Here is a 576716-nt window from a genome sequence, read left to right on the forward strand (position 1 = left end):
CAATGGACTCTTTCCTGAATGGTTCTGACGGCTGCTCTCTGAAAAGCAAGGATGATTTTTGTGAGAATGGCCACAAGAGTTGTCTCCTAAATCTAAAATGGTGGGTACAGATACATGCAGGAGGTACACAGCCCTGAGCTCCCAAGAGCTGCTGGCTCGAATGTTACGTCGAGGGTGACAAGGTTTTTAGGGGCACGTCATGTTTGTTCTTATATTTGCCAAATGACATGCATAAAGTCAAGTATTTTACAAATAATGGCAGCAATATAGATCTAGTGATGCCAGATTTCTCTTCCGAATAGCAAGCCTACAAGATAAGGTGTTGGCTGTTACTTTGTCCAGAGGGGGAGGCAGAGTAAAAATGTCAATAAATCATTGAATTTTGCTCAGGGTGGGAACGCTGGAGATAGCTCAGGAAAAAAAACACATAGCAGTTTTGTACTTAGCTTCGCCCTCAGCTGTGTCTACTCTTTCAATGTTTCCTATTATGTCACCTTTAAAAAAAAAAAAGACATTTTATTAAGATGATATTACTGCTGATTACAATGACACCATTCCCCCGAGGCAGATTTCTATCAGACACAGAGAACATGTCATACTGTAGATCATTTTATGCATCACCACACAATGCCTTTTGAACAATAGTGTGTGTGGGTGTGTGTTTTGGAGGGGGAGTTTGGTAGATAAAAGTCATATACTTCTATGGGCATTCCTGCTATAATATCACACACACACATAAATTAAATAAATAAATCACACGCACCTTCCATACACAGTGTGTTTAGTCCCATGGCTCTGACACAAGAAAGACAAGTGGTGTGCAAACAGTTTCAAAGATTCAATAATAGAAGAAGATAATATCTTGCTGTTGGTTTAACAACTCAAATTTCTTTTCCCTGAGATCAATAAATCACTGCCAGCAAACAACTTACATTTAAATAGTGGGGAATGCCTTTCAAGTGATTCATTTGCATTTCCATTGAATGTTTTTGTTTTCTCAAGCATTCTCCTGCTCCTTTCTGGAAAGGTCAATGGGAAACAGTTGGTGTCTATTTTATCTGCCTGAGCCAACTCTCAAGTTCAGCCAAGTAAGAAATAAGATTATCTTTATAGAAGGCAGTGTGAGAAGCTGGCCTTTGAATCTTATTCGGTAGAGTATTAATGTCTTAGTGGGTAGAATCAGCCAAAACTGCTATTAAAATAACTGAAGTCTTGAGCCGGATGTTTTTCAATTCGCCGAGCTCCTCATGTTTAATGGAAATTGAGTGTCTCACCTTTTTCATCAGTTGATCTTAACATTTAATAGATTCTTTTAAGGATATCAATCTTTTCCATTATATCTTTGTCGTGGATAAGACTGAGGCACATTTCTCTCAGGCGAAACAACTCATTAACTTCCCAGACACAAACCTTTCTACACCTGAAGTGTGCGATATGAAAAAATGAAGGTGAAAAGCAGAATAAAAAGCTAACACAGTGCACACCTTGCTCTTTTATTTTTTAATTTTTTAAAGCCTTCATGCAAATGGCTTTTTCCTCCATTATTTCCCAAGTCCGACTGACATTTACTGAGTGCTACTTGCTCTGTTATTTGATCCCACCATTGAGTCAAATGTCACTGCATGCACATTATGAAATTTTAAAATTAACAAAGAAAACTACAGTATTGCAGTGTCAGGGGAAAAAATAGACCCGGCGCATAGACATTTCAACATAAGTAGCCATTCTTTTAGGCCAAACTGCTGATGACAGTCTCCAGAGAGAGCAGATGCTGTTGCCTTCTGGCTCCTCGCTTCACCACTCCATTCCAGCAACTATCTCTGCGCCTCCTGAGATTTGCTACAGTAAAAACGGATCTCTCTCGTGGCATCCAGGTGAAGAAAAATATCAATAGGTGCCTTTTTTATTCCCATCTTTATAAATGTCATCAGCAGTCGTTTTTATCTGGGTTAAGTGCACAGGACTGTGTTAATAATTGACATTAAATGTATACTGTATGCCAACTGTCATGTGCTTTTTTTTTTTCATTTGCTGTCTTAAAGATTATAGACTCAGATATGACAATGTTAAACATAGAGATTACATTATCTTTAAGGCATTTTGAAAGGGAAAGAAATCTTGTGGGAAGACATTTTTCTCCCCAAAGTCACATTCAATCAATTTCATTGCCTTTATTGTGCCTGCCCCAGTTCATATGGTTGACATGGCACAATGTATTTGTGCTGGCTCCATCATATCACATGACAACCCCAAAATTGCTGTTGCTCGCGTAATTGAACTCACCAGTCCTCTTCTGATGCCTGTATTCATCTCGTGAGACGAAGCCACGTTTGCCCTTCAAATGTTTACATTAACACCTGAAAAGCATGAACATAATCATTCAGTCATGTTTCCCCATTGGTTATTTGTTACACACCAGAGATGCCCAAACTAGATAACGTCTCTGAACAAGCTGGTGCTGCTGAAAGATGCTGAAAAGCATTTTTTTTTTTTTGCAAGCTATCTACTGGTAGTCACAAAGCTCGTATAATCCAGTCAAATTCAATCCTTTCAAAACTGTCATGCATACAAGGACAGAAAATTCATGCATTATTTCTTGTGGTATCAGGTGACTGTTAAAACAAGTTAAAGATACATAATTCAAGAAGAAATCAGTGAGAGCTTTGTCACATTGCTGCTGGTCTCTTCTGCAGTCAGAAAGGGATTCTGTGAAATCTCCTTCTAACCCCCTTGACAAGGTCAGAGAGTCTCATGCAACCTTTTGTGGAAAGCACTCAGCACAACAAATAGACCCTAAACTGTTTGATACCTGCTGTTTGCACTCTAAAGGCAGCCCACTAGAGTTGATTATGGATACCCACCCCGGCCCTCTCCATCCCAGACTATTTTGTTCTGGGCCAATGCTTACTGAATATGACTTGAACAGCTGGAAGAACCTTACCAGCAGCAGTCGGAAAAATAACAACCTTTTTTTGTAAAGATAATATGATGCTACCTTGCCCAAGCAAGGTAAATCTATATATTTATCACGAGTTCTTGTTTTGACAAGACTTATTTTGTACTTGTGTTACTCAAGTTATTATTTATAAGAAAAAAAAATCAAATACATTTTTCTCGTAAAATATCCTGCAGCAAAAATCTTATTTCTCACCAAACGTTCTTTGAATGATGAACTCATGGTAGGTTTAGGATTTATACAATATAATTTTGTCTGCTATTTGACTTAATTTCAACAATACCCTTCACTCTAAACTGTTACTACAAAGACAAAGCAGGGGGGAAGACCAAAATGCTCCACTGACTTTATATTGCCTGTCACTTGTGTTTGCTATAAATATGTGTTTGTGGTTCTAGTCCTGCCAAAAGTCACAAGCACAATAACAAAAGCTGACAAGAAAATCATTTTAATTTTGTCTGCTCAGTTATTTACCGTTACTCACACTATATAAGTCGTTGCAGAAACAGAATGCAACTTAGCGGTATCTGCTACAGGATGCATGCCCTCCAATCTGAGAAGCCAACCACCTGCGTAGCAAGCAGATATCTGGGTAAAGACTCCCATTTATAACTCCTGGACATTGTTTGCAGAATAATCCATAATAATTAACAAGAAAATAAACTTATATACTGCCAAACTGTCAGATGATAGTCCATATCATCATAGCAGTTTTTGGTCCTTGTGCCTTTTAGTTAATTGCTGTCACACAGGCTATTTACAAGCGTGCATTTAGAACCTGAAGAACTGAACAGAGAACTGAAATTTTATATGTGGCAGTGAACACTTGTATTTTTTTTTTTTTTTTTTTTTGCCTGTCCCATTTAGTTCTTTAGCCATCAGATTTGTTGTCTGAAGACCAACAAGGATACCCAATGGATTTACTTTGCCGAATGGATCATCACGGCCTTGCCATATTGGTCCATTTGATCGAGCTTTGTTGTTATTGTTTATTTTATTTTATTTCCAGTTGTTACAGACGGGACAGACATGACTGGGGGATAGGCAAGGGAGAAAGAAAGATGAAGGAAAAGAAAGACAGAAGGGGAGAGGGACAGTGAGAAAGGGCACTTAAAAAGAGAAAGAAGAAAAAAAATTCTCCTGGATCACCTGTTGAGAGAAAAAGAAGAGAAAACAGGCAACAACAAAAAAACAGAGCAACATACTAAACACAACACCATCGCATTAATCTAGCGGCAGTGAACACTTGTAAAGATGAAACTGTAATACTACTTTGCATCGTTTTATCAAAAGGTAAATTCATATTTGTGTAAGTTAATTTACAGTTATAATTTGGATAACAATGGGATATTTACAAATCAGAGAACTACACAGAATGTTATAATGTGACTTTGCTATCTATAGTAGCTCACTAACACAAAGCAAGTGCTTTTCAGCCATCTTGCCCTATTATTCTTGTTTGTATCTATATCCTGCTACCTTCTGTATCTGGCTCTACGGGTATTTTTGGTAGGGTTTCATATGCTATAGATAAAAGATAGATGAAGACCATTCCCACTGGTTTGCACACTGCCATAATTAAATCCTCAAGTTCAACATTTCGATCATTGCTCTCTTAGTAAAATCAAATGTGACAACCAGTGTTGGTCAAGTTACTTGAAAAAAGTAATCAGTAACTAATTACCGATTACTCCCCCCAAAAAGTAATCCCGTTACTTTACTGATTACTTATTTTCAAAAGTAATTAATTATTTAGTTACTTAGTTACTTTTTAAAAACACGATTTACAACCTGAATAGGTGATAAAGCGATAGATCTTTCAACCCAATTCTACTTTTTCTACATAATCCATCATACAAAATGTAATCAAATGGAAAAGTCTCTTTTTTTAACTTGTTTTATTAGTTTTAATCTTTTAACTTTATGCATCAAGCAAAAATTTTATTATATGCAACATTCTCTGACTGGAAGAAATTTGTTTAACATTTAAACTTATTTTCTGCACATTCCAGCACATAAAATATATATTTTTTGTGTGTTTACACTCACTCTTTCAAATAGATGCAAGTAAAACACAGCAGAAAATAAATAACATCAAAGACTAGCGGTCCTGTTGCTCTATTTTCACCTGTAAAGCAGGAGTAGGGTAGGCGGAGGTTTACCCTGGTGCAGGTGTGCCGCAGCGGTCAGTGGAAGAATCCACGAGTTTCTCTGTGAGTTTCCCATTACGTGGTAGCGCACTCCCGGTGCTTGCATGGAAGTTTAGGGGGGTTTTTTTTCGCTTTAAAAGAAGTTTTCTTCCCACACACAACGGACACAAATGTTTTTGTCACTTTTTATGGAATCAAACTCAAAGTAAGGTCAGTACTTCCACGCTTTAAACGCTGCACGCTCATACTCTCTCCCGCAGTCAATATATGATGCACTGTTGATCTGCACACAGCTGTTGTCACGAATGGCGCACTCGCTTACGTCACTCTCATGAGACATTCTCGCAAAAAAATCACGGTTTTAGTAACGCAGTAACGCAGCGTTCCTACGGGAAAGTAACGGTAATCTAATTACCATTTTTGCAATAGTAATCCCTTACTTTACTCGTTACCTGAAAAAAGTAATCAGATTACACAACCATGGAGTGGATCTGACTGACACCCAAGGGCAAAATCCATGTCCTCTAGCATACTCTCTTTTATTATCAGGGCTCCAAATGTTGAATACTATGTCTCTCATATTTCAATGGTAAATATAAACCGACAGCCCACAGCTGGTTAGCTTACTAGAATACTGGAAACCTTGTGAAACAGCTGGGCTCCATCTGACACATATGATGCGTTCATATGAAAGTTTCATTTCTTTATATTTTGCTAAGAGATGGGAAATAACCTGCTGTTTTCAGGGGGTGCTCCGCTGTGTGTGACTCAGGTCGCTTAACTCAGTGTTGGTTGATCTGTTCCTTGACACCCAACAGTGTGATAAACTTTTATAGACTGGAGGTTGTGTGAGTTTGATTGTGTGAGAAGGTTGTGTGGGTAAGTTGCAGATGAACTGCCTTTTCTTAGGATTAATAAAATTATTTGAATCTCAATCTGAAATAGGTGCAATGCGTGAAAGATGCAAACACACGTTTAAATAAAGTATATAATAAAGTATAGAAGGCAAAAAACCGTGTCTGGCTTGACTTTATTTTTTATCCAGATATGCTTTTAGTTATTTGGCAGTGAGTCATACTGTAAAATGAAGCTGTTGCAAATCAGTATTTCACGGGTGGATCAAAATATTCTGGGAAGTAGCTAGCCGGTCGTCACGGCAAAGCTACGAGAGCGTCTCTCAGCATGGGCCCGAAAAAAGTTCTGTCAGCCGAGGAAGGAGACGATATTAAGAAGTCGCTGGAGTTTATGACAGAGGAGATTTCTACTGTCAAACTGCAGCAGAAAGCCATCCTGGACCTGGTCGAGGAAGTTAAGGCTCTCCGCATCCAGAACGCCGAGAAGGATCGGCGGCTGGCGTACCTGGAGAACAGAGTGGCGGATTTGGAGCAGTACACCCGGATGAACGATGTTATCATCACGGGGCTTCGCATCAAACCCCGGTCATACGCCCGGGCGGTCGCCACTGACAATGTAGGAGGGCCAGGAGAGGAAGATGTCAACTCCACGGAGCATCAAGTGGTTACCTTTCTACGGTCCAAAGGTGTGGAAGTGGATTATAACAACATTGAGGCTTGCCACCCTCTACCCCGAAAAAATGACAGTAACAAACCAGCCATCATTGTGAGATTTGCAATCAGAAAACAGAAAACAGCACTGTTAAAACAAGGAAGGAAACTGAAAGGATCCGATGTCTTCATGAACGAACATCTGATAAAAAGAAATGCGGACATTGCCAGGGAAGCACGTTACTTGAAGAAACAGGGAAAAATTCAAAATACATGGACCACCAACTGCAAAGTATTCATTAAACTCAATGGAACACCGGAACAAGCCAAAGTGTTGGTCATCAGAAATATGGAAGAGCTGGACAAATACTGAGGTCAACTTACTCTGGAGGTATGAATACACATGTGACGTGACACACAACACAACACATGGCACAGTCCAAAAGAACTTCATCTGCATCCGGCAACAATATTAACATGACTCATTGGAATTCTCTTTATGATAATCTGGAACTGAGAACATTTCGATACACAGACCATAATGTTCTAGACTTAGAAAAGGATATAGACCCGGAAAATAATTTCTTCTACAACATCAGCTGTAACTGCTGCTACTTCACTGATGAACAGTTTAAGCACACCATCAACACGGAAAATAAATTATCAATAATCCATTTTAATAGCAGAAGTCTGTATGCCAACTTCAACAATATAAAGGAATATCTAAATGAGTTGACAAATCCATTTGGAATTATTGCCATTTCTGAAACATGGATCAATGCGGAGAAAGGAATGGACTTTGGACTGGAGGGATATGAAGTGAATTTTGTAAATAGAAGGAACAAGAGTGGAGGGGGAGTAGCTGTGTATGTGGATAAAAACCTAAACTACAAGGTGGTAGAAAGTATGACAACTGTAATTGATAATTTACTAGAATGTATAACAATTGAAATTTATAAGGAAAAAGAAAAAAATGTAATAATTAGCTGTATATATAGAACACCTGGCTCTAGTATTCAAGTATTTAATGACTTCATAGAGGAAATATTCTCTAAAACAAATCAAAAAGTTATGTTTATCTGTGGTGATTTTAATATTGACCTGTTGAATCCAAAAAAGCATAAAATGACCGACGAATTCCTAAACACTATGTACAGTTTGAGTTTACATCCTAAAATAACCAGGCCTAGCAAAATTACACCACATTGTGCCACCTTACTTGACAATATTTTCACTAACAATATGGAAAACAACATTGTGAGCGGAATATTAATTAATGACATCAGTGATCACCTACCAGTTTTTGCAGTTTATGACACTAATTATAAGAAAAATCAGCATGAAGAACAACTGAGATACAGACGTGTAAGGACGGAAGAAACGATGACTGCATTTAAGAACGATCTATTAAATCAGGACTGGGACAAGGTGTACAAAGAAGCTGATATTGATATTGCATATGGCATATTTTTAAGAATATTCATGGAGTTGTACGATAAAAACTGTCCAACAATAAAATACAACAGAAAGCACAAATATTCAGATAGACCATGGCTCACTAAGGGTTTACAAAATGCATGTAAAAAGAAAAATACACTCTATAGGGAATACCTAAAACAAAGAACAAAAGAAGCTGAAAATAAATATAAAAAATACAAAAATAAGTTGACCAATATTATACGTGTATGTAGAAAGGAGTATTATAGTAAAATATTGAACAACAATAAACATAATATGAAAGGAATATGGGATGTTTTAAACGGTATCATTAAAAATAATTCTGGACAACAAAGTTATCCACAATACTTTATCGATAATGGCAATCTTATGGAAAACACTGCTGATAAGGTCAACAGCTTTAATCATTATTTTGTAAATATTGGACCAAAACTGGCAGAACAAATTCCTGAGTCACTGCCATCAGTAGAATGTAGTGAAAACCTGATTGATAGGAACCCTAACTCAATGTTCCTCACATCAGTGGAGGAAAAAGAAATAATTGACATTGTACACATGTGTAAATATAAAACATCCACTGATTGTAATGATATTGACATGAAAATCGTCAAGAAGGTGATTGAAGGAATTGTAGGACCTCTAACATATATTTGCAACTTATCATTTCAGACGGGAAAAGTGCCAAACAAAATGAAAATAGCTAAAGTTGTGCCGCTGTATAAAACCGGGGATAGACGCCACTTCACAAATTACAGGCCTGTTTCTTTACTACCACAATTCTCCAAAATCCTAGAAAACCTGTTTAATAAACGATTAGACAAATTCTTAGATAAATATAAATTACTCTCTGACAGTCAATATGGATTCAGATCAAAAAGATCAACATCTCTGGCATTAATCAAATCAATTGAGGAGATTACGAATGCTATAGATCAGAAACAGTATGCAGCTGGAGTATTTCTGGATCTCAAGAAAGCATTTGACACAATCAATCATGACATATTAATTAATAAACTGGAACGGTATGGGATTAGGGGGGTTGTACTGCAATGGGTGAAAAATTATTTAAGTGACCGGAAACAATTTGTGAAGCTGGGTGTCCATTCCTCATCATGCTTGGACATTGCTTGTGGTGTTCCACAAGGCTCTGTACTGGGTCCAAAATTATTTATTATTTATATAAATGATATTTGTAAGGCATCTGATATATTAAAATTAGTATTATTTGCAGATGACACAAATATTTTTTGTTCTGGGGGGAATCTAAAGGAGCTGCTGGATACAATTACTTCAGAAATGTGCAAAATTAAAAAATGGTTTAACAGGAACAAACTATCGCTAAATCTAAGTAAAACTAAAATTATCTTATTTGGGAATTCCCTTAGAAATGCACAAGTGCAGATTCATGTAGATGGTGTGGAAATTGAAAGAGTACTTGAACATAAGTTTCTTGGTGTGATTATAGATGATAAATTAAACTGGAAGTCTCATATAAATCATATACATAACAAAATTTCAAGAAGTGTCTCAATCTTGAGTAAAGTAAAACACATTCTGGACCACAAATCACTCCACATTCTCTATTGTTCCCTGATTGCACCGTATTTGAATTACTGTGCAGAGGTTTGGGGCAATACTTACAAATGTTCGCTATCATCAATCTTTATATTACAAAAAAGGGCCATAAGGATAATCCATAAAACTGGTTACAGAGATCATACAAATCCACTATTCTTAAAATCAAAAATTCTAAAATTCACAGATCTGGTTCATTTTCTCACAGCACAAATTATATATAAAGCAATAAATAACCTGCTTCCTGACAATATTCTAAAAATGTTTTCTAAAAGGGAACGGGGATACAATTTGAGGGGGGAATTAAATTTAAAACATCCTCGTATCCGTACAACATTAAAAAGTTTTTGCATCTCTGTGTGTGGAGTGAAGCTGTGGAACAGACTAAGTAAAGATATGAAGCAATGTCCAAGCATGGCGCAGTTTAAAAAGCGGTTTAAGGATATGGTTTTTACAGGGTACAGGGAAAAGGTAGAGATTTGATAGGGTGTTCTTGTCTAATATTTTCATGTGTGTGCGCATGCACGGGTTTGTTGGTATGGGTATATATGTATGTGTATATGTATGTATATGTATGTATGTATGTATGTGTATATATATATATGTGTATATGTATATATGTATATGTATATATATGTATATATATATATGTGTATGTGTGTGTATGTATGTGTGTATATATATATATATATATATATATATATATATATATATATATATAATAAATATATATAAAATTGTAGGTTGTGTATCCTTCAGGTGTTAATAGGGTTATTGAAAATGTGTATATGTGCGTATGTGTGTATATACGTAGGTATGGATAGATAGAAACATATATGTGTATATATTAAAAAAAAAAAAAAAAAAAAAAATTACACATAACATATAATGTAATTAAAAGGAGGTATTTCTGTAGTCTATTGATACTAGATAGTGGAAAAGGGGTGGGATTAAATAAGCTTATGCTTCTTCCTGCTCCTTTTTGAACATGGATGTTATTTGGAGTTGTGGTTGCTCGTTTTCCTTTTGTTTGCTTTGTTCATTTGTCGCTTTTAATTCTATTTTTTTTTTATACTTTTTCAACATGTTCAAAATAAAGATTCAATCAATCAATCAATCAATATAGTGGTTTTTTTTGCATTTATAATTCAATCGCTTTTGTGAAGAACCCTTACACCACTGGCTGAAATGCAGTCCAAAACCATGACAGAGCCCCCACCTTGTTTTACAGATGGATGTAGACACTCTGTTGTACCTCTCTGCTAACCTCATCTCTATATACACTGACATATTTGAACCAAAACTTTTAAATTTGGATTCCTCACTCCTTAAAACCAGTTATGATTGATTTTCAGCTTGTTTCCTGTGTAATATGACACCCCGGCCCACGAGTTGAGGCTTGGGTGTTAAGTTTAGGGTTTTCAAGGTTTTTATCGTTAACTCGTTTTCCCTGGGTCTTTTCCTGTGTCTTATTTTGAAAGACATATTTATGCATTACCATAGCAATAAGAGAGCATTAAGGGACAAAGAGGAGGATGTTACTCTCAGTGTTGTTGGCACATACAGGAGGACGCTGTTAATAAACAACAATTACACCCTTAATTCACTTTTATTATTATATTTACAAAATACCACCATTTTTGTCTTGGGGATAGCGTTTTATTTTGTTGTATTTAACTGTGACACCTAAAGGCCGGTCTGTGAAAATATTGTTTGACATTAAATCTAATATGGCATGCTTCAGCATTCTCTCCCTGTTTCTCTTCCTTAGTTGTGGTTTCTTGACTGATTCTGATGAGGTGTCAACAAACAGTAGATGGATCAACTGAACAGTCTGATGCATCTCAGGTCCTGTGTCAGGTCTTTGCTGGATTTTTTTTTTTCTTAAGGACTTTTAGATATTGTTAATCTGTTTTTTTAGGTCTGCCACTCTTCTCAGGCTGCTAGTAACAATTTAAAATATTTTTTCTGCTAAGAACCAGTGTTGTGTAGACACATAAGGTTTTGGGGGGTTTATTTTAACATTTTTTATGTTTGAATGATTCATACATCAGCGGCTTACCAAAGTACGACAACAACAAACAATAAAAAAAAGAACATTCTTCTGAAACTGGTCAGGTACAAGGACTGGACTGAAAGTGAGTGAAAAACGTCCAACATCTAAATAAAAACGTTCATAGCAATTTTTTTGTTACAAAGAAGGCCCAGCCTTGGCATATCTTTCTTTATCGTCCTTTTTGAGTCTCTTTGAGTCTCACTGGGATCATAGCTATGCTATTAAATAAGAAGTGGAACTAGCAACTGAAAGCAAAAACTCATAAGGAAATGTGGGGGCACAGATTAAGTGAGCAGCACAATCATCTCCCCACACTCTTTACGATCAAACTCCCTTTTGCAGACAAAGGAGTGACCCTGTGCTGGACATTAGAAAGAATTAAAGCTGAAGGCACTTCCTCATTGTCTTCACGACATCCATTTTTTAAAAAATTTACAGTGTTTGTTCTAAAACCACAAACATTCATTTTTTACCAGTTTTACTTGTTTTTTAAAATTAATATTGTATATTCTACATTTATTAGTTGACCCAAAGAACTTCTACTTTATTTTCCAAAAATTTGAAGCTCACCTGGCAATAGATGATATGGACATCCTAATTTGAATTCCAGTATTTTGATTCCCAAGCAAAAAAACTAAGATTTTAAATTATAATGAAAGAAACATGATAAAATATTTTGGGGTTTTTTTACTACACAGCAGGCTGCATAACAGGATTCGAAGATGACTGAAGTAAAAGAATTACCAGAAATCATTTCTGAATACCTTTCCAAGCTGTTCAGCTGAACTTCATTTCACCATTGCTCACCATTTCTCCCCACCTCCACAGGCATAATAGGAAAATAGCTCATATAAAAACTGAAATTGTATTCTTTCCTCTGTAAAGAGAGATGATTGCATATCAAGTTGGCTGGTTGAAGTACCTCCTGTGTATGACTCCTGTGTGGTGGGAGAGGAAGCATTTTTCTTCCCACCAATGGAAGAGTGAGTCAGGTTTATGACTATGGGGAGCAGAGGGTGGCCTTTATTTCCCTGAGAAGAGTCATTATTATTGCCCTGCAAATTTATGGCTTGCTTCTGGAGAGAACCTACCAGCAGAGTGCCTGTCATTTCTCTCACTATCTTATGCATTATTGATAAGTCTATGGTCCTATCATCCATTGTGTGCTATTGCCATAACTCAACAGCAAAAAAACAACATATACAGTATATTGTAGATGTGTAGTGCAAGTCTTTCTTTTGTTCTCTCCACTATATTTTACACCACTATTTTATGAGGAATTTCATCTGTTAACCAGAAGTTATGAGAATACCTATAATGTCAACTTAACAACATAATAACACTGACCACACTTAAAGAAAATAAATATTACCACTTCTGTCTTAATAAAAATGTTGTCCAAAATTCATGACTGGAGGGAGAATGTATTGCACAACCACTTTTTCCTGCATAATTCTCATTTGTAAAAACAGACGAGTCAAATCAAACAGTGTGTTGTGAACCAGTTCACATGGGTTTGTGCATGGAGACAAAGAGAGTGGCTTCAGAGAGAACAGATATACAGTTTAATGATTGTGCTAATACGCTGAAGAAACTGGCTCAGGCACAAGGAACAAGAGCCGTTGCTTGTTTTCTAAAAAGAAGGTGAACCTCCATTACATATAATCTGCTCAAAAATAATTTAAAGGGATACTAATGTTACATATTTAAGTGTAATAAATCCTGACAATTATGTGGTTACACTACTTTGGAAGAAAACAGCTGTTTTATTAGGCTATGCGAGAGTAATTTGTCACATGACAGCTGATTAATTGTGGTAGTCGTCTTTTGTTAATGAGTCATGATAGATGCTTGCTATTAGCTATACACTTGGCAGTTACAAGAAGAGGTAATTAGATCATCATATTGTTAAAGGCTAATAAGGTTCGGCCATAACAAATAGATACTCTCCCTTGACCCAGTCCTTCACCTGGCTGTGATGCAGCTGCTGCTCAGAGAAAAGGTGAGAACAAAGAGCATCTGTGCCCAGACATCTTTCATTAGCTTTTGTTAAAAGTCCAAGTAAATGTGCCAATTTTAGATGCGGGAATTCACACAAATTGCAGTTTGTATACTGCAAGCATACATACACCACAATCACTGCGCAGCACTGAACAAGTTAATCAGTGATGTTTTATTTGGCACCTCCCACATATGCTACCTCTTTCTCTGTCTCTTTTCTCCAAAGCTCCTCTCACTGAAGGACCCTTCAGGCCAGCAGCAATCATCCTATTTAGACAGCTAAGAGGGCTGCTTTTTGAAACATGCTATTGTATAATGCTGCCAGTGCTTGCAATCATGCTCTTCACTCTGTGATGATGAGGTTAATTTGGGGTCTTTTGTGTATATTTTGCTGATTTTGTTGTTTACATAAGCTGTTTAATTTAGCTGCAAAACAAGCACATGTTCTTAATGTCCTTAATTGTGAACTATCAGCTTCCAATATCTTATATTTTTGGAAATTATGAATTAATTGGACTGGTCTTAGTTTCTCATTCAGATTTCAGTTCCTTTTGTTGCTTATGTGTGTTGTAAGAATTGACCTCTAAAGTATTTTTGCACACCATACATCCACTGTTAAGATTTTGTTTTTATTATTCTTTATAAAATTGTAAAAAAAAAAAAAAATGTCCAAGTGACAGAGTTTAAACTGTACATGTGGTGATGCATCCAGACCTACAATGGTAGAAGATTAATACTTAACAAGTTTGTTTATTAGCAAACCCCTTTAAGCTCAGCAAATCCATCACCATTGAACGACCTTATGAATACATTACAATACATTAATGCCGACTGTCAGCACACGGCTCACTTTGTGAGTTATGTTGTTTCTAATTCTGTTGCATTTGCACCCTCAGGTGACAGTACATACTCATCTTCATTATAAAGAAAAGGATCTCTAGTTTGTATTGATATTTTTCTAGATAGAATTAATAAACTAAATACTAATACAATTAGCATTTTAAAATTGAGCATTCATTTTTCTTGCCAATAGGGCTAAAGGGTTTTATCCACTTGTATCATTAAATGGTATATGATAAGCTTGTTATTGCTGCAGATTCTTTGCATCATTTTGTGACATGTAGTCTTTAAAATGCTAAAACATACCCAAACTTTTTCATGTGTCATTTAACTTTGAAAAATGACACACAAAAGGCATAAAGTGTGTCGACATGACAGGCAGTTGGTGCTTCTGCTTGTTTATACATAAACCCATTATGCCATATCTGATCTTATTTGACGACAGCAGATGAGTAACATAGTTTCACACATTGTGCAGTCATAGACTACTCATAAATTACTATCACGTATAATGTAAATCTTTAGAAATCCAGTGTGTCACTGAATACAGACATTGAAAGTGCTACATTCTCCTAAAATGTGATATTTTGACACCAGTTGCACAGTACAAGGGGAATAACATGTCAACCAAACTGTAATTATGAGGAATGATTTTAGGTAAGTGTTATTAGAAATAGCAAATAAAGCAGTGGCATGTTTGAAAAGAATACATTAATATGCATTAGTTTGTATTAGCAAGCTGAGTTTTCACTGTTAATATGTCATATCTGGTACATTGTGAAAAGTGCATTTGGGAAATGCTTTAATGACAACCTGCAGTGAGAACCTTTAATTTTCTGTTTTCAATTCTGATATTAAAAAAAATAGCTGATATTGTTTTCATTTGGGTTTTTTTTTTCCCAAAACATTTTTGAGTTGTTAATTGGCAGCTACATTATAGTAAGTCTTTGTCTGTAAGAGCCTCCCAGATCTGCTGAAGCCCAGGTTGTGTGTAAGTTGTTGAATGGGTTATTTTTGCTCCTCTTTAGAAACAAAACATCATCATTTCAGTAATTTGTTTTTAGTTCAGCAAATTAGACTGCCCTACAAATCAAACTGTAATTTGATTTTATAAACTGTACTAGTAGATGACAACAGATTTCCCAGGTACCCCTGTGGGCAATTTAAAATCACCAATTAACCTAACCCCATGCATGTCTTTGGACTGTGGGAGGACGTCAGAGAAAACATGAACTCCACACAGAAAGGCCCTAGGCTCGATTCAAACCCAAAGTCTTCTTGCTGTGCGACAATAGTGCCTGCCACCACACCACAGCAGTATCTAACACTCACACACACACTTCGACACACTCAGCATCTTGCCCAAGGACACCTCTACACATGGACAGGAGGAGCCAGGGACTGAGCCACCAACCTTCTCATTTGGACGCGACCCACGCTACCACCTGTAGTATTTGTTTAACAGAGCTGCTCTAAATTAGCACTACTGATAATTACCAAAATATTTTTTCTCTAATAGCTAATCGCCAGCAGTAGAATGTAGATTGCAGATTGCTCTGTAATATAAATTATACTTTTAATGTTAAAGGTATATGTATATTATTTGCATTCCTCAAAAGAAAAAATTGTTAATTTGTTACTTCTCAGAGAATTCCAGCGTACCCACCTCAAACTGGGGTATTAAAACTTAAATCCAGTTTGTTATTTCATGATAATAGAATTTTTAGTTTTGAACAAGTTTTTTTTATTGTTTATATCATCGTCTTTTAATAAATAATTTATCTATAATTTTATATCTTTAATTTACATATTCTGTGAGGTCTTAAATAATTAGTGAATCATTACTCATTTATTACTGGCAGGCAAGAGATTGAAGAAAATCTGAGGACTTTAGCACTTGGAAAACATGACTCAATGGGGTAGTTTGGTGCGCTACTAGATATTTGCAATACTAGATTAGTTGAGAGTGACTCAAGATAAACTACCACTACATTTTACTTTGTGTTTTGTCCTGCCTGCCTGTGCTCTCTTTTTCTTTTCTCTCCACTTTCTTCTTTTCTCTTTGCCCTCAGCCTCAAACTGGTCACAGCAGATGGCTGCCCCTCCCTGACCCTGGTTTTGCTGGAGGTTTCTTCCTGTTAAAAGGGAGTTTTATCTTCCCACCATTGCAAAGTGCTTAGCCCTAAGGGGTTGCTTGACTGTTGTTTTTTTCTGCAGAATACTGCAGGGTCTTTGCGTTATAGTATAAAGCCACTTTATCCAACTGTTGCTGTGACATGGTGCCATGTTAAAAAAAAAAAAAAAACTCAATTGAAATGATTGAAATGATTGAATTTTAATTTTACCAACAAAATGCAAAGCTGTGCTAAAAAAAAAGAAAAAAAAGAAAAAAAAGATTAATAGGATCAATTAACTGCTTGTTTCAGTAACTTATTGGAATAAAATTCAAACAATAATAAACTACTAATTATACTGAACAGATTGTGTTGCCCAGTGTTTCCTATTGCAACCAACCTCAGCTCTCTGTAGCAGCATTAAAAAGTCCATATTATTTTTAATAATATGGCAAAACCGTATACATTGGTTGTTTAATGGTTTCAGCTGGTTCTTCGAAATAACATAAAAAGAAAAAGAATGGATTCTTCAACCTGCAAAGCAGAAAATTAGGTTGACTTTCCACCTGTGCAGCTATTGACAGCTCCTTTAAAACTGTTGCTCAACTACATGAAAGGGGAAAAAAATCCCTCTGTGTTCATACATACTGTGTGCTGCACACAAAGACATCCTTTTTCTATTGTAATTTCCTTCTGAGAGAACCTATAAGGTCTGCTTTAAAGACATTTTATTGACTTGTCCATGTGGTTTATAGGTTTCTAAATGGCTCCACTTCTCTTTAGAAAAAGAATGGGAATTTAATCACACACCTTTGGCGGGCTTAGTGAGGCAGCTGTGACAGTCAACAACCTCATCATGTCAGGCAGAGACTCAGGAGAGACTGTCCTTGAAACACAAAGAACCTCGGAGGACATTGATTCACTTCAGCCACTGTAGCGCTCATTCACAGTTACAAAGGCCAGTGTTCACCAAACCTTTCAGCACCAACAAGAGACAATAAAACAACATAAATCAATGTGGGTATCAAAATAAGTTAGTCATTAATGCCTCCCACATTTCCAGAGAAAGCTGCTGTCACTACAGCTCCCTGCTCATGGACAATTTCAGTTCAGGGTAATGATACACTTAATTATTCTGGGTCCTGGCCAGAAATGTTCAAATGGCACAATTTGGTAACAGAATTCCAGTAATATGAGGTTCTTGGTGTGTAATTACACAGATGTTATGAGTGAATCAGGTACTGTATATGGGCTTGCAGTTGATTTGTGTCATCATGTTTCATCCTGCTTTTCATTTTGAGGCAAGGACAAGCCGATACGCCTCAGTTGCTCTCATAATTATTTCTGCTCCTCTCCCTTTTTCCATGCCTAGTGTTTCTGTCTTGCTCTCAGTCTTGGCCCAGGCCTGGGTGTCGATCCCTGAGGATATGATGCTGGAATGCCTATCACAAGCGTCTCCAGATGGGTATTGGGAACCATCTTAGATTCGATAAAATTTTACAAATCAAGACTGAGGAATTAAATGAAATCTTACAATGTTATCTCTCGGGTCGAATTGGTCACTGAAGTGTGCTGCCTTGATAGACCGATAATGCAAGCCACTTGCTTTTTATCATCCACATGTCATAGATTCCACCTGAGTGCTTATGTGCACAATGTGTGAATGTTAAAGTCCTTGCAGGCAGTTTATGTCATCCTTCCATTCTTCAGTTCTTCAATCAAATTTGTTTATATAGCAGTGTGGTATTCAGTGGATAGATTATAATCCGCAGGACAATCCTTGTATTCTCCCTGTAATATGCATAAAACAGCAGCACCTTCCCCAGACGCACAAGCTTTCGTCGTTGGCTGCATTCAACAGATAAAGAGGAACAATGGTTCTAATAGGCTGCACAGAGTCTCCGCAACCAGTGTTTCGGCAATGCACATTTGTTCTCACAAAGGCTAAATGTATTTTGAGTGGCAGATTAAGGATATTGGTCAGAGGCTCTGCATTGTCAACTCTGAAAAGTGGGGTAAATGTGTGCTTGGATGATAATTCACACATTCTTAAGCTTGACGGCGAACAAAAAAGCAGCTCTGTTCTTGGTTTTGGGAAATGTGTTTCACAGATTGTTAATTATGGGTAGCATAATCTCATTAAGTCCTTTTGCTTTGCGACTCAATTTCTTTTACAAGCATTAGTCATGATTGAGTAGTTTAGAGGTTTAAGTTCCTCTTTTGTCTGAGTTCAAAAAATGTCCGTCTTCATAAGAGCTGTTTTTTTGGCCCATTTGTATTCCACAAGGAAACCTGATGTCCACAGCACCAGTAGCACAGTTTGCCTGCTTGAGTGTCTGTAATATTAAACTGTCTTGGCTTATAAAAAACATAAACATTCAATGTTGCGATTCTACCAAAAAATAAGGGAATGTAAGATTTACTGCTACCATCTGACTGTAGAATACAATATACCAGCAACCTCTTATACAACCTCTTTTCACCAGTGATGTTTACTTCGTCACGTAACAAATGACACTGTGAAAACAATATGACAATGTGAGAGGGTCACTCGTAGTGAAAAACCTATAGAGAATTGTCCCCTGAATCTGCAGCTTCCCTCTGCTTTACAGAATTTTAGAGTTTTAACTTTTTGTTTTGCTGCCTGGCCTGTAACTTTGTTTTGTTCAACTTTTTTTTTGGTTCACCCTTTCTGTGAAGTTTTAGAAAACCTCAGTTAGTGTTTAGCTGATAAAAAAAAGTGCTTCAAAAGAAACATGGACAGATGCTTCCCTTAAGACATGGTATAGATCAAAAACAACTAAAAGGAGAGTGAATGTTGAACGTATTCTCTTGTGGAGTCCCCCAAGGCGCTGTATTAGGACCACTGTCATATAAAATTTATGAACTGAACAGTTAAGCACTGAGCTAAAACTGGCTCCATAAAGCTAAAGAGCTGCAGATAATGATTTGCTATGGATTTAGAGTAGTAGTCGCTTTTTTATTCTTACACTGTATACATATTCTCATATGATACACTGGTAGAGAGACAGCGTAATGAATGACAAAGAAATTGCTCTGCTTTAGTATTGTTGGGTCACAGTAAAGCCTTTGATGCACCAGACGCAGGCAACGTGTCAGTATTTCTGGGTCAGTTGCTGTTTTTTTTCTACTTCTTAATACAGGTATTTTTCAGATACTGTTCTTAATTCTACCACCTCATCTATCTATCTATCTATCTATCTATCTATCTATCTATCTATCTATCTATCTATCTATCTATCTATCTATCTATCTATCTATCTATCTATCTATCTATCTATCTATCTATCTATCTATCTATCTATATTCTTTTTTCATTTTTCTTTCTTTCTTTCTTTAGCCTTTTAACTGGAAGATAACTACTGTAGCTAGATGCATGTAACAGTATTAGATATATTCAAGGAAAGTACAGATACCTCACATTTTTACCAGTGTAATGTACTTGAGCAAATTCACTCTGTTATATTCCATCACTGCTAACAGCTTACTGCTCATATGTCTGTGAACAGTCCTTTAAAGATGAACCAGTATAATCAGCCATGAGTGTTTCGTAGAACAGATAAACTTTCATCTGATTCAGGTTGCCCTCTTTGGGTTTTTGAGGGTGAAGTAATATCTAGATTCCCACCATGTTACCCTCTTTATATTCAGATGTTTACTGCTTTTGCAGGAGAAAATCTATTTTTCTAAACATTTGTGATGTGCGTATGATTTTGATCTACATATATGTAAATCAGGGTGATTATGGCCTAAAACAAGGCAGTATTCTTTCAAAGTGTTTGATTTTGAGAGTAGAGTACTGCCTTATCTTTGATGATCTGATATATCTAGTCTCGGTTGGATATAATCCTTGGGGACTCCTTGGACAGGCTGATGTAGCAAGTGGTCCTCTCTCTGCAAGAACATGTCAACGCATCTAATATATCTATGCATAGCCAGATCTGGCTATCGATGTTTATTTTTGACCAGTGATGTCTTGTTAGCAGCTTCATCCACAGGGCTGATGAATAAACTCTTAAGTCTCTGGTATATGCACGATGTTGCCCTCCCTCAGAGTGTAAACAATGTGCAGACAGATTAGTTCTGCTGCTGTGGGTGAAGCAGATTAGCAGAGATTATTAACAAACATGTTGAATTAAACAGACAGTATCACTTATTTCTTTGCAAACATCCCAGCTGTGTGGTTAAGGGTGCAAGTGCTTAAACCAGCATGGTAAAAACACCATGTCTCCCCACGGGAGCAGTCATCACCTTGATTGGACACAGAGCTGCCTGGATTCAATCTTCTTGGTCCCAATTACGGTCAGATTTACTGACATCAGTCACAGTTCATCACAGTGATTATGCTCAAGCTGTTCAGTGAGGAGATGATACAGAGCTTATGGGAACCACCACTAATTGGTGGTCTTCACTCTCTCACGTTCTGTCTACTCATATCTATTCCACTGGGATACATACAGATTTGTCATATCTACACTGCATAATCCTTTTGGGTTACAACAATTTTATAATAATGTATTCGAGTTTTCCTTTATGTACTCTCCCAACTGTCTGAAAGCCTCCACTATCATTCTCATCCCCAAAAAGACTAGTATAAACAGGCTCAATGACTACAGACCTATAGTCCTCACAGCATATAATGTTAAAGTACATGAGAGATTGTCTATCCCCCTCCCTTGACCCCCACCAGTTTGCTTGCAGAACTAATCGGTCCACGGAGGATGCCATCACCATCACCCTTCACAGAGCGCTGAGCCATCTGGAGAACAGGAAGAGCCACGTGAGGATGCTCTTCTGGGACTACTGCTCAGTGTTTAACACCATAATACCAGACATCCTCACCAAACTGGACCACCGTCAGATACCCCCTGCCACCTGCTACTGGATCAAAAACTTCCTCACCAACCGACCTCAGTCAGTCCAACTCAGCCCCCCGTCACTCAGCACCAGATCTCGCTGGGCTGCATTCTCCGCCCTCCTACTGCACACCAATGCATCCAACCAACGTTATCGTCAAGTATGCCGGTGACACCGGTGACGGTGGTTGGGTTTATCTCTAATGGAGATAATACAGTGTACAGGGCAGCGGTAGAGAACTTGTCCTGCTGCTGCTCAGAAAATAACCTGAAGCTGAACGTCCTTAAAACAAAATAACTCATAACTCATTCCCCACTCATTCTAAACAGAGGACGGGTAGAATTCGTGTCTACCTTCAGGTTTCTGGGCACCCACATCTCAGCTGAGCTCATCTGGACCCACAACATCAACACCCTGGTGAAAGCCTCCTGTCTCAGAAGAACGCCTTGCACCCCACCCACCACCTGTTTGATCAGCTGTCCTCTGGTCAGCACCTCAGGTCAATCAGGTCCCACACCTCTAGACTCACAAACAGCTTCTTCCCTCTGCCATTTGGAGTGTCAATAAACACTATCCCCCCCACACCACATCCCTGTCCACCCACTGCACTAATCTGAGCCATGGTCTGAGTAACCCCCATCATTCAGGTCACTCACACACAGACTCTATTCAGATCAAGTCTTGTCTTTGCACTACTTCCAAGCACTTTTCAAATTGTATGTACCTCTACAATGACATGGGGCTATTCTATTCTGTTCTATGCTATTCTATTCTACTGATACTCCACTGGTACCATCATTTTCTCCATGGTTTGGCTTCAAATTGTATTTACTCCAGTTTTTGTAGATGTACATGACTGTTAATAATATGCTCTTTCCCCTTTTAATGTCATGTTCAGAGTAGTGGAAATTATTCATGTTCAGTATTAAGAAGAAATGTGTCGCTTTGTGAAATATTGTCTTCTTTACTTAGCAGCAAGATAGAGTCATTCTTTACTTTTTAAACTTATGAACAAAAACACGACTTAAAATGACAAAAACTGGACTAAAGTTACAGAAATAATTTTGGACTTGGAGTATTAGTCAGGTAAATGAGGACAACTGAAAATGTCTCTTTGAGGTCTGGGTAATTGTGATGAAAATGTATTCCTGGTTATCTTCCATTTTACAAACCACAAAATGAATGTGCTGGTGAGAAAATAACAGACAGAGATAGAATGATAATGATCATGTTACTGATAAAAAATATAAATTCATTAAAAAAAAACAGAAAATAAATAATAACCCTTAAAAACAAACTCCTCAACAACGATCAAATTTGTAATTAATTCACGAGAAATCAAAACATATGTAAACCAGAGTATAATATATTTTTAGACATATGGAAATTAAAGCAATTTTGTGGTCGTATTCGAGTGATCTTATTCAGCTGTCTAATGAGTGAGTCATCGCTTGCTATGGTATAATCAGCATAAGGCACCAACTGAAGAGGAGCAAATGGAAGCAAATCGAAACAAGCCTTTGTTACACAATCATGACCACTTGCTCTTGTCAAACAGAAAGACTTAGAAAGAAAACCCTGTCTCTGATGCAAGCCTGGCTCAGATATAGTGCTGTTGCTTTCTGCAGTTGAGATAAATAAATGTCCTGCCACTGAGAAAATGCAGTATATACAGTGGATACATGGATACATGCTTTTGAGACTTTTCATTTTCAATACTTCTCTACAATTAATAATCTTACCAGTTTGGCTCATTTGTAATTCTACTGTAGAAAAAAAATCTTTAGGTCAGATTAGATTCTCATACCATTAAAACTGGATCAAAACAACCCAAAGTCAATCAGACTTTCATTGTTGCTACTTTTGCCCAAACTGGATCTGATCAAATGATGCCTAGTTGACTGAAATTGGACTAAAATCCAAAAAGAAGTTCATTCAGCCATAACAAAGGGATTTACACTGTTTATCTGATTTTTAAGTAACATTACTTTACACTATACATTAAAGTATTGATTCACTCACAAGAGCAATTTTTGTTCATCCAGAAAGGGAGTCAATATGCACCTTACGGGCACATGATGAGGATGGATCATTTAAGCATACATCTGTAATAATAGCATTGTTCATTTTTTATGGCTTGCACATGAATCTTGTATTGCATTAGTGCTTGAGGATGAATTCTAAGGGTTTAAAATCATGATGTGTGTGCAGAGAAAGGTTGACCTATGGAGAGACGGGCTGACCTGTCTTGATTGTCCATATGACAGCAATGTATATGTTCATTGCAGATTCACATTCACATATCTAAAGGTCTGACCTACAGCTTAAATGTGTTATATGCACAATACATTTTTTTCTATGTCTGTGAGGATAAGTAAAGCGTTTCATTTCCTCAGCCACACCTGCAAATCCAATCTTATTAAATGCACATTGGGTTCACCACACTTATTTAAAAGTTAATTCTCAAATATTTCCATAACTTCATACTGAATTTTTATGACTTCACTGAAGCTATGCTGCAGTGAAACAACTTTTACAGATCCCCATGACATTCAAAATGTGTTTTACTGTAGACTAGAACATAAAGAATGAATCTTCCTTTCGCCTTTTTAGAGTGAGAAGGATTTCAGGGAAGCTATTTAAGTCAGAAACTGCAGTCTTCACAACAGACACCTAAATTTTGTTTTTACTGTTGCAAATGTTGTAAACTATTCAAAATAGCTATCTTCCCATTGGGCCGGGGGTCATGACCCAGATTATGGAAAGCGATGCTGTAGAGAACTGAGCCCGAGGCATGAGGATGCCTGTTGTTTAATTGAAGTTTAATGGAAAAGATGTGTGTGGCTTCAGTTTTCATGTGATAGGGTTCAGTGCCATCTAGTGGTAATAAGTAACACAGTTTAGTAACACTAAACTGTGACTGCATGTGGGTTTGGACTTCTTTTCTTACATTATTCAGAAATAAGAGTCAGAAGATTTATTATTATTTAATTGATGAAGAAACCAAATGAACTGCTTAAGTTTATAAAGCCATAAGGATTGCATTAGAAGGAACATAGTTAGTTCCTGGAGATTTATTAACAAATCCATGAGAGTTACATATGCCACACACTGTAATAATAATAATATACGTAATATGAGCATTTACAAAATAACAAATGTGAATGAGCAAATATGTAAAAGTCTAACTACTCTAACTAAGTCATTTAAGGTACAAAATACATTTACATACTGCATAAAAAGTCTTTGTAGTGTCATTTTGTATGCATCCACTGAAATAAAGTCATAGTCAGCAAGTTCATTCATCTGTTTCATTCATCGTTCTATCAGCCTGGTTCATTTTTAGTTGTACTGCCTCGTCAGAATTCCTTGTCTCCATTGCTTTGCTCTTTCCGCGCTCCTCATCCAGTTTTTTATAGTTGTAGTAATGCATAACGAAGAAAAATATGCCAGAAACCAGCATGAATACACCGCATGCATAATATATGTATTTGTAATCACCAAAATAATCAACCAAAGCTCCTGAAAGAGAACACACATAATCTGTTAGTAACTCCATCTTGGAAATTTCTATACTTTGCTTATGTGTATAATCAAAATCACAATTCAATGGAAAAAAAGAGAAGAAAAAAAAAACACCACAAACCTGCCATTGGAGGTCCCAGAAGCACTGGCCCACACTCAATAATGGTGACAAGTCCAACAGCAGTGGAGAAACGAGGAGCTCCAACAAGGTCCATTAGAACTTCAAAAAGGAGTGCAGAAAGCATCCCAAATGCCAAACCAAAGAAGACAGCATATACAACTAGGCCCGTATAGCCAGACGCCAGTGGGCACATTAGGTGACATACGCCATTGTATGAAACAGCAAAACTGAAAAAATACTGTATTCTCGGCCTGATCCACTTGGTGTTGCCAACTAAGCCAGTTGTCGGTCTAATGAACATGTCCGCCAGAGCAAAAATGGAGAGCAAGAAAGCTGCTGAATATTCATCAATCCCTTGATGTTTGGCATATGGAGCCATGAAAACCACAGGTGCAAAAAAGCCAAAAAACAAGACCACATTACCAATTAGATAAATGAGGAAGCCCCTGTGTCTGAAAAGTGAGAGATCTATGAATTTCTGCACAAAGCTGTGACCCTTGCTCTCACTTTGATCTTCAGTCTGAAGGTTATCGGAGTGGGTAGTGGTGTCTTCAGCAGCAGCGTGTTCCTGAGCTTCGCTTTCACACTTTGATGACTCATCTATTGTTTTCCGTGGTATGCTTTTGTTGACTGGTCTCATCAAAGCACCAGCTACACAGCAGTTCAAAACAATGGATCCCAGGATGAGGAAGCTTCCCCTCCAACCAAAGGAATCAAACAGAAACTGATTGAGAGGCGCCAGAGTGGAGAGAATAACCGGACTTCCAGTCATAGCGAGTCCATTGGCCATGGGCCTTTTGACCTGGAAGTAAGTGCCTATGATCGTCAGGGAGGGCTGCAAGTTGAAGGCGAGACCAAAACCTGTTAAAAATAAGGTTAAAATTACACACAGTAATTTATGAATTATTCCCTTTAGAATATTTTGAATAAAGTGCCTAAAGTATCAGTTTAAAAAGTACTTTTAGACAGTTGAATGCACCTCTTATTATTATCTGTGACATTAGTTTTATATCGGTGATGATTTGTTTACAGAAAAAAAAATATAACTAGTCCCATGGTTTGGGCATTTCTTTTCTGTACGTCTCTGACTGGTGCAGTGCTACTAGATTAAAGATTAGGTTTAAAGTCTGAGAGGTTTGTTTGCTCTCAGTTAGTAAAATGATCGTGTGGTTTTGCCTGCACATGTGCATGTGTGGATGTTCCAAATGCACCTGAATTAACAGGACAAAAAAGGTTTTACCCAAATCTAAACATTGCTTTGATGTTGTAAGAGGGGATTATAACTTATATTATATCATAAGGGTCATTGTACTCGCTGCACTGAACGACCAACTCTGCTTTACACAGGGACATAAACAATCCCTGTGGATTGATCCTGATAGTAAAAGACTGAATGAGAGTTACAACACAACCACTCCTTCCTTCAGTGTAGTCCAGTTACAACCAGGTATCATAAAGCAAACATTATAAAGGACAGAAACAGCTATACCAGAAAAATAACACAAAACTGAATTGAACATGTGCACTGTAAGAAAGTGAATCGTTTTAAAGGATAGTTTTTTAAATTGTTGGACTAGCCTATCTGACTGTTAACAAAAAAAGGAAACATAATTTACCTCCAATTACTCCAACACAGAGGTACAGATGTATTATATTAGTTCCAAAAGAAGCGAGAGCCATGCCAGTGCAAACCAGGACCCCGCCAACTATAACCACAGGTCTGCTGCCATAGCGATTGACCAGTATACTGCTGACAGGGCCTGCACACAGGAGAGAAATATCTTACATTTTTGGCAACGTTCTGAGGGACAAATTTTTCTTGACAAATCTGGTCATGGGATACGCTGCTTGGGAATGTGCCAATACTTGAAGTATGACGGCCACTAACCTCCTGCATACATAGAAGCAAGCATGACTGAGGACACCCAGGCAATCTCACTGTAGGAAACTGAAAAATATTCCTGAATCTCCTTGAAATAGATGGTGAGGGACTTAGGAAAGGCATACGAGAATCCTATGGAGATGAAAGCGCCGAAGACGACAGCCCAGCCCCAGCCTCCGTCTGGTGGGGTGTAGCCTAGATTGGTTGCTGCTGCGGGGGGCATGTTCAATTCTCCGGCTAGAAAGTGGGAACAGCAAAAATAAGTGAACAGAAAATAAACAAGTGCAACTTTTCAAAGAAAGAGTTAGATTCACATATTTTGCATCCATTATAAGTTTCACAAGACCTCACCTCGGCCCAGTCCTTGAAACTGTATCGCAAAGTCTATGAACTCAGTCCATGTGACACAGTCTTGCACTGGGACAGAGTTCACTCTGCTGTAAGCTCTTTGATCTCATCACGTGTGCTGTGATGCAAAATATGAGTGGCCATACAAAATAGAGCAATAGCCAAGCACTAGATATTGATGACAATAAATGCTTGTAGGAAGTGTAATTCAACTGCTAAAATATGTTTCTTTTAACATACGACCCTTTCATAGACATACATTGGTTTTACTGCCGAGGCCCTTTGAACTCATGTAAGCGGTGTTTGTCTACTCCTATGTGTTTGTGCACTGCAGGTGGGTTGGTCAAAATGACATGCTCTTTTGGGAAACCTTTAAAGCTGGGATTTATGTTTTGATGTCATGCCCCCAATACAATGGCACCCCCCGATGGCAGGGGGTCTCCCTCAGCAGGGCTAACTGAAAAAAAAAATGCTTGGAACTTCGTGCCAATCTAACTAGATCCCCAGAGCTGTTTTTTCAGTACATGTGGGAGGGACTTATACAATATTAGGAAGGCTTTCTTAATTTTATGGTTTGTCTGCACGCTTTGATTAAGTAAAAATTAATTAACTGAAAAACTGTGTTTTGTACATGTTGTGAAAAACAGCGCTGGCTACAAATTCAATGTCAGCAGTGTTGGGCCATGTGGTTGCTGAATGTGAATGCTGGAAATAATTGGTCTCTATTTTATTTTCTTAAAATTATGAGTTGTTTAAATTGATGTAGTCACTGGATATTCTTTCAGCTTAGCACAAAATCCCTAGTTTTTATGCAAATTAATCCGGTATGGATTATTGGTGTATCTTTTAGAGGTGCTGTGAGCTCTGTTTTTTTTCTTTCATGAGTTATTTAAAGATGTCTAGATGCTGAGCGATAATGTGCTCCAATTCAACCTCCTCATTAATCAGCTATTGAGACTGCAAACCGCATGTTTTGAAAGAAATACAACAAACACTACATAAAATTCAACTGAGAGAATAATAATTACAATTTATGGATTAGAATTTAAGGAAATTAAACAGCTGACATATCCTCACTAACCACTTCATTAGGTACGCCAGAGTTGGGCCACTTTTTTCTTTCCGAACTGCGTGCATAGATCATACAAAGGTGCTGGAAACATTCCTCTGAGATTTTAGTGTATAAAAGTATGTTAGCATCACACAGTTGCAGCAGATATGATGTTGCACAAACATGATGTGAATCTCCGGTTCTACCACATCCCAAATATGCTCTGTTGGCTTAAGATCTGGAAAGTGTGCCAGAGAAACCAGTCTGCTCAGTTGGTACTAAAGGTCTCAAAGTGTGTCAAGTTTGGTAAAGATGTTCAAACTGTAGCATCCCTTTCCTGTTCTTATCTTTCACAACCGGCACCAGGTGTGGTCATCTGCAGCTCTAACCCATCTGCTTCAATCTTTAACTTGTTGAGCATTTAGACATGCTCTTCTCCATGCCTTGGTTGTAATCAGTGGTTATTTGAAATGCTTCATTTTGGCTCAAAGCACCTCTGGCATCAACTTCATCAATCAAGTTTCCACTCGGAAAACTGGTGGTCACTGGATATTTCTCTTTTTTTTTGACCATTCTCTTTATGGTTGTGTGATCCAAGCAGTTTCAGACCAGCCATCTGGATACCTGCAAAGTCACTAAAATCTCCTTTTTCCCAGTTCTAAAGCCTGTTCAGTTGGCTAATTAGATGTGTGTAAAAATAAATAAAAAATCAAACTGAAAACTAAACGTACAAAAACATGGAATGTGGAAATGTAAATAAATACTCAGCATTTCTGTTTGTAGACGTAAGTCAGGGAACTTCTCGCACTCCAGTCCACTAGATGGCGATAATAAAACAAAGCCTAGATTGCCTCAAAGGGGGAAGAAGAAGTTATTCAAGAGTTATTCAAACGCTTGTATAATCTGGTTGTTAGTTGGGGAAAAGTCGGGTTGATTCCAGTGCAAGTTAGAGCTGTGTAGCCATTTGTAGCTTCAGATGTTTTCAAAAGTGAGAACATGTTTGACTTCGGGTTTAGCCAGATTGCCCAGTTGTGTAAATTCAAGAGTAACATCTGTGCTCTGCAAACATCAGCATCGCACCTTCAGTTCTGAGTCTGCTGGTGTCAGGGTGAGTTGCTCCCACTGTCTCTCTGTTTCTGCTAAACTTGTCTTTAAAATTTTAGTTAGCGGTCTGTAAAACGGGTAAACCGTTTTTAGGATAATATACTGGTTAATATGTAAACCCTGTAAAGTAAATGATTCCGCGTTACTGGTTGAAACGTCTCCAGTTTGGCAGTATAATATAAAATGATTTAAAACCACGCTTACGATTTCATAACGCTTATTTTACATGTGTAAGACTCATTTTTGACCTTGTCCTCACTGTGTGGTAGTATCTGTGCCAGCTGAGCAAAATGAAAGTTGCACTTTGAACGTTGTTAACTTAAGACAACGCTGTGGCAATACGCAACTCAATTTTTAGTTGATGGACGTTTTCCTGGGCCAAATTCAAATCATTCAGGATCTTTGATGTAATGACTATTAATGAGGTAATCTCATCAAGGTTAACATGCCTTTTTGAAAAAAGATTATGATCTCTCATGTCAGTCACATGTGTTCAGTGTGAACCTGCATTTATTTGTGAATGGGGTCCATCGGTGGACCTGCCAGTCCTGCTTTTCTTTGGTAAACTCAGTTGAGCTGCAAGGTCAGGCCCTCATGTCATGCACGTGGAGTCTGGTTCTTCTTACAGTTTGATCAAAAGCTGGCACAAGTAGGTCATTCTCAAGGGCTCTGTTCCTCCTCGAACAAAGGCGCAGTTATCTCTCCTGCTGCTGCGTTGATGCCCTTGTGCAACCCTGTCCAGCTCTTCTTGTGTAGCAGCCCGTCTCCTATATGTCCTCCACTCTCCTGTGCTGAGACTGAGACTGTAAACCATCTTGTGATGGCATATTAGTATATGGAACTACCTGTGCAACCTGAATGGGCTGCAAGTACCATCTAACGCTACCAGTAGAGACAAGGAAACTAGCAAAAAGGAAAGAGAAATATCAGTCAGGAGCGATATGGGGAGAGCAACAGTCTCACCATTTTGCTGCTTCTCCAATGCAACTGTTGTACTTTCATTTGAACCAAAGCAGGTTAAATGAATCCACAAGGGTTTATGCCTCCCAACAGGATTGATATCCTTCAAGTTTAACTGAATTTTGGAAAATTAGGGATAAAATATCAGACAATTCCTCATGTAAATGTCTGTTCTCCACTCTTTTCCAGGTTCTGTATGATGGGCTTTGTCCAATATGTGTGACTGAGATCCGTTTGCTCCAGTTTCTGCAGAGAAACCGGCCTGAGAAAGTACATTTCATTGATATCTCTCTGCCAGGTTATGATGGAACAAAATACAAGGCTATCACCTATGAGATGGCCATGAAGGAAATGCACGTGATTGATAAGAAAGACAAGGTGATTATTTAACCAAGATTTTAATGAACCTCACAATATGCAGTTTAACCTAAGTGTTGTATTATGCACCTTCATGCTGTGTGTTACCAGGTTCACAGCGGAGTCCCAGCGTTTGCAGTCATGTATAGCGCCGTAGGCCTCGGTTGGTTGGGTCGCTTTATGATGTGGTCACCTGTGAGACCATTGATGGACAAATCCTATGACATCTTTGCCAGGAACCGCTTAAAGTGGACCGGACGTGGAGAGGAGTGCACCACAGGACGCTGTGAAAAGAAAATACCCTGACGCTCCAGCACTGTTTTATAAGTACTGTAAATATATGAAGAACTGCATAAATATCATGCTGATAATCCTGTAAAAAATGATTATGTTGGTTATATAGTTCACCTAAAGTAATTTAAAATAACAACAATGATGCAGAGATAAAATTACAACTGTAAAATAGAGCTGAAGATGAATGTATTCAAAGAAATATTTCTGGATGTACAGGTTTCATTAAATGCAGTTTGAAAATCTGTTTTTGACTGATAACAGCATTTTGTCATGATTTTTATTCTTCCTCTGGTGTGTATTCGTATCAGCAGATTGGTCCAATCTTACTTCTAACAAAATCACTGGGGAGGTGGCAGTCAGACCCAAGATAGTGGCTATGGAAACAGATTTTTAAAAAAGAAAAAAGCTTTGCTGTACATGAAAAGAATCATTCTTGACAGAAAGGATTGTGTGTTCTGTAAAGGACTGTCATGTATTCATCATATACATGGTGCAGAGATAAGACTCAAAGTCACTGAAGCGGAATATGATCAATTTCCTGTCATGCACAGCGGTTCATTCAAAGCCGATTAAGAACCAAACTGTCAAGAATCTGCCACTAGATGTCATTGTAAGTCTGCGAGAGTGAAATCGTTCTTTAGAAATTGTGCTGAATTGTAGCAAACTGATCAGATCATAGCCAGAAGAACAAATACGAGCAGAAATGTCAAATTTAGTGGATTTGTTTAACAAAAAAAAAATCAAAACTACTGAAGCTCTCTGATTATTTATGTCTTTTTTATGACTATTGTTTTGAAAGTAACGTCAGTGTCTGTGTGCTGGAGAGAAACACGTGAGCCCCTCCTCTTATGTTTCACCAAAAATAAACAGCTGTGTAGAACGGCATGTGCTGGTGAAAGATTACATGAGATCCTGCAATAGGACAAAAGTGTTTATAAAACACTGTTGGTTACAGCGTAAATGTCAAATGGAATTTACTTGTGTGGCACTTTTTTCTTCTTACTTAATCAATTTGAGCATTCGAAGTGTTTTCTTGCTACAAGCTTCATTCACCCATTCAAACATGCCTAAGCAATTTGCATAAAATTCACAAACACACTCGTGGTCCACTGGGGGGAAATTTGGGGTTCAGTATTTTGCCCAAGGATACTTACACGGACACTTACAGACCTGGGAGACGATACTCCGAACATACACGCCAGGGATCGAACGCTCTAGGTAGGGGACTTGCTTCTGCCTCCTTGGGCACAGCTGCAAAGAAGGAACATGACACAAGGCCACATAAGCACATATTTAATTGTTTTTGCTGAATAACATTGGCCCATTTAAATCATACATCCAGGCTCTAATTTAAAACATGAGCACACTTCATAATATCCATTTACAACTGCAGACTTCCAGTTGTTTGCATCACATGTACCTTCCAGCTTGGGCACAGCTTCTAAGAATTGGAGTGCTGTTTGCGGTGATGAGTCACAGCTCTGTCTGTTTGGTGTGTGTGATGTGTGGTGATGTTTAAAGCACCCAACATGAGTTCACTGAGACCTTAAGCTGTCACCCCATCCCTAATTTTAGACTTGTGCTTGTCAGCAGTGACAACACATGACCTTAAGCCTGTGTGTCTTATTGAACACTGGCCGAGCCAGTTCGCACCCCCCATACACACCCCCAGCCCAGCCCAGCAAATGAGATTAAAGTCCTGCGTGTAGGAAGGATTGAATCAAGTGTCAAAACACAGCAGAAAAAAAAAGCGACTCTGACAGTCTGTCAAAACTGCTGTTCTGGATTTTAGAGAGCAGGCATCTGCACGAAGAGGAATTGTGAAGACAGGAAAACTTGGTGTTATGTTTCAGGTAAATCTTTAGTGTGTACGCTTTCAACACATATTCTGTCAAGGTTACATTTTCTGTCATTCGTGACCTCTCCTTGCTTAAGTGGAAGACTTTAACCTATGTCGATGTTTGATTATTGCATACCCGAGCTGTCTGCCTTTTAGTTTGTATAGCCACCTTAGTGCATGCACTTCATTTTACATGGTATTAACCATTCCACCATTATTGATAAGGATAAGCGATTAACTACAGGCAAAGCCGTGTGTGTGTGTTGTCAAAATGGAAATATGGAAGTACAGATACACCATAGAGAGTTATTTATAGGCCACGCTTTTTTCTGGAGGTTTCATGTTACATTCTTGTGGAGACAGCATAAGGAAAGAAAGGCACCAGGCTATTGTAAAACATGATGCCTGTAGTTTGATCAGTCAGAGTTGTTTATAGTTGTTTATGTGCATGTCATCAGCGCAGACAAGCTTTGGAAACATGAATGCAATAATTTTATAATTTTATGTAATATCCCTAGTATTAATATTTCATCTTTGACTCATAACTTTCCCATAATTAGATTTACAAGTAAAAATGACGAAACTATCATGAGCTGCACTTCTTTTTGTTATAATTAGCAAAGTTTCTGATCATGTATGACTACTAAAGCTCAACATGTCAATATCATGTGTCATGTAAGCATTTTGTTTAACACACTCCTGCAGCCACAGAGCGTCATTATTGTGTAGCGCTGACTTAGTTGTTGTTCAAATGTTTTGTTGACTTTTCCAGATTCCTGCTGAATATGCCACTGCAAGCTGACTCAGTGCTGAGTGATATTTAGGCTTTGACTGAGTGCCGCTCATCAAGACAACATGGGTCGTTACCTGAGCACAAAATTGTGTTCATGTTGTGTGAACAGGACATTGAAATTGTACAGCAAATATAAATACACAATGAACCTTCTCAGAAAGGACCATGGTCTGACTAAAGCACCACTCTGCCTTGACCTACATAGATATTTACAGCTGTCACCTCCTCAACCTTCCAGGTTTGCAACAAAAGCCACTTTTAAAAAAGTAAAGCACAGTGATACAACCTCTACCTTTTATAGCCTCCTTAGAGACCTTACAGAAAAGGCGAGACATCCTCAGGCTCTGCGTTTTTATTCATCTTCTAATAAGGATGTCTTCAAAGCCAAAGCTCCAGTTGGGATTTTTGACGAGGCTCAGAACAATTCTCTTTTAAGTTCGGTTGGAGGGTGTCTTGGTCAATCATTTAATCAATTGTCCAGACACATTAACATTTATTTCAAAAGAAAAGAAGTTTTAAGTCTGTCTGAAAATGCCAGTGTTGTCATGTCTACTCCAGAGTATGCTTGCAGGTCACAGAGGATTAGTCAAAGTCAGCAAGCAGCCACAGAGGAAAATATACCTGAAAGCAAAGACACAACACAGACCTTGAAATGTAAGGACAAACAGTGGGACTCTGTAACAAGTCATTCAACTCAAGAAACATCTGGACTGCAGTTATTTCACATCAGCTCTCTCACGACAAGATTTGGTGAGGGTTACAATTATGTTGCTCATCACATTAACACAGTTTTCTCTCAGGGTTTGGCAAAAGTTCAAAAGCAGGAGAATTTGGAGCCTCCTTCCAAAGAGACAAACAGAAGGGAGAAGAGACGAAAAATACAAATCAGAGGTAAACAGTCTCAAGTAAAGGCAGCACTGGAACCCGACAGTAACTCCAGTACCTGGGAGGAAGGATACCTTCACTTTGCAAGGCACATTAATAAATACTTTGGTGCCAAAGTAACAGATGAAGCTCAGAATACGAAAGAACAACCTCTCATAGAGAAGGATTGGACTTACAAGAAACACCTTTTAACACAATCCACCTCACAAACTCACAGTGCCAGTTTACAACTGAAGCAAGAAGAATCTATCACCCCAGGAGCTGCAGGCAGTTTCCACAGCAGCTGTAATACAACTAAAATCAGTGAGAACTATTTCCAAACATCCCAACACATCAATCAGTATTTCAAGGGTCAAAGTGGAGTGAATGAGGACACTGAATCCCAGAAGTCCCCCAAGAGACTGAAGAGTGTATCTCTTATGGATTACCTCTGCAACCCCACAAGTACCATTCCAGAACTGCTGGGTGTTTATCGAAAAAGCAACTCCAAAACTGCCATCTCTGCCCCGCAGGCAGTATTAAATAAAAAGGTGAGTTAAAGTAACATTTTCATTAATTCCCAGTTAATGCCCCGATGAACTAAGTAAGATAAAAATCTGCTCTCATTAGTAAGAGGCTAAAATACATAAAAATGAACTTTGATGCGATTCTGCTTGTTTGTCAGCTTGTCTTGAATAGGAAACAAGCAGATGAAATGACATGTGTGTTCGCTGATAGCCTGAGACTGGCTTCTACTCCAGAAGATCTGACTGACTGCGTAGAAGCACTCAATGAACACCTTATCCACTACCCCTCATGCAAAGCCTTAATCTGGAAGGTCTGTTGAGAATTAAACACAAATACTTATATTTAACAGTTGTTTTAACCTCATTAAATTTAAAACATGATTTTGTTTCCAGGAGAAAATTGCAGTTTCAATGCTGAGACAACGGAAGAACTATGAACATAACCAGGAACTTCAGGCTGCATTAAGAGAAACTTTGGCTCTTATCGGATATGCGGATCCAGTCAAAGGCCGTGGCATAAGAGTCCTCTCAATTGATGGTGGTGGAACGAGGTAAATGTAAGAAAAAATAGATCATTAAGCACTCAAAACAACTTTAACTACACATTCATGAAGCATTTTGTTTAGTACACATTAAGCACCATAACTAGCTAACATTCATGGTCAATTCAGAATTACCAGTTAACCTAGCATGTATATCTTTGGACTGTGGATCACAGGTATTACTTGTATGTGAAGTGGTAAAGTACCTCCTTGAACTCTATCATTCAAAACCACCCTTTTCTTTGATTTGATCCATGTCGGTTAGGCTAAAATCCATCTGAATACATATAGGTGAAATCTGACCTGGTACAGCCTCTGTGCAGAAAGATTTGAAGCACCTGTACAAACTACAAATATTTTTCATTTGCGTTTCTTTTGTATTTTGGGTCACTCCAGGAAAAATCAATTAAATACATTTATTGTGTTTTTACTGCTGTTAAATGTCAAAATGGGTTTAATTTGAGCCAAACAGTATATAAAGGTTAAGCTGTGCCTGATGGTATCCACTGGTTCTGTGTATGACTATGCTAATGTGTTCATATTTCTGGGGGTTTATGTTTTCCTTTTTCTTTGCATTTTTCAGAGGTGTTGTGCCTCTTCAGATATTAAAGCTGTTGGAGGATCAAACAGGCAAAAAGATTCACCAGCTGTTTGACTACATCTGTGGAGTGAGCACAGGTGACATATAGTAAACTGAGACTAACATTTTAATGCATGCCTGTCTGAATCTACAACTCTATTTAAAATGCATGTCTCCGCATCTGTTTGTTGAAGGTGCTGTCCTAGCCTTCATGTTGGGTTTGGCCCGTTTTTCTATAGAAGAGTGTGCTGACATGTATCGTCGTTTTGGTTCTGAAGTATTCCGGCAAAACCCGCTGGTTGGTACTGTGAAGATGGGCTGGAGCCATTCTTACTATAACACTGAGACCTGGGAGACGATACTCCGGTTTGCACATAAGAGACACATTAAATGTGCTTCAGTCCTTCAAAGGAGTAAATTTTTAACAAGTTAATAAGACACTGCTTGTTTTCATTCTCATTAGAGAGAAGCTAGGTGATAGAGTACTTATTAAAACAGCCAGAGATTTCTTCAGTCCCAAGGTAAGAATATTGCACTTTCACAGAACACCAATAAAAGGACTTCCAAGCTGCTGTATTGGAGCACCCCGCTGTGGTGAGATTCCATGTTTTGATTCCAGCTTAAAAACTGGAGCTTGCACAGCTTTAACAATTGGTTTTGTTGGTGTCTGCTCAGGTTTCTGCAGTCAGCACAGTGGTAAACTGGGGTACCAGCCCTAAGGCTTTTGTCTTCCGCAACTATAACCACAAACCAGGTTCTCTCAGCCGTTACGCAGGAGGCTCAGGCTACCAGATGTGGCAGGCAGTGAGGGCATCGTCAGCCGCCCCAGGATACTTCCAGGAGTTTACCTTAGAAAATGACATTCACCAGGTTGTTAATGACAGTTTCCAATGTTGACATGTCCTTGTTTTGTCTCAAACGTGAATAGGCGAAATAAACATGTGATTAACTGAAGGACTATGAAGGGGGTGAAGGTTAACCTTACTTTTTGCTTTAAGAAAAAAAAAACATTAATAAATAAAACGCCCCAATAACTAGTGGCAATTGTTAGCCATTAATCTTTTTTCTAATGACAGTCAATGAAGTGAACACAAAAATTGGTGAATTGCAGTGATGATGCAGGCACACACATAATAGATGTGTGTGCCTGCATCATCACTGCCTGCATCATCACTGCAATGATGCAGGCACACACATCATTGCAGTGATGTGTGTGCCTGCCCCAATCTTCAGTGTAAGAACGTAAGTGAAATAGCATTAATGGAGTTGGTTTACAAGACCTTATGTGCAAAAAAGCTCCAAACAAGTGTTAAACAGTATAAAAGCATCATTGTAGGAGCTTTTCAGTGATGTCAACACACTATGGTTATCCTTTATATACAGTCTTTGGTTGGATACAAATTCCATACAAAAACCCAATTCAACATATCGCATTCCGTTCAGGAAAAAAGAAAAATGCCAGTCGCTCCCTTTCCTATCACTCACACCTTAATACTTTTCTACAATTCTTAAATCAAAAATATAAGAACCTCTGTTGATATTGTATTTGTTTTACTTTAAAGGAGTTCTAATCATTCAGGCTTTTTTTCTTAAGCTTTTTTGTGCAGGTTTGATTTGAACAAAATGCTAATTTCTCGGCTTTATAGATTAATTTGTGTCTTATTAGGATGGTGGAATCACCCTGAACAATCCCTGTGCCGTGGCTGTCCATGAAAGCCATTTGCTGTGGCCAAACCAGGACTTCCAATGTGTGCTGTCCCTGGGCACAGGTCGCTATGACAGTGCTAAGAAGGGACCTGCTACCTCCACGAGCCTGAGGGCCAAAATCAGCAATCTGATCTGCAGTGCCACTGACACTGAAGGGGTTCACACCCTTTTAGATGACCTGCTGGCCCCAGATGTCTACTTCCGCTTCAACCCCATGCTGAGCTCTGATGTGTCGCTTGACGAGAACCGGCCGCAGGCCTTGGACCAGCTGCAGAGAGACACACAGAACTATCTGGAGAGAAACCAGCCAAAACTGGCCAGACTTTGTTTAGTGCTTTCAGCAGAACGCTCAGTTATTGGGAGAACTAAGGACTGGTTCAGTGAGAGGGCCTGGGAGATGAAACAGAGATTGATGTGAGTAGGTGAGGTAAAAGATGTCTACAAAGAGATGTATATCATATGCATAGAAGCACACATAACAGAAACACTTTAAAGGCAACATCCATGATATAAACGCTGTTTGACAAAATTTCGTTTTTTGGCTTGTGGTATATGTCATGATTTTGAGTTTATGTGAGGCAACCAAAAGCTCATCATCTGAGCTTTGCTAAGCAGTTCAAATGTGCAGAGGTTTTGTGTGTTTTTGTCTGATCTTTTGATATATTTTCTTTTGACTTTATGACCTAGACAGAACAAATACTCACAAGCACTTTGATGCACTCTTTAAAAAATGCCTAATGTATAAATATAATTCACTATAGGTCTTTCTGTCTTTGAAAATCAAAGAATATTTATTTAAGAGTCTATGTTTCATTAAACATATTAAATGCCACTCTTCAGGGTTTTATTTTTCAGATTACTGCAGTCTTTAAAAGTTTATAAGTGAAAAAGAAGTCCTCCAATCACTTGACTACAATGGGTTAAATCCCCCCCATGTGCCTGGAAGCCGTGCCCCCGTGTCCACAAAAAGCTGACTTTGTTTCAGACAGAAACGCTTTGTCTAAGAGAGAGTGTGTATTCGTGCCAGCCAGTGTGAAGATACAAGGTCAATGACCCACCCCCCATCTACCATCTATCTCAAAATCAGAATCAGCACAGACAAAAGAAAAAATATCACCTCTTACAAAGCTTTAAATTATTTTTAATAGATGCTGGCTGGATGCCCCCAAAACCTAATCTGGTGCATGATATAGCAGTTCTGTTTTAACTTCCCACCCATCACAATGAAGATGACGTTATATTTATGTGTGGATTTCACAATGGATTTATTATAACAAGCTCTCAGGGCCTGTTCGCCAAGCGTGTGACCCAGGCTAAGGACAGCCATCCGAATCAGACTCCCTTGCCAGGCTCTGTCACCTTTTTTAACATAATGGAATAAAAGAATTGTACTATACTCAGATGTTGCTGGAGAGGTAAGGCACAGTGTGGACATGTTGCTGTGACAGAAGATCGGGAAAAGGTAGGGATCTGCTTTCAGCTGAACACGAAGTGGAAGAAGCAACCAAAGACCAAAAAAGACTTAAAGGTAGGACACTACACATTTACCAACTGTAATTAGGACTACAGTATATGTGGTGTTATAAAGAACATTAGAAAACTTTCGATTAGCATCAAGTGTCTTGTTGGGCCAATGAGTGTGTTATTCCTTGCATCTGTCTTTCAAGGAAGTCTTAATGATGTCATAGTGTGAACTGAGATGTGGGGCTGGTCGACAAATGCATCAGCAGATTTATGTGAGAGTGAGCACTATGTTGTGCAGTTCCTGCGCCTGACATTTAGAGAACTGATATGCATTAGCATCATTTTTGGAGCGGTGATGTTATAACATGAGGTGGATTCGGTGTTCATGCATGATGTCCCAGGAACAAATCCATATGACTCATGTAATCCTTTGGCTTTTCCTCTAACACCACTATCAGGTCCATCTTTTGAAATATCTATGGAAATGTGCCACAATTTTCTAGATTAATTGACACACAGAGATTTTGTACAGATGGCCACTGACTTCTTCCCATGAAAGTGACATTTGTAGTTTAATTAGTAAAATTTATAACATCTATGCATACCCCCATGTACTTTGTATTCAGTGCAAAATGACAGCTAAGGTACAGTAGCTGATACCTTTTAAATATTAAAATATGTGTGCATAAGATGTTAAACATTTAGATCTCATGTATTTAAAATATGGTAACATGTGTAGTCATACAAATATAAAAAAAATACAGATATTATATTGTATTTCATTCAACTGAGCACTTCTTCGTAATAAAGTGTATGCATTTTTTCCACATGGACATTTTTGGGGGAGAAATGTTGTTACAGTTTGCGCTCATCAAACTATAAAATGAGTATTCAGCTCAGTGAGGCAGTATTGTTTTGGCTGCACAGTGGTGATGATGTAATTTCGCACTGTGTCCTGCTCAACAGAAGTTTCTTTCCATCCTATTCTTCTGCTCTCTCTGATGCAGTGACGTCAAAGCGCAAACGATAGGTGCTCTGACTCTGAACAAGCATCTTGTGTGGTTGAACACTCCCTCTCACATGCCATCTGCTCTTACCCGAGCCCTGGGCACTCGTGCCAAAGGGGACCTACGAGCATAGAGACCTTTTTGTCGTCACCGAGCTGGCCTCGTCTGCCTCAGTGCCATGCAATCTGGTGCATGGCACTGATCACGGCTCACTGTCAGGCCTGCTTCAGTCCAATCTATGGGGGGAAAATGCTTATTCTGAGAGCCAAAGGGCTTAACACACCCCTTGTGCTTTTGTGTCCTATGTGAGCCAAGTCAAGATGTGTTTCTGATGTTAATGGAGGATTGTAATGGTTTCCATTGTAGATGCACTGATATTCTCTCTTCTCTGAATTCTTTTTATTCAGTAAAAAAAAAGAAAGAAAAGAAATCTATTACCATGATAAAGCACTACTTAATCATAATATTTAGTTTTAAAGATTTGGAAATACAAATTTTGACTATACTTTTATTTTAATCCTTAGGTTGCAGTGCCACCTCATATTACCCCACCTCAACACCGAGCTATTGTTCTATCCAGTCGGTGCTGGTCTGTACATGCAGCATGTGAATGCCTGAAAGCCTACACAGGTCAGGACACTGTCAACAGCCGTGAGATGGCTTTTGTCTAACACAAATACAGCTTCTCCTGCATCTTTGGCACCTTCTAGAAAAGAAAACTGCTCTCCGCCTACCCCATAGGATTTTCTCAGATGAATGGTAATGACCTTTTCCTGCTTTCCAATGAGTGTGAATGACTGAGTGTAGAAAACTCTCTTTCACAAAAAGTCAATCAAATCATAATTGGTATTTTGAAAAACAAAAAAACAAAAACAAAAGATTAGTCTTGTTTCAATTGCCTTTGTCAGGATGTCATGTGATACGAGATGTGCCAGATGCAGTATTCATACACTGGAAACAGATATTGCTTTCATGCTCTGCTTCCCAGTTCTCTGCATTCAACAATAAAGCCCACATTTTGATGTCATCATAACCAGCAAGAATGCAAACTGTACAGAATCTGGGTTGTTCTCTGCTTTCATGTGGTCCAGCCTCATTTTTACTAAACAGATTTTGCTCACACCGGATCAAGCAAACATTTTTCAGCTGAAGAAAATACAGGTGCTGCCAAAATATGCTCAACCATGTGACAAGCCTCTCTTGATATACCGTAGTCATTTTTTAAAAGTTATTCTTTGAACTTCAATTTATTTATTGTGCAAAATTAGTTTTGTGACCACGTTGATGAAGTGTTCAGCATTATGACAGCCTGGTCAGAGCAGTGAAGTGGGTGAGGTGGAGGTGTTGTGTGGTGCTCATTCATTATTCATGAGATGGGTGGGCAGAGTGTAAGTGGCAGTGACGGACAGAAACTCAATTACTGATGTGTATGAACTCCTCTAGGGTTCTTGACCTGATATTTGAAGGGCTGGAGTATTAATTTCTACACTGCAAGAACAAGAATAATTTCCTGAAGTCATTGGATTATTGTTGCTGTGTGAAAGTAACAGAGATGGGGAGGAGAAAACCCTGATTTGGCACAAGTGAGGTAGGTTCGCATAACTTTTTTGTTTCGAAGTCCTGACACATTCCACAGTTCATTACATATTAATAGCAAACAGTTTTAAATATAGGCATCGAATGAATTGGTTTTTGTTCACACTGACAGATTAATTGTATTCGACCTTCAACATGAACTTAACCACAATTTATTCTTGTCAGGCATTCGGAGGATTCATTTACATATGTGGGAGGCAGTCACTTGTAGACAGCTTAATAACCACAGATTGTGTTGTTTGTGTAGTTTGCTCGCAGTTGTGAAAATATTCTGTTAGTAAATCTAACACAGCAGCAGCTTCTAAACAAGTGTTTCTAAGTACAAATACACATCACGTATACTGCAATTTTATGTCACTTCTTTTAGGTTTTCAATGGGAAATATTTTACTTACTACATCTACAAGATTTTTCCTTAAAAAGAAAACAGTTTAATGCTAATAGAGTTTTAATACTACATTGTTTTATAGTAAACCAGTTATTCCCACCCTATTATGCTTAGACTCAATTGTCACATGTTTCAGATATGTAATATCTGACTGTCAGATTATGCAGTATTTCACGCAAACAAGAAAAATACAAAACTGTGTAGCAAAAATTATGTTTGTCTTATTTCCATACTTTTTAAAAAATCTCATAACTGCACCTCAAGCGCCACTCATAATAACTACAATATACGGCTATCATTTGTCACAGGAAAATTTGAAAGTATATTTGCTTAGGTACAGTTTAGATTGTGAACTATGAGTAAAATGTTTTCTTCACTTTATAATTTGTTCAAGATGTAATGTCTTCTAGATGTCTTGTGTTACTTTTCGTTCAAACTAGGAGTAGAGAAATAGGTGACCACAATCAATTCTGGACTAAATGAAATATAAAGATGGGGACACTGGTCAAACCAGCGCTGCTGCTACTTTTATGGCAGAGTGTTGGGGCTTTGAACGTCCCTCTCGAAGGTAAGCGAATATCTTAAGACCATTGGCTAGTTGTAAATTTATGTCTATGAATTGTTTTTTCACATTACTTCTTAAACTGACTTTATTTCTCTGCCTGCAGTCAGACAACCCCCTACTATCATAAAGCAGTCAATGAAAGAGCACATTGTTGACCCCAAAGGGACCATGGTAATAGAGTGTGAAGCCAAAGGAAACCCTCATCCTATGTAAGACCTAAATAATCCACTGAACTGATTTTTTTTTTAAACTTAGATTGGCAAACCACTGATTTTTTTTTCCCGGCCTTTTTTCATTTGCTCATTTATGAAGTTTCTCATGGAGGCGTAATGGGAAGTATTTCAATGTGGCACGTGACTCTCAGGTGTCAATGCGCAGGCGCTCAGGGACTCTGGATATCTATGCCCGGAACAATCCAGAAAAGTATGAGGCAGAGTATCAATGCATTGCCTCCAACCAGTATGGATCTGCATACTCCCACAAGATCATACTACAATTATACAGTAAGTTTGTCTGAATCTAGCAGTGAAAAAGATATACAATGACTTCAGTGTATTGGTTAAAAATATCTGGGATGTATAAATAAATGACAACAAACTGTTTCCATCCCAAAAGGCTTTCATTGTTTAAAGAATAATTTGCTATGGTCTTTTCCATTTATTAAATTAAATTTAAACTTAAAATACAACTAGAAACACAGAAAACCAGAAGATCCAAGACCCAAAACAACAATATGTATATTAAATATTAGCAAGTATACCAGTAATTGGCATGGGGCCAAAACATCCAGCATCAGCCAGAATTTAATGAGCAGTGTCAAGCAAACTTTGCAGCTGAGAGGAGTTTGATTCTATTTGTGCAGGACCCCCTGTGTGGCCAAGAGAGATTGTGGAGCCTGTGGTGGTGAGTGCTGGCTTACCACTTGTCCTGTCCTGTGACCCTCCACCTGGCCCACTTAAACCTGAAACATACTGGATGTCCAGTTGTAAGTGTCTGATACCAAATGAAATGCTAGATCAAGTCTAGGGTCAAATGAGCAAAAACAGGAAGATTTTGATCATGTGGTATCTATGTTGGCCCTAAGAGGTCAAATGCACTGCAACCTAAGAAAACATCAGCAAAAAGAATAATGCTACAAAAGCACTTAAAACACAACAAAAGTGGAATAAAACATAATGAAAATAGAATAGAGGGAGATAATAGCATGATGTAACAGCTTCAGATTGCACTGATATGCACTGAGAAGAACTGCAGGATTGATCTATGTTGTGAGGGAAATGCAGATGCAAAGTTTTGTGTGTTCTAATCGCATGATTCATATAATACTGTAAATACATGCTTGCTATTATTTGTAACCAGTTCCATCTGTCACGGTGGGGTGTGCCGGTGTTTTAGAAACAGGACCCAAAAGCAGAAGCTGACAGAGGAATTGCAGGTTCTAACACAAAACGAGCCTTTATTTTGGCTGAAAAAACAGCAGCAAACAAGAAACTATTAGAAAAAAAAACTAAGAACACTATGAAAAAACTGTGAACAATATGACAGACTATGAAAACTGTGGAGAGAATAACAGACAACCTGACAATGAAACACAGAAAACAGAAGACTTAAATACACAGGAGCTGATCAGGGGAAGTGAGAACACATGGGGAAACAGCTGACTGAAATTAAGCATAATGACTCACAGGGACATGAAGCTAAACACAGTCACAAAAACACCGCAGACTCTTTCAGAATAAAACGGGAGACAGGGAAAAATACAATAATCCACGAAATAAAACTAAAATACACACACCACTGGGTCTCAGTACCATGACACCATCAGGCTACTGTCTCACCTAAATAACTTCTATTGTTTTATGAGCTTTTGTGGTGTTTTTCTACATCTGTTGTGTTGTATTGAGGCTTCCACCGTGACTTTTTTTCTACTTCTGTTGTATTTTGTGCACTTTTGATGCATTTGTCCATTTGATGGCATTTCCTTGGGTTGCGGTGCATTTTACTTTTCAGGGCCACCATTGGCATTACACTTCTAAAGCAATGTGAATAAGGAATTTTTAACTCTGTCCTTCATTTCAGGTTCATATGCGAGACCTTTCAACTGGCCCATTCAGACAGCTTTCCCCACCATGCAGCCTGTGCGGCAGGACCGCAGGGTTTCCATGGGAGTCAATGGAGATCTATATTTCTCTAATGTGTTGTTCAATGACTCTGTTGCTGATTACTGCTGTAATGCCCGATTCCCGTACAAAAATGTCATCCAGCAGAAGATGCCTGTAGTTGTGAAGGTGCTTACGAGTGAGTATAACTGTGTTCATAATTATTTCTAAATGTCCTACATCCTCAAGGCTTTTCAGTTTGGAGGTTCTGCACAATATCTAATCCTGAAATCAGCTGGAACCACTCTTCCAGTTTCCCTTTCACAGCACCTAATAGTCCTATTACATGGGTCTACTACTGGGACCCTTCTGGACTTTATCCTCCACATCTGCTCCTTTTAATATCTCAGCTCTTGGTACTTCTTAGTTCCATTGTGCTAATCCTTTAATGTGGCTGTTGGCTGGTATTAGTTTATCTATCAGAGCTGCTATCTTTGGGTTCTAGTCAACCACTAGTATTTCAGACTGGTTTGCCAGAAACTGTCTGGAAGCTGAACTTCTGTAGAACCTTACCCCTGTTTTTCTTAACCATCTTTAGAGGTGTCTCCCATCAGGACTGGAGATATTCAACTACATAATCATGATCACATGATACTGTATGCTGTCCAAGTTTGCATCGTACAGCCTGCTACTATGTGCTGGACATAGCATTTTTGCACTATCTGCAAACTGGATCCTGTATGGATCTGGTGCTTAGGCAGAGTCTCTGTGCTGTCCTTTAGACTGCCTGGTAGGATGTCAGCCACTTCTTCTGTCTGTTAGTAATACAGCCCATGGAGGGGGTGAGGTCTCCCACAATACTATTTTGCCCCGTGTCTTGTCATTTTGCTCTTATTCCAGATCACCTTTCTACCATTTGTCACTGTTTGAAGCCACTTTATAGGCACCCACCCAGCCCTTTACACATAACATGCAAATAGCACAGGTACATTTCAGACGTTGACCAAACATAGAGTACAGGCACAGCACATTAATAAATGCAGTAGACAAAAATTAATCAAATAACAAGTTGGGATGTTAGCATATGTTGTTTGAAACACAGGAAGATGCCACTAAATATAATCACTACCAGCACATGACAAATTAAAATCCTATTCCTTTTGGAGCTAGTTTAGCTCACTGGTTGAGTAGGTGCCCGTGTGCCACAAGGCTGAAATGTTAATTATTAATCTTTTATACTTGCTGTTTTGGATGAGGAGTGTGATGACTCAATGTTTGAGGTATTTGACGGGGATTTTCTGGTTATTTTTCTCCAAAGCTCATGCAGTGGTTGAGGCTGCTCCCACCTGGCTGTCTCCTACAGGCTCATCAAGCTCAATATTGGTCCTGCAGGGGGAGGAGCTGCTCCTGGAGTGCATTGCTGCAGGAATGTGAGTCTTCAATAAGGATCACACACACAAAAAAAATTCTAATTTCAAGTTTATGCTACAAATGATTATACAACAGTTTATTTTGTGTTTAGTGTAAGTATTTTCACCTTGAATTCATGAAAGTTATCCTGTGTAAAGCCTTGTTTGTGATTATTAAGGCCAACTCCTCACATTACCTGGGCCAAGGATGGAGAGGACTTGCAAGTGGCATCTCGCATGAAAGTGAAGAACTTCAACAAAATGATTCAAATCCCAAAAGCATCTTTTGAAGATGCAGGTGAATACACCTGCACTGCTAAAAATAGGTTAGGCTACGCTGAGCACACAATAACTGTCAGGGTCAAAGGTGAGTTCTTCAGAAACATAGAGTATTTTATGTTTGGACTGATCATTATAATCCAAACTAATAACATATTTTCTGTTTGACAGCGACTCCTTTCTGGTTGGAAAAACCCACCAACCTGATTTTGGCACCAGAGGAAAATGGACGGTTGGTGTGTCGCGCTGATGGGGCTCCTCGTCCCACAATCAGCTGGTTCATTAACGGAGAACCGATTGAAAGTATGTTTTAGGAGATCTTGTCTAAAAGGCATAAAAATGAATAAAAAAATATTGTGCCTAACTTTTATTTTTCCTTTTTGGTGGGGTTTTTTTCAGCTGCTACACCACTGCCTAACAGACAGGTTTCAGGAGAAACGCTAATCTTCCGCAGTGTAACAACTGAAAACACTGCTGTCTACCAATGCAATGCTTCAAATCAGTACGGCTACTTACTGGCCAATGCATTTATTAATGTGCTACGTAAGTTACCAGCCACTGTCATTCATAACATTAATTAAAACAGAGTTATTTTTAAAGAAAACGAATGTGTACACTTATGTCTGCATTTTTATTTTGTTAAATATGAACAAAATTATAGCAGAAGTGCTGCTACATATCTGGCCAGAAAGACCAGTACCAGTGTGTTAATTTGATAGTTCAATAAAAGGCTTCATTTGGTTAAGAGTGAGAAAAAAAAAATGAGTTCACGTTTGCAATTTTGTCTCGTTATACAATATTTTAAAAAACAAACAAAATGCTAGATTTTTGCAAATATTTATGGGTGTTTTCTTGTTTTTTTTCTGTGCTACTTGAACACTAAAGTGGCCCTCCAATGAGATGACAGTGCCAGCAGTGGCCCACAGCTCATTTAAGTTTGAGACCCCTGCTTTACACCGATTTATAATTACTCATTTGAAAAGTTACTCTTTAGGAGAGTGAAACTGTTTGTTAGCATTTTTTTTTTAACTTTCTTTACTCAAAACTACATTTGAAAATGTAATAGGTCAATTTATTAAGCACAATAGGCAGTCACAGTTCCATATTTTATATAGTAAATATTACATTTAAATAATAATCCTTTAATTTCGCTGCCGATTGTTTTGACGTAACATTGAGTTTTTATGTGTATCAGGTTTAAAGATTTGCAGTTCAGTATAGGCTTAGGATAATAAAGAGTAATAAAATCAACCATGCACATCTATCAACAATGGCAAAATACTTAACAAATTATGTAGTTCAGTTCTTACAGATGAGGGTTTAATTAAATAATCACATTTTGGACCGGTCATTCCCTATCTGAGGTAGAAATAACACGTTTTTCTACCGCTCGTGTCCTTGCCATGATGCATTGTTTAGGCCAAATTTGCTTTTTTTTATATCATGGGAGAGTATACTGGGTGCATATTGAAGTCAAATAATCACTGATGATGCTGCAGTTGCTCCCTTTTCCCATAGATGCAACGCCACGAATCCTTGGGGCAAGAAATGAATTCATCAAAGTGACTGAGGGTAGTCGTACCTTTTTAGATTGCCAGTACTTTGGTTCTCCAGTGCCTGAGTTGAGATGGTAAGATGGCGTGTGACACTGTTATGATTTATAAATCCACTCACAGTAAGTGTGTGTCTTAACATATGTCCATGCTTCTTCTTACACAGGTCCAAATATGGGCAAGGAAATCTTGAAGGAAATCGTTTTAAAACCCACAGCAATGGGACTCTGGAGATTAAACATATCAAGATAGAAGACCAAGGAACTTACGTGTGTGTAGTCAGCAACATTGCAGGGAGAGATGAGGATCAAGTCAGAGTAGAGGTCAAAGGTGAAGAGTCATTAAAATAAAAAATAATTGAATTGGCAATAAAATTTGACATAATTTTTTTTCATTGTACATTATTGTATTTATTTTGTTTGCAGAACCCATATTAATTGTCACAAGACCACAGAGTATGAAAGTCATGCGTGCAAGTGATGTCCGCCTGGAGTGTGGTGTAACAGCAGATGTCACGACTCCTATCACAACCACTTGGCTGAAAAACAAAAAGCATCTCACTCTTGGTTGGAGGTAGGATTATTGTGTATTATTTACTGTTAATTAAAGTACATTTATGCATATACAGCGGGGCAAAAAAGTATTTAGTCAGCCACCGATTGTGCAAGTTCCCCCACTTAAAATGATGACAGAGGTCAGTAATTTGCACCAGAGGTACACTTCAACTGTGAGAGACAGAATGTGAAAAAAAAATCCATGAATTCACATGGTAGGATTTGTAAAGAATTTATTGGTAAATCAGGGTGGAAAATAAGTATTTGGTCACCTCAAACAAGGAAAATCTCTGGCTCTCACAGACCTGTAACGTCTTCTGTAAGAAGCTTTTCTGTCCCCCACTCGTTACCTGTATGAATGGCACCTGTTTGAACTCATCATCTGTATAAAAGACACCTGTCCACAGCCTCAAACAGTCAGACTCCAAACTCCGCCATGGCCAAGACCAAAGAGCTTTCGAAGGACACCAGGAAAAGTATTGTAGACCTGCACCAGACTGGGAAGAGTGAATCTACAATAGGCAAGCAGCTTGATGTGAGAAAATCAACTGTGGGAGCAATCATCAGAAAATGGAAGACATACAAGACCACTGATAATCTCCCTCGATCTGGGGCTCCACGCAAGATCTCATCCCGTGGAGTCAAAATGATCATGAGAACGGTGAGCAAAGATCCCAGAACCACACGGGGGGACCTGGTGAATGACCTGCAGAGAGCTGGGACCAAAGTAACAAAGGTCACCATCAGTAACACACTACAACGGCAGGGAATCAAATCCCGCAGTGCCAGACGTGTTCCGCTGCTGAAGCCAGTGCATGTCCAGGCCCGTCTGAAGTTTGCCAGAGAGCACATGGATGATACAGCAGAGGATTGGGAGAATGTCATGTGGTCAGATGAAACCAAAGTAGAACTTTTTGGTATAAACTCAACTCGTCGTGTTTGGAGGAAGAAGAATACTGAGTTGCATCCCAAGAACACCATACCTACTGTGAAGCATGGGGGTGGAAACATCATGCTATGGGGCTGTTTTTCTGCCAAGGGGACAGGACGACTGATCCGTGTTAAGGACAGAATGAATGGGGCCATGTATCGTGAGATTTTGAGCCAAAACCTCCTTCCATCAGTGAGAACTTTGAAGATGAAACGAGGCTGGGTCTTCCAACATGACAATGATCCAAAACACACCGCCCGGGCAACAAAGGAGTGGCTCCGTAAGAAGCATTTGAAAGTCCTGGAGTGGCCTAGCCAGTCTCCAGACCTCAACCCCATAGAAAATCTGTGGCGGGAGTTGAAAGTCCGTGTTGCTCGGCGACAGCCCCAAAACATCACTGCTCTCGAGAAGATCTGCATGGAGGAATGGGCCGAAATACCAGCTACTGTGTGTGCAAACCTGGTAAAGACCTATAGTAAACGTTTGACCTCTGTTATTGCCAACAAAGGTTATGTTACAAAGTATTGAGTTGTATTTTTGTTATTGACCAAATACTTATTTTCCACCCTGATTTACGAATAAATTCTTTACAAATCCTACCATGTGGATTCATGGATTTTTTTTTCACATTCTGTCTCTCACAGTTGAAGTGTACCTCTGGTGCAAATTACTGACCTCTGTCATCATTTTAGGTGGGGGAACTTGCACAATCGGTGGCTGACTAAATACTTTTTTGCCCCACTGTATGAGTACATATATGAGGCCCGTTTGTGCAACTAAGTTCATATTATTAGTTTCAGTGTAATCAAATGAGCTTCTAGGTCTCACCAATTTTATTCAATTTCTCAGAATCTCAATGGATGAATCAAATCTAGTGATTACTAATGTAAACACAGGCGATGAGGGAAATTATACATGTGTCATCAAGAGTGAGCTTGAACAGAAATCTGCCTCAGCACACCTAATGGTGATGGGTATGAAACACTGAAACCAAAGATATTTTATCAACCATATGACATGCTGAAATGTCTTTTTAATTATTTCTGTATTTAATTTATTTATAGACCGTCCAAATCCTCCCACTAACTTGGAGTTATCTGATCCATATGAACGTACTGTAAGACTGAGCTGGGTTCCTGGAGATAGCAACCACAGCCCCATAACAGGTAAAAGATGAAAACTCAAAAAATTACAAAAGTAAACACTTTTTTAAACATTATTACCATTTTTGAGGACTCTTTTGCTGTATTGACTAGCATTTTGGTTGTTTTTGCATTCTTTGTTCTCTCGCAGAGTTCTTAGTGCAGTATGACGACGATGATTGGTTGCCTGGAAAGTGGAGAAATCTTTCAACGTACCCAGGGAACCTCAACTCTGTCATTTTGCATCTCATACCTTTTACGTACTATGAGTTCAGAGTCATCGCTATTAACGAAATTGGAGCTAGTCGCCCTAGTCGTCCATCTAAGCGTTTTCAGACCAGCGGTGCACGTGGGTGTCATTTGTTTTTGTTTGGGACAATAAATACTCAGAGTAAAGACTGGGATATATGACAATGTTGTGCAAAAGTTTTGAAGTACCTCTTATTTCTTTATATTTTGCTAGGAAAATTGTAAATGTGTGGAAATACAGTATATGAGGCAAAAACAAAGTTTTTATAAGTCTAATGAGCTTCAAAGTTAGTATTTGGTATGACCACCTTTATTATTTAACAAAGCCTGAACTCTCTTAGGCAAGCTTTAATGTAATTTCTATAGGAAATCTTCTAGAATAGTTCTCTTTTTGGATATTTGCAGTTTTTTATTTTTCTGTCAAGAAGATCCCTACAAGCTTCAATAATGTAGCTTTCCAGGCTCTGGGGAGGCCAATCCATGGTTGAAGTGTTCCATTGTGTGTTTTACTATCCAGGTATGCTTTTAGTGCACTGGTTGTGTGTTTGAGATCATTGGCGTTGCTGAATAATGAAGCCATTGCCAATCAAATGCTTTCCAGATTATACGGTAGCTCATCTGTCATTACATTTATGCTATCATAATTCCATCAATCATGACAAGATCTCCAACACTGCTGACTGAAATGCAGGACCAAACCATGACAGAGTCTCCACCATGTTTTACAGATTTGAATCATTACTCCACAAATCGCTACCTTATCGTGGTGGAGGGGTTTGTGTCCCAGGGATCCCAGGGGCTATGTTGTCTGGGGGCTTTTGCCCCCTAGTAGGGTCTCCCATGGCAAATTGGTCCTGGGTGAGGGACCAGACAAAAAGCAATTCAGAAGATCCCTATGAAAAGACCATCGAGGGAACAGTTCACCCTGCCCGGGATAGGGTCACAGGGGCCCCGCCCTTTAGCCAGGCCCGGGGAGGGTGCCCGAGGGCAAGCATCTGGCCTGGCCGGGCCCCATGGACTAAGGCCCGGCCAGGCACAGCCCAAAAAAGGGACATGGGCCCATCTTCCTGCAGGCCCACCACCCGCAGGAGCCACCGTAGGAGTCGGGTGCAATGTGAGCCGGGCAGGAGCCAGGAGCGGAGGTCCTGGCTACCAAGACTGGCAATTGGGACATGGAATGTCACCTCTCTGGTGGGGAAGGAGCCTGAGATAGTGTGTGACCTCACCTCAACGCATGGTCTGGGCTCTGGAACCAGCCTCCTGGAGAGGGGCTGGACTCTGTCTCAGTCTGGAGTTGCCCCTGGTGAGAGGCGGCGGGCTGGGGTGGGTATCGTGGTATCCCTTGGGCTTGGTATATTGGGGTTTCTCCCCAGTGGATGAGAGGGTTCGTTCCCTTCGCCTTCGGGTCAGGGAATGGGTCTTGACCGCCGTCGGCACTTATGCGCCGAGCAGCAGTTCAGAGTACCCAGCCTTCTTGGAGTCCCTGGGTGTGGCACTGGAGGGTGCTCCTCCTGGGGACTCCGTTGTCCTACTGGGAGACTTCAATGCTCACGTGGGCAATGACAGTGAGACTTGGAAGGGCGTGATTGGGAGGAACAGCCTCCTGGATCTGAACCCGAGCGGTGTTTTGTTATTGGACTTCTATGCAAACCACAGTTTGGCCATAATGAACACCATGTTCGAACATAAGAGTGTCCCTCAGTGCACGTGGCACCAGGACACTCTAGGCCACAGGTCGATGATCGATTTTGTAATCGTATCGCCAGACCTGAGGACATGTGTTTTGGACACTCGGGTAAAGGGAGGGGCTGAGCTGTCAACTGATCACCACCTGGTGGTGAGTTGGATCAGGTGGCGAGGGAGGACGCTGGACAGACCTGGCGTGCCTAAACATACAGTGAGGGTGTGCTGGGAACGTCTAGCAGAGGCCCCAGTCCACGAGATCTTCAATTCACACCTCCGGCAGAGCTTCAACAGCATTCCGACGGAGACTGAGGACATTGAGTCCGAATGGACCATGTTCAGCACCTCCATTGCCGAAGCCGCTGCACTGATCCACGGCGTCAAGGTACTTGGTGCCTGTTGTGGTGGTAATCCCCGAACCAAACGGTGGACCCCAGAGGTGAGGGGAGCCACCAAGCTGAAGAAGGAGTCCTATCGGGCTTGGTTAGCCTGTGGGACTCAACCAGTCTACATGTGTTTTGTGGACTTGGAGAAGGCATTCAACCGTGTCCCACGGGCTTGCTCCAGGAGTATGGGGTGTCTGGCCCATTGCTACGGGCCATTCAATCCTTATACAACCATTGCAAGAGCTTGGTCCGCATAGCCGGCAATATTCAGACTCGTTCCTAGTGGGTGAAGGGTTCGCCAGGCCTGCCATTTGTCACCAATTCTGTTCATAATTTTTATCGACAGATTTTCTAGGTGTAGCAAAGTGGCGGAAGGCTTTCACTTGGGTGGCCTCAGGATCTCCTCTCTGCTTTTTGCAGATGATGTGGTTCTGTTGGCTTCATCGGGTGATGGCCTCCAGCTTGCCTTGGAACGGTTCGCAGCACCTCCAAATCTGAGGCCATGGTCCTCAGCCGGAAAAGGGTGGAGTGCCCACTCCGGGTCAGGGACGAGTTCCTGCCCCAAGTGGAGGAGTTTATGTATCTCAGGGTCTTGTTCTCGAGTGATAAAAAAGATTTGTTACTTTTGCAGTTATTTTTCCTTTTGAGTAAATAAATGACAAGTAATAAGTTAATCACTAAAAGTCCCAGAAATAAGCTTTTAGATGTTTTGCAAAACCAGGCACCTCCCAACTCCCAACTTCTGATCTTTATGCTAAGCTAGGTTCCATTAGCTAGCTAGCTTATGTTTCAACTGTAGTAAATGTATCTCTCTGAATCACAAACAGTTTTTCAAAATTGTGTTCATTTTTTTTGCACAGCTCCAGATATAATCCCAAAGAATTTAAAAGGCGTTGGTACATGGAGAAATAACATGGAAATCAGCTGGGAGGTAATCAGAATTTACATAATCCTTTTATTTATCACTAATATCTTCACATATCTTCGCACAATAAAGCTTTCTAATTTTATAAAAACATGCTTTTAGCCTCTAACCTACAGAGAGTGGAATGGACCCCATCTAAAGTATCTGGTCTGGTGGAGAAGGAGAGATTCTCGAGAGGAGTGGAAGAATGCAACCACTAAGTGGCTAAAATATTACATCTATGATGCGGATACCTTTACTCCTTATGAGATCAAAGTCCAGGCAGTGAATGACTTTGGGCTGGGACCAGAGTCTTCTGTTGTCATTGGTTATTCTGGTGAAGGCCGTACGTACCTACATTTCTTTTATCATAACATAGTAAGGAGTAGGAATTTTGGAAGGAAATCAATACATGTTGGTGAACTTCATTGTACTTCGGTAGATTCTCTGCTTCACTACATTAGAGATTACAAACTGTTCTATAGATAGACTTTCTTTAATTTGGTATAAAGCACCATCTAAAGCCAGACTGTTCCCCTGATTAATTTTTTGCATTTAGTTTTTTGTCAGACTGGCTGTCAGCTGATATTCAATTTACAATAATGGTGGGTGTTCAGTATTAACATGGGCAGAATCTCAAATAATGAGGTCAGTTTACATCCAAGTATTCCTGGTGAGACAAAAGCAGGGAATCATGAATAATTTCGGAGGAAAACGGTTTTTGTCATTACATGTTTTATGCTCACTGATAGCAAAGACGAAATTCAGTGCCATCTCTGTTTTCCCCAAGGCCCAACAACAGCACCCCTGAACCTGAGAGTGTCCGACATCGAGAGCACTCAGGTGACTCTACACTGGGATCCAGTGACAAGTGACACAATTATGGGAGAACTGAAAGAATACAAGGTGAATTCAGCATTTGATAATGGACAGTAAATTTGCACTACATTTTTATTTATTGACATTCAAAACTAAGGGCATTTAATCATTTTAATTTAATGAAATGCAGCTGGTGATGAACGCAATCAAAAGACTAAAATATGCCAGGTTTCATTTGATATAATGGTGTCTAAAACATTAATACCAGCTGAGAAAGAAGTCTCAGAGTGTGCTCTGTGTGAAAAGTTATATACTATACATCTAAAAGAATCAAATGCAAAACAGTTTTTAAGCTAACCCAGTTAACCCATTCTGCATTTTCCATAATTGCCATTCAGTTAAATTACATTTTGAGCTGTTGCTTTATCATTTGATTTCTAAAATTTCATTTTTCACTGTATTATCAGTACACCGGGAGAGCAGCTTGCAGCAACCACATTATATATTAAATAGTGGGCCTGACCATCCAGTAATTAATCAGTTACACTATACATTAGATATTACTGAAATTCTGAATAATAATATAATTTTTTATGTATGAACTTATCTATCTTTTCAGCTAATTTCAAGGAAAAAAAAACCTTTACCCTCATGTAAAAGAAACTCTGGCTTAATTGGTCTGTCATTGTTTTATCTGCTTTTGCCATCTTAAGAGGAAATCAAGCTTAGGTTGATAAAATCATACAGTAGAAAGATTACTGAGTTTCATGTTGCTATGTAACGTGAATACTCGATTGCTTGTTTGGAGAGCAGAAGATCTAAAATGTGTGTTGTCTCTCGTCTCTCAGGTCTACTACTGGAGGGACAGCAGCCAGCTGAGGTGGCATTGGGTTGACAGAGGGATGAAGTCCAAAGAATTTCCTATCAATGGCCCAGACCCCTCTGGGGTCCTTGATGAGCTTATTCCCTACAGCAACTACAAAATGTACATAGTTGTGGCAAACAGTCGATACGAAGGGCCGCAAAGTAATAACATACATTTCTCAACACCTGAAGGAGGTAAAAGTGTTACCACTTTGTCAACAAAACAATAATTTTAGAGATTAGCCTCTATCAATCACAAGCAATTCACAAATTAATGTGTTTTTCCTCCCCCTGGTATGTTTATCATCTGCTGCTGTGTTCTCTCCTGTAGTACCATCTGCTCCTAGATCCTTCAGGATCCAACAGCGACATCTGGACAGTATTTATGTTGACTGGGGCCTGCCAGCAGAGCCCAATGGCATAATTACTGGGTATTCCCTCAAGTACCAGACAGGTATGAGCTGAAAACACTCTGAAAGAACAGGAATCTGATTATTCTAGTAAAGCTGGCAAAGGTCCTCATCTATGTAACTCAACAGTGCTCTTAAATAAGCACTCAAAGATCAGAATATGACTAAAGCACGTTCTTATGAACACTTGCATAGTCACTCTCTGAGTAGGGGAGGTAGTTAATAGCTCAGCACCAGTATCAACAGTTCTCCCTATAAAAGGAAATGCCCACTCTCTCCACAGTGAACGCCACCAGGGGAGAGGAGCTGCGAGTTGAAGAGCTTCCTCCTAATGTGACAAGCTTCTCAATCCGCCGATATGACCGATACACTCGATACAGATTTTCTGTGGCAGCACAAACTCGCCTAGGGATAGGCGAATGGCATACAGAGGAATCACCCCACTACACTACAGAGAGTAATTAAGTCCTTTCTTCAGCTAAAACTGCTTAAAGCTGCTCCATTGTCACAAGGGGTCACAGCAAGTAGCTCAGCACATGCCCAGCAAATGTGTAAATCACAACACTTTAGAGCCACCTACTCAGACAAATAAAATAAACACTAAATGACTATGTTCACGTTGGTTTACTTAATGATGTGTGCCCTTGCATGTCTCAGTTTATGCTCAGGATCAGGTGGATATCACCACTCAGGGCTGGTTCATTGGGATAATGTGCGCTGTGGCTCTCATCGTGCTAATCCTTCTCATCGTCTGTTTCATCAAGCGGAGCAGAGGAGGAAAATACCCAGGTAGGGTGGTGATGCCTAACTGTAGCTGTAGAAAAATTTTAAGGCCTTACATTTTGTAGTGTTGGTTGAATAGAATTTTAAAACATCTTGGGTGTTGTCATTTGGGATGTTTTACCAAATTTTAATACAGTATAAAACAAACAATTAATTTATTTTTTAAAAAGAAATACAAACTATCAAAAAAATTGTTAGTTATAGTCATATTCAGGCTCCATGGTGTTAATAAAGCTCATTGGTACTATTTCAGTACGGGATAAAAAGGACATTTCACTGGAGCCGGTGGATGACAAAGATCAGGAGGGATCATTTGATTATCGGTAAGTTTTACCTTCTCTGGAAAATGAATGAATTTTTAAATTCAGACACTAACAAAAACTTTTACTGCTTCTCCCTGAGGGAAGTTGTGATTTAACAACACCTCAAATCAGTAAATAATATTATCTTACCAAACTGCTTTACAAAGTATTCAATGTTTGCAATGTTTCTTAAGTCATGTAATTTATTTTGTAATTGCACAGTAATAATACTCGACAAGGAAGATGTGTATTATGTTTGTTATTGTTATACTGTAACACTGCACCACACTATCACTGTTGAAAACTATAACTAAAATTAAAACTTTGAAACCCTGAAAAATTAGATAAAAACAGCCTATTTGTTTACCTATTATCCATTTGCTCCTGTGCATTTTTCTCTTGGTTTCATAAATTAAAGCTGCCCAGTGGAACTGCTGTTCCCGTGTCCTTCATCATAAACACGTTACACTTAACATTTTATTTTGCTAGCACATTGCACCCTCCTTCTGCATGTATGTGATCAGTGGAACAGCAGGGAACTAAATACTTATATACCATTATTTCTTTATAACTTTAATGTTGATTTAAAACTCCATTGGGTATCTTTAATTTTGATTAGATTTTAGCATCACAATGCACAGGTTCAAATCTTATTTTCATTTGATTTATAATAACTCTTTGATCATAATTACATTAATCTGTGTTTTTCTTTTTTTTACTCTGCCTTTTCTATCTAAACCCTTCCCCTCCAAAACCTCAATCCTTTTCTTTTTCAAAGATCCCTTGAAAGGTATGAAAAAAAACAAATATTGACACTTTGATATTATACCTGTGCGATCCTGGAAAGATGCAAAAACTGTATTTGTACTTGCAATATGTAGTCAGTCCTCTGACACACTGAATTCTTTTCATATTTTAGAATAGCACGTGTGTCCACTCTCCCCTACCCTCGCAGGTATGATCATTTAGTACTGCAAATTCTTTACAACTACTTTATAATAAGATTGAATCATTTTATTTTTTTATCTTTTCCATAATATCTTGAGTTTTTATTTATTTTTTAATCATTCATTCCTTCATTGTTTTTTGTAGAGAAGAGGAACGAGGGCTTCAAAGAGGTCAGCCATCTATTGAGGCAATGATGAAGCGATCAGACAGCGATGACAGTCTGGTGGAATATGGAGAAGGGGGCGAGATACCATTCAATGAAGATGGCTCATTCATTGGCCAGTACACAGGAACCAGGAGAGACGTCAGGGAGTTGGACTTTGGTGGAAGTCTGGAGCTGCACTCACCAATAAATACCATCTACTCCCTGGCTTAACACTCAGATGTCAGACTGTGCTTCTGAAATACACAGAGCTATTTGTCATGTGGTTTCACTATCCCTGCATCCTCCACCTTCAATTTAGAACCTGGAGGAACTTTTATTTGTCAGCAGGACACAGCTTGAGAGTAAAGTGCTGTTTAAGCCCTCCCTATCCTTGCAGACAGCACAACTTTCAGGCATTTATGGAATAAAATGTAGAAAAGTTGGAATAATTTTTCTATAGAGATGTGATTTTCTTTTTAAACAAAGCTTTTATCTCTTTTGTAAAATACAAATATACATTGTTCAGTTATCCTATTAGGAAAGAGACACTTGCTGCGGATCACAGGAGATGGAAGTGGAACAGTTTATCATGTTGATAAAAATGGGTTACAAGGACTGATCTAGATTGGTTCTATCATTTTTTTTTCCTGCTAATTTCAAGAAATCTATTATTTTTGAATACTTGCAGTTTCATAGAAGGGAAGTATCCTACTTTCACCTGAAGGGGAACCATCTATCAATTCAATTTTTTTCTGCTTATCCAATTCACAGTCGCCAAGGGGGCTAAAGCCTATTCCAGCTGTCCTAGGGTGACAGGTGGGCTATACTCTGAACAGGTGCCCAATCTGTCACAAGGCTAAAATGCAGGACAGACAACTAGTCACATTCATACCTATGGGCAATTTAGATAATAAAATATCCTAACCTCATGCCTGTCTTAGGACTATGGGAGGAAGCCAGACTACCCAGAGATAACCCACACAGACATGGAGGTTATCGTGTCCGCAACTGTGCCACAAAAAGGGAACTACAAATAAAGGAAAATAAAATCTCTCCATGGACTAACAATTCATTTGTCAGTTTCAAATCTGATTCTGTATGAAACAAGATGTCAAACCATTTGAGGAATCAATTGTGAGCCATAAATCAACTATAAAATCAGAGGTCACACATGAACCGGTCTCCTAATTTCACTCACAGTAAAAATGATTAATATTTATGTAACAGCAGGTTTTTGTTTTTTTTTTTACTACTAATGCCACCTCTGTATTAAGACTGTTATATCTGATTTTAAATAAAGTGAAAGTATTTCTAGGATGTTTCATATGACTAAATATTGAAACCAGCTTCTGTATCTTGGAATTTTAAAGGGATACCCAAAACTTTCTTTTATTATCATTCTTAGAGTTAGCTTTTAACATCAATTTAGGGTTAACCACTGTAACACATGACCACAAAATAATGTTCAGTCATGTTATTGCAGAGTGGAAAGAACATGAGTAACGCACACATGTCCAGATGTTACAGTCACATGAGATAAGTATATATATATATATATAGATACTTATCTCATAGTGTAATCTATCATTCTAATTGTCCACAAGGATGTTTCACAAGTGGAAAACATTCATGACAGTTGGTGGTCTTCCCAGTCAGCTTAAACTTTGTCAAAATTGGGTCATGCAACAGGGCAATGACCTCAAGCACACCATGAAATTTACAACAGAATGACTGAAAAACAACAGAATGAACGTGTTGCAATGGTCCAAAGTCCAGCCTCCAGCTTAATCCAAATGCTATGACAAACAGGAAAGTGAACTGAACTTAAGCAACACTAAAAAAAAGAGTGGGTTAAAATTCCACCACAATGATGTGAGAGGCTGCATGACTGAAAGTCATACAGAAAAACATTAATATGTTATTGCTCCTAAAGGTGAATCTAGAATCTAATTAATCTTTCATACACTGCTTCTGCATTTTGGCTTGATTTTTGTTAAATAAATATTGACTTCATGTATTATATCATGTGTTCTTGTTCACTTGAGGTCGTTTTAAGGCTCAATGATGGTGTTAAAATTACAAAAAATCGAATTGAAAGAGACTGTTAATTACAAATTGCACTAAAAAGATAAAAACACTTTAATTCCCCTGAACCTTGGACAATTCACTACGATGTGGCAGGTTCACTGTAATCCATCATTACACCATTGGGGATTAACTTAAAGACAAAACGATATGTTATCTAAAATCTTTCTGGTTTATCTGCTATAGCTCTGAGTTATCTTTGTCATGCCCCTCCAATCAAGCATACCTAGGGGTTAGCTGGTAATGTTAAAGGGTTCAAGACTATGAGAGAGCTGAAAGAAAAACAATGTTAAATGAACTTCAAATTATCAAAGATGTTAGATTTGGATCAGAAGGTTCCAAAACTAGATAAAAATTAATCCTTTGGAGGTTTTTAATCATGTATCATATAATAACATTCACTGAGCTTATCAATTTACTTTAAGTTTTTTATTTAGAAAAATATATGTTGAGATTAAAGAAAAATAATAAGCTGTTTTTTTGTTTTTCTTTTGTTTTTCTGTGAGAGGAAAAACATCTAATAATATCCTGAAACTGTCTTTCTTGTTGTTCTTATCCTTCTGAAAATGTTCATCTTTAAGCTTGGGACTGATAAATGCCAACAACTGAACAACAACTGAATAACTACAACAATGATCCAAATCATTAATTAAACCTCTATTATCAATTATTTTATCAATTACATCTCATTTATAAAGGTGATTACGTGTTTATCATATAAAAATTACAGAAAAATGATCATCTTTGGGTTTCGGACTGATTATTTGTAATTGCAAATAAACACCAACAAACTATTTTTTATCGACCAAATGATCCAAATTATTAAATAAACCATCAATTATTTGATCAATTACTTCATAAAATAATCTCATCATTAATAATCTCATTGTTTACAAAAGTGATACAAAGCTGCAGCGCTAATTTATTTGAGGCATAACACGAAGCAACAGTGTGTAACTAAACGAAAGACCACTTTGAAGTTTGTTGTTAGCTGTTTATCAAGACATTTCTATGGAAACCAGTATGATCATGATGTTCTGTAAAATACGATGCATCGGCTCACAATGTTATCAATGTTTATCAGGTAATAAAAGCTATAAGCAGTCATCTAATGACTGATGCATTTATTACATTTTGTTGGCACACAGCCTTTGTCCCTGCCCTATCGGAACTATAAAAAGGACTCCCTAGAATATTTGTGTCAAACTACCTGTGAAAAGTTCATCATCAGCGCGAGAAGGTTTTCGTGACTTTAATATGCGTAGCAGCAGTTCACAGAAGAATTAGCTGTAGAACGCAGAGTTAGTTTGATTCTGTCAAAATCAGTCTTACAGTGATTCATGAAATTTTGAATAATTATCGTAAATAACTATTTGTTGGTGTTGCAGATCACATGTTGCAGATAGAAAAAGGATCAACTGATTCAACATGGCTCAAGTAACAATCTTGGCTGGTAAATAAATCATCATTATTTCAGTTACTAATTGATTCAAAAGTGTAAAATTCTGCAAAATAATAACTAATATATTTGTTTTTCCAGGTTTGTCCCTTTTGATTTGTCTTCAAGTTGGTATGTATTGATCATCTATATGTATTACTGACACGTGTTTCTGAATTACATGACTTAAAATGAGAAAAAAAAATTCTCCTCTTTGCAAAAGTGTCTTCAACCAAACTGGCATGCTACTTCACCAACTGGTCCCAATACAGACCGGGTGCTGGGAGATACATTCCTGAAAATGTAGACCCCAACCTGTGCACACACCTGATCTACGCCTTCTCTGTAATCAGCCCCTCAAATGAGATAACAATGTACGAGTGGAATGATGATGTTCTTTACAGATCCTTCAATGCCCTCAAGAACAGGTGCGTGGTTGAAATATTACTTTAACCGTGGCTTTGTTCTCAATCATTAATAACAAAAGTGTGCAAGGTTCAGCAGCTGTTCTGGCATGAACGGTGAAGTGGTATTCAAATAATTTTTAACCCTAAGCACTTAATTATTGACAGATTTGTTTTAATTTTACTAGTGCAGCCAAAATAAAGAGGAAAGAGTTACATGCAAAAATCTCAAAATAAAACAGATTTACAAGACAGTGGTCTTTAAATGAACACAGAACCTATCATTTATATATATATATATATATATATATATATATATAGTTTAGGAAAGTTTGGAGAAAAAAACCTTTTCTTAACTAGAGATGATGACACTGATGAATATTATGTAAATATTATGTAAAATTATTATGTAAAATTGCCCCTTGGGGATAAATAAAGTCTTTCTGATTCTGATTCTGATAATGTTCTACGAGTGTGCCACTGTTTTTATTGCATTCTTATCATGATTCTGATATCCTAAAAATCTTTATACGTATTAAGTGTTCTTATAGAAACTTATATTAGTTTCTGTTATATATTTGTATTTATACCAGGATAAGAAGCTTTTTTTATGAAACACACACCATTTCTCAAATGTAGCATTCTTGTGCTTCATTCGTTTTGCATCAAATTGGATAAATTTTAAACTGTGTTCATATATAAAAGACATGTCACATGTGAATGATTTGTGGAAACAAACTCAAGTTGAGCTTTTGGTAGTCAGCATTTTGCTTTTATTAAATGAGACATAACAAGAAAGGAGTGAATCTGACTAAAACAAAATAGGACACTGTATCCTCACATAACCTGTTTTAAGGGGTTCAAATTGACTCAGTACTGAGATACAAAATCCAGTTAGCAGTACTGTGGTTTTTTTCAGACCTATACAAAATTCAACCTGTTTATACAAACAGAAGAGTCATTCCCTGCTGACCAAAAACAACCCAGGTTAAAGACAACTTCTGCCACCTCGAACCACAAAGAATTATTAAAGGACTATCACTGATCATCACTCCTTACACAATTTTTGAAGTAAAGGGTTTCTATCCACTCTGCCATAGCTCGGCTACAGACTCAGCACCCGAGTGCCTTTATTGTGATCTCGGGTGACTTCAACCATGTATCACTGGACAATACACTACCAACATTCAAACAATATGTGGACTGTCCCACCAGGGGAGAGAAAACTTTAGACTTACTGTATGCTAACGTCAAGGATGCATACAGCTCCTCCTCCCTCCCCCCACTTGGTAGGTCAGATCATAACCTGATTCACCTCACCCCCCGCTATGTGCCAATTGTGAGGAGGGAACCTGTGACCACCAGGACTGTTAGGAGGTGGTCAGAGGAGGCAATAGCGGAACTACAGGGCTGTTTCGAGGTGACCGACTGGGAAACACTCTGTGAGCCTCACGCCGAGGACATCAATGGGCTTACTGAGTGTATCACAGACTACATAACTTTCTGCACCGACTCCATTGTTCCAGCTCAGACTGTTCATTGTTACCCAAATAACAAGCCGTGGGTGACTAAGGACATCAAAGCCCTCCTCAACAACAAGAAGAGGGCTTTCAGAGGGGGCAACAAAGAGGAGGTGAGGAAGGTCCAGGTGTTACTAAAGGACAAGATCAGAGAGGCTAAGGACAATTACAGGAGGAAGCTGGAGTGGAAACTCCAGCAGAACAGCATGAGAGAGGTGTGGAGGGGCATGAAGACCATCACTGGATTCAGGCCAACCAACAGCAGGGGAGCTGAGGGAGGTGAGAATAGAGCCGACGAGTTGAATCTGTTTTTCAATAGATTCGACACCACAGTGTCTGCTCCCACCCCCACAACCTCACCTGCAGTCAGCCTGGAATCCAGAGCCACACCACTGTGCCAGCCTCTCTCTTCACATGTTGCCTCCTGTGAGATTCCTGACACCCCTCCCCCACCCATCACCTTCACTCAATACCAGGTTGAGATGCAAATGAGGAGACTTCACTCAGGCAAGTCTGCTGGACCAGACGGAGTGAGTCCCCTTGTCCTCAAGGCCTGTGCCCCCCAGCTGTGTGGAGTCTTTCATAAACTGTTTATGCTGAGTCTGAGTCTGCAGAGGGTCCCGGTGATGTGGAAGACATCATGCCTCGTCCCTGTACCAAAGACGCCTCGTCCCAGTGGCCCCCAGGATTACAGGCCCGTGGCACTGACCTCCCACATCATGAAGACCCTGGAAAGGCTCATCCTGGACCAGCTGCGACCCATAGTAAGACCACATCTGGATCCCCTTCAGTTCGCTTATCAGCCTCGTCTCGGAACAGAGGACGCCATCATCTACCTGCTCAATCGTGTCTACACCCATCTGGACCAGCCGGCGAGCACTGTGAGGGTCATGTTTTTTGACTTTTCCAGTGCTTTCAACACCATCAGGCCGACCCTCCTGGGTGATAAGTTAGCAGCGATGCAGGTGGATGCTTCTCTGGTGTCCTGGATTGTTGATTACCTGACAGGAAGACCACAATATGTACGTCTCCCACAGTGTGTGTCTGACAAGGTGATTAGCAACACAGGGGCACCACAGGGGACTGTCCTCTCCCCCTTCCTCTTCACCCTCTACACCACAGATTTCAGCCACTGCACAGAGACCTGCCATCTTCAGAAGTTTTCTGATGACTCTGCGGTGGTTGGATGCATCAGCAGGGATGATGAGACAGAGTACCGGGCTGTGGTCGATTCCTTTGTCACGTGGTGTGAGCAGAATCATCTGCAGCTCAACGTGGCAAAGACCAAGGAACTGATCGTGGACTTCAGGAAGACCAGGAAACACTTGACCCCTGTTTCAATCCAGGGGGTCAGTGTTGACATTGTGGAGGACTATAAATACCTTGGAGTACACATTGACAATAAACTGGACTGGGCTAAAAACACCACAGCACTTTACAGGAAGGGCCAGAGTCGTCTCTATTTTTTGAGGCGACTGAGGTCCTTCAACATCTGCCAGAAAATGCTGAGGATTTTCTATGAGTCTGTTGTGGCCAGTGCGATCCTCTATGCTGTTGCATGCTGGGGGAGCAGGCTGAGGGTCGCAGATGCCAACAGACTTAATAAACTGATCCGTAAGGCCAGCAATGTTGTGGGGATGGAGCTGGACTCCCTCAAGGTGGTGTCGGAGAGGCGGATGCTGTCCAAGATAAAGACAATGTTGGATAACACCTCCCACCCACTCCATGACATGTTGGTCAGTCACAGGAGCTCGTTCAGTGAGAGACTGAGATTACCGAAAAGCACCACTGAACGACACAGGAAATCATTCCTGCCTGTGGCCATCTCCCTGTACAACGCATCCACTTAACACACTGTTTGCTGCTACAACTACACATGTTTCTTTTCCAAATATTTATTTATAAGTGACTTATGTATGTATGTATGTATGTATATATATGTATATATTGTACTATTCTTAGTTAGCGTATTGTCTGTCTTGTCTTAATGTTGGTTTAAAATGGAGCACTGTAACAAAAAATAATTTCCCCCAGGGATCAATAAAGTATTCTGATTCTGATTCTGATTCTGATTTCTAATGCAAAATTTTCATAGGAGTTATGTTAAATGAATAAAAAAATTGGTAAACAAATAAAAAGAGTTGGATGATTTTACATGACATGAGGAATGAGGACTTGCAAAATGTAGCATTCTTGTCAAGTCACATGGCTTAATTATAAATCTACCTGTTTTTCTACATCTCCATCACAGAAACCCCCAGCTGAAGACTCTGTTGGCTGTTGGTGGCTGGAACTTTGGCACTGCACAGTTAGTCTACATGACAACAGCATCACAAAGCTGTAGAATTACATTATTTCACATAACAACAACAAATTCATCATCACCTCAATATATCTATAAACTTTCCATCTCAATAGGTTTACCATCATGGCTTCAACTCCTGCCAGTCGCCAGACATTCATCCAGTCTTGCATCAGATTCTTGAGGCTGCACGGCTTTGATGGACTTGACCTGGACTGGGAGTATCCTGGAGCACGGGGAAGCCCACCAGAGGACAAGAAGAGATACACAGTGCTCTTACAGGTTAGTCTGGAAATCAATGTATACTTGTTAATACTATGCACATTATATTTTAGTATGTTATCGTTCCTTTTATATGTATTTTACATATAAAATATGCTTTCTTATTAAAATGAATGCACAATATCATCCTTGTCTACTGTATTCTTGCGTCTAGGAATTACTTGCTGCCTTTGAAAAAGAAGCTACTGAGACCAAACAACCACGGCTCTTGCTCACAGCTGCAGTGGCCGGTGGGAAGGGGAACATTGACAACGGCTACGAGATTGCCGATGTGTCAAAGTGAGTTTATTTGATAGGAAGTCACTAAAGTTCCAATCCTAAAGATTTCATCCCACTTTTCATTTTGCAGCACTGGAGATTACTTAAATAAATGCAAGTGTTAATTCATACTAAAACAGTGACGGTCCCAGATTTACAGGGACAGCAAATATTTGATCAGAAGAGCTACCTGTGGTTTTATTTACTATACACACATTGCTTAATGTGAAAGGCTTAGACAGCAAACCACAGTAATAACATGAAAAAATGATGTAGAGAGATAGTTACATAATGTGAATACACTGAATGATTTTTCTTGAATGATACATGCTGATAAAAAGTATTAAAGTTACAGTTTGAATACATGGGCATTTTTAAGGATTTTTACTTTAAATATGTTCAAGTTCTTAACTTATTTAACTTATTATTATTATTGATATTATTTTGTTACATTGTATTTAATGGCGATGTTTTACAGGTTTCTAGACTTTATAAATGTCATGACCTATGACTACCACGGAGCTTGGGACCCATTCACTGGTCATAACAGCCCTCTGTACCGCAGCTCCGTCGATCAGGGTGATAACATATATTACAATGTGGTGAGTGAAACTTTCATCAACATTCATATATATATATATATATATATATATATATATATATATATATATCACTATAAAATATCATTATAATAATATTATATAATATACTATTTTTTTCTCTCAAAGGATTTTTCTATGAAATATTGGAGGGACCAGGGAGCTCCTATGGAAAAGCTCTTAGTCGGTTTCCCCACATATGGACGCACATTCACCACATCAACAGCTGCTAATGGTCTTGGAGCTGCAGCCACAGGACCAGCGAGCGCTGGGCCTTACACCCGTGAAGCTGGGTTTTGGTCTTACTACGAGGTCAGCTAATATAAAGCAGCTTATGTTCAGATTTATTACACCACAATGTTTTCCATAAATCGCAAACTGTGTGAAGGGTGTTGAAGTATTATTTTCTTCTCTACAGATTTGCACATTCATCCAAACAGGCAGCATAAAGTGGATTGATGAGCAAAAGGTGCCCTATGCCATTAAGGGCAATGAGTGGGTTGGCTTTGATAACAGGCAGAGCTTTGAAATCAAGGTACCAATGCCAATTTATGTTTAAGGTGATAATACAAAACAAATCATAATGTTCTTATTAACTGGCAGCTATATCTTACTGCTCTTAAAGTAGTACAGACATCAGGTAAAGTTTGGTTACATTTGGTTACTTTTGGATTGTGCACTGGTGGAAATGTGGTAGTTTTAAATTGCAACTCACAGTTTATATTTCACAGGCACAGTATGTGAAAGACAACAGATTTGGAGGAGCATTTGTCTGGTCTCTGGATCTCGATGACTTTGCTGGACAGTTCTGTGGACAGGGACATTATCCTCTCATTAGTTATCTGCGCACTCTTTTGAATTCAGGTAAACTGAAAAAAGTATAAAGTATAAACATGGACATTTTAATATTCATCAGTGTCATCATCTCTAGTTAAGAAAAGGTTTTTTTCTCCAAAATTTCCTAAACTATATATATATATATATATATATATATATATATATATATATATATATATATATATGTACTTACTGTATTTACTAGATTCTCCACCACCTCCACCGGTAACCACACATCCACCACTCGTCTCTACGATCCCTCCTGGCCCAACAGCTACTACCACTACTACGGCTACTACTACCACTACTGCTACTACTGCCAAAACAACCTCAAGTCCTGTTTCTGGAAGTGGATTCTGCGCTGAAAAGCCAGATGGCCTGTATGTAAATGATGAGGATCCCCACACCTTTTATCAGTGTGTCCATGGACATGTCTACATCCAGACATGTCCAAATTATCTTGTTTACAGTGATGCATGCAAATGCTGTACCTAATTGACACTGAATAAAAGTTGTCTTGATCTAGCAAAAATGGTTTTTTATTCTTTTTATTTTTTATGAGAACCACACTGCCTGGACAGTCAATAAAGCCATAAATTCTAAAAACTGTATTAACCATTAAGCAAATGTACCCAGTACTCTGCAATACACATTATGTAATGCAGCTACTATAGCCTGAACTACATATAGGTCCATTTTAAAGCTAGGATGGGTTTGCCAAGATTTGCAGCTAGCTGCAGATTTTTTTCTTTAAAGGTTAGAATTAGATGAACAATATTGAATTTTTGGTCTCTGGATTGAAAATTGTACACCCAGTTAATGTACTTGAAACTGGAGCAGGTTTGGTTAAACTTTACATGAAGGTAACTAAAAGATTGTACAACTGTTGGGGGAAAACTCTGTAAAAAACCCAGGAGAAATAAAGACACAATGAGACAAAGTTACTTTCTTTATCAAACGTGTACACGGGTGAGCTGCCAAGAACAACTCACACCATGCACAGTGGCTTGGTAATTTTTATAGGCACAGAGCACAGAGACAGTGAGAACAGGATAACAAATAATAAACAGATAAAATAAAACAACTCCATATATGGTGCTAGTCTCGTCAGCAGAGAGCTAGGGAAGATAAAACAATCTAAAACAATATGTCCCAGAAGCAAGATGTCTTTGCTGGGAAAGTCTAAAAAGATAATTCTAAACTAATCTAACCATAGGCAAAGGGCAGACAAAAGGCATCTTTGTACATTTAAAAGAAGGTAAAGAAACATAGAATCATTTTTCCTGTAACAACAACAAATACAAATCTGGCCATGTTTCCTTTTTTTCTGTTTGTCTGGCATTTATCTGGCATTTTCTTTTCCTCGAAACCTGCTGTGGCTGTCCCTGTGCCAGCATTGTAACGGCTGGCTCAAACACAATAAAGGTCTCAACACCACGGTGAAAGGTTAAACCATTATTTGAATAGTTGAATTAATAAAGGAGAAGAGTGGCTGCTGCAGCACGGTAGAAAGAAAGAGTGAGTCAGAGCTTTACAAACAAACAGCTGACATAAATTGAGCCAACAAGTAAGCACATGCACTTTCCAGCCATCCGACCAAGCTGAAAATTAGGTTTTGTTTTGAGGAAACACCAAAATAAATTATGTGTCAGTATAATACTCGCTGCAATTCCACATCATTGGTACTCGAGCTTTTTCAATGCACAGCTCAATATAATATTTAACAATTGCTAACATTAAAAATGGCTTTGAGTTTTTTTTTTGCAAGGTTGAATTTTAGTAAAACAAATGTTGGTGCAAAAGCGTCAGTAAACTTTTGACTGTTGTGGTGCTGCACCACTGTTACCATCGTGGTGCTGCAGTAGAATGAAAACCCTTTCCTTTTGCTAAATATTGTTGCTTGACCCTGTTAGGATATCTAATAAAGCATAGGCAAATTATAGAAATTACATTTTGTGGGTCTTCTGCAATGTTCAGGTCCTGCTTTACTGTCATTTCAGTCTGTCACTGGGAAGCTGCCAGACAACATGATCAGACCATAATATATTCATTATAATATTCAACATTTGTGCATATAATTTGATTTTACTGTAATGAAATTAAGATGCTAAGTTTCTTTTATAGGTGTATAACTACTAAACTGCTGCTTGGTAGGGGGCTGCTAGGAAACACGATGACGTCATATTATCAGGTAAGATCCTTCAGGGGCCTAAGATGTACCCATGTGACGGTTTTGGTTCCTCAGCTCCTAACGGTGTAGGAGTAGTTCACAGACAAGCAGACAGGCGGGGAACATATGTAAAATAGTAAGACAGCTGTTTTTTGTATATCCGCGTAATTTTAACTTTCAGGTCCAGGTGTTTGCAAGCTATGTGATGAGCAATCTTAGGTTTTCTGCAAACGTTGTGGAGGCTTTCAAAACAATGTGTGTGTGTGTGTGTGTGTGTGTGTGTGTGTGTGTGTGTGTGTGTGTGTGTGTGTGTGTGTGTGTGAGTGAGTTCATGAATCAGTTACTATTTGACTTATGAAGCAATACCAGAATGTCCTTAAATTTAGGACATTTGGTTTACTTTGAGTTAATGATTATCATAGATTCTGCTTCTTTTTTTTTTCTTTACTGCACTGTTTTATTACATTACCAGTCTGACCTCAGCTATCATGCGCATCCTAATTGTGATCTCAGGTAAGGGAAATTGAAATACAGATTTTGCAAATGCAAATTTTATATTTAACTATTTGTATGTAACAAAAAAATGCAACTGTTAAGGTCTCTGTCTCGCCTTTGGCAGTCTGGGTGAGTTCATAAATTGTACCAACCCTTTTATATTGGACAGTCATATAATGTTTTAAAGAGATTGAAAAATGTTCTTTCATATTCAGTCTCATCCTCCAGACTTGTGTGTTACTTCACAAACTGGTCCCAATACAGACCTGGCAATGGGAGGTTTATGCCTTCAAATATTGATCCAAACCTTTGTACGCACCTAATCTATGCCTTTTCTGGTATTAATGAGGCAAATGAATTAGTGACCATAGAATGGAATGATGAGGAACTCTATAGATCCTTTAATGGACTCAAACAAAGGTTAGTCTATTTTCTCCTCATATCACTTACAAAATGTTGAGAAAAAATAATCTTTGCTGCTGTATCTTTACATTCCCACAGGAATCCAAATCTTAAAACCCTGCTGGCAGTTGGAGGCTGGAACTTCGGAACGCAAAAGTGTGACACTAAGCATAAAACAATAATGAATCATAAATTTTCTCTTTATACAGATCTTTTTAATTGTGCCTTTCTTTTGCCAATCGGTTTCATAGGTTCACTACTATGGTGTCAACACAAGCCAAAAGAAATACATTTATACAATCTTCTATCAAACTACTGAGAAAATTTGGTTTTGATGGACTAGACCTAGACTGGGAATACCCTGCAGCAAGAGGAAGCCCTCTGGAAGACAAGCAGAGATTCACAGTGTTATGCAAGGTCAGATTTGGAGTTACTGATGATTGGCATGAACCACGAAGTTACCTTTCTTTTCTGTGGTTTATAGGAGCTACTACAGGCCTTTGAGGCAGAGGGAACATCAACAGGACAGCCCAGGTTAATGATTTCTGCCGCTGTGTCTGCTGGTAAAGGAACCATTGATGCCGGTTATGAAGTCTCAGAGATGTCAAAGTAAGCTTATTAGTAATATCACATTGCATGCCCTGCAAAACCTGTTTTGCTGACCTTGACCTCTCATGCACTTTATCAGGTATGTCGATTTTATTAATGTGATGACATATGACTTTCATGGTACCTGGGAGAGTGTCACAGGACATAACAGCCCCTTATACAAAGGATCCCAAGATATTGGGGACCACGTTTACTTAAATACTGTGAGTAGATGGGTTCATTTTTCTCCCTGAAAAAGAGGGATTATGTAATCCATTCCGTTTGTTTCTTTGTCTGTTTGTTAGCGGTCTAGTGTTTCAAATTTTATGAAATGATAGATACCAACAAGCTGATCTAAGGTCATTTAATTTTCATGAAAATCAGGTCAATGTGAAAACTAGTAAAAACTTTACATACACAATTTTTTTATGGGTCATGTTCAGACTTCACAACAATATACTAGGTCTTGGGGAGCATGTGTACCTAGGTTGGCCAAACCTTTGGCCTTTATGAAATAAATTCAAACAACCATATTGAGTTATATATCATATAAAAGGGTATGGAGAGAGCTGCACAAGACACTACAACATCACTATGACACTATAATATTTCTCAAAATTACACAATGACTGAAAATATGTTAAAAATGTTCAAATCTCAAGCATGTAGATTTGCATGTAAATCACAAAGATTTCAGCTAATTCTGATCCAATCATATGAATAAAGATGAAAAATACACCCTTTTAGTATGTATTAGGAAAAAGCTTTCATTTTGATCAAATCATCTCCAAATTTTGAAGCAATATATTTGTCAAAGGGGAACATAAGCGCTTTCTTTTTCTGAGCTCTTTAGAAAAAATTTTGATATAACATTATATGACTTCACAATGACACAAAAATATTAATATAGTGCAGAAATGACTATGAAAACAATGCAGATATCATTATTGGGGATAACAATACCAGTGAAACATAAAACACCAAACTTTTAGTATAGCCCTTGCCCTTCAGGGACAGTTGTGCTCTCTGAGTGCTTTGTTTTAGACTGCAATTGCTCCCAGCCACGCTCCACTTTTCCACACAGTTCTCAACCAACTGTCGATGGATTGACATTGATTGTCACCATTTTTACACCCTTCTCTAATTCTAACACTTGAGAATTTAAATCACAAATTATTTATAAAGTCAATGAGTCACTGAACCTGATAATACTAGTATTAATGACAATATAACTTACATATGTTTACATTTTAGGATTTTGCTATGAGGTACTGGGCAGAAAAGGGAACACCTGTACAAAAGTTAAATATGGGCTTTGCTACATACGGACGCACGTTTCGTCTTTCTACTCAATCCAGTCAAGTTGGAGCCCCTGCCAGCAGCCCTGCTGCTGCTGGCACATTTACAAGGGAGCCCGGCATTTGGTCTTATTATGAGGTAAAAAGAAATCCCCACTCTCATATTAATATGTTCATTTTAAGTCAGTTTCTATGTCTTAGTAGCAGATCAATGTTAATATGTCAAGTTACCACACAGAATGCATTTTTTATCTGTTTTCAGATTTGCACCTTTCTTCAAGGGGCCAGTGTCCACTTGATTGAGGACCAGAAAGTCCCATATGCCACCAAACAAAACGAGTGGGTTGGATATGACAATAAAGAAAGTTTTATGACTAAGGTAGACATGTGCATCTGGATGTTGCTCAGTTTTTCTTTGCCAGATAACATTAGTACTAAAACAACATATCACATTAAAATGTGCATACTGTTATTAAGTTGTTTCGATTGTTACTGCTTCAGGTCCGTTACCTAAAAAACAACACTTTTGGAGGAGCCTTTGTCTGGGCTCTGGATCTAGACGACTTTAATGGACAGTTCTGTGGACAGGGACAATACCCCCTCATCGGTTCTCTTCGCTCTCTTTTGTTTCCAGGTAATAAAATTCCTACATTAGCATTTTATGTTTGTTTTGAGCTAGCCAGTTTTGGATTTGGGGAAACCTGCAGTCTGCTGAAACTGAAGAAGTCACTTGGATGAGTGACGAAACGTTTCTCCCACAAAACGCTACGTCCAGATGAACAGAATCAACTTTTGGACAGCTAGCCAGTTACTTATTAGTATGCATATTTTCCAATTAGTCAATATAAAGGCTGTTAATGCCTTATTTGGGATATCTGTATTCTATCATAGCTTCCTAATGTTTGTTAAATGAAATACGTAAGAAGGCTTCAGCACATCAGTGACAATCCTAACATTATTTGCTCTTTAGCAATAAAAGACTGGTCAATTTGTCATAAAAGCACTTGAGGATGATCTATTTTTATTAAATAAAACACAAAACAAGTGTTCAATGTATCCAGATGAATACTGGTTAAATCTTTGAACTCAGGATTTGAATTTTCACTCACAGCAAATGCTCGAAAGCTACTATTACACTGACACTTATTAACCCAGACAGGATCTATATAATATGAAACAGAGAGACACTGTTGAATAGCTTTCTGGCCTTTTGCAAACCGAAAGCTGGTCAGCTGAAATAAACAGAAAGTTTAAGGAGGAGATCTGTTCTAAACATTTAAAAAATAAAAATAAAGATAAGGAAAAAACATGTAAAAATATTTTAATACCATTTTAAAATGTCTTAAGTTGTCCATTAAAAAATATTCAAATAAAATGTGTGTATAACTCCAAATTTGATTAAGGTTTATTGAAACACCTGAGAAAAGGACATATAAATTGCAACAGGGAAGTGTAAAGAGGAAGAACTCGTACGGAGCCCATGTGCGCCAAGTGTCAAATTTCTGGTGACTTACACCTCACTTTAGAACAAGGAGCAAATGGAAGCACATTTTAAGAGACCATCATTTAATAGGAGGTTATCTGAACATTATTAACATTTGCAGTTCATAAGAAACAACTGCAGTTATTAGGGCTATCAAAGAGTATTGACTATAGGCCCCTACATCCATGTACAACACCTTGCTTACTAATTAGCAAGCAGTAATTACAAATGTTTTAGGAAAATTTCGTAATTTAGGAAAATTATTGGCCTAATTGTTAAAAAAAAAAAAGGTTTTGCGAAGAATTTTATTGTTGGCATTATTAACAACTTTGACTAATAAAGAGCTTGTATGCTACTAACATGCACACTAGCAAATGTTTAATTTATTAACTGACTATTAATTTGCGCACCCTAATATAGCCGTGGTTTTATGTAGGATATTTTTTTATATTATATTAACTAAAAGTTAACTTCTTTAATTTAATTTCACTTACTGATAAGTAATAATAATAATTTATGATGATAATAATAAGTATTATTATTATTATTGTTGTTAGTAGTAGTAGTAGTATAACTTTATAGCTATTGTTTCTACAGATCTTCCTCCACTTCCAACTGCTCACACAAACCTGAATCAGGAGACATCAACAAATAAGGATCACATTTTGCCTCATCCCAGACCATCAATCACTACTACAACCACTGACAACTTCTGTGCTACAAAAATTGGTGGGCTCTATGCCAAACCTGACGCTCCAGGTTCTTTTTACAGCTGTGCCAATGGCATCACGTGGATCCAAAACTGCCCAGCTAATTTAGTCTTTCGAGACAGTTGTAAGTGCTGTGACAGGCCGTAGAGACTCTGGACTATTTGTTCTGAGTTTTGGTTTTCAGCTTGTTTTTATTACCATTTGGGTCACTATAATGTCATGTCACATTTGGTCAGTTTTGATCATTTTAAACATAAATGCATGATCTTCATCTGAATTTTTTTCTTTTGAGGTTTGGCTTTCAGAGTCTAATCCTTATGTGAACCAGTCCAGGTTTTGCAACGTATGAAATAAAATATGATTATAATTACATTACATTATTCATCTGAGGATGAACGTTGGTCAGTTAATAAAGTTGTTCCACTTTACTTTTAAGTGTTGCTGGAGTTCCTACGTTGTTAGTTCCTTGTCCTCTTCATGCACCTTGGAAGTAGGTGAAGTTGCTGCTGAAAATCCTAGGTGACACAAGGCTTGGGTTGACAACACCCGATCAGCCTTTTAATACCTGAGCGGTTATTAAAAACTGTCAAATTGCTCATACTGTTGTGTTAAGAAAGCCTATCTAAAATTGTGAACAGATTCAATCACATTTACAAATCTGGAATCATTTTAATGAGTCAGCCAGTAAAACAGCATTCTTTGAACATGTAGTCCAGTGTTTGATTCAAGTTAAGCATCCCTGTAGGTAGTGCTGTCATTTGTACCATTCATTATGAGCGGTCCAAATCAAAAAAACATGTATCTTTATGACTGCACTACTATCAGTGTCCCACAATAAGACATATATAATAATTGGTTAATTGAATCATATCATACCACCATAGAGTTCAGAAAAAAATAGTACATCAGTCTGCATAGAGCACCAAAACTTAATCTTGAATGCAAAATTCTAGATAGCCAATTCACAGTGATTTTACTGCAGAAAGGTCAGTGCTCTATCTACTCACATATCACTGAAAAGAGTCAGTAGTCCACATAAAAGATAAAAGTACATCCCACTTTGAAATGAGCAAAATTGTAGTTTCTGATTCTATAATGCAAAAGTTATTTAGTGCAATATCAATGCATTTTGTATGCTATTCATGTGTTTATCTTATCACCAATGTTGTCAATTGCTTAGAGTTCATGGACAGAGCTGTGGGGCTCAGGGAGCTTCCTAATGTCACAGTTCTGGATCAAATTGAAGTAAAAAACAATCATCTCCTCGTAGTTCTTAGTGGAAATCCTTTCATTGATGCCATGGAATCTGAGAAACAAAGGAAAAAAAGGATTCATGGTACTTGGAACAAGAAAGTATTTTATATATTCCCCTCTTCTATTCATGCTGCATGATCTGTTTCTAGAGTTGAGAAATAATCACTGCACGTGGAATTCTTCTTACTGTATTTGTTCAATTTTAAATTGAGGTCTGCAGACATTTTTGGTGAAAATATATTTTGACAGTATTAAAAACTGCTGAATTCTCACCTCTCAAAGTCACCTGGCTTAAACCAAGCCGGGGAAAACCGATAAATATTTTTGGTCAGGTCGACGAAGTGTCGACTGTCTGTGTTTCCAATACAGATAGCTGCACATTTAAATATGATATTAAATTACTTATAATGTCCCGAAAGATGCTTTAAAATGCTTCCATACAAATCTGTATGAACCCTACCTGGAGCAACTGTAACTGTTGGAAACAAGTCCAGCACCGTTTTCTTAATAATTTGGAAGCCAAAGACCTTGTCATCAGCACCGCTGATGGGTAGAGGGTCAAATCCATTAACAAGTTCTACCTTCACTCGCTGGTCGCCCACCGTATCCTTGATGATGTCCAGTACCTAAAAAAGACAGCACACATCTCATATTCATGTCAAAGTGTACATAGTAAGGCATTCATTCTCAAAAAGGACTCTACCTCTTGTACCGACTGCGCTGAGTGAATTCGTAGATTTACATAAGCTTCAGCAAGGGAAGGAATAACATTTATCTGCAGAGGGAGGGAGATATTGAATTTTTACAAAGAAAAGTAACAGGCTTAAAATCTTACTTCTTGTGAATTACATTCAATTTAAAATAATCACTGCACCTTTACTCCTGCATTAAAAAAGGTGACTGCTGTGGTAGTCCTTACAAATGCATTAGATACTGGTTTTCTTTCAAGTATCCTGAAACATAAAAACTGGTCTATTTCACTGGAACCAATCACAAGAAAACATGACATTTGAATTTATATTTAAATGATATTTAGCAGTTATTACCTGCTAAGGAGCGGAGAGAAGAGCCACAAATTCGACATTATGAACTTTAGTGGTAAACTGAACTGAAGGCAAAGAATTAGTAGTTGGTAAAGAATGAGTACATGAGTATACTACTAGTAAAGAAGTATTTAGATTACCCTACCTTGTGGGCCAGATGCTCAAAGGTGTCACCTTCAGGACCATAACCAAATAACCTCGGCATTGGGTTGTCCTCTAGTCTGAGGAAACAGGATCACAGTTAAATCTTTTATACTAGCTTTTTAAACATGGGGTAGTAAAATTATGGAAGGCAGTGAAACATATGAACAGAGAAGCTAAACAGAACTCATTATAGTTTAAAAAACAATGTTCCTCTCACCTTTTGACTGCTGTGGCTAAGATCCCAATGCTAGTTTCCCTGGGAGGCATCGAGGAGTGACCAGGGGCCACAGACACACTAAGCTTTATAACGGCCTGGCCTTTTTCACTTAACCCGATTCTGCAAATCATAAATCGTACACATACACATAAGATGTGATCAACACAAGTGCACAACACATGTTCAGGCAGGTTCTTACAGAGCAGCAGGTCCTTCAATAGCAGGAATGATTCCATCAAGTATAGTCAGGCCCTCATCCATGACAAACAACAGCTGGACACCACGTTGCTTCAAAATACGCACTATGTTCATCGCTCCATTGAGACCACTGATCTTAAAAAAAGAGATTTTGAAGAGCACAGCCATTAAAATGTGATATTTCCAATCCCACTTAAGTTTGTAATGTCATAGTGAAACTGTTAACATACTTCTTCATCATGACCAAGACCGATGTAAAATCCCCTGCGTGGAGCATAGCCCTTTAACAGCAAGTACTCCAGCGCCTGAAGTATTCCCTAGAAGAAATAAATCAGCTGTTTAGCCAAATATACCTCAAGTCTGTTTAAAAGTAAGCTCACACAAAAGTAATGTTTTCACACCATTAGATTGTTTTTGTCATCTATGGTTCCTCTGCCGTAGATGAAGCCATCGATCTCCTTTGCAGAAAATGGTGGTGCTTCCCAACCATCTGACTCTGAAGCAGGTACTACATCAATGTGGGCCAGCAGCATGTATGGCACCAGTTCAGGCTGTGATCCTTTCACCCAAAACAAGTGGCTGTAGTTTGCCACCAATTCATGATGAACCAAGCTAGAAGAGAAAACTGTAGGGAAGGCTGACAAAAACAAAAAACTTAAAAACAAGCTGAAAGAGCAATTGTTATCTTAAATTCATCCTATCTTTCATGACTTATTTATGATAACTTTTTCATGATTATGACTTATTGATTTATTTATAGTAAAAATTCAACTACAAAAAGCATCTACTTGTTCCAGCTTCAAGCAAGTGGTGATCTATGGTAAATAAAATCACTATTGCACATTTTAGAAACTGTCGCAAGCTGTCATCTGCTAAAATTGAACTATAGAAAGTTTCATTTCACAAGTGAGATAAAACAACTGATAGAGGAGGCTATGAAAATTGCAGCAAATGCTTTACAAATGCAATCACTGGTTACTTTACTAGGTGCACCTGTTTAGCTAGTCATTAAAACAAATATCTAATCAGCTAATCACATGCAACCGAGTCAGTGCATTCAGGTATCTAGACATGGTCAAGATGGCCTCCTAAAGTTCAAAGTGAGCATTAAAATGGGGGAAATAAATGTGACTTTGAACCCAGATTTGTTATTGGTTTCCGATGGGTTGGTCTGCGTATTTCAGAAACTTGTGATTTACTAGCATTTTCCCACACAGAAAAATCTGGGATTTTTCCACTTAAACAAGTGAAGACCAAGCAGCAACATCTGCAATTCTTATAAGTAAGGACTTTTATTTGAAAATATTAGTTTTTTAATTGTTTTGGGGCAGAGTCAGCTTCTTTTCCTTACATGACTTGGCATCAAAATACACTATATTGCCAAAAGTAAAAAAAATCAACCATCCAAATCATTAAATTCAGGTCTTCCAATCAATTCCATGGCCACAGGTTTTATGCACCTGTGGCTATGGAATCAATCAAGCACCTAGACATGCAGATTTCTTCTACAAAGATTTGTGAAAGAATGAGTTGATCTCAAGACCTCAGTGAATTCCAGTGCAAGCTCAGTCGTGAAATGTCCTTGCTACTAAATATTCCACAGTCATGTGAACAGCAGACGCTGAGCCTCCAAAAGTTGAGTCTGTTCATCTGGACGTAGCGTTTTCATTGGGAGAAATGTTTCGTCACTCAGCTGACACTGAAGAAGTCACATGGATGACTGCAGGTTTCCCCCAATCTTATAAACTGTACATTTGCATAATGACTGAAACCAGCCCACGGAAGGAACAATCGGCTGGGAGGTCACCTTCATCATAATTATGCAAATTCTCATGACCATTGATCAACAACCACTGATCAAAGACCACTGATCAATGGCCATGAATACCATTCACAAAGAGTTGGGGAATGGCTGCAGTCACAGCATTGTAAGATGGTGAAAGGTGTACTCTTAAGCCCCCTCCGCGATTCAGAGATGGTCTTTCCCTTTTCACATAAATGGCTTCCTTGACTCCGCACTCAAACCAGCGTTCCTCCCTGTCTAGGATGTGTACATCCTCATCATTGAAAGAGTGTCCACTGGCCAGTAGGTGTAAATAGACTGCAGAGTCCTGGCCTGAAGAGGTGGCTCTTCTGTGTTGTGCCATCCGCTTCACCAGAGGTTGTTTGGTTTCCCTGATGTATAAATGCTGGCAATACTCCTGGCAGCGTACACTATGTTACTCTGTTTGTGTCGGGGGACCCGATCCTTGGGGTGGACCAATTTTTGGCACAGCGTGTTTTGGGGTTTAAAGCCACAGAGACGTGGTGTTTAGAAAAAATGTGTCTCAACTGTACTCCTTACACGTACGGGATCACTACAGGTTTTCGTTTAGGCAGCGCTTGCCCTTCTCTCCTGGATCAGCTGGTGCTTTCTTTAGGCGCCTTCCCAACTTTGACAAAAGTCAAGCTGGGATAACCACGGTTACTCAGAGCCTTCTTGATGTGATGTTGTTCTGCTTCCCTGGCTGCTGAATCTGTGGGGATGGTGTTCGCTCTGTGTTGTAGCGTTCTGATGACACCCAGTTTGTGCTCCAGTGGATGATGAGAGTCAAACATTAAATACTGATCCATATGTGTAGGTTTCCGGTACACATCAGCTTTTAGATGTTCCCCATTACTGATGGAAATTTCACAGTCTAAGAAGACTAACCTGCCACTTTTCATATCCTCCCTGGGGAATTTGATGTGTCGGAATCTGGCTTTGACAGTTGCCAGGAGAATGGTACTTGTCTCAGATTATTCACCCAGATTATAAAGAACAACAAAATAAACTACCACAGCTATGCAGATGACACACAAATATATATCACAATGTCACCAGGAGACCGAGGCCCTGTACAGGCTCTTGGTAAATGCATTGAGGAAATCAATGACTGGTTGTGCCACAATTTTCTCCAACTAAACAAAAACAAAACTGAAGTAATAGTCTTTGGCGCCAAAGAAAAACGATTACAGGTCACCAGAGAACTTCAATCTATACATCTAAAAACCACAAACCAGGCGAGAAATTTGGGTGTAGTGATGGATGCAGACCTAAACTTAGAAAAACACATTAAGACAATAACAAAGTCAGCTTACTATCACCTCAAGAATATATCAAGGATAAAAGATCTGATGTCTCAACAGGACCTGGAAAAACTAGTCCATGCATTCATCTTTAGTAGGCTTGATTACTGTAACAGCATCTTTACAGGTCTACCTGAAAAAATCAGTCAGACAACTACAGCTCATTCAGAACTCTGCTGCTCGAGTCCTCACTAAGACCAAAAAAGTGGACCACATCAGTCCAGCTCTGAGATCTTTACACTGGCTGCCTGTCCGTCAGAGGATAGACTTTAAAGTTCTGATGCTGGCCTATAAAGCTCTGAATGGTTTAGGACCAAAATACATCAGTGACCTCCTGACCCAGTATGAACCTTCCAGATCCCTCAGGTCATCTGGATCCGGTCTTTTATCAGTTCCCAGAGTCAGAACCAGACATGGAGAAGCTGCATTCAGCTTTTATGCTCTTTATATCTGGAACAAACTCCCAGAAAGCCTCAGATCAGCTGAAACACTCAGTTTATTTAAATCCAGGTTGAAGACTCACCTATTCTCAGCTGCATTTGAATAAAGCACCAAATCCACACTTTTAAGCTTAAATTTCAAAACTTACACTAACTACTGATCTTATCTATTTCTGATTTTATCTGTTTTGATTTTATATACTGTTTTGTTTGTTTGTTAAGCTTAAATTTCAAAACTGATTTTATCTACTGTTCTGATTTTATCTGTTTTGATTTTATATACTGTTTTGTTTGTTTGTTTGTTTGTTTGTTTGTTTGTTTGTTTGTTTGTTTGTTAAGTGGGTTTAGAGCTCTGGGTAGCTCCCCAGCTGGGTCTAGACTGGGTCTAGAGAGTATTTTAAATTCAGGGAATTTAAAATAGAAAGTAGCTCGTCCACAGAAGGACTGGTAGCTCCCCTTACGATAAGGGTTCAGATCGCGCGAACAAGTGTGGGATTAGAGCTCTGGGTAGCTCCCCAACTGGGTCTAGACTGGGTCTAGAGAGTATTTTAAATTCAGGGAATTTAAAATAGAAAGTAGCTCGTCCACAGAAGGACTGGTAGCTCCCCTTACGATAAGGGTTCAGATCGCGCGAACAGGTGTGGGATTAGAGCTCTGGGTAGCTCCCCAACTGGGTCTAGACTGGGTCTAGAGAGTATTTTAAATTCAGGGAATTTAAAATAGAAAGTAGCTCGTCCACAGAAGGACTGGTAGCTCCCCTTACGATAAGGGTTCAGATCGCGCGAACAGGTGTGAAATGTGTGTGTTTAGTTAGTTTGTTTGTTTGCTTGTTTTAATCAATTTTAAATCATGCTTTTTATTTGTTTTTGTTTCTAATGTCTCTGTAAAGCACTTTGAATCACCTTGTTGTTGAATTGTGCTATACAAATAAATTTGCCTTGCCTTGCCTTGTCTGACTGACACAAACCAAGAGTAAAGTTTGGTGGAGGGGGTATTATGGTTTGGAGCATTTTCAGGAGTTGGGCTCGGTCCCCTAGTTTAAGTGAAAGGAACACTTGTGCTCCCAACAGGGAGATGGCCCTTTCCTGTTTCAACATGACTGCACACCAGTGCACAAAGCAAGACCCATAAAGTCATGGATGAGCAAGTCCAAGATGGAAGACCTTCTTCCAACCAAATAGAACACCTTTGGGCAGGCCTGGACTGGGAAGAAAAATAAATAAAGTATCAGCCCTATACATTATTATACACGTCCTGCCAATTGTGAGATACCATTCTGAGATAATCAGCTGGCCAAAGGAGGAAATAGAAGCTACTGACATCAAGACAAGGAAGTTCCTTGCCATGGAGGGTTTCACCCAAAGTTCAGCAACCTCAGGCTAAGCTAAGTGGAAGGAAGGATGCCACGGACAAATGTGTGTCAGAACAACTATCCAGGATGAAACAACAACAATCCATGAGTACATCAGGAAGAGGTCCACTCTTGCTGCCCTTTTCTTGGCTTGTTCTAGCAATAGCCGCCTCTTGTGACTGCAAGGACTTTAGATTGGCTGCTGCTATAGTAAATGGCCTGCATTTGTAAAAAAAATCATTTGTATAAAAGCAACAAGTCCCTAAGGACTAAGTAAGTAAGTCCCTAAAGTGTACTGTAAAGCTCTATCAGTGCTGTAAAGCTCTATCAGTGCCCTGGGGAGCACTGACAGAGGCGAGGCTGCCAGACACTGGCGCCACCGGGCCCTCTGACCACCACCAGTAGGCAAACATGGGGTTAGTATCTTGCCCAAGGATATCTGGCATGCAGCCTGGGATCGAACCATCAACCTTCTGATTAGTGGCTGACCTGCTCTGCCACCTGAGCTACAGCCACCCCACACTAGTATTACTGTTGACACATTTTGCTGCATCTGTTTTCAAGTTCTTTTTCTTTTTCTCACTTAGCTTTTCAGTCCCACATTTTTATTTATTTTGGTTTGCCCATCTGTATCAACGCTTCTTCCACATTTAATTATGTTCTACAAGGTGGAATATTGTTGAGGGACTGCAGCCCTTCAAGATAGCCTGTAGCCTGTCTTATATTGACAAAGCAAAGGGTCTCACTGCAGCCACTGTGGAGCTCTGCAGTAACTGGAAACACATGACCTCAACAGTAACCTGAAACCCATGACTTCCACACTAGGTAGAAACACGTCCAACATATTGCAATACGGGACACAACACAAAAACAAAGGACGTTTCTCAATTCTAAAGTACGTGAGTCCAGACTTCTTAGGCGCACACGGGAGTCCGAACTTCCCAAAAATGCAAGAACGCAGCACGATCATTTTACAATAGACCCTGCGCACAAGAAAATGCTAACTTCCTGTTTTAAGACCGGATGTAGGGTTGTACATTTCTGGTAGCTTTATTTGGCAGTCAATTGCTACTGCAAAGGTGAACTCAAAAATCATGTCCAAAATACGAAAACGGAAAGATTACATTAAGTTACAAAGAGCAGAGGGTGGTAACACTCACCATTGCTGTGTCATAAAAAAAATCAAATGATCAATTTTGATGTTTGAAAAGCGTAGATCGATTGTTTGTTTACATCACTCAACCCAAGCAGAACTACATTACTGCATGCAGAAGACACATTGTCCACATTCAGAAGCACATCTCTCTATAGTGACAGTTCTTATGATTTAAACAGGCAAATGTCCAGCATTCAAACTACAGGTGAACAATAGTCAAAGCCAGATGTTTCCCCGTTATGTCGATATCAGTACACACCTACACAGGATGTCAACAAACCGTGAAAAAAAGCCACAGGATATAAAAAAAATACATGATTGATTGCAGGTAAGGGTCTGTATATATTAGTATTTACGAAGAGTATGTTGTGACTTATTACTTACAATTACAGTGGTCCCTCGCTATAACGCGGTTCACCTTTTGCAGCGTCGCTGTTTCGCGGATTCTTTTAGTGCAATTTTGCATGCTTTTTTTTTTTTAAAGCACATTGTGTTCTGCATCCCGATCACTTTTTTTTTTTTTTTTACGAAGGTTTGAGCTTTGAGAGTTTAAACAAGAGAGAAAAGTGTGAAACTGTTCATGCCTTTCTGAGAAAAGTGTATAAAGTGTGTAGTGATGGGTTTTACAGCCTTACATTTTAAAAAAATTGTAAAAAATAAAGCTGGCTACTTCGCAGATTTCACCTATCGCTGGTTATTTTTAGAACAACACCCACGATAAACGAGGGAATTCTATATACAAATACTGAGAAATTTCAATCCCTTCTCTCTTTTGCTCTGAGGCGCGAGGGAAAAATATAATAAGTCGATGAACATCATCTACAGATATATTCAGTAAATGCCCAAGACACCTTGAAAAATGTAAATCGCCGCTTGGCTTTTTTTGGAAAACCCGAACATAAATAAGATGCGAATATCACACCGGAAACGAAGTGCCCTACAGGAGTTTCCTCACCGGAAGTAGCATATGCTAAGGTGCACATAGTCTATTGGAACAGCAGCATACTTGATGACATCACCGTTCCGGAGTTTTTACTGCCATCCCCTCTTAATTTAACTGTGATTAATATTTACAATGGAAATTACACATTATGTTTTTGATCTTCTCTCTTTTTTTGTTTTTTAAAGATAATTTTCAAAAAGTATCTTAAGCACTCTGGCAAAATTCGCTTTTATGTATGATCTGTTCCATAATGTCTAAAGAGCTTCATGCAGTTAAGCACAATTACTGCATGTATGAAAACACAAGCTTAATCTCTCTATTAATAAAAATAGTATACATGTATGCCTGAATAATAAGAAAGAGGTGAGATGTTAGAACACTTTTATATTTATTTTAATAGACACTGGCCCTTACAATAGACAGCTGGGGTTTGGAAGAGAATTGAACAAATATTTAAAATATAATCGGATCATTTGGAGCAGCCGTCAGGATCTCCACGCATTAACATGTTGCTTTTGCTCTCAGTGAAAACGTTTCCTCTTGAATTTAAATATTTTTAATGTTATATTTAACTCAGAGTCAGCTGTTTAAAAAAAGAACAGAATATTTTACATCAGGCAGTATAACAGGTGAAATTTAAAGTACACTGACAGCTCTACAAGTAAGACTTCAGTATTAAATAAAACAGTCCAGTTATAAAGCTTAATCTGAGCCAAACTGATTTGCTCAGGAACAAATGAAACACTGAAAAAAAAAAAACAATAAAATTTTTAAATGATCTAATTGACTTGTATCATGTTTAACTTGAGTAGCGAAAGACCACAGGGGGGGGTTTGAAAATGATGTCCGCTATTGTCGCAGATCCACAGCTTGTTTTTTGTCCATAAACTTTGCAGATGAGAAGAAGAGGCAGAGTTCTTCGTGAAAAGTGAAAAAGAATGGCTTAGTTTTCAGAAATCGACATTTATGAATGAACCCATAATAATTATCACATTTAAGACATTTTCAAGTTTATTTTCTTTTCTTTGAGATTCAAAAATAATATCATTTTTAGAAAATTCAAGTAAGTTTGGAATCTTTGGGAAAAGCCAGTAGTGCACATCGTCCCACGGGGCTTTACAGTATATACATTCATAAAATAAAAGTTCTGTCGAATCAATATTCCCATTACAGAAAGAACAAGACTTATTATCAATAGGAAAACGATGTCTGAGAAATTCTTTGGAACGGTAAACGCCTGAGAGTATTTCATAATGGACCTCCTTAGCTTTTGGGGAATGGGAAGTTTTAGGTAATTTGCTCTGATTTCTTTCTTTTGATCGCAGGAGAACGGTTGTGAAATGGAATTTGGATTTGATCTATATGGGGGAAAGCATTAGTGAATAATTCCTTAATTTTAGAGTTTTTTTAGACTGTTAACTCCACAGTGGCTGCAGCCAGGTGCTCTTGGTCGACAAAGGGTCATGGGTCATGTGACTTGAGGGTTTTGAACCACGTGCATCTCGGTGTAGCGTTTCGACATACCTTGGCTCAGCAAGACGTGGAAAGGTTAATTCTGAATAAGGTGTACGGAACAAAGTACATCTGCACAGCAAACATTAACTTTATCCATTTATTAGCGCTATACAAGTTTGACATACAAAAACTACATTAACGTTTAGAGTTACAGCCATCAGCTAGTTCCACGTTGAGCACATTATATATAAAAGAAAGTTACTTTAAGCACGTTTTACTGGCAGGTTTACCTTTTCGGAGGAATCTGTCAAATTCATGCAGCGCAGTGGTGTTGCTTTCTGTATTTGAGAATGACACGGTGGGGATGCGGATTGCCTCTGGACAAATGGAGACAAATTGTTACCAAACAGAAGTGTCTCTGCCTCCATCTACATCCACTACAACACGACTCCGAATACCTTTAAAATTTGCTAGGAGCTCCTCTCTCTGATGGTGGTCAATGACGAGCGATTTGTTATTCGTCTTTTCCCAGTGTGCGAGTTGAAGTCCGGCGTTAACGTCCAGTGAAAGAGTCCTGATAGCCGCTATTGTAAATAACAGCAGGACTGTAATAAGCAAGCTGCTAATAATTATCTTTAAAAACTTAAATATTCTTAACTTTGAACCCGACTCAGTCATTGTAATGGTTGTTGTGTTTACAGCAGAACTCGTCGACTGTGACTGCAGGCTGAATTTGCATTAGAGCCACCTGCAGGCAGACAAGGACAGTCACGCCTACATTATGTAGAGAGCAGTTTTTTAAGAGCTTATTTCAGTTTTAGTTAAATCACCATCACCATTCGGGTGGAGAAAGAATATACAAAGCTTGTGTTCAATCTCCCTCACGACGTGCAGGTTTTTAGTAGTAAAATAATTGCCAAAATACAAAGCAAACACTTTATTGAAATACATTTTTCTCTGCGACCTGCTGGAGCGGGGGGGGGGGGGGCTAGGAGGAGGAGTTGGCTGTCCGACTGCGGTCTGGAGTGTGGGGCCTCCCTGCTGCTGCGGAGTCGGGGCGGTCTGCCTCCCCCCACCGCAGGGAAAAGGGTAACACCACCTGGGTCTGGGTGCAGTTCCCCCCCTCCAGGGGCAAGGGTACCTAGACCCGGGGCTTAGAGTACGCTTGGGGAGTGTGATCGTGTGTACAGCGTCTCTTTATGTCTGTCTCCACGTTGGTTGAGTGTGGAGTAAGTGTATATGAGAGCATGAGGGTGGGAATGGATGTTTGTATATGTGTGTGCCTGTATTTCTGTGTCTATATGTCAGGTTGGGTGTCAGGCGCCACCTCTCTGGGGACATCTTAGGCCCTCCAAGGTATGGAGGCCTATCTCCCCCTACCACCACTTCCCCTGCCAGTGGCGGACTCCCTCAGACATCGGTGCGTTGGTGGTTCTTTGTGTCCGGGGATGGGCGTCCAGGTACACACCGGCTCACTCCTTGGCGGCCGCTTATCGGGGCCTGGAGCCTGGGGCTCGCTCGGGCCCCCTCGGAGGTGGGGTGCCCCCGGCCTCTCGGCCTGGGGCTCGGTCACTCAGGCACGGCTGGCTGCCGGCGGAGCTCACGGGCGCGTCACTGCAACTCCCCCTGGCTTCTGCTCCGCGGCTGCTGAGTGAGCCCTCATCTGGGACTCTCCTCAGCTCTTTCTGGGACAGTGGCGCGGCTGCCCCTCTGTTGGTCTTCCTTGGTCTCTTGTGTTCTGCGGGCCTCTAGATGTCTGGAGTTTTGATCTCCTCCATACCTGCTTCATGCCCTGGAGGACGGGGCTGTGGCCCCCCTACACCCTCTAGCAGATCATTACATGAAGGAACCTTTTAAAAAACAAAAAAACAAACGCGTCCATGCTCACAGGTGTACACACGGGTGATCACACCCACAAACTACACCCTTTTTGGCTCCTACCTCAAAGCACACTGTGTTCTGTTGATCTTATGTGCTGCACAATAATGTTTAATATTTAGTATTTACTGTCATATTCCCATATATCATTGTGATGTTGTTTATTCTATTACTCTTGTTCTCTTCTGCTTGTTTTCTTTTTTCTTTCTCAGCAGGTGACCCAGGTGATCGATATATGCATTTTTTTTCTTTTTTTCTTCTTTTTTTTCTTTTTCTGCTCATTCTGTTGGTTTTTGTCTTTTGCCCTTCTCCCCCGTCCCTCTTCTCAGCTGTTTCTCTTTCCCTCTTTCTTTCTCCCCTTCTTTCCCCCAGTCAAGTCTGTCCCGTATTCAGCAAGTGAAAATAAAATAAACAATAAAAGGTGAGTCAAATGGACCATTACGGCAAGGCTGGGATGGTCAATTTGGTAAAGTAAATCCGTTGGGCATCTTTCTTTGCCTTTAGACAACAATTCTGATGGCAAAAGAGCCAAACGGGACAGGCAAAAAAAATAAAAAATAAAAAAAATACATTTTTAACATTTAAAAAAATGCATGTAAGTACGTGACAAATTCTTTGAAAAGGCAATATTACAATTAGGTTTAAGAAAATGGACAATTTTAAAATTAGTCCAGCATCACTTCTATAGTGACAAGACCACAATGGCAAAATAATCACATAGAAAACCACATTCTGTTTAACTAATAATAATGATTATTACTATTATTATTAGTAATATTATTGTTTCTACAGATCTTCCTCCACTTCCAACTGCTCACACAAACCTGAATCAGGAGACATCAACAAATAAGGATCACATTTTGCCTCATCCCAGACCATCAATCACTACTACAATTACTGACAACTTCTGTGCTACAGAAGTTGAATCAGAATCAGAAAGGGTTTTATTGCCAAATGTTGAGCAGGTTTACAACATTAGGAAATTGCTGCAGTGCTTCAGTGCAAACATACTGTCATAAATTACGCTTAACATCTGCCAGAAAATGCTGAGGATTTTCTATGAGTCTGTTGTGGCCAGTGCGATCCTCTATGCTGTTGCATGCTGGGGGAGCAGGCTGAGGGTCGCAGATGCCAACAGACTTAATAAACTGATCCGTAAGGCCAGCAATGTTGTGGGGATGGAGCTGGACTCCCTCAAGGTGGTGTCAGAGAGGCGGATGCTGTCCAAGATAAAGACAATGTTGGATAACACCTCCCACCCACTCCATGACATGCTGGTCAGTCACAGGAGCACGTTCAGTGAGAGACTGAGATTACCGAAAAGCACCACTGAACGACACAGGAAATCATTCCTGCCTGTGGCCATCTCCCTGTACAACGCATCCACTTAACACACTGTTTGCTGCTACAACTACACATGTTTCTTTTCCAAATATTTATTTATGAGTGACTTATGTATGTATGTATGTATATATATGTATATATTGTACTATTCTTAGTTAGTGTATTGTCTGTCTTGTCTTAATGTTGGTTTAAAATGGAGCACTGTAACAAAAAATAATTTCCCCCAGGGATCAATAAAGTATTCTGATTCTGATTCTGATGATTCTGATTAAATAGACATGAAAATAAAAATAAGAATAAGAATTAAAAGTGCTAAGTAGATAGATATATACATGAGTGCAGGTGGTGATCAGTGCCAAACATGGAATGATGCAGTGAACACAGCGTAGGGTCATGTGTTAGTGGTGGGAACAGTCATACGGTTATTGTTCATGTGTCCAACAGCAGAGGGGAAGAAACTGTTCTTATGGCGAGAGGTTCTGGTGCGAATGGACCGGAGCCTCCTGCCTGAGGGGAGCAGGTCAAACAGACTGTGTCCAGGGTGTGAAGGGTCAGCTGTGATCAGAGTGCACGCCCCAGTGTCCTGGAGGTGTACAGGTCCTGCAGAGATGGGAGTCTGATAGTGTAGAATTTATACTTGCAGTTTAAATTCATTCTTGTGATCTCCACATTGTATTTACTTACATTATTTATGAACATTACGCAACATCTAATCCAACTGGCATTACAATTATAACGGATCTGATTCTAAAAAGAATGTGCACATTTATAACATCCAGAAACATCTTTGTAATACATCATTTTCCATCACAAAGTACAGTTCTGTGCAACAGTTTAAGGCAGGTGAGAGAAAAAATGTTGTAAACAAAGAATGCTTTCAAAAATGGAAGTGTTAATCATTTATTTTCATCAATCAACAAAATGCAGTGAATGAACAAAAGAGAAATCTAAATCAAATCAAGATTTGGATTGACCCCCCTTTGCCTTCAAAGCAGCATCAATTCTTCTAGGTACACATGCACACAGTTTTTAAAGGAACTCAGCTGGTAGGTTGTTCCAAACAGCTTCGAGAACTAACCACAGATCTTCTGCGGATATAGGTTTCCTCACATCCTTCTGTCTCTTCATGTAATCCCAGACACATTGATGATGTTGAGATCAGGGCTCTGTGGGGGCCAAACCATCACATCCAGTACTTCTTGCTCTTCTTCATGCTGAAGATAGTTCTTAATGACTTTGGCTGTATATTTGGGGTTGTTGTCCTGCTGCAGAATACATTTGGGGCCAATAAACAATCATTTATATTTGTGAAAGCATTCTTTGTTTACAGCATTTTTTTTCTCACCTGCCTAAAACTTTTGGACAGCACTGTATTTAGGAAAAAAGGCTGTATAAAAGGAGACACAAATGAAATTTGCTAGTGACGGAATCAGTCAGTCAGACGGGGTTTCAGCTTGTTTTTATGGGTCAGTATAATGTTATGCCACATTTGGACATTTGTTTTGATCATTTAAGCACAAATTCATGTCCTTCATCTGAATTTTATTGTTTTGAGGTTTGGCCTTCGGAGTCTAACCCTTGTGTGACCTAATCCAGGTTTGGCAACATATGAAATAAAATATTATTAATTATAATTATTATAATTAGATTATTCATTTGAGGATGCTAACTATGAAGCAAGACCCACCGTTTCTGTGTAGAAAATATTAAAAAGTAATTGGTTTTGGTTGCTGGAAACGTGTATACCTTTGTAAAAATGAATGAAATTTTAATAAGATATGTGAAACACAAAGGAGTGACTTTGGGTTTCACTTTGGGTTGACTTTTAAGTCAGAACAAATATTTTAGTTGAACAGAATAAGAAAAACTACAACAGAGTACATTCTGTTGGCTCATCAATAAAACAAAATCAAAGCTTTTGAATGAAAAGTTGAAAAGCACTTAGTTTTGATGACCAAAATGACTTTGACATTTGTTATATGACTGGTTTTAGAAAAAGCTCATTACTTATTTTTTACAACTTAAAATATAAATTAAATAAAAATAAAATTTTCAAAATGAAAAATTCAGAATCTTTTTTTTTTAATTGAAGTGTCGATTGAGCAGTCTGACAAATGTTTTCAAAGTAATTAAATAAATGTAATTTGCATATAAGAGTTTTAATTTGCAACATCTTTTTTTTTATTAAAAATGTAAAAACTCATGTATCAAATAGGACACATTGGGCCTTGAGGGAATAACCATCACATCCGCTTTGAAATCTGCAAGTAAAAATCTGCAATTACTAATGACCTTCACTTTAAGCATCTTAAGATTTTATTTTAAGATTTCATGTTTTGGCTGCTGTGTTAATGCATTTTAATTTTTAAGGTCACTACGTTCCATCTGTGAAAGGTAATATGCAAATTTGTGCAAAACCACTTGTGTGTCATTTGCTTTAATTAATAACTCTTTTCTTGTCTTCTTTACTCTACATTAAAGCTATTTTTATTACAGATGGAAGATTGTTACCTGGATAAAACTGTCACATTTTCAGAAATGTTACTTATTCTAAACCTGTTGTAAAATTCCTCATATGTACTGTATAGAGCACAAGTGTAAAAAGGAATTTCATTTTGTGTTTCATCAGAAATAATTATGGGAAAATTCTGTTAGGTCAAAGTAACTGTGATTCAGACTCATCTGAGATTTTTAGTACATGCAAGTATGGAATCATTTTGAAAATCCTAGGTGGCACAACATTCAGGCTGATGACAACACTCGATCCTCCTTTGTTATGGCTGATGGGTAATTAAAAATAAAATTGTGCACAGATTCAATCACATTTACAAATCTGGAATCATTTTAATGAGTCAGCCAGTAAAACAGCATTCTTTGAACATTAAATCCAGTATTTTATTTAAATTAAGCATCCCTGTAGGTAGTGCTGTCATTAGTACTATTCATTATGAGCGGTCCAAATCAAAAAGCCATGAGATGTATCTTTATGACGGCACTACTATCAGTGTCCCACAATAAGACATATATAATAATTGGTTAATTGTATCATATCATACCACCATAGAGTTCAGAAAAAAATAGTACATCAGTCTGCATAGAGCACCAAAACTTAATCTTGAATGCAAAATTCTAGATAGCCAATTCACAGTGATTTTACTGCAGAAAGGTCAGTGCTCTATCTACTCACATATCACTGAAAAGAGTCAGTAGTCCACATAAAAGATAAAAGTACATCCCACTTTGAAATGAGCAAAATTGTAGTTTCTGATTCTATAATGCAAAAGTTATTTAGTGCAATATCAATGCATTTTGTATGCTATTCATGTGTTTATCTTATCACCAATGTTGTCAATTGCTTAGAGTTCATGGACAGAGCTGTGGGGCTCAGGGAGCTTCCTAATGTCACAGTTCTGGATCAAATTGAAGTAAAAAACAATCATCTCCTCGTAGTTCTTAGTGGAAATCCTTTCATTGATGCCATGGAATCTGAGAAACAAAGGAAAAAAAGGATTCATGGTACTTGGAACAACAAAGTATTTTATATATTCCCCTCTTCTATTCATGCTGCATGATCTGTTTCTAGAGTTGAGAAATAATCACTGCACGTGGAATTCACTTTTGTGTGAGAATCGCATCTGTAACCGGAAGGTCGCCGGTTCGATCCCTGGGCTCTCTGTCCTGGTCGTTGTGTCCCTGGGCAAGACACTTTACCCTACTTGCCTACTGGTGTTGGCCAGAGGGGCCGATGGCGCGATATGGCAGCCTCGCTTCTGTCAGTCTGCCCCAGGGCAGCTGTGGCTACAACTGTAGCTTGCCTCCACCAGTGAATGAATAATGGTATTGTAAAGCGCTTTGGGTGCCTTGAAAAGCGCTATATAAATCCAATCCATTATTAATTCTTCTTACTGTATTTATTCAATTTTAAATTGAGGTCTGCAGACATTTTTGGTGAAAATATATTTTGACAGTATTAAAAACTGCTGAATTCTCACCTCTCAGGGTCACCTGGCTTAAACCAAGCCGGGGAAAACCGATAAATATTTTTGGTCAGGTCGACGAAGTGTCGACTGTCTGTGTTTCCAATACAGATACCTGCACATTTAAATATGATATTAAATTACTTATAATGTCCCGAAAGATGCTTTAAAATGCTTCCAGCTAATTCATAAAAATGTCTACAAATCTGTATGAACTCTACCTGGAGCAACTGTAACTGTTGGAAACAAGTCCAGCACCGTTTTCTTAATAATTTGGAAGCCAAAGGCCTTGTCATCAGCACCGCTGATGGGTAGAGGGTCAAATCCATCAACAAGTTCTACCTTCACTCGCTGGTCGCCCACCGTATCCTTGATGATGTCCAGTACCTAAAAAAAGACAGCACACATCTCATATTCATGTCAAAGTGTACATAGTAAGGCATTCATTCTCAAAAAGGACTCCACCTCTTGTACCGACTGCGCTGAGTGAATTCGTAGATTTACATAAGCTTCAGCAAGGGAAGGAATAACATTTATCTGCAGAGGGAGGGAGATATTGAATTTTTACAAAGAAAAGTAACAGGCTTAAAATCTTACTTCTTGTGAATTACATTCAATTTAAAATAATCACTGCACCTTTACTCCTGCATTAAAAAAGGTGACTGCTGTGGTAGTCCTTACAAATGCATTAGATACTGGTTTTCTTTCAAGTATCCTGAAACATAAAAACTGGTCTATTTCACTGGAACCAATCACAAGAAAACATGACATTTGAATTTATATTTAAATGATATTTAGCAGTTATTACCTGCTAAGGAGCGGAGAGAAGAGCCACAAATTCGACATTATGAACTTTAGTGGTAAACTGAACTGAAGGCAAAGAATTAGTAGTTGGTAAAGAATGAGTACATGAGTATACTACTAGTAAAGAAGTATTTAGATTACCCTACCTTGTGGGCCAGATGCTCAAAGGTGTCACCTTCAGGACCATAACCAAATAACCTCGGCATTGGGTTGTCCTCTAGTCTGAGGAAACAGGATCACAGTTAAATCTTTTATACTAGCTTTTTAAACATGGGGTAGTAAAATTATGGAAGGCAGTGAAACATATGAACAGAGAAGCTAAACAGAACTCATTATAGTTTAAAAAACAATGTTCCTCTCACCTTTTGACTGCTGTGGCTAAGATCCCAATGCTAGTTTCCCTGGGAGGCATCGAGGAGTGACCAGGGGCCACAGACACACTAAGCTTTATAACGGCCTGGCCTTTTTCACTTAACCCAATTCTGCAAATCATAAATCGTACACATAAACATAAGATGTGATCAACACAAGTGCACAACACATGTTTAGATAGGTTCTTACAGAGCAGCAGGTCCTTCAAGACCAGGAATGATTCCATCAGATATAGTCAGGCCCTCATCCATGACAAACAACAGCTGGACACCACGTTGCTTCAGAATACGCACTATGTTCATCGCTCCATTGAGACCATTGATCTTAAAAAAGAGATTTTGAAGAGCACAGCCATTAAAATGTGATATTTCCAATCCCACTTAAGTTTGTAATGTCATAGTGAAACTGTTAACATACTTCTTCATCATGACCAAGACCGATGTAAAATCCCCTGCGTGGAGCATAGCCCTTTAACAGCAAGTACTCCAGCGCCTGAAGTATTCCCTAGAAGAAATAAATCAGCTGTTTAGCCAAATATACCTCAAGTCTGTTTAAAAGTAAGCTCACACAAAAGTAATATGTTTTCACACCATTACAGAGTTTTTGTCATCTATGGTTCCTCTGCCGTAGATGAAGCCATCGATCTCCTTTGCAGAAAATGGTGGCGCTTCCCAACCATCGGACTCTGAAGCAGGTACTACATCAATGTGGGCCAGCAGCATGTATGGCACCAGTTCAGGCTGTGATCCTTTCACCCAAAACAAGTGGCTGTAGTTTGCCACCAATTCATGATGAACCAAGCTAGAAGAGAAAACTGTAGGGAAGGCTGACAAAAAAAAACAAGCTGAAAGAGCAATTCTTTTCTTAAATTCATCATCTATCGCTTTAATTAATTGCAGCTCTGCAAGATCCCTCTGCTCCAGAAGGCACATGTGCAGGCCCGTCCTTAATTCACCAGCGAACATCTAAATGATTCAGAGGATTTGAAGAAAGTTCTATTGTCAGATGAAACCAAAGAACCCAAAGAACACCATCTCCATAGACAAGCATGGAAGTGGAAATATTATGCTTTGGGTCTGTTTTTTCTGCTAAGGATACCGGACAACTTTACCACATAGAGTGGCTAATGGACAGGGCCATGTAGCATAAAATCTGGGATAAGAACCTCCTCCCCTAACCCACAACACTGAAGATGGGTCATGGATAGGTTTTCCAGCATGACCTAAAACATACTGCAAGGCAACAAAAGAGGTAAATGGTTAAATAAAGAAGCACATTAAGCTTATGGAGTGCCATAGCCAGTCTCCAGATGTCAACCCTTTAGAAAGTCAGTGGAGGGAGCTGAAACTTCAAGTTGCCAAGTCAGAGTCAAGAAAACTAAAAGTTTTAGAGAATTTCTGCAAAGAGAAGTGGGCCAAAATCCCTCCTGAAATGTGTGTAAAACTGGTGATCAACTTCTGTCTCACTTACTTAAAATTAAACTTCCATACAAACTGGAGACTGTTCTTTTTTTTTTTAAGTGAGCAAGCTCACATTTTCAGCAGGGGATCAAATAATTATTTCTCTCACTGTACAAACAATAAATGTTTTTGAGAAGTCCCCATACACCAAAGCAAAGAAAACTCTGAGACAGTTAAAGACAACAAGCTGTGATTGTAATGAAGTGTTTCAGCAAATATAATTTTCCCCCTGTTAACATACATGAGGCTTTTTCAGTTGCTTAGTAACAATCCAATTTATAAAATAAAACATACTGAGAAATGGCTGCTATGTTTATTCTTATAACCGCAGTTAAATGTCTCCCACTTTGTCGGGGATGTTTGGAAAGAAGGGTGAATGTAATGTAATGCATGTATTATCCTTATTGTGAATGAAAATGAACAAGTGAAGATCAAGTAGCAATTTCTGCATTTGTTAAACATAAGGACTTTTATTTGTTTTCAATTGTTTTTAAGCAGAGTCAGCTTCTTTTCTTGAATTGGAAGAATCTGTTCTCATGGCACACCTGCAGCAGGTATACATAGGCATCATTTTACCAAAATACACTATATTGGCAAAGTCAGAAATCAACTGTCCAAATCATTGAATTCAGGTCTACACTAATGGAAAGAAGGACGCCTTGGACCACTGAGTGTCAGAACAACTATCCAGGATGAAACAACAACAAACAATCCATGAGTACATCAGGAAAAGGGCCACTCTTTTGTTGGGACTGCTCTGTCTCTTGCTGCACTTTTCCATGGCTGTGCTAGCAACAGCAGCCTCTTGTGACTGCAAGGACATTATACTAGTTGTTGCTAGTACAACTGTTGATGGTGCAACTGCTAACATGTTGACTAATTTGAAAAATTTTAGTGCACCTGTGTTTTTTTTAGTTACAAAGGGTAGGCCAGCATAATATTAAACTCTATGGCCAAGAATGGGATGTAACTCAGTTACTATTAGTGTGAAGGCAAACAAGCAAATACTTTTGGCAATATTGTGTATCAACGCACTGAAAGATACTGTTCCAAATAAATAGTAAAATATTAGATAAAACAGTGAATTGTGTGTCACTGACAAAGGCATCAATTAAGTATTTTACAGTGGAATTGAGGGTTACATTGTGGTTGCTGTGGGTTTCACTAACCAGCTGCCAAAAAAGTGCCATGAACTGCTGTGTAACTTGCTGCTTAATGATGATTATTATTGTTAACCTTTCTGGAAGTTTACCTGTCATCAGATTTGTTCTACACTTCCAATAAAGACTAGAGTAAGCAGGTAAAACGCACCAAAACCTCAGGTCATGTGACTTGATGTTTTGAACCACGTGCATCTCAATGTAGGTTTCGACATACCTGGGCTCGGCAAAACGTCGAAAGGTCAATTCTGAATAAGGTGTACGGAACAAAGTACATCTGCACAGCAAACACTAACTGCGTCTTTATCCATTTATTAGCGTTATACAAGTTTGACATACAAAAACTACATTAACGTTTAGAGTTTGCTACAACTGACCGATCAAATCATGCGTGCAAGCGTCGACAGCCATCAGCTAGTTCCAGTTGAGCATATTATATATAAACAGTGTTGGGGAGTAATGGAATACATGTACCGCCGTTACGTATTTAAAATACAAAAACTAAGCACGTTTTACTGGCAGGTTTACCTTTTCGGAGGAATCTGTCAAATTCATGCAGCGCAGTGGTGTTGCTTTCTGTATTTGAGAATGACACGGTGGGGATGCGGATTGCCTCTGGACAAATGGAGACAAATTGTTACTAAACAGAAGTGTCTCTGCCTCCATCTACATCCACTACAACACGACTCCGAATACCTTTAAAATTTGCTAGGAGCTCCTCTCTCTGATGGTGGTCAATGACGAGCGATTTGTTATTCGTCTTTTCCCAGTGTGCGAGTTGAAGTCCGGCGTTAACGTCCAGTGAAAGAGTCCTGATAGCCGCTATTGTAAATAACAGCAGGACTGTAATAAGCAAGCTGCTAATAATTATCTTTAAAAACTTAAATATTCTTAACTTTGAACCCGACTCAGTCATTGTAATGGTTGTTGTGTTTACCCCGGAACTCGTCGACTATAACTGTAGGCTGAATTTGCATTAGAGCCACCCGCTGCCAGACACAGACAGTCACGCCTACATTATGTAGAGAGCAGTTTTAAGAGCTTATTTCAGTTTTAGTTAAAGCACCATTCGGAGAAAGAATATACAAAGCTTGTGTGCAATAAAGGCTTGTTTTGCAGTATGAAAAGGCGCATAGAAATTTTATTGAAGTACATATCAAACATTTAAAAAAGAGAGAAAAAAAAAGGCATGCAAGTACCGTGACAAGTTCTGTGAAAAGGCAATATTACAATTAGGGTTAAGAAAATAGACAATTTTTAAAATTAGTTCGTTTCGGCATCACTTCTATAGTAACAAGAACAGTGACAATATTATAGAAAAAACAAAACAACAAAAAGAAAAGAAAAAAAAAAAAAACAAGTATAAAACTGGATTTTGTAGTTCGCTTCCACAAAAGGGGAAACAAAAATCTGTCGGTGTGAAAGTAACACTAAATTAAAGCAATGTTAATCCTGTGCATAGTCAACATCTGTGTCCTGTGACTCTGCCTGAACCAGAAGCCTGTCCTCACCTTATGACCAATAGCTTAGACTGTCCTCAACATTAACATAAATAAGGTACAGGACACATGCTACAATTATGAAAACTAAAATCTGTATGTGAATGGGTACAAGATAGCGCTCCACCTCCCGTCTCTGCTGGGTCATGGGACTCACAGGACTGTCAGGGTAGGAATACTGGACAGGTCTCTGTGCGGCACCCTTGATGGGTCTCCGTCGAGTGACGCTGAAAAACAATGGAATACACATCCTTATAATTGAGTCGGAGCACTTTCACCATGTGAAAGATGTTCATCTGCCAAACATTTTTTATTTATTTATTTTTTTAATCTTTTTATTTTATCTCTTATGCAGCAAGTAAGAGTTTCAACAGGGTTTGTGTGGTACTTACTAGATCCCCGTCGGAGTGGTCTTACTGTCTGGAAGGATGTCCTTGAAAGCATCTTTCACAGGTTCCTGGGGAGGCTAGAAAAGACGGTAAAAATGAGTGAAATCACACAAATGAAACCAGAAACAGTAAAGACAGGAGCCCTGCATTTCAAGTAGAAAGATGGTGACCGTAATGAAAACAAAGGTTCTGCTCCCAAGTTTGATGTACTGGGATGTTTGTTTTGTTTTTGTTTTTTTAAATTAAAAACAGTGGGTTGGGAAAGGAAAGACTAACCAGAATATTGACGATGCATGACATTGGTATATGATTTGCAGTTACTAGAGTTTGGTAAAACATTTAAGCAATTGTTAAAGTTAATGTGCCGATTGAATTTTATAGATTGATTTAAAATAAAAATGACATCAAAGAAAGTTCAATCAACACCCCATCAAACATTGAGTGCTTGTGTAGTAAGTGCATGTGCATCCCATCAAGTGATATGGATCAAAATCCAAATCTTAAGAGCCAGTAAGATGTATATGACACCATTCTCCATTAATGTGGAAAAAAAAAAAAAAAAAAAACCTCTGAAACAATTCAGCCGGCACCAAAGTTTGTGTGTAAAGTGTGACTGAACACCATAAGCTCTGACCCCGTCTGACTGTGCCCAGTTTTCCTGCACACTGGTCCCATTGAACTCGCACGCATTGTCTGTGACAGACCGTGAGCTCGAATTCTCCATCTATTTACAGCAAGAATGTAAACTGAGCAACAACTCCAGCAGAGATTATGTATAACAAAAATAAAGACTGAATATGGAGCTTTAAATGTGGATCAACTTTCCTCCTCAACCATTTGAGTGATGCTGAAGTATTGAGAAGAAAGTGATGAGTCATCAGTGGACTTTGATCTAGGTAGAACCTGCAAGGTATCATGTTAAAAGCAATAAAACATGATGCATCTCCATATGAATGGTAAATAAAAACCATCGAACTATGGTATGTTGAGAGGTTCACAAAGCAAAAAAAAAGACTAAGGAATGCAGAGAATTTAAAATTCATAGGGCGCCTACTAAGACCAGCCTACCGTTGATCCTAATCGTGTGTGGTGATCTGCAGCGGATGTGCTAATAATCTGTGAGCACTGAGATTGACTCCGCTCTGAAGACTTTAACGCATTCCGTGAATTCCAGTTGGAACGACATCTTGTGTTCCTAGGAGGACAAGGGCGCTTAAAAAGCCAAGCCCATGAAAGGGGGGGGGAGGGGGGGGAACAACTTTGTTATCACTTAACAATTCAGTTTGACAGAATGTTCTTGAAATGATATGAAATATCTGCAGTAATTACCAGCCTTGATGAGGGTAAAAAGCACTGTGGGTAAAAAATGTGATTCTGAAAAGTTAAAGAAAATAACATCAAAAGTTACAATTCAAATGCTTTGGCAAAAATCTGAATCCAGTATTAAAACTGCAATGAGTAACCATTAGGTGGCACTAGAGGGAAGTTTTGTGCTGTGATAGAACTGTTGAGTGGCAGTATGATACCCAGCAGATGGCAATAAGGCCAACTTACTTCCAGATTGTTAAAAAGAGAACGTTTTAAAAAAAAAAAAAAAAAAAAAAAAAAGTGACTTTCATCTAAAAGAACCAAAGTCTCTAAAATAATTCCTCACCTGGCTGCTCTCTTGTTGGGTTTGGTCTGAAGGGTCAGGTTGTTTTTCTGAACCTGTACAAGCCAGAGAAAAATACAACGTTGTGATACGAATAAAGCAAGATCTTATTCAAATAAACCCCCAAACATTTCTTGTCATACCCAAGTCTTCATCTTTCTCCTGCTGCTTTTCCTCCTCTTCAGAGTCAGAGTACAGTATGGCTTTGTCTGCTTCATTCAACCTTTCACATCTGTCAGACTGTAGCAGTTTATGGAGTTTTCTTTCATACAAGACCCTAGTGGAGGCTGGCATTGAAACACAGCATGAAACCAATTTCCTCTTAAGGTCTAGGTCTATATAGATCTAAAAACCATCTGAATGTTATGTATAAAGACTTTCTTTCAATGGGGAAAAAAAAAAATTAAAAGGTGCTTAAAAATCTTTTCATAACCCTCACCAGTTATAGGCCCAGGTTTAACACCATGTTTGCGTAATGTGGCCTTGAGGTCCTCATCAGTCAGACAACTTGGAACAGGCATCTCTGCATCCTCTGGATCTTTCTTGTCCTAACAAAGACAAGATTTGCTCGATTTAAAGTAATAACAGCTGTGAGTTAAATGCCAGGAAGATCCAGGTGTGAAGATAGAAATAAAAACAGCTGGAGGCTGTCATTTATGGATCCGTTCAGTCTTCTAATCATGTTGTAAGTCATTTGCATTCATGTTTAGATATGATAGAAAAAAAGATAGAAGTAAAAAAAAAAAAATTAAAAAGCTATAAAGATTTTAAATTTTATTCACACTAAAGCCAAATAAAGTTACTTTGTTGTACCCCACCAAACCAACTGAAAAATTAATATAATATATAAATAAATTTTTAAAAAAAATCTGATACATAATATAAAATACCAAATAAGAAAAAAAAAAAAAAAAAAAAAAAAAGAGAGAAAAAAAATGTATAAACTTAGGTTGCAACTCATAATTCACATTCAGGGGGAGACCAAGGAAACGTCACATATTTATTACCATTTCTCAGTTTAAACGCCTGTTCACTTTATCTTGCAGTTTCTAAAAGTGAAACTGACACAATGTTGTGCTTAGTTTTGATAGTTTACCCAAAACATGACAAGCGCCAGCGTTCCCCTTCATAACAGAGCTAGATGAGCGTGACAGGTGCGCACACGCCTGTAATGGTAGCCTCCATTACAGAAACATCTCATGTAACATATACCAACTGTACAGCAGGTGGTTTAAGTGCTTGAAGTCCTCAAGTGTGCAACAGCAAGAGGGCTGTTCGGAAGCAATGGTCCAGAGCTCCACACCTCCAAAGCACACAGCTGCTGAACTTGTGCTGCTGCGGTGTGAAAGAATTAGCATTGGCAACGTCTGGCATTATTGATACCAATTTAATGTATGGACATCAGTTGTGACAGCCGATACTAAAGAGCCGTTGCACAGAGCGAATACTTTGTCATTGTCACTCATTAAGTTCGTCCCTACTTCGAAAAAGTCTACAGTAGAAAAACCATGTAGCCACAAAATATGGACTCACATCTCCTGCACGGTCCTCCTCGTCGCTGGAGAAATCCGCCGCGTTTTTCTGATCAATGTGTTTGAGGTGCAGCTCCACATACACTGCCCTTTTGCTCGCTGCAGGTGGCAGCGCGACGTTATGAGCGACTAAATCCGACTTTAGACGAGATTTAGAGAGATGGGCGGGCTCCTCCACAAACGGCATTTCACAAGAAAACAACAGCAAAATGTGAGAAAACAATACTGTTCGGTGCCCTCGGTGGAACTGCGAAGAAAGCCTTCTGCTGTAATCAGACTAGATTGAGAACAGCTGCAGTCCAAGACTTGATTGGCAGCAAGAAACTCCGCGTTACATACAGGAGACCAGTATCCAAGCTCGTTGTGAATTTATATGTTTCAGCTGCATGTAATGTCTGTTTGTTAAACTAAGTAGAAAACTGAAAATGCAGTCCAGACTTTGCAGTACAACTTTGAGCTAGAATATTAGTCAGAAAGAAAAAGATTTTTATTGTAATTTTACTTTAAAGCTAAAACTATTCATTCCCAAAAATATTTCCATCTAAATGGAAGTCTATTTATTAAAATTAGAGCTGGTGGAGACATACTGCCATTAAAAAGGAAAAGCACAAGCGTTTTTAATTTGTATATTTTAAGTCCCCTATTGTGATGGATACAGCCATTGACATTTAGAGGTTTATGATCAGTTAATTTTTTTTTTCAGTGAGAAAAGACTGATTCTCATTATGAATTTAAAGATGTATACAGCAGTTTCAGTAAAATAATCACATACCTTTGACTTCCAGGTGTGACCCACACTTTGGTTGCTGCTGGCACCGTGATATATGCTGCTGCAGCAGCATTTTGACACGAGTGATGCATTCAGGCCGTTGAATTGGTGAGTTCTTATTTTCTGACACCTGTGAGCAGATGAAGAACAAAAGGAAAAACACTGGTTCAGGTGATTATCTGTTAAGCAGGGAATCTAATATGTCAGCAGACATTGTTTTCACTTGTTTTTAGTTACTTTTGTGACATTTACAATTAACCATCTCCCATATTGTACAATCTGACAATATATAACGGCTGCATCATATTTGCATGATCAGACCTGTTTCCAGCAGTTTAACAGTAATAATAATAATAATATATATATATATACACTTGCGCTATTTGCAATGTTGTCATAACCTTGAGGATTTTTCCACATAATGCAATTTACCAGCAAAGATAAATTCATTATCACTGTTGCATCAAGGCATGAGCTCATTGTCAAGGGTGCTAATCTCAATAATAGAGTTCACTTCACTGATTAATTCATATTTGATGTATTTCCATATTGTTGGGGTACAACAACAAGATGAAAACATCAACATATCCTCCCAGCGCTGAAGATAAAAATATTATCACTATGGTGATTATTCTGCAGGCTTGTCAGCATATTGGCATATCTATTCCCTACCACAAATTTTAATGTTTAGCTGCTGTTTAGGTGTAGTTCAGCTCACTCTGTGCTGACTTCTGACATAACAATCAGGTCTTGTTTAGCATACGACTGTGTTTTAAGCTCCTGTAACTTCTGATTTAGCTGAACTGGTTCTAAATTCAGCTAAGCTGGTCAAAAGCTGAAACTCAAACTGAGCTCTCAGATAGGATTAGTCTCTGTGTCCAGGATTCCTTGTCTTGCTTTCAACAAACCACTATAGATTACTAACCTGCTGAGTAATAAGAGAGATCGTTGCAAATGAATTTAATTCATTTGTTTCAGGTGCAATCAATTTTAAACAGCATCTCTATTGGAATGGAGTTCTTAAATATTCCTCTTCTTCTTTAGATGCATAGGATGTGTAAATACACTCATCGGCCACTTCATTTGGTGCACCTTGCAGATACTGGGTAGGACCTGCTTTTGCCTTCAAATTGCCCAAATTCTTAGATTCAACAAGATGCTAGGGGCCCAAAGTGCCAAGAAAATCCTCCACACCATTATGGCACCACTAGCCTGAACCATTGATACAAAGTAGGTTGGATCCATGTTTTCATGTTGTTTCTGACCCTATCATCTAGATGTTGCAGCAGAAATGGAGACTCATCAAACCAGGCAATATTCTTCCTAACTTCTATTACATATTTTATTGACCCCATGCAAGCTGTAGCCTTAGTTTCCTCTTCTTAACTGACAGGTGGTCTTGAGTTGCTGTAACTCATCTGCCTCAAGGTTTGATGTGTTGTGCATTTAGACGCACTCTTCTGCTTACCTTTGCAGTAACAAGTGAATATTTGAGTTACTGTTGCTTTCCCGTTAGATGGTAAATGGCCTGTATTTGTATAGCGTTTTACTAGTCCCTAAGGACCCCAAAGCGCTTTACACATCCAGTCATCCACCCATTCATACACACATTCACACACTGGTGATGGCAAGCGACATTGTAGCCACAGCCGCCCTGGGGCGCACTGACAGAGGTGAGGCTGCCGGACACTGGCGCCACCGGGCCCTCTGACCATCACCAGTAGGCAACGGGTGAAGTGTGTTGCCCAAGGACACAACGACCGAGGCAACCTTGCGATTACAAGGCGAACTCCCAACTCTTGAGCCATGATTGCCCCGCCGATCAAAGTTCAAAGATTCTGGCCATTCTCAAAAATCCTTTTTTCTTTTCTTTTCTTTTCTTTTTTTCTTTTTTAAAGAGGACTGCAGCACTGTGGATATTTTCATTTTTTCAGAACATTCTCTGTAAACCCAGGTGATGGTTGTTTGGGAAAATGCCAGCAGCTCAGCAGCTGAAATGGTGAAAGCCATCTGGCACCAACAACTATGACATGTTCAAAGTCTCTTACTGTAAATCACCTTTCTTCCCCCTTCTGATGCTCAGTTTGATCTTCAGTGGGTTTACTTGACCATGTCTACATGCCTAAATGCATTGAATTGGTTATATGTGATTAGCTGATTAGATATTTATTTAAACCAGGAGTTGAGCAGGTATACGTAATAAATTGGCTGGTGAAATGTATTAAGGAATTTATATACTCAGAAATTACATTGTCCTATTTGATATTGTTGCATATAGTGACATGCTGTTTGGCTAATAAGCTGGTATGTCTTAAAGTCTGACTTGAAATAAACTGAGTGTCAGAGCAACAAGATACATCGTGACCAGAATGCAATGTCATGCCCGTTAAAGTGTCCACGGATAAAGCAAAACCGATCACCTGAACAACACAAGCGTCATGTTAGCTCAAACACATGTAACTGCATAACTTCACTATATTGATCCGTGAATGCAAACATTACAGAAAATAACTGTTGAATTGTTGCTTATTGCCAATAATTTGCACCATTTTAGATCAGTTCAGTTAAAGTTATGAACCTGTATGCTGTTTTATGTCAATTCGCAGTGCTGCACTTGGCCAGTTGCTTTTGTGACTGACTCAGAGGAAACCGTAAAGGCCATTGTGTTAAAACTGGTGAAATGTTGCTATAGCAATCATCTCTGTTTGTCTTCAGAAGTCACTTAATTTTGTGGTTTTTAAATATCAAAGCCAAAGATTTTTTTTAATGTACACAAAGTCTTCAGATAAGATTCAAGAAGGCCAATTATGGATATATCAAAGTCACGAGATATTCATCAGGGAGTTATTGTGGTCAAATGCTTTTTGAATCCTTTTGAAAAATCTAGTTAAAACGAGACAGCAGGCAAACCACAGCAATTCACATGTGAAGCACTTGATAAACGTGCTGTGATTGTTCAGTTAGCTAAAGTGCAAACCATCTACTCGTGACATGAGTTTTGTCACTGATCATTGCCAGCTCCTCTAATTTATTTATTTATTTTAAAGTGATAATATTAAAACAATCGACCCTAGAACTAAATCGAGCCAAAGCCACTAAAACATTCAACATTCACAAATGTCATTTTATGCTACTTTTTGCTTTACTTTTAATCCAATTTGTTTTTATTTATTAATTACCCAATGACCACCACTGTTATTATTTCACTGGTCACTAGAAAACAATAGAAAACAAAGAACTAAGGAAACCTGGAAAGGAAATATTTCTTCTTTTTTTTAAAGTGACATAACATAAACCCAAACGCAAGCTCAGGAACTAAATCATTAGAAGACGGTACTTGGTTGGAAGAGCTGGAGGCAAAAGGTCCTTTTGGCTCAAAGGGCTCTGGGGACTCCCTGAGGGTAAATACCCACTGAAGGGCTGCCTTGTGAACTACACCCCTTTTTAAAGACTTTTGTTTTGTTTTTTTATGCATTCACATCAACAGCAGGCATGCTAAAGTGACTTTATAGTCAGTCAGCAGTTGGTATGAGTCAAAATATTTTTCGTTTCCTTCACTGTGTATTTTCTTTTTCATTTTTAAATGCCAGTTGTTGTTGCTGCATTCATGAATGCACTTCCAAGTCTTGACCAATCGCTGTTAAACCTATGTTACTACGTGTCCCTGAAGCAAGATCTAGTACATCTCCTCTTTCATCATTTCAAAAAACAGGGTGTTTCCTCCAAAAATTAAAAGAAATGCAAAAAAAGAGTCTATGCTGAGGCGAATAGGCTTACAAAGATCACAGAGTCCACTTTAAACGGGCAGCTGGTGCAGAACATTCCACATTACTGAATTAAACACATCTCTGTATGCAAAGAGTCGTGACTATGACAATAAACCTCCCACTGGAAAACAAAGCTCTTTGTGGATGTTTTGGAAAGGCTGGCAGCAGCAATAAAAGATTTGTTTCATTTCCTTAACCATCTGCTAAGTCGCACATTTTATGAAATCTAGTCAGTCATTTCCCAAAAAACATCCCTAGGAAAATATCTTATGTAAGCTGCAACTCAAACTGACTATATGTGCCCCCCAACTCCAAAAGTTTGATTGAAAAGAGCTTTGTGATCTCGATGCTCTAGGCTACAGCTTTGTTGATGTAATTACAAAAGATTTCAGAGGCAACAAATAGCTGGTCTAAATAAAATGCTACAAACCCAAAGTAACATAAATCATCCCGCATGCTGGGAATACTTTATTTGTAATTTATCATTCCCTAACTAGTTTGAACTGTATTTGGTTTTCCGGTTTGATTTGGGGGGGGTTTGTTGGGGGGGGGGGGTTGTATATATGAAAGGAAATCACAATAAAGACACCTGACAATTTTTTTTTTTTTTTTTTTTTCCAAAAAAAAAACCCCAAACCCAAAAATCTTCAAATAGAGTTCCTCAGTTGAAAGTCCACTGTGTATCCAATGGCTTTAAACCCTACATGACATGTTAGAAAGAACTCACATAGGAATAGAAAGCCATAAGACGCATGTGTGGTTTGATTTGGAAGGCAGTAATACACAAACAGTGACTCGGATGCATTGAGAGAACTCATGTATTTAAGGTCCAGAGCTCGAAAACAATAAGAGAGGAAAAACAAGGGTAGGTTTCAGACAGCATTCAGGATTTAAAACTCACATCCGCATGAATAATTAACTAAAGAAAGTGGAAGTATTCTTCTGAGGCCCAGGGGAGTAAAATGAGACTGTCTTGTGAGTCATTAGACAGTAGAAATTGTATTTTTCACAGCACAGACTCAAATAAATTGACCCCTTGCTGATGTTTGAATCTTACAGCAGTATTCTGCAAGGTCTTCAGTTCCTGAGGGGGTTTGGAGAATAATCTTTGATTAAAAATGCTGTTTTAAATCAATGTCTATAGAGAAAAGGTGCAGTGTTAATCAAAAGGATTTTGTTTCTGAATTCAAAACACATTACATAAACTATATTCTCTAGCAACCCTTGCCTGACTTCATTAAGCACAAATGAGATCATTTCCCCAGCACTGGGCACAAAGCTCTGCAATTTTTAAAAATGGCAGAGATTATTTTTCACAAAAATAAAGACAACATTTGCATCCATTTTGTCTAAAATAAAAGCCATGATACTGATAGGCTGAGCTTCATTCATTTGTTATATTTCTTTTGATATTCGTTCATACAGCCATGACTCTTGAATCCTAAACAAGTTCCAGAATTTCTGTATACTGAACCGACAGACAAGACTGTTCACCCCAATTTTAAGCACTGCTAACTATTGGAAGTGTTCTGGGCCATTTTCAACCCCTCAGTGAGTGGAGACTGAGTACTCAAGCTATGCAGGCCAAATCTGCTCACCCAGATGTCTTCTCAGATTATAGTAGCCTTTATAAAAACATGAAAAAATCTTGTGGACAGAAAGAAAAAGGGCCACTATGGAGGACAGAGGAGGCATTTGTTGACATTGTATCAAGTGTAACGCTGAGGTATTTGAGGCACAGAGAGGCCAGGTATTTGTCAGTCAGTTTTCCTTGTGCTTTTGCTGTCTCCAACTCAAACAACAAAAGCCCCATTGAGACAGCCTCCTCTTTTTTTTCCTCTAGACAAGCACACAAAGCTTCCTGTACTAGGCTGCAACTGTCCGGTACTGAGACAACCACTTTTAGTTGCCCTTTTATGCACCTGTTTTATGTTTTACAGTACTAGCAAGAGCATAAAATACTTTATAAGACATTGTGTCTCATGATTTTTCTGCGTTTGACTTTGCTTTTTATGTGTTCGTAAGGCCAAACTTCCATACAAGGCAACTTTATTCCACAGAGATAACAAAATGAAGCACAAGCCCAGCAGGATTTCTTGAGGTTCCAATCATCTGACTGTTTGCACACTTAGATCAATATCTCGCTGGTATTGCATATGCTGGATATTCACATGACCTCTGACAGAGAGCATTAGCTACTTATTGGAGGAAAGTGTTTACTCAATCAGCCATTTCCAGGTTCAAAAAAAGACCATTGGCACCGAGCTTCAGGGAGCCTGTGCTCGTGCATGTCTCAGCATAAATTAGTAAAGCCCCTGTGTCAGTCTCTGTCCAGACGGGAAGGTGAATCTCAGCCACAGGCAGGATTAGCTTTAATCCCTAAACATCGTACGTGGTCCTTCTCAGCTGGGAGCCAATTCAGGCAATCATCATTGTCCAGATGTTTTTAAAGGCTCTTGATTATGGCTATATTTTATCATTTTTAATGCATTTCCCTGTTTTGTAGCAGAGAGGTATGGGCAGTAAGCAAACTTTCTCCAAAATATACAGGTGCAAAGATACAAAAGCACAGCAAATGATTCATATTGAACGAATTGACATCTGGACACTGATTTTTACTCTTTATAAAAGCTGTGGAGGTATGTTATCCTATACTTAATTGTAATTAACCAAAAACACATGCATTTCACTGACAGACAAGACAGCCAAAACATGCTGAAGTACTGCATACAACATATGAAAGCGCTGGAACATTACTGAAGCTGCTTCTTTTCCTCACTGTCAGCCTTGATGAAAACAAACGTCTATTTTGGCCGGCACACTTCTTAAAGTGATGGTGACCTGCATTCATAGTGCCCGATGCATTCCTGCGCTATAAATCTGACTCTTACCTCCTTCTCTCTCTCCTGCGTCCCTCGCTGGACCAAGTATGGCATCCCGTCAGCCTAATACTGTATGGAGAGACAATGGGTAGTGGGGGGGAGGAGTTACTATGTGAGCAGGAGCTAAAGTGGGGAGACAGAGGGAGTAAAAGCAGAATGAAAACTGGGAGAGAGAGAGAGGGGGGGGCGCTCAGGAGGGAGATCGTTCGCTCACAATACTCTCAAAACACGAATGTGATGAAACGTTACATGAATGGCAATTCACCCCCCAAACCACCCGCTGCCTCCCACCGCCACCCCCTTCCCACCACTCCTCAAATACGTTAAAAACAGCAATCCAAAATCTGTCCTCATGTGGGAAATGTAAGGAAAAACAAGAGACCAAAAGAGAATGGGTCCTGATTTTAAACAAGTCCCTTTCTTTGGCTTTCTTTGAATGAGTTCTTAAGATTCGTAGTTGGCAGAGTGCCCATGGGTCCTGGATGGAAAAGGATAAAAGAGGGGCTGAGGTAGGGGGGCTGTCTATTGTGTTTGTTCCCTTCCTTTCAGTCTTGGCACTCCAGTTGATCTTTGCAGCCAGTTTGCTGAATATTCCACTCATTTATTCCTAGGTGGCATACAGAAGATTACATTTTTTCTTATTCACAATGCCCGTGTCTTCTCCCACTGATGACACAAACTTTGTCTTTTGTCGTTCTCCACGTACAGCGTTGACGGTCTGGGTTTAAAATTTTAAGGCTTTAAGCCAGTGCTGCTCTGAAGAGCCTGGTGTCTTTAGAGTTTGTCAAGCTTTGTTTGGGCCTCTTTTCTCCCTCCTTTGTCTTCCTTATAGTCTATCACTAGTAGAGGGAGACTGCTGTTTTGCCTCGTGAATCTGAGCTGAAGACAGCAGGTGCTGTTGCCCCTCTCTGAGCCACACTCAATCACAGCTTTCTCCCCCTTCATCCATTTCCTCTACTAATACCCCCCCCCCCCCCCCGCCCCACATCGACAGGGGGAGGAGTGGGGGGGGGGGGGGTTGGATAAGGAGAATGGGCTACTGTATAATGAAACACACCCTGTGAAAAGATGCAGTTTGCCGAAGGTTTTAATTGAGTGACGTCACATTAGTGTGGTTAGAATGGCTTTATGAGCCATGTGGCACAGAAGCGAAGGCGATCATGTAAACAGCGTAAAGGATTAATGCAACTGTATCGCTTGTCAGTCACCACTGCTGCTTGTGCTGCATCAGTGCCGCAAGAAAAGCCCTGTTTTCACTCAGTCTACACCCCCCACCCCTCTTCCTCCTTACCCACAAACCCTTCGCTCCCTCTCGCTGTCTTTCTCTCGCTTCCCCTCAAATAGACACACAGGCTTGGTTCATTACTATTCACCAGGTTTCACTAAGACACGCATCATTGCTCTGCTCTCTACAACTGTGTCGGGAGAGGCGCGGGGGGTGGGATAGGAGGACAGGGAGAAGAAGGGAAAAGCAAGAGATATCTTATGATAGAAAAGAATAAATCTCTATTGTTTTCTGTCCTTGGACATGTGTACAAACATATATTACCAGACAGCTGTATGTATGCATGAGTTGTTCTCTCCTCTGGCTGACAGAAAAATCTTCAGGGGGAATACAGCTGGGTTCAGTCCTCAGTGAAGAAATCTGTTATCCTTTGTGTGGTTTTGAATTCATCCCTTGCCTTTCATTGACTCTGCTGAGATCATACACTCTATCGCAGCATTCAAATTATTATCTGCGCTGATATACTGACAAATTATTTCATCCATGAAAATGGGCACAGTGCTTGATTTTCTTTCTGTGTGTTAGCTCAGTATAAGGCATCTATAGTCTAGAGCACTTCACTGTGAAACTAATCCTTTGTTATGCTGCTTTTAATTGCACTCTTTACTCAGCTGTTGTTGCTAGATTACAATTATTCACAGGGAAATGCAAAACCATAAGACAGGAGGAAGCTATGGAACAGTGTTAAGTGGATTTACTGTTAAGTGGCGCTGCAGGGACTAGTTAGTCCTCAAAAACAGGTATGACAATCACATGATTTGATGCTATGACCAGAAGTTCCCTGATATTAGCTTAACAACATTAGTATTTGAATAGTGTATCTTTACTGTTTATTGCTGAAATATTTGTGAACAGCCTTTTAAAAATGTAATAGGCATTTTTCTCATGAGCTGAGCGTCAGTGGCATCTGATGAGTAATATATTTAAAGATTAAATGTACTATTGCAAATTAGAGCCCATCAAAGATCGTAAAATTACTCTAAGAGGTTTTAATGTGGGGCAGCATGGTGCTTTACAGCAAGAAGTTCCATGGATTTAAATTCACCATCTGCCAAAGCCTTTCTGTAAGGAGTTTGCATGTTCTCTCCATGACTGTGTGGGGCTCCCCAGAGTTCATAGACATGCAGTTAGTAGGGTTTAGCTCATTTCTGATTCTAAATTGGTCCTATCTCTAAATGGCTGTCTGTCTCTCTGTGTTAGCCCTGCGACAGACAAACTGTCCTGGGTATACCCTGCCTCTTGCCCTATGGCAGCTGGGATGGCCTCCAGCTCTCCCATGACCCTGAATTGGATAAGTGGAAGAAAATGGATGGATGAGTGATTTTAATGCCAAAATTAAAGCATTAGATGAAAAAAAAATCAAAACAGAGAAAAACCTAAAAATAAATGTTTAAAAGTGAACGTGAATTAGAAATGTATTTTTCAAATGTTTTTGAATTATCTGTCAAAAACAGATGTCATACTAGAGCAAGAAGTGGCATAATTAGCTATTAAACAGCTATCAACAGAAGCAGCGCTGCTCTACTGATCTGAACTACACAAGCTCCAGATGTGGGATCAGCAGCTGTGCTTTGAGCTGTCCTTGGTGTGGAATCCTGACTGAAGTCTTTGGATAATCATCAATGGTCCACTGAACTTAAACATCAATTGACATATTATTAAAGCCTCAACTATTAGAGGAAAAGGGTATTACTCAGTCCAGTTCTTTACAAAACCCGAGTGACATCCTCAAAGACGATTTATACTCATTAGAACACAAGAAAAGCCTTTTTTAAAGATTCATGATAAACTCTGGAGCTACATTAAAACAAAACTCCCACAAGGCCAGGCCTTATTTCTCTTGCTTTCTTCTTTTTACTAATATGTATATACTACTTGTGCAACCCAAAATGTTTTGTTTGAAGTTTTTTTCTGTTTCTTTGTTATCATAATTAGAAAACTCTTTTAATTAGTATACCTGCTAAATGTTTACTGAGGATATATTTCATTAATTTCTTCTGCAATATACACAAGAAGCAACTAAAAAGAAATGTTTGTTTGTTTGTTTGTTTGTTTGTTTTTTACAGGATATGATTATCCATTTTAATTCAATTCAGTTCAATGAAATTTTATTTATATGGCACCAAATCACCAAAACTGTTGCCCCTCATTGGACAATAGCCAGTTATTGTTGCCATTAATGTTGCCATAATAGTTACTGTCAAGATCCCAAAAGGGATGTTATGCAGGGTGGGATAGAAAATACACAGAACTGCAATGATGTGTAAATATCTACCCCTAAATTCAGACTAATCTAGCTTTTCAAAATGTATTTTCTAATGTTATAGAGAGAGATCATTATTTTGTTTAATAGTTCACAAGTCATGTTTGATCACGACAGTCGTTTGTGTCACGGACCCGGTTCCGGGGACTCGGGGTTCGTGAATAGTGTGGACCTTTATTGTTATTAGTGTATTGGATGTATGTTTGCTGCACTGTGTTCTTGTGTTCAATGCTGGTGTGTGTATGTGTGTGAGGCTGGAGGATGAAGGACAGCCACCTGCAGGCCTGATGGGTGTGGCCCTGCCAGCTGCTGGTCACGCCTAGCTTACCACACACCTGCTTCTGATCAGGATCGTCGGGGGAGCTACTTAACAGAGCGATGGAGCTTCCTCCGGCGCAGGATCGTTGAGTTAGACTCCATGTCAGTGTTTGTAGTGCTGGTCAGTGTATGCCTGCTGGAGTTGGTGCCATAACGGCTGTGTCTGTGTTTTTTCCTCAGGAGAGTGGAACACAGGACTGCAAGACACACGGGGTGTGTGAAGGCACGGGGGCAGAGAGCACGGGATACCAGCACTTGGGAGAAGACACGTCATGGGAGTCGAGGGAGCACTTTTGGAGATTCAATGTGTGGTGTACATTTACCTCACTGTAAATAAACCCACTGTTCATTTCATTAAGTCCAGCGTTTGGGTCCTTTCTCCAACATCCCCCACGGTCTGCCCCCCAGACCGTGACAGTTTGACTCAACATAGTTACTTTTTTTACACTGGCAAATATTGGAATTTTCTTCCACAGGGAACACCATCTTGTACAGCTGTTTAGATGTTAATTGAGCTACACCTGAGATGACTTGAAGGCTGTGGAAATGCTATGTCAGAGTTCAAGACAGTTGTCTGTGTCACAAAAGTTGTTCTCACTTTACTTGATTAAATCACTGTGGTGAGTCATAATGAACACGACTTTGTTTGAAGCCAATTATGTTCAGAGTTTCAGTCTAAGATCAACTGAAAGTTCTAGTTTAAGTGCTGTATACGTTCTCTGCTGGGGGAATTATAGTTCTTTATACTATATTTTACACTGAATTCTTTGTAGATTTTGTAATTATGGTTCTATGCTATTGAGTGTTGGAATTTTCTTTGTGTATTGTGAATGTGAAAGCCCAACAGGGGTTGAAAATTAGCAACAGCTATAAACTCCATATGCTGCACATTAATTTCAGCCTCCATATTGGTATGTTAAACTATTTTGTCCCTTTTAAAATAAGTAAATAACAAATATATCATTAGCGTTACAGTGTTACATAATGGACAAGAAACTGCTACTGTAGCACCTTAATCACTACTGATACTTTGCTGCTAAAATATTTATACCCACACTTCTATATTTACTCCATACTGTTACTCAGGTTGTTACTCGGGTTGTTGCACTTCACTCATTTGTGTTACTCTATTACTTATCTGTATTATTTATTACTCATTTGTATTATTTTATTGCTATTTGGTACTATTTTATTACTTGTCATTCTGTTGTTTTTATGGAAAACAACCTGGCCTCATGTAAACATGCAGTGAGAATGACAGTAAAGCTTCATTGAATCCTTGAATCCTTTTTGACATTGATTTCTGGTGCATCAATCTATTGTCTCATTTGCAATACTTTTGCATTTAGGTTTTTTATGAGCATTTTGTCACCATCATTTGATAATAACTGATTGGAGCAGGCAGCGCTCAAATGTGTGAAGAAGAAGAGTCATACAATGCATGAAACACCCCTTTTTCATGAGTGCACAAAGATCCTGAAGCAGGGAAGCCTGTGGTAACAGAGACTGGTGATTAACATTGTTGTGATACCAGTTATCAGTGACTGGGGTTTTTAGGTTTTGTCATTCCAGCTAACACGAAGAAAACTTGGCTATGTTGAACTTCCTTTCTTCCTTAGTATAGCCCTCTTCGTAGTGCACCTCTCTGTAATGTAAAGTGTTAGTTAGTGTAAACCCTATAATCACTTTCAAATAACCTAATTTATTAAAGCATCATTTAAAGTCCTGTAAATAATTATAATTACACTAGATTGGTATATTCAAGCACAAAGGACGTTCACAAGGGGGCAAGATCTTAACTGCATCACCAAATGCTAGGTTGAAAACACAGAGCTTCAGAGAATGGCACTGTTTTGGCCTGCACTCATTTCTGTTTGCATACCACATTTCCCTGCCTCTATTTTGAGCCTGAGGAGATGTGAGGGGGTGCACTGCAGGGCATTTCCATCCAGGGCTACAGGGACTGTGGGAGAAATGTGGATAGGTGACCGATGTATTTCTTATTGCCTCAGAAGGAGCCTGTGTCATGGCTACTTTAGCTTATCACTTTAGCTGTGTTAATGCATGATTTATGTATGACTGCCTGAGTCGATAATTGTATACTATGTCATTGTGGCTTCTTTCTTATCATGCTCATTAAAGTAATAATTTTACGTGATTATTTTTAATGTGTTTGGAATTTTGAAGATGTATTTGAGAGTAGCATAGAATTAAAAGGGGTTTCTCTTCTATTACAAAACATTTGGTCCTTTGCTGAGCAGGCTTTTTGGATCCTAAATGAATGGTATATAGTATAAAGAAGCAAACACTAGAGGTGAGAGTGAGCAGAGAAGAAGGAAAACTAGCATTCATCTCATGATTCCTGTCACACTTTCCTGGCACTGTCTCTGGCCTCTGATTGAAGATTGGATAAATGTCAGCTTATGGAGATGAGAGAGAAGAGCAAGATAATGCTATTTTGGACCTTTATATAGCAGCCATCAGCAACTATGGTAAATGGTAAATGGCCTGTATTTATATAGCGCTTTACTAGTCCCTAAGGACCCCAAAGCGCTTTACATATCCAGTCATCCACCCATTCACACACACATTCACACACAAACTATGTACTCAACTAAAAAAAAATGCTGTTCTGGAAAGGTAGACAGTAAAACAGTAAATGGACTTCATAAATATATAGTGCTTTCTGAACACTCTCTGTTCTCTGCATTCCTTTACAAGTAAGGGGGAGAATAGAGAGGACAACCACTTAAAAGGTATCATTTTATACATTTAGTTATCTCTGAATTTGGTTCATCAACATATTTTTTTCATTCTAAAGAGTCAATTGAGTGTTTAAATTTTTTTCAGAGGCAAACCAAACGGAGTTTACCTTGAATGGGATGAAGGCAATGCTTTTACACCATCTAGTGTTGAAAGGTTGAAGAGAAGCCTGCTGTTCTTGAGTGACTTTGTTCTTTCACTGGAATGTTTGAGTTTCACTTTGCAGCATTTAAACCATCTGTTTAAGAGGGTTTCAGCAAGTGAAATTAAACCAAACAATGGTGGATTCTACTTTAGATTTTTATCTTTCATCTATTTTCTGCTGAAAATGTTCCTGTGTCATTTCTGAAATTTTTATATAGAGTCACGTGAAAATGAAAGTAGACCCTCTTTCGATTCATCTGGTAATTAGGTTGTATTTACTTCATTTTAAGACAAGCTAACACCACGTGTCACTTTTTATTAAACAAAACGAATCCTAAATTTGGAAGTAGTGTACACCCTTACTGCTTCCAAAGGAATAAAGAGGAGAAGTAGCAGATGGGTGATGGTAATCAAATGCACTTAAATAACTGATCATGTTTTGGCATTTTGTTCATTTGGTGCATTCAAATGGGTGATAACACAATGCCAAAGAGGAAAGATATCAGCAATGATCTTAAAAGAACTATTATTGCTGCCCATCTATCTAGGAAAGATTATAAGGTGATTTTCAAACAATTTAAAGTCTGTAACTCTACTGTGAGAATGATTATTTACAAGTGGGAAACATTCAAGACAATTGACAGTCTTCACATCAGGATCTGCAATGCTCAAAGAAATTGCAAAAACCCAAGGGTTATCTTAGGATACAGGCTTGAGTTGGCATGGACAGACACGACCAAAGTTGAGATATCTGGTCATAATGCACAGTGCAACAGCATAAAACACAGCATATCTGCACAAATGCCTCATACCAGCTGTCAAGCTTCAGTAATGGAAGGGTGATGATTTCAGCTTATTTTGCAGCCACAAGACCTGGGTAACTTGCAGTCAGATTTGAAAATGAAGTCCTCTAAACACCAAAGTATTCTACTGTCAAATGTGAGGCCATCTTTCCAAGAGGAAAAGTTGGCCCTAATTGGGTCATGCAACAGGACAAAGAATCCAAGTACAAATCTGCAACAGAATGGCTGAAAAAGAAAAAAAAAATCAAGGTGTTGCAATGAGCCGGTCAATGTCCAGACCGCAAGCGGCTTGAAAGGCTGTGCATAAACGAATCCCAGCAAACCTCAATGAACGGAAGCAACACTGTAAAGAAGACTGGGCCAAAATCCTTCCCCAATAATACAAGGGACTGAAAGTCATACAGAAGGCACTTGCTTCAAGTTATTGCTGTTAAAAATGGATGTACAAGCCATTCATGGGGTGTACTTAGTGTTTCACACACTGCTTCTACATGTTGTTAAATTAATATTAAACAAGTAATTTAAGTAATTTTAAAACCTGGCATAAAGCAGATGATTTTTTTTATTGACCCTACATGCAATGCAATACAAAAAAATAAAACAATATACGATTGAAATGAGCCATTCTGCACTGCTGATTCCTTTGCAAATAGTAATGAACTTTACATCTTTTTTAAATGTTGGCATTTCTTCTAGTACTTGTCTGAGATTTTTAATTAGAAGATCTGAGACCTTTTTTGCCACAGGCAATGTGAAAACTTGAAGGCTGCAGTCAAAATACACTCACAAGAGACTTTCAGTGAAGTGGGAGAGATCTTATGTTTGGCAGTCTAATGTTAATTAGATGGGATTAGGTTGCAGTTTAAAAGCTCATAAAAAGATATATTTTTGTGGTTAAAAAAAATGTATTAAAAGCAATTTTAAACTAAGAGAACGTGCATGTGAACCGGCTACACAAGTATACATTTTTAAGGCAATATAAAGGCAGATGAAGTATCTCTTCCTAAACTAACCAGGGTAAATAATAATTTAATTCAAAAGTAGATGTCCTGCTTCAGTAACCAGAAACTGCTGTTTATTTTTAACACTCCCTGACATGCCTCTAAGATAATGTTAGTTGACAATTACCAAAAGAAGCTGCTGTATCTCCAGAAGAGGAAATGGATGTTAATGAATGCCTGCACGTATTTCTAAAGTAACTGACCTTCATCTCCATGTCGAAGACAAATCAGTTACACATCTTACAGGGGTTAACTGTGAATCTTAAATACAACACTGTGCAGAAAGGTACAGCTACAGGAAAATGTGACTGTTTGTGAATGTTCTGTATAAGAGGTGCAAAGACAACAAACACAAAAAAAAAAGAATCAAGATTTTTTTTTTGAAGAAGAAGAAGAAGACATCTGAATAATGCATGCATCACAGTTTTGTGTTTATGGGGAAATGCAGTCACTATAGATGAAAATAAACATTCAAATGATATACCAGATGATGTGCTGATTACTGATTGAATAAAAGTGGACTAAAAAGTACTACAAATAAACAAACAAAAAAAAAAAGTTGCCAGTATGTGAATATATAGTTCAGTAAAACTCCTAGTATCTTTTACTGCACCAGTGCCTGTTATAAAACCCACGATTAAAGTTGAACAGAGTCAGTTTTAATGAAAAACCAGTGTTAAATTTGCCTCCACATTTTACAACCTTGCCAGAAGCCCATATTTGGTCACAACCAGTGGAGATTTGCTTCTTTTATGCAATCATTATAGGGATTAGCTATTAACTCCATTCATCCCTCCATTCATTTTCTTTCGCTTATCCAAATGTATTAAGTCCTTTATTTTATTCATACACCTCAAGGTTAAGTACTTCAACAGCTGACTCATCGCACTTCATTACTGAATTCAGATTGGGGGGTTTTTTAAATCCCAAAAAACTCTCCCAAAAATCGAAATCATGTTGGAGCCTTAAAGTGCAATTTGTCTGCTAGTTTCTCTGCAGGTTGACATTAGTTCTTGAAGTGGAGGCCAAGGTAAAGACTGCAGTTTGCTTTTCACACATTAACTATCCCCACTTGCCATCCTGAACTTTATACTGGACCGGCACTACTGCTAATATGTTAAAAGTGCTGCACAAAAAAGGGGCAATGATTAAATTAACAGTGAAAATATTTCATACTGGAATGAAAGAAAAAGTAAGTAAGCTTCAGCATCCTGTGACAATGAATGTCTGAAAAAATCCATCAGACTAGAAAAAGTGTGCCAGTGAACTAATAGTTATAGGCATATTTATATAATATTGCTATAGACTATATATATTGACTTTTTTTTTACTCGATTCTAAACAAAAATTATGTTTCTTAAAGATTTACAATACAATTTAGAAGCCTGAATGGATAGAGAGTGACATTGTCTTATTAATTATAGATACAGAGATTTTATAACCAACAAATACTATAGGCCTATTTGCAGTGGGCAAAAATGACAGTTGGCCGAAACACAATTTTTGTTTGTTATATCATATTGTGATGTTTTTATTACACAAACGTCTTTTGTAATGTGTCTGAGTTTTCCAGGTGTCAAAGAAAAGATAACTTGTCAATGAGACACACATGTATAATTGCTTCCTGAGTGACACATTTTCCACTGTATGATTCGATACTACTAGCTTGTAGTATTTTACCTCACAAACCGGTTTTCAATGCTAATCATTGACACAATTCAAGTGGGGATATTTTTTTCGGAAGAATCTCCACTTCATCCATTAACTCGAGAGGACATCCTTTCCTGTTAAGCAATACAAAGTGGTTAGGGCTTAAAGCTTTAAAAGGGATCAAGAAACTCATTATGTTGCAGCAAGTATCCACGAAAACTCTGTGAAGCTGCTTTCCCATAACGCGTATGCAAAAGTTGGTTCTAAAAGGAAAAAAAATATCTTCTTGAAAGTGTCACTGAGCTACATCAATTTTTATTGAGCCCAAGATGTTTCTGGATGAGCGGATTGTAACTCTGTTCAAAAGGAATGCCCATCACACACTCACTTACTGGAGTGTTTTCTTCAGCTTTGGACTCTGCATTGCTTTTCTTGGACCTACGATTTTAGACTTGCAATGTCAAACAAACTCAACACTTAGTCAGATCACCTGGGTGTTTTTTGCCCAACAGTTCTGCTTATTGATTGGCAGCTCTGTTGGTGGTATTTTCAAGAGAACGTAAGTATCACAATCTCGCAACTAGAGTCTGTGCTGTCATATTAAAGTCTTGAAGGCCTGCATAAATGACCTCTCGTTCTCTCTTTTCTTTTTTAAAGGTTGTTGACCGCTCTTGCGGCCTTATTTTTTTCTGCTCTTGTCATCTCTGTAATATTTGCCATCATCCCTCTGTGCAATAATGTCCTTGTTTTGGCCATTGCCATGGCTGTCTCTGGTTTGGCAATGGGTCTGATTGACACTATTGCTAACATCCAACTGGTGACCATATATCAGAAGGACTCTGCCGTTTTCCTACAGGTGAAAAAGTACCGACATGATCAAAATACTGAAATTCAATGAGCCGATTCAGATGTGTTTGCTTTGTCTGTCAAGTATTATCGAGATATTATATAGAGACAAAACGATGAGAATATTTGCAAAAGATTCTCAATAGGAGTGCACTGTGAAGTTAGGTGCTAGTAATATACTGTGTTCTTCAAAAACTGCAGTAAGTAATGTCCTTGGCCTTTCTACTTTTTTGCAGGCTCTTCATTTTTTCATTGGGTTCGGTGCCCTAGTGAGCCCACTGATTGCAGATCCTTTCCTCTCAGAGACAGGCTGTGGGAATCACACAGGGAATGAGACTGAGGTCATACATCATTTCAGAAGCATGCTGAGAAACAGTCCAATCGTAGAGCACAGCATACCTCTGAGCAACCTGTCCCATGGGGTAGAGAAAGAGGAGTCCAGTGTGCACTATGCTTTCTGGATCATGGCACTTATTAATGTAAGAAGCTGAACAGATGTACATTGAATGAGAGGAGCAGGGTTTTGTTTGTTTGTTTGTTATTGTATGATTATTGTTTCTTGAAATAAGAAAAAAAAAGTTGAATATTTGTTTACTTTCAGCTGCCTGTGCCCATTGCAGTCCTATATCTGATGTATCGAGAGCAGCTGATCCCATGTTGCCCCAATGGCACGCCACGTCTTTTGGACAAGGATGAACTAGCAATGGAGAGCCAGCAGGGGGCCGAGGGCCCAGCTGTGGAACAGAATGAACATGAAGCTGGGGGTAAGGATATAGACGGAGAGATTTTTGCACCGGGACTATTTTAAAATGGAAAAATACACAATTTTTATGATTTTCCAACCAGTTTGGATAAAAAACAAAGGAATGAATTGCACTTCGTGTACACCAATCTGTCATTTTGTGACTTTTTGCCCAGTTACAGGTCATGGGAGTATCTTTAGCTGCTGTCAGAATGATAACCTGCGCGGGCTGCCTTTATCCTTCTTTATGATTCATATTCTTGGTGGGATGGTGCTTTTTATGACTGATGGTATTGTGGTGAGTGAGGAGTGCAGATAAATGACATGGTGTTCATTTCACCTAATATTTTACACATAGTTTTATGTGTGCTTACAAAAATTGCTCCACATAAATCCCAGAAAGTAGAGCACATGAAAGAACGTCGATTTTCATTGCAGGGTGCATATGCCGGCTTTGTGTACACCTACGCTGTGGCACCACCGATGTCCTTGCCTCATAAGACGGCTGGTTACCTGGCCAGTATCTTTTGGGCAGCTATCACTGCTGGACGTTTGCTGTCCATACCACTCTCATATCGTTTCCAGCCTGTGAAACTACTCATATTCAACCTGGTAAGGCCAATAAAACATTTAGAGGTGATATATATCACTTGGTGATATATAAATGCTAAATGGAGCATATATCCTCTTCTTTGTTTTTTTATTTGTCTTTTACAGGCAGGAGCTATTGTTACTGTGTTGTTGCTGCTCATTTTCTACACCAGCAGCATCTTTCTGTTTGTCGGGACGTGTTTATGTGGCCTCTTTCTGAGCAGCATATTCCCTTGTATGCTTGCCTACACTGAAGACATCCTTGACTACCAAGGTAAGATGAAGTGTTATCTGCGCATTAAGAATAACTCAGCAGTAGAATGAGTGCAAGAGGTGAAGTAATAAACTATGCATGCATTTTTTTTACAGGTTGCGCAACCTCTGTCCTTGTGACAAGTGCAGGGATGGGAGAGATGGTAATGCAAGTTCTTGTTGGCTCAGTAAGTGTGATGACTATCTTCATTATTAAAGAGAGAATGTGCAGAAGTTGAAAAATGGGCTTTTAATTGCGAAGAAAAAAAACAAGCCCAGTCGAGATTTAAGATTCATGTTCAGGAGTTAAATTTTGCTGTCTCATCTGCAGATTATTCAGACTGAAGGCAGCTACAGCTTCCTGCTGTGTGGAATGATAATTGCCTGCATTGGTTTTATCCTCTTTATTGGTCTCCTGCTGTTCCATCGAATGCACAGAAATTACCTCACAGGTACAGCATCAGCCAGAATCCTCAGACACTCCTTTGAAATAAATAATTGTGGGTGTGCTGAAAGTTTGTTTGTTTGTTTTTCTTTGCTCATCAACCCCCTCTCCAACCCCCCTGCCATCCAAACAGGAACCTCAAAAAAGTCAGCCATGGTGGAGGAGCCAGCAACAGAGCAGAACGGGGAAGTCAAAACAGAACAGATAGACAACGAAGAGAATATTCAAGAGAGCCCGAACTGATGTGTATTTAACCGCCGACTGGTAGAGACTGAGTATTGCAGTACAAAAAGGTCATCAAACAGTGTGTGTGCAAGTGTATCTTTTTTTGTGTGTTTTTGCAAAGCAGTACTGTTTTAGATGACAGTCTGGTCTCTTAGATTGTTTTTATAAATTACAACCTGCATTCATCAAATTGTGTTTTATTCTGTTTTATATTGCATTTACAATACATGATCAACATCAGAAGAGCTTCCACCACTGGCTCCATTAGCTGTGTTCATTCTGGTTATTAGTGAAGGGGACTCGACTGGGGTCAACAGGCTGGAAAACTTCACAAATAAATAGTTATTGTTCGGATAGTTCTGCTTATGCCTCTGGATTTGTAGGGTGAGAGAGCGAGGAAAACCAAACCCAGCTTACACTTTAACAGAGCAAAGTACACCCTGCACAGATCAACACAAGTTCCTAAATGGATTCCGTAATATATTTTCTTCCACATTTGGGCTGTTTTTGAGGAGATTAATTGTTGCGTACTTTCCATAGCTATTAAAATTGAGTTATGGGGTTTGTAGTCATCCATAAAAGTAGTTCATACTATGGCATCTCCAAACTTGCTCTTTGTCAGCAAGTCAACCTTCAGGTGACCAGCAGGGAGCGATATAGACAGCATCATTATCATGATTAAAAACTTTATCTGGAAAATGTGAAATGAAATACAGCTAATCAAAAACATTTGTTCTTCCTTCCTATTGCAAAATGACCCTATTGCAAAATGGCCCTTCCTATTGCAAAATGGGAATCAGATTTATGAGTCAGCTTAGACCAAAACTTCCTGTTTCAAATATGCTTAAAAACCTTTAAATTGATTAGAAGTCCAGTCTACAATTAATACAAAACAAAATACTACATAGATTGCACTATACAGGTCAACGGATGTTCAAGATGGGCTTTACGTCTACCAGCAACTGCCCACACTGTCAAGGCAATACACTGGACAACTACATCCACGCTTTTTGGTTCTGTCCACCAGTTCAGAAGTTTTGGCACGGGATATGGGAAGACTTACTAAAGTGTCTGAAATGTAACATTCCAACCTCCCCTCTAGTGTGCTTGTTGGACAACTTGGATGATGTCACTACAGAAATGAATACAGCCTGCATGGTTTTCACTGCGGTATGCATTGCTAAGAAAATTAACTGGAAATGAACTTGAAAAATAAAAATAATATTAAGTCTGACCAATATAGAGACCATCTAATAGATCACATGAGTCTTGATATAGCCTCTGCCACCACATTAGATCAGTACCTCTGGGCTCCTTTGATCAGCTCCATCCCCTAGTAGGGGTGGGGGGTTGTAGTTTCATCCCGCCTTTGCTATTGTGGTTGATGTGGGGAGTAGGGACGGCCTTAGGGCGTCTGGGGATCCCCTAGGGACAATTCCCTGGCTTAACCCGGGGGCTGTGGTCACGACCTGGTTAGGGGCACTGGTGGCTCTTGGATGGTGTTTTTCTGGTGGCTGCATGCAGCAGGGCTGGGGGAGGGTCTGTGCTGGCGGACATAGGTTAATGGCCTGGTAGTGTGGCTGCCCCTAGGTGGGTCTTTGGCGGGCATGGGGCCTTTGGGGTTCTGGGGGTGCTCTGCCTCCGGTCTAGGGCTTTGGCTGGGTCTTGGGGGCTTGGGTCCTGGTTGTTGTGTCACCAAGGTTGTGGGCAGGTGCGTGCACGGGGGCTCAGCCCTGGCGCGGGGGGCCTCTGGTGCATCGGGCGAACTGGGGGCCTCTTCAACTGGCAGGGAGGTTATTACATCCTTGCAGGAGTTCTCTACTCTCCAGGAGTTCACCCTGCAGGTGGGGGAAAGATATAGGAGAGGTGGTCCTCCGTTGGTCCTCCTTGGGCTCTCGCGCTCTGAGGGCCTCTAGATCTTATCCATGCCTGCTTCATGCCCTGGGGGACGGCGCTGTGGCTCTCCACAACCTCTAGCATATCGTAACATGCAGAAACCTTTTAAATACAAGCACGCCTGTCCACACAGCTATGCACACAGGTGTCACAGACACAAACTGCACCTTTCTTGGCTGCTGCCTCAAAGCACATTGTGCGCTGTTGGTCTTGGGTGCTGCACAACAACATTCGAAATGTAGTATTTACTCTTACTTACATTTATTTAGGTTATTGCAGTGATGTTGTGTGTATTGTGTTGCTCTCTTTTTGGTTGTTTTCTCTTTTTTTTTCTCTCAACAGGTGATCCAGGTGATTTCTTTTCTTATTTTTTTTAAGTGCCGTCTCTCACTGTTCATCTTCTGCTCTGTTTTTCTTTCCCTCCCTCTCTTTCTTTCTCCCTTTACTACGCAAAAATTTCCCCGTTGTGGGATCAATAAAGTCTTATCTTATCTTATCTTATCTTATCTTATCTTATCTTATCTTATCTTATCTTATCTTATCTTATCTTATCTTATCTTATCTTATCTTACTATCCCCCAGTCATGTTTGTCCCATCTGTAATAACTTAAAATAAAATAAAACAAAATACAATAAATAAATAATATTAACAAAGGTCAATCAAATGGACCAATACAGCAAGGCCGTGATGATCCACTTGGTAAAGTGAATCTGTTGGGCATCTTTCTTGGCCTTCAGACAACAATTTTGATGGTGAAAGAACCAAACGGGACAGGCAAGAGAAAAAAATAAATGTTCTTTTCACCTTTCCTCCTATATGGCAAAGATAAATGCTTCACACTTAATATATGGATGTACTGAATACATATAGGTTATGGAGATTAGACCATTTTAACTTAGTTCAGTAACTCATCACAGCCAAAAACTGCCCTGACAAATGAAAAATAAGTATTCTCTGTGTGTCTGTACCCTTGATCTGGAAGTATGTGGCAGGGACTAAACACGATCACAGACTTTAGAGGGAAAACCAGCACACCGCAGACCACGGCCTCTCTGTGTGAGGATCTAAACGTATTCTACGCTAGATTCGACACAGCGAACACCATGAGACCGGACAGTGTGCGCACCGCGGATGACGTCAGTGCGCACACTGTGTCTGAGGAGGATGTGCGGAAGTGCTTCAGGAAGGTGAACGCACGCAAAGCTACTGGTCCGGACGGGATTCCCGGCCGCGTCCTCAGGTCATGCGCGGCTCAGCTGGCTGGAGTGTTCACGCACATCTTCAACCTTTCCCTCTCTCTGTCTGTAGTCCCAGCCTGCTTCAAAATGGCCACCATCGTCCCTGTACCCAAATCCTCCACCATCTCCTCATTGAACGACTGGCGACCTGTAGCCCTGACCCCCATCGTAAGCAAATGCTTCGAGAAGCTGGTCAGGGACTTCATCTGCTCTGCACTACCCGACTCACTGGACCCTCTACAGTTTGCATACCGCCACAACAGGTCCACTGATGATGCCATAGCCCTGACACTACACACTGCCCTGTCACACCTGGAGAAGAGAGACACGTATGTGAGGATGCTGTTTGTAGATTACAGCTCAGCATTCAATACCATCGTTCCCTCGAAGCTGGACAGGAAACTGCAGGATCTAGGACTGAGCAGCTCCCTCTGCAGCTGGATCCTTAGCTTCCTGTCTGACAGACGCCAGGTGGTCAGACTGGGCAGCATCACCTCATCCCCCATCACACTGAACACTGGTGCTCCACAGGGGTGTGTACTGAGCCCTCTCCTGTACTCACTCTACACCTACGACTGCACAGCCACTAACAGCTCCAACATCATTGTGAAGTTTGCGGACGACACTACAGTGGTGGGTCTTATCACCAACGGTGATGAGACGGCTTACAGGGAGGAGGTTAGCGCCCTGACCCACTGGTGTCAAGACAACCATCTCACCCTCAACGTCGCAAAGACAAAGGAGTTGATAGTGGACTTCCGGAGGTGCAGAGAAGTACACACCCCCATCACCATCAACGGCGCTGCTGTGGAGAGAGTGAGCAGCTTCCGGTTCCTTGGCGTACACCTGGCTGAGGATCTTACGTGGTCAGTACACACAAACAAAACAGTGAAGAAGGCGCAGCAGCGCCTCTTCTTTCTCAGGAGACTGAAAAGATTCGGCATGAGCCCCCGCATCCTCAGGACCTTCTATCGCTGTGCCATTGAGAGCATCCTCACTGGATGCATCACCACCTGGTACGGCAACAGCACTGCTTACAACCGCAAAGCTCTCCAGCGAGTAGTGCGGTGCTCTGAACGGATAATTGGAGGTGAGCTTCCCTCCCTCCAAGACATCTACAGGAAGCGGTGCCTGAGGAAAGCGGGGAGGATCATCAAGGACTCCAGTCACCCCAACCATAAACTGTTCAGACTGCTTCCATCAGGAAGGAGGTTCTGCAGCATCCGGTCCCGTACCAGCAGACTGAGAGACAGCTTTTTCCATCAGGCCATCAGACTGCTGAACACGTCATAGACACCTCAGCTTCACTACTGGAACTTCAACATTATGCACTCCACACTGTATATAAATGCCACTTGTTTTGCACATATTCAACTCTGTATATTTTATATATTTTATTATTATTATTATTATTTTATTTTATTTTTTTACTATTTAATTTGTAAAAATGTGTATACACACACACACACACACACACACACACGTAGGAAAATATTTAGTATACACGTCCAGAAATGCATACACTATTATATATTGTACATATATTTATTAGTTTCAGGTTGGCCATTCTTGTATTTTGCTCGTTTGTGTTGTTGTGTTTGCACATCTCTGTTGCTTGTGGGGCTCGCACACAAGAATTTCACTCGCATGTGCTGTGCCAGTGTGCCTGCACATGTGATGTGACAATAAAAAGTGATTTGATTTGATTTGATTTGATTTGATTCTTGATGATGTCATAGCCCATGGATATGCTGTGGTTTTCCTTTGTAGTCATATGGCAAATCCCGAGGCTGACTCCATAATTCAGTTACTTCATCTGTCAAAGACTCACAGATTCGTGCTGTCACAAAGCAGGGCATCAGTGACAGCATGAAATGTCATCAGTTATTTAATCAGGAGTGTGTCTTACTTTAAACAACCAACTTATTCTGAGGCCGTGCATGTGCTTTTGTATATATAACTGCAACTATATCTTACAGATGTAAACCTACAGAAACTGTGCGTGCGTGCGTGCGCTGTACAAAACACCCAATTTCAATGAAGATATTCGAATACTCACCACAGCTAAATAGCCACTCTTATCCTAGGAGCATTTGAAGTTACTGTACTCACAAACCATAAAATTCATATGTCATAATATTAATATCCAGGGCCTTAGTGGTGAAAAACAAAACCTTACAATGGCAACAGGTTTAGGTTAATTATTTCAGGGTCCAGGAGTTCATTTTTAGAGCCATTTCATTCAACTGCAATGCACTATAATGCTTCAAATGCATACTGGCCACGCTTGTCAATATGATAAGCAGAATCAATGGTCTCCTTTCCAGCCAACACAGCAGCAGACATAAGAAGACAAGCCTTGTTGCACTGCTTGGTCTCATTCTGAAAGTCAGGTTTCATCTCTTCCTCTGAATGTCAGCAGATATCAAATATTTAGTGCTGAACTTCAGATATCATGATTTTTAATATGTTCAGGTGGTGAGCTGGACACCCCGTGGGGTTTTATTGTGGCATTTTGTCACATTGCTATCAGGTACAGAATTATTTAAAGCTTACTGACACTAAAAGTACAAGTGGAGTAGAAGACTAGACACTCCAAATAAACAGATAAATAAATAATGTTATAATAACTCCAGGAAAACCTCAGGAGTCCTCAGGAGGGCATTGTCTGAATGCTGGCTAGTCTCAGTCAATGTCAAACGCATACTTCCTCAGGAATTAAATAATTGAATTAATGATGGTCTGATGGTTGGCAGAACTCATGCTGGGGTGGAGGTGGACGTCAAAGCAAGTGGCAGGCAGGCTAAAGAGAGCTGCCAATTAGTATCAGCTATTTGTGCATTTTCTTATCCTAGCCAAAATCTTATTCAGAGAGAAAAGACTTGCTTGCCGAGTTCTGCCAGTGAATCCAATACTTTGCACTGCAGTGACAACTAAACCACTCCCATACACCTAACTGTGTAAAATATTGTTCCTTAAATGAAATACCATATTTAAAAAAATTCCAAACAAATTATTTTATGTACTCCTTCATTCTTCTGGCCATTGATCTGACTTTAAAGCACCATGTTTTTTAAACTACCCCCAAAAAATAATAGCAAAGACATATAGAAGATAAGTTCAGGCTTAAGTGGGTGTCCACCTAAGTTAACGACTGGATGGTTATCTTGGAAAACTACTTAACTAGGGAGATGAAACACATATGTGAATCTTAATAATTACCAGGAGCACCTACTGGACTGAAACAACAAGATACTTTTACATACAACCACAATTCCCAGCCAGTACTTTGCAAATGAATATCTCCTACTAGGAGGTCAACAGGCTGACTCACTTTTATAGACACCTAATTTAACAAAACATTACAAAATGCTACATCTATGAAATGGGGTTATTTGCAGAAGATTTAACAAAAACATGTGACTGCTTATCAGGATTCCAGGCATAGTCTCTACAGGTATGCTTAGTCCTTGTGTGAAGGACTCTTCTATTCAAGGAAAACACAATTACAAAAGTAGTTCAGCAGCAAATAGCGAGCTGATATAAAATATTATACAAAAACCTCAAAAGACCATTGATAAATTTGTCAAACCTGTTTGTTTAGAATGCAAAACTACATTTAATACTCTCATCTAAGAGCTTTTTACTTTTTAAATTTCTATAGTGTGGAATAAATGACAAACCAATGCCAAGAGACAGACCAAAACAAGATGAAAGATGGATGTTTATGATTTTGCTAAAGTGCAGGGATTAATGATATGAAATATGCCTTTGTGTCATGCTGTAAATTTTATGTTACTGTTGAGCAGTGACATAGGACATTAAGAGTCAACTCACACAAACAACAGACAAAATTGCCTTTGAAAACCTATTTAGGTTGCAGATATGTGATGATAAATATGTTTGACAACTCTAATCACGCCTAAAGAAGGGTCATGATATGTCATAAAGAATGATTTGCATTCAATCCAGTGCATTCCCAGGGTAAATGGAGACCTTATCTAGTCATTTCAGCTTCTATTATAATAATCCTCTATATCTTTAACTGTTTATATCATTTTTAAAGAGCTGCTGTCAGTGGAAAGCACCTTGGCTGAAACAAGAGCCTCAAAGCAGAAGTAGTCCCACTTGAATTTCCAAAACAATTTGCTGATGTGGCTGCAAAAAGCCAAAGGTCAAATAAATGTCAAGCAGGCTGAGAGTAGGATGTTTCATTTATATACCGTACTGATTTTTTGGTTACAAGTGAAAAACAATCCAGTTTAAGCTGTCACTAAGGGCATTTTGTCAATTCAGAAGAGTTAATTCTTACCTTGGGGTATAAGTCAAAGACCAATTTGTCATATATTATACACATACATTATACATTTCTTCACAAAAATATAACTCAAATATCTTAAATATTCACAAACCTGAAATGAGTTTCTTTGTATCTGGTAGAAATGATTCTCTATGTGTTATACATGAAATTTATGTAGCTAAGGGTTTTCAGAAACAGATGTGCACATGGGTGTTGCAACCACATTGCTAATTTAGTCACAGGCACATGCATGCAATGGGATAGTTCTGTTTTTTGTAGGCTGACTATCTAAGTGTTAACACAAATTAGCATCATTAAAGGTTCCTCACAAAAAGTTTTGTATTAACAGTTTGGTTTTTTATTATGAGGCATAATATACAATGTGATATATCAGTTTTTAGCATGTTGTCCCATTTGTCTTATGTTGAGATCGGGGCTCTGAAGAAGTTTGTTTGTGTGAGCAAAGCTCTAAACTGAAAAAATAGCTCTGTTAATTTTTCATACCTTTAGATACTATTGAAAGGCAATTTGTTATTTGCTACACATAAAATACATAATAACAAATCAAAATATTAAAAATAATCTTCCCTTCAACATGAATAATCAAACTATCAAGTCCACTAAAGTTCTACAGTACAAATGTAATGGGTACATAAAATATTGAAACCCATAAAAGGAAACTAAGTGTGATTTTTTATTATAATACTGGCATCCGTTCCATCATTACTGAGCCATTAGAATGCATAATGGTACAAAATGGCAAAGAATCAAATTAGAGGAATAAAAGCCTGAGGAAAACCATACAAATGCAATATATGTGAAGCAATGGGAGAACTTTGTTTGTCCCACAGCTATTCATATCTTCAAAATAATTTTAAAGATTTGAGAAAGTCTGATGAGGCTATGCAGCAGACTGTTGTTAGAGACGAAGAAAACAACTGGATTGGGAAATCAGACTGTAAATTACGTGGTGTGGCAGGCTGATATTTAGTGCCACCTACTGTTGGAATAAATCAGCTTAAAGTACCCCTTCTGAATTTCTCAGAAAAAGGATGAAATGTTAGACAGTCATTCCAAAGAGATGACAACGAATAAAAGGCAGATTTCTGATGCTTTACATGAACATAAAAATCATTAAGAGCAAGACAGATGGATGGATAGATCTGGTCACTCCCAACAAAAAACTTAGCATTTTCATCTCTGCCACCTCTGACTCAGCCTCCTGTCTTTTTGTTAGTGCCAGCATCTCCAAATCGTCGGATAAATCGTATCAGATCTCACTGACATCTTTTAAACTTCCCTGTTTGTACTTGCTGCTATCCTTCTATTACAAATCACCCTTAATATTCGTTTCCACCCACTCCACCCTGCCTGCACTCTCTTGTTCAACCCTCTTGTGCTCTGTCCATTGCTTTGCATGGCTTATGCCAGGTCATTTAACTTACATATGGAAATAAAGTAACAGAAATTATACACAGCACTTTTATTTTAAATCAACAGAACGACCGAGTTTATATGCAGAGGGCACAGTTCTTCTCTTTTGTTCCCCTAAAGTATAAAGTCCCAGAAAACCGAATCTCACAAACAATTGAATTGTTTCCAGCACTCTGAAAACAGTTCACACTGTAAGCATCTAGATAAATTTATTTCTTTTTCTTTTAGTAGAAGGCTTTTGAGTTGGTGTATCTTTAAGTATTTCTTTTTGAAACAAGTACAAGTAGAAGAACATTTGGTTACTAAGCTGTTACTTCATATAAAAGAAGCTCAGTAAATTTTAAAAATGCTGGAGACAATAATGAGGAAAGCATTAATCTATCAAGGTGAGCTGTTTGGCCAAAAGAACCAGCTGAGTGTGTTCTAAAAAAACAAAACAAAAAAACACACATAAACCCCCCACAAAACATTGGAAAATGGTAAATAAGCTGGTAAACCATGGAGCACAAAATATTGGACAACTGAAATACGTTTTGATGGTGAAGGAAAAAAAACAACTTTTAACCACTTTTAAGAGACAAAAATTCTGATAAAACTGAGGTTATTGTACTTGGCCATAAAAATCTTAGAAATATTTATCCCAGAACAGTGTGATGAATCTTGGAGTCATTTTTGAAGAGGATATTTCCTTCAGTGCACATGTTAAAGACATATGTAGGACTTCTTTGTTCCATTTGTGCAATATCTCTACAATGAGTAACATCCTGTCTCGGAGTGACGCCAATAATTAGTTCATGCATTTATTACTTCAAGGCTGGACTACTGTAATTTGTTATTATCGGGATGTCCTAAAAACTCCCTGAAAAGCCTTCATTTGATCCAAAATGCTTACTAGATTCCCAATTTGAATTCAGGAGACAGACACCATCCCTACTTCTATGATTAACCTTAAAACTTTCCTTTTTGCTAAAGCATATAGGTAGGGCTGGATCACATGACCCTGAATCCTCCCTTAGTTACGCTGCAATAGGTGTAGACTCGGAGATTCCCATGATGCACTGAGTATTTTCTTCAGCCACCTTTTCCAGTTATAATGTGTTATACAGCTCTCTTCATTTAATCATTAGTTATTATTAATCTAGTCTAGTCTTGTCCTGTCTTCCTCCCCTCACCCCAACGGTCACAGCAGATGACCGCCCCTCCCTGAGCCTGGTTCTGCTGGAGTTTTTCCTTCCCACTTGCTCAATAGGGGTCATATGATTGCTGGGTTTTTCTCTGTTGTACTATTTTATTGTCTACCTTAGAATATACAGTGCATTGCAGTATAAATAAAACTAAATTGAATTGAATTGAAAATGATCAGGACAATGGAGAGGGTAAAAAAAAAAAAACACAAAATACCTCATGGCCCAAAGCATACTCTGTTATCTGTCAAACACGGTCGAGTTTCTGTTAGGGTTTGGCCATATGGCTGCCAATGTAGCTGGCCCCCACTGGCATTTATTGATGATCTCACTGCTGACAGAAGCAACAGGATGAATGCAGAATTATATGAGAGCAGTCTGTGTGCTCAGATTCAGCCAAACACATAAAGCATATTGGACAGCAGTTCATCATTCAGCAGGACAAGGATACTAAACAAACAACTACAGCAACCGAAGACTATACAACTACTTACTGGCAGGAGAGTACACAGCAGTGACAAAATCTTTCTTTACTTGACTGTCAAACAAAAATCTCTTCCTCATACATTGCAAAATGAAGGCTTTTCTCACTGTTACATTCTGTTGCCATGTTTTCTTATTTACTTGCCATGTCCTACAGCAGCTGTGACTCAGTAGTTAGAGCCTTCCAGCTACCAACCTGATGGTTGTTGGTTTGATCCTAAAAGTGTGAGTGTGTGCATGATAGATAGAGAGCCCTTAAAGGCATAGAGTAAAGCAGTGAATCAATGTGTAAGTCTCTAGAAATAAGGGTGCTATAAGAGGAACTATGGTACTGCATGACATTAGGATATTGAGACAACTATATGAGGACAGTATTAGGATGTGTGGTCAGAGTGACAGATGGGTTTAAAGCGGTGGTGCGATTACATTAGGAAACCATCAGGAAGCCCATTCATGTTTGTGAGGTTGCCAGATTAACAGATGAGGTTAGAGAGGAGTTTGTGGACTATAATGTTTGCAGATGACACTGTATTCATGGATGTAGTGAAGGAGGACATGCAGAGGGTTGGTGGTGTGACACAGGAAATTACTGGGGATTCGTATTATTGTATTATGTTTGTATTATTGTAGGGTCTCTACCCTACAATGCTAATATAAAGCACTTCAAGGCAACTCTTGTTGTGATTTGGCACTTTAGACATAACATTAAATTGAACTGAAAATTGAGATGGTGAGATGGAGTGAGATGGTAAATGGTAAATGGCCTGTATTTGTATAGTACTTTACTAGTCCCCAAGGACCCCAAAGCGCTTTACACGTTCAGTCATCCACCCATTCACACACTGGTGATGGCAAGCTACATTGTAGCTACAGCTGCCCTGAGGCGCACTGACAGAGGTGAGGCTGCCAGATACTGACGCTCTGACCACCACCAGTAGGCAACGGGTGAAGTGTCTCTCCCAACGACACAACGACCGAGACTGTCCAAGACAGGGCTCGAACCGCAGATCATCTGCTGTGGCCACTCCTAAAGGGAGCAGCCAGATGAAGAAGATCGAGAAGGTATATTCTTAATCTACCTTCTCGATCTACCTAAGATTCCTACCTAACCTAGCTAAGATTCCTAATTAAATTATCTATACTTAACAAAAAGTTATGTATTTTAAGTATATATGGCCCAAATGTTGATGACCCCTCATTCTTCCACGCTATTTTATTGAACACCTAGATTGCTCACTTGTTCTTGGGGGCCACCTCAACTTTGGACTAAATGAAGAAATGGACAGGCTCAATACAGCAGGAACTCAGCACAACTGGCTGTTCACAAATATAGCTAAACAGTACATGAGGCATTCCGGACTTTGCGACACATGGCGTTCCCTTCACCCCAGCCGTAAGGAATATATTTTCTCCTCATATGTCCATGACTCCTACTCTTGTCTGGATTATTTCCAAGTCAGCAGCTCACTGTTGAATGACACTTCAGACACTGAGATACACCCGATAGCTGTCAGTGATCATATTCCTGTATCTTTAATTCTAATACATAAGAAGATCATTCCGGCAAGTAAAAGCTGGAGATTTAATACATCATTGCTTAAAGATGAAGATTTTATTAAATATTTTAAAAAAGAGTGGGCTTTATATTTAGACTGTAGTGACCTGCCTGGAACATCAGCATCTGTTCTCTGGGAAGCAGGGAAAGCTGTGATGAGAGGTAAAATGATTTAATTCTCATCACATAAAAAGAGAAAACAAACATATTCAGAAATTATACGAAATCATCAAATCTTTAGAAGAAGCCTATGTGTCCTTCCAGGAACAGGAAATATTGAAGAAAATATGACAAACAAAACTAGAATTCAATGAAATTATTCATTAAACACACACACACACACACACACACACACACACACACACACACACAATTCTTAGTACACAGACCCAACTTACTTAATTTCATAGACCATTCATGTAGCAAAAACACTGGAAATTGTTATTTACAGCTTCCAAAAATTTGGTTTTGGAAAGTCTTTCCTAAACTCGTTAAAAGTATTATATAATTCTCCAACAGCATGTGTCAGGACAAATGACCAAACATCCTCCAGCTTCTGTCACCAGAAAGGCACAAGGCAGGGACGCCCATTCTCCCCTTCACTGTTTGCAGTTTTTAATCGAACCACTAGGAGCAGCAAATCAGGAGGAAATAGTGATTAAGGGCATAAAATGATCTGGCTAGATGGAAATCGGTACCCATATCACTCATGGGAAGGGTTGCTTCAATGAAAATGATGGTCTTGCAAAGAATCACTTATTCATTCTCAATGATCCTGAGTAAGCCACCACCAGACTGATTTGGATCTCTGGAATCTTCTATTTTTAAATTCCTTTGGAAAGATAAACCCCCACGCATCAGCTTAAAAACTCTACAAAGACCAAGGATGAAGGAGGACTAGATCTGCCTAACTTAAACAGTACTTCTTAGCCAACAGGCTACAAGTCATCTCAGGATGGTTAAAACATGCCCTGTCAGATGAGCCCTAGCTACACGTAGACAGGCACTATGCAATATTATAGAGATTTCTGACCTACAATTCATTAGTTCAAACATCAAACGACATATATGCTTTAAAAGTATCAATATCAGCTCCTCTCTGACAGTATGGTGGGCGTTTCTAAAAATGACTGGCTCTTCATTAATCACATCCAAACCTACACCCATTTGGAACAACCCTGACATACAACAGAACAATAATATGATTAACTTCCCAGATTGGAGTTGTAAAGGAATTAAATACTTGAAACATATATTTGAAGGAACAGACTTTATTCCATTTGACAGATTAATTATACAATATGGGATTAACAACCTTTCCTCCCCATCCTCAATTGAATCCCTCCTCCCACACCATCCCACCATCACACATGCAAGGTCTTTAGGTACAGGTGCATCACTGAGGGTCAGGGGAGGCATTCCTCCTTTGTCCCCTCCTGCCCCCCTGTACCTCAGTTTTATTCTACAACTTAGACACTCACATTGCTAAAACTCTCATACATATTTGGTATGGACACACTAAAAAGCATCTTCCAGCAGGATAAAAAATGTATTATAGGATGAAGGTGATTACTTTAATCAACTTTGACTTTTTCTTCAGTGACACTTCCATTTAAGGGACTAATACAGATGAAAACTTGCCCTTCATTCAAACATTCTTTCTTTTGCGTTGTTGCCTGTTGTTGCCTAGTCCTGTGTCTTTGTTTATCGTGATGTCAAGAATTTCCTGTCATTTGGCTGTGGTATTTTGAGCAATGGGAGAGTATGACACAGTATGACATTACTGCGCAAGACCAAAGGAGAAGTTGCCTAGCTGGTGTTTTCTTACCCTTTAACTTTTCATAACGACCATGAGGACCTCTGGAACATTTGTCTGCCTATTTAATGGTAATCTATCAAAAGTACTTGCCTTGCCATTTTTTTCTTCAATTGCACACTTATCTGATTAACATGTGATGTTAAATGGTTTGGGATTTTGCAGGTCCAGCTTTCTGTTTGTTGTTGTGGATAATACAGCATGCAGCGGAATCACTTCTGCTTTCAGCTCCAGAGGTGGTAAAAGCAACAAACAGAGGGTCTGTAAAGGTGCCTTGTCAGTATGACCTTCAGTACAAAGAAAACACAAAGTACTGGTGCAGAGGAAAGATATATGAGTTTTGCAGGATAGTGGTAAAGACACCAAAGAACCGTTCTACCAACAGAACCTTCATTGCTGATGATAAGGAAGTGGGAGTGTTCAGTGTGACTATGACATCTATCAGACAAAGTGATGAAGATAAGTACTGGTGTGTCATCGCGACTCCTGGAAGAAATATCTTTACTGGTGTCAGCCTCCTCGTCTCCCAAGCAGGTAAACTTCAGCTTCAGATACTTTATCATCAGATGTGCTATTGCTGATTCAGTAGTTTCTTTCTTTGATTACACAGAATAATCACCAAACTTTAAAGTTGTAAATGTAATCTATTACTACTCTAGAAAGGCCAGCTCGAGTGTTGTCTGAACCTTTTGGCTAAACTAGTTAAACAACACATTGTTTGCCTCACAATCATGTTGTTTGTCATCTGAACGACCAAGTACGTTTCTGAGTAAGATTCTTATAATTTTCAAATCTAGGTGACCATCTATATTCATCTGAGACACTGACAATTTATCAACATCTTAATCAAAGACTGATCATAATTGTGGTGGGGATTTTTTAATGTTGCTCCACCACAGCGAAATATAACCCAACCACAAGTTGTACCTTTGATTTGACCTTCTAACTATTAGCATATGAGTCTGAGAACACCTTTTAAATTACACTGCTTGTCATCTAGTAGGTAGTATGGAGCAGAAAATATATTGTATATAAAAGATGATTAAACTTTAACAAAAGCTATATTGTAAAAATGGTCATTTCTGATATTTGAATTTTTCCACTTTCAAATTTAATTGTTATTTCTCATTATTTCCATTAGCTTATAAGATATTATGTTATTATTAGATATCAGATTATTTCTTGTTCTCAACATCTGTTGAAAACACCTGATAACGCTCTGAACTGCTTTCTAATGCGATTATAAGGGGAAAGTCAGTATTAATATCAAGAATATCATTTACTGACTTTTAATGCAAAGTCTTCTTATCCACAGTGACAACCCCAACCACCAGCACACAAATTACTCCAATTCAAGATGAAAAAAGGTGAGAAGAGTCTAAGGCTATTAAACTGTTTACTATATCACCATCAACTCTTTATATGTAGTAGTAAACATTAGAATAATCATCTGTCCAGTACAAAAATAGTAACAGATAGTAGTACGTATAATTTATTTATTTATTTATTTATTTTAAATCTAGTTCGTGGGTGACTCTACGTTGGATTCTCTTTATTTTGATGCTGTGTTCTTTGGCATCAACACATATCGCTGAATGGAGAATAAAGACTGCAAGGAAAATATGACTATGACAACCATTTTACCCTCAGAACCTATACATTAATAGATTAAGTCTTACACTGTCATCATTTTCAAAAGGAAACATGGGTAAATTGGTATTAACAAAATCCTACTAAAACTATTCTTCCAGTGGATGTTCATTCAATGTGTGACCTGAGCTGAAAATAAACCAAATGAAAAAGAGGCTTTCAGACTCTTTTGTTTTTTCTAAGTATTTAAATGATTTAAATGTCATTCATTTTAATGTCAGTGCCTAAGATAACTTTAGGCTCAACTATTGAATATCCTATCAGCTTAAAATTAACAGCCTCAAATCCTAGAGGGCCCTTGGCTTTCACTTAATTTATTTGCAGATCTCATATGGGCGGGCACGATGATTGTTATTCTCTTTGCGATGAATCTCTGATATCTAAGATTTCTGTCAATATTGCATTCCAGAGATCTGAAAACCATGTGGAATAAAATTTTCTTCATATTCAAACACAGGGTGAACTATTGTGAGGAGCTCCTTCTAAAAGTCAAAACACTCACAATAAGTAGGTTGGATCATTAGGATCTCTCTAAAGTTATTTGAGGATTGCAATAATATAGTTTCACGCTTGCTTGACTTTTGCTTCTTGCCCTCAGTAATACATAATAGTCTAACAGGTTACCTGGAGCTGAAATGAGTTACTATCCAAGTTAATTTATGTAAACTTGTTAAAGTGATAATCAAAAGTGGATTACACTGAAATTCCTCAAAATTTTCCCATATTATGCACACAAAGAGAAGCAGTGATGATTAGTGATCATTGTCAAGCAGATTTGATTACCCTGGTAGTAATGGCTGTAAGACGTTGAACATCTATGACTGGTGTTCATTGCCATTACACCCCTATACAATCTAATTCAATAACCCTGCATTTAATCTTATTTTATAGAAAAATATAATGTTCGCTTTATCTCAGAGGCATTGAATCATTTATTCTCTCGCTGTGCTGCAATATGTGTTGCCTTTGATATTGTGTCCCTCGTGCAGGTGGGGGTGGACAACAACATCTCTGAAACCTTTTTAACTGCAGATATCAGGTATTTGTCACACGTTCCAGTAGCTATGTCAATGTAAAAGTAAGTCAGTATTCAAAATATCAGCACCATAGCACTAAAGCTGTCTGACTAATATCATTATTCACACCTGTGCTCTTCCAGCTGTTTGTGTAAAATAATTTCTGTCATGAGAGAAGAAAAAACACCATTCCCTTCATATGTAAAAACGGACTATAAGGTTTAGGTGAAACATTTCATTTTAGTCTTCTAGGTTGTATAACCCAGACCCAATAGCTATTTCAGTGTGCATGTGGGAATGTGAGTACAGTTTTGAGACAAGAAATACATTGTTTAATGCAGTGGTTCTCAAACTTTCACAATGAGTACCACCTTATAAAATATATGGCTCTTAAAGTACCACCCTTATGACCCACATTATAGTACAGTAGTATAGGCCTATTTAACACCATATACTGTTTACATGAGACAATTTTATTTCTTATATGAATGTTATTGTCATAAACAGGATGTGACAAGTGATAATAATAACAACTGTACTGCATTAAAACATTCACAGCAGGTGGGATATCCCGTCTTTAAGTGATGAGTTGACAAACCCCGCTTCCTGTTTTTAACATGTTTTAATGCTTTGTATCTTGTTCCATTTATTCTGAACAAGCCCCTAAAAAGTTAGCAATCACTGTCGGCCTCTCTCAGTTTTTATCACCACTATTCAATTAAAGCTCAGTTTTTAAAACCTTACGATGTAACTAACTGACTACTGCCCAGCCCATGCAGCAATATATTAATGACTAACCTCATATTGTAGTTTGATTATCTCAGTTTTTCTCTGACTGAAGTTTGGTCCGTTTACAGCATCCTGCCATGTGATTACATTTGTCCCTAACCATCGGGAACCATCGCGTTAACTTTATCAAGTGGAAAAACGTTAGCATTCATCCTCCAGCTTCACTCTGTTTATATTATGCTAACCACAGCTGTATAGTGAGCCACCACGTAGCACATCATTATATAACAGCTAGCCCAACTTCAGTAACCGTAAAAAACTGTTTCGTTTTCTGTCTTAATTTATGTCAGAAGTGATAGCAGAACTGTACATTTTAATTTTTCAGAAATCCCTCAATCAGAACATGGTATATTATTTAATCTTACAATTTTGGGAGAGACTTCTTGCGTACCACTAGAGGGAGCCCACGTACCACCAGTGGTACGCATACCATAGATTGAGAATTACTGGTTTAATACAACAGTTTTCAGCCACCCCTTGTTTCATTTTATTCAGTTTCCAAGGACCCATTTTCTCCTCTTTTTTTTTATTCCATGCTATTGCTTAAAGTCTTAACCAATAGCAAAGGTCAGGCTTTCCAAGAGTCTTTCAAAGTTCCAATTCAGAAATTAGCTGTTTTTTTCACTTATTTTCAGAGGAATCTTTTTTTGTTTGATAAGCCACTTAAACACTGACATATGGCTCATTCAAGAATAAAAAAGGCTTTGAACTCAAGGGCTGAACCAGTGTTGGGTCTACACATAACCAGAGGTGTGAAGCAACAAAGTACAAATACTTTGTTATTGCACTTAAGTAGAATTTTCAAGTATCTGTACATTACTTGAGTATTGATTTTACTAACAACTTTTTACTTTTATTCCCTACATTTTAAACAAATATTTGTACTTTGTTCTCTTAACATTTTCAAAACAGACTCGTTACTTTTAGTTTAACGCATTTGAGAGGAGTTGTTATTTTAAAACACTGCAAGCCTTCAAACTTCAAACTGATTTGAGTCTAAACAATAACATGTGAAAGGCAATTATGTTTGCATGTTAGTCACCAGGAGATGCGGCATAAAAAGAGATGAAAGATACAAAAGTCTGTGTGTGCCATAGTCCGGGGTTGAAGGGGGATGGTGTTTTTATTCATTTATTTTTTGGCACAACATCCCATAAACTGTAGCTGCAGTACCTCACCATAAGACAGGCGAGCATAAAGGCGGTAACATCTTTTAAGTGACAGAATCAGCAGTTCAACTCATACTGGAGTACTGTTAACACTAGCATCTGTACTTTTCCCACCTCTGCACATAACAGACAACATAGCAAAGAACCAATTTTAGGTTGCATTGCTAGATACTTAGTTACTAGTAACTAAAATAAATTACTTACTTACCAGTAGCCTGGTAAGTAAGTAATTTATTCAAATATCTTTGCTTTAAGATGATTCGTTTTAAAAGGCATAAAATTGTAACTTGGCAAATTTGTTAACTGTGTCTTAAAAACAAACAAAAACTTCCTCCGACCACAGGTACAACATGCCCAGGACCCACTACAGTTTGCATACAAGGCGGGTGTCGGAGTGGAGGATGCCATCCTGTACCTCCTACACAGAGCCCACTCACACCTGGATGGGGGAAAAGGCACGGTCAGGATACTGTTTCTTGACTTTTCCAGTGCCTTTAATACCATCCGGCCCTGTATGCTTCAGGAAAAACTGAACAGGATGGAGGTGGACCCCTGCCTGGTGGCTTGGATCTCCGACTACCTCACCGACAGACCACAGTACGTCAGGCTGAAGGACATCACGTCTGACACTGTGGTCAGCAGCACAGGAGCACCACAGGGAACTGTGCTGTCCCCTCTTCTCTTCACCCTGTACACCTCTGACTTCTGCTACAACTCTGAATTATGCCACATTCAGAAGTTTGCAGATGACACGGCCATCATGGGGTGTATCTGGGATGATCAGGAAGAGGAGTACAGAAGTCTGGTGAGGAACTTTGTCGCATGGAGTCACACAAACCACCTGCAACTCAACACCTCAAAGACTAAGGAACTGGTTGTGGACTTCGGGAGGTCCAGAGAAGGTCCACTGCCGGTTCAGATAGAGGTGGAGGAGGTGGTCAACAAGTACAAGTACCTCGGGCTGTGGGTGGACAATAAACTGGACTGGTCATGCAACACAGAGCACCTGTATAAAAAAGCCCAAAGCCGACTGTACTTCCTCAGGAGGCTGAGGTCTTTTAACATCTGCAGGAAGCTCCTGAGGATGTTTTACCAGTCGGTGGTTGCTGGAGTACTTTTCTATGCTGTGGTGTGCTGGGGGAGCAGCACAGCAAAGAGGGACTCATCCAGGCTGGAGAAACTGATCAGGAAGGCTAGCTCTGTGGTCGGCATGAAGCTGGACACTCTGGTGACAGTGGCAGAGAAAAGGACATTAAAGAAACTGATGGACATTATGAACAATGCTGGGCATCCTCTGCACACGGCCATAAACAATCAGAAGAGTCTGTTCAGTGACAGGTTGCTTCTCCCCAAGACAAGAACTAACAGACTTAAAAACTCCTTTGTCCCACACGCCATCAAACTGTTTAACTCCTCTCTGGAGGGGAGAGGGAGGGGAAACAGGAGGACAAAGGAGGGGGGAACAACTAAGCTGTAGTGCCTCTTCACCTCACTGTACAATACCTTGTGCAATACTTTTTGTAAATAGTCAATGGTGCAATAGACCTAAATACTTGAAATGTGCAATTCACTTGTATTTTTATTTTTTATTCCTATTTATTCTATTTATCCCCTTCATATATTTTATTTATATTTGTCTCTGTATTTATATATGTGTGTGTGTGTGTGTGTGTGTGTGTGTGTGTGTGTGTGTGTGTGTGTGTGTGTGTATATATATATATATATATATATATATATATATAACAATTCTGTAACTGTAACTTCGGTCGTTGCTGTGCTTTTTGGAAGTCGAATTTCCCAGAGGAACCCACCCGAGGGATTAATAAAGTTCTATCTTATCTTATCTTATCTTAAAAAAACAACAGCAGATGAACAGTATCTGAGATTATTTTTCTTACAAAATGAGAAAAAAGAAGAAAAAAAAACATTGCAAAAACTTGGTACAGGACCTGAGTAATGCATCTGGACTTTCAGCCTCATCCGAAATGTTCTCAGTGGAAGGGTTTGTGTCAAGAAGTCATTCTTGTGGAGGGGAAACTCAAAAAAAAAAAGGCTGAGGTCTAACGAACTGCACAAGAACTGGGCACCAAAGCATCTGATTGGCAACAGCCAACAAAAGGCAGCCAATATCCAAAGAATCCGAAGAAGAGCTTTATATGTCCTTCAACAAGCCTAGCCTCATGAAGGCTGGTTAAAGAAACTGCTTGCCTTAAAGAGTTGATGCTGTGTTGAATAATAAAGGTGGATATATCAAATATTGATTTTCAAGCTCACTGGTGTTGCAAAACCTCTGTTTTGCCATTATTTCTGTATTTTCATGTATGTTTCAAGACATTTCAATTAATCACTGCTCTGATTTCCAATTTTCGTAGCAAAATCGATGCTAAATAAATATAATAATCTTCTTATTCATACGCATATCACAATCACATGTAAATTTTATGAAGTCATTCGGATACTGTGTTAAGTTTACAATACCACCGGGAGGGGATACAAGGTGAGAGGAATTTAAGAAGATGACATCATAACTTCTGCAGCATGAACCTCGCGCTTAACCTCGTCTCAAGATACTACGTATCTTATAACAACGTGAGAGGAAGTCACCTTTCAGTCTAAAAGCACAGAAAGGAACGTTTGAAGCGTCATGCAAAAGAGTTCGTGCATCATATTAAACCTATATACAAAGAAAACGCCTTAGAATAAAAAATTTTACTTTCAGGTTTAGAGAACTAGCTTTTACAATGAATGGGTTTTGTAGCAACATGTAAATTTTTTACTTTGAAACTGTTGTCCGGTATTATTCCGTCTCGCTTGAAAGTCGTAGTGGAAGTCGCTACTCGCATACTGGCTGTACCAAGTTTTTGCTCGCTGGTGCCAACGCCCGGCGAAACAGACTGCTTACGTTAGCTAGCAGTGACACAAGAGGGACACGGGTACGTAGCTAAAACATGTAACTGGCATATTGGGAAGTTGTGCAGTCGTCCGATTTTGTTTGTGAACTACGCTTTTCTATATTGACCTCATAGAAACTAATGGAGCGTTTGTTTACACCCTTACGTTATCCGGCTGCTAAACTAGCTAACAAGTTAGCATTGCGTTAGCAGAGTTTGCTAAATGATGCGCAAACATGATTCAGTTGCCAGTAATTATTTAAGTAGTTATCGCCACATTTTGTGACTAATCTAAAAAAATGTTTACATACACTAAACGTGGGAAGGTAATTTAAATGAGTAAGCAAGTCATTAGCTAACGTTAGCCTTCAGACAATGTTGTTGATAGCTGGGTGTGACTCTTAGCTGTTTAATTCTAGAAAACTCCGCTGTTCTACTTGGGTTCCATCGTCTCATTAAGAAGTTATTCGCAGTGGATACGACAGAACATTTTAATAGCTTAATATTGTCTCTAGGTGTCTAAAATATTGAATATTGGCCTAACCTTCGTCAGTTGTCACCTCCTCCTTGCAGGTAACGTGATAAACGTGATTGCCAGCAGCTTCAGAAAGCACAGAGATGCAGACTATCAAGTGTGTGGTGGTGGGTGATGGAGCAGTGGGAAAAACCTGTCTGTTGATTTCATACACCACCAATAAATTCCCCTCAGAATATGTACCAACAGTAAGTTTTCACAAACAAAAAATAAATGTTTTCACTTCAATGTGCATCGTGGTTCAAAATATTCTGACATGTAACTTATTCTATCGCAGGTGTTTGACAACTATGCAGTAACTGTAATGATTGGGGGTGAACCATACACCCTTGGCTTATTTGACACTGCAGGTACAATTCATTTTAGTTCCACTTTTAGTTAAATGTGTTAGTTTTATTTAGTCTGTCTCTTGGTAAATTATTTATGTGTATGTGTGTGGTCTCTCCTTAGGTCAGGAGGATTATGACCGGTTACGACCTCTAAGCTACCCGCAGACTGATGTCTTCTTAGTGTGTTTCTCAGTTGTTTCACCTTCCTCGTTTGAGAATGTGAAAGAAAAGGTATATGATTTTATTCTAAATACAGAATTTTTTTGGTTATTGAAACCCCGTAACCTGAGAAATTCCAAAATGGTCAAAATAGTAAAGAACGTGAAATACTGATAATGAAGACAAAGACAACAAGCAGATCATGTTACCACAGATAATGGTCCTAATAAAAGAGGTTGGGGGGATTTTTTTTTTTTGTTTGTTTGTTTCAAGAACCAGACAACTCTTGCTGCTCCCTCCCATTTCTTTCTTTCTCTCTTTCTTTCTTTTCTCAGTTGCTGGATAATTTATACTTTGATCACTTTGGAACAGGTTTTGTGGGGAGAAATGCCAAGTCACTGATATGGATTCACCAACATCCCACTAGACCAATACCTCTAACCCTCATGTAGTGGCCTCCCACTATAGGATGTGAGGGCCGCCCAAAACAACTTTAACTGGTCTAGATAAGTAGAATTGTAAACAATATGCAATAACTTTAGAGATAAAAGAAAGATTTATTGCACACAGAGCAGAAACACTGCTTGACCCTTTCTGTGCCACCATGGCTACTTCTAATGAGGATCATCCTGAGCCATCCGTGGTGTCCAAGGTTATGACGAGCATAGTTTAGCAATAGTAGTGATGGTTCTAGTTTTATTATTGTAGCTTTTCCCCCCCTATCGCTCTATCCTGTAAAAATATCAATTTGGACTGAATAGAGCCTCACATTTCCACATAACCTCACAACACGTTCATACACATGCAGCTCAGTCACACGCACTAATTTTAATGAAATGTGAAATATGCAAATATATACCTAATGTATGCATGTTTTGTTTGTTTGTTTTTTCTCTCTGTGTGTTCCACATGTTCTCTTTCGTTTTTTTTTTTCTGTCAGTGAACTAGGTTACAATGTTGTGCTGTGATTTCAAGACTGTATTTTATTTATTTTTTTTATCTTTTACAATCTGTTGTAGTATGTAATTCAGCCATACATGTTATGTGAAAATTAAGATAACATGGTTTGGTTAACACATTCTCTACTGAAGACACAAAACCCGGCCTGTACTCTTACCGCTGGTTCTAAGCCTGGATAAATGGGACTTTAACAGCAGGTGTAAAATCTATGCTAAGTCAATTTTGGACCAAATTAAAATGTGACGACCCCTTGTAAAAATAATGGAGAAATTGAAAGTGCCTATTTTAATTTTAGGAATTGTAGAAATATCTGGTTAGTTTGTGGGTTTCTTTTTCTCTGTGGTCCTCCAATAATAGAAAAGTTTATGAAAATGCAGTGCATTTTCTGGCAGTCATGTAAAATAATCTGTAGATCCCTGTTTTTGATGAGTTTGTTTTGTTTTTTCCCCACCAGTGGGTTCCTGAGATAACTCACCACTGTCCCAAGACCCCTTTCCTGTTGGTAGGCACTCAGATTGACTTGCGTGATGACCCGTCTACAGTGGAGAAGTTAGCCAAGAACAAACAAAAGCCAATCACTCCTGAGACAGCAGAAAAGCTGGCTCGTGACCTTAAGGCAGTCAAATATGTTGAGTGCTCTGCTCTAACACAGGTAAGATCTCTCATTACACAATACACTAAAAACTGCTGTAACAAGCATGTTTCTGAATGCAATCTCTTAACATGGGTAGAAGTGCTTATGTTTTGCTAACACCACTTACCTAAAAACTCCCATCTAACACTGTGTACCTGTCTTTCTTCCTCCTTTTCCTCTTGCTGTAGCGGGGATTGAAGAACGTATTTGATGAGGCTATCCTAGCTGCTTTAGAGCCCCCCGAAACTCAGAGAAAGAGAAAATGCTGCTTGTTCTGATGTCTTCTTGAATCTTGCTTTGCCTCTCGATCGTATGCTGCTCATTCATTGTAAACAAATGTCTGTTACTAAAATAAGCCCCATGCTCTTTCAAACTTTAAACCTCTGTACCCATTAACCTTTTTCCTTTGTTTCATGTGTGCTTTCTTTTCAACTAATCTCAATAATTGTCCATGCTGCCTATTGACGATGGTGCCAATCTTTAGTTCTTCACCTTGCGGACGAGTCTGTGTAACCTGACATGTCTTTGAGGGGTGGTGGGTTGTTTTTGTTTTTGTTGGGGTTTTTTGTTGTTGTTTTTTTTTTTTTGTTAAGCAAACATTCCCTTACATTAGCATTGAGCTCATCCGTTGTACCCTATTTAAGCATCAGTGCTACTGTCTTTGACAGTAATATCTTTTTTTTTTTTTCTACTGCAGCATCAAAATTTTCACAGGCTTTTGTCTTTAAGACAACTTGATCACGAGGGGAGACTTGTATAATGTTATTTCAATAAATGAAAATTTTGATTGCCATGCTCCATTTTTACTCAGCTTTCTTTTGCGCTCGCATATTTCCAGAAAATGGCTCTGTTTTGAATATTAATGTTTTGTTTCCACAGAAAGGATTAAAGAATGTGTTTGATGAGGCAATACTGGCTGCCCTGGAGCCACCTGAACCTAAGAAAAGACGTAAATGTGTTCTGCTCTAAGTTTCGCAGCAGTCTTCACACCAGTTTCCAAATCTAGGTTAACAGTACTGAAGAGGTTTTCTGCACAAGCACATTCCACTATAAGTTGAGATATTTTTAAATATTAGCCTTCTCACATACTTAACCTTAAAACATACTTTGTGTAAGACTGATACACTTTGTCATAATTTGATGCCATTGAAATTTTGTACACAATGTGAACACTGAATGCTGACACTTAAGAAAATTCTAAGGAACACTTGGAAGTAATGTTTTGGTTTGGCCACGTTATCTTTGCAGAGGTTTCCTTGCAAAAGAAGTGATTATGCAAAGATATTTTTATAGAGCTCCTGTTTCAAGAGTCCTATAAAATAGAGCTTTAATAAATTCCCTTAAAGTTATAAATTTGCATTGATTTACTACTTAGGTGTCTGTAGTTGCAACATACTGTAAAGCCTGCTGTCATAAAATGCTTGTTTAGGGAAAGCTCCACTTAATCTTCTCAACATAGTCTTAAGGTAAATGTAAGAAACCTAAAGAAATATGGAACTTCTGGGTATGTTTTTATCGTCGGTCTGATAAAAGTGGAAAATCTATTTCACTGTTACTATGAGTTTGAGTACAACTATATCCAAGTCATTTGCTTTTTCTGACAAGCATCAAGGAGACGATGTATGTCCTCAGTGATCATCAACAGATGGTAAAGTTAAACTTTGTGGAAGTGTAACTACTCCTAATGTTTGGCCAGTGACCTATATTGTAAACTGCAGCACCATTAACAGGTTGAGATCCTGTAGAAGTTATTAAATTACTTAACTGATAATTATTGCCTTTGACTATCCCTTCCTAGATTGTGGGCTTGAATTTAATTTGTAAATATAGTGAAAGTAACTCGTAACTTATTGACTGAAAATTTGTATGTCACTAATGAAAGACTGAAAGAACCTTAGCTGAAATCACATTAACCAGAATATATTTCTCTCTTATTTTTTATTCAATTTCACAAAGTTGGGACTGTATTTTTGTTTGTAATAAAGGTTCACAATAAAGCAGTATTATGATTATTAAATCCTACTTTCAATATTTCATTTTGTCATGTTATTAGATGGTTCAAACTTGAGAACCTGCCTATAGTTACACATACATACGTTTGAACTACCAAAGACATCAAAACTGATTATTCAGTCATTTTTTGTTACAAATGTTTATTATCAATAAGGAACAACAGGTCAATGCAAACATAGTTCTATCGTTGGTGAGCCAAATAACACTTCTAAAGTATTACAATAGAATTCAGATAAACCCAGGATAATCTCATTATTGAGGCATTATTGCCTCAAATAATGAGATCAGCCACTGACGCCTTCATGCAACTACAAATATGTTCTCACCCAAGTTTTAAAGTATATGAAGGAAAGGTCAGACACAACGTTCAAAAAGCCTGAGAGCAAAGCTGTATTTTTTTTTTTCAGGAATTGCAATAGCTCTTTGGTATTTAACCAACCTCAGCACAAAAATATGGTGATGTTAGAGATCCCCCATTGTGGAGTTTGTAGTCACTGTGGCTACATTACATGAAGAATGTTTCAAATGTTTTCTACAAGCCTGTTTAGATTTATGCATGTGCACTGGTGGGGGAATAAAAGACATGGTACAAAGTAACTGTAAAGCACAACAATACACTTTCATGAATACAGTATATGGTTTAATGTGTTAACATTTAAGCTCACATTATCATTTCCAGTTCTCACACTACAAAATGGAAAGAACAAAAGGCAGGTATCTTTAAGGCAAATGCATAGGTTTGGTTTAGGGCTGTAGCAATAATGTAAACAAAGTCACACTGCCAGACAAGTAAGTCAAGGTACACATGAACCCTTTCACACATGAATTATGACAACCTCAATCATCATTTTTTCACAAGTATTTTTATTCATCTTTAGGCATGAAAAGATGAATAAAATACTTAAGAAAAAAATCCTGATTGAGGTTGTCATAATTCATGTGTGAAATAACAATAATTACAACGAAACATGTCATACAGGTATAGCAACATTAAACAGCCAGTGGGTGGCAGGGTATGGAGTGACACATCAGTGTCCAATGTAGTGGTTTATGTGCAAGTATAGAAACAACACTGACACAAATACAAGAAAACAGCCTTTGAATAGCTGCAGCGACCACTATACGTGAAAGGGTTAAATCACTGGATACTCAGTCATCTCATATCTGTAACGGAATACAAACATATCGTATAGAAATCATATTTGCACATTATTTGACAGAAACCTCATATAGCCAAAAGGACAGGTTTTGTCCCCAATAACTGTGTAGACAGTCTAAAGCAAACCAATCACTCGGTGGAAGTAACTGGCTCCTGGTTCAGTAAAACTCAGGTGCTTGTGTCTGAATTAGTAGATGTTTTTATAAATGCCTGAAAATTTCAGGTGTCCCATTACATCTGGCATAAAGGTAATACAGCATTTCCATAAAGAAACAACAAGAAATCACAACGGAAAAACAACGAGAAAATACAGTGGTGGTAGTTTAATGGTCTGGGGCTGTTTAGCTGCCTCAGGACCTGGAAGGCTTTGTGTGGTAAATGGAACAATGAATTTACCAAAACATCTATTTCCCAAAACATCCTGAAACAGAATCTCCTGCCATCCATTCATGACCTCAACCTAAAGCACACTTGGGTTCTGCAGCAGGACAACGATCCAAAATACACCAGCAAGTTCACCTCAGAATGGCTTAAAACAACAACAAAATGAACACTTTGGAGGGGCCTAGTAAAAGTATTGATTTCAATCCGATTGTGGCATAACCTTAAAAAGGTGGTTCATGCTCAATCAGGAAGGGGCAAACACTTTCTCAAACCAGGGTATACAGGTAATAGCTTTTCAGATCTACATTAAGTCATGCTTCTCATTGCACCATAACGTCTCAGGATGATATACACACACATATACAAAACTTCCTATTCCAAACCTTGTGCACATATATTAGTCATAGCTCCAGAAACATGAATGGATGATAAGTAAGATGTAAGAAGATAATGCGCAATTGTAGGCAAACTGTCAAAATATGATGCTAACTGTCAATATAAAACAGTCAAAAAACAGTTTTATCCATTTTGTTGGTTTAAGATGCAAAAACATCTAAATTAAAAGCAGGTTAAATAAGTTAAACATGATTAGTATAATTTCAGAGAAAGTTAGTAAGCACATGTTAGATGAATCCCACCGACTACATTTGTAGTCTATGTGTCCAGTGTTGGAAATAACTCAGAGCTGCCAGTAATGTGAATTCCAAAATGTCCTTTCCACCACCTTAAATCCCTCCCTCTACGTGTAAATCGAATGTATCCTACTCCTGGTCCATATTTATGAAACACATGGGTAATCTGAAAAACAAATAATCAGTCAGACAAAAGTTGTCCTTGGGTTTTCATGCAAGCGTTTTGTTGTCATACCTGTTTCCATTCTTCACGTCCTGTGCCACAGTAAATAGTCTCAAGTGAAAAGATCTCAATAAGCTGCTTCTTTTGATCTAGCAACTCTACCCGGATATCATAACTGCCGCCACAGTCGAAACGTGAAAGAATCCTAAATCAATAACACAATCCAATGAAAAAAAATCATTGGATTGGATACACAAACATGTATCAATAATCATTTCATCTTAGACTGAACTTTATGAGTACAAACTGTGCCTGGTGAGCCATATGTTTAATATTTAAACCTCAAAAACCTCTAATGACACAAAAACTGATAATTACATAGTACTTAGGTTGAGAAATAGATTTTTTTTGTAATTTTTTTTTTTTTACATTAGTGTTATTTTCATGTGCTTTTCATTTTTATCCAATGACATTTCCCATTTTATATGGAACATGGCCTTACTTGTGAACAGTTACACTCACTGGCCACTCAGAAATGCCTCAATTTTTCATGGCATAAATTCAACAAGGGACTGGAAACATTCCTCGCGGACTGTATTCAAATGTTCTCCACAGTCAATCATTTTGCTTACATCTACTTTTCTTTAATACGATTAGTTATTAATAAGCAGTCTGTTAAAGACCCCATGTTTATTCTCACCAATCAGATATTTTGATATCTGGTTGGGCATGATCCATAACAGATGGACTGTAACCTTCCTTCTCCAAGTCAATCAGCTGTGACTTTATGCACATTCTGTGGGGGAAAAAATGGTTTTCATGCTACATAATGTACACACACACATTAATAAAGCAGGACACTTGGTCTCTATATGGTGTCAAGACCAGGAAATAAAAAATATAAGAACAAAGTAACCGTAAAGCACAACAATACACTTTAATTTTTGTTTTCAAATTTCACATAGTGCTATATAGTATATGGCTTTCAAGTTTCCCTCTTAAGCATGTGTTAACATTTAAGCTTACATAATTATATCCAGTTCTCACATACTACAAAATGGAAAGTAAAGGCAAGTATGTGTAAGGCAAATATGGATTAAGTCACATGCTGGCTTCCGGACAAACAAGTCAAGGTGCACAATAAATCACTGAATACTCATTCATCCTACATCAACAACAGAATGCAAATATAAATCATACTTGCATATTATTTGTTCAATGAAACTGGAAGGGTTCTTATGTCTGAAGCAGTAGCTGTTCTCACAAATACCTGAAATTTTCCAGATAAAATAAAATAAAATAAAAAAATTACAGGAGAACACAAAATGTTTAATTTAATCAAATTATACAAATGCATCTTACAAATCATTACACAAAGTAAAATTTTCCAAACATTTTTTGTTTTAATGTTGATAAATATTGGCTCATGAAAAGTTGAGAGGAACCAAACCTGAAAAGTAGAGAGGAAGTGGAAGAGAATGGATGGATGGGCTCATGAAAATCTGAAATCCAGCTACAAGGTAGTGATCATTTTATTTTGAATTTGGGTAAACTTTTAGATGTATTTGTACATGAAATAGTACTTAGCCTGTCAAATTAAACAATACTCTGTAATCTTCAGTATTGACATCACAATGACAATCACAGAAAGCAAGTTTAAGGTGTTATTTAAGGTGTTCTGTGTGAAACATTAAAGAAAATAGCTTTTCACTGGAAAACTTGTGCACATACAGAGATTATAGCTCTGGAAACATGAATAGATGGTCAGTGAGATGTAAGAAGATAATGTGCAATTGCAGGCAAATGCAGGATGGAAGAACTGGACAAATTCCAACAAGCTACGTGTTCACTGCTGGACATATTTCAACACTGCTGTCTGTGACACGTATTCCATACCATCCAGCCCAGAACTGTGTGTCCTTGCCACCATGCCTAAAATGAATGTATCTCACTCCTGGTCCATAGTCCCGGAATACATGGATCATCTGAAAAATAAATATCAGTAAACCAAATATGCTGGTGGGTTCTGCACTGTTACTAAACTTTATTAAATTTCACTTTGTACATACCCGATTCCACTCCTGATCATTCCACTGATCAAAGAAAACAGTATCAGGAGCATAGGACTGGATAACCTTCTGCTTTGCATCCAGCAACTGCACAAGGATTGAATATTCACATCCACAATCCCATCGTGGTGCATACCTGTAACGAGGATGTATTTGTGCAAAGATTAGGGATCACCAATCATATCAAGCTACGTTTTTCTCTCTTATTATTCAAGCCTTAAAAGGGATATATTCCTATATGTCATCAGTAAGTTTTGTTTAGTTCCACGGTTTCAAAAACTAAAAAACCTTTTATTTTGGGCATGACCTAAAGGTTTTTGTTAAGTGCAAATTTTTTGCACAAAGTAGGGTTTTCAAACTTTATCTCAACACCATTTTCTATATCAACAGGAAAATTCTGACCCCATGCCACAACAACAGAACTATTTGCAAAGAAGTCATGTCCCAAAAAATGTAATTTAGCAAAGCAAGTTTAGAGATATTATTTGTTTTACAAACGATTTAGATAATTTCATTACAGATCGAGAAATATTTAAGAATGTATTAATAAACCAAAGGCCACAACAAACATGACAATACTTAACATCTAAATAATTTAATTATTGTATAGAAAACCTATATTGAAAATTTAAAAATGAACTTTTCTACTATTGCAAAAGTAGAAGTGCTTATTATCTTGTCCACATCTGCCTGCAGTCTCTCTCTCATTCAATGTTCACACAGCTCCGCTTACATCCTCAGTGCTGCTCTTCAAGCCCACACTTGTATGATTCGGCTGCTCTGCTCCAGGTTTCACTCTTTTTGCTCAGATTAGTTCTCCACACTCTGTGATCAGTTCAACTACAGTTTCCCCGCTCCTCTGCACAGACAGCAACCTGCCCGGTTCTCCATGTGTCCGTAATCCGCACTGTCACATCTCAATTTTCCATCCGCGACACATTCAGCCTGCAGTCATTTTTCATCTTTAATCTAACTACAGTCCGCTAGCAGCTAGGTTAATAATAACAGATGGCAAATATAGCTATCAGTTAATTGCTAATAGAGAAATGGTTAGTGTTAACGTATGCATTTATAATAACGGGAGCTTTACTAACCTCTCGAAATTCTTGAAAAGTTTTGTTCAGTGTTATGAGGATTTACTATTTCATCTAACAGCGAGAGGAGGAGCTATGTGCCTGACTGTCTGCATTGGTCCTGTTTAAAGTTGTGTGTCAGCTAGAGAAGGCCCAGATGGCTCTGTTGGTATCAATGCTGTTGCAAATGAATATTTTTTGTATTGATTAATATCAAAGTATGATTTTAACAACCCTAATGTACATTTTAAATGCTTTTAAAAAGTGTAATTAAATGCTTTTTGCAACTAACTAAGGAACTAACTAACAAACTGTTAGTATGTCATGTGTATTCATCTCACCAATCAGATATTTTGATGTGTGGTTGGAGGTTATCCATAAAGGCTGTGCTGTAGCCTTCCTTCTCCAAATCAATTAGCTGCTCCTTTGTGCACATTCTGCAAAAACAGACATGATTTTAAAACAGTTTAACATTTAATACTAGTACAGTGGTCCCTCGCTATATCGCAGTTCACTTTTCGCAGCCTCGCTGTTTCGCAGAGTTTTTTTGGTGCAATTTTACATGTTTTTTTTCTTTTTATCCTTCTTCTTTTCTTTTTTTTTTTACTGGCTGTAGACCATTTTCAATCAATCAATCAATCTCGTGGCGTGTCTCCTATACAGTACAGAATGCGTTCAGCTTGTCAAATTTACATAAATCTTTGCTAGCAGAAGACAACAAACACAAAACACAACAGTGTCGACGTCAAAGGATTATAAAACGCATTAATTGAAACCAAACAGTCAGATAAGTCAAACTTTACTCAACTCATTCTTCTTGCTTCCTCTACTTCCGTACCATTGATTCATTAATGTTGCATTCTCTCGCAGCTGCTCTATTCTCATGTTCTGGCCCTGAAAACAGGGTTTTGGTTTTATTCTACAATACTGGACTTATTTTTCTACGAAGGTTTGAACTTTGAGAGTGTTTAAACGAGAGAGAAACGTGTGAAAATGTTGATGCCTGTCTGAGAAAAGTGTATAAAGTGTGTAGTGAGGTGTTTTACAGCCTTAAAACATCTATAACAATTGTAAAATATACAGTTCACTACTTTGTAGATTTCACCCATCGCAGATTATCTTTAGAGCGTATAAACTGCGATAAACGAGGGAACACTGTACATCATTTGAACTAAGCATATAAAAATAATGGTCATTTATTTTTTGGAGGACCACTGGTAAATACTCACCCATAAGAGGTCACAAAGTTTTTCTTGACTACTTCATTTGGATGTGGCACTATAACGTCCTCTAGGTTCCACCCATCACCACCATTCTTTATTGTCCAACCTGCCATGTTTTCTAGGAAAGAAAGAAACACAGAAAAAGTTTGCATCTTATTTTAAACAAAAAAGGTTTTTCAAATCAGTTGTTGAGCTTCAAGGATTCTGACCTTCTCCTCTTGTATTCTTGAGGAGATTTCTTCTTTTCTTGCATAAGAAGTAAAATAACCTCCAGTCTTCAGGTGTTTTGGAAGAATCACAGAGGTTGTATCCTTCTCTTCTACATCTTACTCTCCATAAAGATTCACTGTCAGCCACTTCTTTCCACTGTGAGCACACCAACCGACAAACATGAACCACCTGGTCGGCCGGAACACATAGGAAGATTTCCTCCAGGATCTCCAGAGGAACAGGGAAGAACTAAACAAAAACAAAAAAAACAACAAAAAAAGCATTGATAAGGTGGAGCTTTGAAAAATTAGTTTAGTTTTCCATCACTGCACCTGGATCAATAGTCCCAGCTGTTTACATAATCTCACCATTTGAACTACATCAGCATTTTACAATATTATTGATTTCCACAGACAACACAAAAAAAAGAAAAAGAACAAAACAAAAGCTTTTAAAAAATTAACTTTTCAAGCACTTCATTCATGAACTTTCATTCACAGGGTGGCTATAAAGCACATTTGGATTCCTTCTAAATGAGGTTCCTTTGTATTGCACTGAAATAGTAACTATTTAAACTGTTTTAATCACAAAACCTAGAAACCAAAGATGTGTATGTCTTGCAGACAAAACCCTGCCTCTGAATGTATTTTTCTTTCTACATAAGGATTGTTGCTAGACTGGAATTATAAAAAAAAAAAAAAAAAAAAAAAAAAGAAATGTTCTGTTGTGCTATGATTGTTTTCTTTTTCTTCTGATGACAGGCAGCTACTGATGACTTAAGCATCAGAAAAGGTTCCCCAGATGGTAAAAAATGTCAAGTTGGCCATGTTGCTTGTTTAAGTGACACAAATCTCCCTTTATTTGTTATGATGCAAGTTCAACCATCCAGCTAACAACATCCTAGTTAATTCTCTTCATCTGGATGTATTGTTTTTTTATTGGGAACAATCATTTCATCACTCATCCAAGTGACTTTTTCCATTCTCCAAATCTGAAGATGTTTCTGAGTCAGTCATTATGTGATGATGATCACATCAGTGTGATGCATAATCCTCTCTGCAAAAGTTTTACATTTGTGCCAATAGACGCAAAACCTTTGCACCTCTTTACCCACAAGATTCCAAAACCATTTTAGCTTAAAACCTGCGATTGTTCAGGGAATATAAAAGATAAAATAAAAGACATCAAAGGATCCCATCTGACTCACTGGATGGGCCAGTTTCACCAATATTTCATTATATTTTGCATTCTTTCTCCTTAATGCAGATTTATGGTTCAGCAGGAATTATAGAAAAGGAATTGCAAACCCATTTGAAACTCTGTAACCTGGCGTTCACGTCTCTAGGGGGCAACCCCAAAACCCTGTGATTGGTCTGTTGAGTACCCTTGTTTCCTTCTCCAATACTGCTGCGTCTTTACCTGACAATATAAAGCGCAATGAGGCAACTATTTGTTGTAAACTGACACTATATAAACCTGAACTGAACTTTATCACTTTGCTCTTTTCCGTTGCTGGCTGATGGACAACAAACAGCACATGCATAGACAACGCTCATTCAGCAGTTACCTTGTGTTTAAAAGTCCAGTAAGGCACTCACCTCTTGAGCCGAGGACGAGGTTGCCTGCTGTGCTACAACGTAGCTTGTGCCAGACTTTGAACTCGCAGTACCATAGCTGTGACTTGCACCCATGACTTTCGTTTTCCTCTTCATGCCCTGCGACGAACCAAGGGCTGTAAAGTAGCCTGATGTTACTATACCCCCCTCGCTGTCTTCTCTAAAAACAAGTCTTTTCTAACGTCGTTGGTGCTGACCCACTTGTAGCCGACAACGCGGAAGTGCAGCTAGAGATAAGGTCCAACTGTTTTATAGATTAGAAGTCATAATGTTACAAGACTAAATTTAACCAACGACAAGTGACTCGTTTAATTTCTACAGTCAAAGTAATCACTTACGGGAATGCATGGTTTGTACTCTCATGTTACGTTGCCCTTCCTGTCAGTTGCGGTGGTATTTACCTCGAGACATTCGAGTCGCCCTTCATAGGCGGGGTTATGCTCTAAAATGCTACAAAGGTAGTTCGTCCACAACAGTCACTCCCACTGTGATTGCACTCTCTAGCACGCAGTAACTGAAGAACACAGACTGATTATGTTAATACCGTAAAACACCGGGGATACTCCGGAAAACATACCTAGCTAACACTCTTCTAAGCCTTCTTGACGGAGACTTCCGCTATGGGTCATCCGGGGATTTTCCCCCTTTTTTAAATGAACAATTTCGAACAGCAAATAGACACTATTCATCAAATCGTTTCTATCAAATAATTTACGCAGCTTATTTCATATATACTGTAAGAAAGTTTTAAGGTATTTCTTTTTCCAGCTTTCAAACAACTTGGAATATTTTTTAAATATAATTTTTAATGCTAGAAAAGTAAATAATGAATGATAAAAAAAAATAACAATTAATAATAATTAAAATGTTGTATTATACAAGTCTTGATGCATGCTCAAATATCCAGGTAAGGAAATTCCAGGATTTCACTTCACTGGGAGAGAAATCACTCATTCAAGTGACTTCTCTCCCACTGAAAAGCGCAACGTCCAGCTGAACAGATTCAACATTCTGGGTTATTATCCAACATTTCACATGTCTGCACTGCATAAAATCACGCAGAGATGAAATTTTCATTTTCATCTCTACGTCTATGGGTTTAGAGGATCAGTTACATTTGTATATCCGTTAGGGTTAAATACTCACTCAAAAGAGGTTGCAACATTTGTTTTGACTGCTTCATCTGGATGTGGTCTCCTAAGCAACCCACTGATCGCCACCATTTCTCAAGATCTCCCAGCCATTCAGTCCTTCTAGAAAATAAACAAATAAATAAATAATAGTAATAGTAATGGTGTTTTAAATGTTTTGGATTTATGTGAAAATGAATCATACTACTATGTTAAGTAAAGTTCATTTTATGGTTACTTACCTTCTCCATTTGGATTCTTGAGGAGATTTCTTTTCTGTTTGGACAAGAAATAAAACAACTTCCAGTCCTGTTTTTTTGAAAAACTACAGATGGGATACCCTTCTCTTCTGCACCTTTTTCTCCACAAAGATTCGCTGTCAATCACTTCCTTCCACTGATGGCATACTAATTGACAAACACAAACCACCTGACAGGCAGGGACATTTAGGAAGATCTCCTCCAGGACCTTAAAAAAAGAGAACAAAAACAGAAAGATAAAGAGAGCACACGGAGACAAGGACAAAATATAAACTGTTAGAAAGAAGTCAGTGATGTACACTAGTAAACGCATAAGGACTGAAATGTTAAGTGCATCATGTGCCGTTCCCAGCAGCCAGAGTTTATAACAAAACAACTAAGAATGTTTCAAGGTCACTGGATTCTGCCCTAACTGGGTTTTATTAAAAAGGACATTTTTAAACCTAATTTGAGGAGATGTCTGTAAATCAAATCGAAACTGGGAGCTGCTTACAAGGGAGAGAAGCTTGATAGCTGAATGCTCTGACTCACAATTTGCTTTTGGAAACTAGGAACCAAAAGCAAACCTAGAATAGAAAGACCTCCACTGGGATGATATATTATAATGAGGCCTGGTCCCAGTAAGTATTGCTGTTGTACAATTTTGGATTCAATGGAGGTCTTTCATGGAGCTTTTTGAACAGCCTAATAATATGGAATTACAACACAAAAAGACTACAGTAGTGCAGATTACTACTATTTACAAACCACGTTGGGTGTGACTGCTATCAGAACTGAAATCTGATATTGCAAAGAGAAGTCGAAGCGACAACAGTCTGACACATTTTAGACTCCTTAAAAACATGAATCATACGAATCTTGGTGCACTATATCTATTACTCCACCCAGCAAAGTGGGGGTGAGATATATCATAATTGTACCAATGTTCGCCTGTATAAAATATTATCCTGTTTATATTTAGTTAGAAACAAACTTTCTGGGGTCATTGGGGGGTTTGAGGCATTACTTTCCCAGCCAAAATACAGGAAAAGCATTTATTTCCAACTAAGAAGTTGTTTTTTTTTTATTAAGTGCATATTTTCCTTTTTAAAGAGTGGTGTCTTGGGCAAAATGTTTGGCATTTACATTCAACTGAATGTAAAACCACTAGGCGTGGTTGCATTACTCGTCCAGCCAGCAGCTGACTGTGACTGGGGCCTAAAAGTAAGTGCTGGTGAAAACACAATAGAAGTAATTAAGGTGCATATTTTTATTCTTCACTCTAACCTCAGTAGTGGGTCACTATAACAATGCGTTTACATCACTACAGAAAAAAAAACGTTTGTTTTCTGTAAATGAAAAATAACAAATTTTAAGATCATTCGAAATTTCGACCTAACTTTTTTAAGAAGCAAGCTTCGGCATGAGGCAGCCCCTTCGGTTTGACATAAATAACTGATGAGGGAAAAATGTTATTACTTGTGGACAAATATGGACTTTTTGTATCAAAATGTGCGAAACAGCAGAAATATTCTAAGTTGTAAGTTCTGAAACAAATAAAAATAAAAATGTTACAATTATGCACGATCGTAGTTCTTCTGTATCTACTGCATTGCTATGTTTTGTCTGTCCCTCCTTATGAGGATCGTCTTTTCGCCTTCATTGCGGTTTGATGAGAAGTTTTACTTTCCTACAGGAATTTAATATCCAAACGAGGCAGGTTGATGTCAGATTTTGTGTATTTGTGGATAAACTGCCATGATCGATTTCCGGTGTATTGGAGATTTTGCGACTGCGGTCAATTTTGCGCGAGGAGGATAAGGTGACTAAAAATGCAATTAACGCGGTTTTTGTTTCTGTTAACCTGATCGGTTCTATATTTCCAAGTAACTTTTAGGGACTCTTACATCTGCATTGAAAGATGAGGCTGACGCTGTTGCAGCTGCTGAAGACTTCTTAGGCGGACTTTGGTCCGGGTCGGAGCTGCTGCTTTCATCCATAGTGCTCCTCACGTCTTCGACAACCAGTCCAGTCCATTAAAATGCTCGGTCCTCTGCCGAAAGAGTCTTAAGTAAAGGGAAACTGAAGTGAAACAGACGCCTAGATTTCAATTAGTCAACTGACGTGGTTTCCAGTAAATTTCATCCCAGGCAATAATAGTTCAACAACATGAGAGATAGATTTTAATCATATGGCATTTAAACATAGGTGCATTCATGTCTTCAGTCACACAGGCACTGCAGTTTTTGTACAATACAGTACAGAGAACTCTGTTATAAATTACACCCAATACCAAAAATAAATGGATACCAAAGAGCCGAGGACACCGGGGAATTAAGATGGTAGCCATTGATTTTGGTGTCACATCAGAATTCTAAGCAGGCCGCGACCCAGTCCATAGACACAGATTAATCCAGTCTGTGATGATTTTATTCCTCTCTGCATATTTAAATGAATATAAACACAAAAAAGTAAATTCACAATTTCTGCGTAACAGAGACTTGAATCCATGTCGTATCTAAAACAGAGTTTTATCCATCTTCTGTTAAACAGTCAAGAGGTGAGTCTTTTTGGTCAGCGGGAGAGTGCTCCTATGTGTCTGCATCAATCCTGTGAGCTGTAAAGTAGAAATAACATCCACAAAGTCAGATCGGGCACGCCGAGATGGCAGATAGCCTAGCACGGTATATCTTAACAGACATTTTCAAATAAATAAAAAACAAATAAACAAACAAATAAAAATCTCATGTTTAACATATCAAAAAGACTTTTAGATTTGATGTAAATTTACCCTGCAGTCTAAAACATCTAAAACTAGGACGAGTAAGACAGAAAACAAAAGTATGAATCTGCAAGTATGTTAACTCTATAGAAATTGTGGAAATGCTGGTACTGTACTCACTTCCGGCCACTTCGTTTGGTACATCTTGCCAGTACTGGGCTGGACCCTATTTTGCCTTCTGAGCTGCCTCGATTCTTTGTTGCATAGATTCAATAAAGTCTGGAAACGCTGCTCAAAGATTTTGGTGCATACTGATGGCATTACATTTACATATTACAGGAAATACCTACAAGTTTATAAACTCAGCAACAGATTTGGACCAGAGTAAACAAACTATAGGTTTGAAAACATCCTAAAACTCTTTAGACCAGGCAAAGGTTTTCCAGTCTTCCTTTGTCCAATTTTGGGCTGGTCTGAATTGCAGCCTCAGTTCCCTGTTCTTAGTGGATAGGAGTGACACCCAGTGTGGTCTTTTGCTGCTGCTTCAAGTTTCAAAGAGCTGTGCATTCAGAGATACTCTTCTCCATACCTTGCTTGTAAGCAGTGCTCAATTTAAGTTGCCACTGCCTTCCTATCAGCTTGAATCAGCCTGACTATTCACGTCAACATGCCATTTTCACCTAGAGAACTCACTCTCACTTATCTTTTTTTAAACACCAGAGATGGCTGTGTGGGAAAATCCCAATGGATCAGCAGTTTCGGAAACACTCAGTTCAGTCAATTTGGCACAAATAAATATGCCACCTTTCTCCCTCCCATTCTCCTCAGCAGGTCATCGTGACCGTGTCTACATGTCCGAATGAGATGAATTCCTGATATGTGACTGACTGTTAAGATAATTTGCATTTAAAAATGACTGAAGAGGTGTACCTAAAAAAGTGGCCAGTGAGTGCATAAGCATACTGTCCAAAGGACTTACATTGCTTTGGTATCCTGAGTGACTCCGTGTCTCCTGACAGGACTTGATGCATGACCCCGCGGAATTGATAGAGCACCTTCAGGCTCTTCTCCTCCCCCACACAGGGGTCGTAGAAGCCAGGGAGTCCTGACTGGAAAGGGAACACAAAGTCATGCAGCACTGCCAAGAGACTAACGTAGCGAGCCGTGGATGTCAACTTGTGAGGCTACTCTATTTTTCTGCAGGAAAACACTTAATTCTTAAAAAATTATTGGAATAAACACTATACTTGTAAAACTGACTTTTCAAGTGTTACATTTTGAGTTTGAAAGTCTTGACTTATTACCTTGGTAGCCTCAGTGAGGATGAGTTTTGAGTCTTTCACCAGACACTGCAGTGGCACGGTCACATCAATGACCTTTGCCCTCTCGTGTTTTCTGCTGTTGTCTGTGACGAACTTGCCGTACCAAGCGTTGAGGATAATGAGACCTGTTTAAGTAAGCAGCATCAACATTAAAACCTTTCTTCTGCAATAAAACATCAATAAAACACCCGTTTAGTATTAAGAGTTCAGAAAACCAAGGTTGACTATTAAACACAAATCTCTATTTTCACAGTTTGAACGTTATGTGCCAGCAGTTGCAGCTAAAGAGTCTGTGAAGAGACCAGTGAACTTTTTTTTAGTCATTTGTAAAAGTAATTTTGCAAGTGCGCAATAAAAAGACATAAAAACACCATAATTAATTTTAATCACAGGCTGCATAAACAACACTGTAACCATTTATGAGTGCGGTCAATTAAATAGAAAAGAGCAGCTGCATGCCTGTCACTACACGCACACACACACTGTTATTAACTGTTACTTTATAGGCCTGAAGTCTAAAGGACCGCCGATGATACTAAAAATCAAACAATCTCAACTGTGACAGGTGTCATAAGGCAATTATCGCTCGTCAAACTCCCAAAGGTGAAAATTGTGCTGTCTGCTCAAAGCTTTTTGTTCCTCTGCTTATCAAAGACAAACTAACAAAGAAGACTAATTATCACCAGCGAAAAAGAAAGTAGCAGGGTCACAAAAATCCACTAAAAACTATAGTTCTTTATTAACTGTTTTAGCTTAATTTAAAAAGAAATTGGTGTGAACAATGCAAGTTACCTGATACTCAAAGGAAAGTCGGTTTTAGTGAACCTCTGAAGAAGATGATTACAGTGTTTTCTATGTTTTTTTAAGTGTGTGGTAGGAATTATCAACAAGTGAAAACAGAGATTTTTTTTCTTTTGCTAATAAAGGATTTTTTTCTTTTGATGTAGCCAAACGCTGCAATATGTGAGAATTTACACTTTGTACTGAGCAAAACTCAAGCCGACATCAATAGATTTCGCTCAAAATGTAAAAAACAGCTCTGAATCCAAAATAATTATATTTTTTCTTAACAATCGGCTAAAAATAACATTATTTTCAGGATACCGCTTTCTTCAAATATTACTAATCTTACCCATCCGAGCCTCCTCAGCTTCAATAATCCTGCGCACTGACTCCTGCATGAGCAAGACCTTTAGATATGAAAAGAGACACAAATAATGAGGTTTTACATTGTGTGGATTAAACTAATGAATTTGACTAATGCTCTGCATTTTATCTAATCCCATCTCTCTCTACTGGCAAGAATAATACTGCTTGACAGACACAACACCTGCATCCCTTATCTAACGTTGACAACAACGCAGGATTGGCACTGCAGCTTGTAAAATACTCACAGCAGCTTCTGCCTCCTGTTTCTTTTTGGCTATATCAGAGGCCGAGCTCTCCCTTTGCTTCTCCAAATCTCTGTTGAGTTCAAAGATAAATGGAGAAATAAAATGAGCTCATAAAATCTGCCCATAATAATACATGTGGCGCTACTTCCAATAACACCGCTTGCGTGAAACAACTAAGGTAAAGAAAGTTTCTTACTGTTCCTTCTGGGCCCGCACATATGGCCGAATAATAAGCTGCTGCATGGCGAGGTAGAATACCAGTGGTCCCACTGTGGCGTAAAATACAGCACTAGGCAGGAGTTGGTCAGTCAGGTGAATAGGGAAGAAATACGTCTGGCTGGCTCTGTTAAGTCTGTGGATACAGAGTTGGTTTTAATATTTCTATCTATAGTCATATGCCTGAGGTTGAAAACACAGCAAAGTGAAAACACTGCAGAACTCCAGGTCAAGTGGGAGAGTGAGCTGTGCGCTGTTTCTCAGATGATTAATTTATGTGATATGCTCTCCTTAAGTCTGTCTGTGTCTAAAAATAAAATGTAAGCTGTACATACACTTGCTTTTAAATCATACCCCAGGAACACCTAACATCATATTGTATTGAATCCTGTGTTAACATGTGCAGATACACACTCCCAATTTGTGAAAAAAAGGAGAAATGGCAACAAGAAATTGAGGGAAACTTGGGAAACTCCAATGAATGGGAAATTGGAACAACGAGTTACACTTACTTAATCTTGAGGGAGACACCTTGGGGCACTCCCACGCTGACTGTGGCCCCCAGGACACTGTGTCGACTGATCTTCCTCTCGGCACCGTATTCTACCACAGTCCCAAAAAACCCTGATCTGCACCAAAAGCGCAAAGTTACAACCACTCTACCCATCATTTACTTTAACAGGCCAGTTCCCTGCACAACAATTATCCCACCCAAACTTCATTTAATAGAAACATTAATCACTCTAGAGTTTTACACCAGAAAAGCAACGTTAATATGACCTACAACAGGGGTTCCATTATGAACACATATTGCTCGTTAACAACATACTTTACTGAGCCCTTAATCTTCGTCTGGTCTTCATCCTGAAACTTGTACTGGTAGCTCATCATCATAAAAGTGTGAGGAATGCCAAGCTGCAGAGATAAAATGTGAGCGTTAATCTTGGTGATACTGTGATAAACGGCTGTGATTTTCAGTTAAATATCACTCCTGGCTCCTGACCTGCATTGCGAAGGTGAAATGGCTGCTCTTAGTGTCCCTCACTATGCTGGTGTTCATAGAAGACTGGATCCCCCAGCGCCACTGCAGGTACCCCATAGTGTTCTTGTCTAGGTGACGGGCCAGCACCGTGGTGAACCCAGGACGCACGCCTCGAGATGAAAACTGGAGCCCGCACTGAGCAGTCACAAAGCTGAGAAAACACGCAAAATAAAGAAATCGGTGAAATTGTTCACGTTGTTGCAAAAATATCGAGGATTGACTTGTTTTTCTCTAGCACTTCTAAGCATACAATCGAGGCGTCAAGTTGCGGAATATCTTCATTCCGAGGAAAGGTCCGTGAGTGTCTCCGGCTCCCAACTCTACCTGTTTAAACACAGACAGCAAAAACGTCTCACATCTTAAAATGTCATAGCGTGTTATTAAAAACCCACACACGCCTGTTTTGTGACAAATCCCAGCAATTTACAGTACTAGGGAGTGTGCAATGCCCACTGAAAACACAGCATACCTCTCCCCACCCCTTAGCTGATGTGACTCTTCTCAAAGCCAGGTTAATAGAGCCGCCTCCGTTTCCATTGTGGGTTGACAAGGACCCAGACAGAATGGCTGTGTCTTTTGTAGTGAGAGGAGCCTGCAGTAGAATACATAAAACTGTGAGTCCTGTTATTAGCATCAAGTCAAGCATCTTTCCCAAAAGCCATCACAGACTCATTGGCATCTCTTAATCCAATATATAGAAGAGCAAGAATCCTGGGGCAACCAGTTACCTCTATAGATTGTGATATGTGCATTTTGTTGATTTCCACATGTGGGACTCCACCTCCAACCATATCTTCATAGTCCTCTTCATACCGGTCAAAAAGGTCTGTGGCGTCAATACCCACACTAATCGTTCCCTGTGAAATTATCACGAATCGATACAGTGTTTATTGAAAATTCATAAAAAATGCACACCATTCCTGGGTTTTATTCACTTCAATGCGAGGTTTCTTATCTTCCCTCAAACATACCTTTGGGTTGGTCCTTTGCTGAAGTCTTCTCTCCTCTCGCTCTTTCTGAAGACGCTCATACTCTTCTCGAATCTCTGCAGGGGTTCTTTTCCTTTCCACCACCTGCAGGCAGAAGATATGTTATTTGAATGTAAACCGAGCAGAACTGACTGGTTGCAGATACAGGTTTACACTTGGAAACATAAATAAATAAAAATAAATATATAAATCACTCTCCCATATATTCTTCCTCTGTAAATATTTGTTCTTTCTGCATCATACTTTGTACAGTCCAGCATTATTAGATGAAGGCAAAGGTAGAACAGTTTCACACAAAGGCACCAACGCTACATTTTTTAAGGATGTTATTTTTTAATGCGTGCCTCTTGATGTTTCCATCAGCTTTCTCAAGATGTCGATATCCAGCTAAGAGATATTTGAACACTAACAAAGACAGGAGGCTTTTTCTTTTTGAATTTCTCAATATTGTTTTGCCAACTTGCAATGAATATGGTCAGAAGTTACAAGGTACTTTTGACTGCTCCCTTATTTCCCATGGGGTTACCACTGCAGACGGATCCACATATTTGATTTGGAACAGATAAGACTGGCACTGGAATTACACTAGCTTGTGAACCCCTGAAGACTGAGTTTGTGTTTTGGACCATGCATCTTTTCTATGAAAGACACAGACAAACCACAACACCACAGAGTTCTGAAAATTTAATTACAAAATTTACTCTACGCTTGGTTTTGACTAGCAATGCATGTCATATTTATCATGAATTCAATATACAGTATTTTAAGAATGAATAAGTTGACTCTTGTAATCGGTATTGTCGAAATTCAGAACGCTACAGAGCTGGTATTGAAGTTTTTCGCACGTGAAAAGGAAGTTATAGGTGTGTCAGTGTATATTACTTAATAGCAAACAATAGTTCAACACAACGACCATTCTTTCTAATTATGGATGTGATGTATGCTTCAGTGGGAAATCAACCGTGTAGGTACATTGTAACCGCAAACCCCTCTGAAACCCTACGATGTAAAGACCATCATAACCTGACATGCACCTCCCTCCCCGTAATTACATGCCACGTCAACACAGCCCATAACTAGTGATTATCATTGATTCTTTCTATTCATTTCTAGCTACTTTTTCACTGCAATTTATTTATTTATAAGTGAGAGGATAACAATCATTGCCTCAATATAAGGAATAATAATCACAGTATCAGATTATTAGGAATCTCAAATGTCAGCAATTTCCTGGAATGAGACTGCAGAAACTATTTTAACTGATTGTACAAAACTTGAGGGATAAATATGTTTGAAGACACCAGACATTGTGGACCCAAGGGAGAAAAAAGTCTATCGTTGCTGGCACTGGATGTAAAATATGACCACAAGGCACTCAATCAATCAATGGATCACACAGAACAATAAATGCTGGCAGCGACCTCAGCCACTCAACATAGGATATGTCATAGGCACTGAAGACGTCTAAACAAGTCACAAGTCACTGAGAGACTCACCTCCCATCCTTCAACATCAAGTCCTCGCTTGCCATAGATATCATAGATGGCACGTGCCTGAGGGTCACTGAGCACTAGAAAGAGATTCAAAATATAAACCATCAGTATGCTTTCTCTACGTCAAAACATACTCAAGAGCATCAGCAGTTCAACACAGGGTTGAGAAAGGAATCAAAAGGAAATGGGATCAATACTCTTCTTACCTTCATAAGCTTCGTGTACAAGGTTAAAAAGGTGCTCTGCTTGTCTCTTTAGTTCAGGATCCCGGTGTTTGTCTGGGTGATAGAGCATGCATAATCGTCTGTATGCCGCCTTCAGCTCCTCCTGCGTAGCCTGAAGGGAAAAAAAGAGAGCACAGCATAGTTACAACATAACATAACGCGGATTAAAAATTGTTTTTAAAAATGTAATCTAGCCTACCATTACCCCAGCATATTTTATGTTTTAAAATCACTCGGAGTGATATTTTTATAACCGATTCGGAATCAGTTTTTACCTTCCTTGCTTAAGAATGTGGAAATTATAATAACATTTATAGTTCAGTATACTTACACACTTTAGCCTGCCAGCAAATGGTTTTCTTTTGCATAACGAATTTTCAGATAAACACGATGCTTTTTGCTGCTACAAGTAAATAATCACGACCAAAAACGTCCGATTCCTGCAGACTTAAAAAGTCCATCTATACTATAATCAGCACTGCGTGTTGCATGCTGCAGCTCCGAAGTTACATTAGCTACTTAGCACTCTCCAAAGTACATGACATACATGTGAAATTGAAAATAAAACAATTGCCAGTCCGGAAACATCAGCTCTTAGATTGCCACATAAACACACCGATTCTCTGTCCTGCACAAGCAACATATTACGCTGCCAAAGCTGTCACCCACGACCCTTCTGTGCTCACTGAAACAACCGAAGAGTTAACCAATGTCGAGGGTCACTAGTTAGCTGCCTAGCTAATGTTTCATCTATGTTTGGGAGCAACGCTTTAATAACAGCAGTATAAAGTTTATAGGACGACCGATGCTGAATCCGCACACACAATCATTCAGATCCCAGCTGCATATTGTACCTCTCTTCTGACATTTAGCAGGGAATAATAATCATCACTGGCGAGCTCATCATCGTCTAAGGGAGACGCCATGTTCACACCCGGTCATCTCTTCTTTGTGCCACTTATGTCGCTCCAAGTCTCCTCTTCGCGCTCTGTCGCCCCCTGGTGTTGGGATGAGCGACAACTCCGCGGCCGTTTCCTAAATGCTGATACATTGCGACGCGGTCCTGTGCATATTTAAGTTTGAATTCATTAATTGCAGTTGATGTGCTTATGAGGAATAATGCGTAGGAAAGAATTATGAAGTAACCCGGCTTTTTTTTTGCTTTTGTTTTGTTGTTGTTGTTTTTGCACTGCAGCCATCCGCGAATTTACTTTAAAGTTACTTTAGTGTTCATTCAACCTGATTTATTTTATTTCAGTTTTGCAAATGATACTATATAATGGCTAAATAACGTGCAGGGGAGAAATATTATGTATATACACCGAATGTTCTTTTTTATGTGAGAGAAAATGAATATTGCTCATTTTAGAGGGAACGTGTATGCCTTAATTCTAAAGGAATATTGCCTGCATCACATTCAGCTATAGAAGCAATTAAGGCAGGGGGTGAAGAAAATCACATTAGGTCTTTCATTAATTACTCTCCTCGCAATAACAACAAGCCGTTGACTGCACGAGGCGCAGCAGCAGGCAGCAGAGGAGCTGTTCTTTCAGCACCACCTCAAACTATACACTGCATTTCAACGCTGACGGCCAGCAGCCTGTTAAAGGCTGTCCTTGAGTGGAGTGCCGCAGTTGAAGCGATTAAGCACAGTGATCTGTAATTAGATTGCCTCTAGCCATTTAACGTATATTGTCAAGTATATGTGATTGCGCCATAATGATAGCAGTTACAAGAAAATCCTCCGTGGCATGTAGCGGGTAGAGTTAAAAGTTAACTCTGGACCAGAAACAGCTGTTTACATGGACTCCACCGCCGGCAGCCTCCCTCATGGTGAAACAAGAGGTGGTATCCACATCTCCTGGAAATCAATGCGGTTTTCAGTATTGTGGTGAAATCATTTAGACAGGCCTACAGGGGAAAAAGTAGTCTGCAGGCTCCCCAATGTAAACGGACACATGATTGACAGTCTGCGCAGAGAACTGTCCAATATGTCTCAAATGCTTTATCATTTGTTTCTTTACAGGGCTGCATATTTGTCTTCAACTCAAACTCGGTGTCTTAAATACGGGAAAATGAAACTTAAAACAAAGTGCTCCATGATGGATGATTATGGAAAATTCTCTCTCTTTTTTCTTTTCTGAGGCTGAACCTCCAGTTATTAGTTGTACGAACCAGCTCGTGTCTCCAGTATCAGATTAGATAAGCAGACTTTGATTAAAAAACAATTAATGAAGAACATTAGACACTTAATTTCTTCTAATAACTGGTTTTGCGTCACTCGGAAATGACAGTGTAAAACAACTTGGGTGGGGTGGCTCAAAAGGGAAGCATTTAATATTCACAGTCTAATCAGTTTCTAAAAAAATAAATAAATAAAGAAGGAAAATTATGAAAGCAACCTGCCAGACATTAAAGTTTTCTTTCCCTTTTTATAATACTGTCTTTTAAAGACCAGCATTGCCTCTGAGCTGTAAAAATATATTAAATAAAAATATTTATATTTTAAAAAAACCCTAACAAAATACGGCTGGTGGTGCCAAGGTGAGGTGAGATGTGTTGTTTTTCATCCCGGAGCCTCTCTGTCAGTCACCGCCTCACAGCCAATGATAAGTTCGCCTCGGTCGGACCGACTCGCCGCTTGCTCCTCCGGTCCCTCCTCGTGCTGTCCTCGCCGTGCACGCGCGTGGTACCCACGGTCGTGAGGAGGAGGAGGATGTTGCGCGTGAAGGGGAAATGGCTGCCGAAAACAAGCCGGAAGGTAAGAGAAATATAATGGGATTAATTTACTAGTATGACCGCGGTGTGGGTTTTGGAAGAGCTGCAACTCCGTGCGGAAATGACACACGCGTGAAGCCGAGCGGAGAAATTTTCGGTAGAAAGCGGCTCCGCTATTTTCCTCCGAATAGGCTGCTAAAACGTGGAGACATCACCTAGCCAGCTAATATTAGCTTGCATTCTAGCCAAGCTACTATTCCCATCGTAGCCCACATTTAAAAGCACGCCACTGGGACGAATAGCGTGGCAAAAGTGCCGTGTTTACCGTTTATTGTGCTCGGGTTCCTTGTCAAATGACGAGCAATTCAAGTTGTTAACAACAAGGCTAAGTTAATGACAACATGTCATTGGCATCGACCAACTTCTTCCCTTATTACCCAGCTTTAAAAGCGGCTTGGTTGTGTTAGTTTATATGTCAATACGGCTCTGTTTTCAAGCCGCTTTTTGCAGCTTGTTTTGACGGCATTACAATAGGCTAATTATTAAGACATGTCTGATTTAAAATGTAGCCTGTAAGTCTTGTTTTTTATCTCTCTTTCTTTCTTTCTCCTCTTGGAGAGGGTCGTTTAGTCCCCCACCTCTTGAAGCGCGAGAAATTTCTTCGGCTTTCAGCGGATAGTGTTTATGAGCCAGAAGTGATGTATTGTTTTTAAACGAGCGAATATTAGCCTCCGTTTTCCAAATGCCAATTAATACTACTTGGCCTATATTTGGTCCGAAACACGGGCATCAAAGCGTTGTGATGCCTACTCCGCTCGCAATGCCCTATCGCACTTGAAATGCCATCACACCGGAGGAAGCAGGGAGGATGGAGAGTAGGATTTCCAGCAGCCTGCCTGCCCATTACACTACTTTACAGATAGGACAAAACGAAGACTTCCCTCCCCTCCTCAGCTGACTTCACACGGCTTGCTAACTTGAAATGAAATGCACTAGACTTAATTATTTTCCTTCTTAGTGGAATATTTTATTGCAACCCATATGCATAAGAGATTTGATCTCATTCAGACAGGCCCATGGATTTTTTGGGTGAGTAATTAAACAACGCCTGCATGAAAATAAAGATGTGATCCATGATTTTTAAACGGACCGGTTTTCCTGGCGCCTATTCACTGATAATGGTATTTGAAGCTGGCTGGAGCCAGTTACTTATTTACAATCTCAGTGTTTTTGATACAGATGAAATGTGTATATGTTAAAATATATATTTTCAACAATGATCTTAGAATTAAACGCCTGATTATTTACATGTTATAGTTTGTGTGTATTCATACGTTTTTGCTATTGTTACTTTAATTGATTTATTGATAATTATCTAACTTTTTTATTGAACAGAATACAGTGGTAGATAATTCAAATCATATGTTCTTGTTTTTTATATATATTTGCTGATTTATATAGAGCTTTAGGGTGCAGAAAAGAGTCTTTCTAGGTTTTTCTTTTTCTTTTCTTTTTTAAACTGGCTGCTTGAATTGAGAAAGACAACATTTTTTAATTTTAAAAAAAATGGTCCAGCTGTTTCTGAGCTGTTCTTTATGTTTTTTTTGCAGGGTTTAAAATTAAACAGGCATCTGTCAGTCTTTGGTGTCAGTAACCTCAAACACAAATTCTTTTTGATGTAGAATTATTGTAATGTTTCAAATTGTCTCGGTCCATGTGAGGAGAGATGATAAAACGCTGGGATTTTAGTTGTTTGGATGTCAGTGTGCCAACCACTAAAGCGAGTCCCACCAGGGGGTGGTATTGAGCTACAGAAGCGCACTTACATGAGGGATCAGTCTGCGGCTATGACAAAAAAAATGAAGACATCTGGTTTTGTGATAGTAATGACTTCACTATGGTGTATAGTCCTAATGAATTCATCTACATAGCTGAACTTAGCAAATAGACTGTAGCTGATAATCGCGATGTCTCCCCCAACACGAGGAGCTCTCACTGCAAACCTTGACTTGAAAGTCCCATTGCTGAGCCGGTCAAGTTATTTTCAGAGTTCCTATGAGGCCGGTCAGTGGAAAAAGGAGGAGGAAGGGGGGCATAAAGAGACAGAGAGTGCTTCATACCTTCATGTAAACGCTATATACTCTCATGCATACCTGGCCGTTAAAGCTTTTACATAAAGCTGTCGTGAATCATTCCACTTGAACCAAGTCTTTTTGGCTTTTCAGCAGGAATGTAAAACGTTTAAACGAACACAGCTTTTACAGTTTTTACATGACGTGTTCCTGAATGTCTGGCTGCCACTAAGAGAGCTCAACAGTGTTTCCTTAACCTTTTGTCCTTGTGGTATGCGGGCAGCGCCGATCGCTCTTAGCTGTTTGGCAGGTCTTATGATGGCCCATAACAACTGAGGGTTACATCTTGTGTTAAACCCAGGGGCCATGACCCAGCCTCACGTCGTGGTGTAATGTTTACATCCTGGGGTATTTCTCTCCAGCCTAACTGATCGTCTATCCCCTTGGGGTTATTTTTTTTCCCCCTTCACACTCATAAAAAGCTCTGTGTGTCCGTTACTTTAAGTACAAAGCCTGGAGGGCACTGAAAGGACATGCTTGATATGTCTCACACTGACACTGGTCTGGATAAAACTACAGCCAGTGGTCTTATGAATCCGCTAGAGCAGAAATTCCATATAGATATTTCAGTACTACAGCCAAATGTGAGAAATAAAACAAGGAGGTTTGTAAAGAAAAGAAAACACCATGTGAAAATGCAATCATGATATTAACCTCTGAATTGAAATCTTATGGTATTTTTCCCAGCCTACCAGAATCATGTAGCACACTTTGATTAATATAAAATCAGGTAATTGCAAATCCAATGATGAAGGGAGTGTTTACTCACACTTAAAGTTCATACAGGTGTGTTAACCTGCATAAACCCAAGACTAATCCAAACAGTCAATAAAGGTTGCTTTTTGAAATGTAGTAAATAAGGCCTGCGGTTTCTGCCCGTGTAGGAAGGGCTTTTTCTCATTTTTTTAACGCAGGCACAGTTTGAAAAGTTTCACGATCTTATCATTTCACTCAAAGTTCAGGGTGAAGCAGCAGGAAAACATCAAGTAAACACGCAGTCAGCCATTAACTTACAAAAGTGCTTGTGCAGCAATGGCATAAATATTTCTCTGCTGTTTTGTAAAGAAGGATGAATTTAACCTCCTCGTGATGCCAGACGACTTGCTCTGCCAGTTTTGTGTGGAATCAGGATATAGCTACATTTTTTCCCAGGCTTTTAATTGAATCAGTGAAGTATGGATGGGTGGGACCCACGTCCAGTCTGTGGTTGCTGAGACGTCTGCATGTAATAGACCTTTACCGACAGCTTTGCAGGGTCTCCACTGGTTGATTGTATTGATTCTTCCAGCTCACCAATGACACAATAAGAAGTGTTACTGACCCATATCAAAACAGGCCAGAGCTATACTAACCTATATCAAGGGGCATTTTCCTTGTAGAGAGAAAAAGATTGAGTTGATGGAAAGCTTCACTGTTTTAAACAACCAATAGACAAATTCAATATGTATTATTACCCTGATTATTGTTGGTGTTATTATTATTCCCATCACATTTTTCCCAACAGCTCTTGTGTGTTTTAAATGCATTTCAAAAAACTGTGTGTAGTTTCTGTTGATGTTGCTTGCATGGGGGAGTTTGCTTAGGTATCACAGGCTGGGAGAATGCTTCTTTTCCTCGATTTTCTCTACTTTTCTCTTTGCCTCCTGAAGGACTGAAGAAAGTTCGTAATCCGGATCGAATGTACAGATCAGCAGTGTGTTATGCTGGCCATGGTCCACCTAAGAATATCAGTGATGACACAGAGACGAACAGTAAGAGTCAGTTATTAATACTGCATTGCTGCTGCAAGAGGCCACTAGCTGGCCAATCTATTATTCATCCATCAATTCATTTATTTACTTCTTGATTTCATCCGTCCCCATGCCCCCTCCCTCTTTTATTCTTCTCCAACACAACACCACCTCCGGCTGTTCTGTTGATTGAAGTGTCTGCTTTACAGGATCACGCTGTCAATAGTTGAAGTGTTGTCGTTAACTAAGAGTGATTTCAGGTTGAGGCCAGGGGATCAGGACCTGAGCAGACCCTCAGAGAGAAAGCTTACGCTTTGATCCATCAATTATGACCCAGGACTTGCTTTTTCTTTGCTTTTCTTAAACCTGTATTTGATGGAGGGGTATCAAGTCAGGTTAACGGTATGTTGTAAAAATGCTGGAAAAATAAATAGTGTATGACCAAATATAAAAGAAATAGCATCCTATATATTTTTCCTTTATGGGTTAATATTCGTCTCTGTCTCCCTCTCATTTCATTTGCACTCGATCAGAACTCTAGATCAGACATCATAGAGGAGGTTTTTATGACTTGTAAAAGCCAGCTTCTGTAGGGATTGGTTCAGTGCGCTTACAAGTCTGTGCACAAGCGCTATTTTCTGTCATGACCAAAACAAGTCAATCAGAAATATAGGCCAAAGTGTTGACTTTATTTGTGGTGATTTTCCCTTCATTCCTCTTTAGAGAACATTGCCTGAATTTTAGCCTCTGTCTTTTTCCATTGAAAAAAACGGTCCCCTCTAAAGCAGATTGTTCCTCTGCAAAAAGGAGTGCCTTCATTGTTAATGAATACACCAGTCTCTTCACTGCTGGGAGACTCTGTTGATCTAGGCTAGAGACTGGGTAATTAAGTGTGCTCATGTATTGTCATTTCTAAATAGTAAGTCTGAAATCACCCCCAACCCCTTGTTAGACTCTTCACTCGATATGTGTCACTGGAAGAGCTTTGCTGCACCAGATCTTTTTGGTATTTTTAACAGAGAATGTTTTGAAAGATTTAATGCCAAGGGAGTGCCAGTGCAGATCTATGAAACAGTGATGCAGACTGTAACGGGAACATTTTTGATAGACTTTTGCGTTACCCTTTCATGTGTGACAACTGTGACTGACAATACATTTTGCCAGTGTTGCTGTTTTCCCTCATGTTATTGCATGGTATTACAGTATCCTGTTCCCATGTCAGACACCCCGTTTAATGTGTTCAGCCTGGAGGGTTTTCTGCCTACCAGGACACTCTGTAGCAGAATACAAGAGCTCAAACAAGCAGGTAAACCATTGATCTGAGTAATCGTCTGAGTAATTGTGGGAGTAGTTATGATACAGAAAGAAGGGTTTTGTTTGTGTGCATGTGTAAGCTAGAGGGAAAAAACAGAAAGAGAACAAGAGCAAGAGAGAGGGAGTGAGAGTGAGAGAGAGACCTCACCTCTGCTCTCCTTGAGATGGGATTTTTATGGATGGGTGAGCGTGGTGAGGGCTGAGAACACATAAAGAGTCATTTTCAGTTTGTTGCAGGCAGTTAACCATGTGTACATGTTTGTTGAACTTTCAGTAATAGGCGCAGGCTTTTTTTTGAGCTGTTTGACTTTTTGACAGTCTTTGCTTATTATGCTACATTATAGTATACTATTAACTACACAGAGTGTGTCCAGCATATGGCCATTGAGGTAATGTAAACAGTGTAAATGTAAATAGTGAAAGCTGCAATACTGCACATGTTGCATCTTGTAGCACAACGGCATAAGAAAATGTTCCCAGTGAGATTCAGTCCTATTCAGATCTCTCGCTGGCATGCAGATGCTTTCTCCCTTTCCCAGCGGGGAAAAAAAACCTTTAGCATTTTTTACAACAGCTGTTGTGTGCATTCCCGGTCAAACAACCATCCTTGATTCTTTCACTAGACGCCGTATAATGGTCTCTTTGCTTTAGGTTTATAGTACCATAGCTGTGCTATAGCGAAGTTCACCAGTTCACTTTTTTTGCTCGTGGGCAGTTTGTAATTTCACTAGATGTAAGAGTGTTATCGAACAGGCTATGGGCCAAATGATAAAGATAATTGGTTTCCCCGTCCTACACTAAAACATAGCTATTTTAAGTCATACATACTCCTCTCTGTGTTCCCATCAAGAGCCATCAGGCTGTGGGGAGACCAGCCCCTGGACGATAGGCATTATTGTCGTTATTGCCAGGGAAATTTGACACTACTTAAATTGTCCTGTGTTGTTTTAAAGCTCAGCTCAGGATCTCCCACAAGTGCTTGGCTATAGACTCTCGTCTAATCAAGTGTTTGGTTCACTACTGGACAAGAGCAACCACTTTTTCTTTTAGGTACAGCCTAATCAGTGATATAGATTAAAGGTCTGCATGAATTAAATAGTGTTTTTGTAATATTTGGAAACATTTCAAGCCCGTTAAGATTAGAGATTTCAAATCAGTTTAATTAGTGAATTTAGATTTTCTGTGTGGAAATAAAAGAGAAACTTGAGAAAATCGTTTTTGTTGTTGTGTGATATATTTAAAGCTGTATCAAGTTAATTAAAGATCAGCAGTCGATTAATTTTTTTTTTAGAAACAAGCCATTTTAGCTGTCAGAATTGTTAAATGAATGTGGAAATCACAGCGTTTGACCAAAAATAGTTTGTGCAAGGATTTGGGGGATTAGATGGATCACAGAAATGTGTACACATCTTTAGGCTACTGAAACCAATATCCCGTTACAGTAAATGCATTGGCCATAGACTCATGCAGGTTAAGCCCACTTTTTCTCTTTCCTCTTCATTTTTTTCACATCTCACAACTAGATTAATTGGTTTTAGTTTCCAGCGTGTTATCAGTTGACCATTTCCCCCTGGCTGCATAAGTTCATCTCTGCTTCACATTTGAACACACTTTGTCTGGATTTTCATCAAGCTAACATGTTCCCCGTTTCTACCGATGGTGTGAGCTGTAGGTCCACTCTGTCACCTTCTGTATGTCTGGTCATTATATCTACTGCATGAGACATACAACACATTATACATTTCTCTACGCATTTCATGAATTTTCTTACTGGTCTGTGCATGCATTAACTGCATGTGTGCTCTAGTATTTGTCTGCATGCTACAGATAGAAAGCATATATATCTTATACTTTTCTTCCTTCCTGTCTATTTTAGCAGGCCTGTGCTTTTATGTTTTCATAGCCCATGGATATCTTACCTACAAACTGAAACATAATGCAGTTAATTTTTTATATTCCTTTAGAAGCAGTTGGAAAATTAGCTGCTTTAGGAAAAAAACATCACTGCTAGTTTCAAAAGATGCAACAAATGAAAGCACCACACATTAAATGGTGTTCAGGAAGTCTTGAGAAATGTCCCTTTACTTAATAAAAAGTCATAATAAATGCACGTATTTCTTCAAGGATGTTTAAGTGATCAAGATGTGACCATCATTGCAATTTTCATGTGGAAGTCTGCATCAAGGCAAAACCTCTTTGCATATGTTGTTTTTTGTTTTCAGTACAGCACTACTAATTTGTTTTTTGAATACAGCGCTTTGTAGTGGATAAAAAAGCACATTTTTGCCTCTGTTCGCTTGACATTTTGTCACCTCAGTTGATGAAATGTGTCTGAACTTATCTCATTTGCCTAACCACACTAATTTCTAAGCTAAAGTCTTTTTTCAATTTTTGGTCCAGCCCAGTGGATGGCTGTCAAACAACATAATGATAACAGACACTGCCATAGACCTAATTCAGTTTCAGAGCACTTCTTACTGCACAGAGACGAGGGCCAAATATTTATCCACAGGACTGTTTGTTCTTCTCTGATTCACCTCCCATGTGTTCTAGGTATAACTACAAAAGAACAGTTAGACTCCTCTTCACATCCATAAGCCATATTAGCCACTGAACTGTTGTGGAAAATGTTTGCATTCAAAGTTACTTTGGGTATGCACCACCAGCAGCGATTTGTTGAATGATCTATAGCCAAAACATTAGCTTGCTATTTCTCCACAATGTGGGCACAGATTAAAAAGAAAAACTGTCACTCCCAGTGCGCTCTGAGACAGAGACGGAAGAGAGAGGGTTTTGCGTTCAGGGCTCAGATATTGATTAAAGATTTGTTTTTGTCAGCCTTTCCAGTCTCATGACCCTCGCTCTCATCTCTAGGGTGGGGCTGGAGCAAGCTAGCATGACAGATACCCTTAAATTTGGCCCAAGTGTTTGCTTAGCAGCCAGGATCAGCGATAATCCAAACATCATCACAGAGAAATATATATATCTTTATACCCATTCGTCAAAGGGTGATGTAAATTATACAGCAGCATGCACAGACTGCCACTGTTCAGCTCATACATGGCCTGTGGTGGCAACATGAAAGCTGCAGACCTCTAGTCTCTATATTGAAAAGCATTCCTCTCCCCGTTTAGCCTTTTGTATGTGAGCTCACTCATCAAGACCTAGAATGTAATTGGCTCCAGTGTGCCAGCTCAGCTCAGCACATCCTCTCGTGTAACAAGCTCTGGTATCAGCCTGTCTTGCACTTTAGTGTTTCACAACCAAATAGTAGTTTTCTGTAGATCCTTCTCTTGGCTAATGTACAGGCAGTCATTAAGGCTGCTGTTTAAACTCCAAAATAAATATTAAACCTTACAGGGGTTCCATGGGAAAAGCAAAGAAGTAGAGTTGTTTATAGACTTTGATCAACTTCTGGTTAAGAAAAAAGAGCTACATTTACATTCTCAAAGCCAAATTTTAGTGGGTAAGTTCCTGTTTATCCACTGATCAAATCAGGCAATTTGATTAAGAAGAGCTTGTCTATATTCTCTAAACCTGCTAGGCCCCCTCAGGGCTGTTTTTGTATCACACACAAACTACAGGATATATACAAGATATCCATTCCACATTCCGCAATGGACAGATTTTTAATTAGTAAACAATACTTTGTAGGAACGCTCACAGTTTCTCCTTTGCATCAGTGAAAATGCCCGGTGGAAGAAAGACATACTGTAGCTGAAATATTGTAAGTTCTGATAAATAGCAGGTGACAGAACAAAAAGAGTTTAGAGTTATTAGAGTGCTGTAAAAGGAAACCTCAGTAATGAAGAGTTCACTTTTGTGTGTTTAAGAGCCTTGTAAGAAATGTTTTTTAAAAGACCCCATTCAAGTTAGACAAGGACTCCCAGATTAGAGAAGGCCAAAACTGAGCATCTGAGGAAGTGCCACATCTAAAAAAACATGGTTTATTTAACAGCAAAAAGCACAGAACGCTGTTTGAAACATGACAGTAGTTAACCTGTTCGTCAAAGAAATGCAGTCATTCAAAACCCAGAGACAATAGCCCTATATATAATCTGATGTTTTGGTACTGTAAGGTCTCTGGCGTTTTTGTACCTGGTGTTAATAATAGCCTCCATAGTAAATGCCTAGTTTCTCTCCAGTTTATATTAAAATGGAAGGAAAAAAAACATTATCGCCGGTCCACTGAATGAATGATGTTAATGTCAAATATTAAATAAAAGCAGCAGAATTTCTTTGTGTTTTCTGTCTGGCTTAATTTGGACATTATGAAGATTTAGTATTAAAGTTAATAAAGCTTAACCTATATCTTTTCTCATAGATCAGTTAGTACTACTGTTAAAGGTTTAGTTGCAAATCCTTTGCTGTCAATGAATAACTGAAATCCACGATCTGTAGACATAAACAGATACTTGGCAAATTCCCTGGAGATGCTCTGCCAGGTCTGTATTGCAGCCATACTAATTTCTTGCTTGTTTTGGGGACATTTTGCCTTCAGTCTGGTCTTCAGCAAGTGTAACACATGCTCACTTGGATTGAGGTCAGCTGACTGAATCGGCCAGTCAGAAACATTACGCTGACTGAAAAATAGTGAAAGTCAGCAGTTAAAGCCCACAGAGTGTGTCTCATTCAAATGCATTGTCCCGGGGAAACTGTTCTAAATGCACTGCATGTATGATATATTGATTTAAAATTAAATACAGAGGATTGAAAGTATACTTTTTTCAGTATAAAATTAAGATTTGTTAACACCAAAATAAAAATGGCGAAATGCTTTTAACATTCAGAATGTTTACATGTAGCACATTAGTAATCTAATCATTCTCCAGTTTGGTGGTAACCTGATTTCAGAGGCATCCTTGTAAGGTTAAGGGATTAGGAGAGATCCAGTTAACACCTTGTTAGTCTTGCAGGGTTTACATAGGTTGCTTTGACGCTTGGGGGGTTGTTAGCTGACAAATACAAGACTGGCATTTTCAAAGTAGAAAGCAGTTATGTTGCAGTTGTGTCACCCTTTTCATGTGCGCGGCATACTGAGCCGAGATGCTTTTTGCATAATTCAGTGGTCTCTGGCAAAGTTGTAGAACCAAAGGTGCTTTGCTCGAAAACACGTTGTGCAATGACCGGTGTGATTTTAAGGTTATGAAATGATTAAAACCAAGTGGGAGATTTTATTACATCTGTCAAGGTCCTCAATGCTGTTCTCATCCAAAATATTTCAGCCTGCTGGCAGGTTGAGCAGACATATCCTCTTACAGTAGATTTCTATCACAACTCTCTCGGTGAGGAAATCCTCGACATACTTGAGCCTGGTGTTGATGGTGTCATACGAGGGTGTGCCAGAGGGGAGCATTAACTCCCGAATAATCTGAGGAGAGACGGACTCTTCGTATGTACGGATGTGAGCTTTAAACAGCAAATCTTTTAGGAAGGGCGATGGTTAAGACTTTCTACTGACCTGTGAGGTATCAGAGTGTGGATTTAATGTGTTTTTTTAAATCTGTTTCTTGCTCACATTTGAAGTTGTTGCTCCGAGAACGAGTATCCACATAAAACAGCTTCTTTTCATCTTTTGTCTCTGCCTCTGATCATTCACTTGCAGCATGTTATCTAGTTTTGACAGTGAAACTACTCTGGTGGTACCTAGGAGCAGATGCTGTGTGCGATTCTTAATTGGGTGAAAAAAATCATTACAGATACCTGTGAAGCTCACATAAAACAGGGTCTACATGAGGCTACATGTAAAATAATAGGTACAGACGGATATAGCGGATACCACAGATATGCTTGCATTCCTTTGGGAGCGATGACGTTCCACCTTATGGATTATGGTATTCTTGGGATCCATCTCTATGGATCAGCTGAGTTGAATTTTCTCTTTGGATGTTTCTGGGCAGTTGCACTGCACTCTTTCAGAGATATACAGCAAGCAGGCTGCAGACACTTTTGGTATAGTCTCATAATGAAGTGCACTACTGGATTATTTGTATTGGCTTTATAGTGGTGTTTTGCTTTGGTTGAACTTTTTCTCTATTTGTCTGATATCAGCTACCCCAGGGATCCATAGTCAGCACTCATATTCAGGCTTTTTTTTCCGGTCTCCCCCTTTACTTGCCCATTACGCCTAACCTACAGTTATATAAATGTGAAAGAATGCAGCTCAGTCTGTGATGTTTGCTTCTTGTTCTTCTATATTTTCAGACTATATTGCATTACGGATAAATGCTGTATTTTGCATTACATTTAGTGAATGTATTTACATTTAATTTGAACTCATAAGCACTGAATAACAGATTTATTTGCACATGCTGGGACATTACCTGGATTAAACAGCTCAACATCCAAGATTTACAGTGTAACAGACTTTAAATCCATTAGAAAAAAAGAGAGAAGAAGCTTAAAGTCTATATGAATAGAGGACAGGAATAATGCAAACTTTACTGGCAGCTACAGATACTAGACACTTCTTATTTTGCCCTTTCTTGATTGTAGACTATTCTCTCAGCCTTATACAAATCCCCATCCACACAAATGAACTGTTCCCTTTTCCCACATAGACTGTTCCGATTTTGTTCCATCTAATTGTATATTATTGTTACTGATACAAATGGATACACTGACAATTTCTCCTGTTTTTGTTTAAACTTGTTATCACTTGTAATATCCGTGCTTAGAATATTCTTATTTTTATGTAATTTACAATTTCCAACATATAGCTGTTTATATTAGATTTCTTTATGATATTGTTAATTTAATCTGTTTTGTTTTTTTCGCTCCCTAAGCAAATATAATTTGTCCACGCTTAAGTTATCTGCATATTTAAGCAAGAAAACAGCGATGGAATGAAATGAACATTTGAATGCATCCATGCAAAAGGGTCTACTGTTTCCTAATTCTTGTGAACTGATTGTGAAAAGTAAATTGAACAACATACATTATGATGTAAGCATTGGGCCTGGTAATTGTAATTATTTCCCTGAGTAATATACCACATTATTTGTGCAGCACACAGATTCCCAAATCCCCACACACTATGAAATCACTCAAGGGTGTTTATTGTGTTTAAATAATGAATAGATACAGCCTTTACAAGTTGACACTGAAAAATTTCTGGTGAGCTCCCCCGATAGAATGCATTTCACAGTAAAATAATTTAGTCGACCACAAAATAAAATGTATTCAATACTCTATCCTTAGATTAATTTCCTAATTCAGTTGGGGATAGTTGTTTTACTGTCAGCGTTTTGCTGCTGAGAGACTTGCAGACTGATAAAGAGGGATATGAGCAAGTCAATAAGGTAGGCAAGCTTGTGCTAAATATTCTTTTTTATCATGCTCTTTTTGTAGATGAACATGGACATTTGAAAATATACCTGCCCAAGAAGCTGCTTGAATGTCTACCAAAATGCACGTCGCTGCCAAAGGAGAGACACCGGTGGAACACTAATGAGGTACGGACAGCATTGCTAATCATACCTCTTTCCACTAAATCCATCTCTCTTCAAAGATAGCCGTACATAAGACACTGTTCTCTCGGGCCCTTTTCAGACATATAAATCATATGAAATCTCTCTGAAATAACAACTGCTACCTGTGATGTTCACAGATGTTCACCAAAATACACTGAACAATGCTGGTATACGTTACATGCTTAAATATAACATATGAAGACAGTGAAAGTGTGATTTTTAAATGTACCTATTAGGGTTTATTTCTAGCTCTTGTGCTCCCACTTCACATTACACCTGTTTCAGCATGTATCATTACTTTGCAAGAATTTGTATTTGCATTAATAACTATATTTGAAATTTAAAGTCCATCTTCATCTTATATTGACACACAGTTTCCTGTGATATTTTTTTAGATGTACTATTGCCAACAAAGATAATTCACTGGTTTCTGTTGCAGCACGTTGTGCAGTGGATTTTCTTTTTATTTAACCTCACTTTTAAACTGAAACATGTCTCCGAGCCTGTAATTTGTGTTTACTAGAGATTTGGCAGCGCTCGTCGTGCATGAAAACCCTGTTTGTTAATGTCACTTGTAAGTTTTATTCACAAAACTTCACCCAGCGAGTTCAGCAAGCAGCGAACACGTAAATAGTGTTTTGCACTGGCAGAATGAAAGTGTTTCATGTTTGCATCACATTAGGTAAGGATGACATACCACATTGTACTTTTTTCCCATATAAATGTTTTGCTTTTTAAGATGTTAGAGATGGCCTTTGTTTTCCTTATCCTTTACCAAGAGATCAGACAGTTTTTGGTCATCATTTATTTATGGTGCTAGACATTAAAAAAAATATCATTTATACAGGAATTTGAAGTCTCTCTGGAAAGTAATCAGTGTTTACCACAAGACTTTTTTTCCAGATCCAGACCCATGTAGACACATCCCAAATTAAAAAAATAAAGCATGCTAAAATGTTGAAAACAATAATAAATGTAATTTTCAGCAATCTTTATGATCCATTATCCACAGCATAATTGATTTGCTCTATGGCAGTATTTTAGAGCGCAGACCAACGTCTACACAAGTCCCTAGCAGGGACTCGTGTTGCTTCATTTGTCAGCCTGCTTTCTTTCTCAGGGGATACGTTGATGAATTTATCGCTTTCATTTTCACTATTGATACATGAAAAACTTTTTTCTTTACAGAGAATAACTGGTAGCAATTAGATTTAAATACACTCCATGACAAATCTTAAAACCAATATGCAAAAATCAACCATCCATGCTCTTGATTAACAAATTGTGACCACATAAATACAGTCATCTGCAATGATGAAAGTTAATTGACTGAAAAACAACCAGATGATAAGGTACCAGACAGGCCCGTTTCTTAGAAAAAGGATATTCAAAAAGACAATCTGTCAGTAACATACAATTAAATATTATTTCACAGTGACTTTGTGTAGTCAGTCTTTTCAGAAAACACTTATGAGGGTATTAAGATATCTTACGGCGCTGATTAATACAGTAAGACCAAAGCATCTATCCTTGTACTCATCACTTCCATACTCGTGACTTTTCTTACACCTCTCTTCCAGTCTTCATTAAGTTCTCTATCATATCTTTCTCAATAGCCCAGCTGTAGTTATAAAAAACGTACAATGTGTGTGTGTTTCTAATTGGCTGGTGTTGTAACTTGTTTGCCCTGTTTGACCTGCATTGTGCTGTAAGCATTCTAAATTAATTAACATGGCTTTGAAATTGATCTCAAAGTGTAAGTCTAAGCATTTGCTCATGAACGCTGTTGGCCACAATTGTTAGCATGTCTTGTCATTTATTACCAAATTAAATCATAACAGACATATTTGAGAGAAAAAGGACCATGTTGTGTTACTGGCCTGCATATTCCTCCGTGGATTCTTGGCAGGATGATAGAAAATTGTGGGGGGAAAAAAGAAATTAGCAAAAAAAGATGGTTCTCTTGGTGTTATGGTATGCATGCCAATAGTGTTTTCCAGGGCTGAAAAGAGCAAGGCAACCTTTCCTTAAATCAAGGACATTTCTTTATTGTGCAGACCATGCAAATCAGAGTGTTTGGGCCTCACTGGTGGCAGACAGGCAGGAAGGGAGGGATCAGAGAGGCTCTTGTCGGTGCAATTGTGTGACTCTTAGTGAAAGTGACACCTCATCAATTCTGTGCATATTTTTGGCACCGGCTCAGCATGCTTAATGCACTAATTTCCCACATTTTATGTTTAAGGAATATGAGCAGTTTGGTAGCTTGGCTTCTAATGTTCATTTGAGCCATTATTGTGCAACGTACCCCACAGTTATTTTTCTTTCATAGCGCTCTTTAGGCTGGAAAGTTTGGCCTCTTGTGGGAAAACTACAGCTATAGTGGGTTATAGCTATAGCCCACTATAGCTGTAGTTTAACATGGATGGATAACTTGGATGTGTATGTCATTTTTAAGCAAAAAACCTTCTTGTTCCTTGACTTTTAGGGTTCTTGTTTTATGCTATAATTACATGGATAAGTTTAGATAGTTGAAAATGGACAAAACAAGATATTTAAATTCATTTAAATGCACTAATAAATAAACATCCTAGTTTTGGGATTTTAGTCTGTTGTTAGGTGTTTATGAGTATATATTATAATTATAATATAATATATATAATGCTTAAATCAAGTTTTGTGGTATAATTTAAATGTTATTATTGTGAAACTATGGGTGTTCCCATGATATGGGATATGATATAATGCTGTAGGTGCTTTAGGTGTAAATGCTACAAATAGGTCATTTTGACCCATTGATGTTCGGTTCTTTGACAACATGGTGATGTTATAATATCTGATATAGATAAGAACCTGCAGGGAACTTAGCTGCACCTGTGTGCCAATTTCAGTTGTTCAGCTCCTGATTGTTTCGAGTTTGCAAACAAACGATTAGAGATTTTTATGTAAGCTAATAAAATGTGTGCAAAGATTCATCTGTTTCCAGATTTTTAGGGTTTTTGTTGTTTTATCATAGAATTACATGGACAACTTTGGATTGTTTTGTCCACTGTCTAAATAATGAGATTAAAGAAATGTGGATTTTTTGTTCTGCTTTTATAACAACACAGAACATTAATTTGATATAAATCATGTAATTTGCTATTAAATCACATCAGCTGTAATTTGCATAACATAATTTATTTAGCATTTTGCAGTACATTAATCGTGTCTCTTATTTATGCACATCCAAACATCTGGTGAACCTCTGATTTTGATTTATTTCCATTCCTAACATGTCTTAATAACTACTTATAAGTTGCACCTAACATAAAAAGGAATTTTTATAAAGAAATTGGTTGCTTATCCTTCTTGCAGCCCACATCTCATTAGAGTCATATGTTTTGCTGTTGTTTAAGTCTAGGATTGTTCTGTTTCACTCTGTTTCAGAAGCTCACTTCACACATCTCTTTTTTTTTTTTTTTTGTGAAAGTGAATGAGGATACAACTTGCTGGTTGAAAACTTTAATCTGAAAAGAGAATGAGTCGGGGCTGTGGTGTTGCCAGTGAGGTGAAGTGAAGCTAATGTAGAACTATTCATTTCTATCATTCTCATGATTCCCTTGTGTATTTTCATGAGAAGAAGGTGTGCAGGAATTCATTTCAAGCATTTACTGGAAAATTAGATAAACCAATCGAATCAAAATTCAAGGCAGAGGATGGAAGTTTAGAAGGTTGAATGGTACCCTTGTCAGTAAATCACGAGTAGCGTGCAAGGTACAGATATGCTATCAGCCTTTAAATTATCAATGGGAAAGAAGTACCTGGCTGCTCAAGAGAAAAACATGTTTTTACTGAAAGAAATGGAAAAGGAGGTTGTGATTGAAGTAACACTTTCTTGTGTTGCAATAATCAGTGACATTTCTGTGATTTCTCATCTGTCAAAAATGATTCAAGATCTTAGCACACTTTATAGTGAGCAAGTTGCAAAAGAAAACAGAAAGACTCCCAATGAGTCTATACTTACTTTATTTGAGCAACTGCTTTTTGAGGCTCTCGGGTTAGACAGAGGAGCGAATCTTCATAGAATTCATCTCAGGTCTACAGCCAGCTGCTATTGTCTGGTTTGCTGCTCTGGCACAATGACCCCTATTTTGCTAGACATTTCTGTTGAGATTAGAATCTTTTTAAAGAAGGACATCTTCCACAGGAAGGGCTTTAGGCTTATATCCTTTTCAAGATCAAACAGTGAGCCTGATGTTTGGTTATGCCGGCATGGAGGTTTCAGTACTTGAGTTGTGTTGGAGAATTGCTATTTTACCAGGGCTATTTCCCAGATGGACTTTTTGGGGGGTTTTTTAGGTTCACTTTAGACTTCTGAATCAGGCTGTATATCATTATAGGATTCAAAGCAAGTGTCCATTGGGGAGCTACCAGTAAAAGAAAGGAGCTGATTTTATTTAGGATTGACTTTTCTGCTATACTGTTGGACTTTTTGGTCTAAATGGCAACATTTATGATGTGCTATTGGAGTCTTAAAGACAAGAGTGAGTAATATTTTCTACACCAAAACACGTTGGATTAGATCTCTCAGTGTTAGCCTCCTTGGAGAGATTCTGACTTTTAATAAGTAGTTCAAGTGTGACATTATGAAGCATTGATAAACAGAATAAATTTGACAATTGTAGAGAGAGTGACTATATTCCTTGTCACTCCACGTTGAAAAGACGAGGCAGAGGAGTACGGCATGAAGACTTGGTTGAGGGAGGACACTGGGCCTAAGCTGGTGTGACACCCTTAGCCTTTAATGAACGGCACAACGCTCTGAGTACTATGAGCTTCCTTTCAGCTTAGAGGGGACTGCTTCTGAACTGGTGCTGAACCAAAACAGACAAGAGAGCATCAGCTCAGGCCTCCACCGGCCTGCTACACATTTAATGCCCCTGTCGTCAGGAATAATCCTCTCTGCCTCACGCCGCTGCCAGCAGCAACGCAGCGTGGTGCCTACATGCAATATGCCACCGCTCAGGACAGAGCAGGAGAACCAGTAGAAACACTTAGTGGACTCACCGGGCAGCGGGCGTAGCAAGCAGGGAAACAGTGATCACAAACCACAATAAATGAAATTAACTGCGATATCAGATACACTGTCAGTAACACTATAAGATAGGTACAATAATGACAAGCACAATTGGATGCAGTGTGGTGTAATCACTCACTCCTTATCTCCGACTAAAACATAATTTCTGTTAACCCACTCCCTGTCACTGTGGTATCTTGGAACCTGCTGTTTTGATTTTACACAACAATGCCCTTGCTTGAATACAATTACAGAGGGGAAATGAATCATTCTTTATGAATTCATTTGTTCTTTGAGAACTGTAATGATTCTTTTTCAGTGCTTTTTAAAAATATTTTCATTTAAAATATGAAAGGATAGCACAGCGATAGCTCTAAATCTCACAGATGCATTATTGTTATCTTTTCCAGCGAAAGGGTCATTTTAGCTTTTAAAACCCTCCATAATTTCATGCTTGTTTCCCTAGTCGGTTGGAAATAAATACCACAACCACCCAGCTTTGTGGCTTTCTCACTCCAACGTTATGCCCTAAAACGAAATTAATTTCAGGAAGTTTAGTTTGTGTGGGCTGGTGTCAGGTTCATGACCAAAACCAAAGTTTTGGCTTCACTTGCTGTGCTATGTGCAGGCGTGTCAACTTTTTGCAGTTTTTGCGTGCATTTATTGTTCAGTCTTACCACACTCACATCAACAAATGGTCAAAAAAAAATGAATGTTGCTCATGCATTTTTATTAATGTAAGTCCTTTGGGCCACCTTCTTCTCTGACTGTGCTGTGTTCCAGCATGCAGCAGGGTTTCCTCCAGGAAATTGGTTAGCGCAGGTGGTAAGTGCTGTCCCCATCTAATCGCACCCGTAGGTGATGCAAGTCCAGCTGGTCAATAAAAACTTTAAACTAAGCAGCAAAGTGCTGTGCAGATTATTTATTACAAAGGAAATGTATGGTGCTGAGCTGAATCAAACAGCTCTTGAAGCGACTTGTTCTGTTATTAGTGTAGTTACTAGATGACAGCTGAAAACATTGTTTGCTTGATTTCCCTGCGTTTTTAATAAGAATGATTTAACGTTTTGTAAGAATAGATCAGTTTCTCCTGACATTAGTGAAGGCACTCTTTATTTTAGATGATATGAGATGCTTGATTTAACAAAAACACTACAGGGAAAAACACCATGTGTCTAACATTATTTTGTAGACATATTAAGCAGACAGACCTGAAATTATAACTACTGTTTTCAATACTAGCTCAGCCAAACAAAACAAAATAAATTGAGATTTTACTACAAGCCTCAGATTTGAACTTAAAAAAACATGTTAAAAGGCTTGAGCATCCCTTTCAGAATATCCCAGCCTCTTTGAACGCTGTGTGAATGAAAGCTTTCTGTTATGAAATAGACTTATTTGTATTAGAGTGATCTGGTTAAGAGTTATTTCATTCTTCATTCCTGGTTCTGATACATTTCAACCATTACACAGACCTGACCTCGGCCGTCAGTGTTTTCTATGGCCGCTCACCTAATAGAACACAAGGTTACGCTTGATTAAATGTTTATTTTTATTTGAGCTCCTTGCCATGAAAGGCTTTCTCTGTGGAGAGTAATTAAAATGACTCCCACCAATTGCAAATGTTTACAGAAATGTTCATTAGCTTCTCTGGGGCAATCAGTGAAAATTAAAGGTCATGCTTTTCCATCTATCTGTTTGTTTGTTGTTGCCTTTCTTATCTTTGATTCTACTTTCTGGGTTAGATCCAATGTTATGTTTTGGTTTTTTTTCCCAGTGAGAGGTACCGATAACATGTCAGCGTGTCTAGGTGAGAATCTTTTTAAAGTAAGGTTCAGGTTTTATTTATATCAGCTCGTCATTGAACTACTCAGTTGAGGTTTAGATGGCAAAATGCCTCTGCAGTTTATTCCGGCTGCTCGGGGAGCACATTTATTTAGCCACTGTGCTGCAGTGTGTCAACTTTTCACTTTTCTTTTCAAAGGGTTTTTAATGGGAACACCTAGGATAATTTATGTCTGTGTGTGGCGTGGAATGATCCTATACTTTCATCTGCTGTAGTTTCCACTCAATTACAGTTTACTAAATAATATATTTTGATGTGCTTTTTTCATCACATTTGGCTTGCGAAAGTAGACGACAGGAAGATAAGGAACTGGTGGAGTTTCTTTGGATGGCTGACTTCATAGTAACTTCCTGTGAGCTTGATAGCTTTACTGATTGCTAGTGTTGTAGCGTACTGTGAAGTGTCAATTGCGAGGCCACGATGTAGTGAGGCTGTTGTAATAGGAACCCACCAGTCAGGTCATCCAGGGGGTCCTGTATGCTACAGGAACCCTTTGCTTTTTCCTCTGGATGTGCACATCAAGGCAGGGGTCCTCAGTATCCTCTGAAGACAGGGGTATCCACTCAAAATTGCATGACCTCTATTGTAGCAGATACAGGTCACTCCACCTCCTGTGGGAAGCCTCTAAATTGAACCCAGCTTGTGTCTTCGATTTCTTTCTATTTCTCTCTTCCTCTGGTTTCCCTCCTTTACTCTTATCTTCTGTCTCTTTCCCTTTTCCCTCATGTATTCACTGAGCTGCAAAGCTATTCAGGCATAGACAGAAAGATTTCTACCTTTCTCTCCGAATTGCTTGGTCAGGATTTTTCTGTGCAGAACCGTTTTGTAATGGAGTTTAACTTTATTTACTAGATAAAGGAAAATGAGTTCTGCATTTGATGTGCACATCTATGCTTCAATAAACTGTTATATTGTTCTATATACAGTAGATGTTCACCTACCTACCTGGCAGCCATGACTGGAATTGCATTGTATTATTATATTCAATATCATGATATTTTCTGTAATCTAAACATTTATTCTTGGAACTTTTTGAGTGTATGTTTTTGTTACTGAATCTGAATAATAAGCATAACTGAATAATACATTTTTCCACCGTGGCCGCAGGGTTATTGAACATGTCTATGCTCATCAGCAGATAAGGAGGTTGCCCATACTGTGAATGATTGGGAAGGTGATTCAGTGGAGTCTAAAAAGTTTTATTTACATAGACTGTAGGCAAGTATCTTGTCTTTTCTTTAGAATTTAGAAGCTGTAACCAATTAAAGGAACAATGTTTCGTTACATTTCTCAGATATATATTCAGAAAAAAGATATTGTATGAAAACAACATAATTTCCCTGATTTCAAATATCTCCAGCACCAATTAACTGATATGAAATTAACAACAAGCAGCTGCTTGCTATTTAAATTGGGGAGAAATAACAGGGATTTGGCCAAAATGGAAACAAAAAGAAAACCTAGACTCAAGTGGAGCTTGAAGAAAACGCTGCTGCTCACAAAGCGAGTACATCAGAGAAAACAAGTAATGAAAGGGACATTTGGTAACACATTGACAAGAGTAGATAAATAAGATGTATGGAAGGAGACGGCAAACAAAATTAATGCCAGCTTTACTCTTACCATTGGTACTCTGTGGAATACAAAAAATGTGGTTTAACATCCTTTGAGAAGTGTGTCAGGAGATTGCTGCATACAAGAAGGCCGCTGCTGCTAGTGTACGCTATGAAATGACTGTGTTTTGAATAATGCATAGTGCTTCAGATAAAGTATTGTTCATGACCAGTGCAATATTGTTCAGTGTGTGTACTTGATGCTTTGGGACCACCGCCTGAACAATTAAGTACAATACATGCTGACATTAGAGTCTAAGAAAACAAGACCAAGACACGGTTTGATCTTTTTTGTATCGCAGGTTATAGAGAATAAGGTTTTCTACTTCAGCCTCAGACTATAAGACAATAACAATATGAGCAACTGAACAATAGACCAAACAACTCTTTTTTTCTGGACTTTGGCCGCTTTTTCATTCATTCATTTGTTTCATTTTTAGTCCAGTCCTCGTACCTAACCATGACAATAAGGTGGCAGTGGTGGTACATTTAAATAAGATACAACTGAAAACTGTACTTACCCAGACTGGCTGACTGGTTATTCAAGTAAAAGCTTCTCCACGAATTCATGCTCTCATAAAAACTAATGAGAGACATGCATATGTTTTCACATTCATTTCAGAATAATAGATGATTTTCACTCCCCTACTGTCTCTTTTCAAGTCGTATTTTTTTCTGTACTTACAAGCAACCTGATTAGTCAAACATCTCTTTACACATAGTGCTGCCAGAGCAGAAAGAAGCAGCTTTGCTCCAAAAGAGGCTCTTACTGTGATTAAAGTGGCACCTATAATTCTAGCATGTGTATGTAAACACTGACATCACACATTTAAGTTTGCTGAGATGTGTAAATCTACTCTGTATCAAACACACATTGTGCTCCCCGTGTGGATTGCTAGATCTACCATATGTTCTAACTGTGCATACTGTAAGTACAAGTGCGGATGATCATTCAAGTAAAGTTTGCTTTATTTAAACTAGGCCACACTTAGAATACTTTCTGTTTTGACACCACACAACCTAGTTTTTCTAGAGCTTTTAACATTTGATGTATAGTTCTGTGCAAAAGTCTTAAATCATCACTCATTTCTTTGTATTTCTTCCAAGAAGCAGCACTTTGTTGTAATTTTTCAAGTAGTCTTGAGCAATCTTTTGAAGTTGTTTTCTTTGGACATTGGCTGCTTTTTCATCCATTCATTTGTTTCATTTTCAGTCCAGTCCTCAAACCTAACCATTTCCAGAAGAATCCTTTAAAAAAAATTAACACTTAACACTGACGTATGAATTATTCAAGCATAAAAATGGCACCATACTAAAGGAATGAGCCAGTGTTGTGTCTACACAGGCAAGCTGAATTTGTTGAATTAAAAAAAAGCCCATGCAAGCACAGTTTGGCAGGCATAAAATAGTATTTTTGCCCCAATAAGGTGATTCCCAAAGAGCTATTAGCTGAAAACTTGACATGTCTTGGCATAGTGTATACTGTATTCTTAAAAAAAAAACTGAGAAAGCTTACACTTCAGTTGATATACTGTTCGCTCGTCAGAAATGGTCTCAGTGGAAGGGTTTCTGTCAAGAAGCCTTTCTTAAGGAAGGGAAACTAGGAGAAAAGGCTGAGGTGTCAAATTACACAAGAACTGGCCTTAAAATCAGTGGTAGAAGGTCATATCATATTGTTGCCAGGTGTACTGAAGAGGCTAGGAGAGAGGTCCGACAGTGAGTGTCTATAGCCGTCTGTAAAACATGGTGGAGGCTCTGTCATGGTTTGTGTCTGTACTTCCAACAGCAGTGTAATCTTGTGAGAATTGATGGGATTGGGAGTGCAGAAAAGTCAGATTTCGAACCATAATACAATACCATCTGACTGGCAACAGCTTAATTTTTCAGCATGACAATGGTCCCAAACACACTCTTGAAACCGTACCAGGGTAGAAAAGCACACAGTGGAATATATCAGTCATGGCTTTGCCTCCCCCCAACAGCAGTGTGAGATCATCTTGACAGAGAATGGAACAAAAGGCAGTCAACATCCAAAGAAGAGCTTTCAATATTCTTCAAGAAGCCTGGAGAACTATTCCTTAAGACTACTTGAAGAGAATAAAACTTGCCTCACAGAGTTCAGGCTCTGTTAAAGATTAAAGGTGGTCCTATCAAGTACTGACTTTCAAGTTAGTTAGAAATGTACAACCACTATTTTTGCCTCACTTACTTCCTTTTATATTTACATGTTTTAATAAATTTTCACACCTATTTCCCATTTTCCTAGTTCAGACACCTCATTTTATCACAAACTATAGGAGCCAATTGTTAAAATGCAGACTTAACCAGACGTTGTTTTATAACTCAGTCATGCTTTGATAGAGCATCAATCTACTGAAACATCGTCTGCAAAAACAATTCAAATCAAATATTATTCAAATTAATGGTAGTTATGCATAATATTATTATTGAACTGAACCAGACTTTCTGAGTGTGTTTGCTATACAACTCCATAAATTCATGAGCAAGTTCTTGAGATGACCTCTCACCAGTTCTGCAAAAGTTTTTCAAGGCTTAATTATATAATTAATATAGCTAATTACTAAACTTATCTAGATACTATATTTATTTCAGTTTTATAATATTCTTGGTATTTTATACATCTTTTATTGTGACAGCACTGTTTATACATTTTAAGCTCACCAGAATCTCTCTGATGGAGCACATTCGTCTGAACAAACACTAACTCCTTGTGGAAATCTCCAGTAAAATTGTGCCTTTGCTGGGCTGAGGTTTAGTTGAGCTCGCATTTGGAAGGCTTGCCCTTTCAGTTATATTTTTGTTGTCCATTTTTAGATGTTCTAAGTTGTTTCGTAACGCTTCATGTAGCGCAGTATTTGTTCAGCTCTATTGCTTGTCCCATTTTGTATTTCACCAAGGTTAAACAACAGTGCTGGCCGGCAGAAGCACACCATGTATCTTTTTATTTTCGTTGAGAGAGTGAACGCAGAGAGAGAGGCTACTTCAGCTATTCCTCAGAGGAAAGAGGATCTTTTTTTAGAGTATCAAAGGAGCACATCATTTCCACACAACAAAATGTAACATGTTCAGATGGAACTGAGGTCGGAAGATACTTCATCTGGCACCGGAACGAGGAGGCTGCCCTGACTCAGAGTGTATGTTTCACAGACGTTCTCCAGGAAATCCCTTTGATTGTTCTTTGGACTCAGTAGGAGGCCGGGCGTTTGGGTAATCAGTAGAAGGCCACATGGGTTCTTCCGATTCATGGCATCCTTCCGGCTTACCCTGCTCACTTTTTGGTCCATCTCTTTCTATCTCCGTCTCTCTCTTGCTGTCTCTCTTGTTGTGTGTTGGTCTTTGATCTCTAAAGGTCCTTGAGAATAAGGAGCCAGCAACAACAGCAGGATGGGATTCTCTGTGGGCCGGTTTGGATCCAAGCCCATCATGCCCTTTTCTATCTGATGGACAGCTCCAGGCATGACTATGCCTCTATACCCTACTACAATAGTCCTTCATCTGATTAAACCCTTGCTCATTGTCAAAGGAGAACTAGAACTAGGGCTATCATTAACTTTGTTTGTAAGCAGCAGGGACGACTTTAAAATGTAAGCATGTATAAATCATTATATGTCTTAATAATTATTATTTTTTGCTTAAACAGAAGGGGTGTTACGCTGATGCTTGCAGTTCTGAAGAAACCTGTTTAATGGCACTAGACATTGTCTATCTAAATTTTTATTTTTAGATCTCCTATTGCATGTGAGGCATTTATAGAATTAACAGACAAGAAATCTGAGCATTTGGCAGGCTGACATGACTGTGAATAGACAGCTGCTATTTGCTCCTGTCTAAAATCTGGCTATTTCATCCAAAGGCCATGTTGACTAACTTTGCAAATGTTTATGAGTCCAGTCTCAGATCTTAAAATGAGAGTGCTGTCAAATCACATTTATCCTATTTTAAATGAATATACTGGACTGAACAACATATTGATATTTTATGGCACAATTCTCTTATACTAAAGTGAAATAAAAAATAAACAAATTTAATACAAATAGTCATCAAGCATGTCTGCAGACCTGAAAATACAATAAAGAACTGTTTTCTGAGTCTTGGGAGTATAAGGCTCTACTTTATTTTCACTGCTACTGTTGAAATATATCTTACTTTGTATCATTATTCCTACACAGGTCACCCTGACCTTTTGGATTATATATTTGTATTTCAGTGACTCACAATAGTAAAGGTTATTCCCTATAAGTTCATTGTTTTTTTCTTATCAAAGCTGCCCATTCAGGCACCTTGTAGAATCCTGGTCCAGTAGGATTCAGACGTTTTTCGTTGGAAGTCCTTGAGCCCTTTTGTTCCTCTGGGCAGTATGTGAAGTCCCTTTTCTCTTTGAGATGTTTACACATCAATAAAACTGTCTGAATTTGAAAAATAAAGCTGACAAGGACATAATGATCTGTCCCACAGGTCCCAGATCCAGGACTGAGCAAGTTCTCAGAAACCTTTTTAGCACAAATAAAGTTGCAGAATAAGGAAACTCTCAGTGGGTTTTTGTGATAGATCATTTATTCTCTTTTTCTCCAATGGTCCATTTTGTAAAGTCATACGTAGGACACAAGTGAAAGAATCAACTTTGTGTGCTTGCTCTGTGTGTGTGTGTGTGTGTGTGTGTGTGTGTGTGTGTGTGTGTGCGTGTGTGTGTGTGTGTGTGTGTGTGTGTGTGTGTGTATATATATACATATAAAGCAGTTTTCCAGTGAAGAATGAATTAAACTAAACTTTGAGGAAAGTGTACACTGAAGTGATGAGTGACAGCAAAGTGAGGTGTTTATTTTATTTTATTATCTTTCTTTTGATTGAATTCAATTCTCCTGCATTGTTCTATATTCTGTGAATGAGCTGTATTTGAAAAATATATCTGTCAGAGAAAACTTATGGAATTGCAGCAGAGGAGTTGATTGTGAGCTTCTCTGTCACAGGCTCTGTGGTGAAACGTTGCAGTATATGGTTTCCGCTGCTACTGGTGCTACAAAGAGCGGAAGGGGAACAACTTTAAACTGATCAGATACACCTTCCATTTAATGTAAAAGTCTTAATTAAAAACCTGTATAAATAATGATTTTTACCTAAAATATTTCCAGTGCTGTACTTGAAGCTACGCAGCATATTTAATCCCTCATATGTCAGAACTTATAAAGCACTGAACCTGAAACTTACTTGAATGAATGTACCTTACAGATAGCCAATGTGGCTAACACAGCACTCTTATTCTTGCTTAGCTGTGGCTTTTACGTACTTTGACCAGTGACAGAAGTGGGAGCTGTCTTTTTCATCTTTTCATTTTACAACACTGAATGTCTTGGCTTAATATTTAGATATCGAGGTCAGACTAGTTGTAGCTTTTTTATGATGATGTATACAGGGTCGTTGTTTGACTCTACCATACTGGTTAGTGTTGATTGTTTTGGTGAAAGACAGCAGCGTTTGCTTTCCAGCTTGAGCCTAAAAGGTTGAGGTGTCAACACAGTGTATAGCTAGAGTCCATAATAACCTGTCCCCCTCCCCTACCCTTGCTTCCACTCCCCTAGCCTGTCCTTTAGCAGAACCTTGAGGCACCATTGAAATTCTGCACTGCCTTTTGAAATCTCTGTTGATGAGGCAACATAGACCCACAGTGGCTCTACTGTTCTCCCACTGCAGGGTATTTTTCAAAGTCATGTTTATATACTATAACTAGAAAGGAGAGAAAGTGATTTGATGGTATGTAACAATGAAAATGCTTAGAAATCTCCCCTGGACTGGAGGCATGGACGCTTCCGTTGGGCTGTGCTTCCCGTATGACATGTGCACTTTCTCAATAGGGCATGCTGGCAACTGTATTTCATGCAGTGACTCTTGGGTCATATTATGTGTATCCAATTGTGCGTGGCACACTGAAAAAATGTTAATTGCAAATTCAGAATGCTACAGTGAGCTAATATATGTCTGAGCAGTCCTGTCTTGTGCGTAGTATATAATTATATGTAATGGCAGAATGATGTAGCTTCTCAGTCTTGGAGGAATTCCATTGTCTGAGTTTTGAAAAACATATATTTTACTTTTTTAAATTTTATTTACTAGCAGTATTTTTGTGAGATGTGTTTTTCCCACAAAGTGATTTTCTTGAATCTGGGAGAGAATTTTTTTTTTCTCTTCTGCTTGACTGAGGAGTGATTTATGTTTATATTTGTTTTCTTGTGAAATTTCAAGTGCTTTATACATATCTCAGATTCTGTCAGATGAAAAACGAATCTTCAAATGCAAATCTGATTGTGTCTTAAGTCTGCACTTTGCTGCTTTGCAGCTTATCTTTGAGAGATGATTGTACTTTACTATAAAGTCAGCTGCATACACATCTTCATTAAATGCGGGTTGATAAACCATGAATTCCTTCAACCACAGTTTTTTCACATTTATTCTTCTTTGCCCGCAAAATACAACAAAAACACCCAAAAGTAATCCCGAGTATTTATCAACCAAAAACAGTGTTATCACATGACTCTGATGTCTGATGGTGTCTCTGTGTCTCTGGCGACCTTTAAAAAGACAATCTACTGTATTGAGTTTCCAAGTATCGTGTATAGTATGTGTAATTGATCATTAGAGGATGAGATATGTTCCAGTAAGACATCCCACAATGTGTTTGTGTGTGGGTTTGTGTGCATCCATCTGTGTGTGTTAAACTGTGCCTCTATTGCCATTCATGTAGTGTTGGGGTTAGGTCAATATTATATTAGCACCGCCATTGCATTTTCCACAGCCCCATGAATAATGTAAAAGTTAGATATCCCTTCATACAAATACAGCCCATTATCGCTCTGTATCCTTGGTAGACGTAAGACGTTTCATAGTTTCTTCCTACAGATTTGATTAACCTTATTGCGTGGCATCAGCATATGGTGGCCTAAAGTTGAGATAGACCCCTTTCAGTGGAGAAAGAGACCTTACTGTGACCTTGTTGGAAACAATCAATGGCCTTTATCTCCCCCAATGCATAATAAATCCTACCAAAGGGATGGTCCACACATCCCTGTAATGTATTGACCTACACCACCAACATTTATCAACCAGACTTGCTGGCTAAATAATTTAGCCTTTGAGCTTAGACTGTACTTAGTGGCGCCTAGAACAAGTTTGGCCTGCCAAGTTAGATTGATGTTTTCCACATAAAGTAAATAAATGGAGGAATGGAACTTTATTAATCCTATCAAGCAGAGAAACTGCAGTCCAACTTTTCATATCTTCTTGCTACACAGAAAATACAAAAACAGCATTCACAGGCAGGACCTGTTTTATTGAAAAGTTCAAACTGCAAGGTCAGCACCTGGGCATGTTTGTGATTCCACTAGCTCACCTCACGGACACTACCGCTAATAAAACACCTACGCTAGTGTTTGGAAAAGTCAAACTACTTTGTGCCCAGAATGTAACCTTTCATCTTCTTCTGATTAGCCATTTTATCTCAAACTTCTTTCCTTTGAAAAACACAATATATTCCAGTCTACTCGAAGACAAACGAAACCTGACCCATGGCAGTATGTCTTTTATTAATTTTCTACACTGTACAATAATGTCGTGTTTACACAGTTTTTAACTGTCACATCAGGCCCTCAGGTCATACATCCTTGAATCAACATAACAGCTTAGCAGAGTAAACCTGCTTTCTTTTAGAGCATAAACTACCGCTCAAGGCAGGAAAACACCCCAAATCTCTTTTTTCTTGAATACACCCTCATGTTCTCTTTTAGTGCTTGGCAATTTTTTAGAAATATTGAATAGTTTTTGTTAAAATTAGTAAAGCTGGTGATGCAGGCATTTATTTGTCAAATCTTTCTGAATTATCATTAGACGTACAAGGGCATCGCGTTCTTAAAAAAACAATAAAACAAAGCTTTGAATTCTGAGTCGTTAGAGGAGAAGAGAAAATTCATATTCATATTTTTCAGTGTTATTTCTTTGCTTCTTTTCCCAAAATCCCCACTTTTCTGCTTTGCTCATGCTCCACTCCCTCCCCTTGAATATTTGCACTCTGTATTAATAAGAAATTGATGTTGCCGATGACTTTTAGTAAAGCAACCCCAGACTACCATACTCAGCATGAATACTAAACAAGAGAAAGGGACATGTTGAACCTTGATCCAAAACCTGCCTTTAACCAAATCATATTTCCCAAGATGAAAGAGGGAATTGTTCTGATAGGCTGATCAAAGCAGTGAATTTCAGTGTACTATAAAGGAACACCTGGAAACCTAATGAAGAATTCTGTTAGAGTAGTGAGGGCACTAGGCAATACATAATGGATTTGTACATAATGTTTATGTAAACATCTGCTTGGGGGTGTTCTTAACTTATTTGTTTGATTTATTTCATTTGCCCTGCTGCAGATGTGCCGATCCTAATGGCCAAGTCCAGAGACACGAAGACTTATTTCAACCAGTGCTTGGTAGAGTAAACGTACTGCACTGGTTTGAATGTGGCTGTATTAGTGATGGTTGAGGGTGTTCAGGTGGACCCAGATTTCTTTCCATCCTCCTCTTTTTGAGATTGTTGGATTATTAAATACAGAATAGAACCCCCCCCCCCCCCCCCCCCCCCCCCCGAAAAAAAAATCTGTTTAAATGTTGCTGGAAACACGAAAAGGAGAAACAGTCAAATGGTCAATGGTCACACTGAGATAGAGTAATTAGATACTGGGGCTTTGCTTTGTGGGGAATGTTTTGCTGTCATTGTTTGGGTATCCATGTTCCCTTAGAGGGAAGGGTCTCTTCAAATCAATACAAAGTACTTCCAGCATGTTTATCCTATAATGAAAACTTTCTTTTCTGATGGGAGCGGTCTCTTCCAGGATAACAGTGTGTGTTGTAGCCATGGACATTGTTAAACCAATTTGAGCACCTGTGGGAGATTTCTGCTCAACAAAATCTTAAAGAAGTTAATCAAATATCAATTAAATTAAATACTAGAATCAAAGACAAAAGAGAAGATCTAATGGTACATGGTGCTCACTTTATGTTGGTTTTTATCAAGGTTTAAAAGAATAAAATATTTGAATTTGAGTATTTGATTTTTGTCATACAGTGATGCGAGCAATACTGTTAGGAAAACATAATTTTCACAGGACTCTTTTGTGGAAATTCATACCAAAGTCAGACAATGCAACGTTCAGAGACGCAGTGAACTGCATCTCAGACTCTACAGCCCTCAGTGGGCATGTTAAATGTTAAAGTTCATGACAGTACAATTAGAAAAGGACTGAAAAAAGTGTGGCTTGTTTGGAAGGATTGCAAAAAGAAAAAAGAACTGGACAGTGTGGCTTAGCTTGCAAAGCTGCATCTAAAAAACATAAAAATTCTAGACCAACGTCCTTAAGACAGACAGGACCAAAATAGAGATGTTTGGTCAGCACTACGTTTGGTGAAAATGCAAAAACACCTCATACCAAATGTCACGGTGGTGGAGAGGTGATGATTTGAGTTTGCTTTGCAACCACTGGACCAGGGCACAAGAAAATTATCCCAAGCACCCCAGCAAATGTGCAACATAATGACTGAAAAAGAAAAGAATCAAGGGGTTTCAATGGCCCTGTCAAAGCCCAGAACTCATGCTGTGATTGGCATGCTGCGTGGGACCTTAAGAGAGCCGTGCATAAACAAATACCTACAAACCTCAATGAACTGAAACGGGGTTGTAAAGAATAGATGGCCAAAATTCTGCTGCAATGATGTGAGAGACTGATAAAGTCAAACGGAAACAGTTACTTCAAGTTATTGCTGCTAAAAGTAATTCTACAATCTATTGAATCATGGGGTGTACTTAGTGTTTTACAGCATTGCACGGAGTCCTGTGAAAACTTTCCTTTTCACATGACTGTACATTTGATCTGTATGCTAGTTTAAAGACACACACAACCACTTAGAAAAGTCCAACTCCATTGTAATGTGTGGGCAACTCATACAGTTGTACATTCATTTGTGAAATATCTTTATTTAAAATGAAAGGAGGCCCAAACAAAATATATGCATATACATAGTAATTTACGCACTACTTCTTTCAGTGTTTCTCAAGATTGCATCACTATGTATAAGCCAATAATTCCAGCTATGCTGATGTAAGCTTTAGATATGACACTGTGGCGAAAGCTAATGTCTGTATTAGATTGAGAAGAAAACAAAACAAAACAAAAAACAGTGACATTTTCAGACAGATAGTCTTGGTGGTGTGCAATAAGGCATCAAAGAAGGAATGTATATTGTCACTGCATAATGAACTGCATTGGGCTTCTTCTTCCAAACCTGTTAGCTCGACATGCTATCTTCTGCCAGTGTGCTGACATGATGGCTTTTCCAGTGAGTGAGCAGGACTGCCAATAGTGTCTGGGCTGGAATGGGCTCATGGTGTAGAAACGAGAGTGAGGCTCTGTGCTGCTCTATAAATACCCCTGTCAGGCTAATATCAAATCAGCCCCGCTCACGAAAGGGCTGGCGTGAGTGTTCGGGGTGTTTATCAAACACGTCTTCAGAGGTCCGCAGGGTCTTGAAAGGTCAGTGTCACGCTCAATAGCACATTCGTATGAGTAGGTTTGTGCAATGATGTTCATTGTGATGGGTGTCGGAGATAAAAATAAAATAAAATTGTCATTAGAATTAATTATCCGTGGGGTTATGGGACAAAGCTGTGAAACTGCGGCTCCCAACCGCTTGTGTCGTTGCCAGATGAACGACTGATTTAGACATTCACCGTACATGTGCTCTTAACATACACTGCTTTCCAAACACTGCCAAAAATGTCTTATTTGATGCCCAACACGTCCACAAATTCTAATTCGATTTAGAGCACACGCAGACTGCTCTTTTTTGTTATTTTACTTGAATTATAGCTTTAAGCCAAGCTGCTCATTTTTCAGTCTTGCAAATTAAATGACAAAATGTCTTCTTTGTCTGTTCCCTCCAGAATGCCACTTTTCTCTACTGATGCCACTATTGACAGGGCATTGCATGTGTGTCTTACACAACTGTTACGAAGCACAAATCAGAATTGATCTTTCTTTTTTTTATTATTGTGGTTAAGGTTTGGTTAGATTTCAGCATAAAAGTGACTTGGTTAATTTTAGGAAAAGATTATGGCTTGGGTTAATATAAATAATGTATAAAGAAACCACCACTACTGACATTTTGTTGGCCCACACACACTCACTCAGCCTTCTCTCTCTTTGGGCTTTGTGGTATTTTAACACACCACATTACTTTCTTCTTTGCTCCTAATGGACCAGAATCCTAATTCAGCTTGTTGCCAGATTTTAATCATGTGTCATTTGTGGTGTACGGTGGCTCCACAGTGTTGGTGTTTACATATTGACTTAACAAGCAAAAATTCCCTGGTTTGATTCCAGAAGGAGACACTGCTTTAGTGACCCCTTGTGAATAAGGGAGCAGCTGAAAGTAGCTGCTTCTTCTCCTTTTCATTTTCATGGTACATATGGGGAACTATCCTCAGCACTGCTCTTAATCAGTCCTGTTTGTTAGCCTCATTACGTTCTGATTTGTTTCTAAGTTGTTTTCCAAAAAATGGGTCTCTCGTGGCTCTAGTGTTGGGGAACCCCTGATTTAAAAGGCAAACACACCTGCCTGACGCCACTGCCACAGCTGCTGGTGCCAGTGATGAAGAAGTTTCCAGGGAACGGATGATAATCCTGACACTACATCCTCCTAAGTCAGTGAGGCATGCAGTATAGATATGGATGTGTCGCTGGCAGATTGGGAGGTAGATTTCCCATCTACACCTCCTGTGGTGGCTGGTGCCTCTGGGGAGCTGCTATGTAAATAATGAATGCCTGTGGGTGTGAAACATGCACAGATAACCTTCAAGACAGGCGCGGATCAGTGCCTTCACATTAGCTGATAGGATTAAGGTTAAAATCTACAGAAACCTCTCCATAAGAAAACACAAATCTAGCTCACCGAATAGCAGGTTACATCAGTACGTTGTGTTCAGTGATAAGGAAAGGTGGAGGTAATCATGGGGGACTGGTAATAGTTCAGCAATCTGATGATGGAAATGACAGAGCGCCACAAGTCTGCCTCTCTCCACCTAAAAAAGATTTAGCAGTCTGACAAGTTCTAGAATATTTTTTGAGTTAAATTCAAGCTCAACTTGTTTAACAAAATGCAAAATTCATGAGTCGATGGTTGACAAGTCACTAGTGTATTTACACGACTGCTGAACTTCTCATATAAAATAAATACACAAACTTTAAGTCGACATGCAGTGCACTTCCTTTGTCTTGTCATAAGTTACCGGTCCCAGTGTTCAAATAGATGCTCTGTTAAGAGATGAACATATGTTCCATAAGAAAGGGAAATACTAAAGGAACAAAACCATTCCCTCTGTTGTCCCATCTGTCTGCAGAAGGACATTGTGCACCCAACAGCGGCCTGTTAACTTCTCTTTCTCACAAGTCAGCTCTTGCTGAGCAGCCAAAGATGTCCCACAATTCCCTCATCTCCATGCTCCCAAATTGCTTCAGGTATAGTGACAATTAGAGGCTCGAGGGACAAACCCTTTAACAATGTCTGGTGCGTATTCCTGAGAAGAAAACCCACAATGGATGAAACTCATGTCAAAATGAGGAAGCCTTGTTTGGCAGTGATGCACACGTATTATGAAAACTAATTTTGTTAGCTGGGGATGGAGAATTTGAACATGTGTCCTTGTTTCTTATTATTTTGCTGTGTAGAAGAACTGTACCTGCTGGAAGAACTCATTAAACCAGAGTAATTAGCATCCACAGCTGTAACACAATGACGCCTATTTATCAAAGATATTGGTACCTGCGTGCTTCATAATGTGTTTTTGTTGGTCTGCCTGTACTTTCCGTCTGTCCCTCTGTTTATTTGACCATCAGTACAACTCTACTTTTAACAACGCAACATATTTTCTTGCATGTTCAGCTGGCATTGCCTGAAGGTCAAGGATGGATGATGTCCATCTGTCTTTGATTCTTTCCCCCTCCAGTGAAACGTTTATGGTCATAGTTGGAATGAGGAAATAGAGGGTGAGTGAAAGAAAGACTGCAGCAGCGATGAAGGGTTTGGGCATCATTGTTAAGCTGTGCTCCAGGCTGGTCTTGAAGGACGGTTAAACCTGAAGTCCAAACCCAGCATGGAGAGAGGGTTGGAAGCTAATCCCTCATCCTCAGGCAGGTGTATCACAAAGGCTAAACATATACATAGAAAGACCGACCAGGGGAGAAAGTTGGGATAATTGAAGTCCGCTAAGAAATGAGCATTTGGACCCTAAGGGGGAGTCAGCTCTGCTTTGTGGTATTACTTCTTAATGTTATCAAGGTAAAAGAGATGGGGGATTCATTCCCAACCTTTTTAACATTGTTTATTGCTACCCTATTTGGGAATTTAAGGGCGTATTGGGGTGGGAGTCCTTACAGCACTAGTGGGTGAACTGTATTTCCTCCATGTTTACATTTTTCTAAAGCTGCTTCAGGCAGAAATGTGGCTACTGGTACGACTTGTTTGCCATCAGTTGCAGTAAAACTGAATCTTAAGATGAAATGAAAAGTTTCCACGAATCCATGTGTTCTGATAAAAAAGACACGTTAACAATTCGAGCCTTCACTGACCCAAAGAGAGGGAGGATGGGTGATTATTTCTGTTACACGAGCCCTAATCATTCATGACACTACCTTGTCTCTACAAGGTGTCTTTGTCTTTGACTGTCCTGATTCCCCTCAGCAGCAAAACAGCCAAAGTCAAATTGAATCCAGAAAGGAGGATTTTAAACGGAAAGATAAGGGGGCAGATATGCCTTAATCATCATTTGCTCTTGATTAGAAAATCAATGGCCTTTGATGCCAGAGTGCATGTCTGCCTTTGGAGTTAAGAGTGTGACAATGACAATGTGGACTGGAAAATTGGCCTTTTAAACAGCTACTATCTCTTTGTTGTTTGGAGCCCCATTCTTTAATGCAGTGAAAAGTCTCCTCTATCACATAATGTCTGCCTGTCAAAGAAATTACTTTTTCTTTCGCTCCTGTGTGAAACTTTGTTAAGAAATCCTTTCGAAGCTTAGAAAGCACAGGGAATTTCTTAGTTTGTAGAGCTGACTTTCACAGTATTTCCTTGATTTATGTAACAGATGAGAAATAAAGTTGTCACTCAATTCTCTGTGGCAGTTTTGAGATATGCCAAAGAGAGAAAATCTTTGATGCCTTCCCGGTTTACCTGTCAGAAAGGTTTAAAGGCACTGTGTCCCAAGTTATAGTATTGCTAGGCGGTTGCAGTCAAAAAGCCTTTGCACCTATGAACTGCATAACGGTTTTTGCTCTGTGTTGATATAAAACAGAAATATACAGTACCTAAAGCATTAACTTACTATTGCTGTATTTTTCAATACGCCTTCTGGCATTTAAAGTGGTGAATCTTTGCCTTCGTACCTTCATAGCACCTCGAAAATGAATATTTGTAACTCTAAAACAGCTGGTAAAGAAGTTGAGCAAACCGTCTATCCCATGAATAGAATATTATCTGTATCGTATCTCAGCCTACAGTGAATTTTATGTATATTTCATGCCTTATTTAACTACAACAGTTGTGTTTTCACCTCTTATTAATATGCTGTGAAGGATTTTTTTTAAACTCCTCTTACCAGGTATCTTTCATTCCCTTGTCCTCTCTAGTCTTTGCCTTTGTGCCATGCTGTTGTACTTGCTGTGTTTTTACCAGCTCTGCATATCGATCCTGCTTTATCACCAGCCGCTCCCTTTGCAATAAGCCTGCAGGAATATGGATGAGGTCTGGTTGGCAGGGGATGCACAGCTGATTAATATGCTCTGCGTGAGGATATGATGAAAATTCACATTTATATGTCTATATGAACACTGTGATGTCTGTGCAAGGAAGGTCTGTGGTGGTGTACGAGGTATGTTAGAGCTTTGCTTCAATCCCAATTCCTACATGTGGATGCTTAGGAAAAACCCCTTGCCATCATATTTAGCTTTTTAATGTACAGGGCTAATATAGTGAGTGGGCTTTATTTTTTATTACCAAAACCATGGCTGTCAAATGGCTGCTGGCATTGGTGCTAAACAAAACACCTTATGACAACAAAAGTAACCTGTGAGTGAATATGAGGTTAAAGAAAGTGCAAAAACAAAACTCTCTCTTATGATTTACGCCACAGCCATCCGTGCTGCTTCCTAATGACTTTGTTGCACTTTCACATCTTCGCTCGTGGCACCCTGAAGTAGCCGGTGTGTCACAACCAGCAGTTTTTACATAAAGTGTCAACGATATGACGACATGAGTGTGGGTATTTCTGAGAAATCTCGAAATACTAGATGCATTATCTTATAGTTTGCCCCTGACGATCATGTACACCGTGCACTAGTGTACACACTATATTGATTGCAGTTCAAACAGAGAGCTGACAGCTTCTAATCGGTGTAAAGGTATTAGCCTTTGCTATCTGTAAATGGAAATGTCAGTATTCAGCCCCTGATCGGTTCTTCCCAGACCTAAGGTAATCTCTGGAAGATGTACAAACCAAGATGTATGACAGCAGTTTACTAAAAAGTAAACTGCTGTCAATTTAAAATGTGGATGCCATACAATTTAGACTTGAAAGACATGAAAAAAAGTGAGAATTGTTAATAAATAAATAATGAACTAATAAATATATTAATAAGATACACTGCAAAAAATCCCAAATCTGATTTTCTAATAGTTGCAGTTAAGCTTTGTTTAAGCAAATTTGCAGAGTTTAGTTAGTTGTTGTTTTTTCTTTTTCAATTTGACGTCAGTTTAACAGCTTGTGTTTATTGTAATGAGTGCCTTAGTCAGTTGAAGGTATGTGTCACTGTGGGAAGAGTGCAGTAAAGGTGTTTGGTAAAATTAAAAGTCATTAAGTATTTGTAACCAAAGCTAGAACAGCAATTACTTAATCTCTAACAGTTTGAAGCATTTATAGGTGTATTCTCGATTTTTATGCTGCAGTAGTGACTTCTGCTATCTTACTAAGTGTTGCAATCTCGGGGAGATAAACAGAGTAAAGTTTAAAGTGTGAAATTCCCTCTTTCTTTGTTGTTGGCAATACTTCATGAATATTATTGAGGGAGGCATGTTGCCATCTGCATCCTCTCCAGGCCATAATTGGGTGTAAGGCGCAGCACTGTGACAACGCTGCAAAGGGAATTGATCATTCACCATGCAGTTAAGAAAATAAGACAATCTACCTGTAACTGGGATAAAAGTACATTTGAGTTTAGTAAGCAAAAATGCCCAATATTTTCTTGCGCTATTTTTTTAACGTATAGATGGATTTTCTGCATGTGATATCAACAAGAGCAAAAATTTAAGATGTCACCTTGAAATTTTGAGTTGTACTCTTTACCCTGATTTGCTTAATTTTATACACCCATTTCCTCTTAATAACAATTTCAAGCTAAAAAGAAAGAATCTCAAGCCAAACAGTAATGTGCTCTCATCATAGCTGTATTTAAAAAAAAAAAAAAAGATAGGCGGGAGAACATGGATAAAGCTGATATTTGTCAGAGCAGTGCAGGTAACTGCTTTTGCAGTTTTGCCCTTGACTTGCTTCAGTTGGTTTTGCACTGAATAAAAGCCTCATTTTAAGAGAATTACGTAGCCATAACAACCATCTCAGGTACAGCGTATTGTGTCAGGCACAGTTGTTGAAAGTGAAGTAGAGGCTTATTCTCCCTGGGGAATGGCCGCATCAATCAGACAGTAGTGATATGTCTTTCATTTTTACCTTTAATAGGCCTGTTTCCTGTTATGCCTTCCTGATCAGATTAGTGATTGAACACATAAGAAGAGTGGATCACCTCCAAGTAAGCCACTCAAGTACCTCCAGTGATGAAAGTTACCTTAAAGCCTGCTCTACCGTAAAAGAACAGGTTTTAACAGAATGTGACTTTTACAGAAGTGACTTTATTTGACACTTTCATTTTTAATGTTTTAATTTTGGGCTTTATTCCCTTGTTTTAGTCATTGTATTCCCTGAGTCCAAAAAGTTTTAGAGTAAACATGTTAACATATTAAGCATGCATTGGTTATACTTAATATGCATATATATATATATTCTTTATTTGTGATAAAGTTATTCATGTAGATACATTTTTTCCTTAGTCTGTCTTCATTTACTTTTTGTTTTTCAAGAGGATACGTTGTAGCGCTCTACTCTTATCCATCCAGCACTCTGTGCTCACAGCATGGCTACGTGTTCCACTGAAGCAACCCTGCTGTGTGACGGTAATGATTGCAGGTGTGTATGGAAACCACTTGTTAGCTTAACAAGATGCAAGTTACAGACAAACAAACATTATGTTTTTATTCTGAGTGAGGAGTCTGTCACACCCTCCCAGAGTGTGATTGTTCAAATCCCACCTGCACTGACGTTTCACCTCAGTGACACGTTGCCATTCAGACGTTGCCTCGTACACATACGTAATTCCATATGGGCCAGTGTTTGTTTTGTTTTTGATATCTGATTTCGGGTTTGACTTTTTCCAATTTATGGTGCATATTGCATTATTCAGTGTAAAATATTTTCCTTGAAATGGCTAGGAAACACAAATATTAGGTATATACAGTGCTCACAGAATTGAGCACTGGCCCCCTGGTAGATAGATAGCTAGGTTGCACTTTAACTGGGTTGTGTTTAAACAAGAATTCCTGCATTAAGGCCACCATCTCGGATTCCACAGCTGAATATAAATAGCGGATGCATTATGTGCTCTGTGTGTTTCTGAGCCCTTCTTGGCACTACTGTTTAATATGAGTACTTCTGTGACCAGAGATAAGGCCGTTATGGCCATGACAAGGCCTTGTCTTGCTCTGCCATGATGCTTCTATTGCTCCTAGTGGCGGTTTGCTCCCAGGGCCAAAAACAATATGCTGTAAATTGAGCTACGGACTCTTCAGGTTGATGTGCTGCCTGCAAACGTGATGTGATTGGGTATCGATTCACACCACAACGCTAAAATTGCCTGCCTCATGGCCCCAGACACCAATAGTGACAGCTTCAGTACAGGACAGGAAGAATGCCATGGCATGGGTCTGTGTCTGGGCGAAGATACCTTCTCTCTGCTCTCTGATCCACGCCCTCTTCTCCTCCCTCAAGAGGAAAGGATTAGAGATTAAAAGGACAGAGCTCCCCTACTGTGTTGCATGAACATATCACAGCTAGATATACGGCAATTTAACATGCCTCAGAAGCAATTTTTGTTGGCATTTTGCAATCCCTTTATATAAAAGAAAAAAAACATGTAAACATCTTCCTTTCATTAAAATGCCAGTGATATTTGCACATGAGCAGTTTTTTAATCTGTTCAAGTTTTAACATTTGCAACGCTGAACAAAGATGGGGTAGTTTTCTGCTGGCTTTTCATTCCAAAGTAGTGACACAGCACTGTCAATCTGCATTCAGCATGATTAAAACATGCCTCGGATCCTGTTGGAAGATGAATAATGCAAGAGAAATTGCTTGTGTAATGAATAAATGGCAAATAATCCTACTACAATTAACTCTTCTACATACAGTATGCAAACCAGTCATGCTCCATCTACTAGGACAAGGTGTCCAGCTAAGGAAAATCCACAGTAGCCTTGTACACTTGAATAAATATTGTTGAAGGTTTAGATGAGTTGAACATGTCTATGCTGTCAGCTTTAATGGAGGCATTGCAGTTTCAGTTTTTTGAGGTACTGACGATGAATTGGAAACTAGAGTCCAAATATTTGAATTATTTGAATGTATTTTTTGGTTGCTGTTTTCACTGCAGTTCACTAAACAGTTATCCAGCAGTTATCCTAATGTACTTACAGAAGAGACATTATAGGTGGGTGGCGTGCATCCCCTTATAATAACATTTCTGGACTAAACCTTGGCAATCACTGGGATCTTTTTTTCATGGACTGTCTCTCCTTAGTTGGCAGTTAGCATTAAGAGATTCATGTGGTAGATTTCTTAAATCACAGGGATACTCATTTTGTTTATATCTTTGCATGTATTATAATGAAATCTGATATCACCTACAAACTGTCAAAGCAAGAAAATGCTTAAGGATGAAACCCTGTGAAAAAGCTGCAGAGGACACAACAGCTTCAACCAGCTGCAAACTGTTTAGATAGACTCACTTATGATAATATCTACACTGAACACAGTCATTAAACTCCTGGATTGAATTGGAATTGCTTCTTTTCCAAATGAGACTTTATCTCAGCGGAGTTTTAAAAAAAAATGCTGAAAATCCAGTATTTTGTGTCATCCTTTGCACAAACACTAAATATTACAAATTTAAAAAATGAGAAGAGTATCACTTTAATTATTTAAGATATTGAATTTGTAAACATATTGCACTGTAAATGCTTTTAAATTTCAGTTGTGCAATGCAAAACACTGAGTCTCTCCACCTACACCCTACTCCTTTGGTATAGTAGGTGTTGATGTCAAAAGCTGAGGCAGTTTTCTTTACACACAGCAGAACAAAGCGTGATTTAGGGAAGTGGGAGGGCAGCTGTGGTTGATATATGTGTGTTTGGCTTCATAGGTGAGAAGGATGATGAATGGATGAAGTCCACAGCCACCATAATGGTACCCTTGTGTACCATGGCAGAGGGAAAAGAGGAAGGGTGTACTTGAGAGAATAAAAGTCAGCCTCTTTCAATCAGGACTACCTAAAAGTAAAATTCTTGACAATATATCCTTGTTGTGCTTTCATGATAAGCCTTATGCTTAGGGATGGGGGAGTAGGAGTATGAGAACTTAGGGGTGGAGGGTGTCGGGGGGGGCATCAAATAAGGTGTAAGTAAGGGATTTTTCTATTGAAGAACTGAAGAAATAAAAATCTGTTTACCTGGCCACAGCTGCCTTAAATAAAGTAGGCTGCCTTGGGTGAAAGTCACTAAGGAGTTTGGTTATATTCCACAACAAGATACTGTTAATGGAGGAGCCTTTGAAACACAGAAACATGGGTATTCAAAAATGTTATTATCTCGCACATATTTCCACCAGTGACATGCACACAGTCCTCTATGGGTATACTGTCTTCCTACAGCCATTTTCATATTAAAAAGAAACATTACCCTGTGGTTGAGTATGACAGAATATACGTATGTGAGTGTATCGTGGCATTTGTGTGTGTGTGTGTGTGTGTGTGTGTGTATGTTTTCCAGCCTCTTTGTCTGTCTGTGTGTTTGCAGTTGTCCTGTCAGGTCATTTGTTGCTGGAGCTATTAATTCCCCCCAGTCCTCTGCCCCTGTTGTGCACTCATTTGCTGATATACTTGGTCTGTCATTAGTCTATATGCCTACTCTGCATGTTGGAGAGAAATATTGACATTGTCAAAGCACCGCTCATTGCTTCTGAACATAAGCCGTGCTTTTACATATCAGGTGTCAAACATAAAGGGTAAATTCATCAACACATTCACTTCAGTGATGTGGCAATTGTACTCCCCTTGGACACTGATTGGGAGAAGAGGCACTTAGAGGGAGAGAACGGAATGAGCAGCAAGAGACTGGAGCTGACCCAGCCATTTTGATGCATATGTTGCACAGAAATATTGACCAGCTCTTTAGTCTGTGACTCCCTCAGGACTAGGTAATTGTCTGTCTGTGTTTCTATTGTTTAAACTAACTGCATTTTGGCAGTCTTCCTCCTCAAATCAAGATGGAAACCTTTGCAGAACAATGATGTAAGACAATGTGCACGCACTGATCATTGGAGGGAGCTTCAAAAATAATTGTATTTTGTTGTCATACAATCTAAAAACCTATACTATAGTGCTATTAAATATCAAATTTATCTTAACATCCTGCAACCTAAACAAACCTAAACATTTTATTGCTTTCAGATGTATTTAGAAATAGAACGTTTTTGGATTCCTCATAAGAAAAAGTAAAATTGAAGCAGATGCTGAATACATTTTTATAATCATCATGATGCATTGTTCCCCCTGTGATGTATTATCACAAAATATTGTGTATTATCACAAGCAATTAGTTTTAAATGAGATATTCTTTTTCTTCTTGCTAAATATGATTCTGTCTTCATCAGCCTTTTTTTGTTCTTTATAGGAAGAAAACATCTCTCTCTACTTATTTCTGTAAGACTATACATTGTGTGACATGTAAACAATTGTTCTGCTAATGATGCAGTGTTAATGTTAATTATTGACTATTTTATTTATATAAATAGCACGCTGACAACATCCTAAACCAAGCAAAGATCACCAAGCGAGTGGATGAACATTTACATATAGACATTGGAAAAACAGTTAACAAAATTACTGCCCACTTGGCAGAGTAACACAAGAACTGACTACAAAATGAAAGCAGAATGTGTTGTGAACAATAAAACAAAAGGCTGGACTCATAACATGCGAGTTTTTACTCACAGATGTAAATTTTCACATCAACTAATGAAAAATAGAGGGATAAAAAAATAAGTCACCCTTTTATTTTTCATTACCAATTACCAAGGGCAGGTCTTTTACTAAAAATTCATCTATGCAAAAATGCCAAATAAATCTTTTTGTTTGTGTTGGGTTTTAATGTATATGCATGCCGTGGGCTTGGATGGGACTCGTGTTTTTCTTTTCTTTCTATATTGGTATTAAAACCTGTTCTGAAAGCAGACATTTTCAATTTGTAGATGCAAAATATTGCAACGCTGATCTTTTGATGACTTGCATCTAATTTGGAATTAGCATATTCCAGTGAAGTGTACTGTAATTTGTCTTTGATGATTGGTTCGTCTGTAATAGATGGGGGATTGCCTGAGCTCCCTACTGCCCTGTATCTCTCTCTCGCCTTCCCTCTGCTGGAGAGGCACACAGAATCTTTGAAATGTGATTTGACCATCAGAGCAGTGAGAAAGCACTAATATTTTACTGACCTGAAATGAAAGGGATTAGGTGCAAAAACCTTTTGCAAAAGGCTATCTCGATTTACAGGTGATGTTTTGTTTGTTTCTTTTTTTTCATCTTTTAAAAAGAAGAGACTTGGATATAATCAAAAGATGTGTTCTAAAGCATAAAGCTTTGGGCTTTGAAGCTTTTCAAATGTTTTGCTGGGGGAGGCGAGGCGCTGGAACAGCATGTCTGCATTCAGAGTATCCATGAATCCCTGTCATCAGCTTCCTTCCATCTCCCTTTTCCTCACTTTTGCAAAATCTGGCTTTCACCACAGAGCAGATACAAATACTAGATAATGAACGACTAGATGGCAGGGACTTTGGAAATGGGACTGTTTCAATTTCACAGCCAAGAGCAACATAGATTGCTTTTGTTTTATTGTGGGTATACGTGGCAAAAGAACTTTGCAATTATTTGCACAATTAGTTGTAATTATGGTATAAGCATTTATCTTGTGCACCCAAGAAATTCCAGTGTGTATTCTGCAGGGTAGGATAGGAAGAATTAGTATAGATTCTTTTCTCCAGAAACTGCTGGTTGTTTGGTTGACGGCAATTAGCAGCTAATACCTGTGGGATCTCCTGTCTGCTCAAACCTGTGCTGTTTTCTGTTCCACAATGATCAGACAATTACTTATGGGCTGAGAACACTTGCAGGACTACGGTTTACACTAGGCATTGTCACAGTGGTAGACTACACTGTACAGCAGTTATTGTTGTTTTCTGGTTGAGTGTTCCCCTGCCTTCCTGACACACAGATTATGATGAGGTTACATTTGCTCTGCATGCTTTATCTTAGGTAGTGGAACTAATCACACACAGATGCAAACGCTTCCGAAGTGTCTCCCCAGCCCTTGGGCTTTCTTTCCTGTATTTCATTGCACTGCCGAAAGATCTCAAAAGACATTTATTTGTGAGTTTGTGCATGGTCTTCCTGAAGTGCTAGACACTAATAAAACCTAGTTTTGTTTTGAAAGGTATTTTCGTTCTTGTTTCAGTGCTGATACGCTGCCTCGGGGCTTAATGTGTACGGAGTGTTGTCTTACATCTAATGTTGTTTGGTTTTCATGCTCTGGCTCGGTTGAGGACCTGGAAACATGTTTCTCTTTTGTAGAACCATTTATATTGTGCCTTTTTGCCTACTAAGGGTGACATCTGTTCCCTTGAATGCTCCTTTAGATTTTGTTATTTGAGATTAAGTTTTAATTAAGAAAATGAGTCATCGGCCAGTTGCAGTAAAGATGAGATGATGTTTTAGTGGGTGTTGTATTGGACTCCAGTCTAAAATTGGCAGTTTTTGTTGCTGGCATTTTTCTGTGCGTGGACAATATCTTTCTTTCGCAATGTCAGGATCTGCATTGTTTTTGTTTCCTCTAATGAATTACAAAGGCTACATGTTAAAATGCTCTGCTGCTGACCCCATGGTAGTGCGGGGATCACGTAAACAGCATCGAGAGAGGAAAAGTGTAGAAATACTTTTAGAGACTGAAGATTTTGTTCAAGCACAACATGTTGAAAAACCCCAGAGTCGCATATTTGAATAATATTTGAAAGAATAAGTTTTATTTGGTCTATTTTCTATCCACTTCACACAAACAATATCAAATAAATAAATGTGAACCATTTTATGCATAACAAAATGTGCAGACTTAAATAGATGAATAGTCTCTGCTTCCACTGCACAGCCATTTGTGTAGTTTTTCTTTATTTGGCAAAGAGTAATGCCTTTGTTGTCTTCAGTGTGCGGGAGCCTCACAGACTGTTTTCTAAGCCGGTATAGAAATCTTTCTCTGTTTTTTTGGGGTTTTTTTGGGTTGAGCAAAAAATCAAACACACTCTTTGTCTTACTAGTGTCTACACTGTGGTAGAATTTGCTTTGTGTGTTACCGTAGGAGATGGGGCAGCCGTGAAAGCATGAAACATAGAGCATGAGTGATGCTGGCGGTGCACTGGCGCTTTGCTTAGTCTACCTAATTTTGCTGAGAGGTTTTGAAACAAGCAAACCTTTAATTTACGGTCTCGACACGGTTATAGGATGATAAAAAGATGCCTTCGATTGTTTTAAAGGGCTGGAATAAGTGTGTCTGCGATTCACTAAACTCTGAAATTGCCCTCCACCACTTAAGGAAACTGAGCACTTCTGGTTTGTACATTGCTGTGAATCAGTGCTTACTACAGCATTGTGTCACATTAATATTTGAGTGCTACATATTGTCAAATAGATGTAGGGCTTAAACAGCACTTACAGTGAAGTGTACTTACTTCAACTCCTTGTTTATTTCTTCCAGAGACATCCATGCAGACGCCATAATGGTTTCCGTGTTTAAATTGAACTTGACCTCTGACCCCTGACCTCCTGCATAAGCTTGGTAATCATTTCACTTTTTTTTTGGTGCATTATGATTGATTTTAACCTTTTGCCATTATGTATCATGAACATTGCCATTATTTCTCACGGACTTGTTTTGTTCAACTTGCTTCTGTCTACTTGCCTTATTTTGCTTCCATCTGGTTAACTGTTATAATTGTTTCAATTTGTAAAATTATAACTGTTCCGTTAGCCTGATTTATTTGTGTCCCATTTATTTCACACTTGTCTCTCTCTGTAGTTTGTTATTTCCACTGTCCTTGAGCCATTAGTGTGGGACAAATAAATTGTCAGTTGTGTTTGCTAATATCTTTAATTTCTTTCTTATATTCTGTCATTTCATTTCATCATCTTTATATGATGAACCATCCAACCATGTTTTCATTGATTTCTTTAATCTATTACCAAGGATTACAACTCCCTATTTCACACATTGTGTACCGCAGTAAGTCTCTGTCAGTATCTCTCTCTTCCCTCCTCTTTTTCTCATATGTGTGTGGGTGGAGGCAATGTTTGAAAGTGACAACGCAAGGAAACTAAAGACAAAAAGGAGGAAATACGGCACAGCAGCGTATTGCAGTATCACATCCCTTGTGTGCATTATGCTATTATTTCCTGAAATATCAACCGAACACCCACCAGTCAGACAATATGCACGGAATTGCATCGTTGTTTTTTGCCAGACGAAATCCAAAAACTTAGTGCTGGTAGACGGCAAGCATTCAGCGACAGCGATAGGCCAGTGGGCTGATGGTGTGGCAGGGCCTGGCCCAGACGTAAGGAGAGCTGGCAGCAGGAGGGAGAAGAGAGTCACAAGGTTGCAACCCAGAGCAGTAGACTTGCTTGTCTCAGCAGAGTAAACATCACCCCTCGTCTGCACACAGTAATGACTAACAGAGGGGGACGTGCACAGAAATACTATCAGGACTACTGCCTTGTCCTGCTAGACCCCACACATGCCATTCCTATCATCTCCCAGCCTTTGCATTCTGAAAACAAGCAGAGTGCTACAAGTATTATTAAAGGTGCTGCATGTCTTTTTACCTTTGCTCTTGTTTGGTTAAGGAAACATGGTCATGCTCTATGAGCCGCCCATCTTACCCACAGGAAAGACAGATAGTAGAGAGTTTTGATGTAGTACTCTGGGTTGAGACAGTTGCATATATGTCGTACTGACCAGCGTGCACACTGATTTATCAGACTCCAATCAGGAGCAGTCAAACACAGCATAACAACAGGAAATTATGACTGATTGGGAGCATCTTGAGATCTGACCCCAAGTTGTTTGACTGATTTTCTTTTAATTGGTTGTCGTCTCCCACTTGACACCATCAAAGCTTCGCGCTGGAGGTGAGGCAAACGGAGTGGTTCTATAATAATACAGCAAGTATGATAAGACGCACTGCCTTAGAAACATTTTAAAATTTGATTGCAATCACAAACTAGTCACCAGATTATTGTCCTGATGCTAATGAAGAAATGACAAGATACTGTATGATTGCACCAGTGTTTCAGCTGAAACAGGTATCTGCCAATGTTTTTCACATTTCCCATACATTTATACCTTAGTCATCTAAATTGTGAGGATCTCTGAAATAACAATAAACTCTTCAAATGTCAGCAGTTAATTTATGGACTTTGTTGTGTGGTTATATTTTTTAATTGCCACACCTCTTTTAGTGGTGTGGTGCAGATTTTCTATATCGGAGCCATCTGCTGTCCTAATGTTTTTACTGTTTGCTACTTTCACTTTCAAGCTTTAACTTTACTGTGCCCAAAGGGAAATTTGTCTCAAAATGCACAGAGTCTCAAGCATACGATACATAAAACATAAAACAGGAAAACACAAAACATATCACATCAATATGTAGACCATATGCTAAAATTGTCTCCCTTTCATTATTAAAAGTAGTTGGCCGGTCAAAAGGAAGAAACCAGCATTTAAAGAGCAAACGCTCTTTAAAGTACAAGGCTGTGAGCTGATCAAATTCAGTATTGTTACCAGTAAGTGTGAGCTAAAATTTGAACCTCCAACTCTAGGAGCATCCATCTAACGTGCTTCCAATTAAGAGCTTTCTTTGCACTCCTGCACATAGTGGAATATATAAACACGGACAAATTTCACTTGGGTTGCATTTTATTTATCCAGCACATTTTTACTGCAGAAACATTTGTTATATCCTGCTTAACAAAAGCCCTTACTACAAAACTTTTTTGTAGTAAGGGCACACTCGCTCGCGTAGCGGGGCATTTGTTTAGGAGATACATTTTGAGAGCTTTAGAATGTATCTTATTGCAATCGAAAGCCATAAAAAGTCCATTTGAAAGTTGTTTACAACTCAAAGGTTTATCAAAGCACAATCCTCTATGACAATTAAGGTGTGTTTCAAGCCATTCGTGCAGGCTGGTTTTTATCATCCAGCTGCATGAAGGGTAGTGACTGGAAAAGGTTGAGGACATAGTTGTAATACAAAGGAGGGGCACAGCTCTGAAATGTGCATGGTGAGGAGAAGCTGATGCTGCCTGAGACTCAGTGAAGACAAGTGTTTGCTATGCCTAGTGATGTGCGAGACAGAGCTAGTGGAAGATTATTGTTAGCATACTGAGAAAAGATCATGAATTCCAATGATTCCCCAAAGCGCAGGCAGACAATTTACTGAGACTGTGCTTTTACCCCCTCCATCTATGTATGTCACTACAGAGTGCCGTCACCACAGATGATTTTAGGTTGAGGGGAGCTGATGGTGTCCCCCTGTGCACTGATTCAACATCTGATAATGAGGAGGAAATGCTATTGCAGTTAAAAACACAAGTAATGTTTGAGGAAGGAAATAAGAGACGGCAAAGCCTTGCTCACCATGCAACACGATGAAGAAAAGTAAAATACAGATGACGGTGAAAAATTCATCCTTTAGAGCCTGTTTAATATGTGTTAAGGCATAGCATGTGAGACCTCTTAGCTCCAGTAATTTCACTACATCAAAGGCATTCCTCCTCCCCAAGCTCGTGTAGTCCTAAGAAGGGCTCATCATATCCAATCACACATTCACCCAAGGATCGAAGAATACCTCCAACCCTGTAATTTTGATCATCAAAACCGGACTACATGTTAGTCAACACCAAAACCGAGTGTTGCGCTGTGACGTCGATTGTAGCTGGTAGTCCTTGTCCCTCGTTGACCTGTTTTGTTAACTCTACTGCTGTATTTCACTGCCTGATTAGATGTCACTCAATTAAAAGCACATTTCTGCAGGGAGAGCAGGCTCTCTAGTTGCCATGGATGCTGTTGGAAAGGTAGCAGAACTGCGTAATGTGTGTCCCAGAGCACCATAATGAAATATCCACTCTCTTAAAGCAGAAATACACAGACAAACCAAACTTTCACACCCAATCAATGAAAGTTGTGTGGCAGGCTTTTTTTATGTTGAAAAATTAAAAAGGATGTGCCTAGTAAGTCACAGAGGACTCACCCATTTTATAGTCAGCTATGAGGAGCACGAGGATTAATAGACCTCTTCTAATATGCCTCGCATTGGTGGTCCCTGAACACCCTGATCAGGTAAGGCCCAGCGAAGCAAAGATCATTTATAAGTGGTTCATTATTTTACCTTCAGATTCCTCTGTCTGGCATTGATTTAATAAACACTGATGTATCTCCTTGTAGAAGAGAAGTGCCATTTTTCATTTCCCAGATTTGCTATCTTTGTTATCGCAGTTATCTGTTGAGCGCTGGCATTTCAGCGGTAACACGCTCCCAATCTCAGCTGTGTGCGGGAAGTGGGAAATAGTGCAATTCTTCTAGGGCAGATATTCCTTTTAATGTTTACTGAAAGACTCTTTAAAAGAAAATATTGTCTTTTATCACTTCAACTCTGTGCCTGCACGTCCAGACTTGGCTTTGTAAATGAACAGTTTGTTTACATTTCCACTAAAGTGCTCTGATTATCTGTGAAAGGATTCAACGTGTGACATCAACAGTGAGGTACAATAATTAATGATCTATCAATGTGTTCTGATGATTAATGTATTTGTTTTTGCAGTTTGATGGACCCAAACTGTGTGAAATAGACAATGAGCTCCGCCATTGTGTATTCCCTGTGGTGGATGGAGGAAACAGCACTGAGGCACACTATAAAAAGCACAGAGAAGTGATGAAAGGGAAGGGAAATGCAGCCTCTTTATTATTAAGGTTAACTGTCAGTAAAGGCTCACACTCCTACCCTATCGTTTTTGTAACTGAGAAGCTTGTTGAGCTTGTTGTATTTTTTTTTTCTGCTCAAAGGATTCTCCTCTGAAGTGTTAAAAGCAGTTTGTGGTCAGATTAGGTGTGTATGGCTCGCACATCAAATCAGGATGAAAATGAAATGGAATGATCAATTTGCCCTGCATTAATCCCTCCTCTCCAGCTGCATCCTATTGATTTTCTTGTTCAGCTTCCCTGATAACAAGAATCATTTAAAGGTCACATTTTGATGTCTGTCAAAAAGAAAACATTCTTAATGCATTGTGAGTGGCCTTTGAGGCTTATGTTTGTCAGAAAGCACAGGCTGAATCTTGGCACCTCAGACAGATTATAGAGAAAACACAGCTAAATGGGCTAAGTTGCACTGGTTAAAGGTTTGTGAATGCGATACCCCTTATAAGTCAACTATGAAAGTTTTACGATCATTCTTAGAAGCAATCCTCTTCTTTAAAAGCAGCGTAATAATTATGATGTACTAAAATTATTCCCATCCACGTATACATTTATAATTCATCAGAGGATTGCAGACGGTGCAAAACTCACTGGTGATGCATTGCTTAAAATAGCTTGCTGGATGCTGTCCTGATGGACATAGGAAACAGTAGTAATGAGAGGCCTATGTTGAGCTGTGTGTTTACTTTACCTTACTTTTATCTTAGGTAGCATAGATAGGTTGATGTTGGTTCTAGTCTTGTTTTCTTTCTGTTTTGAAAATCAGTGTTAACCCCCGGTGCAAGATGGTACACATTCACTACTGTATGATACAATAACTGTTCAGAGACAGGCACCCCTCCTGATTTTCACAAACATCCAGTGCTGACCTTTACTTGCTCAAGCTCCAGGATATAGAGCCATGCATCATGGACCCCTGCCTCGGGCACTTAGGATTCTGGGAGGGGGATGTCTTCAGGGAGAGTTTGATCAAACGGAAAGCATGCGCAGTTATCAAAGCAGCTGCACTTTTTGTTTGTACAGTCTTATATAAATGCTAGCAACTGCAGTCAGTTAATTTACACGAAATAAAACTGCAGCAAAAAATGTTTTAAAATATTTTACTCCTACCCAAATAAAATGTTATGTTTTATTCTCTGTTATAAAAATTAAATCGTATTCCTGTAATTTCTCAGGGGTGGCCACAAGCCTTGTACAAATTTTGATTACCATAAGCATGGGCGCAATTCTGGTGCAATGGAAAAGAAAAAGAGGATTAAGCTGAAATAATCCATTAATACGAAACATATTAGCAGGTTGTAGAGGGGTATTTTCAGCAGGTGCGGTCGGCGCGGGCTTCAGTAATGGCTAATCACATCAACTTTTCTCACCTTCATTAAAACCAGCAGACAGTTTAATGGGCGGGGAGGAACGTCTAGACTGGCTTCTCTGAAGAGAAGCAGGCTTTCTCTGGAGGCACCGGCTCTCTACTTCAAAATACAAACATGAATGTAAAAGAACCAAAAATAACTTCTTTTCATCAGTTTACAGGAAAATTTTAACTGTTGCAAATGAGTTACTGTTACTATAGTGGATGATAATTTTGTGTACAAGTGCTTTGTTTAGTGGCACAGTAGGTTTTGTATGTTCTATTAGATGGTGTGCTCAGGAGACTTTAAAACATTGACTCTGGGCTGCATGTAACATTTATTTTTATTAATTCAACAAAAGAAAATCAGAGAATTGACAATTTGGATTAAACTGATAATTGTCTGGTAAAGTCAACAGAAACACTTTGGTTTCAAATGATTTAAATCGAGAAACGTGACCGCGGCGCACACTGCACAGGCTGCAGCAGCCGGAAGGATTGGCATTTATATCCAAACAAAACAACTAACAATCAATTAACAAAACAGTGAGCAATTAATCTTCTTTTCTAATTAATTGATGCACACTGTTTGAGCCTGCCTTGCGACAGACAGGCGACCTGTCCAGGGTTTATCCCTCCTCTTGTCCTATGACAGTTGCAATATGCTCCACACCCACCCACCCAACCCCACCCTGACTTGCAGAAGTGGAGGAAAATGGATGGATGGAATGAAAATATGAACAAACTCAGTGTCCATGAATTGCATCTTTACAATAATAAAAACGGCATTTTATTGAGCTTTTACATTTCTACTGGATAAAATAAATAATATTCAAAGCAAAGCAAAGCAGAATGAACACGAAACGGCAGAGGTGATATGATGTGAATATTTGTTCCCTCTAAAGCCTCTAAAATTGATGTTAGCGCTCAAGCAGTTGTGATGGTATGAAAAAGAAAAAAGTTTATTCTGTGCCAAAAAAAATCTTTTAGTTTCCTCACAGTTTAAGGAACGCGTGCCACGTGTGTAGTTGTGTGTTGTACCTCTGAGCCCATGCTGATTTTTGTATCCTACAGGGGCCCCAAATAGAGGTTGAGGAGAGCTGACTGGGTTTAGGAGAAGAGGAGCAGAGAGCCCTTCCACTCAACGCCTGGGTCAATATAAAACCTCATTACTGGGGTGTCATAGAAAATTTGTGCACTTTCTGCTCCATCTAGCAGCAATTTTGCTGGATAAGCACTGCTCTCGTTTGGCCCGTTTTAAGCATTTTCACTAAAAAAAGGCTTGCAAACAGGAAGCCATCGCTTCCCCACAGGGGCCCTGGCAGTCCATATCCCCCAGTGCTGCCTGTGCTCTTATATATATGTGGTGTTTTTATATATGTGTGTGTGTGTGTGCGCGCCCGCTCCTATATGCATACATTATATAGACAGTCATCTTATGACTTTTCCCTACCGATACAGTGTAGTATGGTGGCAGTGCAGGTACAGAGCGTGAAGGGTATGGATTCCACATTTCCATCTTAAGTTGTTTTGTTAGTTTGTTGTTAGTTGGACCTAAATCTGTTGTTGAGACAGCATTGTGCTTTTTCCCTTACTCTAAAGCTTGATGTTTTCCTGCTTTTTTCCTGTCGTGTGTTATGGGAACCATACATTTTAACCACTTTGTCTCTCATCTCCTCCCTGGTGTGAAAAAGAACATATCAAAGGAAAAATTACAGTTTCTTTTATTTCCACGGAGAAGCCGATGGGGTCAAGGAAAGGTATTCATATGTTGTGTGAATGTTTATTTTCTCATCTGTGCAAAATTGAATTTCATGAAAGCAAACAGAATGACACGTTTATAAATATGGATGCCTGAATTCGAGACAAGCCTCTCAGCCAGTGCCACACTGGCCCCATTGCTTTATGGTGGGACATTGTAATTTCTGAAAGTGGAGAGGAAAAAAAGAATGAATCAAAGGAAAATGATAAAGAATAGAAGTACCATTTGGCCATCCCTAAAGTGTTGTTCCTTTTTCTATTCTTTTTTTCCGTTTGTATACGAGCAGAGACAGTGTCTGGACAAAATGCACACAACAAAGATCCTGAATAAAACATGATCTGATAAAAGCCAAACATGCAGAAAATACTGGAAAGGTCAGAAAGAACCAAGGCCGTAATTATGGCAGGAGTATTTGCCAGGAATGCACTAATTAAACCACAGAAAAATCTCCAGTCTCGACCTCCCCCCCCTCACCCTACACCTCCACAGTAGGCCCACATATTAATCATTTGGAGGGGGGTTGTTGGTGCTGCTGTACTAACGTAGTGTACTTTAAAACAAACACAAATACAATACACAGACACTCTCATAACAGACCTATTATACTTGAGACCAAACAAGAAGTAGGGCAAGAGGAAGATCTAGATTGGTTCACGGAGTGTAAAGCTGGACTGAGCTGAAGGTTGAGTAGCTTCCTGCTGAAATAAGGACTGGTACCAATCAGCGTCTCTAATTGAAGTAGGGTGGGAGGCCTTTTTTAACGCTGGGGACTCTTGGCTCAGAGTAAAGGAAACAAAGATAATGGAGGTGGGCTGTGTTGTTGCGAGTATCTTAGGCAGCACCACACAGGTTAAAGCTAAGACTGGATCATGTTGTTTCCCACCTGCAGAGTTCCCTGTTAGTGCATGTGTGTGTACATCTGTGTGTGTGTGCAGGACTGACTGCATCATGCTGTTCACCTCCAGTGGCGTGTCTGTAGGTGTCTTTCTCGTTAATGCCGGATGACTGGTGATAATCCAAGTGTTACCCCCTCTACTTTTGAGTTTACAATAGGTTACCACATACTGCCTGTGGGGAGAAGGGGGGGGAGCAAACAACTGTTTGAGTATCTTAAAAATTATCGAATATCAAACCACAATACACAGGTTTTATTTTAACGCTTTGCTCATCACGTAGAAAGAATATGAATTTTGTTATTGTATTCATTCGTGTGACAGAGCTCTAGTTGCGCAGAAACACCACACGCTCGCCTATCTCTCTCTCAGCTGCTCCTTACAGTCTTGTATGGGGGAAAATGTTTAACAGGCCCCTGTGATCCAGATGGCTAACTGTACACGACCTCCAGCACTGAATGATAAATGGCAAAAAAGCGCATTTCATCCATTGCCCAGCTTACCTCTCGACTGCACACTGATATTCCTGCCGAAAGTGTGGCGAAAAGCACAGTTGGATGTATGGATGTGGGCTGCACAGGAGAGGGTTTGATATAGAATAATTCCATTTCTACAGCTATTCTGCTGACAGAAGCTACTTCAACTTTTGTGTTCCCAGGTAAGGGGTTCAAGTCGAAACTACCAGCTGATCAAACAAAATGCTGTCGAGGAAGATTAGAGCCTTCTGTAATATTCTGATTGTGAGCTTATGGGAAGCTGTGGCTACATTTTGTCCTTCTACTGGAGAAGAAGACTTGCCAACTGTAAGGGTCTGTTTTCTGGTTGTTCTGAGGAACAGGTGTGTTCCCTCAACACATCAGTGCGATAAGCATTGTTCAAGGAATTTCTAATGTTAATTGTGTGTTATACCACACCCTGTGGGGTGCTCTATAAAAGCAAGCCATCCAGTGAATTAGATTGTACGTATTACAACACAGCCTGAATGCAGTATCTGAGGATTGCGCTGTGTTTTTTGTTGTGTTCTGTTGTGTTGGGCTCTCCAGTTGCCTGTTCTGGGAGTGGAGACCTGGGGCTCACTGAGCCACATAACGGCCCCTGTCAGAGGAGGCCTGCTGGCTGGCTGGAGTAGCCATAGAGAGTATGTGGCCTTCACAGTTAATCATAACGCCAACTCACTCTTGCCTGATTGTACTGGCGGCTCCAGGGATCTGCCATAATTGGATCCTTGTAAGTGGGATGGAGGAGCTAAACAACCAGATTGCTGTTTGTTTATACCTTTTCATATATTAGTAACGTGCCGAGACTTCTCAAGCAGTCTGGGACTTGTCTCGCTGCTTGCCGCTCTAATTAGTAATTCATTCTTAACATATGCCTCAATTGTGGCCCTATCCAGCTATTTGTGATTAACTCCACTTTAATTAGAGTTGCTCATGCAGACTTTGGCTCTGCGTGGATGTGTAGTGGGCACTTAAAAACCACCAGCATGGGTTCATGTGGCAAAAAAGGTGCTGTTGATGGGTAGGCAGCGTTGTTAGAGCTAGAAATTTAAAATAGCATATGGTGCCAACGCCTGGGGGGAAAAAAGGTGGGGAAATAGTGTGGGGATAGTAGAGATATGTATCGTAAAGAACACAGAAACAAGAAACAAACAAATAAATCAATCAAGTGAATGAAAGGTGAAATACATAAATATCTTTACATTGTTGCCACCGGCAAGCTTTCCAAAGCAATGTATTATAGCTATTGTTGAAGGCTGTGAAGGTGGCAGGTAGCGGAGTGTGATACAACTGGGATTATGCTTGATTTCAATGCATGAAAATACAAACATGGTATGAAATTGTCACTTCCAGGCCACTGGCTCTGTCTTGAATTGCATGATTTATTAACTTATACATTACACATACCAGTTCTTAAATATCAAAGCTTGATATGAATCTGTGATGGATTTTATTGTGCGCTGCGATCCCTCGACAGGCTGGAAAGACACACACTGAATTTCATCTAACGGTTTCTCACCTCTCTAATACTTGTCACCGCCCACTGGTTTAACAGCCTAACTTAATTAACTAGGATTACATATTTCTTTTATCAGTTTCTTTGCAGTAATTAAGTGACACATTTGTCAGACAGCCCCTAAGTCACCTTGGGGAGCGTGTGTGTAATGAGCGTATATGTACATTTTCGTGATATCTCAAATGGCAAACACGCAAGCTGTCCTACTGATATTATATAAGTTTGCAAAAATAAATCAAAAAACGGTTAACACATTGGAACACTTCAATACCAAAAGCCAGTAATTAAAAGGCGACAGCTTTGCAGATTAACTGCGGAATTGGGTTTGTGGGGAAACTCATGCAGCGAAGGGGGCATTTAGTCACATGGCCCCGAGTTCCCCCACAGATAAAGCTCATTTTCTCTAGCAGTGGGGTAGAAAGAGTGGAGAACACAGCCCATTTGGTTTTGGCCTCACATGGGGCCCACAGGGGTAGCCAGCATTTTATTTAAGGTCACCAGGAATAAATGGAATTCAGACTGTGTCTGGCAGGTTGCAGTGGACAGGGCCCAGACTGGGGCCTTCCACCTCTGCTGCCCCCAGGCGCCCTCTCCATCTCTTCTCGCAGGAGAGCGCAGTCCTTTTCCTGCCTTCCATTTCACTGTCTGTAGCCCCAGCTAAATACCTCACAACTCTCCTACTTCTAATACCAGCACTGTGTCAGAGGGTAATAGCATGTTAAAATCCCCCTCAGGTTGTTCAAAAGGGCGAATGCAGAAAAAAGGATCCCAGTAGAAAAGCTCTTAATTCCATTTAGCTCAATAATGAGAAACAAAGAGAAGGGGAGGCATGGGGAGGGCCTGCATTGTTGGGCCTGCAGTGTGTAACACATGAAACACAGACACCCCATGGTAGACCACATGAGATGATCCTCTGTGGGGCGACACTATACTAGAGCCACTCTGTAATAAAACTCACAATACACTGTCAGGGGAATGAGTGGCCATCACAGTTTAAGGGCTTTTCTCTCAGGTGGAGGCAACAAAAAGCTGCAGAGATGGATCTGGCTGCCAGTCAAGCTTTGTATCAGTGACTGTGCTTTTGAGGAAATATGAGAGGCTGGACTGCTGTCCCATCACAGCATGATTCAGAGTGAGAGGGATTGGAGCTCATGCTGAAGCCAAGCTGCTCTGCAGAGCTGTGACTATTTGAGTGGGCCATGTGTTGTGCTGAGATGGGGGAGGGCCCTGCTTGCTCTACCTTCAGACCGAGGCATACTGTACAAGTGCTAAACAGGGACTAACAGCGTTTTCCATATCTGTCAAGTGCTCTGCCTAATCACTTCTCACCATTTCCAACTTGTTATCTCCTAATATCTTATAAATGTCTGAAATGTGTGAAAAGAAAAAGCTTAGTATGCATTTCAGGAGCATATGGACTATAATATGTATACAGTGTGTAGCGAATCCCTTGCAAGCTGTTTCAGTGCATTAAAAAATCGGAGCTAAACACAGAAGAATAATCTCTTTTTAATAACTGGTTATTTGTGAATTATATTAGTATTTATTATTATTATTTCCATTATAATATCATTAAAAACTCACACAGAATGATTTCTAAGGTGGTTCATTTTTACTTTTGTTAACTTGGCTTATGATGAAAAGATAAGTAAGTAAAGTTTTTGAACCTGTACTGTATACACGTTAATGCCGCTACCTAATTGTCACTTTCTGTGTGAAGTTTTTTTCCAGCTGCTTTTTTCCTGTTTGCACAATGGGTTTTAAAAGAAACAGTGACTTCATCCCTCTATCCAGTCATCTTCTATTGCTTATATTGGTCTGAGTCATGGGGGCAGCATTCTCTGGAGAGATGTCCAGAACTTGCTCTCCCCAGTCACCAGCTCCGCCGGGGGACAACGAGGCATTCCCAAGTCAGCCAAGAGATATAACCTCTCCAGCCTGTCCTGCCTCTGCCTCAGGACCTCTTCCCAGTGTGACATGTCCGAAATACCTCACCTAGGAGGCGTCCAAGAGGCATCCTAATTAGATGCCCAAGCCACCTCAATTGGCTCCTTTTAGTGGCTGTACTCAGAGACCCTCCCGAATGGCCAAACTCCTTTTTCAGTTTTCTCCGTGAATTAACACTCCTCTATGAATTGCCACCTTATGGTTTGTGGAGAACTTTGCTTCTCCCTGTGATTTCAGGAGCTATGGTCAATTTGATCCTGGTAGAGTCTCCCGAGACAAATTGGTTCTTGGTGAGGGACCAGACACAGAGTGATGGAAAAAAAGAACAGGGGGTCGGTTTGGCGAGCCCTGCCCTGGAGCCAGGCCTAGGGAGGGGCTCGAGGGAGTCTGCCTGGTGGCTACACCTTAGGCCATGTCTGAAGAAGCAATCTAGGCCCAAACCCCCGTATAGGGTCCAGGATTATGTGACTGAGGCATCTATTGTAGGTGCAGGTCCTATTGGTCAAATCCTACAGCTACTGAAACTAGCTATTGGGAGAAAAAGTAAATCAATAAAGAATTACACCAACATTTTGATTATTAGTATAGATCATAAATAAATGTAGAAAATGGAAAGGCTTTTTTTATGTAAGAAAAAACAACTTCTGGTTTGCATTTTGAATATCATCCATTAATCTTTGACATGAAGATTTTAAATTTTTGACCCTTCTTTCTTTCAAAATTCCTTCAAATACACAATGTTTGAGATTTTGCATGCATTACTTTTTTCAAATTCCTGCAAAAAAAGGGGCAGAGATTTGAAATGAGATTCAAAACTGGGCTTTGACAAGGCCATTCCCCCCCCCCCCCCCCCCCCCTCTCCTTTTTGAGTCATTCCTTGGTGAATTTGCAAGTATGAATGTGATCATGATCCGTTGAAAGATCCACTTTCATATCAGCTTCAAATTTTAGACAGATGGCCTAATATTATCTTCAAGCACACTTTGATATGATGCTGATTCATAGTAGAATCAATGACTGCAAGCTGCTCGGTCCCTGAGGCAGAGAAGCAGCCCCAGACCATAACATTCCTATTACGGGGCTTCACAGCTGCTGTGAGGTTCTTCTCCTAAAAGGCTTTCTTTGCTCGTTTCTAAACATGTCCACTGTTACTGTGGTCAAATAACTCTAGTTTTGATTTATCTGGCCAGAGCACATTATTCCAAAAGCCCTGATCTTTGCCTTTGTGTTCACTGTCAAACTGTGTTTTTGTTCTAATGTTCTTTTTGGACCAAAAAACCCAAACTTTTTTCCTAGCAGTCCTCCCTTGCAGGTCAAATTTGTCAAATCTCTTTCTGATTATAGATAAATGCACTTTGACACCAAACGTTGCAACAGCTTGGGGTGTTTAGACTTATTTTTTCTGGATGAATTTGATGGTGCATCATGTCCAGTAACAGTAATAGGTACTTTTCCTTTCAGTGGCATGATTTGTTTAAAATCATTGCATATTTGAAATTCTTTCCCTTTTTATCCATATCCACATTTTTTGGGAGGAGGGGGTGGCTTTAAAGAATCCTTTAGAACTTGCTATTATAGCACCAGATTGTTCAAGAAGACAGGAGCTGGGTTTAAATGAACCAGGTTTCACCTGTGACTTCTCAAAGGGTTTACAGTCATTGTTTGAACTGATTTAAAAGTTTTGGATTTGAAGGTGTGTTACATTTAGGGGTAGTTGTTACAAGCACTTATCTGTTTATTTATTAATGCTATCAAATATACTGTACAAGTGTTTATATGTAAACTCTGTTTCTAAGATGAAATGTTTCTTTTTTAAAAAGATATGCCCAAAAAGACAATTTGAACTAGTCTTTTAATGTGATTATGAGGAAAAACTATTATAGACTAATAAGGAGGTTCCTCTTATGTTCCTCTAAAAAATACTTAAATCAGCCATAAATATCGCATTTCCATCTGTGACCTGACAGCTGCTTTATTTGTGATATTATTCTCTTTTATAATTAAATATATAGCAGTTAAACTTGTAGTCGATCCCCTGGCATTTAGAGGATCTGACTAAATCTTACAAACATATTTATCTCTCACTCCTATTCGCCGCTGCTTATTTCATCTTTGTTGTTACGGTTTCTCCCACTTCAACTCTGGCAAACAATGGCAATGTTACCTCAGTCACATTTTGAAAATGCAAAATAGAGATATTTAGCTGGTGCTGATAGGCATAATTACCATTTTGTGAACTTGGTTGGCAAGTGCTTGAATTTAATAGATGTTAATTGTACGTGGAAAATTCCCTTACTCCAGCTTTAAACCTGTTGCGTTTTCAGCAAAGATGTGTCAATTTGCCAGGTCATAGAGGACCTATAATTAATGACACAATACAACTGCCTCGACTCCCATGTTGTGTCGTCCTATGTTTGGTAGATTTTTGTAAATAAAGCTAAGAGTCTAACAGTGTTCATCCAAAAAGGATGTGAACACCCACAAAGTGTGAGAATATAGTCAACGCTTCATTTGAATGGCAAAACAATGAAAAACCTGCCATGCACTAATGCTCATGGGCAAATGCATTTGTACAGCAGTGGCCTGGAAATGATCCATAGTATTGAAATGTCTTTTGAGAAAGTCCAATATAAGGGAGATGCAGTATTGTTGTCTATTGCTGTACCTAATCTTAGTACATGAAAGTATTTTAAAAATTTTTTTTTTTTTCATGTACTATTCAAGTAAAGTATATGATAATTACTGAGAGCCTTTATGCTCCGTCATGGGTCATATTTACAGCTTTTGTACATCAAAGGTGATGAGTACTGTACAATACCCAAAAGGTCTTAGCACAGCCTTTGATACTGGTGGTGTATGGTTCAGAGCGAAAAAAGTATGCTTAAGGATATAACTAATTATTTTTTATTCATGTCTTTTTTTTTTTAGACTTATTATTTTTTGATGAATCAATTAAACATTTAGTCCACTTTTAACCCATTTCCCAAACTGGAGGGCATAGAGTGTCTCCAGGGAAGTATGGCTGACCAAAGAATGTTGAATTGACTTAAACGAACGTGATGCATGTGATAGAATAAAGTGTTCTAGTGCTGCCACCAGTGCCTTGGTAATAACCTTTCTCTCTTTCTTTTTTAAAATGTCAATATAACGTTACATTTTTCATCTCTCGGGATGAAAAATAAGTCCAGTTTTCAGGGAATGGAGGCAAGAACAACTACTGAAGGGAGGAATTAATTAAAAGTTTTGCTAATCACTGTTTTACTTTAAGAAATGTCATTTAAGACAAAAAATAATACCTATCTCAGACTTCAACATCCTATCAAATGTTCATAACCTAAAGCTGTTCTGTATGTAACGATAAGAAAAGAAATTCCTTGTTTAAGAGAAGCTGCACCCAGAAAATGTTAGGCATTTTTCACCCACTGCTGTAGAAAGCTTTAAAATGTGTATTTTAACATTAAAGGTTAGTAAGATGTTCGCTGTTGCTAATCTGTATATCGACCAATTGATTACTATAATAATTCTTTCAGCACTATTGTGTATACATTGGTACCTATACCTATCTAACCCACACCACAATGCAAAATATTCAGCCTCATTTTTTTCCAAACATATGCATGGAAATTAGGTAGGAATGTGATTATGCAGATTGGGAGAAGAGCCATGGGTACCAAATGTCAGATGTCAGGTATGCATTTTCAGACCCTTGTGGGATGGAGATGATTATCATGGTAATTATTCAGCATTTGAACAATCCGTTTTCTGTGCGAAACACTGGGAAGCACATCTGCCCAGGGACCTGATGTTGGTGTTTGTCTGCTACCATAAACAAGAGTGTGTTAGTCAAAGATATAGGAGGAGACAGGAAGGCGAAGCGGGGTAAAGTGATGAAGAGAGTGCGGTGTCTGCAATTCAACTGAGCTAAACTTGGTTGAGGGTAAAAGAGTTGCTGTTCCTTGTGCCCAATTCCCTCCCCTTTCTCTTAGCTCCTATCCTCAGCTCCTTTTAGCATTAAAGAGATTGGGCTGGAAGTGGAGCAGATATCAGTCATCTTTATCTCCCAGCTGGGGGAGGGCTGGCTTGGACCCAGGTTTTCCTCTCTTTATGGTTTCTTCCCCTCTTTTTGTTTTCCCACCACGTCCTGTGCATCATTTTATACACTGTATATTCTGAGGCCAGTCTTGTGGTTTAATATGCATGATAAATTTTACTCCTGTGTTCATACCCATTATCCGTTGGACTGAACACCCCGTTCCCAGACTCTGCCGTGCTGACAGGGAAATGTCATGCTATAGATGGCCTCCCCCATCCCGCTAGTCATTAACCCTGTGACTGGAAAGTGACCCCCAACACCTACACACCAACAGACACACACACGCAAACTACTTCAGGGCTTTGTTGTCGCTCTTTGATGTCCCTGTCAGTTCCTATGTACTCTGCTGAGCACACGGACATAGCTCAGTTCCCTTATGGCTTCCTACTCACACAACACACGCCATACAATGCGCTTGTACTCTGAACAGACATCCATTAACTGCCAAAGGCATTGGTTAATATAATAGATAATAGACTTTACCTTGTTTTGTAAAGTGATCTGTCATGCAGTATTTAACCTCACAAAGTTTTGTGCTCGAGAAGCTTAGGAAGAGATACATTTAATGGCTGTACTAAGACACAGCTGCGTAATATTTTCTGCTGATGTAATAGTGCAAGATTCAAATTGCATACACGTTCATCCTTCCTTGTTGAGGCCACTTGACTTGTTCTAATGATTAGGGGCAGCTTTGGCTTGAAAACTCAGTGTTCCATATCTGTGGCACTATAACCTTGACCTTCAGGTCTCCAGTACAAGGCAGACACAGAAGGAGGAGGCGGAGATGAAGAGGATACAAGGAACAGACAGCTTAAAAGGGGGTTGAGTGAGTGCACGGAGACAGGCCGGACACCTATTGGCTCCAGATGCATTTTGTGCCAAGTACTAGCTGAAAGATACAGAAATTTCCACCATGAATTGTTAACTAGGGTCGACCCAGGACAAGTCAAGCATGTAAACAGTCCAACTGGCCTTCTAACAAGCTTGACTCTTAATTTACATTCTTCCCCATTTTCTCTGGCTTCCATTATACATGAAATGCCTTATGAAAAAGTTATAAATGCATGAATGCATCTGGGAAATGGCAAACAGATTAATGACTGACAATCTTGTATATACTGTATTTAGGAAGGCTGCTGAACTATACTGCTAGTGGCGCTATTTTATCTGTAGTTTGCTGTGAGGACTGTAGAACTTTATTATGCTGTACTGTTAATATTGGCAGCGACAACAGTGCAACATAGAGATGAAACTGCGTCTTGAAGAGACAGCTGTCATTGGGCAAGAGACGGGTGCACCCTGGTTGCCAGTCGATAGCAGGGCTAAAACAACTTCTTGCCTTGTTTGTGATTTTACTGAATATATATTTGAATGCGTTATTGGAAAATCCAGTGTCATCTACCCAAATGATTGTTGGGCTTTTATTGGACAGTTATTGGAGAGTTTTAAAATAAAAGACACCACAGTTCAGTATTTTGTTACACTTATCTTTTGTCTTTTAGTTAGCTAAACACGCCTAAAGGCTATGTAGTGTACTGATTTGCACATTAGTTTGCCAAGTGAAATGTTGCTGGTTTGATTCCAGCCAAGGATACAAATTCGTTTTGGAGTTTTGCATCAGAAAGGGCATCTGGAGTAAAACTCTGCCAAATCAAATGTGGAGGTACCCGCTGTGGCAACCCTGCCGAAAGTAGCTTTCTTTAGTTGGCTAAATGCTAAATATGCCTAAAACATTTTAGCACGGTTCTATATCGTTTCAGTTAGAAGGTCCTATATGTTCCTTCAGCTTTTTAAATAAATATTTAAATAAATAAATAAAAATGTATTTTAAATACATCTATGGACTACCGTATTGGGCCACACCTCTTAATCGTTGAATTCAGGTGTTTTCAGTCCCATTGCTACAGGTGTATTAACTAGCCATTTGGTCTGAAGTCTTCTCTGACCCTCAGGTGTTGTTTACTGAAGTCTGCAAGTTTGGATTTAGGATGGTAAATGTTGAGCTAGTAGCCCGATAGTGCCTATAGTTTTAAGTATTTTCTGTTTTGCTGACTGTGCATGAGGAGAATGAAAGAAACTTTCTAATGTATTAACTTCAAGGGGCTTTGCATCAAATCTTTTTGTGACAGCAACATTTCATTCCAGCTGCTTCCCTCTGCTTTATCTAATTTCTTTTGTTTTGGTGTAAATAAGGAATTTTTGTGAAAATTAAATTACCGGGGCCACTGGAGATTCTGCAAACACAGATGTATCGAGTGTGCATCTCCCTCTCCCACAGTCTCAAAAGTGGATAGCCAGTGAAGTTTTTAATTTATTCAATCAAAACTTTGCTACTTTTGTTAATCATGCAGAGTGGGCTGGAAGGCCCAGATCAGCGCATACGGGCACATCCTGAAATACACAAGCCTTATTTATTGAGGTTTGTGTTTTTGTATTCTGGAGTTGTGTAATGCATTCAAATAAGGGTGCAACAAGCCAAAGTCACAGTAAGTTGCTGAGGGAGTATGTCAAGCATTGTGGCAATGTTTTTATTCCTGTCTCCTTCCCTCTTCACTGCTCACCCTGCCATCAATAGATCTCATTCAGCTGAGGCTTTTCTTTCAGCCTGTGTTGGATTGTGGCAACAACTGCCTCTTGACGGAGGAGAAAGGATGGCTTGTCAAGGTCAGAACTGTGCGCTAATTAGCGTTCACCACTGAACTGCTGGGTTGACTCCCGCGCCCTTCACCCCTGAGGCCTCGTGGCATTATGTGTCTGTATGAGTGTTGTGTTTTCTATCATGTTTCCCCTTCCCTTTCTCATCCATTGTAAAGGCTGGACATCTGAGACTCCCTATACAGCATATACGTACTCTGTCATGCCCCTCATTGACTCAGATGGGGCAGTCATATAACAGACAGAGGGAAAAGAGAGGCAGATGAGGGGGTGAGTTGGAGGGTGGTACTGAGCATTAGCATCCCACTGGGCTTTGTGTGCTTGTTATAGCCTGAGATCACACAGACAGGAGAGGGCAAACGAGAGAAGGTGAGCAAGAGAGCTAGAGAACGTTTTCACAATTGCCGTAGCAGGCAATGAGAATCCAGATGATACCAACACAAACAGGAGGGATTGCTGAATAATGATGGCAACAGAGAATGCAGTGGCCAAAGTTCAGCCGTATCTTAAGGGATAATTTTAGGCCCTTCACATGGGAACAGCAATTTCCTCCAGCTCTGTGCCTAAGCAATACTACTGTGAAATCATTAGACTAATTCATCATCCTTGACTTCTTCATGTTTTCTGGTACACTATTGGGGGGGAAATGGTTGTTCTAATTGCAAGCCTTAGAAAGCAAATGTATGCTCCGAGTCCTCCTCATTGCTTCTTCCCCACTCTACTCAGAACAGTTTCAGAATTAGTCGTGAGCAGCTGTTACTGAATAATACACTGTCTTTGACAGCCACGGGATTCAATCTGATTGTCAAATGATCAGAATGTTTGTATTGCACAGTAACTTTAAATATTTTCCTCCATACCCCTCTTATTGAGATCTTACTGCATAGCGTATGTAGCCCTACAACACATTAAAATGAGTGATTTGCACTACATAACATTTGGCTAAAGATATTGATCCCATTTTGCATAAACATTATGCTTGGCTGGAAGAATTTTGCTTTATCATATTTTGTTGCTTATTTTAATCCCTCCTACGTAGGTATTGTTGTTTTTAAATGTGGCTGATATGTATTCCATCTATGTAACGCTTTGCTAGGCATAGTGAAGGAGATATGTTAACAAGTTTGCTCTCTAAGCAGCATCCATATGGATGCCTCTGCCCTGCTCCAGTCACTGTAGTGGTAACTCACAGGCCGATGAAACACATGCATGGCGCTCGCCTCCATTAATTTTTGTTTATTATGTATTTATGCTCTAAGCCCGAGATTTGCTGTGATCAAATGCATCTGTTTCGGCATGGATCAGTGGATAACTTTGGCACACCACCATCTCCATCACATCCTGCTTTCCATCTACACCTCTCCTCTGTTTCTGCTTTGCAAGCTCTCTCTCGTTTCCCCTTTTCCTCCACGCTCTCTCATCTTTCCCATTTCTCTTCCTACATTTCTTTTCTTTTTAGCCCCTAAAGTATTTGAGCCTGCATACCATGCAAAGCACTACTGTTTCTCTGAAAATAAGATCAGTTCACTTAATGGTCAAAGGGCATTTTCAGCTTTATTAACCAAATCCAGAGACTTAAATAAGCAGGTCTTGCAAGGGACAAAGTGCATTCTTCTCTCTTACTATTTCACATACTACTTGTGAGAAGAGCCCTTATTTATATCTAGAAATTCCCTCTCCTTTGAACTCAAATTAACTCACTGGCTGTATATGCTATGCAGACACAGAGGCTCAAAGATAAGGGCTAATTGTTAAAATTGTCATTATAACTATTTGTTAGGATATATATTTTAAAAAAACAAACATGCACATGAAAACCCCCCAATATGATAAAATATATTCAGGGAGCAATGTGTGAATATTATTTCTAAAGAATAACTTAATAGTTTTTTTTCCTTGGGATACTAATGTTTGTATCTTTGTAAAATTCTAGTGAAACTGGGGGAAAACTGTAGCATTTATTTCATTTTAAAATCTTCTTCTTCTTCTGTTAACTAACTACTACATTAGTTACAAGGAAATATGTCCTGAGCATTTGCTGTCTACCGAATGGATTTGAGATTCAGTCTAGCATGAAAATCCCATCAGCTTCTTAGCTTGATGTAAGAGAGACATTTCTAACTCATTATGTCCTAATGCCATCTCTTTAATACTCTCAGTGCATTCTAGTAAAAGAAAGGTTTGTCCTCTCAGCACTTCTTCCATGAAAAACTACCTGTAAGTGTCTATGAACAGTTTTAGGTATTTTTTGTAGGACTCTGTAAACACATAATCCAGGCAGAATGACTGTTGAGTACAATAGTGAGTTATAGTGTCATATAATATGGTATACATGTATTGAGACACAGTGTTGTATAGAAAAGTTTGGAAAACGTGAAAAGAATTTAAAAAAAAATCAAACATATATCAATCGTTTTACTCAATGATACATTTAATTCATAAATTTAAAGTAACGAATCCACATTCACTTGCTGGGCTTTAATTGATTCTTTCAGAGTGGAAAAGGGCGAGAATTGTCATTAGAACCTGTCATGTGATGAAATGCCAAACTTTGATATATTCTTTGACTCTCAACTGAGTGAGGATTTAAAAAAGGACCTAACTGCCTACAAAGAATAAGGAAATATCAAAAGAAATATCAAAGCATATCCAGTGTGCAATTCTAGTGTTTGAAATGTCATTAAAAATAGAAGTTGTTGTGGAAATCAAGATAAAATGTGGAAGGTCGCTCAAGAATCCGCTCTTACCTGTTACTTCTGCCAAAATTGATGTGATTCAGTGCTATATGCATTGTGTTTCAGTTCAGTTTGGCCCTTCAAATAATTTAGACAGCACGGTCCTCTGAGAAAAACCATTGCACAGCCCTGGTCGACATAGAAGAATCATCACCTCATCACAGAAGTAAATTGCTGTGAACAGATGAAGTCAAGATTGAGCTCTCTGGCCACAATCACCAGAGGTATATTTGGAGGAGAAAAGTAGCAGCAACACCTTGTCAACTATTGGGGTTATGTTGCTGCCAGCGGCACAGGAAACACGACAGAAGACATGTAAAATACCGGATGAAAAGGCGTGCGGTCAGGCAAGAAACTGAAACTGAAAATAGCTTTTACAAGAGGTCAGCGATCCTTAAAAGCATGCCTTAAAATCCACCATGAACTGCTTTTAAAAAGCTAAACCTTTTTAAAAGGCCCTCACAGTCCCCTGGCTTGATCTTAAATATGCCATGAGCGCTACACTGCCTTAAAAATATCAGAACTTGAAAGTGAGCTGCAAATAAGAGTTTGTGAAAATTACAAAATCAATAACAGAAAGACTAGACACAAATCTGCACAGAAAAATAATTTGTAAAATGTGATATCTTGGTGTGTGCGTTTCTTTTCTTCAGAAATCATAAAAGAATGTTGCTACTGTTTGTTGTGTGTAATCATTTTATTTGGAAGATGTTCTTCTGCTTGTATAAATTAGCGTAAATCTTAACTGTAGGAACACACAATACAGATACAACATCTTAGTTTAAGAAGGAAAGATAAAGTTTGTCTCTGCTTAGGGAAGCAGCTACTTAACCAAACTCTTTTTCGCTACAGTCAGCGATTGTGTGGTGCTTGAGCTCCACATGTCTTTTTAATCTCTTTGTTAGGTGAGGATGAAACTCCGATCACTTCTGCCCCGCTCATTATTTCAAACAGTTGCTTAAAGGTCTTTTTAGGTTCAGATAATGTGTTTTCTGTAAAGCATACTCAAGTAAGCTTGTCACATTATTAGCAAGGAATTAACTTGTTTTTCACAGAGAGTGTAAACGGTCAAACCTCTTAGTAAACAGAGGAACATTTGTATTTTTCCGCTAATATGTAAAGCTTTTAAAGAAAGTTAAGCTATGTGAAAGTTGAGTTTTAATCAAAAAGACGTACTTCTGTTCAGCCACTATCCTATGCTCCTCAGCTTTCCATAATCATCTGTCTTGAGGCTCCAGTATATGGCATGCATTTGTTTTATTCCGCTAGCGTATGACATCATTAATTGACTTAGGATACTGAATAGAATGGCTGAAAAATTGAACCCCAGTAGAAGACATTTGTTTTGAATTGATGATGAGAGCCTGGCCTGCTGTTTAAACAGCCTCGCAGGCTTTGGGCAGGTGGAGGAAGAAAGCTCTTATCCGTCTTCATCGTAATATCAAGGTCATGGATGGGTAGCTGAGCTAATCTCCTTCTTCTCATATCTCTTACCGAGCGAAAGAGCTGGCAGGCCTGCCGTGTATTAAGCCCTCTCCAGCCCAAGACAGAATACGATGTTCCACACAGGGAAATGTGATAAACTACATTGAAACGAAATTCAGGAATGCGGAGGTCCCAGCATTCGTAAGTGATATACTGTACACATCTACACCCAGACAGCTGCTAAATCAAATAGGAGATAATCTATGCATATTCAAATTCTGTGCCAAACTATATAATCTTCGGCATCTGCTTCATTATGCATGGAAGACACCATTTTGAGCGTATATTTCCACCCAAACATCATAGCTGTGTAAGTGTACATGACTGTTAAATATTGTGCCAGCTCTATTCGGGGTCTTGATCAAAGCACAAAGCTTGTACGTGTGAGCCTAATAATGATAGACTCGTGTTGACAGATGAGATGGGCTAAAGGCTCTGAAGACTGTATCTGAAAGAGAATTGGCTCCTCCTCTCCCACAAATAGATTTGCCCTGCACAATGTTTTATCCCCATTGTTCATTAGACTTCAGAAGGAATAATTAACAAGGCTTTAAAACACAGCTTTTATGGATCACCTGCTGTCCCCCCAATATCATTTTTGTGATTGCGCAGCAGAATACAGCAAGAGGCATTGATGCTAGCGTCTGGCACCCAAATGCCTTGCAGGATCAGTAACTCTCCAATTAAAGCAATATCTCTCAGTCTTGTGCCTGGTGCAGGAGCACTGAACTCGCCACGGGATTCGCCCATAGACAACCACCAAACTTTTTGATTACGAGACCGTGGCCTCGAGATAAGAATGAACTGGCTAAATGCAGTAATGCAACATGCAGATACATGGTGTTTTATGAAGCTGAACTGTATTGTATAATGGTACAGCAAGAACATGGCAGACTAATGGGCGACAAGGACATTGTTCATTTAAAAGTAAGAAAGGGGAAACTGGAATATTCTTTCATTTTAAAGTTTGAGATTAGGGCTAAGAATATTACCCCTTATCACAGAGTGAAGCTGCAGAGAGCATTGTCTCCTTTCAGCAGCACCCCGTTTTACATGAATCACCGTGCCTTCTCAAAATGCACAAATATATTTGTCATGTCTGGGGCCGCCAAATCATCAGGTAAATATTATCATCCAACAAGCAAACAAACAGTCTTTTGTGTGGTAGATAAAGGTGAGGCGTGCGGCGAGGTTAATGGGACCGGCCTATTAGCATTGTCACTCAGTCTGCCAGGTCTGACAGTGTAGCTCAGTCTGAGGGCCTCTCCTCCCCACGTCCACCTGCTTATCACCCAGATAAATTAACTCCGGCAGACTGGAGAGGCAGGTGGAGCGAAGGGGTGGGGGTACAGATCCTCCCCTATCACAAGACAGGAACACCAGGCACAGATCGGCGCTCTGTTGACTCTAGTTAATAGCGTGGGGTCCGCGGTGTGTGTCAGATTTTTAGGGGTCCATGAGATTGACGTGTGGGGCAGCAGAGTAAACACTTGATAATTAAACACAACCGCATGTTTGTCAGAGGTGATGACAATGCCCACCGACACCCCCTCGTCCTCACTCGATCCTCCCAACTTTGTACGAAGCAACAGTTCTGTTCAGCTCAGCAGGAGTTCCTCAGACCTTAATGATAAAATGATAAATATGCCATTTGTCATTGCCTTCCAAAGGATCGGCATGAAATGTTTATTTGATGCTTGTCATTGCCCAGTGTTTCACAACTCCCTCTCCTATGGTTAAGATTTGGTTAGATTTTAGCAGATGCAGTTGTTTGACTATGGTAAAAAACTATGTAATAATGGACACGATTTAAAAAGAAAACTGACAGACGCAGTCAAGATTTTTGTCTGTTGTTATAAAATATATGTATATAAACTCCAGTAGTTGAATAGAGACCAACTTTATCATCACACCACACCTGTGGCCTTCATCAGGTTGATCTGACAATAACACTGTTCTTCCCGCCTTAGACATCGCTGGAATTTTAATCTCTCGTAACCTTCTCTGTGCAACTTAGAAGTACACGAAATTGTGCCTGAAATCCTTTTTCTGGCTTTTTAAGAATGACAGACTATGAGAGACAACAGTAATCATTTTTCATAGTCATTTTTCACAGCACCCAGAGGTTACATGTCAGGAAAACCTACACATGGCCTTTTTTAATTAAGTTAGACATTGTATGAAATGTGCTGGTTGAGTTGAGTTGCTAGTTTTCTTGCTAAGAATGAAAAGAGTGAATTGATACCAATACAAAGTCTGTACTGTTGATATGGAGCTGTTAGCAGCACCTTTTACATACTTCAAAAGTCAGGATGCGTAGATGTTTTCATGGAAAAACAAAAGACAGAAGATTATAAATATGTGATGAAATCTATGGATTTGTGTTGCAATAAATGACCGCTGCTCTATCTGGAAACTTTTCACACCCCACAGGGCAGGATGGAGACGTGTTTTTTTGTGGAGTCTTTGCTGGAAACATGGATTGTTAATTCAAGACTTCAGAGAGACTTTAAGAAGAAACTGTGTCAATTGGAAAGCATACAGTTGGCTTTATTGGGCCTGGTTTGCCTTGTGGGTGCTCTCTGTTTAATTGAACACTCATTAGAGAGTACACTGTTATACCCTCACAGTTTATAGTGACATTCCCCCCAAATGTAACGTAATTAGGTTTAGGCAAATGGTGGGCTGAATGGATCGAGATCTGTGCTATAACTGTATCCAGTTTATTCTCTCACTGGCTGGTCATAAAAGAAATAATTTTGGGTAAAGTGTGTGACACTGGCTGGCACCCAGAGCATATGACTGGAACAGGAAGATTACAGGCACGGCTAAAAAGGATCAGTAATTGAATTCCAGAGATCCTGACGCACATTACACCAGACCAAGAGACAAGAGAAAGCTTTTTTGCTCGATGAGGGAAGCTGGAGGGTAGAGAGAGGTGAGTCCTCTCAATACACAGCCCCTCCCCCTGTTAGTGCCACTCAGCAATGCTGGAGCCATTGCTGTGTTAACAGTTTCTGTTCTCACGGGACAGGAGAGCCCTAACTGTCGCCCACCTCCAGTTGGCTGAGAATGGTGAAAACCACTCCACTGTGTCTACTTTATATTGGTGGTTAGACGACGCAGCTCTGCCAAGGATTGTCTTTTCTGCTGCTGAACATTTAATGCAACCAAACTATCCATGAAAGACAAGCCAAAGGCCTTTATTAAACTGCCTGCAAATCTGCAAGAAGGAAAATCCATCACAGTGTCCAAGGGTAACAAATTGTTAAGTAATAGCTGGAAAATATTAGAATATCAGCATGTGCATCAACGTTTTGCTGCACAGAAAATTGCAAGCTTGTTATTGAGTGTTGAAATAGTTTGAAACGTAAGACATGCTGCTGTATAGCAAGAAAACATTCCTACTGAGCCCTGCATTGCAACACATTTGCAACAAAAGCCAGACAGTTAATTTCTCGCGTTTTCTTGGTTTTCTTTGTAGTCAAAAGTTTCCCAGACTTCATGAAAGACCTGGCAGTTTAAATATTTTGCATGTGTAGACACAATGCAATTATTGATTGTTGAAAGACCAGTGAATGCTTTAGTACAACAGCAACAACAATTTTAGAAAAAACTTGAGTTTTTAATTGTCTTACTAATTGAAATCAAATTGAAGAGCTGTTACATTAACTAGCGTATTGAATAGTTTTCCATCACATCTGTATTAATTTTTCTGTTTTGTTTACACCACCAAAATAACACCACAATGATTTAGTTCAAATTGAACAGCGGTATGCATAAATAAGACTCCTGTAGACATCAAACATGCTTCAAGTCACACTCGTGACAAATCCTCCAAATGTAGGTATCACGGGAAAGAAATTTCACAGGTGTCTAACATCTCTCTGAATAAAAGAAGCCACAAACCCTTCTGCAATTTCGAGTTCTTGTGTAGTAATTGGAGCAAAGTGGGGGGAAGGGGAAAATCAGGAGGAGAGGTTTAAAATAGGTATAACAATTGTGGAAAAAAGAAGGAGATTGAATCTGTTAATAGAGGGTGTTGCTGAATCTCACTTGGTACCCTGGGTCTCATTAGGCCTCAACTGATGCTGCCGCAGCCCTGTTAATTGGCCGAAGCCAAAGAAATCACGTAAAGAGCAAACTGTGCTGCTTTTTCCTTTGATAGACCAAGACAAAAAAAACAACAACTAATACCAGTGCAGACAAATGGAAACAGATAAACAGGCAGAAAATGTGATAATTTGGTGGTAAATGGTGCTATCAAACCACTGACCTAGTAATTTACAAGCTCGCAACAGCCCAGCCACCTTCCGTCTTGCAGCATAACTAAAGATGACTGGTGCTGAGGAAAAAAAGTTCCTCTGCCCTTCTTCTAAAGTTTTCTAAGAGTGAGGAAGCTCATAGTGTAGATATTGAGGTGGGTGAGTGTGGTGCAGGTTGTGGGGTGCTTGAACTCTCTGTGGTGCAGGCAGTAACAGTCTTTACATTCAAGAGGGAGAAGATCAAAGAGTGCAAGTTTAAAGGGAGGAGGGGCAGTTTTAGAGTCTCTCCTCTGTTTGGGAGGCATCCAGGTATCTGTGGTGTGTATTGATGTAGAGCACCTTCGCGAGACACACTTTCCCATCCTTATTTCCTCTTGTCCTGTTGAAGCTAAACGGGCTGTGCTTCAAAAACACTGCTTTATCAAACACACCACTTAAATTGTCTCTCCCTTTTTTCTGTGCAGCCTCTCTTTTCTTCTGATAAATATTATGTGTCTTTCTGGCTGAAGCACTGCAGAGGAGACTGGTTAAAAGTAATCCCAGAGAGAGGTTGAAAAAAGAAAAGATGCTGGTTAGCATTTCTTCAGAGATGCGGCACAGAATCATGAACAGAAGTCAGATGCTATTTCAGCATGCATTGTGTGCTTTTCCCACAGTGTTTCTTTGTCTGACCCACAGGGTCTAATAAGAGATGAAGTTCTTTCAAGCTGCTCTACAAATGACTTTGCTTTGCTGTTCCACCTGTGTCCTCCTCTGGCCTGCAAAATAATCAAATCAAGAAGTGGTTTGTCATTCAGATCAACAGAATGTGTGAAGCATAGAGAGGCCTGCCTGTGAAAAGGGGAGAGCTCCCTCTAGAAAATACATTGTGTTTTCAAAAGCTTGTACAATGTTTACTCCAGCTGAACAGCTACATGCTCGCTAGAATATGACACTGATGTTTAACTGTGCATATTATTTTATTAGCTATCCCTCTCCATATTTATTGTTTTGTCGCTATAATTATTGCACATGTCTTGCAAATGCATGGCCTTTCATGAGACCCTATTAAAAACCTGCAGTCACAGGGATTAGTGTCTGCATTCTACACAGATTGGCACAACGTCAAAATAAAGAAACCGAACTAGAGCAGGGGTAAATAGGGTCTGGCAGAGATTATAACAGTGGATATAATAATGCCGGTTTCCACTCTAATTGTGACACCAAGCCAAAGCTTTGCAATTGCCGTGCAACGAGCTGTACTCTAAGTCCACACAGCAGCGGTGGGATCAGAAATCCTCAACAACTTTAAGCTATAGTATCAGATTATGTCACTATTAATTAGGCGTGTCCTCTCCTCCCCACATGTAGCCAAGCAGGCAAGTAAACTTAGATCAATAATTACACGAGGACTGTCCTAGCTCCTCCACGGTTCTGTCACCAAATTTCACACTAATTGGCCACACCAGTGGAGAAACCCAGAAACAGATTTTTATTGAGTCAGGGTATGACCGAGCATAGTCTGGAGGGACACCTGCATTACCTAAAGTGGGTACCTCAGAAACCGAAGCTATCAATACAGATGCAGCTATAATGTTCATTTTAAATAAGGCTTGTCTGTGCATTAGGCATGCAAGCAAAAAAAGCATTGATCTGTTCATGCATAAATGCACTGCACAGTCTAGCATAATCATGTGATATATTCCCAACCAGCCAAGCATATATTTTCCAAGTCAACCTTAGCCATATGGCAGCATGCATGTGTAAGTTTCGTCTGTGTTTATTCGTATGTCCTCATTTGCCTCCTGATGCTGGCCGCTGTTATCCTGCCTATTGATTGACAAGAGTAAGAAGCCCAGGAGTACTCCAGTTTCATCTTTGTAACATCCTTTCCTTAATTCTCCTCTGCGGGTTTAATACCGAACACACAGGTCCCTCTTGACAAAAGCCTGATCGAGTGAAATGTTGAGCTACCGAAACAAAAGAGGTGAGAAACAACAACTCCTGGAAACAAAGGAGCAGTGAGACAGAGACTGAAAGGCTCTTGGCTTTCAACTGTCACAGATTGACTTGAGATTGCCATCCCAGCCCTTCCTGATCCTTGTATTAAATGACATGATGAGGGAGAGTTAGAAGGAGTAGTGTTTATATTTTCTTATGGTTGGAGAGTTCTTTTCAGTATGTCCTTGTGCTTGTAAAGAGAGATATTTTATGGGTGCAAAACCATCCTAGAAACTCCAAGATTCTCACAGTAGTCTGTCTTTGATTCACTGAGTGGCAGATAGTGGCTGTTTAAATATGGTTCGGGGGTCTGGCTAGGCACAGACAGACAGCCATCACATAAAAGTTTGCTTTCTATGCCTGACAGGTTTGGGTTTTCTTTAGTGTGTTTTTCAAGCAGGTCTTATCCAGGTAAATGAAAAGATCAAAAGCAGGGTCTCGAGCTAGCAGCACTTCCATCTGTGATGTAAGGCCTTCAGTTCTTAGATCTCGGGCATTTCTTTCGCCTCCATCCCTGTGCCATATCTCTGATGGAATTTTAATGATAACACTGAATTGTTATCTTGAATGCACTATCACTACCTCCCAAACATTTCATACCCACACACAAACCCACCCACAAATCCCTGAGACCTGAATGAATGTATCCCTCCTGAAAGGTTTCCATTTGGCGAGCTATCTCTTTTGACATACTCTGCAAACACTGCATTTCTGTTTGCCTGCTAGGTTTTGATTAGTGGCAGCACTGATGCCTTTAATATTGAAAAAAAAAACAACAAATCTGGATGTACTGAGTGTTGATGAAGTGTCTTTTTTTAAGATTGGGTGAAGTGCTGTAAAAACCACCGTCTTCTCCCTGAGGGGACACACCCACTCAGCTAGGGTGAGAAAGAGAGTGCTAGTGTGATGATCGGAGAAGCAGACATCTCTGGTGTTGAAATTGAATGTGGTCCCAAGTTTGTTGTGGAAAAGCTAAAGTGACAGAATAGTAGATAATAGGTTTGCTGTAACGTCACGCCTGAGTGTATGGCCACACTTGGGCATTTCTGGAACAGTCCAGTTTCTGACGTCCTCGTGACAGGCCTCATCCTATTTCTTTTCCCGTTACACGGCTGTGCGGCGAGAGCCCATTTTACTTCCACACTTTTTGCATGCTCCGTGGATTGCTCTGTTGCCTATTACTTTGAATGCTGAGCTATCAAAAATGTCTGATTTGTTATTGATAAAGTAATGTTAAAATGGCCATAAAAATGAAACAAAGCCCATTTGTGTGTTTGCCCAGTAGGAAATAGTGCCGGCCTACTTTATTCTCTGCTTATTATTCTCTAGCTGCTTTGTTTTATTATTGTAAAGCCCATGTAATCCTCTGCACTTAAAAAGATAAGTGAACTGTGAAAATAAAATAATTATTTAGGAACTATTATATCATAATTCTATGTTGTTTGCCTCAGTGTTTTAGTGTGCAGCAAAACAAAGGGTGGAAAAGTTTTCTGTTTTTATTTCCTCTTCGAGCCCAAATTTCTGGCCTCATCATCACTTCACCCATCTCTTTAGTGTTCCTCTATCCCTTTCACTTTCTCTCTTTCTCTTTTTTTTCTCTGAAAGGGACCTTGACGATATTCCTCCTGTGTTTGTTCAGACACAGAACTCTCTTTTTTTTTCCCCTCCTTTTTTGTCTCCCTTCCCTTCCTCTGTTTTCATTAGCGGGCTCGGTCTGCCTGCCTAGGGACAGCCCTGTGCTGTGCTCACGTTACAGGCCTATTGACTTCGGAAGAGAGAGAAAATACTGTGGACATGATTCATCATCCATGAACCTCATGATACCAGTTTTATCTGTAACTTATTTTCAATAGAGGAGCACAGATAAACCACACTGCACTTTTATCACCCTCACTTTAGGCATGTCAGTAATCAGATACACAGACAAGACTAATTAACATTTTGAGATACTGCCATGTAACACAAGCACTGCTCAAAAATAACAAAGAGTTGATACAAAGTGTGTGAGCCTAAGATTGACTGAAGACTCTTAGCTGTTCACTGCATTTTGCAATCGTATTTGCACGCTACCTACTACCTGAAATACTGATTGGGCAATTATTTTCAAGGTGGTAATCAATATTCTTTTTCAGAGTTGAAAAATTGCCACAACTGACGCGATGATAGAATAATGGGGGGGAAAAAATGTGCAAATTAATTTCTTTTTCATTCATTATGCATGCTGAATTCTCATACTGATGACAAAGCTTTTGAATGAAAACTGAGGTGGGTGTTCAGTCCTTGTTAACTTCCACGGACCAATCTGGCACCATATTGGGGATTAACCTTCGATAACATTTGTAGTATAGTATAGGCATTTTGCATCGGGTTGTTGCATCCAGTAGTTATGTATCTGCATATTCTTATGAGCTCTGAAACAATGAAGAAGGTATTGGCAGGAAGTAATAGCCCGCAGAGGTGGATGGGTGTTTTATCACACTTGTATCCCTGTAATTAACCAGGACTGCCCTGCAATTCACTGTCTGTTCTCCTATCGCTCCTTCTTCTTTTATTCCTGTCTCCTAATAGAAGAATGGGTTGGGGGTTGTCTCTGCTCATATCTGCAGCTGTAAAATTCAAGCTTTGAACTCTGCCATTGTGGCATTATGGTAATCAAAAATGGAATATATTTTGAGGAACTGTTTAATGCACAAGCACACTGTGCTCTATATACACACAGTTTTTGACCCCGTGTTTCTGGAAGGAGTTGGAGATAAATTTTGTGGTGTGCTTATCAGTCCACATTTCAGTGATGATGCACCTGATAGGTTGGCAGCCATGCAGCAATCAGTTAAATGACAGACAGACAGGCTCAGTGCACAGCTGCACAGTGCAGTCTAAGCCAATTGTGTGACAATCAGAGGCTGCTATTTTAGGTTTCCCTCCCCCTACAGAGAACAGATTTCAGTGAATCAGTTGGCCCTCAGGCATCATAATTATGCAAAAGGCTGAGCAGAGAAAAGTTGTTTGTTCCACTATTGTTTTGACTTTCTTTCTTATCGCTTAATCATCTGAGGAAAGTGGCTGTGGTAATATATAGAGAGGTGCGCGCTTTTGTTGACTATAAACATTAGGCCTGAAAGCTATCTGAAAGTTAGATTAGAAATACATGTAAGGCATGCAAATGACTCAAATTTGGCATTTCAAATCAATTTTTTTAGGGCTGCTATTTTGAAAAATAGAAACATTGGAAAACATGATGTGGATCTTGCACATGCAGATTTAATATGTCAGATCTTCAAGATAAGAATTGATGGCCAGATTTAGACAGAAACGACTTTTTAAGGTATAAGACTGGAGCAGTGGTGCTCAAATGTTGCTCATACGCAGGCATCACTTTGAAGGGCAGGTTGGCTTGAGGTCTGCCCATTTGAAAGGGACCTGTGAGAGGAAAGGGCACAGGCTGCCACTCGTTTTACTGGTTCTCCCCCGTGGTGAAAAACAGTGCTGAAACAATTACAGGGCACTGTGAGGTCTTTTCCCGTAGTCTGAAAATGTTATACACACATAAACACCCAGGCTCGCATGGTGAAGCCAAACTTATTAAAACTAATTAACTTGAATTAACATTTAAAAAACTTCTCGGTGCCCTTTAGAGATTTAGGTTGACTGCTGTAAGTAACATAAATCCATCCAGACCTCCAGGACGTGTGAGTTAAGCCTCTGGTCAGTCTATCAATGCAAAGTGAGAAAAGCTGTTTCACTCCCTGGGCTGCACTCCCCCTTCAGCTGCACAGAGCACTACAAGTGCTCTTCGCACCCATGAAGGTGGAAGACTTATGTGTTAATCCTGAAGCCCCCACCTAAGCCCCTGTAATAAAGCACGCTCTCAATCAGGACCTGTCCCCTCCCTCCAGGCAAGGCAGCTTAGGCCTCTGCAATCACTAGCTGGTGAGCCACAGGAAAGCTAATGAGCCCCTTGTCTAGACGCCCAGCACCTGCATTCGTAGCTGTTCTAATGGGAGCGCTCTGGGATGTAGACAGACTGCAGGTGGAGATGATGGAGGTCTGCAAAAGGCCAGCAGCAAGCCCCCACCAGGGGGATCATCTGGTGACCATGCCATTTGCTTTTCTGAATACATAGTAGTCAAACAGACTGCTGCCACGGCCCCGATGGACGTCTTGAACTCACGGCTTACTTGAAGCTGAGCACTCACTCAACGGAGAGGCTTCTGGACTTCTGTGTAAAATAATTAATGAACTCTAATTCCATGCAAAGGTCCAGTTGTTATTCAGTTTGTGCTTTCTACATAAAACATGCTCTGTGAACAGTTTCCTGCTCCCTGTGGATAACTATTGCACAAGATGCAGAATTGCTTTTTTAATGTGTTAAAGTGCACAGTTCGGAAGTCCTGTTTAAAAATTAGGCATCTGCTGACAATTTGGGAATGTGCCTGTGGGTGGATTCACGTGCTACCTTGGCTTTTTCATCCATTAAATTTGGAGGAAAGGATATTTATTAGAGGTTCACTCTCTTTTTGTTCTTTTAGTGTGTTTGTGATACTTATTGTTACTTTAGTAAAGAAAGAAAGTATTGTAAATAATCATGATTTGTTAAATTCCAAAATCTTTAGTTTTCACACTCTATTTTACATGATTCCAAACCCCAGCTCTGCATATTATTAACTAACCGTTTTTTGGGGTTTTTTTGCCACAAGTAAAATATGTCAACACATGAACACTGATTGAGGGACCAACTAACAGATCTGAGCTGGTGTCCTAGATGTTTTCAGAATCCTGTTCAGGAGAGTAGAACACTTGTGTAAGTGTTTGTTATTCAGGTTTAATTATGTCCACGGGGCCTGGGAGTGTAGGCCAATCTACGCGGCGCCTCTTTAGCCTGAGCCACAGTGGACTGGCTTGATGTCTTCCTCTTCTTTCCTGCACTGAATGAGCAATTAAAGGTCATATCAATTAGAGCATGTTGTGGTCTCCAGACTCATTTTGAAACAGCTTGCTCCTGTTGCGCTGTCAAGAAGGAATAAGTTTACAAATGTTCAGCTTGGCCTTCTTTGCTTAAATGTTATTTTTTTTAATATACTTTGAATAAATCTCTGCTCCAACATTTATAAGTTATAAGTTGCCTGGCTTGGGCCTCGTTCCCCATGAAGCATAAGATGTATAACGGTGTATAGTGTATAACGCATTCATTTATCAGTTAATTTAACCTAAAGCAAAGCAGTGTGGAACTATGAGAAAACTACACTTCAATCATTCACTGGTCAGATATATTACAGTCGCTGGTGTCACAAGCAGAACAAAAATCTATTTAGTCTAAATATGGAGGGTCTATATTTTCATCTCCCTCATATTGGTTTGGAAACAATCATTCACATGGTGCCAAATGAGTGACAAAAAATTGTTTTCATTGATGATCCATGAATTCTAATGAAGAAGCATGCACAAAGAGACATATTGCAAAAGGTGATACGTGCCGTTGCCATAGCGAAGCCCCACACACCCACCCCTCTTCCCCTTTGTGTACTCCAAGATTAAATGTGTTTGTTTGCAAGTGGAACTACTGACGGAGGTTCCTCGGCAGTCTAGCAGTGAGGCTATGTGTAAAGGATGGTTGTGGTTGGGTGGGGGAGATTCCTGAAGTATGATTAGATGAATTTTAATTCATTCATTTATTCATGAAATTCAATGGGTCTCCTGTCTTGCGAGAACAAGAAAACCAAATGCCCTTGCTAGTTTCATCATCACTCTTTCTATTATATGTAAAGAAGAAATAAATTGTTTCCATCTCACACAAATAAGAAAAAGGACGAACCAAAGAAAGCAATACCAGCGCAGAGTACAAACATGATCATTGTGAGACAAGTTGTTTTGCATCAGTAGCCTACATTAATGGTGTGACACAGTTTTTAGTTTGTTTTTGTTGATAGCAGGATGTTTGTGTTGATGACAGGTGGTGTTCCGTCTGCAGACCCATTTCACACAGAATGTAAAAATCTCAACTGCTGTAATGCGAACGTTGTCATAGATTGCAACTAACTGCAGAGGGTCTCGAGGATAAGCGGTATTCTGGCGGGAGCACGGTATGAATAAAACAAGCGATGCCATGAAATATACTTTATAGGAACTTTTTTTTTTCTTAATGCCGATGACTAAAGTCAGTTGGAACGGCAGCTCATCGGGGGCTTTCTTGGTGATTATCATAACCAGACCAGTGTTAGAAAGGGACCAGAACCTTCCACCGACCATCACCCACAGACCGAGTGAAGCATATTTGCGGAACATGTTTAGCAGCCACATACATCGCTATTATAAGGAGACATTTTAGGAATGTTTGGCACTTTCTAAAATTATTTTATTTTGGATTAAATATAATTTTATGTTGCATAGTTTTTCAGTCCCTAGCTCAAGAAGTGCTGGGCTGCCCTTCTGATTTATACACTATAAGAGTGTAGTTGTGGGAAGTGCATGCATATATCAATATGTGTCAGCAGTCTCATACAGTAAAGTGGGTGTCTTGATCCAGCCTGCCTCACTGTGGTTTCCAATCCTTAGGCAGGTAAAACCAAGGTCAGCACAGTGATGATGGGCAATGCTATAAGATATTTTACGTAAAGAATATAAAAACATGTAAAACTACAACTGAAGTTGAATTCCTGAAATCCGTCACCTGTTGTTCTCTCCTGATCTAATTTTGCAACAAATGGCAAGTTGCAAAAGTCTGTTGTGCAGGGGAACTCTGTCTCACTCATCTCCACATCAAACAGCTACACAAGCAACAGCTAAAAAAGGAAAACCACAAAACAATAGAGTTGCTTCAAAGAACGAAGTTTCATAAGCATTCTCCATTCAAAACGCTTCTTTTTTAAATCCCTTTGGAAATAGTCAATTTATGTCTTGTGTATAATCTTATTCATGCATGGGGCTTAATGCCTCCTCAAGAACACATAAATCTCGCAAACTAATGGTTTTCTCTCTTTTTTATGTCTTTGGATCCTCTTGGGCTGTCACTGTCGTCACCAGGTAAAAAAAAACAAGTTTTTTTCTCCCCTACTTTGATATATGTTGTGTTATACAAAGATTATAAAATACGGCGAGCACATGTAATGGTCAGATTATTTTCCTGTCAAACTCCCATTTACATCCCTTGACCAATCATATTTGATGTTTGGCACTGAGTGCCGGAGTGCCGATGGGGTCCCCTGCTGTCTAAACAAGCCCCCACCTACTGACTGTGCAGCCCTTTCCTGAGCGCTGTAGTGGAGAGAAAAGGGCAAGAGAGCAGCGTTCAGGCGAAACAATAGCACCGCGAGGAGATGTCAGGCCCTGGGAGCTGTGAGGTGGATGATGATATGAGCCCACTGGTGTTGTTGTTTCTCACTCTGCTGAATGCTAACACATGGACCCCTGTGGCTCGGCGTCGACCCACTGTGTGGTCAGGACCCTGGCGGTAGTGGTGGGAAGGGGTGCGTGGGATGTAATGAGCCCAGTCTGGACTGCTGGGCTGTGGTCTGTTGGAGCTGTTTTTATGTGTGTGTGTGTGTGTGTGTGTGTGTGTGTGTGTGTAAGCTTGCATGTATTCTTTAGTATGCCACCATTGATGCAGAGTGCCCTCCTCCTGTGTTCCCTCTTGTTGGATATCAAAGGCCTGTTGTAGTGTGACTCCACTCATCTGCAGTTGCCTGCTGCTTGCCTTTGACACTGTCCATAAAATTTAAGGCTTGATTTCACTGTCACCGTTTCACTCAAAAATTGTGAATTGACATTTTGCCAACTCATTTTTACGCCCAAGTCGCCACAGACTGACACCCGGTCAAGACCTGTGGACATCACATTGTAGCACGCTAGGTAACCGTTCCTAATGACTTTCCTGCATATAGTCATTAGAAGTCCCTTAGCGTCTTGAATAGATGCCGTGACACCATAGGCAAAAGTAATATGCCAAGGAATAGTCTCACAATCTTGTTGCAGATGGGGACATTTTGCCTTTTATCTTTTATTAAGGCTGTGTAAGGCTCTATTTTAACTAAAAACCATGATTTTATGACAGGAAGTGATGCCTGGCCAAGCGTCAATGTGTAACCAGCTGGGAGTCTGAAATTGCCCATGGTCAAACAATTTAGTTTTCCTTGTTTTTAATTCAAGAAAACAATATAGGAGGACAGAAAGCTACAGAAATGACCTGTCTTGTAATGGGATCAGACCAGCTACAATGCCCATCAACATAATAACTTTACAACCCATGAGTATTAAGTAGTCATTACTACATTAATTCCTTTTTTTTACATCATTGCTCAGCACCACAAGGTTCAGATAGCACCAAAATTTCAAATACACCCTTGTAAAGTTTTGTGTCTGCATTAACATACGGACCTATAAACACTTACCAAAATGAGCACTACAGTAAGGATTTCAAACAGTTTTCCTTGTTTTAGTGGAACACTAAAGGGGAGCATATTTTAAGAAAATCAGGGTATAAAAGCAAGGATCTTCAATGATCTTAAATAAATGACCTATGTGTTGATTTAAGATATCCAATCTTGACATAATATTTGAATAAATTCAGTCTGAATATCAATATCACATTGCATCGTGAGTAAAGGAGATTTAGATTATGGTAATTGCGTCTCAAAGTTTGTTTTACGGAGATGAGTAATAGCAGTGATATAATGTCGAGGTGGGTCGCCATCGTGTCTTCGCAGTGTACATTCGGCAGCCCGTTTTTTTTCGTCTGTTTCATTCTTTTTTAAGTGTGCCTGGAGGACAGCCTGCTGGCAGGCAGGGATGCAGAGAGGTTTTCTCTAGCAGTACATGAGTGAGGGAGACAGATGGAGCATGCCAGACAGTGGTTTGTGGATTTATCCAGATTTATGATGGGAGGAAGTGAGGCTGGATGTGAACAGGGAGAGTCGGGGAGGAAAGGAGGCGACGGGAGGCAGGAGGGCCAGCTTTCGGTTTCATTCTGAAACATTGGAAGCCCCTGGATGGCGGGGGAGGGTCCCAGCACAGTGGTGTTGTTGTTTGAATTGATTGTGTTTTATTTCAGCGTGTTGCTCTGTGTATTACTGCTTTGTCGTCTACAGAGGAAGGCGTCCTTGCCTTCACATTGAACTCCATTACATCCCTCCCAGGACACAGAGCTGTCTTTCAGATTGCTTGATTGGCATCTGCTGAGATTTCGCTAACACAAAGGCATCTTGTTTTATTTCCCACCAATTTGGTTTCGCTGGTCTCGCCACTAATATTAACAATACAAGATTGTTAACGCTTCCTCCCTTTGTCATGTCATTTAAATTGCTGAAAATCATGAGTAACATCAAAACAATTGCCAGAATTTGATAAACATCAGTGCCTGTCAAGATAGCAGCGTAATAAAATAGAGGAAAACGGGTATAGTCACAAAGAAGAAAACTGCTGTATGAATTGATCAAGAGATAAAAGATGATGATAACTTATCATAGCAGATGTTTGTTTTCATGGGAAATATCACTTTGATAATTTACTTTTTTATTCCACGTACCATTGATGTTTACAAAGCTTCAAGGTTGTTAACTCCTCCTCAGGGGAGAGGAAAAAATAACAACCATTCTGGGATACAGGATTAAAAAATAGAGATGTTTTTCCTCTTTCAAAACACTGAAAAAGTTGAGCACATTCTTTTTAAAGGAACTCTGTTATGCTATGCTCTCGCAACATTTCACAGGTTAATAAAGGAGTCTATTATGAGGGAGGGGGCTGGGGGGCTGGGGACTGAAATCCAATTTAAAGAATATTGAGGGGGATAAAAAAGCAAAATCATGTTTCTTTCCCCAAAAAGTTTGCCCAATTTTTCAGTGTTGTAGCTGCAGTTCTGAAGCGAAAAGATGACACATAACTGTGGCGTGTACATACGGGATTTTTATCCACGTTCACAAACAGCTTCTGTTCTCTTGAGTGGACCAGTGGGTTTCTGACGAATGATACCTTTCATCCTTCATCCATTGGTTGAGAATACATGGGGTTTGTTGGATCGGTAAGAATAAATCAATTTTCAAACAGCTAAAAAACATTGGGCAAGGCTCTCTCTGTAAGCCTGCCATTATTCCACTTCCCTGCATCCTCTGCTGTCTAGGATAACCCTTTTCAGGCTGGTATCCCTGCTTTTAGCCAATCGAGGGGAGGCTTCTGTTTGAGTCAACCAAGGTATAATGGAGCGTCTCCCTGTAGAGGAGTCATGTACCAATGGTTTTCATTCATTTCATTTGTAAACGTCAGGAGGGAATGGCCCTCTCAGAAAGCCCTGAGCAAGAAAGTGCTTGAGAGCGAGTGAGGAAAACCAAAAAAGCGCCATTTGAAAAGAGTGAAAAGGATCACAGCCAAAAAAGACAAGAGCAGAGAATAATAAAGGAAGATACGTCCAGAGAACAACTGAGGAAGAGAGGAAAACAGTGATAACAAAGAACAGAGAATAGCTAAGTAACAACAGTTTGCATTAATTTTTTATTTGAGCTTTTACAACACAGCAGTGATTGCAGGACTTTCGGCTTTCTCTAGCACACACAGAGTGACCTCATCTGAGTTCAAAAGGGGGCTACGACTGCAGTTTTAACAACTCATTTTGTAGGCAAGGCCTAACCAGTAATGCTCAAAGCTACTGCGCAGTAGTTGGATGAAGGTCAAAGTCAAGGATATGATTCGGGAACTAAGTGTATGTGTCAGTGACTGTCCCCTGGAAACAGCCTGAGCTGTCATGGATCATATAGATAGGGAGGAGGCTGCACTCTGTATTATCTTACAGTAGAGTGACCCCGAAGTGAATTTTGGGATAGGTCGTGACGCAGACCAGTGGGATTTGGCAGTATCTAGGATGCTTTACTTTGCCAACGTCTTGATTAATATACTGACTTCCATCTTACAGTCGCTGTATGGTCCAAACCATCAGGGACGGCATAAGCAGCACACCGATGAAAGAGAGAAAACAAATCACCTCATTCTTTATTATAACGTGTGCGCCCCAGAGTATAGCCGCTAAAGAAATTAACCAGCAAATAAATAAATGACACTCATCAGTGCCTGAACAGGGGAAAAAATGAAGGTGCAAATGTGAGGAGCAGATAGTTCCTCATTAAGTTTACATCAAAAGATTTATGCAGTGTAGTCCCCCCTCTTCTTTTTCTTTTCTTTTTTCACACTTGACTCATCTCTTTTGATTCCATTTGTGCAATGCAATTATGACAATCACAGTCTGGAGGATTGGCAAACAAGAGACCTTGTGAGAACTGTGAATGGAAAAACAAAGAAGCTTGATGAGAGAAAGGGAATCTTAATTACAAATCTGCATTAGGATGGTTGGATCCTAGTAGCCTTAGGCAGGAATGTCAAAAAAAATGTGATAAAACAAGGCCTGTTTGAAACTTCTACTGCCATCCATTCTTGTTACGTGAGCAAAAAGTTTTTATAGGTCCTGCTTGTATCGTCACAGTTCTATCTCTGTGAGAAAACAGCTTGTGCTCTGGAGCGGCACACTGCTTGATGAGCAGTGCTGCTGGTGAGAGGAGCTTTATTGTCAAAGCCCCCTCTGTCACAGCACCTCCCTGTGGCCTCTGCCTGCACCAACAGCCTGGCAGCCTGAGCATAGTGAGGATGGTTCCCTGGGTAAGGATTATTCTATCAAAGTTATACGGTTCTTCATGCTGTTACTCTTAATTTCCCTCTTTCATAGACAAAGAGGCTCAAACAGAATTTCTCTCTCTCTGTCGCTCGCTCTCCCCCTCTTTTCATTCCACTTCCTTCTCCCTCGTTCACCCACTCCTCTACCCTCACAGGCAGATTGACTTTCTTCATCTTGCCTCCTTCATAACACCGGCCATTTTCAATTCTCCTCGTTCTCCTTCAAAAGAGCCCCCCTCTGTCTTTTCCCCACACTTGTCCCTCCCCAACCTCTCCCCACCCCACGCCTGTCTCTCTGGGGAGTTTGGAAGGGAGAAGGGGGCAGTCATAAAAGATAAAGATGAAAGCGAACAGAGAGAAACAAACAGGCAAACAAATAAGACCCCTAAGTAAAGTAGCTTTTTCCATCTCAGTCGCGGCGGGAAAGACGCTGATAGGGAAACTCTGCTGACATGGGAGGGAATCAAAGCTTATTACGGGAGGGGGGATAGTGGTGGTGTGTGCATATGAGCGTGCGCATGAGTCCTTAGTAGACCCATTAAAGGACTAACCACCTAGATGTGGAGTGGATGAGTCACTACCATAACACCTTGGTAAGAAGAAAAACGTGCATTTCCATATTGTTTACCCGTCGTAAGTAAGGGTGTTAAAAGACTAATGTGTGTTAGGTGAACCCTAAGATTTGTGCTTCTGTGATCTATTTTCACATGTTTTATGATCTGTCTCAGCCTTCTTGCTAACCCATTAGTGTATGATGGTGTCTAGTAGTGTGTGCATGTTGCTGAAGTCAGAAGGACTCTGTAGGATCTAATGAGGCTAGGCTCCCAGCCATCTCAGCAGCCCAGCCTTACTTACTGGAGAGGGCTGGGTGAACACAGGGCCAGGGCAGGGAGGTAATTAGGCAGGGAGTGGTGGTCAATGACGGGCTGCCCTGCACCCCGGGCCTCCAACCTCCAGCTGCTTTGTGCGTTGTGTGGACCACACAAAAGGGCTGATGAGGAGGCACGTTGACCTTCAGGCCTGGCACACACTTCCAAGTGTGTGTACAAAAAAACCTGCTGAGCCATTGGAGTTTCAGCTTCCCTGTACACTTCCCGTACACGTCTTTTTGCAGCAGTATGTATTGTGGGCAATTCTCCTAAACTTTTAAAATCTTTCAACCCCAAAGCTCCTTGTGGAGAATTCGTGGACTGAGGAGTGAATACAAATGAGGCATCACCAATTCGCCTCAGCTGCTGGTGAAGTTTTTCCCGAATCCTTCTCGTGCTGCTTTTTTGTTCCCATTTTAAACTTTCATCCGCCCAATCTATCCTCTGCATTTGCTACACAACAGACTATGTTAGTAAATGGCTATGTCAACTTTGCGTCCCAGTGTGTGAAGTCCAATGCTGCACAGATACAGAGTAATCTTCGCGTGGAGAAGCAGAAGATGTATTACACTGCTGTTTGTATTGTTGTTGCCTAAAAGTAAATTCTCATACACAATTGCGGAATGAATCATTTGATCTTTAGCATCAAATAAGTCGTTGTTGGCTGTGGCTGTGACATTGGAAAATTTATTTCCTCTTCGGTTATAAAGCTGGCCATGGGCGGACAAGCATCTCTCTTAGATGGGCCACATAAAGGCACAAGACCCAATAAAAGGAATGTCACAGGAAGTGCACTGAATGTCATTAATAATAAATCACAATTGTCTGAAACTGACCCAGCACCAAGTATGGACGTAGTGGAAAACCTCGAAGTAGAGGGAGAGCACCTCTATTTATGTCAATCACAGTCTTGAATCTGGCCTTTTATTACTACAAGAAGCAATTAACCTTTCAGAAAACAGTGTCACTCAAGCACAGACAAAAGAGCATTTTGGAGATGTTCAACAAATCCTGAGACAAATGACTTTGATAAGGTTGACATTAATGGTCAACCTGCAAAAATAAGAGTACAATTCACTTCCCTTTTACATTGTTCTTCAAATATCCTCTCAATCTTCACAATTGAGTCAGTCATGGTGGATCCTTCTTTTTTTATATACACCTTTTTTTTTACAAGGTTGGCAATCTTAATTAGTTGAATAGTTATGACTGTATGTTTTCAGTTACAAATGACTAAATAATGTGATAGGTAATAATTTTGGATGCTTGGGAGGTGTTCAGTGAGGCATGAACTCGGCACAGTACCAATAAAGCAGCAAATGGTATTGTAGCTCAGCAGGAACTCCGCTCTTACCTCTATTTTTAAGTTGGCACAATAAGCATAACTGCCTCTGATCCAGGCAGTCTTTGAAGGGGAGAAAGATTTGAAGTACACGTGCATATGTATAAACACAAATCACATGCAAATACACAGCCATAAAAAGATACAATATAGATACTCATTTTCTAAAAGAACCAAACAAATACTTTTTTCCCTCTTCTTCTTTTTCTTTTTTTTTTTTACTGAACAGCTGGACCCAGATGAAATTGGGTTTATTACACAGCTCATGTAAATAGATTTAAAACTATGCTGGGTGGAGCAGCAGGAGGGACAGCTCATAGAAGCAGGCAGCGAGCGTGTTTTCGTTGAAGTGAATGTTTGCTGGCGAGGTCAGTGTGGAGGAATGTTTTTGGTTCTATGTGTCTTAATTGGAAGGCTTCCGGACCCCGGGGTTAGCACACCTGCTCATCTATCTGTGGCTGCAGTGGGAGTCTCCTTTATAAAAATTCAAAATGAGCCTAGAGGGTATTCAGGAAGTGTGTGTGTGCATGTGTGTGTGGGGGGGGTGGGTGTGCATAGGCAAATGTTCCAAACATTCAAAGCAGCAAAGCAATTTGGATGCGACTGTTGTGTTTGGCTGGGGATCAAAAGATAAGAAAAGGTCCTGCACGCTGTTTGATGCTGAACTAGATGAAATCCAACATTTTTTTGTTAAAAGACACCATTTAAATCCCACAAGTACTTTCTTCAAGTCTGTAAACCAAAATGTTTGCTTCTTTAAATACCACAGGTCATTCGATTTGTACGCAGCAACAGATCAACGACTGAAATGATTGAAAAGACGATTTTTAATGCCTCTGAGTTTTTGAACAGGATACATTTAAAAATCAAAATCAAATGTATGCCTTTAGTGATAACTCGAGTAAAATAGATCAATCTAAAAAAGGGTGACTATTGAAACAGATAAAGTAAGGGCTAAAACTTATTGGTTGTGTTTTTGCTGCCTTCAATGTGCTGCTTTTGTGGTCGGTTGTAAAAGTATATGTCCAAAATATGAAGATCATTTTCAGGGTGAATGATTTTATTAAAAATATCCTAGTTATTGTTAACATATATTATTCTTAATCATATTGAAATCAATCACTTTTCTGTTTGAGCCAGTGCAGGTTTCCTTCCACAATCCCGAGACATCCACGTTTGGTTAATTGGTGATTCTAAATATGGATGTGTGAATGTGAGCATGAATGGTTGCCTCTCTCGCTCTCTCTGTTTATACTGTGACAGACTGGCAACCTGATCAGGGTGTACCGAGCCCCAAATGACAGCTGAAACAGGCTCCAGCCCCCCCACAAACTTTGTGAATGACTTAAGAATGTAGGTACATTCATAAACATAGTATGGCCTTTGAGTAGTGCTTAATTTTGCAGAATTTCATACAATACCACAAATACAATACAATATAAAAAATCAGTTCACTTTTTATATATTGTATGTGGTCTATGAGAACATTATAATTATCACTCATAAAATAATTTCAAACCTCTTAAAAAGTTTTAACTTGGAGCCAGTGATGCAGAATGAGAGGAAACTCTAACTGTACTGTGAAAAACGGATTTATTGGCTGTAATGCAGATTTAATAGCAAATCTTAACATGTGATTCTTAGTTAATGTATCTAAATATTGTCTTTTCATAGGATACAAGAGACACAAAACACAGGATCAATTTAACAGAGTTGTGGTTTATTATATTGTAATTGGTATTTATTTTTGCTATATCAGCTATTCATGGTTACAAATGAAGTGACCTTAGCTTTTTATTTCTTTTTTTATTTCTTTTTTTTCAAAAATGCACCTTCCCCTCAAGGCTGTTAGATTGTAGGCCATCTTCTAAATGTTAATCTCCTGCAGATGGTTTTAAAATGAACTGTCGAGTTTTTTGCTTTCAATTCTGACCCTGACTTTGGAAATCCTGGGTAGATTTATTGTTTTTGCCCGTGTTTTCTGTAGTGCTGTAGTGCAGGACCAACATGCTCTGATGCGATAGCTGTTGCCTGCAGGTTTATGGATGTTTTGGCCCTGCAGTCACCACTCCCTTAAAGAGGCTCTACTCTGAGAGATTAAGACTGCCAAACCTCCACCTCTGCCTTTCCTTTTAGAGTAATTACGCAATTCTGCCTCTCTGAGCGAAGAAGGAAAAAAGGCACTCAGATTCATTGAATGCTAATTCAAGCAGGAAATTCAAAGAAGATCTACATATTTTTTTTCACAATATACGTACAAGGACAGGGTAAAATTCAATAATAGCTAAATATTCTCAAGCAAAATATTGTTTAGATCTCACAAGGGCTTCTCCCCAACAAAACAAACCACTGCAAATAGGGTAGGTCTTTGAGGTCGGAGGAGACAACATGTCACGAGGCCTAGTTTTATTCCATTCTATTTATAATGGATGAGAAAGAGAGAGAGAAAAAAGCGCTGCACGGTCTGGCTGAGCCCTGGCAAATATTTTGGCATCTGGATGCTTAATATTTTATGAGATAAGTTGATGGAGTCTAGGTAGATGATGGACACCATGCAGAGTGCCACTGGTATTTATGTCTGGTAGTTATATATATCCTGATTTACTCCATGTTCTATGGCATGAGCGTGTCATAAGACAGTTCTCTACTCCTTTTTGAGATGCATAGAGGGGCAGAGAAAGCTAGTGGGCTGACTGAGGCAATTAGGTCTATTATTAGTACGACAGTGGAAGGATTGATGCGCACAATAGTCAGTGTGTAAGCAGAAAGCCTGGCTACGTGAAGGAAATTCTAATGGTGAGAATTTCCTAGATTATATGGGCCTTCATTAACATTTTCACACATGGCTGCCTAACAAATGAGAAAAGAGCCCTGGCGTACCAGCAGATTTATCACGTGCGCACAACAGCCCAGCTAGTTCCTTCTTCCTCTATACAGTGTAGACCAGACTCTGTAATGCTCTCACAGCAACATTAGCCGTGGGCACTTTGGGTTTTCTTAGCTTTTGAATAATTGGGGTGCAGGATCATGATATTGTCCCATGCTACATAAAACATAAAGGTACACAGGCCATTATTTCTATGGTAGGAGCTTCAGATAAACCGGCATTGTTCCTCACTGACAGGTTGCCCTGTCAGTGATGTCTGTCAGATTTTCCCAAATGAGGGAAGCAGGGACTTCACAACATTCTGGACTTATTCCTGTATATTCTCTTACTCCCTTAATTTGGCATGAATTGTCCCTGTTATGAACTGATACACAGGCAGGCCTCTTGCCTGCAGGGCAGGCCCACTTGAATTAACTGTGTTGCACACTTTACATTCTCTGCTCCCTGACATCTTGAGAAATGTTCCCTGGGATTTTTTTTCCCACAGAGAAGTTCATTAGAATGACAAATAGCATCCTGCCATAAAGTGGAAAACATCAACACGGCACAACAGAAACTGCGATCTGAGGAAAGTGACATGCAGGGAGGGAAATGAATTAGACTCCATTTGATTCTATGTGATATCAGTAGCCACGGCTTTGCCAGCCCATCGTTTCAAAGATTCTGCTGAATCACTCCTGTTTTCTGTAGTCGTTCTGCTTTTTCCATAGATTGGAGTTGCAGCGCTTTGTGCTTCTTCAACTTGGAAAGCCTGTGGGGCCTTTTCCATTAGCTTAGATCTAACATATTTGATTTAAGTTGATCATCTGGATAATATTGAGAGTTTCTCTTTGAAGAGTTGAGCCCAGCTCTCTAAGAGTGGTTTAATCTCCTCAATCTTGCCGTAGATGCCATGTCAGCAGCAGCTCGGGTTGGAGGTTGAGCAAAAAGGTCAAAGCTGTTGTCTCCACTCAGCTTGTATTGAGGATCGTTGTATGAACAACCTGTTGCTATGAAAAAGCCAGCAGCTTAGAGGGCTCTTCTACACTTCATCCTCTTCGTGGTTGCCCTGGCCCTCTGCCAGCGCAGCCCATCGTTTCAATAATGAACGTTTTAAAGAACAGCTTAGGCAAGTGCAAACCTACCTTATGTCCTTAAGACAAAAGGAGATATTGCCATGGACAGGGGGGCTAGAAATCAATTTCCCATTTGCCGCTTTAATTTCAGCAAGATGGGCGGAGAGATTAGGGCCGAAGGCACCTGTAAACCCACTCTCTGATGAGCTTTACCTGGGCCTGCTGCACTGCATGCCCTTACCCCCTGGCTAATTAAAGTTCTCAAATTGATCCACAAACAGCATGATACAGATCTGTCCTTAACCACCCTCTGCAACATGTCTCGTTGCGAAAAGTGTCCCATGACGGAAGCACAGTTTTGGTCGTTTCCTGACATCTTTGCTACTCTCCATTAGATTGCCCATTTGCCATAATAATGAACTTTATTCTTAAGACTGGACTAACTTAATTACACTTAAGCTTAAGTACAGGATTTTTTAGAATTTTATTGTCTGTCCACAACACACAACAAACACAATTTCTGCTATAGCTCCATGTAACATATGTTGTAGACATTTAAACATGGTTGTATGCAGAGATGCTTTTCATATCACCTCTCCTGTTCCTCCATCCCTCTCTGCAGAATGAGGGCCCTGTGAGAGCTATGCTGAGGTAGCACTACTATCACACTACTATAGACCTCTACACATTGTTGGGCAATGTATGAATCTGGCACAGCCCTGTCCCCTATTTGTTTGATTTAGAACTACAGGAATTGAGCACAGTTCAAAGAGCAGCATTTTCTGCTGTTTTTCATCGTCTTACTTTACAAAAATTATCACGGACTTTAGTTGGTCTAGTTTCCTAGCTAGTGAAATTACATAATGGCCCATCTTAGTAGTCATGTGCTGAGTTATTTTTAGAAACCTGCATGTTGCCCTTCCCTCTTGTACAATGGTTGCCGGCTCCATTGTGGTGAATTTTTAAGAAGAGCCTTTTCCTAAGCCCCTCGGAGGAGTTAATTAAAGTGATAGAGGCTAGAGCTGATGAGCCACACCACCCTGACCTTGAGGCTCTGGTTTCTCCACCTCTCCACAATTATACCTGCATAATCAGGATACACTTGTGCACACACACTCTCATGTATGTACGCACACATAGACATAATTGAGTCAGCCCAGAGGACCCCTACTCTTAATCCTGCCAGTCCCAGAGCTATGTGAATCACCGTGGAAAAGCAACAGTTTTACCATGTAAAGACAATATCACAAGGGGCAGTTACACTATTTTGTAAAGACAATTTTTTGTATTTTCCAGCAGTGTCCAGTATTTGTATGCATGTGTTCAGATTTTCTGTTCTCTCCATGTCTGGCTTTTCTTCTTTCTACCTCTCGCTCACCTTTTCCCCGACTTTACTCAGCCTTTCTCTGTGTCTGACTGTCTACGGCAGACAGTATGGCCTCTGTGCAAAACAGGAGACGACTCGGTATTTGGTGATGGGGTGCATGCAAATGATCCCTCTGTCAAGGCTGCTTATTCTAATATGACAGCGTAGTGAGTTATCTGGTCCGCTCTATATTGGCAACCAGATCTGCAGCTGCCAACTAGAGGGTAGAGGAGCTCAAATGTTTGTGTGTGTGTGTGTGTGTTTGTGTGTGCGCGTGTGTGCCATCAAGCCAGACAGTCCGAGACAGGGAATAGATGAAGACATGCAAGAGAGAGAAGCCAGCCAAGACAGGCATCATATAAGCAAAGGATAGGAAGATGACTATGAGCGAGAGACAGAGTGTCTTCCCAGCCCTGTCCCCTCCCCACCCGTCCTACTCCTCCAGTGTTAGTGCTGTTTAGTAGAGCTGTCTCTTTCAAGAACGCCATCGAGACATGAATAAAGAGAAAATGAGGAAAAAAATGTTTTGGCGAGAATGGGGTGTCACAGCAGATAAGCATCACGAGCTGCTCCATATTTATTATGTGCAACAATTTGACTTACCAGAGAATTTAGATTAATAACATTGGGCCCCGGGAAGTAATTTCCTTTTTGCGAAAGTGATTTACATGGCGCATCGCTAAGAGAACAGCTCTCGCAGGCCTTTTTGTTGTGTCAGCTAAAAATAATGACATTTAAAGTACCAACCAAGGTTAATAGGCTTCCTCTATGGTTATGAACTTTTTGTGCCTGGCCCTCCCTTTGTTCTCCCTATGAATCAATCAACCCACTGCTTTTATAGTTACAACATTCACACTCACAGTAAACCACCCATCTCCTCTTTTCCATCACCTCCCTTGGACACTGTTCTGCCCCTACAGCGATCCCCTTTTCAAAATGGATGTTCCTCTAAATCGTAAGGGAGTTATTTTTAGTGTACAGTTACGGCTTAGCTTTGCAACAGACACTGGAAAGACTTTTGGACCATTACCTGCGATATTGGTGTAATCACTGTGCCGTGGTCCAGTTGAGCAAATGATTACTCATTTTCTGGGAAGAAAACTGCTAAACTAAATATTTCTACAAGCAGGTGCCAAAATGGTTTATTTAAATAACACCTTTTCTTGGTAAAACACAACTTTTACAGAGGTTTGGTGCAGTTATTAGATGTGGGTATATGTAAGCTCTTCTTTGCCTTTTCAAGGTTTGCTATCTCTCTGGCCATTTCTGACTCAAAGCCTCAAAGAAGCGTATGTAGTATGCTGTACAGATGGAAGCTCTGGAAATGTACTATGTGTAGTGGATGCAACTCCTACATCACTTTAGGCTGTTTTCGTGGTTGGATTGGGGTAGTGGGCGGTCAGGTGCTGGGGGCTGCTAAACCTCTCTATCTCCGGTGGTAAAGCTGTTGCTTGGGCAAGACCTGCCCACTCCTGTACTCTCCCATATTTTGTATAGATCTATTTTTGATGTCAGGTCCCTCCCCATGTTGGGCAGGTGTTTTTAATGAGGTGCGCCCAACATCCTAGGCAGTCTGCAGGAGGGTAGAGTTATTGATAAATCATTAACGTTGGTAGAGGAGGTGTGGAGGAGTTGCAGCTTGCTCTCCTCTGGAGAGCTGTCTTACTCCTGAATATTTCATCGACACACAGATGTGCTGCTGTCTGTGTAACTGCTCATGACTCCTCAGCTCTGTGCGATTACATAGCATTGGATAGTAATCCCCTCTCCTCATCCACTAGATAAATCAAAAGCCAGTTTGATAAAGGAATTTCTGCCCACATCTTGTCCCAGCAGCCACCTCTGCTTACCTCAGAACCCCTCCCACACTTTGCTATAGTGTATGTGAAGAAGGGCAGCTGCCTACAACACATGCCCCACGATAGGGAGGAAAAACCAAACAAGTCTGTGTCTCATAACAGAAAGAGGTGTATTGCAAGTTTTACCCAGCTGTGGCTATGCAGTACTTCTAATGCTGCAATTCCATTAAACTTATCTCCAGTGGGGGAGACAGAGAAATGACTGCTGAGTCAGACCAGAAGGGGCCAGGGATTACTTATTCCCCATGTCATCTGTACAGAAGCGTGTAGTTCATATGCTGTCCTTATCCCCTGCTTCCCTCTCACAAGTGCTTACTCTCCTGTGATGCCATCCTCAGTACACCCATTTGTCTCGACTGTGTAACACTGCCACCTCCTGTCTGGGAGCTCTGGGGTGCCAGCAGGCATGGCCAAAGCACCCGCAGCTTACATCCAATGTGGGCGGAGGAAAAGAGAAAATAGAAGGAGGGGTAGAACTGATAGAAAAGGAACGAGAAGGATAGGATGGAAACAGAGAGCAATAAGGGAGAGAAAGAGAGAAGAAGAGATCCCAGAGCTCACCCAGCCCTGATCAAAGAGCCGTCTCCCTAATCCTCCAGATTCAGCAGTCAGCCAGTTTCTGAGCATTTCCAGTTGCCGACAGAAAGTAAAGGAAAAACACTTGCGGCTAAAGTGCCCTGGAGTGATGCTATTTTTAATTTTTCAAAAAGGCAAAAAGTGGGACCCCCTACTGGGGGTATGCGCAACGACCAGGCAAAATTAGAAGAACAAAGTACATGAAAGCAGCAAAAAAGGTATTCTTATAAAGACCAAACTGTCTCAGTGTACAACTGTAGGTTTAAAGCAGCAGTTACTAAGTGTATTTAAAAGCAATATGGGCATGGTTTTGTGTTGCCAAAACTTGGTGTAAAGATATACTGTTATGGGTGGTTATACAGCTCTGAAAAGTGTCACTACTACCCTGTAACATAATACACACACAAACTGAAGCTTAAAAATTATATACACCCTGGATTTTTGCAGTCTACATATTCCTATACTAAAACACAAAGCTAAACATAAAGACCTTCCAAAAGTATGATATACTTAGGGACAGGTGTGCCTAATGAACTGCAACTAAGTGCTTTTGATTATGTGTAAATCATATATCCAGTGGAAATGTATTTCCTATGACCCCTTTACCTACAAATAATCTGTTCTGGTGCGTCAGCCTTCCAAAGACTATAAATGAGAATCTCCAAGGCTGTAACACTGTATTCAGTAGAATTATAATGGCAAAGAGTTAATGGAAGAAAGACGAGAACTGGATGAATGCATTCTCGGATGGAGATGGAAAAAAAAGTGAGACTGGGTGGAAGGAAATAATGAATGAACCAAGGAAAGGGGCAAGGAAAAGAACGAGGAATGGGCTGAACAGGAGGCTGTAAATCAAGAGAGGGACTCGGGATGGAGGGAGAGGTGAGGTCAGTCAGATGGAGAAAGAGGGAGGAGATTTGGCCAGCAGCAGTAGAGGAGGAAGGGATAAAAATGCGTGGTGAGGTAATGGCAGTGATGAATAGCCCACGGCTGATCAGTAGAAGCCAGGTTTATGTTTGAAGATTAGATTTTAATACAGCGCTTTGGCTTCACTCTGGTTGCAAAATAATCACAGGGGATAAAAGCAAATGAGGAATTATTTCATACAACACAAACAAATGATTTCAGACAGGTGATTGTGTTAGTTTGCCCCTGATGAGAAGAGCCTTCAGACCCTCACTGTGTTTAGGTTACAGGAAATAATTTGAGAGCAAGTTAGTTTGACATCTAAAAAATAAGGGGCCACTGAAGTCCCATGAAGTAATTTTATTTTTTAATCTTGCGTTTATAACTTGTTCTCACAGGGAGGAAACTTTTTTACATACGATAAATCATTGCTTTCCTCCCCACGCTCCCCAACCAGTTGAAGCAGGTGGCTGGGACTTCTTGCTAAATGGGAGTTTTTCCTTCTCACTGTCACCAAGTGCTTGATCGTTGGGGTTTTCCCTCTCTTTAGCTTAAAGACCTTACAGAGAGCCTTGAGGCAACAGTTTTTGAACTGAACTGAATTGCACAATAACTAAAGATTCTACCTTATGGGACTTTAAAGACTCTGTACAATTATGTCAAGTACCTCATAGCTGTAAACCTATAAAAACCTAATCGTTATTTCGCATCCCATCCATGTTCAAAGTGGAGAACTCAAATTAAATGGATCATTTTAATAAGTTAACAGTAACATGAACAGCAGATTGACAGCCATTTCAAGAATTGTGTTGTTTGTGTTTATTGGATTTGTTATGTCTTAATGTTTCAGTTTGGTTGCTTAGGAATAGACATGGCCATTAATGGGCTTGTTACCATGGCTGAAAGCAACTGATACAGAAGCTGCTGCATGTGTAGACATGAGACTAGACTGCAATTATGTGAATGAGATGTTCATGAATGGATTTCACATGCGTGCTCAGGACTGAATTGCCATTGTCTATCATTTTCCTTGTGTCTAGCTAGATTTGCTGAGGTGCCCAAAATGTAAATGCATGCAGATATTCGTATCAGAGGCCTGATAAGATGTGTAACGTGATTCTTAGTTACTGCATGTAAGCCTGTCTTGTATATGCATGCGCGTGCCTGTGTGTGTCTGATTGTGAATGCATGTGTCTGTGTGTAATCCTGACCATTAGCGGTGAAGATTCAGCTCGTCGTCTTACCAGCCATCCCGGTGGCCAGTGGGGGGACTAAAATAGTACCCTGTCTGTTGCCAAGGTTACAACATTGACAACATGATGTGGCCATTCATTCTCAATACTGTATCTCGCTGGCCTTCTGTGAGAAAGTGGCTGCTAATCTTAGCCCTCAATCTACCCGCCTGTCAATGTGAAGAGAGCAGCAGCCGAGGTATGGGATGAAGGGAGTTGGGTCAGCACCGTCGCCTCACATTGCGTTCCACTCATCAGCGGCCCCCCTCCGCCATGCACCGCCACCACGCAGCTTCTCTCCAGGCGGTGCGTGTTCCCTCAGCTTGCAGATAAAAGCCATTGGTCTCCCTCTCCTGCCAGTGTGTGATGGGTGAAAATCAGAGCTGTTTCTATGCAGACCCATGTGTCACTTTTCCTCATTGCAGGTACACTGTGGCTTGAGGAGGAAAGAAGGGTTGAATGGCAACCAGATGGTAGTCACAATAAAACTCTAATTGAAAGATATGTTATCGTGACTACTTCAAGCTGAGGAAAGTGGTATCAAAGAGACATTCGTGCTAAGGAAAAAAAAGAGAGAAGAAAGGGAACCTCTTTTAATTAAAAAACAGTGCTCAAAGGGGCGACCAAAAGTTGAAACTGGAGGCATGTTTGGCATGAATAAGTTGGCCCTCTCCTTTGTGTGGTGACACTGACAAATAGAGCTCCGTGTGTGAAAAGGAGACTTATCTTTGATGGGTAATGAATTCAAAGTCATGGAGATGAACGTGCTCTTTGAGGTTCAGAAGGCTTTAGTTGAAGACATATTATCTCACTCCGACAAATGGAAGTGGCACTGTCGCACGGCGCCATCCCCGCGACTTGATTCGTCAAACGGCGAGTGTGATGTCTCTCTAGGCACAGCTGTACTGCAGTTGGTTCTGAGGTATTGTTATTGTGATAGCAGTTTATTTGTACATGCTGGTCATCCGAACTTGTGTTCTTTATGGTCAAGTTGTGTAATAGCCTGTGTAGCACACCTACGAGTCCCAGGCAGACAGAGAATTGATTTTTGTTGTATACACATTTCTAAGGCAAACTTACAATACAGTGAGTATGCTGCTGATGTTGTTCCAAGTCAACAGTTGCCCTAGCTGAGGACACCTGCAGGCTACTAGTGGCCAGATGCATGGATATTTAACCGGTTCTTTGTGCTGAACCTTTGTGTTTTTATGACAGACACAGTTTTCAAGATGTGCACAAACCCATTTCTGCTCAATTGCTCCCAGCGGCGGCTCCAAATAGATTTAGCAATGATACTGCGAGAGGGGAGACGGGGAGATGGCGTGAGAGAGGAGAGAGAGACATAGAGAACAATAAGAAAGCAGGAAGGGAGAGTGAAAAAGAAAAGGGGAAAAAAAAAGTCTGAAAATGAGCTAGAATGGGATTTTTGCAGTTCAGTTAAGAAAGGCTTTGAATGTATTTGAATCACAGACTTGATCTGCCAGCAGCCTATTTTTATTAGCTGCTTGACAGTGCAGCATAGTGTTGGGATTACAACCAGTGCCTGTGTTATTCAGGGTTCCTCACAGCTAAATTTGTATTTGAGCATTCCTAGCACGTCTAGGCACCCTCCTAGAACACTTTAATGCCTCTCTAGAATCTTTTTTTTGTTGTTGTTTATTTTCAAACTGCATAATTTTAGTGTCATGGGTCACATATTAGGAAACAAACATGGCGGCAATTAGAAATGCTTATCTTGTTCTGTTTCTTCTCCTCGTTTTAAAAGAGTCATTCCTCATCCTAATATCTTGAGAGAATGGAGCAAAAATTCAAATGAGTTCTTTTATTACCGGCAATTTTAAAGCTAGGATTTGACATTGTTCAAACTCTTAATTGAAAAGAAATGTATCACATCCTCTTGAGTGGTGTACATCATATCCTTCCTCCATCCCCTGTGCGCTAGTTTATGTTATCTGTGGCTAATTTATGCCACACTTAATTTGGCCTTGATTGTAAATGTCCGGGGTGAGATGAGAGGCTTGTCGCTATTGTGCCTGTGCCTGAGCCGTACATGGTCTCGCAGGATTAGATGATTTTAAATTTCAACTGCGGTTTTTAAATGAGCATCTCTCTCATCAGATGAAAACCTCTTTATCATTGTGACAGTTTTTCCCATCTGCCTCTTCTCCCTCTGAGTAGAATCAGAGACAAGGATTTTAGTGTTTACACCCAGAGTGAAACATAAAATATTTTACAGGAAGGCAGAGATGTGTCCGCTCTGCCATTATTGTTGACAGCAGTTGCTTTGAGCAGTTTTTTTAAGCATTCCTTATTGCTGGCATTTGGTGAACAAATGCAGTGGATTTGTTGTAATTAAACCAGGGCTTGGCTTGGACTTGGAGAAAGATGCAGTAAAGACAACAGTTTATTTAGAATAAACCCCCCAGCTCCTGGGAGCTTCACAGGGGAACCTCCACACTCTAAATCTAGTTGCACGAACATATGAGGGGATAAAGTGGCTCTATTAAATTTGTTGACTCCTAAGATCCTCTCTGAAGCTGCAGCGTATTGCATTTGTTGGCGCTTCCATCCCTGCTAGGCTTCTCCACAGCTTCTGGGATTGAATCAGACAGTGCCCAGATCCTCACCATTGCATGAGATGAACACTATTGAATTGCTTGGCTTGTAGATCCACAATTCTAACTTCTTTAGACTATATTGAATTTACCATCCTGTGCAATCAATAATACTAAGTTTTGCAGGCAGTATTGAACTCTATCCTCACACATCTACTTGGTGGTTGGTTTCTCCCCAATTGCTCTGGAATCTGCAGGCTGTCACGTACAGAAGAACTGATTCAGAGTTGGCTTTTTAAAACAAGCTTCATAAAGCCATAGGAACATTGCAGATTTAGCCACTCAGTAAAACAAAAGGAGTGTGCACCTGCTTAACTTGTAGTTCAAAAAATAAAAGTAGTCACATTCTGGCTTTAGCAAGAACGAGGGTAGGATGATATTTATCAAGGTTTGTTGCAGTGCAGATATCGAGAACAAATGTACTTTTTTCCTATATGTAAAATAACTTAATTACTTTGATAATCCAAAATGGCTTCCGGTGTCAAAAAAGACACTTTCTGGAACATTATTCTGTCCTCTGAAAGTCTGTCCATGATAGCAGTAGGCCTAGAGGGCAACAACAGCATAGCTGTGCAATGCTGTGGCATTCAGTGCATTGCGATTCACCATTGCCCCCTTGGGTAATGAAAGGCCTAATAAATGAATCCATCAGAGTGTCTGTGTGTTGCTCTCTGTGTGTATCTGGGATGCAGTCAGGCCCAGACGTGCCCAGTCTCCGGGCACACAGAGGAAAGGGATGCCATTGCTGGCAGAACTGATGAATGGGTGGCATGCCGCGCCATGACAAAGACGAATGTGACAGCCCCCATCTCCCAAAAGGGAGGCGGTACTCAACTACCAAGGGGAGATCATGTGATGCTGACCACCTCCCTTTCCTAGTTACATTCCCTACTGGCTGTGCCCAAGGTGGGGGAAGAACCAGAGTAAGGAAGAATATCAAACTAAATCCTACCAAATGACTTCTTCCCTTATGTTCTTCTTATCAAGCATGGTGTACAAAAGTAATCATAAAGTCAAAAGATGTGGGCCACGATACAGTGTATTCATTACTTTCTGTCAAGTAAATGATGGAAATAACAAACGCTTCTTTAAACTATAAGTGCAGCATTTAATCATGACTCTCGACAAAACAACAGGCTTAAACAAACACAAGGGAATTCATCAATAAATCTTCCTCGACCAGAATTGATGCCACAATCTGTGCGAGATAGTAAACAATGGAAGGCCCGAAGCTCTATTTGGTTTTCAGCATTATTAGAGGTGGGAGGAAATTAAAGACTGCAGATCAATATCAATATTTGTTTTATATTACTCAGGTGTCCTTTGATTGCCTGCATGAGTGAGCGACTTGGAGTCTGATTTTGGTGTCTCTATCCGATAACTACTACGGTCTATTAGGCGGATCACTTATACTTAAAATGAAGAGGTTCTCGTACTTGTCCAAGTGCTTTTCAGTAATCACTTCTGTTAGAGGGCAGCCTATTATCATCAGATCTCAATGTGGGAAAAGGGTTATTGTAAAGAAAAATCTTCAGTGTTAATTGTAATTGCAAGTCAGTTTAAGATGCCATAATAGTCTAGTGTCCTACACAAGCATATGCATATATCTACCTAAATATATGGAGAGAGAAGTATCCAAACAAAAGTGTTGCACTTTAATTGAGGAAAACCTCCTTGACCTCACTTCCAAACTCCTTAATAGATAGAGTCATTTTCCTTGTGGCAAGGAAGGGATGTGGGGGTCGGTTAACTATCCCCCTAAGATGGACCTTTGGTAAGAGAGAGAGAAGCAGTAAGTCAATGGGAAACTGAGATGATTTAAGAGGCTTTCACTGTTAACAGAAGAGCAAGGATTGGTTTCTATTGCACCCTCCTCTTTTCATGGCCTGGTCTAGTGGACAGGCTGGTGCTACACGCTGAACAGAGCCAAGACTTGCCTATTAATAGACTATTGAGTGCTATTGATCCTTGGCTCGTGTGACACACAAGATACAATGAGCCATAGATCCCAGTAAAGAGCCGTGCCTTTCTTTTCACTTTACCACAATTGCATATGATTATAGGAGTCTGAAGATCAGTCAGAGAGGCCTATCTCTCTGTAACGACGACCAGAAGTGTGATGGTACCCTTGCTAAAAGCCGACTGCAATTTGGAAACTTTTGTCACAAATACAAAAGCTCTTGAACAAAATGGCCACAATCGAGACCCGGCTTTGCCTAGAGTGAATGCTGCCTCTCCATAATTTAATGGATATTTTGTGTGTGTGTGTGTTTTGGGGTTGTTGTTTTTTTTGTATAAACCACTCAAACATGGGATATGTTTCACAAAGTGAAGATGCTTTCTCTTTGCATTCAAGGTGAGAACAACTCCAAAAAGCTGCTATACAATTACGGATAAATTAGAGGGATAATGATGAGGGGGAATGGTGGTTATATCAATAACCCCTCTAATGGTCAATTCCAGAATGCTGTCTGCTGTGTGCTAGATTTAGTGTAATGGATAAGGTGCCTGTTTAGCAGAGGCTTACTTGTCGCCAAACGAGGGAACAAACCTCAAATAGCCAAATTAAAAACTGAATAATAGATGAGCGATGCCAGGATGAGAGAGAGAAGAGGAGACAGCTGTAATTTCTACTCCTGGAAAAAAGAGAAGCCTTGGCATGCAATTGTTGATAATTTATAAGGGCACCGAAGAGAAATAGAGACAACAGGAGATATACAAAGTGATGTAAGAATCACCTTTACTGAAAGGCACTTAACAGTTGTTATAACACGTGGAAACACTGGAAAATCTTCCAAACATTGTAAATACTGTTTTGATTAACATTGATTGCCACTTTGTGTGAAAGACGGCCTCTTTTCGTGGGTTTTATCATTTTTTGCAGGAGCAGCAGTCTTGAATTGATGCAAACTTTTATTCTTTGTTGAAAAAACAAGGAGCGAGTTTGTTTTGGCAAAGATTTGTGCCAAATTGTTGAGTGAATGATTAACAAAAATGTGCAAATTGTTTGCTGTTCACAGGGTATCATTTTCAATCTGCATATGAAAGGCAAGGACCTTTGAGTGCAAGAACTGTTCAATACTCTCATTCGCTTCCCAGAACACTGTGCCTGAGTGAAATTTTGACCTCTGTTCAAAGGCACTCCCAGTACCTGTGGAGTGGGCTGAAAATGCAAGAGGGATGCCACAAATTGTACCAACTATGAGTAATGCATACAAAAAATTGTTTCCAGTATAAGAAAATGTTGCACCTAGTACAAGTAGTATACAGTAGCATTAAAAAAGAAGGGATTGTGCACTGCTACATAGTTGCCATCAAGACCTTTAATATCAGGAACTGGATTTATGTAACTCATGTTCCAGGTGTGTTTCACCTTGCTGGTTTTCCAATAGTCACGATTTTTTCTGTGCACCTGCAAGGAGGAAGAAAGCAGGATTTCCCTGCTTGCCGACTGGTGATGCAAGCTGATATGAGTGGGGGCTTTGTGATCACAGAATAGCCTCTGTGGTGAAGAGGTGAAACTATTACTGCACCATTGAGTGCAGGTCATTTGCCACCGCCACCTGGCCCTCTGATCACTCCTTGGAAAGGGCTATTCATAGTTTTCTGTGACATGTGACTGCTCAGAGACCCTGGAGGGCAAAACGCTGTTCCAATAGGCCGGCTGGCCAACACTGGACACTCCAAAGAACAGACACAGGCCTGTCAATTTTCCATCTGTTTGAGGCTGGGAATACTTAGATCATCTTTCAAGAAAAGAAAATGTCATGATTCGAGTTTTGAGGAGAAGACAAACGACTGCATGGTCTCAGTAGATGTCAGAATAGTGATCTTTATTCCACACTTCTGAACCAGAAGTATGGGAAGACTGACGTACAGCAACAATCTCCAAAGAGTGGACCGTTCCCGATTAAAAAGAAAAGAAAAGCTGGAAGTTCTGGGCAGTTGTGATCCACATACAGCCCTACGTATAATATTCCAATCACTAAAAATAGCATTCCTGCTACAGATCCCCTTAAGGCACCTACAGGACTGTAAGATTTTAGCAATCATAAGTTTATTGCAACCCACACTGGATCTAATAAACTTGTCTACAATATCAAGTTTGATATACATTGCACAATGACAAAACCTTTTAAATCACTGGCTAGAACACATGGCTTCAATTCCACCGCTATGTGTTTCAGTGCTGGGTCCCACTGGAGCGGTCATAATAACAGCTGAAGGATGCATTCAAACAAACAAGACGTCTGCTGCCACAACTAGATTTTCTCCTTTGTTGAAATCTCAAATATTTATTTTGCATACTTTATCTCCATCTTTGCATTTGTCTGTGGGTTTTGATCACTGTGTCATTTCATGCATTTGTTAATAGACTTAGGACAGTCCAGTAGTCATATACTGAAATTGTGATTCCAATATTATTTGGTCTTTATATATTAATCATTGTTTATATTCTATGGCCAAAAATCACACAATATATACATGTAGGAAAGATGAAGTCGAAATTGTTGTTTTTTCATTAACAAGGCCATTAAATTTGCCACAAAACTTTTGCTGCTCACTGTTGTGTAACAATTTGCAGTGATATTTTCCTTTAAAATGAAGCCAGTGTGGTAGTCCTAAAAAAAACAAAATTTGTTAAGTGACAACTTAAGCCTGGATCCAAAGGAGTCATTCCCTGTAGACTCCCATGTTAAAATGACTAGTTTTACATCAGAAATAATGAAGTTCATAGCCTAATACAAACACACAGTCCTAAGATTCAGGGCTTCAGAACAAACCAATGGGGGATGTCAAGCTGACTACATCAGTCTTTTCTGTACAGTGTATGGTGGAAATGTGTGAAATGCTCTGGAGAAGGAACAGTCAGTACAGTTTTGCGCTGCATTTGTCTTGCAGGGTTTACAGATATGTGTTTGCATTCACTTTAGCTGTGAACAATACAAGTAAAAATAACCACTGCCACAACTAGAAATAACTTGTGAGCACTGGAAAAAGCTGACTGGCCATTCATTTAAAGATGTGATGTGATGAAAACAATAAATACAAGATGGACTAGTCACATCCCCTGATTCTCAGATTTTTCAGAAAATATTTTGTAAAATTAAACGTTAAAATAATTTTAAAAAACCTTCTCATGTCGGTGATTATCCTCAAAACTCTGAATATTTTCCAAGTCAAATCCTTGTCATATATTCAGACTTTTTTTAAAAGTAGGAGGTCATGTTTTACAACAGGAATTTAAGGTTTCTATCCCAGACCTAGACCTTCTGTTTGAGAGCCCTGCCTTCATGTAACTTCCCCTCTCAAGTTAGAGGAAGTATTTCAGATTCTATGTGCTGATGGTAGAAAGCTGGCTACCGCTACAAAGGAGTATAAAATCCGAAATACCTTCAACTGATGATTGGATTCGTGAGTTTTGACACTGCACAGTGAAGCACCATGTTTTTTTTAAGGGAAACGTCAAACTTGCACTCGCCTGTACAAATATTCCATAACTCTTTCACAAGTTGCACGTTGTAAACCACAGAACAAAGAAAGGAGTGTGTAATGTATGATTCAAGGATGGTAATGTTGTTTTCAGACCCATGTAAAATTTATTTGAATTGGTTTATATAGTACATCGATCCATGTTCTTGTTTTTATACTTTTATGTTCTGTACATGTTTACATCGTGTCATGTTTAAATGGGACGCTATCTCATCAAAGTTTCAGTGCTGTTCGAAGAGCTTGAGAGGAAAGGTTTGTAATGGAGAGGCACTGAGATGGGATCTCAGCAGCATGTTGGTGAAGAAGGCCTGCTGGCTTGCCAGCTCATACACACAGATGGACGGTGTGTCAAGGGAATCTCACACACACTGATCAGAGGCTCCCCTCCCGTCCCGCAATGGGAGGAAATGGGACTGAACGAGAGGAGGAAGAGCGAGAAAAGGAGTTAATCACCGCACTAATGCTGCACTTCATCATCGTTTCCTGAGCCCGCCTGCTCACCCTCACTGCCAGCGCTTGACTGTCTACACAGCGCCCCCTGGTTTTACTTTTAACTATGGCAGTGTTTAATCCCTCAGTTTGCTCATCACTTAGAGTGAGTGGAGCTCAAGTAGGATAGCATGTTTATGGAAGAGACACGCAAATCAGAATCAGAATCAGAATACTTTATTGATCCCTGGGGGAAATTATTTTTTGTTACAGTGCTCCATTTTAAACCACCAAAGCACCAAATGAAAGTTGTTGATCCTTGAAGGTGATTCAAGTGGATGCCGATAGGGAGAGGATTTGGACAGACCTTGGCTGTTGTGCATCTGATATTTATGCAGGGCAGAATACTTTTCGTGCTTTTCCATGCATGCATTTGACACTGGTCCTTTGAGAAAGAATATTTATTTTTGAAAAGGCCCACATGTGGTGTGCTGACCCTGTGCTATGCATGAGCCTGCGTGACAAGTATGTGTGCACAAGTACAGACATATATTTTTAGAAGTGCACTTGTCTTAGTGTGTGTTTAAGTGCATGTAATATGCATGCTGTGCCCAGAGATGAATCTGAGGCCGACAGTGAAGGTGAGTAAGTTTAAGCAGGCTGCTCCTTTGGGTTTTTGTTCCATTGACAGTTACAAACAGGATCTTAGGAAGTGCTGCTGCGCATGCCCGACTACAGGGTTGGCCACTAAAACATACGGCCAAGTGCAACGTGCATAACTCATAGTCTTGCTGCCACATCCGTCCCACTGCCCCAGCAGGCACTCTCAGACTATATCAACCACCACAGCCTCTTAAACCCATTTAAGTCTGCTGGATAAAACACTGTAAGTCGCCATTCATGCCCAAGGTAATGCACAAATCCTGTCTTTGTCTTTGACAAATGTAACTACTTACATATACCTCAGTTGAGATCTTTGCGAAATTCGTGTGCTGTATAGCTAACGCTACCAATCTGTCTTTTATTTTGCTTTAAAAGCCAAAATGTTTGCTGTTATTTTCACAGTTTGTGATAAAATAGCCTCCAAAGAAAAACAACTGTCATAATCCTCTATTACTTTCAGTTATTCCAAAACAAAGTTTCGTCTTATGTTTACTTGGCTTTTCGGCACATCAGCTTACCTGACTGGTTCTAATCTACTACATTGCATATGTGCAGAAGGGTAACAGTCTGCTTTTCTAAATTTTAAAGCTAACATGCCATACAAGTGACAGTATAAAGGAACAAAGACTGTCTTTTAAGATCTGTCCATACAGTAGGCGTTAGCACGGCTGCAGCGTGGTATGTTGTGACGGCGTTGTGCGTGTGTGTGTGTGACTGTGAGTGATAGAGTGACAGCCACATGACAGGACTGAGCTGTGATCACAGCTCTGTTGAGGAGACACCGTTGGCAGTGCTTGGCTGGATGCCTGTCAGTTTGTCTATCTGTCTGCTTTCTGGTCATACCGTAGGTACACATACACAATGACACACTTTAACATACCTGGATTTAGGCTTAATGGGCTCCTGTCTTTCATACCCACATTTCCACACAAACACAGTCAACAGACTCGTGGTGAAGATGCCACGGTGCAATGATTTCAGCTGTGGTTCCACATCACCTCCTGCTCATGGTGGTAATTAATTGATGAATGAGGTCAGATCGGAGATATCCAGGCACATCTCTATTCGGTTACAACCCCATCTCATCCCTGAGCTCACCTCTCTGCCACCCCCAAGTTGTTTTCTTAATGCGCAGTGCACCACATTCCCTCTGTGCTCATCTGCATAAGACCTTGGGATGAATGTTAACGATGTTTAATTAGACAAGACGTGGGATGGATGAGTGGATGGAGGCAGTGAGGCCAGGGTGGTGCTGCCCCCCGTTGGGGGGAGAGAACACATAAAACTCGCATAGAAACCGGTAAGCATGTACACACACATGCACTTGATGAACAATAAATGACCATTAAAAGGCCAAAAGCTACAGCTGAACATGACCTTACATGCGATTGGTGCATTCTAAGTTGTGCTACGAGCTCCCCATTCCATATTTCACTAACATCAAGGACATAGACCCCTCGTTGTTTAATGCAATATAAATGAAGCATTTCTAAATGCAGTATATTTCGAGGATATTATGTCGTGGGTAGTAACTGCCATTTATAGTAAATCTAATTAACCAAACTTTTATTTCTCACAGGGTTTCTGTTTGGAGTCAACTCTTTACTTGTAAAATGAATTAGCCCAACATTCAGTATTTCTGGAAATTTCTTCCTGAATTCCCTGACTCTGTTTAGAGACTTTCTAAAGTAATGTATAATTACTTAAACAGAGGGTTAATTGATAGAGTAGTGATACCATACAAAATGTATTAGCTTTACCTTTTTGGGACTAATTAAACTCCAGCTTATTAAAATTTCTGGTCCGCAATTGCTTGACTGAACATTGGGATCAATGCTAGGTGAGAGCACTGCGATCCATGCCTGAGGCCAGGAGGCTGGCTTCTCATGCTTATCTAAGACACTGAGAAAACGTTCCTGTCCCAGCTCGCTCTGTATAAACATTTCCACTACACTGATCTGTGAAAGAACATCAGGAAGCAGCTTACTGTAGGGTAATCCAGTAAATGATCGGCGTGTCATTTCGACTGTACAGCCATTGCCGAGATAAGGGGATGCAGATGTTTTCTCGCTAGCTGTTCCCCGATGAGGTGTCATTATCCAAGCTTGGTCTCAGACCTGCTGTTTTCAGCCCATCTCCTCAACTGGGTGACTGACTGTGGACTGGATGCAAAGGCACACTCACACGTGCACTTTGTGTCTATTGCTCTCTGCTGTCTCCTCCAGGCTTGTGCTTATCTTGTGGTCACGGCCAGACAGAGACACCTGCGAATGCTGTGGATTAGCATGCTGCCTGGGGTAAAGCATTTAATGTGTGCCCCAAGGATCTTGGGCTGAAGGCAGGCTGACTTGTGAGGCTGACGCAAACTCAACGGAGGCATCTTAGGGTCTAGGCTAGGATCGATGACTTCTCAAAGCTGCGACATAAAGCATTTGATGAAACGGCCATTTGAGAGACATGAGTAAACACGCTTTGATTACAACAGAGAAAAGGGGAAATTGTGTTTGTTCTCTTAAAAGTCGGGCTTAAACAACAACAAGACTGCTTGTTCTCCTTTGTGTTGGAGATGCCATGTTAAATCTCCACTCTTAATTAATTTGGAGAGCGCAGAGAGGGAGCGTTTGTCACCCCTGCTCTTGCCCGTTAGTGCTATTTGTCTCTGGGTGACCTTTGATTTCACACTGCATTGGTTTTCTCCTGTTATGGACAAGATGCGGTTTTTGCTGACAACAGAGGAAACCTTATCTTTTAAATAAGTAATTCCTCAACTGCTCAGTGAGTCCACCAGCAGCAAAATATTGGGATTGCGGAAAAGGCGAGCACAGAAGCTCACTGGGGAAAAGATCTCCTCTCTGTGTATGCTGTATATATACCTTTGCCTTAGTCATTAAAAATTCCACAACAACAAAGTGTTTGCAAAAGGCTTTCTACACAATAGTATATAGGTTTCTGTGTGAGAGTGTATGAACAGCCTTTGGCTTGGCATCTGCTCTGTATGCGAGAGGGGCAGGTTTATCGTTGTATTGTTGAGGGGTTTAGGCAGTGACACAATAGCCCCAGCCAGGCCTTCTTGGCACCAGCTGTGGCCCAAAGCTTTAGGCTTTTGGGAAGAGAACATTGATTGGGGTGATGGTTGGAGTGACTGAGAGGTGGGACGGATGAGGGAATTGCAAGGGGATGGATGTGTTGGCACTTGGCTCTGTGGGTTCTGGCTGGGTGCTGGAGCAGTCTCCAGTAACATTGATGCATGGCCATGAATTATATTATGCCTTGGCAGCTGCTTACTCCCAGATTCATCTCAGCAGTCATTGGGTTATTTATTTATTTGTTTCCACAATTTGTCAAAGAATTCCCATGCAAGAGAAAAAAAACTACCTAACAAGATTTAAAAACGAGGCAGATTTAGAGTATTTAATGAATAGGTACTTTTTCAGATACACACATTATGACAGTAATGTAAGTTTAGGCGTGGTACCAAAATTCTGAAAGAATACCTAGTTTCTAACTTGATGCCATAGATTTTTTAAAAAGTGCAGCGACGTACATGACAGTTTTCTCAGAACCTCTCATGAACATCTGCTTGGAAACCTGCCTGGATAACACCTCATTCAGTAGCTGCCTGCACACTGTTTGAGATAGAAGTGATGCTTTCGGCCCTTTGTGTGACTCTGACATGGCTGTTCGGACACCTTTGTTCTGTGAGGAGAGGCCCATTCACAGTGTGCCCAGGGAACAAATTGAATCTGGTTGACAATTAATAGCCAAGCGGCATGTTTAATTAAGAGCATGTAGCCAGCAAGAGACATGAGGGAGATAAACAGAGGAGAGCTGCACAGAGCCAGACTGGGCTCACAAAGGAGCAGGCCATTGGAGCGGCTGGTTGATCGATTCCCTACCGTCTGCGAAGGCAGCCTTCACAAAGAGCATTCTGTGCCTACCTTCTCAACGGGCTGAACTTTTAGAGGGGAGAGATGTGAGACTGATAATGCACACGAGGCAGATGGGAGTATGCAGATAGAGGCGAAAAAGTTGAGGAAAAGTTTGCTTGGTGAAAACATCTACAAGTGAAAATCTATACAACTGCACAGACCCACTTCAGCATTTGATAGCTTCACTTTGGGTAAAATCACCTTGAACATGATTATTACTGGTGTTGAGTAGTCTCTGGCTGTGTCTCATGTGGATGGATAGTGTTACATACATGTCTGGCGCTGGAGTCTGCTGTTAGGAGACGAAACATTCATGCCAGCAAGCTGGTTTGACTTCAGGCATCTGTGACCTTCACAGTCCTACATTCCCGTTATTGTAACGTGAACACAAAGCGGCAGAGAGCCAGGAGAGAGAGAGTGGGGGAGAGAGAGGGGAAGAACACTTGACAGCTTGTCTGATAGGCCAAACAATACCGGCTATGGCCAGGCGATGCTTTGGACAGATAGCTACACACACGCGCGCGCGCTCGCACCCACTTCAATTAAAGGGAGCCCTCCTCTAGAACTAACAATCACATCATTGTCAGTGAGATGTCAGGAGCTGAGAGGAGATAAAATGATAGCAGTTCACGTGAGGATTTGACTGGTGCTATATGTGCACTTGCCTTTGCATTCGGTGTTCTTATACGTGTTTTTTTCGCCTGGATGTGTGCGTGCTGAGAAGCGAACAGAGAGATGACAAGAACAGAAAAGGAAGTTGCAGGAATGTAACTGCTTCGTGAAAGAATTAAATGTGTGTATGTGCTTGCGTGCCGTGCCGACGGTGTACACCAAGTAGCAAAGGAAGATAAAGGCATGGGTCTGACAGACAAAGGGTGATCCTTCCATGCTGATTAGTAGTTGGGTGGGGGGAGTTTCTTCTGGCTAATTGGCCTGAGCTGGAGATCTGACCGTTCGCCTTGGTAAAATTTCCAAACTGTCTTGTCTTCGTGTCTTTTCTCATTGTCTCAAAAGCAGAACATGTCACTTTCCGTGGACGGACGTGACAATTGGGCTCAGTCTTGTAGTCTTTTTCTTTTCAAAGCATTCACAGCAGTCAGATTAAACACATCACATTTTGCCCTTTTACAACATCTTTTGCTTCATTCTCTCCTCCATCTCTTTCTCCTTCTTGTCCTTCACCTCTTCTCTTCCTGCTTGTAACATCGTGAGCAAGCTTGACTTTATTGTCACATGTTGTCCTCGTATCAGAACGTTCTGCATTCAGTCCATTTCACTATGTAGTTGAACAAAGATTTTTACTTTTAACAAAGCTTCTCAGCACAGCAAACGGCTACTTTAAACAAATGTGCACCACACGCTCAAAGGCAAACATGGAAGATGCTGCCAAAGGAAAACTGCAGTTCTGGAGGAAGACCTGTAGGTGGTTCTGGGAGGCATCAAGGATTGAAAGTTAAAATTGGTTTCATGCAAGGGTGCACCAGTCATTTGGCTGCACTGAATAGTAGAATTCAGAGGATAATGTGGGCATTAATTGATTTTGGAGCTGAAATAAATAGGCTCTCAGGATCACATGAGACAGAATTCTGCTCATTTGTGCCTTTGAGGAAGACGTGAGAATCTCTCAGCCGCTTTCTGCTCGTCTTTCTGGTCCTACAGTTACCCTAAAATGAAAGCTGACATCATTTGATTGATATGAAGTAAATGGGAACCTTCTAGATTCCTCTCTCACTTCTTTTATGCATGATTCCATTGCTTCTTGACTTTTGTAGGGGAGGGGGGGGGGATAATTTATGATATTTAAGGATATAATGCTCAGATTCTTACAATGTTTCCACCGGGAGAACTCACACCTCAATTATATTTAGATGACATTTAATGCCCTCTCGGTGGATTTTCACTAGAATATCTTTCTCTCCCAAAGCATAGAAATGCAACAAATGTAACATTTATGTCTGCTCGCGATCAAATCGTGAAATTATATTAGAAATCACACAGACCTGCTGGCTGTTGGCTCACACGGCACTTCCAATATCTGCTGTCTACCAAAGCTGGAGCATCTGTCAAATGGGGGGGAACAAGAATAAGAAAGAGAGAAGACACAGAGAGAACCCTCTTGTCTAGTAAGTTTGACTGCTCCTGCAGTTTTTTTGTTTTTTTTTTTACTTTTGTTGGCAAGAAGTTGGGTTTTGAGGAGGAGGATAAAAGTTCGCCAACAGAATGGGGTAACAGCCTGGAGTCTCTGCAGTGGGGCTGGGGTAAGGTCAGCATCACGGAGACTACGCCACTCTCCGTTCTCCTTGGTTGGGCTGTCAGCGGGAGGGAACAGACATCCTGCTGCATAGCTGATGAAGAGGACATGCAGCGCGGACGCCAGAGGTCAGACAGCCATGGGGTGTCAGGAAGTGAACCTGGCCACTTCCCGCCGCGCCCTGAAGCGAACCACCACAATGCATCTGCGTTTTTGCCCTGTTTACCAAGGTAGCGCTCCACATTTCCACCAAGCCTCAAACATATCTTAGAGTCTTGCCAGAAGTTAGAGCCTGCAGGGAAAGAGGGGGAGCAATAGATAAAAGAAGAAAGAGGTATAATAGAATTATTACACAAGACACATCTCTCAAGGGTACAGCAGTAGGTGGTCCCATATGGGCTTTACATCAGCAGGCACACACATCCATAGCAACAGCCACTGGGTCACAACGCACACAAATTGTGGCTGGCAAAGATGGATGTATTTCATCTCAGTCAACTTTATGTCCAGTTCACTTTTTGTCAGACACCACATGCTGCAAATCCATTCCCATGCCAGCTATTTTTTTTTACTCTTCTAGGTTTGTCTTGTGCTTAGCTGTACACCAGTGTCTCTGCTTTCCTCCTTCATTTGTCTTTTGTGGTGATGTAGCCTCCTGTGGGAGGCGGTGGCTGACCATTGTAGTCCTTCAAGGCCAAATAATTACATCCTCTCAATGAACATCCAAGACAGCAGCTCTAGCACCAAAGCCAAAACAATCCTGCCTTCTGTCAGCTCCTTCTTGGTCCTGGTCTTCTTCTTTCTGTTACACTTTCCCTTCATCTTATAGCTGCTCGGATGCACAGTATTGAGAATAGCTGCTTGACTGTGGAATGAATATAATCATAATTGTTTGGGTTGATATAAAGATCATTTATCACAATCACTCATCAACTTTAAAATCATAATATATCTGTTAAATTAAAAGTTTTTTATGGGTTCATTCCCTTCAGCTCTAATAACAGTCAGCTGCAGAGGTAAACAATGAGAGGCCCAGGTGGCAACTGACTTGCGGGCATCAGAAGACTTGGAGTGAAGCCACTGAGGGAGACTTATAGGGCTGAGCCTCCTCTGGTTCGACTGGCAATACCTTGTTACGACTTTTACTTCCTTCTTATTGATCTTGAACAGCTTGTCTAATAGATGCAGGTTAAATAAAGGTTCTCTACCTACCTTGGTTGGAGGTGCATTAAACGATTAAAATTGGGACTTTTAGGGATAGCACGTGACTAAAATGTAGTAATATTAAAGAATCCTTATTTTTTGTCTTGTCAAAGTCTTTCATAGTGCCTCAAATAACGTAGTGAACTGAGCTAGTTAGTATATTTATATTTAGGTAGTATAGCTTTTTTCTTTGCTTTCTTTGAATTCTGGTTAAGTGTTGCTGGTTCTGTGTTTACTGTAATTGCCTTTTGCAAAATTACTCCTTACTTCTGAAAACTTTTGTGGTACCGATCAGCCTTGATTGCAAACACCTGTTCGGTCTTTGCAATATACAGATACTGACATATTAAAGGAAAAGGGAAACATTAAGCCACCTCATCACCTTACATACACACACACACACATTTCCCCTGAGGAAAGACTCGTCTTTCTCCGCTGTTGTCACTTATGCTCAGTCTTGTTCTTGTGCATAACTACAATATAGTGTACAAAAGTGATATAGTAAACAAAAAAAGAGAGTGCTGGCAGAGCAGCTGCTGTAGGTAACATTGATTGTGGGAGCAGGGAGGCGTTGAGGAGTGAGTCTCCCCAGGAGAATGCCTCCTATTTCAGAACAGTCTTATGACCAGCATGCCGAGCAGAAATGTGAAGAGAGGCATTGACCAACTACTGGAAAACATCTAAGCTATCCAGGATCAATGTCAAATTGATTCCAGAACTATGTATAATGTAGGCCAGTGGACAGCTTGTCTCGCTCTTTCCACCTCCTGTATGGCTGCGCTTCAGGAGCTGAGATGGTACATAGCAAGCTAGATGGACAAACAGAACAAAATCGCCTGAGGTGTGTTTTAAACACATTGCAAGCCCTTTTGTGGTAAAGGTGTTCATGTGTGCTAAGCAGCTATTCCTCACAGAAATGTGTTGTGCCATGGTCATGCACCTTTTGCCTTAAATCAGTCCGTTACATCAGTTGCCAAAGTTTCAGGATAGTTTGAGGTTGTGGGTACAGCCACTGCAGAACAACTAATTTGCTCGTCACAGTGGATTAACAGAGTGGACACAGTGTGACTTCCACCCTTCCCTTTCAGAAGGGAAGCCCCATGCAGGTTCTAATGAGCAGTATGCTGGAGAGGGGATTTTTTAAACCTAACACAGTACTCATAGGACAGCCTCACCCCTCTTCAACAGATGCCAAGTGCAGCTGTCAACAGCGTCATACCCTATTGTTGTTTTTGCTTTCTGAACTCTCTCATCTCGCTCTCTCGTACTGACCATTTGTCTTGATAGCAGATCAACTGCATCCTATTATGAGACATGCTCAGAAAATCTTAAAGGCAGCTGGAGGTTAAAGTTGGCTCAGATGGATTCACTCTACCTTACCACTTTTCCTCTCTTAAAAGAGAAATGTGGCTGTATGAGATTACATGGATACAGCGTGTAATACGTTATTGTCAGTGCATTAAGAATTCATGAATTATAAATTTAAAAAAACAAACTCAAAATGATTCAGCTAAGGTACGTTTGCTTGCAGAATTGAACCAAATCACACTTATTAAATCACCGATATACCTTTAATGCATTTAAACTTCAAACTTTTTACTCTGTCCTTTTTAGTCAGTTTCTACTATCTACATTTTCAGTAACTCTACTAGCCGCTTTCTCTTTTCTGTTATCTAGTGCTCATCTCTGTCTGTCTGTAACTAATTGCATTTTTTAAATTTATTTTCATTTTTTTGGGTCTAAACTTGTGATAGCTGGTACTTTGGCAAACTCCTTCCACCCTCCCCAAACACCAGCCAGTGCATTTGTGCCTGGACAGGTTGGTTTCCTGGGCTGCCCTGGAGGAAATATCAGATGACCTGGCACTCCACAGTAAAACCCAGGTCATCAGGGAGGGCTCCTCTAACCATATCCCTCCCATGGCCCCCCCTTTCATTCACTTCCTGCTTTCAAGTGTAGGGCAAGGTCAAAGCTTTGAGGATGCATTCCCCAGACTTCACCATGAGGCAGGCTGGAGGCGCTGTGCTCTGCTCTCTAACCAGACTTTTCTCCGTCTATTCTTTCACATCCTCTTGCTCTCACATATTCATTTCATTGGCTCGGGCTTTTACTGCAATCAATACTGTTGCTTAAGTTAGTTTTTCTAATACAGCTATTCATTAAGTGCATTTTCATTAGTGTCAGTAGAGAACCAATGTAACTGGAATAATGGATAAACATATGCTGTAATTGTTGAATCCTATTTTTGGGGTGATGAAGTCTGGTTTTAAATAACAGAGCTCACCCAAAAGAAAAATAAGTCATTACTCTGTTTTTACATAATGCCTAGTAAATTGTGGGTTTTAAAAACTAAGACTCAATTCTCAGACAATGATGTAACTAAGGGTATTTTAATGCAGGAGTTGCACAGAATAAAATGCACTTAGAGTTTTGTCCTCCCAGCTTTGTATTGTTCCCAGCCCTCAATTTTTCTCTCGGCACAAATGCTCTGTGGATGCGGAAACAAGAGCGAAGCATTATGAATGGTGTTTAGAGACAGGTGTCTGATCTGTCCTGAGATAATGCCAAAAGACTCCTATCTCCCCTTCTAATGGAACAGCGACAGTTGTTTCAAGTAATCAGGCCTGTCATCCAAATGTTGAAGCGCTGGTCCTCTCAACACCTCTCTTTTCTTTCCATAAATCAAAGTTGGTGGCAATGCAGGAAATCAGAGGATACAGCAAAAACAATCTGGCAACGAGTTCTTCCAGAATAGGGAATCCTCTCTGAATATCTCCATCAAACACAGGGGTCATCTTTGTCTGACTTTTGTGGAAATAAGAAAGGGCAAGGGTGAAATCCATCTAATCAGCTCTACAAACAGTTCCCATAAGATTATCACTGCATCTAATTTTAACATCATATTCAAATAAGGGATGAGCCAAATAGTGAATACTTTTTTTCTGAGAGTTTACTGCTCCCGCTCCCCTTTCTTGGTCCAAAGAAGTGAAATGGGATGAATATGTTAGTGTCATCTCCAATTTCAAATAGGTAGACATTTCAAAAGATGATTCTCTCTGGAGAAAATGTTATACCTCTAGAGTGAAAAATATCATTTGAAAAGCAAGACAGTAAAAGCCAGTCATCTCAAAATGAAAATTTTCTCATGGTGGCTTTCCTTTTCACCTCAACGGTAATGGGAAAGAAAAAAAAGGACAGGGGGTGAGGTAGGAGAGGGTGGGTGGATGCTATAAGAAGAGAGAAATAAAGGGGAGACACACTGATGAGTACAGGAGTGACACTGCTTGAGGAGCATGTTAATAACGTGTCAGGCACAGACAGGTAACCAGTAATCAGGCCTTGTGACTGTAACAGGGTAGACAGAAACACACGCACACATAAACACCCTCCTCTCCATCTCCATCAGCCCTGAAACTGTTAGACTGCTCGGTCATGTTCTGGGGCAGCCCCCTCCGCTAACAGTGTGTCGCAGCTTTTACAGAGACAAAAGAAACAAATGAGATGGCTGGGTTACAACAAACAGCTCCGGGTTGTTCTTTCCCCTTGAAAATGAAAGACCCTCTTTTTTGCAAGTACAGTGTCAATTAGAGGTGGTTTTGCTCCTGCTCACTCTCCAGTTCTTAGCTTTTGCTGATTGGCATTTATTTAGAAAAAAAGGTTGCCTTAATTCAGGATATGGCGAATACAGGAGTACAGTATATTTTAACGACACCAGGAGGTAAAACGACAGCAAAGATCATGTCAGTAGGGAGGGTGAGGCATAAACCTCATGCAAGTACAAACAACCTTGCACGAGGTGGATTCTGACCTAAGCGGGAGAGTGTGGATGGAGCTGTGTGTACAGAGAGCCTCCTCTGAATATTTCCCTAGTGAGAGAGCGTAGGCCAGAGACACTAAGGTCAGCAGATAGAGTCCAGAGCCAATTGACAGCTGCTGGTTTGACTTTGATACACCATCAGTGCTCAGCACAGCGCTTGCCCATTTCCCCCTCCACCCCTCTTGCACTAACCCGCAAGTGTGTTTGCTCAACCTGAACGCATGCTAGCCTCTCATTATGCCGCCCATGCAAACTTTGTCTCCTTGCAGCTGTTTAATGGCTGCACGTCTGTTTTTGTTTGTTTCCTCACCATAAGATTATTGCACCTTTATGGCTGGTCGGGGGGTTGGAATAATCCCTGGCATCTGTTCAGAGAGGGAGGGGTGAGAAAGAGCCAGAGGAAGGGCCATGCTTCTTTCTTTCTTTCTTTCTTGTTTGTTTAAATTTTTCTAAATATGGGACCATGTGGCCCTCTATTTCATCCTCTGCGACTGAGACTGGAGCTGTGGTTGGATTTTAAAGGCAAGAATGATGGAAAGGGCTTCGTGCTAACAGGCACAAAGGTCACTGAAGGAGCTTCTTGTTGCCGTTTATAACTCCCAGAATGAACACAAAATAACATCACAGGCACGTTAGTCCAGTTTAATGGATGCAGAACAGTAATGCCTTTTGATACCTGGTTAGTTTGTGTTTTTTCTTTGAATATTGTAATTGTTGTTGTTGGCTCAGCACACATTCTCTATGTGTTTTGGTGTCTATATAACAAGATTATTTGCTCATTAAATCAACAAGGTTGTTACTGTCTGCTCTTATACTTTCAATGCTGTTTTATTTTTCTGTTGCATAGCAAAAGTTGCCTGAGCTCCTTTAGAAAAGCCTCATCTCCTTTCTGTTATTTTATTAAGTCAAGATGCCATCTTGTCATGGCTTCTGTGCCTCCGGTCATTATGGCAGGAGAACAAGAACTTAATCAACAGGGCATTATCTCCCAGTGTGCACCTGGAGGCAACACTGCCAGTCATGCTACCATCGCTTTTTTTGTTGGTAACCCTGACAGCCTGGAAACCCCTCACACCACACACCCTGCAGCATCCCCATGGGCTATCGCCAGTGTCTGTGCCAGGTCACACTTGTGACACGGCCTTGAAGGCCCAGTTGGTGCCTTCTTGCAGTGGTGCATATTTTAGAATTTTTATGAATTTGAAGAGAAAATGATGGAAGAAATGAAGAAATGGTCCTGGTTTATGTGCTTGCTTTATGCTGCCACACACTGGATGTGTCATATTTTTCCAGTTTGCACTTTTGAAACAGCTGCTGCTTTTGTTGACATTATTGCCCCGTGTGGGCAGGTGAAGTAACAGCATTTAGTCCCAAAGGAAGCTATTTTCAAACCCTATCCTCACAAACCAAAGAAGACAATATCTTAGAAACACATTTACTCTTAAAGGTTTGTTGACACTCCAACATGAGGTGAGACACACATCCTTATAAACTGAAAAGACAGTGTTTTTGTGGAAGATGGCAGCAGCTCTGTCCTTGTGTCTAGCTCTCTCTAGTCTGACAAATGTTCTTGCTGAAGAGTGAATTACTGGCTGTCGCTGGTAATCATTAGGTTGTCTACCAGCATCCAAAGTGCTTTTTATTTCTGCCCATTAGTTTGGTGAGAAAATGGCCGGGTATGGTCCAGTGTGTTCTCCCTTACACTCAGACTGATGCAGTAGGCAGGGCAAGCATGGGAAACATGAAAGTGTTTGAAGTATCTCTATTTATGCCAGTGGCAGTTTGGGCTTTTTTTTAAAAAGCATGGTGTCTATAGCATCTCTGTACACAACTGACTCCAAAGGATCTACTGCCTTTTCTGAAGAAGCAATACACACACATGTCAATATTGTGAGACTGGCGTGTAATTATCATTCAAAGGTTAAAGAGTGGATTGATCCATAGAGAAGTGTCAAGGGCAGATCAAAGGGATTTGGGGGAGGATCGGACCAAAAATGTTAAAAGCTGCTCACTCTCAAACACAGAGACGTCAATCTTTCAGAAAGCACCTTGATGTCCTCTGAGGAGAACCTGATCAAAGCTTTTGTAACAAAGATAGTCTCAGAAGATGATCTGACCTCAGTTGCATTCCACTTCTGTCTTTCATTTTACTTTTAGCAGTCTGCATTTACCTGGCTGAACTCCCCAGCACTGCCCCGGTTTCCGTCTTTCCTGTGTTTGCACTGCTTGTTAAACTGTCTGAATATCAATGAAGCAGTCTCACCGATGTATAACAAACACAAGAGAACAGTGATTAAAGATGACATATCTAAGCCTCACTCACTTCCTTCTCCTCTCGTCTCTTTTTCACAGGAGATCGCAGCTTACTTGATAACATTTGAAAAGCATGAAGAATGGCTAACGACATCCCCTAAAACAAGGTAAGACCATTACACTCACTGCCCTCTTTAAAACATAGGGTTTTTAAGATTTATAGTCCTGCAAGTATTACACTCTGTGAGTCAAAATTTACATTTTTGTTTTTTCCTTTTTTTTTCTTTCCAAGGCAATTTCCCTTATGCGCGGCTCATAATTACCTTCAAGTTTACTGTAGGATGTTTAATATTACAGGGTGCTGATGGCTGTTCAGAAAAGTTTACAGTTTGCAGATAAATTATAGAATATTAATAATGACTAATAACTGCCTTTTAGCACTCCAATTAACACAACATGCACTGCTGCAGCATCTGCTGTGAATGTTATGTTAATGTGCCTCTATCTGTCTGCACATTCGCCACTCCACTGTCTAGGTCAGATGTTACACCCCCATGTTGAACAAAATGCCAAGAGCTAGTGCTATATTTGAAATAGAATCGTTTTTCCAGCATGGGACCTAATTTATTTTATTAATATATGCAGATACATATAGTGCCAATTTGCATGTCCTCCTCAGTTTTTCAGCAAATTTCAGCAAAAGCAGTTTAATGTCAGAGAATGTGTCTGTGGCAGCACTGGCTGTGATGCCATTATTTAACATACATGGTATAATGACTATTAATATATGCAGCTGTGATAGCAACCTTTTACATTTAACAGCATTAGATACATTTCAGTTTGAGTGTATTTGGATAATCTTTTTCGTATTATACAGCTTTAGAGTTGGCATCTTTGGCCTCTGTTGGACTATCAAACAGAAGTGTCGCACTGTAAGACCACAAAATCTTTTCTTAGCTCCAGCATATACAGCCTATTTAAACATGATCCCTTTTGCTTAAGTTTACATGTTCATGCATTTAGAATAAGCTAATCAATGTTAAATCTTTCTTTATCTTCTTTTTTTCTTTGAGTTTGAATTGCTGTGTTGGCATTATTAGCAAACCTCATCCGTGCGTAAGTGGACTCTGGGCTTACTGGCACAGAACCGATTGCTCGCATACCCTCCTCTCTTCCACTGCCTCGGAGGGACATTGATAATAGTCCTGCATTAAAACACTACCAATTAAAATATGTTCTCCGGTTTAATTCTAGGCCAAAAGAGCATCAGGCACACCCTTTTTTTAAAATCAAGAATCCTTCCTTCTTCCCAAGCCACTTCTGTCTAATTTACCAAAATGAATTCAAAATCACACTTTTTTCTTTCGTGTGACCTGTGTAGTTGGCTTTACAGTCACCTTTATTTCCTCTTCAATGTATACACATTCTTTTATCTTGCTCTAGTACCTTAAGTGACCTTAAGGAATAAAAAAGGGATCGTAATCAAAAAAAGGCCACGTTTTGGGGTCCTGGAGAGCTACAAATGTCACAGTACTGGCATCATAGTGCACAAGACAGGCTAAAAATGACTCTTGTGTGAGATGTGAGAGACTTGTGATCCAGTGACTTTCTATACAAATGGTCCTCAGTATAGTGATGGCCACAGTCTGTCACCACTTGCTGTATGTGATGCAGTGGTCTTAGTGTGCTCAGGGATTTCAGCCCCATGTCATCTCGTAGCACAGGTGCTGATATCTCAGATATGTCATCAGGGAGCAGTTCCTAGTGTACATCTACAGATCACCTGACAACACAATAACACATCTCATGTTTTAGAGTACCTGTCTTTTCAGCACAAGATGTGTGTGTTTACTCTGTATGTGTGTTTGCCAACAGGAGAGTCAGCGAGAAAGCTTGTGAAGTGTTTGTATTTTTCCAGATGTCAGTGGAAGAGTAGGGTGTAGTGATGGATGTCGGGGCCAGGAAAGGTTGGCGAGAGTCAAAGGATGAGGCGTATATGTGTGATTGATGGTAGCTGATTGATGGCTAGGCTCTACATGAAAATTTTCTGTTCAAGGTGGGGAATAGGCTAAGTAGGCTAATTCTCCCCCAGCCAGGGCTTTTACTCCAGGTTAGTGGGGCATGATGGGAGGCAAAGATGAGCAGCAGGGTCATACACAGAGAAGCACAGCGCTACATGGCTGCACCGCATGCATGCAACAGCTCTGACACATGCAGGTCATAAAGATGGGAGTGGGCCACAGTCAGAGCTCAAGGAGCTGACACCAGCTGTTTGACCAAGGTGTCACGCGATGCTGTACATGCCTTGAATAGAGATGGCATCCTGTCAACACGAGGAAGATAAAACGAAGTGGACCTGTTTCATACATGCATAGACGTATCTCTGGGTTCATGCTGATGCGCATACAGTAACAGTACAGCCAGTGTTATCTTTTGCTTGGGTCTGTTTCTGTTTGTTTATCATTTCAAAATCTGAAGCATGCCAGGGGAGAATGGTGGAATGCTGAGTGATTGATGTGCTTAGCTCTAGTAATACACATTCCCTTTCAGATAGGAAGTGCAACAGTGCTTAAAATCAATACCGGTGTTCTCCCACTGACTGCTTGAACAGCACTACAGCTAATTCAGGCCGCACCTGTCAGAGCTGGGGAAATCTTTCCCTACTCGGGCCTTACACTTTAATTTACACCCACAGCCTCGCTGGCTTCCATTTCCATTAAAGGGAGAGCCTGGCATTATGGCTTTAATGAAGGCCACGGCCAGGCTGTGATTTAAGATGGCCGTTACCCCGCACCTTCACTCCACAGGAGGGAACACACTTAAAGGGACAATTAGGATTTTCCTCTACTGCATCCTTCCGGAGAGCCATACTCATTCTTTCCTTTTGGCTTTTTAAAGATGTGACCATACTGCTTCAGTTGATGGGATCTGAAGGTGCCTGTGGGAGAAAGGTAGAAACAGAAGGAAGGGAAAAGAATTGCGGTTCCAAATCTAGACAATAACATTTGATGTGACCTCATCATGGGCATAACATTGCGCTCCTGTTGAGAACAGGCATTCATTATCCATCATAAATGACACAAATATCTCCTTAAGGGGCTGTTTAGAGGTGTTTGAATGCTGACAGATGGAGTAACTATTGACTAGATGGTGTCACAGATTGGTCAGCCCAAAGAGCTAATGGACACCTGTGTGTAGTACAGAGAGAGCTCGTTATCGTGAGCGTCCCCTGAACATCACATGGTTTCATGTTGAAGCAGTTGCACATTAGTGCTTCTTGTCTTCACTGTTTGTTTTATTGAACCGGTTAAAAGCAATCCGTTGCAAAACACAGCACAGAGACCCCGCTTTTACACCTGCTAGTCTACTGTATGCAGCGATACAGTAGACTAGCTGTAGCTGTTAGAAAGTTGAAGTGGTGGGTTGTGTCAGCTATTTGCTTTGACTTTTGCACTAGTTTGGAGCGCATACATTTACACATGTGCTTACATGACCACAGAACACACTCCTTCTCTCTTACTCACGCACACACACATACACGAATGCACACACACGCACCCACACATTGTATATTGAAACTATCAAACAATAAGCACCAGTCCTTGGAGGGCCCTGCATTGACACTGAACCTAGCCGCCCCCACGTCCCAGCGCAATAGCCCTCTCTCCTCCCACATCCACAGCAACAGAAACAGCAGCAGCAGCACTCCAAAATGAAACCAAGTCCCTTTAGACAGCTTCCAAAGACAATGCTTTTATTAAAACCTACAGTAGTGGCGCCACCCCAGAGGCGCGGGTACACCAACAACAGAGTAGAGAAGAACTGAGAGGCAGCCTGAGATCTGCTAATGACTGTTTGTTTGCGATTGTGTATGGTGTTTGCGATTGTGTAGGGTGCCTATGAATGTGAATTTCTGTCTGTGACAGTGGGAAAGACATAGATAGAGGGGATTGTGTTTAATGCTTATGCGTGAATTTACTCATGTGTATGCACACGATATGTGCATACACGTAAAGTTGAGAGTTCATGACTGTGCAATTATGCAGGTGTTTATGAGTATATGGAGCTACCATGTGTACATAATTACAGCTGAAACTGTGTGTGTTTTGAATAAAAACCACGCTAGTCCTGTATACCATGTGTGTGTCAATTTTGGAAGAGACTTGGTGTTAGATTTGTATTGTTGATTGTCATTTATGCTTAGAAATATTTACTTATATATGCTTAGAGTTTTGTAATTAGTTGTAGATTGGTAGAGGTTTTGATCCTTGATAGTCTGCAAACTTTGTGTGTATTAGACAGCACTTTGGGAGCATGAGAGGTCATACCGTGTCTTATTGTTTTATGGTAGGATTAACGTAGTTGCGTCTGTTCTAGTCTAAGTGCTCTTTGTTTAGATGAACTGCAGGACTTCCTCACCGTGTTATCTAGGATGAACCATCTAGGGGGAGGGGGAGGCTACCCTCTTCCTGACCAAGGATGTTTGACCCTTTGATCAGCAGTCCACACACACACACACACACACACACACACACACACACACACACACACACACACACACACACACAGGCAAGGTACTCTTTGTGTGTATGTAGACGTCATATGTTAATGAACTTATGCATATTCATGTAACCTCAATAAAAGAACAGTGGTACGGGAGAACGGACGAGAGCAACTGGGGTCAAGCGAAGGAACGGTGCCTGTCCGGTTCTCTCCCGTGCACGAGAAACATGAAGAAGCTTGCCTACTTGTGTCTTGCTTTGCAGTGTAATTATATTGCCTTCAACGTTCCAGCGGATGGGTTCAAGCTACAAACCTATCACTTGGTATCTGGGTGAGTCTGTCATTGTGAATAAAACCTCCATAGCCCTATGTGTAAGCTGTGTTTCTGTCATCAAGTTTGGCAAATGGTGTGAGGAAGTGCTGGACCTTCAGTGACTGTGTGCGTGTGTATAAGTGTTGGGGGGAGATGTGTAGGATGTGCCTGAGAAGGGCGTCTGATAGTGTTTGGTCCTAATGCTTTGTGGCACTCGTTGGCTGGCAGAGTTTCAGAGGAGAGTGGAAAAGGACAGGAGCAGCAGGAGCAAGAGAGAGAGAAAGAGAAAGGAAGAGGGTGAGGAGACAGCTCAAAGAGAGATACATAAAGAAACAAAGGCATAGAAGATGAGGGGGTATTTCATTAGCTAACACTGAAATTAAGACTCTAAGACTGCGATATCGTCCTAAATCAAGCTGGGGCTATTAAAAAAAGCCCGCATGACATGTAACTGGAGAAAATGTTTAGCGAGCCACTGTAGTGGGACCACCCTCTTCTTTTTATCTGCATTTTCCGCTTCTCTTATGTTATTTTCATCCCAAATCATCATGGGAAAAACCGAGCTGTTTGCATAGTGACACTTGGTTGTCCCATTGTGTCGGGACAACACACTGGGTCATTGTACCCCACTGCTTCCACCCAGTCAACAGCACTGACAAGGACAGGCCTTGCAGACTGGGTGAAATAAGGCCCACCTGGGAAAGCTGGGAGGACAGGAGTCAGGTGAACCTTGATAGCATAACGTAAGAGTGAATGAAAGTGAGAAAATGAAAAATGGTCATTGAAGGAAGAGTGAATATGATTGAGCGAGAGCAGTTTAGAAAATGGAAACATGTCGATAAGAGAAGCGAACAGACGAGATGGAGATGGGAGGAATAGTGATGGATGTGGTGAGGAGAAAGGGGGGGGGGGGGCATACGCAAACAGACGAAAGAGCAGGGGAAAGATGGAATGGAGGGGGATTAAGCTGACATTGGACGAGAGAGAGAAAAAAAGAGAAAAATAAAGTGGGTAAACAGCAGATAGAGATGGAGGGAGGTGAGCAATGGAATCAACTGACAGATAGAGAAAAGTCCTGTGGTTTTGGGGCATGGGAGGGAGAATGCAAACGGTCAATAGATTACAGCTAGTGTTGTGCCAAGTGCCAGGGCCTCAGACTCCAAGCCAACTTAATAGCGCCTCTTGTTGTCTGTCCTTTAAAGTAATGCCCAAGCCAAACCCAGGGAAGCAGCCTGAGCCCGAGGCTAGTGGAAATGGACAGGGGACTAGATATATGTTAGTTTGCATCCCAGCTGCTGTTTATTACCCTGGCCAGCTTGCTCACTAGAGACCATTCAAAAGAACATAGAACATCATCTAGTTTTATTGCCTTTATTCCCCCTACATGCAACAGGGCTGCTGCTGCTGAAGGCCAGGAAGGGCATGATCTGTCTTTGAAATGAATCCTTTTTATTATGTGCCACTTTCTGTATGGTAATAGACATTAAAGATTAGTACATTAAAGTTTAGGACTGTGGTAGAGGGCTCCAAGTTAGTCTATACAAGTTGAGGATTATTGTGTAGTACAGCTAGACAAAAGCAGTATGAAAAATAAGCATGCCTAGCCTTGTTTGTTATGCCAATATGAGAAAGAGGTGGAGAGGAGGAAGGAGTGCAGCCAGTAGCTGGCCACAGGAGAGAAGGGATAAATAAATAGAGGAGGAAGTTGATGTCAAGCAGGTGTTCAAGGAGAAAGTGTCAGCCAAGCGGGCCGAGATGGGGAGAAGTGCTGCCTCTGCAGCCTGATAATAAAGACTTAATTCAATTAGCGCTTCTGCACCGGTGAGCAGCGTGCAGGCTGGCTGTCGTGGAGCAGGCCATAGACACAGCTGAGCTCGCCCTCAGCCACCCAGACACATAGATGTCCAGCCCTACACCGACCCAGCACTTTGCTGTGCTCTCTCTCCCCCTGGGTCTCTCTCTCTCGCTCACATACACACAAAGAAGACCCAACATTATTCACACCTGAGTCACTGAGAAGTCCAGTGACTAAACCCTGCATACACATCTCTCCTACACAGACCCTGTAACTCACAACACATACACACATAGTCTTCTTCACCCTCATCCCTCCCCATAAAGCAAACTCCCTTCAGCTCCTCTCCCTTTTCTGCCTTCATACTCTCCTTTGAACCCCCCTTTGCTCTCCACCTTCTTTTGTACTTTTTGCTTTCACGTTGTCACACTGCAGCGTTGGTGCCGAATCGCCGTGTGTTGGCCAGTACGGTGAGGATTGTGACTGCAAGTCCCTATTTTCAGCCCATCATACCCTGGTGCCCAGTTGGGTGCTGTCCTGTAGGCATATGGTGTAGCGGAGAGCAGATCCTGGGCCTTTCGAAAACCCTTGGGGGTATTTTAAACAGCTTTCCATCCCACGCACCTCTCTATGCCATTCCCTAGAATCTGGTCTGCCACTCTCTGCTTTGGGTGCGGTCTGTGAAAGTCTGTTCATGACTTGTCACTTTATGATCCTATTGGTGTACAGTAGTAGCACCACCGAGCAGAACGCAGTCATGTCTTAAAAGCTCCCACACATACAGGAAGGTGGAGGATGGGGAAAGGAAGTGGCAGAGGACTGTGAAGAGGAGGAGGTGGAGGAGGAGGAAAAGAAAGGACAGGACACACTGCTTCGATGATACTTTTCGCTGTTATGTAAAGAGAAGGAGAAAATAGGTCCTGGGCCGTTGCCAGAGAGCATGGTGAATCACCAGCAAAGAACAGGCACGACATGAGTGTGCATAAACACACGCGCGCACACACACTGGCACACATTCTGTCCCATTTCTTCACCCCAACTGAGCTTTGCAGTACAGGAAGTACAGCAGATGATGAGTTGCCTTTTGGCACCATTAAAATGTGTAAAAACGTCAAATGGCAGGACTGACCCTTTGCACCTTCTCCTCTTTTTGCAACCACGAAAGAGCAGTAACCTGACTTGCTGTGTGCCTTACACATCAAGGCCACTAATACACAGCGCATTCAGGTTCATAGCTCCTTTATTTACTTAAACTTTGACCTTCACCGACCAGGCTGACCTCCACAGTTTGCTTTCATCCCTTTTTTGCTTGACTATTGATTTTTATTCCTTCATTTATTTATTTGATGTCAGTTGTTACCTAACCATGCAGAAAGCTGTTCCCCGGTGCACATGCCTCACTCACCATGAAATACTCAGGTTGTTCTTACCTGTCTTAGTCTGACTGAGACACTGTTGATTCTAATGAAACATCATTACATTTGTAGTAGGTGGACATTCCTGCCTGCTTCGTCAGTCAGTACTTTATTCAAGGCAAGACCCTTACTTCTTTAACTACTTCATAAAAGACGAGACAGAGTGTCGGGGATGGAATGTACTGGATAACCATGTATTAATTTTGCATTAGTGAATTAATCAATTCGAATATAAGTCAATTGATAAATTATTCAAATCTTCTTGTCATGCACATTTGAGAGGAGTGGGCAGAAGGAAAGGTGAGAACCATTTCAGATTGGATTAATTAATATTCATGACATTTTTAAAATGAAGTAAGAAAAATAGCCATCAATTCAGTTAAACGGTCATATAATTAGGAGTGTTTGATAGAGACAATTCCCACTATGATACAATTCCCTACAATAAAAAGCAAAGGGTTTGATTTGTCTTGTCTCCCTCATCTTATCATAATTTCTACAACCTTTCAAATCTTGCCGTCTTTTTAAACTGCAGCTTGACTGATAGAACTCAGAGAGAGATAAATAAATGAGAAGATGATGAATCTTTCTTATGCACATCATAAGCAAAAATAATTAACAAGCCAGTGCAAAATTCCCGCCCTCCACCTGCAATCCACGGCTGGCTTGCTGAGAAGTCAGGTATTTGTTTGCTGTATTTTTAATTTTTCATCGTTCCTTGGTGTAGTCAATCATCGTCATTTTTTCTGTTTCCTAGAGGTTAGTGCTGCGCTCTGGAGAGTTATGGAGACAGGTCAGCCAAGATTTAAAGCAGTCCCACGCCTGACCCAAAGGAAAGCACTGCTGGATACATTAGCATGATAGCGATATGATTATGTCGGAACGGACATGAAGGGTTTCAATTATTTACAGGTGATGTGCCCGTTGAATTGGCAATGAAGTGGCTCGTAAATTATCCCCTCTGTCTAATCAAGCCTCCAGCGGAATAATGGAGCAAGTACTGATGTGGAAGAAGCTCTTTCTCGTTTCCTTTCTCTCTTCAGTATTTTGGGTGTGGATTGGCTACTTTCACAGTGGGATGATAACAGTCTCCAGATGACATTGGTTGAAAGGCAAGAAATGTGCCAGCAAGCGCAGGTTTAAAACACCTCCATTTCATCACTGCTCAGTGCTTTACTGCGCTTTATGTCACCAGACAATGATACAGTGACAGCCAAGCATCAAATGTGCAGCACCAGCACCTAATGTGCACCTTGGTTTTGTGCCTGAAAGAGAGAGTATGAGAGACAGACATATAGACACACTGAAGACAGACAGGTAGAAAACCAGACAGGAAAATAGAGTGATGCTGTAATGGTTGGCATGGCTCTGCTCCAATGCAGACCTCCAAACAGAGCAACACTGTTCAGACAAAACACAGCCAGCCACCAGTCACTGGCTCATTTCTAGCATCTTCTTCAGAGGCCCGTGGCATCGAGTTCTGTTCAGCTGAATGATGGTGTATTTGATTAAAAGATATTCAATATGAGTTTATTACTCAGTTTTATGTGTCCCCAGTGAATGTGTTTGATTTCTTGTGTATCCTGCTGATATGCCGACACGCTGCGATTGATGCAACCTACAAGCTCTAACCACAATGTTAATCTCACAGAGGTTCTCAACTGTATTGAGTAATAATAAACCTATTTTAAGGAAACAAAGACAGGGATTCGCCTTCCCCACCCACCACCATCGCAATCCATAATCGCCTTAGGCGGTTTACAGTATAAGAAGAAGAGTGAGAAAAAGTAGAAACGAAAGGAGGATGGAGAGGCAAAGGGGAAGTGAGATAAAAGCGAAATGTAATGGTGAGAGAGTACCACCTACCGTTCTGGTGTCTTCTGGCAGAAGACTCATTTTGAAGGGAAGATCGGGTGGTCTGTTCACAGCTAGAGCCATAGCTGTGTTTTCCCCCTCTGTCCCTCAAGAAGTGAATAAGGGGTGACTGCACCCACAATTTGGCAATGAGAGGATTAGTGGCAAGTAGGAAGGTGGTTGGGGGCTGTTTTTTGTTTGTGTGTGCGCTTACTATTCCCTGCGATGCATTGTGGCAGTGGATCTGGATCTTTTTCAATCCCATGTTCTCAAAAATAGAAACATCACAAACAACATAACAAGCCAATGTGCAAGAGGAGAAGAGGGCAAAATAAGAAGCCCACTGTGTGCTGTGCTCCTGTATGTGTTCACAGTTTTATCCCAGCCTTTCTCAGACTTTCCCTGTCACCACATAACACATCCTTGGAGTCTGTCTATTCTCTGTTCCCTTTTTAATGCCTTTACAGACGGCAAATCCCCAGCAACCTCCAAAATGTCTGAACATCCCCATCTTTGCTTCTATTTCGATCGCATTTCATTTTCCTACGAACAAACACAAAGCTCACAGGGAGAGACAAAGCATTAGGGTTATTATGGGTTTAAAGCACTTAAAAGCTTCTGGCCATCCTGACACTAGGCAATGCAAGGGTCCAGAGGAGCAGGGAAACATTACGCTACAATTTTTAAAGAGAATCGAGTCCCTGATGTGTTTTCTGAAGTGTTTAGAAGGGAGCCTATGCAGGTTTATACTTTGTATGCACACGTAATAAATTTCATGCTTGCATGCAATGATTTTCCTATCTCTAGAAGCTGTATGCCATGCACGTGGAACTTGTCAGTGTTGCTTGTGGCCGACAGTATTAGCTCATTGCTGTGCAACAGTCAGATTCTGTATCACAGCATCTTAGGCTGACTCTTTAGAGCTCTCTCCCCTAGGTCACACATGGAATTTAAGAGCTTTTCTGAGGCAAAGAGGTGTGACTCGCCCTGAGACTCCCCTCTTGCTCTTTCTCTGCATCTGCGTCTCCCTTCTCTCTCTCTCTTACTTATTTCTCCACACTTTATTTCCCCCTGCTTTGCTGCTCCACTCAAGAGTCATGGGGCGCACACTCAGTGGTAAACCAGTTTCATTTAGTATGTTTTCACATTTTTATCCAATCATAGCATGCTCAGAGGTTTCAAAAGCCGCATGACACTTTTATTGGGGCCTAATTAAGGATCTGTGATTTAATCCATGTAATTTAATAGAGATCAGTCATGGGTATGAGGCTCTGGCTTTGTGAAAAGGAAAGCTGATACATTGCAACCCCATGCATTCTGCTACAGCGCATTAGGGTTAAAGGGCTTTTCATTAGGGCTATTATTAATGCGTGGTATGTATACGCCACCTGTTGGACAATGAGGGTGCAAAGGTCTTCGTCCTTTACACACACCCTGTGGCTTCTCTGACAGTTGTAGCTACAGAGCACAGCCTCTCGGGTAGTTTTACCGCTACCAGTAGATCAGTCTGTACTCGAAGCCATCGGTAATTGCCTCTTAGCTTTCTCGTTGTTCACATTCACATTCTTTCTGCAAACACAAAAGTGGATGAAGCATTTTCACTTGTTACTTTTGTTTTTCAGAGGTGTGTCTACATCACGGAATGCTTGGGGCTGACTGCCTTGTTATAATTGTTCAAACTACGTGTATAGTCAACACTTGAGACTATGATAAACTTTATCTTAGATTGTTATAATATCAGTTGCTCTCATAGAAGGACTGAAATGCAATGCCGAGAAGTGCTTTCTAAGCCTTGCAGGGAGTGGCTTGAAAAAAAGTAAGAGAGACAACTGCCTGGCATTGTTCTGTCCTTTTCAGTAGCCCTTCACAGCACTCAAGCAGCCAGTTTTGTGACACAGTGTTGAGAGGGGAGAAAGCAGAAGAGCTAAGAACGGCCCGGGTTGGCTGGGGTGAGGGATTGCATGCTGGGAGGTGTCTAGACGGTCTGGGATAAGAGGCTAGACAGAGGGAGGAGAGGAGAATGGCAGAGTAGTCTGGGCCAGAGGGAGGCCATGTCGAGGGCATGGCTGGATGGGTGCCTTATCTAAAATCAGGTCTAGTCACCGTGGACCTCAGCTTCTGGACATTAACAGCACTGACAGTTGACAGGGAGAGCAGCCACTTCCTGGCCCAACACACCATCACTCACTTGTGCTTCAGTCAGAGACGTCTCTCTCTGTTTCCACCCCGATCTGCCATTTGACTCTATGTTGTGATCCATGTAGAAAGCAGCCCAACGGCTGAACCAGCTGAACATTTCTTTCTGCTGAATTTATAGTGTGTACATTTAAATGTATCTGCAAGATCTCGCATTGTTTTATAAAACAAACGTCTGGCAGTCAGCCTAGATATTCTCTGGGTCTTGAAGAGTTCCAATCTGGCTCTGTCATGATGAAGTCACGAATTTATGGGATCTCTCGACGCTTATATGAACCAAGTTGTCTAGTTGATCCTTGGTAAATGAGGAAAAGAATTCGATGACTAACGTTTCCTATGTGTAGGACTTGGTCTCATCTCTACCACTCATTATGCCTGAGCCCTACGACAGTTTGGAGGACGTTGGAGGCATTGCCACGTTGGCCATATGCTTTCCACGGCTCCTATCTGTCAGAATGTCAGGACATGGCGGGGGTGCGCTTTTCTGCACCAACAGAGGAGTGGAGCACAACACTACAGGAGGCCCTCATTACCAACACACCCCACCAAAAGAGACTCAGGGATGGGCGAGAAGACATACTGAGCGATGTGTTTAGAACCAGAGGGTGAGCCATTTAAAAAGCACTCAACCCAAGCAACTGCCCCTCCCTCTCAGCAGCTCCATTATCACAGCAGAAAATGTGACACAGGATTTTTTTTTTAAGTAGATGCTTCAACAGATTAACAAAGTAATTAAGGCAAACAAATTGATTCGCTCAACATTTTAATTGAACTTTTGCCTTTGTGTCTCCATCTGGCCAATCCCCTCTTACCCACAGCCAAACACCTCACATGTTTATCTGAACTGCCATTAGGGAACCTATATTGTGCCCCTCACCTCTTGGGTAACAAATGATGCGGAAGCTATGGTTTTCACAACTTATTTTACACATTATAGTGTTTGCACTATCCTTGACATGCAGCATGTTTACTTTCTAGGTTGCATATATGTCATTTGGCTTTTAGTAAGGCTTTATGTCCCTCACCATTCCCAGCCCTCCATCACCACCGAGCCATTAAATTTATATTGGGATCCTGCTTTCAGATGGTCAAGGTAAAAATCAAACTTTAGGCATGGGAATCTGTAATCTATATATCTTGAGTTAGGGTGCATTAGTGGTCTGGTTGCTTCTCACGCAGGCAGTTGAAACGCTCAGTGGAGGAAGGATCCATTAGAAATCAGGCAAACTTTAAGGGACACTTTCTTTAAGACTTTTCAAGGGAGACATTATTCAAAAAGTTATCTCTGCAGGGGTAAAGCCACTTCTCAGTTGACTAATAACTATCAAAGCAACTCATCTAAATCTCTACTTTATTTTCCAAAATGTTTCGGTATGGTTTTACGTAGAATTGCTCTAGCCTTTGAATAGGTTTATTTCCGATACGTATTCATGTAGAAAATTTCAGTTTAAGTTAAATGAAATGCCATATTCCACACAGCCAAGACGACTGGATGGTCACAAATATCTCAATATGAGTATACTTTGCATTCAGCAACAGTGTTGTGTTATAATAGATCATTAGCAACCACAAGTAGACATAAATCTGTCCTACTCGTGCTATTTAGAAATGGAAACTTGGTGCCTGATACAAACAAACTGCTCATCTGTATAAAGGCATTCAGGCAAGGATTTTGTGTCACAATGGTGTGACTGGTGTCTGACTGCATACTGGATAATGCAGTTTAGCATGCACCCTGCTCTTTTAGAGATGACCACAAGTTTAGGAGGTATTAGGTCCAGATAGAGAGGGTGGAGCTCATTGCAGCGCTACACAATGTCCCCTAATTAAATTGCTCAGTCCCATGTACTGTGGAAGCTAGCGGCTCGGCAGATGTAGCGCCATGTTAAACTTTATGTTGCTTGAAAATGGCTTCCGCTCCAAGTGCATTTGAGACAGAGATGGTTTGACTGTAAAATGATGTGTTTTATGGCACCGTTATCATGGCGATATTCCTTAAAGATGCAGCGCTGCACACTGTGGCATTCTCTGTCTGCAGGAAGGAGCAAATTGATATGAACAGATCAACAGAGCTATGCCCTTCTGGACGTCCTTGGCACCATACTTGGCCCTAAAATTGATTTCTCTCCATATCTCCTATGCCAAAAAACTCTCATTCAGAGATTTTATACTCCCACTGCTGACACATTTTGTTCAGGTTTGGAGAGGATGTACTGTTGGAATGTCATTCATTTCCTCCCACATTTTTTTTCCACACTTTTGAAGTAACCTAATAGTCTCACAGTGTATTTGATAGTGGTATTCATCAGTTTTCTGTATGTGTATGTTCATGTTCATGCATGTGTGAGAACTCTCAGTATAAATTGCCAGGAGCAAAGAGATTGCTTTTGATTTAATGGCTATTGTGCTTGACTTTGTGTGTGTTCCACTGTAGTAGTGTGTCCTTCCTTTGCCTCTGTTGTAGCAGGTAAACTCTCTCTGCCCAACATTATTTACACATACACGTACTTACGTCGAAGTGGCACACACACACACACACACACACACACACACACACACACACACACACACACATACACACACGCACACACAGGCACGGACAAATACACATACTGCCTTGGCTATGCTCCATTAAGTGGCCAGTGTCTTAAACAGGATGCTGACGTAAATGCCGGGGTTGGGAATACAGGACAGATTGTGTATACGTGTGTGTGTTTGAGTGTGCGTGTGTCTATGTTTGTGTGTCTCTGGTCTCAGTTTTATTCTCAGTGTTCTTATTGTCTCTCCCAGTGGACCCCCTCCACACACACCCTCTTCTCTGTGTTTGTGGCCTGCTGAATTCTATTGATCAGGCTGTGAAAGCTTGAATGGCTAAAGAGGAGAACAGAGAGAGGCAGAGTAAATGGTATTTTGGAGCCCATGTGTGTTCTTCAAATGATGTGTGTATATGGTTATAGATTTAATTGGTGAGCCAATTAAAAGAAAAGATACAACAAATATTCCAGAGTAGCAGAGATATTTGTTTTCTTTATTATCATTTGTGATTTACTACTAGTGTTGCTATGGACACTTGGACTTGTGTAAACTGCCTCTACGGATTGCTCTTTTTACTGAAGAACTGAATGGAGATTTCTAACCAGACCAAATGGCATTAAGACCTATTTCATAAACTTTCCAGTCAACTAACAGGTTCTAACACAGGCATGCACTGCATGAACACAAAAAGCTTAAATAACTGCAGGTGAAACTGCAGGAGAAAGGTCACCTGTCGTTGTTGTTACAGATGGCCAACTACAGTTGAATTTTACAGTTTGAGCAACTTTGCTGTTCTGTTTGCTTTTTAAAGGTTGAAAAACGGAAAAGCAGAAGTGTAAATGCAAGTGGCTGGCATGTTCATGCAGTGGGAAGTGTGAATGGAGCTTTCCTACCGCAGAGACAAACTGCTACTGTTCAGACCCTCCCTCAGGAGGTCGACTTCTAGCTTCTCGTATCACAACACAATAGAAAAATTTGTACTATCAGCATGGTTTATTGGTTTATTGGTTGTTGTTGCTGAGAGGCTGAAATTCCTCAGACAGATCCAGTGAACTGCTTTAATCTGAAGTCTCAGACCATCAGAATATTTGTTCTTTTAAATAAAATAGTCAAACAAAAGATAGTTATAGGCATGAATTAATGCTAAATTGTGTTACGCTGTCTTGGTGTGCTATGATGATTGAATAAGACCAGATTTATTTCTGTTACTGAATTTGGTAGCCTGTTCTTAATTTGCGGATGCTTCTGCTGGCATTATTTCCAGCAATTCCCCTGTTAGGGGGCAAGGTCAATGCTAATCAGTGCTTATATAATGTATTTGCATGATCATAAGGGCTTTCCATCTTAATGACACTAACGGAAAATGCTATCTAATACTTCGCTTCGAATATCCAATCAATGCACAAATGGCATCCTCTGTAGTAATTAAGAAAGCCTTGACACATAGCTAATGTTGTTATCACGCTGTTTAAACCACTGGGTGACCATTTGTGTCTTGTTGATAGGGACATTGACATCCTGGAAGGCACTGTTCCCATCAAGAAAGAAATGCATTATGGGACAATCGCTAAAGATTCATTAATTAATAGCATAGATTTTGTCTAGATGAAAAACTAGCTGAGAAATGCTGGAATCTAAATCATGGCAAAAAAATGTACCCCAGACTCAGAGACCGTTTGTGTGCTTGTCATGTAATACACACGCCATGTAACGAGCAGCGATGACCATAATCTGTCTCAGTCTTGACTCTCGTGTTTGTTATGTGTAACACAGATGTCTTCTTCTCACTTTTTTAAATTAAAAAAAAAAAAAGCCACACTTTCTTTTTTTCGTCTCCCTTCTACCCTAAGGTCCAACAAATGGTGAATGAGGTGCAAAACAAAGAGTTCTTTGAAGAACAAAGTGAACCTGCCACATACAACGACTGCCTGGAGACAAATCCTATCCCCTAGATTGCATGCTTTCAAGACAGGAGAGAGAAAAGCATCCCTAACAACAAAATGATATAAATTACCACTGTTATGGTCTATACGGTTCAATTTAATGTGCTTGTAATGATAAATTATTTTGGTTATGAATCTAAAGTGGACCTGAGTGCAGTCGGAGCAGCAGGACTGTTAGAACAATTGCAGCTGTCTCCCAGGGCTGTGGCCATTAGTCAATAAATTAGAAAGTAATTAGTTTCTGCTTCTGTGGCTCTATTTGAAGCGCTTCACACAGGTGTAATGAAAATTTATTGGAACTGTTGATCCGGAGGAGAAAAGAAAAGTAGGGGATTTGTAGCGTGTGATTGTAATGTAGGATTTCCATCTGCTTTTCTTATTTTTTGCTTGCAGTTTGACTGGTAAGGTTAGCCTCGATGACCAGTACAGTAACATTTTGTCAACTTGACAATAGGCTAGCAACTATAAAAACTTTTTAGAATATTTTGAGTTTGAGATTTTAAATTAGTCACATTTTGGTTAAAAAACAACAACAAAAAACTGCCCTTCTGCTTAACATAGCAAAGTAAAAGACATTTGTTCTTTGCTGGAATCTAACAATGTGTACTATGCTCACACAAGCCTATGAGGAAGACAGCTATATCACTGGGATATCTGTTTCATTTTAATTCTCTGTGCTTTCTGGCCAGCGGGCGTCTCATCACCCTTTGTTGTTCGCACAGCACTTTCATTTTTTCCAGTGTCATCTGACGCACTGTCTCTGTCCTCTTACTCGCTCATAAAAAGAGGGAGAAAGTCAGGCTTCAGCCATCAGGTTTACCCTAATTGAACAGCTTCACATTTCTCTTTCATGCCATTGTGTGTGGATCAAGGCAGTCGCATGAAGCTTTTTGTTGGCAGACAACATCAAGGCTATTTGTTTTGTCTGGTGGAATGTAAGGTCAACAGGAGAGGGAGAACAGAAATTGGAAAACATTCGCACAAGTGCGATGTCAATGAATGGCATTAAAGACAGTGGGAGGGAGCTGCCGCGGCAGCATATGGGTAAAAAGAAGAATTAGAGGTGAAAGAGAGATGAGGCAGAGAGAGGAGGTAGTGACGAGCTGAAGAAACAGGCGTGAAGTTTTGAAGGCAGCAAAGAGAGAGAGAGAGAGAGAGACAGAATGAAAAAGAACAGAGAGGACAAGGAGTGGAACAGAGACAGGATGGACGGATGGATAAGGACAATCAGGCAGATTGGTCCCAGCCCAGGCTATGGCCAATTAGAATAAAATTAGCTGGACCTTGGCAAAGGCTAGGGCGCACAGTAGGGCATGGAGGGAAGGGAGGGGAAGTGGGGGAGGGGCAAAGGGGGAGAATATCCCGGTGATTAAAACCAAATGATTAGTGGTGTGCAAGGCAGAGGGCTCGAGAACCAGGGTCACCTGAGCCTGGAGGGAGAGAGAAGGTCTAATAGTAATGAGACCAACCTTCTCTCTCCTCGTCATCGCCCTCCTCCTCTCACCACCCCTTACCTTCTTTTTTCTTGTTCACACTCCCATTTCTCTCCCGTAACCATTTTTAGTTCATCCTAAACTACTCTGGATTTACACATTCTACCGTTTTCTGTCTCCCAGTGTCCCTTCCCCTGTCTGCACCTCACAGTCTTCCTGTAGTAAACCCTGTTACTATCTATCACTGTCTCTTGCCTTTAGCCAAAGCATACACTAATGCAATTGTAGCAAGACGCAATTTAGCTTTCTGTGATAAGCAAAGATTTATGAGTAGTTTACCTTTTTTAATCACTATTGCAGATCTGCAGACATATGGTAATAGAAGAATTGAGCTACTACATAAACTCAACACAATAATGGCATTTATTAGAGATTATATATGTGCTGCTGCTTTAGTTTGAAACAACAGTTGGGCCCAAATGCAAAGCAGGAATCCTGTTTGTGTATTTTGGCTCACTATTCTGTTTTCGACTCTTTATAACAATAATTTTAGGAATCCCCAAAAATGTGACCATCAGTGTGTGAGACACCTCACATAAAAGGAGTAGCTGCAACGACTGGATGCTACTATTTTTTTACCCGTTAGAAAAGATAAATGGATTTTTACCACATGACTAAGACTTTAGTATAGACACCAAGCTTAAGACCAGTTTGGTGAGTGTTTTAAAGTGTAGTAAGCTTCAGGATCAGGTTTTTGTAAAACAGTCTTTATACTAAACAAAGTGGAGAAACTCTTGTCATGACAGTTAGAGGTTTAGAAATTATTACCATCATAATTATTATTATATCATTATAATAAGTCTTCTCTTGGAGGACTTTAGACAGCCTCTCATGTCTTTCTCAGTTTTTTTCCACTGAGGAAACCTTTGCAAGAGAAAACTCTAGAGAAGCAGCAGAGCACTTAATCAGCTTCTTATTGTGACATGTGCCATGGTAGAGATATCATTGTGTCTATTTCCAACAAAGCAGCCAAGGTAACATCAATACGCTATGAGTCAACAGGTAATCATGCAGAACGTGCAGCGAGGTCTGCAGATGAGATGAGAGAAATCCAGCTCCTAGATGCTGTTTTAAGCTCCAACTTGCCTTAATTACAAACCTACTTGCAACCTTCTCTGCATTTGCTTTACAGTGAGCATATTCTTATCTTGCAGAGACTTTTTGTCAAGAACAAAGAGCTAATGTTTCAGTTTAACTTAAGTATCATCTGCCCTCCTCACACCCTTCACTTTTTAAATCTTTTCCCTTTTTGTTCTTTCACAATCAATTTCTGTACTTTCTGTATCTTTCTCAGTCTCCGTTGTAGTAGATATCCCTCTGCAGAGAGGGCGAGTACAGTAGGTCTGTCAGCCCTGGAGGACTGAGAGAGATCAGAAGACATGTCAGAAGTCTGGTGGGTCTTTTCCACCTAGACCCCACTCAGGTATGTGGATAAAACCTAAAGAGAAAACGCAAATACAGCCCGAGGTCCACACCACAGGTCTGTAGCCAGGGGAGACAGGAATGCCCCCTGACTGCAGTCAGACAGACATCCTTGAATAAAGAGCGATATCCACAGGGTGGATTGCCATGTAGAAAGAATGTAATTCTGTGTGTGTTCCACAGTACTATGCGAAGAAACATGGGTAGCTGTATGCACAGTGGGAGGGAGAGAGAGAGGTGATAAATGGACAGTGTGCTATATGTGACCATTGTTTGAGTTGCCAAAGTGCTTTGTTGTTGGCCAGTGATTATCTGTGCTACAGAACACTATGATGAGTTTTCAGTTTGAAGAAGATGGTAGAGGAGGAAAAGTGGGCAAATAAAGGTCTTTCCTGTTGGCTACGTGTGATGACTTAGCCAAGCCAGAAGACTTATAGCACAGTCTCACACATAAGGCCGGGGGACCTGGATCACTTTGAAACCAAAAAAGTAGAAGTAGAATAAAACAACTGGTGGCTGCGCCAGAGCCCCCAATGTATTGTACTGTATTACAGTGCCCCTGAATGGCCTCCGGTCGGAGGTGAGCAGTGGCAATTTTAGCTGGCTCCTGACAGTGGACAGAAGGCCTGGTGAACTGGACGACAGTGAGGGTCACAGGTTCCCCTGGGGAGGAGATATCCCAAAGGGGGTGGGCAGATGGGGTCTGGAATGAGAGTGTTCTCAGACAGGTGGATGGTTGTCACCCTTATTTTGCCACCGCCAGCAAGCAGGTGGCCTCTCCCTCCTCCTCTTCCACTCAAGGGTCACCTTGACATGGCACTGCTTCCCCATGGGTCCCATCCCTTCATATACACTCTATACACAGACACACACACACACACACACACACACACACACACACACACACACACACTTGTGCTCACACAGACACGCCAATGGTTCTCTGCTCCTCTCAGTCAACCCCAGCACCTGGGGACTGGGAGTGTAAACAGTCGCTCTCAAGGTTGAACCCAGGTGTTTCATTTCCATTAAGGCCCTCATCACATTCACAGCCTCCTCCCTCTGACTTTGGTCATAACACAGACGAAATAGTCATTAAATTTTAGATTACCTTCTCTTTGCCTTTGTAGATGTTGAGATGCACAGGGTCTATTTTAAATGTCTTTCTATGAAATAATTATCTCCCAACTCTTTGCACTCGACGCCTTCAAAAGAGGATGTTCCATTGATGATTTTTGCCCTACATCATAGCTTTGCTCTTGCCGCAACTCTAAAACCCAATATAGCGTAATTAAACTAACACAGTGACATCAATAAAGACAGAAGTGCTCTGTAATTACAGTCTGTGCTAGGACATCATAAGCAGGCAGTGTCATCACCCTAACGAAGGAAATAAATCGATGGCAGACGGACAAAGCCCCACTTTACAATCCCCTTCTCCTCTGACACACAAAGCCAACCATAAACACGAGTAAGGCAAGAGTTTAATGGCAATCTTAAAGTTGCGGAGGCCACTAGCTTGTCTTTACTGCTCCTGCCCTGCAATACAATGGGTGCCTTGACACTTTAACCATTCCCTTACTCTCCTTCATTAGCTGGGCTTCTCTCTGTTTCTCCTCTAAGCCTGCCTTTTCCCTTTCCCTCCTCTTCTCTGTGGTGTCTAGTCTCCTCATCCTCTGGAGACACATGAGTGGCAGGCCTTCCCCTTAATAACTGTGTATTCCAATTCTGACACAGTTGCACACAAACAGACACACAGATATAAATACACACAAACACGCGGGAAAAAAAAAGTTGCACGATTCAAGATTGGCATTCCCACGTTGCTGCTTCCTGCAGAGAACCATGTGGACAGCAAGGCTAAATGTCAGAGAAAGATAGTCCACACGCACACACACACACATACACGCAGGGTCGCTCCCACAATCCGTACAGACAAGACGCCGCACACCGATAGTGTTTGGAGTGTGAGGCTAAATGTCAAGGGATGATGTAAATTCTCATGATTGCTTCCAGAAGTAGTTTATCACAATGCCAACGATGGCAAGATCAGTGTCTCATTGTCCTCAAAGAGCAGGACAGTAGCACTCCAGCACAAGTAGTAGACAGTGTTTGTGTTTCTGCAATCAGTAGCACTTTACAGCTTGGTCATATCATGATTACTGAGTAGTGACAGTTTGATAACAGAGTTTTAAAGAAAATGATTAATACCCTGTAAATAATAAAGTAACCAGGAATTAGCAAAAGGGTATACCTGGCTAATATAGAAAGAAACTGATCTAACAGGGTGGTAAGGGGCCAGAAATAAAGACTGAACATCTAATCATGTCAAAAAACATTTAAACAAAGTGTTGAAGCATGCAAGTATAGCAGTATTTTTGAAACAACTACTACCTATAAAAATGATGCTAGTTAAAAATTGAGATTTGAATGTTTTGATATATCATGCCACAACCTTCAAAAACACATAAAAATCATATCAAAATCATCAGTCATATCATATCATATATGATATAAAGTGGCTTTCTTTATATTCCAAACATCTGCTTTTTGTTAAAAAGTAATACTGCTGTATTTGTTTAGTGATGTAAGTTTTTGTTATTTTGTTACTTGTTTCTCATTCTTTTTACTTTCTGTGTAATAACCATAAATCAGAGCTGCGTAATGCTAGCTGTTGCTTTCTGTTAATATTAGTATTTTATACTAACATTGCTTTCTTATTATTACTTTGGTAATTCCATGGGTTAACCGAACTATTACCTCTTTATTATCAGTCTATCGCTATAGTATTTCAGTTCTATTACCAAGCTGTAGTGTCAAGTGTTGCCCAGAAATCTATAATAATATTTCTTCTCAGCGTCTGTTCTCTGCATCAAGGTTTCCAGCTGAGATTAGTCTGGGCTATATCCAAGCGTGTTACATGCAAACACGAGGGAGTGTATGGACCCGACCCAAGACTCAAATCAGAAATAGGGATGCCTGCCATAGTTGAGTTTGTATAAAAATTCTTTAAACATCCAGAGTAGTCTCAGGGCGACAGTAGTGCATCTTCCTTAGCCTTCTTTCCCCCTACACATCATTTGTTAAAATGAACCAATGCTAAATATGCCATTTACAAGAAATACGAGTAACTAGTGAGTTGTAAAGTTGTGTATACCACTAAATGTACGTATCACATCAATTAGTAAAACATATTTAATTCAGGAGTGTGTCTCCCTGTTGCCTTGCATTATATGCGGCACGCAGCCAGAAACAAACTCTAGTCATTCTGGGCTGTTGCCTGGACTCCCCACCCTAACTTGCTGCCTACTTGCTGAGCAGACTCACTGGTGTGTCAAATATGTGGGAAATAGTCAATCAGCTAGGCCGGTGTGACAAGCCTGTGTATTTCTGTGGTTTGGAAATGCTGTTTCAAAAAAGTGTGTGAAAGTCATGCTCGGTGACAGACTAAGGATAAACATTTTATGGTTTTGGAATAGGAGAGTTACGCCTCTTCCTTCTCTGGAAGGTATGGTTAGATGCTAATTTTATCTATAGTTAGTTGACCCCAACCTGTGGGGTATTTATTGCGCTCTTGTACTACTAGGGCAGCTGTGCTCGAGTGTATTTCTGTCTGTCTGTAAATCTGTGTGTGTGCATTGTGTAGCTGATTTTTTTTTTTTTTTTTACATAAATGAGAAAAAGATGGGAAGAAAGGAAAAAGATTATGTTTTGGACTGGAAAATTTATGGAGGAGATACTGTTGATGTGATTTAGTGTGTGGGTGCTCCATGAGCCACTGAACATGGAAAATGAGAAGGCAGAGGTGGCCATGATTAGAGGTGTGCCTTGTTGACTACTTTATGAGTGTATTCAGATGTGTGTGTACATGTGCACATCGATGGCTTCAACTTAAAGTTGAGCGGCCAAAGGTAAACATAGCAGGACACGCACAGTCTATCATCTTCATTGTCTGGGTAATAACTGTCAGTGTTGGTGTGTATTACCAGGAGAAGCTAAGTTGACTTTTCTCGTGCTTTGCTCAGTCATGCTGTGTGTGTGTTTGTATTTATGTGATTATGTGTGAGGTCCTCACCCCAGCTGATGTATCTGAGTGATCTCAGACATGTGTTAGGGGCCAAGATGAAGGGTCATCATATATAAACACACCCAGGGAAATAGAGTGTGAGAGAGCGTTGGGGCTCGTGGGACCACGTGACTAACACTCTCACCCATGAAATCATATAGTACCCAACATGTTTCTTCTGTTTGCCTCCATTCAGTTACTGGAAAAACTGATTATTTGGTCTTTGAATAACATCAACAGAACATGTCAGAAATAAAATTGCAAAGAGTCTACAGGATAACAGTGGCAGTAGACAAGAATAAGAATCAAAACGCCAGGGTTCATTTATCCATCTCCTTAAGCCGCTTAGTTCAATCAGGGTTGCAGCGGCAAAGCAGAGGATCCCAGACATCTATGTTCCCCACAACTTCTTCAATCTCCTCCTCATTTTATGTTTTGGCTTGTCATCTATGATGATAGGTGTGGGAAGGGTACATGGAAAGCATATAGACTAACCAAGTACACAGATACGTGGCTTCAGGTTTTCTAGTCATGTATAAATTTTCACCAACCCATAGATAATTCTGTTCTGCATTTTCATTATTAGTTTTTCCTTAGTGTTACATTTTAGTTTCCTATTCAGTTTAGTTTGAGTTAGTATCCAGAGTGTATTTGCTTGTTTCAGTTCTTATTGTTTAAAAAAATATTTAGCTTCAGTTTAGTTTCTGTTAGTTTAAAGAGTTTTTTCATTGTTATTCAAGTGGCACTTTTAGTGGCAATTTTGCATTTTTTTACTGTCATTGGTAAAGAATAGTGCAAAATATTAGTTCATTAGGGCTTTTTTCAGAAGTTTATTTTTCATTTTTATTTCAGTTAACTAAAGTGTTTTTCATACATAGATTTTTAGTTTAGTTGTATTTAACCAACCAGAGCATTTTTGACACGGGAGAACCTGCTAAAAAACACGGTGCTCTGGAGAATATATTTATTAGAATATTATAATGTCTATTCAATTTGTATTCAAGTATATCTCTTTGTTTTGACTTTGAGAGAAGAATATGGTCAATCTGTTTAAGCCGGATCCTCTACTTGCACATTTTCATAGTCTGCAAAATGAATGTTGACACACTCTGAAATCCAGTGTGGATTTCTACGCTTCACAATCATTAGTGTTTAGTTATGCATTTCCATGAGGATTGTCTGCGTATTAGGCCATGCCTGGACAGCAGTCCAACTACAGCAGACCTGTTTACAGTGCTGGTTTGTTGTTCGTGATAGATATTTTAACAGCGTAGCATCCTTAGTATCAGTAGGAATCTAGATGCTAAGGATTATAGGCATCTCAAACTATTTTTTTTTCTTTGTCAAAAAGCAGAATCGGCTACCAATTGTCCTACTTATGTCTATTTTTTTTTCTCTTACTTTGTTTAACCAACCAAGGTGCAGTACAATCACTGAGCACAAATGCTCTTTTTTTATGCTACACACAGTTGCACACATTCACAGTTGGAGGCTTCCCAATGCAACTGCAGTTTGATCTCATGGCCAGCTAAGCAGCTTTAATCTGTTTTGTACAAAGTTGGATCATACTGATTGTCCCACACACTGCTCTCCTGCAGCTGTGCAAAGGCTAGTCAAAGCTCAGTTTGATGATCAATACATTAGGTGATTGCAGAGCATTTGTTACATTTATGGGAAAAAAAATCAGTGAACATTACTTGTAATTGCCAACAACTAAACAAGAGCAACCAGCATGTATTATCTTTCAGTTTGGCTGTTGTGAGGAGAAATCATGTTGGAATTTTCATTCAGGTTGACATGCAGTACACTCTTACCACAGTTCTTTATGTTATGGCTCAAAGAATTTAATCACAGACGTTTGCTTTTTTTAAAAGTAAGTAGCTTATCTTTATGTTTTTAATCTTTTTGTGGACAACAGCTCTCCCTGCTTAGTTAAAAAGCACAACAGTTCCATTCAATATTCACTGAAGCTCTTAGTTTGACCACTGAATTTGCTGGGAATCATGACTCTGTATTTACCCATTTACACTTGTCATTTTCTGTTTTGTCTCATATAAAGATCAGACTCCCTTGATGCTTTGTATACTCAACATTCTGGCACAGTTTGTGTTTATGGAGGCGAATCACAGTGTGTCCGTGTTCGTGTGAAATCCCTATACCATACACAGGGATCAGAGAAGAAAGCCAGCGCCTTACTTCATGCTGGAATCCAATCCAAGTGTTTCTTTGAAGGGGGCTTGGTCTCAAATATGTTTAGTGTTACCTTGAGAACGTGAGCCCTGCAATGCAAGCAATGCCTGAAATTCGATTTGATCTGCATGGCCACCATCACTTGACCATGGCTGATGTCTGTCCTTCTCCCCCTCACTCTATCTGTGCCTGAGCCGCCGTTGAGCCCAGGGCTCCAATTAAACCCATGATGCCTGGCTCTGGTTGGTATGGTGACCAGACAGGGCAGAGAGAGAGCTGTGATTCCCAGGTGAAAGGTGGGATAGACTTTCTGATTCGCTCCAGCACCCAGATAGAGTTACAGCTCAATTTCAACCTCTCACCCTCATCGGTCTATCCTCATGACTAAAATAGGACCAAGGAATGGAAGGGAAAGGAAGAATAGCTTCTTCTTTTCCTACTCAGCTTTCCTGCCTGTCTCTCTTCCTTTACACACTCCTTTTTTTTATCACTCCCTCTTTTCAACCACCTCCAGCCCCCACCATAGCACTGTGCTGACGTTTTTTGTGACAGAAGGGACTCTGAGATGTGCTTTATAGCTTGGTCAGCTTGTAAAGCAGCACTTCTAAGTCTGTAGTTCTGTCTCACTTTAAAAAGTTGAGTTTTTTGACCTCCCTGGCGCTTTATCCTTCTTTTTTTTCCAGTCGCGCTTACTGCTTGTACTTTGTTCTTTTACCTTTTTTGTGGACAAGGCAGGATTTGTGAATTAATCATAAGTGGTTCAATAACTGGCCTTAGCTGTGCTCCGTCACTGAGGGATCAATAGGGGAAGTTCAGTGGCACTGACTGCTCTGGAGGAGAGACAAGGCCCTCACGTCCAGGTGATCCATTAGCCTGGTCTGGCATTAGGCAAGATGTAGAAGAGAGCCTGCTCTCAGCCCATCCTGTATCTGTAGAGGCCTCTAGAGAGACATACAGTAACCCTAATTTCAAGGTCTTCTTGTGATGCCCATATTATCTGAAAAAATATGAATACAATATCTATTTCACAGGTGTTTTATACTCACAATCAAAACGAATAACTTAATATATCTTCATAAAACTGCTGTCAATACGCACAGACTTAAGCTCTCAATGTTTTACAGTTTGTTCTGGGTTTGAATCTCTACCTTTTGCTTCTTCTTTTTTTCCCTTTCATGTTGTCGTTTATATTTTTCTGTTTAGGACAATCGCAGAAGTTTATATTGCTTGTTGAATGTGGCTTTAGGAGATTGACATGGAGAAATAAAAATCTTTGATCTTTCCCCCTAAATTGGGCTCTTAAAAATACATGACCACATCATTAAGTTGGTGTCTGAATCCCCCCTGCTTCTCATATAATAGAAAGGAAGATTGTTGTTACTAATAATAAAAACCTGACCTTTTCTTGCTGCAGTCTAGTTCGACTTAGATTTAATTGCATTAGTATTTTCCTACCAGGGGAGAACATAAGCTGCTAAAACAGCAACTTTACCCCATGACATAAAATAAGGCTGTACACAATTCCCTGCTGGCCATGCATTATTGAAAGTACAAAAGCATCCTCTTTACAAAGTGTCATAATAAGGCAGTGCTACAGGACTTAAGTTTACACTTGCATGATGCACACAGCATGTAGTTGTCAGCAGGAGCTGGGATGTAGAGAAACTTCATTCTGATGGCACCTTCATTTACAACGTACTGAGACACACCATGGATGATTTGTGAAGATTAGCGGAAAGCATGTGCGGTATGAATCATCGTCTCCGTAGTCGCTTTTTTCCAAGTAAGCATATGCATACAGTACTGACTAAAGACTGGAAATAGCATTCGCCACAAACATGATGTGGAAGCCTTTTGAGCATGCATTTGAAAATCATCAACAGTCCAACCCAGTTAAACACATTATATGCACTCTCTCTCTCACAGGTACACACAAACATGCAGTGACAGTGTGCATTTCAAGTGAATAAAAAATGTCTTCACAGCCAAAACCTTACAAGCACTGAAATTCAGATTCCGTGTCACCTAAGCTGTACATCAAAGCTGCACATTAGTCGCTAATGCTATGTGTGTATGTGTTGACACAGAGAATGGAGAGGTGTAACCAGTGTATGACATGGCTATTTGTAAATAACATCCAAACCTCATCCACTGGCAGCAGCTGAGAGCTTTAACTCTGAGCAGTGATGGCAGCCTCCCTGAAATGTGCATGAAACCAGCTTAGTGCTATCAGTAAAGCATCACCGCCAATCACCAGCCACCCTCTCATTCCGCCGGGCTGCTGTGGACCAGATAAGAGCCACGCCACCCTCCTCCCCTACTGCTTCCATCCGCTTTATGTTGTCCTCCAACAATTCACCCACCCTCCCACAGCAATTCACCCTTATCCTCTTTACAAGGTCTTATAGGGACAGAGACACTGATGTGCAGCTACAACAGTAATTTATATTCTTTGTAAATTGTCTGTGATTTTTTCATTGAGATAAGTGTGGGGGAAACATCTGTTTTGTGCTGGAAGGCAGTGGGCCGGAGCTTGAGTTCTGTGGCAATCACCAGCAGTATAGATAGAGAGGAAGAGGGGAGGCACACGATCTGTCTCCCTATCCTGAATTACAACTCCAGGGGCCTAGCTACCCTCTCATTATTACTGTTGTATTTAGCTGAACACTGGGTAAATAAACATTGAGCTCCATCTGTACAGCCTTGGAGATCAGTATCTGACGCCATGTTTGGAAAACTTAACTTCCATCATTTACTTCAGTCTAATTCGTGTCAGCCATTGTTTTATACTCTTAAATTAGTTTTTTAGAATAAAATTCAAATGTGTTTCAAAAAGTCTGCAGAGGTGAGAAAATAACACCCTAGGAAAAATAATAGATCATGAGATATGATTAAAAAGATGCATGACTTGTTCCAGCTGACTAACCCACCACACAGCCCTCATTGTCTTAATTATCAGAATGGTTGAGGGCTGGAGTCCTGAGCCGCTCAGGACTACAGCAGTAAGGCATTACAGTGACCAGGTGCTAAGGCCTCATTGGCAGTCAAAGAGGAACGCGACCTGCGGCATCTCGACATACGCACACTAGCGGGGGAGTTGGAGGGTTTCAGAGCAGTACAGACGATGAATCTCAATCATGAGGCCATGGCAGATTTACATTTAAAGTAGTTTTAGTGTACGCCCCACTTCCTGATGCATTCGTTGGCAGGTCTGAAAGGAGCAGCTTATCTGCGAGTCATCAATTGCACGTGATGCGTCCAGATAGGGGCTCCTGACGCCAGCACCTTTCTGTTCACACATCTAGCTCAAAGATCATGTGCTGTCTAATAGAGCACCATTGCTTGCCATGTAATTACATTACATGCGAAAAAACGCTGCAAAGTTTTGACAGCTCCAAGTGTGCGCATGTGCTCCCAATCGCATGCGTATGAACACGTGATTTATGTTTTAACTGTGATTGACAGAAACTGTAATGACAAGCATCAGTGTGTTATTGATGGTCTGTCACTCTTCGTGTTAATAATGTTATCCCCATATGGAGCAATGGGGTTACTGTGTGTTGTGCTTCTGTTCGAGTGCCCAGGGGCATATTTATCCCTCATATTTATTCTTAATAGGATTGGTTTTTGTGTAACACAAAATACAGGTGTGTATATGTGGATGTGTTTAGATGAGTAGTAGGTAGAAGTGTGGTTGTTGACACAGTGGGGTAAAGGCTATGATGGCTGAAGGCTCCGATGGGTAATTGAGAACAGCAGGTGTCGCCTCCCTCCTGAGCCACTTCAGGCCCCAACCAGCTCACCCTCCGATCTTCAAAGCCTCTCCAGCCCAGCTCTTCTCTCCTCTCCAATGTCAGTCGAGCTTGCTAGGGAGAAAAACAGCATGTATTGCAGCATGGTATTAATCAAACCTAGAGCATCACAGGGAATGTGGCGGAGTGGGCTACGCCAGTTCACCAAGACTGAGATATTTCATTCTTGTAAGCCTTTTGACAAAAATACATTCAGAAAGAAGCATAACCTTTACTATTATAACCTGGACTACCAATTTAGTATTCTTGTCTTACACTTGAGCACACCTGCTACAATTGAGTAGTTTTAAGTCCAGTAAAAAAGTAATAACTTATACCATGTATTATGAATAATGTATGGCCTACATGTTGTGTCTTTTTTCATTTTAATCCAAGGCGATTCACCAGAGCTGTGGAGAACAGAAGAATCTCTTGTTCTCACTCAGATTTCGCTTTTTGTGTGCATGTAGCTTTTCCCTTTCTGTTTCTGTTTGTGCCGAAAGGCCTTTAGACAGTAAAGCTGAGAATGTGAGCAGTTTTTTTTCTTCCTTACCTGCCTTTGGGCCCAGGTTTCCCTGCTTTGGCTTTGTTACCCATGCTGATCACGTCACCAGCCTCATAAAACCTCCACCCTCCCCTGACTTTTTCAAATCAACAGATCTGATTGAGTGAATGCCATTACCTGGGTAAATGAGTGATTCCTAAAGGACTGGACAAGGCCTAACACCACCCTGAGGGTGAAGCTTATTATCGCTGCAAACTCCAAAGAAGAGAGAGGCAGCTGTGGAGCTTGTGTGCACTTTTTTAGAAGCCTGTATTTCCATATTAATCTGCCACATTTAGGCATCTGAGACAGAGGGCCTCCTGTCACGCTTCTTTGATAACGGAGCAGTTAGCTTTTTCCCCTCATGTATAAATATGTGTAATTCTGATAAGATTAATTGAAGCGCCTAAGTATACAGTAGTAAAAGATGAGGGGGAGAGAGAGAGAGTGGGAGACAGCAGGAGGGAAAGGAGACACATTATGCCAAAGCATGCATTTTAGACTAGTTTTTGCCTAAGACCTACCCCAGAATGGGTGCCTAGCCTCTCTCTTCTGGGCCCTAAGTGCCTTGAATTGAAAATAGCATCTACCTAACAGTCCCTCAAAAATAGCTGAGCGAATAAGTTTTTGCGCCGAGCCGATAAATACGGCGTGGAGCCGATAAATACGGCGTGGAGCCTCTGACACCGAAGCCTCACCCCAATTTCCAGTGCTCTGGAGGAGATCAGATAGCCCTGTGTCATTTGATTTTCTGCCTTATCTCATCCGCGCCCATCTTTTTGTCTCACGCAGAGCTACATTTTAAGAAGCACACACTCCTTGTATCTTTTGAAGGACAAAACCCAGAATGATATTGAAGCGAATAATAGCATCAAACTTTTAGAGGGCCATTCCTTGTTTGATTGCTACCAAAAACAGGAATGGCATCTCAGATGAGTGTCCTTCAAGTGATATTTGGTATGCAGATCTGCAGGAGTACATGATGAGATTACAGCAATCTGCAAAGTTCTTAGCTCCAGAGTGCCATTTATGATCGCATCTCAACGATGGGTGACGTTATGGATGCTGTAAACTACAAAACAATTTATACTTTGTGTATATTGCATACAGCCATCGAGGAGTTCCACTTCTCAAGCTGACCAATAAACACGTCTGTTTAATAGTTGATTTCTGCAAAGCATGCAAAGTACCGAACAAGACAGGGGAGTGAGTAAGGAGAAGACAATAGGAGAGAAGGAGGTGTGGGAGGGTGTAGGTGAGGGATCCTGAGACAGATGAAACAAGAGGGAGAGAGTGAGCAGGGAGCGAGGGAGGAGACAAAGACATTCCCTGGTGAACAGCTTGAGTTGACTGACGGCGAGAAGAGCAGGCTTCAGCGAGGGAAAGGGAGGAGGAAAGGGAGGAAGGGAGATCAGGAAGGAGTGAGCACATCAGTGTGTGAGTGGCGTCTCTCATTAGAAGGTGCTGTCAGGGGCCACAGAGGGGGGACTGCAGGGACCCCAGTTCCCCTCTTCTCCTCCCTCTTTACTGGCCCCTGAGATCCAGCAAGGAAAAATGATTGATGAGTGATACCAAGATAAACACACGCCCTGGCCCCTAAAGGCAGCCCTGCAAAATGATGCATGCAGCTTTATAAATAAATCTTGTGGAAAAAAATTTAACAATAAACAACAAAACAATGCAAAACAACCATTGGTTTTTCTTATTTTGGTTATTGCTACAGAAGCCACAAATCAACCCGACTTTTCCCCCCCTTCGCTTTGATGAGAGTTTTTCCTCTTTTTTGTGTTTCTAGTTTTACATATCTGTGCCTGTGTGTGTTGTGTGTGTTTTATGTGTGGAGCAATGAGCAAAACACTAACAAGGTTCACCAGCTGACTGGATGGTTAAGCCCCCTTCAGTTACACTGCCTCCTCAGCAGCCTGGGCAGGCGGCTTTCCCACTCATTCACTGTGAGGCAACAAACACCGATGCAAACCTGTTCTCATTTGGGAGAGCTCCAAATCATAGCAGCTGTGTGTGATGTGTTTATACTTGTATTACTTATGTTGTGGGGACCTAACCACATTTACATTCACTTTGTGGGGACTGTCTCTGCTTCTGGGGATAAAATGCAAGTCCCCATACCACTAATCATTATAATTTCGACTGGACTCCTGGAAGACTTGGTTCAAGGTTGGGATAAGTTTAGGGTGAGGGGACGTTGCCAGGAAATGAATTTGAGTCAAAGCCATGTCCAGTGATGGAAACCCACCACTGCACTGTGGAGGTATGGACAAGTGTGTGGGAATCTGTGGAGAGTGAGCACTATGTATGGATTCATACTGATGATTCGTAACCACTGCACAATACACATAAATACTAATACATAACCATGTCTAACTGCTTCCTAATTGTTGAGAAAGTCATAAATGTTTTATGCTACACTTTCTGTTAATGTTTAACACTGAGCGGCAAATGCCTCTGTTACAAATCGAAATGGAAAGGCAGATTATCATCAAATAGTACATTATATCATTATGAGCCTACAGGCTGTGGTCTGGTGGAGGGAGAATGAATTATGAATGGAGTGTGAAGGAAGATCTCTTTCCCCTAGGGACTTCCAACACCACAACTCATTTAAGTTGGATGAATGAGAGATAAGGAAGAAACCCACTCACCCCCCATGCTGCTTTCCTTACAAACTGGCCTTCATATAATTTACTCTGAGAGAAGGAGTGTCACTTTAACTCCTCACAGCACACACACTTCTCATTGGAAAAAATGTATGCTGAAGGGTGCTTTGTTCATTGTCAAACTGTGCATACCAATGCTGAAAAACACCATAAAGAAGTCTTGTCATCTAAGTCACTGGTGCATTTTCTGCCTGGCGTAGACTCATGTCAGGCTTCTTTGTACATCTCTAAAATGAGTCCCTGAGCTGTGCTGTAGCTTTGCCTAAAAATTCTTCTCATCTTATCTTATCTTTCTCTCTTTTGCTCTTCCTCTGTCTCTCCTGTCTCGACGGGTCCAGGCCGCAGAATGGGTCGATGATACTGTACAATAGGAAGAAGGTGAAGTACAGAAAGGATGGCTACTGCTGGAAGAAGAGGAAAGATGGGAAGACCACACGGGAGGATCACATGAAGTTGAAAGTGCAGGGAGTTGAGGTGAGTGGGCTGACAAGAGTTTGGATTTAGAGGGAGTAAATGGGAAGAGAGGTGGGATAGGGGTGGGCACGGGGGTGGCTACGGGGGTGGGTGTGGGGTGGGCGAGAGCCAGCCTTCATCCTGACACAGACAAACAGAGGTCTACAGTGAGCTCTCCCTTGGCTGTAATGGAGACAGCCACATGCTGCAGCCGGCTTGTGTCTCCAAGGAACTTCACCAAGAAACAATGCAGCACAACAATAGTTTTCCCTGGGAAGCCAGTCGAGTGGAACCGATTGTTTGTACCTTATTAAAGCTCTGGATGTTGCCTTTGCTCCAGAGAGCCTACATTAATCTTGCTGGCTCAAAGCAGTGTGAAACTAGTGTTCCCTCACCTCACTCCAAGTCACTACCCATACCAGCTGCTGCCATAAAAGCCCACTTGCGTCAGTGCTTGGCTCACCTAGCCTCTCAGTAGACTTAAGTTGGTGACAGTGTTGCTACCCTGGCTGATCTATTAGCAGTCATGTTAATGAGTCATGGCAAGACTCATCCAAAGACTCAAAGAAAGTTCCTCAGCATTTGATTATTGCTCAAGTTTTAGTTCTGGTCTCTTTCTCACATTGACCACAAGCAGTAATGCTAAAAGTACAGGAGTTGAGATCAATGATAAGGGTGGGAGATTCTGAGCTTTCTTATGTGAATGTGCTCTCATGCACACACAAACCCAAGCACACAATTTACACATACATACACCTAACCGCACACCTCAGGGAGTGGTGCTGTGCATCTGTGTCACACTGTGTGACAAAGACAAAGCTCGGGCATTCTCCCAACAGGGGCTCTACTCTGTGTTTCTACTCCTCTAGATATTTGTCACTCCAAGAAAATGGCCTCTTCCCTCGCTTAGCCAGCTCAGTGTCATCTCTGGTCCTACAGTGGTCTGATAACCCATTGAGACTACACACATCAGTCCTTTTGAAGCATTAAATATGATTCCAGTTTGCGGCAGTTTTGGCTGTAAAGAAGGTTTAGTAAGCTAAACCTGTATTACTCTTTTTCAATTAATGTGTGAGTTCAGGCTATGTTTAGGCACTATTTTGTGTCTGAGCTCTGACTTTATCAGTAGCCACTGCATATATAAACCAGTACAGAGAGGAACTCAGAAATCCTTCGTCCCTTTGTGGTTTCGTTTCTTAGGGGGAAAAAATGCACAGCAGCCAAGTGACATCTGTCAGAGTTATATGGTGATAGGAAGGCAAAGTGTGTGCACTTCCACTGGATATAAAAACTAAGTTGACTGTAGAATCCCAAACTCATAGAACACCTTTCATCATGCCTGTGTGGCACAATTCCTTACAGTCCAAAGACATGCAGGTTAACTGGTGATTGTAAATTGGCTGTAGGTGTGAATGTAAAAGTGAAGATTTGTCGCTCTGTATGTGGTACGCCGTGATGCACCTTTGACAGGTCTAGGGTTTAAGTCCCATCTCTTTCTCAATGATTACTAGGTGCAAATGATACTAAGCTCAAATAGTAGTTAAGAAAACTGAGGAATGGTGCATGAGAAAAGTGTAAACATGACCACTCTTATAAGTAAATCATAGTTCGAGACTTTAAATATAAACAAACCTACTTTATATCTAAAGCAGAATATTTACTGCAAAGCAACAATTGACATTAGTTGAAAGTGAGCTTATGTCTTACTCTTTCCTGATGTCTGCTATATCATCTGTACCCATATCAGCATCCACTGAGGCAGTGCCTCCTCAGAATACTGTATTATATTTTCTATTTTCCAGCATCTATCCTGCTCAGTGCTTCAGAAAAGCAGCTGTTTTTTCTTTGGAATAACTTCCTCAATTGGAATATCACTGTCACAGCTCAACTCACTACAATTCTGAACTACAAAAAAACAAAAAAAAAATCCCAAAAGTTAAAACAGTTCTTCTTTATTAAATTCATTGCAGGCAGAATTAGTCAAACATATATGGCAAGAGGTAAAGTCAGCAGGCTTTCTAATAGAGTACACAGTTAACAACTGCTTCTCAACTGCTTAACATAGAATACATATAACTTGGTTTTAAGACCAAGAACAATGAAAACGTTTATGGCATGTTGGATTCAGCAGTAACATTTCTGTCATTATCCAAATAATACACAGTGATGGCTAAACACTGACAGAGATGTCAAGCATAGTGAGTATTTGGCAATCACATAATAACTATCAGTCACTGGGAGAAAAAGTAAGTATCTGATCAGTTGGTCAGTTGGTGAGTGGCTGTGAGAGGTTACTGGCAATTGTTAGGAGAAAATGGGCGCAAAAAAGTGTACGGTACTGCACCGAAAACCCCCTTTTGATCGCTTTGGCCGCTAGCAGATTGCTGTGGTCACCCATAGTTTGAATGGAAGATGCTGACTTGTCTGCAAGTACGTGCCAACCACTTGTTTAATGGTAGTAAAACTGTGACGGCTTAATCACAAATCAAAAACACAGACCATTCCCCGTCCAAGTTCTGCCTTTTAAAAACCTGTTGGTTTCTGCAGTAAGGCACAACTTTTATTTGGAAGCTGAATGTTCCCTGTTTCTAGTTTGAAATGCTCATTTCCAAGTTTCACTATTGCAAAGTCATTGGTTAACTGATATTTGCAAACAAATCAGCGTCTTCCTTGGAAACTACCAATGACCATGACAATCTGGTAGCACCGTCTTTGTGATTGATTTCTACAAGTGACAGCCGGCAACCTCCAGAAACCACTCATCAACTGGTCTGGGTTACACATTCTTCTCTATGGTGATGGGATTTTGCCAGGATATCACTGACCAGTCTCTAGGCCTTTGTCACTGAGCCCAGTGTTTTTTGTTGTATTCTTCTACTCATTCACCTATCTGTACCTGTATCTTTTTTTTAATCCTACTGTTTAGTTCCAGCAAATCACGAGCCTGCCACTGAGCTTTGATAGTCCACAAGCATGTAGCCCTAACAAGCACTTGGGCAATTACCAGAAATGCATCATGCATCAGAGAAGGGAAATTCTTTAGCAGACACTATTTAGCTTGTGTCCATCAGTCCAAAAAGACTGTCATGGGCTGAAAAATTATAGTACAGTTGCTGAATATTCAACAATATGAGATAAAGAACATACTGAACTGAAATCATTATGAGTCACATGCCATGGCCGATGGCTCTTGTTGGCACACTTGTCAGTTACTTGGAAAGTGTGTAACTCACCTTCTTGTGATTTTGTCTGCAAGGCCCTATGCCTTGTAACATGTCTAATTTACTAGAGCTAATTGCTGTATTAGCAGCAGAGGTGGCGAATACTATGAACGTGAGCTAGGTGCAGAGGGAAAGCAGAGGAAGAAAATGACTTAGGACTGCAAGGCCACATGAGAGCTTGTAGAAATTGGCCCATAACTGCTATTTCATATTGTGTATATAGAAATACAGTGCGGGTTTCATCTGTGCTGACTTATGTTGCTTGGACTCTGCTGTGTCTTTCTCCATGTGCACGCCACCTCTTGCAGCCTTGAAAGACCTGGGTCATGTCCTTTAAACACCTCACACCTCAAGAATGGCAGATGAGAAAGGTGATCCATCACTGCTGTAACTACACTATGATGGATGTGATGTTTACTGTAAGCACATGCTTGACATAAATGACTTGACTTTTGCCCTCCGTTCAGTGAATGTAGGATGGGATAAAGAGCTAGCAATTTCTTCCCAGTACTTCAGAACAGAAGAGAATGATGTTTTTATGCATAATTCATATTACACATTCACAAGCCAGAACACAAAGAATTGGCATAATTTGAGCACATTCTCACTTGTTTTACAGGAGATTCTTTACACCGTTCACACTGTGCTGTAGATGCTCTGATTCTCTAGCCATGCAGTGCTTAATGGAGGTTCTGTGGTTATTACATGGGCCAAGTTTAGTGCACACTGAGGACAAATGTTGTGGGTGGGTCAGGCTAGTGATGTTCAGGAGCTCTGGCAAGGGAAAGGCTGTAAGCCTGGGAGCGAGGGGCCTTCTGGGGCCTGCGAGAAGCAGCCTAGCATGGCAGAAGTGGATGTCAGTGTGCTGCTGTCCTGTCTACTCCACAGTGCTTGCTCAGCAGCCTGTGGAAAAAGATTCCACTTGTTTCTGCTTTTTACTATTTTGTGAGCTTTTCTCTGTTTGTTTTATTTCTGTCTTTTAATTCATTCACAAGACATCTCATCATTCTCCTCTACTCCCACCTCTTTTTCTTCTTGCTAATCCCATCCCCTCACTACTGTCCAAGTCCACAGTCCAGACGGACAGAACCTTGAGTTGGGCGGTAATGCTCCCTGTTCCCTAAAATTGGAGCGCAGGGCATGTTGCGGCATTAGCGCTTAACAGGCCGTGAAATAGCAGCCTGCCTTCCTGACGTCTCCCCCATCACTCCAGGTGAGTTGGCCAGACGGCTGGATAAATGAGCAAGCAGCACCCACATCAACCAGCATGCATTTGGGGAACCTGAGGAGAAATGTCCATCAGTGATTATCTCACCACACCCGGTGCTTACCAAGCTCAAGTTATTCACCCAACATCCAAAAAGACCCTTTCAAGCACTTCCAGTGACTATCTATCAGTCCGAATCCTCTTTTGCAACAGGCCTTGATAAACTATGTTTAAAAAAGAAAAAAATATCTCATCTTTATATTCAGCATGTATGTCTCACATGTTCATAGCTCTCACGTCCTATGGCTTCCCCCTGTGAGATAGAACAGACCTTAAACGCTTTTATTTTGGGAAACTCCAGCTGATCTCTGTTCTGCTTCTTGTCAAGCTTCTACCCCAATGCTACCACCTTTTCGTTCTGATTAGCTGTTAATGTGCGCTCAGCCTCCATCACCTCCACTCCTCCACCCCTTCTATCCTATCTTCCCATTATTCCTAAGCTTTAATAAACTCCCTCAAATACAGATCGATTTTCTTTTAAGTGAAGGTGGCAGTGCCTCTGACTTATTTCATTACCACAGGCTAATTATACCGATTGAAATGAGCTTCTCTTCTTAAGGTGTGCTGTGCTGCTCTGTGCCCCCGTGCTCCTTACACTTTAATGCTGGTACAGTTCTCTACCAATTCCCAAAATCCCTTGCCTGCATCTCTTCCACCCCACCATGCCTTCATTTAACTCTCTCATCCTCCACCACCTAAATAATCAGCTGGTAGTCCTTAGGTCCCGTAACTTGTCATTTTATGTTGGATCCACCCTAATGTGTGATTTCAACTGTGCAACTGTGCAATGAAGGAAGGTAATGGAGCATGCTGGTGGCTCAATCGCCTCTGTTCATTGATAATAATGAAGACAAATGTCAAAACATTAGTTGCTAATGTTGTAATGGAGTGGATGCTACTGGATGAGCATTGGATGCTACACTGCATTGGCTTTCAAAATCACATGACCTTCAGTATTTAACTCCTGCTTGCAAGTATTCTTGCCCTTCCGTTTGTAGCAAATCAAACATATATTTAAATTTGTAGGACTGTAATATTCCCCCGAATCCAACTTTTAAAATCCAGTCTGTCTGTTCATTTTTTGCCCAGCTGGTTAAAACTAACATTTCACTATTTCATGGCCAAATGAGTGGGTAGAGTTGGTAAGTTATAGTGAAACTGGCTGCATATCTGTGAAATAGGGTTGCTGTGGGTGACTGTATGCGTTTTAGTAGCAGTAGTAACACTGATTTACAGATGCAGTAGCTGATATCACCAGATTGTGAGGCCAGATGTGAGAGGGCACTAAACAAAACCCCTTTTTCTGTGAGGAGGTGACACAATGCGTGCTTTCCCTCCTGTCCCTGCTCCAAGTCAACTGTGAAATTAAGATCACATTACTGATACAAGCAATGCCCAAAGCAAAAAAGTTTGTATTTTACATTTTTATTCTAACTTACAGGCTGTCTGCGAGACAACAGTCAGTTGCCTGCTCTGTAAAGGCACTAAATTGATTACTTTTCCCATCGTATTCGCTCTTCTCCTGGAGTCGACTTTGTTATTCACTCTTTTTTTTTCTCACTTGCCTGAGAGCACACTAGCTCTTCCCTTTTGAATTACCTGATTGTGGAGGAGTTAAAGGCAATCTATGAGCAATATTTTAAAGAACTGTTTCCATGGTTATAACCTTAGGCTCTCACATATAGTAAAACTGAGCGGCTACATGGGCATGTGAAAGCAGTTAAGTTACCGGTCTTCTCATTTCAGGCTCAGGTATAGGGTAAACCTAAGCTTATGAAGAGAGAATATAAAAAAGCTTCATGGCATATTAATGAACAAAGTCAAAATCAATCAATACAAATAAATTATTAAGGTCCTTAAATGTTGCCATGGACATTAGAGTGCTAGACCTAAAATCTAAAATAGAAAACTATTTTGTTGTTGTTTTTCTGGCACATTTAATTATCCTCTCTCTTCTCCATAAGGGCTCAACTGTGTTTGTTATGCTGTTATCAGCGACTGAATCAAAGCCTTCTGACAAGAACGTGTTACCCTTAAGCCTTAGGAACCTGCACTTTACTCATGATTTTCCTTCAAGCTCACCGTAATTAGTTTTTGTCCCTTTTATCAAACAGTTTCCAAATCACTCTGGAAACATTAAGCTCTGTATTTCATGCTGACCCAGCTATCATTGGACTATTGGACCATTTCGGTCCATCAGCCTATTTTGGGTTGGCTCAACATTAGAAAGGTTGTTGTATGGAGTGATGATATAAAGAGTGTAATATAAAGCTGTATATTATCAATACCTTCCTTAATTTAATTTACAACTGTTGCAAAATGTTGTGGTGTAGTCATGCTGAGGCATCTCCACAGGGGTCTTTTTCTGTGTTGTGTTGAGGAGGGAGGAACTCCCCTCACAAAACCAGACACAGACATATTTTAATTTGTTGTTGAACTTAAGGACATTGTCTCTTATTAGACTGAATTTGGCTACCCACAGTAGTTCCTCAAAGCCCTCCGAGGTCTCATGGAAAGGAAGAACTATCTGGCAGCTTCAATTCTTTCATTCTCCTGTGGTAAAAACAATTTGGAAAGAATAACATGTATAAAGATGACCTAAAGCAATATGACACAGCAAAATGAAAAAAACAACAACAAGATTTTGAACAGAAAAGAGAATGCTTAATAGTAGCAGAGCTGAATGTTAACAGGCAACATTTCTGTTTTCTACCTTTTCAGCGGCTCAGACTAGAATGCTCTTCAAAGACACACACTCAAGAGAAAATACTAAATCTTATAGTGAGTTGTGTTATGCTTTAAAGGTCAACTCTAGTCAGGGCCTCAGATCATTCCTGGCAATGATTTGCTTAAATCATAGGTGGGAGAAAAAGAAAAGCAGGCGGTACCAGCTTTTGCCTAGTTTATACACTTTTGTAACATTTTTGTGTAGAGGCAGGGACTCAACGATCGCCTTATTTATGTTTAAAGAGTAGTTTTATTATCTTGAAAACCTATTAAATGAACTATAATGTGTACTTTACTTTCTTCAGGATATGGAGGATAGGCACCAGAGCACACAAACTGTTTGGGGAACCAACTTTGACAGGGAAACATTTGGCTAAGTTCATTCGATTAAAAAATAAAAATAAATAAATAACATTTAAATGGGCAATACAAGACAAATTCATAAATAAATAAAATCCTAAATAAACCATGAATATATACTGGGCCACCTTTACAGACCATACCACAAATTTAAGGATAAATAGAGTATTTTAAACAACATAAACCAGTATGCTTAATTACAAGAGTGGGGTCACACTCTAAAGCTACAATATATGGATGAAAGCAGTGGGCCACTGAAAAATTACACCTAGTGCTCAGCCATGGTTATCCATGCCATGAAGCTCCCAGTAAACTGTTTTATGCTGAGACCAGTTATGTTAAGACCAGAGGAGGCTGCAGTTGATAGATTAAGAGTGAAGTTAAGAGTGATGGCATCTTTTGTAGACTGTGCACCACAGCACTGCATGACCCCACTGTAACTGTACACGATTTGCTGCTAATAATAACTATTCCAATTTTCTTGTATGCTTGTGTCAGTGTCAAAGTCTTGCTGGTCACATGATTGCTGCAGAAATGCTAAATTTTTGTTAACAGAATAATTAACTTGAGCTCTATCTGCTGTAACTAGGTGTTTAACTTTTTATTGCCAAACTGTATGACTTAATTTAGCATTTGTAATGCCGATGCTAAGGGTATGCCTTTACCTAAGCCACAAGTTTCCATTTTTACCCCTCTGTCTTCATCATGTTCCTTTAACTTTCTGTGTGTGTGTAACTTTTTTGCTCCATCTGCTTCTCTCTTTTGAAAAAGCCACTTAGGTCTCTGTTGTTATGAAGCCATTATTACAGTGAAAACCAGCCCCTATGTCAAGAACAGCAGTTTTCCTCCGATCCCCTATGGCCTTGGCAGAACCGTGTCTGCTTTCCTCAACGTGGCTATTTTAATTTCTCTCAGATAGGGTTTGCAACACTGGAGTTAGTGTTTAGGACACTACTGGGGGCCAGCAAAGGTGTTAAGGAAGAGTCATCCAGTGAGTTTATCTTCTCTTAACTCAAAAAGCAAGTACAGCATCACAGTTTGTGCTTAATCTGCAAAAAATATTGAAATGTTAACAGTTAAACTGAGATGAATTTGCTAAACTCAAGCATCTCACTTGCTGGCTTCCTTTATCTTTCTTGTTGCTTGGCTATTTATTCTGCTGGCTTCTGCACATGGCCTATGTATTATTAACCAGCAAAACAGAGGTTTAAATGTAATTTGCTGCTGTGTTGCATTTAATAACTTCAAAATCAAAATGTACCAATGCTCCAACATTCACTCTTCAAAGGAGGTATAATGAGTGGAACTGCAAAGTTCAAAGAGAATACTTAAGTGTTTGTATAGAAATATACAGTGTGAGCAACTGTGCTTCCCTCAGAGTGATATTGAAAGGTTTGATATTTTACATGAAAGAGTGCTTAAATAGTAGTTTAACACAGGAAACAGGTTTAACCCTTTGCTTTGGGCAACGGAGGAACTATAATAGCAGATAAAAGTCTCTTCATTAGCGTTTTGTTCATTTGTGTTATCCATCTTTTTCTCTGCTTTCTATTATCTTTTCTGTTTGTGTGTGTTGCTCTGTGCATTCCTCTCTTTTTCTGTATGCTGACACATCAGCGTACCAATGCTGTTGTTTTTTTTTTAACAGTGATCTGATTAGATGTTAGCTTCATCATGCCATGCAGCGCGTGCATCTTTGTCTCCGCTCTGTCTTTGTTTCGTGTTGATTTTAAGGATGTCTCTTGTTTAGCTTTTTGTTGCTGTTTTGATAGTTTTTTGGATTAGCAGCAGACTTCTGAGAAATTTATTGCACATTTTAATGTGAAGAGAAAATGAGTCATTTGTTTAAGCCCAAGGGGTGCTAAGCTTGTTCTGCACAGTGTGCAGAACTCCCCTGTTCCTGTCACTACCGAATAAAGACGCATGCATGTAGAGCAATTCACCTACAGAATTCATTGCATTTACGTACATGTATAGCTTTATTATTAGGGCGTTAAATTTGTCTTACAATATGTATATATATATATATGTTCCATAAATGTGAGGGAATTTCCACACTGAACACACACACATAAGCAAATTCGGTAAAACCCTCATTTCATAAATGGTGCCTGTTATTGCTAGAAAACGTTAAAAGACAGCAAAAAAAATCTCCTGTATGATAGATGAAAATGGGAGAGATAAAAATGAATCAAAAAGACTGTAGACTGTGGAAAATAAAAGACTGATGAAAAAGAGAGGAGGGAGCAAGAGAGGCTTAGAAGGTGGATGGATGGTAAGGGAGGAAGGAGGGTGGGGAGGGGGAGAGGCCAGTGTTGAGCGGGGAGGAGAGAGAAAGCCGGAATGAACGATATATAGCCCCTGGCAAACAGAAAACAATTGTTACACTGCCTCCCATAACCCACTTCAACCTTAAACAGCAGATTTTTTTCACTCAATTAATTTCTACACATTGGAGCAGGAGCCTTGGCTGAAGCTAGGCTTTTATGTGCTTCTGCTGCTGCAAGGCCTTTGCACATCTCTGTCTCTCTCTCCCTCTGTCCCTTCTCTCTCTCCCGCTGTATCTCTAGGTTTTTTTTTTTTGCTTTTTATTTTGCTTTTTTCATCAGAAAATGAACATTCTGAATTGGAACGGCCTTGAACACTTTGAGAAATGATGTCTGAATATATTTTTATATATTTTTAAATTGCATATAGGACACAAAAAAATGGCAAAAACTTTTCTTTGAATCCCTGCTAGGACAAGAAATGACATTTAACCTAATCAATATCATAAAGCACAGCAATGCAGAGCTATGAAAACTCCTCTTCCTGCACCATGAAGTGCATGTAAAACTTGATGGGAAGAAAGAACTTCAAAAGAGGCAGCTTTCAACATTGATTCCAATCATCTGTTAAGAAGAAATACAAAGAGATTCATACTGGAAGATGACAAGCTTCATACAGAGAGCTAATAAAGATAAAAACACAAATAATGAGAAGCAATAATAATTACACCCAGGCCATACCGGGTCATGGTGGCCCTATATGAATAGCAGGTTGACTTGCCTGAGGGCAGAAAGAGGGAGAGCAGGCAGAGACAGATGGACAGATAGATAGCGAAGGGCATGACTGAGCTGTGTCTGTGTGTGGTGAGTGAGGGCCAGTCGGAACAACATGAATCATGGCTCCAGTTGAGAGAGGAGGAGATCAGATCAATAACAGCCCAGAGGAGAGAGAAGAGCAAGAGAGAGAGCAAGAGGATGAAGGGTTGACACAGGAGGTGTTCATCACTGGACCACCCCGACTCCCAGCTTGCTCACCTTTCCTTTTTTTTTTATCTCAAACTATACAGTTAATGTATTGAGCAAGGCAAGGATTCATTTTCTGTGTGGCAAAAAAGTAGAGACACAGCCAGTGCGCTGATATTCTAGTATAGCAAAAAAAAAACAACCATATATGAACACAGGTTGTACAAAAGCATAAGGAGACTTGATTCACTAAAAAAATATACCACATCTTGACTATTTAAATGATTATTATCAGCCTTTTAATTGTTACCTTAAGTCTTATCATCTGAAGAGGTGGGGTTTTTTGACTTAGTACTAGAGGACAAGAGTCAGCAGTGGTCATTTCTCATCAAATGACCAGTATAGCTTGGGGAAATGCCTTTTTCTAATGTATGTCTCTGTGCCAAAGGGTAGTGGCCAGTGTTGGAGTGGCTGTCTGGATGTTTAAGCGTTCTAGCACATGAGTGTACGATGGCCAAGTCCCATTCTCCACCATTGTGGAACAGGCAAGCAATTTTTCTCATCCCTCCTTTTTTATATAATTTGGTCGATAAAGGTGAAGGACGTTTCATCGCTATTTCTCTCCCTCCCAACTCCCTCCTCCTCATACTCTCTGCTCTGTCTCAGAGTGAAATCCAGAGATAAAGCTGTGGCAGCGCTCCGTGTTTAATGGAGCTTAATCCCACAGATTTAAGATACGGAGCTGTGAGGCAATTCCCCCATGCCCATCTTCACTAACACAGAATGGTCATGTGACTATCTAATTCTGCCCTTTCAGACGCAGACAGACAGGTGGACAAAAAAGGACAAAAAAAAAACATAAGTATAACTTAGCCAAGGACAGATGTGTTACTTTTATTTATCAAACATTTTTTGGGGGGAAAGGGTTGGACAGAATAGTCACTCACTCATTCGCTCACTCTTTCTTATTTGCTGTAAAACTAGACATTTTTCTGCCACTTTTTCTTCAACTGTCTCTTTGTAAAACGTGGCCATGTCTACTTTGGCTGGTCAGTCAACCTCCCTCTTGATGTGGGAATTATAAATTAATCTGCAACACAGAGAAAATCTGAGCCAAAGTGATGAGTTTGGGGAGCCATAACTGAAAGCTTAGTGTCCACAGACAGGACTCCGGCCACAGCATCACGTCAGCACACTTGGAGAAAGTTAAGTGGGGTTGGCTGGCTTGAGACTATTTGGAGAAACCATGTGCAGGGAAGTATTATACCCACCAACAATCCTCCTTAAGTGATGAGCTGACACTAAGCAATTTAGTATTCACCCTGCCAGTGAAAATATCTTCAATCCAAGTGCATAAAGCTCCCATGACAGGAAATATGCCAAGCGCTCTTCTTCCATCTGACTCTTTTTTGTTTCAGAATAGCCACTGTATGGTTCAATTTACCCCAAGACATGCTTGTCAGGCCTGCTTGACATGAGCTCTGGTGTCAATGTGTAAAATAGTCCACATGGATGATTGCAGAGCAGCAGTGGTTGTTAGTGGCTGTGAGTAGAGTTTGAGAAAAAGGAAATGTGCATGTTGCCAAATATGACTGGTCTTTATATACACAGAGAAGTAGGCTCAAAGCAAAAAACAAGAAACCAAGCAGGCTTGGTTATTTATTCAGGTTTAACATAGATTTCAAAGAATCATAGATTTCCTTGTCTGCTCTTATTCCACCTTTGCTCTTCTTTCCTTTATTTTTTCACTCGATCCTTAACATCCTCGACATTGTTCTCCTGCCTTTTCCCGTCTCTTGCCCTCCTTTCTTTGTTGCCTCTCAGGTATAAGACATCTAATTGTCATGGGAGCAGAGGAAACAGTGGAGTGAAAAGCACAGAAACACTGTATAGTTATTGTCCAAAACAAAAAGCGGGCTTGAGCACTCAGAAAAGCCACATACACAGTGGCATCCGGGTGTCAGAGTAGTACGGCAGGCTGAGTGTTTCAAACTCTGTCTGTGGTTGTTTATGTACGCGTGAGTGTATGTTTTTGGCAGGTGAGGGGGCACATCGTCCTTTATAGCTGCACTCTCACTGGCACTGTCACTTCAAGGTCTCAATCGCTTGCCATTCTGGGTCCCAAACACTGCCAACGCAGTCGATCCACCTCTGCCAAGGTCCTCTTCATCCCTGTGCTACTGCTCTTCTCTCTCCTCCTTTGCATAATTACCCAGGTAATTGTGGAGTAATTGACTGCATCACCTGCTCCTAGGAAGCTCTGGCATTGTTTAATAAACAGCTGGAATATGCGCCACATGTTGTTGGAGAGAAAGGGGAAGAACATATTGGGGCAGAGGGGGACAGGAGGAGGACTGAAAAAAAAAAAAGGAGTGGAGCTTAGTCCAAAAAGCAGACAGTGCTAATTTCCCAAACATAGAAATATAGATATAACATTTTCTCAGTCAAGGCTGAAGTTGCTATCAATGGAAAACATATAATTACCTATCGAAAGATGGGTGAGGAAGGCAGTAACGTGAGTGGGAGATGGATAGATTTATAGGCACGTGGAGGAGAAGAGGCAACAGAAAGTGAGAGAGAAAGTTTGAGGCATAAGAGAATAAGATTCGGGGGTGGAGGGGTGGGGGTTAAGCGAGCCTCTCAGGGCTAATGACATTAAGGAGGTTTGATGAATCGACACCCGCTGAGTGTTATTGACGTCCCCTGAGCCTGCCCAGGCAGAGCCAGCCTCCTAGGCCTGTTATTGGCTAGCGCTGCTCCTCAATTAGACTGCCTGATTAGATTCCCTCGGTTGTGCCCTCTCATGGGGTGAGCAGGGTGGCATGATGGATGTGATGGGCAGGATTATCAGAGGGGGGTGTCACCCGTGCCCCGCCTTGGGGGCACCAGACAATGGGTTTGACCAGTTGTCACAGGGGCATGTAGGCGGAGGGCACGGGGCGCGGTGCGAGTCTCTTATTGAGGCTGTCAATCATTGCCGCTTACAAGACAGAGGCTGTGTCTCTGCACACAGATGCGCAGGAGTAATTACTATTCCATCTCCCTTGGCATCTAGATATATGAGGCTGTTCACAACCACTGACCTCATGTGGCAACCCTTCGCCATCTTTGAATAAGTTTGAAAATGCTCAGTTTTACATATCCTGTCCTTCATTCACTAATCCTTCAAAAAGGGACCCTAAATGTAGTCGTGCTTCAATGCCGCAGGCCCGGAGTATTAAATTAGTGTGCAATTCTTTTACCTAAATGAGTAAGTGCTGCTGTCTTCTGTGTTTCTGCATTAGTCCCTCATGTTAAAGACTTTGGCTAGGATATGTCCTTAACCCTATTTTCTCTATTTCCTGGTAGTGACAGTTTCATACATCCATTCATCAACATCTTGGCTCTTATGGTGCAAAAAATGGGGCAAGTCAGGTAAGTGTCCCAATTCAGCAGTTTTGAAAGGCAGTAACTAATGATATCTCAGGAACGGGGCTGCTGCTGTTTCCCTGAGAACTTTCCTTCCTGTTCCATTGTGTGTTTGTGTGGCTGGATAGCTAGCTAATGGCCTGTCTCTGATGAATTAGAGGGTCTGACACCCAGCAAACACACTCTCTCAAGGTCAGATTACCATATCTGGGGGGTTTAACAATTTAACACAGCCCCAAGTCAGACAAGTTGGCTCCAAAGGAAGAAATTGCTTTTAAAGCAGAGAAAACATACAGTGATATCTGCTACTGATGTCCCCAGCAGTGGCTGTGATGTCAAGTGTCCATTTATTCATCTCTCTCAGTTAAGGCACTCTTGCAGTTGTGCACTCGGCAATGTTATCCATTTTCTTTATTGAAAACTGCTATTCAACTCTCCAGCCTGTGTTAGAGTCCTCTAACACCCCACAAAGTGCTTAGTGAATGTGCTCTGCTGAAACATTTCCATATTTCTTCACAATTGCATCAAGCTGTTTTCAAATACAGGGACTATTATGTTCCATTATGGAGTCTAACATATTGTTTAATGCATTGTATTGATTTATCACTGATTGTGGTCAGTGTATCAGCCTAGTTGTCAGGTGGACACTTTCACACAGATGTACACTCCGGTCTGTGTGCGTTTGACAAATTACAATTTTTTTGCACTTCAATAAGTTCAGTTTGAAAGAAAGTAATTGATGCTACATTTAAGTGCCAAGAGTGAGCTTTTTCTTTAGGTAGATTAAAGTCAATATAAGAATAACTGTGTGGCTAGTGTAGCACTTTTTACAGCATTGTAACTACGTGCTTTTTTGGACAGCTGTATAACGTTTATTTATGCACAAAAGAGGTCAAAATACACTGAAATTAGAGAAGTTCAGTAATTCTACTGAGACTGTTGGAGGTCAGTCAATATGAAGAGTAAAGAGCTGTGTATTCAAGTGAGAATAATAGAGCTGAATAAAGCAAAAAATCTATATAAAGTTATATCAAAGGTAATTGGTATGACAAAATCCACACTTGAGTACACTTAAAAGCAGTTGCACAGTGGCTGGTAGACTGGATCATGAGTCTTGAATAGAATAATTTGAAGAATGCAGAATACGTGAATAGTGATGTACACTTCCATGTTTCCTTTTTGACGGTCAAGAGAGGATCATAACCTCAGAGGATTTATTAAACATTGGGTAAAATTCAAAAACAAGAAGGTCAGGTTGCGTTTCAGACAAGTTCTGGAGTAAATTTCTAAAGAGTGATGAAAGAAAAAGTAACCTCTATCAAAATGATGAAGAAAGTGGGCAGAAAAAAGTACAAGCTCATGAACCGAAATATACTACCTCATCTGTTAAACATGGTGGAGGTTCTGTTATTGCTTGGGCATGGCTGCCAGTGAAACTAGCAGACTGGCATTTATTTATGATTTCACTGATGGCAGAGGATGAATGCTTACATTCTGTGTCTTCAGATTCAGTCAAATGCATCAGAATCGTTGGTTGGCATTTCATCATACATCATTTGGACAACGATCCAAAGCTTACAGCCAGAGCAACCAGAGAGCCTTTAAGGGTGAAAAGGTGCTATTTGACTGGCAAATCTAACTGAGCTGTGTTTGACTTGTTGAAGGCCAAAATCAAGCTGAAAGTGGCTGCAATGAAGAGCTGGGAGAGGATCACCAGGGAAGATAGAAAGCATGTGCTTGAAGTATATTCCTCAAAAAATTATGAATTGGGATTTGCTTTGGCTCTGTATGTTTCTGCCCAAACCATTTGTGTCACCCTAAATGCACTAAAAGGGACCATATTTCTTTCTGTATTGATACAACTTACTCAAATTAAATAGAATCGTCATATTATTTTCAATCCCAATGTGCTGAAACAGCGAGCCTAAAGAACAAAATGTCTTTAACCGTGTAACAACTGTGCAGGGTGTGTTGTCAGGAACACAATCAAACAGACACTTTGCAAGCATGAAAATTACATAAATATGGAAACTAAAAAAGAGAAGACATGAACTCTTATATCTAAACCAAAAATATGGACAGGCACGCATGTGTGCTCATAGAAGCAGAATGTTATACGTAAACGCATACACACATCCACCCACACACCTGCCATATGTGTCTGCAGGGAGCTGGCTAAAATGTTAAGCTATGTGCATGGCTGCCTCACGTCGACGCCTCTCTCCTTATTTCACAGCAGCACCTGGTGGTGACAAAGAGCACAGAGGAGAAAGTCTCCCCAGGAGAGGGGAGGAGAGGAGAGTCTGTCCATTCCTGAGACAACAGACTATCCCTATCCTATCATGTACTACCTGCCTGTCAATCCAACTCAGGGCAGCTTAATTTCACTTTGAATTGACGATGTTCGAGCCCATGCCAAAGTTTGAGGGATTTTAGACGCACTACCTAAGCCAAGGAGCATAATGAATGAAAAGCCCCTTCCCAAATTGATTTCAAACTAAATCAAACCCTGGTATTCAATTATCTGCCAGAGCTGCCACTGAGGAACTTTAAAAGTTGTATAGGCGGAGAAAAAGGAGAGAAAGTGAGGAGAGGGAAGCAGGACTGTCGGAGCAGAATGCAAATGACTCCATCCCTGCATAGTGTCAGAACAGGTGGCCCAGTGGTAGCGCTGGGGCTGATGAATGAGCTGTTGAAGTGGAGCCCATTGCTACCTCTAGCTAGTGGCAGCTCCAATTCTGCCTAGTTAAGCATTTGGCCTCCTCTGCCAGGAAGGCTTAATTGAAGAAATCATCACAGGGACAGGGACAGATTTGGTGTTACGGGGACCAAATTGTCTGTCTGCCTAACCAGACTGTAACATCATAATAGTTTGATAATATCCATCCACTAATCACAGGAAAAGTATTCCATTACAGGATTCAGACCAGGACAAATTCCCTTTGAATTATGTTGCACCCTTGTGATTTGCTTTGGTCCAAGCCTTGTAGAAATGTCCCCCGTTTTGGCAGTTTTACCTGTTAAACTCTAAACCTAACAACGCATTTGCTGCAGTCAGAAGTCTATTGGTGTATTACAGGCTCCCACTGTTGCTTAAAAAACCCCAATAAACGCAGTTAACAGAGACATACTGCTGCTTTGACTAATGTAATACATCATGTTGAACAGTACGTGTTTCGCCGCTTTTTCTAACATGCTTTTATCACTCAGTTAATTACTGCTTTAGCATGGTTTAATACAGGATTACAAGTGCTACGGGAAGACAAAAAATGTGGCATCTGCTTTTGTTTTTTCTTGATTTGTTATATTTGTTTTAGTTGAACACTGCCTGGTGGGCATTATTCACACCAGACAAGCAGACCGTGAGGCAGGGAGCAGAGGGAGCACACTCGATTGGTTTATCTTAGCAGAGACCAGTGACTTTTTTTTATTGTATCAGGGAGTGAGGGTAATTATTGGTAAATTACAAAAACCTGTCCTGTCAGCGATATCAAGCAGAAACCAATCAAGTCATTGACACTGCAATAGCGATCCAAAAAACAAGTAGCCTTTGGCCCCCTGCCGCACCTGCGCGCAGTGTATCAAATGTTTGGCCTAACTAATGAATGACTGGATGCAATTATAATGTACTTTTTCTAAAATCGGCCCTGCCATAGTGTTAATTACATAATTACTGAAGATGTCAGCTCCATGCGGGAGGGTGGAGTATCAGTACAGAGAGTGGAGCTCACAGGGAGGCAAGTTGCTTTGCTTTCAGAGATGAACTATAGACGCTTCTTTGATTCATGATGCCGGCTTTGTGGAAAATATCGCCTTTGCCAAGTTAATTTTGAAAAGGCCAGCATATTTGGGCAGAGACAATCAGCCTGACCTTTCTGAGAACAGCTCCAGTTTTCACTCTTTCACCTCTTTTGTGTTCAATTCCCCTTTTCTCTCTTTCTTTCTTGCTTTGTTTCTTTCTTTGTTTTTCGTTCATTTCCTCCTTTCTTTTCTTTACTTTCTTTCCTTCCTTCATTCACATCTCTCCTGTCTCTGTTTGTTGTTGTTGACATACAAATGCGTGACAGTAGCATCTGCTAATAGACACAACAGTTGTTTATCAACGCATTCCACTGTTAGAACGGCCTTCCTGCTTCTGTTGGAATATTTGTACAAATTTATTGGAGGCTGCCTCTATTAGACGCGGGCCTTTGCTGGGAAACGAGTATGCCTCTAGTTTAGACAGACAATTGTATTCTCCTGCGTGTGTACTTCACTAATCAAGGCAACGCAGATGACTTTGCCGTTGTTCTGTGTGCTGTTATATCATGCAGATGATTGGAATATCAATTCATTCCACATTTGCAGCCTTGTGGCTAATTTGCAATGGCTGTATATCAAATGTGTCATGAGGATGGGGCACCATATTTCCCTTACAGAGAATATAGAACAGAATTTATCATTTGCCATTCAATGCGTGGCTCTCCCTGGTGCCATTTGCAATGAAAACTGAGCAGTATGTGTGTGTATGAGAGTGAGTCAGAGAGATAGACTGTAAGTAAGTGTTAATGTATTTATATCGAGTGCGTTTGAGAGTATTTGACGCTGGGTCTGGGGCTGCAGAGAGACCAGGTATAATGGGACCAAGGCACCCAAAACAGGATGCTGATGAGGAGCCATGCTGAATAATCATGTACCATCACCTCTATTCTACAGACAGGAAGGGTTCTCCATCACAGACACAACCCCACCTTCATCCCACACCACTTTCCATATTCAACCATCCCTAGGGATGGATCAATCAAGCTATTCCTATTTATGACCCAATGCGATACCTGAGGACCGAACTGGTACCAGTGTTAAATTTGTACGCTGAATTAGTCAGTATGATGAAAAGATGGAGAATTATTCTTTTATGTGAGAGGAAAGATCAGGCTCAACTTAAGAGACTTGCCTAACTTTGCAAAAATAAATAGATTCAAGAAATTAATTTACTTTGGTATTTATTAGCAACATATTAAATGAAAAGAGGCCCAGGATTACGGTGAAAAAGTAAAGCTTGATTTATTTGCAGTGGTCTCATTCCAGTTCAAAGTCAGAATTATTAGGCTGCTGCACACTGCTTGCATTTACACTTTACATTTACAGCTGCTTTCTCCTTTTTCCTCTTCACACACAATCGTGTAGAGCAGAAAAGAGACAGCTGAGGTAAAATGCTGTTGATCGAGTTGACAACAATATATTATGTTACCGTAAGTATAATAAAAGCTTCCCAAATGTTACACTGAACCAGCATCCATGTAGGTAATTGTCAGATTTGTTCAGTCAGCTCGCTTTGACCATGGTCTGCAGTTAAGTAAAAAGCTTTTGCAAACTCACAAATGGAAGCTGTTGGTGTAGTTGGCGTGAAATACCTTCAAACTGCTGACCCTTTGCTGTTAGCTTCCTCCATGGTACATTAGCTCTGTTGCTAGCTGCTGCTGTTCCGTGTTGAAGTAAACACAGAACAACATAAAGCAGAATGGAACTGAACGGACCGCGGATCAGCTCATTGTCACCAATATCCGATTCACATATTGGATTGTTGTATCTCTGCGTGTCCCCTGAAACTAATCCAACTAGTCAACATGTCTTCATTTTGAATTTCAAGCAAGAAAGATTTTTAGAAGAAGAAACAGAAGGCTGGAAACGTTTAGGAAAGAATAAAAACTTGAAAATCTCATAAATAATTAGGTCTATATTGCATATATTGATTATACATCATGTATGAAAAGAAGTAAAAATGGGTGGGGGTTCACAGCTCTGTAGAAGACTACATGATCAAGCTGTTTAAAAATTTAAGTTTCTTGATTTGAAATTCCAAAGAACCTTTGGAGCTCATCATCTATTGTACTTATTACCATTAAAGATTTAGAGAATCTACAGAAATCTCTGTATACAAGGGGCAAGGTTGAAAATCAATCTCGGTCTCTATTTATTCAATTCCACAATGGGGAAATTCACTTATTACAGCTGAACAGCTGAATGATGGTAACTTAAAGATATATTACGAAAAAAATAAAAGAGATATATAAGAAAAATTGTGTACAAAAAAGCCAAAATACTACATTCTTCTGTTCTTTTTTTAAATTATATGTACTAAACTTGTCTGAAATAGATAAAGGTATGTACAGTTACTCTACTCTACAGTTACTTTACATACTTTTTCATATGTACATAAAGTGCAGTAGGATCGATAATAATATACATGGATTTTTAAACATTTATTGTTCCGTTCATGGGTATGGTACAGCACTAATGCTTAGCTACACATTTGTTAAGGCATTATTAATGCTGAATGACTTGCACCAATTTTGGAGCAACATATGCTGCTATTGAGGTGTTTGGGGTTTGTTGGTGGTGGGTTTTTTTTTTTTATCAAAACAGTGCAGAATCATATTTTACACATATTTCAACAGCATGGCTCAGAAGTAATCTGGGTGCTTTGCTGCCTCCAGCCCAGACCTGCCAGGAGTAGAAAACATTTGGTACATTATGAGCTAAGATATATACCGAAAGAAGCCCCAAACCTTTGTACAGTTCAAACCCTATATCAACCAAGAACTGCAAAAAAACATTTCACTTTGAGAACTGCAGTAATTGGTCTCCTCAGTTCCCAAATGCTTTTTCTTTTTAAAAGAAATGATACGTTACACTGGTCAACCCGCCTCTGTCCTCGCAAGTATTTTTAAATTAAAATTGAAAATATTATTCAGTTTCAACATTTGTGCTATTTTCTATTAAATGTTAAAGCGATTTCTAAATTATTGTTTTCTTTTTTTCTTTTTTTTAAATTTGCATTTTTTACATCATCCCAATGGGGGGAAACAGGGTTGCGCATACTGCCAACAGGACAAACTCTAGGAAAACTTTTCTAAGATTGGAAAATAATTTACCTTCTCCCTGTTCTCTTTTATACTTCCACCACTGCTTCCTGCCTCGGTAGTCTGCTGTTTTCACAGGAAATTAGCCAGATGTCCCCTGAGGTAGATCTCGTGCGCAGCAAGATATCTGCCTGTCAAGGTGTTCTACGGCTTGTGCATTCATTTGCTGCATGGAGTCTCTCACACTCTATTCCCCCTTCTTTTACCTGATGCCTGCATCTGCTCCATCATCTAAGGCTAATTCTATATGCTTTCTCACTCCAGTGGACATCTAAGGCATTGATACACATTCATCAAGACCTGACCAACAATCTTTTATAAATAGTTTATTGTTCTTGTCTTCTGTGAAGGTTTGGACAATCACTATGCTAGAGTACTACCTTGAATTTCGACCTGTATTCTAGGTGTTATAACCCTGGGTAAACAAGACTTGAGATCACTCTTTTGAAGAATAATTGTTCTGTTATAAGAAGGTCTAGCCCGGTCCCTGGCCACAGTGGGTATAAGTGCTTAAATACTCCTTGACCTGAAGCACTGTATTTATCACATTTTGTTTTATGACCCCATAAAACGGTCCCCTGATGAATTTGATAGGTTATGAAAACATTTCCATCCACTAACAGTAACAGTTTCAGAGGGACAAATCTGTACAGTAACTTTTTCCAGTTGCCATATTCTACCTCAGGCTAGTAAACCAGTCAAAGTGCTTTATTCTGTTCTTGTTTTGCAAATCTTTTTCCTTTCCCAGTTGAGGAACATTGTGATGAGTGACTGATAAGGAAAGAAATTATTAAGTGAATGGCCCTTTTACACAAGAGATATAAAAAGAAAATAAACCAGACATAGTAGGAGAACACAATAACTCTATGGTTGTTTTTATTTTATTTTAATTTTTTGGTGGCAATAACTTTCTTTATGTGACTCCTTTTTAGACCATCTTGTGTTCACACTTTCGTGGTTATCATCACTTCAGGCCTTTAGCTAAAGTTGGGTTCAAGTCATTGAAATGGGTCAGATTGTGGCCCATTTTTGCCCCTCTCCATGAGAACAGAAGGTGGATGTCATTCACAGTGGGGGAGCCCAGGGAGGAGCAGCACCTCTCGGGATCTGTCCTCAGTAAAGAATCGCTGAAACAGGGAATTCAGTGGCCCAAGACTTCTGCAACACAAAGGACTGTCCTCTTGCTCTGGCACAGAGGGGATGCAGTCAGCAAAGTACCTCTTATAGCCAACACCAGAGCACTGGATTCATTGTGTCTTTTGTAGTCTTTGAGCCACTGTGCTGCTTTTTTTTCTTTTTTTAAAATTGTATTATTATTTTGCTTAACTCATCCAGACACCTTGGTGTGCCAATGACGGATGGAATTTTTTATTTATTTTTTTAAAAGAAGCCATTTGGGGATGTCTGACACAGCACGTTGTAATTGCCAATTAATGCTAACTAGCTCTGAGGGAAAAAAAATCAGTTCTCTTGTTTTGGTGCAGTGGAAAAAGGACTGAAAGGACAGGTCTGTGGGATCGAGGCTTTAAACATATAAATATTGCGTTTGTAGAAATGCTTGTGTTTTTTGCCAAACATGATTAAGGAAAACATCTTTTAATTAAAGATACTGTGGTGCTCTTAATAGGTTAGATTTTTATTCAGTTATGTTATAAGTTATTTAGCAGTGAAATGGTAGATCACATTGCTATCATCAATAATCCACTGAATAGGTGTTTTGACAACCCAGCTGTTTTCTTCAGTGCATGAAGCCTACATTGTAAAAGAAAAAAAGAGAGAGTCACGTTCACACATGCTAATACACGTACAACACAAACACACAATGCAACACACTATATTTATGCAATAGGACACATTTGAGACCTGACTGCCAGAGCAAGGGGGAACGTGACAGGGGCTTAGGGGTCTCCCGTGAGCTTACACCTCCTTATTTTGTTGATTGCCCCATGAAATATTAACAGTGGCTGCCTCCCCTCTGAATAAGTCAGTAGAGTAGTAAGGGGTGAGGCCTCACACAGTGTTTAATATGTGCCCCTTAAGGCCACTGGTTTGTCTTAAAAAATAGTTATTCTTTCTAATACCTCTTATTTACTTTACAAAAAAATTGTCTAAGCCTCTCCTTAATTTCTTTATGTCTTTTTCATTCATTTTCTATTGTGTATTAGCTTAAAAATTACACTATTTTTTTTACACGTTCTCTTCTTCTCTCATCGGCTAAAAAGAGTAAGACAAAAAGTGAGATAGAATACAGGAGAGTGTGAAATAAGCAAGAAAGAATGAGCGCTGGGATTTTGTGGGCATTACATTATCAGATAGCCATAGCCAGTGCTTTGGCTTCTTTGCCTCAGCCTGTTGTTGTCCTCCGTATTTTTTTTTTTTACCCGTGCTAAAGGGAAATGGTTGTTGAATGGCAATCTGTTTTATGAGGCATGCAGGCGTTTTCTGATCCGTTTGTTCTGGCTTTCCCTCTCGGACCAGACCAACCATTTAAAGGTGACTACAAGACAAAACAGCAAATACCATGAATAAATTAATCAGATGCTTAGATGTTTATTTTTATGTAGATTTGGTAGCGTTTGGGTTGTTGTGCAACCTTCAGACGAACCATATTGGTGAAGAGGACATATCAATGCTCTATTAGATGAGTCTTTGCTATTCCTTTTATAGAAAGTCTGACAGTGACAGTAATAAACCCTATTTGCTTCCCTGTTTCCATTCAACCCACGTGAATTTGCACACCAACTATTTCCTAATCCACAGCCATCTGGCTGTAGATGATTGAGCGCCTTTCCAGAGCATCTTGCAGTACGTTCACTTAGCATCAGAGAGTAAAAAAAAAAAAAAAAAAATCTAATTTAATTAAACTGAAAGAATATCATTAAGGTTCTTAATGATGATTAATGTCTAAATAATAAAAAACTTTTATGAAGTATTAGGTTATTATAGTTCTCGCTGGATGTGAAATTATTCTTTCAGGTGCAGAACTTTGTTATAACAAATAGCAACCCTCATTACTCATGTCATTGGCTTCTGGGTTAGAGATTCAGACAGATCGGGAATCCATTTTATCTCTCCACTGGATACTTTCTTCTCTGTAAACTATAGAACATTCGGCCATCTACTCAGCTCTGAAACCCGCTGACAACCGGCTCTTTGTAGTTTTCTTCCTGTTGACTTATTTTCGTACTTTCCATTCCCTGTGTTAAAACAAATGGCAACGGTAGGAAAGAAAAAAGAGCTGAAAAGTTGACATTTAGCTTAAATGGAGGTGGAATGGGGCACAGGGATGCGGCTGTAACGATGCAGGGGAGGCTAGGGCTTCTTTTCTCTTCCCGTCCTGCTAAAACAAGATTTATGACCTCACGAATACCACCATATTTTAGCAGCTGATGTACACTGTGGGTGGTTTATCTGGGATTGAGGGCTCTGCTGTTGAGCCTATCACTGTTGGGTGTCTATGAGTTACAATGGCAACATGCAGCAAAAAGGACAGCGTATTATTGGTCTGTGGTGTCTCCCATATCTTTTGAGTCCAACGTATGACACATTTTCACCACAGAGCACTAAGCATTTGTTCTTCTGTTTGTTTGTTTTTTGCTTTTTTTTCTTACCAGATCAAAACTCAGAGTCAAAGAGAAAAATTCACGGCTCGAGGAGGAAAAAGAACAAAATAAAACCCTATAAGTCAACCTCTTTTATTCTCCAACTAAAATTCCTTCTATCCATTTTTCTGGAGGAGCATGGGGAGTCATGGAGCACTGAATGAAAGAGCTTATATTCATCTGTGCTCCCTGTTTTGTGTGTCATTGCCATACCCTTTTGCTCTTCCCTCACCACTTTCCTCTGGCAGTGTAATTGACAGGCTTCAGCAGTTAAGACCTCCAACAGCTCTTTCTTCATTTGGAGACACTTTGTCGGTTTTAATCAGGGCTTTAATTGGCAGTCTGGCAGTGGGTGAGTGGCACCAGGGGCTGGGGCAAAGAGGGGACACTGACTTTCCTGAGATAGTCATTTGTGCTCCCCACCCCCCCTTCCTTCTTGTCCTTCTCTCAGTACTGCTCTCTTTTTCTTCCAACGCTTTTTCTCCCACCTGATTCTGACTCTTATTTACTCCTGGTTCCACAAATATTTAGTCATAAATCAATATGTTTATTTTTCTACTCTGTGTTTTTATTTTATACCTTTGTACTATCTGTTATCCCACAGAAACACACTGTTACACACAGATAAAAGAGTGTGCTGATGGCATTACTGATATAACACACACAATCCAAAATATAACACATTCCAGTCGCTTTATCATCATCTGTAAGAGTGTGTGTGTGAACAGTAGCTGAGGGTCCTGTGGGCTCTCGGTATTGTTTTTAAACTGGGCTGCTATGTGTAGCTGATTTCTGAGCCCTATATGGCAGCTTGTAGGACAGGCCAGTATGTGCTTCGCTCCTGCCAGTGGTGCTGAATCTAGGACACCAGGACTCTTTTCTGTGATTCTCCCTCCCGCTGAGGTGTTAGTAATGCCAGGGGACAAACTAGAACGGATTGAAAAAGCGTGAAAAATAGGTGGTGGGAGGTAGAGAGAAGTATAGATAGGCTGAATAAAGAGAATATGTCCCAGAATTCTTTGTCAGAATCTTTTGTTGGCAGTTGAAGTCCTGCTTTTGAACCAGGCGCAGCAAAGCCATGAATTGTCTGTCATTTTGATGACATGACAGTTATTGTCAGTGCTGCCCGCGCTAAAGCGTGCCTCTGTTCTAGTTTGGTTGTATCTTGCTGTTTATAGACTTTGCGTATTTGTGCATCTGTGTCGAAGCACAATCGCAGGCTGAAAAAACACCCTATAATCAACAAGCATCCTGTGTATTTGCCAGGCCAATTAAGAGTCATTCATTTGCTAATGAAGGCCCTGTCGAGGTCTAAACTGCTCCTAGGGGCATGCAGACATGCAGTCAGCACACACGCGCAGCCCTCAGCGAAAGCTCAGCGCCACCAACATAGTCATCAGCCTGTGCCCGCTGCTGTGTGCGTGCCTCGCGTTGCCCACTCAGCACATCTCACCAGCAGCCGCTAAACACTAAAAAGTATAATTGAATTCATTATTTCCTGTTTTATGACTTGTTCCGCTGTGGTTTTAATTCGTCCTGTAAAAGATGAGGCAGGCAGGCAGGCAGTTCTTCTGTATTGAATTCCCTCCAGTTCCCCTCTCCCAGGCTCCCTTGTTCTGCTACCGAGCCCAGGATTTTATGAGGTGGGGCTCTCCTGTGTCGTGGGAGCCGTCTCTACCGCTAATCAACTCCTCAAGGTTGTTACCTCCATGCCATGCAGGAGGAGGTGGAGATGTGCTGCCAAATTGCGCGCCTAGCTGCCTCTTTAATGGGCTAACTGCTTGACCTTCACAATGACTCCATCCTAACTCCGCTCTGAAGAGACGGTTCATCTGTGTATTGATTTAGTCATGAGAATATAATCTAAAAACATTTCTGTCGATATTTCTTCCCTGCCTTCAGCCTCCTGGAGTGAGATGATGTTCAGCAAGGTTATCAACAGCATCTTTGTGTTCATTGGAGACACACTGTATTTTTTTGCAATAAGAAGCCTTTATTTTAGACTTTCTTAGACGCGTACTTGGCGGAGTCGTTGAACAGTCAGTACCTCTGGGCTCTTCACTTCAGCCCAGCGACTGAAGATGACTGCAGTGCTTCCAGCAGTGGCTGCCTTATTGGTTCCTCTGACTCCAGAGACATTTTCCACTCTCTTCCCCCTTTTCAAGCTTCCTTTTCTGTCTTATTTTTTGTCCATACATCAATCCTGTCATCATTGCTTTATGGTCAGAGTCTCTGCAGGGTTGCTGACCTCCTAAACGCTGACCAAAATGGATTCAATGCATTCCTGGACTGAGGACAGTATCCCATGCTGTTATCAAATAACAAAAAAAATAGGTCTGTGCTAGCACCTCTTGGTGACAGAACATTGATTGACAGCTAATAAGACTTTGGCTGTCTTTGTTATAACTGTATTCGGTGTTGTTTCTTTGGTTTTCACAACTGTCGCCATATTTCTCCTTTCTGTTCCCGGACTGGACTGACTCCTGCTCCATGCAGCAAATATGACTTGTATTTTACTATTGGTGTGATCTAACAGTTTTATTTCATGGTGTCAACATGAAATTGGAATCAGATCATAAAGCATTATGGTGCTTATACAGAGATGAACAGCAGTGTAAATCAGCAAAGTGCACTTCTGGCTCAGGTAGAATTTAAATCTATTGTGAATTTTTAGTACATATGTATTTAGTGGTTGGGACGAGCGTCAGTGATGACGGTAATGATCATAACAGGCAATGTACCATGTATTCATCTGTTTGTTTTAAGACCTCAATTTGGCACACCTGCCTGTGAGACATTTTGCTGTGCATGAGAAGCAGCAGACGAATAAGAGAGGATCCTGTGTCTTATGCAATTTGGAAATGTAGGCCACCTGGTTGGTATAGGGGTAAATGTGGGTCTTCTTTTGTTCCTGCCATGAGTGGGTCTTGCTCTGATGATGTCATGTGTAGTTGTTTCTATAGCGGGATCCACTGTGGGCGGCTGAGCCTGGCACAGAGGTACAGGGGGGATTTGGTAAGTGTCATGATTTCACTGAGATTCAGCAAAGCCCTAAATACAGGCTGACATAAGCTATGTGTCAGAACACAAAGTGAAGAAAATCTGGAGACAATAAATATGCAGAAATTTAGAAACAGAGAAAAAAATGCAGGAAAAGAAATCATAAGTGTGGGTTTATATATGATATAGATGGGATATAGATGGGATATGCAACAAGACCCCCTACACGGAAGTCCTCAGTACCTTTGGACAATGTTTATTAAGAGATAGTAAAATAAAAAAATAAGACAGGTTGTATGTGATATGCATTTGAGTAGTTTAGGGAGGAGGGGGGTATTTTCAACACACGCCTGGCACGTACAGCTCAGCCGAGCAAAGGAGCTTTGTATCCTCCTCACCAGGGGAAATAAAGAGAAGGTGAGACAAAAAAACTTTTCCATTGCTCCAGGCTACTGTTACCTGGCAGCCGCCAAGGAATTTAAAATATCATTCTGCCGCTGCATATTTTCTAGAAATCTGTGACAGACACACTTCTCTCTTAAATGTTTTCTCTCTCACACACACACAAACACAGATTGCCAAACCTTCACGCACAACCTAGAGTGGGGAGAGAGGGAGACTCCCTGGCCTCAGGCAGCAGGAGGTGGTGGCTTTTGTTTTGGACGTCGCTCCTGTCGATGTCTAAAAAATTATGATGTTGGTTTCTCACTGTCAAATAAGCTGCTTCTTTGACTCCCAGCCATTTGCATAGGTAGCGTTATTCCACCAGGAAATATGGGGCAGCTTCAAGAAAACTCCACTTTGGAGAAGCGGGTGGAATAAAGGCGGGTGGAGGAGAGTAAGTGATAGTGATGGACGGTGTGATATAAATAGAAGTGGTGATGGCAGGATAATGCATGGCTCTTTCTGCTGGGCCGAGGTTTAGGCCTGTCAGTGAGACAAGGAAGAAGGGAGGAGGTGAGGTGAGAGAAAGAGAGAGGGAGAGAGAGAGAGGAAAAATGGGGGAAAGGAGGTCTGGGTGTCTTTTCCAGGTCACCGTTGGCTCCTAGAGGTGCGGAAGAGCCCTTGATTAATTATGATCATTATTATTATCATCTTGGCCAGTGGCATTAATCACCGCCATGTCAGAGTGAGAACTGGACAGGGGGCAAGGGGAGAGTAGGAGTGGGGCATTTTGGACATAGATTGTTGAGATGCTAGACACACCTCTATCCCAGTGCCTCTCACGTGTCGGTGCTCAGCATCCATATGTCGACTGTCAGTGCAGCATCTATCAAGGTAGGCCTGTTGTCAATCCCACAGCTCCAAAGCAAACTGACTAAACGCAGGGTGATCAATGGCGGCTCTTTACTTGAACCAGATGCCAATAAAGTCAGCCAAGTATGAATTGACTGCTAACCTGACAGCCAGCCATCCAACTGAAAAGACTGTTTGCGAGGTCATCCATGGTTGAACTGTAATGAGTGGCTATGACAAGCTGTGTTAGTGTCAGCACACAGAGATTTGCAATAAAGCAGTTTATCTCAAATGAGTGCTGGGTTCAGGTATTGTCATCAAAAATCATCTCGAAATAGAAGCTTTGATCCCACCTCCTTATTGGTACTTTGTAGGCTTGCAGACTTTGTAAGCTTTTAAACAAATTTCATTTGTGCGTTTGATTTCTTTTAAATAAGTTTGTAATGAAATCATTCTAACCGTCTTTTGGATGTTGTCAGTATTGTGATAGCTTAATACAGATGCAAATGCTTCATCATATTTAGCCTTTCACTTTCTTCATCAATTTTCTTTAACGGACTATGTTGTCTATTTTTCACCTTCACATCTCCCCTGCCCTCCATGTGTGCTACACGTAATGATAGACAGCTCCACGCAGCCGTGACAACATGAGCTGGGTGTTCGTTGCCAGCCAGCCGGCAATACTGGGCACTCCACTCTATCGAGACGTCTCCCTGAGTTTTATGAATACATGTACACAGCTCAGAGTGGCGGTGGATTTGTCTTTATAAGTCTGGGTGACACGTCCGCAGCGGCCCCACTTCATTTATTCCACTTGCGTAGATTAAGGCTGGCATTACAAGTAAGGTCACACCATGCATCAATGTTACCGCGACACCACAGCGCTGCTGAGCATGCTCAGGCGTTGCCATTACTCCGCCCCAGTTTCTCCACAGGAAATTTCTATTAATTGCTTGTTTTTTTCATCTTCCTCATACTCTGATTTTCCTTATCCTCGACCCTCATATTTCTCCCCATCACAGTGTGTTGCTCTGAAGTTTGAACAGGTGTAAACATTGCTCAAGGAATGGCTTTGAGCCTCATACTGTGTCAGAACAGGTGCGCTTCTGGACAGGAGGTGTGAGGCAGGTGTTAGATGAAGCCTCGGCTCACGAGTGTAACTGTCAAAATGTCTGTGTTCCCCCTTCTGTGATGACATGTTAATCCCTAACACTTGGTCTCTGTTGGGAGCTTCTGCATCACTAAGTTTGAAAATAAACAGCAAGACGAGAAACATCCTTCACTGACACCTGAAAACTCACTCGTTTTAATTAATTCCAAATATCGTGCCCCACAATCACCCCCCCCCCCTTTTTTTTTTGAACCATTTCACTTCTTCTGTCTAAAAAAGCCCCTAGATGTTAAAAAACCTGAATGATGCTACATTGTAAAGTAGGATATCTCAAGCTAGAAACACATTCTTGGTTAGATTTCTCATGAGAGGAGAAGTTTGACTTTGTAAATGCAGCTCATTGGTAGCTGGTGGGCCGAGGTCCTCTCAACCTTAACCTGGCCTCTTTTAGCGCGGGGACTCAGGGACAGCAACAGGGACGGTCATTTGTCCTTGCAGGTCTGAGTCCTTGTGAGGCAGAGAGGAGCTCTTAGCTGTGTTGGTATTTATATCAGCCTGCTCCTTGTTTATCCAGGACTTTACACGAGCTCCCTTGGCCTCTTAAGTAGGGACTATCTCCTTGAAACATAAACTTGACAAAGTGGAGGGTGGCAGTTGTCAAGGGCTACTCTTTGCCTGTTTTCAGTGCTGTGGGTAAAATATAAAAGTCTGCGGAGAAAAAAAAAAAAGCTGAAGTGGCATAGCAGTTTGATGTGTATTGTTTTGTTGTTTACTATATCTATCTTATCTTGTATACTATATCTGGTGCTGATTTGTGGTTAGATGTCCTGGCATACTGTATGTGTGTCAGATGCCAGTGTCTCAGTCTTCTGCCTGTTGTCTTGTGTGAGTCTCTATCACAAGCCCGCAGTTGTATTTTTTTTTTCACAGGCTGTTGGGAGGATTTATTCATCTTTTACTACTTCACTGAAACAGACTCGTAACTCACGAATGAACTCCATTCCACTCCAACGCCCTGGCTTGCTGTGCTTCGAGCTCCATCCTTAGCATCTTATAGCCGTCAATCAGGCTAATCTGCTCCTGCTCACGTAGCCACAAAAGGCTTTGACATCAAAGAATGGCAGGCCTGCCGTCGAACCGTACTCCCCAGCTCTAAGCTGTCCACACAACATCTGCTCAGTCTAACACAGTCCCAAAGAAGGGTCACAGGCAATTTACAAGCAGATATAACTAAATATGATATCCTCAGTTTAATATGTTGTTGGAAGAGGTGTTTGTAAATAGTAACAGATAGGTTGTTATCATCGTTAAATAAAAGCTCCTGCTTTTTAGCGCGTGTCAAAAGAGTTTTTCATTATTACGGTTGGCTTGTTCGCGAATGTTTACAAAGAACACTCGCTTCATATTTTATAGGCTCTATTGATTGTCTTGTCACCAAGCTTTTTCCTTTCGTAGTCACTCAGGTGATAAGATTTCTCCGTCGCCAGCCTTTTGTGTCTTGATGGTGGGAGTTTATATGAAGTAAGGGCCATCACTGTCACCCCCGCATATCTAAAGATGACACATGGATGGCTGCATCATGTAAAGGTGGCATTTGAAGTGACACAGACATGTTACATTACCAATGCAATGTTTGCGGTATTGAGATGACCTCCTCTGCTCTCATCCCAGCTCTTATCCTGCCTGCCTCACCTTTGCCAAACGCCAGAGCTGTTTGTCATGGATGATTTGGTAATAAAATGAGAAAGGTGTTGAGTCAGCGACAGAAGTCTCCGTTCCACCTGGCCCTCTGTCATCCTTTTCCCCTTTCTCACACACATGCTCATTCAAGCACGCACAAGCGCGCTCACACAAACTCTCCTCCCATATCCGTTGCACAACTTGCGCGTGTGCGCATTGGCCTTGACGTCTTTCTCTCACACATACAAGCACAGAAGCAACAAAATACGTGTAAAGGTATACATGTATCTTAAGCACCATAAAAACCGTACCTTCCTCTTTTATATCCCCTGTTCTCTTTTCTAATACCAGATGTTTCATCTTCCCTCGCGTAAAGTTGGCCCCAAAGACATTTGGTAGTGCTGATTATAGCACACATTAATTTGCTGTTAAACAGTTTTATACAGCCAAATTATAGCGTGTTACATGCTATGCTAAGTGCTGGTGTCTGCCAAGTGCAGAAATACATACTGATATTAAAAATCACAGTGCTGTGTAACCCGATCTGCATTTATCATAACTCACATGACTGGGCTGGGTCAAATGACTCAGCAAGGCAAATAATTGGTCTAATGAAGTGCAAAAAGGAGTCTGTCAGAGTCCTTTTTCTGTGCCAGACACACATAACTTCACCTTATTGTAGCTACCGTTACTGACTGATGAAGAGGAGAGGATGGTAATAGAGAACCCAGGCTTGATGGGCTCTTGGGAGCTTCAGCCAACACAAAAGGGCTTCTTGTCATTGTTCTGGCAACTTAAATATTTATAAGAGAGAAATTTTGTTGTGCAGGAATAGTTTGAGTACAGTTACTATGCATGAACTTTGTATGGAATACATTAGATACTGCTTACTAAGCTGTTTCTGATTTAAATTTGAATAGTAGATACTTTTGAGTGATATAGTACTGTTAATCTTGTGGTATTCAGAGCTTGTTGTTACATAGTGGACTGACAAAAAGTGGTGACCTAATGATGTTTTGGCTTCAGCTACACAGCAGAATATAGAGAGCTTTATGATAATCTGCACCATTGTAGTAGTTGAGGATCATGCATTATGCAGACTTTATGCTGTAAAGCACCGTTGTAGGATTCTCTGTGGACCTAACCACCGTCTGTTTCTTATACACCCTTCATGGACACACACACAAATGCATTCAAAATCCTGCTTATTCACATTACTCATATTGCACTTACTGTACCATCCCGCTGTCTTACCTAAGCAGTGCTGATTTTATCCAAGCACAGAGAGCAAGTAAACAACAGTTACCAAGCAGCAGCTCCTCAGATGAATATTGTATACACCTAGTCTGGCTAAGCGTTGTTGTTTATGTCAGGGACAGTGTTTATGGTGCTTGGTGGGCCTCTTAGTGCAGTTAAGCTTCTACAGCATCCCACTATGGCCATCAATTTCTGTACAAGATCGTCTGGGTTTGTGGGGGTTTTTTTTCCTCCCCTTCTCCTCCTCCCTTCTTCCGTGCTCGGCTGGTGTTGCCTGCCTTCTCCCTCGTCTCTGCTTGCCCATCTCACCTTCCTTCCTTCCAGATGGTGCATTTCACAACCTGCTAGGCACGATCAATCAAGCCCAGATGCAGACTGGGCTATTAAGGTCAGTAATGATCGGCCTTTGAGCGTTATGGGCCCGGCTCCTGTTGTAAAGCCATGCATCAAACTCTGTTCCAGCGCTCAGCTCGCCTGCCCTTAACAAGCCAGCTTAAAATATCGGCCGGAGGATACAAAATGAAAAGGGTACAACCTTATCTCTCCAAAGACAGGCCGCTGTAGCCCCAAGGTGTAATAAAACTACAGAACTTGGCCGTCGCCTGGAGTCATCTCTTTTATAAGCAATATCTTTCAAAGATCAGCTAAGCGGTGGGCTATGGGTGCTGGGTAGCGAAATGTAATGCATCACACCATGTTCCCCTTCACAGGAAAACCCTCTGCTCACTATTCAAACCTCTTCAGGAGAGGTAAGTTCTTCCATCCTTGTCTCACACATCACATGGGATTTATATTTAATAGTGTGAGAAACCCTGGAATTGAGAGGGATTTGACAGGCCCTAAACCCTGCCTCCTCTGACCAGGTACAAATGCATGACAAGAACCAGAACTAAATCACACACCAAGGAAGGAGGTGTTTTGAGGTCCTGGAAAACAGCTGCTTTGTGAGACACAAAACCCCAGTTATTTACTTTTAAAGGCTTTAAAACCTCCTTGTCTAACATACGTTGCAGCTATACTTGTATTTAGACCAATTTATTCTTATTTTACAGTCTTTTGGTCTATGTAATGATTTGAATAGTATCCATGAGGTGCCAAGAAGCATCAACCAAGGCTCCATCTGGGGAAGATGGGTGATTGTGGGATTTTTGGATGATGGATGTTTATGTGAGGAAAGATTCGTTTTTTATTTGGTCTACAATATCCTCATTAACATTTCTAGTCCACATGACATTCATTGATATAGATAATTTAGGGTGGAAAAAACTACAGAGGCAATGACAAAATTGTATAACTCACAGTAATGGCATTGAATAAGGTCTCATTAGTTCCCATGAGAAATATACAACTAAATAATACCTCAATTATATGTCAGTGTTGCAAAGAATAGCCATTTGGTTATAAATATCTATCCAAGATTAAGCCCAAAAAACCACAAAAGCTGTTTTATCTGTCCTTTATTGTTAGAAGTTCAGAATAAAGTAGACCTGGGCGACTCCAGGAGCCTACATTTTCTGACTGTACAATAGCCACGGCTTACTTATTCCATCCATCTGTCTGTACAGGTAATTACCAGTTTTGAGCCTGATTTAGAAGTGAATTTCATTTCCCTTTCAGATTTGCATAACCCATTTTTGTAGGAACTGGAACAAAAATAAAGACCAGCTAAGACTCTGTGATTGTGCCAGTGAAAATCTAGTTTTTGTACGGAGCAAAGGATGGATCTCATAAAAAGCAGTAATATCTTGGACAAAAGCAACAGTCACCTCAGCCAGTGTGTTATGATTAGTCTTTGTATGCAAGAGCGCTGCATGTGCTGCCAGCGTGTGTAAACATGATGCCTTACTGTGTATCAGCGAATGGGGGGTCAGGGTGTTTTGTGGTTGGCTGAAGATGCCACGGGACCCTGTCCCTGGTTGGCCAGTGGCCTTGATGTCACCCTAACCACAACACACGCACCAACGGGCAGGGAGTCCAGGTCAGCCCAGCCAGTCAGTCTGGAACCTTTGCACAGGCTCATAAAACACAGAAGCACAGAGCAGAAAATTGAAAGCATCACTGAGGTGCCATGCCTGTGCTGGGGAGGAAGATAAAAGTCTTTGGCCAGGGTTGGAAGCATCTTAGCTGGAGATGCATGCTGGGGGCTATAGGATTTAATAACCTAAGACCAGGGGTTGTGGGGCTGCAAGCACACAGTTGCAGAGCACAGTAATAGTTTACAGTTGTATGACAGTAAACTGCAAACCCCTATGATTAATAATATAGCTGTAAGGCATGACATGGCTGCAGTGTCCTCTGTATCTGTTACTATTCTGTGTTATATTTTTTTATAGATAGTTTGCAAACTGCATCTTGTCATTCACTGTCTTGGACATGAGACAAGTTGTCATGTTACAGCCTGTCATGAGTCTGTCTCCCAAGATCAAATAATGCCTACCCAGAGAGACACGGGTGTTTGTCGTATTGTGTGTGTGTGTGACATTTGGATGAAGTCATCACAGCTCCTGTTTGATCGCCACAGCCCTTTGTGGACATCACTATGACTAAAGCTGTCATAGAAGCAGAGGGAACATGATTTATCCTCAGAGCCACTCCTTCATGCCACCTTTGGCATTCTGTTATAACATAACTAGGCAATAAGCTGATGGATTTTTTTCCAGTTTGGTCCAGGTGTAGCTCCTGTTTATCTTCCTTTCTCTGTTCCCTGCAAATTATTTTCTTCCATGCTGTGCTGTCCACCACTCCCCACACCACACACCTCTGTCTTACCAGTATCTGTTATTCTCCATTTTTTAACTGCGTGTACTCATAAAGCTGATGTGGATTTTATCAGCAGAATAAAAGTGAATGTTAGCCTTAGTGCAGTGAGCCATTTCTTTAACTCCCAGCTTGACAAATGAGTTGTGACCTTGAGTAATAGTTGCCTATTATTCACAAGGCACCTGAGCAGATATAAAGATAGCTTTCCTTTCACAAAGTGGAAGGTATATACAGTATGCATTCACATAACAAAAGTTAGAGGTGGAAAAATAATGCGCAGCTTGCATTTATAAATGAACTTTATTCAAACCAAATTAAACTCAAATCAAATAAATGTTCCAGCATAACCTGCCCCAGTTCTTCTGTGGATTTCAGCTGTCATTATCTCGTTTGCTTCTTATGCAGAATTTCTTCTTCTTCTTATCAATGAAAATAATTCTTTATGACTGTGCCTATGTGATTGCATTTGTTGTCAAGCTTCAGGATAAATCTTTTGCACAGTTCTCGACAAAATTCTTTCCTTCTTTCACCTAAAATCGATTCATATGTAGCAAACCTACAGTGCCAGGCAAATCCCCCCACCCCGTTTTCATCATCAGCTATGTGAACAAAGCTTCAGTACCTTGATACCCACATACAGCCTCTAAATCAAATGCAGAAAATGTGATCTTAGAGTGCTGTGTCATTTAAAAGTAAAATACAGCCCATGTTAGGAACCAGTTTTACTGTAGCACTTGGTTTTCATTTAGTTTTAGGTTTAATACTGCAGTATATTCAAGAGAATATTGGTTCAACCATTTCATTTTTCAAGTTTTAATCTGGTCATGGTTTATTTGAAAACTGGAAAATGCAGTCTAGTCATTAGGATTTTTTTTTTTATCACACTTAAAGCTCCCTACAGACTTATAGAAGCTATACAACTTTTTCAATATATATACAGATATATATACCTTATATGTAAGCTAAACATATAATGTAGTTAATGGAATGCGACTAATTAATTTCTGTGAAATTATACTATTTGAAATGCGTAATCACTTCACTTTCTCACACTCACAGTCTGAAGTATAAACAGTCATTCTTTTGCTTTTGTTTTCAACTTACACACATACACAATCTAGTGTGCACTAAATTTGTTGGGTGCTATGAATAGCTACAGCCATGGAAAATGGTCTGCTTTCCTCATTTGAACTGATGAGCTTTTTTGCCTTTCTTTGTATTTTCAAAATATCGCTTTTTTTTTCTTGTCTTTTCTTTTTCTTTTTTTTTTCTTACCTCTGCCGGGGTCTTTTGAACTTGCAGAGTTTCCTTCACTAGTTTTTCTTCTGTTCATGATTCCAGAATTTCAGACCATCAAAAAATGTTGCTCCACCTCCCCAGTTAGTGTCTCACTTCCATTTGCTCTTTGTTTTTGATGTTGCCTTAATTGCCATGTCTAATAACTTGTGGTGCAGACACAGATTTTATATGCAAATGGTGAATTAGGGAATGTAGATATCAATTCATGGATTAAAATGGTAGTGCATATCAGGCTTTAGCGTTATAGATCTGATATAAAGAATGTGTATACACAATTCAGTCTTTGTGCATACTCACAGTTTTATGAATCTGGCCCACATGGTCAATACACAAGGCGAAGAAAAAACCTAAAGCCAAGGAAAGCTAAAGGAGAAGGCTGTCAAAGCTATGTATTTTATTGACAATGCATGAATAAATTCATTTCTACAGCTTGCATTTATAAATGAACTTTATTCAAACCAACCTACAGCGGCAAGTTTGTTTGGATGAGAGGCCTAATTCAGAGTGAATTTTGTAAAGGAAGAATGAATGAAATTCTAAAGTTATGCGCATACAACAAATGAAGCAGCAAAGAGAAAACCAACATTGATTTTGAGAAGAACTGGATCTATGAATAAATAGAGGAAAATGTGTTTTTCATTATTTAAATACAGGTCTGTTTCTATGTAATGCAACCTTAGTGTAAACAGTGGAACTAGAATTCATTTGACTTCTGCATCATTCTAGATTAACCTCTGCTGTTATCAAAACAGTTCAAGCTCTTTCTCCTGGGTTCGTTCGTAGGGAGATGGGGTGCCCGCTACAGAAGTCAGCATGAAATTGTAATCAATGAATCTCTTAATGTTGACTTCAGTGGCTTCAGTATTTACTTCTGTACAACAGCAGAATACATATGATGGTATTAGGTTCAAGGTTCTTTATTTGTCACATGCATAGTTATACAAGTATAACACACAGTGAAATGTAGCCTGACACGCTCCTCGACATGTGCAAAATTATTGTTCACCTGCACTGTGTTGACGGTGATCTGTACACCCTGGAATCTGATATGGGCCATATGGGAATAGTATGACCAGACAAAAAAACAAAAAAAAGCAGTAAATCTGAATTGAGCACTAAGGTTTCATAGCCTAAATCTCCACCATGTAACCCCGACTTGTTTCTGTGACAGTATTACAGGTTCCAAAAACCTTTATTTTTCCCACTATCCTGTCTACCCATCCTCCTGCTCTGTCACCTCTACCCTTCAGCCCACAGAGGGCTCTTTAACTTCCCAGGGGCCAGAGCATGACCGCTTGACCACTCTGCTGAAAGGCATGATGGGTAATAAGTGGAAATGGCAGTGATCCGGCTCACAGCTCTCGCTACTACTGCTCCCGAGCTCACAAATGCCAGTGAGTGAAGATGGATCCATCCATGGTGTGACCCCAGTAAGGGCTTTGCTGACACACCCTGTCTATCTCCCTCTTTATTGCTCACTCCCACTCTCTTATTCTGACCCTAAAAGACCACCTTACTCTCTCTCCCACTTTTGTTCCTAACCTTATCTCCTTCTTATCACATATCCTCTCTTGTCCTCTTCCCTTACTTTTCCTGCACAGTTCCACATAGCACTGTCGGGCTCTCATTTCCATCTCTATTATATTTTTTTCGGCCACTCCCTCCCTCATTCCGTAGCTTATTACCTGCTATACCTTGCCTGTCCTTTTTGTGTTTTCACTCCCTCCATCTCCTGTTTTCTTTTACCAATGCAAGCGCAGTTTCCTCTCACTCTTACTTTCCTTCTCCCAAGCTTTTTCTTTTCTCTTTCTGTTACTTTTCTATTACTTTTATTCTATAACCCATCTCACCCTTCCCGCACCCTGACCCGCTCTTTTTCTCCCTCCCATTCTCCCCCTTCTCTCGGAGCTGGGTGTGCAGGCAGCTCCTGAGTGGCAAGGTGACATTGTGTGTCATATCAGCATTCCACGGCAGTCCCCTTTCTCTCCAGAGAGTAATTATTTCTTTCAGAGTGAAAGGTTCAATTTGCTATAAAAGAACAAGAGCCTCAGGTATAGAGGGAGTGAGGGTGGCAGTGCGAGGAGGGGAAGGAGGGAGGAGGAAGTGATAGGGTGGCAGAGAAAAGTGGGGGAGAAATCGGACGAAAGCTGGGAGTGGAAAAGAATTAGAGGGTGGGACAAGGAAGCAATGAAAGAGAGGAAAAGAAAAAATAGTGAGGAGGACAAGCCAAAATCTACCCTTTGCGTAATGGACACACTGCTCTCAGACGAGAGCTTGCGTGTGTAATCTAGAGATGAAAGAGAGGTTCTATGAGGTCCTGGGTGACGTCATAGCTCCCTTGTACTTCTGTCTCGTCCAAGATTACGTCACCCAGCTGGAACTGAGCGAGGCTCACAGCACAGCCTGGCACAGACACAGAGGCCAGAGTGCACGAGTAGTGTCCAGAAAAAGAAACTGAACAGTGATTGAAAGCAAAGACATTTGGGCCTTGATGCTCTCTTCTGAGCTCTGTGCTGCTCGCTTCAGCCCTTTTTATTTTCACCAGCTTCATTTTTAGAATTAGAATTTGTGCTCTGGAGCCCCTAAAGGATGTATTTTAAGAGGTTGTGGGTGCAGGCACTGAGGTATTTGTAGGTAAGCTGTCTCATTTCCCATCCATGTAAATTCCCTTTCCACTTCTCGATACCCCCCACATGCTCTTTTTGCCTCTCCCTCTATCTCGCCCTGCCGGTGAATCCTGCTTCCCACAGTTACCTGCTGTAAATTGTTCCACTCTCTCTGGTGCAGGAGTGTTTTTTCACCCCAGTGTCTTCCTGTTGGAGTGTCTCTCACCACTGGGATTAAGGAGCCTCTCCAGACAGGCTGAGGCGCTTATTTAAAGCAGCAGGCTTGTCACCAGGACTATTTTAAGTGGGAGCTTGAAAGCAATTGCTGCCGTGTTCCAGCACAATGTTGGCTATGAGTTATTATGCACTGCTTCAGTGGTAAGGAGCAGTAGAACCAAAAAGGCTTACCCTGTTGCTCTGACTGGAGCCTATAGATGAACAGGAGAATGGGGAAATGGGAAATGGTTGAAGAAGACTTTAAGACAAATGTTGCAATTTGTCAGTCTTTGTAATACGACCGGTAGAAGTTTTTGCTTTGTTTTTTCCATATAAATGCAATGACTATCACTTTTAACCTGTTCCGTCAAGTCATTTTCCTTGGGAACAGCAAGAGGCGTTCTAAATTGGTTAGCTGATAATTTCATTTTATGATTTCTAAAAAAAATTACACTGATTGCTCATAAGTACCATGCCCTCAGGCAAGTAACCTTTATATCCTATCCAAAAGCCGTTAATATTCTGTCCATATTAAATATTGTCCACCACCAAATAAATTGCATAGACTTTCCTCTGAAAGGAGCTTTTTTGCCTGCTGAATCTTTGGAGTCAGTCCCATCAACAGAAGAAGGAGATTCTTTCTAGGGAAAAGAGCTGCTGGATGCAGCTGCGTCTTGCTCTGTTGACTGAAGCGATTTTAATGTTTTATTGATTTTTTGATTTATTTTTTTCTGCTCCAGCCTCCATATACACACTCTCACTCTGTCTTTGTCATGAGGAACAGCCAAACAAGCGAAAACCTCCAGCAAGCTTTGATCTTGGTCCCCGTGTACTCACATCTGCCTTTTCCAAAACAACAACGCTCAGTCATTTTCAGACGTGCTTGATTTTGACTCACCTCCAGTGGTTCTGAATGATTATTAGTTCTCACTTTTATAGCAACAGGTATCCAAAACATCCTAGCATGACCATATAGTGTTTCGCTCCCACTCTGCATGAACATAAATTGTCAAATTAATAGGAAAATAAACCAGTATACCGGTGGAACAGAATGACAGAAAGGGGAGATAAAGCTAATCTGCATGCCCCCACCCAGAGGTATCGGAGAAAGTGGGAGGCAGGGATAAAAGAAGATGAAGAGCGTGTGAGGAGTGGAGGGCAAGAACAGAGTGTTTATGAGGCAGCTAAAGCAGCATCTGACACCACTGAATGCAGACTGTTCTCTCACAGGCATTGGAGCAAACTACACCACTCCATCTCTCATACACGCATGCAACAACATCTCCAAGGTTGTATAAATCACACCACTCTTGTTACTGAACCAGCATATCCTGCCCACCACGAACAATTACCACCCCACCCCTTGCTCGGATAACAAAGCAGCCTATCTTAATAAGCATCCACCATGGGGAGCTAATGGTCTCACTGCTCCTTTTAATTTTATTCATACCTAACTATGAGATATTAATAATGAATGCAGAGTAAACAACAGTTTAAGATGCTGGCCATGCCATTGTGGACTAATTGGCTCATTAAATGTAACATTAGGTGGGAGAGGGCCCCTTGATTGGGAGCTGTAGGCCCCAGTCAATGCTAACACTCAAAGATCATTGATCTTTACCCAGCCTGCAATGCTCTGATTAAAGAGCAATAAAGATGGGGCTGGTTCCCTTTGGCTCCATAACATTGCCACGATTCCCTGAAAGTGCCTTTAGACACTGCCCAAATGCAGACTAATATTTTGTCTTTCATGATCCTCCCACTAAACATGGCAGGGTGAAACTGGTGCTGTAGGACCACACAGACACATCTGTGGCTACAGACCCCTGAGTAACAGAGGTGCTAAATGGTCTGAGGAAGAGATCGATGAGAAAGGGACTAGCTGCGTCCATCAGGTCCTAAGCACCCAGCATTTCACCTGACTCCCCAGGTCTTGACGTGACATGTGTGCATGATTGTGTCTGAGTGTTTCAGCTAGTCTCCTCTCTCACGCAGCTGCCGAGGTCTCTAAAGTGCTTCTGGTCAGTGCTCTACTTCCCATTTAAAAATTAAAGAAGTCCAAAATAGACAGGGGAGAAAATCCCACAATTATGCACTGCCTACCCTGCCAAGCACTGTATTTGTTGTAGTCAGTTGCTTCTGAATTTGGAGCTGGCAAACAGCCAATATACTTCTGTGTCCTTGCTAATGCATGGCATGCACAGATGTTTATGTACTATATGGTATAATCATTCATTGCTATCTGTATATACTGGTAGAGCTCACATATTACAGTAAACAACACAGACACCCCCTCTGTGTGCATGACTCCTACACCTTTCCAGAACAACCTGGTGGTAATGGTCATTAGGGGACAGAAGTGCTCCTAGCAGCCCAGTGGCATCTGGCCTGAACAGGCTAGCAAAGCAGTTCGCTGCCTCTACTGGCCAGCTATAGAGGGCAGTTTTATAGCAGCGCTCTGGCCCGGGCATTGACTCCAGGTCTAATAAACATCCAATATGTTATCCCACCCTCACACAACAAGCAGAGATGATGCTCTGTAAAAACACAACAAGGCCTTAGATTGGCCTGCAATAAAAACCTTTTTACAAACTTTGTGAACCTATATAAAGGACTTAGATAGCACAGGCAAACAGACCTTGACCAGCTGTATAGGGACTTAAGGTGTTGCCAGTAAGAGACTGTGAAACGCCTCTCAGTTTCCGTTCCAATTCAGCAAATTTTTCTACAAGCAATAATGTCGTAGTGCTAAATTATATTATCACCCAGCTTAAACTTTAGATCATGCAACAGGTCACCGTTGTCTTTTTCACTCAGAGTAAAATTAAGAAAAAAGCAGAGTTAAGATCATTCTCACCTTTGCTATCTGATGTGAAGGTTTTCTTCCATAAAACACAAGGTCACTATGCTATTATGTACAGTAAGCATCGTGTTGGTCTTTTATCTTCCTGCTGAAACGTTATTAGTTTTGTAAATGCTGAACGGTGACCAGATCTGGTTAAAGAAAAGGACTTGATGGTGTTTTTTCCCCTAGTTTTGTCAGTCCTGTTAAAATGTTGAGATTTACTGATCATAGCTTTTCATATTGGGAAGGCCATCAAGTCACTTTTTATTTCCATTTGCTCATGCTGCAGATATCTTTTTTTTTAATGCGCAGAATAGTTTCCCTCGGGGAGTACTATTTTCCTGTTGCCTTGGATGTTCATTTTGATAAAAATGCTAAAAGCCCAGCACTTGAAAATAAACGTTTTTCCTTCTTTAAATGGCTAATCCTTTTGACTTGCAGCTGCCACGTCCATGTTCACACCCAACAGCCATTACAATGAGCAAAGTATCTGGAGCAGCATAGCAAGAAATCAAACCTTGATAACGAGTGCCTCGAGTCTGGTTAAAGGCATGGGCTGATATCTTCTGTGCACAGCCTTCTTCCTTCCCATCTCTCGTCTGCACCCCCATCTGCCTCTCTTCCCGCTTCAAGCATGCCTGTGCTGCACCCTTCCTTTGCCCTCCACTGCCCCACCTTCCTGATCTCATCTGGAGACAGAGCAGGTGCTATGGAGAGATAGAGAAAGGCTAAGAAAGGCATCTCCACCCAGGCTAATGACGCCTGCTTCTTTCTGAGCTCACTATACTGAAACAGTTTCACTGCAGCAGCCAAGCTGAAGCCAGACGGGAACAGGAAACATCACAGAAGTTGAGGCAGACTGTAGATGGTCTCCTGCAGATGAGAATGAGATTGTTACCAGTGTATGTGATATGAGAAGCTCTCCTCACATCTGCCTACTTGTAGAGTCAATGGTGCTACACATGATTTAGATATGAATATGTGTGCCTCAAAACAATCATACTGCATACTCCAACACAGGCTCCTAATTAATTGCATATAAGACACAGTTATATCACACCTCATATAGTATTACTCAAACATAGAATTTTTTTTTCTATTTCTTTCTATCTTTGTCGCTCAGACTCTAGTGGACATGCAACATATACTCTGGACCACACTATTATTGTGAAAAGGTGGCATTTTTCAGTGACCCTTGTGCTGCCAGACTGTGATATTCAGCCAAGGTCAGCAGCCATCAGCAGGAGGCTTGGAGAAGGAGAGGCAGTTGAAAAGTTCAACCAGCATTTGGACTTACATGCACAAACTCAAATACGGGTTATAATAGCCTACGCTCTGAATTAAAAACACTAGGCCACAGTGAGTCATAAAACACACCTTGTGATTCACTCTTCCGAAAAGTCAGCAGCACACACATGCCAGTATAATAAGATGAAATCTAATATGGAATCTAATATGATTTGCAATGTCCCGTATTGAAATATAGGCACGGAAACTATAGATGTGAAATATTTAAATTACTGTGCTTGCTGAGCACGGTTAAACTAACTTTGCATACTTTTTCAAAATTGTGGACACACACATACTTCCCATCAAATGAAATACAAAAAGGGGACGGTGGGATTAACGGATCAGTTCCCAATTTCCCTCAGCCGCCCAGCAGTAATCAGATCATCTTGCACCTGACGTGAGGCCTGAATTCCATTAGGCTTTATTAGCAGTAATTATCCCTTGCCTCCACCCCATGCTGTTCTCTCACTCCCCATCCTCCATCATTCCTTGAGATCCTGACATGCCCTCTTCTCCCTACATCCTCTTTACTCCTCCCCCATTTTTTCCAGTTGTTTTCCACCTGTACCCTCACTGTGAGTGTCATAATTCTTGTGTGTTGGGCTCTTTGGCCATTGGCCACATGTTAAACCACGTATTTCTGCTCAAGGTCACATGCATTCATGCACGTGCACGTACATTATGCTTTTACTCTTAGTGGAGCTAAAGATAAGGCCTCTACTATCCAATCAACACTCCTCACCACCCCAGTGGTATTGAGGGGCCCAAAGATGAGGTGGACAATGGTGTGCTCTTTCAGATAGTGTTTCTCACTCAAGCAGGAAGGAGCATGAGGACTACAGAAAAGGCAAAATCCTCCTGGGAACAGCTTTTTACTCCCAGTTTGTGTTCATTTGTCCCTCCGCTCCCCTCGGCTGCCTTTGGGAACGAGTCAGCACTTGTTTTATTGGCCGTTACTGTGTGTCAGGGAGCAAATCGGTTTTTACTCACAGGTGTGAGTGGAGGACAAGTGTGAGTGTTCCATTACTTTTTGTATCAGGTTGGAATTATCTGGGTGTGAATAGGTTTGCCTCTACCTTGCTGTGTTAGTGCAAAAGTTTACGTTAATAAAAGATGTGGATTTGTCACCAAGCAAGAACAGATTTTATATTTACTTGTTTTTACATGAAAAAATTAGTATATGTGTGTATATATATATATATATATATGAGGTGTAGCAAAGTAGATGATGGAGCTGATTCCCTCTGTGCTGTTTATTATCACATTTTGTGTAATTATATAATTACTGCTAATCACCCACCTGAGGTGGCAGTGCTCTGCGGCAACACACTATTACAGAACAAACACAGCGACCTCAGCACATCTCACACTCATTAACACACTCCTCCCTCCCTCATTCTCTTCGCCACTCTCCTTTTCTCTCGCTCTCTCTTGCTCCCTTTCTCTACGCTCATTATCTCTTGTCTTTATTTACATGCATGAAAACACACATGCGCACACATGCTTGTGCACACTTTCTAATGTAATGAGGATCCCAATCACCGTAATGAGATGAATAGCATTTCAGCAGCAGATAGGGGAAATTTATAGAGAGAAAATCTTCCCAGCAGGTATGTTTCTGATGTGAAACAGAAAAAAGAAGAAAGCATCCCCAAATCACACCCGATGTTCTATCCCTTCGACAGGCAGTTGGGAGAATGGGGTAATAGTGTAGCGCTGCCATATACTGCACATTAGTTAACTGAATGTGCCAGTCTCCAAATGAGAGAGAATGAGGGTGGGGGGGGGTGAGCGATTCAGAGGCAAAAGACAAATCTCACATTTCAGACTCCATTTCAAAGAACATGAAATTCAATATACCACTCCAATCTAGTGCACGCTGTCATTGCTTATGCCAGTAATAGCAATCAGAGATATTGTATTCACTCCTCTCAGCCTCCCAGTGTCAATTTATGTTTATGTTTGCCAGTAAATATATTAAATGTCATTTAAGCCTTTTCAAGAAGCTGATTGTTTTGCTTTTGTTTTGTTCTGTCTGGTTCTCACTGTTTGTCATCCCGCAGATCTTTGCGCAGGCTTTTATTAATCTGCAGGCTGGATGGCAACTCTCACTAGCACTCCCCAATGCCCCATTGTCATCTGGTTGTGTAAATATCCCTACTAAATTAAATTTTACCCTCTGCAATGGGAACAAATTGGAAAGACACATATACAAATCTAGGTATTGTATTTATACCCGTCAGTTGAAAATTGAGTGACATTTGAGTCGTGCATTAGTGCGGACACCCTCTACATTGTAATGACCACCCCTGTCTGTCCCTTGTTTTTTGAGCTATGTGAGGAGAATTCAGCAGTAGAGAAATGAATTCTTTGGATTAGAAGACCATGCTGACACACATACTGAAAGGCACACAAACAGAAACAAACTGTGTGCTGCAGTAGCTAGGCGCCCACTGAGAGGCATTATGCTAGCTGACAGTACGACAGGATGGCACAGAGAGACCCCCAAACATCTCGCCCACATAATGAGACAGGGCAGGAGCACTGGGGCTCCTTCATAAAGAGGAGGGGTGTTTATGTTGGGAGGAGCTATTGGAATGTGACAGTCCTGCGTGCATCCCACAGAGGACATTCTGGACCCCTCTGTCACTAAGTGTATCTGAAGGATGCCAGCTGCAGACAGAGGCTGACATACACAGATCAACTGGCTCATATCTGCCAGGCAGAATGAATTTATCACAAGACAGAGACAGACAACACAGCCCAACCATGAACATCAGATGGAAAAGGAACTTTAATTAAGTCTGTGTGTGTCTGTGGTGTGTATGTGACAGATAACAACCTCTGTTAGGCTTAAAAAAGGCTTGAGACAGAGATTCCACTTTGCACATATTTTTTTCCCCTTTTTCTCCCATATTCCCCTTTATGAACTCTGTAGCACTGCAATTCTATCCACTTTAAAAGTGCAGGTGCAGCACTTTACTCACCAAAGTCTATTACTGTAAAGCACAACTACTGCTGGAGGCCTGTTTGTAGGTACAGTATACACAGATATATAGCCATCTTCATTCTCATCAAGTATCACTTAGGGATACACCATGTTTTCAATGAGCTAATGCGGTGTAACAACGGCTTTCAAACAGTGCCGTCTTTAGAGTAACTTATACATCTAGAAGGAGACGGTCACTGCCATAAGAAACCAGATGAATCTTCATCTGTAACACTGGCTCCTGTATTCATTCAGGCTCGTAAAATCAGCAGGTGGGTAAATTTTAGTGCAAATCTCTTGATTCTAGATTCTCTGTTTTTTAGTATTCCTCTTTGTGGGTATCTTACTGATCACTGTATCTCGCCACAATGTCTGTGACTGGGCTTCCTTTTGGAAGAGCAAGGGAATGTGTGCACACAGAGATGAGGGAGACTCCAATCCAATCTCATTTAGGCAGGAGAGGGCAGAGTGCCACCAGGAACCTCCACTCAGTTACACCTGAGGGGCCTCAGCTATGGAAGGAGGATATGCAGCTTTGCATACAAATTGCTGCCGGGAGCCATTCTCCTGCCCACCTTACACAGGGGTACAGAAACGCTGGTGCCTGATTAACATGAAGGGTATCAACTCTGCTCTGCAAACATGTGTTAAAGCTTGTGATTTTCTCTTTGAGAATTGTATCCATCGCGTGGGCTCGGGTGTCTAGAAACATAGACATGGCATTCCATGACATTTTATGCGATCCATGTGTCATAAAGCTGACATAAAGGTTGACATACAGCTTACTTGACGATGGATTGGCTGTCATAAACATTGATGGCACTACATAACAAATGATCCTAAATTTTCATGGCACTGTTGTGACATTGAACAATGTCGTCTCTGCAATCGAATCCGGAGCTCATTTTCCAAGCACTGACCTAAATCTTAGTAATGTCACTTCGACCAACATGTTATGATTGAATGACTCTGTGATCGTACGCTATTTGTCATAAGAAGTCATTATACAGCGTAAATATCATAATCAAACTGTTATTTGGGAAGCCTGAGGAAATCAACATCTTTCGGTGCCTTTGGGATCCAATTCTGCAGCATAACTGTACATTATGTTTTACTTTAAGACAAAGACACAATAGTCTTTTTGTTTTTGAAAAGGAAAATCTCCTCTCTTTCAAATTGTGCAGCAACAGCCCTTTTGCTATTTTCCCTCAATAACCTTTTTGACATATGGTAATCAGTAAACACAAATCTATATTCTGTTGTGTCCCGAAACCTTTTCCAAATTGTTCTGAAATAATAGCCTTCTTTCGCTGAGAAAGATGACATTAGACATCTCAAAATAAGAAACTAAAGCAGTTTTTGTATGCCCGGCCTTCTTCTATTTGTTCATGTGCGTGTCTGTAAGCATGTGCATATGTGTATGTGTACTCACAGGACAGCCTAGAAACTTAGGGTGAGCCAAGGAGATTGGTAGATTGGTCCCATCCTCATCCGTATGCATGGCCAGGCATCCTCTAGAACTCTTTTGCTTTTAATGATAACTGGTCCCATGCATTGTTTACTAAGATGACAGGTCTATTTTCCTCTGATTTATAGCACTGTGGCATTCAAGGAGATACTGTACTTATTACTTTAAATGCAGTATGCAAAAACAAGTCAAAGAGACAGGCAGAGGGAGGAAGAAGGGAGGGTGTGGACATAAATTAAGGGTCATTGTTTCCCTTCTGCTCCAGACCGAGCAGCTGTTTGTTGAGGTCTAGACAGAGAGTTGAGAGCCGATCACCTTAGGAGGTCATTGCTGCGCTCAGCCCTGACTCACTTGGCTGCCAGGACTCTAGTGGAGGTGGTGGCATTGTCAAACTACCCTGTCAACAACATCTCTATATTTTTTGTTTGTGTATTTGGGCAAGTGGCCGGGCTTCCTCTCTGGATACTTACATAATAACAGAGGAGGGAAACTCCCTCTGGTGGTTGAACAACAGCCTCCCACTCTTTACTGTGATGCAACATGGATCCATCTAGCCCTGACCCTTTCCATCCCCACCTCTGCTACCAAGCAATAGGAAGGAGAGAGTTAAAGAGAAGGAGGTGGGATGTCATTGTTTTGACGGATTTAGTTACAGTAGCACAAAGATCAATTATTCAGCAGAGGCATGCATGGTTGCAGGATTAATGGTGCATGCAGCAGATAAATCAACCATTGGTCTCGAACCTTTCAGGGAGAGGGGAAACAGTACAAGACAAACATAGAAACGTGTTTGACGTTGGCATTTTATATCCATCCTTTAGTATTAGTAACCTTGAGATTTCAGGATAGAATGGGAACGGAGAACACATCCTGCCACAAATAACCGTCCAGATTTTAGGATATAATGTCAAAAAATGTCCACATTATATCATCCTCAATGCCGATTTGGCTCAGAAGGACAGAAGTGTCTCTCCGTCCTCAGACTGTGGAAGGATATGAAAAAGGAGGGCTGTAGTTGCTGTTGAGAGATTGAAACGCTGCTATATATTACAACCTCTGGAGACCTGTCAGCACTCCAACTTACCACCACCACCACCCCCACCACCATCCCCGTGTCTGTCTCTGTCTCTCTCTCTCTCTCTCTCGTTTTCACTTTGACTTTGCTCAGGGTCCTTTTCCCTTTCTGTTTTACTGTTACATTTCACATCACACCCCCTTTTTGTATTCATACAATGCATCTATCCATGTTCTTGTCTGGCTGGTTGTACTTGTATTTGTATATGTGTGCACACATCTCTCTACCTGATTGAATTTGCTACATTCAGACCCCCTCCTCCATCCTTGTCTGTTTTGGCTGCCAGGTTGTACCTGTCTGGTATTTCAGGTACGTTTTAGCCCATCTGAGTGTACCTATAATTCCCTTCCTCTATTTGTCTGCCTCCTTTATCTGTCTGTCTCTTTTATCTGTCTGCTCCCTAGCTGCTGCCCCAGCCCAATACAGCCCTCATGGCCTTTCTTCTCCTACAGTTGAAATCACATACCCTGGTCAGGCTTCTATCTTCAGACACTAAGCTTCACCCAGCCAGAATGTCAAATCATTTCAGTCTCAGTCATATTTTTTTCTCAACATAATTGTTACAGTGGGACTCTCATTCTGGCCCTGCCACTATTTCAGATTTCTTCACTTTTTAGTTTTGTCCAGAGTGTTTCCAAGAGTTTGCATGAAGCCAAAGTTAACCATTGATGTCCAGATTAGAATTTCAGATAATTAAAAGCGGAGGGAATACGGATGCCTTTGGCCATATCAAAGGGCCTTCGCTCCGCAGAAAGACATTTTGCATATGAGCAATGGTGGAGGAGTGAATAAAGGAGGGAGGAAAAGGGGGAGGAAGTCAGGGAGCCATGCTAGAAGTGGGAGGATCAAAGGAGAGATGGTGGCAGAGTGCTGTCCCCTGCTGTGCAGCTCTGATAAAGACAGGTTAGCGCCACAGGTCTCCTCACTGAGAAGGAGCCAGGCACAAGGCCAGGGGAGATGCATGAACAAGCCAGCTTACAAACATCTCATAATAACTCAGGCAGAAGAAGCCCTCTGAATTAAAATGTCACTTTTCATTTGCTTTCCTTTCCCTCATTTTGGCTCACTGGCTGATTTTTTCCTTCGCTCTCATTCTCTTACGCACTCTCTCTTGTCTGCCTTACCTCACCCCCTTAACCAACCAGCTCCCCCACTCACCAGCCACACATAATATGGACCCCTTCCATTGCATTCCCCACTGTCTTCATCACAGGGCTGCCTTGGGGCTCGCAGGCCCTTCCATCTGCCTGCTGTGAATCTGCAGCTCTCCCTGTCTTTCTTTGCCTGTCTATCTGTCTGTTGTTGCAGTCCTCATTTCTCTGAATCTGAGCTCTCCCAACACACACACAGTCACATTTATGATCACTGGCAAAGTAAAAAAAAATTGCCTATTAGATCAATTACTCACCGATTACTATTACACAAAATAAATGGAATGTTTTGTCAGTGTTAAATGTGCCTCACAATGTCAGTATGGTTATCTTTTAGCTGATGGCTCTATAATATACTTTTGTTTTCAGTATGATGCTGTTGACCTTTATTTAAACCTGAAAGTGCCAAACTCAAGGGTATTTGCATTAGCAGAGAAACAACTTCATGTCAAGTGTTATTATTATCATTTTAAATTCAGTTTGTTGGTTTATTATTACAATTCCAGGGGATCTAACGCAGCGGATATAACATAGGAGGCAGCCTATACAGTCAGAACAAGATTGCTGCTGGTTTTATAGCACCTCAATGATCGATGTCATTACTGTCTTTGTTCTCGATCCTTTTAATCCTGCTGTTGAGTCTGGCTGTCCAAATTAGGTGTGCTGCCTTCTGCAGGGACTAAAGAGGGGTGAAGAGACTATAGTTGTAAAAGAAGCACACAGAAGCTGATGAAGGTGGTTTCTATGCTCTGAAGTAGACCACCATCTTACCCAGAGTGTAGGGAATGGAGGGGGCAGCTATCAATCTTTAATTGGGCACTGTGGGCCATAATAAAAACTTGTCAAAGTATGGTGGAACAAAATGAGGGAGAATGAAAGAGACCTACTGAGTGATATGGAAGGCCAAAAAAAACAACAAAAAACCCTGGTGAGCCTAGTGCGCTTTAATGCAGTGCATATTGGCAGGTGTCACTCTGCCTAATTTCACGCCTCCGTAAACCAGTGTGCACACAGACGATCGCCACTTCCAAGTCCCCTCACTTCCTCCCTCTAGCTAACCCCATCTCAGTCTCTGCGCTTTAATATATAATTGGTTGCATTGGCATGTTCCTCTTTCCACGTGAGAAACAGCTGTGGCTTGGCCCTTGCAGAACCTTTTGTCTCCCTGAAAGCTGGAGGTGCATGCCTGTATGCTCCATGTCAGGCAAAATGTGCAGCTTAAGCACTAAATAGGAGTCTGGTGACAGTTAAGGAAGCACACGGGCCCGTCCGTTCCATCTGTTACACCAGCGTCGTTTGATGTCGACTGATTTGCTTGTTCTTTTGCCTCTGTCATTTGTCCAGCCTGCTGGACTTTAGGCCAGTAGAGATGATGACAAGGGGTGAGCAGTTCAGCCAGCGGTGTGTGTACATATATGTGTGTGTTTGTATGTGACACAGTGGGACTTCCAGAGTTTGACACGAGGACATCCTGTGGCATCAGAGACAGAAACGAGTTCTGATTCTCGATGCCCTCCTGCGACCCTGTGCTGCTCCACAAACCTCTCCTTCCATCCTCACCCTCTTACCCCCCAACTTTCCTTCCTTCTCGTCCTTTACCCGACCCGACCCCCCCCCCCCCCCCCCCCCCCCCCCCCATCCCTACTCACCCTTTCTCGCCCCTCATTCCTGTAGTCTGTGTTTGTGTTGGGAAGATTAAGCTGCTCTGACAAAGCTGTGTTTACAAATATGCAGGCAGAGAAACAGGCCAAGCGACGCTGAATAGGAATAGAATACAAATTGCTTTTTTATCTCTCTTAGGGCCAGGGCGAGAGAAAATGTGTTTGCGATTGTTGCTCCTCCGCCTGTGAAGGATAAAGCCTCAGTACTGGGTTTGGGCTCCCTGTTAGCATTCATTCTATCCTCTCCTCTCTCTGTCTCTCTCTCGGTGTCTCTCTCTGTCCTCCCACTCCCTTTCTTCCCCCCATGCTCTTTCTCCTCTTTGTCTACTCCACACACTCTGTCTCTTTCTCCCCGGCAAAAAGATTTTTTCTTGCTGTTTCCTTGGTAATCATATCTCCTCTTCTCTCCTTTCTTCTCTCCTCCCTAACTCTCTCATGCCTCCTTGATCTGTGCTCCTCTCTCCCCTACATGTGCACTAGTCCCTCTCCTCTCACCTCATTCCCTTAATAATTTTCTCCATTCCTCTCTACCCCCTTCATGTTTTCATACACGCTGAATATTTTTCTCTGTCACTCACGCTCTCTGTCTTTCTCTCCATTCATCTATCCCCTTTTTTCTCCTTCAGTCAGTAGGACTCGTGATTTACAGTCTGTCTCAGCTCTTCCTTGCTCACACCGGAGATATTAGAAATTTTGAGTGCCTATAGATCACAGCAGGGGGAGAAGGCGTGAGCCTCTGCTAATCAGCCCTAACAGAAGTGTGCAGCATTACAAATCTGGGCTCTCTCTTACAATCAGGCAGCATGTCTGGCTGGCATAACCCACAGCAGGGAATCAGAGGTCTGTGATGTCATCTTCAGCAGGTCTCCATTGTGTGTGCATTTAGGGGCAAACAGTGGGTTGGATGTTTGCTCTTATTAATGCAGAGGACACAGTCCCCTTTTCTATGCTGTGGTACTTTTATCCTTACCTCAGCTAACATAAGCGAAGGTTAATAGACGGTCACAGAGATTCAAACAATGCCATCTATGCTTAATAAGAGGCATCAGTCTCATACTGTGATTCTGCCATTAATTTGTTATTTAAATAAGGACATGTCAGCTTTTAAGGACATTGTTGAATTTGAGATCTGTTTTGCTTGTATGCTTGCTGCAGCTAAATCTTTACCTGTAATCTTCTTCAGCTTTTCCCTCAAAGTATATGTGAATATATATTCATGTTCTGGCTTAATATCTCTTTGGCCAGTCTCCAGCACATGCATTTGTGTTTGACTAAGCGCAATTGAGAGACAGGGTACGGGAAAGGCTTCTTAGACTCAGCTGTTTCCTACCCACTAAAAATGACAGCTAAAACGTGACCTCCAACCTCGTGTCTTTAAGCTGTGGCTTGATAACCTGGCTGCTGTATGCATTACTCCAGTTTTAATGGAATGAAGTGTCTGTCATCATTGAAAGGGCCAGGCATGTAATGCAAACAGTTCCTCATTAGTCTTTTTGCTTTGTGACGTTTTTTCATTTCTATTCAACACCGGCAATCTCGAGGTCAGCTCAAAGGTTAGAGTGATAAGAAAGTGGTGTCTTGAGATAATGACCAGTTTCCATTTACCTTTTCACCTTTTACACATATACTTAGTATCCATTTGTAACCTGCCATCCCCCACGTTTGTATAATTTGCTAACCTCACGCAGACTTCTAACTAAAGCTATTTTGCTTTGTTAAGATGTTCTGGGTTCAAACAGAGATTTTGAGGACAGACCATTAGCACTTCAAAAACAAAGACATTACTTGAGGTACAGTTATAATTTAATATGTAATAGATCTCCAAAGTAAGGCCTCTTTCTGGAGAAAAGTCAGCCTAAGGGAGCGAAAAGATATGAAAAAAAAAAACCGTGGAGAGAAAAGTGGACAGAGAAAGTTTGTTACCCTTGCATATGTAGGCTTCTTCTTATATTGTGGCTACTATAGAAACACAGTTTGACTTTTGAGAATCTGACAGAAGAGCTGCAAGGTTTATAGAGCTTTCTTTTGTTGACAGCCATCAATGACTTGACTGCTGTCGTAGGCTGAGGTCAAGGCAAGATGTCAGTTGGCTCTTTGTGAAATGTAAAAAAAAAAACAAAACTGCCCAGTATATCCACTTGTCCAGTCATTTCACCTCTTTTTGTGAAAAGGTTTTCAGCATTTCTGTTTGGCTTACTTTAAGTGAATTGGCCTTTATCCAGTGCTGCAATCAGAAAATATATAGCTACAGTAACAAAACTGATCAGGGTTTGTTTATTTGATTCAATTCAATTCAATTCAATTCAATTTTATTTATATAGCGCCAAATCACAACAAAAGTCGCCTCAAGGCACTTCATAGATACAGAGAAAAACCCAACAATCATATTTGATGTGTTTATATGTATGTTCCTCCATCTGCAGCATGACCGTGTCAACTGAAATGCCACAGTAAGTGCAGACCTAAAGAGTTAAGTCATGGGCATTTACTACATCCCCCCTTTCTCTTTATATTGATATGTCAAGGCACTTACCATCTAAAAGGCAAAACCAACAACTACCTATTTAAACACAAGCATGAATGTGAGTCTTTTACTGTAGATTTTATTTACTTAGCTACCTCTGTTATAAAGAATTTCCCTTGATGATTCTATAAGAAATATTTCCTTTGGCTGCATTTTTAAGGCTGGTCTGAATGTGTTCCACTAACACAAGCTGCATTTTCTTTATAACTGTACGTAGAACGCAACTGGGAAAAACTGTATTTTGCCTCCTGTACGGGCAGTGCAGGTGTAACTTGATATACTTGTGTCTTTGTGTGTTGGAATGTGGTGGCATGCCGTAGGGCCCATGCCACCCCTCCATCCCATTAGCTGAGCCCAGCCCCTGCCTGTCTCTGCTTTAACCTTGGCCAGCAGGCTGGAGGAGAGGGAAAGTAATTCTAACCTTAAAAACCTGCTGATTAAAGCTAGTTTGGTGGAATTCGATTCCACTTAATACCTTTGGCTGTGAGCCCAGCTGGCTAGCATTAGCATCAACAGACACAGTGTCTTCAGTCAGGGAGACTGACGTGCATGGGCATGAGCGTGAGCTTCCTCTCGCATGTGTGGAAACGTATCTATAAATCCTATATCCTCTCGTCTGTCTTTTTACCTCTGTATTCTTCTTCCCGTCTCTGATCCTACTATTATTTCTCCCCCAACTCAATATGTAATTCTTGTATTCCAACTTCACTGCCAAGGTTTTTCTCCGGAAAATGTCTTTCCTCGGTTTGGTCTTGAATTTCTAGTTTTCCTCAGCCTCAGGAATGAAGCTAGACAGAGTAAAGGTATTCAGTGTTGCAAGTGGTCAGGGGTTTCTCTCTAACTGCCTCAGTCCTGTTATTGTTTTTCTCTTGAACTTGATGTATAGCTGTGTTTACACGTCCAGCGTGGCTAATTAATTCTCCTCTTCGGGGCCTGTTTATCAACTGTTTGTGTTTATTTTACAATGAGTATGCTATTTTTAGAGACAGTCATTTCCATAACATTTTTCCAGAGCATCATTTGTTTTGCTTTGTTGAGGAATTTAGGTTTGTTTTCCATTTTTCTCCTCAGCTCAGGCGCAGTCTGCCAATTCATTTTGTAGCTCGCTCAGTTTTGACTGATTTAGAAGCAGCAGCTGGTCTAGTGGAGAAGACTGGAGAGATAAATCTAAGCCTCTTTTGATTTATTATGTATAATGTCTCATCAGCCGTTGCTAAGGTCTTCAGATGCACTGAAGAATTATACCGTTACATCTTTACAAGTTGTGGCTTATTTAAAGGCGTATAAAGAAGAAAAACCTAATAAAGAAAACATAGCAGGGATAAAAAACCACTGCCATAGTGCCAGTGCCATACCAGAGCTCTGCATTTTCCCTCTCTCATTTCTTTACAGGCATCTACTGTGTATTATGGGCATTCTGGGCATAGTGCCACCTTACCAGACACTATAGATAATTTGATTCCCACTGAACGATTGGGAGAGAGCAGAGCGGGGAGGCTGACTGTAAAGAAAGCAGGTGAAATGCAGAGCATTACGGTATCAGTCGAAAATGAGCTCATCCTCCAAACTGGAAGTGGCACTTTTCAGCCCTAAGTCATCTAATCACATCTGTATAGAGCCAGAAATCGTTGGTTGATCAATAGTCATCATGGATGCTGTCAATGGCCAGGGTAGTTTGAATTTTGCATGGTCCATGAATCTCTATTGAGTATGGATTTTGTGTTCCCTCCATGGATGGGGTTGTATAGTACTGCCTGATTGGCTGCAGTGTGAGCTCTATTTATGCTGTTGTGCCCCAGGCTGAATCACCTGCCCCAGGCATCCATATGAACAGACATATGCAAACATGCACACAAACAGAAGTACACACACACAAAATGATACATTCCCGCTAATGAAGCAGTGAGCCAGAAGTGGCTTCACTAGGTGGATATCCATGTCAACAACTGTTTAATAGTGCAAAGCAAGTCATTCAATACAGCCAGGCCTAAAAAAAATTACACAAAATCCAACAGTAGGTTATGCTCATCCGGAGCAATGATAGAGTATGTGCGAACAAATGGTGAGAAGGAAATATTAGAGGATACATGAGTCTTACATAAAAAGATAGAACAATTCTACTTGAAAGAGTTGGCCTGACGTTATAAAAGGGAGCTGGGTGGAGGGAAGAAATCATAAACAACAGGGTATTATTTTACGAAAATGCCAGGCAAGTTATCCATGTACGTGCACATTCCTGTGTGCCACTAAGTGAATGTGTATGCATGTGCGCTCTTCACAGTGGGACTAACAATCTCACAGAAAGACAAATGTGTGGCAGCTTCTGACAGTAACACGTTTGCATCACGGCAGGAAAACAGCAAATTGCCAACATAAATAAGGTGCCACGCTCTGATTAGGACTGTCTTCACACATCATTATGGTCTAATGAGAGAGTTTCCCCTCTCTCTCAGTCTCTTTATAGCTGCATGTCTGCTTGCCGTATTGCCTTCACAGACTTTGCATTTTACTAGCTCCTCTCTTGCTGCGCTTGACACCTGTCAGACATGATGGATGAATGTAAGTGAGGTGTCGCCAGGGCAACAGGCAGGCCAGGGGCAGTGGTGGCCTCCAGAGGCAAGACAGGTAGCCAGTGGTGGCTCTGCTTTTATATCTGAAGGCTTTATTTAAGACAAACTGTCTGGCCTGATTGCCCCGTGTGAACTGCGGTCCTGCCCTACTTCAGATGACACCCCAATTGGGAGGGGTTTTAGGGGGCGAGGGGGTCGACGGGTGTTTGGGGAGGGGTTCAGTCCTATAATACCCTCTCATTGGGTCATGCCAGCATTTCATTGCCTTGGCCGCTTGCTTGAGTGACAACACCAAATGAATTTGCTGCATCAGTGTCTGACTTTGGAGGACACACGTCGCTGTAACTCTTTTTTCTTGCTGTCCGCAGTGACAGCACATGAATACATTATGGACACACTACTTGTGAATTCTTCTATAAACTGCTCTGTGTCATTCTTCCGCTGTGCCTCATATTCGCACACGACGCCACACTAATAATAGATCCACATTTGCGTGGCCGTGTTTGTGAGCACGTATGCAATTATGTGGGGGGGGGTTCGATGTTTTTGTATCAGTGTGCAAACGCTCTTCAAAATTACACATTGGGAAACTACTTTTTATGCGAGGACATGTGTGTATGTGTCTATAATTATGGTTTAATTGCTTGCCCTGCGATGTGCTGTCATCTGTCACAGCTCAAAGACAGCAAATAATGGTTCTGCTGCCATCACTTTGTCACCCAGACACTCAGCATGCAGAAAGCAGCAGAAACACCAGTAACTGATATGCGTCTTGAATTACTGATAAGCGCTCAAGTATGATGAGCTTTGTGTGTATGGGCGTGCTCGTGCTCTCAACATTTTCTTGGTATGCCTTTGTGTCGGGGTCTGTTGTGATTTCTTCTGTAAGTATGCATAAAGCTGTGTGCATGAGTGTCAAAGCCTGTGGTGTGTGAAAATGTATGATTCTGAGTGGGTGTCGTTTTGTGCTTGAGAACTCAATGTCTAATTTTGTGAGTTTGTGTGTGTGTGCAAATGTGTGTGTTTGTAAGAGTGAATTGGTGTTTATGTTACAGTAGAGTAAGGGTTCGCAGGCTTATGGATGTGTGTGTGTGTGGGGAAAATGTGTTTGATGCCTTGTGTATATCGGCAATGACAGGTGCAACAGTTGTGTTATGCTTTAAGCTGCTTGTTTGTCTGGCACGCTGCTTTGTGTGGTTGAGAAATGGAGTAAACAGAGGGAAAGGAAAGCAGCCTGGGGGCTAATTTATTCACTCCCCAGTCGCCCTAGTCACAGAGGCCTGTTGCACCGGCCCACCTGTCAATCCAGAGGAGCATGCCATACCGTTATACCATCCAACTGTACACTGCCACACCACACTCTCAGTGGGCCAAGCGCTTTAGGCTATAGCAGTATTAACCATGATATATTAATAAACGCTCTGTAATCAGAATGAACAAGACAGCAAGTTTTGGGTTTTTTTGAGCGACATCCAGAAGTTTGCAATTTTCTGTGTGCTGTGAAAGTGCAAAGTCGTATCAGTGCTGGCACTGAAATTTAAAGTCAAGCGTTACACAAACAGAAATTTGGCATTTCTGTTTGTAAGCACCTTTCACAGAACTTTCAACACATGACTGTAGTGAAATGCATAAACAGTTTAATGCCATATAGACCAGTGTCCTTTGTTGCATCACTAATCTCATGAAAAGGGTCCAAAGTAGAGTTTGTGACATAAATGCTCACGAAACTGCACAGGAGAAATGTGCGAGACGATAGCTGTTGTAGTCGACTGTAGTAATGTGATGTTCAGTTCACTGTGGGTGTGGGAGGAAGTGTCTGCCCATTGCCAGCGTAGAGTAATGGATGGCAGAGCTATGGGAGTGGGAGGAGGCATACATCCTTTTCAGACAGCTGTAATGGATGAGAGTACAGCAAAAAATAAGAACAGGAGGCAGTCTGCATGCATTCACCCTCTCAAACTCTCACATGCAGAGTTCAGTAGTATTGAAATGAGTTCACAAAAGATGTGAATGGAACAATGGAACACCTGGTGAAACAGTCAAGGCTAATTTGACTCTTGTTAATTGGTCATAAGACTCCTATGGGTGAACATTCTGGATATACGCAGCCTCACACATGAGTTTGTACTTGTGTGTGATGTATTTGTGTTTTAACTGTGTAATGTGCCTTTTTTTATCCATTTGCCCAGTCTGTGTTGCTGTACAGTGCTAGCTGTAATTAACAAGGCAGTTTGATGTTGGCAAGCTACTTTCTATATATACAGGCAAATTTCTTCTGTAGGCCATGCATAGTTAACCAGGTTAAAGAAGACAAACACATAGCACACTTCAAGGTGCCTATTTATCATTAAATAATGTAGTCCTCTTTCTGCCCATTCACAGCTCCCCAGGAAACCTCCCTTTACTTACTCAACAAGTGTTGAATGATGATGCTGTACCTTCCTGTGAACATGTGCATATGTGCATGTGCACTTTGACTAACAGTGTATGTATCACCACAGCTGGTAGCTCTCCTAATTTCTCATCAAACATTTATACCAAAGAGGACTTGGATGAAGCTCAGCCCTCTCAGCCTTCTCCTCTGCCTTATTCCTCTGGGAACCAGGCTTCATGTCTAAAGAACAATCCATTTTACCCTTGCCTTTTCTAAATATTGTATCACACAAAATCACAGCCTGTGTCCTAGCTGGTGAGGGTTATGGAAGGAAGGAGTTTTGTAGACTTTTTTGTTGCTGCTGTAAACAAGCAAAAGCCCTGCCATCCCTTTAGGTCACCTGGGAGCCACGGCCATGAGTCTCCCAGAGAAGGATTGGGAAGGAGTGGGGATGGAAGGAGGTTAAGTGCTGCCTTGCTGCTGTTCCTCAGTGCGTGGTGCTTCGTTGCGTTTGCCTCTGCTGCCGGCTGGTGAAAAATGTCTCCTGGCCCCTCCGCCAGATATCAGGATGCGTTATCAGCCCCGCCTAGCTCTTTTCACTGTAACGAGCCCCCAGGCACAGTATTATCTGTTTACGATAAGGATATTAATAACACTGTGCTTTAGTTATGTGCAGGGTTGCCCCACGGGGTGATGGGGGGGTTGAAGTAAGAAACACCTGAATCATTCTGTCAAAGGTACTTTCCAAGGAGGACAGGATATAAGTGGAAAAGAGGGAGAGGGAACCGGGGGAGAAGTCATATGGTTATGTAGGGACAGTGATGAAATGCTGGTTAACCCATCCAGTTTCTCCCATCAGCTCACTGTCTTTGTTTTCAAGAACAATAGCTTGGCCATCTGCCAGCAGGTCCTTGTGGGAGTTATCATACGGAGAGAAGAGGTCAGGGTTTCAAAGGTCACAGCTGCCATGGTTAGCTGAGAGGTCGGTCTATTTCCTGGACTTTACTGTTGTGTAATGTGCTCTTTTTGTCTCCCTTTTCTGTCTTTCTCTGCTATCTCACTTCTGTCCAGTGTCTATATGGCTGCTACGTCCACTCCTCCATCATCCCCACCTTCCACCGTAGGTGCTACTGGCTTCTCCAGGTAAGAACTCCCCTTTGCCTCTTTTACAGTTCACCACGCTTCAGTTTACTGAAGACTCTAACTGCCAATTCACAAGAACTTGAATGAGTTGCGTGATATCACTTTCTATTTAACCGGAGCATTTTCTCGTGACAGCCAGCAGGGACACATCAACCTATCCCTCCACTACCCCCTCTCGGCCTTCTCTTTTCTCTTCCCAGCTTCCATTTTCCTTATCTTTCCCAGTCATTCAGTTTTCTGATGGCATTGCCCATACACGCCGTCCAGCACGGCCGGTATCTCAGTCAGCTAAAAGCTTTGCCATCTCCCCTGTCTAACAGCTGCAGTGATGGGCAGTAAAAGCATGATGGAAGAGGTTCCCTGTACAGTATAGTGTGCTTATTGTGGGTCGTCAAGTCTGCAGGCTGAGAGTGGTTGTAAATAGTAGTCCTTTGATCACCTACCCAATACGTCTCATCATTCTCGTTTAGCATGGCAGCTATTATTGTTGGAAGGTGTCTGATACAGCCATTCACACACCAACACACACACACACACTGTTTTAAGGGAGCATAAAGCATACACACAGAGGAAAGGAGGTTGTGGAGACTGTGTCTGTTTGTCTGTCTGTCTATCGATCAATCCATCTCTGTGTACAAGAAGAAAAAAACATCTGTGGGATAAATATACTTTGGCTAATGTGCCTCAGTTTAAAATTAAATGTGTGTACTGACTAGACTGAGAAAACATCATCACGTGCCATCGAGCCAATATCCCTTCCTCCCACAAACCTTACAACCATCCCTCCCCTCCCACATAAAATGACTGATAGTAAAACAGGAGAGCAGACCAGTGGGGGCAAAAGACAAAAGAGGAAAAACTAGGCTGAAAAATTGCTTAAATACTCTGGGAACGCTTAAAATAATTTGAGCGTTCCCACAGTAAATAAAAGCGTTCACACAAAAACTGTTTGTTTTTCTATTGCTTTATGTTGGCAGTGTGTGTGACAGATGGAAATAATTACTCTAGAAGATAAAAACATGACTCCACCTTCCTATTGGGATTTGAGCAAGCAAACCCACTTTGGTTGACTTCAGCCTAAATAATCTGGTGTTCATCGGATTACTTGCGGTGACAACCACATACTGGAAGTCTTTCATATCGCACGCAATAACCCTCTCTGTTCTCTCACGATAACAGTTTATTTTACCCTGCACTGTCCCTCACGAGACAAAATGAACATTAAGCAACTTTATTGAACTGCTCTGGCCTCTACTACCTCATCCATTGCACGGTGGTATGAGCAGCACCTCTTAAGGAAATCTTCAAGAAATCTTCAAATATTTTCTCTTACAGCTTTTTTTCAAATGTTTTGCTACATTTCGTGAAACATTGATTAAAGTTCTGCACACTGAACATCAAAAACAGCTCAAAAATGCAGCAAACCACTGTAGTTATTTCACAAAAAGCTGTAACTCACCCAAGATGTTTAACTCAAAGCGTCAAGATGAAGTTATTGTGTCAATGAATAAGTCGTTGCCAGCAAAACGAGAGCTTCTTTTTTTTCAATTGTGCAAAAACAGCGTGGTCAAAATGTTTAGCTATCTCATTAGAATGACTGGAATTTTTTTGCTCATCTTATAATGTCACTGACATTGAAAGCCTACTGCACCAGTCTATTATTATTCTCATGATAACTGGCTGCTTTTGTGTCAGAGTGAATACTCTTCAGATGTTGATTTCAAGAGCACAAGGTTTTACATTCTACTTTGTGAACCAAGAGAGCACTTACATTTGCATATAATGTGAAGAAAAACAGTTTTCTTTTCCCACAACAGCCACACAAGACAGACCGGTGCAGTAAACATGCAGCGCTGCTATAGATTATCGATACCCAAAAACTAATAAAAAAGTAAAATAATTATGGGAAGAGTAGACGTCCTGTCATGCCCATCTCATTCACCTCCCACCAAATGCGGTGCCTTGCAGTGGATCAGAAGAAGTGCTGTGTGTATGTGTATTTCACCTTCCTATATTGTGTTTTCTTGTCTTGGCTACACTCTCACACATCCTTATTCCTCTTCCACTTCCACGGCAGCCCCAACAGTGTTCACAAATTGTTGTAACTCTGTTGTGCTCAAGCACTATAAATACAGTATGTTTTACAATACTCATACTAATGACTTGCTCCTGTGTACTCAGCAGAATTTGACATTTAGAGTGGCTATTCTGCATGTGATGAGCTACACAATGAAATAATATTAGCATATTTAGGGGATGGCCTCATGATGGACCCCACCTCTCGCCCACACTCTGCTGGGATAGACGCCAACGGTCACTTATGAATTTATTATATTGCCATATGCATATGCGAGTAGTTACTGGCTGTTGGTATGCTTTTTTCATTTGTGTAATGGCTGAGATCCCCCTTTGGCCATTTTAGTTTAAGTGATTGGGGACAAAACCCACAGTCCTTGTTCTATGCAAAAATACTTTAATATCAAAACAATAGAATCAAATCATCCAAACCTACATTGTTTTTGGTCTTAAATCACCTTTGTGTGGTTCTACTGTTTCCCTTGTGTAGTGGAGGGATAGTAAGAGGGGATTTCATACTGAAGACTGTATAACTTTGGAAGACACCACTTGATTTGACTAATTCAGACTGCTGAATCTTCAGATTTTGTTCAGCTGAATTTCAGAATGAATATTAGCACCGAAGGAGAACTGTGGATTTCATCTTCCATCACCGACATGGCAATGCAGTAGTAAGGAATCTCTGTGGGGCCAGTTTAGAGAGGAAGAATTTTTCAGTGATGACAACACCCTTAACTTACATATGGGTATAATGGCATTGTTTTCAGACAGGCCTAGAATGTGAACATGCTCTTTTTTCTATCCTCTCTAGCCGAAGTCAATTTCAGAGCTAGAGGAGCATGACTCGAGGATGAAAAATAGCCACATTTCCAGGGAAAGTCAGGGGAAAGTTGCGCTTGACACATACACAACACAAGGACACATGCAGACTTTCAGAAACATGTACACACCGAACTGAAAGTGAATAACACAGAGCTGAGGTCAAACTGGGTCACTCGCTTTTCAAAACTGCAACCTTCATTTTAAACCTCGCTTTCTGCCAGCTACAAGATAGACGCACATAATCACTCATGAAATTTTGAGAAGTTCACTGACTCTGCCTTTCTTTCCTTTAACTGTAGAGCATCAGTTAAGAACAACTGGTTAGTGAATCCTTGGCCCCCATCTCTTACACTGCTCAGCAGTTCTTGTTACACCCACGGCTCGAGCTGCGTGTGTGCAGCTAACACATCCACTTGTTCAAAGGAATAAGCACCTTCTGCTGCCGGATAAAAAGCATTTATTTACAAACGTGCATTTTCTTTGGCACTAAGCATTTCTGGAACCCCAGATTTACATCTCTTTTCAGGCAGTTTATTGCAGACCATCTGGGCTGACAAGAAACCACAGTCACAGTGATACAGTGATACCAGAGGTAAAGGATTACACTTCAGGCCATATCTCTGCAGATGCAGATAGACCTTCAGCACCTCTGTCTTTTCTTGCCACTTTCATTCAGACAACTGACAGTCAGCCTGGTTACAGTCTCTTTCGTATTCTCTTTCTCTCTTTTTCCACCTTCCTCTAGTCTCTGAACTCTCTGTCCCTGACTCCCTGTGTACCATTTGCTGTGTCCATATGAGATTTGCAGGCAGTAGTCTGTCAACAGCAGAGCAGCAAGGAGACTGGAGCTCCCAGAGCGGCAACAGGGAAAGGTCACCAGTGAGTGAAAAATGTAAATATTCAGCCATCCAGCAGCCACAGTCACGGAGAGACAGGGATGAAAATAACTCCTATTACACACCACCGACAGGGAGGGAACACAGAGGACAGAGAGGGTAGAGACAGACTGTGAATGAGAGAGTGAGATGGACACAACTTTTAAAAAGTTGAGCTGAAAAAAAACACACTGCAGGGCGAGTTGGAGAAAAAGATGCATTTAAAGATTTTAAGGAAGAAAAAACCTATAGTAGTATAGAGCGAAAGAGGACAGTGTGTCAGTATTTTTGGATATGTGTGTAACAGTGCAAGAAATCCAGAAGGCGAGAAATGAGAATGACAGACGGAGTGAGGTTAGTGAAAGGTGTTTTAGGTAGGGGGTGGAGGGGGTTAACCAGTGGGTGTGTGCCTCTTTATCCACTCTTTATCCACTCTTTATTGAGTCAAAGCCTGGGTAATGAGACAGGGGACAGGAATAAAGACCTGCGAGGGGGGTCTTCTCTCATTCCATTCATTTTCATTTGTTCTTTTCACCTCTCACTCTCAATCTGCTCATTCCTGCCACACTACCTCCACCTCTCTATGGCATTAGACCACTTAAGAATGTCTGGCCCATCCCCGCAAATGGCTGAGACTGAAGGAAAGTACCACCACAGTTATCTGGGGTTGCAAACAATGAATCCAAATTGCTGCTGAGACAGATAGCTGCTCAGAGCGGACTGTGTGGGTTTTTACTCCGAAAAAAGTTCCCATTTCAGTGGATTTGTTAAAAAAAAAAGAAATGATATTAAAACTGGGCTCTGTGTGATACTGTGGTGTGTTTTCAACATTGCTAACAAAAAATAGGCGCACAATTCTCCATAAATATCCTGGGAATGTCTGGCCACTCTTTAAATGCTGTTAGTTTTTCCCAAAAGTGTGCATAATTAGATAATTAGATACACCTTACACAGAGTCTTTCTAGGTACAACGTGTCATGGCACACACATACACACACTCAGTAACACAAAGGATCTTGCCTGTCCTGGTGGCACTGATTGATTCTATTGCTCCGTGTCCCCTTCTCTTGTTTAGTGCTAATCGAATGTAATTCCCTGCTTGTGCCTCTCCATCAAATCAGACAGTGGAGTTTGTGCTGGCCGGCGGGGGCACAGAGGTGGGGATAATTATGATATTAATACGGAGGGGGTCTGAGGGGAAACTTCATTTGTCCCGCTGCCTGCCACGAACACAGAGAGGGGTCAATAGCCTCTCCCGCTTTTCCTACTTTAAAGAGGAGGAGAGAGGAATGAGATAATGAAATGACTAGTAAGGCAGGAGGGAATGCTGACGACCTTGTTTCTTCACAGCTATCACTTTCTCTCTCTTACCTTCCTCAGCTTAGGCCACTCTGCTCTAGTCTCTGTCTCACATGAATACATTATTAATATCATCATTCACTGCAGTTACATTTTTCTTATTACATTAGTCCTTCAGAGTATAATGACTTTGGAACCACTTGAATTAGTGTTATGTAGGAAAATGAGTTGTCACTGTTGTCCCTGTGATCATTCCAGCACTATTAGAAAGTATTTCAGGTATTTTAATTTATGTAATAATTCAAAGGTTACCTAATTGGACAGGCAGAGTGATAACTTTGTGATTAAAGAGAACTCTTAGCGATGTAGGCTCTGTGGTGCTGTCCATGGTGCTGAATCCTACCCTCTTCTTCTTTTAATCTTTTCTAACTGTTCAACACATCAGAGCCCCCCCCCCCCCCCTTTTCTTTCTTTTTCTTTTTTTTTTTTTTTACACTTTTTTCCCCCCTTTTTGCTCTGTTGATGTATCAAAACCACCCGGTGCTTTTGAACTCCCAAGGTATTCACTTCCTATGACAAGCTCGCCAATCTCTTCAGATCGATACATCTGGGCCAGTTCTGTCAGCACATCATGTTCACGGGCCAACACCTACTCATCAGGCCTCATGCCTCATACTCAGCAGCAGTGAAGACAGAGGCCTTTTCCCAACCTAGTTAACTGAATGGGAAATGTTGAGCAGCTCCTTTGCTGTGCTGATCCGTCGGTTGGTGTGTAAGCAGGATACAGTAGCTCCAGAGTGGACATGCCTGCAGGCTAAAGGCAGACAGATGGATTCTTTATATCTACCAGAGTCTTCTATTCATTCGGATCAGTTTAGTTGCCTCTGCGTTGAGCACTGGGAGACAGGTGCCGGATTCGTAGTGGCTCAGGTGATGTGTGATGACGGAGCAGAGCTGTCAGGTCCAGATTCACATCAGATACGTCCAGACTACGCAAAGCTACATAATGAATATTTCACTGAGATAAATCATGGATGAGCCTGGGCATCGTTCTGTTGATTTCACTCAGAGGGTAGAGAGTCAGAAAAACCTGGTGAGGCTTTGACTGGCTGTCTACAACCTCAGGGCAAATGGAGGCAGTAAAAATATAATTGCCTTTAGCTATGCAGTCTGTTGTTTGTATCAAATGGAAATGCACCTCTACAGAGTATTAGCTCAGATTTATAGCATATGAATTTGACTGCAACACCTGACATTACTGTTCAATTCCAAACCTCAACGCCGGACTGGCAGGAGAACAGGTGGCAGAATGTGCTATGGGAGCGCACATCAGTGTCTGCACATGCTTGTCTTTCTAGGTATGTGTGTGTGTGTGTGTGTGTGTGTCTCTGTGCAACAGACTTTGCTACTCTGTTACTGCACTATGGTGGGAAACCATGGTGCTCTCGGCAGGATGCTGCTGCTGGCAGGCCCCTACTCTTGCAGCCATGAGGAGAACAGCTGCTTCACGAGCATGTCAGGGTGTGAGCCATGTCCCTGTGGCTCCCCTCATTTTCCTCACTTCTCCTCCTCCCGATGTGCAGTCACACAGACACAGTTCTTTTGACGCTAACCTTCTCTTTTTACAATACTCATAAACATTCAAATAAGTTTCTCCCCCTGCTATCAACTCTGCTTCTTGACCTCTGAGCACATCTGCTGCTCCCTGTTTCTACTCAGTGAGAAAATAGTTCGAAGTTTGTCTCTGCCCAGAACAGTAACACTGGGGCTTCTGACCTCTAAACAAATTGAAGGTTATACTGGTGCTTAATTAATGGCCCCTACTGGAGCACAATCTCTCCATATGATGAAAGGGAGAAGTTGAGCTAAACCCTAGAGGCACCGGGCACCTCCTTTGCTCCTGGCAGACTGATCTGTTCCTCAGTGCCTGCGACCTTTTCTCTAGGCCCGTCGCCTAGCCCACCAGCACCGCCAATTATCACAAATCCCCCGCTGCATTTGTCTTGCCATTTTCACTCTGCAGCCAAAGAGGCGTGCGTGACCATAGACTCATGCAGCCTCCTAACCATTCTGAATCCACACAGAGAAACAGAGGCCCACAACAGGTATGTGGTGCTTAAATAATTCAGTTATCCTGAAAGGTTAAGGCTCCGCCAGTAAAGCGAATTGACATTCATCTTGCTCAAGAGTCATGCACCCGATTTCGGGTAAAGTACCCATCGACATGTTTACATTTCGAGACTTCAAGATTGATATTGACACCAGTATTTTACGTTATTCTGCTCTGTTCACTGTCCAGTGTGAGCTAAAACAACTACAAAGTCCTGCAACCAGAGCCGAAAGCAAATATCTGAGTCTGAGTTAGCGAGTGCAACAAACCCTGCTCCTGATTTGATAATATCTTCTGTTCCTCTGTAATGAACATTCTCTTCAGCAACCATTTGCTGCCTCTACCATATTAGATAATAAGAAATCTCTGGGAATTGTGTCACCAGGCAGTCTTATTTGTGTTTACTTTCTGCCTGTGCGTGTGAGAAAGCACAGAACATCAGTGGATTCACAATAAATCTGTGCTGGGCCTATCTCATGTCAAGCCATGCGTCTGCCTTTGTCACTTTGCAGGCTCAGGCGTGATGGCAGAAGTGTGCACGCATCTCCCAGCTTCCCAGAGAACACTGGTCACAGCTAATGACCAGAACTGTCTGATTTGTCCTGCCCTGATTACTCCTCTGAGCCCCAATTAGCCGTGGATGAGGGCTGACATCCCGACACGATCACTTGGACGTGTCATAGTGGGAAAGATGAGCCAGGGAAAGAAAGGAGAGAGGTAAGGGGGGAAGACAGGGAAAGTGAATGTTACAAACAAAGAGTAGCAAGAGAAGTCAGCGTAAAAGCTCTGGTAGGGCCAGAGTCATTCATTCTGCATTCAGTCAGATATTGATCTCAATTCCCCTTTAACCAGCTACCACTCATCAATGTACAAACCAACAGCTCTGATTGCAATTTCTATAATTGGCAATTTTCATTGTAAAAATCAGTCTCTGTGAGAGTGTTAGCTGTATCTATTCTGAGACAGGTTGATTTCTCTGTGGGTTAGGGATGAAGAGACTAAGGACTGTTTGTGGAAAGGATATAAGACAAAGTATTAGGTCAGTGTGGTCGAATCAATTTACTAGCTAAAGTGAACACTGAAGTCCTGAGAGCCTCAACCATGTTTTATAATGAATTAAAAACAATGCAATTTCTTTTCCTAATTGTCAGTAACAAACTCTGTCATGAGCATTGCCATACAGTATCTGTTGCTTCCAATAAATATTCCTCTTCTTCTTTTCACTCCTGCCATCTTTCCCCGTCCCCTCTTTATTTTTGTGTCTTTATTTTTGTCTGCCACTGCGTCTCCCCAGGATTGCTGAGCTATTGCCCCTCTGCATGTTTTGAGAAAAATCTCTTTTTTGGCCTCCACTCTCTCCCTCTCAGTAGGGGGCAGTGCAGAAGTAACTACAAGGGCATGTAAGCCTTCAGAGTCAAACCAGACTTCTTTTAGTCTTTTTTGATCTGAGTAGATGTCATATTGAACACACACGCACACACACACCCTTCAATGGAACGGCTCTGCTCCTATCCCTGTCTGCTCTCCCATCTCAAAACACACCCACGCAAACCTGAGAAGACACAGAGAATGAGAGGAGGAGGAGGAGGGAAGAAGAGGACGACGAAAGCAAATTGCGGAAGGGAAAGAGAGGCGCAAGAAACAAGAGGTGGGAGGGGTGGCGGTGCTTTGAGAATGGGGATTAGAGTTAGGAGATTAGAGGTAGAAGATGATATCATTTGGTAGAGATGAGCGGGAGCAAACGAGCAGTGCAAATCACCTAACGTTAACGAGCTGCCTCATAAATTACTTCAGCCAAGTGTATGCTTCAAGCTGAATCTGGAGAGGGCTGCATAGTGCAAAGGAGGCATATTGCATGTACTAGTCCCTTCCAATACATAAAGGTGTTTTTTTCCCACACAACCCATAGTCAAATCTTGGCTTCCTGGTTTAAGTCAGACTGTGTATCCATTATGTGGCATCCAAACCATCATACAACTTCCATGATATTACTTTATCGTGATCTTTGTGGTTGTTTGTCCTTCAGGCAGTCCACACATAACGTGTGTTGATTCTGTTCTTGTGAACGTTATATATCAGGGATGCCTTAAAGAATGCTAAAACGTTCACTAGATCTAGATCTGATAGTGGTGATCAAAACTTAGGTCAGTGTCACTGTGATTTCATATCGGTCCTATTTTTGGTAACACAAATATCAATGTCTAGATAGAGCTCAAGAATGCATGCACTAACTTTGACTTCTTCACAAAGACATCATAATTCTCTGCTTAAAACAGGAGAACATCGCAGCTCGGGATCATGAGACTATGACATCCCTTAGAAATCACAGGCTATGAAAAGGGTTTCCGTGTTTAGTGACTTGTCTTTTAGGAATAAGTCCACTTTCTTCACTTTCACTCTCTGGAAGACAACCAGGACAGCTGGCCTTCTGTCCCTGCACCACAAGTTCATTATTTTGCTGATACAGAGCTTCAGGTGAATGTCCTTGCATCATTTGGTGAAGCTCTTTATCAGCCTTTTTCACCCTATGAGCATATCCTCCACCATAGCAAGTTTTATACTGGAATCATATATGTCAGTGATACCCAAATAAAATAAATTAAACACTTTATGTTATCTAAGTTTCACATATGGGTTTGAGCAAATATTATGTAAACTGCATAATACTTGATCAGCATAGGAATGTACCACAATGTAATTTTAGTGTTCAAATTCCTTAAACCAAGTCATTTGACATGAAAATGTATATAAACCTGCATTTTTAGAGAAGGAAGACAGGCAGAGTAGGGATATAGATGGATGACAACGACTTTTTCTGTTGTCATGTTATTAGGGGGGGTGAGGTTGTGTAGGTTAGAAGGGGAAATATACATTTCTATTTTAGCCAGGAGCAGAATGACTTTCACTGGCTCGATTCTAAATATTACATGACTTCCTGACGGCAGTGTGCTGTCTGAGGCTCTGTTTGGCCTGGTATTAACCTGTCCGGATAAATCAGCCGTTTACAAAACTCTATGCCTCTATCCAAAGTACTGTTTCTTCCCTCTTGCTTCCCTTATTTCAGTGGCCCTCTAGCTGCTTCACCTGTTTCTTATGCACCATTTCTGCCTTTAGACGGCTTGCTATGGTGCAACCCATTTTGTCTGTGTGCAGTGTGTATATGTGGAGTTACTCTGTGGTCCTCTGCCAAGGCCCCTAACGTCATATGCAACCTGGCAGGTGACAAATAGTTTTTTAATTGCTTGCACCAGGAAAATCATTAGTCTCTTCCCTTTCCTTGGTGGGACCGGGCAGGACGTGTGTGCAATAATAATAGCCTCAGTCCGGTTTCCAGTGTGCTATTTTTGGAGCGAGTATTTTAAGGGCCGTCTCTGTATATGCCTCTGAACGTGTGTACGTATAGTACGTCTGTGTGACTGTTTATGTGCTTATGTGCAGCTGTGTAAGTGCGTGAATGTACACACACCTAGTAAGGGTGGGCTAAATGGTCCTGAGGTGCTTTTCCTTGGTTGTGAGAGAGGAGAGTGTGTTTGTCAACCCTGTTCCTGCCTCATGAGAGTTTTTCTCATTGCTGTTGCTATTCCCTAGGAGCGTGCTGTTTGTCTCTGTGTATGTGCGTTTTTCTGTCTGCGAGTGTGTGTACCTCTGCGTCTGGCAGACTCTGGCCTAGGCCATTGTGCTATAGTGCATTACAGTAGCAATCCACCGACACAGTGGCCGGCCAGATGAAGCCGTCCAGTTTATGGAGCAACCTGCAAACTCCAGCTGCTTTTGGTTGGGATTGTGCTTAGTGCTGAGATATAGTATTGATTTTCTCTCCTCGGTGCCCTTGCCATCCCTGCGTAGATATGCACCAGTGCTCAGCATCCATTCACTGAGAAAGGGGGGGGGGGGGAGGGGGAGAGAGCAGAGGATGATGTTTATGTGGCGATACTGACCCCATTCGTTCACACAGAAAAGGCGTGGAACGTGAAGTGGCTAGACAGCAGAGGGGAATTGAGTTTGTGAGGCTCAGATTGCAAGATGAACCCTGAATTTGATTTCTCTGTTATACAAGCATTTGTTATTATATAGCTCAACGTCTGAGGGTGTTTGTGTGTCTGGTGTCTTGTATGGGTCTATTACATGTGTGGGTTTGTTTGGATTTATGGGTCTAGAAGGATGCTGGTGTGCGTGCACATGGGTTTTAGCAAGCAGGGTACATCTGTGTGGTTGATCTTCTGCATTTTTGTCTTTGCTTTGAATCTCCCATCCTCATCCTCCATTCCTTCAACAACACGGTAAAACCAAAAATCAAAAACACGTTTAGACATTATTTGAAATTTTTCTGTGGAACCCCCCACCTCTCCCCGGCCGCACTGCAGCGTTTTAAGTAATGGCAGTGGCTCGTCTCGCAAAATATTTCATAGATAAATGATTCAACTTAAAAATCCTATCAGGTATTTTATAAAAATAACAGTGTGTGACCTTTCTATGAATTTTAATCTGGCGCATAAAAAAAATCTTTAAGCAATGAAAACCGAATTGAGCCTTTAGACTGCTAGTGTTAATGATACCTTTAGGTGTAAAGTACGTCAAGCATAAAAGTTCCAGTAACCACAGTGCTCTTGTCTTTGTCTCACATACGCGGGTCACATACACTGTTTTTCAAACCATATGAGAAATGCTAGACAGCCAGTACAGAAAACATTCCTCCCATTCAGTCTTTTTAGCTGTCTTTTACTAAAGGACAGTTTTTGTTCTCATGTCTGATAAATTGTATAGTTAGAAGTATCTAAGTATAAGACTATAGTGCTTGTTATGAGTACTATACATACACTGTTCATACTATACATCCTCCTGTGACTGCTAGTGGATAGTTTCTCTGTAATTCTGTCTGGCTTTTAACTAATAATATAGGTACAAGTGCATTAAGATGACTATTGTTTGACTATTGTTGTGAATTGGCATAATTGGGTACTAATATTTTTATGTTCTATCAACAAAAGGTTTAAGACCCTTTACTACAGTAGTCCTGAATCAAATATATTTTTTATATTCTTCTTTTTAATTTTTTGCATGAAGAATTTATATTTTGCAGATTCCACCAATCTTTCTTCAGAGTGAAAAAAATTAAGCCCATTAGAAAATTACAAAATCTGTGTCCTGTTTCACAGTTTATCATAGTGTTATATGGTGGCCCACACAAGAAGAGTCACAAATTTTGGGGGTGACTAGCCAAACAGCTGAAAGCCGTTATTCTGTATATGTATGTGTGTGTGTCTATAATCAGCCTGTGTTATCCAAGCCAAGCAGCCCTACCCTGGCAGAGCTGAGACTGGGGAGACCCGGTCTCTTTCCAGATTCATCTCTCCAGCTTTGTTTGACTAAGTAGTGCCATGGTGTTGGTGTTGGAGAGGGCTGGAGTGGTAACAGCAGCAGCAGTGCAGCGTATGCGTGGGTTGCCTGAGCCAGTGGGGCTTGGCACGGGGAGGCAGCATATGTTCATGGCCAGCTTCCTTCCTCCTCTCCCATACTTATCTGTCTCTCTCGTCTCTTCTGTTTTCCCCCTCTCTCTCTATAGCTCACTTCTGTTAAACCCCACCTCCACTTTTGGCTTTGAGTGTCTTGGTATCACCTGTGGGAGACAGCACAGAACAGAGATCAAAGGGCACTGGGGATCCCAGTACCCCACCATGTCTGACTAATACCACAGCCCTTTCTTCTAACAGAGACACAGACTTACACACTCCTCTTTGTCATCTTTTCATCTGGCATGGGATCAGAGAATATTTGGTGGAGAAGCTAATATGTTGTGCCTGTAATGGGACTCTCTGGTTCATTTTTAATGCCTTTCCAATGGTTGGTCACTCACACCTTGGCCCATCTCTGCCCTACATAAACACTGGCTGTTAGCCAAGCATGTCAGAGGCAACCATATCTGAATTCTGCCAACTACCTGCTAGATATGGACCACCATCCTGCTGCATAGCAGACTTAACTGTGTCCCAGATACCCGCAACCAGCTGCTTCAGCCTTTACACCTTCACTTTTGCTTCCTGCTCTCCTCCTTGCCTCTTGGACCAGTAAATGAACGCTCATTTGCAAGTTAGATAAATCCTTTGAATGTATTATTGATGCAAACAAATTAGCCTGTGGGCCCTAGACAATACCTAATGGAGCCTTGGCTTATGGGTGAAGTAGTTTCCAGCGAGGGCACTGTCGGTGTTCCAGGATTGATGCCTGCTCTTCTGCCCCGTAATTATTTCTCCTACAAATTATTCAGCTGTTCTGATGCAGTTTGGGGTTTAAAGCAGTGCTTCTTATTGCTGGCTATGTATTTCCAGGCCTTAACCCAGCTCCATTCATTAGTTTATTAAAGAAAAAAGACATGAGCAATTAGATAACTGGGATAAAGCCACCTAAATGAGGGGATGTGTTATTATTCAAGTTTATGCATGCTACTCATAGAATTCACTGGGGTTTATGTTGGTGCTGCTTTTTCAAGGATATTCTCTTATCTTGTTGTACACAGACACATTCACACATTTTAACAGTCTCGTATAAGCCTATTCACATATTTACAGAGATTCAAACTGGCTCGCTTTTGCAAATATGCATAGAAACACTGTCAGAATATGTGTTCCTAATATAGGAAAAGTGGGGACACATCTGGACGCGTTCATCCTTGATACAAACTCACAGAGAAAAAGCAAGTGCGCATAATTTATGCTAGAAATAGAGGCAGAGGTTGAAAAAGAATGAGAAGAAAAACTCAGAGAGGAGATGAGAGAAAGAGAGGACTGCCATACTGTCCTCAGTGATTAGGACCCAGTATTGATCAGAGGAGGTAAGGGGAAGGCAGGCTGAGAAAGGGTGGGAAAAAACAGGCCCCGGGGCTCAGACCCCAACTCTCTGGTGGCCTCTGCTCTGTTCCGCTTCTGCAAGCTGGCCAGGGCCAGTGGGAAATTCATCAAAGGGTCTTATCCCCCTATCTGTCCCACATGCACACACAAATACACATATCCATGCATAACACTGGCCTTTGAAAAACATTCTATTTGATGACATCGTTTCCCTTTTTTTTTCCACTGTTAGAGATGGTAAATTAAACCTGATATGTTATTGCCACTGTGGTGAAAAGAGACAGGGTGTCCTATTCTCCCAGTTGTCTGCACAGTGCTAGTCACATCACAAGGATCACATCAGCACTCTAAAACTTTGTGCCACGTGTGCCATAGATCAAACACAGACACATGTGCATTCACGGATACAGCATCAGTCAGCTGCTCATGATGGGGGATCCATATTCTCCCCAAGTATTCAGTATGTGTACAGGAAGTATTCGATACTCCGTGCTCTCCCAGGGCTAGACCTGTGTTAATGCATTTTCTCCTTTAAGTCTCTCTTTTTTTCCTCCCCCTCTGCTCCCTCTGCCGGCTTTTCAGCTGACTCTGGGCTTTGGCAATCTTATTTGCCTTTCGATCCAGATCAATCTTTGTCTTATCTACAGCTCTTGAATCATAAACATTTGATAGGCTCAACCTTGACACTGACAAACATGGAGTGGTGAGGGTTTGGGGTAAGGTGCCTTTGGAAGACTTTATGCGATCCCTAAAGACTATTGAACTTTGCCGCTAAGTACAACCCCCCCAAACACAGATATACGCTCATGTTTTGTGCGCATCTCATCACATAGACACGTATACAAAGTTTGTTCCAGATATATTTATGTATACGTGTGTGATGTATTATTCATAAGAAGAAGCATTCATCGCAGTGACACACCTTGAACAATTTGAAGACGTGGTGTGCTTAACAGCTTATTGTAGTTTCTGCAATTTGGCTCACCTCCGGCTGATTAACACTGCCCTCGAGTCCTCACTGTGCTTTATCTTATGATGAATTAGCTGCTATAAGAAACATGGCCTCCAAGGGAATTAATGAATATTTACCTGACATTTTTTAATTTTTTACAGTGCTTTTTGCTACTTTATAAACCCTACATTTGTTATGTTATGTTATGTTATTTTATGCATTTCTAAGAGTCAGAAGATCAAAATCACACAAAACACAGTGTGTTACTTGAAACACAGACTAATAGAATTAGCCCTGCGATATTATACAAATGATTATGTGCAGTGTTGTTTCTGTCACTCATCAGGTGCATTTGTTTTTCATGAGACAAATTGGGTTGAAGTATTTTGAAGCTGTCCAAATATAGGTTACTGACAAATGGCATGTCCATTCTCTTTCATGTTATAAATCTGGATTTTTGGGGGGATCCAAGCTAGTGATTGCTTGAAGGGACCCAGCTGGCTCAGTAGATGAACTAGAAGTTGGACACGAAGGTGTGAGATGGTGGTGCACCTTGAAGATGGGGACCCCATCCAGTTTTCACATCTGATTATCTTTGGTGAATCCAGGGTCACATCTGGTCCTGCGCTGAAAGAGATGTGACGTGTTATGTGCTTCCAGGAGCTGGTTTTCTACTCTTTGTGGGTGTGCTACTGATTTGATCCTACAATATTCGTTTTGTTGTCAAAGCAAAACAAAAGATTTTGGTGAAGTAATTCTTTCATTTGCAGGGTTGATACTATAATTGAGCATATTTGAACCCAAAACATTGTCTATTCCTAAAACGAATTGAATATTTTTTGGCATCTAAACCAAACCAGTAAGGATAAGTGAACTCCCAAAACCCAAACATGGTCTCTCTGGCAAACAACATTTCAACTTACTCCACCACCAGCCCTCCAGCCTCCTAATGTGGACTTTGTAACCGTTCAAAAGAGAAGCACTATCTGTTGCCGTCCAATACCTTGGACCACCACCAAAGGACACCTTGTGCATATCTCTGTGACACCAGCGGGATTTGACAGAATAGCACTGTTTGACGCTCTGGGGCATTCTGGTCCCACTCTCTCTTCTTGTGTTTTAATGGGACTTTCTTTCCCTCATTTTCTTTTTCTCTCTACCTCTCTTTTTGTTCCCACCTACATTTTTTGCAAAACAGCAGATCAAACTTTTACTTTTAAGTGTGTATGTGAGTGCTGCCAACAGCAGAGCAGTCAGCAAAGTGCCACCTCAGCACCTGTTCTTTAATGATTAATACCATATTGATGGTCTCAATTAATTTCCTATTACACCACCAGAAGGTTGCGGTCGCTCTGTCTCTGTCACGGCCCTGCACTTGTTTTTTGAAGCCTCTTTGTGGCAGCTGCTGGATGGAGATAGTATGCCTTTCTCTAGCTCACACGCACAATTTTACAGACAGACATACGACACATGCACGTACACAATCACACGCAGAGTAGTATCTTGTGGAAACACACACACACACTATTACACGCTGCTTTGCGCCTCACATTTCATATGCTAGCACATAGATAAACAAATAAAATGTAACTCTGGTTTTTTGTTGTTGTTGTTGTTGTTGTTTAATCATTTTTAAAAGGGACTTGTGTTTTGGTTACAATGTTGTTCAGCAGTGGTTGGAAAACGAGATTCATCTGTTTCTCTGTGCAGTGCTCTGTAGCAATTTTATAAACCACTACTCTCACCTGATTGTGTGACTTTGGTACAGCACAACCCCCTGTGTTTTACATTTAAACATGGCGCACTGCATTTTAGGCCATTTCCTGAAGGCATTGCTTTGGTTTGTGCATAATCCCCTTCCCTGCAGTGTTACATATTTGTAACAGTCTGTAAGCTACTGATTTATTCCCATGATGCAATCTTTTTGAACTGTGATTCGACATCACACTACCATGACCTTAACTGTCTGCAGACTTGTTCCTTGGATCAACTCGCAGTCAACACTGCCCCTGTTGAGATACTGGGGAAATGCTGTTTGTCGATTAGAGTGGCAGGTCCCTGATGCAGCTTTTTTTTCCCCCTTTTTTGTTCTTTTCATTACCTTTTCTTATTCAATGCACAATGTCTCATCTCTGTACTTCAGTCCAAAAACACCTCTATATCTTTCTAATGTGCACTGTTAATCTGAACCTTATTTTTTCATTCTGTCTCACACACACACACAAGTACCCATTCACACACTGTCTTTATTTTTCATTTTTCATGTGGACCCAGTACACACCATTGGTTGCTAGGAAACCATTTGAGCATTTTTTTTCCCCCATTGGTAGACATTTGATTACCCATTTGTATGTTTTGTGTGTGTGTGTGTTTGCTCATGTGCATGTGCAGAGGTTTCTGCGTATATCTCCAGAGAGAGGTCTTGCCAAGCTGAGTTCAGGGACTGCTCCACTATCCAGCCCAGTAATAACAATGAACCCCTCACCCTGTTTGACAGAGGACACAGGCTCAGCAGTCCTGTGGCTACTGTTGTCAATGTGTGAAAGGCTCCTGATGCTTTGTGGTGTAAGTACATATCTACATATGTGTGCATTCATGTTCACAACACTTTGTGCCTGACTGGGTCAGTTCTGTGATACAACCCCAGCAGTTGTTTCTGATGCTGACCAGTGGCGTTATCTATTGTTCTTCAGCGAGCTATTGCGAAGGAAGATAGTGGCCAGGTTGGACCGTCTTGCAGCTGGGCACACATCAGTCCTCCCTGTGACTCCCTGTTTAGAAATGCACCAGCACATCTCACTCCCCTGGCTGCTCCTGTGAAGTCCTGATTCGCTTACAGACATGGGCAGAGGCACATAAATAGTACGCCTTGTCGACTGGCACAGAGAGAAAGACAACACACGCGCACAAACAAATCAGACTCAGCACTGATATGAAAGAGAGCAAGAGCCAAAGAGAGGGAGTAAAGAGAGATGGCATTAGCAATGTTTCTTCCTCCAAATGAATTGCAGTATGCCCTAAGAGGAAGAGATGAAAATAAGAGAGCGAGGTGATGAAAAAGACTCAGAGAAAGCCAGGGGTTGTGAGGTTATTGTGAGGTGGAAACAAAAGAAAAGAACCATAAAGAGAGAGAACACATGGTTAAAGCCCCACTATGTCTGAGAGGGCTCACTAACTTTCTCTCCCTGCTTTTACTCCCATGTTACTTGGTGTCACCTGCTTGGCCACTGAATTTTAGGATAACTGCCATGGGCTCTGCTAAGGCCATTATGGCAGTCAGTTGGGCTCCGGTTGGCCCTTTCCCAGCTCGCCCCTGTGTAGCATTGACTCTCACTTGGGACCACCGCAGCTAATGGAGAGGGTAGTGTGTTCTGTAAGGGCCTTAGGAAGAATAAGTGGGCTGTAAACTGTGAGTTGTGTTGTGGCAGCTAAAGGAGCTTCGATGCCTCACTGCCTGGCTTACTGCCTGACTTACTGCCTGCTTGGCATCCAGAATGCTGCTCCATATTCAAGCTCTGAATACTGGCCTTTTGCACTTTTATTGTAATGCATGCAGATACTTGGCAAGGCAACAAACACACTCCACCTTTTACTGTGGTGCATTGCACAAATAAAATATTTCAAAGCGGGGAGGAGCCACACACAAAAATAGTGGAGCACTCTCTTGGATTCTCGCAGACGTGTAGAATTGCAAAATGCACTCACATATCTCCACAATTACACACACAAGTGCACATACGCGCACACGCATACACACAAACTTGCATTCCCCCACCCAGAGTGAAGCCATTCTGCCCCTCTAAGCTGAGTTATTTAAAGCCCCGCTCTCAACTCCATCGGAGTGATTATGTGCTACTGAATTAAACATCACAGGCTTCAGCCCCTGGCTTCCTCTGAAACACACTCAAACATGCTGGCCTCTTCCTGGTCCTCAAAAGTTCCAAGTTCTGCCTTTCATATCTCCCAGCCAGTACACTAGGTAGTGGAAGTAAAGAGGTGGAGTATGAATCTTCCCTAAATCAGGATCTCCTGCTGTGCCCCCTGCTCTGCCATTCCTCTCGCATACCTTGGACACAGGCATTTGATGCAGTTCACATTAAGAAAGCCCCCTGTAAACTGACTCTTACCCTGGATTGATACTCACCCCAGGCATCATTTTAGCTTGGCACTCAGGCAGTGCTGTAATTGATGGAGAGCTAGATGCAGTAGAAGGTGAACTGTAGCAGTTAAGTTGTGCTTTGACTCTAGACACCCCAATTAGAGTGTCTGTATTCTAAACTGGGAACATTTAAACAAAGAGGTTGTCATAGATAACCCAGAGAGAAGCAGGTTCAGATAGGGGTTTGCTCTGCTAGCTCGACAGGAGCTTCGGGCTGTTTGCTACCTATTTGGGAGGGTTTGACATAGGGTTTTGTTTACCTCAGTGTGTGTTTGTGAGTGTGAGTTTGCGTGTGTGCTGATGAACTGCGTGCGCATGTCTGTGCTTCTGTGTGCCGGCATGAGGCAAGGCACCAGCCAGCCACCCCCGCATTCCAAAACACACCCTTTGGCAGGGAACGATAAAGGTTCCAAACAAAAGGAAGAAGTCTTGTGACTTGTGAAGGTGAACTTATATCACCACAGAGGCAGTTGACCTTGAAATGAGCGGTGGTGTTTGGGGATGGGCGGGGGAGGGCAGTGTTTAAGAGTGCAACCTCAGTGCCAGAGGCCAGGAGGCTGCCTAATGACTGGCACCCGATGCTATCCATCACCATGCCACTGCCAGGGCAGCTGCCCCCGCATAGCCAAGTGAAGAGAGCCTTAATCACCCCTCGTACTTATTCTGCAGACTGTGAGCACATGACATGCAAGACATACATCCGGTGCACAGGTGTTCCATATTCACATGAAACCGCACAGGCAAATGCAACGATGCAAACAACAAATTCTAATATGCACTGCACATACAGACAGCATGAATATGCAGTCAGTGGACTCAATTCAGACTCACAGCTCATTGCACTCATTCTGCACGCATACTGATGTACATACACCAACTAACATACAGAAATCTGCCTCTAGACGCTCATTCAAATGCTATTTATAATCTAATGTAGGCAGACTCCGATACAAAGGCAGAGACATCCTCACCCATCCCTGCTGTATTTATGCCTTGATGCTGAATGTTTGTGACAAAACAATTGACTGCTTCTGCTTTCTTGATATTTTGTATTGAAATGGATATCCTATAGCCTGCTGGTTCAATTCTTCCACACTGAACTGCCTCAGTTTTTTTTAGTGTTTTGCTTATTTCCCTGAAAGTGGAAAGAGGGGCTTTTCCCATACCTAATTTCCTGTCTGCTCTGCACTTTCCTTCAGTATGACAGACTTTGAATCCCCCCACTTTTTCAGTGTCGGTTATTTTATCAGAGTGGAACAAGGTTTCCCTCCTTCACTCCCTGGCTCATCCTTGTTCCATGAAGCATCCCCTCTCAATTAAGATTCTTTCATGTTAATGGTGTTCTTATCGCTCCTGTGCACGAGTTGTGAAAGCGAGGCCTACTATGGTGGAGTACAATCATGGAGCAGAGCTGCCTGAATGACAATATAAGAGCTGTTACCCTCATTCTTCTTTCTCTCTTCCTCTGTCTTTCCATGTATCTCTGTCTCAAATTCTCTCTTTCCCTTGCCTTTTTTGTCTCTTAATGAGCTATGGTGGACTGTTGGAGGAGCAGCTACATGGAAGAACTCCAAGAGAGCGGCACACTTGTGGCAAGGTCACAGAGACTTAACGAGACAGCCGACACATCACTTGACCACTCACACCAGATTTTACCAACAGATGTAATTTGTGCTCGAGTCTCAGTTCGTTATATCTCTGTGCAGTTATACACGCACATTCACTATTATACATTCAGCACAAAGTAGAAGGTCATTGTATCTGTCTCCACCAACATCTAACTCCGTCTTCAGCTCCATCAGCGAATCTCTCTCCCTTTCTCTCCCTCCTTGTCTTTTGGAGTAGAGCAGGGTGTATGACTTCAGGAGGGGGTAGGCATTCACTGAGAGATCGTAGGAGCACTGGCTGCCTCTAAGTGCGTGGGTGCCAGAGAAACCTGTTGCCTGGCTACAACAGCACCTTTATCCTTTGGTTGCGATGGCGATGTCTTGCATATGCATGTGTGTGCGCGTGAGTGTTGGCACTACACCTTTTTCATGCTTGTCTCGTGCGTTGTATATTAGACTGTAATTGTCTGTGTGTGCGTGACTGTATTATTTTATATGTGCATTCATTCCGTTGTATGTTGGTGTTTTTCACTGTGTTTTTGAGAGAGATCGGTGAAAGGAGGGGCAGGAAGGAGCTCCACCACACAGCAGGCCTTCCGCCCCCATGGCTGACTCCCCAAGACTCCTCTAGTAATTAGCTCAACATCTATCCATCTGTTCTAGGGAGGCGCAGTAAACATTAACACAACACAGCATCATCAAAATACTAGCTACACATGTTATATTTTATGCATACATGATAAATTCATGGATTAATACACATGAGTGATTGGCACAGATGCTGACAAGCAATGTCCGGCTCATGTAAGAATATAATAATATACAAATACACAGTTGCGTATTGGTCAACGGGCATACAAGGACAAATCCCAGTGAGCCACTGCATGGGTGGAACTGTCAAAAAACCCATTAAGTTTTTACTGCCCGTCTGTCTCTTTACTGGCCAGTTCTCCGTGCTTCCATTCAGAGTGTGCATGAAAGTGTGCTGCGTGCACATGTAATCAATCCTCCGACCTAACCTGACCCGAGCAGCCCCTTTTTAGTCTGTTTTACTTTTTCTGTCTTCCCTTATATAATCCCAGACTAATTTAATGATCTTCAGGACAGAACTCTGTGAGGTCAATACATCTGATGTAGGAATCTGTTTTCTAGTTGCCTGTCTCTAGTTGTTTACAATGAATCCAGTTCATCCATGGCGGTGTTGTCTAAAATGCCTAAAATGTTTGCACATGCAAATGCACACCACAGGTTCCTGTAACTCTGTTCTAGTCTTCCCCACCGCTGCAGAGCAGAGGCTGGAGCTCTGCCTTGAGACTTGCATGAGAAATAAGAGGAAAAAAACAACCAAAGACTACATTACACAATTAATCAATAAGTTAATGAGATCTCATTTTCTCTGAAAAAGACTATCCAGGCAAAAAGTCACCCTCAGCCTTTTCCCCCTACACTTGGAAAACCAACTCACTGATATTACACTGTGGAAAAAGAAAGCAGCCAGCAGGAAATTAAATTAAATTACCATCCTGATAGATTTATGTGACGCTTTACACTTTCATTGTGTTGTTTTCCTCTTTGAGTGGAGGTAGGCCTGAGTTGAGAGAGAACTGTTAAATATGTTCTAAAGTAAGAGGAGAGAAAGAAGTAAAACAAGACTGAAAAAAGAGTGAAAGTTCCAGACGTTATATGCCTCTGGCTCTCTTCTTGGTTTACAATGGGTAGCAAATTCCTAATAGTAAAACGCAAACATAAAGATTACTTATATTTGGATGAGCTATAAGACTACCTCATGGTCTCTTCCTTTGTGTTGATCGTGTTATACGTGTGTGTGCATATTTGTGTAGCTATGTGTGAAAAGGTAGGAAACAGCTGGGAGTGTGGGCGTTGGAGGAAGGAGATTGTGCGTATCCACGTGTATGATTGTGTTCAACTAAGCCTTATGTGTCTTGTGAGTACATGTGTGTCTGTTACACTATGCTAATTAGTTTGTCCTTGCTCAGTCTGTTTTCGTGTGCGCTTGTGTGTTTGCGCACACTTCTACATGTGCTCTATTTCTGTGCACATTCACTCCCGACTGTGCCCATAGAGCCACATACATTTATGTACGTTCATAATTGAATGAAGCTGTCTACATTCTGCGCTTTCATTCCAAGTAAAGATTGAGGGCATCTCTTGGCTATTGACACAGCTGGTGATGCCATCTGGGGGCATTGCACACCGCCTGTGCCATCTCCATCCAAACAGGGCAGCAGTCATCACCTAGTGTCCATGCCAATGACAGGGGACAAGGAAAGCAGTACGATAACACAAAGCAATGTCTAGATCCAGCTTCTGCTGCTAGTGGTGAGGGAAGGTCATCTGTCTTCCATAGATTGCATTATGTACTGCTGAACCGTGAGTGCCCAAACACATCAGAGATGGTAGTTGTTCGCATGTTGGGACGTTTTCACAGAAGTAACTGGTTCTGTGTATCTGTGTGTCCCTCCAACCACACCCCTGCCTGATGTAAAAGGAAAATCAGAGTGGGAGGCGGTGGAAGAGATTGTGGTTGGGGATGGAGGGGGGCATAGTCACAGATTAATGGTTCACAGTGAGAGGGAGCACAGACCTACAGTAGCAGCACCTTGATTTATTTGCCACTTAGTACTGATGAAGCCTCAAACTGCAGTCACGCACGTGTTGTCACAGCATTTTTCTCGATCAAGGTCTCAGTCGGTTTGTCCATTCTTGCATCTTATTTAGCTGCAATTGCATGCACACATGTAAGTGTGATTTTGTGTGATTTACTTCTGTAAAAGACAAATAAATCTCCTTCTGTTTCTTTCAACCAACAGGAACACTCCAAGGCCAAACATTCAGAAAAGATTAACAAGCATACCCAGAGACCATGTAATGAGAGCATCTCTTCCTGTGGTTGTACCCATATGTGTGTTTGCACATTTAGCTGTGTATGGGTCAGGTGTATGTGTCAGTATGGGGATATTTTACCTTGTTTGTCTTTGTTGGTTTTAGTGGCAATCAGATGTTGACAGTGAAACAGAAATGATAAAGACTGAAATAAGAACATTCCTTGTGAGAGCTGGGTAATCAAAGCTTTTTATGAATACAGAAGTGAATGGATGTTATTCACACCTGCACAACATTCCTTTAAACGCTACCTATTATTCATAAGCTGTCAATTTAGAGAATTTGCAGAGGTAACCCAGTAACAATTTGCAGGCGGAAAATTATTGAGTTTTGACTTGGTAAATACGGGCAGAGTTAATTGAGGGCATCATCTCACCATGTGGGAGGACTTGACAAAATGCCATACGTGTGTTACACAAGCACACATTGTAATTAACACACATATGCACGTACAAATACACACATTAATGAGCACACGCACTAGTATACGCATCCAATCACACATTTGGAGATGCAGAGATACAGTCTCATAATGAGTGAGATTATTGCAGATTTCTGATCCCAGATTTGTTCTGCTGCCTGGCTATGTTTTGGATTGTGCATTTCCTCTTCTGTTCTTGGGCTTTGTTGTCTGTGTGAGGGATACCATGCAGGGTTTCTAATTCAGCAACATTTACTTCTCACCAACCAGCTGGCTTGTTCCACATAAAAGCCCTCTCATCTGAGACACAGTAGCTACGAGTACTGCATGTGTCACTATCACTCCATTATATCCTTAAGAAACCATGGAACAGATTATCCACTATGCACTGCAAAAAAATCCTAATCTAACCAAGCCTTGTGATTGTATGTCTAATTGATCTATTTTGAGAATAATATATTATGTAAGAACAGAAAAATGTGTAAGAATGTTCAGAAGATTATGTAAATATGGGTCTTTTTTTATCTTAACAAATTGTACACTATAAAGGTAATTATAGAAGCTGGTTGCGTTGCATGCACATCACACAGCATGTGGATGTTTGAAGCCCTCTTGTGTCCGTCAAGACTGTTATTAGCTGTGCTAACTTGTTTCAAGACTGCCCAGTAATCACACTGGATTTGTTAAGTGAAATTATTACAAATATGTGTGTTTTATCAACATTTGTTTTTTCAAAGCAGTAACAACTCATTTTAATAATCATTATTAACACTCTACCCTATCGAACCTTATCAACTATCATTATTCATTTCTGTTTTTAAGTGCAATTGCATAATCAGGTCTATTTGTTGGCAAAACACAAACTGATTTTGAAATTGTTAACATGCTGTCTGTGTGAGATTAGTCTGATGAAGACAGGGACCAGCCTATTTGCTTTGAAAGTCCAAAGACAGGTGCTGTCTCACCACTGGTGATTATCGAGGACTTGTTTAGCACTTGTTACAGTTTACTGCATGATGTGTACTATCAATCCCCAAAGTCTCAATTTTTTCCTGCACTATGCTGAATATCTGTCATTTATGAGACAGGCCCAATTCCCTCTCATGTACAGAAAACTGCTGAAGTTGTGAATGTGAGATTGTGTATTATTATCTTGTTTGGTAGCTTTGGTTTTGAGAATTTTTCACTAAAATTAAGAATTAAATAAAGAGTGTAAGAAAAATTGACAAGCTGGTTTTGAGTTTATTTGACTCAATACAATGCTTGAGCTGAATTTTTTTTTTTTTTACCACTTATTTCAAAAGAATACTCACTTTTTTAGAAGGACTGAATATCTCACTTCAACAAATCTTCTAACTGTCCTTGCAGATAAATTGACTTGTTTCTAGTCTTCATCTTTGCAAATCAAGCTTTTATTTCTTGCATTTGTGTAACCATCCTGCTCCCTCTGATTTCCCCACAGAACCCTGATATTGTGCTCGTCCACTATTTGAATGTTCCAGCGATCGAGGATTGTGGGAAACCATGTGGACCTATTCTGTGTTCCATCAATACAGACAAGAAAGAGTGGGCCAAGTGGACCAAGGAGGAACTGATCGGCCAGCTCAAACCCATGTGTGAGTTGAGGAATTTTGAAGCAGGGCAGCTTGTTTGACGGAAACACGCACACTTTTAAAATTTAAAATGACTTCTTTACAAACAAGGAAATAGCTTTTTAATCATGTCATGCAGAAGAGCAGCCTCATTGGGCAGCTTTTTGTGTCCATTAATCTCAAAATGAACAACAGTAGTCCATGTGTGAGAACTTGAGTAATACTGTTTTGGGCTATGCATGCATTAGCTTTTATTCATAGCCTTTAATATGAGCAGAGGCTGTAACAGCAAATTAGGCCTTAATAGTCTCTATGCACACCTGCATGTGCATGCATGGAAAGACTACTGGCACCTGTTTTTGCCTGATTATTTATGTTCCAGTCCTATTATCTTATAGCTGGTACACTAAGTGCCCTCAGCACCTCAGTCAGAGAACATCTTTGGCTAGTATTCCTGCAATTTTAAATGAGTGCTTGTGCTCTTCCTGGAGCTGTCTCTTACTTGGAGGTCAAAGTTCAGCTCTTCCCCTAGACCTCTGGCACCACTCCGGCCAGACTGAGAGAGTACATCTCCCCTCTGGTCCATGAAGGAAGTCAAAGCAGAGGAGGGCAGCAAGCTGGTTATTGATTCATTTTAGTGCGTGGGAGCAAGAATGTCTGACTCACCAGAAATCCCCCTTCACCCCTTATCTGGCTCTTTCTGTCTCTCTCCCCCCTCAGTGGATTGATCTCTGTTGTTAATCAGCTTTACTAATGCTCTGTGAGTTGCATTATGTGTTTTTATGAGTCTCTCGACCTGCTCAAAGATCGAGGCAATGTTTTGGAAAAAAAAAAAAGTCAGGGTTTGTCTGCTGATGATAATAGCCAAAAGGGGACCTTGTGGGGGCATTGAAAATCTTTCAGAGAGCTGTTAAGATACCTTTAACAACCACACTCTAATTCGGGCGTATCTGGCAGGGGCCAGCAGAGCTGTGACTGATATTCCAATGGCCAATTATTGGTGATGTGGCTAGGTAAAGAGGAAGGTGTCAGCAGCTTTACAAGCACACACACACACACACACACACACACGTGCTGGCTGCATACTGAATAGGCAGTCCAGGCCATCATCACTGGGGTCTAGGCTGTATTGTTACCCTCATCACAGCATTAGTTTTAGGTCATTTTAACATAAAGCCTTACCTCAGGACAGTCGCTGAGCAACAACAGCCTACTGTATTCATTACATCTGTGGCTTAATGTAAAAATCAAGCACCATTTGCAGTAATGCGTAAAGTCATTAACTTTGGGAGTTGTTGGGACAAAGAGAGTGAGTGTGAGATGCCTTCTAGCTGCCAGGCTACACGAGGGGCTACATAAAGAGCAAAAAAAAAAATCCCTCTCCTTCTTTCTGTCTCTGCTTTCTGTCTTTCTTCTCCTCTCCATCCTTCTCTCTTTCTCCTGGAGCACAAGACATGTCAACATGAACTCAATGATAGAGCAACATTGCCATCTAGTGGCCATGTGAGATAGCAACCTTAATCTCAACACAGGGAGCAGAAGCTAAAACTTGTGATGAAGTTGGCCTCTGTGAATCATGCTTTATTTATATCATAAATTAGCTCCCCAAATATAGTCATTTTTCTATTTTGTTGTGTTTGTTTCAAGATGTTGGGTTCAAATGTGTGTGTAGTTTTAAGACTCCCCCTTCGTATATAACAGAACGTAGCAGAACTTATATGTGCCATTTAGGTTGTATAGTGAAACTATCGGGACAAAATGCATGGGTAACCAGCTGAACAATTTTATTTTCTCACTTTATCAGGAATGTACAAAATCTAAATTTAAACTTTAGAGTTTGAGCATCAAATGCAAAGCGCAAAATTTCCACAGTACACATTTCAGTGTTTTCATGTCTGGCTTATGTTTGGAAATTGTTCTTGTTTTCTTTCTTAGAAACTGATGATGGTTCCAATTTCACAAGCTGAATTTTGTCAGCACAATCTTAGTTTTAAATCAAATCGTTATTTTTTTCCAGATCAATGCCAATTTTTCCAAAATAATTGCCCCCCTTTGTCTTGCTCTTCCCTTTTTGTTGTGCTTTTCACAAAATTTCACTGCACAAACCATTTGACATGTCTAATGATACAAAAAAAACAACAACAAAGGAAAAATGTGGATTTCATGGATCAGTTGAGCTTATTCTGTCTCTCCACAACAAAACACACACACACATTCTTGCTCTCAGTCACAAAACCTTTCACATGCACGAATGCTCACACACAGTAGTTCAAATATAAGCCCTGTGAAACATGGCCTTGTCTGACCTCGTCATCCTTAACACCCCGCGGTGTTTGATGAGAAAGAGAAGTAGCAAGAAGATGGGGGGGGGGGCTGAGGGTGGGGGTAAGAGAGGGGCATCGGTACACAGTCACGCTACAGTTCCATAGACAAGGCAGCCAGCTTGATTCACTCTTTTGGTCTAATGCAATAAACACGCAGCACTCTGCAGCTATGCCCCAAGCCTGCTGACAGATAGCGCATGAGCAGTTTTAACAAACACTCAGACAGACAGAAGGCTTGTCTCCAGGCTAGACAGACAGGGCCAGAGTAGAACAGACCAAGGCAAGACAGACAGCACTGGCCATCATATAAACTGTTGTACTCTGCTGTCCCATATAATGTCCAGTGGTGCAGAGACAACCGAGTGGGAGATGCCCAGCATCAACTGCTTTTGTCATTAGGCCTGTATGATGCTGCTCATGACAGGATCCAATCATCAGAATGATCATATGAATAGGTCGCCGTTTGGTGCCTGGGCTGTTGCTTCCACTGGGATTAAACCTAGTGGCAGTGCTCCTGTCATGTCTGCTTTATAATATAACCCTCAGTGAGAAGAGCAGACAGGCAGACACGGTGGTAACTGTACGTCAACAACTCAGAGCCTTCAGGGGTGACACCCGTCTAGATGAACAGGGCTGTGGCAATCTGGCATGAGGGATCAGGGCAGAGGGGAAACAAGATTGTTTGGACAAATAGGATAGGCATGGCGCTGCATGGTGGATGTAAGTTGTTGCATTACGCTCTCACTCTTGCTCTGTCACCCTCTCTGAGTTTGATCATCAGCACAGACATTCATCTGTCCTGAAGCTTCCATGTTGCTTTGCTATGGACGGAAATTCACGACACCATTTTGCCTTGTTATCTTTATTAGCATCATTTCATTAGTACTATTTTGTATATTTACATAATACAAAGTCAAGAGGTTAAAGTGGTTTAACCTCCAAACACAATTTGTGCAATAATTGTAATAACGTTAGCTGAAACTTGCCCCTCACATTTGTTATCTGCTTTTTTTCCTTTTTTCTCTCTTTTTTTTTTAGCTCACCCACAGTAGATTAATGGCTGAATAAATCTGACTTTATTATACATCAAACTGAATCCTATTCATGTTTCTATAACCTGCCACAGTTAGTTTTCTGTGGAGCGTATGATCTTAGCTTGATCACTACAGCTCTGCTGACATCTGCTGGTGACCAGCCTGTAATCTACCAAAGGAATGTAGAGCTTTCAAGTTTGATCCTTATCACAGTCATGCAATCATGTTTCCCAGCTTTTTTCACTTCAATTTAACTAGCTCTGTCTTTAATCTCCATTACCCTCACCCTCTTACGCTGTTTTCATCTCCTTTTATCTCAAGTGCAAACAGACATGCACTAAGCAAATCCTCAGCTTTTTTCATACATGCTCTGAACCTCATTCTCTTTATGTATCTCACTTGCATATTTAACCAAAGGAGGTACTAGAGTGTAGAGAACTTGAATTAAAGCTGGCTTGATTTTGTTTGATAGTCTAAATATGCCTCACTTCTGAAATATTACCTTTTTCCCCAGTTGAGAGCCTGAGCTCTGCAGCACTCAGTGATGTCTCCTACCACCTTACAGCCACTGAAACCACTATCTGTCTCATCAGAAGTGGTGGCTGCTTGACAAGTGGAGCGATGAAAAGTATTAGGAGGTGCTAGTGAGGTGTGACTGAGGCAAGCGAGTGGAGCCTTACAGGAGAAAACCTCCCTTTTTCCCTTGGTGCAGCAGCCGATCCGGCAGCAGCAGATTGGTGATGTTCTTTCCCAGAAGCTTTTCCCGTCAGAACAGAGTCATAGGTCAGGGTAAGGGTGGCGAGCGGAAAGATTGAGCTTGCTGTCACCTTCATCAGCACTCACAGAGGAGACGCCATGGAGTAGCAGCGGGCACCGACATATAGGAGAAAAAGAAGCACAACAAAAACAAGCAGTCCAATACAAAAGGCTTGACATTATGTTGAAGTGATACGAGGGGAAAGCAACCGATCAATGCTGCACTAAGAAAGGAAACAGGGGGTTTAGGGTAAGGGGGGAAATTTAGAGCTGTTTCAGTCTAATAGGGAAGAAATGATAGAGACTGAACAAATAATCAAAGGTACTGCCATTTAGATTCTTTATTGAAACTAGTCTGTCTGAGTCGGTGGATTGTTTTATCTTTAGGGAAAACCAGAAATACTAACTGTTTTTATGTGGAAACTTTTTTTGGGAGAGGTGACCAGCATGAGGTGTTCTAGTAGGTAGACAGGGAGGGCAGTGGGTGGGGCGGGGGGTTGGCGTGGCTGGTGGTCTGTTGGGCTGGCTGACATCTCTGTCTCCTCCTCTCTCCCGGCAGTTCATGGCATCAAGTGGACTTGCAGCAATGGGAACAGCAGCTCTGGCTTCTCAGTGGAGCAGCTAGTGCAACAGATTCTGGACAGCCACCAAACTAAGCCACCTCCCCGGACTCACAACTGCCTCTGCACGGGCACCCTGGGTAAGGGCTAGTGGGTGGGAAGGAGTTTATTCTATAAAAGAGAGAACTCAAAAATTCAGCGAGAGGACATAAAGATAATGTTTAGTATGTTGTAAATCAGAGAAGGTTGTTCTTTTATGGGTTGGTGATTTAATAGTGAAATCAAATGTAGGGCCCTATTATCTTTTAAAGTTCCTAATATCTGTGTCAGGGGCATATCTGAAATAGCCTTGTGCTTTTCAAATTTTATGCTAATCTCAATAGCATATTTTCAGCTGTGTTATTTCACTGACTTTTTTAATCAGAAAAAGAATGTAGAGAGTGAAGGTTTTCTAATTTAGAGAACAAATTACTCTAAGTAACCCCCACTTCCATTGTTATTTTTAAGATAACAAGGCGTGCAGAGCGTCCCATACACTTACATCGCCTTATGCCTATGAGAGGATTTATCACATGAAGAAGATTATGTTGCACAAAATTATAAATACAAAAACAAACTAATAATCCATCTTTGCCTCAGTTCATTGAATAGTAGATTTGCCTAATTTTTAAGCACTTGGAAATCAATAGAATAAATTTGCCTGTTTTACTCCCTCACACAGCTAAATCCCAAACCTCTTTTGCTCTGTTTGCCCTTGTATAGGTGCAGGAAGCAGTGTGCACCACAAATGCAACAGTGCCAAACACCGCATTATCTCCCCAAAAGTGGACCCCCGCTCAGGGGGATACAGCAGTGCCCACTCAGAGGTACAGAACAACGATGTGTCTGAGGGGAAAACAGAGCACAGTGCCCATGGTGGAGGAAAAAGCTCTGGGGGAGGGACTGGAGGGGGTAGCACCAGGGAGAAACGTAATGGAAAAGTCCACAAGCCTGTCCTGCTACACCAGAACAGCACAGAGGTGTCATCTACAAACCAGGTTGAGGTCCCTGACACCACTCAGAACTCACCTGTCTCCATCAGCAGTGGCCTCAACAGCGATCCGGACATGGCTGATAGCCCTGTGGTGACAGGGATGAGTCATGTGGCCTCTGTCATGTCTGGCCTGTCTCAGAGTGTCTTTATGTCTGAGGTCCCTGGAGACCCTGTCTACAGCATGTCTCCTACTGGGGGTCCAAATACTCACCTCATGGGTGCAGATGCCACTTCACAGGGCCTGGTGCTGTCTGTGACCTCTGATCGTCACAAATTTGCTTTCCCCAGTGGAGGTGTAGGAGAACCTGGGACTACCACTGCAGGAGACAGTCTTTCCATGTTGTCTACAGCTGGGGTGTCTGAGGAACTGGTGCTCTCCAGCAGTCTGGACTCGGGAACCATCAAGATCCCAGAAACTAATATGAACTTTGATCCCGACTGCTTCCTGAACAACCCCAAACAAGGCCAGACCTATGGAGGCAGCGCAATGAAGACAGAGGGAAACTCCTCCTCCACCTCGTCTTCCTCTGGTGGCAGTGCTAGCACCAATGGCAGTCTACAACGCTCCCCCACCATGCCAGATAATACCTACACTTTCAACTCAGCTCTCATAAAGAACATCAAAACAGAAGATACATCATTTGAGCAGCAGCTGGCCAAGGAGAGTGGCTACCAGGTGGGGGCAGTAGTGAACTGTGGGAGTGGCGTATCTGTGTCATCTGGTGCTGGTTCAGGTCAGGGCAGCCTCAGTCTGACAGCCACAGGCTCCCTGCTTCCATCTGGAGGTGGTTTGAGTCCCAGCACTACCTTGGAGCAAATGGATTTCAGTGCCATCGATGCCAAGCAAGACTATACGTCCAGCACTACCACAGTGAGCTATGGTCAAGCCATGTCCAGTCCTCACATGCAACATCAGAATCGTTCCCCCAGCTTCTTCCTCCAGGATGCATCTCAGACCAACCAGACTCAGCAGGGGAGGCCCAGCATGGGCCAGAAAACACATTTGATGGAGCACAACTCCCATGACTCTGGAGCTTATATGGGGTTACAAGTTGTAAAAACAGACTCACCTGGCAGTAATGGCCACCTTCATCACCACCATCAGACCCATCAGACCCATCAGACCCAGCACAGAACCAACTGCAATGGAGGCTCACCCACAGAAGGGCCTGGCCAGGCTGGCTCTCTCCAGCTGCTACAATACCAGGGGGCCTTTCCTGGGCTGGGCACTGAGCACGAGGAGGTGGTTGGTCTAGAGCAACCTGGGAATGTGAATTCAGGTCAGACTGGAGCCACCGAGAATGGAGCTGAAAATCTGCTCAAAGCTGGTGATCACATCCAGGGATGTGGGGCAGGAAATGGAGAGAGAGGAGGAACAGAACGTTACCTGCAGCAGGCTTCAGATGGCGGCGATGGAGGGACAGGAGGTGTGGGTGAAGGGGTAGCAATTCATAATGGAAACAACGCCAGTGATAGCAACAACCACCCCCAACAGCAACAGCAGCTGCAGCCTCTTCTCCAAGGCACGGGCATGGTGCAGGGACTCTACAATGCTGTAGGAACCCACCAGGGTCTGGGTGGAGCAGCCAGTAACGGAGGAGCTGGAGGGACAGGCATGGAGATAAGTCTGGATCACTTTGACATCTCTTTTGGAAACCAGTTTTCTGACCTGATTAATGACTTCATCTCTGTGGATGGTAGTGGAACAGCCATGTCAGCTGGAGGGACCTTATATGCTCACCAGCTTGTCACATCTCACAACTCAGATAACCAGACCACAGCTGGTGGGCCCCCACAGCAGGGCCAGGAAGATGGAGGAGCCAGGGGCTCTGGTTACAGCCCCTCAGAGCTCTGCCTCCAACCCTGCTGCAGCCCCCAGTCTTTAAGTGGAGGGGCCAGTGCAGGAGGAGGCACAGGAGAGACCGGCTCATTGTCCTACATGAATGTAGCAGAGGTGGTTTCTGCAGCTGTAGCCCAGGGTGCTCTGGGGATGCTTCAGGCTACAGGCCGTCTTTTCATGGTCACTGACTACTCGCCTGAGTGGTCCTACCCTGAGGTGAGTTTTTTTCTTTTTGGTCATTTATATACCAGCCTAATTGTTGAAAGAGATTAGAAGGACTCACAATAGTCATATTTGTAATAGTCACTTCTGCACAAGAACACTCTAACATTTTTTAGAGTAGCCCACTCATCTAAAGTGCTGTCTGAGGTGTTGTTTTTTTTATACAAAAAATTTAGAAAATTAAAAAATACAATGTTAGGTATGTAAATTAATAATTGACTGAGGATTGATTATTAGAAAAAAATTAATTGAATTTATTGAATCTGAGTAACAAGCTATTTGGTGATTTGACTCCTATAAAGGAACATGGCAAAGCTGATATGGTAGAAGGTAGGACAGTACCCCTGGAGTCCATGTGCTGGTGATGGTGAAAATAAAGCAGACATAGACTTGAAAGAAGCTCTCTGAATGACCAGAATGAGGTGGAGATATGGAGCAAATGGGACATGAATGAGAATCTGGAAACAAAAATGCAGAACAGCACTGAGATTTAAAACACAGGCAACAGAAGCTGATTGGCTCACATAAGGTAAAAAATGTTGAGTTTTGAATGTTTGGCAAAGAAACCAAAAGAATAGAACAGCAGCCCAAATGCACAGGAATTCAGACAGGACAGTGAACAAAGACCCTTCTTATTTAACTTAAGCAGACGCTTCATATAAGAATAGGCTATCCTTATAAATACCCATTAGATTGACAAATTTATTGTTTAAATTGTATATTTTTGGGGGCCTGTTCATCATGTTCACTTCAAACTAAATTATCTGAATTATCCACAGCAAGATCTGGCCAGCACAACAACTAATGTGAAATCATAGCAAACCAAAGGTTTTATGTCAGAAATTTGAATACCTGTAAAGCAACACACATGATAACACGACAAATATAACAACAGTAACAATAGTAAAAAATGAAGTTGTCAAATTTTAATTAAACACTCACATGCATTATATTAGAAAAGACTTTGCTGTCTTTGCTGATGCAGACCCATAGAAAACAAAAGTCCTATTATCTATGTGTTATTGCTCCAACATATTCAAAAAAACAACAGCAAAACATACTCTGACCTTTTCTGTGACCCATAATAAAAAACAGTATTATATAGTACAAGCTAAGCTCTGTGTGTCTGAAACTAAATGGAATTTTCTATGCAGAATTAATAAAGGAGTTAATATAACTAAAGAATGACAACCAGTTTCATCATATTAAATTTATGTAATACTTTGTTTTATTTATACATTTTATAAATAAATTGCACATAACAGCTTTCACGTGCATCTTTAATGTATCCCCTATTTCTATCCCAATAGTAGATTTTACCACAAGAAAATGAAAATGAAATATGAAAATCAGAAAATGTACATTAAAGTTTTTCTGATCCGCAAACAAGGAATGATAGATATCTCTATAAATACATAGATTTATTGCTGTTTCAGACATGACTGGAAATGGCTAAATTTAAATAATTACTCGATACAGATGTGGTCAAAAGTTTAGATACATTAATTATGAGCATGAAGGCCATGGTAATTTTAAGCTTTTAATTATTTCTTTGAACAGTTTTACAGGGTGGAATGACTGTACAGCATACATCCTTAATTACTTTAAAAAACAAGAATTGGTTGAATTGGTGCAGTTTTAAAACACAAAGTGTCAAAAATATGCATATAGCTTCAAAGGTATACATACATACCCACTAATATTTAATTAAATGTCCCTTAGTTAGTAGTACTTACACCAGATGCTTTTGGTTGCCATGAAAAAGCATAATTCTGGCTGGATATTTAACCACTTTTCTTGGAGGAATTTGTAGAGTTCATTTGAATTAGTTGGTTTCCTTGCACAGACCCAGGTTTTAAGCATACTTAATGGCCTATTTCTAAACAACTGCAGATTTCAGTTTAAACAATTGTACTTATGCACAAGTTAGAATTTGTTGGGATGTTCAGGAATAACCTAGGAACCAACAAGGCTCATGTGTCAGTGTGACTGTCCACAGTGAAGCAAGTTTATCATGACTGTGGATTTAGAGGGTGCAATCACAATGCATCCTACAGCGACAAGAGGTGTGGTAGAGGAGTAGAACTGAGGCTTTCATACATAAGAACGCTATACAGAATGTTAAGTATGGTGTAAGGAGTCTGGGGCTGTTTTGCTATGGTACGTTAAAATAATCAAGAAGGAAGACAACTTCCAAATTCTTCAACTTCACCTCAACTGAACAGCTACATGATTGAAACAGGACAATGATCCCAAACACACATCAGAACTGGTTTTGGAATGAATAAAGCAAGCTAAGTCTGTGCTTTTAGGGAAATCAGCCAATTTAACCTCCTAGGACCTGGCGTCCACATATGTGGACATCACATTTTGGGACGTCTAGACCAAAATACTTAATTTTTCTCTACAAGGGCCTGATATCCACTTACGAGGGCATTATACTGCCACTGTTCTATCAAAATTTGGAACAAATGTCCTCATATGTGGATCTCATTTTTCTCAAAAACAAAAATTAGCTAAAAAAAAAAAAAAAAATCAGGTAATTCTTCGTTTTTATATTCTTTAGGTCCCAATCAACCCAAATAGCAAAGAAAAAATAAAAATGCATGCCATGAAAGAGTTCGGGTCTTAGGAGGTTAAATGAACTCTACCAGTTCTGCCAGGAAAAGTGGTCAAATATGCAGCCATAGTCTTGCCAGAAGCTTTTTGACGACTACCAAAAGTGTCTGGTCGGGGTGCAACTTGCCAAGAGACATTTCACCAAATACTAGTGTAGTTTTATGTATATATTTAAACCTGCATGTATACCACTGACCCTGTGTCGATTGGAGAAAATCCAAAATAAAGTCAAACCTATGCACACAATTCTTGATTTTATTTTCAACTTACCGTGATGCCTGTGATGAGCGTATGTAAACTTTGACCACAACTGTGTTTTTCTGTTATAAAACTGACATAATTAGAATTAAGACATTATGTCAGCTTTTTGTTTGTTTGTTTGTTTTTTACTAAAGAAGGAAATATCAAGGTTTATAGAGCCACATCACATCTCTAAAACCAAGGGAAGTGAATGAAGAAAGGATTGGATGATTGCAAAAAGTAATGTTATAACTGATGATAATCGATTGATTAAATATGTTTTAATATGTTTTTTTTATTGAGTAGGCAATATGGTAATAAGAAAGCGCTTTCCATTATCACCTAGTAATTACAGTCACGCAAGACAGAGTGGTATGATTAGCATTAGTGTTGAGGACTAAGCATTTGTACTGCTTAAATTCCAAATATATATCAGAAAGTACTGAAAACTAGTAAGTAAAAGTAAGTTTATACCCATAATCGCATAATCGCATGATTATGGGTATACACATACCAATACCCACTTAATTTCATGCAGCTTTCATGAAATTAGCCTTTAACGTTGTCTTCTAAAATAGTAAGTTAAAAAAAAATTAAATATAGATTAAACAAAAATAGCTGCATCCATCCTCATGAATTGACCAAAGATATGCACACTAATATTTACTTTTCTTATTTGCACAAATCATGAGGTCATGATTATCCAATGACTCTGTGCTGTTAATCTTTAGTTATTTCTGTCAGCAGCAATGGTCTACTTCAGCCTCTGGAGGGCAGCAACATACTTAAACTCAGTGTGGGGTTTTTAATATGTATTTTTAAGAAAATTGGTGTGGGAGGGCGAAATGACAGCTTTCCACATGGTGGCAGCAGAGATTAGTGTTAGGATTGTGTTTGCTTTACCTTGGTGTCATTCTCATCTTTCCACTCTAGGTGGCAGAATAACAATATATATGATATTCAGTAATCAGGAATGCCGACTTTGAATGTGTTATGAGTTTATCCATTTGTCTTGTTTTTTCAGGGTGGAGTTAAGGTGCTGATCACTGGGCCATGGCAAGAGGCCACCTCAAATTACAGCTGTTTGTTTGACCAGATCTCAGTTCCAGCTTCTCTTATCCAGCCAGGGGTGCTGCGTTGTTACTGCCCAGGTAAGACAGGAGAAAGCTTACATATATACATATAATATATATAATATTTCTTTGGTGAAGGGGCAGTATCATCATATGATTCATGAGCCAAAAACAAACAAAACAAATGGTCTGTGTTTTTTTTTTTTTTACTTTTTGGCTAATTTATGAATAAAATATCACTTTTTCATTTTACTGAGATTCATTTTACAATTTTGTAGTGAACTCAACAATGCTAAGTGAGCCACTGTTTACCTCTGCTGTTTTCTCTTTCATTTTGATATTTACTGTATGACAACAGTTGCATTGTAAGATGATCCCTAAGTGTTATTTTCGTTTACACTGAGAGAAGAAACCCATGGAAAGTTGAACTCATAAGCAAATCTGTCACATAACCGTGACACCTGTGTGTATTTTATATGCCCGGATGTCTCATTCCTTTCACCCTCTCCAGCTCATGATACAGGTCTGGTGACGCTACAGGTGGCTGTCAGTAACCAGATCATCTCTAATTCAGTGGTGTTTGAGTATAAGGCCCGCGCACTTCCTTCACTGCCATCATCTCAGCACGACTGGCTTTCTTTGGATGGTACGTTTCCTCTTGTATTGTCCTTGGCTCGTTTATGATGACTGCATCTGTTGCTTTTCACATTTTGCTTTCTGTTTTCTTCACTCTATCATTTTGTTACATAATCCCTCCCCATTTTTACTTATTCTATTTGAGCACCATCCACTATGACTTTAAGAATTTTGTCAGTTTTGATTAATGGTTCATCAAGCAGCTCAAATAATTTCTTTTTCTTGGCTTTTAACAATTTCTTTACTACCTACACATTTATTTTCTTTAACTCACTGGAGCCAAACAACTGTGCAGGAAATTCATTGTGATTTCACACAAATTGAATCCAGATACTCATAACTGTTATATACGGTATTTTCACAGAGCTATTGGCATTTTAAGTGACATATTTTTGGTTGTTCTTAAACGTTTTATTTTCACATGTATCATGCTGGATCAATATTCCCCTTGGAATCAAATCAGGGTGTGATTAACAGTGTTTTTAGAGCTTGTTCTTGAGAATAACATGCAGGTTATTTGATCTTTGAAGGTAAATGTCACCAAAAATCTCCGTATTGGCTGCTTTTAATCATTATTTCAGCTATTGCATAATCTTTAGAATCTTACTGTTCCTGGTTTTGAAAACGTAACTTTACTGGCAATAAAGTTGTATGGTAATTTGATATTTTAGTAGCTCAGCTACAGTTCCTGAGTGATTAGGGATTATTTTATTGTTTGTTTGTTTGCCTTTGCTATACAAATTTAACTAAGATGAATTATAAGTCTCTACTGTTGTAATTGGCATAATGTTTATATATTCATTGATATATATAAAGTTTTTTTTAATAGCCTTTTTGATTGTGCTTTCATACTGCTCAGTACCATTTTGATTTTACTGTGTCTGTCATGCTAAGAAAACTGGAGTTCAACATTTCCACTTTGACTTTGTAGTCTGCCTATCTGATATGCAAATTAAACACCACAACAGATGTGTCAGGGCACATTTTATTTTAAGGTCAGCTGGGTGACAAAATACTGTCTACATTGTCTCATCTTGTCTATATTAAATTTGGCCACTAATGAGGCTATTTGTTTAAACCTTAACAGCAATGTACTTAAAGTCCAGATGCCTTCTTTTCAAGCTCCTTAGACTACATGACCTGGATGACTGATAACCTACACAGACTTAAAAACAATGTGAATTCAGTAATAAATTTGGGTTTGTTTTTATAAGCGTTTGCAAAAGATGGTCAATTGTGAATGCTATGTGTGAGCTCCTTGCAGCAAACAGGACTTTTGAGCACCGTGTAACTAAAACTGCTGCAGGGATGACAAATTTTCATTCTGTTTAAAGTCCAGTCCAGTCTGTGAGTCAGAAGACCTGCTGTACAGTAAGAGTATTTACCAGATTGTAATGAGTATGTGAGTCATTTATGTTTGTTTGTGCATGTGTCTGCTGGGAGACGTATTGCTGCAGTGGTTGAGCATTGACAGGATAAAGTAGGGCATGGTGAAGCACAGGCTCACAGGACAGCTGCAATGCAGACGGCCCTTGAGGGAGTGGGAGTGAGCTGGCAGCTCCCATACATGGCAGAACCAGTGAATCCCTCCGCCATTCATACCCTACTGCCTCACTGGCCCATTCACAGAACCAGTTAAGGAGGAGCTGACTGTCTCAGAGAAAACACAGCCCACCCTATTACCTTACTTAAATTAACCCCTTTCTTGTCTTTATTTAGTGGTTGTCTGTAGTCGATTTTTAAAGAGGACAAAGAAATGAGCACTGGGTGCACTGGAATTTTCAGTTTTTGGTTGGATGTCATCTTTTTAGCTTCCTTGCATGATCGATCATTCCTTTTAGAAATTAGTAGAGCGATTAAGCTCATGCAGAACAAAGCATTTGTGTCATGCAGCATGTACAGTACACCTTAGTGGTCGTTGTTCCATGTGTCCAAATCATATATGACCGTTTCTGTGCGTATCTCACTGTGGCAGGGAGCGGGGACAGAAAAGGAAAGGATTGTTTGTGCCATTCGCTGTTGGTTACTCCAAGAAAATGTTGTGCTATGAATTAGTGTTCAAGACTGAGTCGATGCTTTTGGCGAAAGCCTGTGTGACAAAGAGCTGCGGGGTCTGTGTGGACAGCGACTTTGACGCAAAGTGCACTTTAACATCCACGAGGGTTAACGTGAAGATTTTTAAGAAATGTTTTACATTTGTCTAACATCGTTCTCCTCTACAATCACATTAAAAAAATCCATCACACTTTTAGCAACTTATTTCAGAAGTAGGGCAGCGTTTAATTATGTGCGCTCATCACTTGTCCGGTGTCGTGAAGCGCAACAGAGTAAACAAGAAGCGCTGCGCATATACGCGAAACAGTAATAACTAGACACGCTTTATTACCCACTTTCCAAACGTTAATGTGGTAAGATTTATTTTTCATTGTGCAGCTTGGGGGTGAGTCGCCTGATTAACTAGAACTGCTATAGGCTGCTGCCATTAGCATACGTGCCATACGTGCAGCATTTTGTCTGAATACGCAGCGGTGTGCTGTACAGCGTTCTGAGTTTGTTCTCCCGTGGAAGACTAACTGTGCTATGATGTGCTAATGGCACAGCTGCCTGCCTGCCTTGATTTGTCATAATGCAGAGTGGGGGAAGGGGCGCGCTTTTCTCTGCAGCACTGCAGGTACGGAGCCATGGGCAGGACAGAAAAGCTGTCGGAGATGCAGAACTCTCGTCGTCGCCCCACTAAAGTCCCTGAGCTCAGACCCCACGAACCGAGCCGGAAGAGGTTCGCTAGGCACAGACAAAATTACAGCCCCGCATAGCAGCACCTAGTGACTGTTAGTGTTTAAGGGAGCGTATTGACAGTACTGACTCTGAGCCCGACTACACCGGCAAGACAAACGGCAGATCGTGTACACACAATGCAGGAACGGAGAAGTGGGCGTGTTTGGGTAAACATGGTAAACTGTAGTTTGAGACGGCAGTTAGGGTTGGGAGAAGGCGAAACCCGACCGGATTTGGAGTATTGCGCGGACTCGTCTATATCTGCTTAAATCTCATTATTATTATTATTATTATTATTATTATTATTTTTATTATTGTTATTATTATTGGGAAATATAATAATAACAGTAATAATAATAATAATAATAAGAGGAGCAAGATTTTATGCGCAGGATCGCGGCGCGCGCAAGAGGCGACAAGCGGGAATTAGGGCGTCTGTTTACCGGCGGCACGTGCGTACAACGTTTCCTCGCTGTGGTATTTGTCATTTTACTGCAGGCTGGGATAGCAAAGGCTACTAGAAACACTAGGAAAGTGTGCATGTGTTTGAGGTGAAACAAGTGTAGAGGAGGAGGAGGGGGCTATTAGAGGAAGAAGAGTAGTGAGTGGTCTCTCTCTCTCTCCCCCCTCTCTCTCCCCACGTCGCTCTCTTCCCTCACTTTGTTCTATTGTTGACGAGTGCACTGTTGAGATTGAGATTCAGTCTACACCAAGGATTTATGAATATTTTTTTTATTATTTTTTTTTATTCCTCCGTGTTACACCATGCAGTAGCCTGACTGCCAGACTGTCGGGGCAAAACTGCAGTTTGAGTGAAATGCAGCTTTGGTTGGACTTCTTTGGGTCAGGATGCCAGTGAATGATACCTGCATTTCCTAAAAAGACAAAGGGGCTGTATTTTTTGGCTTTGAGGTGGACTTTACCAATGGAAAATAAAATAGAAGGTTAGAAGTGTTAAGCTCAACCTTTGGCTGTAGTGCTGTGCTGTGCTGTGGTTGTGATGTGTTTGGGCTGCTTTTTTATATTCTGTACGTTTCTTGTGTTTGCCCGAAGAAGTTCCACGTTTCTTTGAACACCCCGCATGCAGAGTTATTGAATGTCACTGTGGTCATCGGTGTGTGTGCTGTAACAGAGTTTTACAGAAACTGCCTCTTTTGGCCACATGCTTCCAGGTGTTTCATGCAATTGTGCCTCATTGCAGGGCACTGGAGAGTTGACGCTAATAGTAGCCAACTCCTGACTCACGACTTGTGCTTGGACGTGTTAGACAACTCCAGACACCTTCAGAGACAGTAACAGCATTTGCTTTTGCTCACATTTTGAGGAACAAGGGAAGTTAAGTAGTAGCAGCGACTGTTTTCCAAGCCCTGATGCTTTAAGCATACATGGGCTTTCAGTTTGCACTCTTTCCTGACAGTTTTAGTCAGTTATGTCTGAACTGTGGGATCATTGTGTTTTAAACTGGTACAAGCACTGTTTCGTGAGTTAGGCTGTTAAACACGGTGTAGTTGCTTTAGTCTAGCGCATTAATGGGGTTGTTGCATGTGTGAGTTCTGCTGAGGTTACCGGGGCCAGTGTGTAGCTGGTGAAAATCATTATTCTGATGTTTCACAATTTGAATTGCATTCAAAGACAATATCAACGCCATGGACACATGAACATACCTTACTACAGCAGCCTAGTCTATCATTCAGCACCACAGTTTAGGTGGACAGCGACTTCATTTAGTCTTCCAACTTTGCTGTAGCTTAGAGCTCTCCAGACTATTTAAACTGAGAGAATTCCAGGCATGGGGTACATTTATCGACCTGTTGCTCCTCTGTGAAGTTCCTGTTTTCAATGCATAGCACAGTGTGCAGTGCCCAAACTTTATCCAATTTTAAAAAGCAGTGACAGATACAAGAAAAAAGTTGCAAAGTCTTAGGATGAGTCACCAAAGTGCTTTTTCATGTTTTACACAAGACCTTATGCATATGCATATAGTGTTAATATATTCCAGAAATTTTATTTCCCACTACAATTTTTTTCTTCATAACAAAACAATGTTATGTTGTTTACAGTTTTAGAAAACTCATATTCACTGTTGCTTTAACACAAACATTGATTTTCTTGAATAAATGTGTTCTGAAAATCATGCTGAATAACTGCTTTTTTTAAGTAGGGAAACTAATGCATTTTTGAGGGCACTCTAGTTTTTGGTGGTTTCTGGTTGGCAGCAGTAAGGACAGACTGAATCTTAGTATAAATGCACTAATCCATGTGTTAAGTATACCAGTGTTAGTGGGGAAGCTGAAGCTATGAGGCTGTAGCAGGAGTGGTAATTTAATTATTAGTTACTTTGTCAGGAGTTTGGTTCCTTTTATCATCAGTCTGTCTTATTATTATAATGTGTGGAACTATGAGTAAATATAAACAGTGATATTAAAGTAGCAAATGTTGTTTAATTCCTAATATTTTGCCCTGTAAACAGCAAAATTGCAGCAATTTTAATGCTAAACATTTTACTGCAGCCCTTGTACAGGAGGTGTACCTGTAGTATTAACGAAAAGAAGAATAGCATTAGCAGTTCTAGTAACAGGAGTGGTGTGGGAATGCTTACACCTGGAGGTGAGAGATCAGCAAGGACAAGCCATTTTAAACAGATAAGAATGTTTAACTAGAAACAGTCATTTTACCAGAGAACATAATTCCCGGATGTTCATGTGCTTCAGTTCAAGTTGCACAAATAACTGGGAATGACCTCAATTAAGACACTTTCACTGTCATTGACTGTTATTGACTTTTCTATAACAATATAATTGCTAGAATGCTTTTTCTTAAAGCACTGACACTAAATTTAGTTAGTCTATGCCTGAGATATAGTGGGGAGATGATAAAACAGTAACGCCTATCTAGTCTGATGCAATCCAGAATAACAGTTATGCAATGAGGTCTACCTCTGTGAAGCTTTCCATGTGTAGTTTCTTGTGATTGCCATCGTGTTCAGTAAAGTCTAGTTGTATTTTGAATCTGTACATTGTATTTTCCTGTAGGCTGCTTTATGTTATTAATGGATGAAACATTAGCAGTGATCTGTTAATTATTTATTTGTGTTTTTATCTAGTTGTGTTTTAAATTCCACGTTAAAATTGATTGGTTTGGCTCTCTGTCAGCTTTATTTATAAATCATTAAGGATCACATGAATTTAAGTCTGCTCACTCTGCTGTCTGTCAACAGTTGTAACAGCTGACAGAAGACTTAACTATGACTTCAACTACAGTGTTGGATAAGGATTCAGGGAAAGTGCAGAACAGGCTGAGAGTCTCTGTTGAGTGCATTCAGCCAAACTCTGTTGTCTTACTATTAATGGAAAGCTTTGGAGAAGTCTTGTCCCTTGGGCTTTGGTGTTTCATAGCAGATTGATTTATCTTTGAAATTATTTCCCCCACTCATCTCTCATTTGCGTTTCTGCCTGCAGTGGATGTGTCAAACAGTATGTAGTTGTTTATGCAAATAGGAACCTAATGAAATGTACTTGTTAGTGTATCAACTGAACATGTTGAAAAAAAAAATCAAACTATCCTGCTTTCCGAGACATAAAACCAATACTCTATCACTCTATTAGTGGGATAGCAGGTGACAGTAAATTTCAAGGGGTGTGCACTCTTGGCATTTTACCTCCATTGTGGCACAAAGTATCTATTCTTTGTCCAGACTGTACTCGTATTGACCTGTCTATATATCTGGATGAATGCCAGAATCCTGAGAGCTGTGTTGAAGCACTGTGACCTGAAAAATTAGTTTTTGTTTTAAGACTCAGAATTGCCAGGGGATAATAATTGAAAATAATGCCATTGTTGTCAGCTGTTACTACTTGTAGTTTTTTATGTACTAAAGTACATAAAAAAGTAGAGTTTTATGTACTTTTATGTACAGGTATGCCAGTGATGTAGACTTCTGGTTACCTTCACTTTGGTATTTAGTCTTGAAATTAAAAGTGTGACATTAGAGCTTATCGGCTTGTCTGTGAAGAAATTCAACAGTTTTCTGCAACTGATGTATCCAAGAGGAACATTTGTTTACTTAAAGGAAATTCAAAAGTATATCTTACCCATCTGAGAGGTTTCAGTCAGTTGATTCAGCTTTTCATAGCAGTAAACACTTACATATTAAGAACATTTAAACGTTAGATCACTCTGAAAGCTCATTTGTTGTTTTTGTACATTAGCCTTGTGACTGATTCATGAATTGGCCAGGGTATGCTCTGTCTCTCACTCTGCCCCATGGCCTTTTACAGGCTGAGGATTATAGCAGATGGATGGATTCTCAAATCCTAGTGCTAAAGTAACATAATCTTAAAAGCAAGCTTGTTTCTGTTGCTTTAAGTCTTATGCTTTGCACATTTAAACTGTATGTTATCACTCTTCTAACAGCAGTTTAAAGCAAGGCAAAAATATAGAACAAATCCGAAACCGGTCAATACACTAAGTCAAAGTAAAGTCTGTCTTTGATCAATGCATACCCATGTGTTCCAGCTGTGAGGGCTGTTGCCAGATGGCCTGGCTCCCTTGCTTTGCATGGGCACAAATACTAGCTCCTGTCAATCAGTTCACACAGAGACCTTGGGGGAGGCTAGCCTCTGGTCTTTCCACTGGGTTACATGTGAGAATCTGACTGGCTGCAGAGGGATAATGAGGTCCAGCATTTAAACTGAGCGGCATGAACAGAACCCTGAGTTAAAAAGTGAAAATTAAAGGTCTCCTCCTGCAGTTTGTCCAAAGCTCACTAAATGAATAACCCTGTAAACCCTGTAGTATTATCTCAATAGGCACATTATTCTTGAACTGTGTATTTTCGGTTCCAAGGGTGAAATAAAGGTTGTTTTAGTGTGAGCACAAACATTACGGTGCCTCCAAGACACTAAAGCTCTATTAATAGTCTTGCCCTCACCCTCGATATCTCTGACAAGCTGCTTTTCACTTGTCACCCTTCCCTGCCCTCTCATCTCCCTTCACCCTTGTCCTGTCCTTACTGTAATCTCCCCCAGCTGTTTTATTCCTCCCTCAAGCCTGTTCTCACTTTCGTTGTGCTCCAGTGTGCCTCCATAAGCAGCCCTGTCCTTCCTTCCCACATGCCCGTGTATATCAAACTATCTCTTGAGGAGCTCTGCCATGTCCCAAAGATGAAATAGATTGAATTAGGCAGGACTTTGATGTTGTGTGGATTCAAACCCAGTGCAGATTTTACAGGTCTGCTGCTCTTTGCTTGTCTCCAAAGATGTGTCCTTTGAGAGAAGCTAATGCAAAGTCACAGTAGAGCCACATTGACACACAACTTTCATAACACACAAAGGGACACTGTAGACTCTGCAAAGATCAATTTTAACATGGAGAAAGTATACTACACTACTCTTGCAGTGCCTTTTATGAATAAAAGATACTTGAAACTGTCCTTGTGGAACAAGACAGCCACAGTCAAAGTCTGAAGTCTAGAAATGTATTGAGTGAGTACCGGTCCCAAAGTTGACCTGCTGTTCACCATTCTCATTGCTTAACAAGTAAGGAAACGATCACATCTAAAGACATTTAGTGTCTTTAGATTTTCCCATCCTCTTCAGGCATTCATCCCAAAGGTGATAGGTTTTCCTCTTAGTTCTAACAGGAGACAAGTCAGATCATCACTTGGCAGCAAATTCACTATAATTTCGAAAAGCACTCTGTTGTGTTATGTAACGGACTGTAAAGGGAGAAAAAAGAAAAGGTTCACTCTAACTGTGTTAGCTAGAGTCATTAAAATAACTCTTATTGAATAACACTTAATATGGCACAGGATAACCAACACCAGAAATGAGTTTAGATGCATAGAAGTGTGAAACAGAGCATAAAAATGTATTCAGAAAAGTGAAGAGGTCTCTGTAGTTTTGTCATTTTTATCTCCAGTTTGGAAAGGAGAGGTTAGCCAGGGTCCAATTCCAGCAGGGGATTACAGTACCAATTTCTAATACGTCAAAAGAGAGAAAATCTGATTCACTCACAGAAACTTAACCTGGAGTTCTTGTCTTTATAGCTTTAAGTTTACACTTCAATAGACTAAACACCATTCATTCAAGTTCTCTAATTAAAAAGGTTGTCTGCCTGGTTTTTGTACCCAGTTATATTATAAAATAGCACGTCACAGTCTGCCCTAAATATGTGAGAGTGACCACGTCTGCTGCCACACAGCGTCACAAGGGAGTAAACCAGCGAGAGGGAGGCCGTTAACAACGTCACCGTGTTGTTAAACTGCTGTTTGGCTGCTCACCTTCCCTGTCTCCTCCTTCTCCCCTCCCACTCGTGTCTACCCCCATCCTCCCTCTGCAGTGGACGTGCATCGCATTTGGAGCAGCAGGCAGCAGGTGGAGATGACATCATCTGCACTGCAGCACACTGCAGCACTGGGTCTGAACAAAGACATGTCAGCCCACTGCTAACTAACCCCCTCCCTCTCCATCTATCCATGTCTCTCCTAACATGTCAGACAGTAGCAAAAGGCAGAGCAGCCCCCTTACCAAGGAAGGTTATGGTGCTGTGACTTATCTCAACCTCTGACTCCCCCTTCTGACACAGCCACTCCAGAGTCCTGAACAGGCTTGTAACTATTAACCTTACTAGGCTCAACAAGCCCCCATGTGAATAGGTTGACATGGATCTCCAGTTTACATAGAGAATAGGTAAGCATAGACCCTAAAAATAAGCTCTGTTAAAACTCCTGTTTGATATGACTGTTCTGGTCACTGTTCACTTAGGTAGTCTGCAGCACACAGAGGAAAAAACGAAGACCTTATTGTTGTCCTTTCAGTTCATTATTCTCAGTGCAGTATAATGTTACTGCGAGCAGCCATTTACCATCTAGTGACATTCGTTTCTGTTCAGCGATAGGAGTTACTTGACCTCTTTTACAGTGGCTTATAGGAGGTCCCACTGTGACATTAGCTTTCAGTGGAGCCTTGAGCCATGACTGCCAAGATACCGTAAAACGCAAATGTCATCAGGTCGTGCTGTGAAGGCTTCCCACTTAGAGTCATTAGGTCCTTACCTACGGCATCAACACTGAGAGTAGGCCAAGTACACAAGAAAAAGAGGCAAACAATTTTTTCATTGTTCGCCTCTCTCCCCATTTTTTTTGCCGGTGTTCTGAGTCCTTATCCTCCCCTTCATCAATAAGCCAATAGCACACAGGCAGACCATATACACACAGCCATGTTCCTGTCGCCTAGTTACCAGTCGGCAGCAGGTTGCCACAGAAACGGCCTCATAGTGGCTAAATGGGGAATGCTAATGCAGTCTTCTATACTCCCTGCTGCAGTGGGCTCTCTGTGCACATCCCAATCCACTGTCTGTACCCAACATGCTATGTTAGTGTGTGTGTGTGCGCGTGTGCATGTATGTGTGTACAAGCACTTGCTGTTAGTTGGCATGTGAGTTAGTGAGTTTTAGCAACGAGTGTGTCTTTTAATCTTGAAGTAACATATGGCACCAGGTTCCAATTCCAGTGGGTTGGCTTTTTATTAATAACTACTGAGATGCATTTTTTGCAGTGATCAAAACCAACCTGACAATATTACAGTCAACTTAACTTTCCAATTACGCTCTGTTTTATCTTTTGGGTTTGCTTCAGTTTAAATAGTCCTTATAAGTCATTCGCTCTGTCCTTTCCTGTCTTAGCTCTTGAATTATACAGTGTGTTTCTGACATAGAAAGTATCTTGTTGCAAGCCTGAAAATATGCACAGGACAACCACGCCATAACAACCAGCCTGTATCAGAAACAGTCTCTAAAAAAGCCTGTAAACATTCTCAAGTCTAAAGCACCTCTGTCCATTCAGATTTATGGGATATTTGTCTTTTAAAGGACTCTGTGCATGGGTGCAAGTTGTGATTGATTCTATACTGTCATTTTCTTAGTTCTCCTGCCATACAAGCTGATGGTAGAGGGGAAGGCTGGGACTTCAGGGCCATAATGGGCTATACTTAATCAGCTGTTGAATGCCAGCTGTACACCCCCCCCCCCCCCCCCCCCCCCTCCTTGTCTGAATCCCTCTGAGGAAGAGTGGTTCAAATTTAAAATGGCCCTGCTCTCTGGCCAATCTTTCAACCTGTTTTAGTTTGCTGGAGTGGTGTTTGAGTGATGTGAGAAAGATGGCAGCAGGAGTTTAGTGATGGAAGCCATTAAGGAGTGATTGATAGGCTTTACAGATTATTTTAGTAAAGCCAATTGTTTTGATGAAGTGAATGATGGATGCACTTGTTTTCACTTACATTCCGGAGTGATAAATAATGATCCTAAGGTCTTGCATTATAGCTGAAAGTAATTACCTTTCCCTCAGCTTTACAGCACCTCAAAAGTAGGCATTAGTGCATTCGTTTTTAAATGGTTGATTGTATGCCTGACGATGATTAGCCCCAAGTCACTGCGACAGTTCTAGTGCTCCTCAGAGTAACATACTGGTGCAGCTGTGGTGCATACTGTGCGATCGTTTGTCTTATCAGGATACAGGGTTGTTTGTGCTTGTACGAGCAAACACAAGACATCTTTTTCTTTTTCTCACACCAGATCCTCATTGTATGCCAATGTGTTTTTCTGTGTCTTTCTCTTTGCCCAGATAACCAGTTCAGAATGTCTATCCTGGAGCGCTTGGAGCAGATGGAGAGGAGGATGGCAGAGATGGCCAGCCACCAGCAAACGAGCGGTGCAGGGAGTGGTGGAGCTGGGGGAGGAACCGGGGGAGGAGGGGGAGGGGGAGGAGGAGGTGGTGGTGGAGGAGGTGGTGGAGGAGCTGGCGGTGGAGGCAACAATAACCAGTCACAGGTAAAGAGCCACATCATACCCCTTGTGTTGTGCTGAATGACAGTCACTGTGCTTGTCACCATGGACAGCAACCGTACAAACAGTATATGCAGCAACCAATAACGATCTGCTGTTTTGTGTCTTTGAGTGTGTATCTGGCCAAACGCAAGCCAGCAGCTCCTTTGAGAGCCGTGTTGTGGTGGTCTGCGAGAAGATGATGAGCAGAGCTTGCTGGGCCAAGTCCAAGCATTTAATCCACTCCAAGACCTTCAGAGGCATGACACTTCTTCATCTGGCTGCAGGCCAGGGCTACGCCACCCTCATCCAGACACTCATCAAGTGGCGGTAAGAACATAATTCTCTAGTACTGGGCAATGGCACTTTGTTCTGTAATTGATGTGCACATTAAAACAGAAGTGAGATGCTAATTGTTTCCTTTTTTACCAACCAGTACAAAGCATGCTGATAGCATTGATTTGGAGTTAGAAGTGGACCCTCTCAATGTGGATCACTTCTCGTGCACACCTCTGGTAAGGGAACTGAATTTAACATAAGACAATGCAAACAAAAATGAAGATAACCCTGGCTTGTGGTACAGATTAGCTCATTTTTGCTTTTTCTGCTTTTTTGTGTCCATCTGTATTTTATCTAGATGTGGGCCTGTGCGCTGGGTCACCTGGAGGCAGCGGTGGTACTGTACAAATGGGACAGACGTGCCCTAGCTATCCCAGATTCTCTGGGCCGCTTACCCCTGTCAATCGCCCGCTCACGTGGCCATACCAAATTGGCAGAGTGTCTGGAGCAGTTACAGAGGGAAGAGCAGCAACCGCCAGCCCCTCTACCACCTACAACTCGCATGTCTTTTTCCCCAGCCCCTGATGCCCCCACCACAGACAGCTGGATGGTCAGCTGGGCAAACACCAGTGTAGTAGCACCAAGTGGCAAGAAAGGATGTCCTGCTACCACAACAACCACACCCAGCACTACCAGCCTCAATCCAGGTTAGCAGAATGGAAGAAAAGTCACTGACTGTGAGATGCTTTATTTTCTGATATTCTGTTGCCATTTTCACACATTAATCAGATCAGAGCATTGTCCAAAGTTGCCCCGTCTCAATATAGCTGAGAACAGGAAACAGTCTGCTTGAGATACGTTCTCGCTGTCGGACATACTTTGCTTGATTTAGTTCGTAGTGATTCCTGGATAGAGTGTGCAGGAGTCAGAAAATATGTTGCCCACTTACTCTTCACTTAGCATCACACTGACTTTTTACCAGCGAGCTGCAGTGCATGTGTGAAAACAGCTTATAACAAACAAAATGTTTATTAGTGTGCTCTGCAGCTAATTGTTACGTGTTGTGTGTTTTTCTTTTCTTTTTTTTGCAGACTTGAGAAGACCAAGGTCAGAACCCTCCAACTACTACAGCAGCGAGGGCCAAAGAGACCTCCCACTAGCTAAAAAACATAAACCCAACCCAGAACTGTTTCAAACTCGGCCTGACAAGGCCATGTCTGTTCCTTTGAGCCTGGAGCAGCAACAGCTGCACAAGCTATCCTCGAGCACTAAGAGCCTGTCCTCAGAAGTCCTGAGCTCAGACAAAGGACTGTCTACTGGAGGCAGCACAGGGACAACAAGATGGACCTCCAGAGAGAGTTTCTCCAGCAGCAGCAACTTGGGAAGGAAGGCGCTGGGTGTCAGTGGAGGCAGCAGCTTGGGGAAGGAGAAACTGGCCAATCGGTTACGGCAGCGGGAACAGTTAGGGATGCTAGTGATGTCAGAAAGTGAAATGGCTGATTCAGAGCTGCTATCATATCGGGAGGATCTAGAGAACCAGGACTGCCTCACACAGATGGATGACCTGCAGGTGAGAGTAATAATTAAAAAAAAAAACATTCAATGTGGTCAGCTGATTGTGTAGAGCATGGCAAGTATTACCAGTCAATTGGTATGAGCCAATTGATGGTGCTGCTAAAGATTCTACAGCAGAAATGATGTACCATCTGATACAATATCAAATACAAGGCACATCACATTTAGTAAGTAACATTTGGCAGAAAAGTTTCAGTTCTAGCAGATCTTATGAATTCAGAAAACATTTTAAAATAAAATTTCAAATAAAAGTAAAAAGAACATTTGCAAACTTGCGTAAAACCACGTGTCAGGGTGTGGCACCACTTTGATAGGGTGACATACAAGACAGCTACACAATCATCATTAAAGAAAGCTTTGCAGCATTATAACCTACCACTAACAACCACCATTTTCTTTTTGTAAGTTTTTTTTTCTGGCCTCCTGCATTCAGCAGGCAGAATACACCAGGCCTGGCATTCTGTCGATGCCCGTCACTGCATAATAAACTCTCTTTATTGATCCACTTCAATAGCCAAGGAATTGTTCCAGGGATTCAGTCTAACTACTCCTCTTACAAATGAAGTGTTATTTTTACCCTCCAGAAATATCACTGTCATCATTTTTATCCCTCTCTCCTTTCTGTTTCCCCTCTCGAATCCGCATTATTGTCGCAGCACCAAACAATTAAATTTGCATGACTACACCATAGTAAAACATAATAGGTAGTCTCTCAAACTGTATATATAGTAAAAAATACACTGACTCCTCACGGGTTTTCTTTTTTTTTTCTTAATAAAACAGGTAAATATGATGACTCTGGCTGAGCACATAATTGAAGCAACGCCAGAGAGAATCAAAAGGGAGAACTTCACCGCTGCAGACTCTGTGCCCTTAGACACATCAGGGGTCAGCAACACCATGAACTGGCTGGCCAACTACCTGGGAGACGTAGAACAGCTGCCAAGCATCATACATCTACGGTAAGATTCACCGTGGTGCAAGGAATAGATATAAATATAGCCAACTGGATATGCAGTATCCAGTATATTGCATATCTAGTATGCCCTCCCACCTGTTTGAATATTTTCTCTTTTTTTCTGTGCTTTGTCTAAAGGTACCTGATTTAATGTGCTTTAATAGATAGACAGCTCAAGAGAACACATTTGTACATATATGGCTTTTAGAATAACTTTAAGTTTAAGTTTAATGTACTAGCTTTAAACATAATACTATAAAGGATTAACCGAAAGTGTAAAGGAATGGGATGTCAAGCTAAAGAGAGGCACTGTCTGATTTGAAAGGTGCAGTGTCAGATGTTTGTGTACTGGCTGTGAGTTTGCAAGGAGTTATATTGTTAGTTGTCAAATTGCTTTATAAAGCTGCAAGCTGTAACGCAGTGTAAAAATGGTAAATATTTTCCTTTCTTTTAGACTTAATGTAAACTGTAGAATATATAGAATTGAAGAGAAGATATGTGTCATTATCCTTCCTCAGATCTCTGTATAATGAACCCCTGACCCCATCATCTAACCCCAGTTTGAGCCCCGGAGGGTCTCCGTTGAGAGAGGGCCCCCTGGAAAGGTCAACACTTCCTTCCCCAGCTGACTGGAGTGAGTTCATCAATGCCTCCAACAGCAAAGTGGAGCGAGACCTGGCCCAGCTGACTCTGTCGGATCCAGAGCAGAGAGAGCTATATGAGGCGGCCCGCCTAGTCCAAACTGCCTTCCGCAAGTACAAGGTACAGGCCCCGGTGCTCTGGTGCCATAAGCTGTGGACTGGTGTGAAATAGATGAAACTGTTTTTGGTTTCAGGCCAGATGTTGAAGAGTTCACTTTGTTTTTGTTTGACTCCATATGGTACTTTGTTGTAGTAAAGGGCAAGATTTTTGATGTGGTTAATTTCATGTATTTTTTTTTCTTGAGATGTACTGTTTCTAATCATGGTTAATATCTATCTTTGTGTCATTCTCTGTTCTTCTGCTAATATACGCATTACAACATATACAGAAAAATATACAAATATGTCCCTGTGGTTTCAGCATGGGAAAGGTGTGGCTTGAGCAGAGCATGGCCTTGCTTAGAAGAACGACTGCACTGTCCCTTGTGTCCCTGCTGCACTTAGACACAATTACGCTAATGCTCTCCTACTTCCTCTTTGTCTCTGTCTCTCTCTCTAAGTTAGACGTATGGAGCCTGCTACTGCCTGTTTTAAACTAGCTATCAAAACACCAGTCCTTTTCCCCTTGCCCGATCCCATTCCTCAACTCCTTACCCTCCCCATAGCTACTTTTAATAAGTTTTCGTATGACAAACTGTTCACTGTCGTTCACAGTCGTCTGTTGTGCCCATCTGCCAGCTGATGCAGAGGTGGACCTTTGTCTCTCTGTCTCCCTCTCTCTCTCTTTCTCGAAAACCTCCCCAATTTTCACGTGGGTCTGGTCCACCAGGCGTGGATTTATTCCAGGGTGGCATTCACATGCTAGTGAACCATGTCACCAGGAGACCTCAGGGACACAGAGCCACTAATATCCTCTGTGGCAAAAATGGGCTCTGTTTAAACTTCTGACCTATACCACTTTACTCTCCAACAGGGGCGGCCGCTCAGAGAGCAACAAGAGGTAGCTGCTGCTGTTATACAACGTTGTTACAAGAAGTACAAACAGGTAGGCACCATAGTGCGTAATGTCTGAAGTTTTCAAAACATAGCCAAATCTACATCAGCGTTTACGTCTCAGTACTTCATTCATTATCTTTCCCTTTTCCCATCTACAAGCTAACATGGATAGCCTTGAAGGTAAAATGTTCTCATTGCCATCAGCTGATGTAATCGCCACACTTGTTGGTTGTGTTCTTCCACAGTGTGAAGCCATAGCACTGTTCGTCAGCAGTAACGTATTGCTTTGTTCATGTCGGCAGTATGCACTTTATAAGAAGATGACGCAGGCCGCCATCCTTATCCAGAGTAAATTCCGCAGCTACCACGAACAGAAGAAGTTCCAGCAGAGCAAGAGGGCTGCCGTGCTCATTCAGCAATACTACCGCAGCTACAAGGAGTTTGGCAGGCTGAAGCCACACCACCGCGGGGCTGCTGCTGCTCTGGTGCAGCACAAACTAAGGTAGACGTTCATCCACGTACTGAATTAACTGAATCACTCGAATCTATTCATTCTGAAGCTGAGACATTATATTAATGAAGCGACCGCTTTGTTAAACTACATTATACAAAATGATGTTCTTGATTTATTGGACTTGACTTTGTGAAAATACCCTTTTAATGAGAGAAGTCTAAGCACTTTGGAGATGACTCATAGTCATTTTCAGTTTATTAATTGTAGTGTGTTTTAAATGGGCACCTTTTAGAGTTTCAGTGAAAGATAAAAGTTAAACTATGGCTCTGCAAAAGATGCTTTTCCGGACAGTGAGACGCTGTTGTCTGTCTGGTGTTTCATAGAAGTAGTCTGCTCACAAAGAGGCAGGATCAGGCTGCCAGGAAGATTATGAGGTTCCTACGACGTTGTCGCCACAGGTAGGCTCTGTCACTGTCTCAAACACACGATAACATACTCATTTATACATAGGCTAGATAGAGTTCACTGTCAGATTTACTGCAGCGGTTGGCCTAAAAGATTAATATCTCATTGAGATGATCAGTTAGTCATTGTAGAAATTGCTGCCATGTTTTCATCCATCTCTAGATTATTTTTTTAACTCTGTGTAATGATTTTATTTTTGTGGAAAATAAATGGGTAGTTAGAAATGTCCCCAACACCTAAGCTCCACCTCCCTTCCCCTCACTATACCTGGCCCCCACCCGTTCTCGCCCCCTCCTTCACAGTACCTACTGTGTGCTAATAGCTGTCTGGTATTGTTTTGCTGTTTATGCCAAGCCCCTTGATGGACCATAGACTGTTCAAGCGGGTGAGTGCAGCCTCAGCAACTCAGTTCGTGCCTCTCTTTCTCTCTCTCTCTCTCTCTCTCTCTCTCGCTTTCTCTCCTTCTCGCTGTTTATTCCGTATGCCTCTTTCTCTCTTACTTCCTGTTATGTCTCACTCTTTAATAATACAATTATCTCCTCCTGAGGTCTCAGCATTCGCATTCTCTCCCTCCTTTCCTCGCCCATTTTCTCTTTTGCTCTTTCTCTCCCACCACCTTACCCACCCTTCCTCATTATCCATCACTATTGCTTGATGCCTGCTTGCATGAAGGCTGCCGACTGGAGCCACAGGTGGACTGAGAAGCTCAGATTTAGAGCAGAACATATCAAACTAACAACTTGCTTATGAATGACAAAATCACAGAAACACTTAACAGATACTACTTTGACTCTCTTTATCTCTGTCTTTCTCTCCTTGGAAATTACTTTTTGTTTATGTTTTTTTTCTTTTCAGCTTTTTGTGGTTATGCAGTTTGAGAGAACAGGAGGCTTTTTCTCAACCATCTTTTATTCTGCTGCATGACAAGTGGTGACAACTATGGGCCTTGCTTTTATACCTTTAGGCATGCTATGGGCCTGGTGTTTCTCAAGTAGCTGTCTGTCTGGCTGGCTGACTGTGTGCAATGTTTCTAGCCACTCGACAGACCGCGAGGGGATTTAACCCCTCTCTAACTTCTGTTTACTAAAACTGTGTGAAGCTGTGTTATGCCCACTGAATCATCAAGACAAACCAATAAATAAGCCAATAGTGTACTAAAAGATTCACCTAAATGGGGAAATGGTGCAAATATTGTATGCATAACTTAACCTCTGATTCTGAGACATTAAGATTACATGTGTTTACTCTTTTTTGGATTAGTTGTATGTTGTTCAAAACTAGGTTACCATGCTTTTAGAGCAGATTAGATTGTTAATGTTACCACCTGTTATTGCAAGTGTGTCCTCTGTACTGTGATATAGGTTTGAAGCCGTTACAGAAAACAAAAAACCCCCACACATATAATATAAAATAGTTTATTTCTAACACCAGGACAACAACACAAAGCTTTAATGGATCCATACCTCCAGGCAGTATACCAGCTCAGCATGACAAGATCCACCACTGCATCTAATCATGCAGCATCACAGTCTGCTTCTCTTCAATACATACATGTTGTAGTATTGGTCTTCTCAGAGCTAGTCTAAATCCATTACAAAGTGGTGGTTGTTTACCATAAAGTTAGCCTTTACGGTAAAGCTAATTGTTGTAACAGGCACTACTTGACTGATAATGAATCAGTCCTTTGTGGAAAGTTTAACTTTGTTTAATCTGCTATTGTTCATAAAATCTAGTGTAATAATGCATGGATTTTAGGCATAATGATACTGAGCAATAATTCTATCTGTCAGAATACCATATACTGGTAGATTAGCTGAGAAAAACTGTAATTATTATTAACAATATTGTGATAATACTGTTTATGTATCTGTATTTATTTTGTCACATTTAATCCCACTTCTAAATATTTTGTTTTTACTAGTAATGACTCTGTAATTATGCTATAACAGTTCCTTTTGTTCATTACAAAGTGAAAGCATTCTGACCAGCATTTCCTTTCACAGATGGGCTGTACTTCCTACTACTGGGCTGGTTTGATATTTTTATGTGTATGTGACTTAGTAAACTCAAATCATGGCTGTTGCATTCATGGACACTTTGTTTTTTTCTGTGTTCCAGGGTGAAAGAATTGAAAAGGGCCAGGGAACATGAGACCCCTCAGAAGAGCTCCCTTGCGATGTGACATCACTCTCCTGACTCCTCTTTTCTTTTTTGTTTGTACCCGAGACATTTTACAAGAGAAACTGAGAGAAAAAAAAAAAAAAGAAACACCACCAATGCAAGCACTGCAATTATTACTACTACTGCAGTGTTACTGGTTCAACTGCGATTACATATACAACAGCATTTTTTTCACATATCTATTCTTTCCACTGACTTGATTTTGGTTGGAGAGTGGCAACTTCTACAGGATTATAAACTAAAAGGGTAGGGGTGGGGGTGCAGAACATTAGCTTCTTGGCATTTTTTGCACTTTTTCATGGATTGCTTTGTCTTTTTTTGAATATGAAGAGGATTTGGACAGTGAAGGAAGCAAACGCGGGACAAGAGGTGTAAACTGTGGCTGCTGCAGAAGATCTCAGAGGACAGAGAGACCATGCCGAAATACTCTGAGCTCTAATTGTATTTCATAATTTTTTAAGTGACCAAACAATTCATTTGAAGAAGGGATTTTTTTTACCAAATATATTAATAACCCACACGCCCACTTCTATCCACTGCTGTAGATTAATATTCAGCTTAGCCCAACAATTCCTCCTGTCCCACTGTGCTCTACCCCACCAGTCTACCCACACAGGTGGAGCTACAAATGAATGTAGTTGGGGGCTTACCATACTGAAGCAGATGGGGGATCAAATATTTGTTTTAAGATTTCTTTAAAAAAAAACAACTATGCTTTATCATATATATATTGTCACTTTATTACTTGAATTGTTCCACACTGTCCAATGTATTTCTTCCATCATGTCCAATGTATTGGTGATCTGTATCTTCAGGCTATATGTTGTTAAATCCTACCAAGAAAAAAAATGCATGACTTCTTGGCAAGAAAAGTCTTTGCTTGTGTGCTTTGGTCTAGTCTTTCAGCCTATCCTCTGGTTTTGGTTTTGTTTCCACTCTATTGGTCCACATATCTGTACTCTTCTCTATGAATTCCAACATTTCATTGATGAAGCTATCCCTGTATTGTCTGATTTCTTTGTATTTCATTTTGGTTTGCCTTGTTGGTTTGATTGCTTCTTCGAAACCTACAAAGTGGAAAAAAACCTGGCTTATTTTGTGTTGTAATGGTTATGGTCATGCAGGTTATTACTGTTTTTTTGAAGTGAACTTCAGAGCCTGTGAAGGTTTTTGAGGGGAAGATCACATACATTGCCTTGACGTCTTAGAGATTCTTTGAGGGGTCCCTAAGCTTGTCCCAAAATAGGGGTTTGACAAATCCATATTTTTGACAATTGAGCGATTTCTGTATATAAAGAAGGCTGAAAGTACGTAGGGATTTAAAAAAAAACATGTACCCAAGGGGGATTGTATTTTAGAAATATATTATTTTATTCATTAAAATGGGTCAAAAACAGGTAAGAGACAAAAACAGAATATTTGTATAGTTTCGTTTGAATGCCTAAGAAGTATGGTTGTATTGTTTGTATATAGTGTAAATACCTGGGATAAAAATGAGCTATGTGCATGAAAAGTATGAACAGAGTCAAAAGGGAAAAAAACAACAAAAGCAGTAGTGGCTATGCTCTGTAAAATTAAAACTATTTCACTATTAGAGTATTTTATTTTATTTTGATTGTTCTTGAGAAGAACATTTTGCTAAAGCATGATATTATTGCAATATGAAAAAATAAAAAATACTGTATTTAGTGTTAGGAGAAGTCTTCAAAATTATCTTAAAACAAGTATGGTTGTGTTTATTTTATTTTATTTTCATTTCTTTCTTTTGGGCTACCAAGAACCTTTTGCCAATGGTGCCAAGGTATGTGAATGCTATATAGCTTAAGAAGAAAATTAAGTTAATTTTTGCAGAACAGATAATCATCCAGTGAAATACACACTAGCACTGAAGATCATCACATCAAAACTGGCAGAGGATCGCAAAAACGTTAAGGTACACAGTTTGCAAAGAAAGTCATATTCGTGCTGAAAGCATTTAAGTCTGTCACGCGTGCACCATTTCTACAGATAAATAGAGCATTTATCAATCACCGAACACACCGTAACAAAGTTGAGTTACTTTTTTTGTTGTCATTGCAAATGGAATGTGCTGATTTCTCATTGCTGAGGTATTATCTGATCTTTAAGATTGTAAATGGCAGCCTTGCCCGTGGTGGACATATAAAACAATTCACATTGTTACTCTGTCCCTGAAAAAGATGGGAGTAAACATGCAAACTTTAATTTACAATTTGCTGCATCGACCGACACTTGGAGAATTCAGAGTTGTTCCTCGTAGTCGAGTAGTGACGGGTGTTTCTCTGTACGGTGTTTCGGTTAAAAGCACTGGATCAAGGCTGCCAGAGTCTAAATGTATATGTTGTATTCCATGTCAGAAAAACGCGTTTAGTTAAAAACCACATGTAGCATTATGTCCATGACCACATTTCTTTGCCAAGCAGCTGAAAACAAGTTTGCAAAATGAACTGTGCCAGCAGTCAAAGGTGCTAAAATGATTCTAAACAGAAGGATGGCACTGAAAGTAGTCACTGTCCTCACTACAGAGTCCAAACAACTGCAGAAACTAAAGTGCAAACCAGTGCACTAGTGCCATTTGTAATTATGAAAGATAAGATGCATTTTGTGCATCGGGTTATTTATAAAATGACAGTATAGCAGAGAAAATGTAATTGGGATGGAGGAACAATTTGAGAGATAACAACAGTAAAGCTGCTGGTTCAGAGGTGCCTGTTGGCTGCTGTTTAATCCCTATTATATATTACCACCATAAAGTCTATCCTGTATCCAAGTATTGATACGTGATTATTCAGCCAAGTGCCACTGGAAAACTTGAGTTTTGTTTAGTGAACTGTTGTCATGTTTGTTAAATTATAATTAAGCCAAATGTGTATTTTTCCAATTTATTTACTTGAGTCACTGTTTTTTTAATTGTTTGTTTTTTGCTGTTGTTTTTCCAGTCACCTGATATGTAAACGTAATTTCCAGAGTGTTTATGTAGGAAGTGCCTATATTCATATCCTAAAAACAGTAATCCAGTTTCAGAATACTTGCATTGTATCTGAGGTTGATGTGAGAGAACGCGGTCACCCACAGACAGTGTTCTATCTTCCACATAAATACACACGATCGCCACTGTTATACCATTCCACTCACCAAAGCCACAATTATATGCCTGCACACAACACTTATAATACAGCACTCAAGCTTGTCAACATGCTAGCTTTTTTCTTTCTTTGTTTTTGTCTTCTTTTCCATTTTTTGTTGGAACAGCTTGTTAAAAACCACATTTAGAAATGCCACTACTGGAGTTTGTTGCCTTGCATTCATCCTCTAGTCTGTGGTTAGAATGCGTAGCCAATGCAATGTTGCGGCAAAAAGGAGAAGGATTTATTATGCTTGCATGGGTAAAATAGTTAACTGGGTGACAGAAGTGCACCTAAAGCATGCTTATTTTCCTAGAATCGGTAGTCAGATAGACTTGTTAAAGGACTTACTGTTCTGTAAAGCAATGAACATTGGTTTGAGGTGTCACAGAACTCAGAAAGACAGAGGGCATGTGACTGAAGGGCAAACCTACTAATTGAGCCAGTGATCAATACTCAGTAGCTACTGATGATTTCATGGCAAAGCATGAGGACGGGATTGTTTTTAGACAAGCTCTAACTTTTTGTTTTGTTTTTGTTTTTTAAAATCCTTTTTAATCAGTAGATTCCCAACTTCAAATAAGACAAAAGGACAAGGGTAGAGACATTGTGACAGTATATATAGCAACTAAGTGACACACGGTACACACAAACACACGCACAAGACACCGCACAGCACACATGCTGACATGTCAGGTGTCAATTTCACTTGTACATTGAGTGGTGAAGGCAGCATTGTTATTATTTATTTATTTTTACCCAGACTGAGGGACTGGTTCACCTCCCTTCTGTATTTTACTCAGGGTGCCAAAACGGGGAGGAGGAAACAGAGCAGGACATGTGATTCACAGCAAGAGAAGCTGAAATTCAAAACCCCTTCTAGCAGACAAACAGGTTCAACAGTGCAAGAGTGAAATCTTTAACACGGCTTGCTGTAGTGTATGAACAGTTTCCTCAAAATAACCTCAGTACACACAGTACTAGAGCCCTGAAATGATGGTTGTTTATGTATATGTCTTTAAGATAAATGATTTGACGCTTTTTCGTAGAAAGCTGTCATATTATTGTGTAACTTTGGCCACTTCTTTAGGCCTTTATAATTCATTTAGGTGACAGTGTAGAGGGTATTTATGATTAAGAGTGTAGCTGTATGAAAAGCTTAAATCTTGTTTTTACTGCCATTTGTGAATGGGACGGCAGGTTAGCTGACAGTATTACTAATTTCGAGATGTTCTGTGAATTGACCTGAGAATCTGCCTTTCCTCCTCTTCTTTTTCCGAAGCACCCCAACCAGAGAAAGGTAGGCACATCAGGACAACAGAACACAAACAGATTTACAGTATATTCCACTTGTTGACACAGAGCAATAAAGAACTATTTTGTGGAGACCTTATAGACCTAGCAAAGTTTAAAATGATTGGACACATGTAGTCGACTTACTCTTATGCAAATGCCAGTATTGCAAGACAAGCATTCAGTAGTTTATGGACAGCAATTATATGGCACCCTTTACCGAACTGCACGTTTTCATCAATTCCAAACTGAGAAGAAAAAAAAAAGGCCCTGCTTTGATAGAAAGCCATGGGTCCTCGACACTTTGCATGTGAACTAGTGTTAGATCTATTTTCCTCTCCTCTATAGCTGTCTTTCTCTCTGTCTTTCCCTGTTATGTGACCCAATTTTTCTCCGCTCCCAACCCCTATCTTTAAAAGTTTCATGTCCTCTTGGTTCTCCTAATGTGTTTTGCTTTCCTCCTTTTTCTCCCCTTCTCTTGTTTGTAAGTTTTATTTTTGTAATTGTGCATGTACAAGCGTCACTGACTCGATGGATATGTTAAAAAAAAAAAAAAAAAAAAGAGATTTCAGCTGCTGAAGCCATGCAAAACGTTTTGAATTGCCCTTAAAATATGGAAGATGTTTTCTGAATGCTTTATATTCTTTCTGCTGTAAAATAATAAAAAAAGGAAAAAATGAAGAAAACTCGAGAACCAACTTTGCAAAGTCTTTTTGTTTCCTTTTTCTTAATTTACGGAAGGCATAGTGGGTTCACCTTTTACCAAGAAAAGACAAATACATGATTTATTTACAATATTTTTTTATTTCTGTTCAACGAACAGTGCTATATAATCTTTGACTTTCACGTCTAAAAGAAATTTAGCCATACATTGGACAACCAATGACTTTATATGTGGATTTCACAGTTCTAACTAAACCCTAATAAATCATCTTAAAGCCTCTTAGCAATATGTTTCAATCACAGATGGGGCATTTTGTGTATGTCTGTATGCGCGTGTGAGGGTGTGCGACTGCACATGCGCTTTATGCATGTGAGGTATTTCTTATTTATTTTGGCTGCATGTGCCAGTGTGAGTGTAAGATGTTTGATTTTTTTTTTCTTTCAGTGCAAGCCCTGCCTCGTGCCTGTTTTCAGTCACTGTTTTAGACACAGTACTTCCAGAAACACTCTGAATTCCCTCCTCTCTTCCTGAACTGTTTCCGGATGCCCAGCGCATGGCTGAAAGGATTTAGGAGACTTTGTTTCTCCAACAGGACCTGAAAGACAAGATAAAGCGATTTAGTGAATTAGTCACAGGGTGTTGCTCACATTACTTTGATGTTTTAGGAATAGCATTCACTGAAAACCTACCTCTCTTTTGAGCCCCCTAGGAAGCAGACCTGTTGTTCTGACACCTGAGAGAAAAGGAAACATGGTAAACATATGCTGATAGCTTAGCTGTGTTTCTGGGAATGTCAGTAGAGTTCATTTAAAACAGATGTACTGTACTTTTTCTACTCTTATGATGATGGTTGCTAACGTTAGACACGGCCATGGTTTGTATGTGCTATGTAAGTTTAGGCCCTGTGTGCTCATTGTCAGACTATTTTTTCTGCTCTTAGATCTGCATGATGTGAAAAAAGGGGATCTCATAAAAGTACATAGATATGTTCATTTGGTTATCTCAGGCACTCGTCTCTGTTTGAAAGGGGCAGCGACTCAGAAGAAAGTGGGCCTAAATGAGGAAGAGGAGTTAAAGTTGGGGGGTTTTCAGGCAGTAGATAAATGAAGGGGCTGTACCAAGTGTAAGATTTTTAAACTGTAACTAATGCAAAGCTACTCTAGCAGAACACAGCATATGAAGTATATGAAGCTCAAAATGTGCAAATGAGCTTTAAAAGTAAGTAGTGCTCTAGTAAGCATATTACTATGTAACTGTGTATGAATCCACATCTAAAGCACACTCTTTTCTGCAAAATTAAGTCATGTAAAGTCACGTTTGGTCAATGCACGTTTCTTACCATCTCTGTTGATCTCATCAGATATTAGAGTGGAATATCTAGGGCCTGTACCGTCCTGCTCAGAGAGAGGCAGGTCATCCAGACTGCTGATTCCTCGGTCCTCCGCTGATACTGAGGAGAACCAAACAAGCCCACACAGTTGGTAGGAACACCATTGAGAGGTACGGATTCGTGCTGTGAACATTTTGTAATCTAATTCTCACTGGTAATCACAATAAAGCATTCGAAATAATTGAACAAAAACTCAATCTCCTCTCTGATGGCAGAACTTTGGCATGTGAACTTTGGCAGAGCAATCATTGTTCAACACTGCAGCTCTAAAGTAATTACTTCAAGGCCCCAGGACATGACTAGCTTGCCATTAATCGTTGCAAATTATGTTTTATTACTAAAAATGCTAATCAAGGGACTGACACAGGGAATTACTTTGTATAACAGCTATAATAAAGATATTACTTTCCACTCACCAGGTCCTGGATACGGCATCTCAGCAGATTCTGTAATGGGGTGGGCCAGCAGTGGGCTTGAGGCCACAAGCACAAAGGCCCAGGAGAGAAGATGGTTACACTTCATCAGTGCTGATGGAAGTGGCTCTGATTTGCACAGAGGGTGAAAAGGAGAAATCTACGTGCTCTGCTGATCCTAACGGTGTTATATAGTTGAAGCTGTAGCCTAACCCCTTCCCACCCACTTCCTGCATGATGCACAGCAGACACAGACCTTTTCTTGCTGCTACGGACGACAACATCATCCAGAGTCGCACTCTTGTGATAAATCAACAGGTGACTTATAGTCTCAATAAAAAAAAAGATGTGAGTTGGCCCATTCTTCAAGGGCATAGTCATATTTTACCTGCTCTTAAGGTTGATTGAATGTTTTTTTACTGACTTTGTAAAAGGTATCGAGGCAGGTGTTTAAGATGTCACGTCAGTGTAATCCCACGAGGGAGCAGATGGAGAAACAGGGCAGACAAATGACTAATATTTTTATACTACTAGTTCATTAAACTCTTGGACCATTTGAATCCTCTGGCTGTATCTCTGCAAACAAAGCCCAGCAAACCCCTAATAAATCTGTAATTATTTAGAGAGGTGGAGTGGACATGTTAAAATGTTGAGGGCCATGTTGTCTATAAGCCGTCTGACATTTTAAGACAACAAGAAAATGCTTCCATGGACCACTGAATCAGACTGATTGATGCATTTTATTTAGAAGCCTGGCGGTTTTAAGCTTTTATATCTGTGCTTTCACGTCTTAGTCATGCAGTAAAACGAAACTTTATGAGTACACCAAGCATCACTGCTCAGCCTAACAGAGGCTTGGCTATTGAGTATGAGATGGGTGATGGGAGGGGGGAGTTATTTACAAAGTCATATTTTGCACCTCTCTGTGTAATTTGTATATTTATTAGATGTATGACATCAGCGTTCAGTCCCTGATAATGAGAGCCAATGAAGCAACAGTGACATTTTATTTTATGCTTTGCATGCCAGACACTCCATTAGGTGTTGCTATATATCATGAAATGCAATTAAAATTTATATTCTGAATTAGTCGAGGCCAGTGTGCCAATTCCAAGTTATTTCAGCATCTATAATAGACTATGGCTCCCCCAAACTTGATGTTTTTCCTACTCTATGCAGTCCTTTTGACAATTTAATCAAGAATTTCCTCCAGGCATCGGTGTTTTTGGGAAAACATTTTTAATTGCATTTTATAATAGCATTTTTAATGCAGTGTCGCCTGATCGCCATATTCACGAAATCTTTGAATGATATTATGTACTGTAGATGGTGAGATATTCAAAATCTTTCCAACTTTACATTGAGGAACATTACTCTCAAAGTTTTCCACAATTTTTAGATGCAGTTTTTGTTTTTCGCAGATTGGTGAACTTCTGCCCATCTTTACTTCCCAGATACTCTCCCTCTTTAAGATGCTCTTTTTATGTCTATTCATGTTACTGACCTGTTTCCAGTTCAGAATGTTTGTCCAGTTGCTTCTTTTTAATACCACTGACCTTTTCAGACTTTTTTTAGCCTTCTTCCAACTTTTTTCAGACATGTTGTGGCCATCAATTGCAAAATGAGCTATAAAATTTTCATAAATCAGTAAAATGTGTCTGTTTACACATTTTTATGTTCTGGTGTGAATAAAATATGAATTTATAAGATGTGCAAAAGTGATGTTTGGTTTATTCACATTTTACACAGCATCACAACTTTTGGAAATTGAGATTGTACTAAAGTTTATTTGAAGCATGTATAAGATTTTATCTGGCTGAATTAGACAACTGAAATTTCTCAGTAAATCACATGATAGGGTTGGGCTGGTTTCTCTGTGGGTTCACCCGAAACCTTGGCTGATTGTGACCCACACCCGTTTTCACACCTTGGCTCTCGTGATTAGGTAGAGGATCAACAGGGGGTCGACAACCCTCCCATGCGGCTTAAAATCTGGGAAAAAAGACTCAAACTCTTTCATGGCATGCATTTTTAATTTCTCTTTGTTATTTGGGCTGATTGGGCAAAATTTTGTATTGTGCTCTAGACAACCCAAAATGTGATGTCTACACACCAGGTCCTAGGAGGTTAAAGAAGTCCAGACGCTTTTCTTTCCAAGCTCCTTAGACTACGATGACCTGGATGACTGAGAACCTTTAAGATAAGATAAGAGATAAGATAAGATAAAACTTTATTAATCCCTCGGGTGGGTTCCTCTGGGAAATTCGGTTTCCAAAAGCACAGCACCGACAGAAGTTACAGTTACAGAATATTATATATATATACACACACACACACATATATAAATACAGAGACATATATAAATAAAATATATGAAGGGGATAAATAGAATAAATAGGAATAAAAATAAAAATACAAGTGAATTGCACATTTCAAGTATTTAGGTCTATTGCACCATTGACTATTAACAAAAGTATTGCACAAAAGCTATTGCACAGTGAGGTGAAGAGGCACTACAGCTTAGTTGTTCCCCCCTCCTTTGTCCACCTGTTCCCCCCTCCCTCCAGAGAGGAGTTAAACAGTTTGATGGCGTGTGGGACAAAGGAGTTTTTAAGTCTGTTAGTTCTTGTCTTGGGGAGAAGCAACCTGTCACTGAACAGACTCTTCTGGTTGTTAATGGCCGTGTGCAGAGGATGCCCAGCATTGTCCATAATGTCCAGCAGTTTTTTTAGTGTCCTTTTCTCTGCCACTGTCACCAGAGTGTCCAGCTTCATGCCGACCACAGAGCCAGCCTTCCTGATCAGTTTCTCCAGCCTGCATGAGTCCTTCTTTGCTGTGCTGCTCCCCCAGCACACCACAGCTTAGAAAAGTACTCCAGCAACCACCGACTGGTAAAACATCCTCAGGAGCTTCCTGCAGATGTTAAAAGACCTCAGCCTCCTGAGGAAGTACAGTCGGCTTTGGGCTTTTTTATACAGGTGCTCTGTGTTGCATGACCAGTCCAGTTTATTGTCCACCCACAGCCCGAGGTACTTGTACTTGTTGACCACCTCCACCTCCTCCCCCTCTATCTGAACCGGCAGTGGACCTTCTCTGGACCTCCCGAAGTCCACAATCAGTTCCTTAGTCTTTGAGGTGTTGAGTTGCAGGTGGTTTGTGTGACTCCATGCGACAAAGTTCCTCACCAGACTTCTGTACTCCTCTTCCTGATCATCCCAGATACACCCCATGATGGCTGTGTCATCTGCAAACTTCTGAATGTGGCATAATTCAGAGTTGTAGCAGAAGTCAGAGGTGTACAGGGTGAAGAGAAGAGGGGACAGCACAGTTCCCTGTGGTGCTCCTGTGCTGCTGACCACAGTGTCAGACGTGATGTCCTTCAGCCTGACAGACACAACTGAAAGTTCCATCTCTCCATCTCAGCTCCATAATAAAATACTGAGCAGGAAAACACAAAGAAGGAATTTCATATTTGGACATTGTTAGGTGTGGTATAACAAGGCCATTCATAGTCTTGGCGATGCATACAGAGAAAGAGGCTCGTAGACACAAGTGACGCCTTTTATTTCATGGTATGGGAATAGCCTCGGGTGACTACTTTTCATGCACCACACAAAGTCTAGAAAGATGCTTTTCGCTGGCTTAACACCTGCTAAAAATGTGGTCACCACCAGGTGGAAACGCCATGTGCTAGTTGAATTGAATGAGACCCCCTCCAGCCCAATCTCTTTCTCTCCATCTGTTTATTTCTTTGATACTCTCAAGTTGAATTCTTCTTCTTCTTGATCTGATTCCCATGCTTGTTTGTTTTTTGGTTAATATGCCCTTATTTACCAACCTTTATCCCTGAAAACATCGGACTGTCTAAACCTCCTGAAAATCATGCATCTTAAAACTACGCCTCACATCAACAAGTTATAACAATCCAAACATTGCCATCCTTTTCAACTACGAGACCAGAGATTTCTTTCTAACTTGCCAATATTTCAGCGGCACAAACGCAGCCAGCAGAGGGCATCGTTACGTTTAGAAACGTTACGTTTAATAGTTGTCATTTTACACATTACCAGTAAATTGGGTTTAAATGTATTTCTAAGGGGGGAATCGTATTCTTAGTCAGAGCTGTCTCTCTCCAATATTATCAGTCTTAAAACTGTCAGTCTGGCTTATTATCTGTACACTGCAGGAAATGTTAGTTCTGCCTATTATTTCTGCACAAATCTAGTTTTTTTTTTTTCTTGAAGCAGATGTTGAGTGAAATTAATTATCAGCTTTGAATTCGACAGATAGATTCCTTCCTCAGCTCCCTCTCTCAAATGTCTTTCCGTTCTTTCCCATCTCCATGCTTTGCAATGAAACCAATAAACACAGCCTACTATATTCAAACTACAGCAATAAAAAGAATACATAGTAAAGTATAGCCTATGCCGCTCTGGAAAATGTGAGCAATTGGAACATTTGAGATGCCTTCAAGGACTGTTGAAAAATACATATTCACTCGCTGAACAACTATGTATGCTTAGGCCTGGACAGCATTACTGGAGCTTTAATAGTATACAAGATGGGTGTCACCAACTTCAGTGTCCTGCTACCACGTGTCCCATCTGAATTCATAATCACCTTTGGCCTGAATTGAGCTCTTCTTTCCTTACAGTATTATTATTATTATTATTTTCTATACCGACCTTTTATCCTGCCTCTGCCTCTGCCACCGAAGAAAACGGGCTTTTCCTGGAATGAAAGAGCTGGTAAAACATTTGGCAATACATTTGAATTTTTATTAAGATACCGTGGCTCGTGATAGACGAGAGCCCGAGTTTCGGTTTGCACGTAAAGGCAGCATCTTTTAACCGCCCACACTGTTGCCGAACAGGAGCTGCGAAGAAGCAGCAGCCGGAGCGACAGACTGTGGGCTAAGTTTGTCCGCCCTGGCTTACCATCACGAGTCTACGGGTCTTTGTTTCTGTGATGAACAAGTACCTCTGCTTTCGCTTAAAATTCACACCCAAAGTAGAGGCGTTAGAAACGGTCAAGTGTGCTCGTGACATTTTGCATAGTTTGTAGCACAGACAGAGAAACAGGAAAGGAGAGAGGGAGGGAGAAGTGCGAGCGACTCCAAAGTTGACACTTCGCTGTCATGTTTGGTACTTGTTGAATAGGCTGTGTACAAACACAACACTGCAGTGTGTGCGTGGGCGGCTGCGTGCTGGGAACAGGTAGGGCTGCTGTTATTTTACTTTGTTCTGCAAGTGGCCTTCAAATTATGTTTACATTACATTCTAACCTTTAGTTAATGGCAACAGTAGCGTTGCTCCTGGTAGCCATTGATCTCAGCTAGTTAGTGAGTAATCAGCTCTGTGGGCGAATATTAGTGGGTTAATATCTGTTCAGTATGTTTATTACCAAATGTTTTATTTGAGGTTCGAGTTCACTATGGTTGTCTGGCGTGGAAACTCATTGCTTCTTAATTTTGCTGTATGTTAATTAAGAACCAATTTCTTTCTGTTGCCAGAGTCTTCTGTATCATCATGAGGCTTTAAGGGCACAGGGAGGACAGTGATGGCAGAGCTGGAGATTGACCAATCCAACCTTCCACGTGTCCAAGAAGGTAGGCTTATACACTCCCACACAGACCCAACTTTAGCAGCTATAGAAAGTTCAAGAGAAAAGTGGTTCTTTGTATGTCTGGAGAAAAGCTTTGTGTGTGTGCGTGTTTAGCCTCTATACATGCAGGTTAGAGATCATGGGCACTTACTGAGCTACAGACATGGAGCCCGTAAGAGTTTTTATTGACACTCTAGCTAAGAGCAGACTTGTCTACCCTTCTGTTTGAGAGAGAATGAGAGCGACCACTTTGTATCCTCTCATTTTTGTGTTATGACTAACTTAAATCAGTGCTCTGTATCTACATCGGATAAGAAGTGTCTTGTTGTGTGTTGTGGCTGATGCAGCAGACAGTGCAGATTTAAGTGCTGTGCTGCATGGTAACAGGAATAAAGCTGGTACCGAATTGTCTGTTAGGAAATCTAAAAAACTCTAGTCTATTTATTGCAGTCAAATTGAATTGCTTTGTATGAAGTCACGAGAAAAAAATAAACACACAGTGATCTGATGATATTTCAATCAAGTTTAATAATTGTTCAAATGTACTAAGCATCTAAAAAGAACTGATCGTCTTTTATGAATCACTATCTAACAAAGGAAACGTGCGCATCATTAACGCTGTTCAAACAACTGAAGTATGAGCAGGGTTTTTCCCTGCAACAGGTTGGTCTGGCCTTTCACCAAAGGAAAATCACCAGGACAAAAATATTTTTAACCAGCATTTTCTAAGTAGGGGTTAGTTTGCCCAATCTTAAAAACAAAACCATTTTTAATTATTGCACGGCCAGAAATAACAAGCAAATGCAAGCATTATAAAAGGTAACAAAACCTCTTTGTCCAAGCTTTATTTGAACCAGTCATTTTTATGTGCGCAGTCAATCCCCCAAAAGGCTGAGCGTATAGAGTTTGGGAGAGCAACCACACAGGAAAGACTAAAGCCAGGTAAAATAAGGCTGGAGTACAAAGTTGTTGTGTACAAAGGGTCATGTTGCATTGCTTTACAGAGATTGATCTCATGAGTGACAGAACTGGCATGCTGGATGCAGATAAGAGCAAAGAATGAGATAGCCGGGATATGTGAATCCATGGGAAAGAAATGGGAATTCAGCTCAGATGAAGGTGCTCTGCAAAATACTCACAATTATGTGCTTGTTTTTTTTAGCTTCTCTAACTATACTGAATATGCTAGACAATAAATTCATATTTGTTTAAAACATTTTAAATGTATTGTGCTGAATAATTTTCAATCTATAGCTTAAAATGACTCTGAAGAAAATGACGCTAAATTGATTTTTATCTGCTTGCATGTAAGTGTGGAAACATTCACAGGTTAGGAACTTGTAAGCTGTCGCCTCAGTGAAGACTCATTCTTTGGCATGTCCAAGCTAATGAATGGGATAGAAGTAGGTCTGCGAGTCTTTTTATCAAGGGAGATAATTCAGCACTCCACTCTTGTTTCCACACACAAAGGGCACACTGTGCAGCTTAGCATTTTTATGCTTTATTGAGCAGGGGCCAGTGCACAAACAAAGCCAGTAATAGCACCTATAAACTTGTCAATGAGGCAATTGCAGTATGTAAATCATCTGTCTGGTCACTGATTTTTTTTTTCTTTATCCATTATCTTTTTTACCAGAGAGACATTTTCTCTTTTTAGTTCTGCGATGGTTTACTTTGTGTTCTTTTGTGCATGCATATGCTTCCTTTTTCCTAAGAGCCAAAGTTTCCCTTGTCCCTTTCCACCTTCACTTTCCTCACCATTTAAGAGCCCCGGCAAAGTCAGCTTTCTTTGTTTCCACTGCACCCCTTATCAGTTCCTGTTTTTTCCCTCCTCTCCTGCTCCTGATATAGCCTGATGTGCTGAGGGAATGCAGCTCCCAGAGGAATTCCCCCCCCACCTCCCCCTCATTCCTAATTTCACTCTCACCAACTGACCCAGAGTCCCAATACCCTCACCTCTCTTTGTTCTCCCTGACAAACTGGTCTAGTTCAGGAGTTATTTGGCCCAGTATGCTGCGTTTATAGCACAACACAAAGATCTGTGGGATGGCCAGGCACTTCGTGGTGGAATCTTGTGCAGAAAAAGCAGTGAGGAGGAGAGCAGAACAGTCCAGAGAGGAAGGGAGCGAGAGGAGAGAGCATGTGGGCGGTCAGTGGGGGATTTTGGCTGAAAATAGAACCCTTGTCATTTCTCCTTTAGCCGGTTTCTTTGTTTGGCAGGCATTTGCAACTGCTGCTATCCAAGTAGCTGTGAAGATGAAAGTGAAATATCTCTGTCTGTGTTTGAGCGGCTGTTCCTGCGCGCTGGATCATAGACATGATCTGCATAATTTTGTTTTGGAAGATCGGCTGTTAGTGCGCTAATAAAAATACATTCACCTATGTGTTTCTGTATTATGAGTGAAGGTTGCAGTTGAAAAAAATGCATTTAAATGTATGGAAAACAGACTTTTCCATACGACTGTCTAGGCTTTAAGGTCATAGCCGTGGTAGGTTCTTGCTTAAAAATTGGATATTACAAAAGTCAAACTAGTGGGGAGCTCTGTGCTATACAGTGATGCTGACTCAGGCTTTTTTTTGTTTATTTTTTTGCTTTTTTTACATTATGTTTTTGCTTTGTACTCTTTCTCACTCTCAGTGGATCTTATCCTTGTTTTTTCCAAACGTAGCATTAATTTTTTTTCCCTGCTGGATCTTTGATTCACTATCCTCTTAGAAAACAGACACAACCCCATTAAGGACCTTCATTAAGAAGCTTACAGTTGGATTGCCTGCAGTCACACTGAGCATATGTTTTTTGGGGGGGATTGGTGGCTCTGAGTGTCTCACACCTTGTTTCACAAAACCTGTTTAGAAGTAACAATTGTGAAGTCTCTGTTTCCAACCCCTATAGCAGTGCTGTGGAAAAACAAGTTCGCCCACAATGCAGACACACCCACATGCACATCCATGCTCATGCCAGAGAAGACTGTCATTTCTTTCATTTTCCCCTCATTTTCCGCTTTGCTCTTCTTTCTTCGTTGGATTCGAAGAGTAAATTGTTTGGACTTGTCATTTTGTACCGTCGGATAAAATCAATCCTTCGACTTAAACCCTCCTCACCGGCAGACTGGACCCATAAGGGCAGGTTAGAGATCCATTTAGCGGATAGTCTCTTAAGCTCAGCGACAGGTGTAAGTGGTAATGCATGTCTGTTTTGGTAAAATTCTCAGTGTAGGCTTGTAGGGTCGTTCGTGTTGTAAAGAGGCTTCCTTTGGGGCTTTGTGCTGTCTGGGTGATTTTCATGGCCTGTGACAGTTGAGCCTCTCTAGATTGAAACCTACTCCTCAGAGACTTCTTCTTAGCAGGTTGTTTTTTTTTGTTGTTGTTTTTTTTTTACTGTCCTATTGTCAAACAAGGAAGAGCCTTTGATTGTCTATAAAACGTTGGATACAATTGTGTTTTGTATAAATGAAGAAAATTGTTATAAGCATTATAGGATTAGGCGTTAGTGGTCAAGATAAAGTTCAACAAAATGCGAGAGGAATGCATATTTAGATAGGTATGAGTTAGATATGAATGAATGTCTTGAAACATTCTTCAAGCTTGGAATGGATCAAACACCTGATGTTATATTTGTATTCACCTGCTGTCCTGTAATCCTAATATATCCCTATTAGAATGAATGTCGACTCCACCAACTTGTTGTCGTCATCAGTATTACCATCTAATACATCTCCAGATAGTAAGTACATTTCAGAGATCTGTCTGCCTTTTATTTAAAACCTTTTTTTTTTTTTTTTTTTTTTGGGGTAAATGTGTACTTCATTTGTCTATACACCTTTAATAATAACACGCTGCTCTCCATTAAGCATCCTCAAGCAAGTGGCAACCTGACCCCTGAACAATCCAGTGCAATTTAACACAACAGCCCTGGCACAAATTCTTTTTTTTTTTTTTTTTATACCCGCTCATATTAATAATTTTTTGTTGACAGTTATGTGTTTATTTTGAGGCTGTGGTTAAAGGTAACATTTTCCTGGACATCTGTCCATCCACTTATTCAACTTATGGTCACAGCTGCCTGGGTACAGACTTTACCAATCTGTCACAGGGCTAGAAGGAAGAGCATTAGAAGTGTCTCTCAGTCTAAAAACTTACAAGCATCAGAAATTGAGTAGCTTTGATAGTATGTAAGCTCATGCTGGTGTACCCAATTGTCCAAGCAGTATATATCACTACTAGGTTTTCCTGAAAGTTTAGAAATATTATCTGTCTATATATCCTAAAAAAGGCTAAAAGAATAAAAAAAAACAAAAAACAACAATATCAATGTAAAATGTGTTATAGCCTGCATATAAATTTTAAGCTTTCACAAGCTAATCAGGTTATCTTAAACAACTGAAAGCATGTGTGCAACATTTGTGGAGCCATTGTCTCCACAACCGTTACACAGCCCGCTGTGTTGGGCTCAGTGGATGGATTAGCAGAAGGACAGGTGTTTTTAATTGGCCCAGTCTCTGGCTCAGCATGAAAGGTTTTCAGCAGTGAGCTAAATCTCCTCTTAGACACTGTCCTCTGTCGTTCTTTTGCTATTTAGAAGCCTCCATTGTACGAAAAAGCAACTCTCTGGGTTCCCTGATGAAAATCTATTAGGTAGCTACCGGTAAGCGGTTTTGGCGGGGTCACTGTAAGCTGTGTGAGTGGAGAAATGGAAGAGTTGGAGAAACATCTAAGCCACAATGCTGCTGTCTGTGTTCATTTTCTCCTGAGTAACGTTTGAGTTTGTTTGCGAGATCTTTAAATACCGATAAGAAGCTACTGTGCCTCATTAAGGACTACAGTAAGCACTTAATATGTTTATAGTTTAGATTAGAATAACAATTGTATAATTCTTATGTTCTTAAGTCTATGTTAAAGTGCTAGTCTTTGCAGCATTCTCTGGTGAGAGTTCACTAATGACATATCTAGCAGCAGGTGGCCAGACTATTGGATCACAGGATATGAAAGACTTGTGGCTTGATATGGAGTACCAGACAGAGTTGTAATACAGCAAGCTTGTAGTTAAAGCCTTTGGATTTATGTCAGCCTTACAGCTTTCATTCGACACACTGTACATTTGTACCATCTGCAATAACTTAAAGGTTTGCAGTCAGCTGCTCTTAAACTTTGCATATTCATTTGGTAGGCATAGTGAGCACATAAGTGAAAGAAAAGCATGCATCTCGGCATCTCTTAGCATCCTTTTAACAATGAGCGAATGACTTTGTGTGTTGTACTGCTGTTACTGTTAAAAGCTGCTCACACACACGTGTAGCACATGAGCATCGCTCAGGACGGTGGAGCTGCTATTTTGCTCTAAAAGTCTGTGACTGCTAATTTTGGGCACTTGAATCTTTCTCTGAAATGCAGCTACCCTGCTATAAACATTTTATAAGATCCTTTCATGTATTTAACAGTGATGCCAGAGTGGTGGACGGTTGCTTTTTCCAGTTTAAAGGGACACTCCTCTGCTTTTGTCTGTGTCGTGTAAACATCCATCATAACACACAGCACTTGTATCCTATTGTTTCCCTTTGGACAGACTGTTGGACCAAAAGCAGCACAGTTCATCCAAAGGCTTAGCTTTTGTTTTTCGATGGAGCCATTGACATCCATTCCTGACTGCTGTCGGTTTTCTGTTGTTTTAGTAATCGTCAGCCTCTGAGAACTCCTCACTTTATTAAACACTTGTATCCCACCCCTTCATTCATTTGTGAGCACTTTGTAACTGTTTGTAAATGTTGCTGTTGTCTATTGTTTCAGTGTGCCAGTGTTTTGCTGTGCTGGAGGATGGAGCGCTGGCACACAACCTGCAAGAGCAGGAGAGTAAGTACAAAGTTAAGCAGCTATTTGACAGCTGCATACTGTGCAAGCGTCTACTAACTTCTATTATGTGAGCTGCACTCCATTCTGTCTCAGTGAACCACCACTGTATGTTGGGTTCATCTTTTCCTGAAGTATTCACAACCGCAGTGTTATGCTGCAGACTTGCCAAGGACTTTAGAATTGCACTGGTGTGCCAAATAATGCAATCCAAAACAACAGCTCCCTCGAGTATTTTAATTACGCAACCAAAATTTTATGAACACTTTTCAATAAGTGTCAACTCTCGCACAGATGTATATGTACTACATAACATATACATATGTATTTCCATGAAAGCCTTTTTGGTTGCTGCTGTGGTGTCTCTGTACATCTTTGTAAAAAAAAAAAAAAAGCCATACAATTTGGTATGTATTTTTAAGATTCCTCGAAAGTGTCATCACTGAAGAGCTGGCATGCAGCAAACCATGTTTCAGATAATCAAAACATTCATAATGATTTAAAATGAAAACAGATTTAAAGTTCAAATGCAATATAGTAAATATTAATTCATATGTAATAGATCAAATACGGTCCCTTTTGATACTTGCATTGCACGTTGCCTTACTATCTCCCCTTTTCTCTGCCTTGCACTTACAGTCGAGCAATACTATACCACCAACATTCAGAAGAACCAGCTTGTGCAGAATGACATCCGTGTAGCCAAGAAGCTGCAGGATGAAGAGGAGGAGCAGCAGGCCCAGCAGAGTGCCCTTCAGAGACAGGCCTCCAGACAACTGTAGGTGACTCCTCAAAGCACACTCCTGCAATAACCACACTGTGCTACATGCAACCCTTACGCGACTGCATGGAAATTTATTGCACAAATTTATGTCTTCTTTTACTTTGCTGCATGTTATGTTGATTATTGTATCCATAAATCACAAATATGAGAAGTAATTTTCTTCTGCGACTGCTTTGTAGAGAGGAGCAGGACTTTGAGTACGCCCGTGTGATTCAGGAAGAACTCCAGAGATGTGCTGAGGAGGCTCAGAGGAGGGAGCTGGATGATGAGGTGAGCTTTTACTCACATCTCTTTGCTTACATAGCATATTTTATTACCAACCTGTGCATAAATATTTTTTTTTTAAAAAGCAATGTGTATTTAATCTTCTTTTACAGTACCCAACATTCAAAAAAATAAATCTACCTTTATGGAGATAAGAAGAGTCTGGTTGGACCCCTTTGAAATGAGATGATGCATACATCTCAAAGGGTTTACCCAAATATTGGAACTTTATCATAACCTTAAATGGGTTATTTACCTTAGCACCCATGCTCGCTATAGCCTAGGTTAACTGGGGAGCTTAACCATGAGCTGTCATGCATTTAACCAAATAGGGAGAAACCTGTTAGGTTTGGTAACTTTGAACATATTTGATTTTAAAAAAAAATCTTATCTTTAGCTCAGTTGACTTTGATGGAAAGTGTACTAGTGTTATAATACTACATGGCTGGTAAGCTCATCTTACTATAATATACAAAATCTCTCTCTGTCTTTCTGCATGTTCATTTTTTATGTGTGTGTGACCGCCAACACCTCCCTAGATGATCAGGAGAGCATCCAAACTTGGCACACAGGTACATCTTAGGCCCATGAAGGTTCTTATCTATATCAGATATTGTGATGTTGTAACTAGCAACGGGATAAAATAATCTGTTTTCAGCATTACTGTCCCTATAACACTTTATGAAAGTATTTTATCATTTTTATGATAGTTTTCATGACAGTAGTATCTGATTTATATCCACAAATTTTCAGTTATATTTATCCTGATGTCATCATAATATATTACCTGGCAGCGACCTGCTAATGTTCTAAAAGAACCTGTTTTTTTTTACCTGTTTTCTGTTATTTCAGTTTCAAAATAATTATATCTCATTCATATACATAAAAGCTGAATTATACATGATCTCTCGTGTCTTCATGTTGCCTAGTAATCAATCAGCAGTAGGCTAAAATTACCCTTTTTTGCATTTATTCACCTTAAACGCCTTATAATATCATCATTTTAATGTCACAGCGCACACAGGTCAAACAATACAGTAGCATGAGCATGCATTTGTATTTTAAATGTATTTCTTAATGTGTATCTCTTTCTTGTGCAAATCTATAGTTTTAAAGTCAAGTCAAGTTCAAACCACTATAGACTATTCTAGAAGATATAGACGTGATCCTTGAATGAAAGATGTGCAAAGTAGAAAATTAGTTTTCCTCTACCAGCCACTCATTTTTGTCATTTTTAATTTAAAAGCTCCATGGTATTAACTCCGAACTGAACGGTTCCCCTGATAATAAGATAAAAAACCTTGACAGCAAACTTTGCAAAGTAAAATATTGTGAGGGATTTGTTCCTGAAAGAGGAACAAATCCTTTTCCATGGGCATCAAGTTGCTGGCAGTAACCAGAGCAGAACAGGATACTGTATGAACAAGTTTACCTTCAGCACAAACTAATACTTGGAGAGATACTCGTTTCCCGTCTGTCCTTGGAAGTATGAGCATTTCTTTCTTTTGTTAAAAGGGATAGCACAAATATATATTTTTTTAACTTTTTTTGTATGATATGCATACAAACTTACAAAACAATGTGAAAAAAATCAGGTGAAAAGTAAGGAAAAATCTTTTTTTTTATAGGATTTAGTGATGGTAAAAGGTAAATTAATACCACTGGCATTCCCCTTTTAAAGTCAGTGAATTCACACACAGCACAGGGACTCATAGGCATTTATGGCACTTAGGATGTATTTATATATCATTTAATTATGCGCCTGTTACAGGGAGTATCATATGGCTCATTCTGCTCACACTTAGGACTAACTGAGTAAATAATGAATCCCACTGGCAGCAAAGTGCTGCTCTGGGCCTCGGGTGCATCCATCGCTCCAAAAGAGGGCTTTAAAAGCACGGTCAGCTGTTTAGCACAGTCGTTCAAGCGATGATGGCTCAAGCAGTTTCACCGGTGCTTAGCTCCAGACATGGACCAGCAAGCGCTTTATCCAGAATGCATTCATATGTGCGCATTTAGTCATGCAAAACTTGCACACTGTCGTATTCTCAATTTTGTTGTTTAATATTTTAATCTCTAAATAAATCATTTAGATTCTAATAAACTCTATTACAGAATGATGGCTTGAATGTTTTAGCCCCATTAGCTCTATGTATAGGAATATTACTTCTGACTGAAAATATTTCAACAGAAATGTATTGCTATGAAACTTTGTACTTACATTTATGATCTTGGGAAAAAGAAACCTATGACATCAGCGATCTCCTGATCATTTCGTTAGCGTTGCCATGAAATTAACAACTAACTAATACTATGATCAAGTTCAGTTCCTTAGTTTATCAACTGATATTTGCAAAATTAGTGCCATGTCTATTATCCATAGCTGCACTTTGCTTTTAGTGCTTATTGGTTTAACAAATTATGCATTTTATGACGTGTCGATGTGAACTCGATAGCATGATGACATTATCATTTAGATGAATCACTATTTGACCTGAGTATAGCCTCAAAGATGTACAAGGTGTATCTGTTCATAAAATACGGTATTATGCAAAAGGCTCGACCCTCATTTCTTTACATTTTCCTGGGAAATAGATGCTGCAATTTAAGCATATTTTTGAAATGCAGTGTATAAGGCAAAAACAGATTTTGTGCAGTTTTAAGAAGCTTAAAAGTCAGTTTTTGGTATGACCACCTTTTTTTCAACACATCCTTAACTCTCTTAGGCGAGCTTTCTTGTAATTTCTGTAAGTAGTCTTCAGGAATAGTTCTCCATTGAAGGACATTTAAAGCCCTTCTTTGGATGTTGGCTTCCTCTTGTTCCGTTTTCTGCCACAATGTTTTAATAATGTTGAGATCTGGGTTCTGAGACGCTATTGTCTGTTTTTCAATCTAGCTATGCTTTTATGCACTGTGATTGGCATCAGTGTCATGATTTTAAAAAATAAATAAAGCTATTCCCATTCAGATGCTTTCCAGATGGTGTTGCATGCTGGATCAAAAACGAACAGTAATTTTCTGCATTCATAATTACATCAAAACTCTAACCATGACAGCGCATCCACTGTGTTTTAGACACTGTAGACACTCACTGTTATCCTTCTGTCCTGATCTCCTGTAGAACCAAAATATTAAGATTTGGTTTATCTCTCCATAGGACTTCCTGCCACTCATTTTATTTTAGTCTAGTTCTTGTGTAATTTGGCATTCTTAAGCCTTTTCCCTTTCTTTATGAATGGCTTTTTGACAGCCACGCTTCCACTGAGACCATTTCTAGGTGGCCTCAGTGAACACTACACGGATCAACTGAAGGGCCATGCATCAAAGTCATGTGTCAGGTTTTTGCTGGATTTTTTTCCCCCTATTTCTTGAAGACATGTCTTTCAGCTTTTCAGATCAAAGTAGCAGATGTGTAACTTCTCTTGTCTCCACTTTAGTTTTCTCAGTGTGTTTTTTTTAAGGACACTTTGCACACCATCCCAAGATACTCCGTGCCCTTGGTAATCAGTACAAAAATATTATTTTATGCTATCAAACTTTGTTATCTTTGACATTTTTTTATCATGCTAACAAAATGGCAACAGTTGATGTGCTTTTGTGACAGGCTGCTAGTAACAAAGTGCCTAAAGATTCAAATTAAAATAAGCTCTTTATTCCTCCCTTCACTTTGGTCTCTTTTTTATGCTTCAGTGATTTACAAGTAAATGTTAAATGGCTTAACAAACAAAAAACATTCCTCTGAAATTGCTCGTGTGAAGTTTGTCTCCTTAGACACAAGCTATAAAAGAAATCAGCCGTGGCTCAAGATGCTTACACAGTGCTGTACATCTAGTTTTAATATAAACAAACATGAGCATGACCATCTGGTTACAAATCCAAGTTTGCAATATAAATATAATGCTTGGATAGCTGTTTTTACATGTATCTATCTCCTGTTTATGGTATGGAAGTGAACCTCTACAGAGCTGTAAATACAAAAACAATTCATCTTGCAGCCAAAACATGGTTGTCCAACCAGATGGTTCTCATCAATCACCACTCCCACGGTGTTTGAATGTTCACACACAAGGCAAATCCTGCCCTCCTCAATGATGCTGTCTTGATGCATTTTGTATAACTTGCTTTACCAAAAAGAAATTCATCTGATTCTTTGAATAACATGAATGGTGTCACTGAGAAACGAGAAGTCTATTGTGCTGGAAAAAGTCATCGACTCAGCCATGAAAACTCTCCAGCTGGCCTGGTTGTCTGTTTCACATGGCTACTACAGCAAAATATTTTCTCTACATGGCAGTTTCCTTTTTGGAGAAGGCTGTGTACAAAAGCTCCTTGTTTGGAGGGTGTGAGGTCATAGAGGGCTATAAAATTCCTTGATCATTAGTAAAGGGGTTGGGTTTGAACTCTGTGGTTTACACTTTACATTAAATGTAAACCCTAGTTTACTTTTTTGGCTCTGCAGTATTTTCTTTTTATGAGTGTTGACGTGGGGATCAAATGATGGACTATTAGCGCACACGTTAGCTTGCTTTCCATAATGACAGGGAGATCAGAGGTGTTGATTAAATATTTGCCTCCCTGTAGATCGTGTCTTTAATTAAGGAACAGAAGGCATCAGGCTGTGCACTTTTAAATGCCAGATCCCTGTGGCACTGCACGCCTAACCTGCCATGGCAAGCTGCTGATTGTCTGCTGATGCTGGCAAAGTGGCTCACACAAATGTCCTGATTGCAAGGCAAAAGCAGCTGTGCTTGCTTTTGCTTATGATTTATGTTGTAAATGCTGCCCACAGAGGGAAATCTCATAGAATTCACTGGTTGAATTTTGATGATTTATTGGTAGCACAAAAAAGTAGCACTCAGATACATTGAAGCTGGACCGTAGAGACACACAGCTGCTCTGGTAAGACCAGACAATCCCCTGTGACAGTGTTACTTCAAGTGGAGCAGTGGCATTGATCTGCTTCTGCTGTAAAAGTTTACTTTTTCTTAATTTTTTCTTACAGGTTCTATTCAGTCAGAGTTCTAAATCCTGTGGTGTCTCTGGCCACCCAGAACAGAATTAGTTAAATGACTGCTATTAAGATGTCACATCACCTCACAGCAGTATCAGATCCCCCAACATAACTCTGCATGTCCAATCTAGTAAGATTCCTGTCTTCATGTAAAAATGTGGTCTAAGGTTTTGGTCCATTTTGGTTGTTACCTCACCAATGAGAGCAAATCTAAAGGAGCTACGCGAGTTTAAAGAGTGGTGTGAGGTTTAAACCGACGAAGGAATATCTGGAGCCCAAGACAGCTCTCTGCTACATTATGAACAAAAGCAAAATCATCCATATGGGATATATTAATTCATGGATAAGATTTTCCTTCATTGTCAAATTGCAGCTGTTGATTTTATCTATGTTATATTGCCCTCTGTTGGTGGAAAAGGGTACAATGTATGTGGAGCCTCATTCTTGCAGTTATGTCGACTCATAGTTCCACATCAGTGTAACCCGACCATTTATTGTGTCATTCTTTTAATCGGGGAAGCTCAGTTTTTTTGTTTTTTGTTTTATAATTTAGTCTTTTATTTGCTCTTGGTTTTTTTTGTTTGTTTTTTTTACTATGTCATACACTAAAAGATTCTGTCATTCTTCACATTATTTTATAGAAATGCCTTACATGTTGTTGGTGAATCTTGTTGAAAACTAAACTGGAAAATAGAAAAATATCTTTGATTAAGTGCTTATTTGATGGAAGAGATCATTTTATCTGCTGAAAGTCATATTTGTGTACACACTGGCCTTGTTTCCACAGGAAATTGCCAAACGGTTGCAAGAAGAGGAAGAGGAGAGTATCAGGAGACGAAGTAGAGGGTCAGGGAGCCATAGTGAAGGTAAAGCTTTATTGTATATAGTTATGAAGGTTGTTTAGAAATTTTCACATTGTTTAAATAAAATGTTTTGGGGTTTTTTGATATTTTTAGTGGTTTGCAGAAGGCTTTGTTATACTATAGGACACAACCTGGCATTATTTAGCTTCTTACTAAACATTCTTGGCTCTGCTTGTGATCATTACTGCAGCTGTATTTAAATCACTCACCACAGATACTACAAGGCCATGAACAAAAAAGTTGCTCATTTGTTCATGAATATCTTCATGGTTTTTTTTTTCTTACTTGCTCTCATGTTTGTTTTGATATTGTCTTTAACGCATGGAATTACATTTACAGCATTTGCAGGGCTCATTCTTGTATGTAAATGCATGGAAATATGTCAGTTATATTTCATCCATTTATACTAATTGTAGATTGTATTGCTGTGTTACCTCATCATTAATAATAATCACTAACAGACTCACCCACCCACCCTTTTTTGTTTGCATGTTTGGCATTGCCAAAGGCAGCACAAGTGACCCTGCACTGCTATCCCTACAACAGCACACACACAACAGCGTTTGCCAGGGGGAAGAGCAGTACCCCAGCACCACCACCAGGTGGCGATCATCTACTTCTCACTCAGACATAACTGGGCCTCAGACTAACTCCCCAAGGGGGTTAGCAGCTCAGAAAAATACAACTTCATGGTCAAATCAAGGACACCCCAATTCCATTAGGCAAATTAGGAGTGAATTGAGAGAGCCTTTGTGTGAAAATTCAGATGACTCGGACACAGTTTTCTCTGAACAGCTCTCTGTTTGGTCCCAGAGGCTGAATGAAAGATTCAACACTGCACCTGCTCGACAGCGGGCATCTTTACATCAGCCACAAGAGAGAAATTGCAGAAGAGTTTACTCTCGTAGAACATTCTCAGACGAGTTCAGGGAGGAGAGAGAAGAGTGGGACGAGGACTTTTATGAAAATGGTGATCTGAATGAAGGGAGGCCTAGGAATCAGGATAAAGAGAGGAAGTACAGAGCTGAGTATGATATCAGAGGTCAGGATCCAGGCTCTCAGTTAGTCGAGTTTAGAGAAAAGCGACGCAGTCAGAGTGAATCTGTTCGGCTGCATGACAGGGATACACACAGCAACAGAGACTTTGCAAAGACCTGGAGCTACAAGGACAGCCCTGACAAACACGTCCGTTTTCGAGATGATAAGAGGAGCTCTCGCAGGGAGCAGAGTGAAAGCAGCCAAGTGTGGAAGATGCTGGCCCGTGTCCTCAAAGAGAGGGGTGTGCCTGTGAAGCTTGGTGGCAATGGGGCGCCACTGCAAATAAGGCCTCAAAGCAGAGACAGCCAGGTGTTTCATGGGAGTGAGGTCTCCTGCGGCGACTCCCAACCACATCAGAGAGCCTTCCACAGAGCTGCTTCCACGAGGCACAGTTTCCATGGAGATATTAGGGAGAGGAAGAGATTGTCATACCGAGAGAACAGTGGGAGAGATCACAGAGAAGACCGAGACAGGCATCATGATAATGGAGAGATTTATGAGATTAGGAGAAGGGACTCAGACCTTTCTAAAAGAGAAAGACAAGGCAGTAGAAGGTGGAGTAACAATGATGAGAGGGGAGAGAGGAATGTAAATAATTATAGAGTCAGGAGGGCAGCAAGCGAGCGGAGGCATTTACACAGGACCGCAGAAGAAAGCTTAAGCTCAGAGGAGGAGCAAGACGTGGAGAGGAGAATAAATGTACCCCGCCGAAGAGCCCCAGGACGTAGCCAAAGTCTCAGCACCAGCAGCAGGGCTTCAACCAGGGATAGGTCAAGGCGCACAGCAGCAGGTAACACTTAGACCTGCAGCCAACTCTAATCTGCAGAGGGAAAGCTTCCAGCATGGTGCTGTCCCTCTCTGTGTACATCTGCTCCTCTCATCTTCCCTTAATCATCCCCTTATCTGGACTTGGGCTTTAGTGGTGTCTTGATTCCTTACTGAAGTGGGACGTTTCCCTGTTTCATATCTACAAAATCAGTGGTCTAAAATAGTCTTTGCTTTGTACTTTAATTCTCTACTTTTCCTTCTTCTAATTCTTTTTTTTTTCTTTTCATCTTGAGGGTTGTAAGATAATTAATTCCAGGGAGTTGCTTTCATTTTGCATCTTTTCACCTTGTGCTGTCATTTCAAATGTCATTGTAAATAACCTTTCCCCGACTCTTTCGGTAAACTTGAATGATTAATGGGTGATGGTTTTTTTTTTTTTTTTTTTTTAACAAATCATGTGCTCATCATCATCACAGTTGCTCAATTTTCTGTGAATTTGACACTGTCAAACTTCATCTTTAGGAGCACCACTTCAACCAGAGCTGAGTGAAACTAATCTGAGCCTGGGGGAGCTGCAGCAGGTTTTAGAAGATGAAGAACTGGCCCTCAAGCTACAGGAGGAAGAGGAAAAGCTGTTTGGGAGGGTAACTGATCCAAGAATTTAACATGAAACACTGTAGTTTAGAAGGTTAGCAGAAAAACAGAAGTTTGGTTTGTTGATCTGAACATTTACTTTCTGTTTCCTCACAGAACTCTCAGCCATCTCAACGTTGTCCTTATCCAGACGGGGACTTCAGAGTAGCACAAGTGGCACAGGATGAGGTGGAATGATAAACTGACATGTCATCAGTATCCGTTTATTTAACATCCAACTGATTAGTAAGATCATGCCTTTTTTTGTGTAGGAAATTGCACGATTCATGCAGAAACAAGAAATTAAATCAAAGCGTAGATCTCGTGAGCTGGAAGGACCTGAGTCTTGGCGTGAGCATAGGGCGATGATAAATCATCATGACAGACGAGCTGCAAGAGAGAGACAGGTTTGTTTGAACATGTGGTTAGGAATTCAAGACAAAGACAAACATATACACAGACCTGTTATGCATATGTGTGAAAGGTCTTTATTGGGTGCTTCTGCCAGCAGAGGTTTTAAACAAGCTGAGAAACCTCTTTGTTCATTTCAGGTCCAACGAGAGAGACTTGACTCAGAGGGCTTTCCTTCCCCGACTGAGGACTGCTCTCCAGAGAACCTTCCGCCAAGTCCCACCACCACTACACCGTAATTAACAAGTTAAATCTCTTAATTAATGCTGTATGTCTGATATTTCAAAAATATGGTGACTTATAGCTGCTACATTTATAGATCAGCCCAGCAGATTAGAAACATTGCAGAGGAATTGGATCCAACCTTCCAGGCGAGGAGGCAAGGCACAATGAGCCTCCAAATGGGACAAATGGGTATTTGAACTGAACTGAAATAAAACCACTGTTGAAACTGTTGAAACAATAACTTGACAGTTCCTTTTCCTCCATTGTAGGTCCAGCTACTCAGCCCCTTCCTGTGCCACAGTCAGGTCTAAATGAAATGCTTGAGGAGCCTACATTTATTCCGCCAACAAAGCGTCAAACAGACAAATCAGGACGAAGTAAATCCAAAGAGAAGAAGGAGAACTGCAAGCAACAGTGATCTCCAACACTGTGTTCTGCTGTAGGCCATACACCGTTTCTTTTAAAACACTTAATCAGTTCAGCTAGAGTTCTCATTGCTTATTATTTTAGGGTTAAAACTGACACGAATAGCATTCACTCAGCTGCCCCTACTAGCACTTTTTTTTAGAGCAGTGGAATAAGGAGACTTTTTAGATTCTCGATTGAGTAAAGACAACATTTTAAAATCATGGCTTTTATAAATGCTAAAGGGAAATGTTGGGTTTGTTATTGTATTGTATTTTATATGTAGTTAACCAGTATACTGTCAGCTGGATCTCTCAGTCCTCCCCAAGTTGTGCCTACACTTTATTTACATTACAAATACACTAAACCATCCAAGTAGACTTCTATGTTCTGCCACCTAGTATATAACTTCATCCCATTGTCTGAATCAGAATACTTTAATAATCCCTAAAGAAATTATGTCTAAACTAGGTATAATGTGGGAAAAATAATTATTTGAACCCATGGTGAATTTGTAAGTTTGCTCACTTATGAAGATATGAACAGTTTTTATTTTATGGTAATTTTATTTTAATGGAGTGAAACAAAATATTAACAAAAATCCAGAAAAAACACATTATATAAAAGTTATAAAATGCTTTGCAACTTGAAGCTTCAGTTCCCTCCCTCCCTCCACAGATTGGATTGAGGTCTGGAGACTTGTTAGGCCACTCCATGACCTTAATATGCTTCTTCTTTAACCACCCCTTTGTTGCCTTGGCGATATGTTTTGAGTGCTTGTCAAATTGGTAGATCCATTCACAACCCCTCTTCAGTGTTCTAGCTGAGGGAAAGAGGTTCTCATCCAAAACCTTCACAGTACTTGGCCCTGTCCATTTCCCTGTTATTGCAGTCAAGTTGTCTGTACTTTTAGCAGGAAAACAGCCCCAAAGCATAATATTTACACCTCCATACTTGTTGTAAGTATGGTGTTCTTTGGATCACACTCAGTTTCTTTACCTCCAAACACAGTTGGTCAAGTTGATGCCAAAGAATTTGATTTTGGCTTCATCTGACCGCAGCACTTTCTCCCATGTCATTTTATTCCACTTCTGAATAGTCGCACAACTGTTTTTACCTTCTCACTAAGCTTCTTGCTGATAGTCTTGTAGTCCATTCCAGCCTTGTGTTAGGTCTACAGTCTGGTCAGTAACTTCCTCTGACAGCTCTTTGGTCTTGTCCATGGTGGTGAAAACTTTGAAATTGATTCTGTGGACAGGTTTGTTTTATACACATCAGATTGCCAGTGTCTGTAATTGATTGACGGATTGTAATTGCCTGTATGTGCGGGGATATAGGCAATCTGTGGGAGCCAGAATTCTGGATTGGTTGTAGAGGATCAACCGATCCTCTGTATTTTTGGTTGAGATTCTGTTGCTCTCCATTAAAATGAAGCTACCATAAAAATTAGAGACTGTTAATTTCCTCTTAAGTGAGTAAATGTACAAATTCAGCAGGGGAGCAAATAATTATTTCCTCCACTCTATTTCTTGGGGGAATCTCCAGAAGCATGTGAACGTTAATCTTTACAAAGAAATAGTGACAAAGTAATCTTGTTTCAAAGCAGTTCTTGTCATGTTTGCTGTTATCCAACGACAATCAAACTAACTTTGTTTACTTTTTATAGATGGAAATCCCAGAAGTTGTAAAACTGGATCACATTAACATAGTGGTAGTGAAAGAAGTCAAAATTAAATGTAATTATTTCCCACTCGAACGAGGAAGTTCATTATACTCTTGCTGACAGCTCATGGAATAAATAAAACTATAGCTCTATGCTATAGCTACATGAAGCTTAGCTGCTACTATTACCTTTTGGAGCTTACAACTACATTTCGCAATCTCTGAAATCCAACACCAAAGACAGACTTTGAACTAAAACACTTGCATGTTTTACCAGGTCACTTTAACACTATTCCTAATGCCAAACAGGAATCTAACAGAAGTGACTGGAAATAATTTTGATGCATGTATTACTATTTATTGGTCTCTCTTTTTGTTTTGTGTATGTTGTTCTTGCTGCCACATTTAAACTCTTTTCTTTACACAACTGAAATACGACACCATGACTGCAACTATTCTGTACATAATAAATACAATCTTTATTGCTTGTTCAAAAATGAGATGTAAGTACAGTGTAAAAATACATATAATCAGTTTTATACAGTACTTTAGACAGCTGAAGACATTTTATAGGAAACCACCGTGAGACAAAATTATACATTCAAACCAAAAGTACATGACATTCATCAGGTAATATTCAGCAGGTATAATAAAGTGCTGCAGTCGTATTAAAATGTCACTGTATGACTGTACTGTAATGTTAACACTTTTTCACTGCGCCACCTGTGAACTTTGAAGTCTTTAACTGATTTTGCTTTGTTGGAGAGGTGACTCATACGCTGCTCTATTACTATAGGCGTGGGTAAACGTTTTCAGGCAAAGCCCACACAGTATATTTCTCAAATGTTCCATGAAGAAACACTTGCCTTTTACAGACCAGGGGAGCAATAGAATTAAAAAACAAAACAAAAAAACGTTTGGTCTAATCTTGCTGCCCACTCTGCTGTTCTAGAAGAAACTAAAAGTAACGCACTCTACTCTACTCTCTCTGGGGGGTTTCCGCTTGGCCCCTGGGTTTAGCTTGCATGTCATTTACATTAGTCAAGCATATTTGTTCACAGGATTTCCCAAGACATTCAAGAGTTACAGCGATAATTGGTGGATTTCCCATGTGGCACTCGTGAGGAATACTGAAAGATTTTCGCAATTGTGTTACTAAGCTTTAGAGCATTTCATTTTTGTTTTTATTCTGACCTGTTGAACGCATACTTGATCTGATAAACACTTAGTCATACAGCGTGCCTTAACATGCTCAGTGATTGTCACAGCTGAACGATTTTTACCTTTCATTTGTGAACCATTCTGTACACTCAGTATTTCACTAATAGGTCTCCCTAGTGCTTCATCTTGAATCGTAGCTTTATCTACTTAAAATAGGGAAGTCCCTTCACTGGGCTTTTTTTGACCAGTTAAGCAACAGTTGGAAAGTCCATATAGTTCCTGGTAAAGTTCAGTGGAGTGGAAGAGGCTACGTGCAATAATGAGTCTAGCTACCTATTTTCACAATTTAACAAATAATAATTATAAAAAAAAAAAAAGACAAACTGTAAATGACCAACAGATAAAACAATTAAAACAACAAAACTGCCATAAACAGCAGGTAGGTTGCTATGTTATGTTGAGGCTTTGAGCATATGTAAAACCATACTACTGGGAGGTAATATAAAGGCTCAGAAAGTAATATGACTAAAATCAGTCTGTTACACCCACTTGCACACTCACCCACGTCGTATTTTCAAACTGAGCAATACTTGGCAGTTTTACCACTCAGGCGTCCAAATAACAGATTAATGACTGTCTATCATACTCTTACTGACTACAGCTGTTTTACAGTGTACTGGGGCAAGTAGACTGAACTTTGAATGCAGTTTAAAAACGTAATGGCAAAAAGGCTAGCTTTTGTTGATTGTTATTTCATGACTGTGTTCACATTTCAAGATGGCAAAAAACCAGCCTGCTGTTAGAATTTACATGGTGAATAACCTATTGTTAAGTCCACTTTCTTCTTTCCCCTCTCAGAATTCCCCTTCCTCTTGTTTCAACAGACTGTGTTATTGAAGGATCACTGAAACTGTATCCAGTTGTTAAAACTGAGCATGATGTTACAGTTTGTTTTGTCCTCTTAGGCCTTTTTACACAGTAGCTTATGCTGTTCTAAAATAAAGACAGCTGGCCTAAGCAACTTGGTATAACAAAGACATTTAAAAAAACAAAAAGTGGCTCAGTATGAAGAACGAAGAATCCCATTTTAGCTGTAAAATCCTGTTTCCTTAAAGGAAAAAGCTACTTCCATGCGGCTTTCTAGCCCAGGGCATTCCATTCATGCAATCAGCTGCTCTGAAGAGTCCTTAGAGTCCAGTGACTCTGAGCTGCAAGTGCTGCCCTGTTCCTGCTGAGCCTCATGGAAACTGCACTCTATTGCAATTAATGTCCTGGGATCATCTGAAGGAGAAAAAGAGGGAAAAAGTAAGCAATTAAAATAGTTAATCACTATGATTCAGGTGATATATTACCTAATCATGAAATGCAAGAGAAATTACCTGTAGGATTTACAATGATTTTTTCATGAATTCTCTTTTTTGTCTTCTTTCTTTTCTGGAGGTTTTTCACAGCTACGATCATGATAATGATGATGGTGACGGGGAACAAGACAAGTATGCCAATGATAACAAACAGTGGCCATATCGGGTCTTGAGCATCTGTTTCAAAACAGCACTGTTATAGTCAACTTTAGATCAGAACTGAAGCAGTATGATAAGAGGAAAAAAAATCATGACTTACCAGAGTCAGGTTTAACTTCTTGGCCACGTGTTGCCTTAGGTATAACTGGAACACACTTAATGTCATTTAATGCATCTCCTTTGACCACAATCTGCTCATTTGGATTGGAGCACCTGGGAGAAACAAGCGTGACAAAAGATTCCCTGTGACTTTTCTGGGATTTATCAAGTGTTTTATTACTGTAAAACATGGTGGTGTTTAGTAAAGGGTATTATCTTACTTGGTACTCCAGGGTTTGCACTTCTGGTGAACTTTGTCGTTATATGTTCCATTTGGACATTTTCTGCAGTCACCTGTGGAGACAGTCAGTGTGTTGATTTGCCATTTAAGCCAACATGTGTAGTGTCTGGACTAAAGTTAAAAGCTTATTATTTGTACTTTTACTTACGATTAACTGTAGGTTCGAAGCCTTTTTCACACGTCTTCACACAGAAGGAACAACGTTCATCACCACAAGTAAGTCCTTCTCTACAGCCACACTTGGTATCAGTTGTGGCAGTGCAGGCTTGTAGAAGGACCTGAGCACCTAAACATACAAAAAGATTAAAAGCTCTTGTAGTACTACAGAAATCTATATTAGCCCAGAATTTAATACACTGCTGATGAAATGCTCTTATATGGTTGTGACTTAATTAATGCACCAACATACCTACACACTGTGTACAAGGGTTACAGCTGTATTTTTTAGGGTGCACTGTATAGGTCCCGGGCTCACAGGGTTTACAAAGTTCTTTTGGGGTTTTACCACACTCCTCGACTAGGTGATTTCCTGCAAAAATAAGCAAGGGAGTAAAATACACATAAATTTCAGTGACACTGGCTCCATCAAAGCTATAATGCATCTTAATAAATGACAAAAGATTTCCTTTTTAAGGTTCATAAGTTATAAGATTGGGGTTTCTAGAAAACTTTGAACTCTAATAACTATATTTACTGCTCTTACACTGGATGTACAGGAATGAAACTGACAAATTCTGTCAGTGACATTTCCCAATGATTGGATATATCAGCTGCATCATCCTTGCCTTTGTTGTGGATTAGGTGAAAAACCACTGAAACTATCTTTGGTTGCATGTGGCCACCGCAGAGGAACTCCTCAAAGGTTGGAAAACAGTCTCAACTTTTTTTTTTCAACATCCAAAGATAATAGCTGGGTTTAATAATGTGGAAGAAAAGACTTCTTTTATCTCACTCGTGAATATACAGTAGGCTAAACTGTAAATGTAGTTTAATTCAAAAGAGCGCCGTTAAAAACAAACAAACAAAAAAGCTGCACATCTGTAAAAAAAACTAATAAATGTAGAGTCTATCTGCAAACTTTTATGAGATTCTGGATCTTTTTTTTTCTTTATTACCTGGGTGACAGCTGTTACAGCAAACATCGTTCCCCTTTAGCGCCCATTCCTTGCAGCCCATCTCCACAACACTGCACTGGATGCGGATGCCCAAAAAGAGAACGATCAGCCAGGCGATTGCAGCCATACTTCAGCTTCCCAGCCTTGAAGATGATACAGCCACTCCAGGAGAGAGTTGATTTAATCCAATCGAAGAATTATTCCAGGTATCTCTTCCACGCGGCACTAATTCGGCTTTTCTCTTTACCTAAATCTGTGTGAGCATCGTTCTGCGCTCTGCACTCATATTAAGCAGACTGTATAGTTGCGACTTCAGCAGTCAGAAAGGTTTTTAACCCTCTTGCCAGCTGAGCGCTTATAAAAAGTGTTGTCGCGGGGGACGGGGGGGGGGCGTGTCACAACGGTGTGACTCAGCATGGTACAATTCATCTACATGCATAGACAGTTTTTTGTCTTTATACAACTACGATGTATTTATTAAAAATAAATGAATTCATTCAAAATACACAAAGAGATACCAAGATATAAAGTTGTCGCTGGCTGTAGGAAAAAGAAAAGCGAAACTTTGCTCAGTCAGATTACAATATTCGTTTCTTTTCCTCTACCAGTAACCAAATAAAGCCGTGATAATGTCGTGTTATGCATGCCTTCAAACTTGAACGACCGTTCAAATCTGTTCTGTTCTTCATAGAAATGTCTGAACTAGGGCTAAACTAGATTTCCTGGAACTTAGATGCAATCGCCGCAATGTGTTTACAACAGCACAGTCAAGTTCTCCACCTGCAAATGTGAAGTTAATTCAAATAGCAGCTTTACTTTCTAGAAGCTTTTGCTTCTATTTGAGTGCATTTACGCAGTATATTGTCTCACAATAAAGCATTAGACTTAACTACCTGTCGTGGAAAGGCTTTGTTATCACGCTACAATAGAAATAAAAGGGATTTTATCTTCATCGTAACTTTTCTGTTTTGTCTCTAACGGGGAAACAGTCATAAAGGGGGATTTTTTTTATTTTTTTATTTTTACTTAATCTCCTGGACTTTATTTTGTCTATACGGTTTTATAAACAAAGCTTAAGGATGCCAATACCATTGTCTTCCTCGTGGGAGTCATGGCATCATAGTATACATACAATATACACTGAAGAAATGCAAAATTGAGGTGAAATTAAAGAAAATGTACAGCATAAAACTTTTTTTTAATTTAAGTAAACAATTGTTAAAATACGATTTTATTCACAACAGAGAACGCGTCATTGTTATTTAACAGATGAGTCATAGGACAAGACATCATGCCCAGAATCACAAGTTTATTTAAAGGGCATTGAAAATGTCTCGAAATTCCCCCCCTCACGGACTCTTCAGAAGATCATTATGTGTCTGGTGGCTAACACTTGTATTAGACAACACACGTGGCAAATATTCAGGTAGAAAATGAAATTAAAAGTGTTGTAAGAATATTTCTTCTAAAATGAAAGTGGTGCTTTTAAAAGTGACCTTTGTTTTCAGGTGCCTTTGTTCAATTGTGTATAGCGATTCCCAAACTCAGCAGGACTTACTTCCTTTGAAAAAGGAACCGTTTCCTTACAGTAAGTGGTGTGAGTTTGGGAAAACACTGGGAATTTGCTGACAAATGATGAGGTGTCAGGTGATTACATATCTGGGGATCTTCTAGCTCATCTTCATGCTTAAATTCAAACTAACAATTTAAGTGCGAAGGGGGAAAAACGAACCAAATAAATACACGCACATAACGTTTGTCTGCTGAGTCATGACTGTAACATCTCACTATCATATGATACTTCGTGACATTCGCAGACGAGGCCTTTGACTTTCTAATGCATCACACTCGAGCGATAGCGTCGTCACGTCAAAGTGCGCGCGTGGTGTGAGACTGCGTATGTACCTCATCTGCCAACGCACCCTAAGAAACCCTTCCCACATTTACTCCTCAACCTCCTCTTTAAAAAAATTCAGCAATGAAGCACAGTAAAACCCCGTCCCAAATTTACATAGCGGCTCGGGAAATACTTCAGGGCTGTTCGGTAAGGAGTTTAGCAACACAATCTGCTGGTAAATGAGTGTGCGCTCATATTTGCATGTAGGCTGACATAAGCTTCAGAGTCAGTCAACCTGGAACTGTCATGGCAGAAGGCTTTGTTAATGTGGGACTACACGTTTTCACTTTACCCGTTGGCCTGTATTTCAAACAGCACGAAGGCGATTACAGGTCATTGCGCTCTTCTGGGGGCTGCTGTTCTAGTAGAGTAACTTATTCTGCCTACACAGCACTTCCTTCCTGACGAGCATTTTTATTACACACCCACCATAGATGTAGGTGTGTGACGTCACTCAGCAACCGCGGCTGTGGTTGTGGGTCAAGTAGATGGGGGTCTGTACTATACAGTCGGCTTGTTGTTGTATAGCCGTTTTACAAGTAACACCAGCCCACTGGGAAAGTACACGTAATTGGTGTACTGGAAACTCCACTCAGGGGTGTTAACTGTCAAGTGTCAAAACCAACATTAAAACTTTGTTGCAACATATTAACCCATCTCGGCTATAATTGTAAATGGTTGTCTATTCTTCAGGCGACTGTTTTGTTGACCACAGGCCGGTCATGAACACCAACCACCCACGAGATTGTGTCATACATTTGAAATGCATGATACTGCTTTCGAATTAAAACAGGCAACGGCACCTTAAGCACATTTTCAAATCGCATTTTTATCATTTTATCAGTCAAATGTATAGTTTGTACAATAATATACACAAAACAATGTCTCCACCTAGTGGCATTTCACTCAGTCTCCAGGTGAGGTGAAAAATGAAGACAGTGTTTTGAACATATATATTTTTATTCATATATATATAATAAATTTCTATTTACAATTTATTCTTTTTTTAGAGAAAATTAAAGAGAAAGCTTTGATTGCAAACAGTGCTTCATACTAAAGGGAGGGAAGGACAAAATGGGAAAGTGCTCATAAAACTAGTGTGTGTGTTATTTCCCTCTTGTAACTATATTTTAGGTAGATACAACAGGGATTTGCCATTGTTTTGCAAGGAGATCACCATCTGAAAGCCAGGATTCCCCTTGAAGTCACTCTGAACACAACAACTAGAAGTGACAGCTTCAACAGTATGAAGAGCCATGTCCACCAAACAATGTGAGGCTTTGGCTTTTATCACACTGACTTTTCAACAAAGTCCACAACTGAAGGAGACAAACCTGATGCTTTTGTCAAACTACTTTATCTAATCAACCTTTGAGTTTGCTTTCACAGTTTGCTGTTGTGAGTGTCCAAAGTTTGCAATCCTGCTGATCTTTAAACATGTTTAAACTAAGTGTTATGGGTGTCAGGGTTTAATCACTGACAGAAATAATGATACATTCGACAAAGCACACCTAGGACATTGAGAAATGGCCACCGTTTCATAAAGAGTGATGCCTGATTGTCGGTCAGTCATTCGTAGTAGACAAAGTATGACACCATCAATGCAAAAGGATCACATAAATAACATCACGAAAATGTTCCAGTGTATGGATTCTTCCTTTAGAACATAGGAAAGAGGTAACCTCCTCCCCCAATAACGGTAATACTTTAAACAAAATGAATGAATACGTTTTCTTTAAAGCAGGTGAGACAGTCATGCAATATGCAGCCTAGTCGAACTAAAGGCTGGCTACAGGGTCTCCCTTATGGAAATCCTCGGATTGTGAACTGATCAAGGTTAGCGTTATTAGTAGTTGGCAGGTAAGAGCTTAAATACGCCAGTGGCAGCGCCTTGACATAAGGGGAGTGGGGCCAGAGTAATGTGCTAAACTGTAGCATTATACACAAATATGAGTTAGGTGTTCCAGTCCGAGTTTTATGTCCAGAAAAAGATTCGTAGGCCATAGTTATTGGCCTGGGTCTGGGGGATTGAGATCCAGGCCCAGCCAGCTTAAAGGCGCAGAACAGAAAATATCCTAGGTAGAGTACACACTCCCAAAAATGTCTGCATGGCATCTTTACAGAAATCAGTACACTGAATACCACTCACGTTTCACAAACTGTACACGTCACGTCAATACAAAAGAGGGTTTTCAGCCAGAGGACCCCTGCTTGTGTGCGAGAGGACTACTCCTGTTGTGCTCTTGCTGCCTGTATTCCTTTGCTTGGACATCAGAGGGACAGACAGCAGGGGGCTGTGGAGAGGGCCAGTCAGTGTCTACATTCTGAAGTAGAGAGATGGTCAAAAGACTGAGAGGAAAAAGGAGAACAGGGTTGAAAGGGATCAGGGAGAGCGGTTTTGTGCTCACTGAGTTAAAAAGGCACTGTTCTGTCACATGATGTCAACAAAGAACTCACAGGGATTGCCCATAGCATGCTGGAAGGACTGGCGACTGGCGGTGAGCTCAGGAGGAACGGCTGCTAACTCTCTCCCAGGTGGGGCTCCAGGAGGCGTGCTACTGTTGAATGAGGTCTTGGGGGCCAGACGGGCCAGACAATAAGGGGGAGGCAAGCCTGGGGGGCCGTAGGAGGAGGCATGGCTTCGCTCGCTCTGGGCACAGGAGCCTGGAGCTGGCTGAGTAAAGGCGGCGTGGCTGTAGGTGAACGGGGGGTGGTTGTTCTGTGTGACAGGGTGGCTCCTGTGTGAATGACTGTGGCTGAGACTTGACCTTGCGTGACTTTGGCTAGAGATGGCGTGGCTGTGATGGCTCATTTGACTGGCAGATCTGTCACCACGCCGCCCTCCGCGGATTCCTGGCTCTGATTCACTGCATGTTGACCTTTGACCCTTTTCCTGTGGGGATGAACGTCTACCTTTGCCTGCGCTGGGGTTGGATCCACTGCTTCGGCTTCCTGTTGATTTGGGGGGGGAAAAAAAAAAAAAAAAAAAAAAAGAAACAGAGATTAACAGGTTAAGACTTCAATAGAATATAAACACCCACAAATACACAGTGAGCAGCTGCAAGTCATCAGCTACTGATGATTCACGACCGGCTACCGATAAACAAAGACAAAAGGTCACACATTAAACATCAGCTTAATAAAGACTTCTTGAACTCCACCAGAATTAAGCATAACATGAAAAGGTGCTCGTGTTTGAAACACAGTAAAATGTGTCAATGTTAATAAATACATTACTGCACTTTGTTTAAGGTGTGACCACATTTTTTGTTATGCAGTCTAACAAAAGTCAGTCAAGGGCAAACATGATTATCTCAGTGATTTCTGCCCCAAATTCTGATGCAGCAACTGATATTAAGGCTTTTTCTTATATTCATACAAACACTGAAACAGTCAAAGATCATAAATATAAAGATGACACACCTGCATCAGAAAGATTACCACAAAGCACTTGATGAACAACGCAGAATGACGTATTTGTCGTGTTGTCAATTTCTCAGTAATAATACGTGTCACAACTCTCAATGCTGTTAATAAACACTGCTGGCATCAGACTAATGGAGGTGTATCACACTGTTGCAAAATCAAACATTCCACGCCTCCCCTTCCACAGTGAGCCCAACAGCACTGGGTAAAGTGGTGCATGATTGCCCCCTATCAGCAAGAATGATAGCACAAGCCTCAGAGTGCTCATCCTGCATCATGCACCTCCCAGCACAGTACGAATGCATGCCTAGAGGCACAGAGAGGGAGAATCGGACGTCAGGAGAGTCACAGACAGGATACACATGGACCAAAGAAAAATTATGGGACGGGCAGAGAGAGAAAAAACAAAAAACCCAACAAAAACCTTAAAGCTACAGTATGAGACGTGGAGAACGTTGAGCACAAGAGAAAGAGAGGAGTGGCAGAATAAGATTGAATGGTAAAATAGAGAGAGCAGCAGAGGAGGAGAGGGGGTTAGCAGGCTTACCGGTTCCCCCAGTGTCCGGGGACTACCTCCTCCTTCAGTCTACCGTTGCCCAGCAGAAACAGAGGGAACAACAGAATTACACACACCTCCCAGCCCAGTCGTTCCTCTACTACCTGTCGTGTCCTAGTGCACTTTCCCCCGTTAGCTCCAAACCAACGTAACGCCGGTGGCTGTTACTGATCCTTTATATGCAAATATGCAGAAACTGTCCCCAAGATTTCACACATGCACTCATTACCATGAATGCTTGCTCTTTTCTGAACGCTCCCAAAGAAAGAAAACCATGACATTTATTTGTCACTTGTCTTCCCAAAATTTGCTGATAAACGAAACCAAAACTAACCGAAAGAATGGCAACTGGGCGAAATTAAAATATGGATGAGCCACTCAAAACAATGAAAATAAGACAGAGAGATGGTAATATATAGTTTCACATCTTTTGTCTGGGCTACGTAGTAAAAAATATACAGCAACATTACCCCTGCCAGCTACTTATACGTACCGCCCCAGCGCAGACAACAAAAACCATGCAGCACCATCACATTTTGATTCAAAAATCAAAACAAAAGATCATTCAAGAACTAATGGAGACACATGGACTTAGTGTTGATCATTTCAAGCTGGTGATTGATAATCACATGGTTGATCAGATCTGTTTTGTGTACACACCCAGTACTGCAGAGCTGTCCGCTGCATGACTCAAGATGCTCATGATTGACCTTGACAATACAGGACGCATTTTAGAACACAGATATTTATATTGTATTGAATAATGCAATCCAATGTCCACTTCCTGCCCAGAGAGCCAGTAAAGCTAACATTAGCATGAGCCAGACATTCGTTAATATGCCAGAAAGACTTCATTAATGTCGTGTTGCATGTTGAGCGAATATATTATATTAATCAACGATAGGCTGATGGAAAACTCGTCTTGCCCCTCCTTATTGCTTACCCTCACTGTGTTGGCTGCCTGCGCTCCCACTGTGGAAACTGTGGCATGGGTCTGAGTATCCTGGCGGAAAGCTCGGGGGTGCAGTGGGGAAAGGAGGGTAGGGGAATGGCTGCCCGCCCAGAGGCCAGGGGTTGCTAGTGGGAGGTAGTGGTGCCAAAGTGTCCTGCTCAGAACCTCCACCACTGGATCCTTCATTCAAATTGAGTGAGGCCATGTCTTGAGGAGAGAGGGAAAAAAAGCAGCAGAGAGGGACAGAGTTAGTATAATCCTTCTATTTAAAAAGAAAATGCCATAAATGTGTGAGCTGCTTAATTAATGTAGGTGTGAAAAGTGGATGTACTTTGGCAGAGGTCCCCAAAGGTATAGTAGCACTGTTCAGAGAAGGTGATCTTATTGACAGTGTGTCTCAAGTAACCGTGCTTCAACAGACTGCTCGCGTACTTCCTCGCATCGCGCCTATCCTTGAATCCTTCCACTCTGGAGTACAGCCAGTCCACTACATCAGCACCTAGCATGGCAAAGAATGCACACGTGGACATGAAGTTCAGTTCCCTGATGCGTGGAACAGATGCTAAAAATACCACTTATATGCAGCAACCACACATCAACCACAACTGCAATAGTTAGGGCAAGCAGCACAATGCTGCAAAACCTTTGAATGAAGTTAGTGGAGCTAATGCTAGAACTACGATGCTAATGCTTTTCAGAAAAAAACCAAAAAAAAAAAAGAGTCTACATGACTTGAAAAAAAATACTTATATGATGTTGTTTGTTGTGTTTAGAAAGAGTAAACTACCTAAAAAATTATATTTTTAGATACCATGCATTTGAATTGATTTCAGTCTTGTAATTTAATATTGTGCTCTCTAGGAAACCTACTGATTTCTTTATTTCCCTTTTTTAAAGAAAAAAAAAGCCTTACTGAGTTATTTTTATTGCCCACACTCAGCACAGAGGTTTCGATCACTATGCATGCAATGCATGTCTGCACATTTCCAAGTAACCAGCATTGTTTACAGTAATACAGCCACTGTTTCTATATAAATTTCTGCATTGGGTAGATTTTCTCACCTATAACAGCATTTGCAATGGTGATCTTCAACCACATCCTGTCTCGAATCTCTAGGCCAGAATCAGGCAACTGCATCACTTTGACAATAGTTGCCATATCTGTTTTACTTACAGACAGAGGCAAGTCATCAAACTCTGAGATGGAAAAAGAGAAACAATTTTGATCATTGTGACCTCATTATTTATAGTTCAGTTACTGAGAAGTGACCTTTTATACTGGAACAAAGCAGCAGGTAACCTTTACCATAGTGAGGGTAAGGTGCAGTTAGGGCTGTGGTGTGTGAAATCCAGGCTGCAGGATCAATGGGTCTCACTGGCTCAGCTGAGAAAATAAAACAAAACGAGAAACTTTTTATAAATAGGACAAAGTGAACACGGTATGGTTTAAACATTATCAGGTCATCATTTGCGTTGCTCCAAATATTACACCACACTGTCTGTCTTACCACGAGGAATGGTGAAGTAGCTTCGGGGAGATGGGTCCCAACATTTGGCAACAGTAAGACTAATGGGACTGGATATACATAGAAAATAAATGTTACTCTTAGAAAAATCATACACAGAAATATGCTGTACTTGTTCCCTTTTTTAAAAACACCAAAGCTGAATAATCTACTGCGCATTGTCATTCTACTGCGAATAACTTTACGTAACATAATCAAACTTGTCAAATGTGAAAGCCGTCGATGGCTTTCATTTCCTATAAATCCTTTAATGTCAGCTACTCATTCTACTGATGAGCAGTCGACACCGACTAAGAAAGACGAAAGGTCAACTTCCAGGAAAAGTTGCAACAGTGTCCAACGGTCAAGCAGCATTATCAACTAGCTTTTCCTATTTATTTAGATCCTTTGATTTTCTATACAGCCCCATGACTCACCAGCACATTGGTTCTGATATTAATTAAATTTCATCTGATTTCAATAATCTTCCAAGAAAGAGTCCTTACCCAGTTTTGGAAACAATCTCTCTCAGGATCCTCACAGCGTCATCATTGCTCATGTTCTCAAAGTTGACGTCATTCACCTGATTGACAGACAAAACCAACAATGTAATTTCTTTACATTTCTCGACCATGTTTTACTAACTAAAATATTATTTTGAAGTTCTGAAGAGAACTTCGATGCGTTTATGCATTTATACTGTGCACGTATTAATCTCTGCTGTTCTTTTAGGGGTTCACATGGCTGCAAATCCTAAGGTCCTTTTGATGGAATAAACCCCCACAATCATAAAACAACCTATACTGTTTGTATCGGGGCCACAACAAATTGGAAGCGTCCATCGCAAACAGAACAAAGGATGGGGAAGGAAAAGAGAGGCAGGATTCCAAGTTTTACATAAGAGTTTAACAAGGGAACTAAATACAACCGTCATTATTAACATGCAGCAAAACCTCAGAGAGATGTTGTCACTGCAACAGCAAATTCGAGGCACAATTATTACCAGTTCAAATATCTCGTTATGGAAGCGTACCTGTAGTAGCATGTCTCCAGGTTCTATTCTGCCATCAGCAGCTACAGCTCCTCCCTTCATGATAGAGCCGATGTAAATACCACCGTCCCCCCGGTCATTACTCTGACCGACAATACTGATACCAAGGAAGTTGTATTTTTCTGTTGAGATTAAAGCAGGGGATGAATACAGTTACAAAGACTCGCTTTGGTATTGATATGAATTCTACATTAAATTCTATGACGTTAAAAAATAGGCATGGATGCAACAGGTTTACCCATGTTTAGTGTGACGGTGATAATGTTTAGGCTCATCGTGGAGTCTGTGATACTGCTGAAAGACGATGACTGGTAAAGGAAGAAGAGGTTACAGTGAGCATATTGTGAATAAAAGTGGCAAAAAGCCCATTTCAAACAATTTATTCATGTGTTTCAAGCACTCAGTGTCAATGTCACTTTCAGCAGGGGCACTGATGTGTTTTAAGAGGTGCATACCCGGTCGATCTTTGCCACTTTGTGCCTCCGTCTGCGCCGTTTGTGTCTGCGCATCAGCTGTGAAGACGAACTCTGTTCTGTGGAACTACTGAGCCTGAAGAAGAAAGTGAAATCAAGGAAAAGATGGAATATTAAATAGGGTATATGAATAAGGCCAGAGTGAGCAATTTAAGCTATTTAGTATATTCATTGGGAATTTTCCTTAAAACTCTGTGAAGGTCTATGTACACACATACAGTTTCAACAAAATAATAAATTGTTAGCCTTGCTATTCCTATTTAAATGAATTTCTAACACACGCACTATATCTGATTGTAGTTTAAGTTTAAGTCTGATTTATTGTTGCAAATTCTTCACTGTTTTTGCAGCTTTTATGAAAAGAAAAACAACAAATCACATCAGAAAGAAGACAAAGCGACCAAGTTAAGTGTTTCAATGGCAAAACTGGAGAAGAACTTACCTGCTAGCATCCTCATCTTCTTCACTGTCGACAAATGAGCTGGACTCCAGCTCACTGCTCATTACTGAGGCACTGTCGTAACCCATGGCTGAGTCCCTTGCAGTGCGCTCTGATTTGGAGTGACCATTGATGCGAGGGACTGTAGAGAAAAAGTGCACAGCAGCAGTAAGTCAGATGGAGAGGGGGGGGGTCATCATTGCAGGGTGAAGTGAGAATAAGAGAGCAACCAGAAGGCGAGGAAGGAAGGAGTTAATGAGAGTGGCTGGAATACAAAACAAAAATCATCTGCAACAAGCATTAAACTGTGATCTCAGGAAGATGTGGACATTGAACTGAAATATATCTTCAATTAGACCCTCCTGCAGGTGGAATAACATGAATTAAAAAAAAAGTAGCAATAAAAATGAAAAATAAACGCATTTTTTTAATACAGTACACGGATTTGTAGACTTTGCAGAAAACCAAGAAAAAGTAGTGCCCTCCCATCTAGGGTTGCCAACTCCCTGAAAAATAAATAAGGGACACCTCGTGGCCAGGGCCGGGCGACCCAGTTGTCTTCACCCTTCCCAGTGTGGTGAATTTTCTAGCTCTTTTTTTGTGTGTGAAATTATTTTTTTAACCATTTCACTTGAATTTGATTTAAGTAGATGTGTATTCTTTGTGATATGAACACATGTGAAACAAATGATCATTTAGCCATTTATTTTTTAGCTCAAAATGACAACATTAACACAATAAAACAGGTCTCCTTCTTAAACAGAAGCCTGTCATGCTTAACTTTTGAGAATATAAGTAAATCTTTCTTTAAAAGAACTCTGTCCTGCTTAACTTAAAATAATAGAAAACAATAGAAAGAAAAACATTCTTGTAACAGTGCTCATTTAGTGCATTTAGTACAATTGGCTTAATGCTAATCAGCTGCTCCTGTTTGTAAACCCGCTTGTTCCCATGATTACGCATCTTAACTCATCATCATTATTCATCTATGTATTACTTTTATGTATTAGTCATCTATTTGTTGTAATCATCTATCCTTACAGTTGTTTATTACACAAAATAAATTATATTATCACACTTCTGGCCACATAGCGCTGATATTCACTGCACATGCCCATATTAACTTTTTCCAGCCAGGTGTTTTCCTTTTCCCATTTTTCCCTTTCTCTGAACAAACATTGCTGCTCTAATGCTGGGCTTACACTGTGCGGTTTTAGGCCCATTTTGAGCCGATTTTTGAGTGATCGGACCGATTTTGGCCTTCATCGTGCAGTATACGTGGGGTAACGAGAAGTGATTAACACCTCACGACCAGCTCCCGATCATCAATCGCTCGTGAGGGTCTCACCACAGCCGCTCACACTGCTCGCGCGCAAACACGTAAACGTTGGTGTAAAAGATGGAGCAGCACGGCTGTGCAGCGTGTGATCTGGACACAAGCAATGGAGGCACACAACCGTGAAAATAGTTGGATTTACATTGCTGCTCAGTCACAGCTGCCCGATCAATGTTTTTCATTAGCAATTTAGCAAAGTTGATGGTGGTGGTGTGCGTGTCTGTGTGAGTGAGTGAAAGACGGAGAGAGAGAGCGCGACAGATTTTCTGTTATAACCTTCATTTTATGGAGGCACAGTGTGAGCACTCAGGTCGCATCAGAGCATCGGGCGGTATAGTGTGAGACCCTGCATCGTGACCTACCAACTTCTAACCCCTGCGAGTCAATCGTGCAGTTTGAGCAGGAGCTGAATAACGTGACTGAAAAAAATCGCACAGTGTTTGCCCAGCTTTAGGTGTACTGTCGTCCGAGACTTGCACCGCAGTGTCGGCGTTTGTTTCCCTGTTGGCCATGCTTCTTGTTGTGGTCATCTGTTGTCTTCCGGTATTTTCTCCGTAAGCGACCTTTCCTTGACCAATGAGATGAGCGGTAATCTGAATTGTCATACTCGTAAGTGTGCTGTCAGCTCATTGGTCACAAAGCAGGAGAGGGGCTGGGAATTATGTTTTCAAACAAAGCGTTAATTCCATTAAAAGTTATAGACTACTTTTGATTCTCACTGTATTACGGGACAAAGTGCGTCCCTTATTAGCTCAATACGGGACGTGTACTTTTGTTTCGAAATACGGGACGATTCCGTTTTTTAAGGGACGGTTGGCAACCCTACTCCCATCAGAGGAAAACTACCAGGTCTGTCTCCATACGTACATTGGCAGTGAGGTGGCGCAGTCTCAGGGTAACAGCGGATTGGCTGAAAAGGTCTCACAAGGCGAAGAGGGCGTGGTAGCCAACGTACTCGCCGAGAGCAAGCAAAACATTCCAGCAATGTAGTAGTTCCCATCGCTAGCTCCGCCCACAGGGTGCTCATTTGAAAGACGAGCTACTGCACATAAACACTCAATCAGCAGAGGGACCTGACATCCAGTGTTAAGACTCACTCAAACATATTTCCTCTCGCACTCTGCTGACTGGCGCCAGAGAAAACAAACAAACAAACAAACAAACAAAAAGCAAGTGTGCAGGTTCACCAAGCCAGCCTGAAAAATCTGCGTCTTTGTGCTCTGCTCCGTCTGTGCTAGCTGCTCTCTAAAAAGCCTGAGCCCCAGTCAGTCTATGCCCACCAGCTGGCTGTTGACACACTTCACAGCTTATCTACAATAGAGGAAGTGCCAGAAATAGGGAATACACAAAACGACAAACTATCAAGAGTGACGTGTAGTAAAACAAGAAGCGAGTGCTATGACTCAACAGCAAAGTCACGTTTTGAATGAATATGCGAAACTTTGAACACGGCATTATCGTGACCTTTCCGAAAGCTGTGACACTTCCAGCAATTGACTGTTTTGTGTGAACTCTGATCTTTAAAGAGAGAAACATGCAGTCTAAATAATTCTATAATCAATCGAGCTGCCTTTTGATGAGAATCGCTCATAAACAGAACCAGCCTATAAAAGCTTACACCTATTAAATAAAAATGTCACCTTGCTTCAAAAAACAAGAGCCTCCCTATTTTAACCAACTATCCATAACTCTGGAAAAACAGAAAAATAACACCAGCGTTAAATTAACCACAAAAAACAATAGAAAATATTCCAAAGCCCAACACCATCCCGGGAAATAACACAGCGAATCCCTCTCACCGCAGCTGACAGCACGCCTTCTTCCAATGAACAGAGAAAGTGAGCTGAGAGTGAGGAGAAAGTATTACCTCCTCCCTGACTCTCATGCACGCAACTGTTGAATGACTGTTAATCTGCCTCTGACCAATCAGACAATGGTATCCTCCAAAGCAGAGAGAAAATAATATGTGATTTTATACGATAAGCTGTCTTCTCCCCTCCCTTCCTCAGGTGAAAGCACTGTCGAGTGATTGAAATCACAAAAGCTTTGCAGCCCTAATACAACAAGAACAGGAAAATGAGCTGAAGACACTTTTTCATAACAGAGAGTAGTTTATGTTCACCAGCTGTTTTGCAGGCTTTGTGTAATACTTTAATACAAACATAAGTGCTCAGGCTTAACTGTGTCTTCTCTGACCTCAGCCTTGAAATCCTGACGGCTCTGTACAGCATAACATTTAATGCCACGGGAACGCTCCCCCCCCCCCCCCTTTGTTGGCCACAGTCGTCCTCTAATACAACTGGTTAAGATACAGAACACCTGGCAGCCTTAAAACAGATCATATCCCATAACTCCATGAGGTAGTCTTGCACCTGTTCTCCCTCTTAAATTTTTTAACTGCTCCATTATTCATCCTTGAATGCTACAGCGCAGGAAAGAAAATTGAGAAAGACGAGAGAGAGAGAATAGTTTGACAAGTCTGAACATTTTAACCGATCTTTGTAAAACAGCGAGGAACGCTCGCATGTGTATAAGGTGACAGGGGAATTCCTGCTGCTGCTGCTGATGATGCTGCAGGCAGTGAGGCACAGAGGTGGGAGGAGGTATCTGTCTTTACGCCTCGCTGTGTCACTCGGTGAAATTAAAGCTGAATTACACTTAACTGGACTTTGTTACACAAATTTATGAACCAGTTCCTCTTGGAGTTTCTCCGGGAAAGTATATGTGCTTCTAGATTGGATTGAAGTCAGTAAACACAGACAACGGGGTGGATAACAATGTATATTTCATTGAGTTTGTGATCCTTCTCACATGCAAAAAACAACAGATGTTCAGTTGGCTGTTAGCAGCAGCGGCAGCAGCAATATGTCTGTGCCAAGTCAAAAGCATCATCATGGAGTGCACCAGCGTGATCACGATGAAATCACTGGCTATGCTCATGTGCAGATAGTCTGCTAAGATAAATCTGTTCCCCATCTACAGCCCTCCATACAACCCCAACCTGATGCTGTAATCAGTGATGCTAATTGCACCACATAAATTAATGAGTATTTAGTTAATGAGCCTGGAGCGCAGGATGCAAAGAGCCAGGCTTGCTGTGAAGAGAGGACAAAGGGGAAGGGGGGAGCGAGAGAAAGAAAGCGAGAGAGAAGAGCACAGTGATTTTTGCTGTCAGTGAAAACAATGGCAGACTGCGATTATTTATTACTTGGTGCCAAAAAACCAACTAATTTTGTCAAAAATACCTGTGTGGGACAGAAACCGGATGAAAGCAGGTACCTCTACTGATCGCCAATGTGCTTATGTGGGTAACCACTGCAAAACCTTCCTGTTCTCTGTTGTGGATAGCACAGACAGCCTCCCTTACTGAAAACACTGAGCCTGCAAATAGGAGTTCTTGCGAAGGAGCAGGAAAGTGCTGCGCCTCTCCTACCGAAGAGCTTGTAATAGAAATTGCTGTAGTCAAATGTCAGCACAATAAAGCAAATGCATTTGCACTTGATAACAGTTCTCAGGAGCTTTTAAAGTCAAGATCCAATCAATTTCTTTTCCAGATGGAATGGAGGCATTTTTTATTTCAACAGTGACTGCAACAGACTCCTGTTATAATTCAGACCTGAGAGCCACAGAAGAAACAGAAAAGAAAGACAACTACTGGCCAACTATTCCAAAAACGCTGACATACAGTGAACTTTTTGCTTTAACATAGCTGCAGTTGAACATGTACCACTTGAGCCCCAGGGACCTTTTTTCATACATGTCTACTTCCCGTCCACATTTTTTGGTGATTGACTTGTGCGGAGTATGAGAGTTAAATGAAGAGGTACTGAAAAGTAATAAGTTGGAAATTACAAGATAATTGCGTTTTTGGGATCCATCTGTTCCTGGCTGATAATACTCACGCTCAGTTTCTCGAGCTCTCCTCCGTGCGCGCTCTCTCTCTCGCTCTCTGCGGTGGCTTAGGAGAGACTCTGTACCAGTCTCTGTGTCCAGGCCGTCACGACTGCTCACTGCATTGGCACTGCAATACACGCATCGGAAAACTTCAGTCAGCTTCATAATGATGTACAAAACACAGAGTATCTCAGTCTGCCTCGCAGAAAGTGTTTCAAATGAATTCTCTAGCCAGCCTGAGACCAACACTCCCGAACATAATCCCTAGCTACAGTATACTTCTGTCTGTTATAGTATCTGTATGCCTGCCATCCAACCTTAGGGGAATATGCAACTCATATCATGACTCTGTTTCAAATTCAGTCCCTCTGGCCAAAATAGCAATTTCATTGTTCGGTGGTATGTGATGTGTTTTTCACTAAGTGTCATTAATGACCAGATACTCTGAGAGGGAGCCATTCTGGACAATACTGGCATTAATGAGACCTATTGAAAGCCCAGATGGTGCCTGGAGCATGATTGGGAGAGAGACAGAGAAGAGAATGACAGATCGCATAAAAAGTGAGAAGTGGTAGATCAGGTGTGGGCTGAGCAATAAGCCGGCCTGTGTGTACTTGAGGTCTGGAAGGAGTCTGGGGGCTCTGGAAGAGCTGGCGGGCAGATTGTTATTCTGTCAGAGGGCTGGAGACGCCGTGGCCTCAGGCACGAGGGTTAAGGGACTCACACTGCCACCGGGCTCCTAGGAAACCTGAACCCGATGAGAACTCTACTCAACCCTGTCAGTCAGTCACACGCACTTAGGCACGTATGCAACATGTATCTGACACCTGAATACCTAAATAATCACACCTGCGTAAATGTCAGTGCACGCGCACAAACAGTCAAAATCAAAGTGTATAAACAGAAAAAAGAGGCATAAAAAACCAAACCTGTGAGCAAACATCATTCCTCGTTTGAAAACAATGTTCTCGCACACCTCAGTGCCTACGTGTGGCTGACCAATGCAAATGAAAATCTCAGGAGCAGACAGGATGCCGTGTCTGCCGTGTTCACTCAGCGGGATGAAGCGCTCAATTGAGCATGCTTACATGCGCGTGCTACAGAGTACTAATGGGTGCACCTGGGCCCGGCTTCACCAGCACAGGTCAGTGCATGTATGCAAAAATCAGTGAAGATGCACACTTCAGGTGCATTTCTAGTGGAACTGATTAGAAAGCTATGTGATGATCGATGCGGTGGCCACTGCCTCGCTGTTAGCCCTGTCAAAACCTGTCAAAGGGCGCTCACCAGCCAGCCGACGGATCTGCTATTCTGGTGGGAGATTATCCGAGGCGCTAGGCTCCAGCTGTGAACAAATGCCACCCCCTTTCAATCCCCACACCTACCACCCCCTCTCCCTGTTGCCAATAGCCCCCCCCCCCCCCTCCCATTGGGAAATGGAGATGGGTGCTTTTAATGTCTGCTAATCCGGATTACCGAGCAGAAGCACATCAGTGTGTCCATTCTCAGACCAAAACACCTATTCTGTGTGTGCTCATCAAATAGAGCCATTCACGCCGACAAACACGAGATGCATGAATAAAGCACAAAGAGAAAATGATGTGGTAATAATATTCTAGCTATTTGCAGACAGCGGTACAGGGGGGAAGGCTGGATTCATTTCAGAAAGAGGGGAGGTTCGCGATAGGGAATTCACCATGCTGTAAAAAGGCCTGGCTGTCTGACTCAAAGAGCGAAAGAGAAAGAGAGAGCGAGGCACGGAGGGGGCGGGTAAAGGGGCCGGCAGACAGTTTGCTGTTTTTTCCACAAGGTGGCGGTAGTCAAAGCTGGCTGGGAACAATAACATCATCAGGCCAGATGACAGCCAAACAGGAGTGAGCAGCCCATAGAGGGCAAAAGAGAGCTGAGATGTCAAACAGTAGATAAAGAGATACACTGAGACATGACAGATTGCATGTTCTCAATATAGAGCCTCAGCTATATTGCTCTAGTGCTGTAATGGCAATGACTCTTGGCCTCCACTGCCCCCAGCCCTTTTGGCTATATTTAGGAAGGGACTTCTCCTTAGTGATTACAGTTATATTTTTTAAATCTGCTGGTTTTAAGGCAAAGTCTGGACTCAGGTAGCCATAACGTTGAGAAAATCTCAATTTTTGAGTGCTTAAGCAATAATATGATTCAGGCCACATGTGCTTTTTTTTTTAAGAGTATGGATGAATGCTCTTAGTGACTGAATACAATGAGCCTCACTTGAGTGCCAGTATTTGCCTGAAGAGGTTTATGCTGTCAAGGCTATTTCAAGAATCAGCCGCCCAAGCAGCATGCGCATCGTGTTTACATAGACGAGCGGAGTAACGCCTTACTCCATGGCTGTGTGGGCGGGAATATATACCCAAGTGGGAAAAATACTCACGCCTATGCATATTCCCACACTGTAGTGTTAGCACATACTTCATGCTATATTCACACAGCGGCGGAGCGACCGTCTACACTCCCCATGTGAGCCTGTGACGATAAATCTCTCTGTGGCACGTTCCACGTTCTGATTAGCACATATAGCGTGCTGTGAAATGAAAAGGTCAACCGGTACGCAGGGCTGCGTGCTTGAATACATCTGCCTACACGAGTGTGTGTAATTGTGCATACATGACGAGCGGCAATCATCCTACTCACTGGAAGGACGGGGGCCGTGAGTCCCCGATGCCCCCTGTTCTCTCGAGGGGTGGGGGAAGTTCTGGATGGCTCTCCGTGCATTGAGATCCTCCATCAGAGTGTGCACTCTCTGCCAGGACCAACTGAAAAAGACAGGTTGGAGGAAACAAAATTATTCATTACAGATTAGACATATTCAGGTCAAAGACAAGAACACGTTATACTGTGCATATTTTATTGTATTCTATAGGCTGCATAGTGTGGACACAGAACTAGAAGAAAGAAACTCTGTAACCACGCAAACTCAAAGATAAACTCAGAGACAGACGTCTCTTAAGCGCGAGTCCACTCAGGGGAGGCTGTGAAATTGAGATGTGGCAAAAAGGCCTACCGATGACTTCTGGCTATGCTTATACAACTTGAGAAACACTGCAACCTACTTAGAAACTTAAAAGACTTCTGTTCTTTTACTCAGCTGAGTGTCGGTACAAAGGATGATGTACAATGACCCATCCTTTCATCTGAGCCAGAATAATGAAAGTTAAAGCAGACAGGCGAGGAAAGCCCAACAACTCTGTGGGCTGTGATTATTCTAATGCAAGCCTGGGGGTTCACAGGCATCGCTATGGTGCCACTCGATTCTCAAATAAAGAGTGGGATACTTTTCTTTTCTCCATTACAACGGATATAAGTGTTACTGCAATTTCCATCACCTTCTGTGCCTGCCGTGTACTGACTTGCTGGCTTTCTTCTCGAAACATCCTAAGAAGGAGCAGATTTCTCTCTGGTCCTTGGATCTCCAGTTTTATAGAAATTTGTTTCTATTTAAAACAGCGGCTGGTGACCAAAATGCTGTAATTCTAAAGAAAAATCAATGACATAAAAACATAGGACAAGCTGACAGAATTGAACAAAGGAAAAATAAAATGAGAAGAAAGAGAAGCCAGAGAATAAAATGTTTTAAACTTCAGGTTTTCAAACAGGTTTTTAAATGTCTAATGTTGGGGGGGGGGGGGGGGGGGGGGGGGGTGTCCTGCTGTGACTGGGCAGTTTGTTCCAGAGTTTAGGAGCAGCCACAGGAAACGCCTGATCTCCGCTATGCTTTAATCTGGACCTCAGGACAGCTAGGAGCTTCTGGTCCGCAGACCTCAGTGAGCTTGAAGGAGTGTATAACTTTAAAAGATCAGAAAGGTACGAAGGCGCTAACCCATGCAGTGCCTTAAAAATAAATAATAAAATCTTAAAATCAATTTAAAAACCGACTGGCAGCCAGTGTAAAGATGCTAGTATAGGACATATATGGTGGATGCATTTATTACATTATTTTCCTTCTGGCTTTGAGAGTTTTTTATGGTAGACCTTGAAGAGAATTCCTGATATATTTTTTCCCAAATACTTTAAAATGTACACACTGGATTATTTTATCTAAGGCCTTAATCAGAATCAGAATCAGAATAATTCCAAAGGAAATGATGTGGTTACAGTTGCTTTAAGAACAACAGTAACAGATTTAACTAAATTAAATAATACAATATATTACAAAGTCACAAAATATAAGAAAAAACTCTAATATACAAACAGCTCAATTATAAATATCCAGAATATTACAGAGATTAAATATATATGATTGAAATTAACTTAATGAACGTAACTAATTTTGGAAACACTGGACTTGCTAATCACACTGACATAAATATGTGGACCAGGTTAATCTTCATATTACAGCCAGAATCTCTGACGGCCCAAATACGGCACATATTCCAAAAAGCACATCAAATAAATTACAGAGTATTTCAATCTAGCCCAATCTGGTTTGCAAGGACCCTCCCTGGGTATGTCTTTAAATTCCATTAAAATCACCAATAAAATAATCAAAAGCACAAACTTCTTCGGCAATTTACATAATAACGTCCCAAAACTGTAGCTTTAAAAATTGTTCTAATATGAGTGTAAAATGATTTCAGCCATGTTCCATCTTAGGTTCTGCAGCTCCCCCAGCATCATAGGCAGTATTCTTAATTATTAATGCATTACGACTGATCTGACATTGCCCCACGAGCAAATGTTTATCTTTTCATTTTATACTAAGTTTAATAGCACAGAAATTTTCCTTCCTTTTGAAATGTTTAAACATGCAAGAAAAATAAGTCTACATCAACCTCACCGTATATGTAGTCTAGTTAGTGGAATCTAATATATTTTTAATTGATTTATTGTCTGAATAACTATTAGAATAATAAGTCCAGTTAGCATGTGTGGCTAACCTACGGTGTGCAGGTGTTTTAATCACAAGAATTTTTTAACAAGGAAGAAATAATGACTGCAGAGGAAATGCTGTGCAGCGACACCACAAATTGTGATTTTCTTTCTAAAACGAATACATCAGTCACTTCACCTGCAAAGTTTAACATTAAAATGATAAACGAGAAAGAAAGAAAACATAATAAAGTGTAAAATCATCAAATCAGTCTGCTGAGAGCTCTTTGAATAGCAACACATATTTGTGAAAACGGGAGCTGGACTTAAATAAAATGTGGCGCAATCATGAGGAAACATGTACATATTAGGACTAACTGTTATATAACAGTTGACTAACTGTGACCACACTTAATCACAAGTGGAGGCTATTGTGAGAGAGTATCGACAACAATTAAGTGTTATTGAGCAAGACAGTCGCTAACAAGTACACAAACACCACCATGTGGCTCTCTCTGACCTCTGACCTCCCCAAGCGGAAAGAAAAATAATGAGTTTCCCCATAGGGATCAATAAAGTACGATCTATACAAGACATTGTTAAAAAAAACAAAAAGACACTGAGCAAATTAAATTACAGACCTTCAAACTAATTTATAAATCTTTGCTGCTACTTTTGGATCAATATTTAGAGACAGACGTTCTTTGTCCTATATATATATATATGACTGATTAAGGTGTAAATCCTTCTCTAATAAAGATAGACTGATTTAATTTGGCATAGCCTATTGTCTCTGTAGACATGGGTTCACGGTGCTGTTTGTCTTCAGTAATTAAAAACACTAGAAATACACAGTGTATGTGGCCAAAGGATTGCAGCAGATTAGGGCTATCAAACTCATATAGTTCATAAAGAAGTACAAGTAACTGTAAATTACCATCCATGTACAAAAGAGATGAATAACTTCAGAAAAACCAAAGCAATTCCAACAATATGTCTCATATTCTTTCACATTTAGTTACTGTTACTATCATTACATGTGAATGACAACATATTGATCGCCATGCATCTACAAAGGCACCAAAGCTAAACTAAACAACGCTTTTATCATTCAAACAGCTTGTGATCTACAAATGAGCTAAAATAATAACAAATTTCCACTCCAGTAGCATCATCAGCTCTATTCACAATGCTGAGATTTCATTGTAAAACTATAATTATTAATAACTTCTATGCAATTTTTACACTTTGCAAAGACACCCAGCTTGACTGCACCACTGAATGGATTTCATGGGTGTATGTTTGACCCCCCCTGAAGTAAATGGTCATTTTAATGGTCAACCTAAACCAGCTCTTTTGTTACCAGGGCCTGGTTTAATATCTAATGGATTCACTCACACCTTTATAGCACAGATGAACAATAGCTTAAGGTGAAGAGTGTTTGATAACTTATGTGGAGGCGTTGCATTTTAATATGTACATGATCTATGGGTGCTCCACATATCTTTGCATAGAGCTGAGACTACACAGCCAGGTGAACAGGGGCAACACGGATGAGCCATCCATCTCACTTACCCAGGACACTACTCTCCCGTTGAAGCATGGCAGCTTGGCGTTGTCATCAGAGATTTCTTCTTTGACGACCCTAGGGAGCAGGCAGACAGATACAGTCAGGCTCACTAACCAGTGGTCGGACACAGAGTTGGCTCAACAACACAGCATGGGTCGACCTGCAATGTTGCCCCACGCTGAGTGACATTCACGCACTGAAAGCCACGTTTTCAACATTGTTTTCGATCAGCTTTGCACCCTTTGTAGCATGAAGCAAGCTCATAGAGTAGCGGTGGTGCTGCATTCAGTTTCTATCCTTGATTTATAAATATCATGGCTATCAGACCACTTACCCTGAGCACAACAATGTAAGAACAGCTCTGCCTACAAGGGAGAGAACTATAAATCAGATAGATAGATAGATAGATAGATAGATAGATAGATAGATAGATAGATAGATAGATAGATAGATAGATAGATAGATAGATAGATAGATAGATAGATAGATAGATAGATAGATAGATAGATAGATAGAGTAGGAAATGCCTCATAACTGCGACAACGAGGCGTCAAGCGTGTATTAATAGGGTGATCCTGTGCGAGCGCCTCCTTCAGTTTGGCTGTAAATTCCCAACAAAAATACCTCCCAGTTACCCTTTGACCCTCTGGGAAACAGTTCAGCAGCAAGCCGTCACCACACCTGCTCAGCTTGTGTCACACAGATCAGGCCTGGAGCTTGCTGAGGGGCAGGAGACGATCTGGCAAAACACACTCTGACACAAGTCACGGGGCTCTAACATCCTAATATATTTACCAGATTCCACTGTAACTCCCTGGATGACTTTATGTGTTGTATGTTGATTGTTTTTTGAGAAGGATTTTCCTGGAAAGGCAGCAACTAAGCATTTCTGAGTCTGTGGAGATCTCACGTAAGCTTCTTGGCTTTGAACATGAAAAAGGGAGAGGCATGACTTGAGAGCAGCAGGAAATCCAAAGACGATTTTATGCAGCGGTGTCTCTGACAGCGACTTTACAGCTTTTTTTTCTCGTCCTGTTTTGCCAGAACGTCCCTGCAACTGAAATGATTAGCCAAGCTAGTTGTGTTTTTGTGTGCACTGCCGCTGTGGGAGCTGCATTGCTGGGAGTGGTGGACAGAGATAACGTAGCCTTGTGGCTGGAACTGACGACCACAGAGTCTGCTGCTGTGGCATGTTCCACCTCAGGGAGGAAAAGGGAGGGCGGTGAGGGCCGAGTCTGCCGGCCACTCGTTAGGTAGGAAGTGTTTGCATCCTCTCTCTCAAGCTGCATGACCAGCTGTACAGTGACTTGTGAGGATGTGGGAGTGGCCTGTATAAATAAAATAGGAATGATTGCTTCTTCCTAAAGTTTGACAAAAATAAGGATTTCCATTCACACATTTGACCTGTGCAAGTGTAGTTTATGCTTTTTGGCGTGCAAAATACTTTCGCTTTGTGTTGTAAGATATGAGCTGAGACGCAATTCCAATGATAACAGCTGATGACTTTAACATCTTCCATCTGATATCAGGACCTGCTTTAGTTTCACTTCTGAACCCTAAGCACAGACGCACAAATGTACGCACAAACACACACACACCGTAAACCCTGTTTAGAAAGCAATGTGTCTGGTGTGGGCTGCTGTCAAAGATCTGACTTCTTAGGGCTGACAGCTTAAATAGGTCTTAACAGATTTCACAGGATAATGACTAGATTTACCCCGGTGATCGTGGAATATTCCGCCGCTGGTGATATTTGTGTAGCTGGGAAAGATTAGATGTGTTTGTTTATGCTTTGAAAGACAGAGGAGGGCTAGGTTAACTTGCAGCCTAGAACAGAAACCAGAGGTGGGAGAATCCAGCCACCTCAGACCAGCCATCCAATGACTTTGGTGGGCTCATGCTAATGACACTTCAATATGCCTCCGGGTCTCACTCAGTAAACACCTCAATTCAAGTTTAACCATGTGTAAAGCTGGTAATAATAGCAAGTGTACTGTCAATGGCGCGTGACGCTTAAAATCACAAAGTTCATACGTTTCAGTTCAGTATGTGATTGTTATCATTGCAGTTGATGCTATGACATCAGATTCTGGTATCACCTTCAAATCTGTCACAATCTGTAAATGATAAAAGCAAGCAAGGAGTGACGGGAGTGCGTTTGTGCAAAAAGCTGCAGATTTTTGTCCTCTAACTACAGCAGGAGAAAGATCCCCTTACCAGCCCCCTATTTTCTGAGGCACAAACAAGACTGTTTCTTTCAGACCTTCAGCTTGGCTGCTTCCTCAGCTCCAGAGCGCCTCTGTGACTTGCATTATAGTGAGGTTTCAAACCCACTCACCACCAGTGGCAATGACAAAACGCCATATCATCACCTTGAAGTCTCCAAAAAAACCAAGTGGGTTGCTTCAAAACAACCCAGCCAATTAGCTTCCTGTCTTATGAATATGGATGAGCGAATGAATATTACTGACAAAACAAACAAACAAACAAAACAACTGAAGTATGAAATGTGTACACGAAATGTTCATCGCTTAATTTGCTGTGCTCTGTTCTGTGGATGGAAATGCCACATCCCCTAGTTACACGTTTTCCATGCAATTCCAAAGGGACCTGAAACGGCACGTTCACCGCGGTAAGCCGAAGCGGCCGGGGCGCAAACCGTTTATCAAATTTGTGTGGCCATTCCTTAAAGAGCTGATATGGCCAACACAAATGTAGTTCAGCAATCCCATAAGAAAATGGCAGTTTTCTCCCCTGCGCACCAGGGGGTCTACTACAGAGAACCTTGCACTGACTGCTCATTTACATTTCAAACACTGTCTATAACTGCAAGGGATTTGATGTTTTCCCTCTCTGCTCAGCAGTCTTATTCCTCCCTTGCTAATTCTCCAGCAGCCATACTGTCTGTGTGTATGCAGTGCAGCCAGCACGGCTACCACAAAGCGCTGCTTTCCTCTGTGCCTTTGACTGAGTTTGCTTCCATACTGTGCCAGTACCATACGGCACTGGACTCACAGAGCCTGAATATCCAAGCGTAACTCAAAGGCAGGAATGCTTGTAGAAATGCCTTTGTAATATCTACATGGAACTCGACCCTGTCCAGTTCACAGTGTAATATGACTGTGTGCTTTATGCTTTGTAATGCATATGCAGGAAAAGAATCTACGAGGCTGTGAGTTTAGCAACTTGGAGTCATGTCTCTATGTGGAGAGAGCAAACACGCTTTGTTTGTTTCCATAATCTGCTTGTCGATCACCTGAGGCCCAGTGAGCAGCCCGGCCTGCAGCGCAAGACAGGCAGGAAGCCAGGCCTGGGGACAAAGCGGCGCACCAAGACTAGCCTGCAACCAGGAAGAGCCAGTTTCCCTCACAAGGTCAGGCTGCAGTGGAAATGCATGACGTTCGGCTCTGTAGACACTGCCTGCCTCTGCATTTCCTCAAATCATTTTTGCGATTACGCTGCTAGATACAAATGTACATAGGCCCGTGTATGACTCCTCAGATTGGAATGAGAACAGTCACTGACACAAATATGTCATCCTCAGCAGAGGCCTGACACAAGTTGATCTTGCTGACCGAGAGAACTGGAGAGCTTTGTAGACCTCGTGTAACGCCTGAAAACCAGGATGGGTTGACAAAAAGAGGGGCAGAAAAAAAAAAGAAAGACAAGACTAAAACATGGAGGAAATATTTCTGTTCTGACATTCAGTGAAGGAAGTGAAGGTAACTACATTTTTAGGGTAGGATAAATAACAAAATATTCACATTTAAATCTTTTGCGTACACCGTTATTTTACCCAGCATGCTGTCCCCATCAACACCCCCTATTTTGCTTCTACAGACAATCTACATCATAATTACCATTAGTAAATTAAATTACCCATGTCTCTCTCATAATAACATTAAATGATAAAAGCCAGTGAATTGTAGGATATAACTAGATGGCAGACAACTGCACCACCAGCACGCATTATTTAACTTTGATGTTTTCCTTAGGAGCTCTGTAATAACACAATATATTACAATGCTGATCAGAAAATTTAGCGAGACAACTACTTTAAGGACTGAATGCTGTTAGAAGAATTATTCAGAAAGGTGATAAGATGATGCACAGTCACCATCACTGCCATGTGGTTCCCAAATTGCCTTGGGATCCACCTGCAGTGCACAATATGTGTTAGTAAACAAATACAACCATATAATTCATTAATAAATAAATATTTTTAATGGTTATTTCGAACCCTGCTAAAATTATAACCAGGTACTGGGAAATAGACCATTACGAAATCTGAGAAGTTGAATATTGAGACCTCGCCAGCATTGCTCTGACAGTCATATTCCACATGGTTAATATATTGAGGTTAATATGAGAAGCAGTGGTCTGGCTCTGTGTAATGCACGCAGGTCTGCGTCATTAGGGCTCTGGACAGATCTGGTACAACTTCAAACCCTCAAGTGTCTCCTCCGCTGAGCACAGGGTAGCCTGTAATAATGAGCAGGTGCCAAGAGCAGACATGGAAACAGACACGGTTCTATATAGTTTTGCGCACATGTAGCAATCTGGCAGTCGGGATCGTTTGATGTTGCCTATAATGATAGCTGTAATAAAAGGTGTAAATACACACCGCAGCAAATAGCAAATGAGCCACACGAACAGGCTAATAATAATAATGATCGCCGACAGTAGCCACTTACCCAAAATCCTGGTCCATGGATTTGAAGAAGAATTTGTAGCTGTTGACCGGCCGATTGTTGAGGACATTTTTAAAATCCGCTAATGTGACTTTCTCCGGAGGAACAGACAGTTTGACCAGATAAGGAGTCTCCTCCTCGTCAATGTGATAAATTATTTTAGTCTCCGCCATGAGAGTGTGAAAAGGGGAGGACAATCATGGGAAAGCAAAAAGGGTTGGCAGCGCAATAAACAGGCCTGCTATGTTACCAGCTACCCGGAGAATAACATAGCAGCGTTCCCTAATATATAACCCTGTATAGCCCGCGACGGAAAATACAACTCCGTGCCTTTGACAAACACAGCGAAAATCCAGGCATAATCGCGTTATGAGTGCCTGTATTCCTGCTCCAGTGTGAGTCGGTACGGTGGCTCTCTCGGCACTAAAACAGGAAGGGACAGTCCACATCCTTGCGATATGGAGTTGGGAATATTGCTATTTTTCACAAGCTAATTGGTTAGACAGTGCTGTCATCTAGCGGTGTATCTGGGGTGTGCGCAGGCCACCTTATACAACACACTCACACAGCTTCCTCCACAGTAGCCTACAGTCATGACATAGAACAAAGGAGGATGTGCAGCGGCCCAATGAAGCATGGATACTGCTTTCCTGTTATTATAATTGACTTTATACTGCAGTTCTTATTGCGTAAAGCAGCGTCACTTAAATTCAAGCTTTCATCCGATATTTATTCATCAGTTATTTTTATTCTTATGAAAATAAAGGGAAGCCCAAAATATATGAGGCCAAAATTGTCTTATTAGTATATTGTAGAAATAACATACTCATGCAGATTTTTCTTTTACTTATTCATCACAAGTTTCTTGGTCATCCGTTCACCAGATTAAGTGGGCTAATGTCTTTGGACTCTAGAATGACCAGGTGTCCCACTTGTGGTCCCCATCTCATATACCAAGACAAATACCCAATATTTTGATTAGCTCTTGTTAACTTTGATTTCACAAGAACAGATGTGGAATGATAAGGGGTGGATGCACACCTACTGAAAAACTAACAATTGTGAGAGAAAAGGAGAGTACAGGAGTCTTTCAAGTTAGCAGAACTTGTAACGTGCATAGTTTGGGTGCATACATTTCTAGGTTAGACATGTCAAAATTTAAGGTCTAAGATAAATTGACTAATTGGCTCACGTGTGGTTTCTTGGGAAACTAAGGAAGCCACTTGAAGCAAATGTAGTGTTTGCTGTTGTGAGCAGAAGAAATCTTTATTAGAGGAGAGGAACATTAAAGTGTGCAGGTGAGCCAGAGAGAAATGCAAGAAATAGTTTAAAAAAAAGGCTAATCTACATTTTACAATTTAGCATTACTGATATAGTAGACACTATTTTTCCTCACAGAAGTACAGCTACACAGTTGATAACAGATTCCTGTATCACTAACCAGAAGATTCATTCACGAAAATTCAGTGTTTTACAAACCAGGGTACATTATTGTTGTTTGATGCAAACAAGAATGGTTCGAGAATTTTCCTGAGTTTGCACAGACTGAGCCTATAGTCCATTGTCATAAAAGTAACAACATTACTTTTCACCTGATAAATTTTCAGTGAACCAGGTAACTGTACACAATGTCAGTTTGGGTAACTTATGGGGAGGAGAATTTTAATCTGCCTTTCTGTAAGAAAAATCCACAAAACAGGGTAGTCCCTTTGTCACCACTGTTGAGATCTGTTTTTGTGTAGCTAGAATAAAGTCATACTCGTTTCCAAACAACATTTGAAAATGTCTACAACATACAGTAAATTGAATTATGAAACATTATGATTTATGTGCTTTACACTACAGCAGAATTTATGCAAAAAAAGAAAAGGAAATATCCAGATTTCAACAATTAAAAAGAGCCGTAAGCTTGTAGCTCCATAAGCATGTGCAGTACATAATAAAACATACCGGTACCTCAATAAAGAGCATGCATATAGTTAAAAAACATATTTTAAAAACATTATATAAGAAAATGCTTTGTATTTAATATAAACAAAACACTGAATGCAAAGAGGAAGGATCAAATATAAGTTTAACCATATGGTTATAACAGCTGGTGAGAAGGAAAAAAATATCTATACATATACACACATATATATATGTGTGTGTGTGTGTGTGTGTGTGTGTGTGTGTGTGTGTGTGTGTGTGTGTATTAATTTTGAAATCGGGTAAAAAAAAGAAAAAAGAAAAAAAAAGAAAGATGATATCCTTTACTGAAAAAGCTTTGTGTGCTAGGGTTACAGCAGAGGGAGCATTCCTCCTGTCCTCTCCTGGGTTTCCTGATTTTCTCCTTTTTCTCCATGGTCCTGTATTTCTTCCCGTGTTTGCCCTGGACCTGCCAGCGGCGTCTCAGAAATATCACATTCACTTCCACATCTTCCCATCAAATTCTGCATGAGGAGGTGAGAAAGGGAAATTGTAACACCAAAATCTGCTGAAAAGATGCTAATTGTTGTGTTTACTCACTGAAATACACAGTTTCTGCTCACCCTTATTGCAGTCTTTAGCCATATCGCGCTCTTTCATTATGTTGTTTTTGTACTCTGTCGATTAAAGTAGACACACAGAAAATGAGCTGTGGATGGAAAGCGAAGTGTGCGTATTTAATGCGTTTGGGTGAAGTTTACTGCACCTGAATTCAAAGGCTCTTGGTTACAGCAATTCAGCTCTGTGCAGTCTAAAGCTACTTCACCTCCAGCGATTGCGGTTCCCCTGTGAAGAAGTTAATGTTAGATTTAATGTAAAGTTAAAGCAGCATAACATTAACCACATGATAATGCATTACCGTTGGGATCGACCCAGCTCATACTCCAGCCCTGTAAAAAACAGAAAAAAAAACTCAAGCGCACACAATAATAACAAAATGTAACTCTGATAAATATGCTTTTTATGATGCTAAGAAACACAATCAGGTTGCAATATACAAGTAACAACCAAGCAGGAATGTTGTAATAAAAAATACCTCTCTTTTTGCGCCGTCGAGTCAGCATAATAAGAGCAATGACGATAAACCCCAGCAGTAAGAATGTTGCCAGGAAGTAGCCCAAATGTTGCATGAAATAACTTCGATGCTCGGGGATAAAGACATTAACCACACGTGGAGGCTCGACCCCTTCGCCTGAGAAAAGAAACGGAATAAAATAAAATTCCTTCTTCAATAACCTAATTAACTCTCCAAGAATTACTGAATATTACACATGCTAAATATTGAGTGAACTCAATAAACCCTAAAACCAAACAATGCAATGTATCCTGGGGATTTCATGCTCATATTTTAAATGAGATTTATTGTATTGCTGCATTGGATTAAACTAATGGCAATAAACAAGGATCAAAATGAAATGTAGTTCCACACAAGTAGAGGTTTTCATTCCTCCAGAGGCTCTTTTTCATTTGTTCCCAAAAGCAAAACACTGGAGCAGGGAGAGCAGAGAGTTAAATGTCAAGATGCTGTTTGGCAGTAATGACTTCCAGACCTGATGTCATGCAGCTGTTATTTTTTTCTCCCCAGAAAAACACAGGCTGACCAGTAAAGTGGAGAAGTGTGAGGGAAGGGAGACAAAGTCTGTAATGTGGTCTGTCTGCATGTCTGAATTACTTTTTCATTTTAAAAGTGCTCTTCTAACAAACACAGAAGCTTGGTTTGAGCATGTATGGAAAATAAATCTGTGACACCTTCAGCAGAGTTTAGCAGTGAAGTCTACCATCTGGCAGGCCGCTCTAAACATGGCAGGCAGCAAAGGGTTTCACAGTGACCTGAACTGTCCCAATGCACCACATTTATACATCTACATAGTTACACATAATTTCAAAAACATAACAAATAGAGAACTGTTTATATTTTCTTTAATCATTATTTCAAACCATAATGTGTTATATCACGACTACTTCTGCAAAAAGTACGCTTATAGATGTGTTGCTAATATACACCAGTAATTGGTCATAAATTAAAAAGCAGTTTAATCACAGAAAATACTAAAATTGTTTAATCTCTAGTCTTTCATTAGCAGCTCAAAAGAACAGTCTAAACTAACAAAGAACTAATGAGGAAAACATGCAATGGTGTATCTGTTGTTATGCATTAAAAACCAGCCAGTCAACATAAAAAATATTTATTCTAACTTAATTACCAACATCCTCTAAGGGGGTCTATGTATACACTGATGGCAAATAAAGCTGTCATTGCATAATGTGCCTAATATGCATGAAAATGCAAAGACATACCCAAGGTCATTGTCTCTACAGCACAACTGCTGAGAGGAGATCTCCAGCCATGCTGTAGCAGTGGTCTATTACCATTTTCTTAACAGATCAAGTGTGTATGCTTTAATGGCTTTTTTTTTTTTCAAATGGTGGGATACACATCATTTGCAAGTCAATGAAATAAAAGGAATCATCTTCTTTTCAGAGGCTGATATCTCTCTTGAACTGGTGACAGCTCACAAAATGCTTCCCTCATGATTACAAGGAATAACTTCTTTTTATTTTTGTTTCATGTCATCAATAACTACGACAACAAAGTGAAAAGCTGTGAAAAGTTCCCATGATGCTTGTAATGTAATGTGGGTGAATAGAAATAGTTGTTTTTTTTGTCTAACAAGCTCAGCGAGGTGCAGATAAGAGCTAAGTGGGCAGGAAAAAATGCATCACACATGCATTTCTTTCTAGCATAAATTTTAAATTGGCTGTCATTTCTTTAAAGGGGAGGAGAATCTATAGTCTAACACGTACTTTCATACCCTCCCCTTACTTTGCTCTTTCATGTCGCAGCTGGCCCAGATGTTGAACAGATGGGCCAGACTTCCTGTAACTGCTGATAAATATGCCTCTACCAGAGAAACGAAGGAGAGACTGGAAAAAAAACAAAACAAAAGTGGAGAAGCAGTATAACAGGTCTAGATGCCTGGTTTAGACTTCTGGAAAAATGAGGAACAAAAAACCAAAAACACAGGATGTGACCATCCACTCCAAAAAGTACTGGATGCTGAAACCCATTCCTCTGCTCAGTCTAGCTAAAATATGTCTAGATAAACAAATAAAAAAAAGCTCTAAATGAAGCAGTTTGTGAGGAAAATGAGAGCACTTCCATTACAGTCGATTAAAAACTGTAGACAGCTTTTTAAGCAAAAGATGCAAATAGATATCTCTATTCTATCCAATCTGCAAAACCAAATAAACAAGTATATGAAAGAATTTCTTTCTTTCGTTCTTTCTTTCTTTCTCTCTCAACTAGCTCCTGCATTCCTTGGCTCCTCCCTCTTCAGCTCAAACACAAAAACAGGGAGGACTGAGGAGAAAGTTGGCAGGAGGAAGAACTGATTTAACTGACCAACTATGCCTATAAATATAACAAAAAAACCCAGGAGCGGTCTTATTTCTCTGTGCACAGTTCAGCCAAAAAAAACATAGAGGAAAAACCATTTACCATGACTATGTTGTGGGAAAACAAATTTCTAAGGATTTTTGTTACTTACTTGGATCTGGTTCATCATTCTGGAAAATTCTGGGTGCTGGAGTGGAATCAGGCATGAGTGGAGGTCCCACAGTTAGTCTGAAGATGCGCCTCTCATGGAGACCACAGTAGTGATGGTGCAGGTGGCAGGAGTAAAGGCCTTTATCAGCGGGCCTCAGGTCGGAGATGAACAGTGAGAAGTCTCCTAGTGTAAAAGCATCCTCTGCCACACTCATCTTGCTCTGGGCAAAGAGAGGTCCGTAATCCCTACGCTCTCCGGAGGCGTACAGGTCCACCAGTCGGTCGGCCTTATCAGGACGCACTCCAGGAGGCTGGAAGTCCCAGTGGGCCACCTGCTGCTGGTCCTCCTGAAGACCCTCTCGCCACAGGGGGCGCCGGTTCACACAAGGCAATACCACTGAGCTGCCCAACAGGACCACAAACACAGTCTTCTCTCCATCCAAGTACCGCTTCTCTTTACGAGCTGGAAACACATTCAGGTGTAATACATTTTTAGGTGTAATTAAATACACAATTAAATGTAATTAAATGTAATTATACATCACAATTCAAGAAACAAATATAGTATTTTAGATCAGATAGCCTCACCTGACTTAGTGACATCAACATGGATTTGCATAGACTGGTGAATCTGACAGTAGTGATGGTGTAAATTACAAGTATAAACTCCTTTGTCGGTTGCTGCCACATCTGAAAATAAATAAATATTATTAAAATAAAATTAACTTAATTATATTAAAATTATAACTCAGCACGAACAACAAGACCCTTATGAAAAGGACACCGAGGGAACAGTTTACCCTGCCCGGGATAGGGTTACCGGGGCCCCGCCCTGGAGCCAGGCCCGGGGAGGGTGCCCGAGGGCGAGCGTCTGGTGGCCGGGCCTTAGTTCATGGGGCCTGGCCGGGCACAGCCCGAAGAGGAGACATGGGCCCATCCTCCCGCAGGCCCACCACCCGCAGGAGGCGCCATAGGGGTCGGGTGCATTGTGTGCTGGGTGGCGGCCAGGAGCGGAGGCCCTGGCGGACTGACCCCCGGTTGCCAAGACTGGCAATAGGGACATGGAATGTCACCTCTCTGGTGGGGAAGGAGCCTGAGTTAGTGCTTGAGGTTGAGAGGTACCGGCTAGATATAGTCGGGCTCACCTCTACACATGGCTTGGGCTCTGGAACCAGTCTCCTGGAGAGGGGCTGGACTCTGTCTCAGTCTGGAGTTGCCCCTGGTGAGAGGCGGCGGGCTGGGGTGGGTATTCTAATATCCCCTCGGCTTGCTGCCGGTACGTTGGGGTTTTTTCCGGTGGACGAGAGGGTTTGTTCCCTGCGCCTTAGGGTCGGGGAACGGGTCCTGACTGTCATCTGCGCTTATGCGCCGAGTGGCAGTTCAGAGTACCCAGCCTTCTTAGAGTCCCTGGGGGGGGGGTGCTGGAGGGTGCTCCACCTGGAGACTCTGTTGTCCTGCTGGGAGACTTCAATGCTCACGTGGGTAACAACAGCGAGACCTGGAGGGGCGTGATTGGGAGGAACGGCCTCCCTGATCTGAACCCGAGCGGTGCTTTGTTATTGGACTTCTGTGCTAATCACAGTTTGGCCATAACGAACACCCTGTTCGAACAGCGTCCTGGTGCACGTGGCACCAGGACGCTCTAGGCCGTAGGTCGATGATCGATTTTGTAATCGTATCAGCAGACCTGCGACCATATGTTCTGGACACTCGGGTAAAGAGAGGGGCTGAGCTGTCAACTGATCACCACCTGGTGGTGAGTTGGATCAGGTGGCTGCATTGAGCTGCGGCCGCAAGGTGGTTTGTGCCTGCCGTGGTGGTAATCCCCGAACCAAATGGTGGACACCAGGGGTGAAGGGAGCCACCAGGCTGAAGAAGGAGTCCTATCGGGCTTGGTTAGCCTGTGGGACTCCGGAGGCAGCCAACAGGTATTGACAGGCCAAGCGGAATGCGGCTCGGGCAGTGGCTGAAGCAAAAACTCGGGTGTGGGAGGAGTTCGGAGAGGCCATGGAAAAAGACTTTCGGACTGCCTCGAAGAGATTCTAGCAAACCGTCAGGCGTCTCAGGAGGGGAAAGCGGTGCTCTACCTGCACTGTGTATAGTGCTGGCGGAGCGCTACTGACGTCGACTGAGAAAATTGTCAGGCGGTGGAAGGAATACTTCGAGGACCTCCTTAATCCCACTGACACGTCTTCCGAGGAGGAAGCAGAGTCTGGGGATGAGGGGAACGACCCGCCAATTTCCGGGGGCGAGGTCACTGAGGCAGTTAAACAACTCCTTGGTGGCAGAGCCCCTGGTGTTGATGAGGTCCGCCCCGAGTTCCTGAAGGCTCTGGACGTTGTAGGGCTGTCCTGGTTGACACGCCTCTGCAATGTTGCGTGGAGATCAGGGGCAGTACCTGTGGACTGGCAGACCGGGGTGGTGGTCCCCATCTTTAAGAAAGGGGACCGGAGGGTGTGTTCCAACTACAGGGGGATCACACTCCTCAGCCTCCCTGGGAAAGTCTATGCCAGGGTGCTGGAAAGGAGAGTTCGTCCGCTAGTCGAACCTCGGATACAGGAGGAACAATGCGGTTTTCGTCCTGGTCGCGGAACACTGGACCAGCTCTTTATCCTCTCCAGGATACTTGAGGGTGCATGGGAGTTTGCCCAACCAGTCTACATGTGTTTTGTGGACTTGGAGAAGGCATTCGACCGTGTCCCTCGGGGTGTCCTGTGGGAGGTGTTGCGGGAGTATGGGGTGTCTGGCCCATTGCTACGGGCCATTCGATCCCTATACAACCGTTGCAAGAGCTTGGTTCGCATTGCCGGCAATAAGTCGGACTCGTTCCCGGTGGGTGATGGGCTCCGCCAGGCTGCCCTTTGTCTCCGGTTCTGTTCATAATTTTTATGGACAGGATTTCTAGGCGCAGCCAAGTGGCGGAGGCTTTCGCTTTGGTGGCCTCAGAATCTCATCTCTGATTTTTGCAGATGATGTGGTTCTGTTGGCTTCATCGGGTGAGGGCCTCCAGCTTGCACTGGAACGGTTCGCAGCCGAGTGTGAAGCAGCGGGAATGAGGATCAGCACCTCCAAATCTGAGGCCATGGTTCTCAGCCGGAAAAGGGTGGAGTGCCCACTCCGGGTCGGGGATGAGTTCCTGCCCCAAGTGGAGGAGTTCAAGTATCTCGGGGTCTTGTTCGCGAGTGATGGGAGAAGGGAGCCGGAGATCGACAGACGGATTGGGGCTGCGGCTGCAGTAATGCAGACGCTGCACCGGTCCGTCGTGGTGAAGAGGGAGCTGAGTGTAAAAGCGAAGCTCTCAATTTACCGGTCGATCTACGTCCCTACCCTCACCTATGGCCACGAGCTGTGGGTAGTGACCGAAAGAACGAGATCGCGGATACAAGCGGCAGAAATGAGCTTCCTCCGAAGGGTGGCTGGCCTCTCCCTTAGAGATAGGGTGAGAAGTTTGGCCATCCGGGAGGGGCTCAGAGTAGAGCAGCTGCTGCTCCACATCGAAAGGAGCCAGCTGAGGTGGTTCGGGCATCTGACAAGGATGCCCCCTGGGCGCCTCCTGGGTGAGGTGTTCCAGGCATGTCCCAACGGGAGGAGGCCCCGGGGCAGACCCAGGACACGCTGGAGAGATTATATCTCTCGGCTGGCCTGGGAACGCCTTGGTATTCCCCCGGATAAGCTGGAGGACGTGGCTGGGGAGAGGGAGGTCTGGGCCTCTTTGCTTAGGCTGCTGCCCCCGCGACCCGGCCCCGGATAAAGCGGATGAAGATGGATGGATGGATGGATGGAACAACGTTCATAGTGCTACTGCAAAAAAGAATGAAAAGTCTCACTGTTGATAGTAAGGGAGAAGTTGCCATCACTGAATGCAGAGTCTGGGATGAAAACGCGGCCCTTGTTGAAGGCGTTGTAGACCCTCTGGTTGGCCCCAGGTGACATGTCCAAGACTCGTTCCACAGAATTTTCCGGGCTGCTGCGGACCAAGTCCCAGTGCACTACCCTCTGACGGTCCTTCAGTCTGTCCCGGATCCACACCATGCGGGGGCTGTGACAGGGCAGGATGGCCTTAGATCCCGCGGGAAGAGTGATGTTCTTCGCCTCCACCACTACACCAAGCCTGCTGCTGCTGCTCTGTCCCCAAGCTGACACAGAATATAAACACATGTAGTCACAAATTCAGTGCAGCAAAGATGTAAATATAAATAATCCAAAATAATATGCTGTGCCTAAAAAAAAAAAGTCTCTTACCTCCCGGCAGGAAGAGCACAGCAAGAACTGAAAAAAACAAAATCCAGGATGATTAGAGTTTTATCCTACTGATGATTTTAATTCACACAGCCTGCTGATGCTGCGTTATATACCGTAGATTTGTCTCCACATATTTCCACTGATTAATTCTTGAGAAACACTTCAAGCGCTTCCACCCACAAATTGGTTGAAGTGCCTGGAGAGTTTAGCTTTGATCTCGTACTGACCCAACACTGAAAACTTTCAGAGTCTGAGCAGATGTGGGTTCAGTGAGAGGACAATTTAAAAGAGATAGAGTGAAGCTGAAGAAACAAGCACGCGGTGAAAAGGTAACGCTTTAAAACAGAAGTTCAGCAAAGGAAGACAAAAGTAGACAAACACACCAGATGTCAACAACACACTCTGGAAATACATTTCGCTGTTTGTGTTTGCTCACTCTAGGGATTTTCCGACAGCACATTTGCTATTTCTAATGCATTTTTCCCACAGTGCTATTTCCCGTCTGTTTACTGAAAGGCGGGCAGAGATGTATGCAGCCAAAGCATACAGAGCCCCCATTCATCTCGGCTGCTGCTGGCTTGTCGCAAGGCCGTGATCCTGAGGGGATGAAGCACCAGGCTGTTATTCGGCGCACTCCAGTCAAACTCCCAAGTGTCAAAAGTCTCGGAACCAGACCAAACACCTGTTTGTTTTCACCATACCGGTACTTGTTATTATAAACTATAGAGACAAGATTTATTTCAGTAATGCAGTGAATCTTCTTTCAAGCTTTGAAATGTTTCATGCAAGTACGGTGGCAAATCAATAAATCGTCACGAGCTCGTCAGCTTTTAAAATCACAGTGATAAAAAAGATAAAAGTAAGAGAACATTGGGTTCCATTTTAAGATGAGATGACTGACTTCCTCTGTGCAGGTCATTTCAGAGGCCGGAGGCACTAACTGTAGAAGCTCTGCCCCCTCTTGTCTTAAACTGGGCCTCTGGAAGAGTTACAAGACCTCAGCCTGGGGATTTTAAGGTATGCTTATACTAAGAGGTCAGAAATATCTCAAGAAATTACACCACGAAGCACTTTCAAAATGTGACGAATAACACTTTAAATATACTGGGAGCCAGTGTTAGTGAGATAACACTGGTATGAACTGGCTCTGGTCATTTTTAAACTGTGTAAAGTATTTAGATTTACTGAATGTTATCCAGAGGAGCAAATAATGAGTGGAAACTTGCAACAATTATTGCATTGTATTGTTTTTTTGTATGCATGGTTAAATGCAGGGTTTGACATACAACACAAGTCAGTAACTGGTTTAGCAGTTTTAGCTATGTTGGCTATCTTCACCATTAGACTATGAGAATACCTCTGCTACTGTTCTTCGATGCAGTAAACTAAATAACACTTCAAGCTGGACAAAATGACTTCAGCACACACACTGGCATCAGAGAGGAGACCTCATCCTGGAAAACTTTCCTGGCTTTTCTACAGTAGGGCAAAAACTTTCCTGCAGATGGTAAAAACAAAGCGTCTCAGCCCCTTTAATTGTCTGTCATCAGACACACACAGGCTGTTGACTCGTGAGGCTGTTTTAACAGTAAGACTTAACAAGGGGCTATTGAATTACTAGTGATAATAACAGACATTTGCCAAATAGAGTGCAAAATCACTGCTGTCATTTTACTCCCCAAACTCACACACGTTGAATCGCTCATTAAAATCTCAACCTGAAGGTAAAATAGCAAAACGTTTTAAGTATGATTTAAACATAAAGAATGAGTTTACTCAGCATAAAGTCTGTGATTCACCGATGTTGTTCAAGTGTGAAGTTTGCTCACAGCCCCGTCACAGGTTGAAAATAAATCAGACAAATCTGTGCAGCTGCAGACTCAGCTAAACATACAAAGATACATTCAGAGGCCTGGAGGGCTTATTGACCGTCCTGTGGAAACAGCGTGTTAGCACTGATTACGTTCACTAATTACATTCTAAACCACTGCAAACATGCTGGATTATTTGTGTATGGATTGCTTTCTGCAGATTTACATGAGTTTCATCTTCACGTGGAATAATTAGGTGACGTCTGTAATTTTGAGGTCATTTATCATGTTCAGATGATCTGATGGCGCCCAAATGTCATAGCTGCCAAAGCAACATCTCAGTGTGTGGGCATCTTCTCTAACCTTATGGAGGACAAATTGAGCTCAAAATTTCAGGGGATTGCCTGCAAGGATTTTCCAGAGCATAAATATGCTACCTTATCGTGACCTTGTCATTTTCTGAGTAGCTACATGTTTACAAACTTGTTTGAGTCAAAACAGCACTTCGAATCTTTTCCATGCCCTGTTGCTTTGTGGCCGTTCATTAAGTTGAATCCAACCATCATAAACTGTGTTTATGATGGTTGGATCCCCCTCCTGCTCCCTCTCCTCCACGCCGTCTGGACTCCAAAAGACCCACTCGTGGTGAAACACTCATTACTGACACATATAATGACTGGCTGCTGGATTGTGCTGACTCCTCCACTCAGACCGCAGTTAACTGGAAACACATTGGGTTGAAGCCATAAAAAATCCCAGAGTCACAAACTATGGCCTGTCTACTGTATCAACATGCCGGGCCCAATCTGATTGCATTTGATCTATTTTATTGAATAGATCACTTTGAACAAAAAAAGTTAGAAAGTGTACAGGGCCGTAGTTTGAGATTAGATGTTCATACCTACAAGGGGCTTTAAATGTAAAAATAACATAAAAAAGGTTAAAATGATGAAGATCATTGGTTATCAATACAAAGCATGAAAACACATTACATTAATCTTGCATCGGTTAACTGAGTTTGGAAAAATGCGTGTACAGCAAAAGCAAAAACCCAAAAAGCAGTGAAAAATACAGATGCAAGATATTTACAGTTACATATAATAGCTTACAGAGACTCTGTGAGCGAAGAATAATGAAAAGGATCAGAAAAGTATTTAGCTGAGGCAAAGCAAACCTGGCAAAGGAGTCTGCTTTTGTTACCGACTGACCTGGATGCAATTATGGCACAAAGAAAAATTTAGCAAGCGTCTTTTTTTTTTCTTTTAAAAGTGAGACGACTTAAGAGGACTTCACTTACTCTGAAGGAGAGCCATGTCGAGGAGGAACTATTTATCAAAATTGTCAGATGTTAAAAGCCCGTCAGAGGAGGTTCTTGCAAGAACTGATAAAGGAGCGCCTGAAGTTCACCCAGCAGCAGCAGGACTTTGTGTTCATGCAGACTGAGTCTACACAAGTCCCACCCTCCGCTAGCCAATGAAATCCAACACTGCAATAGTGCTAAACACTTCACAAATATCCGCACTAAATTGCACAATTGCATTTTGTTATAGAACACTGGTATCTTAACTGCATTTCGGATAACTGCACCCAAAAACACAAATCTCCGTTAAACCAAACACTTTACAATAATCCCAAAATTTTAGTGCGACTGACAGCTGCTAGAAAATCATCTTATAATGAAACAGATGATTTGCAGCTTTTAAATTAAATATTAAGTGATAGCTACAATGTATGTGGTTACGTTGGCATTTTATTTTGTTCTACGTGTCCCACATGAAGAGTTTTTTCATGTTGGAAACTTCCACACCACTTTCTTCCTTTGTGAGTTATTTGCAGCATAAACTTCAGTTAGCATTATTTGCACAATACTGCCATCTACAGTACAACAAGAAAAAGAACAATTGCTGAAGTAGCTGACACTGAAAGTCAGCCTGGAGGTGAAAAAAACAAAAATAGAAATTCAGACACATCACACCTTGAGCTTCACAGAGGGAGTTCTTTATTAGACTATCTACACCATTATTTAGCTCATCACTCAAATATGCTTTAATTAAAGTGAAAAGCACACACGGCAGGTTGATTGTTAGAACAGTGTGATGTGTGGAGAGTCATCCAGGGTAAACGTTGGGACGCAGACTTTAATCAGAATTTTTCAGTTCCTTCTGTTTCCATGCTGTTTAATGAAGATCCTAGGTGTGCTCCATCCCTCTGGAGCCTTCTTCAGTCCCGCTCGCATCCAAATCTTCTTCAGATCCTCCTCAAAGCGTTTCTGTATATAATAAAGACACAAAGCTGGCTGTTTTATATTCATCTAGCTTTGGAAAACTGTAACTAGTGCAAATCAGACACACAATGATGAATTGGAAGGAATAAAACAATGATTGCATTTTTTATCAAACCTCAAGACATCATAGTGGGAAAAAAAAGAAATGGTCTGATAGATGTGAAAGAAAAGTCCCACCTGCTTCTTCTTTCCTCGGCCCTCCAGCACCCTCTTTCTCAAGAACTTAGTCCGTTTTTGCAGCTTCTTGTATTTATGCCGGTTCATCTTCCGCCGCCGTATCTCTAGAACATTCTTACATCTGAGTGGTGTTACTGTACCCTCCCCGTCTTCCAAAACGGGGACGGAGATAGGCGGCAGCACCTTCTCCTCCAGCAGCTCTACATCCTCCTGTGGCTGAGTGGACTCCAGCAGCGGAGGGAGGGAGTAGCGTAGTGAGAGCCAGCTCTCCAGGGGACTTACTGACAGTTTACGTGGTATGAGAGCCTCGTCCAGCTCCGGCTCAAGCTGGACCCATCGCGGAGGGGACCTGTTGTCTGCCGCTGTTGAGTAGTTTCTCAGTTTTTGATGACGTGAAGGGCAGTAAGCAGAAGCAGCTGGTTGTAGACATCCATTCAAAGTTTCTCCATGAGCTTGAAGTGCACCTTGTCATTAAGGGGAAGAAAAAAAGTCAGATTTTAATGAAATAGAAAACATAGTATTGAATGTAGGCAGACAGATATTTGGCTATTTGTTCTTACTCACAAGTTGCTTTGTGTAATAGGCTGAGACGAGGGATGATCTTTGAGGCAAACATTGTCAGTGGTTATCCAAACAAGGTCATCAGGAATGAGCTCACTGGTCCCTGGTCCTGTGGCAATAAAAAAAGACAAAGTATGGTCTTACTCTGCTCTGTCACAGCAATCAAACTAGTAATGTAACAGTAACTTCAGACTAGGGCTGGACGATATGGCCTAAAATCCATATCACGGTATATGAAGCATGCGGGGTAACGATATATATCGCGATATATTCTTTTCTTCTGTATGACGTATTTTACACACTATAAGGCGCACTTAAAATCCTTTAATTTTATCAAAAATCAACAGTGTGCCTTATGTATGAATTCTGGTTGTGCTTACTGACCTCGAACCGATTTTATGTGGTGCACAGAAATCTATCAAAAAATGTTTTAGTGTGGCTTTGGTAAGCCCACCGCTTGATGGATTGCCGGAGCATTACGGCTGCCGTAGTCAGGAGCCTTGCGGAGTGATCCAAAACTGGGTCCAAAACTCCGACACCTTTCAGGTCCCAAAGTCAAACGAACACTGCGGCATCACTGAGAGTTAAAAACTAGTAAAGTTGTGGAGTTGTATTTTGTCTTGCAGAAATTATATCGTCAGTTATATTGTTATCGCAAATTTTCAAATATATATCGTGATATATATTTTTGACCATATCGCCCTGCCCTACTATTTAGTCTATAAAACAGGGTTCACTAAAGCACCAGTCACACATGCCTAGAGACTAGACTGTGACCCCCTGGTAACAGTGCAACTACTGGTCACTTATCCATGTGCCAGCCACCTAGTGAAAATTTGTAATTTCAGCCTTTTGGCGGTTTCTTGCCATCTGCAAAGATTGCGGGTTGCTGAATGAAGTCTACGTTCATCTGACCGAGATTTTAGGTTCCAGAGTTTTCAGCAAAACTCGCTGCTGATGAAGACTGATAGAGGCACCTGAGAGCCCCACAAAAAAACCCCAACATTTAACTTTATGTAAACTGTCTTGTCCAACCAAGCTGTCTAATATATCACATTTCATAGAAAATATTGTTCAAATTGCTGCAGATGAATATTATGTTATTCTAGATGCAGAGTAGCTGATTTATGCTAATTTAAGACATGTTTATGAAAGAATGCTGAGAGTAATGCCAACTATTTTCTGGCCCTTTTCTTGTTTACTAATTTTGTGACTTGTTCCAGAGATAAAAACAACAACAACAACAAACATTTGTTTTAGTTCTCCAACCATAGAAATATTAGGTAAAAGCACTTCAGAATCACTTAATCTATTAAGTTCATACATGGAACTAACAAAACAAATTTACTTTTCCTCTGGCATTACACTCATACATAAATACAGTAAAATAACTATTTGCCGTCACATGCATAAAATAATGCAGAAAAAAAAAGATTAATAATACCTTTTTAATATATGTTACCGGATGTTAAAATTTGAATTGGATTTCACTGCAAAAATGTGAAACATTTTGACCCTTGAGCTGGGAACTGGCTGTTCTCAGGTTCTTAACCTGTAGGTCTCACTGGTTTCCACTGTAGCAAATTATGTTTCCAGTAATTAATGTTTTGGCTAGTAAAGCTGCGTGAAAACTGCCTTTAGCCATCTCTACTTTAAGAGTTACCCTAAGTGCTGGGACACTGTGAAAGGCTTATATAATGACTGTTATCAAAACCCAGAAATAGTGGATGCTAACCTCCCTCCAGGTTTAAATCAGCGGATAATCAGGCGCCCAACAGCGGGTGATTTAAAAATGAAAATAAAAAGTCCAAACGGTAAGATAGTAAGTAAATAAATAAATAAATGAAATAACAGAGACCGAAGGAAATTAAAGAATTATGTAATTGCCAACTGGCTCATCATGGCTAAACAGGCGCGTTAACCAGCAGCTCCACTTTGGACGAGAAAGCCGCCAAAACGCTCAAATATTAAAAGCTAAGGATAGAATTTTTCTGCCTTTAACTACTTGGTGGCATGTTTATAACAACTTCGTTTAATTAAAGAAAGAGTTGGGTTACCTAGTATTACTATGACCCGAGGTTCCGTCTTCAATGTGACTTCAACTAACTACTTCCGCTCCGTGCGACACACATTTAAGTCGCTTCCGCTTTCTCCGTGCTGAGAAAGGTTCCGCCGAGTAGATTTTTATTCCTTAAGGCTTTGTTTTGAAACAAAATGCCCATTCTTCTTCTTCTTCTTCTTCTTCTTCTTCTTCTTCTTCTTCTTATTATTATTATTATTATTATTATTATTATTATTATTATTATTATTATTATTATTATTATTATTATTATTATTATTATTATTATTATCAGTAGTAGTAGTGGTAGTAGTAGCAGTAGTATTACAAATCTATCCCTTAAAAGCCAGGACCATGAGAGCACAATAGTTCACTCGATGGATAAAGTAGAGGAGGAGCTGGAGGTCTTTTATCCTGATATTACCAGGGATTTTGTTGGTGTAATTTTTTCATACCATCCCTGACCAAACAAAGAGAATTTAACATCACTGGTACTTTTGTAATTTTCTTGTCGGGCATTTTCTTAATTTCTATTTCAAGGTCTTTATATTTGAAGAGTTTTTCTCTAACATTCAGAGTGAATGTTTCTTTCAGTAGGGATAGAAATGTCTGTTGGTCTGGATTTCTTTATCACTTTGCATTGTCATGCTCCACAGTGTTTCATCGCTTTTATAATTTTATTAGTAGTATTAGTGGTACGAGTAGTATTAATATTAATATGTATTTATTTATTTTTAAGATTAGTTCAAGAAGGGCTCAAATTCTTATACATATGGTGTGGTAGGCTGACAAATCCAGTGCATCGCTCAGGTCTCCACCCAGCCACTTTTCTTTTGCTAGCGCACATGGTGTCTGCATGCTGCAGCTCACAGTTAGCTCCACACATGGAGAAAATATAGTTTAAAGAGTGGAAATAATTGACAAAGAAGGTGGAAGATAAGGCAATAAGGCCATAAAGGACTATTTAGCACCTCCTGGATGTCAGCTCACGAGGTTTGTGTATTTTAAATGTTTTATTTTCTGTAATTAAGGATTTTTGATTGATTGAAACAGTATGCAGCTGGAGTATTTCTGGATCTCAAGAAAGCATTCGACACAATCAATCATGACATATTAATTAATAAACTGGAACGGTATGGGATCAGGGGGGTTGTACTGCAATGGGTGAAAAATTATTTAAGTGACAGGAAACAATTTGTGAAGCTGGGTGTCCATTCCTCATCATGCTTGGACATTGCTTGTGGTGTTCCACAAGGCTCTGTACTGGGTCCAAAATTATTTATTATCTATATAAATGATATTTGTAAGGCATCTGATATATTAAAATTAGTATTATTTGCAGATGACACAAATATTTTTTGTTCTGGGGGGAATCTAAAGGAGCTGTTGGATACAATTACTTCAGAAATGTGCAAAATTAAAAAATGGTTTAACAGGAACAAACTATTGCTAAATCTAAGTAAAACTAAAATTATCTTATTTGGGAATTCCCTTAGAAATGCACAAGTGCAGATTCATTTAGATGGTGTGGAAATTGAAAGAGTACTTGAACATAAGTTTCTTGGTGTGATTATAGATGATAAATTAAACTGGAAGTCTCATATAAATCTTATAAAAATAACAAAATTTCAAGAAGTGTCTCAATCTTGAGTAAAGTAAAACACATTCTGGACCACAAATCACTCCACATTCTCTATTGTTCCCTGATTGCACCGTATTTGAATTACTGTGCAGAGGTTTGGGGCAATACTTACAAATGTTCGCTATCATCAATCTTTATATTACAAAAAAGGGCCATAAGGATAATCCATAAAACTGGTTACAGAGATCATACAAATCCACTATTCTTAAAATCAAAAATTCTAAAATTCACAGATCTGGTTCATTTTCTCACAGCACAAATATAAAGCAATAAATAACTTTAATATTAAAAAAAATATAAAAAAAATATATTAAAAAAAAATACACATGACATATAATGTAATTGCAAGGAGGTATTTCTGTAGTCTATTGATACTAGATAGTGGAAAAGGGGTGGGATTAAATAAGCTTATACTTCTTTCTGCTCCTTTTTGAACAAGAACGTTATTTGGAGTTGTGGTTGCTCGTTTTCCTTTTGTTTTGCTTTGTTCATTTGTCTCTTTTAATTCTATTTTGTTGTACTTTTTCAACATGTTCAAAATAAAGATTCAATCAATCAAAAATTGACACTACGTACAAGAGCGCATTTTGATGTGATGTTTTGTTTTATTGTTTTATCCGTGAGCAGTTCTCACGGGTTGCCAAGACCAGAAAAAACCCTGTTCTATACTACATCGTGCGTACTTCAATCCTAGAGGGTGCTACACTTACTTATTAGCGTGTTGTTGTTTTTTTTTAAATTAACTAATTAGTATTTTATGCTACTACTAATGTGATGAATCTTCAGGCAATTATCAGTATATAAAACTGAAACATTGAGCATGTTCAAAACTTGGATTTTCCTATTTCTCTTGCAAGTCTGTACATTTCTAAAACGCCTGTGGCCGGCACTTATGTGGCTTGCAATTGTTGGGAAAAATTCGAAAACTAGTTTCGGTTATGGCTCAGTTTTATTTCCCTTTAACTCATTAAATCTGAATATGTGTCTTTCCTCCATGTGGCACAGTTGCATAACCAGGGAATTCTCCACTTTTAGATCGCTCTAGTTTTGAAAGCTTGTGGGCAGCCACATCGAATCATTTATTCATGGGGGTTTCTCGCTCAGCTTTCATTAAGTTTGTGGGAAATGGAACACCTACAGTATGAAGGCATTTCTCCATATGATTTCTACTATCAGGCATTGAGACAAATAGTATTTGCGTGAGAAGAAAAGGATGGAAAGATGCTACAGCTAAGTAGCTTTCACTAAATGTTGTAATGCAACACAAGGAAAGAAATATGCAATAGATGGTAAAGTTCTCAGGGTATTTATTTACAAAAACCAAAAATAACATCAAAGACAAAACATTCATTTCACTGTAAATCCTGCTGCCCATAACTTGTTTGCTTCACTAGCTATGCTTACACCATCAGTGTGCAACATAAGGCAACTGAAATGATCAGCTGGATGTACTGTGAGATTTCCCTTTAACAGAACAGTCTCTGAAATTATCTTAATTTATAAAATCCTCTCAAAATATTTCAAATTTGAGGTTATGGAAAAACAAAATAAAAAATGCAAAAAAATTAACTTGGCAGTAATTGGTCAATCCTATTTTGAATTATCTGCCTATACATTACACATACAGTCCTCAAACTTAACATCTATTTACAAAATCAGTAGTGGTATTTAGCGTTTTTGTCTTGCTTTAAAAGCAAATAAAGGTTCACTGTTTCATTATATATCTGCATTGCAAATTTACTGCACTCAATGAAATCCCAACCCCTGAAATAGACAGAGCTTTACAGATGACAACAATATAGTTCACACCAAAACAACACAGACAGTACAAGCATATGACTGGCTGTTTGTAGTCTTTGTAGTCACCATAGAGGTACAGCATAAATACTACTTTAAAAGGAACCAAATCAATAAATAAAAAAGTACATTAGAGAGAGAAAAAAAAAACAGCATAATGTTGAGAGCTATCTCCATATCAACATTTAAGACGGACAAATCAGTTAAATCACTCATTGATTGGTACAGTATGTTTATACATTAGCAGATTTTAAAGATTTATGCCACAAATTTTTAAACTAGTGTGCTTAAAATTATTCTAAATGTATTAGTTTCACATTTAATCTAATACTGCTTTCCCGTTATTGGCTGCAGAACACGTGAGTGAAAAAAAGTGAGGTAAAAAAAACTGAAGGCCAGGGAAATTGTTTAAATTATAAGGCCATTTCAAGGTATTTACAATACAATGCTATCTTTACCACAAACTATGATGTTAAGTTTGGTAGGTAAGAGTGGGCCCTGGAGCAAAGAACACAGTTATTTGCTGCAGTTACACTTGTATTTTACCCAGAAAATAATCACATTAACAGCAATGTTAGAACTTTTTATCACATTGGATATTTTGTGACAAAATACTCAAATCTGATGCCAAATATTTTGTATAACACGTACACTGGAAATCTTCATTAAGCCAATATCGTGGTTGATTTGGTAAAACCATCCAGGCAGTTCACTTGTTGCATCAACAGTCCTTCACTCAGTCTCAACAGAGAGCACAATGGCACTGTCTTTACCGTGTATAACCAGCACACCTCGGCTTTAACGAGACAACTCAGACAAGGTAATATCTCATACAAATAAAACAATTATATTTGTGCATTTTGGAACAAAGGTCAGGTTATAAAAAAAGAGGCAAAGAACAGAGTGGAAGGAAAGAACACTGTGCAAAAGCTGAGCCCCTCTGTGCATCATCCACTCCAGTGTCCTCCAGGTTTCTCTAGATATGCTGAACTCTGGCCTCACCGAGCAGCGGACTGGCCAGGCTTTTTCTCTTTTTTTCATCTTCTTTCTCATTTTCCTTCTCATCACTGGTCATGGCGAATGCCTGCACTTGTCTCATCTCCCAGAAGGATTGTGACTTATGGGAATGCTTTTGGAAGAGAAGAAAATTCTGGTCAAAACTTTAATACAAGTGTAAGAATGTATAGTATTCATATAATTAGTGATATTTAAAAAATAAATCCAGTTTTGCCAAAACACAGATTTGCTTTCTTTTTGTTTATTCCTCAGTACTGTTGACGAGGATTATGTATAAAACTAAGACAGAAGACTGTTGTATAACAAATGCTCACAAGCAGCATTTTGGTTTAGTGCATGTGGATACTGTGTTTCGGAACCATCTGTAAATAGTAAACCTGTGGATTAAAGCCATAAGTGTGCAGAGAGGAATTCCAACCTGAAGATGGAGATCCAGGACACTACCAGGTGAGTTGAGCTAACAGTTCTGCACACGGAGCAGTGAAAATAAAAAGAACGGTATCAGTAACAAGTCACAGAAATTAGTGCAGCACTGCAGAACAGTAAAGCAGAGAGTGTATTGGTCTATAGGAACTGGTCAGTCTTACAGAAGAGCATACATTTGTTGTGACTGCAAATTAAAAGAAAAAAGTGCAATGAACACAAATGAAAGCACAAGATCTTAGTATAGAGCTGGCTGATTACTCACTGATGAGGACTGCTGATTGTGTGATCGTTCCAGTTTCATCCCCTTTGCTCGATCAGGTTTACCAGGCCCTGAAGGATAGGTTAGCAATGTGTGAAAAGACTCATACCTGATATAGACAGTTATATAAATATTAAATGATACAATATGAATCATTTATGTTTTGGAAAAAAAAGAAAGCTTTTACTTGTTTTGCAGAAGAAATAGAAAGTCAACTTTATTACACGTTAAAGAGGTTAGATAAAAGACTATACTTGCTAATTAATATTCTGAAAAGATAGTTGCATATCAATTTCTCATTATATATTACACTTGTAAAAAATATTATTTTTTATTATATGTTAACATCCTCATTACAATCACAAAGCTACATGATTATTTATTAGCTTCTTATTACAATAAGTCATGAATTGAATGCATTAATTATGCATTGCTTAACCATGGGCTTTCTTCACTTTAACCCTTCCCTTTAAACTTTTAATACGCTGGACCTTGTTCACAAAGCTGTCTCTCTCACCTGGGGAGCTCCCACGACTGGTGGTAGTAGTGTTACTGTTGTTGTCCTCCAGCCAAGTGTTGTAGGGGAAGGAGTCTCGCTTATGTGGTGTTCCAGCAGATGACAGACTCTCCTGGAGAATATGGCAAGGTGACCAAGAAAACCAGATTATGTAGATTATAGTGAAAAAACAAAAATGTGATAGCTTAAATACAATTTATAATTTGTGTTTCTACATGTAGTACATATACAGGATACACTGCTTACCATGCCTGTGTCGTATTCCTCTGTTGCCTCTGTCTCATTCTCCTCCACCACACTAGCAAAGCTGCTGGCATTGGAGGACGAGCGGGAAAGGTCGTGGGCCTCAGGGATGGATGCGGCCCTGCCAACAAGATAAGAACTACACCCTGGGTTAACAACTCCAACCTGATTTTATCTTATGTATAGTGATACTACATGTTAACCTAAGGGAGGATTACCCAGCAGTTACACAAATACAGGAATGGCAAAACATGCTATTTAAAATTTTCAGTGAGTGTCCAGGGGATATGGTAGGAGCCTGTTTATTATATATACCTGTTCTTGGTAGTTGTGAGCACCTCAGGAGAGCTCTGATTGGATGAATTGTCAGATTTGGGATCTTGAGAGGCGTGGCCACTGTCAGGTGTCTTCTGAGTGTTTGGGGAGTTATCTCTACTGCTACAAGTTAAAAAAATAGTGTGAAAAATAGGAAAAAAAAGTTATTTTATGTAGACGATGGTCTACAGGTATATGCTATGTAAATGATCACAGGAATCTTCTCCCACCTCTTCTCCTGGACTTCTTGAATGTTTTCAATGCCGATGGCACTGCTTCGCCGGGAGCTGAAAGGGCCAGACTTTTTCCTGGTTGGGCTTTTCCCTGGGATTATCAGAGACTGACAGGGAAAGAGGAAAACCGTTCAGGGACAATGCCAAAATATTTCCAATACCTTGTATAATAAACTAGGTTCGTTTCAAGAGCTTATCACTTTAGGTATTTATGACTGAGGAGAGCTAATGGTTACTTTGACCACTGAACCATTCATTTGTCGTGTACTGTATCATAGAGAACAGTTTGGCAAAATTTCAAAAACATATCATCCTGAATTACCAGGCTGAAGAGTAACACTGCTCCCTCCGAGCTGTCAGTATGATGAAAAAAATGTTAAAATATGCTTTTAGCAGCTTAATGACAAGCCCTGGTGGCAGTCTTTCAGCCAGAACAGAGCACACTAAGGCGGGAGATGAAAGATGGGTTTAAAAGCTCCAGAGCCTAACACTAAATATGCTTTCTCAGCATCTGCTTTGTTCGTTCAATCTCCCTTTTAATGCTCTCGAAATGAGAACTTTAAAAAAAAGAGGCTTTTATTTAATGTGGCTTCAAAGAGCAGTGGGGGTGCAGGGGGCGTTTTTCACAATTTCTCTGTAAGGGGCTTATTAAATTATAAATATTCATTATTTTTTAACAAATACAGAATTAAGCACACTGGAATGAAACTATAGAGTAAAACTGTAGCAGGTGTGCACATACTGCAGTAAAGCAGAGAAGAGAATAAGAGTAGAAGCAAATACTCTTAACAGTTCACACATATATTAGTCTAGAAAATATAAAAGATTGGACTTGCTAAAGCAACTAATTCACTGGAAAATGGGCAGGACTATGTTCACAGACTAAAATGATGATGCCTTTTAAATAATATATCCTGTCTGTAGCACACAGTTTCTGATATACACATTAGGGAGCTGAAATGTGCAGAGAAACATGTTTGGCTATGATGCAAAGGAGCCATGCAAACAAGAAAAGGAAACAAAGACGGAAAGCAAGTAGTTGGAGAGTAGTTAGAATTAGACATGAACCTCTTCTACTGTTCCTATCCCTATGGCACTGCCTCGGCGTCCATATTTACTCGGACTTTTGCCTGGGACAAGCAATGACTGATAAAAACAGTGAGAAAGAAAGAGACAGAAAAAGAGAGAAGAGAGAGTGGTGATGACATATGAAAAAACAAGGAGAGGTGGGAAAAAGGGGGAGGAGGGGAGAGAAAACATGAGATATATACAAATACATATGAGATATCATGCAGTAAGTCATGTTGTCCAAACAAACTACGAAAGGCGTGTTAGCTGGAGAATACAGGGGGAGATATTTTGGTTCCATGGGTGCGACTCAGGCAGCTGAATGGGAGAGAGTTATGTGAGCTGTATGTCTGAAAAAGGAAAAGGAAGGTAAATTCAGCGGAGGAGGGCACACAGCATGTTATACATTAGGAATCAAATCAAGACTGGCTTATGAACAAACAGTAAGCTCATCAGTCATACTCACTGATGAAAGATATTATATAAAAGTCTAATATGTCTAACACAGAGAGAATTAACTTAATCAGTTTATATAAGATACACAGTATCTCTCAACATATACCCTACATATAACAGACAGGCCACCATATGTAGTCACTACTGATGGAAAACTTGTAACTGTAACTAAGGTAACAGTCATATTTTACTTTCAACTGTGAAAAAAAAAGAAAAATAAGTGTCCAAACACAGACTGTATACAAAAGCTAAACCTAGTTTTCAAGGCTTTTTGATTACAAAAAGAAGCTCACTTTCATCAAAGTGTACAAGAAAACAATCCTTGACTCCCTCCATGTACCCACTAAGCATGTTCTGAGTTAGTTTTTGATCTGTGTGTTAGGTTTTTAATCATCGCTTTCAGGTGTTATTGAATACAAATTTATGTTTATTTTGCAAATTATAGCTTCCATGGTTCTCTGGGAAAAATATAGAGCAGGGTGGGCCTTTCAGATTGGGCTTATCTTATAATTGCCAAGCTACTGAGTGCCCCCCAGTTTCATAATGGGAGTTAGTCCATGCTCATGAAATCCAGTTTTTTAAAAAAAAACAACTCAAGGCTTTAAGAAAAAGGGGCACCAACCTCATGGTGGCTGTGTCTGTCTTATATATGCAGCATATATGTGCACAAGTTTAGTTACAGCAGTATTTCTGAATAAATTATTTAAACTGAAAAACACCTGAAAAGATTTACAACTTTTCCTCTTGATGACATAAATATCAATTTCCCCAAAAAATGAATTTAAAATCATTGCGTGATTATTAAAAGAAAAAATGTAAGCATACCCACACATTATACACACTATCACACAAAGACAACTCCAACCCATGTTAGAAATGAAGTGATCGCTCATTAACAATGCAGATGCATGGGCATTTAAATCACGTGAACACAATTAGAAAAAAATGTTTTAACCCATTCAGCTTGTGTCCTAAACATATCCACTTTCATGACTGTTAAGTCAATCCGTTTTGGTAGTGGTAGACAATGTGCAACCTTTGCAAAGTGACAGTCAAGTTTAAGACTCAGGCATAATTGCTTCCCGTGTCCAAGTGTGCAGTCGCTCTCTCGCTGTGAGAAGTTAGTGCTGCAGGCAAGTGAAAGAGAAGGGGGTATGAACTCTGTTAGATCTGCAGAGGGGGAGGCAGAAGCAGCGAGGCTCACCTCGCCGTAGGTACTGGAGGAGTGGGACTGTACTTACTATCCCTGGGAATTTAGGGCTCTCTGCGGGGTTGTGGTTAAAGTTGCCGCTCAGGCTAGTGGAGACTGTGTGCGGCTTCTTGAAAGTAAGACCCATGGCATCCATAGACTGGCTTCTGCTGCGCATCACCCTCTACAGAGAGACGAGGAGGAGGAGATACATTCAGATGGTGCTGACCTCTCTGACCCCTCGGTATCACTGAACAGGCCAAGAGGAGCCTGGGGGCTGTCCCTGAACACTGACCACTACAGGCAGAGAGCACTGGCCAGATTCTAATTCTAACAGACAAGAAAGCGACAGAGAACACTAGTATGCTTTAGTGCCTGAAGGAGGTTCAGATGAGTCATTTTTATTTAGGTAGGTGATAAGAGAAGAGAGTGGGAAGTAGAAGGGCCAAGTGGCTCAAAGATGTCTGACCACACTGAGTCTAATCAGAGCCAGAAGAAGTTTAAAGCCCAGTGCACCTTTTTACGAGCATGAAATAATGTGGAGAGGCAGAGGCGTCTGATGATGAAAGGAAATTATCCGTTCCATCCACATTCCCCAAATTATGACACATGAAGATGATAGGACCATATAGATACGTGAGCGGTGGCACTGAAACGTGGCGAATCACAAAACAACTATAAAGCATGAAGAAGAAAAGCTGGGAAGCAGAGAGCGGTATGTTCCAGGAGGACAGAGCAGCAGAGCTTCTCTTCATTCAGATACAGATTAAGAAAAACCTTCTACAGCTCAGTCTGCATATAGACAAGAACAGAAGAGAAATACTGCCAGAGAGAAGTCGCGCTCATGTTCACATAAAAAAAACATCTCTCAACAGGTAACAATGAATACTAATTAGAGATGCCACTTTACAAGCTAATATTAAAATGTAATTTAATACTAAAAGTTTGACATTTTTGAGAAATATACTGATTCCTGTTGGGAGTTAGATCAGAAAATCAGTCTCAAATCTGTCTGCAGTATAAAGTCACAGCTAGCAGTGGGTTATCTCAGATCAGCATAAAGGCTAGAAACAAAGAGCATACTGGCACCTCTAAAACTTACTAATTAATACATTATCCAAGGGCAGAAATCGCTGGTTTTGTATGGAATAAAACGACTGAGTTGTCTGAGAACACTGTTTGCCTCTGAGGCAGGTGGAGCTTCTCTCTTTTATCAGTGTTTTTGCTAAGCTAAGCTGCTGAGCTTGAATTTAAATGATGTAAATAAGAAAGCTCCTTTTGTTTTGCTTGTGCAAGTAAAACATAAAACCCTAGTTTCTAAAACAAGACTTTGAATATGCAAACTAGCTTCAACTTTTTCTTTCTGAGAGTTCCAGTGAAGCTGTCGACCTGAAGCTCCAGCCTCTGCTTTTCCAGTTACCTTAAAAGACTCAAAGAAGCCTCCTCCTCCAGCATTCCCATTTTCCAGCTTATCGTCCTCTCCTCCAACACCCATTATGGCCTGGCTGTTTAAGTGGAGCTCCTCATAAAGAGTCTCCAACAAGGCCGATCGTGTTCTCTCCTGTCGCGCGCACACACACACACACACACACACACACACACACACACACACACACACACACACACACACACACACACACACACACACACACACACACACACACACACACACACACACACAGAGAAATGAGGCAGAGGGAAGTAAATAAAATTTTTAAGGCTGTCAAAAGACGTAAAATGTTTTAAGTCTTTCTTAGAAACTTACCTCCAATTTGGCAAATTTCTCAGCTTTGTAGCAGGCATATTCTGCATTGATTAGCTTAGTAAAAAGGAATTCATGGAATTCGGGGCCCTGCAAAAAAGGATTAGTGAGGTAAGGCATCTTCTCGGAAACTAAAAGATGATCAGTGAGGTCAAAGATCTTCATCTTCTTACTTTTTTAAAGATGGCAGGGTTTGGGAGGGCGGGGCCAAAGAAAGGTACATCATCCCGTGCTGTAACTGACACCTAGAAAGGAAGATAAAGATGAAGTGCAATAAATGCTTTCAGGAGAAAACGTCATAAATGAGAGGAAGCGGGTTACCTTGTAGAGAACATTGTCGGAGCAGGGGTTGACCACTTGGACTACAATGTAAGCGTGGAGAAAGTTGGAGGCGATCATGTCTGGTACAAAGGGAGTATTTTCTTCTTGGAAAACGATGGCGACAATGTCATTTCCTATGTGCCTTTTTCTCTGCAACTGCAACATAACAGCCCAACAGCAACTTAGTTTTATACATAAATATATATACATATTTTATATAAAAGGGTGTAAATGATTATTTTCTCATGTAACAATTGACATAATGAAAGGAGACAAATGCCAAGCATTAGATGAAATGTATGAACAAAGTTAATGCTCCCTGGAACTCCCTCCCTGGAAAAACAACTGGTTTTTCTACTGATTACTGTTAGTATCATATTACTGATAACACAAAGCTAGCTAACCAGGAATATTTCCAACTGAAAACATCTAAAAGGATTAAGTGGGATGACAATTACACAGCATTTGCGTTAAAAAAGAAAAGACTACACAAATGTCTTTAATTTCTAGCACCAAATAAAGGCAAAGTCTGAATCTTTACACTACTAAGTCTATGAAACACCACCAGGGGGTGCTGTTTCCTCGATGACAACCTCCACAGAAACAGTTTGCTCAAAGTAGCCCATATGTAGCACTCACTGCTGCAGGAGAGGCTGAACATACAGGCATTGGTCTTATCTCTGTTTGTGGATGGCTTGATAGTAAATGATAGCATTTTTCATCTTGCGATCCTCAGTTTTTGTGTGAATGTGTGAGATAAAAGAGAAAAAAAAGTTGCTGCGTGAGCAATGCAGTGCTACATCTCAGCTTTAAATCACTTCGAGGAATGAGTGCTGCTCACAGACACAGACACCAAAGCATTCGCTGAAGTAATATATCTCAAATGCCAGGGAGTTGTTGTTTTGGGTTCTTTTTGTAATTTTATACTGCAGGCTTTTTGCACAACAGGGATGCACATATGCAAAATATGGTTCTGTGATGCCCAGAGGGAACCTGCCTAACCATCCTTTGAATCATAAAAGGTGTGTTAGTCTGGTATTGCATTACAGTACCTGCTGGGTGTCCCCCTCTGTGTAAGGCAGCTTTGTGGACACATGAAACATGACCTCTTTGTTGCGGTAGTTGCAGTAGACAGATTCTGTGCCAGTCTGCCCGTGAGTCACATCTAACCCTCCGCGGAAACTGCAAGCACACAGAACCATGTCTAGGAGGATATTCTCCACCATCACTGCAGCAGCGTCACCACCTTTCATGAAGCTAGTCTGATGTAAATTGTAGTGGCATTATGTTATGAAATATTAGATGGGGGATATCGAATGCATTCAAACCACTGTGAGGACTTTACCCTTTAAAGTTATGCAGCTCAATTTTCTCTCCGAGAAACTCCAGGAATTCTACAAAGGCATGGCTCTCTTTGTTGTTGCCAAACAGCTCTTCCTCTGAAGTCTGTAACAAATAAAATTAATTTTAAAAATAAATAAGCGAGCGAGCTTTTTGCAGAACGATGAGAACAGTTTGTATGAGTACTGCATAGTTTGCAGATAGGTTCCTAATGACAGTGACGATATCTGAGAAGAAAAGGGAAAACTAATTATGGTAAGGTAAAATTGTTTTTGCTAAATAGTCAGCAGTGGCACAGTGAGAGCTGTATGTTGCAAGTGTTATTTTTTTCTGGAACAGATCACTGGGGTCAGTAACTAGAAGCGAGACAACGTGTATCCAGTGTGTGTTTTGCACTTTTGTTCAGACACGGTGCATTTGCATTTGAGATAGCAGAGGTTGTTCCAATTAATTACAAAAGTAGGTAGAACATTTGAAATAAGGCTTTAGGAAACATTATGATTGTGATGGACTGCTGATTATCAATTGTCAGTAACTAGAGCGATGATCTGAATAAAAATGCCTCCTTTAAAACAAAGGGATGCTAACAATACCTGGGACAAGGTCCCACGGCTCATTTCACTATTTATGATTTGCTTTCTCTGTGCAGTGAGCCTATTTGATCATGCCTGAACATCCCTCCTGAATGTAAGAGGGTCTTTTCTATCTTTGTGAGAAGGCCAATTAGATCATTTAACATGTTTAACAATACATTTCAATTTCTGTAGTATTTGCAAAATCAAAAGAAAAGATTTCTACACAGTGATGTCTCGATTTAAAGGTAGAAAAGCACTCAACACCTCTTTTGCCACCCCACATAGTAAACAAGAGGGCTGTGATTGCCTCAGAAAATGAGAGGGTGTGCTGAAGGCAGCCACAATGACTGGGCTTAAGTGAAAGCCATAATTAAGACCACAGAGGACCAAGTATAATAAGCTTCCTTAAAAATGGATGCAAGTACTTCTACAACACTGCTTTTGCACCTCCAGGCTTTATTGCTTACCTGTCCAAACTTTTGATAGATGACTCCAAACTTAAAATTGTTGCTTATCACATGTTCATCGAAAGTAACAATAAGTCTTGAAGCCTGCAAAAATCACAGATATAACGTTAAAGAAGATGTATATGGCTATATCTAATTATATTTATCTGCATATATGATTTATTTCTCCTGTGTATACAAGATGTTTTTTTCCTTTTCTTTTCTCTCTCTCATTTTTCTTTTGCTAACATGCTTCAGTGCAAAGGTTGATAAAAACCTCAATCCCATTCAAAGATGTACTGAAGGTAATATGAGGCTTGCAGTATATTATTAAATATGAAATTCCATCATTTCCCCTTCAACTGTAGGATATTGCTTAAAGCAGCTGTGAAAAAATCTAACCAGATGCTGAAAGCTCATACTTCTGGGCCTAGAAAGAAAACCCTGAAAATCTGTGATCCAGAACTTACTTTGGGATAAAGGACAGGATAAAAGCGGTCCACGTTGACCTCTTCGCAGACAAGCTTGAATTTAAAAAAGCCGTGGGAAATAATGTCAGAATGTGCTGGAAGTGTCACAGCAGCTTATCTTTAGACAAAAAATATAAAAATGGCTTCTTACCTTGGCCATTTGGACCACATTTGGAAACTCTGTCAGACAGGAAATGGGGATCACATCGTGGTAGGTTTTCAGCTTGGTCCTGATGAAGCCATAAAGTAATTAGTGTGGGTTTTATAGCCATATAACACGAAGCAGCGTTTCTCAGAATCTATCAGTTGGTGCAGAGATGATCCGGTATGGACCATGATCAAAGTTCCCCGCCCTTGCCTCTCTTTGCCTTCTCTCCCTTTCACCATCCCCACCCACTAACTGGCCAAAATAGTCCATCTGTTACTCTTCTGTGGAAATGACAGAGCTGTTGACACTCTTGCTGGCTTTACGACTCTTATGATAACACCCCAGGCGGATGTGTGTGTCCGGTCAATGCTGGGCAATTTAGGGGGTAAAAAATTACTCTGTAGCTAGAGCTTGTTGTTCACAAAAGAGGCAAAATCTTACACATTAATTACTTCAGATTATGAAGTAACCAGGCAGACTTAAATTGTTGATTTTCTCAGACAATTGGGCAACATTGTACTGAACCCTGCATGAAAATTAAGTGTTACCTGAGCATTAGACGCAGATGTTCCTGGTCACCGATCACCTCGTATTTTAGGGAGAACACCAGATGTCCAAGGACACTGTCCACTGAATAGTAATTAAAGTGTTCCTAAGGGCACAGCATACATTAGTACCACCATTAGTATCTGTCATAAAGAGGCACACATGTGCACAACACGGGTAAATGTGCTCCAGTTCATTCATTTCCTGTCTGAGTTCCTTTGTTTACTCGTCCTCTGCTACATGTAACCAATTTTGTTTGCTGGTATTATGTGTTTGCAAGAACACTTGCAAAGTGTAATGCATCTTCATTAGCCACAGTGTGTGAGGTGCCTAATTGTGAGGCAGGCTTACTGTTTGTACTTTATTATGCAGAGATTTGCTTATTTCCTATTTGTCCCATTACTGTAATGAAGAAGAAGTAATGCAAAATATTTCATGACAGCAATGAGACTCATTTGAAGAGGAAGGAAGCTGTTATAATGAGAACATGACGTGAATATGACTTTGGCAATATCACTGTGGAAGAAAACAAATCTCTGAAAAAATTGTAGTAATTTAACTAACTTAGTACAGTTATTAATATTCTCATTAACTGTAATTTTAACCATGAAATAGAAGAGAATTTGACAAATATAATGGGGGAGCAATGGGGGAGATATTTAAAATGCATCCAGCTAAATATAATCTATCAGGGACATCGAAATGTCACAGATGATATGGTTAAAAACTATGCTAAATATGGTAACTTACTCAGTTAAGTAGGTTTAAAATAGAGCTGCAGAAGAGGCAATACAAGGGGAGCCCTTAGCCAGGACTGCAAATCAGCAAATGCAAAGCTGATTTAACTTAATATGCAAACTACAGTTTACTTGTCAGCAGCTCCATGTGTTTCTGTCATGTGCAGAGTAGCGAACCTTGCCCAGGAAATGTTTCCTGAAGAGCGTAGCCAGGGTGTTACATTCCAGCTTGGTCCGAGTGTTCGGGGACAGAGGCTGGAGAGGCTCCGTGTCTCCAGCCTGGCTCAGCTCATGGTTGGTCCCTTCAATCCAGTAGCCCCCAAACTGTGGCAGGAGGATAAGAGGAAAGGGGCTCGTTCTCCCCAGCACCTGTTTCAATAAAAAATAGCAATGAAACACAAGGTTACTTCTCAGAGATAGACAATGAACTAAAAATTTGACTTGAGAAAAAATTAAAAAATTTTAAAAAATTAAATTAAAATGAGATTCGATTAGCCTGAGTATTTACTAGTTTAATAAGAATGCTCGTAAAATTTCTGATCACAGCTAGTCTTTTGAGGCTTAAATGAACATTTTATTGAGACTTTGGATGTCTACAACACTGAGTCAACTGCTTTCAATATTTCTATGCTTTTATTGGAATAAAATAATAATAGTAACAATAATACTGCAACACAGCTTCGTACCTCATGGACACTTGGGTACGGTATGTAATCCTCCTCAGTCTGGAAAAAAAAAGAAAAATGCTTTGTTTCCTCATCGAAGAAGGACAATAACAACAAAATAATAACGACTTTACATTCCCAAAGGACACTGTTTCAGAGTAATTGCATAACAGTTATGCAATGAAAATCTGTTTAGCAATGACACAGAAATCAGCCAGCAATGCACACCTTAATGAAAGTAAGACTATTTGGCACACTGGTGATATAAAATGCTTCATCACTTTATAATTATGTGTTCAAAAGCCCCTTTCAGAACTTTAGTCTACAGAGCTTAGCATCCCACTTGCTTGTTCCTGTATGGAACATGGGCGTTTCAGTGCATTATGAAGAACACGTTGTAATACTGAATGCTGAAATAATTGCCATGTCTGTCAGAGTAAGATAAGGTGGAGCAGCCGTGGACAGTGAGAATGAATAATTTGTGTTGCTACATGAAGAGTTATACCTTAAGAGGCGGAGGAAAGGTGCACCTCTGCTCATCCATCCTGTTCCCCTGTAAGAGAAGCAGGTTACAAAAGGACAGGAGGGTCACACAAAGTGGCATGGAAGTCCACAAATACCTAAAGTCAAGCACAAAACCAATCTATGAACACAAACTGTGACATAAACAAAAGGCAAAAAAAAAAGATCAAACTCATTATGTAACAGCTCAGTTTTCCCCAGAGATGTGCAGCAGGCAACAAAGCAAAGTCAAAAAAGGGACAGATGGAAAAATACAGAAAGAGATCCATTATGGTCCTCAGAGTGAGGAGAGTGAAAGACGTTACAGACGTGAGTCTGGAAGTGACAGAGAACTTTATTAAACACACTGCAGAAAAGTGTGAATAAGAGTCTTGGGGTTAAAAAGATTTATAAGTGACAGTCGTACAACTGCACATGGGGTGTGTCTACGTGAAAAGAGAGTGAGGAGGATCGATGCAGAAAAAGAGATGCAGCGTTACTAAATCAAGGCTAGATGATGGCGCCGACCATCATGGAAGACGATGCAGTCATCAATACACTGTCCATCAATACATTGCCAGTGGAAATAGACAATCCTGCGTCACGTCCCATGCAAAAGAAGAATTACTGCCAAACATGAAAGAATAGTGTAGTGAATAGTGAAGCACCATTGTGACTGCAATTCATATTTTTTAAAAAGAAGATAAATGTGCATTTAAAAAAAATAATGCACAGATGTTCTATTATAAAACACATGTCTTGTCATTGGGAAAGCATGAATACAGAAAACATCCTTCCAGAGTCGTCAGAAACCAGGAAATAGATTCTGAGGTGAGATAATGAGCTTACAGTTCGGCAAGCTAAAGTTTCAACCAGAACGTTAACAAAGACACCGAGACAAACACATTGACAACACTCCTCTGAAAATACTCAAAATCCCTCTCATGTTCAGAGAGATTATGAGTACTGCAGCAAAGGAGAGCCAAAGTGTTGCAGAATTAGGAAGAGACACTGGCTGGTTAGTTGCTTATTGAGCACAGCTTAGAGAGCCAAGACAAAATACAGAGATGCGATCTTTTATCATCTTACCTGCATCTTTTCAATCATTTCAAATAAATCTGGGGTCTGGAGAGAGGAGAATAAGATTCAATGTTTAGGCTTCTTTGTCTTGAGTGCAGAGGTTAGTTTGCCTTTGACAGGCGTTAGTGAAGGTTCGCTGAGTTCAACACTTTAAAATCATCACACTCCATCCAGTGACAGAAAAAAACATCTCTGGAACACCGCCTTTACATGGTTATTGTTAGGGTGTCAGATCTCACTGCTATATTTGCAATACTGCATGATGGGATTACATTAATTCAAGATAATGTGTGTGCAACATTCTATGCACTGCTTATTAGACATGAAAAAAATCCCAGTATGTGCATTTGTGTCAGTGATGCTCTTTATGTTTCAGAGAGCTCTATTCACTCTTTACAACTGTTAATAACCCAACATCTTGCAAAACAAAATTCCAAATAGACTTTTTAAAACTTTTAGAGGGCAAGAGGTCTATATAGTCAACATTTTACGTCTACAGTTAAGGTCTCTGAAAACCCCTCAAAAAGTATAATAATGCAACATTTTCTGTAGAAGTCTTCTGAAAGATGCCAGAAATGCCTTAAAATTAACTAATTAGGTGTTATTTGATACAAACCTGACATGGTTAGGAATGTGTTTGAGCTGTTAAAAGCATGAGGACAAACTGACCTTAAAAGAAGCGGTAAAGTTTACATTTAGGAAAGCCTACAGTAGAGCAGATGTCGTAAAGCTGGTAAATTACACATTCTTAGCCAGATGTTCCCACCACTTTTAAAACAGCCAACGTCTAAGCTCATATTTATTTTAATAAACATGTTACCTTATTGCAGAACATGATCTTGTCACATCTCACCGTCACGTGTGACCGACAGGAAAATGAAAAATCGACCCCTTTCTTTAGAACGACATCACATTCCAAATCGCATATGTCATGTGAGCATAATGACAATAAATATTGCAAAAAATGATGAAAAACAATTGTCCGTGGACATATTGGTTTTCGGTAATTAAGTAAAAGGCTGAAAAGTTCAGCCAGTAAAGCCTGACAAAGTCAAACACTTTGTGTACAGAGCAATCGTGTCTTGGCTTTAGTGTGACTGTGAGTAAAGTCCTCCACCATGTGCAAACAATAGTCCGCCACAAACCCTGAAAGTAAATAGCTCTGGGTTTAGCCAGAGATTCCCATATGGAAAACAAATGCAAATATTATGTCTAATAAGACTTATAAATTTACTATGATTTATTCATAAAAGTGGGAGCTTTCGCATTATACTCACGGAACATAACAATAAGTATAACTTGAATATGAATTGTGTTACTTTCAATAAATAGTATGAGAAGTAAGTGTTATAAGACTCATAAATCTATACACATAAGATGGATTATGAGTATGAGAACTGCTTTGCTAGATATTATCTTTGGGCTTGAACAAAAACAAGTGTGCTATAAATGTCTCTCTCTCTCATATATATATATATATATATATATATATATATATATATATATATATATATATATATATATATATATATATATATATATATATATATATATATATATATATATATATATATATATATATATATATATATATAGATATAGATAGATATAGATATAGATAGATATAGATATATAGATAGATATGTCATTAGTTTGGAGTGACTGTCTGTGCCTTAACTTAAAGGCGTCCTCTCCACTTTGTCTGTCATTTGTTGATGTTTTGTATGCAGCATGTTCCTAAAATAAAGCTACTTACATTGCTGGGTTTCTTCCAGTGTGTCTTTGTCACCATTGGAGCATAGTTGTGTTTGTCAATATTTTTAGCCATTTTTAATTCTCCTTGACAAAAAGTCCTGCAGCTTCAAAGATGTCCCAGTGTCACTGACTTCAGCAGATTTGGATTAAACGCTCCATGACTGCTGTGCCTTTCTGAAATGGCAAAATCCTAGCTGCATCGCCGCTGTTTGCAAGCATCACTGACAAAGTGTTGGATCAGACAAAGTTGGTGACAAGATCCACAGACTCTCCCAGTGTGTGCTCTGAGCATACAAGATTATCTGCAAGTTTATGTCTCAGGTTGCAGGCAAACCTGCTATTGCTTAAAGCTGAGAAGTAATCCTCTGACTGAAGCTGGAGGTGTCTAGCCTTCTGCTGATCCCTCTTTGTCGCTCTCTATCTCTCAAAAGCATTGCAGGAAGAACTCCAAATTTTATACCAACCACCTCTGTCTTTACTACTATCTGTATCCTGGCTTAGGCTGACAGGTGGCAAGAGGTGGAGTCCAACCGTTCTACGGTCACAGACAACAGCTGCAACTATGTCCTGTTTACAGATCACCTATTACACTAGAATCAGGATATAGCATAAAGTAGATATTAGAAAACTATGCAAACCAATGGTAGAATGAAAGTAATAAAAAGGAACAATCTTTTGATGAAAAACAAGACATCTCATTTTTGCAGAAATTGACAAAGAGAAGGCGATGAGGGGATCCCCAGGGAGCCAAGCTAGCACACACAGTGCAGGTGTAGAGCTCAGACCTTTCATTATGAGAGCTAATAGGATCGCCATTATGACAAGAGACAAATTAAAGAGGCTTCCTCTTGCTCCTCTTGACTTATCAGCTGCAACGCCGTACATCCTCGCAGAGCTCATTAAAACTTCAACCAGCTCCATGAAGTGGATCAGATGGATACACGTGAATGTGAAATTCACATGAAGTCTGGTTCTTTGTTCTGCATTTTCATTCCAGGGCCATTAAAGATATTTCCTGACATCTCAAATTTACAGAGCTCTGTAAAAAGTCACCCTGACTGGTGTAACAAATCAGTAAAAAAAGGTTGTAAATGACATAAACATGTTTTCATTAGAAAGCTCACCCATAATTACTCATGCAACCCTTTCCAAGAGCAGTGGACAACAGTTCATGATTATTTCAACTCTTGGTTTTGGTATACTAATACACTTATTTCTTTAAGCACTACGGTTCTGGTGAGTAGGATGTTTCAGTTAGTTGTTTTTTTTAGTTTTTTTTTTTATCTCGGCCGTTTCTGCCACCAAAATTTGAAAACTATCACTTTTAGAGTTTTGCATTACATCTCTAAGAAATCTGCAAGATTATTAATAGGACAGTTCAGTTTGAATCAGGCAATGGCCATAAGAGCTGATGGGGTTAATTGCAGATTGACCTGCTTTTCGCAGGGCTCTAATTAAAGTGATACACTCCTCGGAGTCTTGCTCCACTGAGCCCTTGTTGTACTACAGCACACCACATTACCACGCTGTCCCTAAAACTCTTTCCATGCTTTCCCTTTTTCTACTTTCTCCTCAATTAAAATGTGCAAAAAGGGAGTTGCTATCCTTAAATGTGTAAGTGTCAAACAAAATGTTCGACTAACTGGTAAGTCTGTTTTACCTACAGATGGTGCATGCTGCAAGGATCAGGAATGATGGTTTCAGCAATCCAATCTCTGAATTCCTGAATTCTTAATCCCTTTCTCTTCCTACTCTCCCTGCTTTCCCCAGATGAAGGCAGATTGTGAAAACTGTAAGCCCGTTCCAAAGTGCGAGGGATCTTTTGAAAGCAATCCGACACGAGTGACACTGTTCCTGTCGTTTAATCACCGAGGAGCTAGGAGCTATTCAGTTTCTAAGATCCCAAAATATCTCTGCCAGGTTTTCACATCAATCACAGAAGTGCTAAAGGTAAGCATAAAGATTCTGACAGCAAAATAGATTTGCTACGGACGTGACAGTCTAAACAGATTTATTGAAATTATTTCCTCCTATTTCATTTTCACTTTTGGCCCTTTTTCCTACACCTTCAATAACAGCAATTTAGTATTTCCTCAAACCATTTTTGCTGAAAGAAAGAATATCAGTTCTAGTATAGCTGATTCATAAAGGCAAAAAAATGCTTTAGTGAACAGGAGGCAAGCTGAATGTGATGAATCTGAAAATGACATGACAGCTAATAAACCGCAGGCATTAAAGAAATGGAAGAGCACAAATCTTCACACTGAAGCTTAGCCTTATGAAAACCCAGAGGAAAATAAGCAAGGCTCAGGAAAGCATAAAACAACTGTGTAATAATTGAGCCCCACTCAGTGTTATCATGCATAATTGACATTCCAATTAGGTTACACCTCATGGATGATGATGGACGTGAAGAAGCTAGTGTTTTGATTTAAAAATGACTCATTCAGGCTTTGATTTGTTTGCTCTGATGGAATCAGGCTTGTTAGGCTTCAATTTAAAAATGGTCAGCATCCGGCTGACAATTTCCTTCTAAAAATAGATTTCTATTAATTGAATCAGTCAAACATAATCATCCAGACACAGAGCTCTGTGTGCTTTAATACCACAAGTTACACAAAAGAAAGCAAGGATAGAAATCAAAGTAACACGCCATGAAACTGGGTCTAACACATCACAAGAACACTGAGCAAGTGCATCCAGACAAAAGCAAGTGTGGAGACAAGATCAGCTGAGACACGTTAAAAAGATCAAAGAATGAGGGGGTCACACAGAGGTCTTTAATATAGGTCAGCGGTCAAAGTGCAAACTCAATTTCCCCAGTCCTACCTTTTGAAATGGTGAGGTGGTGAATGGGAGCTTAGGCTGGAGCAGCTGGGGCTCTAGAGTTGCAGAAATTCGGGGGTCACTCCCATCTTGTTTCCTAAAATCAGACAGATGGAAGAGAACATTCGGTCAGAAAAGGTCACCCAGTTTGAGATCAAGCAAGAGGACAACAAAAGGTAATGCCTCAGGAAATGTTGTTGATCTCTTTAGGCAAGAAAAAAAAGTCGTATGGAGTGTACGAGGTACTTGTAGTGGTGTAAAGTCACCTTTTTGAAATTAGGTTACTGTTACATCGCTCTTTAAGTGAAGCACATTCCAACCTGACAACAAAATAAGGTCTAATTTACATCAGGAAGTAATAATACATCAGTTTTTAATTGATATTAAATTTCAAAATCCTGTTTTCCAACTGGTTTGTTTGATCTGCAGCGTCATAGTCATCGCGGTTGAAATCTGTTGAACAGTATCAAATTTTATAGCTAAGTTACATCTGACACAAACCCCATGATTTCTTTGCTGTTTATGGTATAAGAAACAATAACTTCCAAAAGATTTCACCTTTTCTTTTATCACACAATCTACCTCACAGACACCTCAGGGGTCTCAGGGAACAAGACCAATACTTTCACATTTATCAAAACAAAAGCATCTCTAATCCAGAAGAACGACACACTGAACAATACTAATGTGACACATCTTTTGTTCTAAACTCAATATCTCTACCAGAACAGCTTTCTCTCAGCATGATGACTGATCAATACCTCTGATGAATATGGTGCTGTATTGACACCGACAACTGGTCAGTTTCCACAGCAGCCTTTTAATTTCTGCAATTTATTTCAGTCTCTTTCATATGCGTACAGCGATTAATCATCACAGAAGAAAATCTGAACTGATCACGAATCAGCGATAATATCATGAATTATGTGTATGTCTGCCGGCGATTATTAAAGTAGGATACGGCAGCTACGATGAAATATGTTCAGGGTGCGGCGTACCCCAGCAGCCGAAAGGCACGACACTCCGCAAGCAGAGAAGTATTACTCTACGCCCTCAACAACTCCAGGGGACAAAATGGAACACTCTTTAAAAAAATTGTCATTTCTCAAAGAGATAATGTGGCTGACTGTGCTGACAAAGTATTCAGTTATCTGAGTGAATGTATGGAGCTGCAGTGGATGGTCGGATGCTGAGGTCGGAGCTGCTCAAGAGGGACACTGGCTGAGATGGAAATCGGGTTTCACATGCCCTGAGAGCACTCACATTCAAATTTAGGTGAAGAAAACAGAGCATGAATCATTAGTACACCCTGCTGCCACCCTGCTATTACACAACAAGTGAGTCTTCAATCAAGAAAAGTCCTGCAGCAAATGAAACTGGAATATTTCTAAGCTCTTTCTCAACAGGCTCACACGAAGAGCTCTCCCAAGGGAGAACAATATAGGAAAAGGCATCAGCTGTCCTGAACTCTTAATTAGAACTAATGCTCAATAGATCGTCAGGACACACACACACACACACACACACACACACACACACACACACACACACACACACACACACACACACACACACACACACACACACACACACACATATTTAATTATACAAAATGAATGAATGGTTTAAGCAAAATGTATAGTCCCAAAAAAAATCTAGGTAATACTAGAAGCATATGTCTCCCTATAGGAGTCATATTGTGCACACCTTATTATTCTACAAAAGACAGTGTACTGGGAATTTATAATATGCATACACCACTCCAGAAAAGTATCACAATAACATGCATGAGGGTAAAGTCCAACAAATGTCCAGCACGAACTTGTCCTTCATCATAAGCATGTGGGGCAGCACAAATAACATGCTGCTGCTCGCGGACACCTGCTCGGTTCTATGTAGGACTACCATGTAAGCCGTCCTGCGGATCAGTTTGCAGCATAAAGCCACAGCCTTATCCCAACACCACAACAAATTACATAACACACCCCAGCTGGTTGGCAATGCAGCACAAAAATCAGCCGTGTGAAGAAGTCCCTGTGTGTCATCTGAGCAAACTGATGTCCTGCATGGAGCAGAGCAGGAAACTTACTCACACAGTGGTGTGGCAGCTGTACACTTGGCGCTCCCCGGGAAGTCAAGCCAGTGACCGGCACTCGGACGGATAACTCACCGTCCACGCTCCTTCCAGAGTTAAGCTTCTCTCTCCCTCGTACTTTTCTCACTCTCTCGCTCTCTCGCTCTTATTATTCTTAATTCTCCAGCTCCAGCCCGATCACTCGCTGATTCTCATCAGTCGTTCACCTGCTGGCCTCACGCTCAGCTCTTTAGACTATCGCACACTCCCAGTGAGCATCCTCTCCGATTCTCCTCCCTCACTCTCCCTCCTCCCACCCAGTCACACACACACGTGCACGCTTTAGTTGCCACTTCCTCCATCTCCACCCTCTTTGTCCGCTCTGCAGCTCTCACACACAACCCGATACTCCAAAACCTACACTCGACACTAACACCCACCAACCCCCCAACCAATACCACTTACAATCTCCCTTATCCCCCTTCCAAAGAAGGAGACCCCCCCCTCCCATTCAACTGAGAACTACTGAAGTCTGCAGTCAAAAAGAGAAAGCATAGATTGTTAGGGTAAAGGGGGTTGTCTTCTATCCCCACACTGCCTCACAAGCCTGCTCGGGCTGTTGCTGTGGCAACCAACGTAAGCTACACATGAAAAAAAAAACCCACCCACATGCACATTCATGTTCATTATCATAGGACTTGAACAAGGTGATTATGTTCAACATTAAGCACCCAGAGATGAGCAGACATCGTAGCCTCCCCCAACACTCATTGTGCAGGATGAGAAAACATGTGTGGAAAGGTTTTTAATTACTGTAATGAGTCTCATTTAATCCCCAGATACATGTGTGTTTCCATCACTTAGCTGACATCCACAGTTCCCAGCAGACCTCCGACTAATGTCATCAATAGACAGATAAATCCCTGCTAAATAATACTTTAATGCAGAGGAGTGTCAATCTATTGTTCCATTACTTAGCTTTTCAAAGTGTAAACCTGAACTACCAAACGGTGTGTGCGTGTGTGTGTGTGTGTCAGACATGAAGAGATAATAAAGGATTACAGCACATTCATCATACTGTGAACCATTAAGAGCTGTGTATTGTGATAAAAACAAATAATCCTCTCAACTCGAAAAGCTTCTTGGGTTAAAAAAAGAGAAAAGAGCGAAGTCTATTATATCATTAATACAAACTTTGAAAAATGTCCAGATTACCAATAATCTGCTGAGATGCTCTTTCGAACTGTGACACTAATATCTCTTTCTCTTCTTAACGCTTAAGTGAAGAAAATCTGGTTCTTTTTTTTTTTAAAGGTCCCAGTGACCTGGGGTGTAGGTAAAAAAAAAATGAAAATGTGGAATGTGACAGCTTTGTTGCGAATTATCCGATAAGAGCAGATACTGCTTAAATGCCCCGCTTAAAATCTGATTACCATGAAGTTAACACAGATTATTCGATCAGATTTCAATCAGATGAAGGGCATATGCATTTACAATGACAGCTTGAGACATAATTGAACACCAAATACTGACAAAGAAAATAGTAGAACTGGAAAAAATTTATAGCCACAAAGAGCTTTTTTTTTTTTTTTTTTTAAATCTGCTGTGGACAGTGATAGTTGTTTTTAAATTGACTGCATCTTTTCTGCTTCAGCATCCTCAGCAGAATCAGTAAATACCCTGTAAGTGACCCAAACTGCAATAGATTCCCATCCCATTAGCCGCTGAAATGGCCTGTGGTCACTGCTCTCCTACCCCCATATCATATCCTCTGAGAATTGCTGCTGCGCTAAAAAATGTCCTCATCTTCCACGCCCTCTCTCTTCCAATCTCACTTTGAGCTATTTTTCAACCAAGAAGAGTTTGATAATAATCCAAAATCCTTTGAGACATAAAATCAAATAATCCCAGAGCTAAGTGAATCCTGTAAATCCCACAGGATGTTCATTATTCCTGATGCAGGTTTCATTATTCTATTAATATTTCTATTTATACAACAAAATATTAAACTTCTTATAATTTAAATGTGCATCACCATGCTTAGCAAAGTATGCCCTGCAAGCAGCTAAGAATGTAATCTGTATGATGTGTGTGGGAGGCAACGTGTGACCTGCTAGTGACCTAAAAGGCTAGCTAAAGGTTTAATCACAGAAGCATTTCACATCAGTTACACGTCTGAGGTCTCCAGCAGGCAAGATGGCTGCTCTTCGGAAATTTGAATTAATTGTTATTTATGCATAACAAGTATGTCTCCCACAGGTTGCGATTTAATTAGTGGTGGTCGACCTCAGGGGGGTAGAACAGGAGGGCGGGCAGGGACTGTAAACAGCACTGAGCTGTAAGAAGTACAGCACTGAACGAATAACTGAAGGCATATCTCCAACAGACTGTCTACATAGATATTAATATTAAATATATAATACAGTTCAGTGTGTTCAGTGGTGAATTATGTCAAATGTTTTACTCCATCAGCTGTGTTAACTGGTAAAACAGAAGCGGGCAATGAATTTTCCCAAGTGGCCACATGAGAAACTGGGACTGTTATGGAGGGCTGCAAAGAAATATATTATAATGGTGCGCACCTCCACAATAGTCCTAGTCTCCCATGTGGCGTCTTGTAAGAATCAGTTGTTGTGATATAATATTAAATCCAAAAGCTGAGAATCAAAGTCTATCAGAAATCCTTCATCAGAGTTCCTGCGGCACAATGTCGGATGTGTTCTCGTGCTGTTTTTGGATATGTTAAACCCTGCCTCCCATCACTCTTAAACAAATTGGCTGTTTAATCAAGCACATAATTTGTTTGCAAGGCAAAGTAGGAGTGCCAAGTGCAACTCAACTTTGAGGAAACTTTCCATCGCTATAATGATATCTCTGCAGTATACCTCTACAGAACCCTACTGTGACTATGATTGTGATGTGGTTCAATAATTATACAGCATTTTAAGTGGGTAATGAGGTTATATTAGAGGGTGGGGGAATAAAGCTGCTATGAGATGTAAGCTTATTCAAGTTGTTATTCTCCCCTGACATGAAACTCTTTGTGCTTAAGTGTCCCAGTTAGATGCAGAGTAAACAGTAAATATGACCTAATTATAATAATAACATAGTCTTTCTTAAAGGTGATGTACGTATACAACATTCAGAGCTGGATGTTTCATTAGAGCACTCCCGTCTTCGGCCAGCGTGAGCCACACCTCCTTACTTCATTTGCAACTCACAAAAAAGGGCAAGGGCTAATAGCTGTTTTTCTTTTTTTGTTTTTTGAGTGACAAATGAAGTAGGGAGGTGTTTTTTTGTTTGTTTTTTTTGTCAAGTATTAGGTTGTTTCCTTTTAGATTATTATTATTGACATCATAAATCATGCTTGTTGAGAAGTATTTTCACTGCACTTCTTAACTTCAACCTTGCCTTAACTTCCACACTAGAGGGGTATACTACAAACAAAGTTCAGCTCAGCCAGGCTTTCTCTGTGTTAGCTTGCTCAACAAAACTTATAACAACAGTTGGAGAACGTGGTTAGCAGAACGGTAGCTAACGACTTTGTCTGTTAAGCCGGGCTTTCTGCTTCAGGCTCACAAAAACCACGGGCCCTTTGCAAGGTCGTGTGACTCTTCCACATGAAACGATCCCCGTGAGCGCAGCCTGCTCCAATCAGACATTATCAGATGATGATGATAAGATTAATGCTGCAGAAAATTGTTAATCTTGCACCTTATTGCACAGAGTGGTAAAATAAACATTCTAATTCAAGTTAACAGCTTTATTGCCAAGTTTGGCTCTCTGTGCTGCTGTTTATTTCTAAGGTCTAGATGCACATTAGAGCTCTGAAACATTACATGTTACTGTACCATAGCCTAATGTTTGAGCCTAAGGACACGTAGAAATTGCTTTAGTTTGTTGTCAAAGTGAAGTTTTGGGCATTTTGTTGCTTGAACAGGTGATTTTGGTGTGTTGTGTTCTGCAACTCTAGCAGTGTAAAAGAGAATTAGCAGCAGATTAGAATTAGGAATAATGATAGCTATCCATTTTCTGCTTCATTAAATTAATACATGCAAACTCCTATGATGATGTTTATATAAAATATATTGCCCCAGGAGATAATATATGTTGCAATTAAAACATGCTGTAAATGAAAGAATCTGCTAAAAGGTTTTCCAGCTGTTTTTAGATTTAAACACATGTTCAGCATAAGTTACCGCAGCGATATAGTCAGATAAAAGGAAAGCTACTTTCGTGACACAGGAAACTCTGACTTTAAGCTCAACATAGCCCTCTAAGCCAATAATCTGGTTTCATAATACATCCCTAGGATGGAACAGAGAGCAGAGAATAACAAAACAACAGCAGAAACTCTCACACTAAGCTTTGCTGTTTTACTTTCCAAATGTGCTGTAAGAGGTCAACCTTAGTATCTTTATAAATTTGATGAATGCCAACACATTTCCAGGTACTCACATTAACTCAGATCCACTAACATGCACATATGGATGAGTCGGCCATAAAAACGTAAAACAGCAAAAAAAACCAGAACAGTGTGACATCATTTTCTGTGAAAGATGCTCCATTAAGTATCTAATGAGCAAATAGCTGCTTGCTGCTATATTAATGTTGGATTCAGATATCATAGTATCTTTGAACCAACACAGAGCATACTGTGTTATAAAAAATACTGAGCATGTAAAAAAAAAAAAACATCCTATTCTAAATGTATTTCAAGACAAACAGATTTTCTCATGAATTACATTTGTTTGTGATGGTTGACAAAAACATTTCTAGTCAAATTGTCTCATGTGTCATTAACTGTGTGGACGAGTCATCCTGTTAACCCAGAAAATGAAGGAGAATCTTCTAATGTGGTTAATGTTGTAAAAAGCTCTACTGTAACCCAAACCACAACTGTTTCTGGGATATAACGAAGTAGTTTGGGGGTACTCAGACTGAAATAAAACTAAAGATATAAAAGTCAAAACCTAAAAGTTAAAGGTCACAAATGAACACAAAAATAAGCGAAGAGAAAACACAGGAGTTACACTCTGTTCCTGAGGCATAATCCTGTACGTGGTCCTTAAGTCCTTACGCAGCTCTGCAATTTTATCCTTATGCAATTATAAGTTGTCTTGTTAAAGGACTATATTTTTGGTATTTGCAAAAAGCTTGAGGGAAACATAAGCTCAGTTCATTTTGATTATATATTCCTGTATCTTCACAAGTTTGCTGAACTGCTGCTTGGTACACAGCAGATAATATACAACGTGTCTTTTTGTGATGACAATAGTTAAAGCCAGAGGTTTGATCTCATTTAATTTGTGCACACAGTTTACAATCTCACAGCACAAGTCATTTATCAACTGCACCATACGTCTTTGTAAATTTATATCCATATAAATGTATGACACAGACCCAACAACCACATTCTGCCGTGATATATTGTTTCTCATATATCAATATAACACTGATGATAAAGAAGAGTAGTACAGCACAGAAGTAACTTGACCTGCTCAAATGCACACACAAGTCCTCCAACAGCCAGAGACACAAGGAATTACAACAGAAACAGTCCTTGGAAATGGCTGTGTTCCTAAGGACACCCTCCCCTACCCCCTTAAACTGATTTGAACTACTCAAACAAATGGCAGGATGATTATCTCTGGTGTAAAGTCATTTCTCACTCAGAGGCAATTTTTCCAGATGAAAAGATCTGACTTTCTGACTTGCTTGGAAAAAAATATGTTATTTTGCTGGAGGTTATGTTAAAAAAATATGTAACATAATTCAAACGATCTTATGAGTCAGCTTTGTGTCTTAATCTGTGTGCCAGAAGGAAGTAACAAAAATAAACATATGAATTTCCCTAATCTGTTTTGCGAACCGGTTTCTGGTGCCAAGCAAATACTGGGCAAAATTTAAAAAGCAGATAAGTCTGAGAAGCTTTCCATTCCCCAGGGAACTGTTCCTCTAAAAGACCTTTTATACAGAAAGGCAGATAAGGAAATCCTAATCAGCAGTTCCTAATAAGAAACTAGAACACAAATGGTGGTAAAAAAAAAAAAAAAAATATATATATATATATATATATATATATATATATATATATATATATATATATATATGCTGAAAACTTCAAAAGGTTCAAATCCTTTGTTAAATCAAAAGCTACAGACGAAATAAATCTGTTAAGATGTCTGTGGAATCTGATGCACGAGGAGGCTCTTTCTCTTGAGTCTACACTTTCCCTCATAGCTAGCCCTATTCAGTTGGCAATAAAAGGCCAGGTATAGCAGTTGGTATTGAATAAAGGATGTTCTCTCTACCAATGAGTCCTGATTTTCAGCTTCCTTATCTCTAACAATGTCACTGTGCAGATTTCCTTAGAAACAAGCCCTCTGGGAAATCACAATCAGGCAGATGTGCCTTTTCTACAACAGAAGGTCACTCTAGTGTCCTTTTATGCTCTTTTGTGCTTGACATATTGGACTTACTAGTGTAGTCCATGACACCTAACTTCATACGGTTTTATCTGTGTACAAATATCCTATCAATCAGGAATTTGTTCGCAAAACTTCCGATCATGCAAGAGTTGTTAGGCCTGGGAAAGAAAAGAAAGAAGGAAGGAAGAGAATAGAAAAGCCTTGAGTCAGCCTCCTCCTCCCACTGGCTTAGCTCATCATTTCTGCATGACATCTGTCAATAAACAGGCCCCACATCTTTAAAACCTTTCCTGCCATTTTCATACCTAAACTCCTGTCTTATGCAGTGTGACTGCAGCAAAGCAACTTGCAAGCAAATAAGTGAACTTTAAAATCGCTGGAGGAATAACTAAGTACTGAAAATCTCAACGAATCAGATAAAGCAAAATGGGAAATGTCAAGTCAAAGTTGCCTGGGACTCGTCTCAACCTTCAGCAGCCAGCTGCGTTCTGAGCTTTATGTTTTTATAAGACATCTTCTGCTGGGCCTGGATGGTGGATGACATTTTAGGAATTGGATTGGATTGAGGTGGTTCGAAACAGGGGTGAGGTTGTCACTTTGGTGCTATATTAGGTCAGACAGAAGGAGACACACAGAGAAACAGTCAGGTCTGATCGGCCTTGACAGTTTGCTCTCCCAGTATGTCTGCTTTTCCAGACGACTCGGCTTGACATACATGGATGAGCGTGCACAAGCAAGCTGACACCGAGACCGTTTTCACAATGCAGCGGTGAGCGCATGTGCAAAGGAGACAGTCAGACGATGATGAGGAGCGACATCTCTTGGGAAATCAGTGTACACAAACAGAGGAGTGTTTACAATGACACATCTTAACTGTTTACAAGCTAACCTCCCCCAAAAAGACAGCAGGGATGAAATAGGCCTAGGATTTAGAAAGCATCATAAAAATAGAATAGGAACTCACATCAAACAATTGGAAATATATAGCACGGTTATTCAGCAGAAAGGAAGAAATGAATAAAACAGTAAAAAGCAGATTTGATCACCGTGGCGGAAAACATCCACAGATGCCCATCAAGTACACTTGTTTACCTGACTTACGGGCTCATTAAGTGCCAAAACTATGCACTACTAACTTTGGCCACCAGAGGGCTAACAATAAGGGAACCAAAAGACAACAAACACACAACAAGGCTCCATCGTTTTGTTAAATATGCATATGAAATACTCATATTGAAATGATAATTTAAGTCTAATATAGTTTGCTTACAAGGTAACTTCAACAAACAGGTCAAAAAATACAGAGCATTAAATTATTATATAAAAATCCTCAAGCTCGAGAATCATACTTCTGCAAGTTGCATATCATGTTTCACATACTGAAAAAAATCATCTTATACATTTCAAGAGGGCAGCTTGAAATCAAATATATACATTTTTCCTATCTTTAATTCATGTTATTTATTGATCTAGACTGTTTTAGATTAAGTTGCCCCTTTTTATAAAATGTTTTATTTTATAAAAAACTCAAAATCATCTTGAAACCTTGTTGCAAGTAGTCTCATGTAGGCATTACTTTATGTCTCCTGAACTACATTATAATTTATCGGAGACTGTTTACATCCCCTCACCCAATGACTACCATGAGCCTCCCATCACATGTACATTTGCACACTGATACAGCTCGCAATTGTAGTACAGGATAGAGAAAATAGTAGTTCCTACATGGAACTGCTTACAACAAGGTTTATAGATATTTTTTTTTTAGGAACTGGGTCATAAGACATGGCTGCTGAGTTGTTATTGTTGTTGTTTTTTTATTCTGTATTTTGTTCTCTTGGTGCAATATAAGGGAGGGATGGAAAATGCCATTTAGTTTTACTATATTCAGAGAAGACAGACATCTTTATGGCTAATAGCTCTCACACTGAAACAATCTATATGAATAAACGGCACTGCAAGCCGGAGCAAAAATATGTAAATGTAATTTTATCCCTTTCATGTTCATGTTAAATTCAGATTTATAGAGAATGCAGATAAAGCTTTGCCCTATAGCTGATGAGTGTGAAAAGCTTATCAATCTAAGAGATGCATTTAAAGACTGTTTTTGCAAGAAACAAAGCTTGTTTAATGGGCAAGAATAAAAGACTCATTTTGTTTCTTTCCACGTTTCAAGCAAAGACCAGTGCTCTCTAGCTTGATTTTTTTTTTCTTGCTAGTAAAAGTGGCACCTAAGGGTGGTTCAAAAGTGCAGACCTGTCCAGCATGAAGGTCAGGTGAGCTGAAGCATGGATGAGAGAGTGGGATCTGTGGTTTGTTTTAAAGAATGGGCAGCGAGTTATACAACCCACAGCCTGCTACAATAATCCATGCTGCTCCAGGGATAGGAGAGCAGAGTGCACTTTTTACTTGGATGTATGTTCACATGTGCTCAGTCGAGAGAGGAGAGATACTCTTATACAACATCTCAGTATAGCCATTATCCACACTAACCCTTCTCTCCCATTGCGTCCCATCGAGGGAGCTTAGCAAGGCAGGATTATCACCAATTACAAGCCTCCCCCGCAGAGTGTGGAAACTGGGTTTGAGGATCATGAGCTTATTGTGTATGACCCACAATGACCAGATGAAAGATGATCATTTAAGATTTAATCAGCAGCAAGTGTGGAAAGACTTCATCTTAAGACTTAGTGATATTAAATGCATCCGGTCAGCTCTCCTGTCATGAATTACAGAATATTCTACCTAATCATTGGATCTATATTGTAAACAGTATGAATACAACAGAAGGATAATAAAGATAATCCTGTGTATGTATATTAAAATCTGTTTCCCCAATCGGCTGGGGAGTCATGCAGTTCTTATCAGCATTATCTAAAGTCAAGTCAATCAGAAACTCACCAGAGTTTTCTTGGCCTTCCGATTCGGAAAGGTGAGCACGGCATTTTGCTGAGTTCTGTTAAAGTTTTGCTGCCAGTTTTTTTTTTACAGTTTACAGTTCAGATTTCCAGCCATGTCCAACATACAGTTGGATGCATGAACTGTCAGTGCTTGTTGATTTCAAAAAAAAGATTGTCAGATGGCACTTTCACAGTTGCTTTATCCAGGCAACGCCAATGTTGCTGATAAAAGATGATCTGCCCCGCTGGGTATAACCAGCGATCTTAATGTAAAGTAGCTTTAAACACTGCACCAAATTTTTCAAGCAGTGCTGAATTATTCCCTGATTTGAAGAAGATTGCCAAAAAACGAGTATGACTGATGAACTTGTATTATCGTATCTTGGCTTTCTAATGCAGGCCCCACATTTTCTATTTGCAGCGTCACCTCATCCAGTCAGTTGCTTCCCCCTCCTTCCCTCCTCTTCACACCCAGAAGTCTTTTATCTCCAGTGCTGCTTTTGTGTCCTGTTTTAGATCCTCCTCTTCATCTTTATTTTGGTCCGGAGTTTACTCTTCTTCTTTACAAAGAGGTGCAATCATTCTGTCTCAGGCAGCAGCAGCTGATGGCCGGACGACAGCCTGTGCAAACAAGCTCAGCCACTGCTGAGTAATGCAGGCCTGGCTGGTAAAAGATATCCTCCTGCATTTGTATTCCAGAGGGAAGGCAGGATGATACTATGGTGGAGCACGGTTTAATGTGCTGCATTCAGACAGAGGGGGACGAGGGCCAGACACTCATGCCACCACACCTAAAAGCTTTCAGAAATGGTGTCGTGTATCTGCAGTGGCAGGAGGTGTGCATGCTCAGATCCCTGCCTCTCTCCATGTGCCATTCGCAGCAGCACTCCAACCTTGCCAGCACTGCAGAGATGGCAGGGCGGACTGGGTATCTGTTTCCCCGCTGCTGCCCATCTGCTCTAACTTTTACAGGCTCATTCATCTTACTTAACTCTACTCACTGCATTGATTCGCACATTTAAAAATTACAAAGCTGGTGTGAGTCAATGACATTGATCATCAACAGAAGAAAGCTTTAAGATTTCTAACTTTAATTGGCTGTGTTTGCTTATTGAAACAAAAGGAATGTCATTTATTACAGAAGGAACACGTACCATAAGCTTCTGGCCTTGGAGAATGTCTTGTCCACTCTGAAAAACAAAAACAAACAGCAGCTGTTACAGTCCCAAATAAATATGTTTAATTTAATGTGCTTATGTCGGCATTTCCTAAAAACAAGTACATTTGATATATTTTTTTAACTTTATATCAAATAATTATAAATTATAAATGTTTTTAGACTTAATAATTAAGTCTAAAAACAAAGAGGAATATAACACCTAGTAACAGGTACATGTAGTTTCCATTCATTTGCCTTCCTGCAAGTTTACTCAGATTAATTTAAAGTGCACTTAAAAAAAAAGTTCAATGAAGTGAAAGAGGTTGATTATGCATCAAGATGGGTTACCCTGAAATAACTCCTGCCATCTGTTAAAGCATCATTTCCCAGAATGAAGGAATGATTATTAGTCTGGTGTTTTCTGAGACAAAGTGAATCATGTTTCAGTTTAAGTCGACACTTTCAGGCTCAGTGCACATTGTCACTCCAAAATAAACTATCATCTGTCCTTACATACTCTGGATAAACAGATTTAAGCAGGAGTAATCACTGGAAACAATAACCAGATGACGCAGGGTTGGGAACTCCGGGGATGAGAATGTAGAAACCCGTTTTTGCCAAAAGATGGCACTGTGCGTGCAGCAGAAGGTTAATCCTAACGTGCAATTAATAACAAACTGGGCTTGCTCTGCTCATCAGACAGAAAGATATTCATCATGATAATCAAGGCCATGTGGCAAGATTTAAATCACAAGACACACACAAAAAAGACCAATTACTTCTACTCTGAAAACATCACAAACAAAAAACTACAGCTTTTCTCGGGCTGCAGCGTTTAAGTGTCTAAAAGGTGAATATTTGGTTCTGGTGAGTAAGCTGCAGATATTCCTCTTGTGTGGTTAGAAAAGAGTAAGAAAGAATACCTTTTTTATATAATATGTTATCTTACATGCTTTCCTGAGCAGTGCTAAAGATGCACCACCTGACGGTGTAAATTAAATACAAATGAGCCAATAATGCGATTGATTTCCCCCTCCTTTCTGACTGTGTCTCTCATGACATAGAAAGGAGACATCCCGAAACCCCAAGCTGGGTCTCTGCCTGCTCTCACTCTGTATCTGCCAATAAGGCCACCATGGTTTAGAACTCTTACTCATCCTTCCGTGGAGATGATTAGTGTGCATGGCACAGCAACACCCGGAGGAGCGAGCATTTCTGGAAAGTGACTCTTGCTCTCTGAAAAACAGAAAAGCACACAGAAAACGACCATGCCACAGTAGCTACCCTTGTGAAGCTGTAGATGGGCATTTTTAGCATTTTGACCATGTTCGCTCTGATAATGTGTAATGCTTCAGGTTGCCACTTAGCATTTAACACTAACTACAAACTTCAGCTGAAGGTGAGGAGAATATTAGAGCTGTAGCAGATATTGTTGAATAGCATTAGAAATATACACATTTTGACCAGATGGTGGCACTGTAAAGTCAAACTCATTACATGCGCTATATTAGTTAAACTGTTATATTACTAGATAAGTGCATACATATTACTAGTTTTATTCTTCATATTTAGGAAAAAATGAATGGCTCAGTACAGTATCATAACCATTCAGCAGCATATAGACATGTTGCACTAACAGTAAATTTATGACAATCCATCAGTTTGAGATATTTAAGTCTTGTAAAAAGGGAAAAGACTGATTAAACATGTCATACTAAGAGTCATAGGCCAAAAATCACAAGCATAGAGCTCAGAAATCATTCTGGGGAAGGAAGTCCAGTTTCCATTCATATAAAAAGATGTCTTCATTTCATTGATTACCAAAAAATCCCCAATGAGGTAACTTAAGGACCAAGGGTTTAAAAAGAAAAATCTTACTTCTTCTTTTGTTTATGAGAAGTTCTCAAAAACTAAATGAAAGCCTAAAGCTTCCTCCTTCTTAGAAAACTGCCTTACTGAGAGGAAACAAGCCCTGGGGGGGTTTGTTTGTTCATTGCACTGTGGAGTCACGAATCAACAGACTTGTGTTGTTACAGTAGGTTCTCGCCTGATTCCCCTCAGTGCAGAAGATCACTCATCATTTTCAGCCCCAGGCCTTCAAGTGACGGATAATGGCACCCAGATGGAATTTGTGGTGCCGTTTTATCTCAAATCTACCACCAGTGTTGATTTCACCGAGCCTAACAGACACGTGTCTGTAGATAAATCAGCGCTCCATCTTAAATGGAATTCATACTGGTTCTTAGGAGAGAAGAATAGGGCTCATGAGCCATCGGCTGTGCTCTTGTGAAGCGGCTAAAGTTGTTTTCGTATGTGCTGCATCACTAAGAATAACATTTTCCTCAACCTCATCCTGTGTTGCTCACCCAGGTTCTCAGGTTTCATGGAATTCCCATAAAATGAAATCAACCAGGGTGTGTCGAGATTATTGGAAAAAGGTTCCGAACCAGAGAGTCCAAAACAAATACAGAACATTTGAAAATCAAACTTCACCTTAGCTCGACCACAAAACATGGCACCCAGCAGCTTAGACCTCCTACAGACGAACCGGGACAGAGGAATGACAGACACGTCAAACCAACTGATTATGAAATTAACATGTTTTTGCTGTACTGTGCTGGAAAGAATATGATGGGATAGATTCTGTAGGGATTTTGCTTTACACCAAAGACTCTGAGCTGTTAGGGTTTAGACAGGAAACAAGGAAAACTGAATCTGATCTTCATAAGTCTCCAACTGACTGAACATACTAACATTATTACACTCATAGCAATTCGAAATGCTATTATTTGTTATGCATAAGGTATAACACTATTGAAAATCACATTTCTATTAACTGTACAAGACTGTGTGTAAATAAAATAAAGTAAAGATGTACCGGGCAAGACAACAGTCAGTGGTGAAAAAAATCCCAGCCGTAACAGCAAAACAAAAAATATTCTGTCACCGTTAGAGAGGACAAAAGTGGACTATAATAAATATGGCTGCGCTAATGCATTTTTGTATCATGAGTCATATTTTGCACATTCAAATCTCACTGTGAAAAGACTGTGGATAGCCTTGTTTTGATTTGATTTTCTAAAAAAAAAAAAAAGAGAGAGAGATTAACTAGTGAATTTCACAGCCCATCACAGCACAGACAGGAATTAAAGCTCAGGTCAGAGCCAGATACAAGCAAATATATATTTTTAATGTTTCCTGTATGCTTTCAGCTAGGTATCATACACACAAATGGGTTACCATGGAAACAAACATCAAGGAGGGATGAAGGAGTCTCAAGGCGGGTCTCAGAAACCCGAGGTCATCACTATGTCAGCGGCTGTCACACTCAACAATTGGTTAATTCAACTTAATCTGAGTTTAACTACAGCTTGCAATTTCTTCTCATCTCTGGCTAAACTTTTAAACATTTCCTTCACTTCTTTACAAAGAATTAACTTAAGCCAGTGGTGTATGTATGTATAGAAAAGTCAGCAACACTGCTGGTGGCAAGTAGGTCAGCAGACAAGGCTCAGGAGTTAGACTGGAGGAAATCCAGCTTAAAGCAAAGAAGTTTGTTGTTCAGCTACAAATCTGCTGCATTAGCATGTTCTTCCCATTTTAATTCTGTATCTTAAATATGAGATTCACTGTAAATTTAACATAATCAAGATAGGGGTCAAGCACAAACATCCTAACAGTAGTTGTCACCAGCAGAAAAACAACAACAACAACATACTGATAGAAAAGAAACTGGAAAATAGCCCTGGGATTAATGTTCTAAGGGAATGAACGCATAATGATAAAGAATAAGGCCAGTGCTGTTAGTCAGTACCTTCAAACGCACATTTTAAACAAGAGTCATTTGTAGGAACAGATGTTGTTTCAACTAATGCTAAAAAACATGATCCCAGTGATTCCAGCTTACACAGAAATTATTCTAATTCCCTATGGCTGCAGTAAATTCTAATGGAGTCATGGGCAGTGTTACGCCCAGTTCACCCTGCAGGAGTTGGGAATAACTGAAGTCCTTGACAGTATTCGCTTAATATTCTCCAATTAAAACAGAAGTGAAAAGGTCACAAATCTTAACCATCTTAACTTATTATCTGTTGAATAAAGACGACACCTTGCTAACGTGATTGCAGGGTAACATTTGATTAGTTGCAGTAAATACTGAGCATAACCACAGACTGTACTAAATAGTTGATATCCACTGTGATTAATGTGCTGCTGTTTGACAGTTGCACTCTTGATACTTTGAAACCCAAAGTGATTAGTCAGGTGTGGGTGTGACTAAGTAACCCAGGACTACTGTTTGCTCATGTGGTAGCAAAAAAAACAACCCAAAACTTGCTTTTTAAAAGAAAGTCTTGCTATTTGGTTCATTGTGATTCTGACAGGGACCATAGTGATGTAGCTGTATTAAATGAATCTTGCAATTGAAACTCATGAGGACAGAGCTTAGCAAGGTTTTATTATCACACAGACTTTTACATAAGCAGATTTCATTTGTATCTAGAAAAATCAGCCTCTTCAGGCCACTGGGAAGAATACATGTTTACAGCACTTCTGCACTAGCTTCACTTTTCAAATGCCCTTTTAGATAAAGTCAGCGAATATAACTAAGGCTATATTCGATTAACATTATTTCAGAGAGGAGATTACACCTGGCTACACAGCCATCTGCAGACATGAGGGGCCTGAAGCAGGGAGAGCAGCTGGAGAGTTACTATTAAAGTGCAGCGACTGGAAGGACTCTAAAGCAACTTAAATAGCGCACTCTATATGAGATTTACCAGTTGGAAGGGTGTCAGCTGAGCAATTGGCTGATTAGGGCTGGTATTGAGGTTAACTGCCATCAGCTGATGTTAACATAAATACTATTCATCCTGAAGGTGTAGCAAATTTCATTTCATTCCTTTGTTGCCAAGATAAAAAATAAAAAGCTGGGGGCTTACCAAAGGCTTCATAAATAACATGAATGTCTTTTCAAAACTTTGGGAAAATCCATCAAAAAGTTTTGGAGAGATTTCAGTCTGTAGCAAAGTGTGTTCCACTTAAGCAAAATGCCCCTATTTATCCACCAAAACTAAAGAAACGTGGATGACTGGATGAATGCAGAATGTGAGCCGATTCACTTTATTCTGAATAAGGTCTTTCTGCCCTTAAAACCTACACAAGGACATACAGTATTCTTATATCCAACTGAAGTGGAAGTATGAAGTGGACTCAAAAATATACTCAGTGAGATGCACAAGGCCTTAAGCAGAAATAACAGCTAGGGTAGTGATGGGAAACACTGTCAAACAATGATGAACGTGACCAGATCTAGACACTGTACTGTATCTCAGCCCCGCGTGGGCTGAATGAGCTCATGTCAATGGGCTCATTCAGCCCACGTTAATCAGCACAAAGTGTGGCTGAATGTCCCCATTTAGCTACAGTACAGTTAGATACAGTGTATGTGAAAACAGACACATTGGTAGCGAAATATTTAGCACATCTACCACACAAACAAAACACATGACAAGCCTTTTATTTACCAGTCAAGTATAGCAGACTTGTTCAGTTATCTTTAATTTCACATAGTTGTAGTGTGGTGTTCTGTGTTTCTCTCAGTTATATTTTAGTTACATCAAGTTGGAGTAGCTGTACTGATTACATAAAGAGCGCATAATTATCTATGCCAAAAATCACAACAATCAGATTTGGTCAACTCTTGTAGCCCTGCATGTACTTCAGATAACCTTTAGGTTCAGATTTAACACGATTAACAGAAAAATTAGATCCTTTCCAGCTGTTTCTTTAATCGACCAGTACATGCCTGATGTTACAGGTTCTTTTTTTAAGCTTATAAAAATTAATTATGTTCCGAGGTGGTTGTCAGGCAACATAATGGTGTCATAATATATGACATATAATCCAAGTTTTAAGGATATGAATCAGATGTCATTTTCATGAAATGAAAATGGTGCATCAACGGTACACATGGGTCATTTTAGCCCATTTGCAGCTGGTTGTTAGGCAACATAAGGATGTCATAATATCTGATATAGATAAGAACCTTCAGTGGGCTAAGATGCAGCAGCATACCTGTTTGAACTTGGTCTTTTAATAAGTTGAAGTTTGATGGTAACGTTGTGAACATTAGTTAATTAACACTGCTTCTGTCAGTCTCTTCCCTCCCACTTGTTCTCCGCAGATGGCTCGTCATTGTGGATGTGAATGAGAATGTCAGAGTAAATATGCAAGGTGATATGAGAACACAGGCACTGAAGAGCCCTCTGGTTGCCTTGCAGCTCCTATTTGTTTTGCCACTGCCCTTTCGGTACTTGAATGGCCTCCTGCTCTCAAGTATCTCTATCTTGCAGTGTAATCATCTTTTTTCATCAAACAAAATCAGCTCCTCTACACTGTCTTCTCATTGTTCACGGTTAAAATTGAAATAACATGCTTTAGACAATTGATCATCAAAAATCAGAGATAAAAGCCGCTGTTTCTTTCTTTTAAGAAGCACAAAGTATGAAAAACAGCTACTTTCATTAAAATAAACCCTTTTTATGTTAAAGCTGAAACAGGAAGAGAAAACAAGATGAGCGGGGAGATCAGCACATGATCAGCCGACACATCTGCATTATTATACTTTACACTGTTTACCTGTTGTTTTTAGAAAAGACATGACTGCTCAACGTTTTCACTCACAGACTAGATCTTCTAAGAACTAAAAACTGACCCCAGATGAGGTGCAGCTGTCTACTTCCCTCTCAGACCACTTCAATAACAATATGCTTGAAGGTTATGGTAGATTCTTTGATGATGCCAGCTCTAGCTTCATCTGCTGAACCAGAACTGATTGCTAATCATGCTGTTATTGTCACGGCTGGCGGAGTGAGCCGTGTGGAGTGGAGGAAAACACAAGCTCCAGCAAACCGAGAGAATTGTCCAAAACAAAAACACACATGCTGGAGCACGAGAACAAAACACAGTTCAGGAGGCCGGCCCGGAGGCTGACAACTCAGAAGTCCAGGACAGTTCATCTTCTGAGGCCGGCCACGTCGGCGACGTAGATCCATAAGCCGACCGAGCGGAAGGCAGCGGTGGCGGAGTGGAGGCAGTTCAGGGGGCCGACCGTGCACACGGCAGCGGCGGCGACGGAGAAACCGTTCAGGCGGCCGACCGTGCGGACAGCAACGGCGGCGACGAGGAAACCGTTCAGGCGGCCGACCGTGCGGACAGCAATGGCGACGATGACACAAGTCTGGAGGCCGACCGCGCGGAAGGCAGCGGCGGCGTCTAGGAGGTCGTCCATATTGACGATGACGCTCCACCAGCGGCCTGGTAGATGACCGCTGATGTCGAGGCGGCAGTTCGGGACCCGAAGGTGGCGTGGCCGTCGCAGCACCAGACGAGACCGAAGCAGCGGCTGGTCCAGGCGCGGCTGAAGCTGAAGCGGAGGCCGGTCCAGGCGCGGCTGAAGCAGATGCCGCAGCCGGGCCAGGCGAGGCAGATGACGATGCCCCAGCCGGGCCAGGCGAGGCAGATGACGATGCCGCAGCCGGGCCAGGCGAGGCAGATGACGATGCTGCACCGGGCGAGGATGAAGGCTCGGAGGCTGCAGCTGGCGAGGATGATGAGGCTGCAGCAGGCGACGGCGTGGAAGCCGGAGACTGTAGCGCTGCAGGCGTGGAAGAAGCTGCTGCTGCCCGTGGCGTGGATGAAGCTGCAGCTGACGAGGCAGGAGGCTGGACGGGCTCCTCGGGCCCCCCCAGCAGGCGAAACAGGAGGCTGGACGGGCTCCTCGGGCCTCCCAGCGAAAACAGTCTCTGGACCAGTGGGCACCGGGGCCCCTGGAACACACAGGTCAGAACCAGTAGGCGCACGGGCCTCTGGCAGGCACAGTTCAGAACCAGCAGGCGCACGGGCCTCTGGCAGGCACAGTTCAGAACCAGCAGGCGCACGGGCCTCTGGCAGGCACAAGGCAGACTGCAGCTGCACAGAGCATTGACCCAGCTCGGGCAGCGACAGCCGGATACAGCCTCAGCTGGCTTCTTAATCTCCAGGGGTCCAGAGTCGGCCGGGGGCTGGGACCCAGCCTCTGGGGAGGCCCTGGAGTGTGTCACAGTCTCTGGGCTGGCCAGCTTTTGAGGACTGATTACAATATTATGTGGTGTGTCTCTCTGCTTGACATGAACAGGTGAAAAATAGTTCTTTCCGGGTTGGATGGACTTAACTTGTTGTGCAGGAGGAGTTGGTGACAACGATGGCTGAATAGGTGATAATAAGGCGGATGAGTCTCTTGTCAACTGAGCTATTGACTGAGCTATGGATTGTAACCAAGTGTCTAATAGGTCTGGCTGTGACTGTAATGGGGGTGACGGTTGAGTGGCTAACTGAGCTAGTGGCTGCTGGGCAGCTAACTGAGCTACCGGCAGGGCAGCCGACTCAAAAAACACAGCCCCGGAATAAACAGACACACAGTCCAAAACAGAAAAAGGGTCCTCTTCACTCACCACAGCTGGCAGTTCCAAAGTCCTAGTCTTCGGCTGTGGGGTGATGCGCCGTCGGCGCGATCGTCGCTTCCTCCCGGGCAAAACCTCCGGCGGGCCGGGCAAAACTCTTCGCCGGCGGGCCGGGCAAAATCTTCGCCGGCGGGCCGGGCAAAATCTTCGCCGGCGGGCCGGGCAAAATCTTCGCCGGCGGGCCGGGCAAAATCTTCGCCGGCGGGCCGGGCAAAATCTTCGCCGCCGGGCTGAGTTGGGAAGCGGTAGCGGCTGGTGGGTGAAGGTGCAGTTCGTTGAGTATGAAGTCCTGTGCGAGCGGGTGAAGAGAGTCCAGCAGCCAGGAGTGAGCAGAGATGAGCTGCTGTAGCCTGGCTTCTACAGCGCGGAGACACTCTTCCCCCTCATGCTCGAGCCATAGGTTAACCAACCTGGAAACAGAGTCAATTAGTTCCTCCCGAAGCTCCTCGGGAGGTGCGGATGCCGCTGGGTCCATGTTTGGTCGGCTCGTACTGTCACGGCTGGCGGAGTGAGCCGTGTGGAGTGGAGGAAAAGGAGGACCCAAAATGCAGCAAACTGATGATACGAGTGAAGTTTATTTACATTGCATTGCAGTGGCAAAAACAGGCAATGAAGCATGAGTAATGACAAACCTAAACTGGGAGAAACTAAAAAGCAAACCTGAAATCTTACAAAACGGAGAGCGGAGCAGAGAGACGCAGACCAAGGACCAGGATACCAAGAAACACAGACCGACACCCACTATATATACACACACACACAAGGTAATCGGGTAATCGCACACAGGAGGGAAGAACAGCTGATCTGAATACACATGATGACTGGAGGACACAAGCTGAACACAATGACAACAGACACAGACTTTCAGAACAAAACAGGAAATCTAGAACCCGAACCGGACACAAGGGGGGAGGACACAGAATAACTAGAACAGAGGGAAATAATCACAAAACGCTGGGTCAACGACCCAGGACCATGACAGTTATTGTGAAGTATTTTATCTCACACTGTGAAACAACATTTTTTCCAAAGGGTATGTGGGCTTGTTTAATTGAAGAAATGGCAGTTTCAAATCAGCTGACCAGAGAATATGTACTGCAACTGAGGCCTGCTCAGATTACAAAACAGTGCCTGTCTTTCCATTCAGCTGTTTTTGAACAGGATTGAGAAGTATTCTTCCAGTCTTTCAATGGGACACTTCCACATACAGCATCATTGTTTAGGCTGCCTAAAGCTGTCAATGGGTTTATTGGTAGAGCATTCAGTTCATTTAACAAGTCACGGCTCTGTGTTTATCTCTGTGAGATACACACAGAAACATATGTATATGTAACATATAACATATGTCCTGTGTGTAACAGTACTAAGGAATACTTCCAAAAACTCACATTAAAGGTCACATTAAAGCATATGAAAGTCTGGTAATTTCTGTATTCAGTAAAAGAAATTTAGAGAAAGAAAGTGGGTTCCATAACCTACCGAAGGTAAATAATCACACCTAAATTAAGTGGCCCCGCCATTTTCTTTCTAAAATTATGAGCATGCTGTGTCAAAGAAAGAATAATCTGCTGAAAACTGAGGGATCATGTTCACCTAAGTGAATGTCGACGGGATGCAGGGATGAGAGTGTCTTACATATTACTCCCTAATGTTAGCAATCACCCTGACCTATTGAAATGCCAGTGCATTCAAAGACAACGCTAACCAGAAAAAGCACACGCTTCGCTTTATACCAAGAGCAGGTCTACATTTCTCACTGCCTTCAATCCATGCTCCACTCTATGAGTGTGACAAACTGGGGAAAACGAGTGCAAACATATCAGCCTACTTGTTAAGAACCAGAACTCCTTACAGCAAAAGGTTAGTGTAAACGGTTTGACTTTGTAATGTTTTATTTTGTACACATGTAGAATGATATATAGACACATTTCACATCTTTATAGGTTTATCTGACCAGCTGTGCGCTCCCTCAAAAACTAACTACACTAGCTATTAACTGAAAATAACAAGAGATGCACCAATTAGGGAACAGTTAGATGTCCTCTAATGGAGTGGGCAGGGCTACAATTATGCTTTAACACTTAATGAAATATATAGACTAGAATTTGCGAATTTACTCCTATATGAGGTTTTGTTATATTACATTAGGTCTCTCTTTTGAAAATGAAAAACAGAGAGTGAAAAGACTTAGAATAAGGCATAATCTTCACTTCTGTGCTGCTTTTCTACCCCATTACCTTCTCACTGGGATGTGTCAAATCTTAATGTGCTCATTACTGAACACACTAGTGATACTTGACAGTTGGTAAGAACAGCTCTAAACAGCAGCAGTAGCAGACCGTGATGCATAAACGCAAAAACATGAGATTTCTGTTTTATGAGGAGTGTTTTCTAACATTAAAATTAAAATTTGTGTGAAAATTTAAACGAAACTAACTTGTTGGTTTGACAAATACACTGCAAATCGGGCTAACCTCCCCACATCATATCATGTAGCTGAAATTTGTCACGGTCCTGGGTCGGGTCAACCCAGCATTTTGAGTTTCTTATGTTTTGGTTTATTTTTGCATTATGGATTGGTTATTCTCTGGTGATACTGTTTTGATTACAATTATATTCTGATTCTTTAGTTATCTGATGATGATGTTGATGACGATGATGATTATGTCTGGTTTAGGTTTTGTTATCTTGCCCTTATGTTTGGTTTAGGTTGCCTGTGCTTGGTCTTCTCTGCCCGTATGTCCCTCTGTTTGTCCATGACGTCATTATGCCTGTTTACGAGTCTGTCTCTGTCTGGCGTGTGCTTCCTGTCTTATTTTGTAGGTCTGTGTCCTTTGTCAGTGCGTTCAGCTTTGTGCTCTCCCTGTCTCGTCAGTGTAATCAACGTCAGCCGTGTCTCCCAGCTGTTTCCTCTTTGCTCCGTTCACCTCTTGTATTTAGTGTCTGTGTCTTCCCCCACTCGGTGTCGCATCGTTAACGTCTGTTCACCCTCACTTGCTGCGTGTTTAGGATTTCCAGTCCTCCTGCATCTCTGTTTAGAGTTTTGTTTGCTTTTGTGAGTTTTATTTTATCTTGATGTTCTGCTCCAGCAATAAAGCTGCATTTTCTGTCTAAACCTCGTGTCCTGAGAATCCTGCATTTTGGGTCCACCACTCCTGCCTGCCAGCCACACAGCCGACCATGACAAAATTGAAGAAAAAAAACAAAACTACAGCTAGTTTAAATATTTACAACTGGTAATATGATATGGGTGTGTGGATCAACACGTTTGACCCTTCCACTAGTAACAGCTCACTTAGAGGAAAATCACAGCTTGCAACTCACTGAACATTCAAATTCAGCAAAAAGCAGTGCTAAGCTACAAAGTATAGGACACCTGGAGACTGCAGTCCTTGGGGCTCCTGGAGGCCGAGATAAGGCCCTGAAAACATACCTCCTCTGAATGGCCAACAGCCAAACATGCTGATGTTGTCATTGCAGCCACTCGCTAAAATTGATACATTGCTCAGCCTAGCAGCAACTGTCCCAGCTAGTTTTCTACTTTCTTGAAGATACTCAAAACACACACAAAAAACACACATGCACACACACACAACGCTTTCACTGTCAGGCATCCAGTTGCACTGGGGCACCTGCTCTTTGACCATTAAAAACATTCTTGGCTGACTCTAATGCCCAGTGTCCTGTAAAAGCTCAAGTGGGCCAAATAAATACACTGCGGACATAAGTGCCCAGTGACAAACACTCAAGTGTACTGCACATATTTCTTTCCTCATAGACAAACAATAAAATATCACATCAAAGGCGAACATGACAATAAATCAGTCTCATACAGAAAAAAACATAGTGCACAATTACAACAGCATGGATTCACAGGAATAGATAGAATTAGTAACTTGAATCTTAACATATTGATTTTGTCACCTTATAGCTTTTGTCACCTGATTTTACCTCGCCATTACTGTGAACAGTTACCCTAATACCTTAACAAATGACCACGAAACAACAACAGCATTAGTATCGGATGGAATAGAAAGATATCAAACTAATAAGCAGGACATTTATGACAAAAGCTGTTTTTTGTTTGCTTTTTTTAAATGACAGGATTCCAGAGCACCAGCAGCACAGACGTGCAAGCACCAATACAGACACAGAATGTGCAGAGTCATCAAAGCAGGTGCTAGAAACAGACACACAAGCACACATACATTCACACTTGATATCCATCTCTGTGAAGATGAATGAGTGATCTAGGAATCAATAGGATTTTCATTCTTACCCCCCATAGGCTCCAAAAGTGAAACTCCTCTTTCTATGCGGCATGCTGGCTAATGGATAGCTGTGAGTCAGTCTACTCAGTGCTGAATGGAGCCAGCACTTGTGTCACTTACGCTGACTGAGCATGTGTGCGTGTGCATGTCAATGTGTGTGTTTGTATTCTTTGCCTGCCGTCTGAGTTCCACTCCCACAGCTGATGTGCCCTGCCTCTTCCTTGCTCACTCGCACTCCTCCTTCGCAAGCAGGGTAGAAACGGCAAGAGGATGCGGGAGGACGAGTGGGAGGGGGCTAGAGGGAGGGCTGCTGACCATGCCAGTCACCTCTGGGAACCAGGGGAAGAGACTCAGTTTTGCTGACTTACTGTCTGTATCTGTATTCCTTCTCTTTAGCATCAAGAACATAGACAAGACACTTCATGTCTATTTTTACTTAAAATTTGTGTAGTTATAAGCACACAGCTCTGACAGCAGTGAGTCCACACGTAAACCTGGGAATAATACTGTATATGATGTCAGCAAGGCAGAGGTGCTCTTGGCATTGTGAAACAAGTCAAGCAACAGTTGTTCTCCCACCTCTTATGTCACTGGAAAAAGAGCTGGTCAAGCAAGTACATCGAAAGATAATTCATCATTTTTCACAGATGTCCTATTCTAAGAGTCTTGTCACACCTGCGTGAAAACTCTAAACAGGTTTCTTATCTGTTACTTCATCTCATCTCTTGCACACCCATCACCTGCGGTATGCACGCAAAATGAGGGTTAATGAAACACACAGTTCTCCTGCTTTACTATTAAGTGAGTCAATCAAATGACGTGAAAGGCTGGACACAAAAGGAGACTGTCTGTAGACTCTCCTTTGGCAGGCTGCTGCATCTGATAAACTGGCAGGAGTGACAACAATGCTGTCATGGATTACTGAATAAAGAAGGATTGCAGTCACAAGAGTCACCCAGCTACCTGACATAGATTCACTTCCAAAGCATTTGTATTATGCCTGATGAGCACAACAGATGTTTTCATGATTTCTGTTAGGCGGTACATATGTAGCTGTGTTTATGGGAAAAGCAGTGTTTTTAGCTGGCAACAGCTGATTTGAAATGAAACGGTGTAAAATGGAAACTAAGTCAAATCTACCAAACCAGACTTTAATCTCCCAAAGGACCAATGATGTCTTCATTACATTAACTGCAATGCACTCCCAGTAACTGACCAGAGAAGCACGTAATGAATCAACGGGTGCACTAAACAAGCGCAATGAAGCTGTTAGACAATTGCATCATCTCTCCAAAATTACATCACCACTTTCCTCTGCAACAGCAATCACCTAAAAAACAATGTACCGCAGTCCTTGGCTGACTTTGTTGGTAGTAGGCTTCACCTTGTCTCTTGGCCATGTGCGAGACAATCTAACTTTATCTTACTGAATAGATCTTTGGCTGATAAAGACTTGATTGAATAATATTGATTGTTGCTGTAATTGATTTTTTTGACAGTCAGACACAGAGTCTCACTCACGGTAAACCCTCTGGGTCTCTAAGGTGGTTGGTCTCTGAAAAATCTCCAAAACAGCTGGACGGCAGTTTGCACAATTAAGGCTACTTAAACCTGGTTGATCCCGACACTTCATCTCTAGTGCCACCTTGAGGCTGATATTAATTGTTTTGTGTGGCTACAATCATGCCAGGGTTTCCTCCAGAAAACCAGAAAACCATAACACCAACAATTTATCGTTGCGCTGATTTGCTCTAGTGATATCAACTATAGCTAACTGTGAAGTGCAGACAAAACATCAAAGCTCTGTTGGTGTAGGTGCATCTCTGGACACTGAGTGGGTGACCAGGGAGCAAAAAGCTGCTTATTAACACATTTTGAGTGCTTTCCAATAGCCCCACACAACAAGGTATTCAGCTTCAGAGTGGCACTATGACTGATACGTAATCTTGCTTATCTTAAAGTGAAGTGATATGCATTTCTTTTCTCTCTCTTTTTTTAACTGTATTTATCAGGAAATCAGAATCAGAATCAGAATCAGAATACTTTATTGATCCCTGGAGGAAATTATTTTTTGTTACAGTGCTCCATTTTAAACCAACATTAAGACAAGACAGACAATACGCTAACTAAGAATAGTACAATATATACATATATATATACATACATACATACATACATAAGTCACTTATAAATAAATGAAACTCTGGAAATGAATGATATCGTTTTTTGTGGCTCTTGGCTCAAAATAAGGCACGATTAACCTTGTTAACCTCATATTATTGTAGAGTGTTTACCTTACAGGCAACTGTTGTTATGATTTGATTCTGTGTAAGTAAAACTGAATTGAATTGAATAATATGTTTTTCAAAGACATGGGATAACACAGAGCGATAGACAACCTTCCGCACTGACATTCACACCTATGGGCTATTTAGAATCACCAGTTAACCTAATCCCACTAACTGCATCTCTTTGGACCACAGGGGGAAGAGAGGGAAACCATAGAGAACCCTCGCAGACACCGGGCGAAGATGCGAACTCCACCCGTAAGAAGTGGTTTGGAAAAAGTTCCACAGTAAGGTCCTCTGAGTGAGCCCACAGTGTTAACCACCAAGACACTGTGTGGCCATTCTTCAGCTGTTACCTACAGAAGGGAGCGTTTTTGCTCCTAATGTGTTGGAATCTTATTTAACGTGGCTGAAATAAGTGCATGGCTATCAGATAAGCAGGTAAAAAAAAAATTTAAGCTTAACTTATGCTTCTTTATATGTTTTTATATATTATTTTGTTTCATGGCAACATTAGGCCAACAACAGAAACACTGCTGCCTTTAACCAGCCCAGTGACACACACTCACATATACACACCCACCTCAGCTTTTGTCAGGTTAAAACTTGTGTTTTGTGTAATGCTCACCCAAAGGATAATATGACATTACCTGCCAAACAGCAAAGTCTTGGAACATCATTGATCACAGAACAAGGAAACTGCTCTGTGATCAATTAACAGATCATGGACAGATGTTAAAAAGGCAAATCTGTTACAGTAGCTGATAAAACAATAAAGCCCATTTTAAAATGTAATAAAGTAAAACAAACCCAAACAAAAATAAGAAAAATACAGTAAAAATCTGCAAATACAGAACATGAGAGCAGCACAATATTGCATCAATGAGTAGTGAGCTAAAGGACTGATGAATGTGTTTTACATCCTGAAAATCTTTATATCACGTGAAACATAAACATCTACAATCAAATCATTAGTTCAATTACAAACAAACATCTTTATAATAGTACCGCCACAGCCCAAGTCTATTTAAGTACCACTCTATTGATTTAGCCTGTCAGTCTTGTTGCTACCTTCAGTCTCCTGCCCTGACAATTCAATTAAGTACAGCAGCTGTGGTGTGTGTGATGCATTTGAATGAATGCAGCCCAGACAGAAGCCTTTAATCACATCACCTCAGGAACAAGGCCCAGAGCTCTGAGAAGCACTGGCTCCTCTTTTGTCTTAAAGGAAGTGGAGGGGCAGGAAGACAGGCAGGAAAACTCTTGGGAGAACAGAAAAAAAACAAGGAGATCCTTTCCCGATAGCTTTGTCGTCGCACTTAGAGAAACTACAGACACAGCACCGTCAGCAAAAACAGCTTGCAAAGGACCCTTGGTGTCCCAAAGATGTAGATTTTCTCATTTAGGGCTGAAAAATCTAAATATCCATTATTACCTTGTTCAAATCAGAGTCCTTGTTATTTTAATAAATGACAATGATGAATGTTACTAGTACTGCAGGTGAAAATGTAGGTTGCATGCTCCCTCTTGCAGTCATTCAGCCCCATAATCTCAATAATTTATTTTCAGTCTGGGCGGTTGAAAGGGTTGCAGCAGTAGGGCAGATGTTGATGTCAAGTTGGTGTGTGGTATAAGAGGGGGTGAGGAGTGGACAGAACAGAGGTAAAGATCGCTCATTCATTTTTATGTGTTTTATGTGTCAGGAAATTTGCTCCCGAATAAATGCTGAGCCCGTCTGAAGAGAAGCAGATGCTGATTAAACAAGCAACACATGCAAAGGCTTTTGTTCAGTGGGTCATCATTTTTTATTTGATTTCCTTTAATGTATGGGTTTGTTTAAAGCCGAATAAACATTACTAATCTAATCTATTACATACTAGCATGTGGTTTAAGGCGAAGCATATCACTGCTGGCTCAACAAAAATTTTGTTCAAATAAAAAACAAGAACGCAAACTGTTTATTCGAATGACCTTTTATGGAATTGAAATGTCTCACAATCTACAAGGCATACTTACTTTTAAATTATCTTTTTTTTAATTGATTCAAGGTTGATAAAATTATTAATGTTTTGGGTGAGAAGGACTAACCAGTAGATGCTAAAGAGCAAACAGCCCCTGAAAGAACGAGGTTAATCATTCCACAATATTTATACTTCACTGGGATGAACAAACTGCCTATGGCGGCTGTATACATTGTAAATATTTTTCCGTTACTTGGCTTTACAAAGAGCACACATATACGTGGATCTCTGGAGAGGGTGAGTTTGAGGAGGAAATGGGGTACCATACAAATATTTGAAGGAAGTGAATATTTAAAGGGCAGCTTTTGCGCCTTGAGGCGACTTTTGTTGTGATTTGGCGCTATATAAATAAAATTGAATTGAATTGAAATTTCTTTGAAGAATAAGAGGTGCTTTATATCTGAGTGTTTCATTTTTACTACAGTTTATTTGCTTCACTTAATGAGTCTAAGAGTGCACGGCTCTCAAGTCGCACTGGCCAGAAGACAGAAGAAGGTTTATGACTCCAATTCACTTTGTCATAATTTCAAGAAACTTTAAGTAGTATTTAATATTATGTTTCACTTTTAATTCAGCTCTCCATCTCACTTCTTCTTCACTTTCTAAAGATCAGTTTCACATCCTGTGTTCAATATCTGGACATACTTGGCCTCCTCTAGCACGCATTCAAAAATAACAAGAAGTTACAGTAATGATTGCAGACCGTCTGACTGGAAGGAATAGAGCGAGCCCACTGACCCATCCTCCTCCCACTGAGGTCATGTGCCCCTCGGGCCTCTGGGAGCGGCTGCAAACAGCCTCACGCGCACACTGTGGCCTTTCATAGCCTTGCTGTTTGGGGGCCAGGATATTATGGTGGAAGGGGCTAAAGAAAAGAGGTGCTGTTGTAGTGTGCTTAAAGTGAATGGGCCCCATATGTTCCACCCTTTATGTGCAGCTCTTTGGTCTGGTTCCACTTCTATTAATTTCATTAGCAGGAGACTGACCATTATCTTTGGTAACAGGAGTCATTATGCGACTTTATCCCACGAAATGGTATTATCTCAAATTTTAAAAGGGATTACCAATAGCTAATATCATGAGATCAATAAATCATGGCAATGTGTCTTCTTTAGACAATTATAATCTTATAGAGGAAGAGCACAACAGCCCCAGGGACATGTTGCTCATTGATCTTTTTTTTTATTATTATTTTTGCCGAGAAAGATTTATTTCACTTAAATTGGTACATATTCAGGGCCGTGCTATCTCTCCACTGTGTCTGGGGCAGCTCTGTGATGGATGGTTCCTTGCGACTGAGAAGGACTTTGCCTTCATGCCAGGTGATCAATACATGACTCGCCACAGCAGAGATAGACTCGGCCCAGCTCCAGTCGGCTTTAAATCCCACAGTCGGTAGATAAATGTCAAAAAGCTAAAGGGTAATTTTTAATCCTGTTTCTCTCACGCTGGGAGTAAATTTGATGCCTCACATTTCCACCGGAAACTATTGCGAAATTGACCAGTGTAATATTAGCTGTTTGTATTCAGATAAGGTGGCAATGAAAGGCTCAATAAAAAAGTTGGATAAGACACAGAGTACCTCTACACTGGGGTGACTTCAAGTGTCTACATGAGCATATATTCATTTCTAAGTGGTGCTTAAGAGAAAGCAAAGTCACAGTGCCCTCTGCTGGAAACCGAAAAGGTTCACATTAATATGAGATATGCCGCACAATAAATCAAGTATTTATTGGAATACATATTCAAATCAAAATTTTTCATCCAAAAAGACAAATTTGAATTTATTTTAACAGAAAATGTCTGATTTTAATCAGTTATTACTAAGTAATTTTCTCATAAAACATTTTTGATAAATGGAAGTTTTATTCATAAACTTTTCTATGAAAAAAAGCAAAATAAAGGGTTTGATGCCACCATTTGGCTGCAGCCTTTCTGTGTGGAGGATGCATGTTCTCCTTGGGTCTGCATGGGTTAAAATTCTGTCACAGACTTTAAGCTGTTGTGATAGCTGGCACGTAGCGTGCATTAATGTCATCAAACCTACCTATTTTAATCATTGAACCTTTCTCCTTCTCTGCATGATTTTGTTGCAATTTTTAGGTCAAACAAATTTGAGGCATTCTTAGCGATAAGGGGAAGACTGCAAAATCGTGTGCAATCTGTAAAAAAGACACTTCAAGTAACTGCACTAACGGGTCTTGAGAGAAATTTCCCTGATTAAGGACTTGCATACAAAGATCCATCAGAGTTTTTTGGGTTAAATGTGAATAAAGACATCTTAATTGTTATTTAAAAAGAGATTGCCTTGGAGATTTTTTTAAAATAATAATTATTTTTAAGTCTATTTAAGGCCCTTCCAAAGAATACTTCAAATAATTTGAATCTAGGTAGTTGACCCACTTGAAAATTTTCATCTGTTCTCTAATACACCAGATAGTCAAAATCAAACCAAATCAGATCCTCGGGTTTAGCGTCTATTTTTGTTAAGAGCTCAATAAAAGCCTAAAGGAACTGGGTGGAGGGTCAGAGCTTCTGCAGTGAAACAGCAGGTGTCTCCAAAAATAGAGGTGAACTTCTGCATGTGTCACCTAGAAAACCTTACACTGTGGTGTCACAGAGGGCAGATGTGTTGATGAGTCAGGAAATGTGCTCCCCAGATACAATCTGGTGTGTGGAGTCTTCATAGCAGCTCGCTGGTGCAGAAACAATATTACATGATCAAAGCGAGGAACAG

The 576716-nt window shown here is 40.5% G+C and overlaps 24 protein-coding genes across 61 annotated transcripts; 11 read left to right on the plus strand and 13 right to left on the minus strand.

Moving 5' to 3' along the window:
• The first annotated feature begins 6247 nt into the window (after positions 1–6247).
• Positions 6248–7073, plus strand: LOC147306114 (uncharacterized). Its single transcript, XM_086278457.1, has one exon. The coding sequence runs from the start codon at positions 6289–6291 to the stop codon at positions 6982–6984; it is 696 nt and encodes a 231-aa protein (XP_086134583.1). The 5' UTR covers positions 6248–6288; the 3' UTR covers positions 6985–7073.
• Positions 7074–24507: 17434 nt separating this feature from the next.
• slc16a7 (solute carrier family 16 member 7) lies at positions 24508–27484 on the minus strand. Its single transcript, XM_086277903.1, has 5 exons — positions 27413–27484; positions 27068–27298; positions 26796–26939; positions 25180–26040; positions 24508–25055 (listed from the first exon to the last, which is right to left on the minus strand). Exons 2-5 carry the CDS (start codon positions 27282–27284, stop codon positions 24832–24834), a joined length of 1446 nt encoding a protein of 481 aa, XP_086134029.1. The 5' UTR covers positions 27285–27298; positions 27413–27484; the 3' UTR covers positions 24508–24831.
• A 1826-nt stretch (positions 27485–29310) lies between these two features.
• On the plus strand, positions 29311–31424 carry LOC147306116 (uncharacterized). Its single transcript, XM_086277760.1, has 3 exons — positions 29311–29568; positions 30714–30902; positions 30993–31424. The coding sequence occupies exons 1-3, from the start codon at positions 29437–29439 to the stop codon at positions 31185–31187; spliced, it is 516 nt and encodes a 171-aa protein (XP_086133886.1). The 5' UTR covers positions 29311–29436; the 3' UTR covers positions 31188–31424.
• Positions 31425–32854: 1430 nt separating this feature from the next.
• LOC147306117 (calcium-independent phospholipase A2-gamma-like) lies at positions 32855–38860 on the plus strand. Its single transcript, XM_086277589.1, has 9 exons — positions 32855–33028; positions 33788–35223; positions 35358–35510; positions 35593–35750; positions 36325–36419; positions 36516–36687; positions 36785–36842; positions 36997–37191; positions 37988–38860. Exons 2-9 carry the CDS (start codon positions 33871–33873, stop codon positions 38444–38446), a joined length of 2643 nt encoding a protein of 880 aa, XP_086133715.1. The 5' UTR covers positions 32855–33028; positions 33788–33870; the 3' UTR covers positions 38447–38860.
• A 127-nt stretch (positions 38861–38987) lies between these two features.
• nfascb (neurofascin homolog (chicken) b) lies at positions 38988–59821 on the plus strand. 3 transcript variants are annotated; one of them, XM_086278924.1, is made up of 29 exons: positions 38988–39556; positions 41024–41258; positions 41943–42087; positions 42923–43050; positions 43151–43256; positions 43360–43550; positions 43910–44032; positions 45127–45345; positions 46465–46576; positions 46735–46922; positions 47006–47137; positions 47234–47377; positions 48353–48464; positions 48554–48717; positions 48813–48960; positions 50722–50846; positions 50937–51038; positions 51166–51363; positions 54193–54263; positions 54360–54582; positions 55027–55142; positions 55904–56114; positions 56251–56373; positions 56613–56786; positions 56987–57118; positions 57366–57435; positions 58193–58204; positions 58334–58369; positions 58507–59821. In XM_086278924.1, the coding sequence occupies exons 4-29, from the start codon at positions 42975–42977 to the stop codon at positions 58736–58738; spliced, it is 3540 nt and encodes a 1179-aa protein (XP_086135050.1). In that variant the 5' UTR covers positions 38988–39556; positions 41024–41258; positions 41943–42087; positions 42923–42974; the 3' UTR covers positions 58739–59821. The 3 variants fall into 3 exon arrangements, with proteins under 3 accessions (XP_086135050.1, XP_086135051.1, XP_086135052.1); XM_086278925.1 differs by having other exon boundaries at positions 41024–41129; XM_086278926.1 differs by lacking the exon at positions 58193–58204.
• Positions 59822–61785: 1964 nt separating this feature from the next.
• LOC147306119 (acidic mammalian chitinase-like) lies at positions 61786–68776 on the plus strand. Of its 3 annotated transcripts, none has more exons than XM_086278927.1 (12): positions 61786–61893; positions 61981–62045; positions 62133–62162; positions 62254–62458; positions 66206–66262; positions 66373–66538; positions 66693–66817; positions 67275–67398; positions 67525–67707; positions 67814–67930; positions 68127–68259; positions 68438–68776. In XM_086278927.1, the coding sequence occupies exons 2-12, from the start codon at positions 62021–62023 to the stop codon at positions 68725–68727; spliced, it is 1455 nt and encodes a 484-aa protein (XP_086135053.1). In that variant the 5' UTR covers positions 61786–61893; positions 61981–62020; the 3' UTR covers positions 68728–68776. The 3 variants fall into 3 exon arrangements, with proteins under 3 accessions (XP_086135053.1, XP_086135055.1, XP_086135054.1); XM_086278928.1 differs by having other exon boundaries at positions 61799–61832; XM_086278929.1 differs by lacking the exon at positions 68438–68776 and having other exon boundaries at positions 68127–68294.
• A 2022-nt stretch (positions 68777–70798) lies between these two features.
• LOC147306120 (chitotriosidase-1-like) lies at positions 70799–75806 on the plus strand. Its single transcript, XM_086278832.1, has 11 exons — positions 70799–70915; positions 71000–71026; positions 71113–71317; positions 71399–71455; positions 71551–71716; positions 71784–71908; positions 71988–72111; positions 73142–73324; positions 73448–73564; positions 73687–73819; positions 75266–75806. The coding sequence occupies exons 1-11, from the start codon at positions 70891–70893 to the stop codon at positions 75523–75525; spliced, it is 1422 nt and encodes a 473-aa protein (XP_086134958.1). The 5' UTR covers positions 70799–70890; the 3' UTR covers positions 75526–75806.
• LOC147306121 (N-fatty-acyl-amino acid synthase/hydrolase PM20D1.2-like) lies at positions 75261–87402 on the minus strand. The gene is made up of 13 exons (XM_086278833.1): positions 87146–87402; positions 86978–87064; positions 78636–78871; positions 78465–78551; positions 78236–78369; positions 78037–78156; positions 77821–77896; positions 77679–77740; positions 77507–77585; positions 77336–77407; positions 77093–77258; positions 76906–77005; positions 75261–76684 (listed from the first exon to the last, which is right to left on the minus strand). Exons 1-13 carry the CDS (start codon positions 87363–87365, stop codon positions 76555–76557), a joined length of 1569 nt encoding a protein of 522 aa, XP_086134959.1. The 5' UTR covers positions 87366–87402; the 3' UTR covers positions 75261–76554.
• Positions 87403–92728: 5326 nt separating this feature from the next.
• On the minus strand, positions 92729–98743 carry LOC147306122 (N-fatty-acyl-amino acid synthase/hydrolase PM20D1.2-like). Of its 2 annotated transcripts, XM_086277141.1 has the most exons (13): positions 98379–98743; positions 98211–98297; positions 95653–95888; positions 95480–95566; positions 95252–95385; positions 95053–95172; positions 94837–94912; positions 94695–94756; positions 94523–94601; positions 94352–94423; positions 94108–94273; positions 93902–94001; positions 92729–93395 (listed from the first exon to the last, which is right to left on the minus strand). In XM_086277141.1, the coding sequence occupies exons 1-13, from the start codon at positions 98596–98598 to the stop codon at positions 93266–93268; spliced, it is 1569 nt and encodes a 522-aa protein (XP_086133267.1). In that variant the 5' UTR covers positions 98599–98743; the 3' UTR covers positions 92729–93265. The 2 variants fall into 2 exon arrangements, with proteins under 2 accessions (XP_086133267.1, XP_086133268.1); XM_086277142.1 differs by lacking the exons at positions 94352–94423; positions 94523–94601; positions 94695–94756.
• Positions 98744–98803: 60 nt separating this feature from the next.
• lemd1 (LEM domain containing 1) lies at positions 98804–103501 on the minus strand. Of its 3 annotated transcripts, XM_086277143.1 has the most exons (10): positions 102755–103500; positions 101661–101769; positions 101365–101508; positions 101225–101277; positions 100900–100944; positions 100639–100782; positions 100396–100473; positions 100205–100294; positions 99574–99647; positions 98804–99408 (listed from the first exon to the last, which is right to left on the minus strand). In XM_086277143.1, exons 1-10 carry the CDS (start codon positions 102938–102940, stop codon positions 99195–99197), a joined length of 1137 nt encoding a protein of 378 aa, XP_086133269.1. In that variant the 5' UTR covers positions 102941–103500; the 3' UTR covers positions 98804–99194. The 3 variants fall into 3 exon arrangements, with proteins under 3 accessions (XP_086133269.1, XP_086133270.1, XP_086133271.1); XM_086277144.1 differs by lacking the exons at positions 100205–100294; positions 100396–100473 and having other exon boundaries at positions 102755–103501; XM_086277145.1 differs by lacking the exons at positions 100205–100294; positions 100396–100473; positions 100639–100782; positions 100900–100944 and having other exon boundaries at positions 102755–103501.
• Positions 103502–120617: 17116 nt separating this feature from the next.
• slc60a1b (solute carrier family 60 member 1b) lies at positions 120618–123865 on the plus strand. The gene is made up of 10 exons (XM_086277514.1): positions 120618–120957; positions 121056–121254; positions 121481–121723; positions 121846–122008; positions 122163–122284; positions 122425–122598; positions 122704–122851; positions 122947–123017; positions 123161–123281; positions 123408–123865. The coding sequence occupies exons 1-10, from the start codon at positions 120728–120730 to the stop codon at positions 123515–123517; spliced, it is 1581 nt and encodes a 526-aa protein (XP_086133640.1). The 5' UTR covers positions 120618–120727; the 3' UTR covers positions 123518–123865.
• A 13519-nt stretch (positions 123866–137384) lies between these two features.
• On the plus strand, positions 137385–142938 carry LOC147306125 (CMRF35-like molecule 3). 2 transcript variants are annotated; one of them, XM_086277639.1, is made up of 5 exons: positions 137385–137477; positions 137572–137940; positions 138722–138773; positions 140046–140095; positions 142374–142938. In XM_086277639.1, exons 1-4 carry the CDS (start codon positions 137441–137443, stop codon positions 140080–140082), a joined length of 495 nt encoding a protein of 164 aa, XP_086133765.1. In that variant the 5' UTR covers positions 137385–137440; the 3' UTR covers positions 140083–140095; positions 142374–142938. The 2 variants fall into 2 exon arrangements, with proteins under 2 accessions (XP_086133765.1, XP_086133764.1); XM_086277638.1 differs by lacking the exons at positions 140046–140095; positions 142374–142938 and adding an exon at positions 138930–139997.
• Positions 142939–144661: 1723 nt separating this feature from the next.
• On the plus strand, positions 144662–149572 carry LOC147306126 (cell division control protein 42 homolog). Of its 2 annotated transcripts, none has more exons than XM_086277148.1 (6): positions 144662–144963; positions 145495–145644; positions 145734–145806; positions 145907–146016; positions 147359–147556; positions 148418–149572. In XM_086277148.1, exons 2-6 carry the CDS (start codon positions 145540–145542, stop codon positions 148505–148507), a joined length of 576 nt encoding a protein of 191 aa, XP_086133274.1. In that variant the 5' UTR covers positions 144662–144963; positions 145495–145539; the 3' UTR covers positions 148508–149572. The 2 variants fall into 2 exon arrangements, with proteins under 2 accessions (XP_086133274.1, XP_086133276.1); XM_086277150.1 differs by lacking the exon at positions 148418–149572 and adding an exon at positions 147727–148336.
• Positions 149573–150471: 899 nt separating this feature from the next.
• Positions 150472–152693, minus strand: LOC147306127 (F-box only protein 6-like). The gene is made up of 3 exons (XM_086277151.1): positions 152590–152693; positions 151962–152094; positions 150472–151892 (listed from the first exon to the last, which is right to left on the minus strand). Exons 1-3 carry the CDS (start codon positions 152682–152684, stop codon positions 151749–151751), a joined length of 372 nt encoding a protein of 123 aa, XP_086133277.1. The 5' UTR covers positions 152685–152693; the 3' UTR covers positions 150472–151748.
• A 148-nt stretch (positions 152694–152841) lies between these two features.
• On the minus strand, positions 152842–161377 carry LOC147306128 (F-box only protein 6-like). Of its 2 annotated transcripts, XM_086277147.1 has the most exons (9): positions 161357–161377; positions 159453–159678; positions 159227–159333; positions 158063–158179; positions 156464–156713; positions 156261–156372; positions 155373–155468; positions 153959–154094; positions 152842–153874 (listed from the first exon to the last, which is right to left on the minus strand). In XM_086277147.1, exons 4-9 carry the CDS (start codon positions 158174–158176, stop codon positions 153728–153730), a joined length of 855 nt encoding a protein of 284 aa, XP_086133273.1. In that variant the 5' UTR covers positions 158177–158179; positions 159227–159333; positions 159453–159678; positions 161357–161377; the 3' UTR covers positions 152842–153727. The 2 variants fall into 2 exon arrangements, with proteins under 2 accessions (XP_086133273.1, XP_086133272.1); XM_086277146.1 differs by lacking the exons at positions 159227–159333; positions 159453–159678; positions 161357–161377 and adding an exon at positions 158419–158795 and having other exon boundaries at positions 152844–153874; positions 158063–158324.
• An 86-nt stretch (positions 161378–161463) lies between these two features.
• Positions 161464–169836, minus strand: dnajc11a (DnaJ (Hsp40) homolog, subfamily C, member 11a). 3 transcript variants are annotated; one of them, XM_086277139.1, is made up of 16 exons: positions 169706–169836; positions 168834–168963; positions 168631–168704; positions 167117–167218; positions 166874–167002; positions 166615–166737; positions 166396–166469; positions 166107–166296; positions 165933–166018; positions 165616–165732; positions 165084–165239; positions 164888–164957; positions 164626–164683; positions 163476–163618; positions 163151–163280; positions 161464–162066 (listed from the first exon to the last, which is right to left on the minus strand). In XM_086277139.1, the coding sequence occupies exons 1-16, from the start codon at positions 169775–169777 to the stop codon at positions 162041–162043; spliced, it is 1680 nt and encodes a 559-aa protein (XP_086133265.1). In that variant the 5' UTR covers positions 169778–169836; the 3' UTR covers positions 161464–162040. The 3 variants fall into 3 exon arrangements, with proteins under 3 accessions (XP_086133265.1, XP_086133266.1, XP_086133264.1); XM_086277140.1 differs by lacking the exon at positions 161464–162066 and adding an exon at positions 162078–162459; XM_086277138.1 differs by lacking the exon at positions 161464–162066 and having other exon boundaries at positions 162871–163280.
• A 1714-nt stretch (positions 169837–171550) lies between these two features.
• camta1a (calmodulin binding transcription activator 1a) lies at positions 171551–449312 on the plus strand. Its single transcript, XM_086276641.1, has 24 exons — positions 171551–171612; positions 175351–175452; positions 184096–184199; positions 292958–293025; positions 325932–326067; positions 386947–387018; positions 412551–412704; positions 417354–417494; positions 418117–420443; positions 424333–424459; positions 424893–425027; positions 436413–436618; positions 436746–436942; positions 437049–437127; positions 437250–437598; positions 437983–438461; positions 439250–439428; positions 439943–440186; positions 441039–441110; positions 441221–441241; positions 441364–441563; positions 441899–441973; positions 442335–442365; positions 444099–449312. Exons 1-24 carry the CDS (start codon positions 171588–171590, stop codon positions 444129–444131), a joined length of 5556 nt encoding a protein of 1851 aa, XP_086132767.1. The 5' UTR covers positions 171551–171587; the 3' UTR covers positions 444132–449312.
• Positions 449313–449395: 83 nt separating this feature from the next.
• LOC147306131 (urotensin-2-like) lies at positions 449396–451203 on the minus strand. Its single transcript, XM_086276642.1, has 4 exons — positions 451068–451203; positions 450601–450711; positions 449951–449994; positions 449396–449856 (listed from the first exon to the last, which is right to left on the minus strand). Exons 1-4 carry the CDS (start codon positions 451171–451173, stop codon positions 449743–449745), a joined length of 375 nt encoding a protein of 124 aa, XP_086132768.1. The 5' UTR covers positions 451174–451203; the 3' UTR covers positions 449396–449742.
• Positions 451204–455680: 4477 nt separating this feature from the next.
• Positions 455681–478679, plus strand: ccdc187 (coiled-coil domain containing 187). 9 transcript variants are annotated; one of them, XM_086277992.1, is made up of 14 exons: positions 455681–455812; positions 456577–456672; positions 462453–462515; positions 463152–463290; positions 463476–463566; positions 464100–464132; positions 469359–469437; positions 469943–471262; positions 471763–471884; positions 471991–472062; positions 472146–472280; positions 472425–472519; positions 472604–472698; positions 472779–478676. In XM_086277992.1, exons 2-14 carry the CDS (start codon positions 456624–456626, stop codon positions 472925–472927), a joined length of 2442 nt encoding a protein of 813 aa, XP_086134118.1. In that variant the 5' UTR covers positions 455681–455812; positions 456577–456623; the 3' UTR covers positions 472928–478676. The 9 variants fall into 9 exon arrangements, with proteins under 9 accessions (XP_086134118.1, XP_086134117.1, XP_086134121.1 ...); XM_086277991.1 differs by lacking the exon at positions 455681–455812 and adding an exon at positions 455938–456280; XM_086277989.1 differs by lacking the exons at positions 455681–455812; positions 456577–456672 and adding exons at positions 459183–459795; positions 460328–460392 and having other exon boundaries at positions 472779–478678.
• tnfrsf9a (tumor necrosis factor receptor superfamily, member 9a) lies at positions 474966–479108 on the minus strand. Its single transcript, XM_086278004.1, has 7 exons — positions 478713–479108; positions 478007–478126; positions 477746–477883; positions 477578–477650; positions 477358–477470; positions 477117–477275; positions 474966–477018 (listed from the first exon to the last, which is right to left on the minus strand). Exons 1-7 carry the CDS (start codon positions 478837–478839, stop codon positions 476897–476899), a joined length of 852 nt encoding a protein of 283 aa, XP_086134130.1. The 5' UTR covers positions 478840–479108; the 3' UTR covers positions 474966–476896.
• Positions 479109–481418: 2310 nt separating this feature from the next.
• Positions 481419–505812, minus strand: LOC147306134 (segment polarity protein dishevelled homolog DVL-1-like). Of its 6 annotated transcripts, XM_086277999.1 has the most exons (16): positions 505354–505812; positions 500665–500734; positions 496915–497036; positions 494250–494368; positions 489015–489153; positions 488555–488648; positions 488338–488407; positions 488082–488221; positions 487555–487631; positions 487052–487119; positions 486850–486927; positions 486606–486740; positions 485875–486042; positions 485535–485750; positions 483067–483561; positions 481419–482958 (listed from the first exon to the last, which is right to left on the minus strand). In XM_086277999.1, exons 1-16 carry the CDS (start codon positions 505521–505523, stop codon positions 482951–482953), a joined length of 2169 nt encoding a protein of 722 aa, XP_086134125.1. In that variant the 5' UTR covers positions 505524–505812; the 3' UTR covers positions 481419–482950. The 6 variants fall into 6 exon arrangements, with proteins under 6 accessions (XP_086134125.1, XP_086134124.1, XP_086134129.1 ...); XM_086277998.1 differs by having other exon boundaries at positions 481419–483561; XM_086278003.1 differs by lacking the exons at positions 494250–494368; positions 496915–497036; positions 500665–500734; positions 505354–505812 and adding exons at positions 491215–491389; positions 492215–494215 and having other exon boundaries at positions 481419–483561.
• Positions 505813–506585: 773 nt separating this feature from the next.
• LOC147306135 (matrix remodeling-associated protein 8-like) lies at positions 506586–518640 on the minus strand. The gene is made up of 10 exons (XM_086277801.1): positions 518216–518640; positions 515108–515134; positions 514693–515001; positions 511454–511555; positions 510867–511328; positions 508355–508510; positions 508178–508208; positions 508025–508104; positions 507882–507935; positions 506586–507782 (listed from the first exon to the last, which is right to left on the minus strand). Exons 1-10 carry the CDS (start codon positions 518229–518231, stop codon positions 507757–507759), a joined length of 1263 nt encoding a protein of 420 aa, XP_086133927.1. The 5' UTR covers positions 518232–518640; the 3' UTR covers positions 506586–507756.
• A 260-nt stretch (positions 518641–518900) lies between these two features.
• On the minus strand, positions 518901–522092 carry aurkaip1 (aurora kinase A interacting protein 1). The gene is made up of 4 exons (XM_086277802.1): positions 521998–522092; positions 519944–520049; positions 519380–519843; positions 518901–519187 (listed from the first exon to the last, which is right to left on the minus strand). Exons 2-4 carry the CDS (start codon positions 519993–519995, stop codon positions 519071–519073), a joined length of 633 nt encoding a protein of 210 aa, XP_086133928.1. The 5' UTR covers positions 519996–520049; positions 521998–522092; the 3' UTR covers positions 518901–519070.
• A 2839-nt stretch (positions 522093–524931) lies between these two features.
• On the minus strand, positions 524932–569825 carry LOC147306137 (rap1 GTPase-activating protein 1-like). 13 transcript variants are annotated; one of them, XM_086276375.1, is made up of 26 exons: positions 569679–569818; positions 556894–556929; positions 544338–544431; positions 539763–539798; positions 538678–538725; positions 538194–538232; positions 537685–537876; positions 536773–536876; positions 536228–536306; positions 536077–536130; positions 535628–535711; positions 534590–534690; positions 534297–534426; positions 533245–533400; positions 533097–533168; positions 532927–533013; positions 532582–532722; positions 531214–531345; positions 529517–529594; positions 528446–528555; positions 528216–528338; positions 527904–528039; positions 527658–527769; positions 527144–527211; positions 526874–526921; positions 524932–526567 (listed from the first exon to the last, which is right to left on the minus strand). In XM_086276375.1, exons 1-25 carry the CDS (start codon positions 569720–569722, stop codon positions 526913–526915), a joined length of 2265 nt encoding a protein of 754 aa, XP_086132501.1. In that variant the 5' UTR covers positions 569723–569818; the 3' UTR covers positions 524932–526567; positions 526874–526912. The 13 variants fall into 13 exon arrangements, with proteins under 13 accessions (XP_086132501.1, XP_086132505.1, XP_086132506.1 ...); XM_086276379.1 differs by lacking the exon at positions 529517–529594 and having other exon boundaries at positions 569679–569825; XM_086276380.1 differs by lacking the exon at positions 531214–531345 and having other exon boundaries at positions 569679–569823.
• Between the last annotated feature and the right edge of the window lie 6891 nt (positions 569826–576716).

The sequence above is a fragment of the Aulonocara sp. 'chitande type north' Nkhata Bay genome, linkage group LG20 (assembly GCF_057382095.1).
Source record: "Aulonocara sp. 'chitande type north' Nkhata Bay isolate Kocher_YH1m ecotype deep benthic linkage group LG20, A_spYH_male_GT1.1, whole genome shotgun sequence".
Classification (NCBI taxonomy): domain Eukaryota; kingdom Metazoa; phylum Chordata; class Actinopteri; order Cichliformes; family Cichlidae; genus Aulonocara; species Aulonocara sp. 'chitande type north' Nkhata Bay.

Excerpts from the sequence above, each read along its gene's own strand:
- LOC147306114 (XM_086278457.1), top strand. The coding sequence starts at position 6,289 with ATGGGCCCGAAAAAAGTTCTGTCAGCCGAGGAAGGAGACGATATTAAG.
- slc16a7 (XM_086277903.1), bottom strand. The coding sequence starts at position 27,284 with ATGCCCCCCGCAGCAGCAACCAATCTAGGCTACACCCCACCAGACGGA. Across the intron at positions 26,041-26,795 it reads CTGTGTTGGAGTAATTGGAG|GTTTTGGTCTCGCCTTCAAC; the intron begins GTAAATTATGTT and ends TATTTTTAACAG. Across the intron at positions 25,056-25,179 it reads TCTGGGACCTCCAATGGCAG|GAGCTTTGGTTGATTATTTT; the intron begins GTTTGTGGTGTT and ends GTTCTCTTTCAG.
- LOC147306116 (XM_086277760.1), top strand. The coding sequence starts at position 29,437 with ATGTTTTCAAAAGTGAGAACATGTTTGACTTCGGGTTTAGCCAGATTG. Across the intron at positions 29,569-30,713 it reads CTGAGTCTGCTGGTGTCAGG|GTTCTGTATGATGGGCTTTG; the intron begins GTGAGTTGCTCC and ends ACTCTTTTCCAG. Across the intron at positions 30,903-30,992 it reads TGATTGATAAGAAAGACAAG|GTTCACAGCGGAGTCCCAGC; the intron begins GTGATTATTTAA and ends GTGTGTTACCAG.
- LOC147306117 (XM_086277589.1), top strand. The coding sequence starts at position 33,871 with ATGGGTCGTTACCTGAGCACAAAATTGTGTTCATGTTGTGTGAACAGG. Across the intron at positions 35,224-35,357 it reads AGGCAGTATTAAATAAAAAG|CTTGTCTTGAATAGGAAACA; the intron begins GTGAGTTAAAGT and ends CTTGTTTGTCAG. Across the intron at positions 37,192-37,987 it reads TAGAAAATGACATTCACCAG|GATGGTGGAATCACCCTGAA; the intron begins GTTGTTAATGAC and ends GTGTCTTATTAG.
- nfascb (XM_086278924.1), top strand. The coding sequence starts at position 42,975 with ATGGGGACACTGGTCAAACCAGCGCTGCTGCTACTTTTATGGCAGAGT. Across the intron at positions 45,346-46,464 it reads AGTTGTGAAGGTGCTTACGA|CTCATGCAGTGGTTGAGGCT; the intron begins GTGAGTATAACT and ends TTTTCTCCAAAG. Across the intron at positions 47,138-47,233 it reads TAACGGAGAACCGATTGAAA|CTGCTACACCACTGCCTAAC; the intron begins GTATGTTTTAGG and ends GGTTTTTTTCAG.
- LOC147306119 (XM_086278927.1), top strand. The coding sequence starts at position 62,021 with ATGGCTCAAGTAACAATCTTGGCTG. Across the intron at positions 66,263-66,372 it reads TGGAACTTTGGCACTGCACA|GTTTACCATCATGGCTTCAA; the intron begins GTTAGTCTACAT and ends CCATCTCAATAG. Across the intron at positions 66,818-67,274 it reads GAGATTGCCGATGTGTCAAA|GTTTCTAGACTTTATAAATG; the intron begins GTGAGTTTATTT and ends GATGTTTTACAG.
- LOC147306120 (XM_086278832.1), top strand. The coding sequence starts at position 70,891 with ATGCGCATCCTAATTGTGATCTCAG. Across the intron at positions 71,318-71,398 it reads TTTAATGGACTCAAACAAAG|GAATCCAAATCTTAAAACCC; the intron begins GTTAGTCTATTT and ends ACATTCCCACAG. Across the intron at positions 71,909-71,987 it reads GAAGTCTCAGAGATGTCAAA|GTATGTCGATTTTATTAATG; the intron begins GTAAGCTTATTA and ends GCACTTTATCAG.
- LOC147306121 (XM_086278833.1), bottom strand. The coding sequence starts at position 87,365 with ATGACTGAGTCGGGTTCAAAGTTAAGAATATTTAAGTTTTTAAAGATA. Across the intron at positions 78,552-78,635 it reads ATGACAAAAACAATCTAATG|GGAATACTTCAGGCGCTGGA; the intron begins GTGTGAAAACAT and ends TATTTCTTCTAG. Across the intron at positions 76,685-76,905 it reads AAGCCAGGTGACTTTGAGAG|ATTCCATGGCATCAATGAAA; the intron begins GTGAGAATTCAG and ends TTTGTTTCTCAG.
- LOC147306122 (XM_086277141.1), bottom strand. The coding sequence starts at position 98,598 with ATGACTGAGTCGGGTTCAAAGTTAAGAATATTTAAGTTTTTAAAGATA. Across the intron at positions 95,173-95,251 it reads CTTGAAGGACCTGCTGCTCT|AATTGGGTTAAGTGAAAAAG; the intron begins GTAAGAACCTAT and ends TATGATTTGCAG. Across the intron at positions 94,757-94,836 it reads TTGAGCATCTGGCCCACAAG|TTCAGTTTACCACTAAAGTT; the intron begins GTAGGGTAATCT and ends CTTTGCCTTCAG.
- lemd1 (XM_086277143.1), bottom strand. The coding sequence starts at position 102,940 with ATGCCGTTTGTGGAGGAGCCCGCCCATCTCTCTAAATCTCGTCTAAAG. Across the intron at positions 101,509-101,660 it reads TAAACCTGGGCCTATAACTG|CCTCCACTAGGGTCTTGTAT; the intron begins GTGAGGGTTATG and ends TTTCAATGCCAG. Across the intron at positions 100,945-101,224 it reads CCCAACAAGAGAGCAGCCAG|AATCACATTTTTTACCCACA; the intron begins GTGAGGAATTAT and ends TTAACTTTTCAG.
- slc60a1b (XM_086277514.1), top strand. The coding sequence starts at position 120,728 with ATGTTTCTGGATGAGCGGATTGTAACTCTGTTCAAAAGGAATGCCCAT. Across the intron at positions 121,255-121,480 it reads ACTCTGCCGTTTTCCTACAG|GCTCTTCATTTTTTCATTGG; the intron begins GTGAAAAAGTAC and ends ACTTTTTTGCAG. Across the intron at positions 121,724-121,845 it reads GGATCATGGCACTTATTAAT|CTGCCTGTGCCCATTGCAGT; the intron begins GTAAGAAGCTGA and ends GTTTACTTTCAG.
- LOC147306125 (XM_086277638.1), top strand. The coding sequence starts at position 137,441 with ATGAGGACCTCTGGAACATTTGTCTGCCTATTTAATG. Across the intron at positions 137,478-137,571 it reads ATTTGTCTGCCTATTTAATG|GTCCAGCTTTCTGTTTGTTG; the intron begins GTAATCTATCAA and ends GGGATTTTGCAG. Across the intron at positions 138,774-138,929 it reads CCAATTCAAGATGAAAAAAG|TTCGTGGGTGACTCTACGTT; the intron begins GTGAGAAGAGTC and ends TTTTAAATCTAG.
- LOC147306126 (XM_086277148.1), top strand. The coding sequence starts at position 145,540 with ATGCAGACTATCAAGTGTGTGGTGGTGGGTGATGGAGCAGTGGGAAAA. Across the intron at positions 145,807-145,906 it reads TGGCTTATTTGACACTGCAG|GTCAGGAGGATTATGACCGG; the intron begins GTACAATTCATT and ends GTCTCTCCTTAG. Across the intron at positions 146,017-147,358 it reads TTGAGAATGTGAAAGAAAAG|TGGGTTCCTGAGATAACTCA; the intron begins GTATATGATTTT and ends TTTCCCCACCAG.
- LOC147306127 (XM_086277151.1), bottom strand. The coding sequence starts at position 152,684 with ATGTGCATAAAGTCACAGCTGATTGACTTGGAGAAGGAAGGTTACAGT. Across the intron at positions 152,095-152,589 it reads GATATCAAAATATCTGATTG|GATTCTTTCACGTTTCGACT; the intron begins GTGAGAATAAAC and ends TTATTGATTTAG. Across the intron at positions 151,893-151,961 it reads GACGTGAAGAATGGAAACAG|ATTACCCATGTGTTTCATAA; the intron begins GTATGACAACAA and ends TTTGTTTTTCAG.
- LOC147306128 (XM_086277147.1), bottom strand. The coding sequence starts at position 158,176 with ATGAAGAGGAAAACGAAAGTCATGGGTGCAAGTCACAGCTATGGTACT. Across the intron at positions 156,714-158,062 it reads CCTCGTCCTCGGCTCAAGAG|TTCTTCCCTGTTCCTCTGGA; the intron begins GTGAGTGCCTTA and ends GTTTTTGTTTAG. Across the intron at positions 154,095-155,372 it reads CACATCAAAATATCTGATTG|GTATGCACCACGATGGGATT; the intron begins GTGAGATGAATA and ends TCCTCGTTACAG.
- dnajc11a (XM_086277138.1), bottom strand. The coding sequence starts at position 169,777 with ATGGCGTCTCCCTTAGACGATGATGAGCTCGCCAGTGATGATTATTAT. Across the intron at positions 166,738-166,873 it reads ACATATCACAATCTATAGAG|GCTCCTCTCACTACAAAAGA; the intron begins GTAACTGGTTGC and ends ATTCTACTGCAG. Across the intron at positions 164,684-164,887 it reads AACAGGAGGCAGAAGCTGCT|GTCTTGCTCATGCAGGAGTC; the intron begins GTGAGTATTTTA and ends TCATATCTAAAG.
- camta1a (XM_086276641.1), top strand. The coding sequence starts at position 171,588 with ATGGCTGCCGAAAACAAGCCGGAAG. Across the intron at positions 438,462-439,249 it reads CACAGATGGATGACCTGCAG|GTAAATATGATGACTCTGGC; the intron begins GTGAGAGTAATA and ends TTAATAAAACAG. Across the intron at positions 441,242-441,363 it reads TAACATGGATAGCCTTGAAG|TATGCACTTTATAAGAAGAT; the intron begins GTAAAATGTTCT and ends TCATGTCGGCAG.
- LOC147306131 (XM_086276642.1), bottom strand. The coding sequence starts at position 451,173 with ATGAAGTGTAACCATCTTCTCTCCTGGGCCTTTGTGCTTGTGGCCTCA. Across the intron at positions 449,995-450,600 it reads TGATGAGATCAACAGAGATG|GTGTCAGAACAACAGGTCTG; the intron begins GTAAGAAACGTG and ends CTTTTCTCTCAG. Across the intron at positions 449,857-449,950 it reads CTAGGGGGCTCAAAAGAGAG|GTCCTGTTGGAGAAACAAAG; the intron begins GTAGGTTTTCAG and ends CTTGTCTTTCAG.
- ccdc187 (XM_086277988.1), top strand. The coding sequence starts at position 459,608 with ATGCACATCCATGCTCATGCCAGAGAAGACTGTCATTTCTTTCATTTT. Across the intron at positions 463,291-463,475 it reads AGACAGGCCTCCAGACAACT|AGAGGAGCAGGACTTTGAGT; the intron begins GTAGGTGACTCC and ends ACTGCTTTGTAG. Across the intron at positions 463,567-464,099 it reads GGAGGGAGCTGGATGATGAG|ATGATCAGGAGAGCATCCAA; the intron begins GTGAGCTTTTAC and ends ACACCTCCCTAG.
- tnfrsf9a (XM_086278004.1), bottom strand. The coding sequence starts at position 478,839 with ATGGCTGCAATCGCCTGGCTGATCGTTCTCTTTTTGGGCATCCGCATC. Across the intron at positions 477,884-478,006 it reads CCCTTGTACACAGTGTGTAG|GTGCTCAGGTCCTTCTACAA; the intron begins GTATGTTGGTGC and ends TTGTATGTTTAG. Across the intron at positions 477,651-477,745 it reads CTTCGAACCTACAGTTAATC|GTGACTGCAGAAAATGTCCA; the intron begins GTAAGTAAAAGT and ends CTGTCTCCACAG.
- LOC147306134 (XM_086277998.1), bottom strand. The coding sequence starts at position 505,523 with ATGGCGGAGACTAAAATAATTTATCACATTGACGAGGAGGAGACTCCT. Across the intron at positions 500,735-505,353 it reads TCCATGGACCAGGATTTTGG|GGTCGTCAAAGAAGAAATCT; the intron begins GTAAGTGGCTAC and ends CCTGCTCCCTAG. Across the intron at positions 494,369-496,914 it reads TCACGGCCCCCGTCCTTCCA|TGCCAATGCAGTGAGCAGTC; the intron begins GTGAGTAGGATG and ends CGTGTATTGCAG.
- LOC147306135 (XM_086277801.1), bottom strand. Across the intron at positions 511,556-514,692 it reads CTTCTCCCTTACTATCAACA|ATGTGGCAGCAACCGACAAA; the intron begins GTGAGACTTTTC and ends ATTTATTTTCAG. Across the intron at positions 507,936-508,024 it reads CCAAGAGCCTTTGAATTCAG|AGTACAAAAACAACATAATG; the intron begins GTGCAGTAAACT and ends TTTAATCGACAG.
- aurkaip1 (XM_086277802.1), bottom strand. The coding sequence starts at position 519,995 with ATGTTTGCCTCAAAGATCATCCCTCGTCTCAGCCTATTACACAAAGCA. Across the intron at positions 519,844-519,943 it reads CCTATTACACAAAGCAACTT|GTGCACTTCAAGCTCATGGA; the intron begins GTGAGTAAGAAC and ends CTTAATGACAAG. Across the intron at positions 519,188-519,379 it reads GCCGAGGAAAGAAGAAGCAG|AAACGCTTTGAGGAGGATCT; the intron begins GTGGGACTTTTC and ends TATTATATACAG.
- LOC147306137 (XM_086276375.1), bottom strand. The coding sequence starts at position 569,722 with ATGCCGCATAGAAAGAGGAGTTTCACTTTTGGAGCCTATGGGGG. Across the intron at positions 537,877-538,193 it reads CGTACCCAAGTGTCCATGAG|GTGCTGGGGAGAACGAGCCC; the intron begins GTACGAAGCTGT and ends TTATTGAAACAG. Across the intron at positions 532,723-532,926 it reads AGAAATTTGCCAAATTGGAG|GAGAGAACACGATCGGCCTT; the intron begins GTAAGTTTCTAA and ends TGCGCGCGACAG.